This window comes from Chiloscyllium plagiosum, unplaced genomic scaffold (genome assembly GCF_037043375.1).
Source record: "Chiloscyllium plagiosum isolate Xiang-an unplaced genomic scaffold, Cpla_swu_hap1 HiC_scaffold_25, whole genome shotgun sequence".
NCBI classification, from domain to species: domain Eukaryota; kingdom Metazoa; phylum Chordata; class Chondrichthyes; order Orectolobiformes; family Hemiscylliidae; genus Chiloscyllium; species Chiloscyllium plagiosum.
Genome location: NW_028270163.1, coordinates 19,436,616 through 20,013,331, shown reverse-complemented (window position 1 = coordinate 20,013,331; position 576,716 = coordinate 19,436,616). Strand labels below are relative to the sequence as shown.

General features: G+C 44.0%; 2 protein-coding genes and 2 long non-coding RNA genes across 4 annotated transcripts; 1 reads left to right on the top strand and 3 right to left on the bottom strand.

Moving 5' to 3' along the window:
- Positions 1-114,354: 114,354 nt before the first annotated feature.
- Positions 114,355-142,808, bottom strand: metrnla (meteorin like, glial cell differentiation regulator a). The gene is made up of 4 exons (XM_043714492.2): positions 142,478-142,808; positions 139,345-139,733; positions 119,487-119,546; positions 114,355-115,163 (listed from the first exon to the last, which is right to left on the bottom strand). The coding sequence occupies exons 1-4, from the start codon at positions 142,573-142,575 to the stop codon at positions 114,847-114,849; spliced, it is 864 nt and encodes a 287-aa protein (XP_043570427.1). The 5' UTR covers positions 142,576-142,808; the 3' UTR covers positions 114,355-114,846.
- Positions 142,809-150,024: 7,216 nt separating this feature from the next.
- On the bottom strand, positions 150,025-177,956 carry LOC148145296 (uncharacterized). Its single transcript, XR_015761451.1, has 5 exons — positions 177,789-177,956; positions 161,387-161,570; positions 156,911-156,949; positions 154,834-154,939; positions 150,025-150,271 (listed from the first exon to the last, which is right to left on the bottom strand). It is a non-coding gene; the product is annotated as an uncharacterized LOC148145296 (long non-coding RNA).
- A 576-nt stretch (positions 177,957-178,532) lies between these two features.
- Positions 178,533-564,143, top strand: qtgal (queuosine-tRNA galactosyltransferase). Its single transcript, XM_043714488.2, has 12 exons — positions 178,533-178,928; positions 185,495-185,611; positions 196,052-196,151; positions 207,607-207,671; positions 223,502-223,567; positions 292,484-292,579; positions 454,294-454,389; positions 459,798-459,922; positions 505,431-505,566; positions 531,655-531,723; positions 534,142-534,216; positions 562,183-564,143. The coding sequence occupies exons 1-12, from the start codon at positions 178,770-178,772 to the stop codon at positions 562,261-562,263; spliced, it is 1,185 nt and encodes a 394-aa protein (XP_043570423.1). The 5' UTR covers positions 178,533-178,769; the 3' UTR covers positions 562,264-564,143.
- LOC148145295 (uncharacterized) lies at positions 316,621-458,607 on the bottom strand. The gene is made up of 3 exons (XR_015761392.1): positions 458,571-458,607; positions 370,085-370,211; positions 316,621-316,860 (listed from the first exon to the last, which is right to left on the bottom strand). It is a non-coding gene; the product is annotated as an uncharacterized LOC148145295 (long non-coding RNA).
- Positions 564,144-576,716: the final 12,573 nt, after the last annotated feature.

Genomic DNA, 576,716 nt, shown 5'->3' with positions numbered 1-576,716 from the left:
AGATTTATGACCTTTGTATATCTCAGCTGTTGTACATTTTATAAGATCGTAAGAAATAATAGCTGAAATAGGCCAATTGGCCCATCAGGTCTTCTCTGGCTTTCTATGGGATCATGTGCTGATCTGACTGGGACCTTCTTTCCTGTCTGTCTCACATAACCTGTGACTCATGTGTTGAGCTGAAAGCTGTCTAACTCAAGGACCCAGGCTCAACTGCTTTCTGTGGAAGAGAATTCCAAAAATGAATGATCTCCTGAGAGAAGAAATGTTTCCTCGTCTCCATCTTAAATGCAGGATCCCTTATGTGTAAATTGTGTCCTAGTTTTAAACTCCCTCTTGATGGGAAGTGCCATTACAACACAGAATGAAATGGTTCAACCTAACATATTGGTATTAGCATCCAGTTAGATCAACTTCTAAGCTCTTTCCTCACATCCCAGCAATTCCTCACATTTCACATATACATTTTTAGAACCACACACCAGGCGATGTTTCCTAATTCACTCCAGTTTCAGACAGGATTCTCCAAACTGCTCAGCTCCTGGGTAGGGAAGAACAAATTGACTCCTCCCCTTTATTCACTTCCCCCCCAGTCAGTTGGCTGCAACAGGATTAAATCGAAAAGGATCCCTTCCCTTATGACTCATGAATGAATTTATGCTTTGAAATGGAAATAATTTAACAAGACCTCTTTGAATGAATAAAAAGAGTGAGTTTATTGATTATCACATATAAGAAGAAATACTACTGCAACAGACATGCACTGATTAGATATAAGAGATGAGTCCAAATAGATTAGGGTCAAAACATAAACAGATGAATGGCGTGATTCTGCTCCTATATCCAGGGTGGTACAGTGGTTAGCACTGTTGCCTCACAGCATCAGGGACCTGGGCTCAATTCCAGCTTTGGGCAAGTTTGCATGTTCTGCATAGATTCCTCCTGGGTGCTCTATTTTCCTCCAACAGACCAAAGATAGACACTTTGGCCATGAGAAAAAAATACTGTAGTGGCAAGGAAATGCAGGTCAGGGGGTGGAGTGAGTCTGGGTCTGATGCTCTTTGGAGGGTTGGTGCAGATTCAATGGGTTGAATGGCCTCTTTCTACACTGTGGGGATTCTATGAACTGGGCCAGCTTTCTATTGGATTCAATTTTCATCATCTGATTCAAACCCATGTCGGTTTCTGGATTATTTGTCCAGTGACATCACTACCAGGCTGAAAGTGGAATGCAAATGGTGGGACTGTTTCCAAGTCCTGAATCTATGCAGATGAGGGGTGGAAAGGTCAGTAACACCACAGAATGGGGTGTAATGGAGAGGTGAGAGAAAACGTATTTTATTTGGATTTCACAAGGAATCTCCTGATTCAGCATGGAGACAGAATCTTCACACAATTAAAGAGAGTGGACAGACTCTGGAAGATGGAAAGTCAATGAGATACCTTGCAATTTAAAAGGAGCAGTGACCAAGGAAGGCAAATAAGAGAGAGGTCACTTCAACATCACTTTAATATTCTCTTTCAAACTGAGCTATATATTTAATTTAAAAAAAAGATCAAAAACCAAGACATCAGTGCATGAACATAAAAATTCTGCACAGAAGCCTGCACTGAAACCTGAAGGTAGACTGGAAAATGCCAATTCTAATTTCCATAAATGGGATCTTAATAAGATTGGTCAACTCCTCATGTGTAGGTGGGTGGAGCAGCCAATGTGATCCCTCCTCCACATAAAATGCCCAGAGTCACAATGGATTTGGGAAGCCATTTCGAGAATGGTGAGGATAAATGACGGTTCTGCTCATTTCTAATACTGACTCCATCCCCCACTTAGGGAACAAAATCCAGCAAGAGTGTTTACTATTGCAGAGAAATTTGATTAACAAAAGGGAAAATGACGATTATTAAGTGCCTTGACTAAGTGTTCTGAAAAAAGTGCCAAGTTGCCAAAGCTTTTGATCTGCATAAATGCAAGATTCAAATTTCAAATAATCGTAACAATTTGTGCCACAAGGACAAAGGGTGATGATTGATTGGTAAGTTCATTCTGTTTGGTCCAGGCATTGTGATCAAGAAAGCCACAGAGAATTATCAACTCCCCATATTCTGGATAACTTAAGAATGTTCCAAAGTTTGATTGTATTTCTTTTTGTCTTGTCGTTTGAAGTAGACAATTCCACAGACTAATAAACCTCAGAGGCAAATGTTTTCCTTATATTTATCTTAAACCAGCTGCAAGTGATCCATCAAACCAAGCTAAGGAACAACAATACCTGAAAGTGGGAGATCCTAACAGAGAGAAGGACTTGTCGTCATGGAGTCATACAGCACAGAAACAGACCCTTCAGTCCAAACAGTCCATGCCAAACATAATCCCGAACTAAACTCGTCTCACCTGCCTGCACTTGGCCCATTTACCTCCAAACATTTCTCTTTCATGTATTTATTCAAATGTTTTTTAAATGTTGCAACTGTACCTGCATCCATCTTTCTCTGGAAGTTCACAAACTACTCCCTGTGTAACAATATTGCCCCTCGTGTCGTTTTTTTAAAGCTTTCTCCATTCACCCTAAAAATATGCCCACACTCTAGGGAAAAGATACCTGCCATTCACCTTACTTATACCCTTCATAATTTTATAAACCTCCATTAGGTCACCTCTCAAACTCCTAAGCTCCAGTGAAAGAAGTCCCAACCTATCCAGCCTTTCTTTTGAACTCAAACACTCCATTCACGGTAACATCCTGGTATATCCTTTCTGAACACTCTCTAGCTTCATAATATCCTTGCCATGACAGGGAGACCAGAATTGGACACTGTACTCCAGAAGGGGCCTCACCTGTATAATCTCAACATGATGTCCCAACTCCTATACTCAAAGGTCTGCGCAATGAAGGCAAGACATGCCTTCTTAACCACCCTGTGTACAATTGATTCGAATTTCAAAGAATTATATACCTGAACCCTTGGGTCTTTTTGTTCAACAACATTACCCAAGGCCCTACTTTTAATTGTATAAGTCTTGCCTTTGTTTGTTTTACAAAATGCAATATCTCACATTTTTCCAAATTACCCAGTGGCTCCAACCTCCATAATCACAAAGTGCTTTGAGAGGCTGGTCATGCTGCACATCAACTCCAGTCTCCCAGTCTCCTCCAATCCCTTACAATTAGCCTAGGACATAACAGGCCAACTGCAGATGTCATTACCCTAGCCCTGCACTCATCTCTGGAACATCTAGATAACAAGTGCACCTACATCAGACTCCTGTTCATCAACTACAGCTCTGTCTTCAATACCATGAACGTCTCCAGACTAATCTCAAAACACCAAGACTGAGGTCGCAGCTCTACCCTCTGCAACTGGATCCTTAGCTTCCTGACCCAGTCAGTGAAACCAGACAACTGCATCTCCTGCATGATAACCCTCGACACTGGAGCCCCCCAAGGATCTGCATCCTCAGCCCCCTATTGTTCTCCCTGTACACCCACAACTATGTTGCCAAATTCTGAATGAATGCCATCTATAAGTTTGCTGTCGACATCACTGTGGTAGGACGGATATCTAACAATGATGAATCAAGATACAAAAGGAGCTTGAGGATGTGGTGCAAAGAGAATAACATCTCTCTCAAAGTCGGCAAAACTAAAGAACTGACCATTGACTTCAGAAAGAAAGGAGGAGAACATGCTCCTCATCTACATCAATGAAACGAAGGTTGAGAGCATCAAGTTCCTCGGAGTGATAAAAACTGACAACCTATCTCAACTTCCCACATAGGTGTGACAGTCAAGAAGGTACAGCAACAACTCTTCTTCCTCAGGCGGCTCAGGAACTTTAGCATGGCCATGCGGACCCTCACCAACTTCCATAGATGCACCATTGAAGGCATACTGTCTGGGCCTGGTATGGCAACTGCTCTGCCCAGGACCATAAGAAACTACAAAAGCTGGTGTGCATAGCCCAGACTATCACGGAAGCCAACCTTCCATCCATGGACTCGATTTACACCTCTCATTGCCACAGAAAGTCTGCCAACATCATCAAAAACCATTCCTGCCCCAATAATGCTTTCCCACGTCCTCTTCCATCAGGCAAAAAATACAGAAGCTTGAACACACGGACCAGCAGGTTCAGGAACAGCTTCTTCCCAGCTGTTATTAGACTAATGAATCGACTCTTTAACTTCAAATAATGTTGAGTTTGCTAATGCTGATCTTGCCCAGTGCAATGTAACCTGTATGCCTCTGTCTTCTGTTTTGTTTTCATTCCACAATCTATACATCCTTGCTTACTATGGTCTGCCTGTACTGCTTGTCAAGAAAGCTTTTCATTGTACTTAGGTACACGTAACAACAAATCAATCAAATCAAATTAAATCAGATTAAACTCCATCTCCCACTCTTCAGCCCATTATCCCAATTGATCAAGATCTCTTTGTAATCTTAGATAACTTTTTGTACTGTCCACTCTATCACCAATCTTGGTGTCATCCACAAACTCACTAACCGTGTTTTCTATATTCTGATCTAAATCACTTATGTAAATGACAAACAAAAGTAGACCCAGCACCGATTCCTGTGGAACACTGCTGGTTGCAGTCCTCCAGTCCAAAAAACCCTCCACCATCACTCTCTGTCAACTGCCGTAAAGCCAATTTTGTGTCCAATTGGCAAGCTCACCCTGAATCCCATGGTGAGATTACTAATTAGTCTACCATGCAGAAGATTAATTAGTCTACCATATAGAACCTTGTGAAAGGCTTTACTAAAATCCAAGAAAACAATGTTTAACGCTCTAACTTGCCCAAACTAATCCAGTTAGGTCCAATCTCCTGGAAATTTGACTACAAGAGATCTCACAACCTGCCAGGAACCCTTCAGTTTACAAACTCTTCAACCTCCAAGCATTTAAACCATATAAATAACTTGAACCCTGTCATAAGGGACACAAGGAATCAAAACAGGTAATAAGATAACTATCAATCATAATAATGTGTGCATTCCATATGCACCAAGGCCACATTTGACTGACTGTGTCATCAAGGAGCCCTAACTAAACTGGAATCATAGGAATCAGGGGGCAAACTCTCTGTTAGTTGGAGTCATACCTTTCATATAAAAAGATAGTTATAATTATTGGAGGTAAGTCATATCATCTCTAGGACATTTCTGCAGGAGCTCCTCAAGGTGATGGCATAGGCCCAATTATCTTCAACTGCTTCATCAATGGTAAGGTCAGAAGTAGGAATGTCCGCTGATGATTGCATAATGTGCAGCACTATTCACAATTCCTCAGATATTGAAACAGTCCATGCTGAAATGCAACAAGTTCTGGACAATATCCAGGCTTGGACTGGAAGTGAAAAGCAATTTTCCTGCCACACAAATGCTAGGCAATGACCATCTCCAAAAAAAAAATCTAATCACCACCACTTGACATTCAATAGTGTTACCATCACTGAATCTCCCACTATCAACATCCTTTGTGCTTCAATTGACCAGAAACTCAACTGCACCCATCACATAAATACAATAGCTACAACAGCAGATCAGAGGCTAGGAATATTGTGGAATAACCTACCTCCTGCCTCCCCAAAGCCTGTCCACCATCTGCAATGCACAAGGCAAGAGTTTGATGAACTACTCACCACTTGCCTGGATGAGTGCAGCTCCAATAACACACAAGAAGCTCAAGACCATTCAGGACAAAGTAGCCCACTAGATTGGCATCACATTCACAAAACTCCATTCCTTCCACCTAGACACTCAGTAACTGCTGTGTATAATCTACAAGATACACTGCAGAAATTCAAAGATCCTTAGACAGCACCTTCCAAACCCACAGCCATTTCCATTTCAAAGGCAATGACAGCAGATACCTGGAAACACCTCCACCTGCAAGTTCACCTCCAAACCACTCGCCATCCTGACTTGGAAATATATCGCTGCTCCTTCACTGTCACTGGAATTCTCTCCCTAAGGGCCTAATGAATCTCCTTACACCAGTGGACTGCAGTGGTTCAGGAAGGCCATCTTCTCAAGGGCAACTAGGGACAGGCAATAAATGCTGGTCCAACCATCGATGTCCATGTTCCATGAGAGAGTAAAAAACACTTGAGTTGCCTAATCTGAAGGTGAGAAATTTAACACTTCTATTCTTATAAAGCATACTGATTATGGGCAGTAAAAAAAATACATATTTTCTCAGCTTTTGAATGATCTGGCTAGTGGTGCAAAAGTCAGAATATATTTTTGACACAAAGTGAAAAGGTCCAAACCTCCACTTAGAGTTTTAACAGCTGCCTGAGAATCTCATTCAATTCATGATGAGGGAGAGTTCTAGTTGTAGGCATTAACATCTCCATATTACCAAATCTGGCTTCCCTTACATGCTGGTGGCTATTTTCCCAGGTACCAGTGAGCAATCGCCAGCTCTAATTACCAAGTTAAAGGTCAGAGTAGTTTCCTGGCAGCTGTAGTTAACCGGTGTCTTCAAGAGGTGTCCAACTTAGCCAACATTGTCCAGTATCTCAGATCACAGTCCATGGGCTGCAACTGCCCACACCCTCTATCCGTGGAGGTTGGTATTGGCAAAGCACTAACCTCACTACATCTTCATGGCACATCTCAGAGTAACTTTAAAATAGTTGAACATTTCAATACTCACTGGAATGCTGCTGTCAGGTGTGTGTGTGTGTGTGTGTGTGTGTGTGTGTGTGTGTGTGTGTGTGTGTGTGTGTGTGTGTGTGTGTGTGTGTGTGTGTGTGTGTGTGTGTGTGTGTGTGTGTGTGTGTGTGTGTGTGTGTGTGTGTGTGTACAGAGACAGACACCCCTCTAATGCATCAGAAACTCAGGGCTTTTAGTTTGTTTTCTTTACATTCACTCACTTAGCACTTACCTGGTTGCTCACAGCATCACTGATATGCTTTGCCTTTTAACATGACTGCTAAACTTGCAGTCTTGATGGAGTTCTGTCTTGCTTTGTATTTAATGCAAGCACTAAGCTGGACAGCTTGTCATATTTTCAAATACAGTTAGTTCTTCCATAATGTGATGTGCAACTCCACATTATAGAAAACCCACACTTTAGAATCAGCGCTGAATAGTGCTGGCGATGTAATTGCATTACAGCCAACACGTTTCAAAAGTTCACACTTTACAAATGACGTCCCCAATTCATCAATCACGTTACAGTGAATTCGTGTTGAGGGAACGTGCTTTATAACAGATCGACCTTTAGTGATCTGTCAACGGGATGGACACGTTTGCTATACTGCACCATGCTAGATCAGTGTCACACCTACACCGTGCACCAGCAGCTTATATCCTGCATATGCTTCAACCAAATGGCCATGTCTGAAAGTCTATGGGAGCCTGTCCTTAGCCCAACCAAATGTACTATGGTCAATCGGGGTGGGGGGAGCTGATCTGTTCTCAATTAGGAAAGGTGCTGTGGTATCCCATGTGAGTGATTCAGTAGCACAGAGAGCAGGAATGGTTAGGAATTTCAGATGATAGGGTGAGTGAAAACCAGGGAGAGATGACGCTGCATGCAACAGTGAGAGTGGTAGACCACAGGCCTTCATGGGAGATAGGAATAATGGCAAAGACAGAGTGAGTGCGAGATATCTGAGGGAAAATGTTGGTATTTACTCTTGCACAGTGCAGAAAGTCATTGACCTTCTTGCGGCATGGCTTCATGTTTCTTCCAACCATGGACAATACACAGACCCAGGTCAAAACTCAGGCTGGCAGTATTTTAGATGGTGTGCACTGTGGCTTAAACATGAAGGCCATAAGGTCTCAGAAACAGCAATCACTTCCACAGCTGCTGGGTGCAAGATTGTGCAAGAGCAACACTGCAATGATAGAGAGATGAGCAGTAGAACATTGCCTGAGAAAAGCAGGAGTCATGGAGGAAAACCCTCCATAAAAGTCCCTAATATTGGCATTTTGCCAAAGAGCTTGGCCCATACATTCAGTCTGTGACAACATGATTAGTTTCTTATCCAAGCTCAGCTGCCACATTGAGAGATAGGAGTCAGACAGAGAGAGGCTACAGAGAGAATGAAAAAGAATATTGAAAGGGTAAAAGGACAAGCAGAGAGCGTTATGGCAGCAAATGTAATGCAGAATAACTATTAGAACTGGCCCGGGTTCACAGAGTAAGAAATTGGAATGTAAATAAGTTAATCAATTTGCTGCATCAAGTGAAAGTACTGAGGATTCTCACTTGACATTAGCCCTTTATACACTAGCCTGGGAGTGACTGCTTCATCTTAATACTAGTACTCTATTCCTCACTTTGTGGATCATAAAACTCCACCAAAATACTAAGTATAGAGGGCCATGGAGGAAGGTGTCAGGGTGGGGGAGCCTACGAATGGGGAAGAAGATGCAATTTAGCACAGGAAACTGTGATCTTAAAATTTCAAGTTTGGGTTTAAAGTGGGCTTTGAAAGATCACAGAACCAGATTAAGCATAAGCAAGTCTCAGTGAAACTGAACCTTTCATCTTTTTACATGTTACGCTGTGCACAGAACTCACAGTAATATGAGGCAGTTATTCCCATTGCAATAGTCCTGGGCAGATTCCAGATGGTATCGTTACTGCAGCTGTACGGAGTGGGTGTGGGTATGACAAACTGCATCACAACGGCAGCTTGCAAAGTATTAATCATGGGGAAATGTCAAAAGTTAACCACGTCTGGCCTCCCAAATCCAGAAATTCAGGAATGGAACAGCTGCACACGCTTTTTACACTTCAGCCTCATTTTTAAAACAAATCCCAGATTTACCGAGCACTTTGCTTACTAAATTGAGTTTCCTAAGAGAAATACTTTACCCTAATATTTTTCCAAGGTGTCACTGGGATTACAGACAGTTGAAAATATTGTTTTTTTACCTCAAATATCTTGGCTTGTATTCAGACAAATAAGCATTTCCCTCTATAATGCTTGGGATCGAACATGTAATAAGGTAGTGGATTTAACTCAAAATTCGACACCAAATTGCTATTGTATTGAACCTGAGAGAGGTCAGAACATGGAATAGCCATTCAAAGTTATTCCCATTTTCAGGCCATGTACAAATTATTCTTTCAAGAACTTAATCACTTCAAGAAACAAACTGTTCTCTAATTTGCAAAAACAAGTTTAATATCAGGCTAAATACAAAAGAGTTCCAATAAAGTTACACATAAACTTGACCAGTCACTGAAGCAGACTAGTCATATCAATACGGTAGCTACAAAAGCAGATCAGTGAATAGGGAGTACATCAATGCCCAGCAGCTATGTACAATACACATGGAACATGACAGGACACTCCCCACTTGTGAATGAGTGCAGCTCCAACAACTGTCAAGAAGGTTGGCACCATCTAGGACAAAGCAGCAGCTGGATTGGCACCCCTTTCACACCTTTAACATTTACTCACTTCACCAGTAATGCATAGTGGCAGCAGTGTGTACCATCCACAAAATGCATTACAACAGCTCACTAAAGCTCTGGAATACTTTCGAAACCTGTACTGCCTAGAAGGATAAGGGCAGCAGATGCATGGCAGCAACGCCTCCTGCAAGTTCCCCTCCAAGCCACTCACCTTCCTGATTTGGAACAATGTTCCTTCAGTGTCACTAGTCCATAGGAACTTGTTTCCTAACTTTGAGTCTACCTATCCACAGACTGCCCCAGTTCAAGAAGACAGCTCACTACCACTTTCTCTGGGACAATTAAGGTGGCTGATAAATTATGGTCTAGCCCATGATAGCCAGGTCCCATGAGTGAAAAATAATAAGAATATTTTCCAATAAAACTGTCTAAATGTGGCCAGAAACAAATTTGAAACAAGCTTGCCAATCATTGAATTTAGTGATATGTGATTTGTGTCCCACAGCAGAGTCCTCTCAACTAATGGGGAGCAAATTTAGAAATCTAAAGTGCAAAGGGACTTAGGAGTTCTAGTCCAGGTTTCTCTTAAGGTAAATGTGCAGGTTGGGTCAGTAGTTAGGAAGGCAAATATAATGCTGTTATTCACCTGTCATTGTGGGCGGCACGGCGGCACAGTGGTTAGCACTGCTGCCTCACAGCGCCAGAGATCCGGGTTCAATTCCCGCCTCAGGCGACTGACTGTGTGGAGTTTGCACATTCTCCCTGTGTCTGCATGGGTTTCCTCCGGGTGCTCCGGTTTCCTCCTACAGTCCAAAAATGTGCAGGTTAGGTGAATTGGCCATGCTAAATTGTCCGTAGTGTTAGGTAAGGGGTAAATGTAGGGGTATGGGTGGGTTGCGCTTCGGCGGGTCAGTGTGGACTTGTTGGGCCGAAGGGCCTGTTTCCACACTGTAAACTAATCTAATCTAATCTAATTAGACCTCACAAACAGAACCAATATCCCATAATCAGCAAGTTCCAGGGAGTAACCAGTCAAATGTCAGAGATACTTCAGTTAAATTCTCAAGATAAATGTCAGAACCAATAATCAAACTAATTTTACACATACTAGTGAAATCTAAGCCAGATGCAATCAAAATGGTAAACCTTCTTTAGTGACATTCCAGATTGGTTGCTTGGATCGTGACATTGCACCAGGAGTGTGTCCATGGGGAAAAGCCACATTACAATGTTAATCCATCCTCAAACAATAGAAACAACACCTAGAAAGTTAAGTGAATGGAAATAAGAACAGAGATGACAAAGACCTAGTCAATTTGATATCACCAACCTCTTGCTATGAACGGCTCACATTTAATTTAGATATAAAGTGAATTTAAAAGGGTCAGGAAGAGAGACCGAGTGAGGCAGTTCCAGAGGTGTCACATCCAAAAATACATCTGACCAGAGTTGACAATCCTACAGTCAAGATTAGAGTGGCCCTGAAAAAGCACAGCAGGTCAGACAGCATCCAAGGAGCAGGGAAATCAACGTTTCAGGCAAAAACCCTTCATCAGGAACGAACTCATTCCTGATGAAGGGCTTTTGCCCGAAACGTCGATTTACCTGCTCCTCTGATGCTGCTTGACCTGATGTGCTTTTCCAGCACCATTCTAATCTTGACTCTGATCTCCAACATCTGCAGTACCCACTTCAGCCAAGTTGACAATCCTACATGCAACTGAGAAAAGTAGAGAAAAAGGTAAAATTCCAAGAGAGAACTTGAAAAAGGAATAAGCAAGGAAGAATGAAAACTAAAACAAAGATTTTAAAAAACCAAAGACGAGAGAACATGTAATAAGAAAATAAAAAAGAAATGAGGAGGAGCAGAGTGAAGCAAAAGTAAGGAGATTATATTGGAGAGCCAAGGAGTCCCCAACTCCTAGCTTCCCAGAAGGAGCTTTGTCTCACTGAGTACTGTGCTGAAAATGTGTTGCTGGAAAAGCGCAGCAGGTCAGGCAGCATCCAAGGAACAGGAGAATCGACGTTTCGGGCATAAGCCCTTCTTCAGGAATGAGGAAAGTGTGTCCAGCAGGCTAAGATAAAAGGTAGGGAGGAGGGACTTGGGGGAGGGGCGTTGGAATTGCGATAGGTGGAAGGAGGTCAAGGTGAGGGTGATAGGCCGGAGTGGGGTGGGGGCGGAGAGGTCAGGAAGATGATTGCAGGTTAGGAAGGCGGTGCTGAGTTCGAGGGATTTGACTGAGACAAGGTGGGGGGAGGGGAAATGAGGAAACTGGAGAAATCTGAGTTCATCCCTTGTGGTTGGAGGGTTCCCAGGCAGAAGATGAGGCGCTCTCCCTCCAACCGTCGTGTTGCCATGGTCTGGCGATGGAGGAGTCCAAGGACCTGCATGTCCTTGGTGGAGTGGGAGGGGGAGTTAAAGTGTTGGGCTACGGGGTGGTTGGGTGGGTTGGTCCGGGTGTCCCAGAGGTGTTCTCTGAAACGTTCCGCAAGTAGGCGGCCTGTCTCCCCAATATAGAGGAGGCCACATCGGGTGCAGCGGATGCAATAGATGATGTGTGTGGAGGTGCAGGTGAATTTGTGGCGGATATGGAAGTGTCCCTTGGGGCCTTGGAGGGAAGTAAGGGGGGAGGTATGGGCGCAAGTTTTGCATTTCTTGCGGTTGCAGGGGAAGGTGCCGGGAATGGAGGTTGGGTTGGTGGGGGGTGTGGACCTGACGAGGGAGTCACGGAGGGAGTGGTCTTTTCGGAACGCTGATAGGGGAGGGGAGGGAAATATATCCCTGGTGGTGGGGTCCGTTTGGAGGTGGCGGAAATGACGGCGGATGATACGCTGTACATGGAGGTTGGTGGGGTGGTAGGTGAGGACCAGTGGAGGGGCGGGGCTCAAGGGCGGAGGAGAGGGAAGTGGAAGAGATGCGGTGGAGGGCATCGTCGACTACGTCTGGCAGGAAATTGCGGTCCTTGAAGAAGGAGGCCATCTGGGTTGTACAGTTTTGGAACTGGTCCTCCTGGGAGCAGATGCGGCAGAGACGAAGGAATTGGGAATATGGGATGGCGTTTTTACAGGGGACAGGGTAGAAGGAGGTGTAGTCTAGGTAGCTGTGGGAGTTGGTCGGTTTATAGTAAATGTCCATGTCGATTCGGTCACCCGAGATAGAAATGGAAAGGTCTAGGAAGGGGAGGGAGGAGTCTGAGACGGTTCAGGTGAATTTGAGGTCAGGGTGGAAGGTGTTGGTAAAGTGGATGAAGTGTTCAACCTCCTCGTGGGAGCACGAGGCAGCGCCGATACAGTCATCGATGTAGCGGAGGAAAAGGTGGGGGGTTGGTGCCAGTATAGTTGCGGAAGATGGACTGTTCCACACATCCTACGAAGAGGCAGGTATAGTTGCTTCTCACTGAGTACTGTGTCTCATTTCATATAGAAACACTGGAAGCTTTGAGAAACTCATCCCATTTCTCTAAATTAAAACCCAGGCTCCAGAGGTAATGGAGCAATATTCTTATTAACTGAATCAGGGTCTTTTCGTGGGTCCTGACTGTCTCCTTCAGTTATGGCCTCAGCCTATCCATTGTTTTAACTTGCGTTTATTAGAAATGTCACCAGAGATATGCTAGTTAACCGTTTAATTAACCAACCAACACATTCAGAGTACATCCAGTCCCCACACTTAACTCTCCATTTATTTGATTGTGTTGCCAATATTAGCACAATTAGGAATAAACTGTTTTTAAATTAGATGAAGAACAAAATGTCATATTATTCTTCAACATGGAACAGATGTAAGAAAAAAACTGACTTAAACAAACATCAGTAGAGAGAGGCACAGAAGATCTGTAAGCTAGAAGTAATGGTGATACTCTTTTCAAATACCTCATTCTGATTTATTACTGTTTATCTGATATCATTTAAAGAAATTCTGTGAATGGTAAGTTAAGTGCTTTAATCTTGAAGGAGTTCAGAAATTTCCATCTGAATCTGATTCAAGCAGGAAAGGATTAAGGAATCCCCCCTCTGTTTCATTCAGTCTCTAGCAATAAATACACTAATCCTGGTCAAACAAATGAGACATGAACCAGGCCAGTACAAGTCATTCATTACCCTTTCACAAGGCAGGATTCCAGAATCACGAGAAAAAAAACGTACACAGACACAGAACAATGTCAAACTAGCAATGAAATGCAAACTGAACACCAACACATATAATCAAATGTTAAATAACCATGGAATCCTACATTCAATTGTTTAGAGGTTGACCTGTCAATATTATCCAAACTTTCCCAGCACAGCATAATTGTGTGTAGGAGATTTCCAAGAATAGAATTCTAAGGAAGCCCCACCATTGGCAAGCGTTCCGACATTTATCATCCTATGTTTTTCTGCCTTGGATCCACAGCTAATTCCCCCTGACTAAGGTGAGAATTCCAATTCCTGGGAGACAATGTAGTCTAGTGAGCAGTCAGTTTGTCAAGGAGTGACAGTGAAATTGATTTGAAATGCCAGATCTTTACAAATCCACTGTTAAGACGGCTTCAGTGGTGACCAGAAAACAGCAGACCGGCAGTTAGTCAGGAGGCTGGCAGACCACTGGCTCCAAGAAAAACACAGGAAGTGAATAGCAGCTTCAGGGGTGCTCAACATTTTGGAAAGGCGAGCACAAGGATGGGAGGCCTAAATGTCCATGTGAGACTGAGAGAAGGAACGCTTTAACCTCTGGGCCCCTCAGTTCTAACAAATAAGTCTGCCTAATTGAACATCTTCTCCTGAAGATCCCGCTTCCCACACAGCTTTGGCCAACCAGAAATCCAACTGTAGCTTTACAAAGGTGAGTATAAAAATCTCATTCTGACTCAAGGCCGATGATCCAAAATATTACTTCCATTGCTCCCTCCACAGATGTTTGACTTTCTAAATATTTCCAGCATTCTCATTTTTAAAATTAAAATTGCATCAAGGAACCTGATGCTTTTTGGTGGGTGATTATGGCATCTGCAGATTTTTTTAAAATGTAAGATATTGTGGTTGGGGCTAGAGGCCAGTGAATAACCTTACTCCTCCCCTCAGTTTAATTCTCCATCCCTTCACCATTTCCACAAGATGGGAGGGTTTAGGACTTAGACATTGTTGTGATATCACTTTAAGAGGGAACATGCTCATTAGCAAGCTGCCATGATGTCGAACCTGTGACTAGCAGTCATAGTTAGTCAAAATTGCAGTATGCTGTGTCAAGTGGGGTAGCTTCACTTTCTTGTAACAACAGTTGCTAAGCTTTTGTAACAAATCTGCTTGCTGAGCAACCCTATAACAGATCTTTCAATAAACATAACCTTTGTCCTGGTGTCAGATTGATAAATGAATGCAAGATGGTCTACATCTGAACTGTGCTGGGACAGTTTTCTGGATGATATAGGGCTGTAGAGAGCCTTTTATCTAATATTTGGGGGAAGGGAACAAGTGAGGATAGATATGGTAAATCACAAGGCAGCAATCTAAGTAGTGACTGCCAGAGTGTGACGGAAAAGCATAAAATATACAAATGTAAAAGTGCACCAATAGATAAAGCCAGAGATTATAAAAATTGGAAAGGAAACAGAACCTAGGGCCTTGTATCTGAATAAAGGCAGCATTTGTGAAAATAAGGGGATGAGTTGTGACAGGTTGACATAAAGATGTGTGACCAAACTGGCTTTGTAAAACACAGTTAAAAGATGATCAAGGCTAGGAACTGAATGTTGAAGGGTATTTCACGTAGAGTTATAGAGTTGTGCAACATGGAAAAGACCCTTCGGTCCAACTTGCCCATGCCGACCAGATATTTTAAATTTATCTAGTCCCATTTGCCAGCATTTGGCCCGTATCCCTCTGAAAGCTTCCTGTTCATATACCCATCTAGATGTCTTCTAAATGTTGTATTTTGTACCAGCCTCCACCACTTCCTCTGGCATCTCGTTCTGTACGTGCAGCACCTTCTGCATGAAAAGGTTGCCCCGTTAGGTCCCTTTTAAATCTTTCTCCTCTCACTTTAAACCTATGCCTCTAGTTTTGGACTTCCCCACCCCAGGGAAAAGACCTTGGCTATGCACCCTACTGATGCCCCTCATGATTTAATAAACCTCTGTAAGGTCACGCCTCTTTCCTGATGGCAAGGCAATTATGATACAATTAGGCAAGATTTAGGATACATAGGTTGGGGAAGGAAACTGCACGGGATGGGCACAATTGAAATGTGGAGCTTATACAAGGAACAACTACTTCGTGTCTTTGTTAAGTATGTACCTGTCATGCAGGAAGGAAAGAAAGGAACCATGGTTTACTAAAGAAGTTGATTCTGTTGTCAAGAGGAAAAGAAGGCTTATGTTAGGATGAGGTGTGAAGACTCAGTTAGGGCACCTGAGAGTTACAAGTTAGCCAGGAAAGACCTAAACAGAGAGCTAAGAAGAGTCAGGAGGGGAAGTCGTTGGTAGATAGGATCAAGGAAAACCCTAAGGCTTTCAATATGTATACCAGGAATAAAAGAACGACTAAAGAAAAATTAGACCAATCATGGAAAGTAGTGGGAAGTTGTGCGTGGAGTCCGAGGAGATGGGGAAACACTAAATAAATATTTTTCATCAGTATTCACACTGGAAAAAGACAATGTTGTCGAGGAGAATACAGAGATACAGGTTACAAGACTAAACGGGATTGAAGTTCACAGGGAGGAGGTGTTAGCAATTCTGGAAAATGTGAAAATAGATAAGTCCCCTGGGCCAAATGGGATTTATCCAGGATTCTGTGGGACGCCAGGGAGGAGATTGCAGAGCCTTTAGCTTTAATCTTTATGTCGTCATTGTCTACAGGAATAGTGCCAGATGACTGGAGGACAACAAATGTTGTTCTCTGCTTCAAGAACAGGAGTAAAGACAGCCCTGGAAATTATAGATCAGTAAGCCTTACTTCGGTTGTGGGTAAAGTGTTGGAAGTGGTTATGAGATAGGATTTATAATCATCTAGAGGGGAATAAGTTGATTAGGGATAATCAACATGCTTTTGTGAAGGGTAGGTCCGAAACATCGATTCTCCTGTTCCCTGGATGCTGCTGACCTGCTGCGCTTTTCCAGCAACACATTTTCAGCTCGTGCCTCACAAACCTTACTGAGCTCTTTGAGATCGTGACCAAACAGATGAATGAGGGTAAAGCAGTTGATGCGGTGTACATGGATTTCGTAAGGCGTTTGATAAGGTTCTCCAGGCAATTTCACAAAATACGGAGGCATGGGATTTAGAGTGATTTAACGAGTTGGATCAGAAATTAGCTATCTGAAAGAAGACAGAGGGTGATGGTTACTGGGAAGTGTTCATCCTGGAGTTCAGTTACTAGTGGAGTACCACAAGGATCTGTTTTGGGGACATTGCTGTTTATCATTTTTATAAATGATGTAGATGAGGGTGTAGAAGGATGGGTTAGTAAATTTGCAGATGACACTAAGGTCAGTGGAGTTGTGAATAGTGCCGAAGGATGTTGCAGGTTACAGAGGGACATAGATACGCTGCAGAGCTGGGCTGAGAGGTGGCAGATGGAGTTTTATGTGGATAAGTGTGAGGTGATTCACTTTGGAAAGAGTAATGGGAGTAAAGAATACTGAGCTTATGGTAAGATTCTTTGTAGTGTCGATGAGCACAGTAGTGTCCATGTATAAAGATCCCTGAAAGTTGCCACCCAGGATAATGGAGTTGTTAAGAAGGCACACGGTGTGTTAGCTTTTATTGGAAGAGGGATTGAGTTTCAGAGCCACATGGTCATGCTGCAGCTGTACAAAACTCTGGTGCAGCCGCACTTAGAGTATTGTGTACAATTCTGGTCACTGCATTATAGGAAGGATGTGGAAGCTTTGGAAAAGGATCAGAGGAGATTTACGAGGATGTTGCCTGGTATGGAGGAAAACTCTTATGAGGAAAGGTTGTTTCATTAGAGAGAAGATTGAGGCTGATTTTGTTAGAGAGAAGAAGGTTGAGAGGTAACTTAATTGAGACATACAAGATAATCAGAGGGTTAGATAGGTTGGAGCCTTTTTCCTCAGATGGTGATGGCTAGCATGAGGGGACATAGCTTTAAACTGAGGGGTGATAGATGTAGGCTAGATGTCAGAGGTAGTTTCTTTACTCAGAGAGTAGTAGGAGTGTAGAAATTACTGCCTGCAACAGTGGTAGACTTGCCAGCTTTAAGGGCATTTAATGGTCAATGGATAAACATATGGACGAGAATGGAATAGCGTCGGTTAGATGGGCTTCAGATTGGTTCCACAAGTCGGGGCAACATCAAGAGCCAATGGGCCTGTACTGTGCTGGTATGTTCTATGTCCTATGTTCTCAGCCTCCGACACTCCAGGGAAAATAGCCCCAGCCTATTTAGTCTCTTCCTGATCCCTGTCAAGTTTCACAACATCCTTCCTATAGCAGGGAGACCAGAATTAAATCTAGTATTCCAACAGTGACCTAGCCAATGTCCTGTACTGTCACATTTTGGAATCACAAGAAGTTAGGAAAAGGTGGCAGGGTGGCTCTTTTAACTAGGAGTGTCAAAAGTTCATTACTGAGAGATAAACCTAACATGAAAGATAAAGATATAGAAATAGAGAAAATAAATAGTAAATGGAGGAAGGCACTTATGAGAGTAATTTATAGACACCCTAACAGTAATTATGCTGTAGGACTGTTGAAGTTAACCTGGAAAATGAATTTATCGAGTGTTTTTGTGACAACAGTACACTTTCTAAGAGCAGTACATTCCAGAAGGGATTAGGGAGCAAACAATTTCAGAACTATAATGGGCAATGAGACAGTATTAATCATTTACCCTATAGTAAAGGAGCCTCTCGTAACAGTATCCACAACATTATTGAATTTCTTGACCAGTTTGAGAGTGAGAACAGTGAGTCCATAATATGTGTTATAAATCTAAACAAAGACAACTATAAGGATCTGAAGAGAAAGCTGGTAAAAGTGAACTGGTTAGAAGCTGGAACAGTATAAAGGAGTCAGCAGACTTTAAAAGTGACATCTATTAACTCACATTTATCCCCAAGAGAAAGAAAAGTTCTTTGAGGAGGATGTATCATCTGTGGTTAAGTAAGGAAGTTAAGAAAAAAGAAATACAACACAAATCTGCAAAAAGTAGTTGTAGATCATAAGATTGAACTGACTTTAAGAACCAACAAAGAATTAATCAAAAAATATTAATAATGAAGAGGTGGGAGACAGTATGAAAGAATGCTAACTCATGGTATTAAAAACACATAGCAGAGTTTTTTGAATAGGAAAACAATAATTAAAACAAATGTTGATCCTAAGGAGAGTGAGTGAGGGAAATTGATAATGGAAAACAAAGAAATGCTGAACACTTTTTAACACTATTTTGAGTCTGTTTTGGTGGTTTAAGAATTAGAAACCTTCCCAAACATAATTGAAAATCAAGAAATGATAAGGAGCAAGAACTTAAAACAATAACCATCACTGGGAAATGGTGCTAGCAAAGCCATTTTATCTGAAGTCTGGTAAGTCAAAGGACCAGATGGCCTGCATCCTGGGGTCTTAAAAGAAGTGGCAATAGATGCATGGGTTATAATCTTCCAAAAATCCTTAGACTATATAAAGGTCCCCACAGATTGGTAAATAGCAAATTTATTCAAAAAGGACGGTGATACTGGTTCTAGGTTAAATGCCACTGCTGGTTTGATATGGTATGAGAGCTTCTCTTTCTGTTATTTCATGTAACATTTACTACAAAGAGTGGGTTCTTGTTGAGATGCATGTTTGAAATCTACTAACAGCATTATTCCTGATGAAGGACTTTTGCCCGAAACATCGATTTTACTGCTCCTCAATGCTGCCTGTACTGCTGTGCTCTTCCAGCACCACTAATCCAGATCTCAGATTTGTACATAGTCTACTTGCTGCTGTTCCAGCAACATTATGTGGATGTACTATTCTTAAATATATTTAAGGCTGAGATATACACACTATTTTGGTCTCTCAGGGATTCAAGGGTTATCAAGAGGAGGTGGGCTCCTGTTGAGTAGCACAGCAGAGCCAATGGGCCAAATGGCCTAATTCTTGTCTTCCTATAAGCAGAGAGAACAGGACAAAGCTGTGTGTTGTGTAGTGAATACAAAAAGGCAAACAGTAGGATTTTCTACATAAAATGCAGCTTCTGTAAATATGTGTCCATAAATGACACACATACCTGACACTAAAATAAACCCTGAAAACTTAATGATGCACATTCCTTAAAGGAATCCGGCCACATTTACGCAGACTAATTAATCTTGAATGTTTAGAGATCAGAGTAGAAACTATCTCAAAGCAGCATTCTTCCAACTTGACACATACTTAAGAAATTCAACCTCACAGAGCCTCTGTTCTAGGTCTGAGATGGGGATTGTCAATCCTCTTCTTGAGAGATCATGCCGCTGCACATAAACACTTTATCGCCCCAAGTTATTCTCATGGTGACTTTACTTTCTGACTGCACCAATTTTACCTCAGCAGCTGAGTGATTACTTTTTCCCATCAGTAGCACCAGCCATTTCTTTCCCTCTACCAAAGCCTCGCTGAATCTTTTAATTCAATAGACTTTAAATGCTCTTCTCAGAAATGAACATCTCAGTCCATCACACAATCCCCAATGTTTCTGGTCTTTGAATGGTTAGGCTCCCCATCTTGTCCCACCAGTTCAGTTGAGATCTACTGCTGATAGGTTTACTACCAAGTTTATCCTACAGGTTTAACTCTTGCCCATCAGACATAGACCACTATATCAGGCATCCAAAAACATCTGTGTCATAGTCATGAATTTCTGGAAACAAAATATGTTCCCCTGCTGCTTGTTTGATGAACATTGCTGTAGTCACCTCTGTGTGTTTTATAGAAGACACCTCTCAGGAATAAAAGGCAGAGTCAATCACATTTCAGCAGAGCAATTATTTTTGCCTTCCAAGAATGTACATTGCTAGGATGTAGTTTTCCCATTCCTAATTGCTCCTGAAGTGTTGTTGGCTTAACATTTGTAACATTTAAACAGATTCTCCCAAAAATCTACTCTTACCCTATCACTGATTGCACTATAGGGGTATGAAATGAAACATCCACATATCAAACTAATTGTCAACCAATGAATTGGTTGCTGCTAAGCCTAAAGATTGCCAATGTAATGTTGTCCCAATTGTCCAACTAACATCTCTTCTGGGCCTGATTGTGGAACACCCCCACCACATCACCAAGCCACCCTGCCATCACCACCAATAATTACCATGACAACATGATTGGGTGACCATTACTCAAGATGCCTTGCATGGTGACAGAAAAGAGTAAGATCAAACATGCTAATGATGCAACCTTCCAGGACCCCTTCTTCTTGCCAGCCCCTGCACACACAAACAAAAACAGGATTGGAGTGATCTGGAATATCTTTCCTCCCTGCACTGACAAATAGCTGAAATTCCTTGTTTATAGTTACTCAAGAATAATGGCCCAGTGATTCAGGGACACAGGTAACCGCTGCCAAAATAATCATGTTATAGCAAGAAGTCAAGGTGTTCAGATTGGCTAAGAAGTACCGATTATAACAAACTGCTCCTGATAGAAAAGGATTATAGGAAGACAACATATACTGGCTAAAGGATTTGCTTGTTCAGTATAATTGATTAGCATTGCAACAAGAATTCTTGTGTAAAATCCTATGCAGCAAAATATCCATCAAAATTTGACCTGAGCGATAATCAATACTTTGGGATCAGTTTGATGGGATGTCTTAAAAGAGGAAAAAGAGGCCAAGAGACTTAAGGAGGCAATTCCAGAGTCTAGCACCGAGCTAGGCTGAATTCCCATTGAGGAACAATTACAACTGGGGGAATGCCAAGAATTAGCATGAATTGAACACCAGAATTGAACATAAGAACATGCAAACACAAGAACTCGGAGCAGGAGAAGGCAATTGAGAACCCCCCAAGCCTGCTCCACCTTTTGATGTAGTCATAGCTGATCTCACCCCAGCCTCAACTCTGCTATCCTGCCCACTCTCCATAACACTTCAACTCATTGCTAATTAAAAGTCTGTTGCTTTCCTCAAATTTACTTAATGTCTCAGCATCCACCCACTCTGGGGTAGTAAATTCATGATCCTTTCAGAGAAGTAATTTCACCTAATTTCCGTTTAAATCAACTGCACCTCATCCTAAAACTATGACCTCTCGTTCTAGATTGTCCCACATGAGGAATCATCCTTTCTTTGTCTACATTGTCAATTCCCTTTAGCATCTTATGTACATCTTATATATTGGAGGTGTATAGCCATTCCAGAGTGTTGTATAGTTGGAGGAGATTACAGAGATAGGAAGAGTGGGATCTGAAAAGAATAATACAAATTTTAAAACCAAGACTTGATTGGACTGGGAGCCAATTGGCCAAGCAAGTTGACAGTTGTTTTCCTTTCTGGCACTAACTATTTGCCCAGAACATGATTATAAATTAAGTAAGACAGTTTATTCAGCTTTTAGTATGTACATTTCTATTCAAACACTTTATTTAATGAGTGCTGTAATAGTCAAAAATAAAGTTCAGGCTATGCAAGAACAATTTCCTGCTGTTGTAGTAACCTGTTCTTGGTGCTGGGTACAGTTAGTTGCCAATTGTGCATTCCTTTGTGTACAAGACTGTGGTGGAGGGCTTGTGTGATGTCCTTCTGAACCAGGAGGGCCATTGTTCAAGTCCCACCTGCTCCAGAGGCATCTAATAATATCTTTGAACAGGTTGAATAGAAAATCTGTATACAAGATTGTGATGGGAATTGGGAAGTGGGACTCAAAATGTAAAGCTTTACATTGCACTTGTATACCAGAGTCTGACACTACAACATAAATTTGGCATAGCAAAATTGAGTATTACTAAACTAAAGAGACATGCTGTCAAAGCTTTTTATCAACAATTTAGACTTCTCCCTTTGAAATTTGGCATTCTGCAGATGCTCTGATGAGTGCAATGTGAAACGTTTTGATGGCATTTCCCGTTATACAGAAAATTGACTGAAAAATTATGACATAGCAATCTACAATGGGGATGTGTGACAAAAGCAATTTAGTATTGGAATTTTGATAGAAGAAAGCATAACCAACATTTCAAAAGAATTGAGAAAATGCCAATGATTTCTTACTTTTCCTCCCTTTGCATTTACAAATGCCAAGTTTTTACAGGATGCTGCCAATCTACCGCATTGACTTGAACAATTTATCAGTAGCTAAGCATAGGGTGTTACTTTTCACCATGTAAAGAACTTCAGGGGGAAATGTATAGCACAGATATGACACAGAAACAGGCCATTCAACCCAACCAGTCCATGCCAGTGACCAGACCAGCTGACTTGCTGATTTAACAGCTAAATTTTACAACCTATCTCGGAGGTGCCAAGCAACAAAAATAAAGGTAATGTGATCCACAGTGACAATGATTATATATTATCCAATATGAGAAATATTTACTAAGAATACAAAATAATTCTGAAACATACTATTTTTATGATCCTTTTGCAGCAAAGGCAAATGAAAATAAAAAGAAAATCCAAATAGACTGGATTATTCATAGGTTAAAAACAGCTAGTAGAACATTTTAAATACATAAGCTGCAGCAGCTTCATTTCAAAATGATCAGATTTCAAGAGATCAAACATCAACATAAAATGTATTATTTGAATTGTGGGAATAGTTTGCCACAAAGTCTTAACATTTAGACATATCAGTTATAGGTTTCGATACTTTAGGAAAACTAATTTGGAATATTACAGCCTACTATTCCTTAATAAAGGAAGAATTCTAGAAACTAGTTGCTGGGTGCTTACTATACACCAAGCAGAATTGTAAGAGAGATGTCTTCAGGATATTATGTTCTTCTGAACAAACAGTTCAAAGAGCACAGCATTCAATTGTTTGCTATCCATTGTGCTCAAAGTTCAAGACTTTCTCAGCCCATTCCACAGGAGATCAAACCAATTATTTGCAGTGGCTTTAGTGACTACAATTTACATTGTCAAAGCTGAAGGATCTCTCAAGGAACGGATTAAGGAATGCATTGTTTGTAATACACGTGGAAAAAATAGAAGAGGCATCCTTAGCACAACATGTTCCAACGTCAGAACTCATATACCTTTATGAACTACGACTATTTACACTGCCAATGTAAAACCACAAAGACTGAACAAGGAGAGGCCTCAGTGAAATCCTCACAATAGCAGGTTTAACCTTAAACAAAGGATTAGAAAAAGCTGACAGTTATTTGGAATTTTATTCTGAGGAATGCAAAAGAATCTTTTCATCCCACCCTCATTCTTTTTCTCCAGTACATATGCTACATGAAAACATGCAAGTTACTCCACTTTCATTTAACTATGATTCGCGTAGGCAAATGTTGCCTGCAGTTCTCACTTTGACAGGGCTAGTCAACCATGTCTATTGGTAACACAGTAATCTTACGGATAATCATCTCTTTCCATGAAAGTGTAAATGTTGTGATTTGGATTGCAATGCCTGAGCTAGATCCTTCCAAAATACACATGTATAAGAGATCAATGTAACTGGAATAGTTTTAGGAAAGAGATGAAGTGAGAGATCATGGTATTTAAAACTGTGAAAGATGTTCATACAACAGAGGAGAAGAAATTGTTTCTACTGGCAGAAGTATCCTCACCCAGAAAACACGGGTTTAAGATCATTGGGAGATGAACCAGAGGAGATGATAAAAAATATTTTGAGAGAAGTTTGGAACTGAGATACAGTGGAAGAACAGAAGAAGCAAATTCAAATTGTAACTGACAAAAAGGAAATTGCATTACCCTTTCAGGAGAGCTGGCACAGGCATATTGTACTCCTGTGTTTTATGATTCCATGATTAAAATCCTGTAATGTTAAAATTCTCACCAAAATGAGGTGTGACTAATCCAGATTAATCATAATATTAGTGCAACCTATTAATCACTGAAAAGAGAGATATGTTGTTGCATCTTTTCATCTCGCACTCATCAGGACAAATGTAAGAATGGTAAATTTTATGCACAGGAACCCATCCTCTACAAGCAAAAGGAATATGTTTGAGCTTCACGCCATTTTTGAATTACCTAGTCATAGGAGCTTTTAGTTCCCTGTTGTGTTCTCATTGCCCACACTGTGGGCAGTCAGACTCAATTTGCCAAACAATCAACATTTCTTTCTTCCTGTGCTATAAATCACAGTGACGGTTTGAAATTTGGTGTTCCTTTGCATGTTCTGATGGCTACACGATGAGATGTTTCAGCAACCAGTCCTACTTTTCAGCAGTATTCATATTTTAAGCTGCCAAGCAGCTGAATACACTCACGTGTAATTTAGGGAGGGAGAGGGTACAATCGGAAGTGACAATATTCCTGTTGAATAAAGGGAACTATGGAGCTATGAGGGAGGAGCTGGCCAAAGTTCAATGGTGCAATACCTTAGCAGGGATGACAGTGGAGGAACAATGGCAGATATTTCTGTGTATAATGCAGAAGATGCAGGATCAGTTCATTCCAAAAAGGAAGAAAGATCCTAGGAGGAGGCATGGGTGACCGTGGCTGACAAGGGAAGTTAAGAAACATATAAAGTTAAAAGAGAAAAAGTATAACATAGAAAAGATAAGTGGGAAAACGGAGGACTGGGAAGCTTTTAAAGAACAACAGAGGATTACTAAGAAGGAAATACGCAGAGAAAAAATGAGGTACGAAGGTAAACTGGCCAAAAATATAAAGGAGTATAGTAAAAATCTTTTTAGGTACGTGAAAGGCAAAAAAATGGTTAAGGCTAAAATTGGGCTCTTGAAGACAGAAACAGGGGAATATATTACGGGGAACAAAGAAATGGCAGAAGAATTGAATTGGTACTTCAAATCTGTGTTCACTGGGGAAGACACAAGCAATTTCCCTGAGGTAACAGTGGCTGAAGGACCTGAACTTAAGGGAATTTATATTTGCCAGGATTTGGTGTTGGAGAGACTGTTAGGTCTGAAGGTTGATAAGTCCCCGGGGCCTGATGGTCTACATCCCAGGGTACTGAAGGAGGTGGCTCGAGAAATCGTGGATGCGTTGGTGATTATTTTCGAGAGTTGGATAGATTCAGGATCAGTTCCTGAGGACTGGAGGGTGGCTAATGTTGTACCACTTTTTAAGAAAGGTGGGAGAGAGAAAGCAGGAAATTATAGACCAGTTAGTCTGACTTCAGTGGTGGGAAAGATGCTGGAGTCTATTATAAAGGATGAAATTACGACATATCTGGATAGTAGTAACCGGATAGGACAGAGTCAGCATGGATTTATGAAGGAGAAATCATGCTTGACTAATCTTCTGGAATTTTTTTGAGGATGTAACTCTGAAGATGGACGAGGGAGATCCAGTAGATGTAGTGTACCTGGACTTTCAGGAAGCTTTTAATAAAGTCCCATATAGGAGGTTAGTGAGCAAAATTAGGGCGCATGGTATTGGGGGCAAAGTACTAACTTGGATTGAAAGTTGGTTGGCTGACAGGAAACAAAGAGTAGTGATAAACAGCTCCATTTCGGAATGGCAGGCAGTGACCAGTGGGGTACCGCAGGGATCAGTGCTGGGACCGCAGCTTTTTACAATATATATTAATGATATAGAAGATGGTATTAGTAATAACATTAGCAAATTTGCTGATGATACTAAGCTGGGTGGCAGGGTGAAATGTGAGGAAGATGTTAGGCGATTACAGGGTGACCTGGACAGGTTAGGTGAGTGGTCAGATGCATGGCAAATGCAGCTTAATGTGGATAAATGTATGGTTATCCACTTTGGTGGCAAGAACAGAAGGCAGATTACTACCTAAATGGAATCAATTTAGATAAAGGGGCAGTACAAAGAGATCTGGGTGTTCTTGTACACCAGTCAATGAAGGTAAGCATGCAGGTACAGCAGGTAGTGAAGAAGGCTAATAGCATGCTGGCCTTCATAACAAGAGGGATTGCGTATAGAAGCAAAGACATTCTTCTGCAGCTGTACAGGGCCCTGGTGAGACCACACCTGGAGTACTGTGTGCAGTTCTGGTCTCCAAATTTGAGGAAAGACATTCTGACTATTGACGGAGTGCACAAGGTTCACGAGGTCAATTCCTGGAATGGCAGGACTACCTTACGCTGAAAGACTGGAGTGACTGTATACCCTTGAGTTTAGAAGACTGAGAGGGGATCTGATTGTGACATATAAGATTATTAAAGGATTGGACGCTCTGGAGGCAGGAAACATGTTTCCGCTGATGGGTGAGTGCCGAACCAGAGGACACAACTTAAAAATAAGGGTAGACCATTTAGGACAGAGATGAGGAGAAACTTCTTCACCCAGAGAGTGGTGGCTGTGTGGAATGCTCTGCCCCAGAGGGCAGTGGAGGCCCAGTCTCTGGATTCATTTAAGAAAGAGTTGGATGGCGCTCTCAAGGATAGTGGAATCAAGGGTTATGGAGATAAGGCAGGAACAGGATACTGATTAAGGATGATCAGCCATGATCATATTGAATGGTGGTGCAGGCTCAAAGGGCAGAATGGCCTACTCCTGCACCTATTGTCTATTATCTAATTGGGGTGGAGGCAGCATCTCTATGTGCAATCTCAAACATTTAACACCATTTTAATGAAATGGCTCTCTAAAATTTCAGGTATAGCTTTATTCCACCTACACATCTACAACAGGATCCCACCTCAAAGGGGGATATCAAAGCCAGAATTGACTTTGGCTGGTGCCTCAGTGGACTGAAACACAGACTTAAAGCATTGGTCTTGACACGGCAGACATGCAGAGGCTGGTTCAACTTGTAGGTCAGTCCAGAACAAAAGTTTTAAGATAGAAGTTGCCCTTTGAGGACAGACACGTGGCGGATTTTTTTTTCCCTGAGAGAGTTGTGCAACTTTGGAATTCTTTGCCAAAGAATATTTTTAGGCAGAACAGTGGTTAGCACTGCTGCCTCACGGCGCCAGAGACCCGGGTTCAATTCCTGCCTCAGGTGACTGACTGTGTGGAGTTTGCATGTTCTCCCCGTGTCTGCGTGGGTTTCCTTCGAGTGCTCCGGTTTCCTCCCACAGTCCAAAGATGTGCGGGTCAGGTGAATTGGCCATGCTAAATTGCCCACAGTGTTAGGTAAGGGGTAAATGTAGGGGTATGGGTTGGTTGCGCTTCGGCAGGTCGGTGTGGACTTGTTGGGCCGAAGGGCCTGTTTCCACACTGTAAGTAATCTAATCTAATCTAATCTACATGAATTCTTTTTAAGCATGGTCACCTAATGTGATCAGAGTGGGTTGGAATATCTAATTCAAATCATACCCAAATAAACTATGGTTTTATTGAATGATGAAGCACACTCAAATGATCTATGTCTGCTTCTATTTCACATGTTCATATGTCATTAAATCCCTCATCTGTCACAAGGACACACATTGTACGTACATTGCAGTTAGCAATCAATAACTTTATTATTCAAGTCAATGAAATTTCAAATCCCAGTTATTTACTAAGAGAATAAAGCCTCAAGTTTCCATGATTTCAAACTATTAAAGAGTTTTTAATACACAGAATTCAACAAACCAGTCAATGCTATCTATCTCGTACTCTAACCAGGTTTAACATGAGGTAAACATAAACTAATCTGCAACCTGTAATAGAATATGTATGATAAACTGCATATTAAAAGATAGTCAAAACCAAGGGAGATCCCACAAGTTTTTGAATTGAGTTGAATTGAATTTATTGTCACATGTACCGAGGCAAAGTGAAAAGCTTTGTCTTGCGAGAAATACAGGCAGATCACAGAGTTAGGTAGCATAGATAAGTAAATAATAGGTAGACAGTGGCCAAAACAAAAACACAGGTACAGGCGAATGTTTGATTCTTGACATCATTAAAGAAAATTCAGATGACAAAAATCAGCAAAGTTTGCCAGAGGATGTAGCAGAACAATGAGCAAGGCATTCACTTGAGCCCATTGATTACTCTTTAACTGAAGATTAGACAGAATCAATTAGACATTGCTCAGATTGAAAAATAGCCCATTGATGAAATTGATGTTGCAGAATTGACTTTGTTGTCAGTTGACAAGCTGACTGATAAGAGTTTGTGAGTCCATTCAGTATTCAAACAACAGTAGGGTAGAAACTGTTTCGAAACCGGCTGGTGCATGTGATCAGGCTTCTGTACCTTCTCCCCGATATTAGAAGCTGTAAAGAAAACATTGCTAGGGTGAGATGAACCTTTAAGAATGCCTTTCCTTGACAACGGGCTTGGTAGATGAACTTTATCGATGGGAGGTTGGCTTTTGTGATTGTCTGGGCCAAGTTCACCACACTCTGTAACTGACCCCGATCTTGAATGGTACAGTTGCCATAACAGGTAGTGATACATCAGGACAGAATGCTCCCGATGGTGCACCTATAAAAGTTGCAAGGGTTTTCGCTGTCATGCCAAATTTCCTCTGCTGCCTGAGGAAGAAGAGGCGTTATTGGGCCTTTGTAACCAGTGCATCCACAAGAAGAGTCCAAGAAAGTTTGTTGTGGATGAGCACTCCCAGGAGATTGACACTCTCCACTCGTTCCACCTCTATGCTGTTAGTGCATAGGGGGGCATGAGTAACATCCTGCTGAAAGTCAATAATGAATTTTGCAGCACAGCACTCAGACATCAGTGTTTGCTGTGAGTTATAAAATATTCTTCAAATTTTGATTGTCTTGCTCGAGATTTCACCTTCCCTCCTTCAAGGATTCAGCCTCCACTTTCCCTTCAACAATTGAACATGAAGGCACATCTTGCGTCTTCTTCCTGCATTCATTATCAGGCAGCCAGACTCTAGCTCTAACTATTCCAGTGACTGCTCGCTTCTCAGGTTTCTCAATCTCTTCTCTCAAGACAGGTTCAAAATGAATTCTCAGGCTTGCACCTGAGCTTCTGATCTCTAGCATGATCCAAAATTCCTCACTGAGGAGACAACCACCTACTAATTATAAGTTTCTGTGACACAAACGAGGCTGTCAGCCTTAAGTCTCCAGGAAAAATAGCTCCATCCATTTTTCTGCATATGTGGCTTTCCCCTGCCACTTTTTTCACTTGCACCAGAATCTTGGGAATGCCAAGCACTGTTGTCCTCGACTTCCATCCTGATTACACACAGCATGATCCAGAAACACAATTTCCCTCACGACAAATGTGCACCAAAACAGCTAAAAGAGCTGAAGAAATTAGGTTTTCATGGTGAAAACTATTCTGTTCATTCACCTTTTCTTCATTCAAAATAGATAAGTTGATTTTAACTGTGTCTCATCTTGATAATCTATTTTCAGTCTATTATCTGCAAGGGGAGCGTCATACATATCAATTTACAGTATTAGTATTGCAGCAAAGGTTCTGTATTGGGACTGCACTCCATATTGTAGGGAACATGAGGTCAGCTTTCAGGAGCAGCTGGTGACACTGAGAATGAGATAACATCACAACACAAAGCAAGAAAACTGTGATGGTGATTTGATTTGATTTATTACTGTCACATGTACTGAGATACAGTGAAAAGTATTGTTTTGCATGCTATCCAGCTAAATCATACTTTATGTAAGTATTAGAATAGAATGCTGAATATCGTGTTAAAACTACAGAGAAGGTGTGGAGAAAGATCAACTCTAATATATGAGAAGTCCACTCATAAGTCTGATAACGGGGGAATCTGTTGATATATATTTTCCAACTTTTGTATCTTCTGGCTGATGGAAGAGGATAAAAGAGAGTATAACTGGAGTGGGAGGGGTCTTTGATTACGTTGTTTGTTTTTCCAAGGCAGCGGGAAGTCTAGACGGAGTCAATGGGAGGAAGGTTGGTTCGCGTGATGGACTGGGCTGTAATTTCTTGCAGTCTTGGGCAGAGCAGTTGCCATATTATGCCGTGATGCATCCAAATAGGATGCTTTCAATGGTGCATCTATAAAAATCAATAACAATCACTGTGGACATAGCAAATTACCTTAGCTTTCTGAGGAAGTAGAAACATTGGTGTGATTTCTAAACAGTAATGTTGATGTGGATAAACCAGGATAGATTATTGATAATATTACTCTGAGGGACTTCAAGCTCTCGACCATCTCCTTCTCAGCTCCATTGTTATAGACAAGAAGATGTGTCCTTCAACCTGCTTCCTGAAGTTGATGACCAGCTTTTTCGATTTGCTGACTTTAATGGAAGGGTTGCTGTCCTTACACCATGCCACTAAGCTGCCTATCTCTTTCCTGTACTAGGTCTCATCATTGTTTGAGATCCAACCTCCTACAGTGATGTCATCAGTAAATTTTTAAATGGAGTTAGAGCAGAATTTGGCCACACAGACATGAGTCTGTAAGGAATGTAGTAAAGGTTGAGTACACAGCCTTGTCGGGCATTGGTGTTGAGGATTATTGTTGAGGAAGGGTTGTTGGCTATCCTTAGTGATTGCAGGCTGTGGGTCAGGAAGTCAAAGATCTATTTGCAGTGTGGGAAGCAGAGTCTGAGGCCTCAGAGTTTGGAGATGAGTTTAGTTGGAATTGTGCTGTTGAAGGCAGAGCTAAAGTCAATAAATAGGAGTATGGCGTGGGTGTCCTTGGTATCCAGGTGTACTGGGGATGGGTGTAGGGCCAGGGAGACAGTGTCTGCCATGGACCTGTTATAACAATAGGAGAATTGTAGTGGATCAAGGTAATCTAGGTACCATTATGAACCTCCCAAAGCACTTTATAATGCTACATATCAGAGCCACTGAGCAGTAGTCATTAAGACATGTTGCCTCATCTTTCTTTGGCACCAGAATGATAATGGTCTTCTTGAAGCAAGTGGAAACCTCACATCGTAGTAAGGTGAGGGTAAAGATGTCTGCAAATATTCCCGCCATCTGGTCCACACAGGATCCAAGTGCACAGCTGGGGACTCCATCCAGTCACTTTCAATAACTTCACTCTCTGTAAGGCCTATCTGACATCTGCAGCAGTGACTCTGGGTATAAGTACACCTGAGGTTGTCATGGCAGGTGACATAATTTCACTGACCTTCTATTTAAAATGGGCACAGAATGCATTGAGCTCATCGGGGAGGGATGCATTGTTGACGGCGATTCTACTCAACTTAGATTTGTAGCCTTTTATATTGTGTAAGTCTTGCCACAGTCGATGTGTGTACATGTAGTTAGTGTGAGACTCAAGTATAGTTTGGTATTATTCTCTCGGTGTCCCTGATGGCTTTGTGAAGGCCATAACCCAATTCCCCGTATAGGTCAGGGTCATCTGACTTAATCAGCTCAGATCTGGTCTTCAGTAGGGAGTGGGTCTTCTAGTCATCAATGGTTTCCAGTTGGGGATTACTAAGATTAACTTTCCTGGCATGCAGTCCTGTACACATTTACTGATGAAGTCTTTGATGGTAGTGACATACTCATTTAGGTTGACCACTGAGTTCTTGAATGTGGACCAATGAACTGATTCCAATCAGTCACTTAGGAGCTCATCCATTACCTCAGATCAGCACTGTATGACTTTCTGTACTGATTCTGTAAGCCACGAGAAGGAGCACTGCTTTATGGTCTCATTTACCAAAATGTCAGTGGGAGATAGCGCAGTAGGCATCTTTGATGGTTGTGAGGCAATGTCCAGTGTGTCTGGTTTCTGGTGGGACAGCAGCCATTTTGGTGGTATCTTGGTAACACACTTGAGGTTGGCCTGGTTGAAGTCACCAGCTATGATGAGCAAGGCTTCAGGGAATTGTGAGGGTGGCATTGTGATGAAACTATCGTTTTTCTCTTATACATCTTCTCCACAATTTGGAAATCCCCTCTCTACCGCATCCCATCACAAACACAAAACACAAATTGGCAAACAATTGACAGGAACAGTGCTCATTTTCTTTCTACCTCACTTTTCTCAAGTCATCACCTTGTAAATATAGTTTGAATGGAATAAATAAATCTTTTACATATGGAAATAATGTCACTTGACAAACAAAGCCCTAAAATACAAGCCAATTACAGTGACTAGAAGAGTCTACAATTCGTATACTGCATTTTTTTTCCCTGTCTCTATTCTCCTGGAATTTTTCCTACAATGTGTCATTCACAGACAATCTCCTCAGGATGCCATCAACCAGATGCAGCTCCCCATTTTAATTCCACCTTCATAGTTTATCAACCTTTGCTTCTTTACCTCCTTCCCATGGTCCATCTGAAATAATGAATCCAGTGTGAGTCATGCATATCAGTAAACTGGAGAAAAGTTTTGATGGTTTGGGAGGGAGATGTGAAGAAGGGGTGCAGGGGGATGGTGCCTGGAGTGAGGACAAAGAAAAGCAGCTGATTAATAAACTAATTTCTGTAAACACCCAGCTGAGGCCTTTCCATATGAATCGTGATGAGTTCATCCAGCCAATTCCAAGGAAAACCATGGGAATTCCTAAAATTCTTTGGAGCAATGGGGTTAAGATGCAGACTATGCATGCTTTGTGTCATTGTATAATGTACATTTGTGTGCTGTGCCCACAGTCTCATGACAAATGTATACATTTCAATAGTGCAGGCTCCTTGCATATATCTCAAAGTCCCTACATTAGAAATATTCATGGTAATTATGTGTAATTTTGTCAAATTTCAATGAATAAATTATTCCAATGACTACCAGCCACAGTAGCAGGAACAGAGATATAAACAGACAGTCTTGGTTGATTCAGCAGTGGCTACATTAATGAAATTATAGGCAATGAAAAAGTCTACAGTTTCAACATTTACCAGAAACATCAGACATGCTCAAACCATAAATAATTCAGGAGGAGGCCTTTTCAAACTGAATGGACCATTGTAAGATTACAAGTCGTAATGTTTCACTGACTGAGAAAAAAAATTAAACTGATGTTTAATATAAATATATTTAATTCTAGAGGATTAACAGTAGTTTCATAGAAACTGGAATACGTTAGGGAGGAAACAGTTCATAGATTGATGAGTTCAATAGCACAATTCCAAGTAACAATATACTTTTACTGATTTCTCAATTAAGATTTGGGAAGCTGTTATATCTGTGCTAAGATCTAGATGCTTTTTGTTAGTACAGAGATTAGCATATTAAATTTAATATAAGTTATACAAGGACTGTTATAACCTTTACAAACAAATATATCCAGAGTTAATCTAGAGGTGAAGGTATATCAGAGTTAACTAGAATTATCCTTTGATTGGTTCCAAGACTTTCTGGGACACATCATCAAAGTGCCTCCCTAGTTGTAACCAGTTGATCAGCAAGAGAACTGGAAACTAGTTTCTTCCCAATGGAAAAGAACATGAAGACGGAAGGGGCAAAAATCAATGAACAGGTCATTCTGAAATGGTTCTCAGAAACTTCCCAATTACCTATTCTTTGAGCATAGATGAGGACCATGTCTTTTGTTGGGACATATATTCTTGGCTTGAAAAGGAGAAAGAATAGTGCAGAATATATTATCATTCTGCCAATTTTCAAATTAGCTGTGTTTTCCAGGCATTATGCTTTAATTCGCCAATTGGCTTGTAATATTCCTCAAATCAATAATTGTGATAACACAGATGTTAGTGTAACTGCAGAAACAGGCAAATTAAATATGGTGGTCAGCAGAGTTTTAGATTAGATTAGATTCCCTACAGTGTGGAAACAGGCCCTTTGGCCCAACAGGTCCACACCGACCCTCCGCAAAGAAACCCACCCTCCTATATTTACCCCTGACTAATACACATAAAACTACGGGCAATTTAGCGTGGCCAATTCACCTAACTTGCACATCTTTGGACTGTGGGTGGAAACCGGAGCACCCAGAGGAAATCCATGCAGACACAGGGAAGAATGTGCAAACCCCACACAGACAGTTGCCCGAGACGGGAATTGAACCCAGGTCCCTGGCTCTGTGAGGCAGCAGTGCTAACCACTGAGCCACAGAAAAGACAAGCAAAAAGGAAAAATAATGTTAGACATGAAGTAAAGATTAAATTAAGGTTAATACTTCTTTATTATTGGCGTTGTGAGTCAATCAATCCCGTGATACTTATCTTTCCAGTAGATGAAAAGATCTAGTTAATCTAGATTCTCTTATAAATTGAATTCCATGAGCTGGTTCCTTCCTATTTCTGCAAACACTACTTTATTTGTAGATAGCAACAAATATGCAATATCAACTTTGCTGCAAGTACTTGATAGTCAGATTTGTCATTCAGAAACAAATGGGTCGATGTCCATCCGTCATTGTGCATTTGTAGACTATTTCTGCACCTTCTTATGGTCTTGACATCTTTCAAAAGGACTCAAATCAGGGCACATCTATCTGTTGTCTAACCAGTTACTTAACTTTTCTTTGTACCAATTCCAATAGGGTAGTAACCTTCAAATATTGCCCTGGACTACTCTTTGACATTCAGTGTTGACATGGAGGTGGACAAAGCTAAAAATCACACAACACCAGGTTATAGTCCAACAGATTTATTTGGAAGTACTAGCTTTCGGAGCGTGGCTCCTTCATCAGGGAACTAGTGGAGCAGCAGCCCACCCACCAGCTACCCAATGAAGAAGCAGTGTTCTGAAAGCTTGGATTTCCAAATAACCCTGTTGGACAATAACATTCAATGTTATTGAATGCACCCGATGCACCCAATGTGGCCTTCTCTATATTGGGGAGACAGGCCAGCTACTTGCGGAGCGTTTCAGAGAACACCTCTGGGACACCCGGACCAACCAACCCAACCACCCTGTGGCTCAACATTTCAACTCCCCCTCCCACTCCACCAAAGATATGCAGGTCTTTGGACTCCTCCATCGCCAGACCACAACAAAACGACTGTTGGAGGAAGAGCGCCTCATCTTCCGCCTAGGAACCCTCCAACCACAAGGGATGAACTCGGATTTCACCAGTTTCCTCATTTCCCCTCCCCCCACCTTGTCTCAGTCAAATCCATCGAATTCAGCACCGCCTTCCTAACCTGCAATCTTCTTCCTGACCTCTCCGCCCCCACCCCAGTCTGACCTATCACCCCCACCTTGACCTCTTTCCACCTATCACATTTCCGACGCCCCTCCCCCAAGTCCCTCCTCCCTACCTTTTATCTTAGCCTGCTGGACAAACATTCCTCATTCCTGAAGAAGGGCTTATGCCCGAAACGTCGATTCTCCTGTTCCCTGGATGCTGCCTGACCTGTTGCGCTTTTCCAGCAACACATTTTCAACATTCAATGTTAACAAGGGACAAGCTCCCTTGCTTTTCTTTCTGAAGAAAATTCTTCATGATCAAATTGGGAAACTAGTCTGCTAATTGAAACATTCTATGTCATTCAGACCGACAGTATTTCTCATACAGGCCAATGTTCAACTGAATTTTAATTTTTGTAAAAATATATGAATCCTTGTTCAGTTACTAACAAGCTCATTAACAGACGTTCTCACAGCTCGAACTCACTGAGCAGATTTAAATTAGGCTGACTGCAAAAATAATTGTGGAGCAAGTTGGATTGGTGAGATTTCTAAGCCCTCCCCCCAAATCCCTGTTTGATTGGAGGATCTACACAACTAGATTCATGAGTCTGTAATCAGTTTATGGAAATCAGGTTGAGCAATACTAATAGTAGGAACCAGTTCATGGAATCTGAATTAAAATATTAGTATCAAAGAGCTTTGTTTTGACTTTCAAGTTTATTCCAAACATTTCCAAAATTAAACTTCACGAAAGTCTTTGAGACTTTGTCTGATATCTGTTCTCCAGCTGATCGTACTTCCTTGATGAACTCTGAAGTAACAATTGAGGTTGACTGTATCCCTACGTTTGACTATCTCATATATTTCATGGAGGTATTCCTCTTACACATCTGCTGGCAAGCAAGAAAAGGGTTTTTTTTCTCTCTTTTTCTTCCTCCATTTCCTCTTGTCTTATCAACGTCACCTTTGATGCAGCAAGATTGATTGAGCTTGTTTATTTTCCCAATGGTAGTATGCGGCAAGGACGTGATTAACTCAATGAATAAAGATTGAACTCTGAAGTATATCATTAGATATCTCAGTTGTGGTCTTCAAAAGAATAGGATTGATTCATCTTTTTGTCTGTGACAAGAGCTTAAAATAACTCCATTTCATCTATAGACTTACTTATTTTACCAATCATGACTCCAATCTCTCTTGACTTGTGCAGTCCCTGCCCACCTACATCCACGATTCTTCCGATGCCCTCCACCATATTGACAATTTCCAGTTTCCTGGCCCTAACTGCGTCCTAGAAGAAACTGAGATCTGCAGATGCTGGAGATCAGAGTTGAGAGTGTAGTGCTGGAAAAGCACAGCAGGTCAGGCAGTATCCAAGGAGCAGGAAACTCGAGCTTCGGGCTAGAGCTCTTCCCCAGGAATGATGAAAACGTCGATTCTCCTGCTCCTCGGATACTGCCTGACCTACTGTGCTTTTCCAGCAATACACTCTCAACCCTTACTGCCTCCTATTTATCATCGATGTCCAATCCCCTTTTCCCTCCATTCCTCACCAGGATGGTTTGTGAGCTCTCAGCTTCTGCCTTGACCAGAGGCCTGAACACTCCCCATCCAACACTACTCTCCTCCACCTGGCTAAACTTGTTTTCTCACTGAACAGTTTCTCCTTTAATTCATCTCACTTCTGCCAAGTCAAACTAGTGGTTATGGGCACCCGCCTGGGTCTCAGTTATGCCCGCCTCTTTATGTGGAACAATCCTTGTTCAAATCCTACACTGGCCCCTCCCACAACTCCTTTTTCATTACATCGACGTCTGCTTTGGTGCCACTTCATGCTCCTGACAGGACCTTAAAAAAGTTGTTAATTTTGTCTCCAACTTCTACCCCTCTATGACTTTCACATCATCCATTTCTAACACTTCCCTTCCTTTCCTTGACCACTCCATCTCCATTTCAAGGAACACATTGTCCACTGCCATCCACTACAAAGCCACTGAACCTCATAGCTACCTTCAGTACAGCTCTTCACACCTCACGTCCTGCAAGGACTCCAGCCCGTTCTCTCAGTTCCCTCACCTATGTCGTATCTGTTTGGAAGATGTCACCTTCCAAAACAGCGGCACTAACATGACTTCCTTCTTCCATGGCCGTGGTTTCCTACCCACTGTGGTTGACAGGGCCCTTACCGCATCTACCCTATTGTCCGTGCTTCCGCCCTTGCCCCTTCCCATCACTCACAGCAACGTGACCAGATCCCCTTTATTCTCACTTTACACTCCAGCAGCCTACACATTCAAAGGATCATTCTCTGCCATTTGAGACAACTCCCGCAGAACGTCACCATCAAACACATCTTCCCCTCACTCCCCTTGTCTGCATTTTGCAGGGATCATTCCCTCTGGGACAGCTTAGTCCATTCTGTAACCACCAGCACCACACAGCCCCACCTTTCCACAGTACCTTCCTCTGTAACTGCAGAAGGTGCAATACCTGACCCTTCACCTCCTCCCTGCTCACCATCCAAGGGCCTAAACAGTCTTTCCAGGTGAAGCAGCATTTCACCTGTACCTCTTTCCATCTTGTGTATTGTATTCGCTGCATCCAGTGTGGCCTACTCTATTTTGGAGAAACGAAATACAGACGAGGTGACCATTTTGCAGAATACCTCTGGTCTGTGCCCAAGCATGACCCCGACCTTCCCATAGCCGGTCACTTTAACACTTGCATGCCTGTCTGTCTGTCCTCAGCATGCTGCAATGTTACAGTAAATCACTTTGAAAACTGGAGGAACAACATCTCAATTTCAGACTAGGCACTTTACAGCTTTCTGGACTTAATATTGAGTTCAACACCTTCAAACTGTGAATCCATTTCTTCTCTTTCTTTCAGCTTTGCTTGTTACATTCTCGAGGAGAAAGTGAGGTCTGCAGATGCTGGAGATCAGAGCTGAAAATGTGTCCCTGGATGCTGCCTGACCTGCTGCGCTTTTCCAGCAACACATTTTCAGCTTGTTACATTCTCTACCGGCATGTCCTCTCTCCCCTCCCCCCACCCCAGTGGGACTGTCTGTTCTTTTCAGTGTGGCAGTTGGACACAGCATACTTTAGCCATTCGCTCATTCAAATCACTTAATCTGAACTATCAACATCTTTACTCCCCCTGCACTCCTCACCCACCCCCCATCCCTACTCCCCAGTATTGCATAACTGCTCTCCCCTCCACATTTCACTTCAGCTCTGATGAAGAGTCATCTCAACTCAAAACGTCAGCTTGCTCTCTCTCCATGAATGCTGCCTGACCTGCAGTGATCTACAGCGTTTTTTTTGTTTTCAATACTTATTTTAAATTCTAGTTATGCCCTTTGTGAAGATAATGACTCCTGTTGCAATGTGGTTCAGTGAACTCTGATTCCTTGCTGGAGTGTCAACAAAGTGATCGACTTCACGTTAGATTTAACACGCGAGGTTCTAGCTGATAACTACTTCCCTCGGCGATACGTGCTGTAAATGCCCCAAAATGGATAAGTTATTCCTGTGTTGCCTGCAGACTCTTTGAGGTAGGAGTACACATCACCCCAGAATGGCCTTCATGCAACTGCCATTCCCTCGTGTCCTATCAGCATGAGTCACTAGTTAGCATACAAAAGTGTCAATCCTCATTGCTCCACTCTAGGAGTCCTCAGTTGCTACCACAATCTAAGCTGAGGTGTGCTAAATCATCACAGAGCAGTGGTCAAACATGGAACCTTCTAGTCGAGAGGCCACAGAGGAGATGTACCATGGGCAATGGGACATTCAACTACAAGCTGCTGATTCTCCTCTCTTGATTCAACAAGAAATGTTTTTGAGATAGCTGCCTCTCTGAATTTGGCATGTCCTTCACAGACCTAAGGCTTCTGAATCTTTGAGCAAACGTTAGGTCAACTCCTTGCAATGGAAAACATAGTTGGTGGGGCTCAATTAATACCATGACAAGCTGTAAGTCAGGCTCCCAGTGCCAGGAAAAATGACCCATGACCTCTGAAACAGGAAGGGGTTCATGCAGAAAATTCCCGACTTGTAGCTGGATGCCAGCTAGTTAATGGGCCAGTTTACACCCATTATCCCTGAACCCAGTGGAATTTAGTGGAAGGTCATGAATTAATAAGCATTCACATGACTTTCTCCTGGCTCCCTAACACCACAAAACAAACTGTTGAATTTATCAATGAACTACAAAGGAGGGGACTCTCATTTTCAGGATCTGTAAGCCTGATCGAGAGACTTTGAATTGCGAAGAAAGAGATGCTAAAAGCCAGCCCCTGCCCTTGTTTTCAACCCCGCGCTCCCCAACAGCTCGATGTTGCTTTTCCCCATCTGTCTCAACCTGCTTTCCCTCACCTAAGCACAAGAATTCAATGACAATCTCTGGTGACACCACGCACGGCACCTTGAGGTGTCTGATTGGCTGGCTTATTGGCAGTGGATTTCTGCCACTGTGGTCCTAAAGTGGGGGAAGACTCAATGGGTTTGAACTCCCATGGAAATGATGTGCCTTCCTCATTCGTTCTCCAACCAATGGATGGGATATGCTTTAGGGACATCAAGTTCTTCCCTGTGTTACTGCAATTGAGTGAAGAGGCAAGGGCATTCTGTTACCTTCCATGTTTTATATAATAAGGTACCAATATTATTGTTTTTATGGAATAATTACAATTGGAAATAGAGAAGACTGCATATGCTGGAGAGTCAATAAAATGTGGTGATAGAAAAGGTTCGCAATTTCTGTTCTGAGCAATTTAACTTGGATAAAATGGCCTCTTAAAATTTGGTTCAGACCATTACCTGCATAAAAAACCTCAGAATATTAAATCATTGAGTCAAAATCCTGGAATTCCTTTCCCAATGTTATTAGGAGTCCAGCACATGGCCTGCAGCAGTTCAAGAAAGTAATTCATTTTCACCTTCTCAAGGACCATGAGGGTGGGCAATAAATGTTGGCCCAGCCAGCAATGGCCACATCCTGTGATTGAATGAAAAATACTTACTTCAGAGAATAATAATATACCAAGCAGAAGGTAAATTGCCCTGCTTCCTCAAACAGATCCATTTGATCTAAAACTATGCCATCTGGTTGATGAAACAGAGTAATATCATTATTCTGCTTCACTAAATATTAATGGCAGCTACTCATTCAAATGAATACCTTTTGTGCTCAGGAGGCAATGTTTCAGCGTCTTATAGTCCACACTCCTGAAGACAGGAGAATCATATTCAAGGAAAATCATTCATTCATCATTTGTTTCCTGTCTTTTGAAATTCTCCAAAGTCACAACTCAAACATCTTGATGCTTCATTTTCTTTTCTATTGGCTTTTGTACATTTTGACTAGCTTTTTTCTTCCATCCATTCATCAGGCCAAATTAACTTCCTTATAGATTCCGATCTCTCCTACTCCAGTCACTGCTGCTATTGTCCGTCTACAATACCTTTGATGTCTGCTGTGCACAGTCATGTCACCGGCAATTTTCCATTGATTCCTCAGCTACTTACTCAAGCCCCAAGCTCTGGCATCATCTTCACATCCTTTACTGAATGCAGAGCCCCCCCTGAGCAGCCGAGGATGCCCCAGCCCTTTCAATAGGTAACTGGGACTTGTCTGAAGAATAGACCACAGTGTATGTAGCAACATGTCACGAGCAGTTGTCAGGGCAACTCTTTGTATGCTGTTTTGTTACAGAGCGGTTTTCAACAATCTTTGTGCAGAACTTTAGAATTTCATACCAGTCAGCTTTTTTTTAATAATTCTACTGATTCTGTTTTTCATTCCCATAAGGGTCTATTAATGAATGCCAAGGCGACTGGTATTCTCCTGACCATCACTACCTCATCAAGCCTTAAAAGAAAGGACAGAGTCAGACTGGATGCACTTTGTTACGCAGAGGCCTGCTGTTTTAGTGCAGTTGAATTGATGTGTGGGGCTGATAGTTAACTCGGAGCTAAAATGGGCCAGTTACAACCCACATAACAGCTTGCAAGAAGAAGAGACATATCACATACAAACAGTCAGTAGAGACATAGTGGTAGTTCCAGGATTTGAGAGAAAGAGGTGTGTGAGATACATTGGAAAATGTTTTTAAGGGGATTGTTCATGTCCAAAAAGTGAAACCATCTTCCTGTTGGACCTGACTATTACTGAGGTATAGGCCAAAATAAAGATTAAGTTTGACTTTGTGCGATGTTGTGAACTATCAGACTGTTTTACAGATCTCCTCTTTTTAAAAAATATTTTAACTTCAGTAAAAGCGAAAAGAAAGAAAAACACAAAAAAAGGCTTATGATTGATTATGAACCACCTCCACCACCAACACTCAGTAGCAGCAGTGTGTACTATCCATAAGATACACTGCAGAAATTCACCATAGGTCCTTAGACAGCATTATCCAAACTCACAACCATTTCCATCTCGAAGAGGAAGGTCAGCAGATACATGAGACCACCACCACCTTCAAGTTCCTTATAAGCCAATTACCATCCTGTCTTGGAAATGTATTGAAGTTCCATCACTGTCAAAATTCTGGAATTCCCTCCCAAAGGGCATTGTGGGTCTATCTCCAGCACATGGCCTGCAGTATTTCAAGAAGGCAGCTCACCACCACCCTCTCAAAGGCAACTAGTGACACGCAATAAACGCTGGCCAGCAAGTGATTCCTACGTTCTACGAGTGAATTTTTAAAAATTTGCACCATCACAGGAAGTCAATGCGGCCTTCACTGTGTGTGAGTACATGAAGATTTTCCTTTCAGGTTCCCCATTAGTTTGCCTTGTGAAGTACAGAAAACCACAGAACACAGGACTATTCCTGAGTACCGACTGGTGTTGGTAATAATTGATAGACATCTGAAAAAACAATTTTGTTAATAGTGTTGGGAACACAACGGGCAAATGGCAGAGAGAGAGAGAGTTATTTAAAATAAAAGAAATGAGAATTTAATTAGTTTATCATTCTTAGAATTTAGGTTCTAATATGTTTTCCCCATTCTCAGTACATTTGGGACTGAGCTTTGTTCTGCTCTCAGAGATTAGGACTTATTTCTATACATAAAATATTGAAAATGTTGGTATGCACCACTAGTCATAATTTTGAATCATTTTACTTCAGTGAACATTTAAGACTAAAAATCACTGTGTAATAATCAAAGTCTTAAAGGTACTCTATTTTTAGTGTAAATATTTTATCATCATGGTTTATTGATGAACCAAACAAATCATTCCATATTATATTTGAATAAAATGTAGACAATAGACAATAGGTGCAGGAGTAGGCCATTCTGCCCTTTGAGCCAGCACCACCATTCATTATGATCATGGCTGATCATCCTCAATCAGTATCCTGTTCTTGCCTTATCCCCATAACCCTTGATTCCACTATCCTTAAGAGCTCTATCCAACTCTTTCTTGAAAGTATCCAGAGACTTGGCCTCCACAGCTTTCTGGGGCAGACCATTCCATACACCCACCACTCTCTGGGTGAAGACGTTTCTGTTCTAAGTGGCCTATCCCTTATTTTTAAACTGTGTCCTCTGGTTCAGGACTCAACCATCAGCGGAAACATGCTTCCTGCCTCCAGAGTGTCCAATCCTTTAATAATCTTATATGTCTTAATCAGATCCCCTCTCAGCCTTCTAAACTCAAGGGTATACAAGCCCAGTTGCTCCAATCTTTCAGTGTAAGATACTCCCGCCACTCCGGGAATTGACCTCGTGAATCTACTCTGCACTCCCTCAATAGCCAGAATGTCTTTCCTCAAATTTGGAGATCATAACTGCGCACAATATTCCAGGTGCGGTCTCACCAGGGCCCTGTACAGCTGCAGAAAGACCTCTTTGCTTCTATACTCAATTCCTCTTGTTATGAAGGCCTGCATGCTATTAGCTTTCTTCACTACCTGCTGTACCTGCATGCTTGCTTTCATTGACTGATGTACAAGAACACCCAGATCTCGTTGTACTGTCCCTTTACCTAACCTGACTCCATTTAGGTAGTAATCTGCCTTCCTGTTCTTGCCACCAAAGTGGATAACCATACATTTATCCACATTAAACTGCATCTGCCACGCATCCGTCCACTCACCTAGCCTGTCCAGGTCACCCTGTATTCTCCTAATATCTTCCTCACATTTCACCCTGCCACCTAGCTTTGTAACCTAGTTTTTTTCTCAGGAATCAGTCACCCACATAAAATTTCAAATGAAATTTCAACTTGATAAAAATTACGTATCTCATAACATTTACTGATTATGCCTACTTATTGGATTCATTAAAGAATTTGTTGCCTCAGTGTCTGGACTTTATCTAGATATTTCTAACTTTACAACAGTTTGCAAGATTCTGAAAATTGCAATTTTCAATAATGTAATTTGAAGAATTTCCCAGCAGGTGGAGTTGAAGAGCACATGCCAACACTTCCTTTCCTTCAAAAAGACATTGAAAAAAAATTGAATGGTCAACTTTAACAAATTTACTTCAGACAAACAATGCATGTACTATGCTATTTTCTGACATGAACTATTCAGGCAACGAGTACTTATGAAAGGCATCACCTGTGGCTAGAGATCTTTTATTGGCACTAGATTGTTTATTAGAGCTTTTTAATAGTTTGTCACCTTTTTGTTTTGGTTGTAACATATTCAGATGGAGGCTGGATAGCTCAGTTGACTAGATATTCAGCACATCCATCAGGTTACTGCCAGCAGCATAGGGTCTGATTTCCCAATCCAACTGAGGAAGACTCAGAGCCTGCCTCCTCACTCCACTCATAGTAAAAGATCATGGCACTTTGCTCTAGTTGAGTGAATAATTGCCAAGGACCTGCCTTCAAGCAGAGAAATCCAAAAGAAATATTCATATTCCATGAAGACCCTTGGTGGTACTGAATGTGATTTTTTTTGTTATGTCATTATACTTTCACGGCATGCAGTGTTGATTCCTGATGAAGGGCTTATGCTCAAAACGTTGATTCTCCCGCAACTCCGATGTTGCCTGACCGGCTGTGCTTTTCCAGCTCCACACTCTTCAACGTTTAACTGAGGAAGCTAACAGTTATTGCCCATTCCTGTTTCTCTATGGGAAATTTACTGAATTGCTTTATTCCTGGGAGCAGGATAGATGGAAGCCCACAGTGCTATTAGAGTCATAGAGTCATCGAGATGTACGGCATGGAAACAGACACTTCGGTCCAGCTCGTCCATGCCAACCAGATATCCCAACTTAATCTAGTCCCACCTGCCAGCACTTAGCCCATATACCTCCAAACCCTTCCTATTCATATACCCATCCAGATGCCTTTTAAATGTTGCAACTGTACTAGCCTCCACCACTTCCTCTGGCAGCTCATTCCATACACGTACCACCCTCTGAGTGAAAACGTTGCCCCTTAGGTCTCTTTTATATCTTTCCCCTCTCACCCTAAACCTATGCCCTCTAGTTCTGGACTCCCACACCCCAGGGAAAAGACTTTGTCTATTTATCCTATTCATGCCCTCATGATTTTATAAACCTCTACAAGGTCACTCCTCAGCCTCCAACGCTCCAGGGAAAACAGCTCCAGCCTATTCAACTGATGAAAAGTAGTGGACGCAGCACCGATCCTTGTGGCACTCCACTGATCACAGGCCTCCAGTCTGAAAAACAACCCTCCACCGCCACGCTCTGCCTTCTACCTTTGAGCCAGTTCTGTACCCAAGTGGCGAGTTTTCCCTGTATTCCATGAGCAAGTTCCGGGATTTTGCCATTCCTTCACAGTCACTGGATCAATGTGATCCCATGTCTGAATGATGAGTGTCTTGGAGGAGGGCTCAGGGGTGATTATGCTTCTATGTGTCTGATTCTGTTGTCCTTCTAGGTAGTGGTGGTCAGTGGTTTAGAAAGTACTGTCTTGGTGAGTTACTGCGGTGCATCTTATACATGGTACACGTTGTTGCCACTATGCTTGGGTGGTGGAGTGAATTAATATTGATGTTTCTTGATGAGATGCCAACCAAGAAGACTACATTGTCCAAGATGCTTCTTGAGTGTGGTTGGAGCCTTTTCAGGCAAGTTGAGCAACACTTCCAACTGCTACCTTTAGTTGGTAGGCAGGCTTTTTGGAGTCTGGATAAATGTTACTCACTGTAGAATAGCTATCCTCTCTTTTACATTTAGTATTTATATGGTTGGTCCACTTCAGTTTCTGATCAATAGCAAACACCCATAACATTAATAATGGGAGATTTAGCAAAGTTAATTCCATTGAATATCATGAGGAGATGATTGCATCCTCTCTTTTTGGAGATGGTCTTTGCCTGGCATTTTTGCGGTGTGAATGCAAATTGCCATATATGAGCTCAAGCCTGAATATTGTCCAGATCTTACTGCATACAGACACAAATTACTTCAGTTTCTGAGGAGTCAGGAATGATTCTGAACTTTGTGTAGTCTTCAACAAACAACTCCGTTTGCATTAACTCCATAAACAATGGTGATAGCAATACAAAATGGGAGGGGTGAAGTAAAGAGGCATAGCTTAGAATTACAATGGAACTACTGGGAAATGCATTTTCCAAATATAATTCTTAGCAAGTTAGTTAAAATAAGCAAACATCTTTCAATATCACAAACAGTTCCTTTATTATTAGATCTTAATTGTCTCTACACAGCATAATATCTGTACCTAACTTGGGATATCACACACTAAATAGCTAACCAAATATTCATAACAAAAACCGAAAGAACTGTTGTTCTGCGGAAAGTCATTCAACGCGAAATGTTAAGTCTGATTTCTCACCACAGATGCAGCCAGACCTGCTGAGCTTTTCCAGCAATTTCTGTTTTTGAACCAAGTATGCATTTTCTACATGATCACGTATATCAGCGTGCATGTTGCACAAAGGTAACACAAAACTAAGTGAAAAGCTTCACCTCCGAGCCTTATGATTGTTGATGAGCTATTTAACTATGGAAACTTCACAGTTGAATGTCATCTACCTCAATCCCTGAAAGGACAATTTCAATGGATAGCATTTGAGAATGGAAGCCCTGATTAATTATTTCTCTTCTCTGCAAAAAAGAGTGCTATTGGAAAGTTTTAATGATCTCCAAGAAATAGCTCAGCACAGACTTATGTTTGAGCCTTTAGTTTATGTGGACAGTATATTTTGGGTAATCAATGTGTTAACCAGCTGAGTCATCAGCCAAAACCGCAACCTCATATTTTTACTTTGCTATTAAATTGTACCTTTTTTTCATTTTGGAGAGCTACTCACTGTAGGTTGCAAATTTCATCTCACCCATTGTTTTGCACCCCTCCTCCCTTTATTAGTTCCCACTTCCCCACACCAAAACCCCTCTATTAGGCCCTGCAGGAAGCCATAGAAATGCAGGAACTGGCTTCGGGCTGATTTTCTTAACCTATGGGATAGCATACTCAGAAGACAGCCTGTTCAGAATGTCATTAATGGTGAGGTACATAGGCTGGCAAGTCCTGAGTCGAGATTGAGAAAGCAAGGAAATCTAACTTATGTTTGAGCCTTTAGTTTATGTGGACAGTATATTTTGGGTAATCAATGTGTTAACCAGCTGAGTCATCAGCCAAAACCGCAACCTCATATTTTTACTTTGCTATTAAACGGTGCCTATTAAACATTACACAATAAATTGTCAAGCCATCTAAATTATTCTTTAAATAGATTGATTCCATATTAATTGTGTTTTTTTTTAAGTTTAGAGTGAAATTCTATCCTCTCAAATAGTCTCCTTCCCCCATTTATATGCACAACTCCACAGATAATGAAGCAATCTATGTCCATGTGTGTGTATTACCTTGAAAATATTCAGGCTTGGTCTATTCAGTGGTAAATAACAATCACATTCTACATGCTCAGTAAATGATGATCAAAAGATAGTTTAATCAGTTATTTTATACATTGACATTACCGTCATCAAATCAATATTCTGGAGATTACAACTGGTCCACAGACAAGGGTCTCCAATTCATTACAATTCTAGATGGAATACCCCCAATGTGTTGTGCTCCCAAGCAAGGAGAGATAAACTAACTTGCCTTCTTCACTCAATCCCTCTCTCACTTGATCACAAGGTCAGTTTTAAAATGAAGGATTCCTCCTGGATGGATACCTTTTTCGCAACTGAAACATCTATATGTATATATATATATATATATATATATATATGAAAGAATCAACTTAACCAGGGTTCCTTCAGTTAACCTAAAAGTGAGATTATGAATTGTTAAAAGAAGAGAAAATATAATAAAACGAGGTGCATGTACACAAAGATTACAAACAAGAGATGAGGCTGAAAATTAAAAGTAAAATACAACCAACCAGTCTTTGTCCATGACAAATAGATTGCCGAATGTTGTAACTGTTGAGGTGGGCAATTATAGTAGCACAATCTTTTGAAAGTTGAATGGTTTTTTAGAGATCCTTGATTCAACAGTCAGCCAAAAGCTTTTGTCCAATTTCTTTTCTTATGCATATAGGTCATAACCCTGAATTGCTTTTAGAATGTTCAATTTTTTTAAAGCACAGGCTTTTTAAAAAAAAGGACAGTCAAAAAATGACTGTGGGCATTGATTCAGTGACTGTCTGGCTTGACAGAAAGCTGAGAGGAACCATGGAACGTCACACCTGAAAATATGCCCAGGGAATATCATACAGCAATCTTCAAATGGAAAGATGCAATTTGAAACAAATAGGGTAGAGATCTCTTGTGTTTGTAGAGGTAATGAGCAACTCACTCCCCACCTCAGCAGAAAGCTATCTCCTGTGAATTATGTCCCATCTGTAGATATGCATATGTTTTTGCCCATCCAAAACTTTACACAAAAGAATGTAGGAAACAACTGAAATGTGTTTGGACTGATATGCTGATGTGCACTAATGTGTTGTGAAGATCATTAGCTTGGAAGCAGCTATGTGATCTCCCGGTGCTACAGGTAAAGAAAGACTGTCTCTGGTTCTGAGTGCTAGAAACCAGGCAAACCAGTGAAGTCACTGTTGAAAATACAACAGGACAAAAGCCTGTCTGCTAACCTGTGAGTTAAAAATCCCAAAATCAACCAAATGATTACCACTATCCACCTTACCAATTTCATCCAATTGATGGCTTCAGTATTCCACGATCTGCTCTACATGGAACCCAGTGTCTGATTCGCATATCTCCGAATCTGTTATCTTTTTTACCTAAGATACTTTTTACTTCAAGATATTAACAGGAAACGATAGGGTAGTTAAAGATAAACTACTTCCACTAATTGGGGATTCTAGAACTAAGAGATTCAGTCTGAGAATTAGGGCCAGACCATTCAGGAGAAATGTTAGAAAGCATGTCTACACCTAAAGGGTAGATGTTTGGAACTCTCTTTCACAAATTGCAATGGATGCCTGTTAATTTGAAACTTGAGATAGATTTTTTTTTGTTAAACCAAGCTGCTCATTTCCTCTACAAACACAGAAGGTCTCTGTCCTATTTGTTTCAAATTGCATACCTCCATTTGAAGGTAGGTATATGGAGTTAGGCCACAGATCAGCCATGATTTCATTAAATCGTGGAACGGGCTCAAGGGGCTGAATAGTCTACTCCTATGTTTCAATCATTATGAAGATCTGGGTGTACTGTACCTTTAAGAAAGTCAAAAGCTAGTAGAGCTATCTGACAGAACTAAGTGTTCTGAAAAAATATATAACGTAACATTTGGGTGAATAACTCGATTAGCTGGTTGCCTGGAGACAAAAACAAATTTGAATTTGAGAATCAGTTTAAATTATACCCTAAGATACCAACCTCCAATCAAGTTTGAATTTAGTATATTGACAATCTGAAAAGCCAATGATAAAATCTCATACTTTGGGGGTATAAGACCAGAGAAAATTGAACAGTTTGGAGGAGTATCGCCAAACCACCAGCATGTAAAGACTGCCTGAAAAATAGCTCTTTTAAAGGTACCTTTATCGATCAGTAACCTGTGAAACAGAATCCCCGAGAAGAAGAAAAGAAGACAGAAATACAGAGAAAAACTAGAAGCTGCCTGGTGTTGAGATAAGAAGTTCTGTTTTGTAAATCTTAATCGGGATTTTCATCGGACAAGTATCATAGAGGGGAAAGTAAAAGATAGATTAGAGGAAGTTGTAAATAGTTGTTAGTTAATTATTCTCTGTAATACTTTAAGAAATAATGTTGTTAATTTTTACTTTAAATAATTCTTGGCCTCTTGACCGTTCACAAATTACTGCATGGGATAAGACTTTGCTGGTTTAAATTAAACAGGAGGGTTTACGCCATGTCGTAACACAATGCACTAAGTTCAGTGAGAGAGAGAGAGTGTGTGTGTGTGTATCTTTTTAGTATATTTTGTGTTTAGCAGCTAATAAACTTACCCTTTCCTTAACAGCCACATTGGAACACCATCACCTGCAATTTCCCCTCCATGTCACATGCCATCCTGACTTATGACTCTGTCAGCAGTCCTTTCCTGTCTCTACATCAAAGTTTAGGACTCCCTCTATAACAACACAATGGGTCTATTGACCTCACATGGACTGCATCAGTACAAGAAGACAGCTCACCATTGGAATTAGGGTTGGGTAATAAATGCTGGTCTTAACAGAAGTGACCGCATTCTATAAAAGAATAAAAAATATGACTGCTTAAATAGAAGCCAACTCAAGTTAGTAACAAAGTTAAAAATCACATAACAACAGGTTATAGTTCAGCAGGTTTATTTGGAAGCACTAGTTTTCAGAGTGCTGATGAAGGAGCAGCGCTGACAATTACCTGATGAAGGAGCAGCGCTCTGAAAGCTAGTGCTTCCAAATAAACCTGTTGGACTATAAGCTGGTGTTGTGTGATTTTTAAATTTGTACACCCCAGTCCAACACCGGTGTCTCCAAATCAAGTTAGTAACAGCATCTTGATTCCACTTGTGTTCATGAAGTCTCTTCCATATTTATAGTTCGGCAGCTTGCATGAATCACTGAGCTTCCTGAGATTCTTGAACCTTGCTGCTCAACTGGGAGTCACATTGAAATAACTACGTCTTTTGCCAAAGCTGGCTGCACATTACAGGCATCTGGAGCTCGCAGTCCTGCCCCATGGCCAGCACTGAAGGGCGATAATTAGATCAGATTAGCAGAGAAACCTTTAACCAGCACATTCCTGAAGTGAACTCCAAAACAGCTGAAGAATATTTGGATGAAAATTTACATGCCACTCCTTGCTGCATTCGGAGTGTATGGAGGATTCAATGTCTTTTGCTTCGGAGGGTTGCAGGTTATATGTCAGATAAATAGAATCATTTGTATAACAGGTGGTCTGATAAACCTGAGCAAAAAAAAACTGCCTGATTGCAAATTTACCAACTGATCCCAGAAGATTCTGATGAAACTGGTCTTGATCCTAACTCAGTGTCGAAATGCACATTTTTCCCACATTTTTCAGCAGTAACTGAACAATCAAAATTGTTTGTGCCAGTTCCCTGCTGCAGTAAGGCAAGGTCAAGATGACCGAGGGAACTTTCTGGGTGTTTTGCAATTTTCACTATTCCCATCCAGGGTGAGAGGGCAGAAGCTAGATTCCATATATTTTTTCTCAGCCATATTTATGTACACACGCAATTGAGTTTTCCTCCTGCTTTTATGTGTAAAACTAAATATATTCATTTTACACATAATCAACACACGAAGGAGTGAATACCAGTTTTAACTTCTTTCTGTATCTCTCCCACCAGCTGTCAACCATAAGTCCTACATCTTTTGCTGCCTCTGACCTTACCCAACACTTTTATCGAAACATGAATTCCAGCACTTCATAGCTGACGTTTCTTCATGTGTGTGAGAACATTGAGGTATTCAGATGCACGTGGCGCTCAGTGTCTCTTCAAAGGACGCTGCTTATCGGATGAAGCACGAATTACAACCTGAATGACTCCCTTGATAAAAAGCCTTTATAGAAACAATTCAACCCCTGTATTACAATGGAGTTACCACAGTGCGTGAAGCGATCTGACTTCAGACAGACTCCAGAATGTGTCGTGGAAAGCAAAGAAAGGTTATCAAACCCAACGTTAATGTGACATGGACACATGCTGGAGACAGATTACAACTCTTTGTGAACTTTCCAAAGTAAAATTGTACAACACATAATTCTTTGTTTATGCCTGCCTGTCAGTGGGAAATCCTATTCCTCTAAAGGGCTTGACACTTTCTGTTCAAACAGCGTGGATTTGTGAATCATACAACTCTGTGATTATACTATCTGACAGTGAAGGAGCTGGGGAAAATGTCTGCAACATGTTGAAGGAGGCACTGTATACATATTTTTCCTCTTTGGTTGTGACTGTGGCTCTAATTTGTGGAGGATTAATAAGGTTATGCCATGTGTATAAAGAGCTGTCAAAGAGGGGCGTTCATATTTCATGTTGCTTAGTTTATCAATTGGAAATGTTTATGCTTTGAGAAGAGAGACTTTACTCCATTAAATGCTGAAGCCTTTTCTTCACTGATTGAACTGGCTGAGGGAATTCCCACAGCTGCTCCAGGCAGCTTGTCACACAGATTGCATGCCAGGAGAAAGCAAATTGTTTTACCTTCTTCAGCCCTGTCCACATGCAGAAATTTGAGCACCTGGTATCTGCACATGCCACCAAACCTTTAGTGGATGCGTCCTACCATGCACAGCCGCTATTTCTGATGTCCACACGGGTCAAAAGGGCACCAGCTCTTGTCAATCAATGAGCAGGACTTCCCTTTCACTGAGGGATCTGAATTTAAAGGGACACTCTCCCGTGTTGAACAAAAATGAAAAAATGAGGAATCTTCTTTTTGTTGCTATACATGTCCCATCATCACCTTCTCCTGTTATCCATCAGCAGATAACTGCAATTGTACAAGATGTTAATGAGGCCGCACTTGGAGTATTGCGCGCAGTCCTGGTCTCCTTACTTGAGGAAGGACATACTGGCTTTGGAGGCTGTGCAAAGGAGATTCACCAGGTTGATTTCAGAGATGAGGAGGTTACCCTTTAAGGGGAGGTTGAGCCACCTGGGAATGTACTCGCTGGAATTTAGCAGAATGAGAGGAGAAACATATAAAATTATGAAAGAGATAGATAAGTTAGAGGTAGGCAAGTTGTTTCCATTGGTGCGTGAGACTAAGACGAGGGAACATGGTCTCAAGATAAGAGGGAGTAGATTTAGGACAGAGATGAGGAGGAACTGCTTTTCCCAGAAAATAGTGCATCTATGGAATTCTCTGCCCAAGGAAGCAGTAGAGGCAGCTTCATTAAACTTATTCAAGACACAGTTGGATGGAATTTTACATGGCAGTGGAATTAAGGGTTATGGACATAATGCAGATAGGAGGAGCTGAGATGATGGATAGATCTGCCATGGTTGGATCGAGGACCCTAGAGCAGAATGTCCACCCTGTCTTCCCCAAGAGCTGCCATCTGTACCTTTGGGGTCGGCAGTACTGGAATTAGCTGCTGTTGGGTCAGTACGCATCCAAGACCCAGGATCATAGAGATGCAGGCCACAGTATGGTGGAGGGGGGTAAGGAGTCATGGGGCTGTGGTTATGGAGAAGGGGAGCAATGTGGCTTTCTGTGAGTCCCTTCCTTTCCCAATGGCAGACCTCTTGATCAGGCACCGTGTACCTATCAACAAAGGACAACCACCCACCCTGCTCCCACTTTCACGTGTGCCCTCCTCCCACTCTGCCCCAACACACTCACCTCAAAGTGCTGCGAGGAATCTATAGAATCTAATCAGTTGTTTGCTTTTCGGGCTTTCCCACACAGTGACTCCCCTGCTCATTGCTGAACACCAGTGATGGTGGATGAGGCCCTTAGGTGGGCATTAGTTATCCATTTAAGGGCCTCAACTGGTTGTGGAGCAGGAGGACTATCCATGAGCTTCCCAGCAAAGACTTAATCAGGCTGGAAGTAGAAGATGGCCACAACCCTTCTAAAGTTGCTCTCTTGACCACTATCCTGGCTGATGTTTGAAATGGTTGCCCCTCTCCCTTTTAATAATTTTATCATTACCCTTTTCCTCAAAAACAACACACTTGACACCACTCTCCTTGGAAACAGCATTCTGATCCCTTTCCTCACCAAATATCTTGCAAGTACTTTCCCCTGCCGAGTCTGTTCCCACCTTTCCTGAAACTCTGCCTCTGAATCCCTTCAATCAGATTTCCATCCCTGCCACAGAAACTCCATCCAGTTAAATATTAGGAAGATTGAAGCTGTTATTATTGGACACCTCTCCAAACCCTGTTGCCCAGCTACAGCTATTGTAACCCCTCTCCCATCCCCTACAACAATCTGAGTGTAAAACAGTTTGCTCATGTTATTCACCACACATTTGATCTTGGGTTCGACTGGGACAACACTTCTATTATAGGACAAGCCAAACAGAGAACAGCCAGGGAATTCCTAGAGGCATGGCACTCATCCACAGATTCTATCAACAAACACATTGACAAACCCAACAAACCCAATATACTGGCCACTGCAGCAGACAGCTGGAACTGACAACCGGAAGCGGCAGGGACAAACCACTATAAATGCTGGAGGAAACATCACAGAGGCGCTTCACAGGAGGTTCCCAAGCACTGAGGATGTCACCTAGACATGGGATGAAATGTCTGCAACACAAATTCCCAGCTCGGCGAACAGAACCACAACTTATTCCTTTCTAGATTATTATAAATCCTATCTCTTATAACTTTTCCAACACTTTACCCACAACCGAAGTAAGACTCACAGGTCTATAATATCCAGAGTTGCCTTTACTCCCCTTCTTGAACAAGGGAACAACATTTGGTATCATCCTTTCTTCTGGCATTATTCCTGTAGATAATGACGACATAAATATCAAAGGCAAAGCTTGGCAATCTCCTCCCTGGTTTCCCAGAGAATCCTCGGATAAATCTCATCCGGTCCAGGGGACTTATCTATTTTAACACTTTCCAGAATTGCTAACCTCTCCCTCCTTATGCACCTCAATCCCATCTACCTTTGGTGCGCATGCCCACTAGTCCTTAAAGGTAGATAAAGTGATTCAGAAGGTATATGGGATATTTGACTTTATGAGCCAAGGTATTGGGTTTAACAGCAGGGAGGCGAAGCTGGAACTTTCTGAAAAGTTGGTTAGGCCACAGCTAGAGTATTGTGTGCAGGTCTGGAATCCACATGAGGGATGTGATAAATGGACATGGTGAGGAAGAGATTTACCAGAACGTTGCTTGGACTGGAAGGTTTCAGTTATGGAGAGAGAGACAGGACAGACTGGAATTGTTTTACTTAGGAGACTGATTGAGCCCATGATTGAGTTGTAGAAAATTATGAGAGGCATATGCATAGCAAGCAGATAGAAACTACTGCCCTCAGCAGAGGGATCAACAACCGAGGGCATAGATTGAAGGGAAGGGGCAGGAGGTTTAGAAGGAAGGTGAGGAAAAATGCTTCCACCCAGAGGCTGGTGGAATCTGGAACTCACTGCCAGTGAGGATAGTAGAGGCAGAAACCCTCAAAACATTTAAGAAGCATTTGGAGGTACACTTGTGATGCCAAGGCATACAAGGGCTATTGACCAAGTGCTGGAAAATGGGAATAGAATAGTTAGGTAGTTGTTTTTGACTGGTGCAGACTCAACGGACAAAATTTCCTTTTTCCTGTGCTACAGACCTCTCTGACTGTAAAGAGTGCCTTATCAAGCAAGAATGAATCAAAAAGTGTGGTGCTGGAAAAGCACAGCCGGTCAGGCAGCATCTGATGACCAGAAGAGTGAACATTTGGAGCATATGCTCATCCTGATAGGCTCGAAACGTTGACTCTCCTGCTCCTCGGATGCGGCCTGACTAGCTGTGCTCTTCCAGCACCACACTTTTTGACTCTAATCTCCAGCATCTGTAGTCCCCACTTTCTCCAAGCAAGAATGAATCTCCAGTTGAGGAAATTAACAGGTTGATTTCACTGATGATGTAATCAGCAAACGGGAAGATGCAAAACATTTAAGAAACGAAAGTTATATGTTTACCTCCTTCAACACAGATTTGCAAGCAAAATGAGAATCAAATTCCATTGACACAAATTGAAGATGTAATGTGTACAAATCCACAAAAGGCACTATTAAGAAGAGACAAACAATGTGCAACAATCTAAGATACTGCAAAGGAAATGTGTCTGGTATAGGAGTCACTGCACTTACAGATATAAAAAAAAGACAGACATCATCAAAGTCCTCTGTGAAAGAAAAGCATGAGGTGAAAGACCTCCAGATCGAGGCAAAAGTGAAGTCATTAGACCATCCATAAGACAGTTAAAGTGAACCACCTTCTACCCAACAAACATTCTTCCTAATCAAGTAAGAACACTTCTGGGGAGAATATTGAAACCTCCAGAGCACCCAAATTTTTCAATTGTATGATGTGGAGGGAAATGAGGTGATGGCAAATGGAGTCGAAGAGCGTGGTGCTGGAAAAGCACAGCCAGTCAGGTGGCATCCAAGGAGAAGGAGAATCACCATTTCAGGCATAAACACATGAGGCTTGTGGGCTAAAGGGGGCTGAGAGATAAATGGGAGGAGGTGGGGCTGGGTGGAAGACAGCTGGGAAAGTGATAGCTAGATGAAGGTGGGGCTGAAAGTTCTATGTCAAAGAGGAGGGTTTAGCAGACAGATAGGAAAGAAGATGGACAGATAGGACCGTTCAAGCCCGCTTGAAAGGGTAAATAATTGATTGAGTGCAGTAGGCACCACATCCTCATGATATCATGAAAATCTAGAGAGAGTAAAGTAGGAGTTGGTAGGGGAACATTCTGAAACTAGGGTGCTGTTAACAGTCACTATAGTATTGTAGACCACTATGTGTTTGTAAATAGTCATAGCACTGTAGAAGACTTTATAATTTACTCAACAAAACTATTCTAGTTGATCTAGAAAAGTGGCTATCCTCATCCGCACTTACCTATTTGGGGCTTGGAGGAACCTAAACACACAAAAAAACCAGATCTTTCTAAATGCCCACAGTGTATGACTGGCTATTTAAGCCTTTCCAGTAATACCGCACACACTGGTATGGAGTCCTGATAGCACTGTTTCAATCAGACAGCACTGACTGTTCGATCTCCCACTGAAAAGTCATCTCCAATGTTTGGTTGAAACTTTATTGCTGGAACAGCACAGCAGGTCAGGCAGCATCCAGGGAACAGGAGATTCGACGTTTCGGGCACAGGCCCTTCTTCAGGAATGAGCAGAGAGTGTTCAGCAGGAGAAGATAAAAGGTAGGGAGGAGGGACTTGGAGGAGGGGAGTTGGAAATGTGATAGGTGGAAAGAGGTCAAGGTGAGGGTGATAGGTCGGAGTAGGGTGGAGGCGGAGAGGTCAAGAAGAAGACTGCAGGTCAGGAAGGCGGTGCCGGGCTGGAAGGATCCGGCTGAGACAAGGTGGGGGGAGGGGGGATGAAGAAACTGGTGAAGTCCAAGTTCATCCCCTGCGGTTGGAGGGTTCCCAGTCGGAAGATAAGACGCTCCTCCTCCGACCGTCGGGTTGTTGTGGTTTGGCGGTGGATGAGTCCAATGACCTGCATATCCTCGGTGGAGTGGGAGGGGGAGTTGAAATGCTGTGCCACAGGTTGGTTGGGTTGGTTCGTCCAGGTGGCCCAGAGGTGCTCCCTGAATCGCTCCGCAAGTAGGCGGCCTGTCTCCCCAATATAGAGGAGGCCACACCGGCTGCAGCGGATGCAGTAGATGATGTGGGTGGAGGTGCAGGTGAATCTGTGGCGGATATGGAAGTTTCCCTTGGGGCCTTGGAGAGAAGTGAGGGGGGAGGTGTGGGCGCAAGTGTTGCACCTCCTGCGGTTGCAAGGGAAGGTGCCGGGAGTGGTGGTTGGGTCGGTGGGGGGTGTGGATCTGACAAGGGAGTCGCGGAGGGAGTGGTCTCTACGGAAAGCTGATAGGGGAGGGGAGGGAAATATATCCTTGGTGCTGGGGTCTGTTTGGAGGTGGCGGAAGTGACGGCGGATGATGCGCTGTACATGGAGGTTGGTGGGGTGGTAGGTGAGGACCAGTGGGGTTCTGTCCTGGTGGCGGTTGGAGGGGCGGGGCTCAAGGGCGGAGGAGCGGGAAGTGGAGGAGATGCGGTGGAGGGCACCGTCGACCACGTCGGGGGGGAAATTGCGGTCCTTGAAGAAGGAGGCCATCTGTGTGCAACACTTGCGCCCACACCTCCCCCCTCACTTCTCTCCAAGGCCCCAAGGGAAACTTCCATATCCGCCACAGATTCACCTGCACCTCCACCCACATCATCTACTGCATCCGCTGCAGCCGGTGTGGCCTCCTCTATATTGGGGAGACAGGCCGCCTACTTGCGGAGCGATTCAGGGAGCACCTCTGGGCCACCTGGACGAACCAACCCAACCAACCTGTGGCACAGCATTTCAACTCCCCCTCCCACTCCACCGAGGATATGCAGGTCATTGGACTCATCCACCGCCAAACCACAACAACCCGACGGTCGGAGGAGGAGCGTCTTATCTTCCGACTGGGAACCCTCCAACCGCAGGGGATGAACTTGGACTTCACCAGTTTCTTCATCCCCCCTCCCCCCACCTTGTCTCAGCCGGATCCTTCCAGCCCGGCACCGCCTTCCTGACCTGCAGTCTTCTTCTTGACCTCTCCGCCTCCACCCTACTCCGACCTATCACCCTCACCTTGACCTCTTTCCACCTATCACATTTCCAACTCCCCTCCTCCAAGTCCCTCCTCCCTACCTTTTATCTTCTCCTGCTGAACACTCTCTGCTCATTCCTGAAGAAGGGCCTGTGCCCGAAACGTCGAATCTCCTGTTCCCTGGATGCTGCCTGACCTGCTGTGCTGTTCCAGCAATAAAGTTTCAACTTTGATCTCCAGCATCTGCAGACCTCACTTTCTCCTCCAATGTTTGGTTGGGCTACCAACAGAACTGAAAGTATTCCTCCATATCGCACGTATACAGTACTTTAACTCAGAAATATATTATCGCTCCTTCATCATCACTGAATAAAAATCCTGGAACTCTCTCCCTTACAGCACAGTGGGAGTATGTATGCCACATTGCTCACCACAATTTTTTTAAGAACCATTGGTGATGGACGTTAAATGGTGACTTAGCCAATGATTCTCACTTTCCCTGAATGAGTTAGAAAGTGCATATTGGTGCATGCATTAGCATGCAAGGCACCAGTTGTATTGGAGATGATCACGCAGAGACAATACTAAAAGTAAAGCTATAACTTACATATGAAAACAGAATCTATGTATCATAAATCAAGGCAGAGAAGTCATCCCAACATGTACGATATAATTGTTTTCAGCCTGTGGGTAATTTAGCATGGCCAATTCATCTGACCTGCACAAGGAAGCCAGGTGCAGCCAGTGAAAACTCACCCAGACATGGGGATAACATGCAAACTCCACACAGACAGTCACCTGAGGCTGGAATCAAACCTGGGTCCCTGGTGCTGTGAGGCAGCAGTGCTAACCACTGAGCCACCGTGCCGCCCACATTCTTATTGAGAAAATTCACGCAATTGTTATTTTTATACTTTCAGGAGATGTGGGTGTCACCTGCAAGGCGAGCATCTGTTACAAATCTTTAAGATCCCTTAAGAAGATGGCATGTAAACCATCTCCCCTAACACCTATAAACTATAATGTTGCTTGAGTTCATTGAAGCTACAAAAAACCTAAACAGCTCTGGATGCTGGAAACCAGAAACAAAAACAGAAATTGCTTGAAAAACTCAGCAGGTCTGACAGTACCTGTGGAAAGAAATCAGAGTTAATATTTCAAGTCAAGTGACCCTTCTTCAGAACTCAAGTCAATCTGAAATGTTAACTCTGGTGCTGCCAGACCTGCTGAGGTCTTTCAGCATTGGGTGGCATGGTGGCTCAGTGGTTAGCACTGCAGCCTCACACCGCCAGAGACCCAGGTTCAATTCCTGCCTCGGGCAACTGTCTGTGTGGAGTTTGCACATTCTCCCTATGTCAGTGTGGGACTCCTTCTGGTTTCCTCCCACAATCCAAAGATGTGCAGGTTAGGTGAATTGCCCGTAGTGTTAGGTGTAGGGGAATGGATCTGGGTGGGTTGCTCTTCGGAGGGCTTGTTGGGCTAAAGGCCCTGTTTCCACACTGTAGGGAATCTAATCTAATTTCAGCTTTTTTTTGCTCCTTGATGCTACATTCAGTCAAATGTTACATTGATGTCTGGGGCAGTCTCTTACCCCCTTTCTTTATGTTTGTCTCTTTTGTCCATGTTTGGACCAAGACTGGAGTGAAGTCAAGATCTGAGTAGCATTGGTGCTATCTAAAACAGAGCATCAGTGAGCAGGTTATTTCTGTGTAAATATTGTTTGATGGTTCAGTTGACAACACCTTCCATCACTTTGCTGATGATCAAGAGGAGAATGATGGGGCAGTAATTGGCTGGAATGTATTGGTTCTGCTTTGTTTGCGGAGTATCTATCAGGATGGATTTTCCACATTGTTGTGTGGATGCCAATGCTGGTGTTATACAGGAATGGTTTGACTATGGGCATGCTTAGTCCTAGAGCACAAGTCTTCAGTATTGTCACTGGAATGTTGTCAGAATCCATTGCCTTTGTGTGTCCAGAATCTGAACAATTAAATGATTTGTCTCTATTAGGACTGTGGACCAGTTTCACACAGGCACCACGTGTTTTTATGCTATAAAATCCAGAGACCAAACAATTACTGCAAGGACAGTTGAGCATTATGATCCTATGAATAGGTTTACTTTACAAACCACAAAAGCTTCAGATGTTTGAAAGTTCAGAAACGAATCACCATTCTGCTTCTGATGATGCATTTCTAAAGGTTTTCCAATCATTGCAGCATAGTTTACACGGGCAAAGAAAAATTGTGCATCAAATACAAAGGTACTTTCACACAAAACAGGAGGGAAATAAATGATTTAATCTGCCAAGTGCGTGATCAAGATATTAAGTGACTTTGAAAATAAGTGTACCATTTAAAATATATCTGAGGAGATTTATCTATTCTGTGAGGTTTACATTACTGCTCAATGTTTCATCAAATATTTAATATTCAATAAATATATAAGTTATTTTGTTCTTCATTTTTGCTATGAAGTTATACCTGTTGTCACAAATTTAGATTAAGCTGTTGAAATCCACTGTAAAATGAGGTTGAACCCTTGGAAATGAATGTGTGAACTGGGTTAGGAACAACAACAGAAGTAACATTTGTACAAAGGATTGATGTGTACAAAAGGTAAGATCAGTTTGCAAGAAAATTTTTAATGTACACATCTTATTCCGGATTGCATAGATCTGTCACTTTACAAATCCCCTTTTTTGGCACATTTTCCAGTTCCCATGTTCTTTCAGCACTTTAACTGATCTTGACTCTAATCCAGTATATCTGAAATTGGCCAAAGTGAGTTTGGCTCATTGTGCTGCAGAATAGCAATAAATCCCTGTGCAACCGTAGCCTTCTCTTTGCTGTGTTCTTTTTTTCAAAGTTCATAGTTCAACTCAAAACCTGTAATTGACATAAAAGGATCTGTAGCTTCCAACTCATGATATCAGGGTGCATTTCACTCTGCAATTGAAAGTGGCCCTCGGTATACGCGCTGGAATTTTTAAGTTGATTTTTGCTAACTTGATCGATGTAATAATTCCCAGCCAAGAAGGTGATCAAACACCTGCTACTTTCCATCTGCCAATGCCACAGCACTTGCTTTAATGTGGCAGAGAATTACCTACATCAACTGTCCTTTTTGTATTTTCTTCTCTTCCAAAGTCACCGGGGGAGCAAATTAAATGCACCCTGATCAGATTGTTTGGCCAGGTCTTCATTCTACAAATCTCCAGGTATTACCTAATGAAACTCAAGTTTGTTGCACCCAGTATCTTTCCAGAGTCGATTTTAACACTGAAAAAGTCACACCATCACGGCTATGCTCCAAGAGGAACATGCTGTTCTCATGTCATGGAGTGGCATGCAGGTTAAACATTGTGCTTAAGCTATCTGCTACAGTAATTTCAAGCGCAAACACAATCTGTCACTGATTCTTCTCAAAAACATAGTCTTAATATTTCAACAATACAGCAATATTTGAAGTGATATCTGTTGGCCTCTGATTTTAAACATACTGAAATATATCAAATAACATTGCTGTATAACATCTGAAGGCCATTAATCTGGAAGTATTTCTTTGTAAGTCTGTGATGTTGATATCACAGTTCTTAATTGAGTTCTATTAAATAAGACTAATAAAAATTAACCATGGATGCAATCTGTTTAGTATTTCCATAAATATATATATATTTGAATATTTCTCTTGACTTGTATGTATATTTCCCTATATATGTGCTTGACTAAAGATTTGCTTCAAATATATATGCATGTTATGAGCATGGGTTTAATTGTAAATACATATTTTACATACAAAGTCCTGCATAAAGTAAGTTAATTGCACAGCTACACTTTAGACACCACACTGCATCAAACAACATGTCACAAGTGAAGAAGCTTCAAAAAGAGAAAAGAAAATAGTTGCTTTCTGATGCTTTTGTCTTTCTGCTTTATAGTCCACTTTCTTATAAAGAAATAGACAAGCAGGAGGCAGGGAGAACACAGCAAGGCAGGCAACATCAGGAGGTGGAGAAGTCAATGTTTGAGGTATAACCCTGCTTCAGGACTCAACAGTCCGGAAGGAGGTTTGTACTGGAAACATTGACTTCTCTACCTCTTGATGCTGCCTGCCTTGCTGTGTTCTTCCAGCCTCCTGCTTGTCTACTTTGGATTCCAGCCTTTGCAGCTTTTTTTGTCTCTTCTTAAAGAGAATGGCCAATCTGCTATAAATTTAGAGAAATTTCCAATCCTAGGAGTAATGAGCCTGTGATCAATGTGGGACTTTTGCCACTTGTAGAGCACTTTTCCACCATGAGTGCCTGAGAAATGGTTTTAAAAGGACAGGAGGGTTGATGGCTAATACTAAAGATTTCCTAAGTGTTATGCACTCTACATTATCTGTCAGCCCCATCACATTACTAGCCTTACAAAATAAAACAAGACTTACCAGAACATTGTCAATAAGTTATCTCATCTCAGAGTTCCAATTTACTCCATAATTTGTGGCACTGCAATAAACACTCTTCGTGGATATTTGATATATTGTCACTGTGATGTGGGCTATCACAACCAATAAATTTTGCAGTATGCAGAGCCGTTTAGTCAGAGTAATACATGTGTATAAGTCAAGGTTAAAGTCACTAGGACTGAGGTTTAGGTAAGCACCCAGTATGAAAGAAATTGTTTTGAACTATTCATCTTTGCAGCACACTCAACTTAGAAGAGAGTTACCAAGAAGAACAGTTGATGATATGAAAGAATTAGTGGAACATGGGCATGGGTAAGGATCATTCTGAGAAAACATTAATTTGCACATGTGCCCAGAGCTCCATTTCGTTTAATTAAATCTAGCAATATATCATCATTACACCATCTTCATCCCACTCCAAGCAGATATAAATCACAATTCCATAGTATAACACTGTACAATTTTAAATTATGTACATTAACATCATCGAGCATCACAGATTTTTATATGCTCAGACCAACATTCAACTACTACTGCTTCTTGAAAATTACTATACTTAGTGTGACACTGTGTCTATAATTGCTGTAATATGATTGTCCTGGTTGCCAATTAGGCTTCGAAAGTCTAAAATAAAGGAGCACAGTATTGTGGCTGCTGTTGGTGGCGTCAAGCAGACTTAGATTTCCCATTTGCTGTGACAAGACACCAAGAATTGTAGTTTGTGCAGGGCAGGCTGCTTGACTTGTCAGAGAGAAGTCTTATTTCTATGGGAATAGTGTTCTGTTATCAACCCAATTCAGTAAAACTGATGAGCCTTTCATTGTTTCACAACCTGCCTTCCTATTCTTTCAAACAGCCAGAGTTGCAAAGATTTGCTTTCGCTGCTATTCCTTGTGGACAGTATGTGCATCTTTTCACACAGTTAGTCAATCATAGTCTTTGTTGTTGTTGGGGCTTTTTTACACTAATGCAAATTGTAATTAGTTTTCTAACTTTTCTGGTCCTTTAAGTATAAACATTCTTCAGATTTGACATCCCTTGACAGCATTTCATTAAAGGCACCCATTGATTTCTCTGTGTACTGTAATCATATCCCCATCTTTTATATGGGTTTAATTTACTGCTCACACTGGGAGTCTCAGGCTCTTGGCCTGAGACTGGCCTCTTTTTATTGCACATTCTGACCTCTCACTAAGCAAACCTTCAACTCATTTTCTCTCGAACCGCCAAAGAAAATGACATCATGAGAAGCAGTTGTCAGGGTGACAGTCTGTGGTCAGTATAGTAGTTGCCATGGAGTATGTTAAATACAACCTTGGTGTGGGTGAGAATGGAAATCTGCATGTCAGCTTTGTTTGCAGTGCATCAACTTGGAGCATTCAGCTGAACACTAATCCTTTATTTCACCCTGATGGACCTGTTGTAATGCAGAATCATGTGGCCAACATCATCTCTTAGTGATATACTTAAAAAAGAGAGAAATCATGTTGGGAACAATGGCTGTCATGCTTCAGAAATGAGTGTGAAAACCAGACTATTTTGTTATATTAATTAATATGTAATTCAGGTGTCATTAAAAGGATTGTCAGGCCAGTAGCTCTAATACATTGAGCAGAGATACATTACAAGGAACAATCAGGATTGAGTTTTTTGTACAGTTCTGGTCACCCTGCTGTAAGAACGATGCTATTAAATTGGAAAGGGTGCAGAAAAGATTTACAAGGATGTTACCACATCTGGAGGGTTTGACTAGTAAGGAGAGGGTGCATAGGCTGGGAGAGTTTTTTTCCCTGGAGAATAGGAAGATGGGGGGTTACTTGATTGAAGTTAATAAAATCATGAAATGCCTTGTTAAGGTGAATAGCAAAGGTCTTTTCCCCAGGGTAGGAGAGTTCAAAATAGAGGGCATGGATTTAAGGTGAGAGGGGTAAGATTTTAAAGGGATCTGAGGGGCAACTTTTTCATATGGAGGGTGGTGCATATGTGGAATGAATTGCTAGAGGAAGCGACAGATACAGGTACTGTTACAACATTTAAAAGACATCTGGACAGGTACATGAATAGGAAAGGTTTCGAGAGAAATGGGCCATGCACAGGCAAATGGGATTCATTTAGTTTGGGAAATCTGGTTGGCACGGGTGAGTTGGAGCAATGGGTCTGTTTCTGTGATGTATGATTCCATGAGTTTATCTAGATTTGTTATTCCCAGATATCTATGGAACAGATTTCTTCTATCTTATTCAAATCCTTGTATGCAGGAACGTAGGAATAGGAGTAAGACATTTATCTGTTGAACGGCTAAATTTAATTAGATCTTGACTGATGATGCTATTTTCCTGCACTATCTTCATATCCCCAGATATCATTAGACACCAGAAATCTGTTAATTTCCATCTTGAATCCATTCAATTATTAAGTTACCACAGCCTTCTAATTTAGAAAATTCCAGATTCATCACTCTCTGATTGAAGAAATTTCTCCTCGTCTCAGTCTTAAATGACCTACTCTAAACTACGAAAATTAAGTCCACTGGATTTTTAGGCTCACCAGACAGAGTAAACATTGTGTCTACATCCACCCTGTCAGCACTGTCAAAATTTTGTTTGTTTCCACAAGGTCACCCCTCATTCTTCAAAGTTCCAGCAAGTCCAATCCCATCACTCCTCATAAGACAATTCCACCATCCCTCGGATTAATTTGATGAATCCTTAGGTGCATTTGCTCTGAGGGAAGTATATCCCTACTACAATAATGCGGCCCAAATTGTACACAGTACTCAGGTAAGGTCACCAAGTCTATCAGGTGAGATCATCAAGTGAGGTCACAACTGCAGCAAGACACATTTACTCCAGTACAAAAATCTCCTTGTGAGGAAGACCAACTTATCATTTACCTTCATAATTGCTTGCTGCACCTGCATGTTAACGTTTAGTGATTTATAGATAAGAACGCACAGATCCCTTTTGATACCCATTCTTCCTAATCGCTCACCATTTAAGGAATATAAGTATTTCTGATTTTCCTGCCAGCGTTAATAATTTAAGTGAATAAAGTATTTTAAGTTTTGTTACATGAGGACAAAATAAGCCAATTTACTTATGGAAAATTAACAATAAACATCTCAAAAACAACACAAAATAGGGGCTATTCCAGAGTTCACAGTTAACCAAGTGCAATATATACATTGAAAAGTCCTGCCTTAAATCTATTCTTCAAAGTTAAGTTCACTACAAAGCAGAACATCTGGATGTATTTATGTTATACTTTGTGTTTATGCAATTTGTTGGTGGGTTTGTTTTACATCTGCCTTTTGATATGTCAAAGTTGTTGGCATTTTATGTTCACTTTGCTCATTATCTGTATATTTCCAATGAGCTATGCATTCTAAATTAATTCTATATGTACGTATAGTATATTTTTGCTTTTGTTTGACTCTGAACTAAGTTGTGTAATTCCACCTCCACAATATTAACTCCCCCCACCTCTACTCAGCCCTTCTCCTATTGCCATCATCATCCATATCCCTGCCACCACCAGACTGTTATGACCCTAACCAGTCTCTAACTCCATAAACGTGAGCTCATCCAAAACTCTACTGCCCGTGTCCCATCTGAATCATATCCCGCTCAACAATCATCCCTGCTTTTAAAGACTGACATTAGGTGTCAAGCCCCAAATGCTTCATATTCAAATTTCTCATGCATCTATTTAAGCCCCTCCATGGGCTCAGTCTTTCTTATGTAACCTACTACAACTCTGTAGCCTCTCCTTGTTGTTTCATGTGGTCAGGTTGTACATAGCTACTTAAAGCTGTTTAGTCTCTGAAAAGAATGCTGCTTGAGTCCATATCATTTGTACCAAGTCATTTTATTTACAATAAAGTTAGACGTACTTTGGACCTTCAGACAGAGTTAGAATAATCACCATCTTCAGATTGCTCTATCATTATCATAGAATGTCTACAATGTGGAAACAGGCCATTTAGCCCAACAATTCCACACTGACCCTCTGAAAAGCATCCCACCCAGACCCAGTCCCCTACCCTTTCCTTGGAATCCTACATTTTCCATGGCTAACAAACCTAACATACACATCCCTGAATATTATGGGCAATTTAACATGGCCAATTCACCTAACCTGCACATCTTCAGACAGTGGGAGGAAACCAGAGCAGTTAATGGAAACCCACACAGACACGGGGAGAATGTGCAAAGTCCACACAGTCAGTCACCACGCGACTCAGACATTGTTGATACATCGTCACCATGTATACTTTTGTTGTTATCCCCATTATTCAACATTCCTGAATCTGTTTCTTTAATGTCACCTCACCCTATTTTGCCTATCGTTGGCAATTATATCCTCAGTTGCCTAAGACCCACTCTCTGCAATTCAGTCCTTGGGTCCACTGCATCTTCACCTACCTCACTTCAATTATAAATCCTTAGTTCGAAATCTTGGACCAAGTTTTTGATCATCTCTCCTTTCTGTCTTTACCTTGACTTTCCTTTGTACCCACTTCTCAATAAAGCATTTGGCACATTTCTAAATTAAAGGTGTTATATGAATTTGAGTAGTTGTGTGATGGGGCTCAAAATTGTATGCTTATATCACATTCTCAATTGTACTATAGAATATCGTCCTTGTGGTGTCTTTGTTTTGTTGTGGATTACTATATTATATAATGCAGAAAAGGATAACAATAACTTATATTTGTATACAGTAGTTCTTTAAAGTAATGAAACATCGTAGATCCTTTGCAAGAGCATTATACAGCAAATATTTGATCCTGAGCCACCTATTAGGGCTGATGGCCGAATGTGTGGTGATAAAAACAAAGGGGAAAATACAGGCAGAGGTCAAGGGGTGTGCAGAAGGAATTTCAAAGGTCACAGTCAATTGAGCTGAAAGCATGTCCATGAGTCATGGTGGAATTAAAATCTGATGATCTCAAGAGGTACTTTGAAAATTTGGGGGATTAGAGGAATACAGAAATATGGAAGGACTACATAGACTGAATAAGAAGAAGGTCAGTAAGAAGAAGAAGAAGGAAGCAGAGGTAGTAACCAGGACGAAGGGCTTTCGATCAAAACATTCACTTTCCTGCTCCTCGGATGCTGTTGACTTTTCCAGCTTCATATCTATTGACTTTCATTCATGATCTATGTAGATATTCCAACATAATCCTCGAAGTGTGCTGCTTCATTAGACTGCTGCTTAGATGGGGGAAGAAAAAGACGTTGGATGGAAGTCTTCAAGATTATGAAAGGGTTTTATAGGACAGAAGTGGACAAGATGATTCCAATTATGGGCAACATCATAGAAGTAATGATAGAAAGTAGTCACTAATAAACCCAAGGAGGATTCAGAAGGAATGTCCTCATCCAAGAAGGAGTTGAGGTCAACAGTACAGAAAGATTTAAAGACAGGTACATAAGGCAGCAAATGAATAGGAAGACATGTTGATGGGCTAGACAAAGCAGGATTTGAGAAGGCTTGTGAGGAGCATCAGTTCTAACATGGACCTATTAGGCTGAATAGTTTGTTTCCATAATATAAATATTTCATTTATAATACTGAGGATTTGCTGAAGATCTAAATTCTCTCAAAAACAGCAATGTGCAGGCAGTGACTAGGCCAACATACAAAAAAAAAGCTTTGAGCAAAGAAACATGCTAAGAATTGAGCACCTCAAGCAAGCATTCTTTGGCTTGCTCCTTTGAGTAAGCTGAGTCAGCCGATCTCAGCTCCAGGATAGTGCTCTTACAATTGACCCCAGAGCATCTGGGAAAATATTAACCTAGCCCCGTGTATGAAATGTGGTTCCTTGGACTTAGTCCAAACATGCAACTGATGCCAATGGGATTGTGCCCAACATGAATCAATTCCTTCAGAAGAACATGAGTAAATATTGGAGGATAGATGCAGAAGCAGCTAAATCATTTACGTGGCCTGCAATCCTTTTTATTCTGAAATTCAAACCAACAGTCTGGATTTCATTTACAGTTGATCGCCCATCAATGGAATGTGACCATCTTATCCTAATTATGTTCCTGATCTGATTTAAGCCTGTAGCTTATTAAAGGTTACACTTCTACACTGATGTTGATATTTAGCCAGTGTCAGTAGGATTGCAAAGTCTCCAGTGGTTTCAAGCTCACTAAATAGAACCACTATCAACAGAGAAAGTTCAGTAATGCGGGCAGTTCATTTTTAGCACAGCACGGTGAATCTGACCAATAAATTACACAGTGTGTGTGGACTGGCAAGCAAACTGATACTTTACTTCAACCTGAACTATAGCAAGGTCTTGAAACCAAAGAAAAGAAACAAATTACATGTCGTGCGCATATATGTGCTAACAAAAAATAGCATGCAAATACTCACAAAACTGAACTTAATTCTGATCATTTTGTGAATGGCCAGCAGAGGTCAATAACAATTGGATTGCAAAGTTTACAGGGCAGCACCTCCAACAGACTACATGATATTCAATTGACTCTCTTGGACAGTTCGCCTTGATTCTATGAACTCCTTTCTTTCTCATTAACATGGTGAGCAAAATCTGATTCCTTGCAAATACCCACTTTGCCTGCATCAGTCTTCCTCCTTGAGAGCCACACAGAGAACCACTTTGTACGCCACTCACAGAATTCTTTGCCTTTGCTGTTCAGCCCAATTATTGTTTATCTTCAGCTCCACTTTCCTGCTTGTCTACTCACTCAATTCCCTGAGACACCGGAAATCTGTCTAGCTCAGACTAAACCATCCTGTTGGGGTACAGCGTTCCAAAGATTCACAACTCTAAGAAGATAGTTCCTCTCATTTCAGTCCAAAATGAATATATTGCTAGCATAAATATCTTTCTATGTCATGTCATTCTATGCTCTATACTATAATACTCCAGGATAGGCATAGTCTTACATATCACCTGAAACATCTAAACTGGCAAAGCTCCAGTCTGTTGTTGGAGTATATTAACCACCAACATTCTCTTTGGTGAGAATGTTCAACATCAACATTCTCATTTGTTCTTTAAGAAAATAATATGCGCTGAGGATGAAGGGAACCAGATGATGTACTGTACTTAATTATCAGAAGGCATTTGATAAAGTGCCACATCAAAGGAAATTGTGAAAAATAAAATACCAAGGTGTAATGAATAGCATAGGGGCACAGAACGAAGATTGGCTGGATAATCGTAAACAGAGTAGAGTTAAATGGGCCTTTTTCAGTTCAGCAAGATTTACTGAGTGGTGTACCATTGGGATCAGTACTGAGATCTCAAATGTTAGCAATGTGTATAAATGATATGATGAAGGGACCAAAGGTATTGCTGCTAGTTTTGCAGTAGGATACAGGAATTTAGTTGGCATAGTTGGCACAGGTGTAGGGTGTCATTAAAAGGACACATGTGGTAATAAGAATGTTCATCAATAACACTTCAGAATTCATCAACAGGAAAGGAATCCATTCTATTAATCATCAGGTGATCTGTGATCACGGTTACCACCTCCTGGAGATGTGTGTCCACTTCCTTGAAAGGTGCCAAGACTCCTACATTAGAGTTTACTAGAGAAGTGCACAACCTGCTCTCCATTGCTCTAGCCACTAGTGATCAGCATCAACAGCAATGTAACAACGTAACAAGGGAATGCCCTTTCCTAACAGTGAAACAGGTTAGTGCCTGTAGGCACCAGCCAGAGAAGGAACACTCAGAAAGCCCCCAGAAATCTCCTCATGCCTGGGCGCACTGGATAAAGTTTCCCCACAGTCACTCAACCAAATCGCCAAGGCCAGTGGGCCCCACTATAGGGAAGGTTCCTTCCAGCCCGGCAGGTGGAACCTGGAACTGCATTGAGTGGGAGAAAAAGAAGGAAGAAAACCTTTTGAGGTCACTTGGGTGGCATGGGTGACACATCATTGTAAATACTTCATCATAATTACAAATGTATGTTGTTCGGTTTGTCATCATCATGCATGCATGAGAATCTCTGACAATGACAACTACAAAATAAAAGGTGCAAAGCTCACACATTCTCCATGTTACATTGTTCCAAGGTCCAAGGTATGAAGTGAGCTGCCCCTGCACCAAGTGAAGCCTTTGGGTAAACGGCAGGAGATTAATACTTCAGTAACTAGGCCCCATCTCTTCAGGTAGACAAACTGTGTGATTATGTCACAGGCATTAGTGGTGCCTTGTAGTGATTGTAGCCAGGTGGACCACACAGAATATGAGTTCCCTGATTGGAGACCATTAATCTTGACCAATCAGGGAGCCCTGGCTGACAGATAAGGAGTGTCTATTCACTCTGAGAGCTGGGTCTGAGGGAGTTGGATCAAGGACTCTCCACATGTAAAGAAAGGACGAATTGGTGATAGGGTACCGGTCTCTGTGGAGTTATTTCAGTGGCAACAAGAGAAAAACACATTCCTGAAGAAATTCACTCACAACAGTCATCTTTGAGTTGGGATAAGAATTCCTGGCATCATGCCATTATTTGGGAAGCTTGACTCGTTTGATCCTGGCATTGAAGACTGGGCCCAACATGTGGAAAGAATGCAGCAAAAGCAGAAATTGATGAAAAGGTTTAGCAGGTCGGGCGGCATCTATGGAGAGAAATCAGAGTTAACGTTTCTGATCCAGCAACCTCTTCCTCAGACTGATGGTAGCTAGGAAAAGGTTGATTTATATGCAGAAGTTATGATGGGGGGACGTGGTGAGGAGTAAATGATAGGTGGAGATAGAGCTGAAAGAGAGAGAAAAACAGATGGACAGACAAAGGAGTGGTTAAAAATTAGCATAGGAGAATAAATAGCTGCTAATGGAGGCAATTACAGGCGAACAACAGGTAGTTTGCAATCGCAGACCATGTGATGGCAAATCCTGCAGTGTGGGGGTTGGGGTAAAGACATGGGAGAAAGTGCCTCAAACCCCAAAATTGTTGAACTCGATATTAAATGCAGAAAGCTGTAGGGACCCCAAGCAGAAAATTAGGTGTTCTTCCAGCTTGCACTGAGTTTCACTGGAACACTGCAGTCAGCCAGAGACAGAGATGTTGGCCAGGGAACAGAGTGGTGTGTTAAAGTGACATGCAACTGGAAGCTCAGGGTCTTTTTTGTGGACAGAATGTAGGTTTTCTGCAAAGTGGTCATCTACGTTTTGTTTCCCCAGTTTAGAGGAGACCACATTGTGAGTAGCGAATACAGTCGGTGAGATTGTGAGAAGTGCAGGTAAAGTGCTGCTTCACCTGGAAGGTATGTTTGGGCCCTTAGATACTGAGGAGTATTTTGCATGATATGGTCAGGAGTGCTTGGGACAGAGTTTTGAACTGCATGCAATAAGCTCAGGTTTAGAAAGCATGCAGCGTTTGCAGGTAAGTTTCAGCTTCAGTATATGGGTGTCTGTGAACTTGATACCACTTCCATCACAGGGTGAAGCATTTACCTTACTCTGGGCATAGTCACTGCCATTGTCAGCTCCATTGTGCACTTGTTATTCACAGCACAATGGAAGGAAATGACAGTTGCCCCTCGAATAGTGACTGTCAGGCTCTGCATCTCCATCTTGGCAAAGTAGAGCTTTACAGCATGGAAACAGACCCTTCAGTCCAATTGTCCATGCCAACCAGATATCCTAAATGAATCTAGTCCCATTTGCCAGCACATGGCCCATATCCCTCTAAACCCTTCCCATTCATATGCCCATCCAGATGTCTTTTAAATGTTGCAGTTGTACTAGCCTCCACCATTTCCTCTGGCAGCTCATTCCATACACATACCACCCTCTGAGTGAAAAAGTTGTCCCTTAAATCCCTTTTAAATCTTTATCTTCTCACCCTAAACCTATGCCCTCTAGTTGTGGACTTTCCCACCCCAGGGAAAAGACCTTGTCTATTTATCCTATCCATGCCCCTCATGGTTTTATAAATCTGTATAAGGTCACCCTTCAGCCTCCAGTACTCCAGGGAAAACAGCCACTCCCTATAGCTCAGACCCTCCAACCCCGGCAACATCCTTGTAAATCTTTTCTGAATCATTTCAAGTTTTACAACATCCTTCCAATATGAAGGACACCAGAATTGCACACAGTATTCCAAAAGTGGCCTAACCAATGCCTTATACAGCCACAACATGACCTCCCAGCCCCTGTATTCAATGCTCTGACCAATAAAAGATGCTGCCTCACAGTGTCAGGGACCTGGGTTCGATTCCAGCTCGGGGTGACTGTGTGGAGTTTGCACATTCTCCCCGTGTCTGTGTGGGTTTCCTCCAGGTGCTCCGGTTTCTTCCCACAATCCAAAGATGTGCATGTTAGATGAATTGGCCACGCTACATTGCCCATAATGTTCAGGGATGTGTAGGTTAGGTGCATTAGTCAGGGTGAAGTATAGGATAATCGGGTAGGGAAATAGGGCTGGGTGGGTTACTCTTCAACGGGTCAGTGTGGACCTGTTGGGCCAAAGGGCCCGTATCCACGCTGTGTAGATTCTGTGATACCAAACGCCTTCTTCAATATCTTATCTACCTGCAACTCTACTTTCAAGGAATTATGAACTTGTGCTCCAAGGTCTCTTTGTTCAGCAACACTCCCAGGAATTCCCCTAACATAAACATCTCCTTTGTTGTAGGCCTCTCTTTCAACCCCATAGGCTTTGCACTTCTCCAAGTCCCCACACGCTCTGTCTATCTGAGGCTTGGAAAATGCAATTTGTCACTTGACACAATGAAAGGCCTATCTTGACTTTTCATGTGATTCTCCCAAATTTCTCACTGTGGCCCAGGGTGTTCAGGGCCTGGGAATATTCCAGCCCATATCTCTCTGCTCATCCACTTCAGTAAGTGTGATGTAGAGCTGCCTGTTAAAGAAATTACAATCAAGTCATTTCTTTAATCGACAACAACAGCAGAAACAAACGTTCTTTGTGACATGTTTTGGAGATTATCGAAACTCTCATCACTTTGAAGATCACACTTATTGCACTCAAAAGGAAAACCTTACATTACATATTTTTGTGTTTCTTTGTGACACTTTAGCCTACTGCAATATATTCTCTTGACTGTTTCTATTTACTCTGACAAGATGAAGGGATCCACATTTATGGCTCATGCAAAGGCAAATGAGTAACTTGTGTAAAAGCTAAAGGATTAACGTATTGTAAATACAAAGTTTATCCAAACACTAGGGATCAGTAACATTGATCATTGATCAATTCCTTGTATCACCCCATGACCTTTGTAATTGTCTTTTCAATGGCCCCTGACCATGCTGAGAAAAGATGGGTGAGTTATCAAGTCTTTGAGCTATCAGTTTTTCCTTCTGGTTATCTGATCATCCCACTGTAATTTACAACTTTGAACTATCAGGTGTACCCTTTTTGATTTCCTTGTGGCTTGTTTTGGCCTTCAAAGTAAATGAAGAGTATAATTGTCATCCTATGTCAAGGCTTTTCCAATAAGTCCTTCTTTTAACAGACGGCTAAGAAGCTAAGGCTAATGAAGTTGTCAGTTAATGCATAATTTAATGCATAACTGTTACTTCGCAGACATATATCTAAAGCAAAGGTTAATCTGGCAACTAATGAGCTAAATCTAATGGGGCACTTCATAAATATCTAATTTCACATATAAATTTCATATGATGGACATTGGGTGATTGTAATAATGTACATCATATATAAAGACCTGAATTTTGAGATGCTTTATTGTCTAGTAATGGATAACTGAAAAATTGATTTATCTGCCCGATGGTGTTTTTCTTTTGGCTTCTGTTAATTTTATTTCTTAATAAACCTGACTTGTAGTTTATGGTCTAAGACATATATCATGTCAGAATATTATTTGTTCAGCAGTTAGAAAGATCAGGAGTTAGTTTCCAGTAAATGGGTTTATTGTTCATCCATGCACATTACCTTCCAGGTTACTAAAGCACAGGCTGGGGACTTGTCTGAAGAAGCAGACATTCATACAAATTTCAAAAAGTAAGTATGTGGTGCTCATCCAAATCATAACAGGGAGCTTTCATTTGAAGGATAAGGATTTCAAGCAGTATAGGTAGACTAAATACTCTCAATGATTTTGATATAGTCAGAACTACACAATAAGGAGATATGAATTTACGTCCGGGTTAGAAAGAAATATAAATTGAATTCAAAAAACATGATAATTGTATTGACTGACTGGAGAGATTCTGGAGATGGAGAACAGTTAAGGGACGAAATGAGTGACCGGTCTAAGGTAAATAAGGATGTTGAAAATGGTTTAGAGATTCTTGATTTAGTTATTTTTGAAATGGAGCCTCGAAATGGCACGGTCCTGATGATAAGTTTAAACTGCGACATAAATATAAACAGCATACTCATCAAAAATTATCATTAAAAATTATTGATTTTTGTGGAAATACATTTTGTGTCCCTGAAAAATATGCTGAATGAGAAGATTTGTTGCTATGGAAATGCACAGCAGAATACCATCTGAAATAAAAGAATAATGGATACAATTGAAGGGAAGCAGAATGAAGTACAGCTGGTGGAAATGTCCTAAGAAAGCTCCTTGATTTTATTAGGTCATTAAAAAAGCACCTGAGCTGAAGCTTCACTGCTAAATGACTCTCTCAGGATGGAGGTTCTATAAATCCAGCAAAAAGATCCCATCATTCATATTGGCCAGCTTGTTGGAAAGAAATTCTGTGGCTCTATCCAAAAGGATTCTGTATTTCAAAAGATTCTGTAGGATTTCTCAATTCCTGATCTCGGGAATTATGTTGGGATAAAGACATTGAATTTTGGAGATCAAACTAGACTATACACAAAATCATGATTACAGACAAAAAAAACTGCAGATGCTGGAATCCAAAGTAAACAGGCAAGAGGCCAGAAGAACACAGCATGCCAGGAAGTGTATCAGAGGCTTCCTCAACCTACATCAAATGTAGCTCAGTTGGTCGTACAGCAAGCATTTTGTTAACTGGCACCTATGGGACTAGGAGTGTACTAGTTTATCAAATATTCCAATTGATCAAGAGGTCCATATTAATCAATGAAAAAACACACAATTAGTAATAGAAATGGAATGCAGGGGCTAAACACATCACTGGTGTACTTTATTCACAGCATAAATCACTTAAACAATGAGGCAACTTTGCTTTAAATAAAACTTACCAGCAAAGAGCCTTCTCACTCACGTCTTCAACTGACCAAAACAAAACCAAAAGAACTGTGGCTGCTGTAAATCAGAGACAGAAGCAGAAATTGCTGAAAAACATCAGCAAGTCTGGCAGCATCTGTGGAGAGAAAACAGAGTTAACTTTTAGGGTCGAGTGAGCCTTCCTCAGAACTCCAGACCTGATACCCTAACTTTGAATTCTCTTCACAGATGCTGCCAGACCTGCTGAGCTTTTCCAACAATTTCTGGTTTTGTTTCTCAACCGACTACTCGGACATCTCAGAGACGGTGATAATAAACTTCTAGTACTCAAGGGTTTTTTTTTGCCAGTTTAATGAGAGCACTGGTTCACAGGGTGCTGCTTAAAACAAGGTTTGCTATATTCCCATTTCTGATTCACCATCTTTTGGCCATATGTCCCTCTCCAAGGCTTGAGCACACAAATCAAGCCTGACAGATCAGTGCTGCGGAGGGCTAAACTGGTGGGAATGCTGCCTTTCAGATGAAGCATTCATCTGAGGTCGCATCTGCCTGCTCAAACATCCTGTGGCATTATTTTGAAAGAGAATAGAGCAGTTATCCATTATGTCCTGGCCCACGTTTCTCCCTTGATTAACATGAAAACAGATTTACTGGTCATTATCACTTTGCTGTTTTAATCACTTGCGGTGTTCAAATTGGCAATCATGTTTCCTACTTAGCACCAGCAAACATATTTCAAACATTTCTTAATTGACTGTAATGTGCTTTGAGATGTCCAGTGATTGCGAGAAGTGCAGCATGATCCTTTCAGGTAAAAGACTTCACATTAGCATTCCCATTTCTTCTAAGTAACCAATTTTTATTTCATGCAACAAAGAACTATGTATTCTGGAAATCTGAATTGCTAGAGAAGCTCAGCAGAATCTGTGGAGAGAGAAACAAAAGTAAATATTTTGAGTTCAACCACCCTGAAGAACTCTTTCTCTCTCCACAGATGCTGCCAGACCTGCTGTGTTTCTCCATCAATTTCTGGTTTTGCTTTATTTAATGATGTTAACAAGATAAAATCAAAAAATTGACAAGGCAAATAGCCTGCCCTCAAACAGTAGTTTATAATTAACACAGCATAAGTCAAAGTGTTGGCACTTGCTTATCATAAGAATCTTTCAGTAAACATTATTGATAGATTACCTAAGGTCAGAAATATTGAGTATCATAATTAAAAGACATGCACAACAGTGCACAGAGATATAACAGGTCTTAGAACCAGTATATGGCTACACTTACCAGCAACCATTATCTGTTAGAGGCATGATTGCAAATTTACTAAACTTGCCAAGTTCAGAAAACCTACAATTAGTTTTCAGGTTTGGGAATTGCTCTGGAATCAAATCCTTCCCCAACATACATTGGTTGGTGTTGATAAAAGTTATTAATTTCAACATTACTCAAGATCCTATGAACAAACTACAGTGAGATGATTTTCTACAGTATAAGGCCATAAGACCATAAGACAGAGGAGCAGAAATTAGGCCATTCAGCCCATTGAGTCTGCTCTGCCACTCAATCATGACTGCTAGGTTTCTCAAGCCCATTCTCCCACTTTCTCCCTGTAACCCTTGATCCCCTTGAAACTCACGAACCTATCTATCTCTGTCTTAAATATGCTCAATGACCTGGCCTCCACAGCCTTCTGTGGCAACAAATTTCATAGATTCACCACTCTCTGGCTGAAGAAGTTTCTCCTTATCTCCATTCTAACGGGTCATCCCTTTACTCTAAGGTTGTGCCCTCGGGTTCTAGCCTCTCCTGCCAATGGAAACATCTTCCCAACATCCACTCTGTCCAGGCCATTCAGTATTCTGTAAGTTTTAATTACATCCCCCTCGTCCTCTAAACTCTATCCAGTAAAGATCCAGAGTCCTCAAACATTCCTCATATGTTAAGCTTTTCATTCCTGGGATGATTCTTGTGAACCTCCTCTGAACACACTCCAGAACCAGTACATCCTTCCTGAGATATGGGGTCCAAAACTAGATCTTTAATGTATAAAGTGAAAAGCTGTGATCCCAACACTAAGCCTTGTGGAACACCACTTGTCAGCGGCGGCCATCCTGAAAAGGACCCTTATATCCCCACCCATTGCTTTCTGCCAGGCAACCAAGTTTCTATCCATGCTAGCATCTTGCCCCTGACACCATGGGCCCTTCTTTTACTCAGGAGCCTCCTGTGCAGCTCCTTGTCAAAGGCTTTCTTGAAGTCCAGATAGATAACATATCTATCCTTAGTCAAACCTGTTCCTTACTTCCTCAAAGAATTCTTGCAGATTTGTCAAGTATGACCTTCCCTTGATGAAACCATGTTGACTTTACCTTATTTTACTACACACTTCCAAGTATTCAGAAATCTCATTCTTCACAATGGATTCCAGGATCTTACCCTGACCAAGGTTAGGCTAATCGGTCTGTAATTTTCCATCTTTTGCCTTATTCCTTTTTTGAACAGGGGTGTCGTGTTAGTGAGTTTCCAGTCCTCTGGAACCCTTCCTGAATCTCAAGATTTCAGAAAGATCACCATTAACACCTCTGCTATCACTTCAGCTATCTCCCTTAAAATCTCTGGGGTGTAGTCCATCTGGTCCAGGTGGTTTATCCACCTTTGGCCATTCAGTTTTTCTGGCATCTTCTCCTTAGTGATAGCCACCATATTCAGCTCTGCCCCTCACTCTCCTGAAATTTTGGGATCGTACTAATGTCTTCCACATGAAGATGGACACAAAATAAATATTCAGTTCCTTAGCTGTTTCTTTGTTCCCCACTACTATCTCTCCAGCATCATTTTCCAGCAGCCCAAATCCAATTTTGCCTCTTTATTTCCCTTTTCATATCTAGAAATGTATAGATGACTTGGAGAAGTGAAATGGAGGAATGGCAATGAGATCAATTAACAACACTACATGTTGGATAATGATTTTCTGACCCAGTGACTGCATGATCTTTTGAAACTATTGAATGTATCCCTTTCAGATTTACAAGCCCAGATCATTGCTTGAAAATTGGTACTGGCATGCAACTTGGAATATATCTTAAAGATCTGACATCTACATGTGTTTTTTTGTGTGCATCTTTCCCATTAAAAATTTCCATGTCAACAATTTTAGCTGGACCTCCTGTGTAAATTTGTCACATTTTAAGTGAACCTTAGATTTATATTTCCTGGTATGTATGCATTTATACTGCATTTCATACAGCTTTACATCCCTCTTATGTCCTTACAGTTACAATGTTTAAAAGACAGATAAGTTCATGAATAAGGAATGTTTGGAGGGATTCGAGCAAAGCGTAGACAGATGGGACTAGTTTACTTTGGGATTATGGTCAGCGTGAATTGGTTGGACTGAAGGGTCTGTTTCCATGTTGTATGATTCTATGACTCTATGACACTGGTATAAGGTTTGTTAAAATATTGGATCAAAATAAAGGCAGGAAACATGACTTCAAAATTGGGGACTCAATGACTGCTACAGCCCGTATGCCTATTCCTCTCATTTTCAAGTGCCCTTTCACCTGACTGCATGTAGACTTGGAATTGAGGCTGTTCCAGCTCCAATTTATATGTGTATCACTGACAGAGATATTCCCCACATATCTGGTAAAATCAGAGCAGCAGTATGGGAGCAACTCCAAGGAGCCTTTGTATTTTTTTTCTCTCCATTTGTACAGAGGTATGGAAAATCAACTGTATCAGATGCAAAAATTGGCTTCTGTAGTATCAGTCATATGCACAATATGCTGGAATCATTCATGAGGGATGTTGTTAAATGCCTTTAGAAAAGTCAGGTCAACTGAGAACAATACTCAGCCCGTCACTGGAGCATAAAACTGTACTTGCGAGTTTAAGAAAAGTCAAGTGATTTCTGCAGCAGCCATCAATCTATAATGTCAATTTTGCACTCTGCTGGTAAGTTGAAAATTATCCTTTGTGGTATCTGCAACTGATAGAAAATATTCAAGGTTTCTTTTCACTCAAAGAAAAATGCCTAAATAGAGTAATTACGTTGTGAACAGATCATTATCTCTATCCAATGTTTTCAGTAAACCAACATATACACCATTAATGGTATCTGTGCTAATCCTAGTTGAAGTTAAAATGTTCTCTAAGGCCTGAAGGATAACATTCATTAACCAGCCTGTGACGGTAGGTTGACATTGGGTGATAAGAGATGTAGAACACATGATTCTGCCTTTTGATACTGTACGACTGATTTGGAATAGTGAGTAAAATGAAATCCACTCAAAAAAGGTATTATGTGCGTTCTTAAAAAAAGTAAGCATTTGATTAATTACATGTGACGATTACATTGATTAAAGCTTTTGACTGAAATACTTGAATTTGCTAGTCTTGCGATAGTCCTCTTGAAGTCTTGGCTAAGTTGCAATGCTACAAAAATAAGCTTTGTCTGAATTTTACTGAGAAACAGGTTTGATCATACTATATCCAAGGAAACATCAACAAGCAGGGGAATGAAACTGGTATAAAGATCAAACACTCCTTATAGAAACTTTCCAACATTCCTTGCTATTCACCTGACCTATAAGATGTAGAAGCAGAAGTAGGCCAATCAGCCCATCGAGTCCCCTCTGCTATTTGATGAGATCTTGGTTGATCTGACCCAAGACATAGGTTTTACACTGTACCAAGAAGTTGAACATCACCATTCATGTTTACTCCATTGCAGTATATAAAAGCTCTACCTGGTGTTTGTGAGCTGTGGGACAAAGTATTTGAAAGTCCTACACTCATTCTATGTAACTGTCCACCTGTCTCTGTGATCAAGGTCCAGGGCTACATGTTCAAGGACGTCCAAAACGAATGTCAGCCATCACAATGTGGAAAGGCAACTGTTAAAGGTCTTTCAGCCATAATACACTGAGGAGATGGTAACAGATAGAATGCCTCAGATTCTATGCTATTCACCAAGTGCACTTATTTACAATTGGATTGAGTGCAACATGTTCAATAAAAAAAAGTTTGTATTTTATTACATTTTCCGTTGTGTTCAGTTGGAAATGTGTTGGAGTGTACATTGAGATATTTAATGAGTATTTAATTTGACAACAAAGCAATGACTCAATGAAAGGTCAGTCACTTTAAACACATTCCAGAGGAATTGAAGGTCAATATGGGGAATTGGTAGTGATTGTAATGAGGTCAGTGAGGTTGATCTCATAGAATATGCATTCCCTGATTGGGCCGTTAATCTGGTCCATTGAGGGAACCCTGGCTGACAGATAAGAATAGGAGTGTCAGATGTTCTGTTCACTCTGAGAGCTGGCTCTGAGGAAGCAGGATCTGTGTCAAGTGTAAATACAGGATGACTTGATGATGGGATATTGTAGAGTTATTTCAGCCTTGATTACAGTATGTTGGTCTATGAAACCCACAAACATGCAAACTAGAGAAAGTTTTCCATTTGTTTCACAAAGAATTGACACAAGCCACCAAAACGATATAGTTTGCTTATTTCCAATTAAATAACTTTCAAGTGTTTATTCATGCAAATTGGAGCCAATTAGCCTGTGGTTGGTATTTTAGTGCATATAATACAATACTGATATAAAACCACTGTCCTGTGAAAGCAGTTAATGCTCAAATTAATTCAATATGTCAGTGTCATCGGATTTTCCAGCAAGTTTCAAACACAATCTGTGTACTGCTGACAGAAATCATCATAATCCTAGCTGGCCTAGTTTGTCCATGCATCTCGCTATTTTGCCAGACTATTACACAATATGACTCTTGTGACTGCCTGGCTGCAAATTCGACACTTGAATACCATTCAGACAAATACTGGCCATGAAATCTTACCAGTTGAATTACCCTTTAAAGTCAAAACATTGATCGTGATAACTATTCCAGCTTGCTCAGCAGGATAGCAATTCAAAACTTGTTAAACACGGTACTAAGATTTCTGTGAAAATGATGCTCTTCAACTGAATGCTGTAAATCCCAGTTTATTAAGGTCAGAGGAATTATTCCACGTGCACAAAGTTCAAGACTGGAGAATGCACCATTTAGGCCAAGTACCCAGTGTTAAACATTATGAGACAAATATGGTTTGAGAGCAAGACAAAGTCCAAAAGTCCTACTTCAATTGAATTTCATAGGTGTCTATTAGCTCAATATACTCATTGTGGGTTAGAGGACTTGCCTCAATGCCAAAGTATTGATTCATTGCAAGACATTAGAAAATGTGCAAAAGATGTACATACACGGGCCACAGATTTTGGCAAAGAACTTTGCTAGTGACATTTCACACATTTTGTTAAGAAGTTACACTGAAATGAACAAGATCTGTTATTCTTATAAACAACTGAGGCAATTTGCAGAGCACATAAAGGCAATTTGCACTACCAATTGTAACTGGAACCCCACAGTATTAGGGGGAGTGGTATACAGAATGCTAGTTATGTGCAGTATGATATACTGCATTAGACAAGAATCCATAAAACCTGGAGCACACAGGCCACTTGTACACATTAACTGGCTCCAGCTGCACATCAGGACCTCTAAATAGAATATTGTTTCTCCTCAACCAGTTAATACATTTAGATAATACTAAAAGAATTATCACACCATATCACAATATTTATGAAGAAAGTTTCATTGCATCTGTTCTCTGAGTGTTTGTTTCACCCATGGTCCACCTTGGGAAAAGCACTCAGAGAATCTTCTTTCAAAAAAGGAAGATTATCAGGAAAGCTTTGTTGGAACTTGTGCAAACAAACTCTGGGCAGTGCCTAGTACTCTTAGACATGGAACTCTTTTGACCAAACACCTCCAAGCTGTGGGCCATAAGACCTTAGCCTTCTTATCCATGAGAACTCACATTGCAGTCTGCTCATGAAATTCATCAACAAGTACAGCCTGGCCAAATTAAAGCAGTCAGTTTATATTTTACCTTGGAAAGAATGCTTTTGAGTTTAATTACAGAAAATTAGTTCTTAATTTGCCTCTAAATTATAGGACTTGTAATCTTTTGATTCTCTGTGTTGTGTTGTAATTAAGAGCACAAAGCTCAAGAGTTAAGAACAGAAGTAGTCCACGGAGTCTGCTCCACTATTCAACATGGTTGTACATGATTATACTTTTAACTTATGAGACCCTGTGCTTTAGATTCCTTGACCAGTTCAAACAACCTCTCACTATCTACCCTCTCAAACCAAATCAGAATCATGTGAGTTTCAATGAGATCACCTGTTCATATCTTATATCCCATCTTCTACTTCCCACCTTGCCTGTGCATTCCCTTTAGAACTTCTAGCGAAAGCGCAGGTACAAAAATGAAATGTTTTTAGTCCTCACTTGCTGTCAGTGTTTATAGGAAAATCATGAGCAACAAAGATGATAAAGTTGTTAGGTGATACATCTCAGGATTAGTCTATCAACATATCTCAATAAGCTAGATCAGAACACAACCCTGTAATTTTAACTGCAATTTTCTGCAGCCACAAGTTGCTAACAGAATGCACATGACGTGTAAGGTTGTCTGGTTGCTTGAGCAGGGTGACTGAGTGAAAGAGATGTGTTATTTACCTGTGAGAGACCTGCATCAGTCCTGAAATTCTTCTGTTACTTGATACTCTTTCAGCCTGACCAGAAAGCTGTGTGGAAGCAGGCTGCTGGGCACATGTTGAACTGCTACAGTATTTAAGGCCACTGCATATACCAAACGAAAGGTAGTAGACCATGTCTCTGGGTTCTATCTGTTCCAGTATTTGTGAAATCAACTCTCAGCCAGAATGGGTGACACTACAGAGGGAGTGGCTATGTTGTCCATGATAAACTGCAGCTTAGATGGATAGCAGAGCACAAATGTGGGTTGAACTTGACATTGAGGAGAAAGTGAGGTCTGCAGATGCTGGAGATCAAAGTTGAAACTTTATTGCTGGAACAGCACAGCAGGTCAGGCAGCATCCAGGGAACAGGAGATTCGACGTTTCGGGCACAGGCCCTTCTCCAAGGCACGTGCCTTCTTCTTCCTGAAGAAGGGCTTATGCCCGAAACATCGATTCTCCTGTTCCCTGGATGCTGCCTGACCTGCTGCGCTTTTCCAGCAACACATTTTCAGCTCTGATCTCCAGTATCTGCAGACCTCACTTTCTCCTCCAGAATGTATTTACAGTCAGGTTTCACCAACATGCCTTCAGATGGTCCTCTTCTTCCTTTCCCTCTCACTGCGCCTCAGCACCGTCCTAGGCTCTGTAGCTGGGGGCCTGCCCTACAGTGGAGCTCGTTGGCCTTGGAGTTTTGGTCTGGGCCCTCTAGCCATGAACTTCCAGGTTTGTTTGTGCACAGTTGGCCCAGTTGCGCTGAGTGGGTCTGGCAGCATCTGTGGAGATGTACGTCTTACCCACTGCCAGGTTCATCCTCCTCAGCTTGAACTCCCACGGGGCAGAGGAAGGGGCAGGCAGAGTGCAAGTGCAAGACCCAGGCACCTCTGAAGTTTCCTGAGAGCGGTTTCAGGGAGTCTCTAAGTAGTTCCACCTCCAGCTGGGTGCCTACTGTCACTACCCAGCTTCTTATCAGGAAGGGGCACCTGGAGTGAGGTCAAGATCCTTTATTACCCCTGTCACTTTGCTGATCATGCTGGGCAGGTCTGTACTTATACCCAGCAGACACTGACTGCGATTCTCCAAGGCACGTGCCAATCTGTCCCTGGAAGTTTTCATTTCAGAGGCAGTGTGGCACAACCAGTGATGGTGGAGTCCTCCAATGTTTTGAGACCTTTCTCCCAATATCTCTGACAAACCTGCCTGTTACATCTATATCTGCTCATGCATTTTAATGAAATTCTGAATTGGTAACACCATGGGTTCCTGTCTGGGCTGAGGCTGAGCAGGTGACTATTTAAATTGCCTATTTAATTTCAAAATGCAATGGACTTGGGAGGGTTATAATTGATAGCAAATTAACAAATTCACATAGATATAAGGCCCATGTGATTCATTGACTCACAGATGGGCTATGAGAGGGTCAGAGTCCATGGCAAACCATTGTGGGATCAGGTGGCAGGTTTCTTAAAATATCCCTGAACCTGACTGAAATAGGTCAGTCTTTAATAATCAGAGAGTGAGCGAACAAGAGAGAGTGAAAGAAAACAAACAGATGGAAGCAGCCAATGTGGAATCTTTCATTCAGATTGAAGAGACCAAATCCATTAGGATTTAAATGAGGCTGAAATATTTGCCTAGCTTTGGATAGATGGAGGAACCTCCAGAGTGACCCTCCTCATAAATGTCAGCTTGAGAATTCAAAGTTATTCAGCCACAAAAGGAAAGGGAAGGCAGAAATCCCAATGAAGATGGGCTTTGTATGTTTCCCAGAGAATGAAGTGTCCGCAGAAGAAGAAGGGGGATTTTCAAATTTGTGAACAGTTAAATGGGGGAACAAACAAAAACAGAGATTTCTGGAGAAACTCATTGGGTCTGGCAGCATCTGTAGAGAGAAAAAATGTTTCAAGTCCAGTGACTCTTCTTCAGAACTAGAAGCAACTAGGAAAAGTGGTATTTATGCTAATGATAGGAAGTGGAAGTGGGAGGAAAAGGGATGAACAGATCATTGGAGTTGACATCCAGAGAGGTAGAGAAAGAAAGGGTAGCCAGGGATTGTTGACAATAAGCCAGGGAAGAAGAGAAGCTAGACAAGTAGTAATGGGGATAATGATTAGTTATAAATTGGTTGGCTATGCTGAAAGCAATCCATTTCATAACAGGGTCTGTGGTTGTTGGGAATAGTAATAGTCAAGGAAGGAGGTGTTTAACTCTGAAATTGTTAAACTCGATGTTGAGTCCTGAGGGTTGTAATGTACCAAAATGGAAGATGAGGTATTGTTCCACCAGCTCACATTGAGTTTTGAGAGAAAGGGGAAAGTTCTTTTCTGTAGTCTAAATCTTACCTACAAAAATAGTGCTGCATTTCATTCAGTTGTCATTGTAAAAGTCTTTACAATTTAAATGTTCTTGTGTCAACCATTCAATTAGCCACTGGAAGTTACGTGCCTTCTTAAAAGTTATCAGTCTCTCTAGGGCTTGTAACAATGACACTTTACCGAGACCAGTTTTGTTTTATTTCCAGACATTTTAATTAAAATTCACAAATGCTATGGATTGCAAATCCAGTAACATAACTATGACCTAATGAGAGACAGTGTTGAGCCAGTTCCACCACTTTGCTAGTGCTTCATCTTTCATCAAATCTAAATTTGCACTTGAATACAAAATGAAAGAGCTCAATTTCAATACTATTTACACCTAAACCAATTGTTCATCCATTCAGGTCAGTACATGGAGATTGAGCACTTCTGCACCCTTATGCACTCCATGAAACCTCTTTGACCAAGCTTGGGTCAGCTATCCTATAATATCTCTCCCTCTTACTTGATTGTCTGTTTTCACTCTTGCAAAGTATCCTGGGACATATTATTGAATTAAAGTCACAATTTAAATGTATATTTTGTTGTGGCAGACATTGAAAGCATATATCAGGAAACTGAGCAACTTTAATCCAAATACTTTCTCATCTTTGTTCTTCATCTTCACATAAACACTGAGGCTGAGAAAATCCATCCCTTCTCTATGCTTACTCGAATAGCGTACAATGAATTTCCACAATCAGATATGAAAAATTACAATACAACACACAGAATTAAAAGATTATACATGCTATAATTTAGAGACAAATTAGGCATGAATTTTCTGTAATTAAAGACAATAAACATTCTTTCAGAAGTAAATTACAGAGTGACTGCTTTAATTGGGCCTGGCTGTATTTGTTGATAAATTTCAAGAGCAGGTTAAAATACAATGACTTAGAGTCATAGAGATGTACAGCTCGGAAATGGACCCTTCGATCCAACTTATCCATGCCGACTAGATATCCTAACCTAATTTTGCCCCATTTGCCAGCACTTGGCCCATATCCCTCTCAGCCCTTCCTATTTATATACCCATCCAGATGCCTTTCAAATGTTGCAATTGTACAAGCCTCCACCACTTCCTCTGGCAGCTTGTTCTTTACATGCACCACCCTCTGTGTGAAGAAGTTGACTCTTAGGTCCCTTTTAAATCTTTTCCCTCTCACACGAGCTTATGCCCTCTAGTTCGGGACTCTCCCAACCCAGAGAAAAGACCTTGTCTATTTACCCTATCCATGCCCCTCATGATTTTATAAACCTCTATAAGATCACCCCTCAGCCTCTGACACTCCAGGGAAAGCAGTCCCAGCCTATTCAGTTTTGCCCTGTAGCTCAAATCCTCCAACTCTGACAACATCCTTTTAAATCTTTTCTGAACCCTTTCAAGTTTCACAACACCCTTCCAATAGGGGGGAGACCAGAATTGCACACAATATTCCAAAAGCAGTCTAATCAATGTCCTGTTCAGTTGCAACATGATCTCCCAACTCATATTCTCAATGCTCTGTCCAATTATGGAAAGCATACCGAACGCCATTTTCATTATCCTATCTACCTCTGACTCCACTTTCAAGGAACTATGAACCTACACTCCAAGGTTTCTTTGTTCAGCAACACTTCCTAGGACCTCACTATTAAATGTATAAGTTCTGCTCTGTTTTGCCTTTCCAAAATGCAGCACCTTGCACATTTATCTAAATTAAACTCCATCTACCATTCCTCAGCCCGTTGGCCCATCTGATCAAGATCCGTTGTACTCTGAGGTAACCTTCTTTGCTGTTCATTACACCTCCAATTTTGGTGCCATCTCCAAACTTACTAACTATACCTCCTATTTTCGCATCCAAATCATATATAAATAACAAAAACCAGTGGACCCAGCAGCGATCCTTGTGGCAAACCATTGGTCACAAGCCTCCAGTCTGAAAAGCAACCCACCACCACCACCCTCTGCCTTCTACCTTCAAGCCACTTCCATATCCAAATGGCTAGTTCTCCCTGTATTTCATGAGATTGAACCTTGCTAACATGAGGAACCTTGTTGAAAGCCTTACTGAAGTACATATAGATCGCGTCTGCCTCTTTGCCCTCATCAATACTCTTTATTACTTCTTCAAAAAAACAGAAAGCTAAGCATTCATGGTCCACACGTGATCCATAGTCCACAACTTAGACACTTCTGGTCAAGAATTCCATGTATGGTTACAACAACTGAGAGTAGAATGCATTTCATAGATTTTGTTTTACATAAATTCCAACCACGGTTTCTGACAACTTTTCCGTTCTGAAAAAAAACTCAGCTTAGCAAGAGCTTCTCCCAGACACAGAACATGCCCTTCATTTTAAACCACTGCTAGATCACCCAGGAAAATTAGTATGAGTTTTTAGTCAGAGCTGTCTTTTTGATTATGCAAGAGCTTTTTTTCTGACATATTTGAAACAGCCCCACTCATATGACTCTGCCCATCTCCACAAGCAGGTTTTCACTGTTACTTTTTCTGACTGAAAATCATTGGAGTGTGATGCTTTCAGTTTAAAGTTTTTAGCTCGATTATTTTATGGTGATCATGAGAGCGACTTGGCAGAGGGCTCCTCTGCTCAGGCATACAAGGTCAGGTATACGAGGTCACGCGGAACCTGTGGAGAGTTTGTTACCTCGGCCATTCCAAAACTCATTGATAGCACATTCCTTCACCATGTTATTCCATAAATTCTCTGGTAAGCAAATCTGCTAAAACTTAGACCATCCTTCTCATCAAGCATTTATATAAAACCCATGAACTGCAGAAAACAAAATGCATAGTGTCTTGACAATATTAGATGGATTTGCCTCTGAACTCATACCCTAAGCTCAGTGGCCGGGGAACAAAGAATGCAGGGAAGAAGGGCTTATGCCCGAAACGTCGATTCTCCTGTTCCTTGGATGCTGCCTGACCTGCTGCGCTTTTCCAGCAACACATTTTCAGTTGTGTCACTATCCACCCAGTCCCCATCGTGCTGTGCTTAACCAACGATGCAGGAGTGGAGCTTTCTGCTGATTTTCTGATAGTCCCACCCCTGTACCAGGTCATGGTAAAGCAGTCTTAGGAGTGAAGAGGCTGGAGGCAGATATTACTTCAGCTGACCTCACCCTTTGTCCCACCACCTCGAACTTTCTGTGATTCATTTGTCAGTTCAGAATTTGATATTGGAGGAATTTGCAGTTTTTGAAAGGTCATTTTGACCTTCAACATGTCCGGAGAGGGTGCTACCTGCAAGGTCCTTACTGTGATAGGCTCTTACAGAAAATCAGAGCTGCCACTTGGAGATGGCTTGGCATAACTCATTATCCTTGAATTAGGAAAAGGGGCTGGTGTGGTGGTGCAGACAAACAGATGGGAGCGAATCCTTCCCCGACACACTTTTAGAGTCAAGGCCATTTTGAGAAACTCCACCCTTAATATTACTTCCATTATTATAACTGAATAAATTTGAGGTATTATCCAGGGCATCTAAAGAAAACAAACACATGCCATTAACTAAGAACATGTACTTAAGATGTCACAACCTCTACCTTACTAACCCAGTTGTATTTATCAACTTTAAAGGCTTCCATCCATCAATGTATATTTGTTGTGTAACTGAATCACAGATATTTATGCAGTTGTTTGCAAAAAATCTGGATTGATGCCTCGTGTCCTGCATTAATGTACTTTCCTGGATCTTTTTGCACTTGGCAGGAGAGTTTCAGACAATTATTTGGAGCCTCATCTGTGGCCCCAGGGTCCTGTTACAAATTGCCACACAACCTTCAGATATACCTCCTTTGTGACAGTTACAGGCATCTTCCTCCAATCACCAGGGAAGACTATCGCCTTCCAGACACTTCCAGCGGTCTCACAATACATTCAGGGAGATGCAGCCTTTGACCATCTCACATCCATAGCAAAAAGTCTATGGCTCTCCATAATCGTCTGACTTAATACTGGAGGTGAATTGTGGTCATCATGCCCGTGAACACTAATTGGATGGGAGCCCCAAATGTAAAGTGATAAAGCAGTGGTTCAATTAAAAAGCTGTTAATACTAACATTGCACACTTTTCCAGGCTTTCAACTTCATGTTATCAATTTTACCTTCTCCAAAACCTTCTGCTAAACCTCCTCAGTGTCTGATAGAATGATAATTAATATTTATTTCTGCATAGAATATTGGAAAAATTAACCACCTATTTTTCCTGAGGTGTGGAAGTCCAGAACTAGAGGGCCATAGGTTTAGGGTGAGAGGGGAAAGATTTAAAAGAGACCTAAGGGGTCACTTTTTCACACAGAGGTTGGCGTGTGTATGAAATGAGCTGCCAGAGTAAGTGGTGGAGGCTGGTACAATTACAACATTTAAAAGATTTCTGGATGGGTATATGAATAGGAAGGATTTAGAGGGACATGGGCCACATGTTGGCAAATGGGACTAGGTTAATTTAAGATATCTCATCAGCATGCATAGGTTGGACCAAAGGGTCTGTTTCCATGCTGTACATCTCTATGACTCTATGACTCTATTTAAATAATTTCAGTTGGAAGAGGCAAAGATCATGGTTTTCAAAGGAGCTGACTGGCTCTTCAGAATATTATATGACCAGGAGAATGTTGAATATTTCACATGAGCAAGGATGTTGACCACTGTTCAACACAATCAGATAGCATCTGGATAAATGCCAATGTTGCCCATTCATCCAATTTATTAGCTACAGGTGGAATTAAGATCATTCATATTTGAATAAGCGGAAAGCTAGAACATTTCATTAGTTCAAATATATCGGCTCAACTGATCTGGTTTTGATTCTAAGGCCTGGGTTCAAGTCCTGTCTGCTCCAGAGGTATGTAATGACATCTTGGAACAGGTTGATGAGAAAGATAAGTATGTGAGTCCAATAGCTGATCTATGTTCACTGTGCTTAATTGGTTAAGTTTGGATGTGGACTCAGAACAAAGTAAATAGACACCACAAATACTACCAAATGCAGCAAACATAAGCACAGGCATTTTGTGACTACTGAGATATCTTAAAATAGCATGTAGGTTTGCTCGCTGAGCTGGAAGGTTCATTCTCAGATGTTTCATCACCATACTAGGTAACATCTTCAGTGAGCCTCCGGACGAAGTACTGTTGATGTTTCCTGCTTCCTATTTATATGTTTGAGTTTTTTTGAAACCTACATCCTCAACCTGAGCTACAAATCTTCTCAAAACTCACTAATATCTTAAAACACTTATAAATAGCCCTGTTGCACATTAGAAACTAATGTCTTCCCTGCATTGGTCTAAGATATATCAAATATACACTAAGAGAGGTGCCTTATCTGGTATATTGGGTGTCATTACAAAAAGGTCTGTGTCACACCACAAACAGATCATTCTGACTGAATGAGGCCAGATTCCGTTTTGAGGCTATATTTATGCTTTTTGTCCCAGTTCTCACACAGGGATGCATTAATAGAGTGTTCTTTTTTCTAACCGTGTATAACATTACACATGTATTCATTGTTAATAAATCCCAAGTTTACAAAAAACTATTGGAAATGTTCACACTATAACAGAAACAGCTTAGCTGAAGGGTAAATGTTTGCTGGCAGCCAACATAGGGTGCTGCACCTGAGTTTTCAATCAGGACGGCCTGCCCGTTCTGGGAGCTAAGCCAAAATGAAACATTAACTGGTGGAGTATCACAGCGTTAATATGGCTGAAGTCTCAGAAACTAGAAATCAGCACATTTTAACTTAACCCTATTAATAGCATTGTGTGATATTATTGTCCAATGTTAAATATGGGTGCTCTTCAAGAAAATATTCTCAGGACACTACAAGTGAATGGAAAAAGGAAAGGAATTGAATGCTGATAGCTACACCAGAAGCAGTGTTTGATGGAGATTAAACACTAACAAAATGATACATAAATGTTTAATTCCATTTGGAAAGATCAATTATAATTCTGAACATAGCGGTGGTTCTGTTCGCCGAGCTGGAAGTTTTTGTTGCAAACGTTTCGTCCCCTGTCTAGGTGACATCCTCAGTGCTTGGGAGTCTCCTGTGAAGCGCTTCTGTGGTGTTTCCTCCGGCATTTATAGTGGCCTGTCCCTGCCGCTTCCAGTTGTCAGTTTCAGCTGTCCGCTGTAGTGGCCGGTATATTGGGTCCAGGTCGATGTGTTTGTTGATGGAGTCTGTGGATGAGCCACTACAGCGGACAGCTGAAACTGACAACCGGAAGCGGCAGGGACAGGCCACTATAAATGCCGGAGGAAACACCACAGAAGCGCTTCACAGGAGGCTCCCAAGCACTGAGGATGTCACCTAGACAGGGGGCGAAACGTTTGCAACAAAAACTTCCAGCTCGGCGAACAGAACTACGCAACGAGCACCCGAGCTACAAATCTTCTCACAAATTCTGAACATAACAATTATGAGAAAATTTGGTGAGAACTTGCTTCTCCCTGGATTCTCCCACACGCCTATCATTTTCAGCAAAAATGATGGGAACATATCTAACTGAATGCAGCAAACATAATCATAGAATTTGCAAATAGTGGGCTTCCTATATATTCCCGCCATTTGAAGCTGAACAATGTTTGGCACAAGGGAAACCTGGGGCATGACAAAAACATCTAATTGGCTTTAAACCCATAAGGTCATCCAAGCTTTGTTGGGATATAATAAGTATCCATTCAAGTGAAAGTACATGGGGATTACACAAAATTGAGAAATCGCAATTTCTTTCAGACCTAATTGATTCAATAAAAGCAACGTGTTCATTTCCCAATATAAATGGCATGTTTTATTCTCATAGACTTCTTCTTTAAGCTGTTGCAGTTACACCATTCATGACTCCTCAGGTACTGAAACAGCCTGTGTTCAGATGCAGGAAAACCACGACAATATTTACTTGGGGCTGACAAGTGACAAGTAACATTGACGGCCAGGCAATGACCATTACCAACGAGAGAATCTAATCATTGCCCTTTGATGTTCAATGAATTCCCACCAGTGAACAGAGTGAGACAATAGAATATATCTGAGCAAAACAGCAGGATTCTGGAGTTATAGGGGAGCTATTCATATGCTCGGGTTGAAGGATTGGTCCAGGGATAGAGACCTGGTATAGGGATAGTCCATGATTTCTGACCCTGCCTTTGCAGAATCTCCACTGTCAACATCTTGGTGGTAACTATTGATGAGAAACTGCAATGGAGCAATTATATAAATACAGAGACTGCAAGAGCAGGTCAGAAGCTAGGAATTCTGCAATGAGCAATTTACCTCCTGGCTCCTCCAAATTTGTCCACTTTCTATAAGGGTACATGTTAGGACTGTGACGGACTAATCCCTACTTGCTTCAAGTCCCACGAATGAATGGTAACAAAAGTTGGAAAAGATATTGAGAAAGTCATTTTTATAACTTGAATTTTAAGAAGTCACATACACGTGAGCCAAGTCATGTCAAGGGGTCGCATATGTTCAACCCTGCTATATGTTTAAATAAGATTAGTTCAAAAAGTCAGACAAATGTGAAGAGAATTAAAGCATTTTATTTTGGCGTCTCATAGCCATTTTGAAGATGGCCTTCTATGGAGAAATCCTCCTCCTGGTACAATGGTAGCTATGGCTATAAATCTGTGTTAAATATTCATTCATGCAAAAGAGGTACCTTGCATCAGCTTGCACTCACCCTAAAGAAATTCTGAAGAAGTTTCAGAAGAAGTGATTAATTCACATGAAGCCATGTTTTACAAATTAGTTTCAGTATGAGATATAAACAACACACGCCATGGAGGAACACAGAACGGCCTCACAGTAACTGCAGATTTTATGTTATAGTGCGTATGCTCATGCTTCCAAATTTGGCATCAGATTCGAATGGTGAAGCTTGCCTGTTTCACTGATGGTACAGCTATAAAATCCATATTGTTATGCACAGGTATATGTTCATCAGAATAGAATTGTTTTCTACAACTTTGGCCCATTTGAAAATATGCTATCTCCCTGAGAATCCAGCAGCTGAACATTTACCTTGGTGCTTTGCCTTACATATCCAATAGTAACATGTGTAAATGGTGATACACTTACCTGATGTCAGTTAACTCTCACCCATTTTTTTTCCTAGGTACCAATACACTATGGCAGCACGGTGGCTCAGTGGTTAACACTGCAGCCTCACAGCACCAGGGGCCCAGGTTCAATTCCAGCCTTGGGTGACTGTCTGTGTGGTGTTTGTACATTCTCCCTGTGTCTGTATGGGGTTGCTCCGGTTTCCTCCCACAGTCCGAAGATGTGCAGGTCAGGTGGATTGGCCATGCTAAATTGCCCATAGTATTAGGTGCATCAGTCAGAGGGAGATGGGTCTGGGTGGATTACTCTTCAGAGGGTCAATGTGGACTTGTTAAGCTGAAGGGCCTGTTTCCACATTGTTGGTAATCTGATTTGACACACAGTTTACACCTATTCACCTTTGACCTTTAACCAGAGCATGGACTGTCATCCAAAGGTTCTTCTTTGTAGTGCCCTTCCTCACGGTGATTTTGGATTAAAAAATATGCTCCCTCTCAGTGTCTCGCACCAATACGTATGCTGCCTCAATACCTGAAAGGAATAGAAAAGGTTTCTTATTAAAGCATTGAATGAGATGGAGAATGAAATTGAGTTGTGGACTAAGTTAAAAATCACACAACACCAGGCTATATGCCAACAGGTTTATTTGAAAGTACAAGCTTCAGAGCACTGCTCCTTTTTTTGTCAGGTAACTAATGGGGCAGGATCATAGGACACAGAATTCTGGTGTTGCGTGATTTTTAATTTTGTCCACCCCAGTCCAACTCTGGCTCCTCCACAGCACACACTGTGAACAAAGACAGCTTTGAGATAGTTTGGTGTGGTGCTGATGGACAGAGAAGTCAGGAGTTTGCACATGATGGCTTATGGCTTGGACTATGGATCCCCAGATATGTCTGAGGAACGTTAGATGTCTTGGAGATGCCCATCATCTTGGGTGGATTTGAAACATGAAGGATGGAACTTCAGTTGGAATCCATACAGGCTTGGACAGAGCTGGAGACAGTAACTGAGGAATGAAATGTAGCTGGGCATGTGTTTCCTCTACTGCCAAGGAATATGAGGGACATATTCACCCTACCACCACCTGCGAGCATTCATGAACCACTGTCCATACATATGTTGTTACTCACCCCTATCCCCAGCACCTCACAACCACAGCTAGTCACATTGAACTCAAATGGTCAATGATTCTTGTGAATTTCATGGAAGCACATCTGAAAATGATTGCATTTGCTGGCACTATTCCTATAGTGAGATGAAATTTGCAGATTTTGTTACTTGTCCCATTGTCCATTTCCTCCTGTCCTCTGCTTGGTCCCTCCCCATGCATGGAAATATCACAGAAGGAAATTTGGAGTCTTGCCTAATTTGCTGCCCTTGTCTAGTTCAACAACGTCTGTGTTTCCAACTGCCCATGGTGATGTTGCTGCTTTCATGTAGAAAGTGCATTTAAGCTTTTCTGTATGTTTTCCATTTGTATTTTCTTGCTATCTTCCAGCTTGACCCTTATTTGCTTTCTCTGGCTCTCCCCTCCTCCATATCCCTTCTTTACCTCCCGGTGTCTATGTGTGTCACCCCTCTTGTATCACTGAGTGCTCAGCTGTTTCACGAAGACATGGCTGTCATGCTTTCAGGAGCAGCTGAGAATTTTAACAAGCGAATGGAGACACAGCAGGTACAAAACCTGAAGTGGGGTGGGGAGGGTCAAGATCAGAATGCAACTGGGTCATGCAAACAGCCACCCAGAAGAAAGAATCAATAATACTTGAAAATGGTGCAAACTGCTCTGACTAGACATGTCTATCTGAACAGCAACTCCATTATGACTGTACATTCATTTCCCAGTTTTACTGCTTTCTCATTCTCTTGCAGCCTGTGTGGTGTATGCCTGTTATCTGTGCTTGTCAGTAGAGGAAGCAAGAAACATGAAAGAAATTGGGTTCCCTTTAAGAAGGCAGGAATAAGGTATCATATGGAATTAACTGGACTTTTGGAATCCTTACATATTTGGGATATTGGAATATTTGCATGGTTTGCTAATTATCACAAAGACGCAGTGGCTCGTTAACTGAGAAACTTCCATTTTTAAATGTTTATGCTTTTCCCAACTTCTTAAAAAGTGAAAATTGATAGTACATTCAAGGTACAGATTCCATTCCAGTGTGACTTAGCAGAGACCAACACAGAGAATGCTAGATAAACTCAATGTGGCTGGCAACATTGGTGGAGAGAGAAACAGAGTTTACATTTTGAATCAGGTGTGACTCTTTATGAAATGTTACTTCTGATTAGATTCCCTACAATATGGAAACAGGCCCTCAGCCCAACATGACCCTCCAAAGAGTAACCCATTCCCCTACATTTGCCCCTGACTAATGTACCTAACACTATGGGCAATTTAGCATGGCCAATTCATCTAACCTGCACATCTTTGGACTGTAGAAAGAAACCCACGCAGAATGTGGAAACTCCACACAGTCGCCCAAGGCAGGAATTGAACCTGGGTCCGTGGCGTTGTCAGGCAGCAGTGCTAACCACTGAGCCATTATGCTGCTTTTCTCTCTGCATTTATTCTGAGTTTCTCCATTATTCTCTGTCTTTGTTGAAGAATGAGCAATTTACAGGAGCCAGGGGGTGTGATTGATGGCAATTTCAGGAAGGTAGAAAAACTGCAGATACAGCCAGATAGATGAGTTAACTCTAGGAAAGATAGGAGAGGAAGGCAGGTAATGTAGGAGTATCCTGTTGCTATCTCCATTTCAAATAACTGTACTGTTCTGGAAAATGTAGGGGGTGATGGACTCTCAGGGGAATGTAGCATTGACAGTCAGGTTCCTGTTACCAAGACTGGCTCTACCATAAGGAGGGATATGTCAGGTTCCAAGCAATCGATTATGACTGGGGACTACCCAGTTAGAGGCACAGACAGCTGTTCCCTAGGCATCAGAATGGTGTGTTGCCTCCATGATGCTAGCGTCAAGGATGTCTCAGACAGGGTGCAGAATATTCTCAAAGGGGAGTGTGACCACCAGGAGACCGTTGTTTCAAATGTCCAACACCCACAGTATTTTACTTTTGTTCACATTCCTTAACAAACACAGCAGAGTTCCATTTTATTTGCCACGAAAAGAAATTAATCTGCCTTTTTTTTCCCCATTAACATTAGCATCACAAGTTACAGAGATCAACTTTAAAAAAGAGCTTGGGAACACCTTTCAATTGTTAAATGAAGGGCATCAAAATATTTGATCTCGCTTATCATCAAGATAAACTGTTTGGTAACAAAAGGCTTATCCAAAAACTGTTACGATTACTTATAGTATCAAAGAGGTCCTCTGACTCCTCTGGTACAGATTAGGACACAGGCAGAAAAAACAACACAGATTAATTACAGAGATTTTGATGCAGAAAGTAGCTCAGGCTTGGTACCAGTTGGGACGGAACAAAGTTGAATAAAAGTCAAACTATTCAGTTGAATTCACATGCCTAACAGACAAGGAGAGACAAGGTACTGCATAAATAACTTGAAAATATACTTTCGAATGAAATGTGCCAAGTCAGAGTGATAATATAATGTTTAGAGGTTGATACCAAGGTTGAAATATTCTGCTTATCAACCAGCCTCAGACAAGTTATTTCCCAACTTCTGATGAATTGAGAAACAAAGTAGTTCACAAGCGTGTAACCATCATCGCTTTGTTTATCCCTCTCCAAGGTCTAATGATTTGTTGCTTTGTGTTGGCTCTTTTTTGACCTGTTGTCTTTCTTTTTGGTTGTCTAGTCACTCATCAGTGCCAAAGATGAACATTATGCCTTACTTGAATGAGAAATGTAAATTTAATTTAGGAAAGTTCTTTTTTAAAACAGTCCCCACATGCCATATAGTGAACAACCCGTGAAACTTTTCTGCAGTTGGCTACAGGCTTTACAGCATTAAGACGAACACGATCTTCAGTACAGGATAATGGTCGCTAGCAATTGATATTAGCAAGTCGCTCTGATTTCCAGCTGCATCTCTGTCTCATTGGACACTGCACAGAATTGTCAGCCCAAAAGTGGGTTGAATGAATTAGTTTCAGCCTCTCTTTTCAAGCTGCGAATTTTCTCCTCTCCCTCTTTTGAAATGAAGCCTTACAAAAATCAGTACACGAGCAAGGAACATTCTGCTGTTCTCTGTTTGCTGGTCATTAATGTAAAAACTTGACGATTGTGTTTCAAACTCCAAAAGTGGAGACTGGAGGATTTTTGATGCAGAAATGAATATAAACAGAAAACAATGAAAACATTGTCTTCAAATTTGTGCAACTTCATTATCCATATTTAAGGAAGCATATACTTTTATTGGATGCAGTATAGCGAAGCTTCACTAAATTAAGTCCTGGGATAAGAGGGTTATCCTATGATGAGAGACTGTGAAAATTGGGCCGATATTCACGGCAGTTATGAAGAATGAGAGATGATCTAATTGAAACACTGATGATTTTGAAGAGATTTGATAAGTTAGATACAGAGAGAACATTTCCACAGGTCAGAGAATCTAAAACATAGGGCTATCAGTTTCAAGATCGGGGTCAATCATTTTGGACTGGGATTGTTTCACCCAGAGAGCTGTATGCCTTGGAATTCTCTATCCCATCAAATTGTGGATGCCCCATCCTTGACTAGATTTAAGGTTAAGACAGACAAATTGCTGAACTCTCAGGGAACCCTTGCAGGAAGCTGATAGGAAAATGGAGTTGAAGCCTAGGATCAGCCATGTTGGTTACGAATGGTAGAGCAGGCTTGGCTTACTTCCAATGGAGGTGAGAAAGCACCACGGGTTTGCTACACCACCACCTCACCTAATTAACTGCATTTCCTATTCCCAATTTCACCACATCAGCACTGTCAGAAAAGATTCCTTCACTAACATGTGAGTGGCAGGAGCTTCCTTCACTACAGGCCAATCCTAGCACTTGTCTTCTACAGAAGGCTGGACAGTCTGATGGAAATAATGACCAAAATGGATCAGCTTCAGGAGACAGTGAAGCATCTCATTGAAACCTATTTGGCCAGTTTTACACTGGGGCCAAGGAGACTCAAAAGCTTTGGAGATCTTAAGAGAGTCTAGGCTTGGCTTTCATGTAGCCTTAAATATTCTTCGTCTTAACAGGAATACTGTTGACAATGCAACACTTTATGTCTCTAATGGTTGGGTGCACAGGGACCCTGACATTAGGTATAAATAAAAATATTTAAGTTTTAAAATTTTACTTTTAATAATCCTTAAAAATCTTAATTAAAGTGCTGGTGTGCACCCTATCCATCTCCAGGCCCAAAGCAATCCTCACACTGATCTGGGGACAGCAGGTTTGGTCCTTTTTAATTTGCAGCACTTCCTGGGTCTTTAAGATCTTTCTTTCACTATATATTGTGCAGCTTTTATGCTAGTCCATGATTGGGAATGAAGTAAAGCCATTAAGTTCAGCAGCAGATTCCTGTGATTGGCTTGAAGTATCCATCAGTTTCAACAACGCCTGCTCACTGATAGATCAACAATTACTTGCTTCAAGTGTGGATGAATTTAGAAGAAGCTAGGCCTTCCTGGTTGAACAATGTTGGGCTCAGTTTTACCAAAGGTCAGATAAATATCAATTTTGGGAAGTCTCATGGAGGATTTTTCTCCTTGAGCCCTAGCAACTTATTTCATGCAAACCCCTGCTGCTCATCTTGCTGTGTAAACACATATCTTTACAGTGCTGCATTTGAACTATCATGTGCTCACCAGTGGCCTGGGCCTTCAGGATTCCCTCGCCAATGCATTATTTAAAACCCAGCTGGATACAGCAGGAATAGCCCTTCACAGTACACACGATGTTTCTGAGTGTATTCAGTGACATTTCATTGGAAATAGAATCACACATCACCATTCCCAGTCTGACAACTAAACTCCTTCACTTGACTGCGGGCTACTCGCCTTAGACTTTGAGACATGTCCACTCGGTTGAAGCACATTCAGTTTGCTGAAGGCATAAGCTTTTGGCGCAGGGCTTAGCTGTAACATTGATGTAGCACAGTGCTGTACAGCAAGATGTCTGGTCATTGTTGGCAACCTTGACAAGCTGTCTGGCTTCATGTCTGCTCTAAAAGCCAAGAAAGAATGCAGCAAAGAAGTGCTGTGAGACGTTGCAATTTCTGAATGAGGCAGCAATGTGAAAAAAGGCAAGCCAAGGGAAAGAGGTAGTGAGAATCCAAGCAAGCACAAAGTAGGGAGTAGTAAGAAAACAAGCTGAGAGCCCTAAGAAGCACTCTGTTCTGATGCATTAGGTGAGTGCCCATCCCGATGCACAATGTGTTCTGGCAGCAATATTGCAATGTCAGGATGAAATCCAAAGTTCAGCATTGCAGTGCTGACTTGTATTCAAAGTAAGCCAAACTGGTGCCATGATGATGAGGTGAGGCTGGTGCACACGTCTGATGCCAACCTCCATGGTCAAAGGTTGCAAGCTGTCACTGCCCATGGGGCATGCCCTGAGATGCTGGGGGCTGCCGGCCAAGATGAAGACTCGGAGGAGCCAGCAGTGAGCTTGAGCTGCCAGGTACCCGCCCAGCATTTTGTGTGAGGAACTGTCAGCATTAGGTCTCCATGCACAACCTGGTAAAATAGTAACCTGTACGTCAATGTGGCAGATTAGATAGTAATGAGATGTTAATGTCTGTTCAGAGGCTGGGAAGATTCCGCCCATCAAGATTTAGATGCCTGTGTTACATATAGGTGTAGATTGCCGAGGAATTAGAAAGGATAACATAGATAAAGAAATAATTAGAAGGTCAGTAATACTGAAAGAAGATTACCTGTTCAGGATGGAATGCATCTGTGTGGTGAAGACAAGTAATAGGGGAAAATTTACATGTTCAAGCCATAACTTTCCAAACTTCCTTAATTAAGGAAGTGGTGTCAGAGAACCGAAAGATTTCAAATTTTCAGTCCTATGACAGAAAAAGGGTATTGAAAAAGGGTAAAGAATACAGAGCTGCCAGACAAACTTAAATGTTTGGGCAACATGTGGAGACAAGAGTCCAGGACAAAATTAGTTTGTACGTGGTAGAAGGTGGGTTGGTAAATGGAAGCTCGCACAAACTTGTTAAACACAAATTGAGTTTCAATAATTTGAACAAGTTCTTTGATGAAACAGTGGCAAAGATTGGTGTCTTTGATGTTGCGTATATAGATTTTCAAAAGGCATTTGCTCAAGTACAACATAATAGAATTGTTATCATAATTGAAGACAATGGGATTAAAGGGGTTGTGTTGTATAGGACAATATCGACAATACAGTGGGGCAGAAAGCTGAGAGTTGATGGGAAGTATTGATTTTCAGACTGGAGAAGCTTTGCAGTGATATCCCTTGCTCAACATTAGAACTAGTTTTTGTGACTGCATTAATAAACTGGGCATTGAAATGCAAGGAATAATTTTAAAGTTATAGATAATATAAAATTCAAAAATTGAGTCAACAGTGAAGAGGATTGCAATAGACTTCAGGAGGACATAGATAGACTGGTGAAATGAACAGACACATGGAAGATGTTATTTAACATACTGAAGTATGATACGATATCCCATTTCCTTTACTGTTCCAAACCTAGGAACTTTCCTCTGGTAGCACTATAGGAGTGTCTGTACCACATGGAATGCAGTTGTTCAAGAGGCTGCTTACAACCACCATCTCACAGGCAATAAATGATAGTGACATCAACATCTCATGAACGAATAGAGATATAAAAAGAGATACCATCAATTATATTATGACACCATCTCTTATTTGAAAAGAACCTTTGCTGTTCTCCATTTCTCTTCATTTGATTCATAGAGACCTTCAACCCAGTGAGTCTGTGCATGTTGAAAACAAGCATCTAACTGTTCTAGGAAACTCGAAATGTCGAACAGTGTTTTAAATTACAGACATTTACTTTATAATCTTTCTGAAATCACCAAATCAAGTACACATGAAAAGCAGTTTGAAAGACTTTTGTCCTTTTATTTTGAAGGACTAAAGTTGTGGTATAAATATAAGACAAGCATTTCTGCTTTTTTTTTATTAAACTGATGATTCATTCTTGCTTCTAAGTAATCTTATTTCTATAATAAACCTTTGTTACATTTTTTAGCCTGAACAGATGTTTCCTGTTGATTCAGGGGCATTTGGAGCATGTAACATTTGAATTGAATCAATTCCAATGGAAGAGGACCTCATTACCATGCTATCTCAGCTATTTTGCTTAGATTTGTCTATGAACGCCAATCTCTGTATTGAGCACAAGAACAAAAAAACACTGGAAAGGAATCTGAACCATGTCAACTTACATATTATTTAAAAAAATGTGCATGCTGCTTTTAACTTCATAAACAAAAGGGGTGTCAAAATTTATCCAAGAAGGTATTACCCTGGCACCTCATGGCATCTGCCATCTCTGCGAGTACATGATTCAGTGCAAGTTTTGTTTGAGGAACTTAATTGACACTAATCCTTCTTTGTCAATAATTAATCTAATGGTCAGTGGTGTAGGATTGAACACCATAGTTTCTTTACAGAAGAGGCAACATTTTCATTGAACAGTATAGTTTGTTGCATGACTGCAATCAGTACAATTACAAGTCAGATGTAATTCCGAAGATACTTGGGAATTACACAGAACATATAGAGTTATAGAGTCATACAGCATGGAAATAGCTCCTTTGGTCCAACTAGTCCAAGCTGACAAATTAACTAGTCCCACGAGTTCACATCACTCCAAGCTTTTCCTATTTATCTACTTATCCGAATACCTTTTAAATATTTTAATTGCATCTGCATCCACCACTTCCTTTGACAGTTCATTCCACACAGTAACTCTCTGTGTTAAAAAAATTGCCTCTCATGTCCCTGATAAGTCTTTCACCTCTCACCTTAAAAATATGCTCCCTAGTTTTGAACTCCCCTACCTTAGAGAAAAGACATTCGCTATTCACCTTATCGATGCTCCTTCTTTAAATACCATACAACACCAGGTTATAATCCAACAGGTTTTATTGGAAGCACTAGCTTTCAAAGTGCTGCTCCTTCATCAGGTGGTTGTCACAAACACTTGATGAAGGAGCAGAGCTACAAAAGCTAGTGCTTCCAAATAAACCTGTTGCACCATAACCTGGTGTTGTGTGATGTATTAACTTTGTACATCCCAGTCCAACATCAGTACCTCCAAATTATGCTCCTTATGGTTTTATAAAGCTTATATCCCTCAACCTCCTATACTCCAGTGAGAAAGGTCTGAGCCTACTCAGCTTATTTTTATAACTCAAATCCTCCATTTCCAGCAACAAGCTGGTAAATCTTTTCTGAACCCTCTCCTGTTTAATAATATCCTTCCATAACAGGGTGACCAGAACTGCAGTACTCCAGAAGAGGCCTCACCAATGTCCTGTACAACCGCATCATGACATCCCAACTCCTATATCAAAGGTCTGTGCAATGAAGGCAAGTGTGCTCATTGCCTTTTTAACCATACTGTGAAGCCTACTGTAGAACTCTGTGTCTTCACTCACTGTTTGTGTGTGACATCAACAGAATGGGTAAAACTCAATGCAACAAATGCTTCAGAACAATTAACTTGTGCATTATCATATGTTTCATTACAAGAGAAAGTGCTTAATTCTACATTCATTTAGTTTTATTGTATGTATTATTTAATGTATTACTTATGCAGTTCCACTTCCCCTTTTACTGTGACAACTGGCTGTTAGCCTGCCGTCTGCATTATTTCAGGCAATTCATTTTTGTTATTCAAGGGAATGTTCAAAAGTGATTGAAAGTCTTAAGTATTGCACAGTGTGTCTAGTCATAAAGGCAGAAATGTTTCACAAACTGGGTATAAAAAGCTGCATTGGTTAAAAAAAACTTACCAGAAGAAGCAGTAAGGGAGTGAACAAATGAGCCTAAAGTTAAACCTATTTATTGGCAACTGAGCAGAGATCTTGACCTTGATCAAAACATTTGTAGTTTTTTATGATTCTTTGAACGATACTCTTGGGTCTGATGTTGGACCTGACTAGGTATGTTTATTCTGTGGGTTGGCTTGAATAGAGGTTCAAATACCTTTAAATATAGTTTTGTTTGGCACATTGTTAATGATGCAATCACAGTTTTAGCAACGGTGCCACTAAGACCAGGCCCAACCTCAGGAAAAAAGCAGACTGAAAGTAAATGATTGAGGTGCTTACTACAGCACACACAAGCTGTATTGTGAAGGATTGATCTTGTGTTTTTGCCATTGCGCCACTCAGGCTCGATCCTGTGAATTAAAATGAATTGTTTTCCCCTATGGGGAGCTGAAATGTTTATTAATGTGAAGAAAGTGCCTGTTGTATATGATCACAACTTCTTTTACTCCAGTTTTCCATTTGCTAATGAAAACATTCTTGACGATAGACATTTTTCATAGATGTGGGCAGTGTGAACTCATGGCCTCCACTGACAGCATTATAAGTAAATACCGCAAGTACATCTAAGCTGTTATTTCCTTTAAGTCAAGCATAAACTCTGTACTACAATTTTAAACAAAAGCAAATCTAAACTAATAAAAGGGAAAAATGATTATCTGAGTTAAAAATTAAGAAAACTGCAAATATAGGAAAACTGAAATAAAAAAGAAAATGGTAAACATACACAGTAGATTCTTCAATACCTTAAGAAAAATAAGCAATTTAAGGTGTAGGCAATTCAACATAACTGAGAGTGAGTTTTGATGAAAGGTGCAAACTTTTAAAGGACAACATGTTTTTATGTGGGCTCTGATGAACCAGACATTTCAATGAAAAGATTTCAACATGTCCTGATCTCCTTCAAATCTAATGATCTAACAACCATCGCGTGGTCACTCATGTGTAAAGATTTTTATTACATGTGCTCATTGATATTGGAAGAGGTTAGCTTTATCGCAGTTATCAGTAGAGGCTCTTGTGATGCAGTGGTAGTGTCCTGAGCTCTGGACCAGAAAGTCTGGTTCACATTCAATATGCCAGCCATGGAGGTATGCCATAAGATGTCTGAACAGCTTGGGTTAAAAACATACATACCACAGGTAACAATCAGAGACCAGAATCTGAAAACTGCTTAACTGTGGTGCAGAGTCGAAAACTGTGGGGCTGGAAAAGTACAGTAGGTCAGGCAGCAACTGAGGAACAGGAGAATCGATGTTTCAGGTATAAGCCTTTCATCAGGAATGTGCCCGACATTTCGATTTTCCTGTTCCTCGAGTGCTGCTTGACCTGCTGTGCTTTTCCAGTGTTACACTTTTCAACTCTGATCTCCAACATCTGCTGTTGTCACTTTCTCCTTAACTGTGGTGCAGAGCAGCACAGTGGCTCAGGGATTAGCACTGCTGCCTCACAGCATCAGGGATCCAGGTTTGAATCCACCCTCGGGTGACTGTCTGTGTGGAGTTTGCACATTCTCCCCGTGTCTGCGTGGGCTTCCTCCACGTGCTCCAATTTTCTCCCACAGTCCAAAGATGTGCAGGTTAGGTGGATTGACCATGCTAAATTGCCTAGCATGTCCAGGGATGTACGGACCAGGTGGATTAGCCATGGGCAATGCATGTTAGAGGGTAGGATAGAGAGAAAGGTCTGGTTGGGATGCTTTTGGGAGGGTTGGTGTGGACTTGATTGGCTGAATGGCCTGTTTCCATATTGCAGGGATTCGATGTGTCATATATATCAGTCCCTACTTAATTACAGTGAAGCTGCACCAAAGCATGTGAGGGGAACATGATTTAATGATTCTGACTGCTAATAACATTGAAACAGAGCTCTCTGTTAATATTCCAAAGGATTGACTTTAAAGTGACACATTGTGGGACTGCTGTTATGCCAAATTTGGTGTAATAAAGGACTGGGGACAGCGAAAGCAGGAACAGTGAGTAAATTAAAGAGGGTGAGGATGAGAGTGGGAACAGATTGAGCCCAGTGAAATGGTGCTATGAATATAATATTAAACCATTTGGCACAAATGCCAGAAGATGGAAGTTGGAATATCTGCCTTTTGATGATTTAGTCAAGTCATCTAACTTACCATTGATTCAATTTAGCAGCTTCTTGTTTTGCAAATCAGAGATTCCTTTGAATCAATGCAAAAATAATTGTATAATAAGTTTAGGGTGCAAGTTGACGCCAGAAGGAGCAAGGGGCAAAATTCAATAACTTTCAATTGGCAGCAGATTTACAATAATTGACCTACATATATTTCACCCATCATAAGCAATATTCTAATATCATGATGTTAATTTGCTTCAGAAACAAAAACAGAAATTGCCAGAAAGGCTCAGCTTCTGTGAAGGAAAATCAAAGTTAACATTTCAAATCCAGTGACCCTTCCTCAGAACTGTAAATTTGCATGTTTGCCCTGTATGGACAATGCTAAAAATATGTTTGAATGAATGCATGTCTCAGCAGGGAATTCCCATTATCAATGGTTAATGCCATTTAAAGCTAGCCTGGATGCTGACAGCCAACATGCACACTCTCACAATCACAGAATTGTTACTCTGCAAAAAGACACCATTCAATACATCCCATTCTTATAAAAGGGATCTCAGGGCACTTTTTCATGCAGAGGGTAGCGCAAGTATGGAATGAGCTGCCAGAGGAAGTGGTGGAGGCTGGTACAATTACAACATTTAAAGGGCAGCTGGATGGGTATACGAATAGGAAGGTTTCAGAAGGATATGGACCAAGTACCAAGCAAATGGGACTAGATTAGGTTAGGATATCTAGTCGGCATAGACAAGTTGGATCGAAGGGTCTGTTTCTGTGCTGTACACCTCTATGACTCTATGACTCTAAGTGAAGGAACGTTGTCCTAGCTTTGTTCAAATGCAACCCATCCAGCTTGTTCCTGTGCAATCTACCCCAAAGCCAATCCCAGTGTTCCAGGAATCTAAAGCTCTCCATCCTGAACCATCTTCCCTGCTTGACATTTATCTGCATTCTCCTTCTGTTTCAGTGGTTCCTTGTAAGTGACACTGCCTATAAACTGAAGATTGTTACATTTGAGATCTTGCTGCTAGTTTTCTACCTGGTTTGCTAGATTTGGATTGTAGGACCATATATTCCTTCCTGCCCAAGACAATAGTATCAATGTGAACCACAACTTTTTAGATTAGATTCCCTACAGTATGGAACCAGGCCCTTCAGCCCAACAAGTCCACACTGACCTTCCAAAGAGTAACCCACTCAGACCCATTCCTCTACCTTATATTTACCCCTGACTAATGTACCTTACACTATGGGCAGTTTAGCATGGCCAGTTCACCTGACCGGCACATCTTTGGATTGTGGGAGGAAACCCAAGCACCCAGAGAAAACCTACGCAGACACAGGGAGAATATGCAAACTCCACATACAGTCGCCAGAGGTGGGAATCAAACCCAGGTCCCTGGTGTTGTGCTAACCACTGAGCCACCATGCCACCCATTCTAGCTGTTTATCCACTCCCAGAAGAACGTTACTCTGCAACATCCTTAGCCAGACATTATCTCAACTTCAATTCCTTAACTGCTCTGCAAAATTCATATCCACAGTTAATAGTTTGTGTCTAATGATTACCATGACTGTTGATTGTTGAGAAAAACTCATTCACTAATGTCCTTTAGGGAAGGAAGCTTCCATCCTTACCTGCTCTGGATTACATGTGACTCCATACCCACAGCAAGGTGGTTAACTCTTCACTGCCCTCTGGGCAATTAGGGATACGGCAATAGATGCTGGCCTAGCCATCATTGTGCACATCCCATGAATAAATTTTAAAATGCCACTCCTGAGTCATAGGCTGCAGATGGTAAGCATGTCTGTCTTGCTTTTACAGTTCCCCTCATGATAAACCATGCAGCTTTCTCCATTCAGAAAGCCAACTATTACAAACTGGCCAACCAATAATGGAAGAGCTAAACATGGAGTATTGGGAAGATAATGATGAGATTGAAACCGTCATCACTCATTCTCACACCTGGAGCCACCAGCTCAAATACTGGCCTTGTGACATCCATTAGAGAATAGATTAGAATCAAGATCAGCACAGGATGAGACACCACAATGAATCAGTCCATATTCTGGTGAATATTCCAGGGCAGTTCAGACAGCAGTAGCATTGTTTCACCATGTTAATGGTTTTCTCTGCCACATTTTGTCTGGCTTTCATTATATGCACACTGCCTGTGTAGTTATGCACCAGGGTCACGAGCAATGGTCTCAATGGAGAGAGCCTGCCACCCAATAGCTGTTCCTTGGACTATTGTGGTATCTTGAATGCAGATGGTCTGTAACTACCACAGAAGAAGTGGATCATGATTGCTGTCAGGATACCCATCATTGCCTGTTATAAATCGCTGCATATGCCCACACTGTGGTTGGACTTTGATGGAGTGGAATTCCCTTTGATTTCTATACATCTTAGAGTTAGCAGTCACAAAGCAACATGTGGACAATTAATGGTGGCCAGACCATGGTGAAACCTACAATCTAAATATTTGCTCCATCTGTTTCCATCTGGTAAGAGGGAATGAAATGAATTGAGCTCTCTCAGAAGCCAGAGCTAGTACAACAATACTTGGAAAATGGTGAGATGTCACACAGATTGCCTAAATAAAGTCTAGAGCTTAACCTAAAGATCTGAAGGGTTATTCCTAACTGAGTTTCAGGTGCATGCAGTGCTTGCTGAATATCCTGCTGGATAACCATCTCTGTTGGAAGACTTCTCCCTCTTCCAGCAATTTGCTCTGCTCTTTGTTGCTACTGCTTGCTATACTATAGATCAACAGGGGGTGAGTTTACATCTCGGAACAGATAACTTGAGAGGAATTTTGAAGTTGGGACAGTCTTGCAACATGTACGAACCACTTCCAGTGGAAATTGCCAAACACTTCCACAATATCAGCAATAACCACTAGAAACTAATCAGCAACTAACCAGAGACTGGCTGATTTTCCCTTTAATTAGAGATGTTTGGGTTGAGGTAAAGGGGCTGGGAGAGAGAAGAGGGGAGGTGACAATCCTTTCTGCTGCTGAATGGATGTTCAAATTTGAGAGGGTTAAACAATGGTATTAGCTGGAACATTGTGTTCCAGAGTAAAAGTGCTGGCATTAACTCATGGTTACCACAAATTGACTTCACAATCTGCTTACTTATTTCCCGCAAACGTTCCCTGCATGCATACCAATTCTTTCACCAAAATGGTATCTGGCATGGTTTGAACCAGAAGTCTGCACAGGTACCACAAATACCAGTTTGAAGCCAAAATGCCACTTGTGTACTGAAAGTGTAGACACTAAGAGGTTGAATTTTCCACTCTGGGAATTAATTGTGAATTGACCATCAGGATCCCTTCACTGCCAGAACAATCAGGCCCAAATTACAGTGTGGGTGGGTTGAATGAATGAGAATAAATAAGGCAGTTTTACTCATTGTCTCCATTTTTGTTCTCATACCCTAACTGTCATATCCTGGCATCAGTCATTCCCACCTTTAACTACTAAAAACTTTAGTTAGTAAATTTATACTGAGTGAATATTACTGTACAGGTATGGCATAACTTCACATAAAATTATTTTATGTGCAGCACAATAATTATCTTATTTCATTAAACGTATGCTTTGTATTTTATCACCAATGGATACTTTTTTTCAAATTCAGTTGCTGTTATGTCGACAAATGCCGCAGTGAATTGGAGCTGTTGGTGTGGGAGGAATGTTTGTGAAGAAACATTCCGACTCTTCTTCCAATGCAAATACCAAAGTAAATAGTCAGATGTTTAGTTTAATGTCTTATCCTATTGATGGTATTTCTGACAATAAAATGCACCCCCAACAATGCACTAAAATATCAGCCTCAACCATATGGTTCAAGTTGGCAAAGAATATGAACTGACAGTCTTCTGGCAGAGGGGTGACCAACTGAGTCATTGCTGGGAGGTAAAACAAAGCTAAAACCAAAATGCTATTTGTGTCAAGTTTCTGACTTGGGAAACAGTCACTCTGCTTAACATCTAAAACTTACATATAGTACCCACAGAATTGGCTTAAATACAGGAAAAAGATCATTATTGATCTGGAAAGCAGATACAAATGCTCAAAATCTAGTAGAAAGAAAAGGCTGATCAAACCTGTTGTGTATGTAAATGGTTCTGAAAGGGTTAACCTTGAGGACTGCACGAGCGCCACTCAATGTGATAATGTCATACTAGTTTGACTGGACATTAGGCAGAACAATCTCAGGGAGTGAGATCCATTATTGCAAAGATCCCCTCATTAGTTCATTGACAGAGCATTATTAACAATGTAACTAGCTAACATGCAATAGGCTCCATGTTATTTAAGACTGGAGGCTCTTGCTTTGACTCAATCGTAACTGAATCTCTACCATTGTAAACACTCTTATTAGCAATGTAACATGCGTTTAATTGTTATTATGCAATAAATTACATCTTAGTTAAGCCTCTTATTAAGACTCAATAGAAGCTGATCCTCCATCACTATAAATAAATTAGGCCTTTATCCCTTCACTGTTTCATCACGCAGCATTGCCCTTTGATGTGGAGGGCACAGCTTGTCACTGGCCATTTGGGTGTTTCTTTTCTTCCTGGTGGTGAAAATTGAAAAAAGATTTGTACACCTTGTGTCTTTCACTGTGTCTCACACACAACATGGGTGCTGGGGAAAAATAAGCACTACCGCAGTTAGGCGGGAGTGTGGGGATAAGCAAGAAAAAAGAAAAATAAACAAGAGTTGGTGAAAATATGAAAAAAAAAGAACAGGAGGGTCAGATATCCTAAAAAAGAAAAAAGAATAACAGAAATAAATAAATAGCTTCGGCCCTTAGAGCCAGTCAAAAATAAGATGATTGGTGTAAGCATTTTTCAATCCACAGGACCTACACATGCATTCGTCTTCCTCTTTCCAATGCTGACTGACGAGCACTATCACACCAGCATTTTCATGTTGCTACTTTTGTTATTGAAGTCACTTCTGGTTGTTCGTTCTGCATTCTCTATCTGGTTTGCATTAAGTTTCTGTTTAGGATGAGAAGAGTCAGATTGCTTCATTGTGAAATTTGGATCTTTGAAAGACCACTTGGCATCTTTTCCCAAGTACCTGCACACGCTGTACTTTTCAGATGTGGAACAGTTTCATAAAAGCAACCCACAGGGTGTGGCTGAGGAGACCATGTTCCCTTAGCCATGATATAATCTCTACAATTTGAGTCAGAAAAATTGCAGGCTTTTTTTGTGTTTTGTCATCTTGTCTCTCGAGCCTTTATCTATAAATGGAGAGCTTGCTTGGTTTGGAAAGGATTCAGAAAAGTTGGTGCAGGGAGGGAGGTATTTGACTGAGCTTTCATGTGGTTGGTTCATAAGTTTTCTCTTTGTATTTAATGATGATGTTATCATAATGCAAGAATCTCCACCAAAACAACCTTAATCCAGCAGGGAAGGCATGAAGTGATGTAATGAGAGTGAGCGGGTATTGAGAAGGACAGTAAGGGAGCAGATGGTGGGGTCGAAGTCCTGACATCGAGACCGACAGCAGGAGTCGACCGCCCCCCCCCCTCCCCTTCAAATGATGGTGGGTTTGGGCTGGCATATTCCTGGCAGTAGCCAAAGAAGCAGCCAGCATGGGGCCTACTGTGATTATTAAGGATGGCGGCTCTCCCACAGAAGACCTGCCAGTTCAATGGGAGGGCCAGCAGCTCAGTGGTGCCCCCACCTGTAGTGGCTTGTTCAGAAGCTACAGCTGCAAGGAGGTCAATAGCCAAGACACACCCAAAGGTTAAGTGGGATTAGGGATGTCATACTGGGCAGGCAGGGCCCCCTGCAATCAGAAGGTGAGTGTTGCAAGACACAGGCAGAGGTGGGTACTGCAGATGACACTGTTACCAATCAAAAATGGTCTTGCTCCCTGGCACTGTCTCCTAGCCATCATCCAGGATCCAATCAGCTGTGACTCACTGGTCTGTGCTTCCAATGACCCCTCCATAAGCAGTACCCCATATTCATCATGATCATATACAGTCTGTCGCAGTGTGTGGTGCCCTGCTGGTCTTGACTGGCACTCCATACCTACCAGCAGATATTTCAGAGAGAGAAAGGGAGTCAGATTGCTGAAATGGCTCAACTAATAGAGAAGGTGTCAGCAATTGATCAGTCTGGCAGATTTGTCACTTGACTTTCCTAGATTTCAGTTGGATCACAAACTAAAATCTACCAACTGCATGGTACGATTATACATTTCATCAAGTTTACAAAAATGAGCAGTTACCAATTAAAATCAGCAATAGTTACCATAAGTGTCATTTGGTCAGCAAATCAGAAGGGCTTCACCACCATCTTTCTGGTCTCTCTTCCTCTCCTTGTTGTTTCGGCTGAAAACTCTCTCCAGTACACGAAACAGCTCTGGCCCGCTGTATTGAGTTGTTGAACTTTGCTAAAATAGCATTGAACAATAATGAAGCTACTGACTATGCTGCCAAAGAATCATTATTCTCTGCTTCAAAATATATTATGGTTAAGGCCCTCAGATAATTGTACTCACCACTCATTGGTGGTAGAAGGCTTGTCAGGTGGCTGTAGTAAATGGGGATAGTGTGGGGTAGGGGGACACAGAGCAGAAACTGACCCTTATCTGACTAAGAGACTGGCAAAAGTCCATTGAAGTCATACAGATCAGCTATAATAATTTCTGGAAGAGGCTGGGAAGCTCTAATGTTCACACAGTTCTCTTTGCACATGCATTTAGCACAATCCCCATCAGAGGATCTCACTCGCTTGATGCGTGGCACATGACTAGAAGCCAAAAAGACTTTGCTGCCCTGACAGTTAGTACTAAGCCCAGCCAGCTAGGGAGCAGGCCCACAGCCTACTGTCACTACAGATAATATCGTTTCTTTCCTTAATTCCTCCATGGGATGCGAGTGTCACTGAAAAGATGAGCAGTTCTTGCCCATTCTTTGAACAGAATGACTTGCTAAGCCATTTTAAAGGAGATCCGGAATGAAAACAGAAAGTGCTGGAGACGCTCAGGGGGTCTTGCAGCATCTATGAGATGAGAAACCGAGTTAACATTTCGAGCAGTGACCCTGCCTCAGAACTCTGACAAACAAACAGTCAGTAGACTTAAAACGTTAACTCTGTTATTCTCCCCACGGATGCTGCTAGTCCTGTTGAATTTTTCCAGCACTTCGTTTTTATTTCAGAGGTCAACCCCGAATAAACAATTGCTGACAGTCTGGAAGCACATATAGCCTTTACAGCCTTCATTTTAGTTTGCCTTGCCTGACGGTAGGTCCTTTTGATCATTGTTAGTTAATGCCTCATGTGGAGCTGACTTCCTGACAGTTTTGTCAGTGGTTTTTTGCCGCTGCTTTTGAAAATCTGGGGAAGAGGACAAAGCATCAGGCCCTAAGTCAACCTAAACTGCAACAAAAAACAAACCAATGCCAGCATTATTCTGAACTACACATTAGCCAGCCAGCCAACTGGAGTGACATACTGGCTCACCGGGCAGCACTACTGCCTCACAGTGCCAGTGACCCTGGTTCAATCCCACCTTTGGGTGTCTGTCTGTGTGGAGGTTGAACATTCTCCCTCTGTCTACGTAGGTCTCCTCTGGGTGCTCCAGTTTCCTCCCATTGTCTGAAGATGGCCATGGGAGATGCAGGGTTATGGGATAGGGTGGTATGCTCTTCAGAGGGTCAGTGGGCTGAATGGCCTTTGTTTGCACTGTAGGAATTCCATGATTCTATGAACTGAGCTAACCAGGCCCTTCTCAGACTGTATCAGAGCACCACATCTCTAGTGCACAGCTTTTCCATAATGCTGAGACAGAGGTGGTGGCTGGAGAATATTTCTCCTAGTAATTACGTAAAGAAAACAAAAAGTATCAATGATTTAAATCCAAATGCTTTTTGCATCTCTAGTTTATTTTCTTCCCCCCCATTTGATTTTCTCTGCTCAAGTTTCATGTTACCTTTTTCCTCTGCTACTTCTTATTTTCCTTACCTGACATGGTCTTGTACGTGGGCACAGTGTCACACTTGGCCTCTGAATGTACTGTTGCAGCAATGTGAATCCTGTTTCCAATATCTTTCATCAGTAGCCTATGCACTCGGTCCCACATATTATTATTAGAACACCCAGAGATTGACATTATCTTTCCTGCTGACATGCTTCTTTCAAAAAGTACAGATTAGGAATGAGTGTCACTGAGACCGACATGTGAAATATTCCAAGATCTAGTGACAGGGGTCAGATCCAGGCCAGCAGAAATGTGTGGCCCTGGAGCTTAGCAAACCTCAGCTCTATAGCAGTCAAGCTGAGAACTCAAAACTTGTTTATGAAAGGCAGGGAATGTTGAGGGAGGCCTGGATACAAACTTATCCATGTTTTGAATCACATTAACAACTGCAGTTATCGATGTAATAGTTTCCTCAGACATTAAGCACTGGACACATTTTCATTACATGTTGCACCTTATCCAATGTCAAAAGTGAGCACAAGCATAAATTGACAAGCATGGCCAGTGTGTGTTTGATCCAGGGACAGAAATTTCTCTGGAATGATTTTATTACCAATTAAAAAGGGCTGACAATAGCTCGGACTGTACATTCTTCCAGAAACATTCTGACTTCATAATTTTCTATGGTAAGAAATACCTGCACTGTACATCAGCTTCATTACAAAGCATCAACTTCTAGTCATCACAGTGACCATCTGTACAACATATACAAGTTTATGCTACATTCAGGTTCTTTAAGACATTGAAATTCATTAGTATTGATATTTTCATGGCATTCTTGATTAGCAGTGATCAGTCTGAAGAGAAATGAATTACCTTTTGTCCAATTTAGTTTAGCTGAACATTGTACTGTTGCCTAGCAACACTGAGCTCTAATAAAGTGGCATAATGCTTAATTCCATCAGTACCACATATCAAATGCAGTGCACTATAGGATAGTGTTCTTTTTGCTTCACTCTCTTTATCTGGATCCTGGTGACCAATTGTGAAAGAACATCTTCAATCAGTGGACAACTCACAAGGATTTTCCCCTTTGTCTCTTGCATCTTTGTAGATCCTTTTGAAGTCCTTATACCGGGGTGCACAGCCTAGCTGGACCTCACCAAAGTGCATGCTGCCGACAAAGAGGAAGTCCCCTTCTCCTTCCTTGACCCCACAGTGTAACAATGTCTTTATGTGTCCCAGCCACTTCCCACTCTTCCCAATTGGCTGGAACGTTTTGCTCTTTTGTCTGTAAATCTTGTCAGCAAATATATCAATTATTGATTCTTCTTGCTGCAGGTCATGTGACACCAAACGAATGCTTCCTCTAACCACTGGGAGAATGACAAAAAATATATATTTTTAAATGAAAAGGCTGCATCAGTAAAACATGAAGTATAAAAATAAGACACAGGTGAGGAAAAGCAAGTTGCTTTATTTTACCACATCACTAGTTCTTCACATTTTGAGCTTCCTCACTATTTTTATTTCTATTTACCTCCTGAAATATTTCCAAATGCTTGGTTTTTAGTAAGTCTTTCCTAATATCTGTTTCTAATTTCCTTTTTCGCAACCTAAAAATGTTCTTATGGCTTACATTTAAGCATGATTCTGGTTATTCATTTTGTTTATGCCATTTAATAATTTTTCTTTTGGGATGACAGCAATAATTAGTTTTTGCCTAGACTATAGAGTTAGACTTTTTCTAATCATTGATCACTTTACACTGAAGATCAGTCTTATTCCCATTTCTGCACTCTCATGAATTATATAGATTTTTTTTGCAACACAAGGGTCAAAGAAACAATTTAAAGATGAGGACTTCAACACAATGGCCAGTACTGTATCTTAGTGACAAGAACTGTGGTCAGGTGGCCAAAAATATTGTCTTACAGCTGTTTTGTAAAGTCATGTACAGCACGGAAACAGACCCTTCGGTCCAACTAGTCCATCCCAACCCAATCTAGTCCCACCTGCCAGCACTGGCCCATATCCCTCCAAACTCTTCCTATTCATATAGCCATCAAGATGCCTTTTAAATGTTGTATTTGTACCAGCCTCCACCACCTCCTCTGGCAGCTCATTCCATACCTGTACCACCCTCTGCATGAAAACGTTGCCCCTTAGGTCTCTTTTAAATCTTTCCCCTCTCACCCTAAACCTATGCACTCTAGTTCTGGACTCACCCACCCCAGGGAAAATACTTTGTCTATTTATCCTATTCATGCCCCTAATGATTTTATAAACCTCTGTAAGGTCACCCCTCAGTCTCCGACGCTCCAGGGAAAACAGCCCCAGCCTATTCAATCTCTCCCTATAGCTCAAATCCTCCAACTCTAGTAACATTCGTATACATCTTTTCTGAACCCTTTCAAGTTTCACAACATTCTTTCAATAGGAAGGAGACCAGAATTGCATGCAATATTCAACAGTGGTCTAACCAATGTCCTGTACAGCCGCAACATAACCTCCCAACTCCTGTACTCAGTACTCTGACCAACAAAAGAAAGCATACCAAACACTTCCTTCACTATCCTATCTACCTGTGACTCCACTTTCAAGGAGCTATGAACCTGCACTCCAAGGTCTCTTTGTTCAGCAACACTCCCTAGGACCTTACCATTAAGTGTATAAATCCTGCTAAGATTGCTTTCCCAAATTGCAGCACCACACATTTATCTAAATTAAACTCCATCTGCTACATTTGAGCCCACTGGCCCATCTGGTCAAGATACCGTGGTAATCCGAGGTAACCTTCTTCACTGTCCACTACACCTCCAATTTTGGTGTCATCTGCAAACTTACTAACTATACCTCTTATGCTCACATCCAAATCATTTACATAAATGATGAAAAGTAGTGGACCCAGCACCAATCCTTGTGGCTCTCCACTGGTCACAGGCCTCCAGTCTGAAAAACAACCCTCCAGCACCATTCTCTGTCTTTTACCTTTCAGCCAGTTGTGTATTCAAATGGCTAGTTCTCCCTGAATTCCATGAGATCTAACTTTGCTAACCAGTCTCCCATGGGAAACCTTGTTGAACACCTTACTGAAGTCCATATAGATTACATCCAACACTCTGCCCTCATCAATCCTCTTTGTTAACCAGTGACAACTGTAGTCTAGTAGTTTGTCTACATGTTTATAGAGCACTTTGACATGTTCAGTTCATCAAAGGTTCTATATTAAAGGTAACGTAATAATATGGTAATACAGGACATGAACACTGCTGATTAAAAAAAAAGCATGTTAATGAAAACTTTCATCTTGTGCTTTTCAGGACAAACACAAGAATATCAAATTTTAAACAATTGTAACAATTTCTACTGCAGGAGAAAAATATGCCAATTGGCAAAGGAGAAAGTAACAAGGAACTATTGGCTCCCCAATGTAGCTCTCAGGTAGTTCAAAAAGGTACAAAGCATATTCCTTTTGCTTGTAAAGCACTCGTCTTTATCACTCATTGTAAGCATAAATGAGTCATGTTATGAGCTCAACTATCGTCTTAAATTGGTTATTACTGTATAAATTAATGCAATCAAGATTGTTACCTAATTGCAAAATCACATCTATCCATAGATACTTTCTTTTGGGTTTTGTAAGCACTGGCTGATTGAGTATGGCCTGTACTTTGTCTATTACAAACAACTTAAGGAATATGTCGTTTGATTGTGTTCTTTGTCACGATGGACGCAGGGGATAATGATTCAATGTTTATCCAAAAAAAAGGAACTTCTGAAACAAAAGTGCCAGAACGTTACAAAACTACTCGTGAGATGGTTAGGTGTCCCAGTTTTCAGCAATTACTAATACACAAACAAATGTAGTTTCTGGATGAACACAATGAGTCAATTTCAATGAGGAGTGGCATTGTTGCCATTATGGACAGGGAGTCATCCGGTCCTCTACAGCAGGAGATCTGCAGCATGCAGACTACAAGTCTTCTTTAGAATGGACCCCATCAGTCTCTCATCTATACCTGATAGAAATCAGGCAGCATTTTCTGAATGGAATGGAGGTCAGAGGAATGGTATATGGCACTAAGGTAAGTGGATGGAAGAGAGTTGGGATGATGAGAGGAATGGAGGAATTAGGAGTGGGTAAGCCCAAAGGCTTTCCTTTTGGAGACTCCTAGATTCAAAGAAAAGACATTCTAAATTTAAGGAAGTGTCTTCTGACAGGCGTGACTTGGTTAGGGAAGGGCGCAAAGGCTTTTCGCACTGATGCCTAGGAATAGAATTGCAGTTTAATAAAACAGGATCCCACTGTCTCTGGCTGCTGTCCTGCTGGCTTGGTTAATATTGAAACATGCAGGAACAGTATGAGATCAGTCAGGACTCATTTTAACCATCCTTGTCTCAGTTTTAGTCAGGCAAAAGCAGGTTAAAACGTCCCTCTCTGTTACACTATGTTTTCTTTTGTTTCATATATATATATATATATATTTGGAGATTTGTAGCAGTTAGCTCCTCCTGCTGCATAATGGCAACTTCTGGAACTGGCAAGGTACAACCACCCAGTCCTAGCAATTATACATGAGCAGGAGATATTTATACTAAATTACAGAGCATAGCAGAGTATATAAAAAAAACTGATGACCAATTTAGTAACCAGTATGAGATGAACAGGCCATGAGCCATATGCAACCTCAAATAAGATTTTAGCTGATATACTGTCACATTTGAAACACACTGCCTTTTTTGATATTATCTTGCATCTTACTTTGTCAACATCCAAATTTGAAACTTAAATTGTTGATTAGTTTACGCTGAATTAACAATTCAACAGCCGGATGTACTAATGTGAACATTAAGATCCAAGGAGTTTTATTTCTTAAAAAAAGCCTCTGAATATTTGTTTTTAAACTGGATTCAAGGATCATGGGGTGACAAGGCAAAGCATTCCATAGCTCCAAAAAGCTGCTTGTATCTCAACAGAGTATTTATTGCAAAACAGTACAGCCACACAGTGGCACAGTGGTTAGCACTGCTGCCTCACAGCGCCAGGAACCCAGATTCAATTCCAGCCTTGGGTGACTCTCTGTGTGGAGTTTGCACATTCTTCCCATCTCTGCATGGGATTACACTGGGTTCTCCACAGTCTAAAGGTGTACAGGTCAGCCATGACAATAACCCCATGTGGGATTACAGGTGGGGAGGTAGGTCTGGGTGGGATGATCTTCACAGGATTGGTGCAGACTTGATGAGCTGAATGACCTCTTTCTGCATTGTAGAGATTCTATTATGTTATATGTTTCACTGTTAAAATGCAGCATTATTTACAACTTTAACACACAGTTTAGACAGTGTGAGCAAGGTCCAGAAACCTTGCTCTCTTCTTCCACTGAAGAATGTTAAAGAAAATGCCCATTGCTCGTTCTAGGGATTCTTTGAACACAAAACCTCTTTAAAATCTATGGCCTCTTATATTCAATGCACAAATGTGCAGACACTTACAGTTTTTAGTCAAAATAAATCATCAATTGTTTTTTAGTCCGATGATGGCTTTGACTCCTTTTATTCATTCTATTTGCTGATTAGCATGAGATGTTCAATGTTTGGCATACCCTAATTTAACAATATTTCAAATTAAAGAACACCTTTTTAAACTGTACAATGGTGCAAAGAAGGGATCAATCATAATCAATCACTCTTACCCAAATCACTAGTGCAGGCAGCGATCAGGAGTTCTGTATCATTGCAGGGGCGGCAAGATGCTAGAAAGAGAAAAAAAGCTATTCAGAATCCAGCCATTTCGAATCCAGCCATATAAATCTCTGTCAGTATATTTCATTACATCCAGAAGAAAATTTCTCAGTTCATGGTAAAGAATATTTACTCTTAGATTTTCAGATTGCCACCGCCAGTGTCATCATGCTGTCATCAATACATTTGTTCAGATAGAAACTTGCTACAAACATTACATCTGTTATTGCACCAGCTCTGATCCATTATTATGGGCTGGAAAACCTGAAATCCCAAATTAACTTAAATGTGTAATATTTCACTAATCATTCAATCACAGTGCTGAGATTACACTTTAGTCTGCTTCTGAGTTTCGACTTTACAATGGTTAGATATGATAAAGTTAAAGATCACACAACACCATGCTGTCTGTGTGTAGTGCAGTGAGGTCACCTGTAGTGTGACATGAACCCAAGGTGCTGGTTGAGGCCATCTCCATGGGTACCAAACTTGGCTATCAGCATCTGTATTTGATTAGATTACATTACAGTGTGGAAACAGGCCCTTCGGTCCAACAAGTCCACACCGACCCGCCGAAGCGCAACCCACCCATACCCCTACATTTACCCCTTACCTAACACGATGGGCAATTTAGCATGGCCAATTCACCTGACCTGCACATTTTTGGACTGTGGGAGGAAACCGGAGCACCCGGAGGAAACCCACGCAGACACGGGGAGAATGTGCAAACTCCACACAGTCAGTCGCCTGAGGCGGGAATTGAACCCAGGTCTCCGGCGCTGTGAAGCAGCAGTGCTAACCACTGTGCCATCATGCCACCCAAGGTGAAGTCAAGGCAAGGACTGATTCGGGATAGTCGACATGGCTTTGTGCATGGGAAATCGTGTCTCACAAACTTGATTGAGTTTTTTGCAGAAGTAACAAAGAAGATTGATGAGGGCAGAGCAGTAGATGTGATCTATATGGACTTAGTAAGGTGTTTGACAAGTTCCCCATGAGAGACTGATTAGCAAGGTTAGATCTCATGGAATACAGGGAGAACTAGCCATTTGGATACAGAACTGGCTCAAAGGTGGAAGACAGAGGGTGGTGGTGGAGGGTGGTTTTTCAGACTGGAGGCCTGTGACCAGTGGACTGCCACAAGGATTGGTACTGGGCCCTCTACTTTTTGTCATTTACATAAATGATTTGGGTGTGAGCATAAGAGGTACAGTTAGTAAGTTTGCAGATGACACCAAAATTGGAGGTGTAGTGGACAGCGAAGAGGATTACCTCAAATTACAACAGGATCTGCACCAGATGGGCCAATGGGCTGTGAAGTGGCAGATGGAGTTTAATTCAGATAAATGTGAGGTACTGCATTTTGGGAAAGCAAATCTTCACAGGACTTATACATTTAATTGTAAGGTCCTCGGGAGTGTTGCTGAACAAAGAGACCTTGGAGTGTAGGTTCATAGCTCCTTGAAAGTGGAGTCGCAGGTAGATAGGACAGTGAAGAAGGCGTTTGGTATGCTTTCCTTTATTGGTCAGAGTATTGAGTACAGGAGTTGGGAGGTCATGTTGCTGCTGTACAGGACATTGGTTAGGCCACTGTTGGAATATTGCGTACAATTCTGGTCTCCTTCCAATCAGAAAGATGTTGTGAAACTTGAAAGGGTTCAGAAAAGATTTACAAGGATGTTGCCAGGGTTGGAGGATCTGAGCTACAGGGAGAGGCTGAACAGGCTGGGGCTGTTTTTCCTAGAGCATCGGAGGCTGAGGGGTGACCTTATAGAGGTTTAAAAAATTATGAGGGGCATGGATAGGATAAATAGGCAAAGTCTTTTCCTTGGGGTCGGGGAGTCCAGAACTGCAGGGCATAGGTTTAGGGTGAGAGAGGAAAGATATAAAAGAGACCTAATGGGCAACTTTTTCACGCAGAGGGTGGTACATGTATGTAATGAGCTGCCAGAGGATGTGGTGGAGGCTGGTACAATTGCAACATTTAAGAGGCATTTGGATGGGTATATGAATAGGAAGAGTTTGGAGGGATATGGGCCGGGTGCTGGCAGGTGGGACTAGATTGGGTTGGGATATCTGGTTGGCGTGGACGGGTTGTACATCTCTATGACTCTATGTTCGGCCACTTTGTGTTGTTGCCTGTCCAGAGTTTCACGCCACCATCAAATTCGCCACGGGCTACTCTCAACTATCTGTCTCATTCTTGAACAAATGCACCTCCATCAAGGATGGGCCTCTCAGCACCTCACTCTACCACAAACCCACAGATAACCTCATGATGCTACACTTCTCCAGTTCCACTTGGAGTAAAACAGCCATCCCCTATGGACAAGCCCTACGCATACATGTGATCTGTTCAGATGAGGAGGAACATATCAGGCACCTGGAAGTACTCAAGGATGCCCTCATAAGAACAGGATACGATGCTCAACACATCGACCACCAGTTCTGATATGCCACAGCGAGTGAATATAATGACCTCCTCAGGAGACAGACACGTGCTGCAGTCGACGGGGTACCCTTTGTGGATCAGTACTTCCCAGGAGCCGAAAAACTATGCCATGTTCTTCGCAGCCTGAAACACATTATCAATGAGGATGAGCACCTCACCAAGACCTTCCCTACACCTCCACTGCTCACATTTAAACAACCACCAAACCTCAAACAGATCATTGTTCGTAGCAAACCACCCGGCTTTCAGGACAACCTTGTTACTGCGGCTGTAAGATGTGTCAGAGTGTCGACACAGATACCACCATTACACATGGGGACACCTCCCACCATGTACGAGGCAGGTACTCATGGAACTCAGCCAACTTTGTCTCTCTCATACGCTGCAGGCAAGGATACCCTGAGGCATGGTACATTGGCGAGACCGAGCAGAGGCTACGGCAACAGATGAATGGACACCGCACAAAAATCAACAAACAGGAGTGTTCCCTCTCAATCAGAGAACACTTCAGTAGTCCAGGACATTCGACCTCAGACCTTCGGATGACTGTCCTCCAAGGCAGACTTCGGGACAGGCAACAACGCAAAGTGGCCAAGCAGAGACTGATAGTCAAGTTCGGTACCCATGAGTATGGCCTCAACCGGGACCTTGGGTTCATGTCACACTACAGGTGACCCCACTGCACTACACACATACAGACAGACACACACACATTCTCCTACAGACACATACACATGCAGACCCTCTCTCATATGCTCACACATACACTCTCACACTCACACGCACCCTCTCACAGACTCACGCATACACACACTCTCTCACAGACACTCATAACCGCTCCACACCCAACCACACATACACCCACGTGCGCACGCACACACACACACAAGTTTGTGGGGTGAATTTGTACTTGCAGAATTACATTCTATTTTGCTCAAAAACTGCATGAATCCATGTAAGATTCTATAAATCCGTTTTTAGATTAGAATCAGTCTGACCATTGTGGCACAGACAGTCTCACACAGGGCACCTCACACCTTAAATGCATTATCTGGGCTGACATGACACCAATTGAGAATGCAACTTTTAAAAAGTTCTGCGATTTACATATGAAAGAACTGAAACCAACAGTTCATTCTAAAAGATGAGAGACTTAACAAACAGGTCCTTTTCAACATATAATTTCAGTTACATCACACTGTAACTTTTGCTATAAATTCTGTGTCTAACGATCTTATACTGCACAACCACCTGATGAAGGAGCAGCACTCCGAAAGCTAATGCTTCCAAATAAATCTGTTAGACTACAACCTGGTGTTGTGTGATTTTTAACATTGTCCACCCCAGTCCAACACCGGAATCTCCAAATCATAGATATGAGAACTTATCATTCAGTAAAATGCAAGCATAAAATGCTGTGTGGTTTACCCTTATATGGTTTTTAGATATCATTTTAAAGCCATGCTTTAACTGAATTACTAACTGTAAAGGAAAAACAAATCTAGAAGGATTCTGTACAAAGGGAATTCATTGTGATTTACAGATGTGTTGATCTTCTGCTAAACAGAAAGTTCAGTTTCCCAAAGTCACTATGTTAATCAGTTTTCAATCAGGCTGTACTCCTGCATCTCTTGTGCTGTGCTTGTTTATTAAAATTGAATAAAGCCTTATTGATAACAGTGAAAATGATCAGTGACACTGAAATCATTTCTCCTTCTGCTCCATCTCATACTCACACAATAAAGCACTTCATGATTCACCATCATATGTCAAGTACTGCTTAAAATATACTTAGGATTTGAAAGATTGATTCCTAATCTGCAGCAGAATATGAGAAGGTAATGAAAACTTAAATGAGCACAGCTATTACATCCAGGATGCTAGGTTTAACAATTCAAATTATGAAGACAGGACATGGATTTAATCAGCTATTTTAGTATTTTGTAAAACCATGTATTTAATAAATAATCTGGAAGGAACACTCAAGAAAGCGAACTAGGTTGTGATCTGTCAGAGACTTAAAATGAGAATTACACACTAACGAATAAGGATACTGTATTTTCAAATAATGCCTTGAACACAACATTCATTCTTTGTTCTCATGGAAGGATTTTAATGTTTTGTGGTCAGTATTTTTTTCCCCATTATTGACTAAAAAACCTTTGTTTCCATTTCTTCCAGGTCTGCTTTACTTACTGTCTCTGAATCAAATCACTTAAGACAATCAGAGACTTCCATCCACACAACAGAAAGAAACACATTATGAATCTCCAAAGCATAGACACAATTCAGAGTTATTTATGGTATAATATGGGCATTGTCTGGAGCCCACAGTGGATTCTGCTGGGGATTACTTTACGGATACCGACAGCACCCTGCAGTAACCTGACTCAGGCCGAACCACTGCTCCTGAGTCCACTGCTTTCACTGCTTGACAGAAGGATGTAATTACATCATTCTGCACAAGCCAGCAGTCGTGTTGCAGCTGCTTTGAAAGACTTGCCCTCTGAACCTGATGTTACTGAAAGTACATGATGCTGCTAACAATAGGCAGCACTTGTTGGCCAACATACTTTGTGAATAGATCTTCCCAAGGGGCAGCAACTATTTGTCACCAGAATGGCATAATGGCCAAGACCTGAGCAGATGAGCACTTTCTCTACAGATTCCTCAATCCTAATTAATTAAATGAACAACAGAGAAGGTAAGTGCACTGAGAATACTATTGGTGGGACCTTATTTGGAACAACTGTTTTAAAATCAGAACATATTGATGAACATTTAATATAGTAGCACACAAAGCTCTGAATAACAGGTATTTCCTGTCCTACACCCCTTCCCCCACCATTTTCTTTCCTATTATCACAGAGCTGCATTAACTGTGTACCACGAGTCACCACAAACCCCAGATCTATAGGATTAGAACAGTTCTTAAGTGGTCAGACTTAACTTTAAAAACATCTCATACTTTGCCAAGCACTATCATGTTTAAAATCCAGTCTATTTCCATTTGATGCTCATCTTAATTTAATCTCAAATTAAACATTTCAGAATCAAATCAGAATGACTGAAGCATTAATTGAGTTCTGATGTTACCCAGTGAAATGTTAATCAGTTTTGATAATGGAGACAAACCAAATCATTTTCCTAAGATAGGAACATATAAGTTGTATCGTGTGAGAAAGTTAAATTTCATGGTATAGTTTGATGTTTCCAACTTCTGTTCTTATTTCTTCATACTTCTTCCTGGCTTCCCAATCTACTGCAGTTCTTAGATACAGCTCAGCAACAGATTTTGGAAGAAAAAAAGCCTTCAAACAAAACCACATTGTTATTGTTACAGCAAAATCTTGAATAACTCACCTTCTAAACTAGCCACAACACCAAAATCCGCCAGTACAATTCATGTTATAGCATGAGTCTTTGGTGAATGTTGTACTGTAATTCCTTTACTCAGATCAGTTTTGAATCACTGAGGGTCAAATCTGGTATGTACTGGTGATTCTGCAAGTAAATCAAATGCCAAAATATTCTGGAGAATTTTATTTCCTCACATATTAACACTTATATGTTCTTACCTCAGGAAAATACTTTTGTTTGCGCAGTTCGAACACTTGTTAAAGAAACAATAAATCTTCTAAACATTTTGGGCCATCAGACCCAGAGATTGCAATTTTAAGAAAATGCAGCTAGACATTTGCAATCTAGATCTCTCACCACCACCTCCCTCCAAACCAACTGAGGAAATTAATTTTTTTACTGCAGTCCCAGTAGCAGCCTATAACATAGAGAAAGTTGCAAATACAGTCATCATATTCATCTCACCCGTACTGAAAACTCTGGCTTGCTGAATTAATAAGAAACAAATAAAATCAGATTACAAATGCTTGAGATGTGACATTAAAGTAACATGGAAAGATACAGTTATTAAAGAATATGAGGGGTACATAGAAGATGAACAGCAGGTGTCTTTTCCCCAGGGTGGGGGATTTCAAGGCTAGGGGGCATATGTTTAAGGGGAGATGAGAAAGATTTTAAAAATACATGAGGGGCAATGTTTTTTAATAAGAGAATAGTTTGTGTGTGGAATGAACTTCCAGAGGAAGTGGTGGATGGGGGTACAGTTACAAATGCTTAAAAGACATTTTGATAATTACATGAATAAGAAATGTTTGGAGAGGTAATAGGCCAAGCACAGGCAGATCAGACTAATTTAGTTTGGGTTTATGGTCAGCATGGGTTGATTGGACCGAACGGTCTTTTTCCATACTGTACAATTCTATGAATGTGTTAGCGAAATAAAACAATTGTTTAAGAGGCAGATAATAAAAGGTTTCACAACACATTGCTTTGGGACGGATGTACAAGGGATGTTTGACAAAAGTTGGCAAATGATTTGCAGTTTTACATCTGTTAAAAAAAATCTATATATTTCTTGTGTGCATTGAAGAGCTGTTATACTATGCTTGTTGCAATATTCTAACCAAGCAATTTCTGCAAGGATAGTCACCTACTCAAGAGAAAGCAACACTGTCTTATAGAAGTTAGGAACAGGGCCCCTCAGGGAATGTGTTACTATTTACAGTAGTTGGAGAGGTCACTGGGAGTGTGTCAATATTTACAGAAGGCCACCCAAACAGAAAAGTTTTAATGTCTCTGCCATAATTGCACATCTTTAAAACAAAATCAACATCGTTTTTTTTTCTGAATTTCCTGCCTGTGGAACTTTATTTTAATAACCTTTATAGAACAAACTACAGACTCAATAAGTCAGGGTAACTTGGCAATACTCTAATACCCCGTATTGTGTTTGATGAATGCCTGTGATTCATCAACAGTTATATGATAGACAAACAGCAGGACGTCTCATACAGGTATAGATGCACACACATCAACAATACCAACTCATATACATTCACGTAGAGATACCCACATATAAACCAAAACACATTTATATATACATCCAGAACGCAAAGAAATATTCATAATACATGCAGATAAATACAATACCCATGCACAGGCATACTGACATATATGCACAAATATACACAATTTAAAGCCATACCATGGCTGACTTTTCTCCTTATATGTGACAAACTAAGAATTACATTAAAATTTTATATATACAGTATAGTACTTAAATATATAAATTATTTAAAAGCAAAAATTATGTTTAGTTGGTCTGTAGATCTTTCTATCTCAAAACACCTCAAGTAAATATATTTAAGATTTTCTTCTACCAAGAATGTATGAATTGCAGTCGTGTGTCACTTTCATTTCCAATTACAATTATTAGCTGTTGTATTAAATTTTTGACAGGACACCTCCAATGTGTTCCCATCCTGGAATCATTGCATTACAACTAATTTTTTATGAGGCAAAAAGAAAAAAAAAGTGTAAAATCAGTATAGCATAACAATCAAGTGTTCACTCTGGATTTTATGTAGTTGCTCAGTAGATGGGCTGCATGGTGGCTCAGTGGTTAGCACCGCTGCCTCACAGCACCAGGGTCCTGGGTTTGATTCTCACCTGTCTGTGTGGAGTTTGCACATTCTCCCCGTGTCTGCGTGGGTTTACTCCGGGTGCTCCGGTTTCCTCCCACAATCCAAAGATGTGCAGGTTAGGTGAATTGGCCATGCTAAATTGCCCATTGTGTTAGTCAGGGGTAAATATAGGGTAGGAGTTTACTCTTCGGAGGGGCGGTGTGGACTTGTTGGGCCGAAGAGCCTGTTTCCACACTGTAGGGAGTCTAATCTAATTACAGACTACAAACAACCCTAGTCAAGGCAGTCTACTTGAATTAAATCAATAATTAATGGACCCAATTGGATAATGGACCGATTTAAAAGTTTAACTCATTTCATCATAAAACCATCATCATTATCTGTCAACACTAAATATTGCTAATTAAGTAACTATTGATGATATTGTTATTAATGATGCAATATCAGCATAGACCAATGTATTACTGTACTTGAACAAACCTCAATTTCCCAATGCATATAATATCACTGTGAAAAGCAAAAAGAATGCCTCACATCAATTCTGCACGGCACAGAAAACCTTTGATATCTTGGATATAACCTAAATAAGTCAGATAAGATCTGTTTAATCATAAAGTGAAAGGATCACAATGGAAGTGGTCAGTTGTTTTGATTACATATATCAGAAGTAGTTTGTCATTAAAAGTTGCAACACAAAACCAGATTGAAAAGTCATAGCACAATTATGATCTCTGGATGTTGACAATACCGGCTGTCTTATGTTCTAAATGTTTCCTGGAAAAGTATTTGTTTATGGCAAATCTTGCATATGAAATGACTCTCACCACAAGTTAGTTGCCTGTCCAGAATCCATGAAATATCGTAGATAGTGACAAGATTTCTGAACAGATGCTTGATTATTGGTCTCTGTTGTGTCAGCTTATTTCTGCCAGAACATCAATGGAATGCTACAGAGCAGCATCATGTACCCCGAGAAGGGTGCAGGAGAATGGATTAGGAATCACCAGGTGAAATGGAGGAATGAACCCATCCCCCCCTCTCCGGTCAGCATCAAGTACCCCTTACTGAACAATAATAAATGTGAATGTCGCATGAGACTAGAATCAAGCTCAGCTGTGATGTCTTCCACTACCAAAGAGCTAAACTCCACTCACTTTGCCTGCTTCTACATAATGGGTAGCCACTCGGATAAAATATTGAAGGGTTGCCAATGGGTTCACAATTAATCATTCCCACCCTGACCCATTGTCCTCAGACGTAGGAAGAAAAAAAGAGTGAATTATAAAAGGCTCAAATCAATTACTTGCCCAAAATATACTTCCTGTATCTGCAGCAGCCACAGCTCAATTGTTAGAACACTTTCCTCTGCATCACAAGGCTCCAAGTTAAAGCCCAGCCCAGGACCTTCTGCAGCAATACCAAGGTTTAACATTCTTGTGCATTATGCAGGGAGTACTGGAGGTTTTGTCATTCAAATCAGACATTAAACTGAGGCCCCCAATTTCCACTCAGTGGACGTAAAAATCCCATTGTATCATTTTGAAGAAGAGCAGAGAGTTATCCCCAGTGTGATCACCAATATTTTGTCACTCAGTCAACATCACAAAGAACAAATGATCTGGTCATTGTTAGGTTGCTGTTTTTGGAAGATTGCTGTGCATACATTTGAAGCTGCATTTCTTACTCCATTACAATAATAACTACACTTCCAAATATTTTTTCAAAATCATTTTTTTTAAATATCTTTGGCAGTAATGTGTTTCAAGATATCCAGCAGCTGTAAAAATGCTATCTAGATTCACATCATATTATCTGTATTTAAGGCATTGCCTGTACATGCAAAATAAGCTCCCCTTTTACTTAATCTTTTGCTCCCTTACAGCTCTGAAACATTGAACACCGAAATGACCATGCTGCTAGTTCAAATTAAATCCAAGGAAGGACCATTATTCCTTGTCAAAGCACCCCTTCACTGCAGCATAATTCGAAAACTTGACAACAGAATTAACATTGCAGTTCTGGATGAATAACCATATGCCGAGTGCAAAAACAAACCTTCATCTTGTCTTAAAGTTCCCACTAAGTTACGCAAAAGGAGTTCATTTGGATCCAGACCATAGAACATTACTGAACAGATCAAACTTTGCACGGAGTGATGATAAGCATATTCTTTGATATCATTCCATAAATTTGTCAAAAAATAAATTTATTGGTACACAAAGTTGACCTTGGTGGATCCGCAGACAATTAGTAGCAAATGTATTTAGTTAAGGCATTGAAATCATTTTCTGAAATATAACATTTCAGGGGCAGGATGTACTTTCCCTTATGTTGTATTGATCATGTTGTGTGGCATCACTGACTCAACAATCCAGCTTAATCCCATGAGCAAAACCAATTGCGTGTACATGTGTATCTGTATATGTGTGTCTGTATGTGTGTGTCTATGTATATGTGTGTGACCATGTGTATGTCTGTATGTGTGAGACACACATTACAAACACGGGTGTGCACACTATGTATACGTGTGTATATGTGTATGTGTATGTGTACGTGTGTCTGTATGTACGTCTGTGTGCACGCACACGCATTTGTATGTGTGTGTCTATCTATACATGTGTGCCTGTTGGCGTGTGTGTGTGCATGTGTACGTGTGTGTGTGTGCCTTTGGGTCTATATGTGTGTGTCTATGTGTGTGCATGTGTGTACACTAGTTTAGTCCGACTAGTTCTCTATTCTCCAGTCCACGTAAATTGACAATCAAAACAGATCACTGAGCTCAAAGATATATAAAATGCCTCAAATCAGGAATGTCTGACAGTATTCAAAATAAACAAATAATCAATTTTAACCAAAATTTGTACATAGATAAGCAAAGTTTTGGTTAAATAATATCTGTAATAAAGTTCAAAATTGCTGGATATACTCGACTGGTAGCACTTGGGGAGACAAACAAAATTATGTTTCAGCACTGTAACCTTTCATCAAACCTCAGGTAGGGTCCAATCCCAAAGACTAGTCTCAATTTGGAGTCCGAACACCAGGGAAACTGTGGCCAGTGGCCATGATTGTTCAGGAGTTGGCCAATGAACAAGTTGCTTCCAGAAACCTCACTTAGTTAAAGACGACAGTTGGGACAAAGGAAGCAGGAAGCAAAAGTATAGACAGTGATGTTGAACTGACAAGACCAACAGAGAAGATGGGCACTGCTGAGGCAGGCAAGTGACCCTGAAGGTGCTTCAAGGACAGGTGCCAAGAGGCTCAAAGATGCTAGGGTTGTTGGGGTGCAGGGTAAACGCCTCTATAGAAGCAACAATGGACGTCCCATCATAGACACGGGAGCCCTCTGTGTCAGGATGGCCAACAAAGGACACCTACGATGAACCGGCATCTCAGGGCAGAGCTGACAGCAGCTTGGATGGGAGGAAAGTGTCACACCTCTGCAAAATGATGTCGAACATGGAAAATACACTCAGAGGGGGAATGAATCCAACCGAGTCACCAGAAAAGAAATTCAGGTGATGTGTTTAAAAAAGGCCCAGCCCAACCATTACTAAACCAGAGTCTGCCTGCACTAAACATACCAGGATTCAGCATCAGGTTGAAGAAGAAAAGTTGCAAAAGGATGTTCTGGGGAAAAGTTTGAGCTGACCTTTTGGAGAGTGCAAAGTGGGCCCTTAGCCCTTAACAAATCTGTGGAAATATGGGATACAGACTTGTGTCACTGCTGTACGCTGAAGGGCACCAAACAAGTATTTACAAAAGTGACAGGTTTGGATCGAGAATATAAGGAGAAATAGTTTTAACTGGGAAGAGACAGGTAGCATGAAGAAATTAGATTTAAGATCATTAGCAAATGAACTAGGTGAGAGATGAGGAGAATTTGTTTTATGTAGTACGTTGCCATGATCTGGAATGCACTGTCTGAAAAGGTAATGCAAGCAGATTCCTCATTAACTTTCTTGAAAAGAAAGTCTGTACATGGCATTGAAGAAAGAACACGGCAATGGAATAAAATGAATACCTTTTAACAGAGAAAGCACTTGAACAGTCTCCTTCCATTCTACCTCATTCTGTTGGAGGTGATCATTGGATTGTGTTCCAACATAGTATGTCAGACATGACCTTCTACAGGAGGGATGTTGTTAAACTTGAGAAGGTATAGAAAAGATTTACAAGGATGTTGCTGAGGCTGGAGGGTTTGAGTTACAGGGAGAGGCTGAATAGGCTGAGGCTTTCTCCCCTTGGAACATTGGAGGCTGAGGAGGTTTGTAAAATAAGGGGCATGGATAGGGTGATCGGCAAGGTCTTTTTCCTATTATAGGGCAAGTCTGAATCTAGAGGGCATTGGTTTAAAGCAGGGGAAGGATTTAAAAAGTACCTGAGGGATTACTTTTTCACACAGAGGGTGGTGCATGTATGAAACGAACTGCCAGAGGAAGTGGTGGGAGCGGGTACAAAAGCAATGTTTAACAGGGTACATGAATGGGTACATGAATAGGAAGGGTTTAGAGAGACACAGGCCACATGCTGGCAAATGGGATGAAATTAGATTGGGATGTCTGGTCAGTGTGGACAAGTTAGACTGAAGGCTCTGATCCATGCTGTACGAGTCGACATAACTCTATGACTAGTTCAGTCAATTATGGCAGATCTGTGGCTTCAAGATCCAATTTAGAGCAGATTATCACAAAGTAAAGTGCTTCCTTTCTCTAGTTCAAGTTACAGGGTAGAAGAGGTAACACGAACATCTTTTCTCCTCTCTCTTATGCAACAAAACAGTGATGAATGTAGTTTCATATTTCATCAAAACCTGCAATTCTGCATCTGACTAGCCTCACATTAAAAGTGAAAACGAGAGATTTGCATTTCGTGACCATTGCAACTCCTTTCGTGACCAAAGGACATCCCAAAACATTTCACAGCTGATGAATTACTTTTTTGAAATGTATTCACTGTTGTAAATTAGGAAACATAGCTGCCAATTTGCGTACGGATAACACCCACAAACAGCAAGGTAGTAATGACATGATAATCTATGTTTGTGATGCTGATCAAGGGATGAATATTGACCAGGACCCTGGGGCAACTCTCCTGCTCTTCTTCAAAATACGACCATGGGATCTCAGACATCCTGAGGGCAGATGGGACCTTGCCTTATGAAGAGAGATTGAACAATTTAGGCCACTTCTCTCTATTCTTCAGAAGAATGTGAGGAGATCTAATTGAGATACACAAGGTGTTAAAGGAAACTGACAAAGTAACTGTAAAGAGGATATTTCCTCTTCTGAGCAATCTACAAGAAAATAAACAATTGTTTTAAATCTGTTACTGGCTATTCTAAAACTGTGATGAGGAGGGATTACTTCTCTCAAAGAGTTGTGAATCTGTGGAATTCACTACCTCGGTTACAGTGGATGCCAGGACACTGAATACATTTGAGGAGGAAAGAGACAGATTTTGAGGTTGAAGTATTATGTAGAATGGGCAGGAGTTGAGGTCAAATTGAATGGCAGAGCAGGCTTGAGGGGCATAATTGCCTAGTTTTTAAGGTTCTTAACATTTTATCCAAAAGGTGATACAACCGACAGCAAGCTTCTATGGAATGAAAATTCACGAGATTATTAAACTCACTGAAAATCTCCCGTGCTCCTAACCAGATGCAGTTAGGTCATAAATCAAGCTTCAAATAATGCTCTGGGCGTAATGCATTTAACTTATTCACAAGATGAACATTTAGATAAATTATAAATGGAAGTGCAGCCTAGCATAACAGTTATGCTTTTAGATTCGTGTTCCTCAGTTAATAGCCATGCAGTACAACAATTGTACTGTTATATTGCTACTGTTGAGAAAGAAAGGAAATAAAAGGGCAACTGAATATTTCCTCTTTACTGGAAGAAACTCTAAACAAAATAGCTAATTTGTAAGGACGCTCTAAATGATCATGTTTAATGTACAGATCAAATGCTTCAGAAAGAGTAACGTGTGAAGCATTAATTAGAAGGTAAGTATTGTATTTATAAATACAATATTTTGTTTGCATTCAGCTAGTTTACCCTGATTTCAGATGAGTGCATCTTTTCTTCAGAATGGTAATTAGAAGCTAAAACTATTTTCGGTCAATCTTTCTCCCAGTGATCGTCAATTACATAGTTCTAATCACACAGGTATTGCATTGCCAGCTCTGCGTTTTAGATATTTCAAGGGTTTCAAACATTCTGTGTCAATGAGTGCTCAGTACCTGCAAGGTCAAAAACAAACTTGAAGGCATTGTTCAACAACCCAAGTTTAAAGATGTTGTTGAAATCTCTAAAAGTTAGATTGCTGATTGCTATTAAGATTTCGCCATCAGTTTGTGGAGATTTATACTGGTTCAGGAAATGGGGAATGTCAACACATACCTGGGGAAATTTTCTCTGAATAATTTATCAGATTTAGGTGTTGTGACTTTCAATTTTATAAGAATACTGTAATGTTATTAAAAAGCATCAATTGAACTGTCGGATTTTACAGGAAAGAAGATGTTTTAGTCCATCGTATCTGGGCCCGTCCTTTAAAAGTGTTACCCAATTCCCCGCTCTTTGAAATGTTGAAAATATTTATTTTCCAAATTATATCTAATTATTTTTAAATCATCAATGCACACTGCTTCCACTATTGCTCCCTATATGCTATTTTCTTTCCAGATAAATCTAACAGGATCTTGACCAGTTGGGCCAATGGGCTGAGAAGTGGCAGATGGAGTTTAATTCAGATAAATGCGAGGTGCTGCATTTTGGGAAAGCAAATCTTCGCAGGACTTATACACTTAATGGTAAGGTCCTAGGGAGTATTGCTGAACAAAGAGACCTTGGAGTGCAGGTTCATAGCTCCTTGAAAGTGGAGTCACAGATAGATAGGATAGTGAAGAAGGTGTTTGGTATGCTTTCCTTTATTGGTCAGAGTATTGAGTACAGGAGTTGGGAGGTCATGTTTCAGCTGTACAGGACATTGGTTAGGCCACTGTTGGAATATTGTGTGCAATTCTGGTCTCCTTCCTATCGGAAAGATGTTGTGAAGCTTGAAAGGGTTTAGAAAATATTTACAAGGATGTTGCCAGGGTTGGAGGATTTGAGCTATAGGGAGAGGCTGAACAGGCTGGGGCTGTTTTCTCTGGAGCGTCGGAGGCTGAGGGTAACCTTATAGAGGTTTACAAAATTATGAGGGGGATGGATAGGGTAAATAGGCAAAGTTTGGGGACGGGAGTCCAGAACTAGAGGGCATAGGTTTATAGTGAGAGGGGAAAGATATAAAAGGGACCTAAGTGACAACTGTTTCAAACAGAGGGTGGTACGGGTATGGAATGAACTGCCAGAGGAAGTGGTGGGGGCTGGTACAATTGCAACATATAAGAGGCATTTGGATGGGTATATGAATAGGAAGGGTTTGGAGGGATATGGGCCGGGTGCTGGTAGGTGGGACTAGATTGGGTTGGGATATCTGGTCAGCATGGACGGATTGGACCGAAGGGTCTGTTTCCATGCTGTACATCTCTATGACTCTATGTGCCTCTTTTCATATCTGTATGACAAAATCTTTGTAACATTATGCATATCTTTATTCTTCCTCCAATCTGCAATGCTTTGTCAAACAAGAATCACAGTTTTTGTAGCTCATCCTCATATCTAAGTCAATTCATCAGCAGTTTAAGAGAAAGCATTAGGGATATAGGAATACTGGCTAGCCTACTACTGGTAGGTTAAATTTTAAAAAATCTCAGTTAGGACCATCTTATATGCCATTTAAAATCCTATTATGATTTTTAAAATGTTTCACTTAAATTAGGGTTCAAAATTATTCAATTATGAATCTGGCCACAAGATGACTAAACTTTCACCTTGCCAAAAGCAAGCAGTCAGTGCATCGGAACCTACAGTTGCCCTCTTTGTTTTAATAACTGTGAAACTGGATAGTGCTCCATAAAATGTCAGTAACTTAAAAACCCACCAGAATGAATGAGACAAAAGAATCAATTATTCAAGTCAGTAATTAGACGTGGTATGGTATTCAAAAATATTAGTGTGACTGTACTTTCCTGAATTGTTTGGGAGATTACTGTGTTTGTACAGCTGTGGCATCTCATTACTAAGCTCATCCTTCTGCTCAGTTATTTCCTTCTCCCAGATGAACCTGCTGAAGCTTCTTCATACGTTCCTTTCGATGAACATCAATGGGAAAAGGGCAGATTCAAGTGCTGCTACATTCAAAAGACCATCAATGTTTAGTGACAGCAGTTCACTGCTGCTATTTGGTTAAATTCTGATGGCATATTACTTATTCTCTATTTATTCCAAAAAGAATTCCTCCAGCAGTGAGACAAACCTGGGTGAGGTAAACAGAGCAACACAAGCACGTGCTGAATGTCTCCCGAGAGAAGTTTGGCTTTTAGGGTAAAGGAGGTGTTATATTGGATTGTGGGTGTAGATATAATAGCTGCTAGCAAAATATTGAAGAGCAGTAGTTAAAAGAAGCAAGCACAGAGAAAGGTAGATTTGTACTCCATCTTTCATGTTCTCAGGACTTCTCAATAAAGTACTAATTTGATGATTTTCAAGAGCAGTAGTCATTGTTCTTTTTATTGGAAAAATTCCTTTAATCATAAAAACTGTAGGAGAGTATGGCAGCCGATTTATAAATGATCAACTTCCTACAAACAGCAGTTAGATAAATGAACAGAAAGTCTGTTTCAGTGATGTTTGCTGAGGGATAAATGTTGACCAGGACATTAGATGAACTTCACTAATTGTTGCATTGTGCAAAGGGATAGATTTGGTTCCAATGATCGTTCCAATGATTGTTCCCAAGCCTGCAATGTAATTCCCTCATTAATAGGCAGTACACAACAACAATCCCACCCTCACACCTCCTCCCCCATCACTCTCCAGAACCAGACATTAGACCTCTATAATAGAACTATGGTTTATGTAATTGAGATGACAAGACAAACCGGTAGTGTTGGAATAGTGAGACACAAGATTAAATTCTGCTGCCAGCAAGGTCATAGAATAAAAAAACCAAATGGTTCCATAGCATGAGCTGAGGATTTCAGAGAGATATTTTACTTTGAGCCCTTTGAACACATTTCACATTTGCCTCCAGAAAATTACCCAAGAGTTAGTTTTACATCACACCTTCTTGAAAATAAACTGCCAAATGACTATGTGTTCTTGCAGACTATCTGTGACAGAATGTCATTGAGAATTGAACATTTTGATATAAGCAAGCGGGGAGATGGGATTTGGTGGGAATGAGGAACTGAGGAGTTACAATCAGATCCGATCAGCCATGATCTTATTGAATGGCAGATCAGACTCAAGGGCAGAATAGCCTACTCTTCTTCCTTGTTTGTATGGTCTTAAAGTACATTCACTTTTATGATGGTCTAGATGATGTTATTCAGCAAAATATGCCTTGGACTGGAATTGAATTTTATTTTCTGTTAGTTTGAGGACCAGAGACACTCTACTGCATAGTTTAGAAGGGGATCAGAAACTATAAGGAGTTTAGTTTTCCAAATGCATTAAGGCAAATGTTTGTATTTTGTACATTTTAAGATTGGTCTAAAGGGGATGATGATGGTGTGTAAGGCTTCCCACTTTAGTTCTGGTTATAATTGAAGGTATAGCTCTCAACTGCTGTGTGCAAGAAAAAAAATATTTAAAAACTTAATTCATTCCAATATAAAACCACTTCAAGCTGTTTGGCAAACTTACTTGCTACATGGTTTTCATTTCCTGACTTGGCTCAAATAGACCCCGTACCTCTGACTTACACTGCACCTCAATGCACACTGAACACTTCATTTCATACTGCAGCAAATTGGTAAGGCATGACTCAATCCAAAAGCACAACCTGCCCTCTGTCTGCCCCACCATCCTGACACTATAAAGAACGTGTGTAAAGCCTACCACTGCTTCATGCAAATGGAAAAAGTTCCTGGCAGTGAAAACAGTAAATGTTGAAAGCACAATTTTTCAATGATTAGCTACCCAGATGTTTGATGCTATTTGCTTAAGACCTAGCTTACACACTTCTTGAGGTCAGATCAATGATTCATCATTTCTTTTAAGAACAAAGGACTCAATTTCCAGCCAGATGAAGTTTGTGACAAAAGCTACTAATCTTAATAAACGTTCTAAGCACAACAGGTTAGACTGGTAATGGCTTGAAAAAGTTTGCTTTTTTTAACCCGCTGATGTGAAAGCGCCATCTATTGGTGACAAAAACTCTACAACTGAAATTAAGCCAACCTGAAACAAGACAACAGATTCAGATGATCTTTAGATGAAGTAATACATCTTGTACATCTCTTTCCAAAACTATCATTGTTACTGTAAACACACCAGGTGTCATTGCATGTATATGCGGAAAATATTATTGCTTAGTGCAGGCATGATTTTATCATACACAATTGAAACACTGGGTCATTGTGTCACTTTGAGTTCATCATTTTGTGCCCCTCAAAGACAGGAGTGTGTCAAAAATGTATTTGCATTTAGCATCATTACAAATAAATACAGCCTCTCATTCCTCAGTTTTATTTAAAAGAAAAAGAGGCCATGGAGCAAAGTGAAAATTACATTTAATTGACATTGCAAATCAATTTTAAACTCACTGCTAATATTGTGATGGACACAACATTTGCAATTAGTTAGGCTGTATTTATAAATACATGTTGTGGTTAAAATATATGTATACTGCCTTTCCAGCTGGAACTCCATAATTAAAATAAACCAAATTTATTTGTTAAATCCCAATTCTGGGTTGACTCACAGCATTACGTCATGTTAATGAATGAATATTAACATGGAACTTCAACCACATGGTAAAGTGATTGCATCCCAGTCTGGACAAATTTTGTTAATTCTTATGTGTGTTGTTTGCAGAAATGTAGCACTCATGCACCACTTTAACTCTGGGAGGCAGAGGAAACAGTTGGACTTCTAAATTATCTCTAACCCTAAAACACGTCTGGGTGGGTTACTCTTCGGAGGGTCGGTGTGGACTTGTTAGGTTGAAGGGCCTGTTTCCACACTGTAGGAAATCTAATCTTCTGGGCGGCACGGTGGCACAGTGATTAGCACTGCTGCCTCACAGCGCTAGAGACCCGGGTTCAATTCCAGCCTCAGGCACTGTCTGTGTGGAGTTTGCACGTTCTCCTCGTGTCTGTGTGGGTTTCCTCCAGGTGCTCTGGTTTCCTCCCACAGTCCAAAAATGTGCAGGTTAGGTGAATTGGCCATGCTAAATTGCTCGTAGTGTTAGGTGAAGGGGTAAATGTAGGGGAATGGGTCTGGGTGGGTTGCGCTTCGATGAGTCAGTGTGGACTTGTTGGGCTGAAGGGCTTGTTTCCACATTGTATGTAATCTAATCTAATTGTTTCACTACTGGCAGCCACCTTACCTGATGGCACTGCCAACCAAATGAAGAGGCACCAGAGTAAAGTCTTAACACAGAAAAATCCTTTGAAAGAATTATTTTGCAGAGATGGCTTTGAACATCTAGAAATTACAACAGATGGTCATCCAACCATTTCATGTGTACTTAAATTTCTATATTAATGAAGACAGGTTTTTTGAGAAGATATTTTGGCCCAAATGTTGTGTGTGTGCATGTTAGTACTGCAGTAACTATTCTGAAGTTCAATTTTGGAAGCCTCCACCAAGGCATCTGCCCAAAGCAGAAACTATGATTTCAAGTCAATAATGTTTCCATCACTGATTACTGGTCATCAGAAGCCAGTCAATAAGTAGTTTGCAGCAGAGAGTGGAATAATGTTGAAACTGTGTCAGTAACTCTGGATATATTGCTTACCTGGTGAATTGTGTAAATCGGCAGCAGTCCTGTCTTTAAATAATTCATACTGGAAGCCAGTGATTTTTCTGCTTATGTCCCTCTGAGGGGTAGCCTGAATAAAGAGTGTCCCCTGGTCCATATTAAAGCAATACACCTTGTTTGGGATATGGTCCTCTTCACTCACAAGAAGCTTCAAATTGCCAGCTTTTTCCAAATAAATATTAGCTCCTTTGGAGTCTTTGAAAGGTTTTATGCAGACAGTCAAGTCTTTGTAGGAGGCTGTTGCTATGTTAGTCCTTAAGTTAACTCTTAAGGCTCCAGTAGGATACAACCATTCCAGTGAACCTTCGGAACAACGCAGATATACCTGTTCTATATCTCTGGAATGAGCATTGTGAGTTAATCCACTAGGGGAAAAAAACAAGGAGAAAAACAATTAAAATCTTTGCAAATTGTAGATATATCCTACTCAGTATGCTTTGGATCAATTTAAAGCTGGTTGGGGGTGGGGTTCCTGTAGCAATCCTTTTACATTCATTTCTTTTTCACTTCCCCAGATTTGAAATTAAAGAAGCAAATCTTATCCTAGTCCTCATTCTAAGGTAGCTTGAATATCAGATAATTTTGACAGGAAATATTAATAACTCAAGAAACTGTTTCCAGACCATTAAACAGCTAATTCTGTCAATACAAGTCCTTCATGCTTTCTTTTACTTCTCTCCAATTTCCTCTGACCATTAACAGACACATTTTTAATATTGAGATGTGTTGTGCCACACCTCTACTACAGCTGGGACTTGAAACCAGGCCATCAAACTCACCACAATAATGTGAAAAGAACACTTAACATTCCCTCCCTATGCTTGTGATAATAGTGAAGAAGGCAAACAAGCAGAAATAAAACTGATCTTCAATCATTTTTTTGTCTCAAATGTCCTTTTATTTTGATTTTGACAAGTTGCACAAGTTTTAAATTAAGTTAGTCTGCTGACAGGAAATTCTGAATACAAAGAGCTCTGTGTAAAATAAAAGTTATTTCTCTTTAACTCATTTAACGTTCTTAACCACTTCAAAGTTCCTGTTTGACAGCATGTGAGTTTATGTGGGTTGATAATCCACTAAAACTAATCTGCAGTATTTATTTGTATGGTGCTCCTACTGGTGCGGATCTTTAAGTCCTCTAAAGTGTCACTGCATATATGTTCACAGTGTTCCTATCAACTTAAAATTACTTGCAAGCTCCAAATAAGTGAACTTCCAACCAAAAAAAAATGCACAGGACATGAACAGCTTATCTTTCCATTTAAATTTGCTGAGCAACCGTAGTTATATTGCAGTAAGCCACATTTAATTTAAGTGGTCATTATTTTGAGTTGACTTATTTTCCACTTGTAAACATACTGACAGATAACAGGTCACTTTTCATTAGCTTTGGCAAACTTTTCCTGGGTAAAGTAAACTTTCTTTGTCTGGAGGATGTCTCAGACCTCCCAGGGTATAATAACCACATGTCAAACAGTAACTACAAGTATGCACAAAGGGTTTTAAGGTGGGCAAACAAATAGCCCTGGTAGTTGACTAATTAACATCAAAAGAAATTGGATGAGCATTTTCTTAAATTGATTGAAAGATAAGGCAAATCACAAACTCATAAATTGGTAAACATGCTATAATATCTATAATGAGAAGCTATCTGGTCATTGCCATTGCAAGACAGTACAACTGACTGTAAAGAGGAACTCCTGATATAAACTTTAGTTCAAAACCACATTTCGAGCAACTAACTAAAAATATACAAGCAAAAGCTATATGCAATTTAGTGGAATTGAGCAGCAAATGTGTCCTTGTGATTCCTTTATGTTATTCCCCTCTCCCCTCCCCTGGCCTCCCCATCCTGGGGTACAATTGTTGTCTCGCACAAGAGGCTCTCAGTGCGAGTCTGTTAAACGAACACCTCTCTCTTTTCCCGCCACACTTGCTGAACACTCCTTAATGCCCATTGGCACTATAGTGCCTGCAGTTTTCGTTCAAATAGATCTCCCATTCCTTTATGTTTCCCAAACAACAGCACTTTTAAAATACAGGCTGCCATTCTCCAGACTTGCAGTTAATTATTGTCCTTGTTTCTTCTTTTTGGACTAACACCATTTCAAAATCCCAGTTGCTCAATTGAAACATCATAACAACAGTGAATCATGTGGGTGAATCACTGCTAGCAACAATAGCAGGAGGGTGACAGTAGCAGGTCGTTAATATTTTCAATAAGATTTTCAGACAAAAAATTGAGAAGGAAGGACTTTTGAACACCGAAAGAATTATTTTAAACAAACATAAAGGCAGGTTCCTGCGTACAAGACTTGGAAACTTTTTTAAATCAAACTGATTCATTATCTTAAAAATTCTGAATAAACGTGTGTGGCAGGTGTTTTCTTCCTAATGTCTCCGAGTCTATCTCGCAACAATGAGTGTGCACCAATAACCCTGCGAGAATCTCTGCCTGTTTGTTACTTTGGGGTTAGATTACAGCATAGAAGCGTCTCATTAACCGCAGGGGTCTGAAACTCGACTGTCTCTACATTAAGACAAAACACTAACTGAAAATACCAAAACATTCGCGAAAAACGAAGAAACGGGCTTCTTTCGAGAAGAATTGAAGTCGCTTTTTTTTTGTTAAAGAGGAAACTCAATACAGACGTTGCATGCTGAACTCGAGTCTCACATTGACCAAGTCCCATAGCAGGGAACTTGTCAACACTACATTTATATATGATCGACACCAACTCAGTACTGAATGCAACAAGCCTGCAACAGATCCAGCATCAGTCAATGGTCTGAGGTTAGGCAATGCGTTCCCCATTCAAATCCGCAGCAGCACCCGCTCAGTATAGCCTTGGTGCCAAAGTGCGGGTGCTGGTGAACCGCACTGAGGTGTGCTTCCTCCCCCTTGGTTAACAGGAACATTCCGATAGAGAGTCTTCTCTGACACTTAAAAGACTCTGACTCTGGAAAAGCTCAGCAGGTCTGGCAACATTTGTGGAGAGAAAGCAGAGTTAATGTTTCGGGTCCGGCGACCCTTCCTCTCTGACTTTTCCCGGTGCTCTCTATTTATCTATCTATCTATCTATCTGTCAGGCTATATGTTCCGGCTCACCTTCCCTTCCAGCTGCACTGGTTAATGGAATACTGCGATGTCGCCACTTTACACACCAGCAGCACTGCCAACACTAAGTCCAACACTGTGCTTAACATTTTCCTTCTGTTTTTTTTCTCAATTCTCCACGGGGTCCGATCGCCAGGGCAGCGGGACAAACAGAATAAAGCGAACTCCTGCAAATCTCGAAGAGGGACTGCTCCTTTCTCTCTACATTATTGTCTGCCCTGGGAGGAGTATTTGGAGTGCCTGGTGTTGTTCAGATTTCCCCGCACAAGGTCCGCAGCGTCCTCCTCTCAAACCCAAGACATGACAGAGCATCACATTTCCTCCGTGCAGCACTTTCTGTTGTAATAAGACTTTCAGCTCCACGTCACTCGGTTTCATTACAGCTGATAGTCAGGACAGCCTCCTCTAAATAAATCCAGCCCTCACTGCATGGAAGGCTGCTGTCAAAACCCGGAGCGGATCAGAGCTCCCACACCAACAACCTACAGTTCCAAACCTTCGCCGAGATGTGGAGAGCTTTCCCTCTGCAGAGTCTTCACCTCACTTACTCTGGGGAGGTTTTTAATTCCCCTTCCCCTCTTTTCATAAGCCACGATTCGTTTTCTTTGTACCAGTGACTCAGGTTCGAATCCCGCCACAATTGAATTCAATAAAAACCTGGAAATTAAGCGTGAATCCGGTCACTAATATCCTTTAGGGAGGGATACTGCCATCCTTACTCCGGCCCGATAAGTCGATTTTTCTGTTCCTTGGATGCTGCCTGACCTACTGTGCTTTTCCAGCATCATACTCTCAACTCTGATCTCCAGCATCTGCAGTCCTCACTGTCTCCTGTCATCCTTAATGGTCTGGCGTACATGTGATTGCAGACCTAATATGGTTGACTTTTAACTCCCCTCCAGGCAATTAGGGATGGACAATAAAGCTGGTCTAGCCAGCGATGCCCTCATAGAATCACATACATATGGCAGCAGGTCATTCGGTCCATTAAGTCCATCATGCATCCATTCAAAGAACAAGCCACCCAGACCCACGCCCCTTATCTATAAGCCTGCATTTCCCATGGCTAGCCTGTATATCCATGGACATTATGGGCAATTTAACATGACCAATCCACTTAACCTGCACATCTTTGGATTGGAGGAGGAAACTAAAAACACCCAGAGGAAACCCACACAGACGCACGGAGAATGTACAAACTCCACACGGACAGTCGCCAGAGGGTGGAATCTAACCCAGGTCCCTGGCACTGTGAGATAGCAGTGCTAACACTGTCCCATCCTGAATGAATAAGAAAGAGGTTCTGGGGCTTCAGGGGTATACCTCTCCCCAGGTCAAGAGATTGTGTATTTCATAAACCTTAGCACAAAGTCCAGATTGATATTCAAGTGTGTTACAGAGGGAATGCTACATTGTCAGAGGTGCCATCCTTTGGATAAGATTGTTAGACTGAGGCTCAAGTGAATGTGAAGGGGTCCCATGGCACTATTTTGAAGAAGGGTAGGCACAAGTCCGCCGTTGTGCCCAACCAATAACCAACATCTCTAAAGAACAGAAGATCAGGTCATGTATGGCATTGAAACCAAAACAAAATATGCTGGAAGCTGGAAATCTGGAATAAAAACAGAAAATGCAAGAGGGTTTGTAGCATCCATGAAGAGAGAATTGGAGTTAATGTTTCAAGTCTGGTACAACGCTTTGTCGGACCAAGTCAAATTGGACTTGAAACATTAACTCTGTTTCTCTATCTATAGGTGCTGCCAGACCTGCTGAGTATTTCCAGCACTTTCTGTTGTCATTTCATTTATAATGTTGCTGTTTTTTGATTTTGCTGAATGCCAACTGGTTGTTGTGTTTCTTAAGACCATAAGACCACAAGACATAGGAGCAGAAATTAGGCCATTCAGCCCATCGAGTCTGCTTCATCATTCAAACATGGCTGATAGGTTTCTCAACACCATTCTCCTGCTTTCTCCCCGTAACCCTGGATCCCCTTAACAGTCAAGAACCTATCTATCTCAGTCTCAACATACTCAATGACCTGGCCTCCACAGCCTTCTGTGGTAATGAATTCCATAGATTCACCATTCTCTGACTGAAGAAGTTTCTTCTTATTACCATTCTAAAAGGTCTTCCCTTGGCTGTGCCCTCAGGTCCTAGTCTCTCCTACCAAGAACATAAAGATAACATAGAAAGAGTTTACTTCAATTTAAAAAGAAATTTTGACAGGTGCATAATAGGGGAGGTATGACATTATGATTCTGAGTTGATAGGTCAAATAAATTGCCTAGTACATAATGGCAAAAAACAGACAAAAAAAATAAGGATAGCAGCAAGTTAATTGATAAATCTTACCTAAATATTTAATTAATAACACTGCACCTTTAAATGATTGTAAACTATGGAAACATCTTTCCAACATCCACTCAGTCCAAGCCATTCAATATTCTGTAAGTTTCAATTAGATCCCCCTCATCCTTCAATATAGGCCCAGAGTCCTCAAACGTTCCTCATACATTAAGCTTTTCATTCCTGGGACCATTCCCGTGAACCTCCTTTGAACATGATCCAGGGCCAGTACATCCTTTCTGAGATATAGGGCCCAAAACTGTGCACAATACTTCAAATCTGGTCTTACATTGTAATAGTAACTAGTTGTCAGGAAAACGTGTTGAATTTGTTAAAGGTGCCATATAAATATACATGTTTCTTACAAGCTAAAATAACATTATGTTTATTCCACTAATGCCTTCTCAGCCATTTACCAATGCTAAGTGATGCCTGGCTAGCCTGTGTTAGTATTTTAGGTGGACGTGGGTACTGCAGATGCTGGAGATTAGAGTCAAGATTAGAGTGGTGCAGGAAAAGGACAGCAAGTCAGGCAGCATCAGAGTGGCAGGAAAATTGATGTGTCAGGCAAAAGCCCTTCATCAGGAATTATCCAGTCACTCAGGAGGATTTTTCTCCATTGTTCTCGAAGTGGACTTGGTCTTCACCCTCAAACAGGATAGGTATTTGCAGGCGGAAAAAGTTTAAAGCTGTACATCTTGAAGAGTCTTTAAGAGCCACTTAAATAGAGAGGTACGTAGTGATGTAACTGGGAAAAGCAATATTTATTGTTAGTTGGTTAAACTGTAATAGTCATCTTTTAATGTTACAAACTGTCAGCTAAAAGCATAAAGATAACATTGAAAGTGTTTACATTAATTTAAAAAAAACCATTTGGACAGGTGCATAATGGGGGGAGGCGATAACCTAGTTGTATTAATCGGACTATTAATCCAGAGACACAGGTTCAAACCCCATCACAGCAGATGGTGGAATTTGAATTAAATGTATCTTTTAAAATCTGGAATTAAGAGTCTAATTATGATGATGAATCCATTGTCGATTGTCAGACAAACCCATTTAGCTGCCAGAACCATCCGATTCACTAATGCCTTTTAGGGAATGAAACTGCCATCCTTACTTGGTCTGGTCTATATGTGACTCCAGACACACGGCAATATGATTTACTCTTAACTGTCCTCTGGGCAATTAGGAATGGATGATAAATGCTGGCTTAGCCGGTGATGCCTTCATCCCATGAATGAATACAAGAAAAACATGAATCAGAGAGGTTTAGAGGAATATGATCCAATGCAGGCAAATGGGACCAATTTAATTTGGGAACCCTGGTCAGTATGGATGAGTTGAATTGGAGAATCTGTGTCCATGCCGCATGACATTATGATTCTTGGAGTTGATAGGTCAAATAAATCACCTAGTGCATAATGGCAAAAAGCAGACAAAAAAAAGGATAAGAGCAATTTAATTGATAAATCTTACCTAAGTATTTAATTAATAACACTGCATCTTTAAATGATTGTAAACTAAAATGCTCTAAATGGCCACCCTAAAAGAAATGAGCCACAAGGTATTATGAATGGATTTTAACTAAACTCAAAGATAATGGAAATAAAATATTATTTAGGGACAAATGTTTAATGTAGGGAAAGAAGAATAATGCAATTTCTCCTGACTAACTATATGTTTTCTACAGGTGAGAATCTCTCTTTGTAGTTTAACTCTAAGTCTAGCATTTTCAGCATCCAAGAAGGAAAACCCAAGCTAATTATTCCTAATCAATGAGGGAGATGGAACATTGATGATGTGTGAATAATAGTAAAACTCTTCCCATACAAAAGAACCAATGAAGCAAATAATTTAACACATTAAAAACCATAAAATCTCAAAGAAGCAACTTCATATGTACAAAGTTATAACAATTGGTTATATATTACAAATGTGAAGCAGTGACATCATTTAATTTACTAAATGGAAAATATCATTGTGTTGTTTGAATCAGATACAAAATAACAATTGGATGAAGGTCTTGTTCATCTGATTGTTGTAAGGACATTATGTGAATCGAGTTTAGGTAGTCACAAGATAGCTCCTAGAGACAAAGTAACAGATGCAAGTCCAAAGAATAAAACTGCCTAAAATTCACCATTAATTAATCATCCCATTCAGAGAAACCATAGCTATAATAATAAGACCACAAGGTGGTAAGAAATAGGAACAGCAGTAGGCCATTCAGCACTTTGAGCCTGCTCTGCCATTCAATAGGATCGTTACTGATCCAGCATAACCCACGTCCACGTTCCCCCCTTTCCCCATAACCTTTGATTCCCCAACTGATAAAGAATTTTCCTAAGTTTGCACATTCTTACCGTGTCTGCGTGGGTTTCCTCCAGGTGCTCTGGTTTCCTCCCACAATCCAAAGATGTGCTGGTCAGGTGAATTGGCCATGCTAAATTGCCCATAGTGTTAGGTGCATTAGTCAGAGGGAAATGGGTCTGGGTGGGTTACTCTTCAGAGGGTCGGTGTGGACTTGTTGGGCCAAAGGGCCTGTTTCCACACTGTAAGGAATCTAATCCAATCTAATTTGGGAAACCTGGTCGGCATGGATGGGTTGGATTGGAGAAGCTGTTTCCATGCTGCATGACATTATGATTCTTGGAGTTGATAAGTCAAATAAATTGCCTAGTGCATAATGGCAAAAAGCAGACAAAAAATATACGGATAGCAGCAAGTTAATTGATAAATCATACCTCTATATTTAATAACACTGTACCTTTAAATGATTGTTAACTAAAACGCTCTAAATGGCCACCCTAAAAAAAACTAGAGCCCAAGGTATTATGAATGGATTTTAACTAAACTCAAAGATAATGGAAATAAAATATTATTTAGGGACAAATGTTTAATATAGGGAAAGAAGACTAATGCTATTTCTCCTGATTTCTCTACTCTTATACACAAATCCTCTTGAAATAAAGGCCAACATTCCATGAGATTAGATTCCCGACAGCATGGAAACAGGCCATTTTGCTCAACAAGTCCATGCCAACCCTCCAAAGAATAACCAACCCAGACCCATTTCCCTCTGACTAATGCATCTAACACTATGGGCAATTTAGCATGGCCAATTCATCTCATCTGTATATCTCTGGACTGTGGAAGGAAACCAGAGCACCTGAGGAAACCTGCACAGACACAGGGAGAAAGTACAATCTCCACACAGACAGTCATCCAAGGCTGGAATTGAACCTGGGTCCCTGGCACTGTAAGGCAGCAGTGCTAACCACTGAGCCACATGCCACCCACACGCTTCCTTGATCACTTTGTAGTTTAACTCTAAGTCTAGCATTTTCAGCATCCAAGAAGGAAACCCCAAGCTAATTATTCCTAATCAATGAGGGAGATGGAACATTGATGATGTGTGAATAATAGTAAAACTCTTCCCATACAAAAGAACCAATGAAGCAAATAATTTAACAAATAAAAACCATAAAATCTCAAAGAAGCAACATCATATGTACAAAGTTATAACAATTTGTTATATATTGCAAATGTGAAGTAGTGACATCATTTGATTTACTAAATGGAAAATATCATTGTGTTGTTGAATCAGATATAAAATAACAATTGGATAAAGGTCTTATTCATCTGATTGTTTTAAGGACATTATGTGAATCGAGTTTAGGTAAGATAGCTCCTACTAACAAGGTAACAGATGTGGGTCCAAAGAATAAAATTGCCTAAAATTCACCATTAATTAATCATCTCATTCAGAGAAATCATAGTTATAATAATAAGACCACAAGGCGGTAAGAAATAGGAACAGCAGTCGGCCAATCAGCCCCTTGAGCCTGTTTTGCATTTCAATAGGATATTTGCTGATCCAGCATTACTTGTGTCCACTTTCTGCCCTTTCCCCATAACCTTTGACTCCCCGACTGAAAAAGAACCTACCCATCTCAGCCTTAAATACACACAAGGACTCTGTCCCCACAGATCTCTGTAGCAAGAAGTTCCAAAGACTCATAACCTTCTGAGAGAAGAAATTCCTCCTCACCTCAGTCTTAAATTCGTGCCTCTCTATTTAAGGCCTCTGTCCTCTGGTTTTAGACTCTTCCATGAGGAGCAACATCCTCTCAGCATTTACCTTGTCAAATCCATTAAGAATCCTACATGTTTCAATGAGCTCACCTCTCATTTTTCTGAACTCCAGTGAGTAGAGTCCCAACCTGTTTAGCCTTTGCTCATAAGACAATCCCTCCTTACCAGGAAATATCCTAGTGAACCTTCTTTGAACTGACTCGAATGAAATTATATCTTTCCTTAAATAAGGAGACCAAAATAGCTCACAGCAATGTGATCTCACTAACACCTTGTACTGTTGCAGTAAGATTTCTCTACTCTTATACACAAATCCTCTTGAAATAAAGGCCAACATTCCATGAGATTAGATTCCCGACAGCATGGAAACAGGCCATTTTGCTCAACAAGTCCATGCCAACCCTCCAAAGAATAACCAACCCAGACCCATTTCCCTCTGACTAATGCATCTAACACTATGGGCAATTTAGCATGGCCAATTCATCTCATCTGTATATCTCTGGACTGTGGAAGGAAACCAGAGCACATGAGGAAACCTGCACAGACACAGGGAGAAAGTACAATCTCCATACAGACAGTCATCCAAGGCTGGAATTGAACCTGGGTCCCTGGCACTGTAAGGCAGCAGTGCTAACCACTGAGCCACATGCCACCCACACGCTTCCTTGATCACTTGCTGCACCCGTGTGCTCGCTTTCTGTGTTTCATGCAGTAGTATCTCCAAGTCCCTTTGTGTTGCAATGTCACTCTTTGAAAACTAGAAAAAAACTTTTTTTCAACTGGTTCCCAATAAATTATATTGTTTTGTAATTTTTACTCATATTTTATTTGAAAACCTACTGTAATTATGAAGTTGTATATCATAAGACTGTTTTAATCCGTTTCCTTCTCGAAGCATTTTTTTAACACTAAAACCACTGAAAATATCTGAAGGTGAGATCATGTAAAATAAATACCAGACAGTTTTGGAGAGCAATAGAATGCAGCCTTGACAAACATTTCAGTGTCAGAAACAGACAAATTCCACCGGACTCCCCATGCTATTGGTTACTGAAACATTTCATCCTGAATCCCTCATGAGTCCAGGCAATCACTAAAATAAATACAATCAGCAATTAACAAGTTAATTGTTGCAGCACACGAAGGGTGGCCAATTTACAATGACATATTTTCTTCTAATGTAGTCTTTATAGTCTCATAGGATGTGCAGGAACTTAGTAACTTGGTTTCATTTTGGGGTCTGGAGCAATCTTCAAAATGTTAAAACCCCATGAATGATTCAATTTCCAACTCTGTTTTCATTGTTTGTTCTTTCTTTTAATGTTGCCTGCCAGCATTCTGAGAAGACACAAAGGAATCCAATTATGAGAACTACTTGCACTAATTTAGGTATTAACGTTAAGTAGGATTATTGCAATTATTTGCAAAGTTGTATCATTTTAAACTGGTGAGTTTCAAAAGGGAATTGGATATTTACTTTGAAAGAAACAAAAGATTATAAAGCTGCAGTAAAGCAAAGAGGAAGGAAGACAAATTGGACAACTCCTTCAAAGAACTAGCACAAACACAATGGGCCAAAGAGTCATAATAAAGCTGTTGGTTTCTATGATTTAGGACTGGTTAAATATGGATTTAAACCAATTGCTTTTCTATTGCCCAAGCATTAACTTGTATCTGCCTGTCACAGCCCCAGAAAATTTCAACTGGCCTGATAACCACAGAATTTTCAGCAGTGATTTTATTTATCCAGTTATTTATCTAAGGCAGGAGTTCTGAAATTGTGGGTTTGTGGACCCCCCACTCGCCCAGTTGGGGTGTGGGATGATCAGTCAGGGTCATGAGCTCTGAGGCAGTAATGGTGTCTGTTCGAGTGGAGACTCCATTGGGTCAATCTGGGGATCAGCCCCAAAGGATCATCACATATGTGCACAGTCTTGTGATCTCTGGGCCCCAAAGTTTTCAAATGGTTGTGGACAAAACCATGCATTCCCACTCAACAAGCATCACCACACCACATGACCCCACCTGAACTTCACAAACTCCCTTACTCTTGGATCACAGCAATTCTCAAGCGCAACAGTGATCTCTCACGGTGGACAAAAGGATTGGAAAGCACATTATTAAAGAGTGCATTTACACTGCAGGTTAGTATTACACACTTTGTTTCTGTTTTGCTACAACAGCCCCATGAAAGAACACAGTGGAGCCTAGAGGGAGGTAGCTCAGGGCTGTTGGAGAGAGTGCATTTTTCTTCTTTTGCTCAGTGGATGGAAAAGTGAATTTTAAAGAATTTTAGGTAGGTAAGATGGAAATAAGGGATACTGCCTTTCTGAGGGGGCACTCTCAATTTCACTCGCCAATGATAATACCCAACTTCCTTCCTGCCATTTTCAAAGCATTTGTAAAAAATATGATTCCCATATGCGCTAGGCTGCCCACACCAGCTGCATGATGGTGTGGGTAGACTGATATTAGGGGTCAAGCCCAGTTTTTAACAAACTATTTGTTTTCATGTGGTGAGCGGGCTGCTGATTTCAGGAGCTGCCAGTCCTCCCCCAGCTCCCCTATTTCGGGGATGAGCTTAGGGGTGCATGGGAGGGTAGTGGGCCAACCACTCAGCTTTGATTAAGTGCCATCCCATGGCATGGGATACAGGAAAATTTGGCTGTCTGGATACAAAATTGGCTGGCCCATAGAAGACAGAGGGTGGTGGCAGATGGAAAGTATTCAACCAAGAGCTGGGTGACCGCTCTTTGTGATTTTTATAAATGACTTGGATGACGAAGTGGAAGGGTGTGTTAGTAATTTTGGTGATGGTACAAAGGTTGGTGAAGTGGTGGATAGTGTGGAGGGCTGTTTTAGGTTGAAATGGGTCATTGAAAGGATGCAAAATTGGGCTGATAAGTGGCTGATTGAGTTCAACCTGGAAAAGTGTGAAGTGATTCCTTTTGGAAGATCGAGTTTGAATGCAGAATACAGGGTTAAAGGCAGTATTCTTGGCAGTGTGGAGGAACAGAGGTATCATGTGGTCCATGTCCATAGATCTCTATCAGTGGGGGATTGAGTTTAAGAGCCATGAGGTTATTCTGCAGCTCTATAAAGCATTGGTTAGACCACACTTGGAATATTTTGTTCAGTTCTGGTCACCCATTATAGGAAGGATGTGGAAGCTTTAGAAAGGGTGCAGAGGAGATTTACTAGGATGCTGCCTGGACTGGAGGGAATGTCTTATGAACAAAGGTTGAGGGCGTTAAGGCTTTACTCAGTGAAGCAAAGAAGATTGAGAGGTGACTTGATAGAGGTGTACAAGATGATGGGATAAATAGACAGAGTGAATAGCCAGAGACCTTTCCAGGGACAGAAGTAGCTATCATAAGTGGCTATCATAATTTTAAGGTGAGTAGAGGAAGGTTTAGGAGAGGTGCCAGAGGTAGGTTCTTTACACAGAGAGTGGTGGGTGTGTGGAATGCACTGCCAGCGGTGGTAGTACAGTCAGATACACTAAGGACATTTAAGCGACTCTTGGATAGGCACATGGATGATAGTAAAATGAAGGGTATGTTGGTTAGTTTGATCTTAGAGTAGGATAAAAGGTCAACACAACATCAATGATGGCAATGCTAGTATATACTAACGGAAACTGTTTAAATGTCTTCTTTTGGAGACGGTTTGTCATTTGTACAGCCCAAGTTTAAATTTTTAGATAGAAGGAGACCTATAGGCATGTTTTAAATGCTTTTATGTATACTTTTTATAATTTATTGAGAGATTGACTACTATACATCATCATAGGTAGCAATTGTTTCTCAATCATGTTTTTTAATCTTTTACAAACTGCATGATTTTGGGTGCAATTTATGTCTGATTGAGTCAAAAACAGAAACTCTGTTACCTCCGAACAAAGACTATGCTCTACCAGGACCATGTGGTAGTCAATGTACATTAAAAGAACCCACAAACACAGCTCTTCCAACTGTTTGACATGACTTGGAACTTGGAACATTAGGATTCTTGAGCAGAATTTGATAACAACATATCAGAACACACAGCACTCCAGTACTATGACTTTGGAAGAGCACATGATCCAATATTGGATTTTTCAGTCACTTCAAAACCCAACTTCAGAATGGAAGAGGAAAAAAATCATGGAGCGTATATCACACCTGGTTTAAAGCTAAGATGCACTCAGGCGCTTTTTAAACTGTCACCGATGATCATCTGCATTGCAACACTTCAAAATGACCTCACCAGTTGTAAAATGCTTAAGGGTGTCCTGAGATTGAGGCTTTCTAAACTTTATTTCCTTAATATTTGGGGAATGGGGATTCTTCCTTCTATACTTAAACTTGTAAATTTGAAGCAGGTTTAAATTGTAATCCTAACACAGGTACTTTATACGTACATAAAATGCTGCACACTGCTGAGGACAGTGGGAGTTACAACAAGCAGCAGCTGCAAACTGTAATCACTGCACTGCTTGATGGAAACTTTGAACGCCAGCTTCTGGTTTGAGGCCTGTAGTTACAATATTAACACAACATGCAATTTTTATTGAGATATTATTAAGCTCTGTTCAGAAAAATGTATCCAACTTAATTGTATTTTGAACATGTGCTTTCTCTGAGTTAATATTATGAGGTCCAATTAATGAAATTTAGAACATAATATTAGATACGAGACATAATCTTCAGATCCTCAATATTTTAAATATTAGTTTTAAATGCAATCCAATTTAAATGTCATGAAGCAGTCTGGTTTAAATAGCAGATTTCCTTCAGCATATGTACTGAACTGAAATATGATATGGTCAAAATGTCACCCTAATGCCCCAAGCAAGGACAAAGGTATAGTTTAAATATGAGTCAGTGGAATCTATTCAGTTTAATGCTATCCATACAGAATTTGATCTCACGTTCAAATTGGAATGAAATACCTTGGTAACTGCGGTAAATCATGAAAGGAATTCCTGAAGACTTGCCAACTGTGAGTGGTAAATACCACTCACAATAGTACCATTATGTGCACAACACCTACTTTACTACTGTATCTATATGTGTTACTACTGAGAAGGGCTCAATACCAGGAGCTCTTTGTAAATTAATCCAACAGGGGACCGATTCTTATGAGCTCCACATCCTTTGACTTTGTTCTATAATTCTTACCTGCTGTGTTTTAACTCTATAAGGACAGTAAGAAGTGCAGTAACACAAACAGTATTGCAGTCTGGTATGAGGAACAAGAAGTAAAAAGAATCAATGAGCTAACTTTGATTAGATCAGAATGGATTATGGACGGTTTTGATTGAAGTATTTAAGATTGTAGGATAAGGGCAGGAATCTGATCACTTCAGACATTGCTGGAATAATGGGACAATTTCTGGTTTGGAACTGAATTCTCTGAACATTGGATACTGCCATTGCCCTTTACCAATGTTCTGTCCCCAGATTCCCCAGAACAGTTAGAGCGGGAGGGTGGAAAGATGTATCCATTCTGTTAAAGGAAGAATTTCTGTTTCGAGGAGCCATTGGCTGACTTAGAAAAGCTGAGTTGCATTTTGATTTTTGAGTTTGCAGCCACCTGGGAAAAGACATCTTCCATCATTACTTGGGTGTCTTTCTTCTCTCATGATGAGTATCACAGGCTAGGCCAGTTTTATTACTTGGAGCCAAAACTAATCTGAGCACCATACATGGAAGTGACCTGCAGTATACAGATGACCAAAATATCATTGCTCACTCTGCAACAGACTTGTAAATCCGTCTCAACCTCTTCGATTCTACGTATGGGAGACTCAGAATGTCCTTGAATGCTATAGAAACTAAACTCATATGTCAGCCCAGACCTGATCACTTCCCATATGTGCTAGAGACATTCTGCAATATGTTGCATAGATACTTTACCTTCACAGCCACTTGTCTCAAAAGTCCAGCATTGATGATGAGGTCCAACTCCATCAGCTGGGACCAGCTGAGATTGGCTCAGTCTTTCAGAATTTAAGGCTGTACCCTGTGCGAAAACAAAGAACTCTGCAAGTCAACAGAAGTCCATGTGCACAGATCAATTATTGTCACCACACTCCTGTACTGCAGTGAGACCGTAACTGTGTTTCAGCAACACATGAGAAGCACTAGAGAAATTCCATGAGAGGTGCCTCTGCTTCATTCTCCAAATTTGATTGGAGGACCATTGAACAAACACTAATGCCCTTCTTGAAGTCAGCTCGACAAGTATTCAAAGCAGAGCGCTTGCAAAATCAATTTCAATGGAATGGACACTGTTTGGATGTGTGAAAAGTGTCTCTTCTGCCACGTTCTGTTTTCTTAACTCTCAAATGCCCATGTTCCAGGGAAGAAATATACTCTAAAACTTTACTTGAAATATCGAAGGATTGGCATTAATGACTGGGATGGGTTTGCTACCCATCATTCCAAATAGTGACACATGTCCATCTAGCTGTATCAAGCTCTGATTTCAAATGTCTTAAGAATGAGGCAGAGCAGCAGCCAAAAAATAAACAGCAGGAAGCAAATCCTTTATTCTGGATGCTACCACCTCAAGGGACATCCTGCTTCAAGTAGCCAAAAGGCTGCAAGTTGAAAATCAGTCTGGTCAGTTACATGAAGACCACAGAAGAAAATCACAACAGAATAGATGTCATCCACAAACTGAGGGTTAGTTGACAAGGATGAGAGTTTGGAAGGTGCAGTTTAAGGAGCCTTGCTGAGTTGCTGCAATGCATCCTCTAGGTAGTATGTACTGCTGCCACTGTATGTTGCTGGGAGAGAGAATGCAAGTTTAAGCTGATGGATGGAGTGCCAATCAAGTAAACTATCTTGCCCTGGATAGTGTCAACCATCTTGAGTGTAGTTGGAGCTGCATACATCAAGGCAAATGAGGACTATTCCATCAGACTCCTTACTTGTGCCTTGTAGATCCTGAATAGGATCTAAGGAGTTATTATGTAAATTCCTTATTGTAGAATTCCCAGTCTTTGACCTGCTTCAACAGCCACAGTGCTTATATAACTGGTCTGATTCATTTCCCTATCGATGTTAACACCCAAGGTGTTGATAGTGAGGGATTCAGTAATGATTGACAGTTGGAGGAAGATGGTTTTGGAAATGGTAATTACCTAGCAGCTGTGAGAAGTGAATGTTATTTTCCACTTATCAGCCCAAAATTAAACCAGTCTTGCTGCATGTGGACACAGACTGCTCCTGATGTGGGACTTAATGGCAAGTTTTTGCAGGTAAAGAACTCAAAAGGTTTGGCAAAAAGGTTGGCTTTCTTCATAGTAAAAGCTCCAAGATTCTATCAGACTGAATGCTGGAAAGTGGGGTGAAGCTGGGTGGCTCACATTTCAACCAATACAGACAAGATAGGCCTTCTGGGATCCTTCTGTGCAGTAAACCTTCTGTAAAATTACGAATCTATATTGAGAGAACCGATGTTCTGTCAGAAGACCGTGTGCTTGGGTAAGGCCTCCCTCCAGCCAGATGTTCATGTGCACCCCTCTCTACTTGAATTGGCCGATGTGAAGACAACTGATGCTGCCTCTGGCATTGCTCCTGCTGCTGTAGCAGATAGCAATACCGTGGCTTCTGCCTTTGTCCATCAGCAGAGGTGGAAGACCTTTGAAGATGGCAACTAATAAATGCAACTGAGGATGAATGAAACGTTGGACACAAAGTGCCTTCTAATGGCAATCATGGGTAAAGCATTGATAGGACTCCCTGAGAGAAGAAGTGCCTTGAACAGCAGCCTCTTTGCTGGCCATGACTGGAACTCTACAGTGTGGTTGATTAAACCTTACCAGCTTGTTAGTTTCTCCTGCTGTGCATTTACCTCAATGATCCTGGCCAGTCGCAGGCACGTCGAGAGTGAAAACAGGTCTCCTGGTTGGGAAAAGCAAGATTCAGGGTTTAAGTGGATCATACTCAGCTTCTTAACAATCTCAAACACTTCTTAATTCCTTACCAACAGTCCAAGGGTTCCATGCTCTCTTTCAATTCCACTCTGGGGAAAAAAAGGAGAGGTGGGATAAGGTGAGAGATTGACCAAGACCCAATTTTGGGATTTTTTTTCCCAGCCGGCACATACGTAAACACATCTCTAGCGGGTCAGGTGAATTCGGTCCACTGATTCCAGTGATTGAGCAGAAATGATGTGTCGCTGTAAGACCAATAGATAGAGAGTTTGGACATACATCAAGAGAATCTCTTTAACAGAAGGTTATAAGTCAATGCAGAGGGTGACGGATTGAAACAAAAGACATGTTTTTCTGGGTAATCCAAGATGGAGGATGGGAAAAATTTCTGGCTGTAACAGGCTGCTCCTTTTTTGAGGTATTTAGGTGTTGGAGGTGATTCCCTCGAATTCCATGAACAGCAATTACTTTTTTATATTGTTGTATTGTCTTGGAACTTTGGAGAAAAGAAATGTCAGAACAACAGCACTTTTAAAAGGGAGAGGAACAGACAAAGGAAGCACATGGTGAGGTCAGTGCAGGAGAGAGAGAGAAAGAAACCCACACTGCTTATTGACAGAGTTGGCAGTTACTGCCTTTGCTGTTGAATTCATGTATCACTGGACATCAGAGAGCATCTGAGAAAATTAACAAAAGTGAAATTCACAACTAATCTTGGAAGAACCTGTTTGGAAGAGGTCACAGCACAGAAACAGGTAAGTAAATATTTTAAGTATGGCCTTACAGTAAGTCTGAAGTAGTGAGTAGAACATAGAACAATACAACACAGAACAGGCCCTTCGGCCCACGATGTTGTGCCGAACATTTGTCCTAGCTTAAGCACCCATCCATGTACCTATCCAATTGCCACTCAAAGTTCGCCAATGATTCTGACTCTGCCACTCCCACAGGCAGCGCATTCCATGCCCCCACCACTCTCTGGGTAAAGAACCTACCCCTGACATCTCCCCTATACCTTCCACCCTTCACCTTAAATTTATGTCCCCTTGTAACACTCTGTTGTACCCGGGGAAAAAGTTTCTGATTGTCTACTCTACCTATTCCCCTGATCATCTTATACACCTCTATCAAGTCACCCCTCATCCTTCTCCGTTCCAATGAGAAAAGGCCTAGCACGCTCAACCTATCCTCGTACGACCTATTCTCCATTCCAGGCAACATCCTGGTAAATCTTCTCTGCACCCTCTCCAAAGCTTCCACATCTTTCCTAAAGTGAGGCGACCAGAACTGCACACAGTACTCCAAATGTGGCCTAACCAAAGTCCTGTACAGCTGTAACATCACTTCACGACTCTTGAATTCAATCCCTCTGCTAATGAACGCTAATACACCATAGGCCTTCTTACAAGCTCTATCCACCTGAGTGGCAACTTTTAAAGATCTATGAACATAGACCCCAAGATCCCTCTGCTCCTTCACCTTACTAAGAACTCTACCATTAACCCTGTATTCCGCATTCTTATTTGTTCTTCCAAAATGGACAACCTCACACTTGGCAGGGTTGAACTCCATCTGCCACTCCTCAGCCCAGCTCTGCATCATATCTAAGACCCTTTGCAGCCGACAACAGCCCTCCTCACTATCCACAACTCCACCAATCTTCGTATCATCTGCAAATTTACTGACCCATCCTTCGACTCCCTCTTTCAAGTCATTAATAAAAGTTACAAACAGCAGAGGACCCAGAACTGATCCCTGCGCAACTCCACTTGTAACTGGGCTCCAGGCTGAATATTTACCATCTACCACCACTCTCTGACTTCGACCGGTTAGCCAGTTTTCTATCCAACTGGCCAAATTTCCCTCTATCCCATGCCTCCTGACTTTCTGCATAAGCCTACCATGGGGAACCTTATCAAATGCCTTACTAAAATCCATGTATACTACATCCACTGCTCTACCCTCATCCACATGCTTGGTCACCTCCTCAAAGAATTCAATAAGACTTGTAAGGCAAGACCTACCAAATCCATGCTGGCTGTCCCTAACCAAGCAGTGTCTTTCCAGATACTCATAAATCCTATCCCTCAGTACCCTTTCCATTACTTTGCCTACCACCGAAGTAAGACTAACTGGCCTGTAATTCCCGGGGTTATCCCTATTCTCTTTTTTGAACAGGGGCACAACATTCGCCACTCTCCAGTCCCCTGGTACCACCCCTGTTGACAGTGAAGACGAAAAGATCATTGCCAACGGCTCTGCAATTTCCTCTCTTGCTTCCCACATAATCCTAGGATATATCCCGTCAGGCCCAGGGAACTTGTCTATCCTCAAGTTATTCAAAATGTCCAACACATCTTCCTTCCTAACAAGTATCTCCTCTAGCCTACCAGTCCATTTCACACTCTCCTCTTCAACAATACGGTCCCTCTCGTTTGTAAATACTGAAGAAAAGTACTCGTTCAAGACCTCACTTATCTCTTCCGAATCAATACAGTCTCCCACTACTGTCCTTGATCGGACCTACCCTCGTTCTCGTCATAATCCCGTCATAGTAGAGTGGGTTCTTTCTTGATTATATGTTATATTGAGATATGTTTCTTGCTTAAACTTAAAAATATAAGCCATATTATTAATTTAACCTGGAGCAGTGTCTTGTAGAGGACTAACACAGAGCTATTTTCTGGGTCTATGGACTGAAAGAAGCAAAAATGGCCTCTGGTAGAGTGATGTGCTCTTCTAGCCGGATGTAGGAGTTTAGGGAGAGTTTACGAGTTACTGGGGATTATATCTGCAATAAGTGCCATTGGTTGCGAATCTTATCAGATTGAATGGTTCGGATGGAGAGACGTTAGAGGCAACGAGGAATTTACAAGAGCAAGGGGTTGTGATGGATGGCAGTTATAGGAAGGAAGAAATGTTGCAGATACAGTCACATAGATGGGTTAACTCCAGGAAAGGTAAGAGAGGTAGGCAGGTAGTGCAGGAGTCTTCTGTGGCTATCCCCATTTCAAACAAGTATGCTGTTTGGAAAATGTAGGGGGTGATGGATTCTCAGGGGAATGGAGCACAAACATCCAAGTTTCTGGTATTGAGACTGGCTCTAATGCAATGAGGGGTACCTCGACTTCCAAGAGATGGATTGTGTTAGGGGACTCTCTATACTGAAGTACAGACAGACGTATCTGTGGACAGCAGCGAAAAATCAGAATGGTGTGTTGCTTCACTGGTGCCAGGATCAAGGATGTGTCAGAGATGGTGCAGAATGTTCTCAAGGGAGAGAGGGGCCAGCAGGAGGTCATTGTACACCAACGGAACTAATGACAGAGGAAGGGAAAAGGTTGAGATTCTTGAGATTACAGAGAGTTAGGCATGAATTTAAAAAGGAGGTCCTCGAGAGTAGTAATATCTGCATTACTCCAGGTGCTACGATAGGGTAAATAGAGAAAGTCTTTTCCCTAGGGTGGGGGAGTCCAGAACTAGAGGGCATAGGTTTAGGGTGAGAGGGAAAAGATATGAAAGAGACCTAAGGGACAACATTTTCACTCAGAGGGTGGTATGTGTATGGAATGAGCTGCCAGAGGAAGTGGTGGAGTCTGGTAGAATTGTAACATTCAAATGGCATCTGGATGGGTAAATGAATAGGAAGGGTTTGGAGGAATATGGGCAGGGACCTGGCAAGTGGGACTGGATTGGGTTGGGATATCTGGTCGGCATGGACAAGTTGGGCTGAAGGGTCTGTTTCCATGCTGTACATCTCTATGACTCTATGACATAACTATAGGTTAGTTTGAAGAAAAGGGAGGTAAAGAAATGTGAGAGTAAGGTGGGCACATAACTGGGAAAGGTAAACCCCACCTGGACTTGTCAGTTTCAGTGGTCTGCTTCTGAATTGTAAGTTCCACCTTCGTCTATCTTTTTGTCTTAAATATTTTTGTTTTGAAAAGGAATTCTGTCAGCATCATCAGAACATTCTCCAGATGCTATAGATGGGCTCATTGGTATGAGGAAACCAGGCTGTGGTAGAAATGTCAGGAATGTTGAAGCTCCTGGATTTAATGACAGTTTCTGTCGCCATTCATTTAATATGCTCATACCTTGTTCTCAAGCTCCTCCCAACAAATAATTACAATGAGGTCATTGGTATCACAAATAAACTCTTTCAAGAGATTAAAAAGAAGCAAGTGGATGTTGTTGACATTAATTACTGTTCTTTTTAACCATTTTATTTCCTTTCAGGAGGATTTGGGCATCCTATTTTAAAATAAAAAAGAAATGAAATTTAAACCCACTGTTCACAGTTGGAGGCAAATTCCGAACTATATTCAGTCCAGTAACAGGATTGAAACAGTAAAACAAATGCTTGATGACTCTGAACAATCTATTAAATTTAGAGTAATGGACACCTGGGAATATATCATCTTCAAGTCCACATTTTACGTAATATAAGCCAAGGAATTATGGAGAGCAGTTTTCACTTTTTTTAAAAGCTTTACATCTTATGCTTAGCAATGTGTCACACTGACCGCAATGGCTGTGGTGTTCCATGCAGTTGACATGCAATGATGCCCACACTGAAGTTGGCACATCCGATTTCCTGTGGTGTTGCCCAAGGTGAAGCAAAATTGATGTTGTTCCAAAACAGGAGAAGGGGGGAGGTGCACACATTCCAATGAAGGAATTTGAAAACAAGTTTGTAAGACATGCGTCCTGAACAAAACAATAACATGCCATTAGCTCATGACGTGGCAGAGAATAACATTTTGCTTATCTCTTATTAGTAACCTGGAAACTAAATAAATCACCACAAAGGTGATATGAATGGATTTCTTTACACAGTCTACTTGTTTCCCAGCAAACACAGAGGGCAGAACTGTATATGTGTCTGGGTAACATGGGCTTGAATCAGACAAGAATTCTGGCAAGACCCAATCTCGCTGTACCTTTTATGCTTCTCACAAGTAGAAAATCCTCACTCGGAAACAATGAGTTAACAAAGGAAGGGAATTATAGCTTATTACATATCATGTTCATTGCCCAATTACCTCATTAACTTGTAGCTTCTTATCTTATCAAACATGGAGAAAACTCCGAGATGAAAATCCGAGCAGGTACCTGGCAGATTGAGTTCACCACATGCTGTCAAGGACTTCCATGATACCCAGCACCAAGCAGCATCTCAGGGCATGATCCACACGCACCGGCCACATGAACATTGGCATCTGGCTTTCACCAATGCTCACAGTCTTCATGGCACCTTTCCAGTATACTTGCAGACCATTCAGGAAGTACAGTCTTGCGTTGTAGGGTACATTAGCAACTTGCATTGAAAGGCTACAGCAGGAAGATCTCATACGCTTTGACAAGGAGTCAGGTCATGGATTGGACTGGATTGCCTCTCAGGGGTATGCAATTGTTCTTTTAACATTCACCCACTGAGCACCTACCTGCTGGGTCATACGTCCATGCCTTGTCATGTCTTGCTGTGCTAATGACCAGAGTAACACAATCAGGCAGCTTTCCTTACTGGTCAGTAAGACAGCACGTGTCTTGTTGAATGACAGTATATCACATCAATCTCACACAGTTGGTCACAGTTAAGTATCCAGTCAAGGGGCTCATTCCTCTACATCTAGGGGGTGAGTGACAGTCAGTCCAGTGGCTCCATCATGGCCAGTTCAGGGGTATTGGGCTAACACAGTCAGGGAGTAGTACAGCCACCAGTCAGGTGTCTGGACACTTCTCATTGGGGCTGTCCAGTCAGGTCACTAACGGGAAAGGGGAAGGAAGGGAAGGGTGCTACTGCTGTGAGAAGGAGAGCTGGCAAGTTATTCTTTAAGGCTTGGGGAAGGGGGGAGGGGGAACAATGATGAAGGTGGAGAAACTATATCTGCAAGGCTTTACAGGAAAGGCTACTAGGAAGGGGATCTACATGTTCAAGGTCTCACCACTATGTAGAGGTAGAGGCTGGAATCCACTGGCTGGAAAGCACTCACTGTCACTTTCGATCATGTTGGAAATCAGAAGTCCACAATGGGGGAAGCAAGTGTCTGCAACCATAGGCTGGGTATGTAACTGAACCTGTGAGGGAATGGCCTGCTAGACCCATTAATATGATGGCATTTAAAGGGAAATGACATTACCCACAAACCCATGCACACACGTACAGGAGACAGACCTTTGATGGGGGGGAAATCTCTAATTCCTAGCCATCCTAATGCATTGCACCACCCTCCCACAGCATTTGCTGTGTATCTCCCTAATCCAAACATCGCTCACCGACTCATTCCCATCTTCATTTTTGGACACCAAGGTTACGAAAGAATAAGGATGTTGTAGGACGAGGGCCGATCCATCTCGATCCTTTCACTTCAAAAGCTGCAGCAACATCTTACCAGAGACATTATGCCAGGGAGCATCCTGTATGGCCATGAGTCATAAAATCATATAATATGAATACAGACTCTTCATCCAACCAGCCCATGCTTGGAAACTTGTTGCAAAATTTAAAAGGGTTCAGAAAAGATTTACAGGGATGTTACCAGGTATGGAGGGTTTAAGCTATAGGGAGATGCTGTAGATGCTTGGGCTGCTTTCCCTGGAGCATCAGAGACTGAAGAGTGACCTTATAGAGGTTTATAAAATCATAAGGAGCATGAATAGAGTGAATAGACAAGGTGAAAGTGAGGCATGCAGATGCTGGAGTGCCAGAGTCGAAAAATGTGGTGCTGGAAAAGCACAGCAGGTCAGGCAGCATCCGAGGAGCAGGAAAGTCAACCTTTTGGGCATAAGCCCTTCATCAGGAAAAGACAAGGACTTTGCCCTGGGATGGGGGAGTCCAAAACAAGACAACATAGGTTTAAAATGAGAGCAGAAAGATTTAAAAAGAACCTAAGGGACAATTTTTTCATGCAGAGGGTGGTGCGTATATTGAATAAGCTGCCAAAGGAAGTGGTGGAGGCTGGTACAATTCCAACATTTAAACAGCATCTGGATGAGTATGTGAATAGGAATGGTTTACAGGGATATGGGCCAAATGCTAGCAAATAAGACTAGATTTGTTTAGCTATCTGGTCGGCATGGACGAGTTGGACCAAAGAGTCTGTTTTTGTGCTATGCATCTCTATGACACTATGTTGAACAGAATGCCAAACTAAAGTAGTCCCACCTGCCTGCTCCTGGCCCATATCCTCCCAAACCTTTCCTGTTCATGTGCTTGCCTAAGGGTCTTTTAAACATTGTAACTGTGCCCACATCCATGACTTTAGAGAGTTCATTCCATACGTGCTCCACCCTCTGTATTACAAAATTGCCTCTCGTGCCCTTTTTAATTCTCTCTCACCTTAAAAATATGCCCCCTAGTCTTGAAATTCCCCTTTAGGGAAATGCACCTACCATTAACAATGTCTATACCCCTCATGATTTTATAAACCTCCGCAAGGTCACCTCTCAACCTCCCACGCTCCGGTGAAAAAAGTCCCAGCCTATCCAGCCTTTCTTTGTAACTTAAACTTTCCATACCCAGCAGCATCCTGGTAAATCTCTTCTGAATCCTCTCTGGCTTACGTTAGGCATCAGGCTGGAACTGTTCTACTTGAGGCTACAGAGAGAAACAACATCCAGATACACAATCATATCAGGGCCATTTATAAAACATTGTCACATAATTTGCATGCATTGTCACTGATGTCGCCAAAGGGCTTTCAGTAAGTTTCCTCCTGCTCTCCCTCCCACTAGGTCTTAGTGCACTCTTTGATTCTGCAGCTGGGGTGGGGGAAGACCCTGCTCAGCAATGGAACCCTTTGTCCTTGAAGGTTTGAGCAGGAGACCCTGGGGATATGCAGGTCTGTACAGGCCAGATATGCTGAGGGACTTCTTGTCAAATGCACGTAGACCCTCCTCAGCTTGAACATCCCAGGGCCAGAGAGGGGCAGGCAGGTTGGAGTGGAGAGCTTGGCCATCTCCAGAGTGAGGAGTTCTGAGGAGCAATGTGTGGTTCCTCCTCTGATTGAGTGCCTCCTGCCACTACCCTGTCTCCTTGTGTGGAAGGGAAATCCTAGAGTGCTCACTAGGTTCTCTGTCCCTTTGTTGCCACTACATTGGTCATGAGGAGGTATGGCTGGTGCAATGGAGAGCACGTGAGTGTGCTTCTTCAGCAGCCCCCAAGAGTGTAGGGCCTGGCTGTCCATGGCATCCGCCAACCTGTCCATGGAGGCAACAGGGGCCTATAGTGTCACTGTACTGCCAGCTGCCAGGGGTATTTCTTCCTCAGCCAGCTACAGGGACATGGCAGTGAGGTGCTCATGTGATTGTGATCCCACACACTTTTTAAGCTCAACATTCACACCAAGGCATCTGTATCTAAATCGCTAGAGGATGCAGGAGGCTGCTTTGTCGATGCTTCCCCCAGGCCTTGGTACTTTCATCCTTAGAGGTCCAAATGGTGGCTTCTGGGAGAGCCAGCAATTTCACCATGGAGGTGGTGGAGATGCTGACAGTACCTGCTACACACAAGAGGCAGAAGGCTTCATGGCCAGTGGTTAGTATTAGGATGCAAGGAAAACCAGTGGGTTACTTTGAGAAATCCAGTGGAATGAAGAGTGGTGGGACATGGATTTTTCAGAATTGCTGCAGGTGCGATCATGGTCTTCTTCCCAACCTGCTGCACCTGAACGCTTACTTTCATTGACTGGGACATTATCCCTTTTGCATCTCCCATTTTCCCATTTGATTATTGTTCAGATAACACGCAGCTTGATTTTGCTTCCATGCCATGTATTTGCTGACACACTGAACTTGTCCAACTCACATTGAAGCACCTCTGCATTCTCCTCATAGTTCACCCTCCCACGTAATTTTGTGTTACTTTCAAATTTGGAGAGACTACATGTATTTCCCTCATCTAAATCATTTACATATTTTGTAAATAGTTAGAATCCAAACACTGATCCCTGTGGTACCCCACCAGTCACTGGCTTCCACATGGAAAAATGCCCATTTATTCCTGTTCCTTATTCCCCATCTGCCAGCAATTCTTTTGTCATACCAGCACACTATCCCTAATCCCATGCATTTTAATTTCACATGCTAATCTCTTATGTAGAATTCATTGAAAGCCTTCTGAAAATTTAATTAAACCATATCTGCTGGCTTCCCTTTATCAACTCTATCCTTGAAAAATTCCTGTAGACTTGTCAAGCATGATTTCCCTTTTGTAAATCCATGCTGATTCAATCCAATCCTGTCACTGTTTTCCAACTGCTCTGTTATTAAATCTTTTATTGTTAACCCCAGCATTTTCCCCACTACTGATATCAAGCTAACCAGTCAATAATTTTTTGTTTTCTCTCTACCTCCTTTTTTAAACAGTAGGGTTGCATTAGCTACCCTCCAAACCATAGGAACTGTTCCAGAGTCTATAGATTCTTGGAAAATAACCACTAACACATTCATTATTTCGAGAGCAACTTCCTTAAGTACCCTGGATGCATCTGGTCCTGGGGATTTTTCAGTTTTTAATCCCATGAGTTTTCCCAGCACCATTTCCTGACTAATGTCGATTTCTTTCAGTTCCTCCCTCTCATTAGACCCTGTGTTCCTCAACATTTCTGACATGTTATTTGTACCATTATTTGGATAATCTAGGGGACTCCCCCCCCCCCCCCCCCCCCCACCCCCAAAGTTTTGTATTTCTGTCTCTCTTACACCCCCTGTTGACACCATTAGTTCTGAGCATCAACATGTTCCCACCAATGGTTTCAATGAAGTTCTCATCTCCTAACAGTACTCTCTGAGCCTCAGGCCTCTAGCTTAGATTGCCACCAAAGGTGCCACCTTCAAAGTCAAGGTGGAAGTGACTGTCGATGAACCCCTTCCCCTCCTTCAGTAACTGATGGAATCCAAGGTACTATTGTCTCCTCCCATTTTACATTGAGTTTCATTCTTCACAATTAATGGCCCCTTTGTAGTCCAGCATGCTTACTCTAATCCCCACAATTGACTTCTCCACCTTTGTGGCTCCTGAGAAGCTGCCTTGAATTTCAGTGAATAGACCTCCCATGACTGTCCGTGGCCCATCTCTCTGACTAACTTGGAAGGTCAGCTCTGACTGACGAGACCCTTGACTGACTGTGTGCAGCTCCCCACCTGACTAATCCTGATCTCTGGACTGAAGCACTGGACCTATACAATTTAGCATGACCTATTCTCCGACCTGTTGTGATACAGAACATTTGACCCTGACCACCCCAAGTGGCCAACTAACAGTGTCCAAGTCTTTAGTCTGAGATCAGACAGCACCAACTGACTGATGCCAATCCCCTTGACTTGACTGAGGACTATTCCCCTTAGATTTGGAGACATGGCCATTTGACTTGGGCAAACGCAGCATGCTTGCTGTATAAGCTACTGACATGTGCTATGGGTGTGACATTGATATAGCACGTTGCTGCAGCAGCATGTCCACCTGCTTGAGTCATCACTGCTCTCTGTCTTCATTGCTACACTAAGACAGAGATGCTGTGAGCATCCAAGTGAGCATGAAGTGAATAATCTGAAAACAACAAATGCTAGAGATCACAGCAAGTCAGGCAGCATCCATGGAGAGAGAGAACGAGCTAACGTTTTGAGTCCAGATAAATCTTCATTAGACCGGTCATCTAGACTAGACTCGAAACGTTAGCTTGCTCTCTCCCCATGGATCCTGCCTGATCCCCTGTTATCTCCAGCATTTGTTGTCTTCAGTACAGATTTCAGCATCTGTAGTAATTTGCTCCTATGAAGCGTGTAATCACTAAGAAAGAAAGCAAACAGCCCCATCAAGCTCTCTGCTCTGATGTATGAGACGTGTACCTGTCCCTTTATATAATGTAGTCTGGCAGCAGCATTTCAATGAAAAGTGTTGGTGCATTCATATATGAAGCACTGGAATAGAGAACTATTTTCCAAGTGAGACTAAGGTGTACCATGATGATGTGGTGAGGCTAGCGCATGTCTGATGCCAACCTCTGTGGGCAGCTGTGCAGATGTCAGTTAGTATGGATCTGCAATACATCATGACACCAACCACATGGGTTCAATTCCCGTACTGGCTGAGGTTACCAATAAAGGACACTCTTTCTCGAACTCACCCCTTACCTGAAGCATGGTGACCCTCAGGTTAAACTCACGACCCTAGTTATTACTTTCTGAGATGAAATGATGAGACATTCTGTGAGACATACAACAAACTGGAGAGACATGACACAACAAATTCACAAAGTAAGTACAGCACTGAAGCAGACCATTCAACCCATCAAGACCTATTCTATCCCATAGGGTAGAAAAAGCATTGTTTCCTTTTGCAGAGGAGAGCAGAGATCAAGGCTATAAATATAAAATAGTCACTAAGGAGTTTAGATTATTTTTAGTAAGGATATGATTAGCAATGGGGCACCACAGGGAGTATCTGAGGCAAAGAGCATGGATATATTTAAGTGGGAACTCAATAGGCAAAACAAGGGAGGAAGTGAATGGAAGCATTTTTAAAATCTCAGTTGACAGGAACTGGGTGTTGCAGTTTTTAATTGCCCATCCTTATTTGGCCCAAAGAAGGTGTCAGTGAGCTGCCTTCATGAACCATTGCAATCCTCAGATGCATTACTCCCGGAGTGCTGATATAGAGTGAATTTTAGAATTGTGACCCTGTGACAGTGAGGAAACAATGGTACAGCTTCACGTTGGTATGCTACATGGTTTGGAGGAGAATTTGAGGTGGTGTTCCCATTCATCTGTTGCCCTTGTAGGTGGTGTAAATCACTGGTTTGGAAGACCAAGATAGAATTAGTGCTGACAAGACAAGATGATAATCTGTGGTAGGAGGGTTATGCATAGACTAGATACTGACATAAATCTATTGGGCTGAATAACCTGTTACTAAACCATAAATCCAACAGAGTCGTTGCAATTCCAATATCCTTGAAAACAAAAGATTTTCAGGAAAAAAAATCAGAAAAAAGAATACTTAAAGGAAATTGATTACTCTTGGTACAGTGTGCAAACATATAATTTATTTACTAAGAATAAATCAATAAGCCTTACATATTATTAGTATGTTACTGTGAAAATCACCTGAATGTCATTGTTTACAGAGTGTCATTAAAAAAAATCATTCACATGCAGCTTTTTGCAGGATTTTCTACAGGTGACACTTAAGCCTTGGCACACCTTAATGTTTCTGGATCCAAAATGATGAGGGAGGGGTTTGCTCTGATTGATATGGACAGCAGCCAAGAGGGAGTATTTGGGCCATTCGCAGATAAATGATTAGTAAAGCTTAACCCAACACTTGATGTTCCACCCAAGTTCATCAAATTCATCTTTGCGACACGGGAGTAGGCGCCTAAAGGAGCACGTTTGCTTTTGTAGCAATACTAACTTCTATGAGTAATAATAAGTAGTTTACACTGCGCTAAATAATTTATGATTTATAATTCTTGCTTCCACCTGTAAAGTTGCATCGGCAGAAAATTCAGAATGGGAACATAATGTCAGAACATTTTGGAGCTACTCTTCCCACTCATTCCTGATCATTGCTTTCACACCATTAGCTTTCTAGCCACTTAATATTTACTTCTATATCACCCACCCGTTGAGCTCTGACTTATTCCTCTTTTATGAATATGAAACACAAGCCTATAAAATACTGATCTCAAAAGTGTGACACCTGAACTGCATCAAAGGATATGTGATATAACAGAGAGAGAGCTGACATACATTTTAACTGTATCTGGGGCGCAAAGCCATCTGTCTTGCCTTTCTCCAAACTTGCAATAGAAAAAACAATTCATCTAACGGCCCAGTCAAAAACAGGTTTTCTATCATCCACTTACACTGTGGCTCTATTAGGGGCACTCTCACTGCCCAGCCAAATGTTAATCCTACTCATGGACTTGATCATTGAAATATAGATTGATACTCCAATGGTTCACTATAAAAGAAGTTATTTATGGATGAGATCCTGTTCTCAAAGGTGGATGTAAAATGCTCCATTTCAAACAAGGGCATAACAATTACCCTATCAATATACATCCTTCAATCAATATCACAGATTCACTGGTCATTTTCACATTGCTGTCTACTTGACCTTGCTCTGCATGAATTGGCTTCCATTATTCCCACATTTCAACAGTGACTATACTTTAAAACCACTCTATTATCTATAAAAAACTTTGGGCCATCTGAGGTTGTTAAATATGCTATTTAAATCTAAGTCTTTTTTTAACTTATTCTGGTAGATTAATTTTCTTGAGGCTCAATTCTCACTTTCTTCGCTGAGTAATTTTGATATCTGGAAATATAGTAAACCATGTGATGTGGGATCAGAAATATATCATTCACTACTTACATCATTCGCCAGAGTGGAGTAGAATGGATGTCAATTGATATTATCTCTTTTTGACAATTGTCAAAAGTTTAACTGACATTCAATATCAGTCATGACATTGTGATAACTTCCCACCATCTTCTCTGACTAAGTGTAAGTTACAACATGAGAGGACCATCGTTTAGGATCAATTCAATGATGTTGCACGCAAGGCATCGCAATTTTAATCCACAATGCAGATGGTTATCACAGAAAAACAACATGCAATCATTACAGTCAGAAGGAGGCCCTTCATTCTGTCAGGTCATTGCTGCTCTTTAGAAGAACAAATTAGCTAGTCTCACCCTGGCTCTTTTCTCAAAGCCCTGCAAATGATCTCCCTTCAGAAGCTCATCCTTCTGAAGTCACAGTTGAATCTGTCTCTACAGGCAATGCATTCATTCCATAATCAAATGTTGCTTTATGTTGTTTAGCTCTTTTTCAATTACATTAAATCAGCAGTTCTTAATGTTTTCATCAATTGGTGATATATGATTACTATTACTAATAGCTATGTACAATTTGAAGATGAAGAGTAGCATGTGTTAAATGTAGTGGGCATTCAACAGAGATCCCTCTACTCTGTTTGTCTCAGTAACGCTAGGCATGGGGCATTTGCCATTGAGCCCTGTCTGGTGATAGCCTCTGATTAAGATTAGATTAGATTATTTACAGTATGGAAACAGGCCCTTCGGCCCAACAAGTCCACACCGACCCTCTGAAGAGTAACTCACCCAGACCCATTCCCCCTGACTAATGCACCTAACACTATGGGCAATTTAGCATGGCCAATTCACCTAACCTGCACATCTTCTGTGGGATAAAACTGGAATACCCAGAGGAAACCCACGCAGACACGGGGAGAATGTGCAAACTCCACACAGACGGTCGCCCAAGGTGGGAATTGAACCCTGTTCCCTGGTGCTGTGAGGCAGCAGTGCTCACCACTGAGCCATTGTGCCGCCCCTGCAACAAGATGTTGCAGGATCCTGGAGCATCCCAGATGGAACTACTTGATGGAGTCCTGGCACTGAGCTCTTAGTTTCTCAAGTTCAGTGATTGTGAATAGCCCTTCTCATTATAATTTGCCATCTGAGGGGAATAACTACTCGAGTGTCCACCAAGCTTATTGGGAGGTAAATGCATGATTCTGGCAATGGAAAGAGAATTGGGGCATGGTTTAATCGAATGTGAATCCTTCCACAACACTGCAGTATCCTCCAGGGCAAGCGTGTTGCCTTGTTGCCTACATATGAAATGTTGACGAGGACTAGGAAAAACAATTATTAATGCAACCATTTTGTTGGTAGGAATTTATCAGCTATGTACGAAATGGATACTGTTTTATGATGCACAGTTTACACAAAGTAAACTGAAGTTTTTTTTTATAAACCTGATATGCAAGTCTGTGACCATAATAGAAAATGAGTCAAGAGTTTTGAATGACTATAGGATCATCTAATTGTAGGGATGATCTTTTTAAATGTGAATAGTAAGAAAATATTAATCATAAACATAGTATAACAATCCTTGGCAACACATGAAAAATGCTTCCTTGTATTTTAGATTCAAGTCTGTATGAAAACATTTCAGTTACTTCAAAGGATTCCTAAAGGTTGCATAGAAATTATCATAAACAGTCTTATCATTCTCTTCAGAGTAATGTGTAGGAAGAAAAATAATTAAGTGAGACCTGTTAGTCCTTGAAGAATATTAAAATAGGGAGGAATCTATAGGTCATCTGAGAGTCTTTGCAGGCTGAAAGACCACATAGCCAGCCAATGCAGAGCAGCAATCATTAAAATCAAACAAATGTTGCACGATATTGTAATAGCAATGGAATATAAATCAAAGTAAACTGGGTAGTGGTCTGGCCAAACACACATTCAGCACTGGGCCAAGTTCTGGTCATGGAAAAACAGGGAGTCTTGCACACAATGACATTATGCACAGAATGGCCATAAGACAGATACTTATCATTCTTATTCTAAGTTACGAAGAAAGCATAATATTTTTCTGTACAAAGATGAGGCATCTTAACGACATCCATGATTGTTACTGAAATGTAAAAGGTAAATGGGAATATTACCTTCAATATGTTGTGGCGGCAGAAGAAGGTCACTGGTTCAAATTAGTGAAAGGTAAGTTTAGAATGAACATCTGTTTCTTTTCCTGCACAAAGAGTGGCCAAATAGACTTCCAGACAGACTAGGGGGAACAAAAACACATGAAATCATTAAAGTATCAGTTGGATACTGTTTTATGATCTGCAGTTTACACAATGTCAGGTGGGACTTCTGGAAGTTATTGATAAATAGATGAAGGTGAGCCAAATGGTTTACTATATCAATTTCTGGCAACTCTGGATCTCCATCTTGGACAACCAGCACCATCATGTCAGGGGTTGGAAATTAGGATCCCTTTAAAAATTAGCACTTTTAGTATTCTATGTTTAGTATATCCTGTGATTTAATGGGCGCCATGAAAGCAGTGCTTAGGAAATTAAGAAGGTTTTGTTCTTCAAAGGAATAAAAATTAACCTTCAAATGTAGGTGGACAAGGGGACAATGGTCATCCTGGCATCATGAGCAGCTGCCCGTAGTTATTAATTGAGAGGATTTAGACAAGTGATCGACACAAGTTAGGCCACCAGACCCAAAATAATGTATACAAATAGATGGACAGAGAGAAGGATATAGAGAGGAACAAGCCACCTTCTTCCTGGGAAAGGACAAGAGGTTCCCCTACAACAGCCTGAGGGAAGAACAAAGATTGTTACTGCCAAAGATTGCACAACATTTGGGATGAATATTCTACCATTCCAAAACCATCGCCCCGCTCTTCCATTCTGTAGGATTTGTGAAATGGTCTCATCTCTCACAGTACTTTCTAAATAATGTATGATATCTAAACTACTGCTTCTTAACAAGCTCAATAAGTTCTATCAGAAAATTGCTACAAATGGTCTACAGCCAAGTTATATAACTTTGGTTCCAAATTTCCCCAAAGTTAATAGGACTTTGGCTGCATCTAATAACTGACAGCCTCTCAAATCTTGATGACATCTTTCCAGACTGTAAAAGACATTTCTGTTCTTTGAAGCTACACTTTAGGGTGAACAGTGACGAGCATTTGAATGTGCTTCAAGGACATTGTATGTGCATGGAGGGACACTGAGTTCACAGACTGGACCAGGCAGCATCTCAGGGCTGTTTGCTCACTTTCTTACCACACACTTACCTGGATTATGCCTACCTGGACTTTCGCAGCATCTGTTCTTTGCCTTGCCACATCTTTTAGTGCATTGACACTTCAAGCAAAGCATAAGGGCTCACTATACTCTGGTATTGACTTGCTATTTAACACAGATACAGACACATCAATCCAGGGGTCATGATATGGGGCAATGTATCATGTCAATCTCACACATATTGCATATGTCAACTACCTATACAGCAAACACACTTCATGACTGTTCAGTCAAATGGTCATATCTGTAATGACATGGGGGTGATCCTGGGTTGGGTCAGAGGGGTTGCTTTCAGTCAAGAGGTTTTGATAGAGTCAGTCAAAAGCAGAGCCTAGAAACTTGGCCAAGAGTCAGTAGTCTATTGGGGGCAGTCATGATTTGGGGATATGTCCAACTACAGTACAGGTACTGGGCTACGATCAGTCCTACAGAGTCATTGCAAACAGTCATGGAAATGGTGTCTGGAGATGCAAAGAGAGTGGTCAGGATTCTGCTTAGTCATTACCTGGGACTGTCCATCAAAGTTAGTCAGAGGCAGGAAAGTCGTCCATCTTGGTTGGCTATACGTTGAGGGGTGGAGATTTCTCAAGGAAATTGGGGAAGAAAGGAGTGCTGTACATTGAGAGGATTCAGTATTGATGGGGAGAGGCAGATGCATGAATTAAGGAGGGAACTACGATGGTGACAGGAGAAATAAGTGGGAAGGAGGTGGAGAATGGGAGGGCACATGGAAGGCTATGGGGACAGTGTTAGGAGGAAGTGGTTATAGACAGTGACCATCATTGTGGCCTCCATAGAGGACCATTCAATATAACAATGAGCATTGCCAAACTTCAGTTGGGGTGCAAATGCTGGTCACAAGCAATGTCCACCATCACATTTGTTTCGACAAATTGCACAGGACATCTTAATAAAGCTGAAGTTATTGCAACTAATTTTAAGAGATGTGGATATTGGCCACAACAAACAGAGTTCTTGAGTGACTTCCAATGATGCTGTACAGCACAGAATTGAATTCCTTTTCAACTGCATTGTAGATATTCAAATTACATGCTATTGTCCGTAATAAGAACTTTCATGCTTGATGTGGGACTGGGATGAAGGAGTGTGGGCAACCATCATTGGCAGGGTACATCAGTCTGACTCTTCTCCATACTAAGAATCTCCTTTGTTCCTTATGTTCCACTGCAGGTCAATGCCAGCAGCAATGATGGATCCAGCTACATTCGGGATATTCTTCACAGTGGCTGACTTGACTTAGAAAGTGAAGGTAGATGGAGATGGAGCAGATGCACTAGCAAGCCCAGGAGCTGCAACAAACTACCACCAAGGCTAAAACCCCTCCAGCATAGGACGAGTTTGCAGCTGCAAGGCCCCTCAGGATGTGTCAAGGGGCCAGGAGAGCTAGTTCTTGATACCACTTCCTGGGGATGAGTGAGCTGCATTGTGTTGGCACAAGATCCCTATGTTTGAAGAGCTTGGTCTACGACAGAAAGGTGGCTCAGTGGTTAGCACTGCTGCCTCACAGCACCAGGGACCCAGTTTCAATTCCTGCCCTCGGGCGACTGTCTGTGTGGAGTTTGCACATTCCCCCCGTGTCTGTGTGGGTTTGCTCCGGGTGCTCCGGTTTCCTCCCACAATCCAAAAATGTGCAGGTCAGGTGAATTGGTAAATTGCTTATAGTGTGAGGTGCATTAGTCAGGGGTAAATATAGGATAGGGGAATGGGTCTTGGGTGGGTTACTCTTCCGATAGTCAGTATGGATTTGTGGGGCTGAAAGGCCTGTTTCCATACTGTAGGGGATCTAATCTAGTCTCAACACAGAGTACCCCACCACTTCTCTCAATCAGGTACATTACCACTTCCCAGGCTCACTCCTGAGTTTAACAATTTCAGGTCATAAGCTCTGCCGCCAATTTAATTAAAAACTTTGAGCTGGTTTTGTTTTGTTTGTAGGTGATGAATTTGCTTTCCATATACTACTCCCCTAGGCCCAGCTTTGCTTTGTCATTATCCAAGTTTGACCCCCTTTTGCCTTGCACCATCATCCCTTTTGTCATTTAAACTCTCCTACCTTCCATCACATCATCAATCATCACTTTGTTCTCCCACCACCTGCTCCCTTCCTCTAATCCTTCCTCTGTACTTACTTAAAGCATCTAACACCTTCAACACTTTCCAACTCTGATGAAAGGTCATTGACCTGAAATGGCACAAATTATGAATGGGCAACAAATGCTGGCCATGCTAACAATGCCTATGTCTCATACAAACATTTCTAGGGAACTCTGTGAATCAGTCCGTCCCCATCCACAGCAAGTGCTGGTGTGATACTGGAGCACAGGAGCTGGAGTAAGCCATCCAGAAAGATTGCAGCTAATTTGGATGTGGGCTCAACTCCAGCTTTCCGTCTGACCAATAAACTTTCACATCCTTATTTATCTAACTCAACCTTGAATAACTTCAATCAGCCAGCCTCCACTTCTTTCTTGGGAAGATTTTGAGAATCCCCTTCTGCATCACTCTTCAGGAAGGAGAAAGTGAGGACTGCAGATGCGGAAGACCAGAGTTGAAGAGTGTGGTGCTAGAAAAGCACAACTGGTCAGGCAGCATCTGAGGAGCAGGAGAATTGACGTTTCGAGCGTAAGCCCTCTCTCAGGAATGAGGCTTCTCATTATTATCAAAACGTTGATTCTCCTGCTCCTTGGATGCTGCCTGACTGGCTGTGTTTTTCCAGCACCACACTCTTCAACTCTGCATCATTTTTCACTCAAGCTCAAATGCATTAAATTCAGAACAAATTTAGGATGCCAATAAAAATTCTGGAAACAAGTCACAGAGTCATAGAGATGTACAGCACAGAAACAGACCCTTCAGACCAATTAGTTCATGCCGACCAGATATCCTAATTTAATCGACTCCCAGTTGCCAGAACTTGGCCCATATCCCTCTAAATTATTCCAATTCATATACCCATCCAGATGCCTTTTAAATGTTGCAATTATACCAGCCTCCACCACTTCTTCCGGCAGCACATTCCATGCACACACCACCCTCTGCGTGAAAAAGTTATCACTTCGGTCCCTTTTATATCTTTCCCCTCTCACCCTAAACCTATGCCCTCTAGTTCTGGACTCCCCAATACCAGGGAAAATACTTTGTCTATTTACCCTATCCATGCCCCTCATCATTTTGTAAACCTCTATTAGGTCACCCTTCAGCCTCCAACGCTCCAGGGAAAACAACCCCAGCCTGTTCAGCCTCTCCCTATAGCTCAAATCCTCCAACCCTGGCAACATCCTTGTAAATCTTTTCTGAACCCTTTCAAGTTTCACAACATCTTTCCCATAGGAAGGAGACCAGAATTGCATGCAATATTCCAACAGTGGCCTAACCAATATCCTGTACAGCTGCAACATGACCTCCCAACTCCTGTACTCAATATTCTGACCAATAAAGGAAAGCATACCAAACACCTTCTTCACTATCCTACCTACTTGCAACTCCATTATGAACCTGCACTCCAAGGTCTCTTTGTTCAGCAACACTCCCTAGGACCTCACTATTAAGTGTATAAGTCCTGCTCTGACTTGTTTTCCCAAAATGCAGCACCTCACATTTATCTGAATTAAACACCACCTGTCACTCCTCAGCCCATTGGCCCATCTGATCAAGGTCCCGTTGTAAACCGAAGTAATCTTCTTCGCTGTCCACTGCACTTCCAATTTTGGTGTCTTCTGCAAACTTACCAGCTATACCTCCTAGGTTTATATAAATGACAAAAAGTAGTGGACCCAGCACTGATCCTTGTGGCACTCCACTGGTCACAAGCCTCCAGTCTGAAAAATTACCCTCCACCAACACCCTCTGTCTTCTACCTTCAACCTAGTTCTGTATCCAAATGGCTAGTTCTCCCTGTATTCCATGAGATCTAACCTTGCTAATCAGTCTTCCATGGGGAACCTTGTCGAACATCTTACTGAAGTCCATTTAGATCACATCTACTGCTCTGCCCTCATCAATCCTCTTTGTTACTTCCTCAAAAAACTCATTCAAGTTTGTGAGACATGATTTCCCACGCACAAAGCCATGTTGACTATCCCTAATCAGTCCTTGCCTTTCCAAATACATGTCCATCCTGTCCCTCAGGATTCCCTCCAGCAACTTACCCACCACCGAGGTCAGGCTCACTGGTCTATAGTCCCCTGGATTTTCCTTACCACCTTTCTTAAACAGTGGCATCACGTTTGCCAACCTCCAGTCTTCGGCACCTCACCTGTGACTATCGATGATGCAAATATCTCAGCAAGGGGCCCAGCAATCACTTCTCTAGCTTTCCACAGAGTTCTCGGGTACACCCGATCAGGTCCTGGGGATTTATCCACCGTTTATGCGTTTCAAGACATCCAGCACTTCCTGCTCTGTATCAAGATGAAGAAGTTAACTTTTCACGTTGATGACGTTGTATCAGAATTACATGTTGCAGCTTTGTCGCTTTTTAAAAAGTGAAATATACATGAAAAAATTTTCCTGGTGCCCAACCAGAACCTGACGAGCAATTGTTCGGATATTGTAATATTCCATATGCACTTATCTGGTATCTATGGAAAAGGAACTGTCACTCACGAATTGGTGATTAGATTTCATATTGTCAAACCTGGTGGGACAAGGACAGAGAATTCTGTAAATACTCAGGAGTTCTGTGGAGAGAGTATCCAAAGATGCTCGCTCCAGTCAATTTCAAAGATCAACAGCCTTTAATTTTAGAAAGCAGTCACCATTTGTCTGCAACAAAGCTGAGGTAAGTCGAATGAAATAATCAAAGAATATGTTTCAGTTCCAATGAATCTGTTTTAAATTTTTGACGTTCAGATACTCGCTGTCTCGTTGGACGCAAGAGGCGTGGGGCGTGGAATGATTTGCAACTTTACGGACCAATCAGCAACCAGCGATTGCAAACGTTTTCACTTCTGGGGTTTCCACCAATCACGGTGGGAAGGAGGCGGGAATGAGACATGTAACGAGCTTGTGGATACTCTTGTGTTCCATCAGGTTAATTTCACCTGGTCAGGGTGGAGCGGAGCATCTCCGTTCGCATACAGCTCTCTATTCAATCTCTCAACCACATGAATTGTTGCGTGCAACCCTTCAACAGGGAACGATTTGCTGCCTTGAATGCCAACAGATCATTTGAGGGCAGTTCTAGGTTCGGTGTAGGCCTCACATGTGTGTTTCTTTTTAAATAGATCTTGTTCAAATGTCAGCAATTTGCGTGCCAGCTCGGAATAAGCCCAGTGAAACCGGGGGCGAAGATTCGGCTGATTCCGACCCAGCAAAGCGCAGATGCGTTTCACCGTCAGGAAGCAGTGAGCAGCACAGATTAGATTGTGAGAGGGAAGATTACTTATGCGATGTGGTATGTTTAGCAGCTGGAGTGAATTTACACGTTTTCATACATTGATCTTTTAGGAGCTATTTGGTCGGAACGCATATGATTTTCATGGACCCAAATACTTCCAGATCTGCGTTTCAGAAATCTCCAAATTACACACATGCCAGTACTTCAACCTCTTTAGGGCTGTAACCAATTGCTGGTTTTGTCACATGTCTTTGGGCCAAAACATAATTGGCCCTGGAGCTGTAGGGTTGAATTTTCCGTTCCAGTGAGGAATGATACAGGGCATTGTGGCATGAAGTTAAGGGAAAGGGACTTGGGTATACTGTGTAACTGTGCATTTTGAATCCTGTTTAAATTTACATAGTGCCTTTTATGACATCCTTAAGTCGTTTGTAGCCCATCAGTAATTCCTGAATTATAGTTAATGTTGCTGGGTCAGCAATGTGCCAGCCAATTTACATACAAGGGTCCACAAACAACAATGACAAAGTCGGCTTTAATGATTAAGAGAGAAATATTGGTCCGGTCATTGGGAAGACATCCCCTGCCTTTCTTCATGATAATGCTGTGGGATATTTGCCCTCAGTTCGAAGGGTCTGAGACATAGTACTTTCAACAATGGAACACTTCAGCTGTGTTCTTTACTGGAACGGGTTTTGCAGAGGATTGTAGAGTGAAGTTTATACTCCTGCGCTTCTGACATAGTGTGACACTATCGCAAAGCTGTGGCTGATATGAGCTGTGATGTCCTTGGCAAGGAAGAATGAGAAAGGAACTCAAGTTCTGAGAATCTTCTCAATCTTTGTGATCGGCTTGGGTCAGCAACCGACATGATCCGTTCCCAGATTTCTCCATTTCAGTGTAAACTATTCCACCAGAAAATACATGAGACTGTCGTGATCTGTGCCTAAACCACCATTTTTCCCTTCTCCCTTCCATCCTCTTGTTTTCTATACAAAGTGTCAACCCAATGTTAACAGTAAACCTCTTTATGGGCTTGAACTGCTGATATGTTATATTTACTAGAACTCTTCTTTTTAAATTGTTTGAACGGCTTGAGGCCTTGGTACTTGTGGTGGGAGCTTGAATGACAACATACCCATTCCATTTCACAAATGGAAACCTCCATATAATAACACAACTTTCTAAGGATTTTCAATTCATTCATGGGACATGGGTGTCACCGATTGGGTCAGCATTTAGAGTCATAGATTTGTAGAAATGTACAGCACGGAAACAAACCTTTTGGTCCAATTCATCCATGCCGACCAGATATTCCAACCCAATCTAGTCCCACCTGCCAGCACCCGGTCCATATCCCTGCAAACCCTTCCTAGTCATATGATGGAAATGTGTTGCTGGAAAAGCGCAGCAGGTCAGGCAGCATCTAGGGAACAGGAGAATCGACATTTCGGGCATTAGTCCTTCTTCAGGAATGAGGAAAGTTGGTCCAGCAGGCTAAGATAAAAGATAGGGAGGAGGGACTTGGGGGAGGGGCGTCGGAAATGTGATAGGTGGAAAGAGGTCAAGGTGAGGGTGATAGGTCAGACTGGGGTGGGGGCGGAGAGGTCAGGAAGAAGATTGCAGGTTAGGAAGGCGGTGCTGAATTTGATGGATTTGACTGAGACAGGCTGGGGGGAGGGGAAATGAGGAAACTGGTGAAATCCGAGTTCATATACCCATCCAGATGCCTTTTAAATGTAGCAATTGCACCAGCCTCCACCACATCCTCTGGCAGCTCATTCCATACACGCACCACCCTCTGCGTGAAAAGGTTGCCCCTTAGGTCTCTTTTATATTTTTCCCCTCTCACCCTAAACCTATACCCTCTAGTTCTGGACTCCCCTGCCCCAGGAAAAAGACTTTGTCTATTTAACCTATCCATTCCTCTCATAATTTTATAAACTTCTATAAGGTCACCCTTCAGCCTCCGACGCTCCAGAGAAAACAGCCCTAGCCTATTCTCCCTCTCCCTATAGCTTAAATCCTCCAACCTTGGCAACATCCTTGCAAATCTTTTCTGAACCCTTTCAAGTTTCACATCATCCTTCCAATAGGAAGGAGACTAGAATTGCATGCAATATTCCAAAAGTGGCCTAACCAATGTCCTGTACAGCCACAACCAACTCAATACTCTAACCAATAAAGGAAAGCATACCAAATGCCGCCTTCACTCTCCTATCAACCTTTCAAGGAGCTATGAACCTGCATTCCAAGATCTCTTTGTTCAGCAATACTCCCTAGGACCTTACCATTAACTGTATAAGTCCTGCTCTGAATTTTTTTCCCAAAATGCAGTACCTGACATTTATCTAAATTAAACTCCATCTGCCACTTCTCAGCCCATTGGCCTATCTGATCAAAATTCCATTGTAATCTGAGGTAACCATCTTCACTGTCCATTACACCTCCAATTTTGGTGTCATCTGCAAATTTACTAGCTATACCTCTTATACTCATATCCAAATCATTTGTATAAATGATGACAAGTAGTGGACCCAGCACCAATCCTTATGGCACACTACTAGTCACAAGCCTCCAGTCTGATAAACAACCCTCCACCACCACCCTCTGTCTTCTACCTTTGAGCCAGTTCTGTATCCAGATGACTAGTTCTCCCTGTATTCCATGAGTTCTAACCTTGCTCACCAGTCTCGCATGAAGAACCTTGTCGAATGTCTTAGTGAAGTCCGTATAGATCACATGTACAGCTCTGCCCTCATCAATCCTCTTTGTTATTTCTTCAAAAATCTCAAGTTTGTGAGACATGATTTCCATGCACAAAGCCATGTTGGCTATCCCTAACCAGTCCTTACCTTTCCAAATACATGTACATCCTGTCCCTCAAGATTCCCACCAACAACTTGCCCACCACTGATGTCAGGCTCATTGGTCTATAGTTCCCTGGCTTGTCCTTACCACCTTTCTTAAACAGTGGCACCACGTTAGCCAACCTCCAGTGTTCCTGCACCTCAGCTGTGACTATCAATGAGACAAATATCTTAGCAAGGGGCCCAGCAATCACTGCCCTAGCTTCCCACAGAGTTCTCGGGTACACCTGATCAAGTCCTGGGGATTTATCCACTTTTATGTGTTTCAAGACATCTAGCACTTCCTCCTTCGTAATATGGACATTTTTCAAGATGTCACCATCTATTTCCCTACATTCGATGTCTTCCATGTCCTTTTCCGCAGTAAACGCTGATGCAAAATACTTGTTTAGTATCTCCCCCATCTTCTGCGGTTCCGCACAAAGGCTGCCTTGCTGATCTTTGAGGGGCCCTATTCTCTCCCTATTACACTTTTGTCCTTAATGTATTTGTAAAAACCCTTTGGATTCTCCTTAACCCTATTTGCCAAAGCTATCTCATGTCCCCTTTTTGCCCTCCTGATTTCCCTCTTAAGTGTACTCCTATTGCCTTTATACTCTTTTCAGGATTCATTTGATCTATCTTGTCAATATCTGACATACGCTTCCTTCTTTTTCTTAACCAAACTCTCAACTTCTTTTATCATCCAGTATTTCCTACATCTACCAGCCTTTCCTTTCACCCTAACAAGAACATACTGTCGCTGGACTCTTGTTATCTCATTTCTGAATGCTTCCCATTTTCCAGCTGACCCTTTACCTGTGACCATCTGCCCCCAATCAGCTTTTGAAAGTTCTTGCTTACTACCATCAAAATTAGCCTTCCTCCAATTTAGAACTTCAACTTTTACATCTGGTCTATTCTTTTTCATCATTATTTTAAAAGTAATAGAATTATGGTCACTGGCCCCAAAGTGCTCCCTCGCTGACATCTCAGTCACCTGCCCTGCCTGATTTCCAAGAGTAGGTCAAGTTTTACACCTTCTCCAGTAGGTAAATCCATATATTGAATCAGAAAGGTTTCCTGTACACACTTAACAAACTTCTCTTCATCTAAACCCTTAACACTATAGCAGTCCCTGTCCATGTTTGGGAAGTTAATATCCCCTACCATGACCTATTATTCTTACAGATAACAGATCTCCTTACAAATTTGCTTCTCAATTTCCCTCTGACTATTAGGGGATCTATAATACAATCCCAATATTATTCATTACCTGTTGTCCCTTGATCCAAGTAGCATGCAAGGGCTTTTTCAGAGGGCAGTGAAGAGTTAACCATATTTCTGTGGGTCTGGAATCACATGTAGGCCATTGCAGTTAAGGACAACAGAACTCCTTCCTGAAATGACATTCGTGAACCAGACAATTGTGGTCACCATTAGGCTAATTATTAATTTGATATTTTTATTGGATTCAAAATTCACCACCTGCCATGGTGGGATTTGAGCCCATGTCCCCAGAACATTGATGGATGCAATTCCAAGGTTGTGTTGTGTTTAAATAGAATGTTTATTTTTTTTCTTTCCACCACTGCAAATGTGTAAAAAGAATCTCATCAAAAGATGAAAATCAGGTTGACTTTAAGGCTTTTGTAGATCAGACCAGACTATTGTTTGCTGCATTGGCAGTTGAGCTATTAGATAAATGAAAACCTCTTGACAGCTTCCCAGTTGCACTTTCTATAGGAATCTGAAATTAATTTGCTTGTCAACTTCTTTATAACTTAGATTTTCCACTACATAAACTTAATTTGCCAGTTCTTGGAAATTTGGAATTGATGTCACTGGTGTAGTGGGAGCAAACCCATGGTTGTTTAAGCTCACCACTTGGCACTGCGGCTTTGTTAAGCTGTGAATGGATGTACATAAAATCTGTTCAATTCCTGGGTTAACCTTTCAGAGTTTAAACTGATCCTTTTGGCCAGGAGGTTAAAGATTCATTCAAAGGTTTAAAAGTGAATATTGTAGAGAAGCTTGACAACAGAAAGAGATGTGTGTGGTGAGTTCTCTAGTCGAGGTCTGGCTCAACACTGGCGTGCAAGATAGCAATTGAGTGATTCATCACTCAGTGACTCTGCGTAAAACTGAGACTGATAACAGCTGTAATATCTAACCTTCAGAAATGACTGTGGCAAAATGTGTGAAATTGTGCAAAAATAACTTTGCTAAGAAATGTGCCAGTTTCTGTGTCATGGACTTGAAAACTTATTTTAACAGTTACTTTTGCTGAAATAATTGAAAATTGTGCAACTTGAAACTTGGACTCACAGTTAACTGAAAATTCACCTGTTTGTTAACAGTTGGAGGGACATTATGTGGATACTTCCAAGTGTGAAATTGAATGGACATCTGGGTACTTAAGGTTGTACCTGCAGCACAGAGACTTAAAGCCATTCAAATACAACTTAACATGACTTGGAAGCATCTACCCAGAAGTTATATTGTCCATTCTCCAATAATGTATTAGATAGGTGATATTAATTTACTTTGTGGAAGTTGAGAATAGAGTCATGATGGTTGGTTAAGATGAGAAAACATGGGAAGAGTTTTGACTAGAACAAAAACACGAGTATTGACTGCTTGGGCTGAATGGACTGTATTTGTGTGCACAGCCTATTTAATCCTATGTTGTGTCATAATTGTCTCTTGTGGGCAATACCTTGAAACCAAATGATTCCAGAAGTACAGAACTGTCCAGTATATTGGTAATTCATTATTCATTCTGTGAGATTGAAGTGTGTCAAGAGCTGAGTCCAACCTTGTTCTCATTCAATATTCGCCCATTTGCTTTCTGAAAGGGAACTTAATCTTCTTCTTTCAAATGACAACTTAAAAAAAACATTTAATATAAACATCCAAGTTTTATCAGCCATTCTAATATGCCTGGCCTGTAGTGTTACAAAGAAAATTGAAGATATTCTTCTCGGGATGGATATTATTGAATTTCTTTATGGACATTAAAGCTCAATGCAGTATAATGACTGTTGCTTATGCTCACAATAATTAGTTCGAGTGACCTGAGATTGAACTCAGGTGCTTCTTATGTCTTGCATGTGTGAGTACATCAGCAAGCTGCAAATCAATGTTTATATATAGCAGCGACTGAACATTGTCTTTCAAAGGACTTAATATGTTTTTTCAAGTCTGAAGAGAAATTAAAGTTTTTTTAATAAAAATTCCATCTCTGATTCCTAATTTAATTTTATTTTTCAACATTTATATTCCAATTATTCAGTTCTACCCACACATATGTAGAATTAGCTCATTTTCTGCTCCATCACCGACAAGGAAATGCCAATTGAACGTCATTCTAGGTTTCTATTACAGGCAGTTTGTAACTGAGCTTGAGGAACTGTCTCAAACCAATCCAATGTGTTTTTTTTTGTTCTGTGATTAGTTCCTATTTCCAGAGAAGAAGGGCTGAAATCTCCATGTTGTGTCCTGTCTCCACATCTTTATCCTTCAGTTTCTAATGCAAGTCATTACAAACACAACAAAGACAGAAATGGTAGAACAGTAGTGTATTTTGGACAACTTTTGTCGTAAGCAATGATTTGGTTTGATTTTATTCCATTCAATGCTATCACTAACCCATACGTTAATTCTGAACATGCTATCTTTGCTTATATACACCGATCACATCCTGCTAATTGGAGGTGCTATTTGGCATATACTGCTTCATATATTGATTACTTTGTTTCCTTTGATTTCCAGTCTGTTATTTTGCCAGTTCATGATGCAGCGAGGTGGTTGGACGAATGCCTGCAGTCGGTTCTGGAGCAGGATTTCCAGAGATCCATGCAGTTATCCATTTTCAATGATGCCAGCAAGGTTGTGTATTGTATTTAATTTTGTTTAAAATTTTTCTCGACATTCTGCATTCCTAACTTAGTAAGAGCTCTTGTTTTCAAGTACATAGTCTACCAAACAAGCAAAAGCAAACTATACCCTTTGCTTTGTGGCATATTTGATGTGCAGTTAAGTTATAACGACCATGAGATTCCAGGCTCCAGCACTGCTTTCTATTGAGTTTGTGACTTTGATAATAGGGGCTGCTTAGTGTCTTCCACTGGTAACTAACAGGAGGATGAAAAACTAAATAGGATAAGATGTAACTACTGTGATTTCCACGATTTGTGAATTTGTCCACATTTGTCTCGCTGTTTGCAACTTAAGGTACAGAAAATTGCGCGAGGTTAGTCAAAGCCTGTGAATCTGTACCTCAGCAAGTGTTGCCAATCTTGAGCCAATCTTGAGTAACTTTAAAACATAATGAAAGGAACCAAATAACTCAAATGCTACTGGCATGATTGAAAACAATTGGAATTGAAACATTATTTTTAAACATGATTTTACTTCTGTCCACCAGGGTTGGAGGGTTTGAATGATAGGGAGAGGCTGAATAGACTGGGGCTAGTTTTCTTCGGGCATTAGCAGCTGCAGAGTAACCTTATTGAGGTTTCTAAGATCATGAAAGGCATGGATAAGGTAAATAGACAAAGTCTTTACCCTGGGGTGGAGGAGTCCAGAACGAGAGGGCATAGCTTTAAGTTGAGGGGAAAGATTTAAAAGGGACTTTACGGGCAACTTTTTCATGCAAAGGGTGGTGCATGTGTGGAATGAGCTACCAGAGAAAGTGGTGGAGACTGGGACAATTACAACATTTAAAAGGCATCTGGATGGATAAATGAATAGGAAGGGTTTCGGGGGATATGGGCCAAATGCTGTCAAATAGGATAGATTAATTTAGGATATCTGATCACATAGAATTATGGTGGACAGAAGGGACTGTTTCTGTGTTGTACATCTCTATGACTCTATTATACATATGGAAGATAGCTTAACAAGTCTTGTGGTTTAATTGAAAAAAAATTCCCTTTTCAATTTGAAATTTCTGTTGATCAGATTCAATTACAATATTTGAATTCAGTATCACATACCAAGCTTAAATTTCCAGTACCAAAGCAAAACAGTAGAAGACCATAATTCAGTGAGAGCAGTGCAACATGGGGCTAATCTATAAGATACCAGCAAGAGGGACATGTTCCTGCTTTTAGTTCCTTCTTTAAGTGTGTACATTTATTGTGATATCTGTACGTCAGTACGTCATTGTGACATATGTTGAGGCTCTGATTTTAGAATTTGACAGAATTAGTTACAGGGCTCGGGGGAGGGGGGAGGGGGTATAGGGGTGGAGTGTGTTTTGGGGAGTGGAGGGTTTTTGGCTTGGTGGGGGTGGGGAAGAGGGAAGAGCAGGAATGTAATCCTAAAGAATAAACTCTGCAAGCAATAAACTATTAGAGATGAAAGTACCCCCAGTGGTTAGCGTCCCACACTTGTGGTATACAAAGCACAATTGAAGGTTTTTTAGTGTGTAGATTTCTGTACAACCACAACACTGCCAGTCAACACAAAGCAGTTGAAAACAGTTAATTCATATAAAAAGATTTCATAATCAAACTAAGAGCCCGCTCAATCTCATTCTCATCCCATTTAGTTGCAATACACCTGTACTTAAGATTGTAGGGATAAAGTTTATTGGTATCTTTTGAATTGTTTTTGTTACTATTTAACATTAATAATCTGGAGCAATTGGAAGTTCAAGCTGTTTGATACATTTGCACCAATTTGAATGCTTACTTAGACAGAACAGCATATACCTCAGACCATCCCAGTTACACAATCTCCCAGCAACAGCAGAAGCAAAATATGCTGCAGTTAATGAATTTACAAAACTCCCCTGTGATTCCTGAGGGCAACCAAGTCGAGTTTATGAGGCTGTGGTTTCCCAATCCTTCAGTTGCAAACTACCGACAACTGATAGATGATCTCATCAGGGATAGAATTGTCTTAAGCAAAGGGATCCTGGCATGACCGTCCGTCTGCCCTCCCACACAACTAACTCTCACATCATTTATTGACCGTGCAGACTAATAGGCAACAGATTAGATTTTGCAATTTGCTAAGCACTTTTCAGGCTGAATGAAAGCACCAAATTAAGGAAAATGAAAATTAAAAGACAAGATAATGCTGGAAAAGAAGGGAGTAATCAGAAAGCGACAACCACTACAGACTGGATTAGAAGCATGATAACCGTAAAAATACTTGGGCAGCTGAACGTATGCATAGATCAAAGGATCTCAGTGAAGCTTTTGAAGAAATCTCATTATCTTATGTCAACCTAATAAGAAAGTTTGCGACAACTTTCCAAAGCAAAACTTCTCATTACCATCAATACAGAGGATGGTTACTGACAAGTGAAGCTGGATGAGAGTTACAGCTTTCTAACTATGCTCCAGACACCATGTGTGAGATAGATGCTATTTGGCATTTCAACTGTTCCTGAAGAGTATCAATGTTGACAGCACAAGATGGTCACTCATCTTCCTGAAATGGAAGCTACTGTAGGTTATCTGCTCGCCTATGGATATAAAGACACAATGGAAGAAGCCATAGCAGATCATGATTGGAATCTGGAGTGATGGATAGACAGAGCTTGCCAGATGAATCTGAAGCTGAACAAGACAAAGGTACAGTTGAGGGTGTCTGAAGTCAAGTATTTAAGCCATGTGCAGACAGCAAAATGCCTTTGCCCGGATCCTAATAAGATGAGAGCTATAGGGAAGGCAAAGGGAAGCCAGTGACCTAATGGTATTATTTCTAGACTATTAATCCAGAAACTCAGCTGATGTTCAGGGGACCTGGTTCAAATCCCACCATGACAAATGGTGGAATTTGAATTCAATAAAGAATCTGGAATTAAGGGTTTAACGATGATCATGAAATGATTGTTGATTGTCAGAAAAAACAATCTTGTTTACTAATGTCTTTTAGGGAAGGAAATCTGTCATCTTTACCTGGTCTGTCCTACATGTGGTTGATTCTTAACTGCCCTGTGGGTAATTAGGGATGGGCAATAAATGCTGGCCTAGCCAGAGATGCCTACATTGCATGTGAGTAAAAAAGAAGATACACCAACCCAGCAGATATAAAAATGTTGTGAGGATTCGTTGGACTATCAACTATTTTGCAAATTTCTTGCTTAATTTATTGCCAGAATGTCAACATCTTGGCAAGGTTACTGCTAAAGGTATGCACAGAAGAAGCAACAGCTTTCACTAATGTCAGACAACTAGTGATAACAAGGCAATGCTGTGATGCTATTATTTCAATATTAAAGTCACCCTGTGGTGTGATTCCAGTGAGATAAGACAGAGCTGCCATTATGTATTGAGGAAAACCAGGTGCATTTGCATCCAGGGCATTAATACAACTTAAATGATGCTATGCCGAGACAGGAAAAGAGCGCTTGGCTAGTTTCTTTCCTTGTGGGCATTTTAGTCAATGTCTGTTTGGGACAGCCAAAATGACAGCAGAGTTTGACAACTAAAACCTTCATCAAACTGCTTCCATCTGCTGTACAGCACCTGTTAAAAATGCTCCTTCATTTGCAGGAACAGTGTCTGGATGTGACATACAAGTTAGGAAAACAGAAATGCATTACTGATATACTATCAGGAGGAGCACTCCAGTGATTAAAGGTGAGAATTCAATGACAAAGTGTAAAATCATCCAGATTCAATGAAAAGCAACAGCTCAACATGTTCTGGAATTCAGTGACCCAACAGAGAGATTGAATCTGAAAGACAAGTCTTACTCAAATTAAAAAAACACTTAACAGAATGCAACTCTGCGAGGGATCAGTATTGAAAAGATGACCTGAAACAGCAAAGAGATGCCTGTTGTTTTAAAAGACATTGGACATACAGAGATAAAAGGATTGCCCTGAATGGCATCTTGTACAAAGGAAAGAGAGTAGTTACCCCTGAAGAGATGAACAAAGAGATGCTGAAGCACATCCATGCAAGTCATCAAGAGCACGGGTTCTGTCTGTGGAAGGCAAGAAAAGTGCTGTACTGGGTAGAACTGAGAATGGATTAAGGATCACTTTAATCAGTCTAGTAATTGTAATGAATACCAAACTAAGCAAGCTCAAGAGCCGCTCATGACACATCTCAGATCAATTGAACTCTCATACACTGAGGGACTGACTATCATGTCACCATCAACTATCATTCTGAATACTGGGTGTTAGACCAACTGAAGTCAGCCACTGCTAATGAGACAGTGGCACAATCTGGTCTTTACGACTTCCAGACATTGTGATGCATGATAATGACCCTCGATTTTCAAGTGAAGAATTCAGGCATTTCATAAAGGATTTTCATCACCATTCGTCAGCTCCACATTTAACCCCACTCAAATGGGAAGGCTGTGAAAATTGCCAAAGAGGTCAGAAACAAATCGAGCATAGATTCAGTAGCATAGATGAACTACACCAACTTGGAAAATAGATCACTGAAAGACTGCTGTAGCAATCACAAAACAAAACTTACTGAAGCCAGAAGGTGTGAGTAACAACTTCAACATGAAATGACAGCAAGCCAAATTTCACTTTGATAAAACCACCAAGTCATTGCAAGAGCTGGGCTTTGGAGAGCCAGTCAGATTGCAAATGCTTAGCTCTCTCGACAAGAATACACCCATGTAGAAACTTGGGAACTGTGTAGAGCTATTCTCACCTCAATCACATGCAGTGAATACAAATGGCCAGATATATTGTTGCAATCACAGACACTTCAGACAACTAGCGAATCAGTAGTGACTTCAGACATTTTCTTTTACCCTCCCAGATAGTTGGATGACTTTGAAAACCTCAGTCAGGAGGAGTCAGAAAGGAAGTGTTGTTAACTAGGAATTGAAGAAGCAGCAGATCAGAAAGACGTGATCTCACCATCAACACAGAGGATGAAGTGACCATCGGTTCCAGAGGACCACAGTTATCCAGTAACAGAAATAGAACAACAGTTATCACAGCAACTGCACCCTCCAGGGGAATGACACTCTCTAGAGAAGGAAGATCTCTTAGAACAAGCATATACTAGAAGAAAAGCTATTAGGAGATCTACATGATTTGAAGACAATGTCTGTAATTTATTTTCAAAAACTGACAAAAGAGGAACTGCTTAGAAACGACTTTTTTTAATAAATAATTTTATTTGTCATCTATTTTGCTTAACTTCAAACTGAAAATAATAAAGCATACACATAATTTTGTATCTTTTATGAAAAGCAGGATGTTTAGAGAATTGCTATTGTGACTTCACTGTCCCATCTTACATGCCATAGTCATGTGACTTCTACTTTAGTGTACAAACTGTGGCAGCCATTTTAGCACACATCACTTGAAGCGCAGACAACTTTCCATGCTTGAAAATGTGAAGGCTAATGGGGATGAGAAGATTAAAACTGAAAAGCTCAAGCTAGGTCATGGGAGGATCAAGTTGACTGGAAAAGAGGAGCAATTTGAGAGTTAACTGGAAGTTCGATGTTGACATCCCTAGCTTTCTGAGTTTTTTTTGCTGAGCTTGTCAGAGTTGTCCAGTTATCTGGGAGGGCAAATGACCATGTATCAAGGCTTACGCCTTGAAATATCTCTTCTATCTGATTGTTTAACACTGATATGCAGTGCTGAACCTGTGCAAATACTTAAGAGATGGCCCAATTAGCTCAAAAGCAGGACCAGAATGGAGAACTAATTTCTTGATCTGTAAAAATTGTTACACTGAGATTTATCAATTTTATTTTACCATATCACATTTAAGGTAGAGTAATAGAGATGTACAGCACAGAAACAAACCCTTTGGTCCAACTCATCCATGCTGACGAGATTAATCTAGTCCCATTTTTTCAGTACTTTACCCATTTTCCTCTAAACCCTTCCGATTCATGTACCCATCCAAATCTCTTTTAAATGTTGTAATCATACCAGCCTCCACCACTTCCTCTGTCAGCTCATTCCATACATGCATCATGCTTTGCATGAAAAAGTCGCTCCTTAAATCCCTTTTAAATCCTTACCCTCTAAGTCTGCACTCCCCCCCCCCCCCCCTCCTCTCCCCTCCCCCCATCCCAGAGAAAAGACCTTATTTAATCATCCTATCCATGCCCCTCATGATTTTATACACCTCTGTAAAGTCATCCCTCAGCATACAACGCTCCGGGGAAAACAATCCCAGCCTCTCCCTAAAGCTCAAACCCTCTAGTCCTGGCACCATCCTTGTAAATCTTTTCTGAACCCATTCAAGTTTAACAACATTTTTCATTTGGCAGGGAGACTAGAATTCCACACAATATTCCAAAAGTGGCCTAATCAATAACCTGTACAGCCACAACATGACCTCTCAACTCCTATCCTCAATGCTATGACCAATAAAGGAAAGCATACAGAATGCCATTTTCACTATCCTATCTGCCTGCGACTCCACTTTCAAGGAGCTATGAACCTGCACTCCAAAGTATCTTTGTTCAGCAACACTCCCCCGGACCTTACCATGAAATATGTAAGTCCTGCTCTGATTTGCCTTTCTAAAGTGAAGCACCTCACATTTATCAAAATTAAATTCCATCTGCCACTCCTTGGCCCATTGGCCCATCTGATGAAAATTCCATTGTACTTTGAGGTAACCTTTGCTCTCCAGTACACCTCCAATTTTGGTGTCATCTGCAAACTTACTAACTATACCTGTTATGCTCACATCCAAATCATTTATATAAATGACGAAAAGCTGTGGACCCAACATCGATCCTTGTGGCACATCACTGGTCACAGGCCTCCAGTCTGAAAAGCAACCCTCCACCACCACCATCTGTCTTCTACCTTTGAGCCAGTTCTGTATCCAAATGGCTAGTCGTCCCTGTATTCTATGAGTTCTAACCTTGCGAACCAGCCTACCAAGAGGAACCTTGTCGAATGCCTTACTGAAGTCCATATAAATCACATTCACCACTTTCCCTCATCTATCCACTTTGTTACTTCTTCAAAAAGCTCAGTCAAGTTAGTGAGATATGATTTCCCATGCACAAAGCCATGTTGACTATCCCTAATCAGACCTTGCCTTTCTGAAAACACGCAAATCCTGTTCCTCAGGATTCCCTCCAACAACTTGCCCATACTGATATCAGGCTCACCAGTCTATAGTGCCCTGGCTTTTCCTTACCACCTTTCTTAAATAGTGGCACCACGTTAGCCAACCTCCAGTCTTCCTGCACCTCACCTGTGACTATCAATGAGACAAATATCTCAGCAAGGGGCCCAGCAACCCAGCAATCACTTCCCTAGCTTCCCACAGAGTTCTCGGGTACAACTGATCAGGTCCTAGGGATTTATCCACTTTTGTACTTTTTAGGACATCCAGAACGTCCTCCTCTGTAATACGGATATTTTTCAAGATGTCACCACCTGTTTCCCCATTCTGTATCTTCCATGTCCTTCTGCAATGATGCAAGATACTCATTTAGTATCTCCCCCATCTCCTGTGGTTCCACACAAAGGCTGCCTTGCTCATCTTTGAGGGGCCCTATTCTTGTCCTTAATGTATCTGTAAAATCCCTTTGGATTATCCTTAACCCTTTTTGCCAAAGCTATCTCATGTCCCGTTTTTGCCATCCTGATTTCCCTTTTAAGTATACTCTTAGTACCTTTATATTCTTCTAAGGATTCACTCAACCTCTGCTGTCTATACCTGACATATTCTTCCTCATTTTTCTTGACCAAACCCTCAATTTCTTTTATCATCCAGCATTCCCTACATCTACCAGCCTTTCCTTTCACCCTAACAGGAATATACCATCTCTGGACTCGCATTATCTCATTTTTGAAGGCTTCACATTTTCCAGCCATCCCTTTACCTGCAAACATCTGCCCTCAATCAGCTTTTGAAAGTTTTTGCCTAATACCATCAAAATTAGCCTTCCTCCAATTTAGAACTTCAACTTTTAGATCCTGTCTATCATTTTCCATCACAATTTTAAAAGTAATAGAATTATGGTCACTGGCCCCAAAGTGCTCCCCCACTGACACCTCAGTCACCTGCCCTGCCTTATTTCCCAAGAGTAGGTCAAGTTTTGCATCTTCTCTAGTAGGTGCATCTACACACTGAATCAGAAAATTTTCTTGTATACTTAACAAATTCCTCTCCATCTAAACCCTTAACGCTGGCAATATCAGTCTATGTTTGGAAAGTTAAAATCCCCAACCATTACTACCCTATTATTCTTACAGATAACCAAGATCTCCTTACAGATTTGTTTCTCAATTTCCTACTGACCATTGTGGTGATGGTGGTAGGGATCAACAGTATAATCCTGATACGATAATCATCATTTTCTTATTTCTCAGTTCCGCCCAAATAACTTGCCCTGACATATTCCCAGGAATATTCTCCCTAAGTATAGCCGTAATGTTATCCCTTATCAAAAATGTCATTCCCTTCCTTCACTTGCCCCCCCCTTTCTATCCTTCTTATAGCATTTGTATCTTGGAACGTTAAGCTGCCAGTCCTCCATCCCTAAGTCACATCTCAGTAATTGCTATGACATCACAGTTCCATGTTCCTAACCATGCTCTGTGTTCATTTGCCTTCCCTGTTCGGCCTCTTGCATTGAAATAAATGCAGTGTAATTTACTTGGTTAACTACTTTGTCTCTGCCTGCCCTGACTGTTTGACTTGATCCTTTTCCCAACTCACCATCTCTCTGGGTCACTCACCCACCCACTCCCAACCTTACTTAAATTCTCCCAAGCAGCTCTCACAAATCTCCCCACCAGTGTATTGCTCCCCTTCCAATTCGGGTGCAATCTGTCCTTCTCATAGGGATTACTTCTACCCCAGCAGAGATTCCAATGGTCCAAAAATATGAACCCTCTGCACCAGCTCCTTGCCCATGTATTCATCTGCTCAATCCTCCTATTCCTACCCTCACTAGCTCATAGCAATGGAAGTAATGCAGATATTACTACTCTTGAGGACCTCCTTTTTAAAATTCCTGCCTAAATTCCTATATTCTCCCTTCAGAATCTTATCCTTTTTCATTCCTATGTCATTAGTTCCAATGTGTAGAACAACCTCCTGCAGGTCCCACTCCCCTTTGAGAATATTCTGCACCCTCTCTGCAATATCCTTGTTCCTGGCACTAGGGAAACAACATAACATTCTGCTTTGTCAGTGTCGGCTACAGAAACGTCTGTCTGTGGTTCTGACTAGAGAGTCGCCTCTCACAATCGATCGCTTGGAAACTGACATACGCCTCATTACGTTAGAGCCAGTCTTGGTTCCCGATGCTCTGCTAAACTATGTTATCCGGCATTCGGTTATCCAGAATTCGATTAACCGAATGAAATACTCCTGCCCGTGTCCTTCGGAGAATCAAGGTACCTCTGTACAGATATTTTATATTTTTAAATTTTAATCAACAGACAGATCTCAATATAACATATAACCAAAAAGAACCCACTCTACTCATTATTAAAAATGACAGCAAGGTTACACTTAAAAACCATGCACTTATCTGTTCCTGTGCTGTGAGATCTCCCACACCAGTTCCTCCAAGGATGTAAATTTTGCTGTTTGTTAGTTTTTCTTAGACACACTCTGATACTTGAACGCAAACAGCAAAGGCAGTAGCTGTGCAGATGCACTGCTATGTCAGACAGCAGTGTAGGTCTCTCTCTTTCTCTCTAACGGCTGTTGTTTTCATATTTTCTCCCCAAAGTTCCAAAACAATGCAACAGCTTATAAAACAGTAATTACTGCTTGTGGAATTTGAGGAAAATACCTCCAACACCTAAAATACCTCAAAAAAGGAACAGCTCTTACAGCCACAATGTTTTTCCTGTTCTCCACCTTGGATTACCCATAACCATTTTTATATGTGGTTTTCTTAAATCAGAACTGTGGTGTTCACTATTTCATAAGGGGTGAGTTGCTGTAATTTCAGGTTTCAGGCTATCTGCTTCTAGTAGTCGGGCACAATGTTTGAGCCCCACATTTGGTCATGGAACTTCATATCTATCATGTCAAGTTATGGCAGGTCGCCTTCAGAGATCAAAGCAGTTTGTTGGTGTTTCCAAAGCTTATGGAAACTATAATGGTGATTTGGAAGTACAACTTCTAATAGTGCACTTCAAATTAAAAAGTCCAAATTCCACATGTTTCCAGTCCAGGGAAATGCATCCAATGTAACATTTGCCCGTTAAGCAGCATTCCTGAACCAAATGTTTAACCAGTCTACTTTGCTTCAAGATGGATTGAATGGTATGTGGTACAAATACGTGCAAAACAAATGTTCTCATGTAAAATTCACAGATATTGTCAGACCAGAAAATATCATACTTGTGTCCTCTGGTTATGCTTTATTTATTTTTTGCAGGATGACTCTATGAAAATTATTAGAAAATGGGCGACCAAACTGGAAGATAGAGGTGTACATGTTGTGATTGGTGGACACGAGTCTCCACACCCAAAAGGAGGTAAGCTATAGTTCACGAGTGTTTAATTTTGATAATTTGTGATATAATCCTTTTTTTTTCCTCTGCTGTAGATTGTAACGTCACCGGAACATCAGCCAGGGGCTTGGACTAGGGGGAATTTGTTAGGTGTGTCCAGGAGGGATTCTTGAGTCCATGTAAACAGTCCAACTCGAGAAGGGGCCATTCTAGACCTGGTATTAACCAGGCCAGGGCAACCATTTTGGGAACAGTGACCATAATACTGGGGGAAGGCTAACTATGGCAATGTTAGGCAGGAACTGGTGAATCTAAATGGGGGGCAACTGTTTGAGGGTAAATTCACATCTGGCATGTGGGAATACTTAAAGGCCAGATGGTTATCATTCAGGACCAACATGTTCCTGTTGAAATGAAGGATAAGGTTGGTTAGATTCGGGAACTTTAGTTGACAACAGAAATTGAGTTTAGTTGAAAACAAAAAAAGAGGTGTAAGGTTTAGGAAACTGAAGACAGACACAGCCCTCAAAGAATATAAAGAAAGCAGGAAACAACCCTTGGAAGGAGTTAGCAGGGCTAAAAGGGACCAGGAAATGTCCTTGGCAAACAAGATGAAGAAAAATCCCAAGGCATTATTCCATATATATAAGGAGCAAAAGGATAGTTAGAGAAAGGGAAGGTCCACTTAAGGACAAAAGAGGGAACTGAGGTATGGAGCCAGAGGAAGAAGATAAGATCCTTGATGAATACTTCGCACCAATATTCACAACAGAGAAGGACGTTATGGATGATGAGTTTCAAGATGGGTATGTTGATATTCAAAGGGCATATCAATATAAAAAAGGAGGAGTGTTAGGTATTTTAAAAAGCGTCAAGATAGACCTGTCATCAAGATCTAATGCGATCTATCCCAGCATGCTGAGGGAGGCAGGTGAGAAAATTGTTGGGGCCTTGTGTGAAATCTTTGTATCTTTTTAGTCATAGGACAGTTCCCAGAGGATTGGAGAATAGCCAATGTTGTTCCCTTGTTTAAGAAGGGCAACAGGGATAATCTCTGAAATTACAGACTGGTGAGCCTTATAGCAGTAGGAGGGAGATTATTGGAGAAGATTCTTAGGACAAGATTTACTCATATTTGGAAAAAATATAGACTTATTAGCGATAGGCAGTATGGCTTCATGGAGGGGGAGGGGGAGATGGTGTCTCACAAACTTGATTGAGATTTTTGAGAAAGTGACAAAGGTGAGTGAGGGCAGGGTGGTGGATGTTGTCAACATGGATTTTAGCAAGGCCTTTGACAAGATCCCTTATGGCATATAACGTCTTGTGAATCCTTGGTGAGCTGGTAAGATGGATACAGAACTGGCTTAGTTGTAGAAGACAGAGACGAGTGTTAGAAGGGTGTTTTCCTGATTGGAGGTATGTGAATAGTGGCATTTGCAGGGATCAGTGCTGTGACTCCTGTTGTTTGCAATATATATAAATAAGTTGGTGGAGAATGTAGGTAGTCTGATTAGTAAGTTTGCGGATGACACAAAGACTGGGGAAGTTGTGGATAGTGAGAAAGATTGTCAGAAAATACAGCGGGATATTGATAGGCTGGAGATGTGGGCAGGGAATTGGCAGATGGATTTTTATCCATTCATATGCAAGATGATGCAATTTGCAGGAGGGAAATATATGTAAATGGCAGAATGCTTAGAAGCACTAACATAAAGGGGGAATCTATGTGTACAGTTCCCTGAAAGTGGCAACACAATGATCAGGTGGTCAAGAATGTGTATGGCATGCTTGCCTTCATTGGTCAGGGCACAGTGTATAAAAACTGGCAAGTCATGTTGCAGCTGTGTCGGACTTTAGTTCGGCCACATTTGGAATATTGTGTACAGTTCTGACTGCCACATTACTAGAAGGATGGAAAGGCTTTGGAAAGGATACAGAAGCAGTTTACCAGAATGTTGTCTGGTTTGGAGGGTATTAGTTATGAAGAGAGATTAGACAACTTGGTTTGCTTTTGTTTGAATGTCAGAGACTGAGGGGCAAACTGATAAAAGTGCACAAAACTTTGAAAGGGATGGATCAAATGGATAGCCAGAGTCTTTTTCCCAAGGTAGAAATGTCAATTACTAGGGAACATAAGGTAAAAGAGGGAAATTTTAAAGGAAATGTGAGAGGCAAGGTTTCCACACAGCGGGTGGTAAGTGAGTGGAATGCGCTGCCAGAGTAAGTAGGAGAAATGGATACAAGAGCAACATTTAAGAGGCATGAATAGGTAGGGTGTAGAGGGATATGGACCATATAAAGGCAAAGGCTTTTAGTTTACAAAGGTATCATGGGTTGGCACACGCTTGGTGGGTGGTAGGGTCTGCAGCTGTGCTGTACTGTTGTTCAGCTGAGTGGTGATCATTTGTTGGGGCATTCTCAGCTTGAGTTCTGACAAATACGTGAGGACCAAGGAAAAAGCAGGAAGACCTTTGAGCTGAACAGGGGAGGCTAGATCTTTGAAAGTAAATGTTTGATATCATTTGAGAGAGAGTTTTAGTTGGATTTTGTGAGTCATCCAGAGTTAGAAAAGGAAAATGGCTACTGTATCCCAGAGGAAGGACCTGTTGTTGCCCTATTAAGTCCTAAGTAACACTTAATGCAGTAGTGCTTCGCCAAAGGGGAGGTTAATGAAGTTTCTCACAGCTGTTCTCTGAGCTTTGTACCACCTTTGGAAGTTTTTTGAAAGAGCAAAGTGAAGAGGTAAACAGTTTTAGCCTAGATCTTTAATAAGCCATTCAGAAGATTGTCATCACTGGTGGATAAAGCGAGGTCCTAGACATATATAAAGCACAGAAACAGACCCTTCGGTCCAACTTGTCCATGCAGACCAGATATCCTAAATTAATCTAATTTGCCAGCACTTGGCCCATATCCCTCTAAACCCTTGTTATACTCATCCAGATACCTTTCAAAATATTGTAATTGTACCAGCCTCCACCACTTCCTCTGACAGTTCATTCAGTACACACATCACCCTCTGCGTGAAAAAAGTTACCTCTTAAGTCCCTTTTAGATCTTTCCCCTCTCACCATAAACTTTAGTTCTGGACTCCCCCAACCCAGGGAAAATACCTCGTCTATTTACGCTTTCCTTGCCCCTCGTGATTTTGTAAACCTCTAGAAAGTCACCCTTCAGCCTTCGACGCTCCAAGTAAAACAGCCCCAACTGATTCAGCCTCTCCCTGTAGCTCAAATCCTCCAACTCTGGCAGCATCCTTGTAAATCTTTTCCGAACCCTTTCAAGTTTCACAACATCCTTCCGAAAGCAGGTAGACTAGAATTGCACACAATATTCCAAAAGTTGCCTAACCAATGTCCGTTACAGTCACAACATGACCTTCTAACTCCTGTACTCAATGCTCTGACCAATGAAGGAAAATATACTAAATGCCTTCTTCACTATCCTGTCTTCCTGTGACTCCATTTTCAAGGAACTATGAACCTGCACTCCAAGGTCTCTTTGTTCAGTAACACACCCCAGAACCTTACCATTAAGTGTGTAAGTCCTGCACTGAGTTGCCTTTTTAAAGTGCAGCACCTCACATTTATCTAAATTAAATCCCATCTGCCACTCCTCGGCCCATTGGCCCATCTGTTGAAAATCCTGTTGTACTCTGAGATAACCTTCTTTACTGTATACTACACTTCAAATTTTGGTATCATCTGCTAACTGCTAACTTACTAACCTACTAACTATACCTCCTATGATCACATCCAAATCATTTATGTAAATAAGAAAAGCAGTGGACCCAGCACCGATGCTTGTGGCACATCTTTGGTCAAAAAGCAACCCTCCACCACCACCTTCTGTCTTCTACCTTTGAGCCACTTCTGTATCCAAATGGCTAATTGCCCCTGTATTCCATTGTGATCTAACCTTGCTAACCAGTCTACCATGAGGAACCTTGTTGAACGCCTTACTCAAGTCCATATAGATCACGTTCATCGCTCTAGCCTCATCAATCCTCTTTGCTACTTTTTAAAAAAAACTCAATCAAGTTACCAATCAAGTTACATGATTTCCCAAGAACACAGCTATGCTGACTATCCCTAATCAGTCTTTGTCTTTCCAAATGCATGTAAGTCCTGTCCCTCAGGATTCCCTCCAACAACTTGGCCACCACCAACGTCAGGCTCACCGGTCTATAGTTCTCTGGCTTTTCATTACCACCTTTCTTAAATAGTGGCACCGCATTAGCCAACCTCCAGTCTTCCAACACCAAGGTCCTGACTATCGATGATCCAAATATCTCAACAAGGGGCCCAGCAATCAGTTCCCTAGCTTCCCACAGAGTTCTAGAGTACACCTGATCAGGTCCTAGGGATTTATCCACCTTTCTGTATTGTAAGACATCCAGCATCACCACCTCTGTAATAGAGAGGCAGTTGAACAAAAGCTCAGCGGTTTCAGAGGGCAATTTTCAGAAAGTGCAATGAGAACATGTTCAAGTTGGGATTCATAAAAAAGACAAGATGTTTCCACTTAATATGTTGGGGGTGGACAGGCAGTGTAAGTCACTGAGGATCTGAGTGGTGGGTGATTTAGTCAGGGACCTGATCACAGGCAACGGTATCTTGGACAAGCAGAGCTTGTGGAAGGATGAGAGAAGACCAAGGAAGTTATTTGAGTAATTAAGTCAAGAGTTGATAAAATCATGGAAATATATACCAATGTCGGAGGAGCTCGTGCTGAGGTACAGTTGAACAATGCTGGATGGGAAATATGCACATGATATGATAAGGGGATTAACGTTCAGAACTACATCAGAAAAGGATTCCAAGTCCAGTTTTGTCTAAGCAATGGGAGGGAAGATGGAGTTTGTGATTTGTAAAATTACTGAAAATCTGAGGGAGTTTCCTCCCTGTCTGATTATTCTTACAGTTGCTCAATCCAGGTGTTCCAATGGTTTTGGATACAGAGTTTTGATTCAGAGACAGTATAGATTATATTGTTACCATTTGGAGCACTGAAATCCAGATAACTGTTCCCAGTGCAATGCTGTTTAGATATGGCATCTTTAAGGTTATGAAAACACTTGATGGGTTGGATATAAAGAATGTGTTTATATTTTACACAACACCAGGTTACAGTCCAAAAGGTTTATTTGGAAGCACTAGCTTTCGGAGTGCTGCTCCTTCATCAGGTGGTTGAAGGAGGATAGTAAAAGCTTTTTTAGGTATGTGCAAGGCAAAAAAATGGTTAGGACAAAAATTGGGCCCTTGAAGACAGAAACAGGGGAATATATTACTAGAAACAAAGAAATGGCAGAGGAATTAAATGGGTACTTCAGATCTGTGTTGACTTGGGAAGACACAAGCAATCTCCCTGAGGTAACAGTAGCTGAAGGACCTGAACTTAAGGGAATTTATATTTGCCAGGATTTGGTGTTGGAGAGGCTGTTAGGTCTGAAGGTTGATAAGGGGCCTGATGGTCTGCATCCCAGGGTACTGAAGGAGGTGGCTCGGGAAATCGTGGATGCGTTGGTGATTATTTTCCAGAGTTCAATAGATTCGGGGTCGGTTCCTGAGGATTGGAGGGTGGCTAATGTTATACCACTTTTTAAGAAAGGTGGGCGAGAGAAAGCAGGTAATTATAGACCAGTTAGTCTGATCTCAGTGGTGGGAAAGATGCTGGAGTCTATTATAAAGGATGAAATTACTGCACATCTGGATAGTAGTAACAGGATAGGACAGAGTCAGCATGGATTTATGAAGGGGAAATCATGCTTGACTAATCTTCTTGAATTTTTTGAGGATGTAACTATGAAGTTGGACGAGGGAAATCCAGTAGATGTAGTGTACCTGGACTTTCAGAAAGCTTTTGATAAAGTCCCACACAGGAGGTTAGTGAGTAAAATTAGGGTGCATGGTATTGGGGGCAAAGTACTAGATTGGATTGAAAATTGGTTGGCTAATAGGAAACAAAGGGTAGTGATAAACGGCTCCATTTCGGAATGGCAGGCAGTGACCAGTGGGGTACCGCAGGGATCCGTGCTGGGACCACAGCTTTTTACAATATATGTTAATGATATAGAAGATGGTATCAGCAATAACATTAGCAAATTTGCTGATGATACAAAGCTGGGTGGCAGGGTGAAAAGTGATGAGGATGTTAGGAGATTACAGGGTGACCTGGACAAGTTAGGTGAGTGGGCAGATGCATGGCAGGTGCAGTTTAATGTGGATAAATGTATGGTTATCCACTTTGGTAGCAAGAACAGGAAGGCAGACTACTACCTCAATGGAATCAATTTATGTAAAGGGGCAGTACAGAGAGATCTGGGTGTTCTTGTACACCAGTCAATGAAGGCAAGCATGCAGGTACAGCAGGTAGTGAAGAAGGCTAATAGCATCCTGAAGAAGGGCCTGTGCCCGAAACGTCGAATCTCCTGTTCCCTGGATGCTGCCTGACCTGCTATGCTGTTCCAGCAATAAAGTTTCAACTTTGATCTCCAGCATCTGCAGACCTCACTTTCTCCTAATAGCATGCTGGCCTTCATAACAAGAGGGATTGAGTATAGAAGCAAAGGGGTGCTTCTGCAGCTGTACAGGGCCCTGGTGAGACCACACCTGGAGTACTGTGTGCAGTTCTGGTCTCCAAATTTGAGAAAAGACATTCTGGCTATTGAGGGAGTGCAGCGTAGGTTCACGAGGTCAATTCCTGGAATGGCAGGATTACCTTACACTGAAAGACTGAAGCGACTGGGCTTGTATACCCTTGAGTTTCGAAGATTGAGAGGGGATCTGATTGAGACGTATAAGATTATGGAAGGATTGGACACTCTGGCAGTAGGAAACATATTTCCACTGATGGGTGGGTGCCGAACCAGAGGACACAGCTTAAAAATACGGGGTAGACCATTTAGGACAGAGCTCAGGAGAAACTTGTTCACCCAGAGAGTGGTGGCTGTGTGGAATGCTCTGCCCCAGAGGGCAGTGGAGGCCCACTCTCTGGATTCATTTAAGAAGGAGTTGGATAGAGCTCTCAAAGATAGTGGAATCAAGGGTTATGGAGATAAGGCAGGAACAGGATACTGATTAGGAATGATCAGCCATGATTATATTGCATGGCGATGCAAGCTCGAAGGGCTGAATGGCCTACTCCTGCACCTATTGTCTATTGTCTATTGTCTATTGCTCTGAAAGCTAGAGCTTCCAAATAAACCTGTTGGACTATAACCTGGTGTTGTGTGATTTTTAACTTTGTACACTGCAGTCTAACACCGGCATCTCCAAATCATGCTTATGTTTGTAGGCCAGACCAGAGCTAGAGACTGAAATTATTAGATAAACATTAACAAATCCAACAGAAAGTTCAGGAAGAAGTTGAGAACACAAGGAGCTGGCAGAGTGAATAGCACAGATGCTTTTCGGAGAAAGCTAGAGAAACACGAGGCGAGAAAGGAATAGAAAGATATGTGTGTAGGTTTAATGAAAGAAGGTGAGAAGTTTGTTCAAGTATTAACATAGGCTTAGGCCTTGTCAGACTGAATGGCTTGTTGCTGAGTGCGACATTCTTTAGGAACCAGTCTCAAGAAGAAACTTATCATTTACATCGGAATTAATTGCAATAAATATGCGCAGAAAAAGCAGGTAAAATATTGCACTGGAAATAATAGCGATCGCATTAAATGTAAATTATGCAATCAGACAAGTGTACTTAAATGTTCTGTGAAAGGAAAATGTTACACAGACTGTGTAGTTCCAAAATACCCATTCATTATACATTTCTAAGAAATCCTTTTCAAAATATGAAACTGTTTCTTAAGCATTGGGGGAAAAAAACTTCAGTGATGAAAACATTAAAGCAGGAGAGGGACCTGTGGGATTTTTAAAAAAACTGACCTTTACATATCTGGTGTCAATTCTAGTGTATGACTGGAATTGAGTAAAGTTTCCTCAGAAACTGCTAGGTGTGAAAATGTCATGTTAGTGAGAATACTGTTCACAGTTGGTGCTTATCATTTCACAATTCACACTTGATACCCCAGCAGTTATCAAGCAATAAAACCTGTTCCTAGGCTTATGAGAGAAATGCGATGCTGCACTTTGCATTTATTTTTCGTTTGTTTACCGGTGAATCTTTTGAACTTTATAAGTACTCGGTGAACACATCCCGCAAACAGTTAAACACTGCATTTTAAGACAGTGGGATATTGTGACATGATCTGCTGAATTGTCAGCACAACAAGATCGATAAAAGGAATAAATAACAGTGAATCTCTGATTATAAAATAATGAATCAGCCCTCCCACCAAAAGGTGAACAACAATATGAAGCAAGTGGAAAGGCTACGACTACACATCAAATAAATCCTTTCCTATGTCACATAGCAGAAGCTTGATACAAACTTGCAGAAACTGCATTACAGTATGCAGTATGAGAACTTCACATTCTTATTCTTCTGGATCGTCAGTTAACATATTACTTTTTTGCAATGACATTGTAAATGTATCGCTGTGTTGGGAATATTTTTTGGGACTGCAAATCAGAGCTGTCAGAAAGCATTTTGCAGGGTTTCCTCTGTTTTAGTGGGTGCCGCTGCAACCAAGATGAAAGTTCTCTAAAGTCGGACTAAAGTGACAAATTTGATGGAAAACTGTTTTCGCAAGAGAAGAAATGGAGTAATCCCAGCTGGCATGTTGGGTGACAGTGAACGAGGAATCCCATATGGATTTTGACTATCTACATGTTTGTTAATCATTTGACAACACCCAATCAGAGTTTGCAGATGATACAAAATTAGGGAAATCAAGTATCCCATGGCCTTAAAGCATCAGTCAATTAGGTTAATGGAGACCTATTACTTGAGACATTGTGCGTGAAGTAGAGTTGACTACTAATAACTGTAATAAAGATGAGTTTCCATCCAGCTATTAATCAGTAACTAACAATGAATTCCTCGATCAATGATTAAGCCATGTAGGTGAAAGACGTGATAATTGTCCATGCATCAAAAATGCCCAATATCGGGCAGTGATTCACAAGACACACTGTTAGGCTGTAGAGCTGGATGTATAAGCGTGTAGTTCAGTTGGTTGGATGGTTGGTTTGCGATGGAGTACGATGTCAACAGTGTAGGTTACCACACAGGACTCTCCTTAACTTCACCCCTCACTGGAGGCATGATGACCCTCAGGTTCAACCAGCACTAGTCTCTCTAACAGGAGAGCAGTCCTATGGCCCAGTAGGGTACAGACATTTTACCTTTACCTATAAGAATGTCAGTGCTGATTCCCCTTATTAAAAATAAATAGCTACTACTGCTGTTTTCAATTCAGTGTCTGTACTGACCTCTATGTGAAACTTAAAATGTGCTGCAAGCTGAATTTACAAAGCACACATAAGAAAATCCACTTCTTGACGAGCATCTCCCAGAAAACTCATATAGAAGAGAAAAGCCCCTCCTGCCAAAAGAATGGATAGAGAACTCCAGTGCCATGGTGATGGTGATACTTTGTTGGCTCCTGCAGTTGAATCATATGATTTGTACTGAAGTGATTTTGGATCATGTGACACCAGGATTGACTGCCTTCCAAGTTAAAGTGCAATGCACAAGTTATGAATGGTTTTGCTGCCAGAGTTTACACACATTTTCTTTCCAAGGTTTTTGATATCAAACACTACAATATGGAATTAAAGAGAAGCCTAAAAAGAAAGCCCTTTTAATATAGTTTATAAAGTACATCTGTTTGTCCAGTTTGCGTCTTTGATTTGGTGTTGAATGCATTAATGTGGAATCCCTGATGGTGTTTGTTTAATTTGGTACCCCCCTGCTTTGACTAGGAAGTGAATACAGTGATTAATACTGGCATCATTGTAGAAAATTTGGACTGGCAATCATGGGGAATGGACATTTTGAATAGACTGAGGGGAAGTTGCCCTGTTGGTACAAGCATTGATTGTCTGCCCAGCATAGTTGGATCCAATCCTCTGGTTACACCAACACCTACTGCATTGTGGGAACCTCTTTACTTAGTAAAATAGTTTGCATGGGAACTGAATTTCATTTGATCTCAAACTCTGATATTGAAAGCACAAGATTTTATGAAAATTTATGTGAAGTATTCTTGTTCCACTTAAATAACAGGAAAAGAAGGGAAGGAATTTGGAATCTGAGATGTTTTGAATTCTTTTTATCTAGTAAAGTAATTCTCGTTCATTTGTTGGATAAATGTCTTTCAGCAATAAAACAGTTCCTAATAGTTCAATATGTTCTGTTCCTTAAAGATCTGGCTCAGATTCCTTTATCAACCATTGAGACTTCACTTTGTGTTCAGTGCTGAATTAGTAAAGACTCTTTTAGACCAGGAAGATTAGATTAGATTACTTACTGTGTGGAAACAGGCCCTTCGGCCCAACAAGTCCGTACCGACCCGCCGAAGCGTAACCCACCCATTCCCGTACATTTACCCCTTTACCTAACACTACGGGCAATTTAGCATAGCCAATTCACCTGACCTGCACATCTTTGGACTGTGGGAGGAAACCGGAGCACCCGGAGGAAACCCATGCAGACACGGGGAGAATGTGTAAACTCCACACAGTCAGTCGCCTGAGTCGGGAATTGAACCCGGGTCTCTGGCGCTGTGAGGCAGCAGTGCTAACCACTGTGCCACCCCAGGTTTATTGCTAAATCTATACCCAGTTTCCTGACTTGGTCTGTACTGTTGGTAAGTGTAGCAGATTTAATATCATGATTGGAGGCAGGGGAAAAACAAATTAACCAGGAGTGTTGCTGATGAATCCCATTGTGATTCCTTTTTTGGAAAATGCGCACACATGGACAGCATTGGGTAATGTTGGCAATAATGTCTGCACGTGAACAAGCCTGCTATTATGCACTGTCTGGGATCACACTGGCCATTTGGTTGAGCTATATTATTGTGTTGAGATGGACCAAACTCCAACTATATTCTGGGGAGGAAAAGAATGAAGGGGGCATCAAAAATATGAAAAGGGCATAATCGAACAAATCTATTTCTGTTCTCATTGTAGAACTGCATGTGCTTATTCCACCTATTGTCTGAGATCGTATCAAATAACTCTTGGTGCTACATTACAAAATTCTATGAAACCGTGAATATTTATAGCTGGCATTTGTACAGGATCAGAAATGCTACTGTTAATTTCTGTTCATGTTGCTAAAGCATGTGCAGTGCATGTGGGGCGCTTGGTGTAGGTCATATGATGTTAACAGACATCATATTTCATATATTATATCGAGATAATACACAAAACAGATTGTGTTTTAAGGTGGTAATGCATTGTCAGCCTAAGGTAATATTGAACCACTGCAAATTAAGAGTTATCCTGAAATAATATTTGAAGTTATGATGGATTTTGTTTCACTCTGGTCCATGAGGATCACAAATTGTGTGTTGAAGTCTTTGAGATTTGTTCTTAAAAAGGAAAAACTTGTTTCTGTATTTCAGTGGGTTTTGCCAAGAATCAGGCCATTGTACAGAGTTTTGGGAGGTTCCTTTGTTTCCTCGATGCGGTAAGTATGCAATTAATTTTGCAGAAAATATGCTTTTATTATTAGTCGTTCTGAAGTACTGGTTACACTGTCCAATTAATGCTATGGTAAAGTGGACAGGATATCATTGATGTTTATTTGATTAGACATATTTGCATCTAAAGTTGTCTCCTGGGAATAATTGTGCAGTATTAACTGACAATCAGACTCAAAGTTGGTTGTGATCTCTGTCAGTCCACAAGAATTGAATTCTGTGCTCTCCAGAGGGGATATTAGACTGGTGTTGACATACATTGCAACAACGATTGTATTTCAAAAGCAATTGTACATTCTCCCCGTGTCTGCGTGGGTTTCCTCCAAGTGCTCCGGTTTCCTCCCACAGTCCAAAGATGTGCAGGTCAGGTGAATTGGCCACGCTAAATTGCCCGTAGTGTTAGGTGCATTAGTCAGAGGGAAATGGGTCTGGGTGGGTTACTCTTCGGATGGTCAGTGTGGATTTGTTGGGCCGAAGGGCCTGTTTCCTCGCTGTAGGAAATCTAATCTAATTCATTTGCTCAGAAGTAGATTGTGAGCCCATTACAGAAAAGAACATACCATTTTTTTTTTCTCAGGCTACACCTTTAAAATACAAGATGGTTCTGGTGTAGCTGGAACCAGGGAATGTCACCTGCAAAGGAATTTTGTGAATGATTGACACAGTGCTACTTGCCATTTGATTTTGCTGTTTTCATTGGTCACCAGATTGGTTCATGTAACACTTTAGGCATCTGTGGTGAAAGGGTTAAAATTGTGTCCCAATACATGTGTGAATCTAACCGAAAATGGAAGGTGTCGCTTAGTCCCGTGTGAATCTTATTACACACCTTCCCGTGTGAATCTTCTTATCTGTATGTGACCAGAATGGAATGTGTTTTTCAGCCTTGCTCTGCTGTTCACATGAATGTTTAGATCTCGAAAAGAGTATATCAGCTGGAAAAGTCTCCAGTTCGGTAGAGTCTGCTCCGGGGTTGCGTTTAACCGCCGAGCGTGGGTTGTTGGCAACCGCTCTACGAGAACTGACGGCTCCCAGTTCCGGTAACACGTAGAGTGAGTATAAACCAGACCCGTTGTAAGTACGAGACCTGGTTGTGGCGACGCTGCGGGGAATAAAACACTTATATTCTAGCAGACTCGCCTCTTGGCTGTTTGTTCTGTGTCAGACTACTTTCCTGCGAGCCTGGTCCTTGACCTTGAGAATTTTTTAAAACATTTTGGCGTAGTCGGCAGGATCAATCGCAATTGAGGAAAGATTTTGATACAGAACAATGTTTTGGAAAAAGGCTAAGAAACCAGAGGAACAAACTGTGGAGGTCCCGACCGTCCCGGGATGGCATGGACCGTGGCATGGCGTGGCAGTTTGTTTGAGAAATGGTGGGGGGCGACCGGAGAACTGGGAGGCCGAGGGCGTAGGAACCCCAGGGTCGCTGCTGTCCACCCTTGAGAGGATCCCAGTCCTGCCGAAGAACCCCTTGCCTGGGGTACAGCGGAGGATGTGGGCCTGTGCGGCGGCTTGTAGACAACAGTCAGACAAGCGCCAAAAAGCTGAAGCAGAATTAGCCCTCCTGAAACATGAGCAGGGACTCAGTTCGGGAGATGCCTCTATGTTGAGGCAGGAAATTATGAAGTTAAAAGCTGAATTGACAGCATTAACTGAACTAGCAGGACGAACTATTATGTATCTGTCTGCTAAGAAACGGAAAGAGAAAAGGAAGGTCCCTCGAACCCCGGACCCAGTACAAGTACGGGCGTTTGTAGCCCAGTTAAATAACGGGGATCGGTGGGATATCGATCATTGGGATGGGAACATTTGGGGAGATTCAGATGATCAGTACGAAGAGGACCTACTCGTACTCCAAGCTAAACCAGTGGTTAGGAGAAAGCAGGTTCAGAGACGTCTCCCAGTGCAACGGGAGGTAATGTTAGATGAGGAAGGAAACCCTATACGGAATGCACAAGGGGAGGCAATTATGCATGAATTACCGCGGGCTCAGCCTCCTGCAGAATTCTCTGAATTAACGGAAGATTTCACTACCGATGAGGTGCTGTTTATCACCCAGAAAACCCGACGTAATCCTGGGGAGCCGTTAGAGCTATGGCTAATTCGGCTCCTCGAGGAAGGGGGGCAACAAGTGCAGGTAGACTATCAGGATGCTCCCAAGTTTGCTGGATTAGCAAAGGATGCTGCCATAGACCTGGGGTACCGCAAACAAGCCAAGGATATGGTAATAGATCGCAGTATGGGGACCTTATTTGGGATGTATGCCAGGGCAGTGGCCGAACAGTATCCCTTCCCGTCCGATTGGCCCCCCTTGGAAGGAACTTGGACAACAATTAAGGAAGGGGTTCAGAGGCTAACCCGTTTGTGTGTGCGGGATGCCCTGTTGCTGGGAGTGCTGGACGAGGTAGATAACACAAATGTTAGTAGACAGACTAGAGACCACCTAGTGAAGACTGCACCCCCCATTATAAACCACTGTTATTAACCATAATGTTGAGTGGACGGGGAGAAACCCTAGGAGATGCCCGTAGTATGATGAGGGAGATGGGTGGTTTGAGGGATTGGGGACCCACAACCCGTGCTTCTCAGGGGGGCACGGAGGGGCGTCGCCCTGAGGCTCGGGCAGGGGGAAAAGTAAACCCTAATCAAGGAAGTAACCAAGGCCCCTCACGGCGTGCTTTGTGGCAAGCTTTGATACGGGCGCAGGTCCCAGCATCGGAGATTGATGGCCTACCTACACCGGAATTAAAAAACTTATGCAGACGAAAGGGACTGAAGGTGTCCCGGGTAGAGACGGAGTCCCGACCCACTATGGAAGACCTAGTGGAATTACTAACACAAAAATGTCAGACACGGGGTCCGGTTGTTAATGAGCCTCGAAGGGGTAGAACTTCCACTTCCCAGCGGTGGGAATCCTCGGAGGACGAGGAGGAGGAGGAGGTACGGCCTCCCCTCCGAGAGTGTTATAAAGTGGATAGGCGTGGCCGGAAACCTAGTAAGAAAGGCAAGAACAAAGAAGGGCGAGGCAAACGTCTTTACCCAGTGCTGTCTGGGGAAGATGAATGGGAGGAACAATAGGAATCGGGCCAAGCCCCAAGGGTTTGCCCACGAACGAGCCAATGGTCAGCAGACGACATTCGACCTCATGTATCATTGACTATCTATTGGCGCAAATCCGTCCAAACCGTTATGGCTCTAGTGGACACAGGGGCGGAGGCCACCTTAATCTATGGGACGCCCCATAAGTTTAAAGGAACCCCAGTCACGCTGGTTGGGCTGGGAGGTAATCTGATTGAAGGAAAAACAGTACAATTGCCCCTAAAGATAGGTACAATGCCCATTAAAACTTATTCAATTATCATTACACCAGTTAGAGAATGGATCCTGGGAATGGACATTCTGGCCGGTTTAACACTTCACCTCCAACAAGGGAAGTTTGAATTTGGAATCACGAAAATGGCTTTGCGCTGTAGGACGGTGTGAGTGGGAAAGGTTAAAATGGACCCCTTCCCCATCCCGATCGCCGATCGCGTAATAAGTCTTAGACAGTATAGGATTCCCGGCGGACATAAAGAAATATCCGCCACAATTAAGGATTATTTGGAAGCGGGAGTGCTTAGGACATGCACCACGGCGTGGAATAACCCCTTATGGCCCGTACATAAAGCCGATGGGTCATGGCGGATGACGGTAGATTATCGGCAACCAAACCGTCACACTCCGGCCTTGACGGCAGCGGTCCCGGATGCCGTCACTATTATAGGACGAATCCAACATCATCCAGGGGTGTGGTACGGAGTAATTGATTTGGCTAATGCCTTCTTCACAATTCCTATTCCCGAAGATAGGCAGGAACAGTTCGCATTCACTTGGGAGGGTAGACAATTCACGTTCACGCGATTGCCCCAAGGATATCTGCATAGCCCTACTATCTGCCACCGGATAGTTGCAGAACACTTGGCTGCCTTTAAAGTGCCTGACGAAGTGATGATCTCGCACTATATTGACGATATGATGATACAGGGGACAAGTCAGAAGCAGGTTCAGGAATTGCTGGACCAACTGGTTCAACATATGCGAGGATATGGGTGGGAGATCAACCCAGCCAAAATCCAGGGTCCCTCACAAACAGTAAAATTCTTAGGAATCGTGTGGAACAAGGGGGAAAGGGAAATCACTGCGAAAGCTAAAAATAAGATTCAGGTCTTTGCCGTCCCTCACACCCAGAAGGACGTGCAGCAATTTATTGGGTTATTCGGATTCTGGAGACAGCATATTCCCCATTTAGGACAAATTTTAAAACCTTTGTATCGAGTTACGAGGAAAAAGGCAGCGTTCGAATGGACGGAGGTCCATCAAACTGCATTTGAAATGGCCAAGCAAGCGATACAGCAAGCTGTATCCTTGGGAAAGATACAGTCAGGACCTGTAGAACTGCAAGTCTCAGCACAGGGGGATTATGCCAATTGGAGCTTATGGCAAAAACAGGGAAGAACCCGTAAGCCATTGGGATTTTGGTCCCGAAAATTACCCCCGGCAGGGGAACGGTATACCCCCTTTGAGAAACAGTTATTAGCATGCTACTGGGGCTTGGTGGAAACCGAAGCCCTGACCATTGGACATGAAGTGATCATGAGAACAGCTATCCCTATTCTTCCGTGGGTACTTAGTGACCCCACTACCCACCGAATAGGAACTGCCCAAGAGAGCAGCATCATTAAATGGAAATGGTATGTGTCGGAGAGAGTGCGGACTGGACAGAAAGGAGTGTCAGTCCTACATGAGCAAGTGGCGGAGGCCCCTGAGGAAGGGGAAAAACGGTTTGAGGTGATTGAATACAAGGAATCACCCGTTAAGATGGGAAAACGGTATGATGAACTGACCCCGGATGAACAAGCCACGGCTTGGTTCGTAGATGGGTCAGCCCAATGGAAAGCGGGACAGCGTAGATGGAAAGCTGCCGCCTTTAACCCAAAACAAGGCACTACCCTAGAAGAATTAGGGGAGGGAAAAAGTAGTCAGTGGGCAGAATTAAAAGCAGTGCATATGGTAGTCATGCAAGCAGGGGTCATGGGAGTTTGTTTGTTCTCTGACTCGTGGTCAGTGGTTAACGGCATGACACAATGGATGCCAACTTGGCAGGCCAATCAGTGGATGATCCAGAATAGGGAAGTATGGGGTAAACAGTTATGGGAAGATATATGGGAGAAAGCTCAATACCTGGTCATATACATCACCCACGTAGATGCCCATACATCTCGAAATGATGTGGAAGCTCTACATAACCGATATGTGGATGGTATCGTCCGAACCATGATTGTGCAAAGGGGCACCTCAGTGGACCTAGCTAGATGGGCACACCTTAAGGCTGGGCACTGGGGAGTGCAAGGAACCTTGCAATGGGCTCGAGACCGAGGAATAGATCTTATGGTAGATGATGTTAAGACTGCAGTAAACCAGTGTGAGCAGTGTCAACATCAGCGGCAGGGAGTGCCCCAACACATGATGGGACATATCCATCAGGGGGATGGTCCGGGACAGAGCTGGCAAATGGACTTTGTGGGTCCCTTACCCTCCTCACAAGGATGTAACCACATATGTACAGCTGTGGACACTATGTCTGGGGTTTTGGTAGCCCATCCCTGTCGTCACAACAATCAACAGGCTACCTTGCGATGTTTAGATTTGATTGAACAATTTTATGGATTGCCCATACAGGTCCAGAGTGACAATGGCTCCCATTTCACAGGAAGGGTGGTAAAGCAGTGGTGTCACGATAACCACGTGGAATGGGTTTATCATGTACCCTATCACCCACAAGCTGCGGGACTTATAGAACGAATGAATGGGCTTCTGAAGTCCTCACTACGAAAAGCAGGAGGTTGCAATGACTTAACAGGTTGGAAGAAGCAACTAATTCGGGTGGTGAAACAAATTAATAACCGCCCATTAGGAAATGGGGTAACACCCTTGAATAGGATGATACGAGTATGTGATACCCCAAAGACTCAGCCTATTAAAATGTGGAGATTCGCTGAGGAAGCTGATATTCCCGTAAGGGCCACGCCGGCTTCGGCTGGACTGGACCTACGAGCACTAACTGCCCAGACTTTGATCCAACAGAAACCTACGGTGATTAAGACCGGATTAGGATTGATTTGTCCCCCTGGAACCTATGGGCATATCCTCCCGCGGTCGGGACTGTCACTAAAGGGGATTGATGTGATGGCAGGCGTAATTGACGCGGACTACCAAGGGGAGTTGGGGGTGGTCCTGGTCAACATCACTGCTGAACCTTACGTGATACAGAAGGGGGACAGAATAGCGCAATTGGTCATTAAGCCATGTAACCTTACAACGGTGGAAGAGACGGGAGCTCCCGTTACGGTTACTGAGCGTGGGACGGGGGGATTTGGGTCTACTGACACTAAGGGGGCCAAGGTATGGGTGCGCCAGACGACCGGCCCCCCCAGGCCGGCCGAAATCATAGCACAGGGGAAGGACAGTCTGGTCACCATTATGTACCCCGGGGACCCGACCTGGGCAAACGTCCCGGCGAACCAGTGCTACTTACGTGAGACCTAAATAATGTTGTAATTGCTATGCACCCGCAGGCTGGCCCTCCGCCTTGAACATGGGGTGGTCATGGGGATTGCGACTCCTATTGGCGATGTTCGCGATCGGATGGCCACTCCAGGGCATCGGTATCATGGCCTGGACGCTGGTACCGGTCGCCCGCCATGAGGTGCGGTGGGAGGCCAGTAGCCAGCGACGGACGCAGGACAATTTTACATGTGAACCCGGTCAGCAGTGCGTTGTTCTGACTCTCACCAGCGACTGTCAATTGTACACGTGTGCACAGTGCTACATGCGCCGGGATGGGGAAAAATATGACATATCGTTCATACCGGCTAATTGCACCCTGGTGGTAAATGCCCAAGTCAAGACGTGTTTGTGGGACCGACGCACCCAGACATGCGGGACAACGGGGACTCATTGGAGCGTCACAGCTCGGGGGGAAGATCTGTGGCTGCGCAATGCCACCGATATTCGGAATCGTCATCGATTCATGTGGTTAATAATGGTACTGCCCTCGACGAACGCCCCGTCTGAGGCGTTATTAAACCCCACGCGGGGCGGGCCAGCACCGAAGAGGGGTGCCACGGGGGGCGTGCGGTCGCATCGAACACAGTTGGCCCCTATTATGTCAACTTGTCAACAGATGGCCCGGGCGGTACTGCACACTGATGTTCATTGGCGGGTACAGTTGCCCCTCATACCCGAGTGTCATACCAAGAGGCGGCGACGAGCGTGGTACGACACCCTGCTGGGAGGCGCAGGAACTGTTATGGGTATCTCGAATGCCATTGACTCTGAGGTAACCCGTACTAAATTATCTAACACGGGACAGGCCACCTCACAAGGACTACATACTATTGGAAGGTGGATGCCATCCATAATGATGACTCAAGGAGAGACAGCTGAAATAATGATACGATCTCTGCAATGGGAACTGGATGTCTGGGGTGCCACTCAGGAACTGTTTGAGAACATTACGGCTCAGTTAAATTGGACTGCCTGTCATATTCAAATGTTGCATGCTCAAATACAGAAAGAACGCTTTTTGCGTGTGGTAACATCCCCCAATGTACAAGCGTGGAGGAGAATATGGAATGTATCTGAGAAATTGTGGATGATAACCCATCCAGAGCGAACATGGTGTAACGCAACTATGTGTAACGGATACTTTGTTACCATGAATGTAACCCACACTGTTACGGTCTGTCGATATTATGTATTACCAGTGATTACATCTTCTGGATATTATTTTCTGAAAGAATACATATGGGCATAATGTAACACATGTATTGGGCCAAGCAGTGGAATGTGGTGTGTCCCAATACATGTGTGCTCATAATGTAACACATGTATTGGGCCAAGCAGTGGAATGTGGTGTAAAATTATGTCCCAATACATGTGTGATGGGCCAAGCAGTGGAATGTGGTGAAAGGGTTAAAATTGTGTCCCAATACATGTGTGAATCTAACCGAAAATGGAAGGTGTCGCTTAGTCCCGTGTGAATCTTATTACACACCTTCCCGTGTGAATCTTCTTATCTGTATGTGACCAGAATGGAATGTGTTTTTCAGCCTTGCTCTGCTGTTCACATGAATGTTTAGATCTCGAAAAGAGTATATCAGCTGGAAAAGTCTCCAGTTCGGTAGAGTCTGCTCCGGGGTTGCGTTTAACCGCCGAGCGTGGGTTGTTGGCAACCGCTCTACGAGAACTGACGGCTCCCAGTTCCGGTAACACGTAGAATGAGTATAAACCAGACCCGTTGTAAGTACGAGACCTGGTTGTGGCGACGCTGCGGGGAATAAAACACTTATATTCTAGCAGACTCGCCTCTTGGCTGTTTGTTCTGTGTCAGACTACTTTCCTGCGAGCCTGGTCCTTGACCTTGAGAATTTTTTAAAACAGCATCTTACCATAACATCAATGTAATAGCAACTTTACATCTGCAGTTGTCTTCAAGTTGCTATACACTATAACTGGCAAAGATTTAGAGCTTGTGAGACAGATTACGTGGTGGAAATATTTCCAATGGAACAATCTAACCAGTTTTCAAATGAAGTGGGGCTTACTAGTGATGTGGGCCTACCCCAGGAACTGGTTACTAGCAACACCAACAGGCCAGGAAGGTGATAATGAGCACGGAATTCCTGCTGGGACAGTCATCTGGATGTGTTTAAAGAGCCCTGCTGATTCTCAATTCAGCAGAAAGGATTTTGTCCCCCTCTTCCCTGCACTACTCAGTGCAGTATTACATTAAAAATTTTACAGAGCAAGAATTTTTTTGTATTTACTTTCGTTGCTTCAGTCTTAGAGTCTAACCATTGTGAAATCGAATTTTTAAACAAGAGGTTTTCACATGCAGGCTCGTTTGTTGCAATGTTGGTGAATGTTGAACCTTCCAGGAAAAAGTAAACACTTCAAGTAGATGTTAATCAGTTTAGTTATTCCACCTTTTCCTTTTATTAATCTGGAAGTTGCTTATGAATTGATTGGATTTGTTTCTAACCAGAAGTAATATTTGTAAACTACACTTAGAAGCATCAAAACGTTATGGCAGAGAAGGAAGCCACCCCAGGTATTGTGATGATATTGTTGATAATGGCTAAGTGTCCAGGTTGCCCTTCAGAAAGGCCGAACAAACTGTAGGGAAGTGTATCTGTTTGCCCCAAAAATAATTGTTTCTACTGTTTGCTTTAGTGCCCAATTTGAGTTTGATGAGAGTTCATGAGGAGTTCACTTACCTTCTTTGGAATTTAGGTCCATTCCAGGAGTAGGGAATTGGAGAAATTCTTTGAACAGTAAACGTTTGTAGGGCTATGGAGACAGTGAAAAGGAATCAGATGAATTGGATAGCTCTCTTTCAAAGAACTGGCACAGATACAGTAGGCCAAATGGCTTCCTTTGATTCTAGAATTTGACCTAAAATACCCAGTGCCAAGCCAGGATTAATTGGTTATCGATTCCCCATACTTTCCTCACCCTCATCGTAGCAGCTCATAAATATTGACATGGGTAGAAACAGAATCCATTAGTGCTAGCTGCCAGCGACTAGGAGCAGTGAAAAAGAGTAGAAAAGTTGAGAAACAATAGAATCAAAGAGTGTGGTGCTGGAAAAGCACAGCTGGTCAGGCAGCATCTGAGAAGCAGGAGAATCAAAGTTTTCGAGCATCGGGAATGAGGGGGTGGCCTGATGAAGAGCTTATGCTCAAAGTGTAGATTCTCCTGCTCCTCAAATGCTACCTGACCAGCTGTGCTTTTCCAGCACCACACTCTTCAACTTTGATCTCAACATCTGCAGTCCTCACTTTCAACCAATTTTAAAATCCTACGCACTTTATTCCAGTGGTGCTTAAAATAACAGGAACAGGAACTTGGGGCTTGGAGAATAATTTCCTGTGAAAGCCATTTGGCTTTTCAAAATCTGACTTTTTACCCTAAGAATGCAACATTCATTGGTTGGTTCATCAAGCTCGATCATGTGACTGGGAGCTACTGTCACCTTTTGCAGCAGTATTGAAAGCCTCTGCATTTGTGACAAAAGCTCTAATAATACAGAACTTGCTAGGTAACACATCCTAAACAATCACTTCACCCAATATCTGGCTCAGGAACTTTGAGCTTCCCAGGCTTAAGCCCAAAGCGGTTCAGTTAAGGAAGACTTGTTCAGGAAGAATGAAGTTAAAAAGTAAAAACATAATCATTGAAATTATTGAGACCACAGTTGTGGTCTACTCTAGGTTTGAAAGATTAAGTAGATCCATGTACTGTCCTGTCAGAATGAAAAAAAAGATTCAAATAACTAAAGGAGGGGATTGAAGTTAATGACCGTCAGTTGTCAACACTAATTTGTCAAAACTATATTGTTTACTTTTTCTTTATTTCTGAGGAGCTGCTTCTAATATGGTGTTGTCTGGTAAATAAAGATATTGAAGGAGAAATTCACTTGGCCCATCAATTCAGAAAGATCTTACAGTCCCATTGTAAAGGAAGGAGAGCTCTTAAGCAAATACAGATCAGGTTTCACATATACTACTTATTGAATCTACCTCTTAGGTGTGATCTGACACACCCCTGGGGCAGATGGGACTTGAACCCAGGTCTTCTGGCTCAGGGGTAAGGGCATTTCTACAGTGCCACAAGAGCCCTCAGGCTCCACATTTATGCTGATGCCATCAAGTTCTACTTTACCATTACCTACCTGGACTTTTGCACTGTCTACTTGGTCATGTTGCCAATTAGGTGCACAGAAATCTCCAAAGAAAATTGGGAAAATCAAAGCCACTGTTTTTATTTCTTGTCACACACTCCGGTTTCCAGATATTGACTCCATCTATTGCCCTGGACCCTTAGTAAGAGTGTCACATGACTATCGTCAGTTGTTGTAAGTCCCTATCTGATTCAGAAATATCATTTTGGGAAGGAAATCTGCCATTCCTGAACTGGACTGGCCAACATGTGACTCCATACTCTCAGCATTGTTGTTTGCTCTTAACTGCCCTCTGACATGGCCTGGAGATGTTCAAAGGATGTTGGGAACGAAACAAGCAACATTGGCCAGCGCCTGTGATGCCCACATTCCTTGAAAAAATAAGAAAAAAATTAAGCAATAAATGTTGACCAGGAGTGTATGTACTTCCACAATAGCTAATCTGATCTTCTGGAAAGAAGTCTCTAACTTGTTGATTCCATTAGGAATTGTATCCCAGTAATGTGCTAAATCTAAATGATGTAGACAATGTCAGTGTTAGGAGAGCTGCAGATAAAGGGTGTGCCCCCGCTGCCCTCTTTCGCTGCAGCCCCCCCCACATCCACCCCAAGTCCTGAAGAAGTGTTACATCTGAAACGTCAACTTCTCCACCTCCTGAATCTGCCTGGCTTGCTGTGTTCTTCCAGCCTCCTGCCTATCTACTTATTAAGACTATTAGCAGGATCAGGAGCTGCAATGTGCAATTTGATCTGTATGGTTCTCATTAGATTGCAGAAATCCTACTATATGGAAAGTATTAAGTGGCATTTGCAGCATGGTGTGGTGATATGGAGTGTGATGTTTGTGGTTATATAATTAATCCAGAAATAGCACTCATGATATTACCACATGAGCACTAAATGCATTGATGTTTCTTTGACATTTTAATGTGGTCTTTAACCTCCCTATTCAAATGATTTCAAGCTTTGCTGAAACATATAGGCTAAAGAATGTAGTATGCTACGTTAAACATTTGCTAATGTTAGCAATCTCTGAGCTGTAGCTTTAATAGTTAAAAATAGTTGTGGGTTCTAATCAAAGCACCTGAAGAAATTAATATATTTAAATATTGTCCCCAGCTGTAACTTATTAGATTGTTAAGCTTGTACAACTTGCTGTTTTGATCATGCCTCTAGTCATGAAATGTGACCAAAACTCCTGTAAGGAAGAACAGCTGTAATTATAGAACCCAGCTCAACACTGAATGCTCCTCTATGTTTTTGTACCTATCACATCCCTTCCTTGGAAAATTATTTCAGTCATCTCTTACTCCTTGAGTGAAGGGATTTTCCATGGTATCAGCTATGGCTCAGTTAGCAATGATCTGCATCTGAAGCAGAAGACTGAGGGTTTAGGTCCTGTGCCAGAACAGTCAACCTCTATTAGTGCTCCAGTAAGGAGGCTGCGTGGCACTGACAGAGGCAGCATTCATTGGATGAGATGTCAACCTCTCTGCTTTTGAGTGGCTAACAAAGAAATCTCACAACTGATCTCTCCTGAGTGACGTGGACAATATTGACACTTCAACCAGTCATTACCATTTCCCTACTTTGGGGACTTGGAACTGAATCATACAGGAAGTCAGTGGTGTCATATTTGTTGAATTCCATGAAGGATTTCTCCTTGTGAGGCGAAGTGAGTTTTCTCAAAATGCCAAACTCACCTTATTAACCAAGCACCTTACCCTAATGGTGCCCCATTTGTTCTCCCCATAGGTGGAAGTGCTCAGTGGTGCTGGGATCTGTCTCTGGTGCCACATTTAAAATGCAGTTATGCTGGGTGTGTGGTCAGAGTCTGCTGGGGGTATACAGACAAATATCCGTCCTATCATTCTTACTGTTGGTGGTCAGTACCAACAGTGCGACAATCGGTCTTGACCCCATTCCAGCTGCCTCTTCCTCAGAAGGAAGCAGGGCACTGCCAGTGGGCACTTAGCTAGAGGATGGAACGCATGCAGGCTTCCCTGAAGTCTGCTCTTGAAATGATCCAGTGGTGGCCGGATCTTCAGCCTCCATCCTGCCTGCCATCCTCCGCCCTGTGGGATGTCAAGATGACCAGGATGCACCATGTTCTGGGCAGGAATCAATTGGTGTGTCTGGGCTTTGGAGAGACAAACAATTCCAGTGTCACCTGACCAAATCTCATCAGGCCATTTGGCCCCACGATAGGGTAGGCTCCCTCCAGCCCAAGAGGTGGAACCTGGGATTTTACTGAGACTTAGTGGGTGAGAAAGTAAGAAGAAACCCTTCTGTGGGCACTTAGGTGGCATTGGCAACACATCATTGTAAATATGTTATCACATTGGTAAAGGTATGTTCAGTTTTCTTCATCAGCTGGATGAGTAAATGTCTGTCTAAACACAGCTACAGCATTGAAGGGACACAGCCCAGCCATCCTTCTCACTATGACCCAAATGAGCAGCTCCTGCACCATGTGCAGGCTTTGGGCAGTGTGGAAGCAGGCCATTTGACCCATCGAGCCCACACTGACCCTCAGAGCCAGACCCAAGCCCCTATCCTATTCCTGCATTCTTCATGGCTAACTCATCTGGCATGCACACTGTGAGCAATTTAGCATACCCGCCACCTAAGCTGCAAATCTTTAGACCGTGGGAAGAAACGGGAGCACCCAGAGGAAACCCATATGGGCAAGGGGAGAATTTGCAAACTGCACACAGTTGCCTGAGGCTGGAATCAAAACCGGATCCCTAGTGTTGTGAGGCAGTAGTGGTAACCACTTAGCCACTGTGTCCACCAAGTTAGAAGGTGCTTTCTATTTTGGTAATTAGTGTCAATATTTCCAGGCCCCAAACCATTTTTTGTGCCCCATAGCTATTCATTAAACTGATTTCCAATGCTGTGGAATGCAGTCAAAGATTTGGACTTCACACTACAATGCCTATGGTTCATATTCTGCATTGCTCACAGGCTCTTTCAGCTTTATTGTACAAGGGTTTATGAAAGGTTGTTGTCTTTGAATAGCCTCCATCACTCAGAGATGAAGTTCTCTCCCTCACAGAACTCACTAACTATCATGTACCACACCATCAGTACAGCTTGAGAGAGCATGCCACAAAGGTAAATGAGCTTATCCATACCCACTGCTCACAGGTTCTGGACAAGGACAGAAACCTTGGACACGATCAGACTTTTCTAGAACAGGCTGGTACATGATTTCAATTTATCTCTTGCTGATTGTAAGGCTGAGGTTGTAGCAAGCGTGAGGAACAAGTCAGTGTCCCATCCAGTTGCTAGCTCTGAACTGACAGCTCGTGCCCAGTCATCAACATAAAGGAAATTGTGAAGTGTATGCATGGAAACATTGGGGGAGGTTTTGCCTGGTGTTGCCTCAGCTAAGCAGCTTCCTGTTCATGCAACATCTGATTTTGATGCCAGGCTCACCATCATGGAAAGCACCAGAGAAACATCGTGGAGAGGAACATGCTAAAGAGAACAACTGCCATTGTTTAACTCCCTCAGTGACTGGGAATGGGTTTGAAGATCCATCCAGGACACACACACATGCTTACATTCATGGATCATCAAGAAATTGTGATGTATCTTTCAGTGTTGCTGAATTTCCCCATGACATTCCAAAAGTCCTCTTGCCTAAATGTATCAATGGCTTTGGTCAGGCCAACGTATGTGGTGTAGGAGGCCATGTTCTGTGCTTTACATTTCTCCCCGAGTTGTCGAACACTAAACATCATAACAAAGCCACTTTGATCTTTTTCTGAAACTACACTGACTCTCTGGCAGGCAGTTCTGTTGAGGTGTTGCACAAAGTTGTTCAAGGAGAATCTGTTGAATTTTTTTTTGACAATGGAATGGAATGAGATGCCTCTATAATTGTCACAAGATTCACTAGTCCCTTTCCCCTGGATGAAGGAAGGTATCATCTTTTGGGATGGTTCCTCAGCTCCCACATTGATGGTAAGAGTTCAGTGAGTTTCTTGATCAGACTTTGACCTCCAGCATTGTAGACTGTAGGTGTGATAAAAATCCTTGCTGAAGCCTTGTTATTCCAGAGAGCATTGTTTTAATTGTTTCTCACGGAAGAAGTTAAGGAACCCTTAGTAGCTCCGCCATGAAGGAACACGCTTGTAGAACCATAATTTGATATGAGTTAGCACTTTTTTTTAAAACAGGAGGAGGTGGGAAAAATAAAAAAAGAGGAAGAGAAAGACTTAGGGTGTGGGCTGTATAAAGATGCAAAAATGCGACTATGGCATTGCTGTGTGGCAGATTATATTTTTCTTGTTGCTGAAATTAAAACCTCAGCTAAAAATGAGAAACCCATTTAATAGAAATATACAGTGTGCCCGGCACAAGCTCTCTGAATCATGGGAACATTGCGACAGGGTTTACAGATGAAGGTTATTTGCAGTTGATCCAGCGTTGTATCAGCAATTCCTGGCACCCTGAGCTGGAATTTTTCACAAGTAGGAGCCATTTAAAATTTATTACTTTTCTTTGAAATCTTTTGAAACAGTCAGCTTTTTTTTTTTAGCCATTAGCTGAGTTTTGATGGCAGAATATTTATACCACCAAATATATTCCATTCCATCTCGGCAGTAAAGGCCATTGGGGGAATGTGGGGATCAGTAAAGGTCATGGACCAGCTCCATCTCTGGTAATTGTGGGCCAAGTTTGGAAGTCAGGACACACACAGAATTATTTACTTGCTAAACTTTTTAATTTCTGATCATGATTACATTGCCATTTTGAGTAGATACAGATGCTTCATTGGAAACTATCACTGGGGCTCCTCCTTCCTGATATAGTGGTGGTTATTTGTCTGAAGAGTAAGGAAGAACTGAGAGTTACAGCATTTATGTAACACCATTCACGGCCTTAGGACACTTAAAGTACTTGGTTGTCAATGGAGTGGATTGTAGTGAATGTTCTAACAGAGGGAAGTGAACTTGGTGATCATGTATGAATGCAGTGATATTAACTCACATGCTAAAAAAATCTGCATTTTATGCCACAGGACGATGTCATGATGCCACAAAGAGTGAGGCTGCAGTATGAAGCTGCCCTTAAACACAGCAACTGCGTAAGTACCAAAATGGTCAGGCCTTTTGAAAGTCAAGTAGCTTTCTTGATTATACGTTGAATAAATGTAAAGGGAAATTCACAGAACCTGCACTCAAAAGACACACAGGTATTGTACCTACAAAGTATTTCAGTTCATCCTCAAATCCCTTCTGAATCCCAGTTGGTGAAGCCACCCTCATCATTTGTTCAGTAGGTATTTGGAGTCGGTTAGCTCAGTTGACTGGATGGGTGTTTGTCTTGCAGAGTGATGCCAACAATGTTAGTTCATTTCCTGTACCAGCTGAAGTTACTATGAAGGACTCTCCTTCTCAATCTCTGTCTCTCTCACCACCTCCCCACACCCCACCCCCAGCCCCACCTGAGGCGTGGTCACCGTCAGGTTAAACCACCACCAGCTGTCTCTCTCTAATGAGTCCTCTGGTCTAGTCAGACATTGGCAAATTTATTTAATCATCATGGAAACTGAAAGAACTGAAACTTGACTTTTTGTGTTGCCCCATGTGCGATTTCTTTGGGTGTGTTGCTTTTCCTTATTTTATCAGAAGTTCTGACTGCAACATTTAAACACGCTGTCCAAGTTATTGGTCAGTGCATTGAGTAAGGAGTTGGGAGGTCATGTTGCGGCTATACAGGACATTGGTTATTTGAATGCTGCATTCAATTCTGGTCTCCCTGCTATAGGAAGATGTAGTGGAACTTGAAAGGGTTTGGAAAAGATTTACAAGGATGTTGCCAGGGTTTTTGGGGGGGTGGGGGGGGAGTTGTGGGTGTTGGGCTTAAGGGAGAGACTGAATTGGTTGGGGTTATTTTCCCTGGAGCATCAGAGGCTGAGGGGTGACCTTTATAGAGGTTTATAAATCATGAGGGTCATGGATATGGTGAATATTCATGTCTTTTCCCTAGGGCAGGGGAGTCCAAAACTAGAAGGCATCGGTTTAAGGTGAGAGGAGAAAGGTTCCATAGATTAGATTCCCTACAATTTGGAAACAGGCTGTTTGGCCCAACAAATCCACACCGACCCTCCAAAGAGTAACTCACCCAGACCAATTCCCCTATCCTATATTTACCCCTGACTAATGCACCTAACACTATGGGCAATTTAGCATGACTGGTTCACCTGACCTGGATTGTGGGAGGAAACCGGAGCGCCCAGAGGAAACCCACGCAGACGCAGGGAGAATGTGCAAACTCCACACAAACAGTTGCCCAAGGCAGGAATCGAACCCAGGTCCTTGATGTCATGAGGCAGCAGTGCTAACCACTGAGCCATCATGCTGCTCAAAGGGTAACATTTTCACACAGAGGGCGGTTCATGTAAGGAATGAGCTGCTAGAGGGAGCAGTGGAGGCTAGTATAATTGTAACATTTAAAAGACAGTTGATGGGTACATGAACAGGAAGGGTTTAGAGAGATATGGGCCAAATGCTGGCAAATGGTAGATTAATTTAGGATATCTGGTTGGCATTGATGAGTTGGATGAAAGGGTCTTTTCCATGCTGTCCAATTCTATGACTCTGTAAGTCAGGATCCGTGTTTGTTCAATGTTAATATCTGTGGATATTTCCAGTATACCCTTCAGTTTTATTTCTTCACTGCTGAAATGTTTCAATTCTATTTCTTCCACACCATTCTAATTCATTCTTACAGATTTTGTGTTCAGTCCGGGTGCTCCGGTTTCCTCCCACAGTCCAAAAATGTGCAGGTCAGGTGAATTGGCCATGCTAAATTGCCCGTAGTGTTAGGTGCAGGGGTAAATGTTGGGAAATGGGTCTGGGTGGGTTGCGCTTCGGCGGGTCAGTGTGGACTTGTTGGGCCGAAGGGCCTGTTTCCACACTGTAAGTAATCTAATCTAATCTAATCTAATCTATGCAGCACCTTTCTCTATTGTTTCATGTTGCTGCCCCATAATATTTCACTAAAAATAAATCCATTGAGACTAAGATCATGTCAACTTAACAGTTCAACACCCAACAGTGACTAACCCAAAATGTAACATGATCATAAAAACGTTGCAGAGCTCCTGAACTTTACCGCACTGACTCTTCTCTTGTTCCACCCACCCTTCACAACCAGCACAACGTATTCTACCAAGCCTTCAGAGAGTGAAAGGAATTTATACTGCTTTAGATGAAAACAGGTCTTTTAGCATGTGCAATAGGTATGAGTCCTCAGGTATTGCAAATGGGACTCAATTGGACTCTGATTCAATACAAACGGATCTATTTTGCAGAGAAAATTGTTCTAGAATGACTTGGATTTTTAAAAAAATGAGACAGTAGAAAATGCCAAAGTTACTTTGTTCACAATAGTTTATCTACTACTCCTTAAAAGTGTGAATGAGTCATCTCTTGCAATCACTGAACCTACGAGTTATGCACTCTTCATCTTTTAAATAGGTTAGGCGTATCCCAGTTTCTTGTAAATTTCTCAGTATCTCTGGTCTTTATCAGTGCGCTGAGGAAGTGCAGAAGTGGTGCTCTCATATTTGTGTTTAATGAGTCTATGTTTCCTGCAGTTATGGTTTCTATGGTGCTTTGCATGACAAAGGGCAGGTGTTACCTCAATGCAGTGAGTTGACATTTTCTTTTTTACTGCAGCATGAGAACACCCATTTCCTATAATGGGAAGAATGTTGACCACAGAAGAAATCTGTGGATGGCTGGCAGTATATTACCCTTTGATTTAAACATTTCTGACAAGGTTAAATGTTATTACACAAGCAAAGTTTGAGTCGGTAATAAGAATCAACAAAGCCTCCAGCTTGAATTGCTGAAGCATCAAGCATCAAGCATGTCTACCAATCCTTTTCTGCCTAAAGAAAAATTAAAAACCGTTGGAAAGCAATCATTAACCTTTAGATCCTTCCCTCTTATAACAATAACAACTTGTACTTGCATAGTGCTTTCAGTGCTGAAATCTGTCTTGAAGCACCCAGCTCACAGGCTGGGTCAGGCTGCAGCTCAGGGCAGCTCATTTGCTCTCTCAGTACTCGCTCACTTTCTGCCAACCTGAATGTTCCTGCATTGTCTTGCCTTGTCATGACTTTTTACCCTCTCTACCAGAGCTACCTGGCTCACAATTCTTCTGTCTCACCTTGCCGTGTAGCTTGGATCCTGGTCATGGTTGTCAGTCATCTTCAGTCAAGTCAAGCGAGAGATACCCTTCAGTCATGATACCCTGGTACAATAAGTCAAGAGCAGTTTCTAATATCAGCCCAGAGGCTAGGTCAGGGTCAAATCCCTCTCATGTGGGTGAGGAGCAGAATGGCAGGCAACCCAGAATGCCTCTTCACACTTTCTGCCCTGAGGTGGGCTGTTTTCTGAAGAGATAAGGAGGGAGTGAGTGAAATGAAAGTGGGTGTCACAGCTGTTAGTGCTGGTGCAGGTGGGTAAGGTGCTGAGGTGTCACAAGTAAGTGAGTAGGCAGCACAAAGGTCACGCAGGGTTAGCAGGGAGAGAGCTTGGGGTGGGTGAGAGCAAGAGAGGAAATATTGCTTGTTATAGTAAGAAGGATAGATCCTGAGGCTGAGGTGGGAGCTGCTTGCAGGAGCAAAGATAGTGAGTGTGAATTGGCAGAAAGAGCTAAAAGCACTCAGACACATTTGTTTAGTTCAGACAATACTTAAAAATTTCTCTACTGCAGATACATTATAATTTTGGAATTCTGCGGTGTCTCTGGTTTATTTACATTAATTTTATTGAATTCCTTCACCTTCCATTATTTCAATTTCCATTTCTCTCAATTAGGGACTTCAGTAATGTCTCTGAATCAATGATTTCCATCGAAACTTTCATCGGAGGTGGGGGAAGATCGATACATGTTAGGAATTATACTGCAATGCAAATATCAGTTTAGAAATGAGGGTAAAGTTCATTTTCTCTTTCTGATTATCAATTCAGTGAACACATTTATCACCGCACATAAGCTGTCCAAGATTACTTCTCCCCCCGCCACAGATTCAAGTCTGTCTGCTCTTTATGGAGAGGTGCCTGAATCTTTCCCCTGAGAGTTCTTTGCTAATTTCCATATTGAGTCAATTGAGTAGAAAAATGTGACTTCCTTCTGAAGCACGATTTCAGAGATAATCTGTATTCTTTTAACACCATGGGAAATCCCAGAGCAGTTCAGAGTACCTATTTTCTCAAAATATAGTGACAGATGCAGGTAGTTCTGCCATTACTGGGCTGAAGGGCCCGTTTCCACACTGTAGGGATTCTATGATTCTACTCATGCTTCCTGTGGTGTTTGAGCATGATCATCTTTCCATAATCAATTGGGTTTTAACAAGCATGTTTATCAAAACCATAACAGTGCAACACCAAAACAATGGTGGGTGATACTTTGCTATTGAAGAGTGACCACTCTCACCAACACTCTGAATGGGTAACATTGGCACCTAGTTGTTCTTAATTATACCAGATAATTTTGGGCAGATAAAAATGTTTTGTTGGACGACGTATGGATTAGGATTGCAGTCAATGGTGATTGAAAATGTATTCATTTGATTTTGACACTTTTATACTTTTCCTTTCCCTTGTTTTTCTAAATAAGATTCTTTTTTAAACTGATCACCTTTTTTTTGGTCTGTTTATTGATTTTCATTCTCTTGTCTTTTCTATCCTCTGGATATATTTTCATTGCCTCTTCCATTCAGTACTGATTCAGCACAGCTTACCTCCATTACTTGTGGCCATGTGTGAGGCCAGTTTAGATCATGGTTACATTTCTGACCTTTTTAACACCCTGGTACGGGTGAGGTTGGAGGGTGCATCCAGTTTCTGTTATTTTGTCTGTGAATCAGAATGCAGCATCAAACTGAAACATTAACTCTGTCCACAGGCAAGCTGAGATTTTCCAGCACTTTCTCTTTATGTTCACATTCTTCTTTGTTTATTTGCCTGATTAAGCAGGTGTTATTTGTTATAGTTTGGCCGTTTAGTTTCATTTTGAGTGTCGCTATTTCAACTTTAATTTGGTTTAATATTGTTCAATACAAAGTGCTTGATGTGGACCTTAGACAACCTGATATTTAGCATGCGAGTAAAAATGCATCGTTGAATTGGGTCAGGTGTTATCTTTAGACTTTATGGACCAATACAGCCCCAATTTGTTTTGAAAGATTTCACAATCTTGAATGACAGCTCTATGTATTACTTGGTATTATAGGCCAGAAAGATGGCCAAACAGTTTTGTAGTCAGTGCAGATTACAGCTGTTCAGGAAGACAAGCCATCATGGCTGTCTCAGAAGGAACGATAAATGTGTTCCTTGCCACTTCACCATGATTCGAGAATAACTTTCTTTTTAAAGAGATGTTTGTTTGTTCATATTAATCCAGCCTTGTACTACTCCAGACAGCTTGAATTCCATTGCCAAACTTCAGTGTCACAACATTAGAGGAATTATTTTACGTTGCAATTTCTTCTGATCCGAAATGCACTGCCTGAAAATGTAGTGCAAGCGCATTTGACAGTAGCTGAAAATGTGTTGCTGGAACAGCGCAGCAGGTCAGGCAGCATCCAGGGAACAGGAGAATCGACGTTTCGGGCATAAGCCCTCCTGGACCTTCTGCGCTGTTCCAGCAACACATTTTCAGCTCTGATCTCCAGCATCTGCAGACCTCACTTTCTCCACATTTGACAGTAACATTCACAATTACATTTTGGATTGGGAAATACTTGAAGGGCTATGGGAGTGTAACAGAGGAGTGGGACTAATTGGATAGCTCTTTTAGAGAGTGTTCACAGTGCAATGGGCCAAGTGACTGTTGTATCATTTCATTATTCTATAATTCAGATTGTAACACCACAAGTATTACTTCCCCTTTATCGCATTCCCAGATGCTGCTTTCACATTTAAATCATTTTAAGCTTTACTGTCTGCGGTTTTGGTTTTGTTTGTGCCCCTGGTGGGACTGACCCACCAGAGGTAGCTGAATGCTGCTCTACAATGAGGAGGGAGTCTTTAACACCAGCCTCTGACCCCAGGAAGACCCGCAGCAAACACTGGCAGGGAAATCTCCTACTGATTGAAGCCTCTGTGCTCAGCGGATGAACGAGTACTCTTCCGCCTGGAATTCCAGCTTGCAGGAAGCACCGGGAACAGGGGCACAGGATGTTCTCTAGGTGAGGACCTTGTCAGTAGTGGCTCAGCAGCACCACTCCTGACTGCAGTTTAAAGAATGTATCTGTCAAATTTGGCCCCTTACAGTGAAAACAGAACAAACAAGATGGAAAAGCTTCCGTCTCATCTTCCCCAATCAATGATGTGTCTGTCTATGATGATATAGGTGGGTGTCACAGCCGCACGGTTCTTGTTGAGGATACCATCCATTGTGTTGATGAGCGCCATCTGAAATCGAATAGATTCAGAGTAGACTTAGAAGCTTAAAATTTGGACGTCCACTAATCATCAAAATCAACAGAATTGTCATAATCTGCAGAGTTAATCCCTGGGATATCCATTATGAGTGTAATCTCGGTTCAGTCATTAGTGAAGGACTGTACGTCAGGAGTAGCACCAGGCAGACCTTAAAATGATGCTACAGCACAGGACTAGTTAGATGCCAAATGGCCAAGATAGACAAGCAGGAGGCTGGAAGAACACAGCAAGCCAGGCAGCATCAGAAGGTGGAGAAGTTGACATTTCGGGTATAACCCTTCTTCAGCCCAAGCAGAAACAAAGTACTCCTGCACCCAACAGACGGAGGGAAGATACTCCACTGAGATCTTCAAACGATAGGAAAAACAAGCACATCTGTGCAAAGGCAAGGATGAAACATTTGGATCCATCTTCAGGAAGGAGTGGCTGAGTGGATGCTGTCAGCCTCCTGCTGAGCCCCAGAAGTCTACATTGCCAATTCGATTCCCAGCATGCCATCAAAGTACTGGATACAGTAACAACAACGTTAAATACTGAGAGCAACAAAACCAGAAATTTCTGTTCACAACTCAGCAGGTCTCACAGCGTCAATGGAGAGAAAGCAGAGTTAACAGGAATCCTGTCTGAGAGAGGGGTTGAGTTTCTTGAAGATGGGCATCCCCGAAGAGATGTGGCAATGAGTTAAATACTGAACAAAAACAAAAGCAAAGAAACTGTGGATGCTGGAAGTCAGAAACGAAAACAGAAGTTGCTGGAAAGACACATCAGGTCTGGCAGCACCTGTGGAGAGAAACCAGAGTTAACGTTTCAGGTCGCGTGACCCTTCCTCAGCATTGGTTTCTGATTTCCAGCATCAACAGTTATTTCTTTTGTTTTTGTTCATTAATAGTGAAAGCTTGTGCTCCAGAATTAGTCTCACTTCAAGTTAAGTTGTTCCAATGAAACTACAACGCAGGCACCAACCTGGAAATGTGGAAAATTGTCTCGTATGACATGCTCAAAAAAAGGACATACCCAAACTGGCCAATTCCTGCCCATCGCCTTACTCTCAGCAAAGGGATGGAGGAGGTTGTGAAGGAGCACTACTCAAAAATAGCTTATGCACCAGGGTTCAGTTGTGTCCAACTCAGGGCACTTGGTTCCAGACTTAATCACAACCTCATTCCAACTGTCAGTGAAATAACTAAATTCCAGAGATCAGCTGTGAGTGACTGCCCTTGAGATCAGGGCAGCATTTTCTGACTATGGCATTAAAAGTGCCCTAATTCAAGGGGATGGGAAGGAAAAACTCCCCACTGGTTAGAGTCATACCCAGTGCAAAGGAAGATGTTGTGATTGGAGGTTGATCGTTGCTGCAGGAGCTCCTTACAGTAGTGCCTAGGACCAAACCATCTTTCATTAGAATCATACAGACATAGAGATGGACAGCACAAAATCAGACCCTTTGGTCCAACTTGTCCATGCTGACCAGATATCCGAAACTAATCTCGTCCTATTTGCCAGCACTTGGCCCATATCCCTCTAACCCTTCCTATTCATATACCCATCCAGATACCTTTTAAATGTTGTAACTGAACCAGCATCCACCACTTCCTCTGGCAGCTCATTCCATATGCACACCACCCTGTGCATGACATTGTTGCCCCTTAGGTCCCTTTTATATCTTTCCCCTCTCACCCTACACCTATGCCCTCTAGTTCTGGATTCCCCTACCCCAGAAAAAAGACCTTGTCTATTTACCCTATCCATGCCCCTCATGATTTTATAAACTTCTATAAGGTCATTCCATAGCTTCTGATGCTCCAGGGAAAACTGTAGCTCAGTGGTTAGCACTGCTGTCTCACCACGTCACAGACCCAGGTTCGATTCCAGCCTTGGGCGACTGTCTGAGTGGAGTTTGCACATTCTCCCCGTGTCTGCGTGGGTTTCCTCCGGGTGCTCCAGTTTCCTCCCACAGTCCAAAGATGTGCAGATTGGGTGAATTGGTCATGCTAAATTGCTCATAATGTTCAGGAATGTGTAGGTTATGTGCATTAGTAGGAGTCTGGGTGGGATACTGTTCGGAGAATTGGTGTGACTTTGTTGGGCCAAATGACCTGTTTCCACACTGTAGGGATTCTATGAAAACAGCCCCAGCCCATTCAGCCTCTCCCTATAGCTCAACCCCTCCCACCCTAGCAACATGCTTGTAAATCTTTGCTGAACCCTTTCAAGTTTCTCATTAATGACCTACCCGACAGGAATGATGATATAAATCTGCTTTGCTCCATAAGAGAATTAGTGTACATTTCTAAGATTATAAAATATTCTACAATGCTCTTTATTTTCATAATGCTCAAGTTATGAAGAACAATGTTTTTACTAAACAAACATAACTTGATGATTCTGTTGGTGGCTCATCATTGTATGGAGATAAGGCAGTGACTCAGTTTCTTTTGCCAAACTAGAACTTAATGTTTAGTCAAATTCATTTTGCAAACATAACAGATTACACAATAGTTGTCATACATTACAATAAATAATGAAGGATCTAGCAGTTTAAATACATGTTGTAATAACATAGGCTGACAGTATTTTGAAATAAGCAGGTCTGACTCTCAGCTGATTGAAAGGAAGTTATTGAACTAGGGAAGAGAATGCATTGTGGAAAAAGTGAGACTGCAGATGCTGGAGATCAGAGCTGAAAAATGGGTTGCTGGAAAAGCGCAGCAGGTCAGGCAACATCAAAGGAGCAGGAGAATCGACGTTTCGTGCATAAGCCCTCCTTCAGGGCTTCATTCAGGGAATCATTCCTGGAGAAGGGCTTATGCCCGAAATGTCGATTCTCCTGTTCCAAGAGAATGCATTGTGTCAATAATGTCAACAATTGACATCTAGAAAGTGCATTTGCATTTTTAAACATTTGTTTTTTGGAATATGTGTTACATTGTCAGGACCACATTTATTGTCCCTCTCTACTAGTCTTCAGAAAACAAGACCAGGCTCAGAATCTGGTTAGTTGTATTGTGTTCTTTCATGTTTCTACCCCAACTTGTCTAAGAACTTGTTTTCCTGATCTGTATTTGCTTTTAAAATAATTGAATACAATTATTTTAATGTGAGTTTTCTTGTAAATTGTACACTGCAGGGTTCAGACGATTAAACTTAACATTGCTGTACTGGAAACTATAGGCCAATGCTGGAGGGTTAGTATAATTCTGTATAGGATAGTGATTATTTTTACAACTGTATATCGTAGGACAAATACTAATTCAATTGCAATTGCCAAATTTCTCAATATCAATATCCTGGGGAATCACCATTAACTCAAGAATTCAACTGGAACAACACAAATACTATGGCTGCAAAAGCAGGTCGGTGGCTAGACATGGTGACACCACTGGACTGATAATCCAAAGGGCCAGGCTAATGTCCTGGAGACAATGGTTCAAATCCGACCTTGGCAGATGGTGTTTAAATTACATTCAATTGAAAGATAGGCTGACCATGCAATGATCATTGATTGTTGCACAAATTCATTGGGTTTACTAGTGTCCTTTAGGGAAGGAAATCTACTTTCCTACCTGGCCTACGTTTGATTCCAGACCCACAGGAATGTGGCTGACTCTTAACTACTTTCATAATGACCTAAAAAGCCACTCGGGTCAAAGACAGTTAGGGATCAGCAACAAATGCTGACCTTGCCAGTGATGTCCACACCCCATGAAACGCTAAATAAAACTGAAGCAAGTACCTCACCTCCTGACCCGCTAAACCTTGTGGTTCAGAAAGCACAGAGGTTATGGGTGAACAGGACTTATTGTGAATTAGGACAACTGCAGCAGAGATTTGGATGGCCTCAGAGATAGACAGAGGGGAGAAAGTGAGAGACTGACCAGAAATGCAAGGAATTATTCAAGTCCAGAGGAAAGATAAGGTTTTCAGAAGTAGGTGAGAAGAGGCAGGGGTGGAGTTGGGCCACGATAAAGCGAAATTACGTAAGTACAGTTAAGTGTTTGGAAACATAGTCCTGTGTCACCTGTGACACTGAGAGTGTGAATGATCTTCTTCAGCCTCAGACAGTTGGTTGGGAAAAGGATGGGTGTTTGCCGTTCAGGAACAGATTTTGCAGCAGAAACCAAAGATAATGTCTTCACTTTTCCCAGTGTCCAGTCGGAGGAAATGTCTGTTCATCCATGACTGGATGTGGGCTGGGTAGTCGGAGGATTTAAAGATGTAGAGGTAGGTGTCACACAAGGCTGGGGAAACAGGGTAGATACTAAGAGGTTGTTTCTATTGGTCAAGGAATCGATAACATGGGGACACAGCCTCAAGCTTGGCCAGGATTGTATTGAACAATGGAACAAGCTCGATGGGCCACATGATCTATTCATCCTGTTTCTTCTGTTATGTTACATTGTACAGGTGAGAAATTGGAAGGGGTCAAGTATAGGAGAGGTGATCAGAGGTAACAGTGCTTGAGCAGGAAGCTTTCCTATCTGAGTGGCCATCTAATTCCTCCTCTCAAGATCCTGGCTCCCATTCAGATGATCCATGTGCTAACCCAGGCCAGCAAAGCAATTTTTCAGTGTGTGAAGGTTAACTATAATATCTGCACAGTAGTAGACTATCATTATCAAACCCTTGACTTTTCTGGAGATTTTATATGAGCGCTAGCGCCTCAGACAGAGACACGGGTGTACAAAGCTGTCACAGAGACCACTATCTGTTTACTTTGGCGTTTGTGGTTTAAGATTTTTTCCTTTGCAGGAGAAGAAAATGGATAAATATACATGTCTGTGTTCAGCGCAGGCTGACCTCGGGTGATTTGAAATGTGTTTTAAATTATGTTTCCCTTTTGTTCTGTGTGAAGCCTGCTGCCCACACAAGATTGGCTTTGTGTACAAGTTACACGAAAGAAAAACATACTGGGTAAATGAGCAGCGGAATATAAGTAAGAGATCTGCTAGCATTGCAGATTTATTTAATTAACCATTATTGAAGAGGGAAAGAAGGAGCCAATGAAGACGACTATGAAAGGTCCTGCCAGTTTACATTGAATGCTGGGATACGCAGTTAGTAACCAGCCTTCAGATTGTGTTGGTGGTCTTCTTCAAGTGGCACTGTTTACCTGAATTCAGATCCAATGAACTTTTCACCTTTTGCATCAGCTTTTATTCAGACTTAACGGAGGGAGCATAGATTGCCTTTTCCTGATGGGGGCGATTGAAGTGAGTTGTGACAGCTTGGATCTAATTCCCAATGGGGATATCATACCCAGATTGATTCCCAAGAATTTTTGGCTTGAAATTTATTGAGGCTCACTGTGCTGCCAGAGTTACAGGCGTTTGGCAGTAGAGGGAGGTTAGGGTAGGGGGATGCTTTCAGCTGACAGTTTTGCTGACCTGACCCACATTACCAATCCAGAGGATGGGGTCATTTCTGCTGCTCCCGGGGTGACTACATCTTCAAGGGTGGTCAGAAATCTCAGAACTGAACCTTTCCATTACAGTCGCACTCCAGGAAGGAGCTCTAAAGGTTTGTTACTGGTGGATGGCTTCAGGCTGTCACGCAAGCCTCCTGTTCTGTCACTGGAACTGGGAGTGGATGGGAAGAGTGCACAGGGATGTCTTAATTTTCCAGTAGTAAGGGATAGGAGGTCAGACAGAACTATGTTTTTACCCCTAACACTCTCACATCTGGCTTACACCACCAACAGTCCACAAATTCTGGCACCTTTTGTCTTTTTGTTTGGATTTTCTAATGGAAGAGAGGCTTGAAGTGTATGCCTGCAATCTGATTGCAGAGCAATACATTTCCTCGCTCTGTTCACCAGTGCTGAGTTGATTTTCCAGTTTTGGTGAATTGCAAAGTCGTTCACTTGGGCATCAGTGTATTTAATTCCATCCAGTGGCACTTTATTGTCACCCTCCGCATTTCCATTGCCAATCCCTTCCCCGATCCATCATAACTTCTCTTCATTCTGACAGTGGTGGATGTGTTCTGCTTGGGTTAAAGGAGATAGAGGGGAGATCCATTAGTGATGGACGACGTTACATCCACTTTCAATAAGGTATGCAAAGAAAAACTGTTGCCATTAGCTTTGTTGTATAAAAGCAAGAGGATTTTTTAAAGTTTGGGGGAAGAGATAAGAAGGAGGGAAGAAGTTTTGTATGTAGCAAATAATAACAACCTGCAACTTGTTGCTTGCAAGTGTGATGGAGATGGAAATAGTCAGTGGTTTCAAAAGGAATTTAGATGGGTACGCAATGAAAATAGTGTTTCAGGGCTATGTAGGTAAACTGTGGTATGGGGACAATCAGTCTTATTGCACAGAGGACTTGCATGGCTTCAAAGGGCAGAACTGCCTCCTTCTGTGTTGCAATGAGTCGTTGATTCTTTCTGAGATTCATTTCCTCCACTGCAGCTTCACAAATCAGTTTTAGCATGTGAGCTGTATCTCCTGCCACATTAAACAGAATTCCACTCGCCAACAGTCCCAAAGATCACAGCCACAATGTACGTTATCTTTCTGTCACCAAATAATGTTCCCCTTGCACAACACTTAACCGCCTCCTGAATAATACTAAAGGATTTGCCTCGAGTGTTGCATGAGCAGGACATTTCAAACATTCACTGCATAATGATGTGCTTTTCGACATCATCCTTATCTTGCTTAATACTACTCAGCATTGATGTGATTGGCCTAAGGTTGTGCCAAACCTCTAATAGCACTTCAGTGCCTTGTACCTGTGAAGGTCCTGTTATACTTGCCTTCTCTCAAGGTTCAGGAGTCGGAGGTCAGTTCACCTGCCTGCACCTTCTAACAGAAGTAAGATTCTCCAGACAATTTTAGCTTCATATTTCTGACATCATGTTTCATATGACGTGTTTTAAGACTAACACTGCTGAAGTGAAAGCGGGTTACAGCAGAGGTCACATGTCTAAGGCAAGTCACAGGTGTACACTGTACAAATGCATTTCTTCAAACAGCTGCCTGCATCGAAAACAAAAGCAAAATAATGTAGCTGCTAGAAATCTGAAACAAAGACAGAAAATGTTGGAGAAAGCCAGCAGGTCTGGCAGCATCTGTGGAGAGAGACAGAGAGTAAATGTTTTGACTCCGATATGATTGTTCTTCAGAATTGTTATAATTATTGGATTCCAAATGTTAACTCTCTTTCTCTCTGCACAAAAGCTGTCAGAGCTGCTGACTTTCCCCACCAGTTTCTGTTTTTATCCCACCCTCTAATACTGAGGTTAATTGCCCTTTTCTACACAGCATCCAGACCTGGATTTTTTTCTGTGTATGTTGGTGCCATGGACCTTATGGCAACATGCTCCTTGATGTGTGGATTGACCAGAATGATGCATAGCTTCAGTATAGCTGAAATCAGACTTGTCAATAGAGCTCAGCAAGCTTGGCTGATTCATGAGCCGACACCCAGAACGGGGAGCAGAGCAAGTCACGGAGCGGGGAGCAGAGCAAGTCCCGGAGCTGGGAACAGAGCAAGTCCCAGAACGGGGAGCAGAGAGTGTCCCGGAGCGGGGAGCAGATTGTGTCCCGGAGCGGGGAGCAGGGAGCAGAGCAAGTCCCGGAGCGGGGAGCAGAGCAAGTCACGGAGCGGGGAGCAGAGCAAGTCACGGAGCGGGGAGCAGAGCAAATCCCAGAACGGGGAGCAGAGCAGATCCTGGAGCTGGGAACAGAGCAAGTCCCGGAGCTGGGAACAGAGCAAGTCCCGGAGCGGGGAGCAGAGTGTGTCCCGGAGCGGGGAGCAGAGTGTGTCCCGGAGCAGGGAGCAGAGCAAGTCCTGGAGCTGGGAGCAGAGAGTGTGCAGGGTGCAGAGTGTGTCCCGGAGCAGGGTGCAGAGTGTGTCCCGTAGCAGGGTGCAGTGTGAGTCCCAGAGCAGGGAGCAGAGTGTGTCCCGGAGCTGGGTGCAGAGTGTGTCCCGGAGCAGGGAGCAGTGTGAGTCCCGGAGCGGGGAGCAGAGTGTGTCCCGGAGCGGGGCTTAGAGTGTGTCCCGGAGCGGGGAGCAGAGTGTGTCCCGGAGCGGGGAGCAGAGTGTGTCCCGGAGCTGGGTGCAGAGTGTGTCCCGGAGCAGGGAGCAGTGTGAGTCCCGGAGCGGGGAGCAGAGTGTGTCCCGGAGCGGGGCTTAGAGTGTGTCCCGGAGCGGGGAGCAGAGTGTGTCCCGGAGCGGGGAGCAGAGTGTGTCCCGGAGCTGGGTGCAGAGTGTGTCCTGGAGCTGGGTGCAGAGCGAGTCCTGGAGCTGGGAGCAGAGTGTGTCCCGGAGCGGAGAGCAGAGTGTGTCCCGGAGCGGGGAGCAGAGTGTGTCCCGGAGCGGGGAGCAGAGTGTGTCCCGGAGCAGGGAGCAGAGTGCGTCCCGGAGCAGGGAGCAGAGTGTGTCCCGGAGCGGGGCTTAGAGTGTGTCCCGGAGCTGGGTGCAGAGTGTGTCCCGGAGCAGGGAGCAGAGTGTGTCCCGGAGCGGGGAGCAGAGTGTGTCCCGGAGAAGGGAGCAGAGTGTGTCCCAGAGCGGGGAGCATCGTGTGTCCCGGAGCGGGGAGCAGAGTGTGTCCCGGAGCGGGGAGCAGCGTGTGTCCCGGAACGGGGAGCAGAGTGTGTCCCGGAGCAGGGAGCAGTGTGTGTCCCGGAGCTGGGTGCAGAGTGTGTCCCGGAGCAGGGAGCAGAGTGTGTCCCGGAGCGGGGAGCAGAGTGTGTCCCGGAGCGGGGTGCGGAGTGTGTCCCAGAGCGGGGAGCAGAGTGTGTCCCGGAACGGGGAGCAGAGTGTGTCCCAGAGCAGGGCTTAGAGTGTGTCCCGGAGCGGGGAGCAGAGTGTGTCCCAGAGCAGGGAGCAGAGTGTGTCCCAGAGCAGGGAGCAGAGTGTGTCCCGGAGCGAGGAGCAGAGTGTGTCCCAGAGCGGGGAGCAGAGTGTGTCCCGGAGCGGGGAGCAGCGTGTGTCCCGGAGCGGGGAGCAGAGTGTGTCCCGGAGCAGGGAGCAGAGTGTGTCCCGGAGCGGGGTGCAGAGTGTGTCCCGGAGCAGGGAGCAGAGTGTGTCCCGGAGCGGGGTGCAGAGTGTGTCCCGGAGCAGGGAGCAGAGTGTGTCCCGGAGCAGGGAGCAGCGTGTGTCCCGGAGCAGGGAACAGCGTGTGTCCCGGAGCAGGGAGCAGCGTGTGTCCCGGAGCGAGGAGCAGAGTGTGTCCCAGAGCAGGGTGCAGAATGTGTCCCGGAGCGGGGAGCAGAGTGTGTCCCAGAGCGGGGAGCAGAGTGTGTCCCGGAGCGGGGAGCAGCGTGTGTCCCGGAGCGGGGAGCAGAGTGTGTCCCAGAGCGGGGAGCAGAGTGTGTCCCGGAGCGGGGAGCAGCGTGTGTCCCGGAGCGGGGAGCAGAGTGTGTCCCGGAGCAGGGAGCAGAGTGTGTCCCGGAGCGGGGTGCAGAGTGTGTCCCGGAGCAGGGAGCAGAGTGTGTCCCGGAGCGGGGTGCAGAGTGTGTCCCGGAGCAGGGAGCAGAGTGTGTCCCGGAGCAGGGAGCAGCGTGTGTCCCGGAGCAGGGAACAGCGTGTGTCCCGGAGCAGGGAGCAGCGTGTGTCCCGGAGCGAGGAGCAGAGTGTGTCCCAGAGCAGGGTGCAGAATGTGTCCCGGAGCGGGGAGCAGAGTGTGTCCCAGAGCAGGGTGCAGAATGTGTCCCGGAGCGGGGAGCAGAGTGTGTCCCGGAGCAGGGAGCAGAGTGTGTCCCAGAGCAGGGAGCAGCGTGTGTCCCGGAGCGGGGAGCAGAGTGTGTCCCGGAGCAGGGAGCAGAGTGTGTCCCGGAGCGAGGAGCAGAGTGTGTCCCAGAGCAGGGTGCAGAATGTGTCCCGGAGCGGGGAGCAGAGTGTGTCCCAGAGCAGGGTGCAGAATGTGTCCCGGAGCGGGGAGCAGAGTGTGTCCCAGAGCAGGGAGCAGCGTGTGTCCCGGAGCGGGGAGCAGAGTGTGTCCCGGAGCAGGGAGCAGAGTGTGTCCCGGAGCGGGGAGCAGAATGTGCCCCGGAGCGGGGAGCAGAGTGTGTCCCAGAGCGGGGAGCAGAATGTGTCCCGGAGCGGGGAGCAGAGTGTGTCCCAGAGCGGGGAGCAGAGTGTGTCCCAGAGCGGGGAGCAGAGTGTGTCCCGGAGCGGGGAGCAGAGTGTGTCCCAGAGCAGGGTGCAGAGTGTGTCCCGGAGCAGGGTGCAGAGGGTGTCCCGGAGCAGGGTGCAGAGTGTGTCCCGGAGCGGGGTGCAGAGGGTGTCCCGGAGCAGGGTGCAGAGTGTGTCCCAGAGCAGGGAGCAGCGTGTGTCCCGGAGCGGGGAGCAGAGTGTGTCCCGGAGCAGGGAGCAGAGTGTGTCCCGGAGCAGGGAGCAGAGTGTGTCCCGGAGCGGGGTGCAGAGTGTGTCCCGGAGCAGGGAGATATGTGTGTCCCGGAGCGGGGAGCAGAGTGTGTCCCGGAGCGGGGAGCAGAGTGTGTCCCAGAGCAGGGTGCAGAGTGTGTCCCGGAGCGGGGAGCAGAGTGTGTCCCGGAGCGGGGAGCAGAGTGTGTCCCGGAGCAGGGTGCAGAGTGTGTCCCAGAGCTGGGTGCAGTGTGTGTCCCGGAGCGGGGAGCAGAGTGTGTCCCGGAGCGGGGAGCAAAGTGTGTCCCGGAGCGGGGAGCAGAGTGTGTCCCGGAGCAGGGTGCAGAGTGTGTCCCAGAGCTGGGTGCAGTGTGTGTCCCGGAGCAGGGAGCAGAGTGTGTCCCGGAGCGGGGAGCAGAGTGTGTCCCGGAGCGGGGTGCAGAGTGTGTCCCAGAGCAGGGAGCAGAGTGTGTCCCGGAGCGGGCAGCAGAGTGTGTCCCGGAGCGGGGAGCAGAGTGTGTCCCGGAGCGGGGAGCAGAGTGTGTCCCGGAGCGGGGTGCAGAGTGTGTCCCAGAGCAGGGAGCAGAGTGTGTCCCGGAGCGGGGTGCAGAGTGTGTCCCGGAGCGGGGAGCAGAGTGTGTCCCGGAGCAGGGAGCAGAGTGTGTCCCGTAGCGGGGTGCAGAGTGTGTCCCGGAGCAGGGAGCAGAGTGTGTCCCGGAGCGGGGAGCAGCGTGTGTCCCGGAGCGGGGAGCAGCGTGTGTCCCGGAGCGAGGAGCAGAGTGTGTCCCGGAGCGGGGAGCAGAGTGTGTCCCGGAGCGGGGTGCAGAGTGTGTCCAGGAGCGGGGAGCAGAGTGTGTCCCGGAGCGGGGTGCAGAGTGTGTCCCAGAGCAGGGTGCAGAGTGTGTCCCGGAGCGGGGAGCAGCGTGTGTCCCGGAGCGAGGAGCAGAGTGTGTCCCGGAGCAGGGTGCAGAGTGTGTCCCGGAGCGGGGTGCAGAGTGTGTCCAGGAGCGGGGAGCAGAGTGTGTCCCGGAGCGGGGTGCAGAGTGTGTCCCAGAGCAGGGTGCAGAGTGTGTCCCGGAGCGGGGAGCAGAGTGTGTCCCGGAGCGGGGTGCAGAGTGTGTCCCAGAGCAGGGTGCAGAGTGTGTCCCGGAGCAGGGAGCAGAGTGTGTCCCGGAGCGGGGAGCAGAGTGTGTCCCGGAGCGGGGAGCAGCGTGTGTCCCGGAGCGGGGAGCAGAGTGTGTCCAGGAGCAGGGAGCAGAGTGTGTCCCGGAGCGGGGAGCAGTGTGTGTCCCGGAGCAGGGAGCAGAGTGTGTCCCGGAGCAGGGAGCAGTGTGTGTCCCGGAGCGGGGAGCAGTGTGTGTCCCGGAGCAGGGAGCAGTGTGTGTCCCGGAGCGGGGTGCAGAGTGTGTCCCGGAGCAGGGAGCAGAGTGTGTCCCGGAGCGGGGCTTAGAGTGTGTCCCGGAGCAGGGAGCAGAGTGTGTCCCGGAGCGAGGAGCAGAGTGTGTCCCGGAGCAGGGAGCAGTGTGTGCCCCGGAGCAGGGAGCAGTGTGTGTCCCGGAGCGGGGTGCAGAGTGTGTCCCGGAGCAGGGAGCAGAGTGTGTCCCGGAGCAGGGAGCAGAGTGTGTCCCGGAGCGGGGAGAAGAGTGTGTCCCGGAGAAGGGAGCAGAGTGTGTCCTGGAGCGGGGTGCAGAGTGTGTCCCGGAGCGGGGTGCAGAGTGTGTCCCGGAGCAGGGAGCAGTGTGTGTCCCGGAGCGGGGTGCAGAGTGTGTCCCGGAGCAGGGAGCAGAGTGTGTCCCGGAGCGGGGAGCAGTGTGTGTCCCGGAGAAGGGAGCAGAGTGTGTCCCGGAGCAGGGAGCAGAGTGTGTCCCGGAGCGGGGAGCAGAGTGTGTCCCGGAGCGGGGAGCAGAGTGTGTCTCGGAGCGGGGTGCAGAGTGTGTCCCGGAGCGGGGAGCAGAGTGTGTCCTGGAGCGGGGAGCAGAGTGTGTCCCGGAGCGGGGTGCAGAGTGTGTCCCGGAGCAGGGAGCAGAGTGTGTCCCGGAGCAGGGAGCAGAGTGTGTCCAGGAGCAGGGAGCAGAGTGTGTCCCGGAGCGGGGTGCAGAGTGTGTCCCGGAGCGGGGTGCAGAGTGTGTCCCGGAGCAGGGTGCAGAGTGTGTCCCGGAGCGGGGAGCAGTGTGTGTCCCGGAGCGGGGAGCAGAGCGTGTCCCGGAGCAGGGTGCAGAGTGTGTCCCGGAGCGGGGAGCAGCGTGTGTCCCAGAGCGGGGAGCAGCGTGTGTCCCGGAGCAGGGAGCAGAGTGTGTCCCGGAGCGGGGAGCAGCGTGTGTCCCAGAGCGGGGAGCAGAGTGTGTCCCGGAGCGGGGAGCAGCGTGTGTCCCGGAGCAGGGAGCAGAGTGTGTCCCGGAGCAGGGAGCAGTGTGTGTCCCGGAGCAGGGAGCAGAGTGTGTCCCGGAGCGAGGAGCAGAGTGTGTCCCAGAGCAGGGAGCAGAGTGTGTCCCGGAGCAGGGAGCAGAGTGTGTCCCGGAGCAGGGAGCAGTGTGTGTCCCGGAGCAGGGAGCAGAGTGTGTCCCGGAGCGGGGTGCAGAGTGTGTCCCGGAGCAGGGAGCAGAGTGTGTCCCGGAGCAGGGAGCAGAGTGTGTCCCGGAGCGGGGAGAAGAGTGTGTCCCGGAGAAGGGAGCAGAGTGTGTCCTGGAGCGGGGTGCAGAGTGTGTCCCGGAGCGGGGTGCAGAGTGTGTCCCGGAGCAGGGAGCAGTGTGTGTCCCGGAGCGGGGTGCAGAGTGTGTCCCGGAGCGGGGAGCAGAGTGTGTCCCGGAGCAGGGAGCAGAGTGTGTCCCGGAGCGGGGAGCAGAGTGTGTCCCGGAGCGGGGAGCAGAGTGTGTCCCGGAGCGGGGTGCAGAGTGTGTCCCGGAGCAGGGAGCAGAGTGTGTCCCGGAGCAGGGAGCAGAGTGTGTCCAGGAGCAGGGAGCAGAGTGTGTCCCGGAGCGGGGTGCAGAGTGTGTCCCGGAGCGGGGTGCAGAGTGTGTCCCGGAGCAGGGAGCAGAGTGTGTCCCGGAGCGGGGAGCAGTGTGTGTCCCGGAGCGGGGAGCAGAGTGTGTCCCGGAGCAGGGTGCAGAGTGTGTCCCGGAGCGGGGAGCAGCGTGTGTCCCAGAGCGGGGAGCAGCGTGTGTCCCGGAGCAGGGAGCAGAGTGTGTCCCGGAGCGGGGAGCAGCGTGTGTCCCAGAGCGGGGAGCAGAGTGTGTCCCGGAGCAGGGAGCAGAGTGTGTCCCGGAGCAGGGAGCAGAGTGTGTCCAGGAGCAGGGAGCAGAGTGTGTCCCGGAGCGGGGTGCAGAGTGTGTCCCGGAGCGGGGTGCAGAGTGTGTCCCGGAGCAGGGAGCAGAGTGTGTCCCGGAGCGGGGAGCAGTGTGTGTCCCGGAGCGGGGAGCAGAGTGTGTCCCGGAGCAGGGTGCAGAGTGTGTCCCGGAGCGGGGAGCAGCGTGTGTCCCAGAGCGGGGAGCAGCGTGTGTCCCGGAGCAGGGAGCAGAGTGTGTCCCGGAGCGGGGAGCAGCGTGTGTCCCAGAGCGGGGAGCAGAGTGTGTCCCGGAGCAGGGAGCAGAGTGTGTCCCGGAGCAGGGAGCAGAGTGTGTCCCGGAGCAGGGAGCAGAGTGTGTCCCGGAGCGAGGAGCAGAGTGTGTCCCAGAGCAGGGAGCAGAGTGTGTCCCGGAGCGGGGAGCAGAGTGTGTCCCGGAGCAGGGAGCAGAGTGTGTCCCGGAGCAGGGAGCAGAGTGTGTCCCGGAGCGGGGAGCAGAATGTGTCCCAGAGCAGGGAGCAGAGTGTGTCCCGGAGCGGGGAGCAGAGTGTGTCCCGGAGCGAGGAGCAGAGTGTGTCCCAGAGCAGGGAGCAGAGTGTGTCCCGGAGCGGGGAGCAGAATGTGTCCCGGAGCGGGGAGCAGAGTGTGTCCCGGAGTGGGGCTTAGAGTGTGTCCCGGAGCTGGGAGCAGAGTGTGTCCCGGAGTGGGGAGCAGAGTGTGTCCCGGAGCGGGGAGCGGAGTGTGTCCCGGAGCGGGGAGCAGTGTGTGTCCCGGAACGGGGAGCAGAGTGTGTCCCGGAGCGGGGAGCAGAGTGTGTCCCGGAGCGGGGAGCAGAGTGTGTCCCGGAGCGGGGAGCGGAGTGTGTCCCGGAGCGGGGAGCAGTGTGTGTCCCGGAGCGGGGAGCAGAGTGTGTCCCGGAGCGGGGAGCAGACTGTGTCCCGGAGCTGGGTGCAGTTTGTGTCCCGGAGCTGGGTGCAGTGTGTGTCCCAGAGCGGGGAGCAGAGTGTGTCCCAGAGCGGGGAGCAGAGTGTGTCCAGGAGCAGGGAGCAGAGTGTGTCCCGGAGCAGGGAGCAGAGTGTGTCCCGGAGCAGGGAGCAGAGTGTGTCCCGGAGCAGGGAGCAGAGTGTGTCCCGGAGCGGGGAGCAGAGTGTGTCCCGGAGCGGGGAGCAGAGTGTGTCCCGGAGCGGGGAGCAGAGTGTGTCCCGGAGCAGGGAGCAGCGTGTGTCCCAGAGCGGGGTGCAGAGTGTGTCCCGGAGCGGGGAACAGAGTGTGTCCCAGAGCAGGGAGCAGAGTGTGTCCCGGAGCAGGGAGCAGAGTGTGTCCCAGAGCAGGGAGCAGAGTGTGTCCCGGAGCGGGGAGCAGAATGTGTCCCGGAGCGGGGAGCAGAGTGTGTCCCGGAGCGGGGAGCAGAGTGTGTCCCGGAGCGGGGCTTAGAGTGTGTCCCGGAGCTGGGAGCAGAGTGTGTCCCGGAGTGGGGAGCAGAGTGTGTCCCGGAGCGGGGAGCGGAGTGTGTCCCGGAGCTGGGTGCAGAGTGTGTCCCGGAGCAGGGAGCAGTGTGTGTCCCGGAGTTGGGTGCAGAGTGTGTCCCGGAGCAGGGAGCAGAGTGTGTCCCGGAGCGGGGCTTAGAGTGTGTCCCGGAGCGGGGAGCAGTGTGTGTCCCGGAGCAGGGAGCAGTGTGTGTCCCGGAGCGGGGAGCAGAGTGTGTCCCGGAGCGGGGCTTAGATTGTGTCCCGGAGCGGGGAGCAGAGTGTGTCCCGGAGAAGGGAGCAGAGTGTGTCCCGGAGCGGGGAGCAGAGTGTGTCCCGGAGCAGGGTGCAGAGTGTGTCCGGGAGCAGGGAGCAGAGTGTGTCCTGGAGCAGGGAGCAGAGTGTGTCCCGGAGCGGGGAGCAGAGTGTGTCCCGGAACGGGGTGCAGTGTGTGTCCCGGAGCGGGGAGCAGAGTGTGTCCCGGAGCGGGGAGCAGAGTGTGTCCCGGAGCGGGGAGCAGAGTGTGTCCCGGAGCGGGGAGCAGTGTGTGTCCCGGAGCAGGGTGCAGTGTGTGTCCCGGAGCGGGGTGCAGTGTGTGTCCCGGAACGGGGTGCAGTGTGTGTCCCGGAGCAGGGTGCAGTGTGTGTCCCGGAGCGGGGAGCAGAGTGTGTCCCGGAGCGGGGAGCAGAGTGTGTCCCGGAGCGGGGAGCAGAGTGTGTCCCGGAGCGGGGTGCAGTATGAGTCCCGGAGCTGGGTGCAGTGTGTGTCCCGGAGCGGGGAGCAGTGTGTGTCCCGGAGCGGGGAGCAGTGTGTGTCCCGGAGCGGGGAGCAGAGTGTGTCCCGGAGCAGGGAGCAGAGTGTGTCCCGGAGCGGGGTGCAGTGTGAGTCCCAGAGCTGGGTGCAGTGTGTGTCCCGGAGCGGGGAGCAGAGTGTGTCCCGGAGCAGGGAGCAGAGTGTGTCCCGGAGCAGGGAGCAGAGTGTGTCCCGGAGCGGGGAGCAGAGTGTGTCCCGGAGCGGGGAGCAGAGTGTGTCCCGGAGCGGGGAGCAGAGTGTGTCCCGGAACGGGGAGCAGAGTGTGTCCCGGAGCGGGGAGCAGAGTGTGTCCCGGAGCGGGGAGCAGAGTGTGTCCCAGAGCGAGGAGCAGAATGTGTCCCGGAGCAGGGAGCAGAGTGTGTCCCAGAGCGAGTAGCAGAGTGTGTCCCGGAGCAGGGAGCAGAGTGTGTCCCGGAGCGGGGAGCAGAGTGTGTCCGGGAGCAGGGAGCAGAGTGTGTCCCGGAGCGAGGAGCAGAGTGTGTCCCAGAGCAGGGTGCAGAGTGTGTCCCGGAGCGAGGAGCAGAGTGTGTCCCGGAGCAGGGTGCAGAGTGTGTCCCGGAGCGGGGAGCAGAGTGTGTCCAGGAGCTGGGTGCAGAGTGTGTCCCGGAGCGAGGAGCAGAGTGTGTCCCAGAGCAGGGTGCAGAGTGTGTCCCGGAGCGAGAAGCAGAGTGTGTCCCAGAGCAGGGTGCAGAGTGTGTCCCGGAGCGGGGAGCAGAGTGTGTCCCGGAGCGGGGAGCAGAGTGTGTCCCGGAGCTGGGTGCAGAGTGTGTCCGGGAGCAGGGAGCAGAGTGTGTCCCAGAGCGGGGAGCAGAGTGTGTCCCGGAGCGGGGCTTAGAGTGTGTCCCGGAGCAGGGAGCAGAGTGTGTCCAGGAGCAGGGAGCAGAGTGTGTCCTGGAGCAGGGAGCAGAGTGTGTCCCGGAGCTGGGTGCAGTTTGTGTCCCGGAGCTGGGTGCAGTGTGTGTCCCGGAGCAGGGAGCAGAGTGTGTCCCGGAGCGGGGAGCAGAGTGTGTCCCGGAGCGGGGAGCAGAGTGTGTCCCAGAGCGGGGAGCAGAGTGTGTCCCTGAGCGGGGAGCAGAGTGTGTCCCAGAGCGGGGAGCAGAGTGTGTCCCGGAGCGGGGAGCAGAGTGTGTCCCGGAGCAGGGTGCAGAGTGTGTCCCGGAGCGGTGAGCGGAGTGTGTCCCGGAGCGGGGAGCAGAGTGTGTCCCGGAGCTGGGTGCAGTTTGTGTCCCGGAGCGGGGAGCAGAGTGTGTCCCGGAGCGGGGAGCAGAGTGTGTCCCGGAGCTGGGTGCAGTTTGTGTCCCGGAGCGGGGAGCGGAGTGTGTCCCGGAGCGGGGAGCAGTGTGTGTCCCGGAGAGGGGTGCAGTGTGTGTCCCAGAGCGGGGAGCAGAGTGTGTCCCGGAGCGGGGAGCAGAGTGTGTCCCAGAGCGGGGAGCAGAGTGTGTCCAGGAGCAGGGAGCAGAGTGTGTCCCGGAGCAGGGAGCAGAGTGTGTCCCGGAGCAGGGAGCAGAGTGTGTCCCGGAGCAGGGAGCAGAGTGTGTCCCGGAGCGGGGATCAGAGTGTGTCCCGGAGCGGGGAGCAGAGTGTGTCCCGGAGCAGGGAGCAGAGTGTGTCCCGGAGCAGGGAGCAGCGTGTGTCCCAGAGCGGGGTGCAGAGTGTGTCCCGGAGCGGGGAGCAGAGTGTGTCCCAGAGCAGGGAGCAGAGTGTGTCCCGGAGCAGGGAGCAGCGTGTGTCCCAGAGCGGGGAGCAGAGTGTGTCCCAGAGCAGGGAGCAGAGTGTGTCCCGGAGCGGGGAGCAGAGTGTGTCCCAGAGCGGGGAGCAGAGTGTGTCCCTGAGCAGGGAGCAGAGTGTGTCCCGGAGCGGGGAGCAGAGTGTGTCCCAGAGCAGGGAGCAGAGTGTGTCCCGGAGCAGGGAGCAGCGTGTGTCCCAGAGCGGGGAGCAGAGTGTGTCCCAGAGCAGGGAGCAGAGTGTGTCCCGGAGCAGGGAGCAGAGTGTGTCCCAGAGCAGGGAGCAGAGTGTGTCCCGGAGCGGGGAGCAGAGTGTGTCCCAGAGCAGAGAGCAGAGTGTGTCCCGGAGCGGGGAGCAGAGTGTGTCCCGGAGCGGGGAGCAGAGTGTGTCCCGGAGCGGGGCTTAGAGTGTGTCCCGGAGCGGGGAGCAGAGTGTGTCCCGGAGCGGGGAGCAGAGTGTGTCCCGGAGCTGGGTGCAGAGTGTGTCCAGGAGCAGGGAGCAGTGTGTGTCCCGGAGTTGGGTGCAGAGTGTGTCCCGGAGCAGGGAGCAGAGTGTGTCCCGGAGCGGGGCTTAGAGTGTGTCCCGGAGCGGGGAGCAGTGTGTGTCCCGGAGCAGGGAGCAGTGTGTGTCCCGGAGCTGGGTGCAGAGTGTGTCCCGGAGCAGGGAGCAGAGTGTGTCCCGGAGCGGGGCTTAGATTGTGTCCCGGAGCGGGAAGCAGAGTGTGTCCCGGAGAAGGGAGCAGAGTGTGTCCCGGAGCGGGGAGCAGAGTGTGTCCCGGAGCAGGGTGCAGAGTGTGTCCGGGAGCAGGGAGCAGAGTGTGTCCTGGAGCAGGGAGCAGAGTGTGTCCCGGAGCGGGGAGCAGAGTGTGTCCCGGAACGGGGTGCAGTGTGTGTCCCGGAGCGGGGAGCAGAGTGTGTCCCGGAGCGGGGAGCAGAGTGTGTCCCGGAGCGGGGTGCAGAGTGTGTCCCGGAGCGGGGAGCAGTGTGTGTCCCGGAGCAGGGTGCAGTGTGTGTCCCGGAGCAGGGTGCAGTGTGTGTCCCGGAGCGGGGAGCAGAGTGTGTCCCGGAACGGGGTGCAGTGTGTGTCCCGGAGCAGGGTGCAGTGTGTGTCCCGGAGCGGGGAGCAGAGTGTGTCCCGGAGCGGGGAGCAGAGTGTGTCCCGGAGCGGGGAGCAGAGTGTGTCCCGGAGCGGGTTGCAGTATGAGTCCCGGAGCTGGGTGCAGTGTGTGTCCCGGAGCGGGGAGCAGTGTGTGTCCCGGAGCGGGGAGCAGTGTGTGTCCCGGAGCGGGGAGCAGAGTGTGTCCCGGAGCAGGGAGCAGAGTGTGTCCCGGAGCGGTGTGCAGTGTGAGTCCCAGAGCTGGGTGCAGTGCGTGTCCCGGAGCGGGGAGCAGAGTGTGCCCCGGAGCAGGGAGCAGAGTGTGTCCCGGAGCAGGGAGCAGAGTGTGTCCCGGAGCGGGGAGCAGAGTGTGTCCCGGAGCGGGGAGCAGAGTGTGTCCCGGAACGGGGAGCAGAGTGTGTCCCGGAGCGGGGAGCAGAGTGTGTTCCGGAGCGGGGAGCAGAGTGTCTCCCGGAGCGGGGAGCAGAGTGTCTCCCGGAGCGGGGAGCAGAGTGTGTCCCAGAGCGAGGAGCAGAGTGTGTCCCGGAGCAGGGAGCAGAGTGTGTCCCAGAGCGAGTAGCAGAGTGTGTCCCGGAGCAGGGAGCAGAGTGTGTCCCGGAGCGGGGAGCAGAGTGTGTCCCGGAGCAGGGAGCAGAGTGTGTCCCGGAGCGAGGAGCAGAGTGTGTCCCAGAGCAGGGTGCAGAGTGTGTCCCGGAGCGAGGAGCAGAGTGTGTCCCGGAGCAGGGTGCAGAGTGTGTCCCGGAGCGGGGAGCAGAGTGTGTCCAGGAGCTGGGTGCAGAGTGTGTCCCGGAGCAGGGAGCAGAGTGTGTCCCGGAGCGAGGAGCAGAGTGTGTCCCAGAGCAGGGTGCAGAGTGTGTCCCAGAGCGAGGAGCAGAGTGTGTCCCGGAGCTGGGTGCAGAGTGTGTCCCGGAGCAGGGAGCAGAGTGTGTCCCAGAGCGGGGCTTAGAGTGTGTCCCGGAGCGGGGAGCAGAGTGTGTCCCAGAGCAGGGACCAGAGTGTGTCCAGGAGCAGGGAGCAGAGTGTGTCCTGGAGCAGGGAGCAGAGTGTGTCCCGGAGCTGGGTGCAGTTTGTGTCCCGGAGCTGGGTGCAGTGTGTGTCCCGGAGCAGGGAGCAGAGTGTGTCCCGGAGCAGGGAGCAGCGTGTGTCCCGGAGCGGGGAGCAGAGTGTGTCCCGGAGCGGGGAGCAGAGTGTGTCCCGGAGCCGGGAGCAGAGTGTGTCCCAGAGCGGGGAGCAGAGTGTGTCCCGGAGCGGGGAGCAGCGTGTGTCCCGGAGCGGGGAGCAGAGTGTGTCCCAGAGCGGGGAGCAGAGTGTGTCCCAGAGCGGGGAGCAGAGTGTGTCCAGGAGCAGGGAGCAGAGTGTGTCCCGGAGCAGGGAGCAGAGTGTGTCCCGGAGCAGGGAGCAGAGTGTGTCCCGGAGCAGGGAGCAGAGTGTGTCCCAGAGCGGGGAGCAGACTGTGTCCCAGAGCGGGGAGCAGAGTGTGTCCAGGAGCAGGGAGCAGAGTGTGTCCCGGAGCAGGAAGCAGAGTGTGTCCCGGAGCAGGGAGCAGAGTGTGTCCCGGAGCGGGGAGCAGAGTGTGTCCCGGAGCGGGGAGCAGAGTGTGTCCCGGAGCGGGAAGCAGAGTGTGTCCAGGAGCGGGGAGCAGAGTGTGTCCCGGAGCGGGGCTTAGAGTGTGTCCCGGAGCGGGGAGCAGAGTGTGTCCCGGAGCGGGGAGCAGAGTGTGTCCCGGAGCGGGGAGCAGAGTGTGTCCCGGAGCGGGGAGCAGAGTGTGTCCAGGAGCAGGGAGCAGAGTGTGTCCCGGAGCAGGGAGCAGAGTGTGTCCCGGAGCTGGGTGCAGTGTGTGTCCCGGAGCGGGGAGCAGTGTGAGTCCCGGAGCTGTGTGCTCTGTGAGTCCCGGAGTGGGGAGCAGAGTGTGTCCCGGAGCGGGGAGCAGTGTGTGTCCCGGAGCGGGGAGCAGAGTGTGTCCCGGAGCGGGGAGCAGAGTGTGTCCCGGAGCGGGGAGCAGAGTGTGTCCCTAAGCGGGGAGCAGTGTGTGTCCCGGAGCGGGGAGCAGAGTGTGTCCCGGAGCGGGGAGCAGAGTGTGTCCCGGAGCGGGGAGCAGAGTGTGTCCCGGAGCGGGGTGCAGAGTGTGTCCCGGAGCAGGGAGCAGAGTGTGTCCCGGAGCAGGGAGCAGAGTGTGTCCAGGAGCAGGGAGCAGAGTGTGTCCTGGAGCGGGGTGCAGAGTGTGTCCCGGAGCGGGGTGCAGAGTGTGTCCCGGAGCAGGGAGCAGAGTGTGTCCCGGAGCGGGGAGCAGTGTGTGTCCCGGAGCGGGGAGCAGAGTGTGTCCCGGAGCAGGGTGCAGAGTGTGTCCCGGAGCGGGGAGCAGAGTGTGTCCCGGAGCGGGGAGCAGCGTGTGTCCCAGAGCGGGGAGCAACGTGTGTCCCGGAGCAGGGTGCAGAGTGTGTCCCGGAGCGGGGAGCAGCGTGTGTCCCGGAGCGGGGAGCAGAGTGTGTCCCAGAGCAGGGAGCAGAGTGTGTCCCGGAGCGGGGAGCAGAGTGTGTCCCGGAGCGGGGAACAGAGTGTGTCCCGGAGCGGGGAGCAGAGTGTGTCCCGGAGCGGGGAGCAGAGTGTGTCCCGGAGCAGGGCTTAGAGTGTTTCCCGGAGCGGGGCTTAGAGTGTGTCCCGGAGCGGGGAGCAGAGTGTGTCCCGGAGCGGGGAGCAGAGTGTGTCCCAGAGCGGGGAGCAGAGTGTGTCCAGGAGCAGGGAGCAGAGTGTGTCCCGGAGCAGGGAGCAGAGTGTGTCCCGGAGCTGGGTGCAGTGTGTGTCCCGGAGCGGGGAGCAGTGTGAGTCCCGGAGCTGGGTGCTCTGTGATTCCCGGAGTGGGGAGCAGAGTGTGTCCCGGAGCGGGGAGCAGTGTGTGTCCCGGAGCGAGGAGCAGAGTGTGTCCCGGAGCGGGGAGCAGAGTGTGTCCCGGAGCGGGGAGCAGAGTGTGTCCCGGAGCGGGGAGCAGTGTGTGTCCCGGAGCGGGGAGCAGAGTGTGTCCCGGAGCGGGGAGCAGTGTGTGTCCCGGAGCGGGGAGCAGAGTGTGTCCCGGAGCGGGGAGCAGAGTGTGTCCCGGAGCGGGGAGCAGAGTGTGTCCCGGAGCGGGGAGCAGAGTGTGTCCCCGAGCGGGGAGCAGAGTGTGTCCCGGAGCGGGGAGCAGAGTGTGTCCCGGAGCAGGGAGCAGAGTGTGTCCCCGAGCGGGGAGCAGAGTGTGTCCCGGAGCGGGGAGCAGAGTGTGTCCCGGAGCGGGGAGCAGAGTGTGTCCCGGAGCGGGGAGCAGAGTGTGTCCCGGAGCGGGGAGCAGAGTGTGTCCCCGAGCGGGGAGCAGAGTGTGTCCCGGAGCGGGGAGCAGAGTGTGTCCCGGAGCAGGGAGCAGAGTGTGTCCCGGAGCGGGGAGCAGAGTGTGTCCCGGAGCGGGGAGCAGAGTGTGTCCCGGAGCGGGGCGCAGAGTGTGTCCAGGAGCAGGGAGCAGAGTGTGTCCCCGAGCGGGGAGCAGAGTGTGTCCCGGAGCGGGGAGCAGTGTGAGTCCCGGAGTGGGGAGCAGAGTGTGTCCCGGAGCTGGGAGCAGAGTGTGTCCCGGAGCAGGGTGCAGAGTGTGTCCCGGAGCGGGGAGCAGTGTGTGTCCCGGAGCGGGGAGCAGAGTGTGTCCCGGAGCGGGGAGCAGAGTGTGTCCCGGAGCAGGGAGCAGAGTTTGTCCCGGAGCGGGGAGCAGAGTGTGTCCCCGAGCGGGGAGCAGAGTGTGTCCCGGAGCGGGGAGCAGAGTGTGTCCCGGAGCGGGGAGCAGAGTGTGTCCCGGAGCAGGGAGCAGAGTGTGTCCCAGAGCGGGGTGCAGAGTGTGTCCCGGAGCGGTGAGCAGAGTGTGTCACGGAGCAGGGAGCAGAGAGTGTCACGGAGCAGGGAGCAGAGTGTGTCCCAGAGCGGGGTGCAGAGTGTGTCCCGGAGCGGGGAGCAGAGTGTGTCCCGGAGCAGGGAGCAGAGTGTGTCCCCGAGCAGGGAGCAGAGTGTGTCCCGGAGCAGGGAGCAGAGTGTGTCCCGGAGCGGGGAGCAGAGTGTGTCCCGGAGCGGGGAGCAGAGTGTGTCCCGGAACGGGGAGCAGAGTGTGTCCCGGAGCGGGGAGCAGAGTGTGTCCCGGAGCGGGGAGCAGAGTGTGTCCCGGAGCGGGGAGCAGAGTGTCTCCCGGAGCGGGGAGCAGAGTGTGTCCCAGAGCGAGGAGCAGAATGTGTCCCGGAGCAGGGAGCAGAGTGTGTCCCAGAGCGAGTAGCAGAGTGTGTCCCGGAGCAGGGAGCAGAGTGTGTCCCGGAGCGGGGAGCAGAGTGTGTCCGGGAGCAGGGAGCAGAGTGTGTCCCGGAGCGAGGAGCAGAGTGTGTCCCAGAGCAGGGTGCAGAGTGTGTCCCGGAGCGAGGAGCAGAGTGTGTCCCGGAGCAGGGTGCAGAGTGTGTCCCGGAGCGGGGAGCAGAGTGTGTCCAGGAGCTGGGTGCAGAGTGTGTCCCGGAGCAGGGAGCAGAGTGTGTCCCGGAGCGAGAAGCAGAGTGTGTCCCAGAGCAGGGTGCAGAGTGTGTCCCGGAGCGGGGAGCAGAGTGTGTCCCGGAGCGGGGAGCAGAGTGTGTCCCGGAGCTGGGTGCAGAGTGTGTCCGGGAGCAGGGAGCAGAGTGTGTCCCAGAGCGGGGAGCAGAGTGTGTCCCGGAGCGGGGCTTAGAGTGTGTCCCGGAGCAGGGAGCAGAGTGTGTCCAGGAGCAGGGAGCAGAGTGTGTCCTGGAGCAGGGAGCAGAGTGTGTCCCGGAGCTGGGTGCAGTTTGTGTCCCGGAGCTGGGTGCAGTGTGTGTCCCGGAGCAGCGAGCAGAGTGTGTCCCGGAGCGGGGAGCAGAGTGTGTCCCGGAGCGGGGAGCAGAGTGTGTCCCAGAGCGGGGAGCAGAGTGTGTCCCAGAGCGGGGAGCAGAGTGTGTCCCAGAGCGGGGAGCAGAGTGTGTCCCGGAGCGGGGAGCAGAGTGTGTCCCGGAGCAGGGTGCAGAGTGTGTCCCGGAGCGGGGAGCGGAGTGTGTCCCGGAGCGGGGAGCAGTGTGTGTCCCGGAGCGGGGAGCAGAGTGTGTCCCGGAGCGGGGAGCAGAGTGTGTCCCGGAGCTGGGTGCAGTTTGTGTCCCGGAGCGGGGAGCAGAGTGTGTCCCGGAGCGGGGAGCAGAGTGTGTCCCGGAGCTGGGTGCAGTTTGTGTCCCGGAGCGGGGAGCGGAGTGTGTCCCGGAGCGGGGAGCAGTGTGTGTCCCGGAGAGGGGTGCAGTGTGTGTCCCAGAGCGGGGAGCAGAGTGTGTCCCAGAGCGAGGAGCAGAGTGTGTCCCGGAGCAGGGAGCAGAGTGTGTCCCAGAGCGAGTAGCAGAGTGTGTCCCGGAGCAGGGAGCAGAGTGTGTCCCGGAGCGGGGAGCAGAGTGTGTCCCGGAGCAGGGAGCAGAGTGTGTCCCGGAGCGAGGAGCAGAGTGTGTCCCAGAGCAGGGTGCAGAGTGTGTCCCGGAGCGAGGAGCAGAGTGTGTCCCGGAGCAGGGTGCAGAGTGTGTCCCGGAGCGGGGAGCAGAGTGTGTCCAGGAGCTGGGTGCAGAGTGTGTCCCGGAGCAGGGAGCAGAGTGTGTCCCGGAGCGAGGAGCAGAGTGTGTCCCAGAGCAGGGTGCAGAGTGTGTCCCAGAGCGAGGAGCAGAGTGTGTCCCAGAGCAGGGTGCAGAGTGTGTCCCGGAGCGGGGAGCAGAGTGTGTCCCGGAGCGGGGAGCAGAGTGTGTCCCAGAGCAGGGTGCAGAGTGTGTCCCGGAGCTGGGTGCAGAGTGTGTCCCGGAGCAGGGAGCAGAGTGTGTCCCAGAGCGGGGCTTAGAGTGTGTCCCGGAGCGGGGAGCAGAGTGTGTCCCGGAGCAGGGAGCAGAGTGTGTCCCGGAGCGAGGAGCAGAGTGTGTCCCAGAGCAGGGTGCAGAGTGTGTCCCGGAGCGAGGAGCAGAGTGTGTCCCGGAGCAGGGTGCAGAGTGTGTCCCGGAGCGGGGAGCAGAGTGTGTCCAGGAGCTGGGTGCAGAGTGTGTCCCGGAGCAGGGAGCAGAGTGTGTCCCGGAGCGAGGAGCAGAGTGTGTCCCAGAGCAGGGTGCAGAGTGTGTCCCAGAGCGAGGAGCAGAGTGTGTCCCAGAGCAGGGTGCAGAGTGTGTCCCGGAGCGGGGAGCAGAGTGTGTCCCGGAGCGGGGAGCAGAGTGTGTCCCAGAGCAGGGTGCAGAGTGTGTCCCGGAGCTGGGTGCAGAGTGTGTCCCGGAGCAGGGAGCAGAGTGTGTCCCAGAGCGGGGCTTAGAGTGTGTCCCGGAGCGGGGAGCAGAGTGTGTCCCAGAGCAGGGAGCAGAGTGTGTCCAGGAGCAGGGAGCAGAGTGTGTCCTGGAGCAGGGAGCAGAGTGTGTCCCGGAGCTGGGTGCAGTTTGTGTCCCGGAGCTGGGTGCAGTGTGTGTCCCGGAGCAGGGAGCAGAGTGTGTCCCGGAGCAGGGAGCAGCGTGTGTCCCGGAGCGGGGAGCAGAGTGTGTCCCGGAGCGGGGAGCAGAGTGTGTCCCGGAGCCGGGAGCAGAGTGTGTCCCAGAGCGGGGAGCAGAGTGTGTCCCGGAGCAGGGAGCAGCGTGTGTCCCGGAGCGGGGAGCAGAGTGTGTCCCAGAGCGGGGAGCAGAGTGTGTCCCAGAGCGGGGAGCAGAGTGTGTCCAGGAGCAGGGAGCAGAGTGTGTCCCGGAGCAGGGAGCAGAGTGTGTCCCGGAGCAGGGAGCAGAGTGTGTCCCGGAGCAGGGAGCAGAGTGTGTCCCAGAGCGGGGAGCAGAGTGTGTCCCAGAGCGGGGAGCAGAGTGTGTCCAGGAGCAGGGAGCAGAGTGTGTCCCGGAGCAGGAAGCAGAGTGTGTCCCGGAGCAGGGAGCAGAGTGTGTCCCGGAGCGGGGAGCAGAGTGTGTCCCGGAGCGGGGAGCAGAGTGTGTCCCGGAGCAGGAAGCAGAGTGTGTCCCGGAGCGGGGAGCAGAGTGTGTCCCGGAGCGGGGCTTAGAGTGTGTCCCGGAGCGGGGAGCAGAGTGTGTCCCGGAGCGGGGAGCAGAGTGTGTCCCGGAGCGGGGAGCAGAGTGTGTCCAGGAGCAGGGAGCAGAGTGTGTCCCGGAGCAGGGAGCAGAGTGTGTCCCGGAGCTGGGTGCAGTGTGTGTCCCGGAGCGGGGAGCAGTGTGAGTCCCGGAGCTGTGTGCTCTGTGAGTCCCGGAGTGGGGAGCAGAGTGTGTCCCGGAGCGGGGAGCAGTGTGTGTCACGGAGCGGGGAGCAGAGTGTGTCCCGGAGCGGGGAGCAGAGTGTGTCCCGGAGCGGGGAGCAGAGTGTGTCCCGGAGCGGGGAGCAGTGTGTGTCCCGGAGCGGGGAGCAGAGTGTGTCCCGGAGCGGGGAGCAGAGTGTGTCCCGGAGCGGGGAGCAGTGTGTGTCCCGGAGCGGGGAGCAGAGTGTGTCCCGGAGCGGGGTGCAGAGTGTGTCCCGGAGCAGGGAGCAGAGTGTGTCCCGGAGCAGGGAGCAGAGTGTGTCCAGGAGCAGGGAGCAGAGTGTGTCCTGGAGCGGGGTGCAGAGTGTGTCCCGGAGCGGGGTGCAGAGTGTGTCCCGGAGCAGGGAGCAGAGTGTGTCCCGGAGCGGGGAGCAGTGTGTGTCCCGGAGCGGGGTGCCGAGTGTGTCCCGGAGCGGGGAGCAGAGTGTGTCCCGTAGCAGGGAGCAGAGTGTGTCCCGGAGCTGGGTGCAGAGTGTGTCCCGGAGCAGGGAGCAGAGTGTGTCCCGGAGCGGGGCTTAGAGTGTGTCCCGGAGCGGGGAGCAGTGTGTGTCCCGGAGCAGGGAGCAGTGTGTGTCCCGGAGCTGGGTGAAGAGTGTGTCCCGGAGCAGGGAGCAGAGTGTGTCCCGGAGCGGGGCTTAGATTGTGTCCCGGAGCGGGGAGCAGAGTGTGTCCCGGAGAAGGGAGCAGAGTGTGTCCCGGAGCGGGGAGCAGAGTGTGTCCCGGAGCAGGGTGCAGAGTGTGTCCGGGAGCAGGGAGCAGAGTGTGTCCCGGAGCAGGGTGCAGTGTGTGTCCCGGAGCGGGGAGCAGAGTGTGTCCCGGAACGGGGTGCAGTGTGTGTCCCGGAGCAGGGTGCAGTGTGTGTCCCGGAGCGGGGAGCAGAGTGTGTCCCGGAGCGGGGAGCAGAGTGTGTCCCGGAGCGGGGAGCAGAGTGTGTCCCGGAGCGGGGTGCAGTATGAGTCCCGGAGCTGGGTGCAGTGTGTGTCCCGGAGCGGGGAGCAGAGTGTGTCCCGGAGCAGGGAGCAGAGTGTGTCCCGCAGCGGGGTGCAGTGTGAGTCCCAGAGCTGGGTGCAGTGTGTGTCCCGGAGCGGGGAGCAGAGTGTGTCCCGGAGCAGGGAGCAGAGTGTGTCCCGGAACGGGGAGCAGAGTGTGTCCCGGAGCAGGGAGCAGAGTGTGTCCCGGAGCGGGGAGCAGAGTGTGTCCCGGAGCGGAGAGCAGAGTGTGTCCCGGAACGGGGAGCAGAGTGTGTCCCGGAGCGGGGAGCAGAGTGTGTCCCGGAGCGGGGAGCAGAGTGTGTCCCGGAGCGGGGAGCAGAGTGTGTCCCGGAGCAGGATGCAGAGTGTGTCCCGGAGCGAGGAGCAGAGTGTGTCCCAGAGCAGGGTGCAGAGTGTGTCCCGGAGCGAGGAGCAGAGTGTGTCCCGGAGCAGGGTGCAGAGTGTGTCCCGGAGCTGGGTGCAGAGTGTGTCGCAGAGCAGGGAGCAGAGTGTGTCCAGGAGCAGGGAGCAGAGTGTGTCCCGGAGCTGGGTGCAGTTGGTGTCCCGGAGCTGGGTGCAGTGTGTGTCCCGGAGCAGGGAGCAGCGTGTGTCCCGGAGCTGGGTGCAGTTTGTGTCCCGGAGCTGGGTGCAGTTTGTGTCCCGGAGCTGGGTGCAGTGTGTGTCCCGGAGCAGGGTGCAGAGTGTGTCCCGGAGCAGGGAGCAGCGTGTGTCCTGGAGCGGGGAGCAGAGTGTGTCCCAGAGCGGGGAGCAGAGTGTGTCCCAGAGCGGGGAGCAGAGTGTGTCCCGGAGCGGGGAGCAGAGTGTGTCCAGGAGCAGGGAGCAGAGTGTGTCCCGGAGCAGGGAGCAGAGTGTGTCCCGGAGCGGGGAGCAGAGTGTGTCCCAGAGCAGGGAGCAGAGTGTGTCCCAGAGCGGGGAGCAGAGTGTGTCCAGGAGCAGGGAGCAGAGTGTGTCCCAGAGCAGGGAGCAGAGTGTGTCCCGGAGCAGGGAGCAGAGTGTGTCCCGGAGCGGGGAGCAGAGTGTGTCCCAGAGCAGGGAGCAGAGTGTGTCCCGGAGCGGGGAGCAGAGTGTGTCCCGGAGCGGGGAACAGAGTGTGTCCCGGAGCGGGGAGCAGAGTGTGTCCCGGAGCGGGGAGCAGAGTGTGTCCCGGAGCAGGGCTTAGAGTGTTTCCCGGAGCGGGGCTTAGAGTGTGTCCCGGAGCGGGGAGCAGAGTGTGTCCCGGAGCGGGGAGCAGAGTGTGTCCCGGAGCGGGGAGCAGAGTGTGTCCCAGAGCGGGGAGCAGAGTGTGTCCAGGAGCAGGGAGCAGAGTGTGTCCCGGAGCAGGGAGCAGAGTGTGTCCCGGAGCTGGTTGCAGTGTGTGTCCCGGAGCGGGGAGCAGTGTGAGTCCCGGAGCTGGGTGCTCTGTGAGTCCCGGAGTGGGGAGCAGAGTGTGTCCCGGAGCGGGGAGCAGTGTGTGTCCCGGAGCGAGGAGCAGAGTGTGTCCCGGAGCGGGGAGCAGAGTGTGTCCCGGAGCGGGGAGCAGAGTGTGTCCCGGAGCGGGGAGCAGTGTGTGTCCCGGAGCGGGGAGCAGAGTGTGTCCCGGAGCGGGGAGCAGTGTGTGTCCCGGAGCGGGGAGCAGAGTGTGTCCCGGAGCGGGGAGCAGAGTGTGTCCCGGAGCGGGGAGCAGAGTGTGTCCCGGAGCGGGGAGCAGAGTGTGTCCCCGAGCGGGGAGCAGAGTGTGTCCCGGAGCGGGGAGCAGAGTGTGTCCCGGAGCAGGGAGCAGAGTGTGTCCCCGAGCGGGGAGCAGAGTGTGTCCCGGAGCGGGGAGCAGAGTGTGTCCCGGAGCGGGGAGCAGAGTGTGTCCCGGAGCGGGGAGCAGAGTGTGTCCCGGAGCGGGGAGCAGAGTGTGTCCCCGAGCGGGGAGCAGAGTGTGTCCCGGAGCGGGGAGCAGAGTGTGTCCCGGAGCAGGGAGCAGAGTGTGTCCCGGAGCGGGGAGCAGAGTGTGTCCCGGAGCGGGGAGCAGAGTGTGTCCCGGAGCGGGGAGCAGAGTGTGTCCAGGAGCAGGGAGCAGAGTGTGTCCCCGAGCGGGGAGCAGAGTGTGTCCCGGAGCGGGGAGCAGTGTGAGTCCCGGAGTGGGGAGCAGAGTGTGTCCCGGAGCTGGGAGCAGAGTGTGTCCCGGAGCAGGGTGCAGAGTGTGTCCCGGAGCGGGGAGCAGTGTGTGTCCCGGAGCGGGGAGCAGAGTGTGTCCCGGAGCGGGGAGCAGAGTGTGTCCCGGAGCGGGGAGCAGAGTTTGTCCCGGAGCGGGGAGCAGAGTGTGTCCCCGAGCGGGGAGCAGAGTGTGTCCCGGAGCGGGGAGCAGAGTGTGTCCCGGAGCGGGGAGCAGAGTGTGTCCCGGAGCAGGGAGCAGAGTGTGTCCCAGAGCGGGGTGCAGAGTGTGTCCCGGAGCGGTGAGCAGAGTGTGTCACGGAGCAGGGAGCAGAGAGTGTCACGGAGCAGGGAGCAGAGTGTGTCCCAGAGCGGGGTGCAGAGTGTGTCCCGGAGCGGGGAGCAGAGTGTGTCCCGGAGCAGGGAGCAGAGTGTGTCCCCGAGCGGGGAGCAGAGTGTGTCCCGGAGCAGGGAGCAGAGTGTGTCCCGGAGCGGGGAGCAGAGTGTGTCCCGGAGCGGGGAGCAGAGTGTGTCCCGGAACGGGGAGCAGAGTGTGTCCCGGAGCGGGGAGCAGAGTGTGTCCCGGAGCGGGGAGCAGAGTGTGTCCCGGAGCGGGGAGCAGAGTGTCTCCCGGAGCGGGGAGCAGAGTGTGTCCCAGAGCGAGGAGCAGAATGTGTCCCGGAGCAGGGAGCAGAGTGTGTCCCAGAGCGAGTAGCAGAGTGTGTCCCGGAGCAGGGAGCAGAGTGTGTCCCGGAGCGGGGAGCAGAGTGTGTCCGGGAGCAGGGAGCAGAGTGTGTCCCGGAGCGAAGAGCAGAGTGTGTCCCAGAGCAGGGTGCAGAGTGTGTCCCGGAGCGAGGAGCAGAGTGTGTCCCGGAGCAGGGTGCAGAGTGTGTCCCGGAGCGGGGAGCAGAGTGTGTCCAGGAGCTGGGTGCAGAGTGTGTCCCGGAGCAGGGAGCAGAGTGTGTCCCGGAGCGAGGAGCAGAGTGTGTCCCGGAGCGAGAAGCAGAGTGTGTCCCAGAGCAGGGTGCAGAGTGTGTCCCGGAGCGGGGAGCAGAGTGTGTCCCGGAGCGGGGAGCAGAGTGTGTCCCGGAGCTGGGTGCAGAGTGTGTCCGGGAGCAGGGAGCAGAGTGTGTCCCAGAGCGGGGAGCAGAGTGTGTCCCGGAGCGGGGCTTAGAGTGTGTCCCGGAGCAGGGAGCAGAGTGTGTCCAGGAGCAGGGAGCAGAGTGTGTCCTGGAGCAGGGAGCAGAGTGTGTCCCGGAGCTGGGTGCAGTTTGTGTCCCGGAGCTGGGTGCAGTGTGTGTCCCGGAGCAGCGAGCAGAGTGTGTCCCGGAGCGGGGAGCAGAGTGTGTCCCGGAGCGGGGAGCAGAGTGTGTCCCAGAGCGGGGAGCAGAGTGTGTCCCAGAGCGGGGAGCAGAGTGTGTCCCAGAGCGGGGAGCAGAGTGTGTCCCGGAGCGGGGAGCAGAGTGTGTCCCGGAGCAGGGTGCAGAGTGTGTCCCGGAGCGGGGAGCGGAGTGTGTCCCGGAGCGGGGAGCAGTGTGTGTCCCGGAGCGGGGAGCAGAGTGTGTCCCGGAGCGGGGAGCAGTGTGTGTCCCGGAGCGGGGAGCAGAGTGTGTCCCGGAGCGGGGAGCAGAGTGTGTCCCGGAGCTGGGTGCAGTTTGTGTCCCGGAGCGGGGAGCAGAGTGTGTCCCGGAGCGGGGAGCAGAGTGTGTCCCGGAGCTGGGTGCAGTTTGTGTCCCGGAGCGGGGAGCGGAGTGTGTCCCGGAGCAGGGAGCAGAGTGTGTCCCGGAGCGAGTAGCAGAGTGTGTCCCGGAGCAGGGAGCAGAGTGTGTCCCGGAGCGGGGAGCAGAGTGTGTCCCGGAGCAGGGAGCAGAGTGTGTCCCGGAGCGAGGAGCAGAGTGTGTCCCAGAGCAGGGTGCAGAGTGTGTCCCGGAGCGAGGAGCAGAGTGTGTCCCGGAGCAGGGTGCAGAGTGTGTCCCGGAGCGGGGAGCAGAGTGTGTCCAGGAGCTGGGTGCAGAGTGTGTCCCGGAGCAGGGAGCAGAGTGTGTCCCGGAGCGAGGAGCAGAGTGTGTCCCAGAGCAGGGTGCAGAGTGTGTCCCAGAGCGAGGAGCAGAGTGTGTCCCAGAGCAGGGTGCAGAGTGTGTCCCGGAGCGGGGAGCAGAGTGTGTCCCGGAGCGGGGAGCAGAGTGTGTCCCAGAGCAGGGTGCAGAGTGTGTCCCGGAGCTGGGTGCAGAGTGTGTCCCGGAGCAGGGAGCAGAGTGTGTCCCAGAGCGGGGCTTAGAGTGTGTCCCGGAGCGGGGAGCAGAGTGTGTCCCAGAGCAGGGAGCAGAGTGTGTCCAGGAGCAGGGAGCAGAGTGTGTCCTGGAGCAGGGAGCAGAGTGTGTCCCGGAGCTGGGTGCAGTTTGTGTCCCGGAGCTGGGTGCAGTGTGTGTCCCGGAGCAGGGAGCAGAGTGTGTCCCGGAGCAGGGAGCAGCGTGTGTCCCGGAGCGGGGAGCAGAGTGTGTCCCGGAGCGGGGAGCAGAGTGTGTCCCGGAGCCGGGAGCAGAGTGTGTCCCAGAGCGGGGTGCAGAGTGTGTCCCGGAGCAGGGAGCAGCGTGTGTCCCGGAGCGGGGAGCAGAGTGTGTCCCAGAGCGGGGAGCAGAGTGTGTCCCAGAGCGAGGAGCAGAGTGTGTCCCAGAGCAGGGTGCAGAGTGTGTCCCGGAGCGGGGAGCAGAGTGTGTCCCGGAGCGGGGAGCAGAGTGTGTCCCAGAGCAGGGTGCAGAGTGTGTCCCGGAGCTGGGTGCAGAGTGTGTCCCGGAGCAGGGAGCAGAGTGTGTCCCAGAGCGGGGCTTAGAGTGTGTCCCGGAGCGGGGAGCAGAGTGTGTCCCAGAGCAGGGAGCAGAGTGTGTCCAGGAGCAGGGAGCAGAGTGTGTCCTGGAGCAGGGAGCAGAGTGTGTCCCGGAGCTGGGTGCAGTTTGTGTCCCGGAGCTGGGTGCAGTGTGTGTCCCGGAGCAGGGAGCAGAGTGTGTCCCGGAGCAGGGAGCAGCGTGTGTCCCGGAGCGGGGAGCAGAGTGTGTCCCGGAGCGGGGAGCAGAGTGTGTCCCGGAGCCGGGAGCAGAGTGTGTCCCAGAGCGGGGTGCAGAGTGTGTCCCGGAGCAGGGAGCAGCGTGTGTCCCGGAGCGGGGAGCAGAGTGTGTCCCAGAGCGGGGAGCAGAGTGTGTCCCAGAGCGGGGAGCAGAGTGTGTCCAGGAGCAGGGAGCAGAGTGTGTCCCGGAGCAGGGAGCAGAGTGTGTCCCGGAGCAGGGAGCAGAGTGTGTCCCGGAGCAGGGAGCAGAGTGTGTCCCAGAGCGGGGAGCAGAGTGTGTCCCAGAGCGGGGAGCAGAGTGTGTCCAGGAGCAGGGAGCAGAGTGTGTCCCGGAGCAGGAAGCAGAGTGTGTCCCGGAGCAGGGAGCAGAGTGTGTCCCGGAGCGGGGAGCAGAGTGTGTCCCGGAGCGGGGAGCAGAGTGTGTCCCGGAGCAGGAAGCAGAGTGTGTCCCGGAGCGGGGAGCAGAGTGTGTCCCGGAGCGGGGCTTAGAGTGTGTCCCGGAGCGGGGAGCAGAGTGTGTCCCGGAGCGGGGAGCAGAGTGTGTCCCGGAGCGGGGAGCAGAGTGTGTCCAGGAGCAGGGAGCAGAGTGTGTCCCGGAGCAGGGAGCAGAGTGTGTCCCGGAGCTGGGTGCAGTGTGTGTCCCGGAGCGGGGAGCAGTGTGAGTCCCGGAGCTGTGTGCTCTGTGAGTCCCGGAGTGGGGAGCAGAGTGTGTCCCGGAGCGGGGAGCAGTGTGTGTCCCGGAGCGGGGAGCAGAGTGTGTCCCGGAGCGGGGAGCAGAGTGTGTCCCGGAGCGGGGAGCAGAGTGTGTCCCGGAGCGGGGAGCAGTGTGTGTCCCGGAGCGGGGAGCAGAGTGTGTCCCGGAGCGGGGAGCAGAGTGTGTCCCGGAGCGGGGAGCAGTGTGTGTCCCGGAGCGGGGAGCAGAGTGTGTCCCGGAGCGGGGTGCAGAGTGTGTCCCGGAGCAGGGAGCAGAGTGTGTCCCGGAGCAGGGAGCAGAGTGTGTCCAGGAGCAGGGAGCAGAGTGTGTCCTGGAGCGGGGTGCAGAGTGTGTCCCGGAGCGGGGTGCAGAGTGTGTCCCGGAGCAGGGAGCAGAGTGTGTCCCGGAGCGGGGAGCAGTGTGTGTCCCGGAGCGGGGAGCAGAGTGTGTCCCGGAGCAGGGTGCAGAGTGTGTCCCGGAGCGGGGAGCAGAGTGTGTCCCGGAGCGGGGAGCAGCGTGTGTCCCAGAGCGGGGAGCAACGTGTGTCCCGGAGCAGGGTGCAGAGTGTGTCCCGGAGCGGGGAGCAGCGTGTGTCCCGGAGCAGGGAGCAGAGTGTGTCCCGGAGCAGGGAGCAGAGTGTGTCCCGGAGCAGGGAGCAGAGTGTGTCCCGGAGCGGGGTGCAGAGTGTGTCCCGGAGCGGGGAGCAGAGTGTGTCCCGGAGCGAGGAGCAGAGTGTGTCCCAGAGCAGGGAGCAGAGTGTGTCCCGGAGCGGGGAGCAGAGTGTGTCCCGGAGCGGGGAGCAGAGTGTGTCCCGGAGCGAGGAGCAGAGTGTGTCCCAGAGCAGGGAGCAGAGTGTGTCCCGGAGCGGGGAGCAGAGTGTGTCCCGGAGCAGGGAGCAGAGTGTGTCCCGGAGCGAGGAGCAGAGTGTGTCCCAGAGCAGGGAGCAGAGTGTGTCCCGGATCGAGGAGCACAGTGTGTCCCAGAGCAGGGAGCAGAGTGTGTCCCGGAGCGGGGAGCAGAGTGTGTCCCGGAGCGGGGAGCAGAGTGTGTCCCGGAGCAGGGAGCAGAGTGTGTCCCGGAGCAGCGAGCAGAGTGTGTCCCGGAGCGAGGAGCAGAGTGTGTCCCAGAGCAGGGAGCAGAGTGTGTCCCGGAGCGGGGAGCAGAATGTGTCCCGGAGCGGGGAGCAGAGTGTGTCCCGGAGCGGGGCTTAGAGTGTGTCCCGGAGCAGGGGTTAGAGTGTGTCCCGGAGCAGGGAGCAGAGTGTGTCCCGGAGCGGGGAGCAGAGTGTGTCCCGGAGCGGGGAGCGGAGTGTGTCCCGGAGCGGGGTGCCGAGTGTGTCCCGGAGCGGGGAGCAGAGTGTGTCCCGGAGCAGGGAGCAGAGTGTGTCCCGGAGCTGGGTGCAGAGTGTGTCCCGGAGCAGGGAGCAGAGTGTGTCCCGGAGCGGGGCTTAGAGTGTGTCCCGGAGCGGGGAGCAGTGTGTGTCCCGGAGCAGGGAGCAGAGTGTGTCCCGGAGCGGGGCTTAGATTGTGTCCCGGAGCGGGGAGCAGAGTGTGTCCCGGAGAAGGGAGCAGAGTGTGTCCCGGAGCGGGGAGCAGAGTGTGTCCCGGAGCAGGGTGCAGAGTGTGTCCGGGAGCAGGGAGCAGAGTGTGTCCTGGAGCAGGGAGCAGAGTGTGTCCCGGAGCGGGGAGCAGAGTGTGTCCCGGAACGGGGTGCAGTGTGTGTCCCGGAGCGGGGAGCAGAGTGTGTCCCGGAGCGGGGAGCAGAGTGTGTCCCGGAGCGGGGAGCAGAGTGTGTCCCGGAGCGGGGAGCAGTGTGTGTCCCGGAGCAGGGTGCAGTGTGTGTCCCGGAGCGGGGAGCAGAGTGTGTCCCGGAACGGGGTGCAGTGTGTGTCCCGGAGCAGGGAGCAGAGTGTGTCCCGGAGCGGGGAGCAGAGTGTGTCCCGGAGCGGGGAGCAGAGTGTGTCCCGGAGCGGGGAGCAGTGTGTGTCCCGGAGCAGGGTGCAGTGTGTGTCCGGGAGCAGGGAGCAGAGTGTGTCCTGGAGCAGGGAGCAGAGTGTGTCCCGGAGCGGGGAGCAGAGTGTGTCCCGGAGCGGGGTGCAGTGTGTGTCCCGGAGCGGGGAGCAGAGTGTGTCCCGGAGCGGGGAGCAGAGTGTGTCCCGGAGCGGGGAGCAGAGTGTGTCCCGGAGCGGGGAGCAGTGTGTGTCCCGGAGCAGGGTGCAGTGTGTGTCCCGGAGCGGGGAGCAGAGTGTGTCCCGGAACGGGGTGCAGTGTGTGTCCCGGAGCAGGGTGCAGTGTGTGTCCCGGAGCGGGGAGCAGAGTGTGTCCCGGAGCGGGGAGCAGAGTGTGTCCCGGAGCAGGGAGCAGAGTGTGTCCCGGAGCGGGGTGCAGTATGAGTCCCGGAGCTGGGTGCAGTGTGTGTCCCGGAGCGGGGAGCAGAGTGTGTCCCGGAGCAGGGAGCAGAGTGTGTCCCGGAGCGGGGTGCAGTGTGAGTCCCAGAGCTGGGTGCAGTGTGTGTCCCGGAGCGGGGAGCAGAGTGTGTCCCGGAGCAGGGAGCAGAGTGTGTCCCGGAACGGGGAGCAGAGTGTGTCCCGGAGCAGGGAGCAGAGTGTGTCCCGGAGCGGGGAGCAGAGTGTGTCCCGGAGCGGGGAGCAGAGTGTGTCCCGGAACGGGGAGCAGAGTGTGTCCCGGAGCGGGGAGCAGAGTGTGTCCCGGAGCGGGGAGCAGAGTGTGTCCCGGAGCGGGGAGCAGAGTGTGTCCCGGAGCAGGATGCAGAGTGTGTCCCGGAGCGAGGAGCAGAGTGTGTCCCAGAGCAGGGTGCAGAGTGTGTCCCGGAGCGAGGAGCAGAGTGTGTCCCGGAGCAGGGTGCAGAGTGTGTCCCGGAGCTGGGTGCAGAGTGTGTCCCGGAGCGGGGAGCAGAGTGTGTCCAGGAGCTGGGTGCAGAGTGTGTCCCGGAGCAGGGAGCAGAGTGTGTCCCTGAGCGGGGTGCAGAGTGTGTCCCGGAGCGGGGAGCAGAGTGTGTCCAGGAGCTGGGTGCAGAGTGTGTCCCGGAGCAGGGAGCAGAGTGTGTCCCGGAGCGAGGAGCAGAGTGTGTCCCAGAGCAGGGTGCAGAGTGTGTCCCGGAGCGAGGAGCAGAGTGTGTCCCAGAGCAGGGTGCAGAGTGTGTCCCGGAGCGGGGAGCAGAGTGTGTCCCGGAGCGGGGAGCAGAGTGTGTCCCAGAGCAGGGTGCAGAGTGTGTCCCGGAGCTGGGTGCAGACTGTGTCCCGGAGCAGGGAGCAGAGTGTGTCCCGGAGCGGGGTGCAGAGTGTGTCCCGGAGCGGGGCTTAGAGTGTGTCGCAGAGCAGGGAGCAGAGTGTGTCCAGGAGCAGGGAGCAGAGTGTGTCCCGGAGCTGGGTGCAGTTGGTGTCCCGGAGCTGGGTGCAGTGTGTGTCCCGGAGCAGGGAGCAGAGTGTGTCCCGGAGCTGGGTTTCATTTGTGTCCCGGAGCTGGGTGCAGTGTGTGTCCCGGAGCAGGGAGCAGAGTGTGTCCCGGAGCAGGGAGCAGCGTGTGTACTGGAGCGGGGAGCAGAGTGTGTCCCGGAGCGGGGAGCTGAGTGTGTCCCAGAGCGGGGAGCAGAGTGTGTCCCAGAGCGGGGAGCAGAGTGTGTCCCGGAGCGGGGAGCAGCGTGTGTCCAGGAGTAGGGAGCAGAGTGTGTCCCGGAGCAGGGAGCAGAGTGTGTCCCGGAGCGGGGAGCAGAGTGTGTCCCAGAGCAGGGAGCAGAGTGTGTCCCAGAGCGGGGAGCAGAGTGTGTCCAGGAGCAGGGAGCAGAGTGTGTCCCGGAGCAGGGAGCAGAGTGTGTCCCGGAGCAGGGAGCAGAGTGTGTCCCGGAGCGGGGAGCAGAGTGTGTCCCAGAGCAGGGAGCAGAGTGTGTCCCGGAGCCGGGAGCAGAGTGTGTCCCGGAGCGGGGAACAGAGTGTGTCCCGGAGCAGGGAGCAGAGTGTGTCACCGAGCGGGGAGCAGAGTGTGTCCCGGAGCGGGGAGCAGAGTGTGTCCCGGAGCAGGGAGCAGAGTGTGTCCCGGAGCGGGGAGCAGAGTGTGTCCCGGAGCGGGGAGCAGAGTGTGTCCCCGAGCGGGGAGCAGAGTGTGTCCCGGAGCGGGGAGCAGAGTGTGTCCCGGAGCAGGGAGCAGAGTGTGTCCCGGAGCGGGGAGCAGAGTGTGTCCCGGAGCGGGGAGCAGAGTGTGTCCCGGAGCGGGGAGCAGAGTGTGTCCCCGAGCGGGGAGCAGAGTGTGTCCAGGAGCAGGGAGCAGAGTGTGTCCCAGAGCGGGGAGCAGAGTGTGTCCCGGAGCGGGGAGCAGTGTGAGTCCCGGAGTGGGGAGCAGAGTGTGTCCCGGAGCTGGGAGCAGAGTGTGTCCCGGAGCAGGGTGCAGAGTGTGTCCCGGAGCGGGGAGCAGTGTGTGTCCCGGAGCGGGGAGCAGTGTGTGTCCCGGAGCGGGGAGCAGAGTGTGTCCCGGAGCGGGGAGCAGAGTTTGTCCCGGAGCGGGGAGCAGAGTGTGTCCCCGAGCGGGGAGCAGAGTGTGTCCCGGAGCGGGGAGCAGAGTGTGTCCCGGAGCGGGGAGCAGAGTGTGTCCCGGAGCAGGGAGCAGAGTGTGTCCCAGAGCGGGGTGCAGAGTGTGTCCCGGAGCGGTGAGCAGAGTGTGTCACGGAGCAGGGAGCAGAGAGTGTCACGGAGCAGGGAGCAGAGTGTGTCCCAGAGCGGGGTGCAGAGTGTGTCCCGGAGCGGGGAGCAGAGTGTGTCCCAGAGCAGGGAGCAGAGTGTGTCCCCGAGCGGGGAGCAGAGTGTGTCCCGGAGCAGGGAGCAGAGTGTGTCCCGGAGCGGGGAGCAGAGTGTGTCCCGGAGCGGGGAGCAGAGTGTGTCCCGGAACGGGGAGCAGAGTGTGTCCCGGAGCGGGGAGCAGAGTGTGTCCCGGAGCGAGGAGCAGAGTGTGTCCCGGAGCGGGGAGCAGAGTGTCTCCCGGAGCGGGGAGCAGAGTGTGTCCCAGAGCGAGGAGCAGAATGTGTCCCGGAGCGGGGAGCAGAGTGTGTCCCAGAGCGAGTAGCAGAGTGTGTCCCGGAGCAGGGAGCAGAGTGTGTCCCGGAGCGGGGAGCAGAGTGTGTCCGGGAGCAGGGAGCAGAGTGTGTCCCGGAGCGAGGAGCAGAGTGTGTCCCAGAGCAGGGTGCAGAGTGTGTCCCGGAGCGAGGAGCAGAGTGTGTCCCGGAGCAGGGTGCAGAGTGTGTCCCGGAGCGGGGAGCAGAGTGTGTCCAGGAGCTGGGTGCAGAGTGTGTCCCGGAGCAGGGAGCAGAGTGTGTCCCGGAGCGTGGAGCAGAGTGTGTCCCAGAGCAGGGTGCAGAGTGTGTCCCGGAGCGAGAAGCAGAGTGTGTCCCAGAGCAGGGTGCAGAGTGTGTCCCGGAGCGGGGAGCAGAGTGTGTCCCGGAGCGGGGAGCAGAGTGTGTCCCGGAGCTGGGTGCAGAGTGTGTCCGGGAGCAGGGAGCAGAGTGTGTCCCAGAGCGGGGAGCAGAGTGTGTCCCGGAGCGGGGCTTAGAGTGTGTCCCGGAGCAGGGAGCAGAGTGTGTCCAGGAGCAGGGAGCAGAGTGTGTCCTGGAGCAGGGAGCAGAGTGTGTCCCGGAGCTGGGTGCAGTTTGTGTCCCGGAGCTGGGTGCAGTGTGTGTCCCGGAGCAGGGAGCAGAGTGTGTCCCGGAGCGGGGAGCAGAGTGTGTCCCGGAGCGGGGAGCAGAGTGTGTCCCAGAGCGGGGAGCAGAGTGTGTCCCTGAGCGGGGAGCAGAGTGTGTCCCAGAGCGGGGAGCAGAGTGTGTCCCGGAGCAGGGTGCAGAGTGTGTCCCGGAGCGGGGAGCGGAGTGTGTCCCGGAGCGTGGAGCAGTGTGTGTCCCGGAGCGGGGAGCTGAGTGTGTCCCGGAGCGGGGAGCAGAGTGTGTCCCGGAGCTGGGTGCAGTTTGTGTCCCGGAGCGGGGAGCAGAGTGTGTCCCGGAGCGGGGAGCAGAGTGTGTCCCGGAGCTGGGTGCAGTTTGTGTCCCGGAGCGGGGAGCGGAGTGTGTCCCGGAGCGGGGAGCAGTGTGTGTCCCGGAGAGGGGTGCAGTGTGTGTCCCAGAGCGGGGAGCAGAGTGTGTCCCGGAGCGGGGAGCAGAGTGTGTCCCAGAGCGGGGAGCAGAGTGTGTCCAGGAGCAGGGAGCAGAGTGTGTCCCGGAGCAGGGAGCAGAGTGTGTCCCGGAGCAGGGAGCAGAGTGTGTCCCGGAGCGGGGATCAGAGTGTGTCCCGGAGCGGGGAGCAGAGTGTGTCCCGGAGCAGGGAGCAGAGTGTGTCCCGGAGCAGGGAGCAGCGTGTGTCCCAGAGCGGGGTGCAGAGTGTGTCCCGGAGCGGGGAGCAGAGTGTGTCCCAGAGCAGGGAGCAGAGTGTGTCCCGGAGCAGGGAGCAGCGTGTGTCCCAGAGCGGGGAGCAGAGTGTGTCCCAGAGCAGGGAGCAGAGTGTGTCCCGGAGCAGGGAGCAGAGTGTGTCCCAGAGCAGGGAGCAGAGTGTGTCCCGGAGCGGGGAGCAGAGTGTGTCCCAGAGCAGAGAGCAGAGTGTGTCCCGGAGCGGGGAGCAGAGTGTGTCCCGGAGCGGGGAGCAGAGTGTGTCCCGGAGCGGGGCTTAGAGTGTGTCCCGGAGCGGGGAGCAGAGTGTGTCCCGGAGCTGGGTGCAGAGTGTGTCCAGGAGCAGGGAGCAGTGTGTGTCCCGGAGTTGGGTGCAGAGTGTGTCCCGGAGCAGGGAGCAGAGTGTGTCCCGGAGCAGGGAGCAGAGTGTGTCCCGGAGCGGGGTGCAGTGTGAGTCCCAGAGCTGGGTGCAGTGTGTGTCCCGGAGCGGGGAGCAGAGTGTGTCCCGGAGCAGGGAGCAGAGTGTGTCCCGGAACGGGGAGCAGAGTGTGTCCCGGAGCAGGGAGCAGAGTGTGTCCCGGAGCGGGGAGCAGAGTGTGTCCCGGAGCGGGGAGCAGAGTGTGTCCCGGAACGGGGAGCAGAGTGTGTCCCGGAGCGGGGAGCAGAGTGTGTCCCGGAGCGGGGAGCAGAGTGTGTCCCGGAGCGGGGAGCAGAGTGTGTCCCGGAGCAGGATGCAGAGTGTGTCCCGGAGCGAGGAGCAGAGTGTGTCCCAGAGCAGGGTGCAGAGTGTGTCCCGGAGCGAGGAGCAGAGTGTGTCCCGGAGCAGGGTGCAGAGTGTGTCCCGGAGCTGGGTGCAGAGTGTGTCCCGGAGCGGGGAGCAGAGTGTGTCCAGGAGCTGGGTGCAGAGTGTGTCCCGGAGCAGGGAGCAGAGTGTGTCCCGGAGCGGGGTGCAGACTGTGTCCTGGAGCGGGGAGCAGAGTGTGTCCAGGAGCTGGGTGCAGAGTGTGTCCCGGAGCAGGGAGCAGAGTGTGTCCCGGAGCGAGGAGCAGAGTGTGTCCCGGAGCAGGGTGCAGAGTGTGTCCCGGAGCGAGGAGCAGAGTGTGTCCCAGAGCAGGGTGCAGAGTGTGTCCCGGAGCGGGGAGCAGAGTGTGTCCCGGAGCAGGGAGCAGAGTGTGTCCCAGAGCAGGGTGCAGAGTGTGTCCCGGAGCTGGGTGCAGACTGTGTCCCGGAGCAGGGAGCAGAGTGTGTCCCGGAGCGGGGTGCAGAGTGTGTCCCGGAGCGGGGCTTAGAGTGTGTCGCAGAGCAGGGAGCAGAGTGTGTCCAGGAGCAGGGAGCAGAGTGTGTCCCGGAGCTGGGTGCAGTTTGTGTCCCGGAGCTGGGTGCAGTGTGTGTCCCGGAGCAGGGAGCAGAGTGTGTCCCGGAGCTGGGTGCAGTTTGTGTCCCGGAGCTGGGTGCAGTTTGTGTCCCGGAGCAGGGAGCAGAGTGTGTCCCGGAGCAGCGAGCAGCGTGTGTCCCGGAGCGGGGAGCAGAGTGTGTCCCGGAGCGGGGAGCTGAGTGTGTCCCAGAGCGGGGAGCAGAGTGTGTCCCAGAGCGGGGAGCAGAGTGTGTCCAGGAGCAGGGAGCAGAGTGTGTCCCGGAGCAGGGAGCAGAGTGTGTCCCGGAGCGGGGAGCAGAGTGTGTCCCAGTGCAGGGAGCAGAGTGTGTCCCAGAGCGGGGAGCAGAGTGTGTCCAGGAGCAGGGAGCAGAGTGTGTCCCGGAGCAGGGAGCAGAGTGTGTCCCGGAGCAGGGAGCAGAGTGTGTCCCGGAGCGGGGAGCAGAGTGTGTCCCAGAGCAGGGAGCAGAGTGTGTCCCGGAGCGGGGAGCAGAGTGTGTCCCGGAGCGGGGAACAGAGTGTGTCCCGGAGCGGGGAGCAGAGTGTGTCCCGGAGCGGGGAGCAGAGTGTGTCCCGGAGCGGGGCTTAGAGTGTGTCCCGGAGCGGGGAGCAGAGTGTGTCCCGGAGCGGGGAGCAGAGTGTGTCCCGGAGCGGGGAGCAGAGTGTGTCCCAGAGCAGGGAGCAGAGTGTGTCCAGGAGCAGGGAGCAGAGTGTGTCCCGGAGCAGGGAGCAGAGTGTGTCCCGGAGCTGGGTGCAGTGTGTGTCCCGGAGCGGGGAGCAGTGTGAGTCCCGGAGCTGGGTGCTCTGTGAGTCCCGGAGTGGGGAGCAGAGTGTGTCCCGGAGCGGGGAGCAGTGTGTGTCCCGGAGCGAGGAGCAGAGTGTGTCCCGGAGCGGGGAGCAGAGTGTGTCCCGGAGCGGGGAGCAGAGTGTGTCCCGGAGCGGGGAGCAGTGTGTGTCCCGGAGCGGGGAGCAGAGTGTGTCCCGGAGCGGGGAGCAGTGTGTGTCCCGGAGCGGGGAGCAGTGTGTGTCCCGGAGCGGGGAGCAGAGTGTGTCCCGGAGCGGGGAGCAGAGTGTGTCCTGGAGCGGGGAGCAGAGTGTGTCCCGGAGCGGGGAGCAGAGTGTGTCCCGGAGCGGGGAGCAGAGGGTGTCCCCGAGCGGGGAGCAGAGTGTGTCCCGGAGCGGGGAGCAGAGTGTGTCCCGGAGCAGGGAGCAGAGTGTGTCCCCGAGCGGGGAGCAGAGTGTGTCCCGGAGCGGGGAGCAGAGTGTGTCCCGGAGCAGGGAGCAGAGTGTGTCCCGGAGCGGGGAGCAGAGTGTGTCCCGGAGCGGGGAGCAGAGTGTGTCCCCGAGCGGGGAGCAGAGTGTGTCCCGGAGCGGGGAGCAGAGTGTGTCCCGGAGCAGGGAGCAGAGTGTGTCCCGGAGCGGGGAGCAGAGTGTGTCCCGGAGCGGGGAGCAGAGTGTGTCCCGGAGCGGGGAGCAGAGTGTGTCCCCGAGCGGGGAGCAGAGTGTGTCCAGGAGCAGGGAGCAGAGTGTGTCCCGAGCGGGGAGCAGAGTGTGTCCCGGAGCGGGGAGCAGTGTGAGTCCCGGAGTGGGGAGCAGAGTGTGTCCCGGAGCTGGGAGCAGTGTGTGTCCCGGAGCAGGGTGCAGAGTGTGTCCCGGAGCGGGGAGCAGTGTGTGTCCCGGAGCGGGGAGCAGTGTGTGTCCCGGAGCGGGGAGCAGAGTGTGTCCCGGAGCGGGGAGCAGAGTTTGTCCCGGAGCGGGGAGCAGAGTGTGTCCCCGAGCGGGGAGCAGAGTGTGTCCCGGAGCGGGGAGCAGAGTGTGTCCCGGAGCGGGGAGCAGAGTGTGTCCCGGAGCAGGGAGCAGAGTGTGTCCCAGAGCGGGGTGCAGAGTGTGTCCCGGAGCGGTGAGCAGAGTGTGTCACGGAGCAGGGAGCAGAGAGTGTCACGGAGCAGGGAGCAGAGTGTGTCCCAGAGCGGGGTGCAGAGTGTGTCCCGGAGCGGGGAGCAGAGTGTGTCCCCGAGCGGGGAGCAGAGTGTGTCCCGGAGCGGTGAGCAGAGTGTGTCACGGAGCAGGGAGCAGAGTGTGTCACGGAGCAGGGAGCAGAGTGTGTCCCAGAGCGGGGTGCAGAGTGTGTCCCGGAGCGGTGAGCAGAGTGTGTCACGGAGCAGGGAGCAGAGAGTGTCACGGAGCAGGGAGCAGTGTCTGTCCCGAAACGGGGACCAGAGTGTGTCCCGGAGCGGGGTGCAGAGTGTGTCCCGGAGCAGGGAGCAGAGTGTGTCCCGGAGCGGGGTGCAGAGTGTGTCCCGGAGCGGTGAGCAGAGTGTGTCACGGAGCAGGGAGCAGAGAGTGTCACGGAGCAGGGAGCAGTGTCTGTCCCGAAACGGGGACCAGAGTGTGTCCCGGAGCGGGGTGCAGAGTGTGTCCCGGAGCAGGGAGCAGAGTGTGTCCCAGAGCAGGGTGCAGAGTGTGTCCCGGAGCGGGGAGCAGAGTGTGTCCCGGAGCGGGGAGCAGAGTGTGTCCCAGAGCAGGGAGCAGAGTGTGTCCAGGAGCAGGGAGCAGAGTGTGTCCAGGAGCGGGGAGCAGAGTGTGTCCAGGAGCAGGGAACAGAGTGTGTCCAGGAGCAGGGAGCAGAGTGTGTCCCGGAGCGGGGCTTAGAGTGTGTCCCAGAGCAGGGAGCAGAGTGTGTCCCGGAGCGAGGAGCAGAGTGTGTCCCAGAGCAGGGTGCAGAGTGTGTCCCGGAGCGGGGAGCAGAGTGTGTCCCGGAGCGGGGCTTAGAGTGTGTCCCAGAGCAGGGAGCAGAGTGTGTCCAGGAGCAGGGAGCAGAGTGTGTCCAGGAGCGGGGAGCAGAGTGTGTCCAGGAGCAGGGTGCAGAGTGTGTCCCGGAGCGAGGAGCAGAGTGTGTCCCAGAGCGGGGAGCAGAGTGTGTCCCAGAGCAGGGAGCAGAGTGTGTCCCGGAGCGAGGAGCAGAGTGTGTCCCAGAGCAGGGAGCAGAGTGTGTCCCGGAGCGAGGAGCAGAGTGTGTCCCAGAGCGGGGCTTAGAGTGTGTCCCAGAGCAGGGAGCAGATTGTGTCCAGGAGCAGGGAGCAGAGTGTGTCCAGGAGCAGGGAGCAGAGTGTGTCCCGGAGCAGGGAGCAGAGTGTGTCCCGGAGCGAGGAGCAGAGTGTGTCCCAGAGCAGGGAGCAGAGTGTGTCCCGGAGCGAGGAGCAGAGTGTGTCCCAGAGCAGGGTGCAGAGTGTGTCCCGGAGCGGGGAGCAGAGTGTGTCCCGGAGCGGGGAGCAGAGTGTGTCCCGGAGCGGGGAGCAGAGGGTGTCCCCGAGCGGGGAGCAGAGTGTGTCCCGGAGCGGGGAGCAGAGTGTGTCCCGGAGCAGGGAGCAGAGTGTGTCCCCGAGCGGGGAGCAGAGTGTGTCCCGGAGCGGGGAGCAGAGTGTGTCCCGGAGCAGGGAGCAGAGTGTGTCCCGGAGCGGGGAGCAGAGTGTGTCCCGGAGCGGGGAGCAGAGTGTGTCCCCGAGCGGGGAGCAGAGTGTGTCCCGGAGCGGGGAGCAGAGTGTGTCCCGGAGCAGGGAGCAGAGTGTGTCCCGGAGCGGGGAGCAGAGTGTGTCCCGGAGCGGGGAGCAGAGTGTGTCCCGGAGCGGGGAGCAGAGTGTGTCCCCGAGCGGGGAGCAGAGTGTGTCCAGGAGCAGGGAGCAGAGTGTGTCCCGAGCGGGGAGCAGAGTGTGTCCCGGAGCGGGGAGCAGTGTGAGTCCCGGAGTGGGGAGCAGAGTGTGTCCCGGAGCTGGGAGCAGTGTGTGTCCCGGAGCAGGGTGCAGAGTGTGTCCCGGAGCGGGGAGCAGTGTGTGTCCCGGAGCGGGGAGCAGTGTGTGTCCCGGAGCGGGGAGCAGAGTGTGTCCCGGAGCGGGGAGCAGAGTTTGTCCCGGAGCGGGGAGCAGAGTGTGTCCCCGAGCGGGGAGCAGAGTGTGTCCCGGAGCGGGGAGCAGAGTGTGTCCCGGAGCGGGGAGCAGAGTGTGTCCCGGAGCAGGGAGCAGAGTGTGTCCCAGAGCGGGGTGCAGAGTGTGTCCCGGAGCGGTGAGCAGAGTGTGTCACGGAGCAGGGAGCAGAGAGTGTCACGGAGCAGGGAGCAGAGTGTGTCCCAGAGCGGGGTGCAGAGTGTGTCCCGGAGCGGGGAGCAGAGTGTGTCCCCGAGCGGGGAGCAGAGTGTGTCCCGGAGCGGTGAGCAGAGTGTGTCACGGAGCAGGGAGCAGAGTGTGTCACGGAGCAGGGAGCAGAGTGTGTCCCAGAGCGGGGTGCAGAGTGTGTCCCGGAGCGGTGAGCAGAGTGTGTCACGGAGCAGGGAGCAGAGAGTGTCACGGAGCAGGGAGCAGTGTCTGTCCCGAAACGGGGACCAGAGTGTGTCCCGGAGCGGGGTGCAGAGTGTGTCCCGGAGCAGGGAGCAGAGTGTGTCCCGGAGCGGGGTGCAGAGTGTGTCCCGGAGCGGTGAGCAGAGTGTGTCACGGAGCAGGGAGCAGAGAGTGTCACGGAGCAGGGAGCAGTGTCTGTCCCGAAACGGGGACCAGAGTGTGTCCCGGAGCGGGGTGCAGAGTGTGTCCCGGAGCAGGGAGCAGAGTGTGTCCCAGAGCAGGGTGCAGAGTGTGTCCCGGAGCGGGGAGCAGAGTGTGTCCCGGAGCGGGGAGCAGAGTGTGTCCCAGAGCAGGGAGCAGAGTGTGTCCAGGAGCAGGGAGCAGAGTGTGTCCAGGAGCGGGGAGCAGAGTGTGTCCAGGAGCAGGGAACAGAGTGTGTCCAGGAGCAGGGAGCAGAGTGTGTCCCGGAGCGGGGCTTAGAGTGTGTCCCAGAGCAGGGAGCAGAGTGTGTCCCGGAGCGAGGAGCAGAGTGTGTCCCAGAGCAGGGTGCAGAGTGTGTCCCGGAGCGGGGAGCAGAGTGTGTCCCGGAGCGGGGCTTAGAGTGTGTCCCAGAGCAGGGAGCAGAGTGTGTCCAGGAGCAGGGAGCAGAGTGTGTCCAGGAGCGGGGAGCAGAGTGTGTCCAGGAGCAGGGTGCAGAGTGTGTCCCGGAGCGAGGAGCAGAGTGTGTCCCAGAGCGGGGAGCAGAGTGTGTCCCAGAGCAGGGAGCAGAGTGTGTCCCGGAGCGAGGAGCAGAGTGTGTCCCAGAGCAGGGAGCAGAGTGTGTCCCGGAGCGAGGAGCAGAGTGTGTCCCAGAGCGGGGCTTAGAGTGTGTCCCAGAGCAGGGAGCAGATTGTGTCCAGGAGCAGGGAGCAGAGTGTGTCCAGGAGCAGGGAGCAGAGTGTGTCCCGGAGCAGGGAGCAGAGTGTGTCCCGGAGCGAGGAGCAGAGTGTGTCCCAGAGCAGGGAGCAGAGTGTGTCCCGGAGCGAGGAGCAGAGTGTGTCCCAGAGCAGGGTGCAGAGTGTGTCCCGGAGCGGGGAGCAGAGTGTGTCCCGGAGCGGGGCTTAGAGTGTGTCCCAGAGCAGGGAGCAGAGTGTGTCCAGGAGCAGGGAGCAGAGTGTGTCCAGGAGCGGGGAGCAGAGTGTGTCCAGGAGCAGGGAGCAGAGTGTGTCCAGGAGCAGGGAGCAGAGTGTGTCCCGGAGCGGGGCTTAGAGTGTGTCCCAGAGCAGGGAGCAGTGTGTGTCCCGGAGCGGGGCTTAGAGTGTGTCCCAGAGCAGGGAGCAGAGTGTGTCCCGGAGCGGGGAGCAGAGTGTGTCCCGGAGCTGGGTGCAGTGTGTGTCCCGGAGCTGGGAGCAGAGTGTGTCCAGGAGCAGGGTGCAATGTGTGTCCCGGAGCGGGGCTTAGAGTGTGTCCCAGAGTAGGGAGCAGAGTGTGTCCCGGAGCGGGGAGCAGAGTGTGTCCAGGAGCAGGGTGCAGTGTGTGTCCCGGAGCGGGGCTTAGAGTGTGTCCCGGAGCAGGGAGCAGAGTGTGTCCCAGAGCGGGGAGCAGAGTGTGTCCCAGAGCAGGGTGCAGAGTGTGTCCCGGAGCTGGGTGCAGTGTGTGTCCCGGAGCAGGGAGCAGCGTGTGTCCCAGAGCGGGGAGCAGAGTGTGTCCCAGAGCAGGGTGCAGAGTGTGTCCCGGAGCGGGGAGCAGAGTGTGTTCCAGAGCAGGGAGCAGAGTGTGTCCAGGAGCGGGGAGCAGAGTGTGTCCAGGAGCAGGGAGCAGAGTGTGTCCAGGAGCAGGGAGCAGAGTGTGTCCCGGAGCGGGGCTTAGAGTGTGTCCCAGAGCAGGGAGCAGAATGTGTCCCAGAGCAGGGAGCAGAGTGTGTCCCGGAGCGAGGAGCAGAGTGTGTCCCAGAGCAGGGTGCAGAGTGTGTCCCGGAGCGGGGAGCAGAGTGTGTCCCGGAGCGGGGCTTAGAGTGTGTCCCAGAGCAGGGAGCAGAGTGTGTCCAGGAGCAGGGAGCAGAGTGTGTCCCGGAGCAGGGAGCAGAGTGTGTCCCGGAGCTGGGTGCAGTGTGTGTCCCGGAGCGGGGAGCAGTGTGAGTCCCGGAGCTGGGTGCTCTGTGAGTCCCGGAGTGGGGAGCAGAGTGTGTCCCGGAGCGGGGAGCAGTGTGTGTCCCGGAGCGAGGAGCAGAGTGTGTCCCGGAGCGGGGAGCAGAGTGTGTCCCGGAGCGGGGAGCAGAGTGTGTCCCGGAGCGGGGAGCAGTGTGTGTCCCGGAGCGGGGAGCAGAGTGTGTCCCGGAGCGGGGAGCAGTGTGTGTCCCGGAGCGGGGAGCAGTGTGTGTCCCGGAGCGGGGAGCAGAGTGTGTCCCGGAGCGGGGAGCAGAGTGTGTCCTGGAGCGGGGAGCAGAGTGTGTCCCGGAGCGGGGAGCAGAGTGTGTCCCGGAGCGGGGAGCAGAGGGTGTCCCCGAGCGGGGAGCAGAGTGTGTCCCGGAGCGGGGAGCAGAGTGTGTCCCGGAGCAGGGAGCAGAGTGTGTCCCCGAGCGGGGAGCAGAGTGTGTCCCGGAGCGGGGAGCAGAGTGTGTCCCGGAGCAGGGAGCAGAGTGTGTCCCGGAGCGGGGAGCAGAGTGTGTCCCGGAGCGGGGAGCAGAGTGTGTCCCCGAGCGGGGAGCAGAGTGTGTCCCGGAGCGGGGAGCAGAGTGTGTCCCGGAGCAGGGAGCAGAGTGTGTCCCGGAGCGGGGAGCAGAGTGTGTCCCGGAGCGGGGAGCAGAGTGTGTCCCGGAGCGGGGAGCAGAGTGTGTCCCCGAGCGGGGAGCAGAGTGTGTCCAGGAGCAGGGAGCAGAGTGTGTCCCGAGCGGGGAGCAGAGTGTGTCCCGGAGCGGGGAGCAGTGTGAGTCCCGGAGTGGGGAGCAGAGTGTGTCCCGGAGCTGGGAGCAGTGTGTGTCCCGGAGCAGGGTGCAGAGTGTGTCCCGGAGCGGGGAGCAGTGTGTGTCCCGGAGCGGGGAGCAGTGTGTGTCCCGGAGCGGGGAGCAGAGTGTGTCCCGGAGCGGGGAGCAGAGTGTGTCCCGGAGCGGGGAGCAGAGTGTGTCCCGGAGCAGGGAGCAGAGTGTGTCACGGAGCAGGGAGCAGAGAGTGTCACGGAGCAGGGAGCAGAGTGTGTCCCAGAGCGGGGTGCAGAGTGTGTCCCGGAGCGGGGAGCAGAGTGTGTCCCCGAGCGGGGAGCAGAGTGTGTCCCGGAGCGGTGAGCAGAGTGTGTCACGGAGCAGGGAGCAGAGTGTGTCACGGAGCAGGGAGCAGAGTGTGTCCCAGAGCGGGGTGCAGAGTGTGTCCCGGAGCGGTGAGCAGAGTGTGTCACGGAGCAGGGAGCAGAGAGTGTCACGGAGCAGGGAGCAGTGTCTGTCCCGAAACGGGGACCAGAGTGTGTCCCGGAGCGGGGTGCAGAGTGTGTCCCGGAGCAGGGAGCAGAGTGTGTCCCGGAGCGGGGTGCAGAGTGTGTCCCGGAGCGGTGAGCAGAGTGTGTCACGGAGCAGGGAGCAGAGAGTGTCACGGAGCAGGGAGCAGTGTCTGTCCCGAAACGGGGACCAGAGTGTGTCCCGGAGCGGGGTGCAGAGTGTGTCCCGGAGCAGGGAGCAGAGTGTGTCCCAGAGCAGGGTGCAGAGTGTGTCCCGGAGCGGGGAGCAGAGTGTGTCCCGGAGCGGGGAGCAGAGTGTGTCCCAGAGCAGGGAGCAGAGTGTGTCCAGGAGCAGGGAGCAGAGTGTGTCCAGGAGCGGGGAGCAGAGTGTGTCCAGGAGCAGGGAGCAGAGTGTGTCCAGGAGCAGGGAGCAGAGTGTGTCCCGGAGCGGGGCTTAGAGTGTGTCCCAGAGCAGGGAGCAGAGTGTGTCCCGGAGCGAGGAGCAGAGTGTGTCCCAGAGCAGGGTGCAGAGTGTGTCCCGGAGCGGGGAGCAGAGTGTGTCCCGGAGCGGGGCTTAGAGTGTGTCCCAGAGCAGGGAGCAGAGTGTGTCCAGGAGCAGGGAGCAGAGTGTGTCCAGGAGCGGGGAGCAGAGTGTGTCCAGGAGCAGGGTGCAGAGTGTGTCCCGGAGCGAGGAGCAGAGTGTGTCCCAGAGCGGGGAGCAGAGTGTGTCCCAGAGCAGGGAGCAGAGTGTGTCCCGGAGCGAGGAGCAGAGTGTGTCCCAGAGCAGGGAGCAGAGTGTGTCCCGGAGCGAGGAGCAGAGTGTGTCCCAGAGCGGGGCTTAGAGTGTGTCCCAGAGCAGGGAGCAGATTGTGTCCAGGAGCAGGGAGCAGAGTGTGTCCAGGAGCAGGGAGCAGAGTGTGTCCCGGAGCAGGGAGCAGAGTGTGTCCCGGAGCGAGGAGCAGAGTGTGTCCCAGAGCAGGGAGCAGAGTGTGTCCCGGAGCGAGGAGCAGAGTGTGTCCCAGAGCAGGGTGCAGAGTGTGTCCCGGAGCGGGGAGCAGAGTGTGTCCCGGAGCGGGGCTTAGAGTGTGTCCCAGAGCAGGGAGCAGAGTGTGTCCAGGAGCAGGGAGCAGAGTGTGTCCAGGAGCGGGGAGCAGAGTGTGTCCAGGAGCAGGGAGCAGAGTGTGTCCAGGAGCAGGGAGCAGAGTGTGTCCCGGAGCGGGGCTTAGAGTGTGTCCCAGAGCAGGGAGCAGTGTGTGTCCCGGAGCGGGGCTTAGAGTGTGTCCCAGAGCAGGGAGCAGAGTGTGTCCCGGAGCGGGGAGCAGAGTGTGTCCCGGAGCTGGGTGCAGTGTGTGTCCCGGAGCTGGGAGCAGAGTGTGTCCAGGAGCAGGGTGCAATGTGTGTCCCGGAGCGGGGCTTAGAGTGTGTCCCAGAGTAGGGAGCAGAGTGTGTCCCGGAGCGGGGAGCAGAGTGTGTCCAGGAGCAGGGTGCAGTGTGTGTCCCGGAGCGGGGCTTAGAGTGTGTCCCGGAGCAGAGAGCAGAGTGTGTCCCAGAGCGGGGAGCAGAGTGTGTCCCAGAGCAGGGTGCAGAGTGTGTCCCGGAGCTGGGTGCAGTGTGTGTCCCGGAGCAGGGAGCAGCGTGTGTCCCAGAGCGGGGAGCAGAGTGTGTCCCAGAGCAGGGTGCAGAGTGTGTCCCGGAGCGGGGAGCAGAGTGTGTTCCAGAGCAGGGAGCAGAGTGTGTCCAGGAGCGGGGAGCAGAGTGTGTCCAGGAGCAGGGAGCAGAGTGTGTCCAGGAGCAGGGAGCAGAGTGTGTCCCGGAGCGGGGCTTAGAGTGTGTCCCAGAGCAGGGAGCAGAATGTGTCCCAGAGCAGGGAGCAGAGTGTGTCCCGGAGCGAGGAGCAGAGTGTGTCCCAGAGCAGGGTGCAGAGTGTGTCCCGGAGCGGGGAGCAGAGTGTGTCCCGGAGCGGGGCTTAGAGTGTGTCCCAGAGCAGGGAGCAGAGTGTGTCCAGGAGCAGGGAGCAGAGTGTGTCCAGGAGCGGGGAGCAGAGTGTGTCCAGGAGCAGGGTGCAGAGTGTGTCCCGGAGCGAGGAGCAGAGTGTGTCCCAGAGCGGGGAGCAGAGTGTGTCCCAGAGCAGGGAGCAGAGTGTGTCCCGGAGCGAGGAGCAGAGTGTGTCCCAGAGCAGGGAGCAGAGTGTGTCCCGGAGCGAGGAGCAGAGTGTGTCCCAGAGCGGGGCTTAGAGTGTGTCCCAGAGCAGGGAGCAGATTGTGTCCAGGAGCAGGGAGCAGAGTGTGTCCAGGAGCAGGGAGCAGAGTGTGTCCCGGAGCAGGGAGCAGAGTGTGTCCCGGAGCGAGGAGCAGAGTGTGTCCCAGAGCAGGGAGCAGAGTGTGTCCCGGAGCGAGGAGCAGAGTGTGTCCCAGAGCAGGGTGCAGAGTGTGTCCCGGAGCGGGGCTTAGAGTGTGTCCCAGAGCAGGGAGCAGAGTGTGTCCAGGAGCAGGGAGCAGAGTGTGTCCAGGAGCGGGGAGCAGAGTGTGTCCCGGAGCGGGGCTTAGAGTGTGTCCCAGAGCAGGGAGCAGAGTGTGTCCAGGAGCAGGGAGCAGAGTGTGTCCAGGAGCGGGGAGCAGAGTGTGTCCAGGAGCAGGGAGCAGAGTGTGTCCAGGAGCAGGGAGCAGAGTGTGTCCCGGAGCGGGGCTTAGAGTGTGTCCCAGAGCAGGGAGCAGTGTGTGTCCCGGAGCGGGGCTTAGAGTGTGTCCCAGAGCAGGGAGCAGAGTGTGTCCCGGAGCGGGGAGCAGAGTGTGTCCCGGAGCTGGGTGCAGTGTGTGTCCCGGAGCTGGGAGCAGAGTGTGTCCAGGAGCAGGGTGCAATGTGTGTCCCGGAGCGGGGCTTAGAGTGTGTCCCAGAGCAGGGAGCAGAGTGTGTCCCGGAGCGGGGAGCAGAGTGTGTCCAGGAGCAGGGTGCAGTGTGTGTCCCGGAGCGGGGCTTAGAGTGTGTCCCAGAGCAGGGAGCAGAGTGTGTCCCGGAGCGGGGAGCAGAGTGTGTCCAGGAGCAGGGTGCAGTGTGTGTCCCGGAGCGGGGCTTAGAGTGTGTCCCGGAGCAGGGAGCAGAGTGTGTCCCAGAGCGGGGAGCAGAGTGTGTCCCAGAGCAGGGTGCAGAGTGTGTCCCGGAGCTGGGTGCAGTGTGTGTCCCGGAGCAGGGAGCAGCGTGTGTCCCAGAGCGGGGAGCAGAGTGTGTCCCAGAGCAGGGTGCAGAGTGTGTCCCGGAGCGGGGAGCAGAGTGTGTTCCAGAGCAGGGAGCAGAGTGTGTCCCAGAGCAGGGAGCAGAGTGTGTCCCGGAGCAGGGAGCAGAGTGTGTCCCGGAGCAGGGAGCAGAGTGTGTCCCGGAGCGGGGAGCAGAGTGTGTCCCGGAGCGGGGAGCAGAGTGTGTCCCGGAGCGGGGAGCAGAGTGTGTCCCGGAGCGGGGCTTAGAGTGTGTCCCGGAGCGGGGAGCAGAGTGTGTCCCGGAGCGGGGCTTAGAGTGTGTCCCGGAGCGGGGAGCAGAGTGTGTCCCAGAGCAGGGAGCAGAGTGTGTCCCGGAGCGGGGAGCAGAGTGTGTCCCGGAGCGGGGCTTAGAGTGTGTCCCAGAGCAGGGAGCAGAGTGTGTCCCGGAGCGAGGAGCAGAGTGTGTCCCGGAGCGGGGCTTAGAGTGTGTCCCAGAGCAGGGAGCAGAGTGTGTCCCGGAGCGGGGAGCAGAGTGTGTCCCGGAGCGGGGCTTAGAGTGTGTCCCAGAGCAGGGAGCAGAGTGTGTCCCGGAGCGGGGAGCAGAGTGTGTCCCGGAGCGGGGAGCAGAGTGTGTCCCGGAGCGGGGCTTAGAGTGTGTCCCAGAGCAGGGAGCAGAGTGTGTCCAGGAGCAGGGAGCAGAGTGTGTCCAGGAGCGGGGAGCAGAGTGTGTCCCAGAGCGGGGAGCAGAGTGTGTCCCGGAGCGGGGCTTAGAGTGTGTCCCAGAGCAGGGAGCAGAGTGTGTCCCGGAGCGGGGAGCAGAGTGTGTCCAGGAGCAGGGTGCAGTGTGTGTCCCGGAGCGGGGCTTAGATTGTGTCCCAGAGCAGGGAGCAGAGTGTGTCCAGGAGCAGGGAGCAGAGTGTGTCCTGGAGCAGGGAGCAGAGTGTGTCCCGGAGCTGGGTGCAGTGTGTGTCCCGGAGCTGGGTGCAGTGTGTGTCCCGGAGCAGGGAGCAGAGTGTGTCCCGGAGCATGGAGCAGCGTGTGTCCCAGAGCGGGGAGCAGAGTGTGTCCCAGAGCAGGGAGCAGAGTGTGTCCCAGAGCAGGGAGCAGAGTGTGTCCCGGAGCGGGGAGCAGAGTGTGTCCCGGAGCAGGGAGCAGAGTGTGTCCCGGAGCGGGGAGCAGAGTGTGTCCCGGAGCGGGGAGCAGAGTGTGTCCCGGAGCGGGGAGCAGAGTGTGTCCCGGAGCGGGGCTTAGAGTGTGTCCCGGAGCGGGGAGCAGAGTGTGTCCCGGAGCAGGGAGCAGAGTGTGTCCCGGAGCGGGGAGCAGAGTGTGTCCCGGAGCGGGGCTTAGAGTGTGTCCCAGAGCGGGGAGCAGAGTGTGTCCCGGAGCGGGGCTTAGAGTGTGTCCCGGAGCGGGGAGCAGAGTGTGTCCCAGAGCGGGGAGCAGAGTGTGTCCCGGAGCGGGGTGCAGAGTGTGTCCCAGAGCAGGGAGCAGAGTGTGTCCAGGAGCAGGGAGCAGAGTGTGTCCCGGAGCAGGGAGCAGAGTGTGTCCCGGAGCTGGGTGCAGTGTGTGTCCCGGAGCAGGGAGCAGTGTGAGTCCCGGAGCAGCGAGCGGAGCGGGGAGTAGAGTGAGTCCCGGAGCAGGGGGTAGAGTAGGTCCTGGATGGAGGCCAGTGAGTGGAGGCAGTGTTGCGTTGTTTTCTGCAGGCACGAACTCATGTTGGAAAAGGACTAGAACTTAAGTACTTTATAGTCACTTCTATTATTATTTTGGACTTTTCAAACTCTATTCCCATGCTTACCTATATTTGTTTTACTGAAACAAATCTCTGTGCCTGAAATGGAACCGAGAGGCAATGTTACAAACCTCTCGCTGCACTCGTGACAATAAAGCCCATTCTCTCTTTTTGCTTTGTAGCTTGCTAATTTTTCAGTAGTACGGAGGAAGTAAAGGGACAGTTCCCAAGCTAGCAAAAGAAACAAAAAACATAAATCTCAAACTTGATGATTTAGTGAGAACAGGCAGCACCAAACATTATTTACCTAATGCAGTGGCTAATGGATTTCAGTCTGAATGATGCCCTCACAGCCAGTGATGTAATTGCAGACTTATATAGGTGAAGCTGGACATGACTTCAAGCAGATTGCTGTGGAAGCTAGCAGAGGTGAGGGCAGGATGGCAAGACTTGTTCGGTCTCAGGGCTCAGTCCTGTTGGTCAGTCTGACATTTATAGAAGATTTGAACGTTACTCTCGGAGCTTATAACTCAGAATCTTTTAAATGAGCTGCCTAGTAAATTGTCCAATTGAGGTACAGAGAGGTAGAGTTGTGTTACCGTGGTCTCAATTACCCATGGTTTACCGTGGCCTGAACATATCACTGTACAGGGAGCATTGCAGAACCAAGGACCCAGGGGCTGCTGGGAAGTGAAATTTCCCACTTAAATGAATAGGTTTGCATCAGTCTATGGTTTTGGGCTTCTGCGGTAGGTCTTGGAACATATCCCCCACAGGTACAGGGGACTACTGTAATTTTGAACACCAGTGAGTGCTTCAGCTGACTTTTTAAAGGACTGTCAAGAAATATTGCCTCAAATAATGTTTAGTGCACCAGGGCTCACTGTAAATCAAAGAGAATGCTCCACGTACATTAGCAGCGACATTGCCAGATAGACTGGTGAAATTTTCCATAAATAGATAATGTTGCTGATGGGGAAAGATATCATATATTTAATTGAAAATCACTGGACAGGAAATAAATAACAACAGGCAAATTCATGGAGTAATTTTCACTCAGAGTCTCAATTTCTTTATTCAGATTGCCAAAGTCTCCTGACAGGAAATTAAACAATGATTTTATCCAATTGAACCCAGACCATGGTAACAGCAGTGACATATGATCAATAAATCCTCATTTACTGTTATGCGAAAGATGATAGAATTTGGACTACAGCAAAACACTGAACAAATAGTCAAAATGAAAGGGCTGTTGCAAACTCATTTCTGGTACATTTATCTGTTTTCAGCATTTTATTCTTAAGAGTTTGGTAAGGTCATACTTTATGACTAACATGTATTCTGGAATTACGAGCTGTCTTGAACAGCTTAATGTGACAGGGTGAAAACTGCCTGATTAACTACCAAGGTCACATGATTGAATTCAGTAAGTTATTGTAGCAGAACGCTCCAAGATTTGTTTATGATGGTTAAGAACTTGAAGCTTTGTACTTCCTCTCCTGTCTCATTTGTTAATTGTTAACAATAAGATTACAAGGGAAGAGAAAGAATCACATTATTGTTTGATTTGTTTATTAATACCGGGGTTAAATGACTTCACTTGAAAATTGTTTTAAGTGAGAATTAAGTGAACATGGTTGAAAACATGTGATCTTCAGCTGACTATTTTTATGAAACGGGATGTAAGACAATGTCCACACACGATGAGAGAGTCAGTTAGGATGTAACTGCAGAAATGCTGTTGATAAACATATGATCATCATGCCTGATCATGCAATCTCAGTATTCCATTCCCCCTTTCTCTCCATACTCCTTGATCCCTTTAACCGCAAGGACTACAGCCAGCACCCTCTTGAATATATCTAACAAACTGGCCCCAACAGCTTCCTAAGGGAGAGAATTCCCCAGGTTCACAAGTCTGAGTGAAGAAATTCTTCCTCATCTCTGTCCTGAATGACTTGCCCCTTATTCCTTATTCTGAGACTGTGAATGGCAGATCCCTTATTCATAGACTGAGATCACAGCTGCTGAGTGTGGCCTGAACACCCTTTTGCTGTCTACCCTCCACATAATCTTTAACTCATTTATAAATTAAAAGTCTGTCTCACTCAACCCTGAGTAAAGTCAATGATCAGGCCTCTGTTAATTGTGTATAAATTATCTATATATTGAAGCTAACCAGGTGAAGGGCATTGTTTAAAGTTTTCAGAGCACTTGTAGTGCTCTTGTGGCACAGTGATAGCATCCCTACCTCTGAACTAGGAGGTCCAATGTTCAGGTCCCACCTGCTCTGGAGGTGTGCAATAACATCTCTGAACAGGTTGATGAGAAAATATCTATCTGGAGCACTTGTAAAGAGAGGCTGCTGAGGGCAGTTGGCTGGTCGGCATTAGACAGGAACATCTAATACTGCTTTCCCTAAATAACTTAACGATCAAGAAATGGGTTTGTGACTCGCTTTGTACTCCACCATCTGGACTGGGATTGTTTATCAGACTTTACTGCTTTCTTTGGAAGAGAATTGTAAAATCTAACAACTCTCTGAGAGAAGAAGCATGTTAATAACACAGGAAGGCTCAGTACCATATTTAAGATGCACATTTTCCAGTAATTCTTAGGAATATAGGAACAGCAGGTCATTTAGCCCCTTGAGCCTGTGTTTCACCATTCCAATAGATCATTTTGATCTGTAACTCAACTCTGGTTGCCCACTTCTGACCTACATGTTTGATAATGCAAGCCAACAACAATCTATTCATCTCAGTCTTGTACGCTTTCATTGAGCCAATGTCCCCACATATTTGATTTGTACTAAATTTCATGTGGAAAAGTACTTCCAGATTTGACTCCTGAATGACCTTACTCCAATTTTAAGATGAGACACTGTAGTTCTGGATTGTCTCTCGAGAGAAAATTGACTTTCTTTATCAGTCCTAAGTCTTTCTGCTGTCAATAAGGATCTGGCTTCACTCAGATAATAGAGAATAACAGTGCAACAAAAATATAACAAAAATGTAAAATGAGGGAACTAACGAGCTAATTCAACCAGGAAATAAGAGGCTGTAGCAGGTGAGAGGTGATGATAGAAGGTGTTGATGTACTGTCATGCAGTCCTGTTTGCATGAAAGGAGGAGTATAGAGATAAATAGTAGGCTGGTACAACCCCCTCTCCCCGCAATGATAGCCATGTTCCCTCTATACTGAGCAGCTGCATTGCTACATGTCAGTAGGCACTCCAGATCAGGACATTACTAAAAGAGATCTTCTGGGTAGTGTCCTAGACCTAATTATCTTCAACTGCTTCATTATAAAATCCAAAATGGTGATGTTTACTCACAATTGCACATTGTTCAGCACATCCACATCTTCACAGATAATAAAGCAATACATTAGGAGAAAGTGAGGGCAGCAAATGCTGGAGGTCAGAGTCAAAGAGTGTGGTGCTGTTGAAGGTTCCTGATGAAGGGCATATGCTCGAAGCATTGCTTCTCCTGCTCCTTGGATGCTGCCTGAGTGGCTTTGCTTTTCCAGCAAAACACTCCTCAACTAAAACAATTCATGCCAATATGTAGCAGGAGAGTTTTGAAGTTTAGACTGATAACTGGAAGTTGCACACGGAACTCAGAAGTTCCAGGCAATGACCATCTCCATCATGAGACGATCTAGCAGTCTCCACACACACACACACACACACACACACACACACAGTTCAGTGGGATTACTAATACTGTATACTACAGTCTCTGCTTTCTGGGGTTTACCCATTGACCAGTAACTGAACTGGACCTGTCTCTGAACACAGCAGCTGCAAGAACAGGGAACTGGGAATCTTGCTGCAAGTAACTCCCCTCTCAACTCCACAGTTCCTGTCCACTATCTACAAGGCACAGATCAGTTCAGGTCTCCATTTATCAAAATGTGTGTAGCTCTAACAACATTCAAGAAGCTCAACACTATTGAGACCAAAGCAGCCTGCTTGACTGGCACCCCATCCATTACCTTCAATATTTACTCCATACACCATTCAAGTACAGTAGCAGGTTCTGGATTAGAGTGATGCTGGAAAAACACAGCAGTTCAGGCAGCATCCAAGGAGCAGGAAAATCGACGTTTCGGGCAAAAGCCCTTCATCAGGAATAGGGGCAGAGTGCCTGCAAGGTGGAGAGATAAATGAGAGGAGGGTGGGGGTGGGGAGAAGGTAGCAAAGAGTACAATAGGTGAATGGGGATGGGGATGGAGGTGATAGGTCAGAGAGGAGGGTGGGGGAGGGTAGCAAAGAGTACAATGGGTGAATGGGGGTGGGGTGAAGGTGATAGGGGAGTGGATAGGTGGAAAGGAAGATAGGCAGGTAGGTGCTGAGCTGGAAGTTTGGAACTGGGGTGAGGTGGGGGAAGGGGAAATGAGGAAACTGGTGAAGTCCACATTGATGCCAGTAACATCAGACTGTACCGTCTATAAGATACATTGCAACAACTCACCAAGGCTCCTTTGACAGCATCTTCCAAACCCACAATCTCTAGAACCTGGAAGGACAAGGGTGGCAGATGAATATGGCCACCTGTGAGTTTCTCTACATGGCACACACCATCCTGATTCAGAAAATATATCATTGTTCTTTTCTGTCAGAGTCAACATCCTGACATTTCCTTCCTAACAGCCTGTGGTTGTCCCTACGTGGTTCAGGAAGGCAGTTCACCACTGTAGTTAGAGATTGGCAATGAAAGCTAGCCCAGCCAGTGACACTCTCATCCCCGAAATGAATGTGTGTGCTCCCTGCGAGCACAGCAAAGAGAACATAGAGACAGTGCTCTTTACAGGATTTCTTCTGACTCAGGAGGAACAGGACTCAGTCATTTTGCTCACTGCAGTCTTCTGCTCACTGCCACACAATCTGTCAACCCTCTCCTCCAAATCTGTGCTCCTGAACCTCCCTCCATCTCAATCCAATCCAGCATCTTCTGCCTTCTACTCTTTCACAAATACTCAGGGTTGTTACCAACGATCTGTGGTTGCAGATTTCTGCTAATAATGTCACTACGAGGCAGCCATCTTGACAGAAGGTGTGTGTGTGTGTGTGTGTGTACACAACTCAACAATTGAAAACAAAATTGGCTAGAAGCTATAAGAAAGAGGGTGGTGAAGGGTTGCTTTTCAGACTGGAGACCTGTAACCACTGGTGTGCCACAAGGATCAGTGCTGGGTCCACTGCTTTTTGTCATTTATATAAATGATTTGGATGTGAATCTAGGAGATATGGTTAGTGAGCTTGCAGATGACATCAAAATCAGTGGTGTAGTGGACAGTGCAGAAGGTTATCTTAGATTACAACAAAAAGACCTTGATCAGATGGGCGAATGGGACGAGGAGTGGCAGATGGAGTTTAATTTAGATAAATGTGAACTGCGGCATTTTGGTAGGCTAAATCAAGGCAGGATTTATTCAGTTATTGGTCAGGCCTTGGGGAGTGTTGCTGAACAAAGAGACCTCGGAGTGTAAGTACATAGTTCCTTGAAAGTGGAGTCACAGGTAGATTCCTGATGAAGGTCTTATGCCCGAAACGTTGACTCTCCTACTCTTCAGATGTTGCCTGACTTGCTGTACTTTTCCAACGCCACACCTTTCGACTCACAGGTAGACAGGATGGTGAAGAACGCGTTTGGAATGCTTACCTTTATTGGTCAATGCATTGAGTATATGAGGTAGGAGGTCATGTTGCAGTTATATAGGACATTGGTTAGGCCACTTTTAGAGTACTGCATTCAATTCTGGTTTCCTTGCTATAGGAAAGATGTTGTTAAACTTGGGAGGGTACAGAAAAGATTTTACAAGGATGTTGCCAGGGTTGGAAGGTTTGAGCTATAGGGAGGGGCTGAAAAGGCTGGGGCTGTTTTCCATGGACTATCGGAGGCTGAGGGGTGACCGTATAGAGGTTTATAAAATCATGAGGGACATGGATAGGGTGAATGGCCAAGGTCTTTTCCCCAAGGTAGAGGAATCCAAAACTAGAGGCCATAAGTTTAAGATGAGCGGGGAAAGATTTAAAAGGGACCTGAGTGACAACTTTTTCACGCAGAGGGTGGTGCTGGTATGGAATGAGCTGCCAGAGAAGGTAGTGAAGGCTGGTACAATTACAGCATTTAAAAGGTATCTGGATGGTATATGAATAGGAAGGATTTAGAGGGATATGGGCCATATGCTGGCAAATGAGACTAGATCAATTTAGGATATCTGGTTGGCTTGGATGAGATGGACCAAAGGGTCTGTTTGCGTGCTATATAATTCTATGACTCTATGATAAAGTCTATGATGGAAGTATCACAAATTATTTGACCAAGATAGGAGATATACATTGTTGCTGTCATCCCACTACTCCATGGGTCACAACACAGAATCACTTTCCAGTTACAAAGATGACCAATTAATTACCTTGTGTATGTCTGGTTTTAAACAACAAGATCTGTTATCTAATTAACTTAACAAATGTAGTTATAGACTTATTACCAAAACAAAATAAATTCAACAAAACTGCAATAATTAGTTAACATACACATTCTGTAATATAAAAGAGAGCAAAAAAACAAATTTCTCGGCCAAAATTGGCTGTCTGAAAGAAAATGTTCACCAATAGGCTATTTTTGAGACAAAGAGGAGAAGTGCGGATTGTAATGGGGTCCATAGTCCTTGCACACATGGTCAAGTCAATAATCATTCCTGATGAAGGGCTTTAGCCCAAAACATTGATTTTCCTGCTCCTTGGATGCTGCCTGACCGGCTGTGCTTTTCCAGCACCACTCTAAGCTTGACTCTGATCTCCAGCATCTGCAGTCCTCACTTTCGCCCTTTTTTCACAGGAGTATAGGAGGTAGAGAGGTGACCTTGTTTATAAAGTAATAAGGGGTATAGATAGGTATAATGGTAGGTGTCGTTTCCCTAAATTGGGGGAATTTCAAGACAAGGGGGTATATCTTTAAGGTGGGAGGAGAGAAATTTAAAAAACACATGAGGGGCAAATGTTTTACACAGAGAGTGATTCAGGTGTAGAATTAACTTTCTGAGGAAGTGGTGGATGCGAACACAATTACAGTGTTTAAAAGACACTTAGATAAGTTCATGAATAGGAAATGTTTGGAGGGAAATGGACCAGGAACAGGCAGGTGGCACCAGTGTAGTTTGGGATTATGTTTGGCATGGACTAGTTGGATCGAAGGGTCTATTTCTGTGCTGTTTGACTCTCTGAATCTATAAAAGGCCATCAAATCCACATCTTCTTTTCACTGGCCTAAACAGCAATAAACAGGTGTTACTGGCCAGGTGTTGCTAGAATTCCCTTTTCCATATCCTCCAATCTGAAACTACTGGGTGCAATTCTGAGTCCCACTTATAACATCTGATTGTGTTCGTCATGTTTCTGCCAGGTGTTACAGTATCACTCTTCCTTATTCACATTTCCTCTTGCTGTTACAGCCAGTCTCTAGGTTGAATTGTAATACTGTGGCTACAAGAACAAGTTAGAGGATAGGAATCCTGCAGGGAGTAACTCACCTCCAAACTCCCCAAAGCCTGTACAAGGCCTAAGCCAGGGGTGTGTTGAAGTACTCACGACTTGCCTGGATGAATGTACCTCCAACCACACTCAAGAGGCCTGACACCATCCAGGATGAAACTGCCCACTTGATTGGCACCACATCCACCACCTTAAACATTCACTTACTTCACCATTGGCACACAACAGCAGTATGTGTACCATCAACAAGAGGCACTGCAGTCACTCACCAAGCCTCCTTGACAACACCTTCCAAACTTGCAAACCTCTACCACCTAGAAGGACAAGGACAGCAGATGAATTGGAACACCAGCCCCTGCAGATTCCCTCTGAGAAACATTATCCTAACTTGGAATTACACCATTTTTCTTTTACTGTCGCTGGGTCAAAATCCTGGGACTCTATTCCTAACAGCACTGTGGGTGTACCGAACCTGTATCCCAAGTACTGCAGCAATTCAAGAACTCGCCTCATCACCACACTCTCAAGGGTAATTAAGGATGGACACTAACTTTTGGCCTGGCAGTAATAAGATCCAACCTTCCTTTAACAAAACCATGTTATATGTGATTAACCTGTATACTTTAGTTCATTCTGTCTGTTCGAAATGATGCTAACAATCTGCCCAGTACTGAAATCAAACAGACTAACCTATATTTATTTGGCCTATCCCTCACATTTATTCCTTTACTCAATAGTACAATGTTTGCAGCTATGTAGCCCTATGATACCTCATCTGTACCAAGTGAGGATTGGAAAATGATCCTCAGAGTATCTGTTGTTTCCTCCCTGTTTTTCTTGAATAGCCTGGAATGCCATCCATCTGCCTCGGCAATTCGTCCACTTCCAAAGATGTTATCTCCTCCTGAACTTCATCATTTATGTTTATTGTATAATATTTCACCCTCCTCGTCCTCATTAACTGGTTATTTCTATTTCAACACACCATTCTTCACCTTTGTGAAGACTGAGATGGGGTACTTATCATGAACCCTGCCCACATCTTCTACATCCATGAACAAGTTACATTGTACATGTCTGATAGGGTGCACACATTTCTTAGTCTTCCACTTGCTCTTAATGTGCTGATAAAACACCACTGGATTTTCTTTGATTTTTACCTGCCTAAATTTTTTTTCATTTTGTCTCTTTGTTTTCATATTTTCCTTTCATCACCCTTGTAGTTTCATTGGTGTTAGATAATAGGTGACTGGGATTTGGTGCAAGTAAGGTCACAGCAGCAGAGTTTTGGATTGCCTCCAGTGTATGGAGGCTGGGAGATGGGAGATTGCAGGTCCAATCCAAAAGTAACAAAGGGATGGATGATGGTTTCACAGGCAGATGACCTGAAGCAAGTGTGGAGATAGAAATGTGATTGTAGTAGAAGTGGTGGTGCTTTTATGTGGCCAGATGCTCAATATTGAGGGGTGCAAATAGCAGACCAAGATGATGGACAGTCTGATTCAGTCTACCCAAAGCTGGGTATCAGAGTCCATCAAAAGGGTAACTTTGATTCTCTCAACATGTAGTCACTGGAATATTCTGCTTATTTTCAATAAGAAGTTTAATAAAAATATTTGAGCATCAGTTGGAGGTTTTTCCATTGGAAGTTACATAAAACAGAGCCTGTTTTTTGTGTTAATTTGTTTTCTTTATCTGATTCTTCTTGAAAATCCATTGCGTGAATGTGACATTGTATGTTTGTAACCGTAGATCATTGGTTGCCAAATTAAGAGAGAACCTGAAGGCTCCACTGAGCGTTACACTCGTTGGATCAACACCCTGACACAGGAGCAGCTAGTGACACAGGTGGGAAAGCCTTCCATTTTCTTACATTGATAAACCATTTTACTCTCCCTGTTGACATGCAAGAGGTCTGGAAATAATTGATACAGCAATGACAGCATGTCATTGTGCTTGTGAATGCCAAGATATGGCTGAAGTCCTCTTTTTCAGGATGTTGGTTTTGAAGAGCTGGCTGTTCACTTTGAGGATAAATCCAAGTGACTTGTTTAAATCATGACAGCCACATCACTGTCATGTAAGTGTTGCATACCAGATTCTGTTTTGCAAATTTTTCATCTGTCTTTCTGACATGGTGCCACCTTTAAGGTTTCGGGAAATTTTAATATTTAGTAATCTGATGGAAACATTTTCAGCAGTCAGTCCTCTCGCAGACTAATTCTATCTGATAAACTGTTAGATTGAGCGATCAGAACTGAGGTAGATCTGATGAAATCTTTATTATACCTGTGCCTGCTCACCCAGTGTCTCCAGAATTGTCTCAACTTACTGCTGCTTGCTTGTAAATCCCTCAAATAATGCTGGATCCCCCACCATTTCCAAACAGTGACCCTCCACCACCCCACAATAGTAAGTGATTTACTCCTCAAGATATCCTGATCTGTGGAGATTGCACCCTGTCAGGTTTTCTCTGTTCCAGTAAGAGTGAAGCTTCCATCATTCTGTTCCAACCAAACCATAAGCAATGTAGAGAATTCACCCCACTTTCCACTTGCTACATGTTGTGCTTTAATTGACTATTTACTTAATGAGTGATGATCATCGAAATGTCATTTCAAAATGGAGGGTCAGAAAGATTCAGATCCGAATTAGCTACGTTGAGTTTACTGTACTTGGTAAAGTGCCACATTCATTCGGTCAGTACTAAGGTTGGTTCAGCTGAGAACTTATGCTGCAAGTCACTATATTATTTCATTTGTCTCACATTTTTCATAATACGTCCTTAATTGTAACGGGTTTCAAAAATCATTTTGTTATTGTTGAGTACTATTTTGAGAGGACAACAAACATTGCATATTTTGATACTGGAGAATGTAATCTATCTTAGCTTTTAAATGAGCCTTTCAATATATAAACAGACATGTCTGTTGAAGCTATTATCTGGCAGGGAAGCAGTCCCCATGCAAGTGTCTCATTAGTAAGTGAAGAGTCTGCTTGTGAGGGCAAGATGTTTTAATAAGTCCTTCAAACTGTTCATATCTTTTGCCAAAAAAAGTACGATTACATGAAGCAAGGGAGGCAGTCCTGTTGCGCAAGCAGATATATTGTTCACAGCAGGGAGATAATCAGCTTTAGTTACTGTTAACCAGGTCACTTGGCAGGACATGTCCTCAGTGTGGAGGGAATTGCATCTTGGGAATGAGTTTGGAATGAAATGCTGTCTGCTTCATTGTAGTATGTTGTCCTGGCTGAAGGGAATGGCCAGACACTGCTGAACCAAACCAATTTGCTTTCATTTTCTCTTCCTTAAATTGGTTGCTGCAGAAAAACTCTTGGCAAATAATTGGCTGTTTTTTTGTCATTCACTCACAGGACGTGGGTGTCTCTGGCTAAGCCAGCATTTATTGCTCATCCCTAATTGTTAAGAGTCATCCACATTAACTATGGGTCTGGAGTCACGTGTAGGCCAGACTGGGTAGGGATGACAGATTTCCTTCCCTAAAGGGGAACAGGTGGGGGGTTTCCAAAATCGATAATGGATTCATGGTTGTCATTAGATCTTTAATTTCAGATTCCTAATTAAATTTGAATTCCACCATCTGCTATGACGGGATTTGAACCCAGGTCCTCAGAGCATTGGCTAATTTTCTGGATTAATAATCCAATGATACTACCACCAGGCCACTCATCTCCCCCAAGGTTCTGAGTGAGGAAGCTATTGTTTTTTACATCACAGCAAATTTTGTTTCCTTCAGAAATCTAGTCTTTAACATGGTGTGGATCGACTTGAAAGAATTGAGTTTGAGGGCTCAAGTGTAATTCCTGATCTTTCAGAGTATGATCAGTGAACCCCTCTGAGAGATCTGTTAGATTGCCAATAAAGATTTACAAGGATGTTGCCCGTGTTGGAGGGTTTGAGCTATAGAGAGAGGTTGAATAGGCTGGAGCTGTTTTTCCTGGAATATTGGAGGCTGAGGGGTGACCTTAAAGAGGTTTATAAAATCATGAGGGGCATGGATAGGATAAATAGACAAAGTATTTTCCCTGGGGTGGGGGAGTCCAGAACTAGAGGTTTAGGGTGAGAGGGGAAAGATATAAAAGAGACTGCAAGGGCAACTTTTTCACACAGAGGGTGATACATGTCTGGAATGAGCTGCCAGTGGAAGTGGTGGAGGCTGGTACAATTGCAACATTTAAAAGGCATCTGGATGGGTATATGAATAGGAAGGGTTTGGAAAGATATGGGCCAGGTTCTGGCAAGTGGGACTAGATTAGGTTGGGATATCTGGTCAGCATGGACGAGTTGGACTGAAAGGTCTGTTTCCATGCTGTACATCTCTATGACTGTATGACTCTTAAAATAAAAGGTTGGTGTCATCTGAAAGGACTAATTGAATGCATTTTAGCAATCTGTTTATTATTTGTGCTAGACTTGTGAACACAGGAAGCTTTGCATCTTGGAACAAGCCACATCTAACATACTGTCAGAGAAAAGAATAAAGTGCACCTAACTTGGAAACGCTAGGAGGAGATTCTATTTTTCCTTTGCTATGCCTTGAAGAGAGTTTTCCGGTTTCACGATGAAGTATCTGTATAGTTTTGTGGATACAGAATAGAGCTGTGTATAGAATATGGAATCAGAATCTGGGGACACTGATCTTTCACCTGAACAATCTAGATGTGCACCTAGGATCATGAAATGGTTATAGCATAGCAAGTGGCTGTTCAGCTTGTGTTTGTGCTGCCCCTGTGAGGGAGCAGTTCATTGGGATTCATTCCCCGCCTTCTCTCAAAAATCCTGCAAATGCTTCCTTTTTAGGGATTGCTTCAGATTCTTTTGATTGCCTCACTTGAACCTGCCTTGACTCCACTCTCAGCCAGTGCATTCCAGATCCTAACCACTCATTGTGCAAAAACCCTTTTCCTCAGGTTGACGTTGCTACGTTGGCCAATAATCTTCACTCTGTGGTCTCTGGTTCTCAATCGTCCATCAGTGGGAACAGTTTATTTCAGTCTATTCAGTCATGATTTTGAATATCTGTCAAATAGCTCTGTCACCCTCTCTTCTCGAAGTAAAATACTCCTTCCTAACTTATTCAATCTTTCTAAGGAATTGTCCTGTGTAAACTCTCTTGTTGGAAGTATTACACTAGAAATAGCTCAGAAATTCTGATGGGGAGATTATCATCGCAGCACCTTAGGCTAGAGATACAAGAAGGGACCACCTGAAAATTCCATTGCAGTTGATTCCATGGAAATTTCTTGGGAAGATGAAGTTTCCATTGGGCAATTATCTAACATCTTATACCAGATAAAGAAAGTCCTTGACACTGAGTTAGAGTCAGAGAATTCAGACGCTTCTAGATTACTAAAGATTAGTAGTTACCTGGGAAAACTGAAGGATCAAAACCTACTCTAATTCCTGAATAATAATTGAACTCCTCACAACCCCACACCCCAATTCATCTAACTATAGACCCCCTGACACTTCTTGAGTTGACCTGCCCATCCTTCTAGCCCCACCAGACCAAACTCCCTACCTCTGACTTCCCACTGATCACACACCCCCTGACTTCCCACTGACTCCACCCCGACCCCTCATGTCCCCACTAATCCCTTCCCCAACTCCCCACTGACCCATCCTCAAACTAACAGGACCCCTCTGACCTGACATTGATGCACCTAATGCCATCCCTAATTCAACATTACATTACCCCCCCAAAACCACTGACCCCACCCTATCCCCATCCAAACCTGCCAATCCCAAAAACAGATCACTGCCCAACCTGATGCCCACTCCGATGACTCGCTGCCATCACCACCCCCAACCCCAAACTGAATCTGCCAGACCTGACAGTATCCCTTCCCTGAGGCACAAACTGCCCCCAACCCTAGACCCAATGCCCCCTCAATGATTCAACCCAGTGGACCCAGCACTGTACCAACCCCCCATACCTGACAGTAATACTGACATCTCCCCCCGCCACTACCAAATCTCTCCCACTTCCTTCCATCAACCACCACGCCCAGCTCAACAAGATCCAGCATTATACAAGAGGAATTATTTAATTTTGAAGCAACCTTTTAATTATACTTTTCATGACCATTGGACCTCTCTAACGTCTTTAAAGTCAATGAAGTCCCATGGAAGTGTAGACACGGTTGTAGTATAGGAAATGCAGCAGCCAGTTTTGCACACAGCAAGACCAAAGCAATAATGAACAAATAGCCTGTTTATTGTTGATTGAGGGATAGATATTGGGTAGGACACTGAAGCTAACTATTCAGCTCCTCTCTGAAACAACACAATAAAATCTCTTACGTTCACCAAAGACAGTTTAACATTTCATCTGAAAGATGGTACCTCCAAAAGGGCAGCATTCCCTCAATATTTATTTTGGCTGGCAGAGCCTGGTGGATCATTACCTGTGGTCACATCAATGGAAATCTGAGGAACCGTGGGCGGCACGGCGGCACAGTGGTTAGCACTGCTGCCTCACAGCGCCTGAGACCCGGGTTCAATTCCCGCCTCAGGCGACTGACTGTGTGGAGTTTGCACGTTCTCCCTGTGTCTGCGTGGGTTTCCTCCAGGTGCTCCGGTTTCCTCCCACAGTCCAAAGATGTGCAGGTTAGGTGAATTGGCCATACTAAATTGCCCGTAGTGTTAGGTAAGGGGTAAATGTAGGGGTATGAGTGGGTTGCGCTTCGGCGGGTCGGTGTGGACTTGTTGGGCCGAAGCGCAACCCACACTGTAATGTAATGTAATCTAATCTAATCTAATATGGCACTAGGGTGTCAACCTTGATCTTTTTGCTCGAGCATAAGAGGTACAGTTAGTAAGTTTGCAGATGACACCAAAATTGGAGGTGTAGTGGACAACGAAGGGGGTTACCTCAGATTACAACAATGGGCCAATGTGCTGAGAAGTGGCAGATGGAGTTTAATTCAGATAAATGCGAGGTGCTGCATTTTGGGAAAGCAAATCTTAGCAGGACTTATACACTTAATGGTAAGGTCCTAGGGAGTGTTGCTGAACAAAAAGATCTTGAAGTGCAGGTTCATAGCTCCTTGAAAGTGGAGTCACAGGTAGATAGGATAGTGAAGAAAGCGTTTGGTATGCTTTCCTTTATTGGTCAGAGCATTGAGTACAGGAGTTGGGAGTTCATGTTGCGGTTGTACAGGACATTGGTTAGGCCACTGTTGAAATATTGTGTGCAGTTCTGGTCTCCTTCCTATAGGAAAGATGTTGTGAAACTTGAAAGGGTTCAGAAAAGATCTAGAAGGATGTTGTCAGGGTTGGAGGGTTTGAGCTATAAGGAGAGGCTGAACAGGCTGGGGCTGTTTTCCCTGGAGTGTCGGAGGCTGAGGGGTGACCTTATTGAGGTTTACAACATGATGAGGGGCATGAATAGGGTAAACGGGCAAAGTCTTTTCCCTGGGGTGGGGTAGTCCAGAACTAGAGGGCATGGGTTTAGGGTGAGAGGGGAAAGACATACAAGAGACCTAAGGGGCAACTTTTTCACACAGAGGGTGGTACGTGCATGGAATGAGCTGTCAGAGGAAGTGGTGGAGGCTGGTACAATTGCAATATTTAAGAGGCATTTGGATGGGTAAATGAATAGGAAGGGTTTGGAGGGATATGGGCCGGGTGTTGGCAGGTGGGACTAGATTGCGTTGGGATATCTGGTCGGCATGGACGGGTTGGACCGAAGTGTCTGTTTCTATGCTGTACATCTCTATGACTCTATAACTGGAAGTTGAATGTGGAACACTGTGACCCCCATGGGACTGTGCCACTAACTGAACCACAGTGATGCGAAATGTTGGTGTTTTAAACTATAAGGTCAGATTTTGCTGTGGTAGAGTTATTGCACTTCATATGCAGGTAGTATAACAACTATAGTCAATGACCCAATGCACAGTTAAAATCAAGTAACCACAGGTTGCTGCTGGTCTGTACTGTTCCACCAATAGCTTTGTGTAAACCGCATCTTACAGTTTGCCTCACCATTGGAATGCTTTGAATGGTGTGAAGTTCCTCTGCTTGCACAGCAGGTTCGCAGTAAACTCACTACAGGAAGTTAGATCTTAGCTATTCCAGACCAAGGATCTTTTCAACAATGTGGTCGATGTTTATTCACACTAGACAATTGCTCTGAAAGTGAACGATTACATGTATGAATTCTCATCCCTGCAGGATTTAAATGTAGTTTGAAAAATTGAAAAGTTGGAACTTGCTTTTTGATGACTTCTTTCTCTCTTTTTAATTCCTCTCTCAGTACCTTAATTAACATTGAATTAACCAACTCTCATTTACACTCCCTTCTCATCCATGGTACTGTTAATGTTACCATCACCATCTGATAGTTTGGTTGGTTAAGCAATTAGTTGCCTTGTTCATGCTGCTCCTTGATGCCCTGGTTCCCTTGATGTGAGCAGGTATTACCATCATATGTTGTACTCTACACTTGTAGCAACACAAGTGGCAAAAGTATTTGACTGAAGGGTGCAGGGACAGGTAATAATGGGTCTTTCTTCCTCCTTTCTAACCATAATGTTTTGCATCCTTCTTGGATATTGGAACCTGGTCCCTGGTGCCATTTCTCGCTGGTATCTTGAGTATCTGGTCATTATTCATGTGCGACACTTAAATGGGGACAGAAGGTTTTTGGACTTGGACCATTAAAACTTCATACATGCACATTTCCACTAGAGGTTCCTGGATAATGAACATGAATGGGAACTTGGCAAACTTCAATCATCCTTTTCCAAAACCAAATACACTGATACAAAAACAGAGTTGCTGCAGAAATTCAGCAGGTCTGGCAGCATCTGTGGGAAGAAAATGGAGTTTACATTTCAAGTCCAGTGACTCTTCATCAGAAACACTGATGCCATTTATAGGTTACATAGATTTTTGTGCCATGACATTTTTTAACCACAGTCCTCAATCAGTAGTTTAAGGCCCAGTATCATTGTGACTAACAATGGGAGAATTAATTGACTTCTCTTATAATTTATTTTGGCTGGCAGAGCTTGGTGGATCATTACCTGTGGTCACATCAATGGAAATCTGAGGAACCGTGGGCGGCATGGTGGCACAGTGGTTAGCACTGCTGCCTCACAGCGCCTGAGACCCGGGTTCAATTCCCACCTCAGGTGACTGACTGTGTGGAGTTTGCACATTCTCCCCGTGTCCGCATGGGTTTCGTCCGGGTGCTCCGGTTTCCTCCCACAGTCCAAAGATGTGCAGGTCAGGTGAATTGGCCATGCTAAATTGTCCGTAGTGTTAGGTGAAGGGGAAAATATAGGGGTATGGGTCGGTTGCGTTTCGGCGGGTCGGTGTGGACTTGTTGGGCCGAAGGGCCTGTTTCCACACTGTAAGTAATCTAATCTAATCTAACCTGTATTTTTTTTGTCCTTTCTGTTGCCTGTCTTAACTGCGATTAACTGTGTTGTTATGGTGGCGATACCATGCTCACATTTTTTCTCATTCATTTGTAATGTCATGACACTAATTTAATTATTATAACACAATCGTTGAGCATGTCTGCTGGTTAAAGTACCATTGTGAGTTCCACACTTGCAAGGCATGCTGGGTGCCAGGACAGTTAATAGAGGAAATGTTGCAGATTTCCAAAGAAATTCTGGAGACCATGTCAATGACCTTATTTTCGTGAGATCAAGCTGGGAATGTGTGACATTTCTCCTCACTCAGCTGATACGCTCTTTTGTTGCATAAGTTTACAATAACCACATTGAAACTTAGAATGCAAGATATAGGCTAGATTTTTCCTTGCCTGTCTGGGTGATAATCTGCCAGGGTTCACATTCGGAATTCAGTTTGACCAGTGTGTGCAGAAATCAATCCCAGCTTGTCTTAAGTGTTATGCTGTACAGTGACTGTGCAAAAATGAAACTTCAAAGACTTGCCCTTGATGTCCTCACACGCTATAGAAATATTTCCACAGTGGAAAGTTCACACAAGGATTCATTGGCTATGTCACTGCTTGTACATAAAAGGACTCTTTACCAGACTATTTACTATGGAACAAAGGTTTCAGTTACAATACAGTTCTGCGAATCAGGTCGGAAAATCGCAATGCCCGCCACTCGAAGACTCAGTAAATACATGAATCACCAGATTCTGTCTTCAGCTATGCAGATTAGGGAAATTGCAGGTTTCTCTGAATGAGTTGAGTTTCATTTTTGAGATAACCAGCTTTGCCTCAATATTGGGCTAATCAAGGCAACAGTCACACAGAATTCACATTCCTGATTGCAATCCAAAGACATTTGCAAGTTTGGAAGATCTTTGGATATTGTTTGGCAGGGTCTGCTCAACGTTAGATGTGATTCTTGTGGCTAAGCAATCCACTGATGCTCCAGTCCTGATTTTAATCTATGAACCCATTTTTGTGGCCACCTCAATCCTTTTTTCTATACTCAATAGCACCTCCCATAAAGAAATGTCCTCTGCCACATAGAAGAGCAGGACTAACAGAACCGTGGGAACACAACCATCTGCAAGCTCCCCCCTAAGCCATGCACCATCCAGACTTGGAACTACATCGCCATTCCTTGCTGGGAAAAAATCCTGAAACTCCCGAACACCACTGTGTCCCTACAACTCAGGGACTTCAGAGGTTTAGGAAGACAGCTCACCATCACTTTCTCCATAGCTGTCAGGAATGAGCAATAAATGCTGGCACATATTCACACCTTTGTATTCAGCCTCAATCTTTCACCTCATAAATATGTGTTTTACTTACTAGTCCCTCATAACAGGGCAGAAGGGATCAAGTATTTGCTGTGAGCTGTGTTACAAAGATGCACAGGAATTTAGGACATGGCCACACAAAGCAAGGGGCAAATGACAACCATTCACACCCACATCAGAGGTTCCCTTTCATACTCGGTCAATCCCATTTTTGGAGGGATTTGTGGATCAACTCTTTCGTTAATACCCAACAAAAAAATAAAATCCTGCAAGGTGTAAGCTGGGTGGATGACCCAAACCCAACTAGAGAGATAGTAAGTTAAAATCAAGTATTCTAGCGCACACACTCTTCAAGAAAAGAAGTTTGGAGACATAAAATTTCCAGTGTTTACTCTTCAGTTTGGTGATGGAATTATTGTATATCTTCAATCATGCCAGATCCAAATTACTGACATTGCAGTGTCATTAATGCAGAGGGGAGCTCAAATCAGCTCCAGGATTTTGCTAGAAGTACAACAGTGAAAGTAGGAAACACTAATTCCACTCTGAATTTAAACTTGCTGCAGCCAACGGAATTCAATGGAATATATATGTAGAAATGGCCCAAAAGCAGAAGTATAATGAGCAAGATTGGATCAGCCAACCATTCTAGGTTTTCTGATTTTCATCTCAATTGAAGTGGTCCTGAATTAAAGATAATAAAATTTGTATCATACTAAGCCTATCTAATGGCTCAGTATGAAGTGAAATTGGTATTGATTGATAAAACTAAAAAAACTAGTAAACTAAGATTTACTGTCTTGTAAGTTTTAACCAACAGGAAGTATGAATTAATTAGCACACTGCCCAACTTGTTCTCACTCTGAAACCGTTTAAAATAAAATGTTCTTGTAAGGGGTCCGGTTATAAATGGGATGATTGCTGTAGATTATTTGTCACACGGTGAATTATATATTGTGCATTTCTAATTGGGGCCACAGAAGTTGTTATAGGTTAAATAACAGAAAATATTGGCTGCCTTATGTTGAGATCATGGTGTAATTTATGTGTCAGTCATCCAGCATTTTGAATCTGATCAGAAGTAAAGTTGTGGTGTATTTGTTTATACAGGTAGTGAAAAAAGTTCATGTGACCTTTTCCATATTTGGTCAGTAGTAGCTGTGGGTTTCGAGGAAGTTGCACATTGCTGATCTCCCTATACATTGATACTGGAGCTTTTCCATGAAATGACTGATGACAAGACTGTTAGCCTTTGTTGTGTGGAGCGCTTTAATGGGATTCCAGGTACTACGCACTCCTGTTTGTGGAAACTTCAAGTAATCCCTTTCTCTTTTCTATTCCACGCCTCCTCTGTTTTGTCATATTTTATGCATCGTATTTACTTAAGCACATCTCAAACCAAGCTGGTCACCTACCACTCTCCCTTAGCTGGTAAACCAGCAGATCTCCTCACCATAATTTTGGTGTTATCTTCATGTTGTGAGGCTTCATGGGTTCACTTAAGTACACCTACCTTATTGCTGTATAGTTACAGGAAAGATATAATTAATTGGAGAGGGTTCAGAAAAGATTTACTAGGATGTTGTTGGTACTGAAGGTTTGAGTTATGAGGATTGGCTGGATAAGCTGGGACATTTTTCACTGGCATGTCAGATGTTGAGGGGTGACCTTAAAGAGGTTTATAAAATCATGAGGGGCATGAATAAGGTGAATAGCAAAGGTCTTTTCCCCAGCATAGGGGAGTTCAAAACTAGAGGCCATATTTTTAAGGTGGAGAAAGTGAGGTCTGCAGATGCTGGAGATCAAAGTTGAAACTTTATTGCTGGAACAGCACAGCAGGTCAGGCAGCATCCAGGGAACAGGAGATTCGACGTTTCGGGCACAGGCCCTTCTTCAGGAATTTTTAAGGTGGCAGGGGAAAGATTTAAAGGGAGCTGAAGGGCAACTTCTTCATACAGAGGGTGGTTCATATGTGGAATGAGCTGCCAAAGGAAGTGGTAATGCAGATACAATTACAACATTTAAAATACATTTGAGCAGGTACATAAATAGGAAAGGTTTGGAAGGAAATGGGGGACTAGTTTAGTTTGGGAAACTTAGTCAGCATGGACAAGTTTCCATGCTGCATGATTTTATGGCTGTATAGATATGTATTGATCTTCAACTCCACTTTCCTACCCATTCCCCATGCCTTTTGTTTCCAAGAGAGAGCACAGAACTGTCTGTCCCAACCTTACATATATTTAAAGATGGAGCATCAGCAGCCCTCAGGGAATTCCAGATATTCACGACCCTTTAAGGATAAAAACTCCCTTTGTCTCAGTCCTAAACGATCAGATCTTTATCCTGAGATTATGCCCTCATGATCTAGATTCCCTATTCTCTCAGAATTTACCCTGTCAAGCCTCTTCAGAATCTTATATATATCAATGAGATCATCTCTCATTCAGTCGAGAGTAAAGGCCCAATTTACTCAACCTCTCAGCATAAGACAATCCCCTCATCGCTGACAGTAATTTGTGAATTTCTGCCATACTATCACCAATGTACCTCCTTAAATATGGAGACTAGGAACTCCAGATGTGGCCTTACCAATATTGTATGCAATTTAGCAAGTCTTATTTACTCCTGTACTTCAATCTAGTCTAAGGTCTTTGAACTGTGTACACTTCCATTATTCACCCTGTTGAGAGAGTGACTTACTGGGACAAATAAACTATGACCCAGTCAGAATTTGAATCATTAAAACACATAAAGTGAACTGTGCAATACTTAATATAGTATGTCATCAATGAGACAAGTGACTGACATTTTAGCCAAGTCAACAGTAGATCTTCTGTATAAAGTTTCAACGTACTGCATCTTATAATGAACGAGATTTCTTGAACATTTCTGAGCTGATGGAGCACCCATCTTTAGCACCTTCATCAGAACAGGCTCCTCTTTATAAAAGCATTAGGACCAATATATAACTTTAAGTTAAATTTGCATTTTATATTGCATTAAGAAATGGGAGACACGCTTTTTAATTTCAGTTTTTTAAAGTTCTTTTTGAGGGCTTAGTGATGGAGAGCCAGGTGGTCTGTTTGCGTCATTTTTCATGATTTTTTTAACTCTTGCAGTGAGAAAAGGAGATTAAGTGTTCAGTGCATTAACGAAGGCAGAATAAAAATAACTATGCTGTAGCTTAGCAACAGGGGTCATGGGACACAGACATTACAGTCTAGAACTCAGACAGTCAGCCAATGGATGGGTACCAGCGAAAGCGTGCTGGAACCTCAGTTCAGAGAATTGCTGTGTTTTCTATGAATTTAAAGTAATAGAGGGCCTTAGATGTCTAAGGGAGAGATACCAGGTGAAGAAAACAGCATCCAGTGAATGAAATTCAATGGAAGGAAAGTAGGTGCTGCTGTCCCAGTCTGAGCTAACATCTTGGTGTGGAATTACCTGTAACATTTCACTAAAATTTTGGTTTTGCTCGGATGAAAGGAATCTTTTGAAATCACACCCTTTTCTGATGTCTGTAATGAATTTTCCCCAACTTTTTCATAGAATCTCTACATTGCAGATAGAGGCCTTGCGGCCCATCGGATCTGCACCAACCCTCCAAAGAGCATCCCACTCAATTCCTGTAACCCACATTTGCCATTGTTAAGGCATCTAGCCTGCACACTATGGGGTAATTTAGTATGGCCACTCCACCTAATCTGCACATTTTTGTGGGAGGAAGCCGAAACACCTGGAAGGAACCCACATACACACGAGGAGAATGTGCAGACTCCACACAGAGAATCGTCCAAGGCTGGAATTGAACCCATATCCCTGATGCTGTGAGGCAGCAGTGCTAGCCACTGTGATGTTCCATTTTGTTTGATACTGTATGTACTGCAGTTTATGCTTAATAAACATTTTATCCTTTGTGTTAAAAGTACGCTGGTAAACTCTTGCGAATATGTTCAGTAACTGACTTCTTTGTTTAAAATTAGCATCTATCAAGCCAGATTTCACTCTGAGGTCTCACGTGTCCAGTATTAACATCAGTCGGGATCATAATGAGTGTCTGGCCTTGTTGAAATGACCCAAATAGAGCATTTGTACATAGTGCTTTCTAGAAATAGTGAAGAAAATTTGGAGTCTTTTATATGAACATTGAAGAACTGGTGCATTGTGTAGGGAGTCATGTCTCTGGTCTCTGGTCCATTTACACTGCAGACAGGTAAGACACAGCTATTGCTTTGAAGTGATAATTCTGTCCTTTTGTTTCCTTGCCATTGGTTCTCTCCCAGAGTCAGGCAGGAGGTGGGTCCCGAATTTGGAGATAGAGCAGTAGATAAAGTAAGACTTCAGCATATAAGTGATGGGTGGCAGTGCTGCACTATTAGAGGTGGCATCTTTTAGATGATGTTAAACCAAGGTGGCATCTGCCCTCTCAGATGGACGTGAACCATCTCAAGGGGTTTATTTTGAAGAGTAGCTGGTACTTCAGCCAATGCTTCTTTCTCGACCAATGCCTAAAAATGGTCATTGTCACATTTATGTTAGTAGGCTGTATTTGGCTACTGTTTCCTATCTTATTGTACTTACACTTCAAATGGATTTAATTGGTATTAAAATGGCTGGGATATTCTGAGATCCTGAAAGGCACCATGCAAAGGATGCACCATCAGCCATTCCAGCTCAAGATTTACCTTCAACATCTTAAATCCAAAATTTGAAAAAAGTCATTGTTCACCAGTTTGAAAAATAAAGACTTATTGTTTGAGAGGTCTATCTCTCCATTGACAGTTAGAGAATCTGGTGCTATTATAGATTTTACAAGCTGTCCAGCAAATTCAATCCCTATATAACTGATGATTGTTAATGTGGAGGCTCAGTGACGTAAACCACAAGGGACGCGTCTGCCTTCAAGCACCCTCTGAAGTGGGTTTGAATCAATGGTGGTCCCTCGTAACACTGCCTACTACCTATCCCCTCCTTCACCCCCACCAAGATCTCCAATCCCATTCTCATCCCAAGCTAGGTACTGCCAAACCTCAAACTCCCATCACTGGGTAGAGTCCGGCAATGTCCACCAACAGCCCACAAATGGGTGATCAATTGTGGAGATGAACTCCATAATGATATCTCGTCTCTGGCAAGGTCAACTGGAGACAGGAACAAGGCAGGCGCCTTTCCCAACCACAAGGTAAGTGAATTTCTTCTCATTCTTCCCCTTAAGGCCACCTCTGCAGGACCACGCAGGAAGAAACCATCCTCTATGTAAAGAAAAAAATCATCTTTCTCCTCTTGGAGATCCATTTCAAGATATTTGGAAGGCCACTGGAATGTAAAGATAAAGGTGAAGTCGCCAAATTCTTACTAGACTGTAGGGCTGCTCTCTCATTGCCGAGAGACAACTGGTGATGATATAACCTGAGGGTCACCATGCCTCTGGCAAGGATGAGGTTGAGAAGGAAAGTCCCTCATGGTAATCACAACTATTTGCAGGAATTGAATCCACACTGTTGGCATCTCTGCATCACAAGCCAGCAATCTAGCCAACTAAGCTAACTGAATGTGCTGCACAGTTAGCTAGTCTAAATAAGCCATTTCCAAGAATTGATTGTTTCCACAAATTTGGCTTAGAAAGTTTTAAAAAGCAAATATTGTTAACCCTTTTAGAACTGCAGGAGTAAATGAACAGTTTTATCATTTTCTGCTTTATACATTTTCACACTGCGTTGTTCCTGGCCCCAAACTTTGAGTTAAATATATTAATATCCAGGGGACTGCATAGACAAGTGACAGTGTCTTGGATTTGAACTCGCAGCAAATTGTGTTTTAACAGCTTGAAAGTTCTGTGTGTTTGGAGAGTGGAGAAGAAAAGCCAAATAACACACAAGTTCTCAAGGGTATTAAAGGATGGGTAATAAATGGTGGCCTTGCCAGCACCACCCACATTACATGAAAGAATAAAAAGAATTGAACCTTGCAATTCATTCTCTTCACCCACACAAAGATGCTGGAGAAAGCATGCTGTCATATTTATTATACTGCACGCTGAGCAGATCAGGCCAGGGAGATTAAATCAGCCTGTTCTTTCTGGGAATTAGCTATCTTCAGAATTGTGGGTTAGGAAGAATCTACTAAGAAATGATTTTTAACTCTTTCAGAACTGCAAGAATAAATATGCAAACTTGTTTTTCGCTTTGTTTACATATTGTGAGAAATGCGCTGTGATCCTCTGAATGTTTATTAGAATTTAGCAGAAATTATCCTTCTGTTGCAAAAAGCAAAATGTCTACTTCCTGAAATTGCAGATAATGCTTTTTGGTCAACCGAGAATCTTGTGCCAATATTTGGCACTTTACCTGTACTTCACTCAATCTCATCTACTGCATTCGCTGTTTACAATGTGATCTCCTCCACATTTGGGGAATGAAGCCTAGACTGGATGACCGCTTTATACAATGCCTACGTTTGCCGTGAAAAAGACCCTGGGCTTCCAGTGGCCTGCCACTTCAACACACTTCCATGTTCGCTGGGCAACATCTCTGTCTCAGACATGCTGCTGTGTTCCAGTGAAGCTCAGCACAAGCTGGAAGAACAGCACCTCACTTTCCGCTTGGAAACCCTACAGCCTTCTGGACTCAATATCGAGTTCAGCAATTTTCGGGCTTGAGGCACCTTCTCCCTTGTCCTTACTCCAGCCCTCACTCACCAGACCTTGCTATCACATGGAGAAAGTGAGCACTGCACATTGCTGGAGATCAGAGTCGAAGAGTGTGGTGCTGGGAAAGCACAGCCGGTCAGGCAGCATCCAAGGAGCAAGAGACCATAAGACCATAAGACCATAAGACATAGGAGTGGAAGTAAGGCCATTCGGCCCATCAAGTCCACTCCGCCATTCAATCATGGCTGATGCGCATTTCAGCTCCACTTACCAGCGTTCTCCCCGTAGCCCTTAATTCCTCGAGACAACAAGAATCTATCAATCTCGGCCTTGAAGACATTTAGCGTCCCGGCTTCCACTGCACTCCGTGGCAATGAATTCCACAGGCCCACCACTCTCTGGCTGAAGAAATGCCTCCGCATTTCTGTTCTGAAATGACCCCCTCTAATTCTAAGGCTGTGTCCACGGGTCCTAGTCTCCTCGTTTAACTGAAACAATTTCCTAGCATCCACCTTTTCCAAGCCATGTATTATTTTGTACGTCTCTATTAAGTCTCCCCTTAATCTTCTAAACTCCAACGAATACAATCCCAGTATCCTCAGCCGTTCCTCATATGTTAGACCTGTCATTCCAGGGATCATCCGTGTGAATCTCCGCTGGACACGTTCCAGTGCCAGTATGTCCTTCCTGAGGTGTGGGGACCAAAACTGGACACAGTACTCCAAATGGGGCCTAACCAGAGCTTTATAAAGTCTTAGTAGTACATCTCTGCTTTTATATTCCAACCCTCTTGAGATAAGAGACAACATTGCATTCACTTTCTTAATCACGGACTCAACCTGCATGTTTACCTTTAGAGAATCCTGGACTAACACTCCCAGATCCCTTTGTGCTTTGGCTTTATTAATTTTCTCACCATTTAGAAAGTAGTCTATGCTTTTATTCTTTTTGCCAAAGTGCAAGACCTCGCACTTGCTCACGTTAAATTCCATCAGCCATTTCCTGGACCACTCTCCCAACCTGTCAAGATCCTTCTGCAGCCTCCCCACTTCCTCAGTACTACCTGCCTGTCCACCTAACTTCGTATCATCGGCAAACTTCGCGAGAATGCCCCCGGTTCCCTCATCCAAATCGTTAATATATAATGCGAACAGCTGTGGCCCCAGCACCGAACCCTGCGGGACACCGCTCGTCACCGGCTGCCATTCTGAAAAAGAACCTTTTATCCCAACTCTCTGCCTTCTGTTAGACAGCCAATCCTCAATCCATCCCAGCAGCTCACCTCGAACACCATGGGCCCTCACCTTGCTCAGCAGCCTCCCGTGTGGCACCTTATCAAAGGCCTTTTGAAAGTCTAGATAGACCACATCCACTGGGTTTCCCTGGTCTAACCTACTTGTTACCTCTTCAAAAAATTCCAACAGAGAATTGATGTTTCAAGCATAAGCTCTTCATCAAGAAGAGCTTATGTTTGAAACATTGATTGTCCTTTGAAACATTGATTGTCCTGCCCCTTGGATGCTGCCTGACTGGCTGTGCTTTTCCAGCACCACACTCTTCGACTCTTGCTATCACAAGGTCTGCTATTACACACTACCCATTGTTAGCCACTAATACTCCCCATTAATAGCCATTCATTCTCCTAGAATGACCATTATACACTGCTTTGTCTGTCCAACTGTTCTTCTCTCTCTTCAGGCTTTATCTCCACCTGTCATTTTCTCCTTGACCCCCCCCCCCACCCTTACCCTATCTTCTGCACATAAATCAACATTTTTCCAGCTACTTTCAACTCTGAGGAAGGGCTACTCTGATTTCTCTCCACAGATGCTGCCAGACTTTGAGCTTTCCAGCAATTTCTGGGGGATTTTTGTTTTTGAAATCAGGGCTATGATATTTCCAGCTTGAAAATCTTTGTTTGTATTTGTTTCCTTTGAAATATCTTTAGTAAACACAGTCAGAACACATGGGCCTAGTCTCTGTTCACACTCATCAGGCCTTTATAACACCTCATTTTTCATCAACTACTAGATTCAGGATAACATAACTGTTGTAAATAGTGACTTTAACTCTGTGGTAGCTTCACTGCCCCGCGAGAGCATTATATTCGTGGATTTCAGGCTTCAGTGATGATCAGTTGGAAACTTAATCATTTCATAATACATCAGGAAAGCTTTTGTATCTGAGAAAATACCCCATGAAATTAAAAAGTTTTTTTTAACGTTGTGCTCTTTGTTGTCTCAGCTTGAGAAGGATTTTAAAAGAATGCGAGCATTGTTGCATGGAAATTATTTTCTATGTCCAGTATTTATTCTTTTCCAACCAACCCCTCTTCCCCCGACAATATTGCACAGCTTCTGATTCATTTCCAAGATGTTAATTATGACCAACAACCCTTCACTTAAACATTCCAGCACCTCTAACAATCAAGGGGTTTATCTAGCTTAATCACACAGTACTTAGATTAGATTACATTACATTACAGTGTGGAAACAGGCCCTTCAGCCCAACAAGTCCACACCGACCCACCAAAGCGTAACCCACCCATACCCCTACATTTACCCCTTACATAACACTACGGGCAATTTAGCATGGTCAATTCACCTGACCTGCACATCTTTGGACTGTGGGAGGAAACCGGAGCACCCGGAGGAAACCCACGCAGACACGGGGAGAATGTGCAAACTCCACACAGTCAGTCGCCTGAGGCGGCTTACTTTTGCCCTGGTCTCACCTCCAGGAGATACCAACTCTCACAGATACACACACACACATGCAGACACAGACACACACGCATACAGAGACACACACTTGCAGACATAGGTATACACACACATCAGATACAGGCGTACTTACACGCAGACACACATGCAGACATAGACACACGCAGACACAGACAGACAAACTCATGCAGACACACGTGTGTGCAGTCCTCCTGTGCCAGGTGCCATTACTGAGTGTCAGTCCAGATGATGAAAGCCATGTTTTGCAAGTGGTCTTAACCCATTTAAGATAAATGAGTATGTTAAAATGACAAGATCGAAAGTCTAAATGTAGATGTCGTCTGCTGAGCCCAGTACCGTCCTCAGCAGATGACTAAATGAACTTATTGGTTGACTCTCAGATGATGCAAATTCCTCCCCCCACTCGTAATCCCAGGGATACTGAGCCTATTGTAGTGTGTGCACCAGCATAGCAATGCTCAGGTTGGCTGTAGTGATGCTTCCTTGCTTTATTAAAGGCTTATTTTCTATTTGCATTCCTAACTTGCTGAGCTTGCAGAAACTAACATTTTTGTATTTCCCTTTACAGTTGCACCCACATACCTCTGTAGTGCAGCATTCTCCTTGTACGCCACCTGCCAGTTTATTGCTGACTCAGTAAATCTATCAACATTCCTCAGGGACTCTGTGTGGCCTCCTCACAACTAGCTTTCCCATCTACCTTTGTATTGCTAGTAGACATGGCAATTGACTTTATTGACGTCAGCAAATTTAGCACAGATTTGGGATCAAATTGCAGGCCTTCCTGATCCTGTTTGCTTCAGTAACACATTCCCTGCAGCTTTTCAACTCTGTTGTTGCAAGGTGGCAAGTCATTTGATAAACATCTTTGTAGGTAATAATGGAACTTTTCATTTTACCAGATTAGGTTATGAGGAACTGGAGGTTGGATTAGCATTTTACTATAAAATATTCTAAAGATGTAGACACCAGGCTGGGTTCGGGTGGAGGGGTGACATTGGTTTTCAGCAAAAGCATGATGCAGTGAATAGACTGACATTATTTATATCCCCTGTTCAATTTACTTTTTCATGGGCTTCATTTGGAAAATTAGAATTTTATTGTTACGCGCATTCAAGTACAGTGAATGCAGGAGTACAGTGAAAAGTTTATAATGTCACCATTCATGGCACCATCTTAGGTTCCAGGTACCTAGGTACAAACTCTTTGATTAAAAGGTAGAAAAATAAAGTAACAAGTTAAAAGTTCAACATTGCAGTTCTTGTCGGGATAAAGTAGTCAATAAGAAATAAAGTTAGAGCGGGGAGAGACAGTGGCCTAGCAGTAATGCTGTTGGGCTAACTTTTAAGAATGTCAAGCCAATGTTGTGTGGCCATCAGTTCACATCTCAGTGAATGAATTCCATAAAAAATCTGGAATATCGAGCTGGCCTAATTGCAACCACTTTGATTGTTGGAAAAACCCATCTGGTTCACTGATATCCTATTTTGGGAGGAAATCTTATGTTACTTGACCTATATGTGACTCTGGACCCACAACATTGTGGTTGACTCTTAGCTGTCCTCTGTACAAGGAGAAAGTGAGGTCTGCAGATGCTGGAGATCAAAGTTGAAACTTTATTGCTGGAACAGCACAGCAGGTCAGGCAGCATCCAGGGAACAGGAGATTCGACGTTTCGGGCACAGGCCCTTCTTCAGGAATGGCCTGAAGAAGGGCCTGTGCCCGAAACGTCGAATCTCCTGTTCCCTGGATGCTGCCTGACCTGCTGTGCTGTTCCAGCAATAAAGTTTCAACACTGTCCTCTGTACAATAAATGCTAACCTAGCCTGTGAAGCATATGTCCCATGAATAATCTTTCTAAGAGAAAAGCTGTGAACTGGCTACCAATTCACTATCACTGAGGATCATTCTCACCTCCAGCAATATTCAGCATTAAAGACTCCAGCAGGTGACTGGGGCTCAGTTCAAACACGTTGCAAAAAGCACTGAGCAATAAACACTGACTTTTCTCACAGAGAGGAAAGACTTCCTGCCCAGTGATTGTTCTAAAAAAGTGGCAATCTATGAAATGAAACGTAACACAGTGCAGAGAAAATCCATTTGTTCTGCACTGCCTTGCCCCATTGAACACCATGCCACAATGTCACATTCTGGATCGGAACTGTAACAATCAGAAAAATATTTTCACAACTTATTGATTTCTTTTTGTCAGATGTTATTCACAGATTAAATAGTTGCAGGTGGGCCATCTTTCAGCACACTGAGAGATCTCCAAAAATGAGTCATGTGAAGGGAAACTCACTGATCCTATGCTCTAAGGGGGAAATTGCCTTCGAAGCGAGTTCTACAGTGCCAATTCTCTTACCAGTATTCCAATTCCTGGGCAGTCATTAACAATTAAAATTAATGAAACTTAAATTGTTCACTTTTTAATCCATGCTAATTGTAAATGGTACTCGGCTTGATATTATTTTCATTTGTATTTTAAGCCTTTTCTCTTTCGGACATGACCATACCGCATACAATGTTGTGCACTGAAGCCAGTATGTATACCTTGTAATGAGCACTCAGTAAAAACAAGTTGTAACTCTGGTTAAGTTCAATGATAAATAGCTCCTTGCCTCCAAGTGAGTAGCAATGCTCCCCATAGGCTAATTATTTAATATTTGGAAGAAAGAGTTCTGCTTCATTGATTACATTACAAAACGTGTAAGAATTTTGAATCAACCTGTTCTGACACATTTCTTGCACAGGTGGGATTTGAACCCAAACCTTCTGGTCCAGATGTAGGAACATTACCCTATTCAGATTTAACAGTTCCCAAGAGGTCCAATGGAATTCTTGAATTATGGAATGATAAAGCAGAGAAGATGACTGTTCAGCCCTTTATACCATGCCATCCCTTTGTAAAAACAATCCATATGGACCCATTCCCTTGCTATTTCCCAATTGGCATGTAAATGTTCCCTCTTCATGGATTTCTCCAGTTCACTTTGGCAAATCTTAAAAGATCTGCTTCATTTTGGGTTGTGAAGCAAAGTCATGTCGGACTCAAAATATTAACGATGTTTCTGTCTCTGATACTGCCAGACCTGGTGAGTTTCCCCGGCATTTTCTGTGTTGGTTTTAGCTGTCTCCACAGTCTTGACACAATCGTACCCAATCTTTCTGCAGCTAATATAAAAGCCATGTTCAAAATAGCATGGTTGTGGCTTGTGTTACACCATGCTCCACATTCAATCCTTTCATTATCTATGTTTAACATCATGGGGTGATGTTGCTACATGCCAACATGTTGGAACAGTTGAAGTCAACAGAAAATACAATTAAGCTCAGTGTTAATTCCCTATGATCCCATTTCATGTTCTTGGTGATGACCATTTTCAGTCCCATTAAGTTTGGTTTCTGGTAGTTGGAAAATCAACATAACATACTTTTTAAAATAGGGAGCATTTCCATTTTTAATCTTAGTAGTTAAAGAAATGCTCATGAAATAATATTCTTACAAATCATACATTTTCAAGCCATACTTCTTGTTGTAATTGAACAGGCATTCTGCCATTTAAAAGAGAGATTTCAACTAGTAGCTAAATGTGCAGTTTTGCCAAGAGGTTGAGCATTCTGTGTTCTTTAAAATATTTGGCTTTTAATCACAATCTTGCAACAGTTCTGACTGATTTCTTTGTGAATTTCATCTCTCCTTGGCTGCAATCTCACACCATTGAGCAAAGTTGCTCTTTCAGTTCAATATTGCCATTGTTTTCACAATGATACCACAATCAGTGTAGCCCCCGACTGAAACAATTAGTGTGGGTAGAGATCGTTTGAATTCAATGCAGAGTTTTGTAAATGGTAACTGAAAGATTAGGGAGGATTGCCTTGCATCAAACTGCAAAATTAACATGGCTGATATCTTGAAATGAACAAAAGTAAGTCTTAAACAAAACAATCATCTTAGCAAATGTTAAACTGAGATATTAATTTGGAAGAAAGCATTTTTTTGGACCAAGTCACATCTCTTGGGTATTAAGAATTCATACTGAATTCAAAAAGATGAAGAACACCAGCTTTTAGTTTACCAAAAACTGCATATTTAATGTAGCAAGTATCAAATGTCCCACTGGTTGTGGGAGTGGTGTTGCCAATTAGATCAGACAACACACTGTGTACAAAGATTCAGCCTGCAGGGAATGAGCAGGAGGCAGATTTGTCTGTAAGCCAAATTGACCTTACCAATGTTTATCCCCTAAAGCATCACAAATGCAGATTCTTTGATTATCACTGGACTGCTGTTAGTGGAACCTTTTCTGTGCAAGTTGGTTTCCTACAGTACGACAGTGAAAATACTTCAAAAGTAATTTATTATTTGTAAAGAACTTTGAAAAATCCCGCGGTCATGAAAGACATCTTTAAATGTAGGTTCTATTTTCTTTCTTTAGTCATAGAAATCGCAAATTGATACTTAATCTTTGATGTTGCTACCGTTGACAAAAAGAAAATCCAGTCATGTGTTCTCATCTCATATTGGTTTGTGTGATCATGTTTATAATGACAATGGATCATAGCGCTGAGTTGGTTTTGAATATATTAAACTTTTAAGTAATACAGATATTTTTCATTAAATATTTTAAAAAGGACATGCAAGCCAAAGGTTGTTGGGAATGTAAAATCTGAGAATGCCATTCAGTGACAGTCTGGAAAATTCCTTGTGTGGGTTCTGCTCCATCCCAAGAGATACCATGGAACATCACATCTTGAGTGTGTCAGGGAACGCTAGGCTGAGGCACTTGAACAGGAATCTAGTCTGAATACTGAACTGGAACCAAGATAATGGAGGCCAGTTACCATCTCAGTAAAAGACATTTCCTGTGTGTTATATCCCACAATGTGAGGTAAAAGACAACATGGCCTATTTCCACACTATAGGGATTTGATGATTCTTGATGATGATTTCTGGATAAAGCACATGTTGTATTTCTTATGTCAGAAATGCACAAGAGAAAGCATTTAAAAAAACCCAACTGCAGTGTGGGACTTGATGTGTTAGTCTGGTGTACTTGTTATGCAGGGCAGGTGTGTGCAGTGAAGGTTACAGATGAGTGACATCCGTTAGGCACCCCTTCACGTGCAGGTGAAGGAAAAGGTCTCTCTCAAATTGCTGGAAGCAAGTTACAAATCAGCAAAGCAACCATTAAAAAGAAAACAGGACATTTCCCTTTGGTATAATTGCAGAATGTAAAATCTCCAGACCACCTGCTCAACTGCCAAGGTCAGCATTACCAGAACCACCCAACTAAAGAGCCACAGCGTGATACTAGCTGCTCCTCATGGATATGCCAAACGCTGATTTGGATATTGTTTTTCTAACTGTTACGTTTCTCCTCATTTCTCATTTTTCATCTGTGTCTGTGTATGTTCTGTTTTATCATATTTCCTTGCGTTCTGGTATCTGATAAACACAAACTTTCTTTATTCCGGAAACCTTAGTTAAAATAGCACTTTTTAAGTCGTAAATATGTTGAAACTGGAAAAGGGATTCCTTTGTTAAATTAACTTTGTTACAACTAACCAAAGCAAGGGGCTATCGAATAAAGAGTAGTCAGTTTCTCCTTCCCGTGCCCAGGAGTGCAACAAATTGGAGGTACCCCATCAGGAATCATAATGAACTGGGGACCATCACCTGAGAACCAGCCATAACATGACAACAAACTAAAGGAAAAAGAAGCAAAAAAAAATGAAGAGACACAGGAAGATGAAAAGATTGTAATCTGTGGAGTTTATTTCTTCTTGCCTTTACAATTTAGGATCTGTCATTGGATGAAGATTGACTGTCTGCAGTTACTTTTAGCAATACAGGAATTCAAAGCTCAGTGCTCGCCCTTAAAGGTGATGCTGAGGTGACAAGGTGTTGATTGTAGATTTAACACCAGTATTCTCCATGTGTTCAGTTGAGTGTCACTGGACAGGGGAAGCCAGGAATCATCAAAGCTGGCAGCGCACTTCATACCTTCTGCAGAACATTTAAGAAAGTAGGTTAATATCTAGAATTATGTGACCAACTCAGACAGGATGAGTGAATAAGAAGGGAGATGCGCTGTCATCAAAAAACAAAAGCCCAGGAAATAGATTCATTGTACTCTCTGTTTCTGGTTTTCCTGTTCACTCCGATTATGGTACAAAGTTCATTTCTCATAGTTGCCAGTTTTGAGCATGTTCAGACAGCACTGTGCATGCCCAACGCCAATCTTGACAGAGCCCCCTGCCCAGACCCCCGCTGCCCCACCCCACCCTGGTCACCAGTTACAAGTTCAGACAGCTGCTGCGCTGGTGACTATAGCAGCTCTTGAACAAGTAGGCTGAGGGACATGTCCCACCTGAGTATGGAAGATATACAAAGTCGTTAATATTGGTTATACTTACCCCCCGGCCAACGTGTGTGCAGGATGGCCAAGCTATAAGCAAAATGCCAGAAGCATTTTGAGGAATATAAATAGAAACGTAGAATAGAAGACTAAAGAATTAATGGCAAAATTCCAGAATGTTATGTGCTCAGCAATAGCCTCTCATCCAAAGGATGGGGGAGGGTCAGGACTGTTTGAATGTTAAGCATTGTGAAATATGAAATTAGCCCATCAGATAGGTGTCTGCTGCCATTTTTGAGGCACATCTGTGTCACTTTTTGGAGAGGCATGATACAACGTTTCAGTACTCATATCAACTTCCATGGTGCAGCTGGGCGCCTGATTTGAATCAAACGGTTGCTCGATTTCCCAACGTTTGGGAAACCTGGCATTAAACAGAGAACGGAGCTACTAATAGCAGAAAGTGCATCTATTTCAGAGCAATGCTCATGAGCCAAGAACAGCAGGAATTCTCCTCCCAGCTCCAAACGCAAAGCTCCTGTTGTTCGTGGCCTTGATTCTGCTGCAATCAGTCAACACCCACTCCCCACCATCGAATCTCCAATCCTTTCCATTCCTCATCATTACCAGGCTCCAACTCTAATCTCTCTGCTCTGGAAGAATTCCAATTACTTTTTATCCTCCCATTTATGTTTTGGATTCAGGCCAAGGTTTAGAAGCATCAATCATGAACTTGTCAGTGTGAAATCAGTCAGATCTGGCAAACCCACCTGAACAGAAGAGATTTTTCCAGCCCATTCTTGTCTGGAAGAAGTGTGGCTTTCCTGACCTGTAACTGGAAAGCCTGTCAATCCGGACTGGAAGCAGTGCAGATGAATGGCAAGACTCCTGCTTTCAGTTTGGCTGAATCCCTACATCCCTGAAATTTTGATGTTCCCTGCAATACTCTTGTTCCCTACTCCCTCACTTTAAGTAACGGAGTCAGTATGCACGTTTGGGTATTTGACATTGTTTGTTCTTTATGGTATCAGAATGGGAAACTACAGTTACTAGAAGAGAACTGAATTAACTGCAACTATTTCCACTTCAGCTCTGAAGGTTTTTAATATCAATAAAATATAAAATGAAAGAGCACAGATGAGACTACTTATTCATCATGTTAGTGCTGGACCTTTAGAAGAGCTGTCAGGTTAGAAAATGACCCTGCTCTTTTTCCAGTGTTCTCTGGTTTCCAATGTTAACTGGTTTCCAATGTTCTCTGGTTACCAATCCTACTGCCACCAGATACACTTGCTCCTGATTTCCTCTCCCAGTCTCCTTCATGATTCTGAATGGCTTTACCAAATCTCCCATTAACATTCTGTAAGGAGAATAACCCCAGTTTCTCCAGTCTCTTTACATAATGGGGTCTCTGAAATCTCCAACTTAGTAGATCTGCATCGCACCTCCTTTGAGACTGACGTGGAATTCCCAGACTTGGTCTTAATCCAACAGCTGGGACCTAACCAAAGATTCAGTTTTCGTGTAACCCCCTTGTTTTCATGCTCTTTGCCCCTGTTATTTATTGAGGTGTGGTCTCAGAATGCTGGGGGTGGAATTGTACTCAACAAAAAACCCAGGAAGAGCAGCTTTCTCCAAACAGCTTAGCTTTTCAACTCCAGAATGTGCTTGTATTATTTTTCCAGATTCCACACCAGACAGCGAAAGTGATGAACAAACTTGATTCTTTGTAAGACAGGGAGACCTCTGGCACAAGGCTGCAGCCCAGGAGCAGGTGAATTTGGTTGTCATGTTGGCTGGGCAAAGAGCTCACCTGGAAGTGTGAGCACAAAGGTCTTAGGGAGAATTTTTAAAAATATTGTTCATGAGATTTGCCGGCCAGCATTTAATGCCCATCCCGAATTATCTTTGGGAAGTTGATGGTGAGCTGCCTTCTAGTCCCTGTGGGGTTGGGACACCCTAACGCTGTTGGGAAGGCAGTTCCTCGATTTTGACCAAGCATTAATGAAGGAGCAACAATATATTTCCCAGCCTGAATGGTAAATAACTTTAGGGAAACCTTTGCTAATAACCCTTACATACATCCATACATCTGCTAATAACCCTTCGAGGTGGTAGAGATCATGAGTTTGTCTAAGGAGCCTTTGTGAATTTCTGCATTGCCCCTTGTAGGTGATACAATCTGCTACAACTGAACACGAGTTGTGGAGGGACTGAATGGTGAAGTTGTTGGAAACAGTCCCAATCACACAGGCTGCTTTATCCAAAATGGTTTAAGCTACTGTTGTTGGAGCTGCATTCGTCCAGGCAAGTGGGAGATATTCCATCCCACTCTTGGTTTGTTTCTTGTCAAGGTTTTGGGGTATCAGGAGGTGAGTTACTCATCACAGAATTCATATTCTCTGATCTGCTGATATAGCCACAGGATGGGTGATTGCAGAGGTTTCGTAGATCCTGGATATTGGGGCTTTTGATGATAGTGGGTGGTGGGTAATAGGAGGATTTGGCAGAGCGTAGATAGTGGGTGATCAGTAATTACAGGGGTGGAGAGAGGGTCAGGAGTGTCAGTGATGAGAAAGGAGTATTGGTTGGGATCCTAAGGTTAAGTTGACAGCAACAGCATAATGCAGGGCTTGTAGATGGGTAATGGAAGATGACAGATTGAGGGGTCGGGGGTAAGAGATGGGGGCTGGTGTTCAGAGAGTGGATGTAGATATTAAAAGCTGATTGTGGTGGAGGGAGGAGGTTTTGGAGATGGGTGAGTAGAGGGAAATTTTCTGCCTACCATTTGGACCTGTAGGAAATGTACCAGCTACTCTTGGCCCACAAGTGGTGCTCTAAAAGCTCTTACCTGATGGATCCGGCACTTTTCACTTGCTTTCATATACCTGGTGTCCAGAGAGCAGGGAGAGCCAGCCAGTAACAGTTAGAAACAGAAACTTTGTGAAAGTAGAGGGACAGCTTCTCTTTAAAAGGTTTCAGTGGCTGACCTGGCTTGTGAGAATGGGTCAGTTGCCCAGGCCTTGTGATGCCTCTATTGAAACTGTTTAAGACATGGTGGGCTTGGGTGTGAAGTTTCTACTCATTTTCTTTTACATCTTAGCTCAAACTCCATCTGAATTGCAAGGTTGAAATTGTCACCAAGCCTCCATTCATAAAAAAAGGAAGCTTTCTTTTTGCCTTTATGAAACGTTTTGATGAAGTGAATATGGAAAAAGCAATTTCCTTTGGTTGTATCAGTTTGGGAATATCTAAATGTTATATTGTAAGGAAAGAGAGAGACAAAGGGATTCTTTAAACAGAGCAGTGCCAACTTTATGATCGGGCAATATTGCTCTATTGAGGAGAAACGTATCATTCTTTAAAGAAAAGGAAGATGCAGCACCCTGAAGAGAGACCAGAAGAATGAAGTTAAACATCACACAACACCAAGTTATAGTCCAACAGGTTTAATTGGAAGCACACTAGCTTTCGGAGCGCTGCCTCATGAAGGAGCGGTGCTCTGAAAGCTAGAGCTTCCAATTAAACCTATTGGACTATAACCTGGTGTTGCGTGATTTTTAACTTTGTACACCCCAGTCCAACACCGGCATCTCCAAATCAGAAGAATGAAATTAGTTTGATGGATAGCTATGTGAATTACAGCACATACAGGTGGGCTGAATGACTTTTTTCATGTCATAAATGTTCATGGTTTCATCTTTATCTGAAATGGTCATGATGGGAAGAAGATTATAAAAGTTGTTTTGCAGCAATGGAGGTAGGAGATAATCTTTGTTTGTGTTATTTTTAACTGAAACCTTTCCGTATAATTCCAGACCACAATGTTGCTATGGTTGGTTTTGCAGCATCCTCGGCTCTCCAGGTCCAATATTTTTGGGTTCTTTGCTAACTTTTCACTTCATCAAATGTAAACAGCAATTTGTAGGGGACAGAGGGAGGCCAGGCAGCAGTAAACTCTGCTGTGCTCCCACCCCATTTCCACTCATATCCAAACGCAGAGTTGACTTGACAGTCAAGAATGGAGCTGAAACTCCTCATTTTATTATCTTGTTCCAGCCGGCAGTGTATTCATTATGGTCCGATCAGTTGGAAGTATGTTATTTGACATGTAACAAAGTGGTTGGGACCGAAGAACTGTTTATATTTTTGCACATAACTTAATATCCTAACCAAGCAACTGTAGTGCAATTCCATTCAAAGTAACAGAGATTGCCAGAACAGAGATTTGTTCATCTCGAAGGCACTCCTGTAACTAATTTATTTCCAGTGCCATTTATACCCCTGATCAGTTTCTTTAGCCCAGTGGTGCAAGTATTTGCTATGTATTTCCTTTGTCATGATGATACAAATACACCTCTGACTAAAAAACAATGCAGAATCCTGCTCCAGTACCAAGGACTGATTAGGAATAGTCAGCATGGCTTTGTGCGTGGGAACTCAGAGGGTGGTGGTGGAGGGTTGTTTTTCAGACTGGAGGCCTGTGACCAGGGGAGTGCCACAAGGATCAGTACTGAGTCCACTACGTTTCATCATTTATATATATGATTTGGATGTGAGCATAAGTGGTAAAGTTAGTAATTTTGCAGATGACATCAAAATTGGAGGTGTAATGGATAGCGAAGAAGGTTACCTCAGATTACAGCAGGATCTTGATCAGATGGGACAATGGGCTGAGGAGTGGCAGATAGAGTTTAATTTAGATAAATGCGAGGTGTGCATTTTGGGAAAGCAAATCTTAGCAGGACTTATACACTTAATGGTAAGGTCCGAGGGTGTGTTGCTCAACAAAGAGACCTTGGAGTGCAGGTTCATAGCTCCTTGAAAGTAGAGTCGCAGGTAGATAGGATAGTAAATAAGGCATTTGGTATGCTTTCATTTATTGGTCAGAGTATTGAGTACAGGAGTTGGGAGGTCATGTTGTGGCTGTACAGGACATTGGTTAGGCCACGTTTGAAATATTGTGTGCAATTCTGGTCTCCTTCCTATCAGAAGGATGTTGTGAAACTTGAAAGGGTTCAGAAAAGATTTACAAAGATGTTGCCAAGGTTTGAGGATTTGAGCTTTCGGGAGAAGTTGAATAGGCTGGGCTGTTTTCCCTGGAGCGTCGGAGGCTGAGGGGTGACCTTATAGAAGTTTATAAAATCATGAGCATGGATCGGATAAATAGACAAAGTCTTTTTGCTGGGGTGGGAGAGTCCAGAACTAGAGGGCATTGGTTTAGGGTGAGAGGGGAAAGATATAAAAGAGACCTCAGGGGCAATTTTATCACACAGAGGGTGATACATGTATGGGATGAGCTGCCAGAGGAAGTGGTGGAGGCTAGTACAATTGCAATATTTAAAAGGCATTTGGATGGGTATGTGAATAGGAAGGGTTTGGAGGGATATGGGTTGGGTGCTGGCAGGTGGGACTAGATTGGGTTGGGATATCCGGTCGGCATGGACGGTGGACTGAAGGGTCTGTTTCTGTGCTGAACATCTCTATGACTCTATGTCCATGATGGTTTTCAGGAGTTATGTGTAAGTGAAATGAATTGTTGAGAAATCAGCCTTGAGCTGACCAGCTTTAGAAAAGGCTGTCCCATGGTGTTAACACTCTTGGACCAGCCTTAACCAACTAGAAATGAGATTTCCACCCTCACAAAAAGTAATCCTCCTCAAGATCTGGTGACCAATTAGACTGAGTCATCCCACCACTGTCAGAACTGTCGAAACTGCTGGGACTACTCATGTCCCAAGAAAGAAGAAACTGGAGCTGGACTTGGAGGAGAGTTCATGGTTTTTGTGGGGACAAGGGGCCCAATGAAGTGTCAGGTTCTGGATGGGTGGTGGATGCCACTGATGGACACTAAAATTAGGAACTCCTCTCCCCCGCCCACCCCAATTCATTCCTACTTTGTAGCCCAAAGTCATGAATAGGCCCCCTTTGTTCTGTGTGTAAATTGGTTGCTCTGATTCCGCTATTATAACAGTGACTCCATTTGAGAAGCACTTCATTGAGTGAAAGATGTTTTGTAAATGGCCAGCGTTTCCTCCGATATCCACAAGTCAGTGCATGACTTCTCTATGCAACTGGAACCTGAATGCTTCAGCTTTTGAGACGTAAGTGGCATTCGTGTGTTTCCCACCTAACGTTCTTGAATAAAAATTAGTCGAATTCCAATTTAAATGAAGCACGATACAAATTGCCTGAGACTGATACTCTGCTGAAAAGTATACTTTAGTACATTAGCTACAAAACACTCCATCTTAGTGAAGCGTGAAGCAATTTGTTTTTTTTATATTTGTTCGGGCAAGCATTTATAGTTCAATTTGGCATCTCTCCAATGTACAATGAGTTTGTCAAATTAAGTAGGAAAAAGTATTGGTACAAGAGGAAACTAGGGTCAACACTAACCAGAACAAACTGAGGTGAGCCAAAATCTAAAGATATTTCTAGTGCATTTCTCAACATGCCAGATACGTGAGTAGGCCACTCGGCCCTTTGAACCTGTTCCACCAGTTAATAAGATCACAGCTGATCTTATTTTAACCTCCAGCTACATTCCTGTATGCCCCTGATCATTTATCATCCCCATGGTAATCAAGAACATATCTACCTCTGCCTTCAAAATACTTTAGGGTTAAGAATGATTTGAGAAGATCTATCTGCAGGAAATATTGTGCAATTTTTCAGATTGGTTTTTAGGAAAGTACAGTACAAGAGAATTTAATGCAGCCCAGCAGCCCAACTTCTCTTTGCAGCCCAACTTCTCTTTCACCTTTTGATACATTGCATTATCCATTTCACTAAAGCTGTTTACAGCCAACCTCCCTTGCCACAGCTGTGTCATAATCTGGGACTTTGCAGTGGCTGCAGATACCACATCAATGGTATTTAGTTGGTGGGGAGAAGGGTAGCAGGGAGAGTGTTTGGTGGAGTGTGCCAGGGACCGGGCAAGTGTGACCAAAAATGGTTGAAGAACTCAACGGGTCTAGAGACATGAAGATCCTGTGAGGCCTTATTAAGCTCTTGTGTACCTGCCTCTGGAATGAGGTGAGATTTCCAGCATTAAGCCAGTCAAGTTAACTTTTAAAAGCTTTGCTATGTTCAAGTTTGAAAAAGCCTTTGCTATCTTGGAGATAAAACTGGACTGTGACATGATCATTTTACTGAGGGAACTGAACCGAGTTGAGTGCAGTTGGACCAAAGCGACATGAGAAAGAGGAGCAGGAGTAGGCCATTCAGCCCCTGAAGCCTGCTCCACTGTTCATCCCAATCATGGCTGGTCTTCCAACTCAATGCTGTTTTCAGACACAATCTCCATATCCCTCGATATTTGTAATACCTGGCAATTGGGTGATCTCTGCCTTATATATGTAGCTGTGAATGGGCTGCAAATGTACAGTTTTTGGAAGTTTGCTGAGATATTGGCAATTTTGACTGAGCCACCTCAGGCTAGTGTGAAATGGGGAGTGCTGTCACTGATAGGGTTTCTATTTTGCAGTTTGTGGAATACAAAATTCTGAAAAGCAAATACCTGCTTTCTCATCTTCAGCAAAGACGACCACGTAGAGACTAGACTTTAAGGAGTCTCTTTGCAGTGATCTTGCATGCACTGAGTTGGTATAATTAGGCATTTAGTGCCACAGTAAAATTTGAACCTATGTTTCCACACACTCAGTATTATAAATATGGCAACTATTACCACAACACCAGCATCTTGCCCCATCTCTATCTCAACCACCCTAAATATGCACTTAAATATCACCAGGTATCACCAGGTCCACGGGCTATCATTGTTCTGCTTAAGTGACAACAAATTAATGAAGGTATCTTCAGCGAGAGGTAACAGCAAAGCAGTGTAAAATTCCCAGGAGATTAAGAAATGTTGTGTGAGGGGGTCAGCCTGCTCTGTGCACCATGTCAAAATAAAGACAGCTAACAATTCGATAGTCTCAGCTCATTCTCAACTTTCCATTTAACACTCTGACTTTTCTCACAAGCTTATAAGAAGTATTCCCATTTAATGAAACAAGGTAAAAGATTCTGTGGAGAGAGGTTTGCAAGCTCCCAACAATTTAGGAGTAAGCTCAGTTGACGCCCCTGCTGAATATAAGTTTCAGACAGAAGAAAGCCACTCTGTCATTAGCTAGGGTGACTGTCAGACAGACTCTGCTGGAGGGACAGCAGGGTTTTGGTGCTTCATCATGTGATAATTTCTTGATCCAAGTCATGTGACTGAAGTGGCTAAGCACTTCCCATAGGAAGGGAATATATCAGCACGCAAACAAACAGTTCTATTTCAGTCCAGCTCTTTTACAGAAGCTGTACAAACCCGGGATATTAATAGCATGCCACTCCCTTCTGCCCACTGCCTTTGGTTCTAAATAACCCTTAGAATAAATTCCATAAGATTGAGACTTTGTCAGATAGAGGACATATCCCTTAGATCCTCCCCTCTGCTTCAAAAATGAAAGAAATGCAAAGGGAAACTATTACGGGGCTTTGGGCAATGGGATCTTTGACAAGCTACCAAAGATGGATGTGGTCTGTTCGTGCTGTCTAAGAGGGGGGAAACTGACCTCCGTTCACATCTTTGAACTGGTCCAGTGGCTGGTAAAATCTTGCACTACAAAGACACTGCAGCAGTGGTTTGGTTGTGGCAGAAGTCACACACTCAACCTTCTGTCAGTTGCTGGAAAGCCTTTGTGGTCGTGTGGCCAAAAAGAAGATGCAGCCAGTGCAGTGCAGTTTCGAAAATGGGACAAGCCATTGAAACGTGCAACACAGACACTCGGATAGGATACTCAGTCTGCAAAGGTGATTTCCTCCAGTCAGTTTGTGACATTGGAAAATTCTGGAGAGACTGTACACAAAATCTTAATTCTGGAGAGCTCATAAAGCATTCCAAAATATACTGGCTAAGCAATTTTGCATGAAATAGCAACTCTGTGATCTTGCAATGTTCGGTCAATTAAGTAACATTTTCCATCTCCTTGGAGTATCAGCACTATTTCATGTGGCATTAACGTTAAAAAAAATGCCGTTGCTTTCTTTCTGATGCTTTTTCTTTTGGTAGTGATGAAACTTGAATATCATGTGGGTGGTGTTGCAGCCTTGTATGAGTTGCTGAGGAGAATATGACCTGACCAGTATCAAACAGGAAGCTGCGTTGGCAAGTGACTTCCAGCTCTGGTTTGAAAATGGGACTGAAACGGAAGGCTGTGAATGTGGCTTTGCTGCTGTGGGGGCCTCTCAGGGAAGGAAGTGGCTTCCATGGAGCTGCTGGCGTTACTTGGATATCTATGTCAGTGCTGCAAACTGCTAAATAGTTCATCTGTCACGGCACGTGGCAATCACTGGCAAAGCCAGCATCTGTTGCCCATCGCTAATTGCCTTTGAACTACTCGAGTGATTTGCTCTCATTAACTACAAAGGGCAAGTAAGAGTCAACTTCTTTGCTGTGGGTCTAGAGTCACACGTAGGCCAGACCTGAAAAAGATGTCAGATTGGGCGGCACGGTGGCACAGTGGTTAGCGCTGCTGCCTCACAGCGCCAGAGACCCGGGTTCAATTCCCGCCTCAGGCGACTGACTGTGTGGAGTTTGCACATTCCCCCAGTGTCTGCGTGGGTTTCCTCCGGGTGCTCCGGTTTCGTCCCACAGTCCAAAGATGTGCAGGTCAGGTGAATTGGCCATGCTAAATTGCCCGTAGTGTTAGGTAAGGGCTAAATGGAGGGGTATGGGTGGGTTGCGCTTCGGCGGGGCGGTGTGGACTTGTTGGGCCGAAGGACCTGTTTCCACACTGTAAGCAATCTAATCTAATCTAATCTAATCTAATCTCCTTCCCTATTTGTGCAACTATATGGGTTTTTAGACAAATTAATGATTGTTGTCATTGCCACCATTTGTAAGACTAGTCCTTCCCTCCAGCATGAAATCAGAAGAGGGGATCAGCACCGTTTGTGACTCCTTCGATACTGAAGCGGTTTCTTTCAACATCCAGGCTTGGGCTAGTAAGTAGCAAGTTACATTCATGCCACACAAGTGCCAGGCAATGACTGTCTCCAACAAGAAGAAAGATTCCAGCCAAAGCCCCTTGACGTTCAAGGACATTACTGTCATATCACTGAATCCACCTTCACTACCAATATCATCGATCAGAAATTGAACTGGACCTGCCATATAAATACTGCACCTACAAGAGCAGGTCAGAGATTAAGAATTCTGCAGCAACTAACTCACCTCCTGTCTCCCCAGGGTCTGTCCACAGTTTGTAAGGTACCAGCCAAGAATGTGATGGAATACTGTCCACTTGCCTGGATAAGTGTAGTTCAGACAACACTCAAGCAGTTTGACACTATCCAAGACAAAGCAACCTGTTTGGCACCACAATAATATTCATTTCTTTCTCCACTGAGCAAGAATGGCAACACTATCAGCAAGATGCACTGCATTAACTCACCAAGACTCCTTCAACTGCACCACCCCAATTGACCTCTGTTACCTCGAAGGACAAGAAACAAAGATATATGGGAACACCATCACCTACGTGATCTCCTCTAAGCCACACAGCATCCTGATTTGGAACCACAACACCAGTCCTTCAGTGTGACCATGTCAAAGTCCTGGAATTCTTTTCCACACAGGGGCGGCAAGGAAGCTCAGTGGTTAGCAGGACTGCCTCAGCGCCAGGGACCCGGGTTCGATTCCAGCCTCGGGCAACTGTCTGTGTGGAGTTTGCACATGCTCCCCGTGTCTGCGTAGGTTTCCTCTGGGTGCTCCAGCATCCTCCCACAGTCCAAAGATATGCAGTTCAGGTGAATTGGCCATGCTAAATTGCCCATAGTGTTCAGGAGTGTGTAGGTCGGGGTAAATGTAGAGTAATGGGGAATGGGTTTGGGTGAGTTACTCTTCGGAGGGTTGATGTGGACTTGTTGGGCTAAAGGCCCTGTTCCCACACTGTAGGGATTGTAAGGATTCACAGTGTTGAAAGAGTACCTATTTCCCAAGAAGGCAGCTCACTACCACCTTCTCAAAGGCAGTTATGGATGGATAGTAAGTGATGGCCTAACCAGTAACGCCCAATCCCATCAATGAATACTGATTAAGTAGCTCTTTATTTTGCATTTATAGTTCAGAGTAAATTCTAGTGGCTGCAGTGGCAAGATATGAACTAATGTCCCCGAAACATAGGCCCTGAGCATCCAGATTATTAGTCTAGTTAAATTACCACCATATCCACCAAAGTATTTATGGCACAGAAACAGGACCCAAAGGTCCCTGCCAGGGATTAGACTCCACAAGTTTCTTTCCCTCTTCTCACCATTTATTTTCTAACACCATTAGCAAATCTCTCCATTCCATTCTCACTGTTAATCGACCTTTCCCTGGTGCATAAGAACATTCAAATTCGAAGCAGAAAGAGACAATTTGGCCTGTGAGCCTGCTTCATATTTCAGTGAGGTCATGACTACTCAGTCGTTGCCTCAATTCCACATTCTTGCTTCGGGCCCAAAAATCTTTGACTACTGTATGACCAATATAGTAATCATACAAATAGAGCAGTTACATTGGTCAGGTCTATAAAAGGGTAATCGCTGGAAATGTTTCATTTTTGCCTATTAGTGGGAAAGCCCAGAAGTGACTGGACACAGTGCTGATCCAGAAAGCCTTAGCAAGTTTAAATTCTTTCTATTTTATTGGAAATAGCAAACTGTGTCCACTAGAATAACAGGTGAAATAATAATACTGTAGAAGTGGGTGAGGCATTTGAACTAACTATTGCAAAGCAATTTCCATGTTTATTTGGGCAGTTTCACAAAGAATATCCTGGCAATTGATAACCTGAATCCTCTTACACAAGGGCCGTGTTGCAAGAATTTTAAACCAGCATTACCAGAGATTTATAATTTAGTTGATGAACACTCTCAAACTAACATCTCAGCTGTCACTGATGTGATGCTCAAGTGAATTACTCCCACCCTTCCACTAGGATTGTAAACAAAGCGGTTTTTATAAAACTGTTTTATAAAACTGAAGATATGATCCAACTGATACCAGACCATAATCCTGAACTGTTCCTTTTTAGATATTTGTGTTTGTGATGAAGAACAAAGGGGAAAATGTTTCATGTGAGCAACTTAAAGAGAAGGGCGAGTGTTTACAGTGAATGAAATGGCAGCATGCAGTGGCAAATAAAGATGTATTTTGTATTGAAAACATGGAAAGAAATGCCTCATGAAGACTTAGTGAATAAATGTACCAGCTGGTGTGATACTGTATACAATACACAGCAAAGATACCACAATGTCTCATGCTCGATTGATGTACTACGTGTAGCTCACTGGTGTAATAAGGTTGTTATTAATGAATTCATGACAGTGAAAAGGGAGAAGGTAGGTTAATTCAAATGTGTTAACCAGGGTGCTAAAAACAGGGCACTAATCACCCAGCTGCACTTGCTTGGTTAAAATCATGTAGATCTTTTGTGAAAGGGTTCTTGTGGTGTAGCGGTTGTGTTCTTACGTCTGAGTCCAGGTTCAAGTTTTAGCTGATCCTGAGGTGTGTGATAACATCTCTGAACAGTTTGATTAGAGAATATGCAGATGTTTTGTGAGAATCCTCATGTAAAGTCTGTGTGGAAAAGGATTAAGCTGTTCAGGCAATTCATATGCTCAAAAGCAACACAGGGGCTCCAGCAGTTCTGGCTGATTAACTGATATCAGAGCCCTCTATCCCTCAATGGTAGATAATAAGATTTAATGTGTACTCAATTTTGAGCTTATCTGTGTTTAAACACTTCAAAAGACTTCCTTTCTCTTCTGAAATTGGACCCAGTTAACCTCACCACAATTGTCACAGCCTTGAGCTGTCAATTTCAGCACCAAGAATAATTTCCATTTCAGCGTCTTCACTGCTGTCAATCAGTGCCATCTCTGGGAGCCTAATGTGTCAACATTAGGCAGAAGCCTGGGGCATTGCTAAGATGAACGTCCAGAATGCCTTGGCCCAGATCTTCCAAATGAAGATGTGGTGTACACTACCAACTGCATCCTCTATAATGTTTTGTACCTTTCTCCCAGTCCCAGCTCCAGGGTATAGCAATTGTCCTGGAGAAGTGACTGGTCTAGAGGCAAGATATAGTCCAAGGGAAACCATACCCTCCTTGGCTGTCAGAAATTGACCGCACATCTCCTTGAGGTCTGTCTTCAGTTCTGTTTTCTAGGATAATTTTCAGCTAATTCTAGATCCCCCTATCCTCGGTGCCAGGCTGTCACATTATTTTGCCTCACCCCTGTCCCCACCCTAAACCTGCTCGCAACCTCCCCACACCACATTCCTGATGGCCTTCAGCGGTATCCCCAAAGGAACAGCATGGCTGGCATGGTGGCTCAATGGTTAACACTGCTGCCACACAGTGCCAGTGACCTGGGCAACTATCTGTGTGGAATTTGCACACTCTCCCTGTGTCTCTGTGGGTTTCCTCTGGGTGCTCCGGTTTCTTACCACAGTGCAAAGATTGGCAGGTTAGGTGGAGGCTGTGTTAAATTGCTCACAGCGTGCAGGCCAGGTGAGTTAGCCATGAGGAATGCAGGGATAAGGTAGGAGCCTGTCTGGCTCTGAGGGTCAGTGTTGGGCTTGACAAGTTAAGTAGATTAGCCATGGGTAATGCAGGGTTATAGCGATGGGGTAGGGGGTTGGGAATGGGTGGAATGTTCTTTGGAGAGTTGATGTGGATTTGATGGGCCAAATGGGCTCCTTCCACACTGTAGGGATTCAATGCAACGACACATTTTGGATAGATAGGGGGTGGCATGGTGGTTCAGTGGTTAGCACTGCTGCTTCACAGCACCAGGGTCCCAGGTTCGATTCCAGGCTTGGGCGACTGTCTGTATGGAGTTTGCACATTCTCCCAGTGTCTGCGTGCGTTTCCTCCGGGTGCTCCGGTCAGGTGAATTGGCCATGATAAATTGCCCATAGTGTTAGGTGCATAAGTCAGAGGGAAATGGGTCTGGGTGGGTTACTCTTCGGAGGGTCGGTGTGGAAGGTGCCGAAGGGCCTGTTTCCACACTGTAGGGAATCTAATCTAATCTAATCATATCAGCACACCTAGACAGCTTGGGTGAGGTGGGAGTTGTCATGAGGGTTTGAGATGAGCTTGGGTGCGAGAGGGCTGGCATTAACGGTTGAGGGAGTTAACCAGGCATGTGGGTGAGTGAAAAGTGAACCAGAATTAGGGTCAGTACGGTGTGTCATCAGGGGTGCAGGGAGGAGTGTGGGGTTGGTGAGTTGTATGTGCTGGGAATGCTGGGCTGAGCTGGGTGTGACAGGAGAGGGTATGAGCATGGCAGCTGGGTGGGAAGGAGCGAACTGGGCTTGGAAGATGATCTGAGGTCATGGAAGGTGGGGTGATCCAAGGGTGCCAGGGGCAGGTTTAACAACACTGGGAGTGATTGGATTAAAGGGGTTGGATTGAGGAGGAGCTACATTCTGAGATCCTGGGCTGACAGGTCACAGCAGAGCTCTAACAAAGTGGACCACAAATTCAGAGTTCCAAAAGTTAGCTCCCTGGAAAGTCCAAATCCATTGCAGCCCTTAGTGGCAAAGTGTTCCTGACTACAGGGACCAAATGACCTCGAGCAATAATATTTTACAGGACACATGATCTTTGAAAAAATACAGTTATCAACATGTGTCTGATCTTAAAGCTTGAAAATGATTTTTCAGCCAGTCATGTAACATTCTATGTGAAGATTTTTCAATATTCATTGAAAAAAACATTGCTCCTTTTGGCCCCAGAATTCATTGCTATGCATGTCTTTCTTCTACTCTTTTGCATATGTCAGTGCTGTTCAGCCTTCTCTTTGATTGAGAGCCAATGCACATTCTTTAACCACATGAGAGGACAGCAGGTTGCATCTTTAGGAAAATTGTAAATCCTGTAATAAATTGAATTCAGATCTTTCTTAGGTCATTGTAATCTAATGGTGAGACAACAACATAGCCATTACTGAAATCTGAAGCGTCTGTAGGAGTAATTTTCTTAGACATTGTTTGACGGAAACACAAACACAAAACTAACTTCCTTCCAAAGGAGATCTGTGTTGGCTGCAGGTGTGACACTTGCTGGTCATAGAAAAGTGTGATGTAAATTCATGTCTTTCTTTCTGAGCTCTGCATGCTACACACTTTCCAATTAAGGAAAACGTAGAACAAAAAAAACGTACAAAACAATAGCATTGATCAATTTGTCTGCAAAAGAAATTGTATTTGAAGGGAAATGATTTTGCACATGACATTTGATCTTCCATGATAATTCCTTTACACAGAGCTGCAGAACATGCCTGGGCTCAGTAACAGTGAAAAAAACTCAAATGTGACAAAGTACTGATTAATGTCACAGCCAGGTTTCATTGAGGCTATCTTCAATTTGAGTGACCTTTGGCATTCTATGCCCAGCTCATTGATTTCAGGTGTAAAATGCTCGTCCATGGTCTCACATGTCAGGGATACATCTATATTCCAGAAAAAATCCGGTAAAATTAATGAATCGGACAGATTTGTCTGACACAATCAGTATGTTCACTTTCAAGTGTTACCATTTTTTAAAATCTTGTTTATTTCCCTTCTGTGACAGTGGGTAAGATTTGTAAATTATGACATTTACCTTTTAATTATTGACGAGTTAAAAGAGATTAGCCCCTACTGAAATTTTGAACAGAGCTGACACTTGTGTGGCAATGTGTGAAATGTAGAGCCTGAGACCCCACCCACCTTAAGATTTTTCAGATAAAAAGATCTTTTGTAGGCGTGCTTTTTATAACAACTTTAATGTGATCTCACACTATATCTAGTCCCTGTGGATTGGCCTTTATTTTAAGTCTCACTATCAGCGAGGTACTTAACTTTTCTGATCTCTCAACCTTCTGCTGTGTCCCAAATTTATTTTAGAGTAGCAGACATGCAAGAGGGAAGACAGAACCTTCTTTATTCAGTGTCTATGGGGGAAATGGCAGGAACAACTTCCGTATCAGCCTGGACCAGTGGAGGTGGGGTGTTGGGTGGGTAGGAGATGATTTCAGGCCAAATACAGCTCGGGCCAGTCTTATGGACCAGACCAAACCCCCCTGAAATATACTAAGGAGATAGCCTCGAGCCTGTATTTTTCTTATCTAAAGGCAAGTATAAGATGCTGTGTTCCAGATGTAATTCGATTGGTTACACTACTCAGCTTTAAGCAAAACCTATTTTATTCTTACACTATAGCTAAGATACAAACAAAGACAGAAGAATTTTCCAGCATAACTCTACTGGAAAATGTAACAGAATAATAGATTATTTCACTACTAAACAGCAACTGTTCAGATATGGTAACATTCCATAAACATCCTTGAGCAAAGGCAAATTCACAAAAGCAGATTGTCTCACATACAATTCTGGCAGCAGAAGGAACTCCAGCTTTTGGCTGTAGCAAAGAGGGAAAGGTGTAGCAGCTTTCACAGCTAGCTTCCAAAACCCCAACAACTACTGAAAGCTAAAGTAAAATCCTGATTCTGTGGGAGGTTGACTCCACCCATTCATGCTGCTTCTATTGTTCCAAGTTGTTTACTCTATTGACTTGGAACTGCTCACTACCTCTGTCACAACCACTCTTCATAATATAAATCAGGACAAAATACACCTCTTAAAGCCATTGTATCGTCACACCAGTAACTAAAGACATTTGATTTTAGGTTTCCTTATGGGAAATGGTTATCGAGGTCTTAAACGAGAAAGTTGGGTCTTCGATAATCTGGGTCCCTTCCAGCTTTTGCTTGGCACACATTCAAAGACTAGCTCATTCTGTCGCCCGCCACCCATTCCAACAACTTACTGGTGTCCCTAGCTGCTGCCTGTTCACCAGTCACCCAGGGGCTTTGCCTGCATTCATTTCTGTTAATGACAGTCTAACCTCCAGATTCCAAGTGTTCAGTGCACTGTAGAAGCTCTCACCCCCACTGTCTGTAAAATCTAGGCCTTTGTTTCAGCTATAAACATAGTTTAGTTCTGAGTGTTTCCAGCAAGTGTAATTTGTCAATTTTGTTGATGGGTAGTTGGCATTTGTTGACAAAGTTGCTTTGTTCATTTTACTTCTCCCAGTCACCGGTCCACACTTGACAATACACTGCCATTCTAGATCAGACCAACCACAAGTATGGAATTCAACCTGGTTCTGGGAAGGGGCAGTTATCGGAATTTGGAATACTATGTTCAGTTTTGGTCTTCATATTCAAGGAAGGATCTACCTGCACTGGAAGTAGTTCAGCAAAGGTTCACTAGCTTAGGCCCCAACATGAGGACATTGTCCCATGATAACAGGCTGAGTGATTTGGGCCAATATTCTCTGGAGTTAAGAAGAATGTGAAACAAATTTCATTGAGTCATACAAGATTCTGAGGGGGCTTGATTGATGAGAGATTGTGTTTTTTCCTGGTCAGTGAGTCTAAAATAAGGGACCACAGTTTCAGCATAAGGGCCTGACCATTTAGGATTGAGATGATGAGAAATTATTTCACTCACAAGGTTGTGAATCTCTGAAATTGTCCAGTACAGAGGGCTGTGGGTACTCTGTCATTGAATACATATAAGGCTGGCAATTTTGTTTTCTCAGGAAATCAAGGGATAGGATGATTGCTGGGCCTCTTGCTGAGATATTTGTATCATCAATAGTCACAGGTAAGGTGCCGGAAGACTGGAGGTTGGTTAACATGATACCATTTTTAAGAATGGTGATAAGGACAAGCCAGGGAACCAAAGACCAGAGAGCCTGACGTCAGTGGTGGGCAAGTTGTTCAGGATTTACACGTATTTGGGTCTGTTATCATGCTGTACATCTCTATGACTCTATGAGTGGGCAGGAGAGGAGAACTGAAGCCCAAGTTCAGGTATGATGGTATTGAATGATAGAGCAAGCCTGATGGGTCATATGCTATACTCCTGCTCATAATTCTTGTGTTCCTATACTTTGATATAATGATATAGCTGCCAGAGATGAACACTTCTTGTGGTCGTGTGCTGCGTTTTTGTTTCTGTTTCTCCTCCCTGAACTCTACTTGACATCACTGCTTCAGAGTGCTTGCAGTTTTGCCCAGGTTAACAGTGGACTGCTTTGGCTGCACAGCCATTGCATCTCTACACCTTGAGAGTGAAATAGAAAAAAAAATGACTGTCCGCGCCCCCTTCCTCTGTCTTTCTCATTCTGCTCACTTGCCTGTTACCTCCAACCATGGACTAAAGAGCATCTCAGAAAGAAGATAGATTTATTTCATGCAATTTTACAAATCTTTTAAATTTGTTTGAGCTTCATAAAAAGTCATTTTAGCTTTCCTATATGTATATATATTATATATATGGTAACCTGATTTGAACCTTCTGTCTTTTCTGTGAGCTTTCTCCTTATTGTTTGATTTGTCCAACACAGCTGCTGCACCCCCAGTGAGTGATCCTGTGTGAAGGACAATAAATTGTGATTTAAATCATCAGAGAATTTGAACTGAACTAATGTGCTGTAGGAAAGTCAGGAACATGCCAATGGAATCTGCCTCTTCCCTCCTCCACCTTTGAAAAAGCCGGCTGCCTATACACATGGTTTCTGCTGTTGCCCGGTGTTGTACAAGTGTACATTTTCTTTTCAGCGACTGGTTCTGGAAAGAACAGCTAGAAGGAATTAACTGCAGGCCATGCTGAGCAGTCTTTAGCACAGCATTGTGCAGCATTACACATTGATGGCGGTCTCTGTGGAAGGGTTAGATTACTCTTTCTGGAGCTGGATTTCAAAGAGCTGGTTGCTGGCTGCTGCACACAGATGCTAATGATTAAGGGAGGAAACCCGAGCTGGTCTGCAGGTCAGGCATGCACGCTGACACACGTGGACAGACTGACGCTCGAGGTAGCTGCAATTTCCTGCCAGTAATAGCTCCAAGAGAGATAGTGCTTGACAGAGGACAGAAGACCTCTGGGGCTGCACATTGTAGACGAAGCAAACAAAGAGTTGCTTTCATTCTTCTGAAGCGCCGCAGGTTTTAATATTTCCCTTCCCTCCCTCCCAAGTCCTCTCGTATCGCGTATCTGCCCTGTTGCACCCTCCCTCCCCTCACTGTGGCACCCTCCCTCCCCTCAGCAGGGCCAGTCTGGCCTTTTTTGTGCTTCAGTTAGTGCCTGCCTCTTGGCCATAGAGTCACGCAGCACAGGAACAGACCCCTTGTTCTAACACATCCATCCCGACCAGCTTTCCTAAACTGTTCATTGGTGGGCAAGGGACAGAGGGAAGCATCTGAATGAAGGAGACAGAAAAATACTGGGCTATTTGGTACTATTGTACAACAAGCGATTTCTCTGTCCTGATTTCCTGGACTCTTGCTGGGGTTCACTGGGTATTGGTAACAGTCAGTAACTCAGCTGAGTGACCATTCTTCACGACTGAGTCTACACAGTGAGGCTGAGCAACTTGCAGTTGGCATCATAGTTGAAGCCACTTCTGCCCTCATCTAACATCCAACCACATGCACTTTCCCGTAGCCATGGAATTCAGAAGTGAGTTTGAAACTAACCCTGACAGAATTGAGAATTTGTAAGAAATCTGGAAATAAAAAGTTGGAATCAGTAAAAGGTACCTTGAAGCTCTTAGCTTGCGTAAATTTAAAAAGTAATTGAGGGAAGGAAGTTTAGCATTTTTACACAGCTTGGTTTATATGTGACTCCCGTCTGACAGCATTGTGGTGAAATGGCCACTCAATAGTATCAGGCATGTGCCATTCCAACTCAAGGCAGTCAGGGATGCCCATTAATACCAGGCTTGTCAGTGGCCGCCACTGGCTGAGAATTAATTTAATCATTTTAAAATCCTGGTAGTTCTTGTGGGCTAGCGCAGGTTACTGGGACCAGCTGCACTGTCACAATTGTTGTGACAAACAGTGAACAGTAATTCAGTGCAAGTGAAGAACCAACATTCAGACCCTTTGCTCAATCCCACACAATATTTTACAGTCTTTCATCAAGGCATCGCAAAGCCCAAGGAAAAGTCTCTCTTATTCCCATTTGAATCAGGCACCCTGAGCCATCTGGCTGCTTGATAATTATAGTTCAGGCAACAGCGTGAATATGTGAATAAAACTAAAGGCATGCATTATACTTTCATCTGACAAAGACTATAATTTTCACAAAACTATGACAACAGATTTTCAACGGCATGAATTATATTCACTTGCAGACTTGTATATACAGATTTCAAATCAATTAATCTGAACACATGATGAACACAAACACTTGTTTATCTCCTTTAATTCTTTCACTCGTAAAGCAGCAGTCCTAAAAATTTAACAAGAGAAAGATTATAGCTAGCCAAGTCCGCGTAAGGCTCAGTAACAGAATCAGATGAGTATTTAGTCCCATTGTCACTGCTTAGCTACAGATGTGGTCGTGTCTGTGGGGAGCCCTGCCTGTGAGCAATGCTTGCAGCAATTTTCAGCCACACACTTGCACAAGTTTCTGATTAAGGATTGTTTAGGTTCTCATTTTTCTATCCCAGAGTTCCCATCCCTTTCTGTTTTCTTTGCTCTCCTTTAAAGCATTTGCATCTGATTACACACCTACTTAATTTCTATAAAATAAGCACGTGAGCTGTCCTCCGGCAACAGGAAAGATTGGTGACTAGCATCATCAATCGCCCTCAGTAGAGTGATTGTTAATAACTGAAATCTTTTCCTGGGATTGATGCTCATGTTTCATATCTGTAATGTAAAGCACCTTGGAGGTGCCCTCTCTCCGTTTACACCAGAGGCAATGGTTTACAAGAAACCATGACCTTTGCTAATCTGAGGATTTAAAGCCATCTTACTTCCACTCTTCTTAATGACTTCTCTCTGCCCTTCTTCCATAATCTCCACCAGGCTGCAGCTTTCTGCCTTCCTCTAATTCTGGCATCTTTTGCATCCTTAATTTCCTTCACCTCTCTATTCAATACTCTTCAATACTCTTGATGCCCAACTTTGGAATTCCCACTCTCAGCCCTCACCAGTTTTCAATCTTATCTCTTTCTTAAAACCCATATCTTTCATCAAGCTTTTGGTCACCGGTTTCAACTTTGCTTCAGCTAGTGCCATGCCAAGTTCCATTTGATAACATTCCTGTGAAGTGCCATGGGACATTTTGCCAGGTTAAGGGCCCTGTGCAGATGCAAGCTGTTGTGTGTGGATCGAGAGGCAGAGTTTGACTTGTTAACATCTTGCTGCTGGGCAGAACCACGTTCAAGAATGGGTAATGTGGTTGGAGAATCAAGCCGGTGTCATTGTAGCTCTACATCTCAGCCAATCTGCTTTGAGTGGGGATCCCTGCAAACACAATGAATTTAATTCTCCGCTGCTTAGCAAGGTTTTGAGAACTGCAGTGCCAACCACAGTGATATGGGTAAGCATGCTGGCAGGGGGCAGATGTGCTCACAAGAGAATGCATTGCGACTCAGATGCCACCACGGCTGAATCAGAAGAACGAACCTGCATTTAAACATTGCCTTTCACTGCCTTAGAGTGGTCCAACAAGCTTTTACAATCAATGCAGTACTTTTAAAGTGTAGACGGTGCTTGATTCACTTCATGATGGGATATAGAAAATATCCAGCAGCATTTGGTAATGTAGTACACACTAGCTTGAGCGAAAGTTCAGTGATCGCATGGGCCTAGGCCACTGATGGCACTAGGAGTAACCTCAACCATTAAACCCAACCATTGATAGCACATTAAATCCATTGCTACATGGAGTCTGGCACTTTCATTATTACGTGAAATGCAATCTTACAAAGTGAGTGTTGAGTTTTTAAAAAAATTATTTGTTCATGAGATGCAAGCATCACTGGCTAGGCCAGCATTTATTGCCCAGAGGGCAGTTAAATGTGAGCTTAATCGCGTTGGATCTGGAGTCACATGTAGGACAGACCAGGTCAGGAGAGCAGATTTCCATCAGAGAGAATAAATAACCAGATGAGTTTTTGCTTTGATGACAATCAACGGTGATTGTCATTAGGCTAGCTTTGTATTCCAGATTTATACTGAATTCAAATTTCACACACTGCCATGGTGAGAACATTAGCCGGGGGGTTTTAGATTATTTGTCCAATGACATTACTGTTATGTCACCACCTTCCCCTAGAATTCAGTCTTGCAATTGATTTAAAAACACAATGATATTGTCATCCGAATCTCTCGAACAAGTGGAAGCTAGGGAGGAGGGCTTTGACCCAGCCAACCCAGCAGAGACCAGTGCTTCTCATTGCCAGATTACCTCCTGGATACAAAGCCACTCTGGCTCCACTGGGGTCTGCCAGCTCTTTGGCATCAGTGGGGGTGGGGGAAGGAGCATTCCCATTTGCTAAGATCTGTCGGGTCCTCTGTCATATTTGCATATAGGGATCCAAGAACACATGGGCCAAGAGCTGACTACAAGTTGAGCTCAGACTATAAGGGCATTGCTCTGTGGCTTTCACACCAGAGGAGAATCAGCCCCAGAAGAAGATGCTAGTAGAGTTCAGCCATCTCGTAACACACGGAGCGTTAGGCACTTCTGGATTGACCATCATCGGTTGGGGTTGGAGAGGCTGATTTGTGAGGAGCAGGTCTAGACCTGAACTCAGTTGATATTGCTGTCCCTCTGCTGGGCTCTCTTCACCACTATTTGGTCTTTTAGTTTGATCTCTGCTGGTCTCCAAGCATTTTCCTTCATTTTACCTGCTGTTATTCTTTCATGCCCCCTTTTTGCTCTCCGAATCTGCTTTCTAGGTTACCCCTTGCACATTCCCTAAATCCCCTTTCTGGCCTACAAGAGAGAGGGCGCTTCTGGTCTTAATTTTAGGTAATGAAGCCAGACAGTGTAGGTTGGGGGACTAGGTTACTGTCAGTGATCATAACTCTGTTATATTCAAGATTGTTATGGAAAAGAACACGGATGCGCCTACCACCAGTGTTCTAAACAGAGGAAAGGCCAATTTTAATAAGACAAGGTATAATTTGGCTAGAATGGACTGGGTGCAGATATTTTCAGGTAAATCTGTATCAGAGCGGTGGGACACATTCAAGAAGGAAATAGGGAGAGAACTGGACCAACATGTTTCAATAAGCACAAAGAGTGGGAGCAACAAATCCTATCAACCTTGGATGTCAAGGGGTGTACGAGAATGGATCAAGACCAAATGTGATGCTTATGGCAGATACTGAGAGCTCAAACCAGCAGGAGGTCTGTAGCAGTGCAGAAAACAGAAGGGGAAAATTAAAAAGGAAATTAGGAGAATAATAGGTAAAGTAAAGAAAAATCATAAGTCATTTTGAAGGTACATTAAGAATAAAAGGATTACTAAGGAAAGAGGAGGGTCTGTTAAGGACTACACTGGTAATTTGTGTATGAGACCAGAGGTTCGACATGAATACTTTATGTCAGTGTTCACTAATAAGAGAGATGATGTGGGTAGAAATCAGAAAGAACTGTGATATTGTTAAAGAAATGATCACGGGGGTGGGGGGGGGGGGGGATGGGGGAGGGGCGTTCTGAGTGCTCTAGCAGGCTGTAAAGTAAATAAGTCCAGATGAAATGTACCAGGATCTTTGAGCCACATCAAGAATGGCTCCCTCTCTTATACAGTGGAGAACCCCCACCCCTTTAAATGGACAAACATTGGGGAGCCTTCTCACATCCCAGACCCAGTACCTGTCAGGAATCAGTGGGTGATCTCTGGGCATTCTAGAAGTGGACCTGTAACTTGGGTAAAAATAATCTGAGCCACAGCAACAGGAGATGGGATGATAAATTGCTTCATCACGGGTCTGAGTTAAATTCAGGACCCTTGTATATGTCTAGGTTTAATGGAAATACACATTGGAAGACATGTCAAGTGAGCTGCCAATCTGTTTACGTCCATTTTCCATTTTTGCACAAAGTCAAAATTACCCCCCCGCATTCTTGTGAGGTTAGTGGGATTTTTTGTTTGTACTGCTGTACTTGGCCTTGAGGTTCTTGAGGATTCTAAAGTGTTTCAGAATACTTGAGGAAATGGTCATTGTCACTAAAATAATTTTACACCAGTGACCTTTCTCATGAGGCTGCTATTCCCAATAAATATGTCAAACAAGCATTCTCCTTTCAATAGGAATTGCCCAAGAGCAGTGTGAAATGCCTCTCCCTCCTATTCCTGATTGCTATGATGAATTCCCATTTCACCAGCCTTCCTTCTTCACAGCATGGCTGAGATTTAGAATCTTCATAGGACAATAGCACAAATCCATTTCTTGCTACCATGCATCAAAGCATAACTCTGAAACTATTTGTTGGCTTTGGTTTTATAAGTAGCATATGTTGCATCGTTCCCAAATCAGTGCTGTCATTCTCAATGGGAACTGACCAAGTAGCCTTATACTGAGAGTTATTGATTCCTCCAGGTTGGAGATATTGCAGGATGAGTTGAGACTGCAATGTATTCCATTGGTGAGCCAGACCAGCTCTTGAAGACAATGAGGAGGGGCCTTTGCTCAGTGATAGCTACAGTTGACTGATCCACCACCATTCCCAGTTTGCTCTCACTCATGAAGACAAATTACAAACAACTGGCCAACATTAGCAAACCTGTATCCCAGTCTGAGCTCACATTTTGCAGAAGACAATTTGAAGGGAAAACATGTAAATAAGATAAAATCTTTCCTTCTAAAAGTTTAGCATTCACTGTGTAATAATTTTTTTAAGTATTTACATCTGCATTTTCCTTCTTTTGACAGCATCTGCTTTCAAGGCAATTGTATTTCTGTTTCCATTTGAGTTAAGTGCTGGAACCAATTCAGCTCAAATTTCAGAAACAGGTTTCTGAACACACAGTTAATACTGAGGCAAATTGCACTTGGCATTTAATGTTTATAGAACTGCATTCACCAAGATTGATGGCTCCCTTCAGTCAGAAATTAGAGTGTTTGCAAACCTTTTGACTGTCAAAGCAAAGTTTTCCAAACTGCACTTTGACACTTACTCTGCATCATTTTAAATTGTATTTTTATTTTGTTGTTGCTCATCCCATTGACATTTATGGTTTCAAAATGTCACAATTTAATCGATTCAGGATCAGGGCTAGAATGTAAAGTGTGGCCGGTATTAGAGGAACAAAGAAAGGTTTTACTAATCAGTTTAATGTTACCAGATACACTGTCAAAGAGTCCACAGAGCATTGATGTGGCAGACGCCACAGATGCAATTCATTACTGTGTGCTTCAGTGTGCTGGTCATGAAGCAGCAAAGGGCGAGGGCAGTTCAGATGCTTTCCATTTTATATTTCTAATAACAGAAAAGTGTGATTAAAGAAATAAATACCACAGTCCCCAGTCTCATTAATTCAAAGTTATTATGCCCTTGGAGGAAGTCTGGCAGACTGTAAGCTGCTGACATTTTTATGTTGCTTTCCAACACCGCTTCCCCCCCCCCCCCCCCCCCCTCCCAGTTTTCTTCCTTCCTGTCCGAAATACTCTGGGGTATGGCTCCACATGTTATAGGCTGCTCTCTGGTACGTTTGATTCAGAACCAGTCCATTGCGTGCAGCCTTTGACACTGAATGTTCACAGACAGCTCAGAGAGAAAGGGACTTCATGCTGCCTTTAACCAGTATACCTGACAGTTACGTTGCACTAGTGTCTCACCTCCGTGTCATCGCTGTACTCCAAAGACCTGAACACAAAGCCTGGCACTTCAGTGCAGTACAGAAGGAGTTCCGCACTGCCGGGGGTGTTATCCTTCAGGTGGGACATAAACCAAGGCTCCATTTGCCTGTTCAGGTGGATATTAAAAGCATGAACTTCTTTTTATTCATTCACAGGATGAGGGTGTTGCTGGCTAGGCCAGCATTTATTGCCTATCCCTAATTGTCCAGAACGCAATTAAGAGTCAACCACATTGATCCGAGTCTGGAGTCACATGTAGGCCAGTGTGAGTAAGAATGGCAGTTTCCTTCCCTAAAGGGCAGTGGTGACCAAGATGGGTGTTTCTGACAATCAGCAGTAGATTCATGGTCATCATTAGTCTCTTTAATTCAAGATATTTATTAATTCAAATATTACCATCTGCTGTGGCAGGATTCAAACCCGGGTCTCCAGAACATTACTTCGGTCTCTAGATTAACAGCCCAACAAGGCCATTGCCTCCCCTTGAGGCAACTAAGTTTGAACAAGTCTTGGCAGTTCATCTATTGTCTGTCAACACTCATTCCATGACCATGCTACCAATAATTGATGATTTTTGTTTTTAATTGCTGTTACAGTACAAACTGATCCATCAGTTTTATACAGGTACAGTTTTGGCAGGGCTAGGTTTTGCTGCTCCCCTCACAGTGCTGTAAAATGAAGATTGCATAAACAGAGAGTTCACCAAGGTCTGAACTCTGCAGAATTTTTTAGGATCAGTGAGGCACTTCCCTGTCATTTTTGTTTAAACCATTACTAACACATGAACACAGGTGATTAAGTACAACATCAAACATGAAATGACCATTTCTAACAGGAGAACATAGACAATGGTTTGACTTGTGTATCATCTTCAGTGTTACAAAACACCTCAAGTAGAGTTGAAAAACACTGAAACATTTTATGGTGACCACAGGGTTCAAGCAAAAGCCAAGTGATGGATATGGAGGAGGCTTTTGAAGGAGTGGTGTGAGGAAACAGAAGGAAAGAGGAAGTGTGTTCTGAAGAATGGGACAATTGAAGGTTCTGCCGCTGAAGTTTATACAGAGGGACAGTAGGAAAGGGAGACAAGACAGTAGGAAAGTCAGCCAGAAGAATGCAAGTAGATGGCAGAAGTGCATTCTTGTCTATTTCAGTTTTTATTCCACTAATCAAATGTAAGTGAATGTTGGATGTAGCTGCAGTTTAAACCATTACAACATGTCCCACTGCATTCCCAATGTAACTGTTTGTTTCTATGTATACACATGAGAAAGCAATCTCAAAAGTCCTGTGGTGATAACAGAGACCTGGCTTTAGTCAGGGCAAGACTGGCTGTTGAATATTCCTGGTACAGAGTATTCAGAAAGGAGAGAAAAGGAAAGGAAGGAGAATGGGTAGCCGTACTGGCTAAGAAGAGCAGTGCAGAGCTCGAGAAAGATAATGTCTCTCAGGTTCGAAGTGGAGAATCAATGTCTCTAGAGCTAAGGAACAAAAAGAGTATAATTGCATTACTAGATGTAATCTATAGACCACCAAGTAGTGAAAAGGATGTAGAAGAACAAAATAGCAGTGAAATTATAGAGATGCCAACATTTTAGAGTTGTTATAATGGGAGATTTCAATTACCCAAATGTAGACCGGAAGTGGTGTATAGGGCAAAGAGGGGCAGATGTTCCTCGATTACATGCAGGAGACTTTCCTGCAGCAGTATCTTTCCAGTTCAACAAGAAAAGGTGTACTGTTGAACCTTGATCTTGGAAATGAGGTGGAAAGTAGATCACATTTCAATTTAGTTAGGAGACAGTGATCATTTTATCGTAAGGGCCATGATGGTCATTGAGAATGACTTGCAACAATCCAAAGTGAGAAAAATTAATTGGCAGAAGAGCAGATATCAATGGGGCAAGAACAGATCTGGGACTCAATCACTAGAAGGGCAGAATAAGAGGCTGGCAAGGAAAGTAGTAACTGAACAATGGGCTCCCTTCAAAGAGGAGATGCTTTGAGTACAACCAAAGTGTAGTCCTTCAAGTGGGAAAAGTAGAACAAACAAATCAAGAGCTCCCTTGGTGACAAAGGAGATAGAAATTAACACAAAGTACAAAAAGTGTGCTTATGACAAATAGAAAATAAAATTAAGGACCAGAAGGAATATTGAAGGTTCAGAGGAGAGATGAAAAAGCAAAGAACAGAATCAAAGAGGAATTATGAGAAAAGACTGGCAGCCAACATAAAGAGCTATCCTCAAGTCTTCTAAATATGAATTAAATATTAAACAGGTGATAAAAGGAGGAGTAGGGCTACTTAACAACCGAAAATGTGATTTATATGCGCGGGGGTGGGGGGGATGCTGGGCTGAGGAGGTAAATGAATACTTTGTATCTATCTTTACCAAAGAGAGAAGCTGCCCAGGTTAAGGTGAAAGAGGAGAGAACTCAATCCCTAGGAGGGCAGAAGTATTGGCTAGATGTTTGGTACATAAAATTGACAAGGCACCGGCTGTGGACGAGATGCATCCAAGGAGTTTGAAGGAAGGAAGGAAGAAAGAATGGCAATTGTAGGGGGACTGGCCCTGATCTTTCAGTCTACCCTACGTTCTGGGAGGTGCTAGTAGACTGGAACATTGCAATCATTACAGTTTTGTTCAAGAAAGTCTATAAGGACAAACCAAGCAATTGCACACTAATCAGTTTAACATCATTGGTGGTGAAGCTTCTAGAGACAATTATTTGGGATAGAATTAGTAGTTACACAGAAACGGTGGGTTGATTAGGAAGAGCCAGCCAGGATTTCTAAAAGAGAAATCATGTTTAGCTAACTTGCTGGAGATATTTGAAGAGATAAAAGAATTGATGAGGGCAATGCTGTTGATGTGCTGTACATTGGCTTTTAGAAAGCATTTAATACTGCATCATACAACAGAGTTGTGAGGAAAGTTATAGGTCTTGGTAGAAAAGAATCAGTGGATACAAAATTGGTGGAACAATAGGAAACCAAGATTAATCATTAATGGATATTTTTCAGGCTGGACGAAGGTTTGTAGTGGAGTTACCTCATGGTGCAGTATTGGAACCCTTGCTTTTCCTGATATATGTTAATAATATAGATCTTGATATGCAGGGGACAATTTCAGAGTTTGCAGATGACACAAAATGTGGAAGAAATTTAAGCTGTGCGGACGACAATGTAGAAGTCCAGGAGGATATGGACAATTGGTGGCAGATGAGTTTCAATACGGAGAGTTGTGAGGTGGCACATTTTGGTAGAAAGAACATTGGAAGACAATAGAAAGTAGAGTTTACAATCCCAGAGAGGGTTCTGGAGAAGAGGGACCTAAGTGTAAATGTGCACAGATCATTGAAAGACAATATCCTTTGATTTCTGAATAGGAACATAGCGTACAAGAGCAAGGAGGTGATGTTACATTTTATAAGTCACTTGTTAGACCTCAGGTGGAATATTGTATCCTGTTCGGGGTAGCACATTACAGGAAAGGGAACGCATTGAAGAGAGTACAGATGCAGTTTAGAAGAATTATTCCAGGGTTGAGGAACTTCAGTTTAAAGATAGATTGTAGAAGTTGGGACCATTTTCCTTAAAGAGAAGAAATCCAGGAGGAGATCTGATAGAGGTTTTCAAAGTCATGAGCTGGTTGGATAGAGTAGGTAGGGTGAAACTGTTCCACTTATACATGGAACAAGAACAATAGGGCATAGATTTAAAGTGATCTCGATAAGAAGCAAGCAGGAAGTGACGAAAAATATTTGCACTCAGTGAGTTGTTACTACCTGGAAGTGTGATGGAGGCAGGTTCAACTGAGGTATTCAAGAGGGCATTGGATGGTTATTTGAATAAAATAATGAGCAGGAGTTTGGAGAAAAAGCAGGAGATTGGCAATAGGTAATGATGCCCATTTGGAGAGCTAGTGCAAGGATGATGGGCCAAATGGCCTCTTTCTGCACTGTAAGAATTTGCTGATTCTGTGACTATTAAGAATCCTAAAATCCAATGTAATAAAAGTGTTTTACTTTATTAGGTTGCCTGAAAGCAGTGACTTTGGACATAGGCTTGAGTGCACCTTTTGAATGTTCACACATATTTTAAACCTCTATTTCCAGACGGCATTTGATAGAGTGCCACATCAAAGGTTGTTGCCGAAAATAAGAGCTCAGTGCAGGAAGTAGCATATTGGCATTCATGCACGTTTGGCTGGTCCACAGGAAGTGGAGATTAGACATAATTGGGTCCTTTTTAGTTTGGGGGAATGTGTCACATGGATCAGTGCTAGGACCTCAACTGTTTACATTTTATATAAATGACTGGGATTGTTCATTTTGGCAAGAAGAATAAAATAAAGCATGTTATCTGGATGGGGAAATAATGCAGAGCTCTGAAAAGTGTCCTTGTGCATAAATTAGAAAAGTTTAGTGTGCAGTTACAGCAAGTAATTATGAAAGTCATCATTCATCACAAGGGAAATTGAATGCAAAAGTAGGGAAGTTCTGTTTCAGTTATATAGTACACTGGTGACCATCTAGAGCACTGTGCAGAGTACAGATCTACTTATTTAAGAAAGAATGATAATGCATTGGAGGCAGTTATCAGGCTAATACTGTGAATAGTTTTGGTCCCCCCGTAACAAAAGATATACTGGCATTGGAGACAGTCCAGAAAATGTTGACTCGGTTGATCCCAGGTGTGGAGGATGAGAGGTTGAGTCTGCCGCACTGTAATGGGAGGCTGCCACACCAGACCAGGAAGCTGCCATGACAGACTGGGAGGTCACTGTGCCAGGCAGAGAGGAAGTCCAGCCAGGCTGGAGACCTCCTTGCTGGGTCTGCACTGAGTTTGAGTCCAGCATTGCATGGCCGGGGGTCTGTGGCCAAGAGAAGGTAAAAGAGAAAAGAAGATAACAGAAGGAAAAAAAAGACAATAAAAAGGAAAATGGACAGAGTGGATGAGCTCCATCTGAAGCATCCTACTCCGCTGCCATCTTGGTCATCCCATGTTGCAGCAGCTTAGACATTCTCAGTTTGTACCTGCTGGAGTTTAGAAGATTAAGCAGTGGCATGATGGAAACATAGAAGATTCTGAGGAGTGTTGATAGGGTAGATGTGGAGAGGATGTTTCTTCTTATGGAAGAATCTAGAACTATGCATCACTGTTTAGAAATGAGGCATTATCCATTTTAAACAGAGATTATGTGTTTTCTTTTTCTCTCAAAGAGTCTGTAAGTGTGCTGGAGGCAGAATCCTTAAATATTTTCAAGGCAGAAAGAGACAGAGTATTGTTCAGCAAGGGAGTGAAAGGTTATCAGAAGTCTGGATTTAAGATTACACTTGGATCAAACCTGATCTTGTTTAATGGTGGAACAGGTTCATGGGGATGAATGGTCTACTCCTGTTCCTAATCCATATGTTCATATGAGCTGTCACACTTTGGTGGGGCTGTGTCAGCTTATAACTTGGTATGTCTGAAAGAAGGTGGCAGTTTGGTAAAAGATGGAATGGAGCACCCTCTTTCACTAACACCACAATGACCAATGTATCTCTGTTTGTGGCAGTGCGCCAACTTGAAAATGCAAGATTGGAAAATGTTCCAAATCCCAGCATTGGTCACTGATATCCTAAAATGTGATTTGGGGAGTTACACGGAATAGAATTTTTTTTTAAGATCCAGTAAATGCAAAATTCCCAAATTCTTTTGAACTGTAGGGCCGCATGGATCATGCTTATGCTGTGTAATTGTAATTCTGACTTGGGCTAGATTCAGTTCAAATATTCTGCCTAAATACCAGTAGCAATCAGGGAAGCTAACTCCACCAAAACTTGTTTCAAATTATAAATGAATCTATCCCTTCAGAAAAAGTTGCCATGTCTTTATTTTAAATCAAATGAATAATTCTAATGGGGAAATAATTACTTTAATTTGGAGATAATTCCTGTTCTCATGAAAAGCCAAATATTGTTTTATATTTAAGTACTTGGACATGTCTATCACAAGGAGTATTGTGCTACATAAATATTTGTCATGAGATAAATATTCTGATATTTTGATGGTATGCCATCTATATAGCAGTATGGGAGGCACTGTGCTTGTGATTTATCATCAATCTGCTGCTATAATTCCTAAATCATGAATGCACAATTCATTCAAGCTCCGTCATGTATTTTTCTTCATTTGTCATAATCATGAAAGGTAACAGAATAGTTTTCAAGTGTTAAATCCAAAATCAGTGTCAAACAATTCTATCTGTCATCAAAGTCCATTTGTAGAAATGCAGCAATGTGAAATCATAGAAGGAGGCTGTTCAGCATATTGTACCTGGGTCAGCCTTTGAAAGTGGTTTTACTTGAAATTGTTTCCCAGAAAGATGCTGGCATAATGGTAGTGTCACTGACTGGCAACCAAACGGCGCAAGGTAATGCCCTCGTGAAATGGGTTCAAACACACCATGGCAGCTGGCTCAATTCACTTAATAAATCTGGAATAATACAGCTTCAGTGATGGTGACCATGGCAACGATCATCAATTACTGGTTCGCTAATATCCTTTAGTAAAGGAAATCTGCCAGGCTTACCTGATCTGGCCTACATAGACCCACAGCAACTTGGTTGGCTCTTACCTACCCTCAGGACAGGTAGGGATAGACGTGAAATGCTGGCTTGAAAGTGATGACCACATTTCATGAGTGAATATTTTAAAAAGATTAAATATTCGGCATCCACTGCCTTTGAGGAAGGGAATTCCAAACAACCCTCTCGGAGAAAAATGTTTCCTTTTGAATTGACTTCTAAGCTATTAAATTCTGAGTTTAATTGACACATTTTTGATTTGACATATGCTAGGAGGATATCAGTGACCAATGCCGGGATTTGAAACATTTTCCAATCTTGCATTTTCAAGTTGGCACATTGGCACAAACAGAGATACATTGGTCATTGTGGTGCAATCATTTTTGACATTTTTTAGTGCTTTGTTTTCTGTTCTCCTCTGTATTCAATACTCTCTATTCAGTCATGGTGTACTGCTAGGAGAGAGATGTGTCCAAGCATTTCTCTTGCCCGTGGGTTCTCAAGGATGAGAAGAGGAATTATCAGAAGCAGACCTGCCTGCAACTGATGTTGGTTCCTGGAGTTCCCGGATAAGTATCCACTGTCTCTGTGGAAAGGTTTAAATACAAACATTCAGAGGGTAGATGGGAGAAATAGCTCAATATTAGATGAAAGTGGGAAATGCTGATATGCTGCATTCCTCCAAGGATCTAGCATCACCAAAGACACAAAGGACCAAATGGCCTCATTTTGTGCTGTTAGTTTTATGGTTCTCTAAATATAATTGATGCTTGGTGTGAAAGAAGCAACTCTTAACGGAATTTTGATAATCTTTCAATCAATGATTAAAATCAGGCAACTTCTATTGCCAGGAACAATAATGATGTCACCATAGTCAGATTAATTACCAACACAATGATATAATTATAAAACACCTAAATAGTTGCTATCCTTGTTCTCTCCAATTCTCAGAATTTCTATCTTCCAGTCTCAAATTCCCAGTTTCAGTCTCGTGCCTGCAAGTACACTCATGTAAAGATACGCACACAGCTCACTCATTCTCAAACACCCACACACATCAGAAGCAAAGCAAGGTGAGGGGACAAAAACAGACATATGCTAGGAGAGAGAGAACAGACCTCAGACACACATTGATCAGAGAGAAAATCACACAGACTCAGTGGATCAATGAGACTGAGAGAACCACAGATATACACTCGATTCACTGTGGACAGAAATCAAAGACACACACTAGAAGGAGGGGAGGGATCACAAAGGTAGAAATAATCAGAGATATGCACTAGATCAGAGAGAAAGAGAAGGAGAGAGACAAAACCACAGACACACAATGGATCAGAGAGAAAGAGAACTACAGTTACATAGTGGAAGAGAGAGAGGAGAGACCCAGAGATATGGACTACAGACCAAGTGCAGGTAAATGGGATTAGTGTAGTTGGTATTTGTTGGTCATCTTAGACATGTGGGCTGAAGGATCTGTTTCTGTACTGTATGACTCTGAGATATACAGTGGATCAAAAAGAGAGAGAAAGGTAGAGGGAGATGCAGAGATATACAGTGGATCAGAAAGAGACACAGCGGATCAACAAAAGGGACCAAACCACAAAGACACTGTAGACCAACAAGAGAGAAACCAGATTCAAAGTAGATCAGAGAGAGAGAAGCATTGATCCACTTGAGGCAGAGAACCACAGGAAATGCTACAGTAAAGGATGGTTTTTTGACCTTTGACCATTTTTGATCCAGTAAAATTGTGTAACCACCCACAATAATGTAGATCATGAATAAACTGATGGGTCATTACTAAAAAAAAAAGCTGATCCCACTGACAACTTTCAGAAAGCAGAGTGGAAACACTAATTTCTGAAAGGCACTGAATTCCATGTTCCTACTAAGTTTCAACTTCAAACTTGACTAAGTTGCTAAGTGATAGGTTTAAAGTGCAAACTAGGAATCTACCTTCCAACCAAGGTCAGAGAAAAGGTACAAGGATCAATTGAACATGTGTATACTGAGCTAAAATCTATAAACTGCACTATTTTAGTGCTATTTTCAGGATGCACACTATTACTCATGAACATCCTTCTCTAACACCACCCACAATGTTGAGCAAGAGGAGCTGTAGTTTTATTTATTAAACTGAAGAGCAGTTTGAACTGCCTTACGCAAAGTCAGCTTTTTCTGGTTAATGCTGAAGAACTGCATGATCTGATTACTGCCATAGGGCGTTTGGCTATGGTAAAGAATCAATTATAATCCATCTTGAGCGCATAATTGATGCTCCTTCAGGGATGTGGTGAGTCAGTGCTGAGCCAAACAGACCTCAAAGGCCTGGGTTTGATCCCCAGTTTGAGCTGAGTCAGCCATTCCTGAATAATGCAATAATTTGCCTTTGCACCTGTTCCTGATGAAAATGGAAGGCTGCCTCTTGCTTACTGTGTGGCCAGTCTATATCTATTTGGCATGCCAATAATATGCCACTAGTGAAATCTGCACTACTATCTCTGGGCTTCATAACCCCAATGACAGGGCATGTGCCTATTGTTATGAATGCTGAACTTCACAAGACACTTATATTTCATAAATATCTCCTTTACCTAATGTACAAAATTTGAGAGCACTTTAGTTAAGGGAATGCCTTTGTGATCCGGTTACCATGGAGAGAAAAATCCAAATAGAAACCCATTGGAAAGACCGTAGAATCTCTATGGTATGGAAGCAGACTATTTGGCCCATTGAGTCCACACTCTTCCTCCGAAGATCATCCCACCCAGACACAACCCATCCCTGTAACCCTGCATTTCCCATGGCTAAGCCTGCATATCCCTGGGCACAATGGGCAATTTAGCGTTACCAGTTCACCTAACCTGCTCATCTTCAGCAAAAACCCACACAGACATGGAGACAATGTACAAGCTCCACACACAGTCATCCCAGGGTGGAATCGAACTCAGGTCCCTGGCACTGTGAGGCAGCAGTGCTAACCACTGAGCCACTGTGCCGCCCCAAAAAAGTGGTAACAGTTCTCATACCTTTATACAGAAAAGAGGCAGTGACTTTTGAGAGCAGAGAGACAACGAAAGCTGTAAATGCTAGAGACACCTGAAGGTGTGCATATGCATGAAGAAGATCCCAAGGTGATTCAGAAGAGAAGACAAGCAGTGACCAGTCTCAAAGATGGTGTTGCTGGAAATGTGTGTCATCGAAGGGTGAAGAATTTAGAACTCAGTGCCCTGATCATATCTTACGTTGACTGTGAGCAATGACAATTAGATATTGTGAGGCCTATGATGGACGGCTGCAGCAGTGAAGCCTGAGCAGCCAGACAGAGTTTACACAAAGCACATACCATTCTTATAGGTGAACTCTCTTAAAGGCAAGGCACACATACAAAATCAATGTCCATTTTCTGGAAAAATATATTTTAAAATATGGCCAATTGAAAATATAAAACAACTCTTATTACCAGTTTGTAACACCACCCCCATGACTTCCTTCTAAATAACTGTTTCAATTTGAGTATCCCATTCTTCTCCCTGTCCTTACCTCCTGCAATTTCCAATTTAAATCTCTCCAATCAGGTTTTGAAAAAAAATCTAGGTTCCTTGGATCACCTGTATGAGGATAATGTGAGTACCAAAATGTGTTGCTATTTTAACAATAAACACAAGGACTAGAATGCAATGGGAAGGAGCCTATTCAACACCTTCACAGGGCAATGAAGGATGGGCAATAAATGACTTCTTGTGGGAAATATAATGAAATGCTCGAGGTAAATTCTAAAGCCAGGGAGGAAGAAGTTGAAATGGAACTAAAATAGAAGTTGCTGGAAAAGCTTAGCAGGTCTGGCAGCATCTATGGAGAGAAATCAGAGTTAACGTTTTGGATTGAATGACCCTTGCTCAGTTCTGAGGAAGGGTCACCAGAACCAAAACGTTAACTTTGATTTCTCTTCACAGATGCTGCCAGCCCTGCTGAGTTTTTCCAGCTACTTGTGCTTTTGTTTCTGATTATAGCATTTGCAGTTCTTTCAGTTTTTATTTAAGTTGACATGGAGGCTTGGCCACCAAGAGTTCTGCCCCCATGTCAGATATTTGCCAGAAAGCAATGTAATTTCCTATTCTTGATTCTGAGTCTCAGTTGCAGCTTGGCAGCAAATCTGGGAGCATTCTGGTCTAACCATGGATCCCGACAGATCTTCTGACTTTATTCCCAGCAATACATATGTTTGCCATTCTAGGCTGTAAGTGGGACACGCCAGAAGCTTTTTGTTTCATCAGCTGATTCATTACAATCAGGACTAACAAAGATTGAAAAGCTGTCAGTGAAGAATGAAGACCGACCAGTGAAGGATTATTGTTGAGGGAACGTTTTGCAACTCTTTGGATCTTGAGCTCGACCGAACCCTCAGTATTGCCACCTGGCTCATTGACTCACATGTACGTTTGCTAATTCTGGAAAGATCCAATCCACAACTGAATGGATTAAGAAAGAAGTATGAAGCTACTTAGGCAGAGGAGCTGAAAGGGCAGTGGTCCGTATAGGGAGGGTCCCTATCTACCTTCACTGGATGTTAATCTCCAGTACCAGGAATGTAACACAAGAAATTTTCCATTATCCTCCCTTCGTTTATAATTATGAATCATTGTATAGATAGAAAGAAAGAAGCTCAGAATTGAAATATATATACCACAAATAATGGCAAGAAGCATACTGTAAAGTAGCAACATTTCAGAAATGTTAATCAGGTGGTAGATCTTAAGAAAAGATCAAGCATTTCACTCCAAGGTTGAGTACTTGTTATGCTACATTCTTGACACTGACATCTGCATAGGTTTTTTTTAAAAACAGTACTGGAAGGTGAAATTCAGAATTAACAGGACTAAGCAGTGACAAAAAATGTTGATTGAAATGGTAACTTCATGACTGATACCAAAAAATATAATACCTTGAAAATCATGCGACAAGATCACAATCTTTTCTTATTTTTTAGGAAATAACCTACAAGGGAAAGTGTGGTTATAACATTGCAGTTTTGTACATTTACAAGGTATCAAAAAAAATTTCTGTAAATTAAGCATTGGCAAGAAACTGTGGTTACAGAATTAATGCAGGATGTTGGCATTAACATAGCCAGAGAGTCTGAGAGATTGTATGGATGGTCAGAGATCATGGATAGCGTAACCAATGAAGTGGGACTAAACTGACTATAAATATATGTAAAGATCAAATAAGGAGTCCCAAATTACCTTACAGCACATCGACACATACAGCATTAACCCACGCCTATATGACTGGCCTGATTAGGTCCCATGCAGGAGAGGCTATGTACAAAGATGCTTCATCACAGCAGAAAGCCAGATTCATGAAAGGATTTTCCAAATATTCCACTGCTCAGCTTCCTTCCATGCATTAATGCAAAAGTGAAATGTTGCAGAAGCTAGAAATTTGTGATCAATGTAGATAAATCTAGAACTAGTCAGTCAAGCAGACCAGTGGGGGCTGACGTTTAATCTCTCCTGTCTGCCTATCATAAACTTTCTCTTTCTTTTTTTAGCCTTGTCCCTTTCGCTTGCATAAAGCCTATTCCCCTGTAAGTTAGTCAACTGAAATGCTGACTCTGCTTTTCTCTCTAGAGATGCTACTGGAGCTGTTGAGCATTTCCAATAATTAACATCCTTGCAGTCAATGGTTTTGCTGGAGTCTTCACCATCTAGTCTTTGCTTCATTCCACATGGTTTTTATTCATGTTGGTTTTGCATTTCACAAAGATCTGATCATGAGAATTCCTTTGAAGCCTCTGAACAAATCACACATGCAATGTTTGTATGGTGAAAACAATGAAGTGTTTTGCCTGCATTGGCAAACCTCAAGAGGCCAACAGAAAGATTTTCAGAGTTTGAGATCCAGGGAACAGAAGGCACAGTGAACCTTGGTGGAGTGATTTCAAATATGGAAAAAGCTAGAATTGAAAAAGTGTGAAGATTGTGAAAGATAGAAATGGAGAGATAGAATGGAAAGGGGAGTGAGAGATTTGAAAATAGGGATAAGAATGTTAAAATCAATGTGTCGCTTGACCGGGTGCCTGCATAGGTCATTGAGGGCAGGATGGTAGCTGAATAAGCAGTGTGACAATTTAAAGACAGTGGCAGGCATTGAGGAAAAGAATGTGATCTGAGTGTTGTTACTGTACATGCTGGATCTGGTTTTAGATGATGTTGCCAACGGACAACATAGAGATGAGAAACCAGAAGGAGCCGGTCCTTGATGCTTCAAAGGTAACAGTGCAGGAATGGAAAGAGGAGACCTCACAACCATGTCAAAATGTCTTTGCTGTGTTTTCTAAAATAAAGCCATCGTAACTTTGCTTATTGAAAACAGGCAATTCTGATGCACAACTCTTCCAAAGTGTCAAGAGTGGGGTGTTGGAAAAGCTCAGCAGGTCAGGCAGCATCCAAGCAGCAGGAAAATCGACGTTTCAGGCAAAAGCCCTTCATTAGGAATGGTGTGACAAGATACAAATGGAAGCCATGTTGTCATGAAACATTTCATATCAACCCACTACCTTTGAACAGAAATGAGAGCTGCCACAAAAACTGTGAAGCACGTTTCTCTTCAATTTGTTTTAGATACCAGCACACAAGTTGATTACATCGGGATGTAATGGAACTGGTTGTCTGCACTGACCCAGTATTGATCTTCTTCTATGCAATGGTGCCTTTTCTTTTACTGCAATATTTATTTATAGGATTGTCCACATTTAGCAGATCTTCTGCATCCTGTTTAAGGCAACGACATTGCCCATATATCTTCTCAGCATCACAAGTCCACTGTTTGGTCAATTCTTAACTTTGAAGAAAGTCAGGACTGCAGATACTGGAGATCACAGTCGAGAGTGGAAAAGCACAGCATGATGAAGGGTTTATTGCCCGAAACGTCAATTCTCCAGCTCGTTGGATGGTGCCTGACCTGCTGTGCTTTTCCAGCATTACATTCTGGACACTTCTTAACTTCCCTATTGACAGCTAGCTCCTGTCCTTCAGGAGCAGGTACCTGATTTTCTACTGTCCAGTCAAAACACAGGCCATTCACTCCCTGATTAGCTTCTACTGTACCTGCAGCCTGTTGAACTTAGGGAGTTGGGATTTAGTTACAAAAGTGGGTGTATCCTAGCGGAGTTTTCAGCAAGTTAATGGTTGATGATAATGAAACTTGGAAAATTGAGTCAGGATGGTAGGCGATTGGGTCCTCAAGCATTCCGATACTTCTCTGTCCAATGAAATTTGAGTGACAGAGAGGTTAATAAGAGAATGTAGATAGAGGTTGAAGTCATCAAAGATGTGGAGTTATTCAGGGCAAAAGCAGAGAGCTGGAAGGAATAACTCTGGAGATTATAGAATTAGTAGGAAATTTGGAATTTGAAGCAGAGATGAAAGAAGGAGAGATTCAATGGAGCTTAAAAATGAAAAACACACTGTCAGTATTATGTGTGTGGGCAGAAATGTGGTGGAACACAGACAAATGAAGAGTCATTAATGAAGCTAAAGGAAAGACTGTCTGAGTCACATTCTATCAGACATAGGACATGAACTCATTTCAGTTGTTGTTTTCAAAGCAGTCAGAATTCCTGTCGATGGGATAGATAGATTCCTAATGAAGGGCTTATGCCCGAAACGTCAATTCTCCTACTTCTCGGATGCTGCCAGACCTGCTGTGCTTTTCCAGCACCACACTGTCGACTCTGTGGTCCAGCATCTGCAGTCCTCACTTTCTGCCGATTGGATGGATAGGGCCAGTAGCTGAAGGAGAGAGTACAGGACAAAATAGGGATATAGAGGAAATAAAAAACTCCACAGTAAATGATTGAGGTAGACGAACCAAGGAGATGAAGATGAGGGAATCAATGACAGGTACCAAGATGGTATGGTGAAGCATTCCTAGCCAGAAACAGACAAGCTAAGAATATCATAGAATTCCTGCAGTGCGAAAACAGGACCTTTGACCCAACAAGTCCACACTGACCCTCCGAACTGTAACCCACTCAGACCCATTCCCCTTCCCTATCCTCCTATATTTATGTCTGACTAATGCACCTAACCTACACATCTTTGAACAAAATGAGCAATTTAGCCTGGCCGATTTACCTGACCTGCATCTCTTTGGATTGTGGGGTGAAACCGGAGCACCTGGAGGAAACCCACACAGTCACAGAGAGAATGTGCAAACACCACACAGACAGTTGCCCGAGGCTGGAATCGAACTCAGGTCCCTGGTGCTGTGAGGCACCGGTGCTGTGAGGCACCAGTGCTAACCACTGAGCCACCATGCTGCCCCTACCTCAAATATATCAAGGAGAAATGTAAACCTGTAATGGCAGGAGTGGAAAAGATCTGTAGCGAACCAAATGAAAGTAAGGTGAAAAGCTGAAACACTCCTGCAGTGGAGTTGGGGATAGAAGTTAAAGGGAACAGAAAGGAGAGGATCAGACTCAGTCAGGAGACAGCTGGTGGAAGGGTAGAGGAGTTCAGATTCAGGAAAAGATGATTAGTGAATTGGATTTGAAACAAAAAAAAGTGTATCACTGCTTTGTAGTCCTGTAGGTATTTTCTTCCACACAGATTTAATGGGAGATTTATACTGTTTTTTCGCTGAGGTACCTAAATATGATATCCTTTATGGTGAGTTTTGTTTTGCAGCTGTCATAATACAGAGGAATTTTCATTTGGTCATGACTTTTATTAAATTGAATTCTATGCAGATGTGTTTGTAGGTGGGGGCAGGAAATAATTCCTTTGAAGATTGCTTAAGTCTCTGAGCTTCATAAAATTAGAAATAAGCAGCCATCATTCTCCTTCAAGTTAAATCATTCTGAAGTGTTTTTTTACAGTAGGAACAATGGAAGCAGCTTTTGAAAGTCAGTGAGAAAGTAAGTATTGCTGAAGAAGAAGCTATTTTTAAAGTTTTGATCTTGCACACATCAGGACATTCTGCAAGAGTATGAATTCATGGGGACAATCAACATTTATACTACATAAGAAGAGCACGCTGACTGTTTGGCAAATTGAGTCTGGTTCATAGAGGCGTTGCCATGGAGAATGCACCCATTAATGCTGATCGACAGTTAACTGTCAGAATAAAAGCAAAATACTGCGGATGCTGGAATCTGAAACCAAAAAAGAGAAAATACTGGAAAATCTCAGCAGGTCTGGCAGCATCTGTAAGGAGAGAAAAGAGCTGACATTTCGAGTCTAACTGACCCTTTGTCAAAGCTTTGAAACAGGGTCAGTTAAACTCCAAACGTCAGCTCTCTTCTCTCCTTACAGATGCTGCCAGACCTGCTGAGAGTTTCCAGCATTTTCTCTTTTGGTTAACTGTCAGGCTTTGTTTAAACTTTAAACCAGAGATGTTAAGTCTGCAATAGCATTGCCACGAGAAATGAACCAGCAAATAGCTGTCACTTGTTGTTTTGAGATGAAATTGGTGCAGGATATACACATGGTCTTGGAGTCAGTGAAACAAATTCATGCTGAAATCAGGTTGCTGCAAAATCTGATCTTTGTGCAATGTGAACACAATTTGGCATGTGGGCTGCTCTATATCCATTATTTGGATCATTTAATTTAAAATGCAAAATAAAAAGTTAGTCCAGGCTGGAATGTCATGAAACAAGTTGCAAAATGTTTATTTAACCCTTTATACATTGCAGGCTAATGGTGATGTTACACGAGTCAAACGTTTTTGTTACACCTCAGTTCTTGATTCTATGTTGGCCAGTTACACATTGAATTTATCACCTGTAATTGGGTGTTAATAAAATGGAAATAGAAAAAGATTTTATATTTGCAAATTGGCACTTAGTCAGAAATAGGCTGTGACGTGGAAGTGCCAGTGTTGGACTGGTGTGGACGAGGTCAGAAGTCAGATGACACCTGGTTATAGTCCAACAGATTTATTTGAAATCACAAACATTCAGAGCATTGTCCCTTCATCACCTGACAAAGGGGCAGCACTCCAAAAGCATGTGATGTCAAATGGACAGCAACAAGCTGCTCAGTGATGCTGTTTGTGTCCACTTGGACTACTCGGTTCCTGACCTTGTTACCATTTTGGTCCAAATATGGACAAAGAGCTGACTTCCAGCTGGAGAGTGACAGGATCTGACATCAAAACAACGGTTTCTGTGTATGGCATAAGGAACCCAAATAAAATTGAATTTGATGGGGATCAAGGAGTAAACCTCTCATTTGTAAGAGTTATTATACCTGGCACCAAAATTGAGATTTGTCCGAGGCCAGTCTTGCAACCCAGTACATTGTTATAAGAATTCCTCAGAGCTTTGTTCTGAGCAGAACCAACTTTGGTTGCTTCATCAATGCCTTCCCCTCCATAAAGGCAATCAATAGTGGTGCTTTTCATTGTTGATTGCACAGTATGCAATTCTATTTTTAAGCTCCTCAGATACAGTAGCAGACTATGTCCATATGCAGGAACACCTGGACAATATTCAGATTTCAGTCAATACGTGTAAAATAACATTCACACCATGCAAGTATCAGGCTTCAACAAGTAAGAATCTAAACATCTCCCCTGGACACCCAACATCAATTAAGTGTTACCATTGTTTCTATCCTCTTATATATCTGAGGGGACACCAGTGACCAGAAACATCTAATAAATACTGTAGCTACAACAGCAGGTCTGTGGTGAGTAACTCAACTCCTGACTCCCCAAAGCCTATCCACTATCTACAAGGCACAAGTCAAGAGTGTGATAAAATACTGTTATCTGGAGAGTGCAGTTCCAACAACACAAGATCAAAACCTCAATTGGACCCAACATTGGCATCCTATCCATGAATTCACACTTTTACTTTTTCCACCACTTTGGATATACGTTTGAATGCTTGAAACCAATTGGCTAAAAATCTTGATTGACTTTTCAATTCCAGAACTGAAAAAAATCAACACTACTACCTCTGTGTTGAATTTTTAAACTAGATAATGTTAAAATCTTGGAATTATATTTCTGTTAGCTTGCTGTGGTTGTGTTGGCAATCACACTGAAATCACTAGGTAATACAACAGCACTTTTGGCTGAATTAAAGTAAATGGGTGGTGGGTTAATAACATCAGAGATGATAATTACTTCCATCAACCTAACATGTCTTATTGTTCAGTGTTGTAGTTATATCACTCAATCGTCTCAACTTGCTACAAGCATAGTTAAACACCTACCATGTAGAACTTCTTGTTTTGAGGTGAAGTGGCAGGTTGGAAATTCCAACCACTCCTTCAGTTCCACTCTAATCCGAACGTATGAGGTTATTTCAGTTTACAGTTTGCTCCTGGTGGAATTACCAGAATCAAAAGAGAGGCTGCCCTTGAGTAAATAAAGCCCAATGATATTGTAGCCGGTTTTGCAACTGCAGATTGAAATGACCTCTGTCTATGCAATTCAATGGGAAGAAAGGCCTTAATGATGCAAGTTATGGCATAAACTCAATCCATTTTGTACAATGCAGTAGAAGAGACTGACGCCACTCCATGTTCCTGCATGGCCATCTTAATGGCCTGCAATATCTGCACATTAATGTTTGCCATTTTCAAAATAACATCAGACAGAACCTCAGTGCTTCTTTCAACTTAAGTGTGAAATTATTTTGTCAGACTCTTTATCCCCATTGACAGGGTCTTCTCCCCAGTGATGCAGCTAGATAGTTTCTCCTCCTCTCCAAGCAGCGTATCCTTTACCCCTCAGATTTTTATTGACAGCACGCCTTCATATTGCAACTTGCTTTAGCCAAGCCCATCTCTCTGAGGTGGGATGCCAAGGCCCAAAGCTCTGGATGCTGTTATTTGATTAGGCTTGTGGCATCAAGAGTCTGCCTGTCCTCCTCAATTGGACAATGAGTGCAGAGGTGAGCACTCCAATCAGATTGCTCTATCCTTCTCTCATGCAGCAATAAAAGCTCAGGGCCCATTTGGCCCAGATAACAATGTGCCAAAGCTCACAGGAAAATGTAGCCTGTGGAAACTTTAATAATCAACATGATGGATTAAAAAAAGCATAATGAAGCAAAAATGACATTCCTGAAACTTATAGTAATAATACTAAGAACATGACTCACAGCAATCGTCTGATTATATCTTTAACTGTATAAACTTTACATTTAAAACTGTATAAATTGATTACCATCATCGATTGTAATCCCAGTATGTCTACTCCAGATAACCAGGCACTGAAAGACAGATTCTAATCTTTGCATACTTTCATTTAGAGTTGCATGTTATAAATGCACACTTCTAATCTGAATAAGTACAGTTTGAGTCTCTCTGTATAGGAGAACAATTAGATCCCCAATTAATGTCCACCAGCTGATTACAATTGAACATCTAATTAATATGCAATTAACATAATTGTGAGTGGATTGACATTTCACTCACTGCCCCAGTTAATGCCAATGAGAAGGTGAGTTTAACACTTGCTGTTGCATGGGATTTGATTATTGGTCACAAGATAAAAAGAAATGAAAGTGGACAGACATGCATCAAATGTGAAATGAATCACTCCCTCAGGCTAAAATTTCAAACATAGCTAATCAAATAATTTCTTCTGTTAGCTGCCGATTGTAATTTTTCACTCAATTGCACTGGACTATTTATTCTAAACTCTAATGGGACTAAATTTAATACCTCCCAAACACAGGACATTGTGATGGATCCCATGTTCTCAGCTTCCACATCATCTCAATCCTACACTGCCATCTGACCTGCAAGCTGAAGATGGTTTAAGTGTACACTCTGTACTTGCTTGCTACACTTCCCTGCACCATGACATTGCCCTAATGCCTTTCTCCCTTCAGATGCTCACAAATGCAAGCTACCCACAGCCAGTGGGCAAATAACAGAAAGGCAGTGCTGAAGAAAGTGGACAGTAACTTATTTTAACGTCCATTCAGATAATAAAGTGATGCATTTTTCCGACGACAGTAAACAGCTGGGCTCTTTACACTCGAGACACTGGGCATGGGTGACCTGCAGCCAGATCAGGATGAGGATAAAACAAGTACCAGCGTGCTGGAGAGTAACGAGTGACTTGTTCTTCTTCTGTGGAAGTCTCAAATGGTCACTTTAGTCAGGAAGCTTGTGAATGAAGGATGATTGGGGCAGACAACAAAATGTACGGTGCATCGGATGTCTGTCAGAAAACTTGTAGCCAATGTTGTGATGTTGAGCACCAACTTAGCGCAAGGCTTTGCCCAGGAGAAATCACACGTGGACCTAGCTGATGGCTGGCATCCCACCTCCTAGTGCAGTGCAAAGTAGCCTTCCAATGTCTGAGTACTGCAATGAAAACTCAGACCACTTTGGCATCAAGTCAGACTGCTGTCAATATGGCCGCGGATTGGCCATGTATAGGGGCTTGCAGGGTATTGCTGCAGTTCAGCAAGCTGACCTCCGACAGATCACTAGGATTCTTGTGGTGTGGAGCTGGGGGGGGTGGTAGAGGCTCCGTGAAATAGAAACCTACTGCTGTCTCGCAGGGTGACAGCGCACATCCTCTTTGCTCTGCCAGTCAGCCAGTGCCCATCTCTTACCAGTCTGGAGCCAGCCCAGAGTTATTCATGATCATCCCCAGTAGAGCCATCTGCAAGTCAGCAGCCTTCTGCCAACCGTGTTGCAAGTTTGGAAAGCAGTGTGTAGAAACATGAGGACAGCATGAGGACCAAGGCATGTGGAAAATAGATAGTGAGGAAATGCACAGGGCATGTGTAAGTGGCTTTGTTCCAGGATCATCAATCAATTTTTTTTTCATTTCTGAAGGTAACATTAGTGTTCTAGGTGTGTCCTTAATATATAGTTTACATCCATGATTTTGGAAACAAATTTTTGCAAAGGAACTTTATGGCACTGGTGCAAGTATTGATGTGTTAGTTGCAAGATGCTAGATTTATTATCCACATGCTGGCAACTTACAGGTGCAAGCTTCACTAGCCAAAGCGTTCTTGCTGTTGAATTGGTGATATAGTTGAGAACAGATTGTCCTGTCCCTGTGCCCAGCATAGTAAATCATCTGAGCACAATGGCTGACAAATCGAGACAAGGAGGAGTGCATGCCCGTAAGGGAGCTGATTTTTGTTTTGACTCTTTAAATTTATCAACAGAAGCGGGTAGCCTTATGCTCTCTGTTAGCTCTGTGCAGTCATCTGTCAGTGTGTATGTGCTGTTCTCATCATGTGGTGTCTGATCACTGTGTTTCTTAAGCTCAGGGCTCCAATAGCATCATGCATCTTCCCGTCTGATGATATTTGCTGTAACTTCAAACACAAAAGCCGGAGAAGCTGCCCAATGTTCCACTTCTAATAAACTGGAATTAAGAGAATGTGTCGAAGAGTGAGGTGCTGGAAAAGCACAACCAGTCAGGCAGCATCCGAGGAGCGGGTGAGTCGAGGTTTCGAGCACAACCTCTTCATTTATGCTCGTCGGATGCTGCCTGACCGGTTGTGCTTTTCCAGCATCACATTGTTCGACTCTGAGCTCCCACATCTGCAGTCCTAACTTTCTCCTAATAAAGAGAATGTGCATAGTATGCCATCAGGACTGAAGTATATGATTTAATTTGTCTGAGCTATAATGAACTGATCACACCTGTGCACGGAGACCAATCCTAACCTACATTAAATACACAGTTGATCTCAGTAAATTTCATCTTTGAGCAGCTCAGTGGCTAACTCTGTTGCTTTCACAGTGCCGGGTTCAATTCCACCCCCATGTGATTGTGTGTAGTTTGCACATTATTCTCGTGTCTGCGTGGGTTTCCTGCAGGTGCTCCGGTTTCTTCCCACAATCAGGTTAGGTGGAGTGGTCATGCTAAATTGCCCTGTGCTGTCCAAGAATGTGCAGGCTGGATGGACTATCCAGGGTAAAATACAGGGAATAAAGTGGGGGGTTGGGTTTGGGTGAATGCACTTCAGAGGATTATACAGACTTGAAGGGCTGAATGGCCTCTTTCTGCACTGTAGGGATTCTGTGATTCAGTGAACTGTCAGCTGAAGGATGTTTTGGGAAATCTACTAATGTAACCACGTCAGAGCAGAGCTACCTGCCAAGTTCCCATTAGTGCAGTGCAAACTCATAGGACAAGGTTTATTCCCACTGTTCCCCATCCTGTGAGTTTCTAATGATGGTTGTGATGAGTGTAGGAAGGGGCAGCTAGCAAGTCAACCCGTGCCCCTCCCTGAAAATGAGTAATCCTCGTGTGGAGTATGACTTCCTGGTGTACCACTGACCCAGCGGTGCTCTCAGGTAACCTGCAGTCAGTTAATTCACAAGTACTGCTGGCACCCTGTCAGGATACTCACTCACCAACTGTTCAGAGTACAGAGGCAGTGTCCACTTTTGAATCTTCAAAGTAGCAAGGAAAGGGCCATTTTGAAAATGCTGTCAAAGTATTTCTGATTAAATTTGCTTCTGATTAAATATCAAAGAGGAACCAAATCATATATTTCACTCGGCACATTCTCTTTACTGTTAAAGCAAAATTCCAGTTTGTTGGAAGTGGAACATGGGGCAGCTTTTCCAGCTTTTGCGTTAAAAGTAACAGCAAATATCCTCAGATGGGAAGATGCATGATGCTATTGGAGCCCTGAGCTGAAGAAACACAGTGATCAGACACCGCATGATGAGAACAGCACATACACACTGACAGATGATCGCACAGAGCTAACAGAGAGCCAAAAGAGCAGCAATTTCCACTAAAATAAAGTTCCTTTTAAACTTTCTTTACAAAGCCTTTAATAAAATTATTTTCTCTGAAAATTAACTGGAGGAAGCTGGCCATTAGACATCGATGTAAATAATAGGGGGAACATTTAAGTGGAGGCAGCTGTACCAGCATGACTCAGTTTGTAGTCTGGTACAAAATAAAGCTTCCAAATAACTTTCATCACATCCACATTTCCTTGTGGATTTAGCTCATTTGGTTTTAAAAGGGTATTGAAAAGAGTCCACTAAAATCCTTTGAGGTTGCATGGAGCAAATTAGATTTTGGTGACAGACCCTTTTTTGTTTGTAATTAAGAGATTTTAATTATGGGATGGAAAGCCTAATTTGGTCCTCAGGACGTAGTTTGCTGAAAGAAAATGTCAAGCACGAAGTACTGATAAAGTTGCACATTCCTTTCAATGCAAATCTAATCAAGTCGTTCAGATTGCAAAAGTGTCCCATTACTAAATATGCAAGGATATGGTAATTTGGCAGGAATTTTCTTCCATCAGGATTGTGTTCTGTTTTGAAGAAATGACCTACTTTGGAAAATGACACAACTTCTTTCTCTCTCTGTAAAGGTACCATTCATTTCTCATTTCCCTTTCATCATCTCCGTGAGCTTAGACCCCGTCTTTCTGCATGACCTTACCGCTCCCAATTACCAGCCTCACACATGCATTGATTTTGATTCAAGATCCTCAGCTCTCTATTAGCATTCTAAGGCTGCTTGTTGCCAGAGGGGATTTTTCTGGTTTATACTCGCTTAATCATTCTACTTAAATGTTGCTCCAAAGCAATCTGACTGAACTTTAAGACTATGCAATGTATTGTTTCAGCATCTGAGGAAAGGGACGGATTTAAGAGATAAATAACTGGTCTTCAGTTTCCCTCATTTTCAGCTGAAGGAAGTTCTTCCTTGCTGAATGGCTTGATGTCAGAAAGAGAGTGTGGTAGTTGTGGTTAAGAGGTAAACCTGGGTTTCATCAGCTGACATTGAGCCCCTGACTGTAGATGATATCTGCAAGGAGCAGTGTGTAAACAGAGAGGGAGGGAACTAGTTTTCATCAGTGAGGCAGCCTCACCTGTCAAATGTCAGGACAACTGCTCTGGTGGATATTAGATCACAGCAAGCAAAAAATGAAAAGATTAGAAAAGCCTTTTCAAAGCATCACAATTATTCATCAACCAAACCTAAGACCTGTTTGTATTCTGAACAATTAAATGGATTTATCAGCCTATTGGACAAAGAATGCTTTTTTTTTAATGACTGCTTTAAATTTATTATTTAATTATTTGATTTCATCTCTTTTTGCCCTATTTGACTTAATGTTAAGTAATTACATGTTGTAACCTCATTCATGCTTTTTAAAATGTTGTGTACCTCTCTTGTTTCTTCACACTCACGTTCTTCCATTTTGGGATATAGCAGAGAGTTGTTAAAGGAATTATCAGTCTTTGTCACTCACCATCCATGGCCATTAAGTCCCAGAGTAGGAGGTGAACACACAGCTTCTGCATCACAGGCAGGGCTGCATTCCACACTGCACCAACAAGGCCTCCCTTACACACTCATATGCTTTAATATTCTCAGCTGCAGAACAGTCCATCATAGGAATAGACCCTTCAGCCCACCATGAAATGTTAGTGTTTCCCAAGTTGAGCTGAATGAATCAAAATAGTAGAGAAGAGCAGAGAATGCAGTGATATGCAATAAAGGGAAAAAAATAGCTCAAAGTGTTTATGTCCTAAAAGGGTAGATGAACTATCAAGATCTGAGCTACGCCTGAATTGAAGTGGAGTCTCCTCTACCATGTAGTCTTAATGGACTTTGTCCCAGCATCAGGCAGATTTCACTAAATGTAAGTGTCACCAGGGACCAGAGAGTGGATGCGCAAACTGAAAGTTGACATTTAGCTTTGCTTTTCAAAATGCAGTACAAATGAAGGTGACCCTTAAACAGCAGGTGGTTTGTTGTGTGGTGAAGTGAAACCCTTCATGTGCAAGATTATAGAAGGAGTAAAAGAAATTTTAAAGGGAATAGAGTATTAAAAATTGAGGTACTTGCTAAAACTATACAAGACACTGGTCAGAACATAGCTAAAATACTGTGATCAGATCAGGCAGCATGGTGGCTCAGTGATTAGCACTGCTGCCTCACAGCGCCAGGGACCCGGATTCAATTCTATCCTCGGGTGACTCTCTGTGCAGTGCTTACACATTCTGTCTGGGTCTGCGTGGGTTTTCTTTGGATGCTTTGGTTTCCTCCCACACTTCAAAGATGTGCAGACTAGGTGGATTGGTCATGCTAAATTGCCCATAGTGTCAGATAGATTGACGATGGGAAATGCAGGGTTACAGGGATAGGATACGGTGGTGGTCTGGGTGGGATGCTCTTCGGCGGGTTCATATAAACTCAATTGGGGGCAGCTGTACAAGATATTGGTTAGGCCACTGTTGGAGTATTGCATGCAGTTCTGATATCCTTACTATCGGAAAGATGTTGTGAAACTTGAAAGGGTTCAGAAAAGATTTACAAGGATGTTGCCAGGGTTGGAGGATTTGCGCTATGGGGAGAGGCTGAACAGGCTGGGGCTGTTTTCCCTGGGGCGTCGGAGGCTGAGGGGTGACCTTATAGAGGTTTACAAAATGATGAGGGGCCTGGATAGGATAAATAGACAAGGTCTTTTCTCTGGGGTGGGGGAGTCCAGAACTAGAGGGCATAGGTTTAGGGTGAGAGGGGAAAGATATAAAAGGGACCTAAGGGGCAACTTTTTCACATAGAGGTGCCAGAGGAAGTGGTGGAGGCTGGTACAATTGCAACATTTAAAAGGCATTTGGATGGATACATGAATAGGAAGGGTTTGGAGGGATACGGGTTGGGTGCTGGCAGGTGGGACTAGGTCGGGTTGGGATACCTGGTTGGCGTGGACGGTTTGGACTGAAGGGTCTGTTTCCATGCTGTACATCTCTATGACTCTATGACCTGCCTCGACACTGTAAAGATTCTATTAGATTAGATTAGATTACCTACAGTGTGAAAACAAGCCCTTCGGCCCAACAAGTCCACACCGACCCTCGGAAGAGCAAACCACACAGGCCCATTCCCCTACATTTAACCCTGACTAATGCACCTAACACTACGGACAATTTCCCATGGCCAATTCGCCTGACCTGCACATCTTTGTGACTGTGGGAGGAAACCAGAGCATCCGGAGGAAACTCACGCAGACACGGGGAGAATGTGCAAACTCCACACAGACAGTTACCCGAAACGGGAATTGAACCCGGGTCCCTGGCGCTTTGAGGCAGCAGTGCTAACCACTGAACCACCGACTAGATTCTATCATTCTAGTTCCGGTTCTGTTCTCTCAGGAAACATTGGAAGATCCCCACAGTAGGGTTACTAGCTTGATTTTGGATATGGAGGGATTTTCTTATGATGAGCGGTTGAGTAGGTTGAGGTTGGGGTTGTACTCGTTGCAGTTTGGGAGAATGAGAGGTAAACCATATAAAATTCTTAAGGGACTGGATAGGAAAAGATGCTTTTGTAAGAGAGTCATGGCTAAGACAGATCAGAATTAGGAGTTCCCTATTTAACTCAGAGATGAGGAAGAAGCTTCTCTCTGAAGGATGGTGAATGTGCAGAGGGGCCTGTTGAGGTTGTGCCAAAGAGTTTATTTAAAGGCGAAATAGATGGATTTTTTAACCAGGAATGGAATCAGGATATTTGGGGTAAAGACAGGCAAGTAAAGTCAAGGATTATCAGATCAGCTGCAATCCCTTTCAATGGGAAGGGAGACCCAATGGGCTGAATGGCCTACTTCTGCTCCCATGTCTTAGCAGTGTGAGTGGAGACTGGAAAGTGCTGCTCCCATGTCTTAGCAGTGTGAGTGGAGACTGGAAAGTGAATCTTGAATATGGTAAAGTCCAAGAAATCCCAGGGGAATTGTGTACTAGTAAAACAAACACCAAGGTGTAGGTAATTGAAAATGTTTGTAGGTGGACATATCCTATTAAATACCAACTGGACTTGACCAGCACGGCTGTCTGAAAACTGATGGTTATATAATTATGTTGACTAGAAGAGTTGGTTTCATTTGTGCTGTTTATCAACACATGCAAATCACTTCAGCTCAGCAGGTAACTTGGGAAGGTGCATTGTCCCTATAATTTGCTAAATGAGTTATTAAACGATTATTATTTTTCTTAAAAGTAAAAACCATGATCAATATTTTAATACATCATCTGTGATTAACTAGATGCAACATGCATCTTTAAAAGGAAGCAGTTGAGCATTTTGGAGAAATGATTTGGAGATGCCGGTGTTGGACTGGGGTGTACAAAGTTAAAAATCACACAACACCAGGTTATAGTCCAACAGATTTAATTGGAAGCACACTAGCTTTCGGACCTAACCGGGTGTTGTGTGAAATTTAATTTTGGACAAAGACAGAGATCGTCATAACCCCATTTGATCGTTGTAATGGAAAATTGTCACCTTTCTTTCTTATGTAGCCTCAATTAAATTGGTGGATATTTATGTAAAATGCGTGTGCACTATTTTTGCTTCTGAAACTTATTATTTGCTCTGTCACTAGCTGTTGCAGCATTTCTGAAATGAAAGAGTTTGAGTTCCTCGTCTCTGCTGTGCACTTGCAAAGCAGAATGGCCGTGGTGACATTTAAACTCGGCCAGAATTTCTCCTTTGTGACTTCTCTGTTGCCTAGTTACATTTGTTTCATGCTGGCCTTCTCAATGCCCAGCTCTGTTGAGACAATAATGGCTTAAGTGTGATATATGAAATCACTGTGCGAATTAACTGGACTTGCCTGGATTAGGATAATTGTTTCCAACAGTTAGTAACACAGCCAGCAGGAGTTAAAGGATCCAACGTAGGGATTTCGGTTACAGCAATACAGGTCCTGACCTAATCTTCCATCCGTGGAATGCTGGAAGCTGGAAGGAAAATGAGGAAAAGGCTAAGAGATTGGATGCTGTGTGGTAAAACGTTCATCCTCACTCAGCATGAGTGACAATGCGTCAGAATGATAAAGCAACCAGAAACACAAAAACAAGGCTCAGCCTCAGCCTTTCATGCTCATTTCATACTTTAGTAATTCAATGTCGACTGGTCTAAATCTTAACTCCATCTACTGCTTTGGCTCGACATCCCTTAGTACATGTGCCTCACAAAAACTTCCATTTCAAGTTGGAAATTTTCTAATAGCACTGCCTCCAAAGCCAGACCTCTATCACCTTTTGAGTGAAATTCCTGACATCACCCCTTGATTGCCTGGCTGGAGTGTTGAAGTTATGCACTATTATGGAACCTACCAAAATTGTTCCCATTGATTTCTAAATCATGAGAATGGGTTCTAAACATGGGCAGATGAGCTGCTGAGCAAGGTTACTGCCCTTGAGCCCATATCATTCAGCCATTTCAAATTCTGAAAATAATTCAATAATGACTTATTGATTAGAACTGCATGGGTGTGGAGCAGCAACTGCAGGGCTTTATAATGCCCTGTGCTGGGACACACCACAGCACACCCTGTAGCCATTGACAATGCTAATGTTGTATTTGACCAAACCCTTTGAGAGTTTACTGTATGGGACACACACAGGAATCCTCTTCCAAGTAATCACCAGAGCTGCATGGAGGCTGCTCAACCAAATGCATTTTCTACAGGATGGTACAGCAAAGAAATCATAAAGAATGTACCAACATTTTTCAAGCTTTTAAAATAATTTGGTATAGTGTTTGTTCCACGGTCAACTGATCTATCCTACATATTGTTCATACACTTGGGATATACTATTCTGCTTTGAATGTAGGATGCATTTAACACCAGGTTATGGAGGGATATAGGCCATATGCAGGCAAGTGGGATCATGGTCAGCATGGAGTAGTTAGACCGATGGGTCTGTTTCCATTCTGTATGGCTCTATGATATTCCTGCCTTATAAGTACTGTGTAATTCATGGGCAGTCTTCTTCTTCTTCTGACCTGTATTCAAAATAGGCATTAAGGCCTTTCAAAAGGGGTTGATACACATAACAGCTTTAATAGGGCCTAGCAGTGGGCAACCAAAGAACTTGTCTGTTTAAGGAGTGATGGTCCCTCTTGATGTGTAAATTGGCAGGGCTGACATTTCAGGGTAGAACCATTTCGGAAATTATCTTCTGGTACAACTGAAAGCAGTCCCTGAAAATCCGTTTTAAATGTTATTATGTGGCTGGATCCCCCTGTGCTCTTTCCCTCCTCCCTCCAGAATTGTGATACAGCCCAGTTTCTCCCTGAGGTGCCCTCCTGCATGAGTCTGAGTCTGGTAAGCTGCATGGGGCTACTGTGTGTGCTTCTACCATTCTGTGTATGTTAGCTTCTGATCATGAGACAGACTCTGTCCTCTTTGTGTTTGGAAAGGGCAGATAAAAGCCGATCCAAAACTTCAGATTTGACTGTTTTAAAAACCTCGTTTATTTGCTTGTATAAAGGTTCAATGCATTTTTTATTCTTTGAGGAGCAATGATAATATTTGTCTTTATGTTTCATTGTCCAGGATGTTCCATTCTTGTCGATTTAGCTCATTTGCACAATCTGTGACAACCTTCAAGAACTGAATAACTTTTTTTTTACTTGGCAGTGGGGGAGATGATTGGAATTATGTAATGCTGCGTATATCAGGACCAGATGTGAATCTATAGAAGTACTTCCCTCCGCATTCCAGTTGACTAACTTGGCATCAGCTCATTGAAGGATCACAGGGAAACAATTCCAACTGCAATAAATAAAACCTCCTGAATTTTATGTATGACTTCAGCATGATTGACAGTAGCAGATAACAGGAGACTTGGTTCTGTGTGCAAATCTGGATTATAAAGATTCATCCAAATGGGAGGCTAGCATTGAAAGATGTAAACCTCCAGCTATTTCCAACAAATTTAGAAGTACAATAATTCATCCGCTCCTCTGGGGAGAACTTGGTTTTCCATCAAATGCCACAAATTTGAATTGAGCAAAAAACCTTTGCAGCAGTTCTTATTAAATCTCTTTAGACTAGCAAAGTGTAAGTGTTGTGTTAAGCCAGGAATTCATGGTACCCTGTCTTCAATGGTGCTCCCCTTTCTTATGCACTCACTGTTACTCCAACTCTAACCACTTGTACATCCGTCCCTTCCTCCCATCCATCCCCAAAATCTGTCCGTTATCTACAAGGCACATGTCAGAACTGCGTCAAAATTCTCTCCACTTGACTGCAGTCTCAACAACACTCAAGCTTAAGGCCATTCAGGACAATGTAGCTCACTGAGTATCAATTCCTTCAACAGCACCTCCCAAACCCATAACCACGACTGTCTAGAAGGATTAGGGCAGCAGGTACATGGGAACACAACCACCTACAAATTCCACTCCAGGTCATTCACCATCCTGGCTTGGAAACACATCACCATTCCTTCAGTGCTGCCTTGTCAAACCCCAGGAACTCCCTCTTGAACAGCATCGTGGGTACACCAACATCAGGTGAACAGCAGTTCAACGCCTTCTCGAAGGCAGTTAGTGACAGGCAATAAGTGCTGACCCAGCCAGTGACACCCACATCATGTAAATGAATGAAAAAATATTGTCTTCTGCCAGTAATTTCCATTCTGGAAAGCTATCACCAAATACCTCCATCTCCAGGTCCCTGTCGTTTAAGAATCTCCTTCAGACATACCTCTGATTTTTGATCCTTCGTTGTCCCTCCTAACATCCCCACCTTAGTATGCAATTATGTCTCTTTGAAATACCTTGGGGAATTTTTCTATGCTCGAGAGGCAATATAAATGCAGGTTGGTTATTGTAGTCATTTGCAATAATGCAATTTTTCCAAACTTCTATTTTCAGCGGAAGATGAACTTTGAAATAAGGGAGCTGTACAATAGAGCAGATTAAGTGTAAAGTCAGGTTATGTATGTCAGATTGGGAATGAGTTTAAACAGTGTTCATTGTTATGTACCAGGCCAGATCCCCCTCAAAATATTTCAAGAAGGTAACCCAGATCCTAACATTTTCTTAATTTAAAGGCGTATGTGAAGTGGATGTTCCAGGGGTGGCACAACTGTCAAACCACTCGGCTTTAAGCAAAATAACCAAGGGCCTGTTGCTGTGCTGTCGGACTGTATAACTCTATGACTACAGTTTGAACATGAAGAAAATGAAGCAGAACTTAAAATAACTTAACTATTGAAAAACCTAACTGACCCAATACACTAACTATTACTAATTAACTGTTCTAATACAGTAACATCCCGTAAACACACCCCTTGGCAAACAGATAAATTCAAATACAGATTCTTACAGGCAGAAGGGAACAACACCCAGAGAGAGATTTCAGAGAAAGTCAGAGGGTTTCATTGCTGAAGCTTGCAACTCCCCTGGACTCATACATCTTGTGACTGCTACAGCTGAAATAAACTCGAAAAAACCCTGGACAAGGAGATATGGCCACTCCACTTCCATTGTTAAACTGTTAAACCCCCTAGACTCTTCAGTACCTCTGTCTTTACAACCTCTCTTCAAAAAAAAAACTTTTTAAAGTTCAAAGTTTGGGAGAAGATTTGTAGCTCGGGTGCTCGTTGTTGTGGTTCTGTTCGCCGAGCTGGGAATTTGTCTTGCAAACGTTTCGTCCCCTGTCTAGGAAATTACTGGCAGAAGACAATATTTTTTCATTCATTTACATGATGTGGGTGTCACAGCGCTTCTGTGATGTTTCCTCCGGCATTTATAGTGGCCTGTCTCTGCCGCTTCCGGTTGTCAGTTCCAGCTGTCCGCTGTAGTGGCCGGTATATTGGGTCCAGGTCGATGTGTTTGTTGATAGAGTCTGTGGATGAGTGCCATGCCTCTAGGAATTCCCTGGTTGTTCTCTGTTTGGCTTGCCCTATAATGGTAGTGTTGTCCCATTATACATGCAGATGACAAGCAACATGAATTCGACCTTACAGCATGATCCCTTTCTGAGTTTTCTGCCTCATTGATACAATTGTCTTTCTTGACTTCTCTTGTTCTTGTACTTAGGAGAGATCGCCTTCGCAATAGAAATATGTATGTGCCGGCAATTTGCTGTTTAAATGAGGAAAGGATATGCCCAATCCTTTCCTTGGGACGTTTCAGGATTTCTTGAAAGCTTTTTTTATTACAATAAGAGCAGTTGAAATTGCAAAGCATTGCATTTAACTAATATCATAATTAAGTTGTTCAAAATGTTGCTTAGGACTCTCGTATTTTGTATTTGTTTAAAATACAGTCGTTATTTAGCCAAAATCAGAAGACATTTTGTAAGTCCAAAGTTTTTATTGACACCAGTGAGTCAGTCTTTAGTCATGGTGATTGAGAGATGAATGTTGGTGAGGGCACTGAGAGGATCCCCAAGATGGGAGGGTTCGGGCTCAAGTGAGGTCACGTGCTTTTAGTATCCTGAGCCCTGAGACAGTGTAGAATTCTGATCAAGTTACAGAAGCAGTGCTGCCTCTATAGCAGGACTCTGCCCTACCCTCCCCCACCCCCTTATTGCACTGTCTCAATTCTCACTGAGATTTTTTAGTTTCAAAATATACTTTATTCATAAAATTATTTTGATATCTGTACAATTGGTCATGCCATTCTTATGCACGCATTGCATTTCTTTACATACAGAGATGGGAATTAATCATTTGTATATACAAGTCTGTACATTGACCATCCAGATGTTTAGCTGAGGCATCAGTGGGGCCCAGTTTCTGAGTGGGCCCCCTGTTCTTCGTTAGGCAGGCAGACCTTACACGGTGGTCTTTCCCCACCGCGCCTTGGCAGCAGCAGCCCCAAGCTTCAGTGCGTCCCTCAACACGTAGTCCTGGACCTTGGAATGTGCCAGTCTGCAACACTCAGTCGGGATCAACTCCTTCAGCTGGAAGATCAACAGGTTTCAGACAAACCAAAGCATGTCTTTGACCGAGTTGATGATGCTCCAGGCACAGTTGATGTTCATCTCCGTGTGCGTCCTGGGGAACAGACCATAGAGCATGGAGTCCCGCGTCACGGCGCTGCTTGGGACGAACCTCGACAAACACCACTGCATTCCTCTCTAGACTTCCTTTGCATGGCACATTCCAGAAGGAGGTGTGTGACAGTCTCGACCCCCCGCAGCCGCTTCGAGGGCAGCGTGCGGTGCGGCTGAGAGTCCGGGCGTACATAAAGGATCTCACAGGCAGAGCCCTTCTCACCACCAGCCAAGCCATGTCTTGGTGCTTGTTGGAAAGTTCTGGCAATGAGGCATTCTGCCAAATGGCTTTGACAATCTGCTCAGGGAACCCCTCAACAGGATCCGGCCTCTCCTTTTCCTAAAGGGTCTCAAGTACACTACATGATGACCACTTCGTTATGGACTTGTGGTCAAAGGTGTTTTTCTTCATAAATTTCTCCACGAAGGACAGGTCATACAGTCATAGAGATGTACAGCATGGAAACAGACCCTTCGGTCCAACCCGTCCATGCCGACCAGATATCCCAACCCAATCTAGTCCCACCTGCCAGCACCCAGCCCATATCCCTCCAAACCCTTCCTATTCAGATACCCATCCAAATGCCTCTTAAATGTTGCAATTGTACCAGCCTCCACCATGTCCTCTGGCAGCTCATTCCATACACGTACCACCCTCTGCGTGAAAAAGTTGCCCCTTAGGTCTCTTTTATATCTTTCCCCTCTCACCCTAAACTTATGCCCACTAGTTCTAGACTCCCCGATCCCAGGGAAAAGACTTTGTCTATTTATCCTATCCATGCCCCTTATAATTTTGTAAACCTCAATAAGGTCACCCCTCAGCCTCCGACGCTCTAGAGAAAACAGCCCCAGCCTGTTCAGCCTCTCCCTATAGCTCAAATCCTCCAACCCTGGCAACATTCTTGTAAATCTTTTCTGAACCCTTTCAAGTTTCACAACATCTTTCTGATAGGAAGGAGACCAGAATTGCATGCAATATTCCAACAGTGGCCTAACCAATGTCCTGTACAGCAGCAACATGAACTCCCAACTCCTGTACTCAATTCTCTGACCAACAAAGGAAAGCATACCAAACGCCTTCTTCACTATTCTATCTCCCTGCAACTCCACTTTCGAGGAGCTATGAATCTGCACTCCAAGATCTCTTTGTTCAGCAACACTCCCTAGGACCTTACCATTAAGTGTATAAGTCCTGCTAAGATTTGCTTTCCCAAAATGCAGCACCTCGCATTTATCTGAATTAAACTACATCTGCCACCTCTCAGCCCATTGGCCCATCTGGTCCAGATCCTGTTTAATCTGAGGTAATCCTCTTCACTGTCCACTACACCTCCAATTTTGGTGTCATCTGCAAACTTACTAACTGTACCTCATATGCTCGCATCCAAATCATTTATGTAAATGACAAAAAGTAGAGGACCCAGCACTCTACTGGTCACAGGCCTCCAGTCTGAAAAACAACCCTCAACCAACACTCTCTGTCTTCCACCTTTGAGCCAGTTCTGTATACAAATGGCTAGTTCTCCCTGTATTCAGTACTTCATGACACTTGGTGTTTGCGTACCGGGGATCCACACACAGCTTGATGCAGCCACAGAGAAAGGTGGCCATCAGTGTGAAGGTGGCATTGGGCATGTTTTTTCCCCCATTGCCCAGATCTTTATACATGGTGTCCCTTCGGACCTAGTCCATCTTTGATCTCCACATGAAGTGGAAGATGGCCCGGGTGACTGCGGCGGCACAGGTTCGGAATAGATCAGACCCATGCCACATATAACAGCAATAACCGTGCCTCACACCTGATGACCAGGTTTTTACTCGCAATGGAGAGCGACCATTGCTTCCATCTGCCCAGTTTCTGCCTCACTTTGCTGATACGCTCCTCCCAAGACTTGGCACACGCTCCAGCCGCTCGGAACCAAATACCCAGCACCTTCAGGTGGTCGGTCCTGACGGTGAAGGGGATGGAGGATTGGTCGGCCCAGTTCCCGAAGAGCATGGCCTCACTCTTGCCTTGGTTTACCTTGGCCCCCGAGGCCCGTTTGAACTGGTCATATATGCACATGAGTCTGTGCATGGACAGCGGATCCGAGCAGAAAATAGTAACATCATCCATGTACAGGGAGGCCTTAACCTGTAGGCCCCCGCTGCCAGGAATAGTCACCCCTCTCAGGCTCGCATCCTCCCTGATGGACTGGGCAAACAGGTCTATGTAGCACACAAACAAGGCAGGAGAGAGAGGGCAGCCCTGCCTGACTCCAGGTCTGACTGGGAAGCTATCTGATTCCCACCCATTGATTGAGACTGCACTGACAATGTTGGTGTAGAGCAGTCTGATCCAATTGCAGATCCCCTCCCCAAAGCCCATTTTGGAGAGAACACCTCTCATATATGTATGCGATATCCTATAATGGCAATTTTTCAGCTTTGAAGTGGGGTCCTGGTGGGATATTATATTTCTCTAAATGAGTGTGTGCTATTCCTTTAAGGGTGATGTCATCACCATATCATGGCATGTGACTAAATGGTATAAAAGTCTCAGTCTCCATCTCACTGAATCCTTTTGATATGTTGAGGGAGGTGTGCTACAGGTTACATCCATGTTGTTTAGCTATAGCCCAGACACAAAAGTAATTGCCTGTCATTGTAATCCATTTAGATACCAGCAGAACCATGCAAGTAGGTCTGGAAGTCAGTGCTGTGCAAGAATCTCCACGGCCTGTGCAGCTGAGAAGAAAACTAGAGGGAGTGCTGACCAGGAACTGTAATAAGCAGCTATTGAATTCATCAGCACTGTGTCCCATTCTTATGTTATAGAAGCTGATGTAAATATCACCCCTCCTCTTCCCCAGGTATGAATACCCCACTGAAAGTAAAAAGCCCATCACTGCATCTATGGGAAGTCGTGAGGGCAAAAAGGGATGGGTTAACAGCAGTGTCAGCTTGTAAAGAAAAGTCCCCCAGATATCCACCGCATATTCACAAAAAGATTGAGAAGCACTGAGATTGAAATAGAGCCTTACTGAGAGTGACTTCATAGAAAGTCAGTGTGCAAAATGTGAGGATGATTTGCTATTGACTGGTTTGCAATACTGAAAATTGACCAATGTCAAGTCTATTAGGCTTGATGTTATTCAAAAAATTCACAAAAAAAGCCCAAGGCTAAAAAGAAAACATAGTTTACACACTCCTAGTTGGCTCTTTGCTTTGTTTCTAATGCATCAACCTTCAACCGAACTGAGCAGCTGGTCATTCTCATGTTTCCACCAATCATCGTTGCATTGTTTTTTCAAGTAAAAGCCAAGTGAGATAGTTTACCCTTCCTGTTACCATCCCACGCTGTTAGAAACCTGCTGAGTAGGCTTGTGATTAATGCTAACATATTGTGTCCCCTGCCTCCTCTTACTTGCGTTTTTAAATTTAGGATATCTAATTCAAGATGATTTAAGTTGCTTTTACGGAATTGAGTACTCAAGTCAGAAATGAAAAGATGTACCATAAAGATGTACCATAAAGATGTACCATAAAGTGCTTTCAATTTACATGTACCTGATTGTCTGCTCTTGGTCCATTCTCCTATCCTCATTTCTGACCTCCATTGACCTGCTCATGCTAATGGGCAAAGAACTGTGGTGGTCTACCATTGCCTTCTTCAGAATGGCTAGTAAGGAATCTCTCCTGCTCTTGCCATTCATCCATCAGGCATATTGGAAGGCTCATGGTAAGCCTGTTTGGCCAGTTATGGATCATATACTGATCGTGTTTGCAACAATACCACACCAAAATCCTAGACAATGTCTTGAGTTCAGTCATTCAGGTAGAGAGGCATCATGCATAACTTGATTGTTTATAGAGAACCAATCAGTCAGAAAACCCAAAAAGCCGAAACAAGGAGTCCGAGCCACAACCTCAAACCTCAACCAATGAATGACATGTCCACAAAAAAAAGTTAAATTGTTTCTCTTGCTTCAGAGGAAGTTCATGACACTCTTCAGTGAGTGGCACAAAGTGTAATGATGGAAAATCCCATGTGCAATAAACCCAATAAATCAGATATTACGAAGATATTTTTTCTTTCATACAAAACTGGAAGGCCACAAATTTCAAAATGTCCGACTGATTGTCAATACTACTGGATAAACACTTAGCCCATTTGTATAGCAATTCTTTATTGTTTGGAAGTTTTGTCACAAAATCTTTTGTTGCACACGCACTTACATTAGTAAGTCCTGGCGTGGAGTTTGAACCCAAAGCAATGTGGTTGACTTTCAACTGCCCTCTGGGCAATTACAGATGGGCAATAAATGCTGGTCTAGCCAGAGACGCCCTCATCCTTTGAATGAATAAAAAAAATCTGGCCCAGGTATAGGGCTGCTATCACTACTCCGTAAGACCTTTTTCCCACAATGCCTTGTCTTTCCTCAATATACTCCTGGCTTACAAACAACACCCAAAGATGGACGATATGAGCGAGAAATTACTGTTGACGTTATTATTGGTTGCGTGTGCTACAAAAGATTTTGTGACAAAAGTTTCTCCCAGATAATACGATGGTATTAGAGTGATTGATCCAACAATAGAGAGTTGCTATACAAATGGGCTAATTGATGAGAACTTCCACACCAATGCTCATTGAATACCCCTTGTTTAGATTAGATTACTTGTTTAGTGAGGTGTTGCTGGATTTCTAATAACACTTTGGAATATATTTCAGTGGGATGAGGGTGTGTTTGGCAAGGCTTGCATTTGTTACACATTCCTTATTTTACTTGAAGTAAGTGTCTTGGCAAACCCTTCAGAGCCAACCTCATTGCTGCTGGTCTTGAATCACATGTAAGGCAGTCCCATTAGGGAGCCCCGCCCCACGAACGTGTCTTTACAACCATTGTTGATATTTTTATCATTGCTGATGCTAACTTTCAACTTCAGATTAATTATGCATTTCACTGGAGTTGAAACCACACCCTCACAGCATTAGCTCCAACCTCTGGATTACTAGTCCAGAGATATGATCACAACATCACCATCCACCCCACAGTAAGTGCAACACAGAAATCAGCCCAACAGATCCATGCCTTCATTACGTTATAATTGCTGCTTAGCCTTACTGACTGTGAAGTATTATTTATGGAGTGACAAATTTCCCCTCAATGACTAAACATTTCACATGTTAAAAGGTGTGTTTTTTTTCTTTATTTTAACATCTATGTAGCTGTAGTGCTGCTGCTGTTTTAATACAACCATATGTTTATTTCATGATTTGGAAATTTAGATTATGAATGAGAGGTTTTAAGTGCTTTTACCTTCCTTATTTGCTGGGTGTGAGTACTTCAGTTTGCTCACTTAGTTGTCCATTTGCTACCTGGCATCACTGATACTGCACATCCCCTTGACTTGGCACCAGTTACAAACAGTTACCAGCAAGGAGGAAACTCTGCCCACAGAAATCTCTGCATCTATGTGGGCACCTTTCTTCAAGGTTCATGCTGAGTGATATTGTTTTAACACTGACTGCAAAATCCAGGCCATTCATGTGATTACAAACTGAACAGTGAGGATTTAGTACAGCTTATGATCAATGTTCATTTTGATTCTGGTAATGGAATGCCGATATATTTTTCTTGAGAAACAGGGAAGGACAGTTAAATACACAATGAGTCACCTGTGCTGTACATACCCAACAAATTCCTTATGATCATCAGGATTTTAACATTCCATCTGTCTTCAATTATAAATCCAAGCAGTAACCTGATTCAGTATTTTTAAGTCTGTGGGTGAAGAAGGATAAGTCAAGATCAACTCCAGCACATGACTTATTGCAGTGAAAGTCAACGAAGGATCTTCTGTTGGTGTTGGGCACCTCAGTTACCAGCTGAAGAGTCCAAGAGAGATCCAGACTGCCTCCTCTAAGTAAGGTCCCGGTGTAATGCCTTCCAGAAAGGCAGTTTGATGGACACTGGGTGGGTCAGAATTAGGTCTCCCAGGGATGGAAGTCCCACCCGCCAAGAGCTATCAGCCAATTGGACACCCAAGCATGCAGGAGGTGTGGATGCTGCTGGAAGAGAATCCCCTGATCCTAGGAGCAAACTCTATTTTGTTGGGCGAATGGGTGGGTCTTGTGAGGTGGAGACTGTGGGGAGAGGGAGACAGGATGGTTGGGATTAATGGTGGCAGGTGGTTCTCTCTCCCCACATTGTCCATATCCTTAATGAGGCACAACGTGGGCCACAGGCCTCCCTATCAGTTGAAAAGTGGCGCACACATTTCCTGCTTCTGGCAATGCCATGTATCCCGCATAATCCCAGCAAGTCATTTGTGGGTCTGAATACACCAAAAGTACTGCAGAAATTCAAGAAGGTAGCTTACCACTCCTTTCTCAAGAGCAGTTGGAGATGGGCAATAAAAGCTGACCCAACCAATGATGCCCACATCCAAAGGATGAATGAATTTTAAAATTGGCCATTTGATAGTGGGGCGGTGAGGTTGCTTGGAGAAATTCCCATCCAGAGCTTTGTTCTGCAGAAGCTGGGAAGGCAGTAGGCTTGAGGCATGTTGCCATCCTGCCTCATTAAGTGTCCATCCTACTTCAACCTCATCACTTCTAGGGTCAGAAAATTCTGTTCCTTATAACTAATGTAATGCATGGGAAAGCTGTTAAACTAAACCTCCAAACTAGAACACACAAGAATTAGGAATGGAAGTAGTCCATTCAGCCCATCAAACCTAACTCTCCTGCTCTGCTTTCAAAAAGATCATGGCCTCTAACCCACTTTCCTGTTTACTCTCCAGAACGCTGTATTCCTTGTTAATTAAAAGTCTAACTCAGCCTTGAATATACTTGATAGTCACAGAGTTATACAGCACAGTAACAGACCCTTCCGTCCAGTTTGTCTATGCAGCCCAGATATCCTAAATAAATCTAGACCCATTTACCAGCTTTGGCCCCCATCCCTCTCAACCCTCCTTATTCATATACCCATCCAGAGGCCTTTTAAATGTACCAGCCTCCACCACTTCCTCTGGCAGCTCATTAACATACACACACTATCCTTCATGTGAAATAGTTGCGTCATAGCTCCCTTTTAAATCTTTTCCCTCTCATCTTAATCCTATGTCCAGTAGCTTTGGACTCCCCTACCATAGGAAAAAGACCATGGCTATTTACCCTATCCATGCCCCTCATGATTTTATAAACCTTGATAAGGTCACCCCTCAGCCTCCAACACTCCAGGGAAAACAGCCCCAGGGTTTTCAGTGTCTCCCTACATCTCAAACCCTCCAATCCCAGGAAAATCGTTGTAAATTTTGTTTGAACCTTTTCAAGTTTAACAACATCTTTTCTATAGCAGGGAGACCAGAATTCAGTGCAGTATTCTAAAAGTGACTTAACCAATGTCCTGTATGGCCGCAAGATGACCTCCTAATGTCTATACTCAATGCACGCACCAATGATGGCAAGCATGCCAAATGCCTTCTTCTCTACCCTGTCTACCTGTGACTGCATTTTCAAGGAACTGTGTACCTGCATCTCTCGGTCCTTTCATTCAGCAACACTCCCCGAGGGCCCTACCATTACCTGCATAAGTCCCGCCCTCGTTGCCTTACCAAAATGCAACACCTCACGTTTATCTAAATTAAACTCCCATCTGCCACTCCTTGGCCCATTGGCCCATCTGATCAAAGATCCCATTGTAATCTGAGGTAACCTTCTTCACTGTTCACTACACCACCTATTTTGGTGTCATCTGCAAACTTACCAACCATCCCATGCACAAAGCCATGCTGACTCTCCAAATCACTTATATAAATGATGAAAATCAGTGGACCCAGCATCAATCCTTGTGGCACATCAATGGTCATAGGCCTCAGTCCGAAAAACAATCCTCTCCCAATGCCCTCCGTCTCCTACCTTCAAGCCAATTTTGTATCTAATTGGCTTGGTCTCCCTGGATTCCATGTGATCTCACCTTGCTAACTGGTCTACCATGCAGAACTTTGTCAAATGCCTTGCAGAACTTCATATAGACAGCGTCCACCACTCTGCTTTCATAAATCCTCTTTGTTACTTCTTCAAAAAAACTTGGTTAGTCAGACATGACTTCCCATGCACAAAGCCATGCTGACTCTCCATAATCAGTCCTCGTCTAATAACCAAGCTTCCAATGTTCTCTGGGGAAGACTTCCACAGATTAATAACCCTGTCAGAGAAAATAAATCTCCTAATTTCGTACTTAAATGAGATTTAATTTTTAACTGTGTCTCATCGTATTTTACTCCCCCTTAATAATATCATGAAATCCACCCTGATACAAGTGCCCTTCGGATCTTACACGTTTCTATAAAACCACCTTTCATTTTTCTAAATTCTGTTGTGCTATGGACCACAAGGTGTTCTTTTTATCTAAACTCTGTGAGACTGATCTAAGAGTAAACAATGGTTTTCAGAAGCTAAGTCATAACACTTTGTTTTCACACAATGCTGTGTGAAGAAAGCATCTCTCCATTACCCTACAACTTCCAAACAAAAGCAGGGGTAACCGCAAAAGTTTACTTCTAAAGTTTGACTGTAATCACTGAACTGTTAAATAAACTAAGGAAAAGGGATGACCTATGCTTGTTTATCCAGAAGAAAAGGACATCATGTGCAAATTAACATGAATCATGATGTCCATTAATTTATAGAGAGGAAAAACTGAGGAAAAACAGAAAGCAGACTTTGTAGAGACAGTGCAGCCTGAAAAGCTAAATAAATGAATAAAGACTCAACTTTATAAAGCATGAAACCAGTGAAATGATTTGTATTAGGATTCTTCTGAGTAGAAAGAAATCTACACTGCTAGATAAATTATTGTAGTCTTCAAATGCTCTCTCACATTTTTGGATAGTGTCTAATCAGCAGAACATGAACATGTCACCAGTGTATTTACAGATGTTCGGTGATAATTATAGTATCACTTTTTTTTTAAGTACAAGACCATAACTCATGCTCAGTATTAACCTATTTATACAATAAGTGATCAGTCCACGACAAGATCCATCTGACATAATTGAAGTTATGTTTTTTAAGTTAGATTTGCTGACCCTGCTGTGGCATTGCTAAGACATGCTGTAGATGAGGAGCTCATTACTAATACTTTAAGGTCTTTGGGGGAGGCTAAGCGGAGGTACTGCAGCACCATCCACAGGATGGGGCTGGGGAACTGGGAGGCAGATGTCATTGGAGCACCATGAGCTGACGCAGGCAACTTCCATCATACTTTTAAAGGTAGGAATTTATAATGAAGAGAAAATGACAACAGAAAGTTACATTTTATTGATGGAAGTTGTGTATAATCTCCACTCTCACAGTGATTTGAGTAGTCTGAGGGCAAACGATAATTGACCCAGCATACACAGATGCCATTCAATTCCCGTAAGATTTTGAATCTCCAGTAATAGATATAGAAAGAATAACTCTTAGGATGTGGCAACTGACCACATGAGCGCGAATATAGAAGTTGTGCACATTCTCTGCCTCATTCTTTTGGCAAAGTTCAACAGATTTGCCTATCTACCATTTATTTTAGACTGAAAGTGTGTAGTCTTATGTTCCTTTTGAATTACTCCATTGAAACTTGCAGTTCCTCCTGCCACTGGAAAGGAGTGTTGTAAAGCTGGCTTTACATTATGTTTATAGTTGGTATTGTCAGATGTTTTCCATGTAAGTAGGTGAGGAGTAATATCCGTGTTTTCTGAAGTGTTTGTAACATCTTTAATGATGTTTGGCTGCTTTGTGTGGACAGCTGCTTTCAGTATGACAGACATTCCTTTTAGGCATAGTTTTAGTCTTAGTGTTCTTGAAGTTGGCTCAAATAAGACAATTCAGTTTAAGCTTTCAATCAAGAGCTCATATTCTGGAGCACAACCGTCCTTTTAGCCCCTTTTTTTTCTGAGCTATTTGCCATTATTGAATTATTATGATATGAATTATTTGAATTAAACATTTCTTTCAATGCATTGAATATGCAGGGCAGCTTGATATCAGAACTGAATTGCTATAATTTCTGCCAAGCTGTTTCTACAACTTGGATTTTGCCATCCCATTATATGCTGAGTGCGTCATATAACATGGTGTTAAATTTGCATTGATGCAAGACAGGCTACATTTGTCACTTCCAGGTAAATGGCTGCATATTTCAGTAGGTTTTAAGTGTCTGTTTTCTTCCCATTATTAGTATCTGTTGTCGGATGTCAGGATGACTTTTGGCACTGTGTAAGCACATGTAAGGGTGTGGTTTCTGCCATACAGGTAGTTCTTCTATGATGCAATGATTACGTTTTGTAATCATGCTTTAGAAACAGCACTTAAAGTGTTGGCGATGTAATTGCATTACAGCCAACACACGTTTAAAAAATTCATGTTTTAGAAAGTATCCCCAATTCGACAATCACATTACAGCAAGTTTGCGTTAACAAAACACTTGTTATAGAATAACGACCTGTAGTTATGTTTAAGTTGGAAAACAGAGCTACATTTGATAGTTCAATGTGCAGATTGCTCTAAGTTCACAAGTGTTTGTGGAGTTATTGCTTGATTTTGATGTCAGAAATTCAAGGGTGAGTGAATGCAGTTTCAGTGGATGTCACGAAGGTGCTGATGTTGCAAGAGTGGGATTGATTCCATGTAAACTGGAATGATTTAGATGATGATATTCCCTGATCTCATTGGTCTCAACTCTTTAACTTTGGTCATGTAGCTTTAGGTTGTTAGTCTGTGCAGAAAAGCTGGTGAAATAGAAACTAATAAATCTTGAAAATTCCAGTAGCTAAAGGAAATGATTACACTACTGAAAGGTCACAGGTTCAAAATCCTTGGGCTGACTGATAGTTGAACTTTGACATCAGAATTGAATTTATTTTTAAGAAATTATAATTATTCTTAATCAAACTATAAAATGAAACAAAGGGAGGAGCAATCTTCCATTCATTTCACCCTGTGTAAAAACATTGTGCTTAACATTTTCTAAAATACTGAGCGGGCATTTTAGAATCTGAAATTAAGAATGGGCCAGTTTAATGTGCTGTCCTGATCATCTGGTGTATATCATGTTTTCTTGTGCTATTGGGAAGTAAAGCAGATTAAACAGCATGGATTCAATTTACTTGGAGAATTCACACAGATTTAATTAGCAGCTTTAACTGCAACCTGCAGTAACAGAGAACTATGTATGAACCCAGACTGGATGGAAGAATTGAACAATCTCCGAGCTACAGAGGGTTTACCAAATGGCGTCTTGAAACTGAAAACTCAAAAGTTGAAGTTCATTATAGTTTACCTACTGTTTACAAAAATCCAGATGACTTATGGAGAGAACACAAGCCAAATTTTTAAACTACATTAAAAGATAGGTTTTACAGCTTCAATCGCTTAACAAACCTCATTTGGGAGAGTTGGGTCCCTATATTGAAAGTTGTCTAGCAACAGAGACGGGACTAAAGTTGGTGTTTCCTGCACAACTAAGTGTGTCAATTAAAGAGAAAATAAACTCCAAGAAGCTAGCAACAAAAAGAAAGATCTGTGCTTCTCTCCTGAAAAGGAGGAAAGCTACACAGACCAAATTGCACAGAACTGTCAGCAACATGTCTTGTGGAACCCTGAAAAAGCTCAAGAAGTCAATATCCTTAATGCCCTCTAAACTCTGAAAATTGAACTCTTCCTTAATGAATTGTGTCCAGACCGACGTCTGATTTAAAATGTCCCATCAATTCTATAATAGGCAGCATTATAATCTCGACAACAGGATATCGACAGGACCAGGGGAAGCCTTCTCTTTTCAATGCTATGTGTTCAGACACTTGGTCCCCATAGGGTGTCTTCCCATTTGCATTTATAAAAACCCATTATGACATATTGTCTTGTCTGTCATGTGACTGCATGTGATTGAGATTAAGGGGATATAGTTTAAGTTTACGTAGTAGTTGAGCTGTTAACTAGTTTTGTTATTTATTATGAGAATATTATTATTTTTAACAAATGCATTAGTTTTGAGTTTATTGAAGGAACATTCTGGGCAGTAATGAAGAGAAACAGTTTGACCATTTTGGGGATTAATCAAAGCATTCACATTTTTAGTTCAGCTCATGAAGTAGCAGAGCTTAATGTCCAGTGCACTTTACCCATCAGAGTCATACTAATGCCGTTAATTTTGCTGTTGCAGGTTTTATCATTGGTTTCCAATGATCCTGGTATATCCTCAGGATTCTGACTAGTAAGGGTTTTGTACTAGCTTCTGCAGCAACGTTGGTTTTGAGGAGGTTTTTCAATTTTCTTTAGACATATAATCTTGATAGTGGTAAAAGTTTCAAACTGCTTGACCTCACCAACACAATGTATCCATATTCACAAAGTTGAAAGTCTGTTTGCCTTTGTCCTAAATGTTCTTCTGCCCTGAGTCTTCACCCTGGTTAGTTTTGCTGCTAAACCCATGTATGTACAGGTTTGTCGTGTACTTCTTGTTTTTCCAGCCTGTTCGCTGCACATGCTTTTTGTTTGGTTGAGTCTTACAGTATCCTCTGGTTGTGTCTTTAGAATTAGATTTTTTGCATCGGCAATCCCAGAATTCTTTGCATCACATGACTTACAAAAGTCTTGGAATACAGAACATCTTCACATCGTACTCATCTTACATGCTTTCTGCATTCTGCCTCCTGCACCAATAATGGTTTCTGCTTGACTATGTTGTTGCTCAGCTATGATGACTCTGTATTTTCTGCCATCTTTAAGCACTGTACCAATGCTGTGAACTTTCTCTTACTCTAGAGGTCTTTTCAGAAAACCTTTACAGGCATTGAAGCTATAACCAGCTCTATTATAAGGCCATAAGACGTAGGAGTGGAAGCAAAGCCATTCGGCCCATCGAGTCCACTCCGCCACTTAATCATGGCTGAAGAGCATTACAACTCCACTTACCTGCACTCTCCCGTAGCACTTAATTCCTTGCAAGATCAAGAATTTATCAATCTCTGCCTTGAAGACAATTAACGTCCCGGCCTGCACTGCACTCCAAGGCAATGAATTCCACAGGCCTACCACTCTCTGGCTGAAGAAACATCTCCTCATTTCTGTTCTAAATTGACCCCCTCTAATTCTAAGGTTGTGCCCACGGATCCTACCTATTGGAAACAACTTCCCAGCATCCACCCTTTCTAAGCCATGCATTATCTTGTAAGTTTCTATTAGGTCTCCCCTCAACCTTCTAAACGCTAATGAATTCAATCCCAGAATCCTCAGCCATTCATTGTATGTTAGACCTCCCATTCCAGGGAACATCCATGTAAATCTCCGCTGGACACGCTCCAGTGCCAGTATGTCCTTCCTGAGCTGTGGGACCCAAAATTGGACAAAGTATTCCAAATGGGGCCTAACTAGAGCTTTATAAAGTCTCAGAAGCGCGTCGCTGATTTTATATTCTTTTGTAATGGCTACCATACTCAACTCTGCCCTCTGACTGTCCTTAATTGTTGGGATATTACTCCTGTCTTCCACTGTGAAGACTGATGCAAAGTACTTATTAAGTTCTTCAGCTATTTCCTTACCTCCCATCACTAGCTTTCCAGCATCAATTTAGAGTGGCCTAGTGTCTACTTTTGCCTCTCGTTTGTTTCTTATGTATCGAAATAAACTTTTACTATCATTTTTAATATTATGCCTAGCCTACCTTCATTTTTGATCCGCTTCATCCTTATTTCTCTCTGTGTTATCCTCTGTTTGTTTTTGTAGCTTTCCCAATCTTCTGATTTCCCAGTGCTCTTGGCCCTTTGTAGGCTCTCTTTTCCTTTGATACAATTCCTGACTTTTTTTTAAATCAGCCATGGCTGTCTAACCCCTCCCCAGATAATCTTTCTTTTTTGGGGGGTGAACCTCCATACTGTGTCCTCAATTAGACCCAGAAACTCCTGCCATTGTTGCTCTGCTGTCTTCCCCACTAGCCTCTGCTTCCAGTCGATTTTCGTCAGTTCCTCTCTCATGCCCCTAAATGCACCTTTATTTAACTGTAACACCATTACATCTGATTTTGCCTTCTCTCTTTCAAACTGCAGACTGAACTCTACAATAGTATGATCGCATCCTCCTAAGTGTTCCCTTACTTTAAGATCTTTATAAAGTCTGCCTCATTACATAACACTAAGTCCAGAATGTCCTGCTCCTTTGTGAGCTCCATCACGAGCTGTTCCAAAAAGCCATCCTATAAGAATTCTATGAATTCTCTTTCTTTGGATCCACAGGCTAGGTTATTCACCCAGTCCACCTGCATATTGAAGTCCCCCACGATCACCGTGACCTTGCTTTTCTGACATGCCCTATCTATTTCCTGGTACATCTTGCACCCCTGGTTCTGACCACTGTTAGGAGGTCTGTACATAACTCCCACTATGGTTTTTTTCTCTTAGTGGTTCCTCAACTCCACCCACACAGACTCCACATCATCTGACCCTATGTCATTCAGTGCCATAGATTTAATTTCATTCTTAACTAACCAGGCAACCCCGACCCCTCTGCCCATCTCCCTGTATTTTCATTAAGTTGTAAATTCTTGAATGTTTAACTGCCAGTTCTGAATGCCCTGCAACCATGTCACTGTGATGCCTACCACATCATAATCTTTCATGACGATTTGTGCTGTTAATTCATCTACTTTGTTACGAATTCTACGAGCATTCAAGTAAATGTTAGCTTTAATGCTAACTTGCTTAAAATTATTAGAGTTATTGGAAATCATAAGATGTCCTAAGTTTTCCTTTTTGCTGCATTCCTAGCCTGTCTCGAGCTTAAACCCACAAACTCATGTTATCCTGCTGCTTATCTTTCCATTCCCCCGACTCAGATGTTTAAAGTCCTACTGACCACCCTATTTATCCTCTTCGCCAGAACGCTGGTTCCAGATCAGTTTAGCTGGAGACCGTCCCAACGGTACAGATCCCCCGGTTCCAAAACTGATGCCAATGCCCCATGAAATGGAATCATTCTTTCCCACACCAATCCCTTAGCCACATGTTTACTTCCCTAACTTTCTTATCCCTATGCCATTTGGCACATGGCTCGGGCAGTAATCCAGAGATTATGACCCTTGAGGATCTGTCCTTGATACTCCCCTAGCTTTGCCTATGTTGTTAGTGCCAACTGGATCCTCCTCCTCCCACTCTAATATCCTTTCAAGTCGGTTGGAGATGTCTTGCACCCTGGCACAAGACAGGCAACATTTGCCCCCAGCTCCCGCCGCACTCAGCTGTAAAAGAAGCAATTATCTGCTCTGACAGCTCAGCCTCTGAAAGATCACAGTGCCAACCCTTTGTTATGGTACTTACTGACAAATTAATTCTTGTGGCTGTTGCTTATGATACATCAGATCTAGACAATGAATTCTGAAGTTGACTTTTATATCAAACTGATTTTCCAGCATTTCTACTGCTTGGCAGGATCTCTCTGCTCCTCTTGAGAAAGGTCCTCTTGACTTTATGCAACACCTCATTGCCAATGGTGGTCTTTATTTTCACTGCTCGCTTATTTGGTCCTGCAACTGCTAAACATAAAAGATATAGTTCCATCCTTTACATAAAGAGCCTAAATTTTGATAGGGCATCTGTGGCTTTATCATTCATGCTCAGAAATTTGGTAGACACCTTTCTGATGTTTCCTGTCTTTTGCAAATGCTTTGAATCTTGTTTGAGTCCATTTCCTGTCATGTTCAAGCTTACATTACAGTCTGTTTTGGAGGGAAAGTCCCCCTACTGCCGCCATGTTTTTCTTTTATGTTACTGCTCAGTAACACAGATTAAATTGTATGGATTCAGTTAACTTTAAAATTCTCATGCAGATTTACTAAACAACACAGAGTACAACTTGTAGTTACGGATAACTATATATGTTTCAGGACTTGTTTCCATTGTTCTGCACAAGGCAATTGGTCATGTGCGTTCATCCTGGTGATCACATACATTGCTCATAAAGCAATAAAACATTTGTAGATATAACCTGAGTACTTTCAAACCAAAATAAGACCATTCAGCCTCCTCGAATTCATTGCTTTATCATTTGGGCCTCTGAATTCCTCGAGCCAATGGTGGTAAATTTGCAGAAAGAGTGCAGCAATACTAATGTATCTGATATCAAGGCCTTTTCTCCATTATCTTCATTGAAGATGCAACAGCAACAACTTATTTATATAGAATGTATTGAAGTGACCCGAAGTGTTTCACAACATCATTATGAAGTGATACATGGCCCTGAGTCACTCAAAGCGACATTAGAATCAAAGAACCCCTACAGTGTGGAAACAGGCTATTTGGCCCATTGAATCCACACCAACCCTCCAGACAGCATCCCACCCAGACCCACTCCCGACTGTATAACCTTGGATTCTCCATGGCTAATGCATCCACGCTTCACATCCCTATACAACAGGCAAATTAGTATGGCCATGTTTGGACTTTGGCCACCCGCACATCTTTGGTCTTTGGGAAGAAACCAGAGCACCCAGAAGAAACCCACACAGATACTGGGAAAATGAACATCTCCACACAGACAACCACCTGAGTCTGGAATTGAATCCGGGTCGCTGGTGCTGTGAGGCAGCAGTGCTAACCACCATGCTGCCTCAAATTTGAAGAACTCAGATATTTCGAATGAATAGAAGGTTGTAAGAAATCACAAAGATAGGTAGGGATGAGGTCATAGAGCTATTTGAAAACAAGGAATTGAATAGTGAAATCAATACGTTGCTTGACTTGGCAACAATTAGATGAATGAACAGATAGGAAATCAGGGTTTGCTGTAAGACCTGAGCAATCAGAGCTTTGGATAATCTAAAGGTTACAGAACTTAAAATGTGAAAGAGGAGGCGGGCATATGTTGGAATAACCAAGTTTCAAAAGAATGAGAGTCAAGGAAAGAAAACATTGAGAGCAGACTCTGACACTATGTACAGCTCAATAACACATGCAGAATTAATTTCAAATTCTGGCTCTCATTCTTAAGTCATTCGTCAATGCCTCAAAGCTGTACTGTTGCTATGTGTCAAAGATGGCATTTCTGACCTCATAACAAAAGTTCAACTTAGAGTCATGATACTGTCTGGTATTCAAACAGGAAGCTATCTGAACAGTAAACATGATAAAGGCCATCAGTCAGATATGTTTAAAGATTAGCACATTGATAGAAAGATGTTGTTGAAGGTGCTTCAGAAAGGTCAAAATGACTCTTTAATTAGAATCAATCAACACCCCCGCATTTCTTTGCTCACTCCAGAACACACATTAACTGGAGCATAGTATCATTGAAATTGTTCTGGGGAGAAAAAAAATCTTTAACTATGCTTATGTTGCTACAACCTAATTTTTTTTAAAATCTGAATCTTTGGGATTCTGAAATCTGAACTCTGTGATTCTGAGGTGTTTCTGTTTGACATCATACAAAAAGAAGTACTTAATGGAACAAGATATTCACCTTCTGCCTGTATCCACAAAGTCAATGGTTTAAGTAGAAATGATTCAGTGAGACTTTAGAAAGTAACCCTGAGACTCAACAGCATTTCGCCCAAAAAGCCAACACTTTGAAGGTGAAAGTGTTCACTTTGACCGACTTATCAATGTCCAATTGAAACTTCAACAATTGGGATGCTGATTACCTGAAAGCATCCTGGCAGAGAGAAAAGATTCTGAAGTACATGTTGCTCTTCAAGATGATCTTGTGATACAAAGAGTCTGGCCCAGATGATGCTGAAAACCAATACAATGTCTGAAATACATACTGTCACTCAACCATAAAGCAATCTGCAGCCTTTAGTGAATTGCAGATTGCCCACAAGTTGCTGGACAATTTGCATCACTTTGCTGATACCTTTATAAAAAGGCATCTCACCATGACATTCATGATGTTACAATTCACCTAGCTCCATTCTCCCATCTTCTCCCCAAACCTTGCACATTCTTCTTTTTCAAATGACAGTCGAAATTCCTTTTCCTTGTTTCAATAGAACCTGCCTCTGCCACAAATGTAGGCAGTGCATTTTGGATAACCTAAAGGTTACAGAACTTAAAATGTGAAAGAGGAGGCAGGCATGTGTTGGAATAACCAAGTTTCAAAAGGATGAGAGTCAAGGAAAGAAAACATTGAGAGCAGACTCTGACACTGTGTACAGCTCAATAACACATGCAGAATTAATTTCAAATTCTGACTGTCATTCTTAAGTCATTCATCAATGCCTCAAAGCTGTACTGTTGCTATGTGTCAAAGATGGCATCGACTCACAGCAAGAGAAAGGTTTTTTCTTTTAGCAAATTTTAAGAAAATTTGTAGCTCAGGTTGAGTTTTGGATGTAGGTTTGCTCGCTGAGCTGGAAGATTCATTTCCAGACATTTCGTTACCCTACTAGGTAACATCTTCAGTGGGCCTCAGACGAAGCATTGCTGAAAATTCCTGCTTTTTACTTATATGTTTGGGTTTCTTTAGGTTGGTGATGTCATGTCCTGTTTGATGTTATTTCCTGTGGTGAAGTCACTTCCTGTTCCTTTTCTCAGGGGGTTGTACTTAGGGTCTAACTCAATGTGTTTGTCGATAGAGTTCCAGTTGGAATGCCATGCTTCTCGGAATCCTCATGCGTGTCTTTGTTTGGCTTGTCCTAGCATGGATGTGTTCTCCCAGTCGAAGTGATGTCCTTCCTCATCCGTATGTGAGGATACTCGTGAGAGAGGGTCATGTCCTTTTCTGGATAGTTGGTGTTCATGTATCCTGGTGGCTAGTTTTCTGCCTGTTTGTCCAATGTAATGTAATGTATTTTGCAAATTACATTAGTTTTGCTCATTGTCTGTATAGAGTCTTGCAAGTTCATTAGCTGCTGTTTTAGTGTGTTGGTGGGTTTGTGGGCTACCATGATGCCAAGGGGTCTGAGTAGTCTGGCAGTCATTTCCGAGATGTATTTGATGTAGGGGAGAGTGGCTACAGTTTAGGGACATGTTTGTCTGCTTGTTTGGGTTTGTTGCTGAGAAATCGGTGGACTATGTTCATTGGGTACCCATTCTTTTTGAAAACACGGCATAGGTGATTTTCCTCTGCTCTGCGTAGTTCCTCTGTGCTGTCACTAGTATCCTCACATACGGGTGAGGAAGGACACCACTTCGACTGGGACAACACATCCATCCTAGGACAAACCGAACAAAGAAATGTACGAGAATTCCTAGAAGCATGGCATTCTATCAACAAACACATCGAGTTAGACCCCATCTACCACCCCCTGAGAAAAGGAACAGGAAGTGACTTCACCACAGGAAATGACACCAGCACAGGAAATCACATCACTAACCCAAAGAAACCCAAGCATATAAATAGAAAGCAGGAATTTTCAGCAGTGCTTCGCCTGAGGCCAACTAAGGATGTTACCTAGTAGGGTAACGAAACGTCTGGAAATGAAACTTCCAGCTCAGCGAGCAAATCTACACCCAGGTTTTTTCTTTCTCATGTTGCTTTTACTTCGTTTACCATTGCTTTAAATCTGTGTCCTCTTGTTCTCCATCCCTTCGTGAGTGGGAACTGTTCCTCCCTATCTGTCCACACCCCTCCTGTTTTTGAATACCTTTATCAACTCTCCTGTCAACCTTCTTCCCTCCAACGAAAACAGTTCTAACTTCTCCAATTTATCATCATAACTGAAATTCAAAACCTCTTTAATTTTTTTTGCACTCTCCCAAAGCCTTCAAAATGCAGTGCTCAGAACTAGATGCAATGCTCCAGTTGAGCCTAAGTCAATGCTTTATGCAAGTTCAATAAAACCCCTTTACCTTATTACATGCTATTAAGTTATCAGCTCACACACTTTCAGTGCCCATGTATTTAATTCTTTTCTTAAGTTGAACTGTGCAGGTAGAAGTCAGGTTAACAGGGGAAACTATGAGTTGTCAGACTCCAGAAAATACTTGACCAAAGTAGTAGTGACCCATTTGTGGGCGGCACGGTGGCATAGTGGTTAGCACTGCTGCCTCACAGTGCCTGAGACCCGGGTTCAATTCCCGCCTCAGGCGACTGACTGTGTGGAGTTTGCACGTTCTCCCCGTGTCTGCGTGGGTTTCCTCCGGGTGCTCCGGTTTCCTCCCACCATCCAAAGATGTGCAGGGTCAGGTGAATTGGCCATACTAAATTGCCCGTAGTGTTAGGTAAGGGCTACATGTAGGGGTATGGGTGGGTTGTGCTTCGGCGGGTCGGTGTGGACTTGTTGGGCCGAAGGGCCTGTTTCCACACTGTAATGTAATCTAATCTAAAAAAAAAACAGAACATAGGTTAAGGATCTGTTGTGCAATGATTCTGTGTGCTCTGTGTATCGCACATAATCCACAGTTTACACAGGAAAAAGAACTTGTCAACCCTAAAGCAAGTTAATGCTCAGAAATTTTGTTGAAATGATAGCAATGTCTTAGAATTTATTGTCATTTTCGCTAGCCTTCCAAACCCTTGGTGCTCGTATTTTTGGTTTGAGCAAGTATTACTGACTTCTTATGTTAGTTGTATGTTTATTAAATTGTCAAGATACACAGGTGAGGGCCATGATATAATGAAGTATTTGGAGAATTTTGGAGGGTTTGGATGGTGCAGTGGTAATGTCCCCAACCCTGAGCCAAGAGACTTGTATTCAAGTCCCATCCATTCCTGAAGCGTATAGTAACATTTCTGAACATGTTGATTAGGAAATTTCTGTCTTAGAGTGCATATAGAGCTTGTTTTGTGCAATTGTAGTGTCCCTACCTCTGAGCCAGGGGGCCTAGGTTCACGGTCCACCTACTCCAGGGGTGTATAATGATGTCTCTGAGCAGGTTAATTTAAAATATCTTAGAGAACATATAAAGAGAGATTGAACTCTGTGCTCTGAAGGACTCCGTGAGCCATTGTATTTTCGGTGCAGCAGTTACAGCTCCTCTTCAGTTATTTAAGGAGCCTGCCTCAATGCAAACCAATACTCCTGATCTTTGGACACTGTGTGTAGAGAGGGGCAACTGAGGCAGAGAACCTGCACAGCTATCTGCCCCCTGAGCCTGACCAAGGTGTTTATCCAAAAGTCCAGGCAGCAAGCCTTCGAGGGGAACATTATACCCAGCTGTCTGCCTCTGTTTTGCAGTTACCCATCCATGACAGGGTGCTCTTGGAGAGGGAGCACAAGGGGTGCACTCTATGTTTGAAGCCTTTCATAACTGGTGGGCACTGCAGAAGTTTCAGTGTCCCCAAAATCAAATTCTAGTTTGAAATTTTAAATTTCCTTTCGGGCTTTATCCTTCAGTGTCTGTTTAGATTAGATTCCCTACAGTGTGAAAACAGGCCATTTGGCCCAACAAGTCCACACCGACGCTCCAAAGAGTAAACCACCCAGACCCATTCCCCTACCCTATATTTACCCCTGACTAATGCACCTAACACTGTGGGCAATTTAGCATGGCCAATTCACCTAATCTGCACATTTTTGCATTGTGGGAGGAAACCCACCCACACAAACAGTCATCCAAAGCAGGAATCGAACCCAGGTCCCTGGTGCTGTGAGATGGCAGTGCTAACCACTGAGCCAACATGCCGCCCAAACAAAATTTAATGAATTGTTAATCTGGTTAAATTTGGTTTAGTCGATTTTCTGTTTCAAAACGGTATAAACAAACACTGCAGGGCTACTGGGTTGGTGAAAAGTGGTTGGGTATATCACAGAATCACAGAACCCCTACAGTGTGGAAGCAGACCATTTGGCCCAACAAGTCCATACCATCCCTCTGAAGAGTAACCCACCCAGACCCATTCCCCTGTTACTCTACATTTACCCCTGACTAATGCACTTAACCTAGACATCCTTGTACACTGTGGGCAATTTAGCACAACCAGTTCACCTAACCTGCACATCTTTGGATTGTGGAGGGAAACCAGAGCACCTGGAGGAAACCCATAAACCAACTGTGAAGAAAACAAGTTGCATCTGGTTTCACAGTCCACCATTTACCTCTGGATCCTTTATTCTGTACCTCTAAACGTTGCAGCTACTGGTGCTGAAGAACTGATTTTGTTTTCAAAGAGGAGTTAGTACAAATGAGTGAAAGTTGGAGTGCTAACCAAGAACAGGAAATACCCAGAAATGAGAAAACTGAATGAACATCAATGTGTACAGGAGCACTTCTCGGAATTGCTAAATAAAATTAAATCTACAATGTTATGACCAGAAGAATCTTGGAGACTAAATGTTACTTTGACCTGTAAATGTATCATCTCCATGTCAACTTTGTCATAAATCAAGAATATTTTGTCAACTATCATTATAAATCCATGAGTTTATGTCTTCTATAGTTGAAAAAGTAAAGTTTGGTTAGGGTGAATATTTTGCAACTGTCCCTGTTCTTTTATTACATTTTCACTTGACTGGAACAAAAGGAAAATGAAAGGATGTTGTCCACCAAGTTAGGATTAGCCTGTGACATTTACCTCCTGTTGGTAGCCAAAAGAGGTGACTCATTCAAGGAACAAATGTATGGGAAAAAATATATATTTTTGCAATGAGTATATCAAAAATCCCCTACTGTTAATCTTACCTGTTAAACTGAAACAATTCAAACACTGGAATAATTCAATTGTAAAACTTGGTAAAAATAAAATGAACTAAAAGGCATGCCGAAATGTCCATTGGTTTTAAGGCTGTACCAGGTGCCAAGAAAGTAGAACCAAAATTAAAAGGTTATGCAACAAAATTGCATGACTGACCTGAGGACGGGTAGAGCTTTATCAAAAGGCTGTACATCGTAGACAATGCATACACAGTTTGCACAGACCAAACAGTGTAAATGTCAGATGGGCCTCCCTTATGGTCAAGCACTCACTCAGCTTATTTAGGGAGAGATTACCTCAGTTAATTGTTTTCGAGCTAACTTGTTTTATTAAATAGTTTGTACGGTGTGAATTTGGCATCAGTTTGGAGAATAAAAGGGTTACAGAGTGGTTTTGGGACCTGTTTAGTTCAGTGAAGAATTCTGCAGCAACTCACTTGAACTTGATTTGTCCAAAATCGAAACTACAGCAGTGTTCAGGTGGTTCTTTGGGTAAAATGGTTGCACAGGGTGATGGGTTCTAAACTGAGAACTGTGCCTTAGCTTAAACACAAGGCTGTTCTGAGAAGACAGCAGGAGGCTCATGGTCTCCTTGAGAACGCTGAGTTGCACACAAATCACCAGGAGCTTCAGTTCATTGTAATAAGATTAACTTTCAGGTTTCGGAGATATGCATCAGTTCTGCTTTCTCTGTGTGATCTTTCCATTCTGTCATAGCGTCTGTTTCCATGCTGTATGACTCTTCCGTCCAACTAGTCCACGCCAACCATGTTCCCAAACTAAACTCGACCCATATGTCTGCATTTGGCCCGTAACCCTCCAAACTTCTCCTATTCGTGTGCTTATCCAAACGTCTTTTAAATGTGGCAACATTTAATGGTATCCATCACTTGTTCTTGCATCATTTACAAATTCTTAATGACACAGTGTATGGTGTGAATATAACTAATATTGAACATAATGTAATCTGATAATGAGTAGGTGCTGAGCTATCCAAATAGGAATTGTTTTATTTCAAATTTGACCAATGAGGTCAATAGAACAGAATTCAACTTCAGGTATAACCCCCACCTCCCCCCTCATTAGCTCAAACTAAATTAAACATGGGCACTAAGTATTTGCCTTGCCAGCAATTCTCACATTCCACAAACAAATGAAAAAGAAATGTCCTCTAGAGAGAAGATAGGTAAGCCTTACTGATCTGACTCGAGAGTGTGGTGCTGGAAAAGCACAACAAGTCAGGCAGCATCCTAGGAGCAGGAGAATCAACATTTCAGGCAAAAGCCCTTTTTTCAGGAATGGAAATTCCTGATGAAGGGCTTTTGTCCAAAACGTCGACTGTCCTGCTCCTCAGATGCTGCTTGAGCTGCTGTGCTTTTCCAGCACCACACTCTCAACTCTAACCTCCAGCATCTGCAGTCCTCTGTGGGTGGCACGGTGGTTAGCACTGCTGCCTCACAGCGCCAGAGACCCGGGTTCAATTTCCGACTCAGGCGACTGACTGTGTGGAGTTTGCACGTTCTCCCCGTGTCTGCGTGGGTTTCCTCCGGGTGCTCCGGTTTCCTCCCACAGTCCAAAGATGTGCAGGTCAGGTGAATTGGCCATGCCAAATTGCCCGTAGTGTTAGGTAAGGGGTATGGGTGGGTTGCGCTTCGGCAGGTCGGTGTGGACTTGTTGGGCCAAAGGGCCTGTTTCCACACTGTAATGTAATCTAATCTAATCTTACTTGCGTCTTATTGATCTGACTCATATGTGACTCCAGTCCCACACTATATGGCAGCCTTTTGATGTTCTCCAGGCGGCTGCAAACGAGAAAAAATAATTTCCTTCTATTGGCCGAAAAATATTTTGGTTTTCTTAAAAATTGAAAGAACTGCAGATGCTGTAAATCAGGTTCAAAAACAGAAGTTGCTGGAAAAGCCAAGCAGGTCTGACAGCATCTGTGAAGAAAAATCAGAGTTAACATTTCAGGACTGGTTCTAAGGAAGAATCACTAGAACTGAAATGTTAACTCTGACTTTTTTTCAACAGATGCTGCCAGACCTGCTGAGCTTTACCAGCAATATCTGTTTTTGATTTTGTTAATTGACATTGGAGACATTTCAAAGATTGTCCACTCCTCACCAGAAAGTGTTGAATCCACAGTGATCTAACTGTGACTGTAATTTACATGATTGTTAAGGTTCACAATCTGCAGATTCTCTGTGTAGGTGGCAAATTTTGCAGACTGAGGATCCATTTTGTGTTGCTATTCTGGTTTTCTGTTGGAAGTTTTGAATTAATCATTGGGATTTCCAGGCCAGAAAGGTGGTGAAATCATCAATGCAGCTTTGCACAAAATGCCAGGCCAATGCGTCTGCTGTGACCACACTAGCAGCTGGGTTGACAGTATTGTGATAAAATATGTCTCTCTGGGGTTGGTGTACAAAGCCAGCTCACCAAACACATGGCTGACCTGAAAAGTTGAATGTCCTCTTTATGCTGAGAAATGATTACTGAGACATTGCCAGCCTAAGAGCGTTTAAAACAAACCACAGCTTTCAGAGCTATGTGTGGCTGCACGTGGAAGTCAATATATTCATCATTCCTGCTTCGTAATATTCTCAATGTTTTAATTTTTTTCTGTTAAGTGAATTGCTTGAAAAGGATTGACAGGTGCTGACCTATAGTTTGGAAATTTCATTCTTTGGCTGTAATATGAAGCAATCAATCACAATCTGGTGTAAGGCATGACTTACTTAACCTGCTGATTGGATATGCATGGCAAGTTGCAGATGAGTCAAGCCCAGGGGCTTCAGACTTCATTAACTTTATTCTCCTTTTTGGCACTGACGATCATTAGGAAGAAATCAGAGTTAATTTGCATGAAACCTGTTTAACTTTTAACTGCTTAGCTTTTAACCTTTTAGGTGCCAACAGTTTTGCATGCAGAATTTCCCCCATACTCAGTCTTATGTAACACTTCTATCAGTCAGGTCTTGCTCCTTAATAGTCACCTTGTGCACAAAAAAATTGATTCAAGGTCAAGGAGAGGCAGTGGCCTAATGGCATTAATCACTGGACTGTTAAAGTCGCAACCCAGATAATGTTCTGGAGCCTGGGTTCAAATGCTGCCATGGCAGATGGTGGAATATGAATTGAATAAATATCTGGAATTACAAGCCTAATTATGACCATGTCAATTATTGGAAAAACCCATTTGGTTTGCTAATGTCCCTTTGGGGAAGGAAACTGCTACCCTTACCTGGTTGGGCCTACATGTGACTCCAGACTCACAGCAATGTTGTTGACTCTGAACAATTAGGGATGGGCAATAAATGCTGCCTATCCAGTGATGCCCTCACCCTGTGAATGAATTAAAAAAAAACAGAAATCTTTGTTCACAGGTTCGCGATTGGTATAGTGCAGAAGGAGCCCATTTCATCCATCCCGTCTGCCAGACTCTGAGCATTTTAATTTAGTGCCAATCTGCTGCCCGTCCCCATAACTCTGTTAAATAATCATCCAATGTCTTCTTGAATGGATTAATTGAACCTGCCTCCAGCACAGTCAGTGCATTCTAGTCCTCAGTTTCTTGCTGTGTAAAAAAGTCTCTCACAACTTTACAGCTGCTGCTTTTGCAAAACACTTGGAAACTGTTCCCTCTGGTTCTCGATCTACAAGCGAGATAGAGTTTTCTCCTCTATGTATGTCATGACCCTGTATGTATGTCATCACTGCAGTTTCCTCACCAAAAATGGAACAAGTACACTCCTGCTTTCCGAGGCTTTGCATGTCAGAAGTATATCGGATCTGTGACATTATGGGCTAGGATACGCCTTGAAGGTGAGCTCCCTGCACCCCAGTGTAAATGTTAAGCCCGCACACCTCAGCTTGGCTGTCTTGCCCCAATTTAATTCTTTGGGCAAGAGCCCTTTAACTGACATGAGAGGGTTCGGCATTATAGGGATGCTGGCCAAGCAGAGACCATCAACTCTAAGCCACAACAGGATGAGTGACAAATATAGGGATTGCAGGAGACCCAGGAGAAAGGACCCATGGGTGCCCATCCAACCCCGGTTCCATAGAAACCCTACAGTCTGGAAGCAGGCCATTTGGCCCAACAAGTCCACACTGATTCTCCAAAGAGCATCCCAACCACATTCACCTCCCTACCCTGTCCCTATAACCCTGCATTTCCCATGGCTAATCCACCTAGCCTGCACATCCGTTGACACTATGGGCAATTTAGCATGACCAATTCACCTAACCTGCACATCTTTGGACTGTGGGAGGAAATCAGAGCACCCGGAGGAAACCCACACAGACACGAGGCAAACATGCAAACTCCACATAGACAGTCACCCGAGGTGGTAATCAAACCTGGGTCCCTGGCATGGTGAGGCCGCAGTGCTAACCACTGAGCTTCCATGCCACCCTATCTGGGTTCATCAGGGATCACGCCATGGTGCAATAGTTGTTGTGGGGTGGGAGGGGGTGAGGTGTCTGTTGGCACCATAGATCTTTCCTTCTGTCGCTTCCTTATCGAGTCATACCCTCACCTCTGTATTGACAGGCTCCAAAAAGCACAACAGAGTAATGTGATACCTGTACCCATGGCTGGATGATCCATGGGTCCCTACTAGTTCATTATGAGCATCTTGGGTTAACTAATCTGGAGCAACATTCTGTACAAAGCTCATTTTCCACAAACCATCATGCCCCCCCCCCAAAGACACAACATAGCAATAAGTACATCAACAGTAAATACCTAATTTCAACAAAACATTGTAGAAAGCTTCAATTTATCAAAGTTACAAAACCTACTGACAAATCTAACTGTTTGCTTTGTCAATTATTCTTTAATTATGCTCCTGTGAGTCATTTAGTCCTGTTGAAGGCACTGTATAAATGTAAGTTTTTATTATTAATTAGATACAGGAGAATCAATATAATTTTCAAAAATATGCTTTGTTCATAAAATTTGTAGCAGGATATCATGAAACATTTCCCACTCGAATTTTGAATTTGCAATAAATTCAACTTCACCTCATACACTATGTTCCATTCTTAAATTCCTCACTCTCATCAGACCATAATACATAGGAGCAGAATTAGGCCATTCAGGCTGATGAAGGCTTATACCCAAAATGTTGACTTCTTCACCTCCTGATGCTCCCTGGCTTGCTGTATTCTTCCAGCCTCCTGCTTGTCTACTTCCCTCCCTTCTTAACAGGGATCTTACATTAACCATTTTCCAGTCTTGTGAAAACCTCCTTGACCCCAGTGATTCCTGAAAGATCTCAAACAATGCCCTTACAGTTTCCTCAGCTACCTCCTTCAGAACGTTGGGGCGTAGTCCATCTGGTCTGGGTGATTTATTCACCTTCAGACTTCTCAGCTTCCACAGCACCTTCTCCTGAGTGATGGTCTCTACACTCACCTCTGACTTTCTGGACGCTTTGGTGTGCTGCTGGTGTCTTCCAGTTAATTAGTTCCTCCGCTATTTCTTTGTTCCACTTTCCTACTTCTCCAGCCTCATTTTCTGACAGTCCAATGTCCATTCTTCCCTTTCTCCTTCCCTTTTTATATATCTTAAAAAAAACTTTTGCAATCTTCTTCTTTAATTCTTCTTTTCCAGCTAGCTTCCCCTCATATTTCACCTTCTTTCCCTTATTGCCTTTCTGTTATTGGTCCTCCATTTGTTTTTAAAAGCTTCCCAATTCTCTGGCGTTGTATGAATCTTCACTACATTGTATGCTTTTTCTTTTCCTTAATGTTTTTAATAACTTCCCTTGTCAGCGTGGTTGCCTCGTCCTCCCCATAGTATGTTTCTTCTTCCTTGGAATACATTTCTGCTGTGACTCTTGAATTACCTCCAGAGACCCCTGTCATTGCTGCTTCACTGTCATCCCTGCTAGGTCCCCCTCGGCCAACTCTTCCCTCATGTCCTTTACTCAGTTGTAATACTGTTACATCTGACTCCTGCTTCTCTCTCTCAAACTGTGGGTTGAATTCTGTCATATTGTGATCACTGCCCCTTACATGTTCCTCCACCTTATGCTCTCTAATCAAGTCTGCCTCATTACACATTATCAAATCCAGAACTGCCTGTTCCCTAGTGGGTTCTACCACAAGCTGCTCCAAACAAAAACCATCTCGTGGACATTCCACAAATTCCTTTTCTTGAGATCTGCTCCCAACCTGATTTTCCCAGCCCACCTGCCTTTTGCAGTCCCCCAAGATTATTGTAGTGTGCTTTTCTTACATGCTTTTACTATCTCATGATATATTTTCTCCCCCACATACTGACTACGGCAAGAAGGCTCGTACAAAACTCCCATCAGGATCTTTAATTTTTTGTGCTTTCTCAACTCTACACGCACAGATTTTACATTTTCTGACTCAAAATCACTTCTTGCTATCAATTTAATTTAATTTCTTACTAACAAAGCAACCCCCCCCCCCCCCCCCCCCCCCCCCCCCCATCTGCCTGTCCTTTCAATAGAATATGTATCTTTGAATATTTAGTTCCTAGGCCTGATCCCTGGCAGCCATGTCTCAGTGATACCCACAACATTGTTCCTGCGAATTTCAATCTATGCTACAAACTCATTCGCCTTGTTTCGTATACCTCATGCATTTAAGTACAACACCATCAGTCCTGTGTTGACTGTCCCCCTTCTCATAGTTGTCCCCATACAGGTGCCCATGGCTACCCCTTTGGTCTGGAGGAAGTGGGAGGATTTAGATCCTGACCCCTTGCATACTCTCTGCCTTATGACTTGCTCTGAAAACTTTAATAACTTCTGTAAGCCTTACCTTTAACCTTTCCCTTATTTTTCATGCATTTGAATCTATCACCTCTTCCCCTGCTCCCCAAGTATTTAAAACCCTATCCAGCCCTATATATGTGATTCCAAAGGACTCCTGGTCCCAGCATGATTCAGAGTGGAGTCTGTCCCATTGGAACAGCTCCCCTCCTTCCCCAGTACCGGTGTTAATATCCCATGAATTTGAAACCGTTTCTCCCACACCAATCTTTGAGCCACACATGTACTTCTTTAATCTTGCTGACCCTGTGCCAATTTGCTTGTGGCTCAGGTAGTAATCCAGAGATTGGTACCTTTTTGGTTCAGCTTTTCAATTTAGCCTGTAGCTGCCCATTTTCCCTCAGCAGAACCACCTCCCCCTTTCTCCCATATCATTGGTATTCATGTGGACCACCAACCAAGTTCCTCTGCAGCCCAGATTGAGATATCCTGAGCCCCAGACAGGTAACACAGCCTTCAGGACTCTCCATCCAGGCCACAGAGAACAGTGTCTGTTCCTCTGACTGTACCATCCCCGAATACAACAACATTCCTCTTTGTTTCCACCCCCCCCCCCCCCCCCCCACTTGAATGGCTTCCTGTACCACAGTGCTATGGCCAATTTGCTCATCCTCCCCACAGTCCTTACTGACATTCACACAGAGAGCAAGAATTCAAACCTGTTAGACAAGCTCAAGAGCTGAGGCTCCTTCAGCACTATCTTGTGATTCCCTCTACCTGCCTCGCTATAGTCACACCTTCCTGTCCCTGACCACTGACCAAATTTGAGGTAATTAATCTCAGGGGTGTGACTCCCTCCTGAAACACAGTGTCCAGGTAACTGTCCCCATCTCTGATGTGCCGTAGTGTTTGAACCGCAGGCTCCAGCTCATCAACTCCGAGCCAGAGTTCCTTAAGCAACCAATGCTTGCTATGCACGTGGTCACTACAAACCACTATGAGGTTCACCAACTCCTACATCATGCGGTTACAACACATTGCCTGGCCCATCATCTCTGTTTTATTTACCTAGTTCTTAATTTGATTTTTAAAAAGTTTCCTATTGGTCTTTTAGTTGGGAACCTTTAAAATATTTCCCCAATTTACCTTCAGTCTGAAAGTAATCAACAAAAGATAGTCAAATTAGCAGCTGTTACCAACCATGAACTTATGGTTTAGCTGTCTTTTCTGAAGGACCCCTGATCCTGAGCTTTGGTTTATCCTGTTAAAAGAACCTTGTAAACCATGAGCTAAAAAGCCAGCAAAAAGCATCTCTTCCCCTCTTCACTGAATTCCCTAGCTGCCTCCAAATTCCCCGAACTATCTACTCGCTCAGGCTGAGGCTCATTCTGTGTGTAACCTCTCCTTCCTGACTGCATGCAGCTTATAGTCAGGCTATTCTTAATATTTGAAATATAAATTCTAGTCAGGTTCACAGACCACATGCCAAAACAGCTAAAATTGAATTTTACAAAAAGTGCAGCAGAAATAAACTTTTCTTTATGCACCATATTTTCTTTATGCACCATATGCCCTGAAGTACCTCAATACAACTTTAGTACTTCTGTTGTTCACAAAGAACTCATGGTGTACTTGCAAGGATCTGTTCTGGGTCCACTTTTGTTTGTCATTTTTGTAAACGGCCTGAATGAGGGCATCATAAGATGGGTTCGTAAATTTGAGGGCAACACTAAGGTAGGTACAGTTGTGGATTGTGCCAAAGCATGTTGTAGGTTACAGAGGGACATAGATAAGTTGCAGAGCTGGGCTGAGAGGTGGCAAATGGAGTTTAATGTGGATAAGTGTGAGGTGATTCACTTTGGACGGAGTAACAGGAATGCAGAGTACTGGGCTAATGGTAAGATTCTTAAAAAAATCACACAACACCAGGTTATAGTCCAACAGGTTTAATTGGAAGCACACTAGCTTTCGGAGCGACACTCCTTCATCAGGTGATAGTCTATCACCTGATGAAGGAGCAGCACTCCGAAAGCTAGTGTGCTTCCAATTAAACCTGTTGGACTATAACCTGGTGTTGTGTGATTTTTAACTTTGTACACCCCAGTCCAACACCGGCATCTCCAAATTATGACTACTATCAACACCATTAACCGCCGGGGTAAGATTCTTGGTAGTGTAGATGAGCAGAGAGATCTTGGTGTCCATGTACATAGATCCCTCAAAGTTGCCATCCAGGTTGATAAGGCTGTTAAGAAAGCATACGGTGAGTTAGCTTTTATTAGTAGAAGGATCTTGTTTCGGAACCATGAGGTCATACTGCAGCTGTACAAACGTCTGGTGCAGCCGCATTTGGAGTATTGCATGCAGTTCTGGTCACCGCATTATAGGAAGGATGTGGAAGCCTTGAAAAGGGTTCAGAGGAGATTTACTAGGATGGTGACTGGTATGGAGGGAGGTCTAATGGAAAGGTTGAGGGACTTGAGGCTGTTTTCGTAAGAGAGAAAAAGGTTAAGAGGTGATTTAATTGAGACACATAAGATAATCAGCGGGTTAGATCGGGTGGATAGGGAGAGCCTTTTTCCTGGGGATGGTGATGGCTAGCATGAAGGGACATAGCTTTAAATTGAGGGGTGATACATATAGGACAGATGTCAGAGGTTGTTTCTTTACTCAGAGAGTAGTAGGGGTATGGAACGCACTGCCTGCAATAGTTGTAGACTCGCCAAATTTACGGGCATTTACATGGTCATTAGATAGGCATATGGACGAGAATGGAATAGTGTAGGTTAGATGGATTTCAGATTGTTCCACAGTGCGGCACAACATTGAGGTCCGAAGGGCATCTACTGTGCTGTAATGTTCTATGTTCCATGTTCAAAGAACTTTCTTGTCAGGCACAGTTTGGAGCTTAAAATCAACGAGGTAAAAACAATGACTGCAGATGCTGGAAACCAGATTCTGGATCAGTGGTGCTGGAAGAGCACAGCAATTCAGGCAGCATCCGAGGACAGGCAAAATCGACGTTTTGGGCAAAAGCCCTTCATCAGGAATAAAGGCAGAGAGCCTGAAGCGTGGAGAGATAAGCTAGAGGAGGATGGGGGTGGGGATAGAGTAGCATAGAGTACAATAGGTCAGTGGGGGAGGAGATGAAGGTGATAGGTCAGGGTGGAGAGGGTGGAGTGGATAGGTGGAAAAGGAGCTGGGCAGGTCGGACAAGTCCGGACAAGTCAAGGGGACAGTGTTGAGCTGGAGGTTAGAAACTAGGATGAGGTGGGGGAAGGGGAAATGAGGAAGCTGTTGAAGTCCACATTGATGCCCTGGGGTTGAAGTGTTCCGAGGCGGAAGATGAGGCGTTCTTCTTCCAAGGGTCTGGTGGTGAGGGAGCGGCGGTGGAGGAGGCCCAGGACCTCCATATCCTCGGCAGAGTGGGAGGGGGAGTTGAAATGTTGGGCCACGGGCGGTTTGGTTGATTGGTGCGGGTGTCTCGGAGATGTTCCCTAAAGCGCTCTGCTAGGAGGCGCCCAGTCTCCCCAATGTAGAGGAGACCGCATCGGAGCAACGGATACAATAAATGATATTAGTGGATTTGCAGGTAAAACTTTGATGGATGTGGAAGGCTCCTTTAGGGCCTTGGATGGAGGTGAGGGAGGAGGTGTGGGCACAGGTTTTACAGTTCCTGCAGTGGCAGGGGAAAGTGCCAGCATGGGAGGGTGGGTCGTAGGGGGGCGTGGACCTGACCAGGTAGTCACGGAGGGAACGGTCTTTGCGGAAGGCAGAGAGGGGTGGGGAGGGAAATATATCCCTGGTGGTGGGGTCTGTTTGGAGGTGGCGGAAATGTCGGTGGATGATTTGGTTTATGCGAAGGTTGGTAGGGTGGAAGGTGAGCACCAGGGGCGTTCTGTCCTTGTTACGGTTGGAGGGGTTGGATCTGAGGGCGGAGGTGCGGGGTGTGGACGAGATGCGTTGGAGGGCATCTTTAACCACGTGGGAAGGGAAATTGCGGTCTCTAAAGAAGGAGGCCATCTGGTGTGTTCTATGGTGGAACTGGTCCTCCTGGGAGCAGATACGGCGGAGGCGGAGGAATTGGGAATACGGGATGGCATTTTTGCAAGAGATAGGGTGGGAAGAGGTGTAATCCAGGTAGCTGTGGGAGCCGGTGGGTTTGTAGAAAATGTCAGTGTCAAGTCGGTCGTCACTGATGGAGATGGAGAGGTCCAGGAAGGGGAGGGAGGTGTCAGAGATGCTGTGGGAGTCGGTGGGTTTGTAGACATTTGCTTAGCTTGGTTGGCTGAATGGCTGGTTTGCGATGCAGTGATGCCAACAGTATGGATTCAATTCCCACACTGGTTTCACTACCATGAAGGATTCCCCTTCACAATCTCTCCCCTTGCCTGAGGTTGGTAACCCTCAGGTTAAAGCACAACCAGTCTTCTCTCTTTAATGAGAGAGTAGCCCTATGTTCTGATGGGACTGTGGTGATTTTACCTATACTAATGCCCAAGGTGTTCTACAGTTTCCAGCTCTGTGGTGTACAATGGCTGAAAGGCCTTCGACATCAACCAGTCCCCAACTATGGAAAAATGCCCTCAGCTTTACTGAAATCTAATTAGATGCCAGTCTGGTTCATATGGAACAGAATTCCACAATAGCAGAGAGGGTTAGCAAAGTTTCATAATTAAATGTTGTAGTTAACTTTAACATTATTTTCTGATGGATTAATGCAGCATTCTGTGCTTTCTTTTAAATGCTGGTGAGTCTACTGTGCATTAACATTATTTTAATATTCTAATTTTTTTAATAGCCATACTTAATTTGCAGCTTAGTATTCGGCATGAGGCAATGAAATCAATGAACTGCAGTATTGGAAAAGAATAGCAGATCAAAATGCATTTTTTGCCAAGTTCACCCCACATAGTGCTGCAAATGTTGCTTAAATTTCATTTTGTCAAATCTTCACAGGAATCAAATTGCAAAGGGTCAATAATTTCTCGTTTACACTGGCACAGCAGATTGGAATTCCAATACGCCGTGCTGCTGAACAGTAAGATCTGTGCTGACATCCACACTCTCCCACATTGTTCGTTCTCAGACTCAATCTGATTACCATGGGGACCAATCAAGCAGAGGGGAATTTCAAAAGAGCAAGTCTCCTATCTTTTTATTTGCAGAATGTACATGATGTGAGGAAACTACAAATTATAAAGCAGTAGGGCTGTTCTCATACAGCATCTGTTAACACGTTGATGCCAGTTTCTTGCGGTGCTATTTGAGTGTAGAATTAACCTGTTTTAAGTCTGTAAGTGCATCACTAAATATGGCAAAACGTTACTTGGGTTTCTACAGCTAGGGGATGCAGCTTGAAAGGCAGGGAGTTTCCATGATGTTGGGAGAATTTTTTCTCTCAAGAGATGTTGTAAGTCTTTGGAACTCTGTTTCCCAGGGAGCGGTAGAGATTGAATATTTTCAGGCAGCGATGAATAAGCTCTTTACTAACAAGAGAGTTGGTGATTATCAGGAGTTGAAACCACAATCAGAACAGCCATGGTCTTGTTGAATGGTACAGCAGCAATTTAAAGGGACCGAACAGCCTGACCCTGGTATATATGCTGGTGTGCATCAGGTCGAGAACAGTGCTAGACATAATTTCTACCTCTACAGAAAGTGAGGTAAGAGGCAGGCAAATAGTCTATCAAATACAACATCATAATTCATTTCATGGTATTCTGCTGTTTGAACTTAGTTTTTTGCAATCTTCCTTGCTGCCATTTTTTGCAAGTCAAAAGACACCCCCACACTCATCTTTTTAGAACACTTAAGCTCTTCTTGCCCCACTTACATCCTACACTGCAGTGAGCAACCAAACTCTGGAATGAAGTATCCTATTCAACTGAGCCAAGAAAGTCAGACTGACCAACAATCCAGTCTTTCAGGCACACATCATTCTCTCTGAAGGGATGAGGCTGCTTAAAAGTAAAGATTATTCAGACTGATTTCCTCATATTACTCTGACTAATTTCCTGAAATTACTAATGTCATTGCAATGGTCTGTATCCTATTAAGAAATGTTTCGGAAATACATCATATTTGACGCAATCATATTGTAATGCTTAGACTGCAGTATGCATAGAAAAGTTAATGTGATCAGAACAATCCTTGGCAAGTGCTGTATAATTTTGCTTTCTCCCTTTCTCTATGGACTCGCCCCATCCTATCTATCTGCTGCTGTCAGTCTATCCTTGTGTCTTTTGTTCTGCCCTCTGTCATTGTCTCTCTCTACTTTCCTCTTGTATCTCTGGTACTTTCCCATTTTATTTGTGTTATTGCACCCTTCCTCTTTCTGTTTGTGTCTGTTATTAAATCCAAATTGTTGTTACTTTCTCTTCCTCTCGATCACTCACTTGAGTTACCGATAATCTGGGGGCAAAATTAATCTAAACCACCTGTTGGAAACACCACAGAAAATGGCACAGTATTCATCCACATTTATCCTCTATCAAAGCCGATGCTGAATTATGCTGGGCTGGGTGTAAAACCCAACTCTCCATCCGATCATGTGGTTACCCTCCCCAGTAGGTTGGGTACAAGTTATCCCCTCAATTACTTCTTGCCCCTGTTTTAACTCAAGACAAACAAGGGGCAGCACGGTGGCATGGTGGTTAGCACTGCTGTCTCACAGCATCAGGGACCCAGGTTCAGTTCCCGCCTCGGGCACCTGTCTGTGTGGAGTTTGCACATTCTCCCTGTGTTTGCATGGGTTTCCTCCGGGTGCCCCGGTTTCCTCCCACTCATCCAAAGATATGCAAGTTAGGTGCCTTGGCCATGCTAAATTGCCGGTAGTGTTAGGTGCATTAGTCAGGGATGAATGTAAGGGAGTGGGTCTGGGTGGGTTGCTCTTCGGAGGGTCTTGTTGGGCCGAAGGGCTTGTTTCCACACTGTAGAGAATCTAATTTTGGGCGGCACGGTGGCACAGTGGTTAGCACTGCTGCCTCGCAGCGCCAGAGACCCGGGTTCAATTCCCGCCTCAGGCGACTGACTGTGTGGAGTTTGCACGTTCTCCCCGTGTCTGCGTGGGTTTCCTCCGGGTGCTCCGGTTTCCTCCCACAGTCCAAAGATGTGCAGGTCAGGTGAGTTGGCCATGCTAAATTGTCCGTAGTGTTAGGTAAGGGGTAAATGTAGGGGTAGGGGTAGGGGTAGGGGTGGGTTACGCTTCGGCGGGTCGGTGTGGACTTGTTGGGCCGAAGGGCCTGTTTCCACACTGTAAAGTAATCTAAAGTAATCTAATCTAATCTAATCTAATCAGTAAGCAAAGGCAGTTCAACAATGTGAGGCCATTGTTAATTTCCCTCAGCTTTCATTTTAAAATCTTGTTTCTTGGTTAGGAAACAATCTCCATTGTTTCTTAACCAAGCTACTGTGAACCACCAAATGGTGTGGGTATAATGAAATAAAAATGGTGAATGGCCAAACAGTAACAACAGTCAACATCTGTAAAGATATTCTGGGACATAGAGAGCGAAGAGTCAAAAGTAACAATAGGGCTGTTGATTTGTGAGAAATGCTCACAGCATTGAGCTGAAACACAGTGCAGTATGACTCCAGCCAAGGATCACATGTGGAACCTGAGAAAGACATAGAGTTTTTCACCATGAAAGTGACTCTTGGTGACAGCACAATGATGCAACAGTTTCTTTGCGTGCTTGGTGAAGCAAAATCGTCAACATATTTATTAATTTTCTGGATGCCATACAAAGTGGAAATCTTTCCACAACCAATTAGTTTGAACAGTGAGCATTATTTACCATAACAGTCTGAGTGTTCTGTTTATCCATGTGTCATTCCGACAGTTTCATTAGGTAACACCACAGATGAGCCTCCACATCTTTTGGTCTGGTCTGTCTGCCGGGAGACAGAAGAATACAATAGACAGCGTGCAGTTGTGTAACTCAACCTGTAATCAGAGTTGCCCCGTCACGGTTACACCTGAACATTTTATATTCTAATCCCTGTTCTATCTCTAGATGAGATCTAAACACAGTGTTCTGTTTATAATCCTCACCGCCAGATATTTGACATAAATAAATATTCAGCCAGGATTGTTCACAACTGCTTCAATTACAGATTTAGGAAACACTTGAAGTTTAAAGCATGGACTAAAAGGTGGATTTTCCACCATAATACTTGTGTCAAGGTTCCCCATGCACTGTCAACGTGCTTGGAAAACTGTGATTTTTGTTCACTCATTGTGTGAAGCATCTCATTTCTGATGCAGTTTGCATTTTGCAAGGTACCTGAATAAGGACTTGGAAAATCTAGAATTTTCATTTCTCCTAAGCACATATTCTGAGCTAGATGGTAAAATGAAACTTGATGAGACTCACTGGTAAATGTTACAATTCTGCTCAGTATCCCACTATTGTAACATCTGAGAAAAAAATTCAAAAATTGCTTGGGGTAATTATGACTCTTTGGACGAGGTAAAATGGGTCAATGTGAATACTCCAGCCAGTTTTATCGATGCATCAGTTTTTAAATTGAAAATATAAATTGGTGCACAAAAATGGGCTGCCAAACTTCGATCACAGAAAGTGACAGTTACCTCCAAGTGAGTGTACATGAAGTTACAGTGTGTATGTTGTTAAAATAGGGAGTGATCTTTTTTAAAAAAAACTTCCTCATTATTAGGTTTTTGAAATGTGATTAGAATTATTTATGAACTATTTGAGTAATATTAAAATGAGTTGGATCACTATCCTCCAATTTGAACATACCACGTGATGCTTAAACCAAAGACAATGTGTCATCTGTCTGGAGGTGAGCTTGTTTGTAGCAGTTGCGTTACTTTGTAGAGAAGTAGATTGCTACCAGCTCATTTGCTTCCTTGCACTGCCACCTCTGGAGACTGGTGAGATCATCATATCATTTCTAGGTTGGTGTCGGAATGAAAGAGCCAAAACTCCTTTCCTCGGGCTGCTTCACATGATAAAATGTGTAAAACTGACGGTTCAGTGATCTATCTGGGGATAGGATGAGCAGGATTTCCTAACTGATGCTTTTGTGGTTTATCTGGCAAAAAAAACTGTTGATGGATTGCAGTCACATGGTCCATGAAATCAGCAGTCAAAAAGTGTGGCGCTGGAAAAGCACAGCTGGTCAGGCAGCATCGAGGAGCAGGAGAGTCGACATTTCGAGCATAAGCTCTTTCACTCTGATCTTCAGCATCTGCAGTATAATTCAGACCTCGTTGCAGGTGGCATGTCAGAATTTGCAAAAGCACGAAATGGTGCAATTTTGGTTTGGCGCAATGTTACTCCAATGAGGAACTGTAGCAGTAATCCACCACAAGGATGTTGACCAGCTTGGCAGAGGTCAGGGGCTGGGTTAAAGGGGTTGGTGGAAATACTTGACATTGTCCTGAGGCAATTTCTGACAACAAGGTTGCCACCAGTCCAATTTTGGACCAGGAAATAGATCAGGCATACATAAGCTATGAGATTTTCAGTTGGAAAATTTTCACTCTGTGATCTGTATGGCCTTGCTTACTATGATCTGCCTGTACTGCTCACAAACAAAGATTTTCACTGTACTTAGGTACACATGACAATAAAATCAATCAATCGAGAGAGAGAGAGAGATAGCGAAAGAGTCTGTTAGCTAGCTTGAGGGCACCATGCCATATCAAACATGGAGAAGATGAGGAGGCAGGTCGCAAATTGACCTCAGTTGGAATGGGAATTGAGCCCATGCTATTGGCATTACTCTGAATAACATACTAGCCATTGAGTTGGGTTTCTAGCCAAGAATGTCACATACCAAGGTACCATTCACTTCACGAAGAGTCAGACCAGTCAACAGGGCAAGCTGACGAACATCCACGGTAAACGCGAAATGTGCTTTCCTTCATGCAACAGAAAATAGTACTGTCAAGGATTTATATGGCCTTAGATGACATTGAGATGGAAAGAGAGAGAGAAATGAAACTCACCCTATTTTTATTAATAAAAAAGCCCCTTGAAAGTACCCTGGATTAATGAAATCCAGCTGTTCACTGTTAAACTACATTTTAAAGTATTACTCAGATGAAAGTTTATTTGGAAAGAAATTTTTTCCACTGCCAGTTGATACTAGAGTGCAGAAAAAGCAAAATAAAAAGATTGTTGCTTTTTTAAGAGGATTTTTAAAAATTCCAGATGTTTAGAACAGTTGACAGGCCTGGGTAAGTATTTGGCTGCAACTTTCAACATAAATTCTTTGTGTCAGGCATAATTTCCATCTTGCACTGTGGTAGATTAAATCGAGGAGAGAAGATTGGCGTTAGATTGAAAGGCAGTTCCTTACTCGCATTATCCTCCTTGATAGAAGCATAGGCTGGAAACGACTCAGTTTGAACGGGGCAATTGTCTACCTTCTCATCAAGTAGCCATTCCAGGATCACACATTTGTCCCTCAAAATGTTCCAATTATTATTATTATCACTGTCAACATCACCCACCAACTGTCTCTGTTGTGGATCAGAAGTCCAAATCAACAAGTTCAGAGCTCAGATTGCAAACAAGCAGAATGCCAAAGTTTGTTTGCATCGTTACTGGGGCTTTGATCTTGCTAGAAAGTGGACTTCAAAATTTCAAGGGTGTTTTTCTTTGGCTCATTTACAGTGGGGCAATGATCCAACCAATATCTAATAAGAATTGTCATGCAGCCCCAGTAAACACAGCAATAGGATGTTAAATAATAAAGCATCCCATGGCCCAGGTGCAATTCTATCTCTTGCAGGACACATGGCCTGATCCAAAATGAGACTGCAACCCTGTCCTGAAAATAGACTTCTTTTAAACATTAACATCAAACAAAGATTTGCAAATGCTGGAGATCTGAATGTTCCAACATTCAGTGAGATTCTGGGTGATCTGTGACTTAACTCCATATACCTGCCTTTGGTAGATATGGTGAAAATGAGAACTGCAGATGCTGGAGATCAGAGTCGAGAGTGTGGTCCTGGAAAAGCACAGCAGGTCAGGCAGCAAACAAGGAGCAGGAAAATCAACGTTTCAGGCATAAGCCCTTCATCAGGAATAAGGTTTGTGGGCTGGAGGGCTGAGAGATAAGTGGGAGGGGGAGGGGGTTGGGGGAAAGGTAGCTGAGAATGCAATAGGTAGATGAAGATGGGGGAGAAGGTGATCAGTCGGACTTTCCAGGAAGGTTACAGGACGCCAAATTGTGGATCGTTTCAGAAAAAATGTCTGGGACACCCACACCAACCAACCCCACTGCCCCATGGCTGAACACTTCAACTCCCCTTCCCACTCCATCAAGGACATGCAGGTCCTGGGCCTCCTGCATCACCAAACCCTTACCACCCGACTCCTGGAGGAAGAACGCATCATATTCCGCCTTGCAACCCCATGGGATCAATTTGGTCCATATTCCTTAATACCTTTGCTTAACAAAAGTGTATCTGTATCAGATTTAAAATTAACAAGAAACAGCCAAAAGCAGAAATTGCTGGAGAAATTCTGCAGATCTGACAGTATCTGGGAAGCGAGAAACAGAGTTAACATTTCAAGTCCAGTGACCCTTCTTCAAGGGTGTGGCAATGAATAATCACTAGACTCAAAATGTTAACTTCTGCTTTCTCTCCACAGATGCTGTCAGACCTGCTGAGTTATTGGTTTTTGCCTGTGTTAAACCTTCCTGGTATTGTCTAATAACAACTTACTTTGGACCGGTTTCTCTGTTGGACAGTCAGATTTAGAAGACTTTCTTTATCCAGTTGTGTGTTTTGGGTGAAGAGTTGGTGTATTTTAATTCCAACCAACTGAAACCTTCTCCTTCTCCCGCTCAACTTTATAGTAGTGTCATCTCTGATCTTAGGAGCATTGCAACAGGAGTAGGCCATTCAGCCCCTCAGCCTGTTCCAACATTCAATGAGATCCTGGCTGACCTGTGGTGTGACTCCATTTACCTGCTTTTGGTCCATATCCCTTAGTACCTATGCTTAGCAAAAAATGTATCTAGATCAGATTTAAAATTAACAACTGTTCCAGCATGTGCTGCAGTTAGTGCAAGAGAGTCCCAAACCTCTACTATCCTTTTTGTGTCGAAGTGCTTCCTAACATCTCTCCTGAACGATCTGGCACCAACTCTCAGACTATACCCCCAGCTCCAGAATCTCCAGCCAATAGATATAGTTTATCATTATCTACAGTAGCTTTTCCTATTAATATCCTGAAAACTTCAATCAGATCACCCCTTAACCTTCTAAATTGTAGGAAGAAACAGGCCTAATTTATACAATCGCTCCTCATAACTTAACCCCCAAAGTCCAAGTATCATCCTTGTAAACCTGTTTTACTTTCTCCAAAGCTAATAAATCCTTCAGAAGCTGTGGTGTCCAGATCTGCTCACAGTACTCTCAATGGGATCTTTGCAGGGTTTTATCTAACTACAGTATAACATCTACATCCTTATACTCTAATCCTCTGGATATAAAGGTCAGCCTCCACTAACTTGATTGTTTTCTGCACCTGTTCATGACATTTAAAAGATCTATGCATCTAAACCCCCAAACATCCACTGCATTTTACTTCATACTATCTAGAAAGTTTCCTATCTATCTTATTTTGGTCCAAAATGGATAGCCCCATGCTTGCTTACATTGAACTCCATCTGCCATAGTTTTGCCTCCTCACCAGCCTTTGAATACCATTTTATAATTTTATGCCATCATCTGTACTGTCTACAATGCTGCCTAACTTTGTGTCATCAACAAATGTTGATATCTGACTTTCTATGCCATTACCTAAGATGTAAATAAATAATGCGAATAATTGAGACTCTAACACTGATCCTTGAGGGACACCACTACTCACATCCTGTCAATTTGAGTACTTATCGATTATCCCTACTTTCTGTTACCTGCCACTCAACCATGTCAGTAATGTTCCCTCAATTCTGTGGGCTTCAACCTCAGTTAATAGTCTCTTATGTGGGATTTTACCAGATGCCTTCTGGAAGTCTATACAAACAATATCCATTCACATTCCCCGATCCACCACCTTAGTCACCTCTTCAAACAATTCAGTGAGATTTGTCAGGCATGGCTTTCTTGACATGAATCTATCCTAGCTCATCCTGATTAACTGAAAATTTTCACTGTGTTCAGTTACCTATCCTTGAGTATAGACTCCAACAATTTCCCTACCACAGATGTTAGGCTAACTGGTCTCTAATTCCTTGGTTTTCCTCTTTTTCTCTTCTTAAAATGTGCATTGACATGTACAGTTTTCCAATCCAGAGGGATGACGCCTGTATCCAGGGCACTCTGAAAGATTATATTTAGGGCATCGACAGTATATGCCCCTATCTCCTTTAAAACCCTCAGGTGGTAATCGTCAGATCCTGGGGATTTGTCACTTCTTAATTGCATTAATTTCCTCAATTCTTTTGTTTTACTTACATCAATTTTATTCTGTTCTCTCTGAGCCACTATTAATTACCTCCACCAAGTTATCCTCCTTTTCTACTGTAAGTACTGAGGCAAGGTGATTACTCAGTATATCTGCCATTTCCCCATCATCATTGGCAATATTCCTACTTTCAGTCATTAGAGGGCCAACACTATTCCCGACCATCCACTTTCACTTTATGTCACTATAACATTTCTTCTTATTGATTTTAATGACCCTTCAAGTTTCTTTTCATAATCCCTTTCAGTAGCTCATATAAGATGCTCTCTGACCTTAGGTGGTCTTTGTATCTTTCCCGTACCGCAACATCTATGCTGTTTTTTGCATCCTAGTAAGCCCTTCCTTTTAGTTGGCGAGTTTTGAGAAGATTTATAGCTCAGGGTGAGGTTCTGGATGTAGGTTTGCTCGCTGAGCTGGAAGGCTCATTTTCAGATGTTGCGTCACCATACTAGGTAGCATCTTCAGTGAGCCTCTGGTGAAGCCCTTTACAGGAGTCTCACTGATTATGTTACCTAGTATGGTGACGAAACGCATGAAAATGAACCTTTCAACTCAGCGAGCAAACTTACATCCTCCCTTTTAGTTTTATGCTGTCCCTCCTCTTTAATTGTCTCTTGCTGTTTTTTGCAGTGAAGACTTCAAACAGCATTTTCTGACAACCCTCGTGCTACTCACCTCCAATCTCCTCCCCGATTCCCAGACCTGTCTATTTTCTACCCTGTTACCATGTTTCATCTTTCCCCAGCTCCTTGCTCTCGAACCATATTGTCCTTTCAACTTCCTACTGTTCTTTAGGTCTAACATCTCCCCTCTGTCCACCCACTTACTGTGTCCAATATTTCCTTCTTCACTCAATAGGCTTCATCATTCCTCACCCCACTGCCAATGCTACCTTCCTTCTGAGTTTTGGCATCAATAAAATCCCTGCAGTGTGGAAGCAGACCATTTGGCCCATCAAGTCCAAATCAACCCTCCATCTGAGCTGGGATCTGACAAATCCAGAATTCTTACTCTTTGAAATACCTCAGTGTTGGGCAATTTGCCCTCCAATTTGATGCCATTTCTACTCCAAATTCTTCAGATTTGGAATCCATCCGAACATACCACCTTACATACCACATTTCCTATTACCATCAACCAGACCTACCCCTTACCCTACATATCCCATGGCTAACTCACCTAATGTGCACCTTCCTGGATACTATGGACAATTTACTGTGGCCAGTTCACCTAACCTGCACCTGTTTAAACTGTGGGAGGAAATCAGAGCACCCAGAGGAAACCCATGTAGAGACAGGGAGAATGTGCAAACTCCACACAGACAGTACCCCAAGGTTGGAATCGAACTTGGGTTGCTGGCACTGTGAGGTAGCAGTGCTAACACTGAGCCATTTTGCAGGTAGGTTGAAAGCCAGCATTTTTTTCACAAAATGAACCAGTCATTTCTGGTGTCATCTCCAGTGTCCCTTTGTTATGGAAGATGGCTACTTCTTAAATGTTTGAAGTCAAATCGAGTGTACTTTAATGTGGCTGCGGAGCGGAGTTGCTGACCTGCATGGCTTTCCACAATACAAGATTGATTTGTCTGATTTTGTCAGCCCTAGCTGGTCTCTCTAGTATATCACTTTGCCTTTGGTCTCCCTGTATTGTTTTGCCGCTCAAAGGGGACAATGCCACTGTGGAGACCATTCCCCCAGTTACTCTTTTCTTCCAGCCTGGAGTGGACAACACATCACATTTCGTATTACCATCAAGGTGTCCTTGAATCTAATCTCAGGTTACTTTGTCGGCAGTACATGTCTAAGTTTAAGCTGTGAACACATGCTGTCGGTACTTTTTTACTAATCATAAATTCTTTATGGCCCCTCCATCTGAGCTGGGATCTGACAAATCCAGAATTCTTACTCTTTGAAATACCTCAGTGTTGGGCAATTTGCCCTCCGATTTGATGCCATTTCTACTCCAAATTCTTCAGATTTGGAATCCATCCGAACATACCTGAAGTACGTTGTCCTCAACTCATGGTTGTATGGAAGGGTTGGTGTTACCACAGCCTGGGGAACAACAAGTTTGTTTTATGTTCAGTACCTTGATTCCTCCCCAAAAATGGGCAAAACATACTGTGGCAATTCCATTTGCCTCCTCATTGCAGTGCAGATGTTTCTAGAGATTGTGCTTCCAAGATAAGTGAAGTTATGTACAGTGTGTAGGAATATACTGTTGATAGTTATAGTTTGTGGGATATAGGCAGCATTTGGTCACGATTGATGGAGTGTCTCTGTCTTCCTTAAACTGATGGCTGCCACCCTCACCATGTGACGTATGGAGAGACATTCATTGGCAGACAGCAGTTGACCTATACAATAAAAAGAAGTGCAGATGCTGGAGATCTGAAACAGAAACAGAAATTGCTGATGGAACTCAGCAGGTCTGGCTGCTTCTCTGGAGGGAGAGCAGTATTAATGTTTGGAGTCCGTGTCTCTTCAGAATTGATAGAGCAAAGAAAAGCTGGCATTTATGCTGAAGGTGGGGTTGGGGGAAGGATCGGGGTGAGCATGGAGGGAAGGAAGAGGTGAGCAGATAGGTGGAGATTGAGAGAGAGAGAGTGAGAGAGAGAGAGAGAGAGAGATGAAAGGGTTAGGTAAATGAGATTATGGTTGACAGGCCAGGACAGAAAAGAAGCTGGGGAAGTGTTAATGAGACTTAAGGGTGGCAGAGAATGGGTAGTCTGTACTGAAAGCAAGCCATGTCAAAACACGATGAGATGTGGGGGTGGGTAAAAAAAAACACAGAAGTATGGAATCTGACTCTGAAGTTATTGAACTTGATGTTGGGTCCCAATTGACATTGTCATCTTTGACTCTTTATTTGAGCATTTCATTCATCACAGGTTTCAGAGGGTACCCTCTGTTCTCAATTGAATGTGTATTCCTTTAGCATTTCCAGCAAGATGTCCCAGAAAGTACGGCAGAAAAATATACTGAAGAACGAGGCAGGGGCTTTGACATAGCCCTGCCCATTGCCACTTGCTAACTCCAAGGTTAAAAATCACACAACACCACGTTATAGTCTCAACAGGTTTATTTGGAAGCACTAGCTTTCGGAGTGCCTTACCTTCATCAGGTTCTTCAGGCAACCATCTGATGAAGGAGCTGCGCTCCAAAAGCTAGTGCTTCCAAATAAACCTGTTGGACTACAACCTGGTGTTGTGCGATTTTTATCTTTGTCCACCCCAGTCCAACACCGGCTCCTCCACATCATAACTCCAAGGTGTCAGTGTATTCACCACAGTCAGCAACTCTAACTGTCATCCCATTGTGAAACCCTTGTGCCTGATCTGCAGGTCTGTCAGGACATTCAGCTTAAGCTCAGACTTCCTATTAGACCTCTCCTTGTATCAAAGCCTTTTGTCAGGTCAATAAAGCACAGCATTTCTCTTGTATTTGCAGAGTGTGAAAGTCAGGTCACAAGTATCTCTGCCTTTCCTAACCTTCTGACAAACATTGTATTGGTTATTAACCATCTCTCTTCCTAAAACCAAGTTACCTTCCAAAGTAAGAATGTCTCTCAATTCCCAGAAGAAAAGCCAGGAGCACTGACAAACAAGGTCTGATTTGACATTTCTCCTTCAAAGCAGAGCTCCATCTTGTGCAGCACAGTCATTTTCAAGTATTTGTGATCTTTTACTGATTATTTTTTTCCCCTTGAGTTTTTTTTTCTTTCCAAGGAAGAATGATGGGTAAATTCTAAAATGTGACAGGCTGAAGAGAAATGCTTAAGGGAGGTTTTGAATTGAATCATAAAGTCTGGTGTACCAGGTAATACTCCACAGGACAAGAATATAGAAGTTGAACAAGTGTCTATTATTTGTGGACCTGAGAGAAAGAGAGAGGAGGGGTGGGGATGAACAGAGTTGTATTGTGCAAGGACCAAAGGTGGGACGCTGCTCAAATAGGATGAATTAACTCCATGGAAGGAATTGAAAATGAGAAGTAAAATTTTGAAGTGAATCCTGTTTGAACACAGGCAGCAGTGGCATTCAGGGTTAGTGAATGGGGGAGGGTTGGAGATGGAAATAATTGGAGGGAGAAACTGGTGGGCAAGATGCTAGCAGGCTGCACCACTTTAGAAGTCTTTAACATTATGATGACGGAGGCTGAGGGGCGACCTGATAGAGGTCTGCAAAATTATGAAAAGCATAACTAGGGTGGAGAGTCAGAGGCTTTTTTCCCAGAGTGGGAGGTCAACGACCAGAGGGCACGGGTTTAAGATGAGAGGGGGAACGTTTTGGGGAAAGTGCGGGAAACATTCCTCACACAGAGGATGGTGGATGGCTGCCAGTGGAAGTGGTTGAAACAGGCTTGTTAGCAATGTTTAAAGCAATTCTTGATAGGTGCTTGAACAGGGGGATAGAAACCATGCGTGGGCAATAGGTAGCTGTGATCACTGTGACTGACAGTTGTGGGCTTAAGACCCATTCCAGAATCTAGGCTGACATCCCAGTGTAGCTCCTTACAATGGCATTTCCCAACTATTAATTGTATTGGGGTTGGAAGGACTATTATTCTGAACTCTTTATTTTTCCAATTTATTGCTATGTTAGGTAATCGTGGATTTCTTGTTTCTTTATTTTTTTCTCCTAAGAATTTGTACTTAAGAATCAGTACCTTTGTACCCAAGATGGTGCTGTAAGTGCTGACTTGTAAATCTTTCACTCTACTCATGTGAATACATGTGACATTAATTCTAATTCTGAAGCCCTCTCACTGGATACACTTGGCAGGAGAAAAATGAAGCCCTTTTTATGATGGGTTCTTATTTAAATATAATCTGTCACTTTTCAGCAATGATCACAATCCCTGGGGGCAGTTGGCTAGAGTCATAGAGATGATCAGCATGGAAACAGACCCTTAGTTCCAACCCGTCCATGTCGACCAGATATCCTAACCTAATCTAGTCCCATTTGCCAGCACTTGTCCCAAATCCTTCTCAACTCTTCCTATTTAGATTAGATTAGATTAGATTACCTACAGTATGTAATCAGGTCCTTCAGAAAAACCAGTCGACACTGACCCTCCGAAGAGTAACCCACCCAGACCCATTTCCATCTGAATGATGCACCTAATGCTACGGGCAATTTAGCATGGCCAATTCACCAGACCTGCACATCTTTGGACTGTGGGAAGAAACTGGAGCACCCAGAGAAACTCACGCAGACACGGGGAAAATGTGCAAACTCTACACAGTCACCCAAGGATGGAATTGAACCTGGGAACCCTGGTGCTGTGAGGCAGCAGTGCTAACCACTGAGCCACCATGCCACCCCCATCCAAATGCCTTTTAAATGTTGTAATTATACCAGCGTCCACCACTTCCTCTGGCAGCTCATTCCATACACGCATCACCCTCTGCATGAAATTGTATTTTTCCCTCTCACCCTAAACCTATGCCCTCTAGTTCTGGACTCCCCCAACCCAGGAAAAGACCTTGTTTATTTACCCTATGCATGCCCTCATGATTTTATAAGTGGGAGGGGCAGAAAATCTTGATGGGTGTTACCATAAATACTGAATGCCAATCTGCAGTTCCTTAAAGTGAAAACAAATCAAAACAAATACAATAAAAACAAAATGCTGTTGATTTTGGGGATCTGAAATTGAAACATGAAATGCTAGAAAAACTCAGCAAGCCTGGCAACGTCTCTGGGGAAAGAGAGAAAGAAACAGAATTAATGTTTCAAGTCCATTGACTCCTCTGAGAAACCAGTTCACATTCTGTTTCCACACATTTTGCCAATTGTTACCCAAATGCTAATTCTATCGCTGAGTTTTTCCAGCACTGCCCGTTACTAATGCAACATTTAATGTTGGCCAGTGAGAAATCCCTTTTTGAACAACACAAGTTCACCCAGTATTCCCAACTTCCCCGAAGCATTGTGGAGTTTTGAGAAGGATTTCCTTTTTCACTTCTTGTGTTTATGGAATTGTCAAAATTTTCCCAGTGAGGATAATGTGAGTTGTTAGCAGCCCTGAAGAGTTCAGAGCGGGATTTTGTTTACAGACACGACAGTAATTTTCTATTGATCTAAGTGGTCAAAGACCATGTGAAAAAACACAACACAAGCATGATGTCATCGAGAACATTCCAGCATTTTATCTGAGAGCAGGCGAGGATCTTTGTACTGGGCATGACTGCTTCCTGACGTATGCCCCAGATTTCCCAGAAATAAAAGCCAGTAAAGCTGATGAATGAGCTGTACTGAACTTGTATACTTTAAAAAATGGAGATCCAGAGAATTAGAGGGAGCAAGTCATGGAGTTTTTACAGCATAGAAAATGGTCCTTTGGCCCATCATATCTGTGCTGGTTAACAAGGATCTGTCTATTCTAATCCCATTTTCCCCAATGTAGTCTTGTATGCTTGGGCATTTCAGGTACTCACCAGCATACTCCTAAAATATCTTAATGGTTCCTCCCTCTCTCACTATGTTAGGCAGTGAGTTTCAGATACCCACCACCTTCTGGTTAAAATATCCTTTCCTCAAATCCCCTGTAAACCTTCCCCTTACCTCAGAACTGTGCCCCTTATTAACCCCATCTACTAAGGAAAAACATTTCTCCATATCTGTGCTTCTCATAACTTTGCACACCTCAGTCAGGTCCCTTATCAACCTTCTCAAGTCTGAGGAAAGCAACCCCAGCTTACCTAGTCCCTCTTCGTAGCTGAGTTGCTCCACGCAAGGAACCATCCTGGCCAACCTGTTCCAACTGGTACATCCATTATGTTCCTTTCCAGAAATTATTGTTTATTTATTGGTATAACCCTCTGGGATTACGTGTAGTATGAGAAAACAAGCAGTCTAGCATCATGTGCAAAGGTCAAAATGGACTCAGCTCTGGATAGTATCAATTATAGTCATAGATGTCTAAGACGTGAAAACAGGCCCTTTGGTCCAGATTGCCCATTCCACTCAGTTTTCACAATTTAAACTAGTCCCATTTGCCTGCATTTGGTCCATATCCCTCTATACCTATTCTGTCCATGTACCTGTCTAAATGTTCCTTAAATGGTGAAATTGTACTCACTTCCACTATTACCTCAGGCAGCCACTTCTAGCCACTCACCGTCTTCTCTGTGAAAGATTTACCACTCTGGATCATTTTACATCTCTCCCCTATCATGTTAAACCTATGCCCTCTAGTTTTAAACTCCCCAGCCATAAGGAAAAGCTGTTGGCTACCTACCTTATTTTTAACTGCTCCCTAGTTTCCTGTTTTTGTACACCTGTTTCTGACCAGCCACCTGAATGAAGGCCCTTCAGGAAATTGGAACGTGATGGACAGTTGGAGCTGAGTTGCCAGTTCCACTCATCTTGCAGAACAAATTCATTGGGCTGAATGGCCTGCTTCTGCTTCTATGTCTTATGATCTCATAAACTTTCACCTCTCACCAGTTTATTTTTAGTGTCAGTGAGATGGGTGTTTAATAAAATAATTCCTACAGCATTCTCCAAGAATCAACCACAGATTATTCTTCCACAGACTTCCAGTCGGTGAGTGAACATCGATAGGAATGAACAACTGTGAGTGTGCTGACAGTCAGAAATAAAAATAAAACACCCCCACAAATTCCGACGTGCATGTCATTAAAAATGGATCGAGAAAGTGATTAAATTGTATCCCTGGGATTTAGGTAACCATTAATTGCTCAAACTTTGATTTTATTTTCTCTCAGTACAAAGATTAGCTGACTTCCTTGCCATCAAACCCCCCACCGGATCCTCCACTTTAAAATGTTTAACTTAATCCTGACATTCTCAACTATTCCAGGATTAACTGTCAAGAAAGCCTTCAGTGTCTGAGAACAGCAACACAGTTTATTTGTTCGACCAAACAGCAAGTGGCAGAAAGATCAAACTGAAAACCAGTTTGTCAGTTTGCTTTGCCTAAATCCGCTGAATAACACACAAGTTTGTTTTGTGTGCTACTAAGTCATCAATAAAGTCTAGCTTCCTTTTGCATAATCGTTCTCCTTTTAAGATACACTTCCTCCTGGAGCAAAGTCTTATGAGGAAGTAGATTTGACTAAAATGTGAAGATGTTTGCTTTAATGGAACTGAGCCCCAGAATGCACTGTCCACTATTGTGTGTCTATCAAACTACGGAACTGAAAAACAAATTTGCACTGAAGAAGTAAAATTAATAACCTTGTTGTAAAAACAGAAAGTGTTGGAAATGCTAAGCAGATCTGGCAGCATCTGTGGAGGGATAAGCGGTTAACATTTCAAATCCGATATGTCTCTCTTTAGAACATCTAATCTTGTTGATGGAGTGAAGCAGGGTTAGTTTACCAAAGGGAGGAAGATTAGAAACAAAAAAGGTGTTGATGATTTTTCTAACCAGTAACTTGCACTCACCAGTTCATTCTGTCAGTGGTTGTATGTAGATGATCTTGTTATTTCTGTTTAAAGTCAGACAACACCAGGTTATAGTCCAACAGGTTATTTGGAAGTACAGGTATTTCCCACTTTTCGAATCTTCACTTTATGCAAATTCACTTTTATGAAAGACCTACATTAGTGTCTGTTCTCGCTAATCTGAAGAGGATTTTTGCTTTTATGACAAACCACGCTACTTTTTCGCATATAAATCACACACCTTCACTTTACGCAATTTCCAGTTTATGAAAGGTTTCCTGGGAATGGTTTACTTTTGAATAGCAGGGGCTATCTTTACCAGCTTTCAGTGCAGCTCCTTCATCAGGTAACTAGTGGGACAGGATCATAAACACAGAATTTATAGCAAAAGATCACAGTATCATTCAATTGAAATGATATATTGAACAAACCTAGATCACTGTTAAGTCTTTCTTTTTTTAGAATGGGTTGCAGGTTTTGGTTCATTAATATGTAAATCCCAAAATTTCTTTCAAGTCAGATTCTCGAGATAACTTAAGGTTTTATAAAAAACAGTGACATCTCAGCTCAGACAATGTATTCAAGGTGTGAGGTTAGAGTCTGTCTGTATCTTAATCTTGAGTCAGACTGGTTCTACTGTGATCAAACTGTGTTCTTTTGCTATAAATTCTGTGTCTTATGACCCTGCCCCACTAGTTCCCTGATGATGAAGCTGCGCTCTGAAAGCTAGTATCTCCAAATGTATCTGTTGGACTATAATCTGGTGTTGTATGATTTTTAACTTTGCCCACCCTAGTCCAACACCGGTACCTCCACATCATTGTTATTTCAGGTTTGAACTTGCTGTCGGAATGAATCTCTACTTTGAACTCTCAGACACGGAGCGTACAGTTAGACCTGAGCCCTTTCTCTGAAATCCAGCCCCTGCAGTGAGACCTTACTTGCCCCCTGTCTGGTGCCTGTCCCCTCTCTAATCTGGCCTGATTCCACTCCTTTTGAAGACGATCATATATAAGCTGCAGGGGCAGCAAGGCAAGAAGTATCATAGCTGTGCAAGAGGCTAATGAGTCAGGTTTCCTGACAGTGGAATGAAGATAAGTGAGATGTCTGAATTTTAAAAGGAATTGTTGGGAAACTTTTACATCCATTTGCATGCCATACGTGTTCATTAAAAGGCCAGCACGGTAGAATTCATTTCCCCTTTCCAATTACCTTCTCTGGGAATGAGCAATGTGTGCCGTCAGATTTCCAACTGCATATAAATAGATATTTTGTACCTGCAGGGATTGGAGTGGAGAGCAGCTGCTTTGTTCGCTTTAGGGGAGTGTCATTTGAATGAGTATTGATGTAGAGCAGGCAGGGCACGGTGGCTGGCTGAAGTGGGTAACCTGTCCAGGGCACAGAGGTTGACCAAGGGGGACTGGGTGCCCCAGTCATGGAGGTAGTGTGGGAGGAAAGGGGGTGGGGTGCGGTTGGGGGGTGAGGGGGTAAACAGTGTCAATGGTGAAGTGTTCCTCTCAGTAGCTGGGGGGACTGGTGTAGAAATGGCATTGGATACGGTCAGTGCTGTTAACATTGGGTTCCTGGGCATTAAACTGTGGATACTGGGCAGTAGATGGATAAAGGGGGTGGAATTTTGTTGGTGAGAGTTCCAAGGTCATGTTCGAATGGTCACAGAGGGATATGACAATGTCTCAGGACCAGTGGCTCGGATAATGGGAAGGGTCAGTGAGGGGATGGGGGTAGTGGCTGGCGTAGACTCAGGAAGGAAAGTAGCCTGTGGGCAGTGGTGATAAAGGGTCAGTGGTAACAGGGGGGGTGGGATAACAGAGAGGGGTGGTACAATGAAATTGGGTTGGTGAAGGATGATGGGGGACACTGGTGAGTGACCCAGGGAGGATAGAACGTGGTGGTGTATCTACAGAAGGTAATACGCACCATGGTGTCACAGTGGATGCCCCCGTCCTTTGTTAACAATGGTCATGTGAAAGGGAGGAGGGTCTCATTTGGGTGGGAATGGAGGAGATAGTCGTGTGCTCATTGGAATGAGGAACATGAGACCCCTACAACCATGATTCAATGAGATGAAAACCTTGCTCAGGTATATTCTCCACTCCATAGTCATCCCGGAACACAGCAACGATCCTCCCTCGCTCGGTGATCTCATTCCAGCAAAATCCCACCAAGATCAGGAGCTGGAATCAGGTCTGCACTAAAAGTCAGCCCCTGTTGGCAGACCAAGGGACAGAGGTAGCAAATCCACAAGTTTTGGAGAGGGATATGGCTTGATGGAGTCTGATGAATCGGTACTCCTCGAGAGGTTGCCCAATGGGTTAACGAGCAGTCTATGAGCATGCAAGCCCATGATAGTGCCTGAGTCCTCCCTAGGAAGTGAAGAACAACTATCGTGTCCTGCAACTGGTAGAACATTCATAGCACAAGGTGTGTCCCGCACAGTCAGTCCACAGTATATATCATCTGCTGCAAATGTTTACATCCAATCCCCCTTCTCCCTTTTGACCTTCCACTGCACCCGTACAGTTATGCTGCCTGAACCATTTCTCAGTGACTGCAGGATACCACTTACATTTACAGAGTAACCATATCCCTGCCAATCCACTCCCTGCACTGGGTTCAGGTTCTCGTGTGGGCCCCACCAGCACTACCCTACACTTGTACCTGCATCCAAGCAGCCCTGGTCTGACTCCTGCTGGCATCCTTTGGAAGCAAGATCTTCCTTCTTTGCCGTCCGGCCTGCCATGTGTCGTCACTGACCCCTCGGATTGTTGAGGTTGAGATCTTGCCTCCTCTGCAATATCCTGAGTAGCAAGTCAGTCAGAGGGAGGGTTCACAGTATGTGACTCAGAGTGACTGGCAGAGAATGAATACTGTCTACCATCCCATTGAGTATGATAGTAGCAGAGGCAACAGCTTTCACTGCATAGTTTCCCGTGGTCCATCAGATGATGATGTGTGGTTAGCTATCCAACTCTGAGCTGCAGTATCACCCATGTCCATCCCCACTGCTTATACCTAAAGAATCCATCCAAAGAGTTTACAAACAGTGTTATTGAGACAAAAAAAACCCTGTCTCCACAACGACATAACAAAGACATTTATTCACATAAAATTATTCATTTCAGTCTCCAAAGTACCAGGACAAAGTTTTTAATATAAAAAGGATTGAGCATTACCTCCTACATGCCTTAAACTCACTTATTTTTATGATATAATATATCCTTTCTAACCCACCACATGCAATACCAAGTAAGGGCTTCTTTATAAACAGGTTCAAAAATTTGACAAGAATACTCTAAGGAACACATTGGCAAAGCAACAAAGGGCATCTGGCACATATATCGAGCCATATGTCAGTGAAAATCAGGACCACCAAGAGAGTAGAGATAGAAAGTTGGAGCAGGACATTCTTATAGAAGGAGCTTCTCAATCTTATTGCTGTTTATAACAAATTATTGGACAACTTCCAGGTCATTAATAAAGCCTTGCAGAGACCTGCAAAACGTTTGTGGTCAAATTAGTATCCTTGTTGCAACAGCTCTTCGTTCAGTACACAATTTCTAGCTATTATTACACCAAAAGCTTCACCAGAAACAACATTTCTCACTCTGGAAGAAGCAACATAAAGCTGTCCCCATGTGTAAAAGCAATAAAATATGAACATGATGAAAAGTCTGGCCCAGTGACTCATTTATAGAATATGAAAATGTAATTAAGAATGGTTTCATCCCGAGCTGAAGGGGCAGGTTTGCATTGGATGGATTTAATACTTTATTCCCTTGAACTTTGCTTGTAACAATTTCACATCTGCCATCGAAGACTAACAGCTTCCCAACTGTCAATCTTGTTTCGTGATAAAGTCCCTCTGTTGGATTCAAGTTTCACTGCTCCTCCCTTAAATCTAAGTTTGTGCAATGGAATGCGCATTAGAATCAGACTCTCTGGAGAGTAGAGACTGACATCATTATCTTTGCTTGTAGAATTAATGTTGACATATTCTTTTCATTCGACTTACAGCCTTTCTAAAAAACTTCTAATTTAAACATAATTAAGTTTTGTATTTAGCACAACTAATAGTTTTAAAATAATAAATTGATTAGATTCCCTACAGTGTGGCAACAGGCTCTTCGGCCCAACAAATCCACACTGACCCTCCGAAGAGTAACCCACCCAGACCCATTTCCCTCTGACTAATGCGCCTAACACCATGGGCAATTTAGTATGGCCAATTCACCTGACCTGCACATTTTGGACTGTGGGAGGAAACCGGAGCACCCGGAGGAAACCCACACAGACACGGGGAGAATGTGCAAACTCCACACAGACAGTCACCTAAGGCTGGAATCGAACCTGGGACCCTGGCGCTGTGAGGCAGCAGTGCTAATCACTGAGCCACCGTGCAACCCCATGTATTCAAATTGTATCAAATAATACCAGTCTTCCATCATCCAAGTACTTTTTTTTTCACACTCTTTAAAAGTACTTAGTTGAGCTCTTGAAATGTCATAATATTCAACGCTATAGTCTAGTGCTGGGAAGTGGGACCAGTGGTAATAGTATACTTTTGGTGATATAGGCTTGATGGGCTGAAGGGCCTCTACTGTGCTGTATGATTCTATGATTTTAATCCACCCATCCCACGCCCTTCCATATTTCCTACACCATTCCTCCACAGTTGTCCTCACCTTATTCCTTCCGTTCTTCCAATGTCATTGCCATTCTCCTCTTGCCATCCACATTCTTCCCATCAATGCCATCCCACCCCTTCAGAAGACACATGGGTCATTTGGGCCACCGTTACTGTCTGTTTTAATCTTCACCAATACCCCAGCCATGATCTCCACCAACCCCCGGTAGCCATTTGCATGTCATGCATTCCAGTCCTCCACATGCCCCACATCCTTCCCTGTCTTACTAACCCAATTACCCCAACAACAGAGACAACCATTAAACTGACAATACAAATAGTTGCCTGGGCAGTCTGGAAAAGAGGATCAACGTTATCGATTAGAAATCCTCTGCGACCCTGTATTTTCCTACAGCACCTCTTCTGAGTTCTCTCTCTCTCTTCCTTAACTGGATGTAAGGCCTGCATTGGTTACCAATCCTGAATTAGCCTTTCACTGACTGACTTGTGCTGTTATCTTAAATATCAGTTTGCAATCAGTTACGTTGCTGTAAGTTTGGAGTCACATAAAGGAGAGGCGAGTTAAGGATGGCTGATCAGAGGGATTTTTTTTAACAACAGTTGATAGCAACATTACTCTGATATTTTGGTTTAGTTTCCACTACCAGCCATGATAGGATTTGTGCCATGCTACCTGGATCTTTGGATAACTAGTCCAGTGACATTACCCCAACACCACCATCTCCCCTATTCACACTGAGAGTCTACCTGTGAGTTCATAGAAATTGAGAAAGCACATCAATTGCAGCAGTTCAGGGCAGCTAACTACCACATTCTCAAGGGCAGCTATGGGCAGGCAAGAAATGCTGGTCCAGCCAACAACACCCAAGTCCCAAGACTGAATTAAAAAAGAAGTACCTCAGACGACTCTGATAAATGAGAACTGGAGAGCTGAGATCTGACCAAATTAGACATTTGTTTACGTCACAAATTACTCAAAATATTCCGCTCTGTTTGTGGTGCTCATTTTGGTTGGAATAATAGGATTGCTGAGAGAGACTGGTAATTGCATTAGTACAGGGCTGAAAACTACATTTTGCAAAACCACTTTATGCGTTACAATCTTTATTGGCATCAAAACTTTGGCTGCACTACACTCTTCACGGCAGTTTAAATCAGTACTCAGGATGGCTGTACCTTTTAACATGGTAAATGAAGATGCATTATATGAGTCACATAAAAGAGGTTGTAAGAAAAATATCTTGAGGCAGGTTTAACATGAGCTCCATTACATCAACCAAGCCATAAATTCTTATCCAGAGAAATATGTAATTGCAACCTAGGTGGCCTAAATAATGAAGCAGAGTGGTCTTATCAAGGCTTTAAAAGTAGGTCTGAGGCCCATTTAGTGCAATTAAACAAATGTAAGTGGTTGAGATGCCATCTCACTGCAAGGGTTTATTTTCTTTTCACACTGCTTTGCTTGAAGTTGCTAAACAAAATCCTTTGTTTTCGTTAACCTTTCATTGCTTCTCGTTTCACGACTGCCTGCTTGCATACCTGTTTTCCTTCCCCTGGTGAACTGTGCCTCTGACAGGATTTCAGTCACATTGACTAAATTCCAAGGACCTTTTGTTTTAATGCTTCAATATAAATGATCTTAGACTCTGTAGTTTCCGGGATGCATTCAGGCCAAAATGGTGCCAGTGCAATTCTAAAGTTCTTGAGCTGGCAACTTGTATTTCTTTGTCCAGAGTGGCGGACTGCCCAGAAAGTCCCATGCTTTCCTAAAACAATGGATAAAAACAACTGGATAATTAAGTGGAAATTCAAACTACTAGAGTGCAAGAGCTGGAAGCACCCAGCAGAAACAAACTGGAGTTTCATTTTCTGCCCTTCAACTTTCCTCAATCTCTCACTCCTTCCAAATCTTCCCGATCATATAACCTGATTATAATAGCTTCACCATTCATGTTTTCAGCAATGCACGCCTTGAACTCTGTGATTCCACCCTAATCCCCTCTCGGTCTCTCTACTTCCATCAGACACTCCATAAAACCTCTCTGTCTGGTTGAGTGTTCGGTCGCTAATCCTTTTTGGGGCACGATATTAAAAGCTTGGCTGACAACATTACTGTTTAGCAATGTGAATGCAAATTTTTGTTCATCGATCATGAAAACTAAGGTGAGTGAAACTATTTCCTGATATTGAAGGACACAGACATTCACTGCTCTTCCCTTCCAGTTTCCATACAATTTTCCATGGGCATGCTCCTTATCATAAAGTTTCATAACTAATCATGGCTTTAGTCACGGCATGATGAAACTCCTACTATTGGTTTCTAATGACTTGGGATGAGTCTGCACTCATATACCAACCTCCTATTTCATGCTTGTTCAGTCTCAATAGCAGCACTGGTTTTGGCGGTGTAGTGATAATATCACACAGTCAGTACATTCAAGGCTCAGGTCAATGCTATGGGGACGTAGTTCAAAACCTGCAGCAGTCGCTGATAGAATTTAATTCAATTAATAGGATCTACAATTGAAGGCTAGTCTCAGAAATGCTGACAGTAAAAATATCATCAATTGCTGTTAAAAGCCCTGTGGGTTCCAGACACCCAGCACTGAGTGGCAAACCGAAGTCACCAGATACCTACATATGGAGAATTCTCAACCTTTGGCATTTTTGGCATCTTTAGGAAGCTTTAATGAATAGAGTTGAACAAACTATATTCCCTTTAATTGCCTCACTACTTGGAAAATACATAAAGGATGATGTGAGATTCTCCTCATGTTGAGGTAGATCTTGTTGGACTTCTCATTCAATCCTGACACGCATCTCACTTTCACTCACAGCGCATGACTTGGTATGGCAACTGCTGTGCCCAAGACTGTAAGAAACTACAAAGAGTTGTGAACACAGCCCCATCACACAAACCAACCTTCCATCCATTGACTCCACCTATCCTGCTCACTGTCTTGGGAAGGTAGCCAACGTAACAAGGACCCACCCACTCCACTTACAATCTCTTCCAACCTCGTCCGTTGGGCAGAAGATACAAAAGCTTTAACATATGTATCAACAGATTCAAGAACAGCTTCTACCCCCTTCCCCTACCCCCCTCCATTATTCGAGTTCTGAATGGACCTCTCAAATTTTACATTTAGTGTTAATCTCGCTGTTTATTCACATTCATTACTGTCATAATATTGCATTCCTCACTCTGTTATTTTATCTTTATGAACTTTGTACGATATGATGTGTCTATACTGCACGCAAGACATGTGACAATAATAAATCAAACCTAAGATTCTGCCCAATGTTTCAGGTAATCTATCATTAGAACTGAACAAAGATAGAAACATAAGAGTTGTTAATCATGTTTACATGGAAAGAATATAGAAATAACGAAGGGATATGGTGATAGGGCAGCAGCAGATTCCATGATGCAGCCAAAGGGAGTGGTGATGGGTAATAAAGAACAAAAATGGTGCCCAGGCAAGTGCTGTTGGCTAAATCACAAATATTTGATTGAAAGCATGAAACGATAAACAAACAAGACAAAACCAACTCAGCAAAGCAAAGAAAAAGAGAAAAAATAAAACATATTTGAATAGAAAAACACAGAGGCAGTGATTTAAAGTTATTGAACATCCAGGAGATTTTAGATTAATGAGTTGAAAGACAATGTGTTGTTCCTGAAGCATTAACAAACTTCACTGGATTATCCAAGATGGCGGATGGGAAAAAAATTGTGGCTGTAAGAGCTGCTCCTTTTTTGAGGTATTTTAGGTGACCTTGGAGGAACCTGTGTAGGAGCAGATAAATGCATGGTTTTAAGTGTAACCTTGCTGTCTTTTTTAATAGTGAGTAGAGTGGGTTCTTTTTGGTTACATGTTTAATTGAGATCTGTCTCTTGATTAAAATTTAATAATATAAAACGTAAGTGATAAGTTAGCCTGGTGTATTGTTTTTAGAGCAGTAAGACTGTGATATTTTCTGTTTGTTGTTAAGGTGCAAATAATAGCTTTTTGTAAAACGATGTGCTCTTTCTGTCAGGTATGGGAGTTTAGGGAGAGTTTCCATGTTATTAATGATTATGTCTGCAGTAAGTGTGTTTGGCTGCGAATCCTTTCAAGTCGCATGGATCAGCTGGAACGGCCGTTAGAGGCAATGAGGAATTTACAGTAGCTTAGAGATGTGATGTATGGCAGTTATAGGAAGGGAGAAAAGCCACAGATACAGTCAGGAGGTGGGTTACCGCCAGGAAAGGTAGAAGAGAGAGGCAGTTGGTGCATCTCAACATCTCAAACAAATATGCTGTTTTAGAAAATGTAGAGGGTGATGGACTGTCAAGGGAATATAGCACAAAATGCCAAGTTTCTGGTACTGAGACAGGCTTTAATGTAATGAAAGGTACATCAGCTTCCAAGTGATCAATTGTGGTGCAGGACTTTCTAGTGAGAGGCACAGGCAGACGTTTCTCCAGCCAACAGCGAGAAATCAGAATGGTGTGTTGCCTCGCTGGTGCCAGCCTCCAGGATGTCTCAGAGAGGGTGCAGAATATTCTCAAAGGGGAGTGGGACTTGCAGGAGATTGTTGTACACATTGGAACTAATGACATAGGAATGAAAAAGGATGAATTCTGAAGGGAGAATATAGAGAGTTAGGCAAGAATTTAAAAAGGAGGTCCACAAGGGTAGTAATATGTGGATTACTCCCGGTGCTACATACTAGTGAGGGTAGGAATAGGAGGATAGAGCAGATGAATACATGTTTGAGGAGCTGGTGTATGGGAGAAGGATTCATATTTTTGAATCTTTGGAATCTTTTCTGGGGTGAAATTGACCTGTAGAAGAAGGACAGTTTGCACCTGAATTGGAAGGGAACTAAACATACTGGAAGGGAGATTTGCTAAAGCTGCTCAGGAGGATTTAAACTAGTAAGGTGAGGGGTGGGACCCAGGGAAATAATGAGGAAAGAGATCAGTCTGAGACTGGTACAGTTGGGAAAGCGTGCAAGTCAAACAGTCTGGCCAGGCAGGAACAAAGCAGAGAACAAGGTAAATTAAACTGCATTTATTTCAATGCAAGGGGCCTAACAGGAAAGGCAAATGAACTCAGGGTGTGGTTAGGAACATGGGACTGGGATATCATAGCAGTTACAGAGATGTGGCTCAGGGATGGGCAGGACTGGCAGTTTAGTGTTCCAGGATACAAATGCTATAGGAAGGATAGAAAGGGAGGCAAGAGAGAAGAGGGAGTGTCATTTTTGAAAAGGGAAAACATTATGGCTGTACTGAGGGAGGATATTCCTTGAAACACATATAGGGAAGGTATTTGGGTGAACGAAGAACAAAGAAGAACAAAGAAAACTAAGTGGAACTGAAAATAAGAAAGGGATCATTACCTTATTTGGATTGTACTATAGGCTCCCCCCCTCACCCCCTCAATAGTCAGGAGGAAATTGAGAAGGCAATTTGTAAGGAGCTCTCAGTTATCTGTAAAAATAATAGGGTGGTTATGGTTGGGGATCTTAACTTTCCAAACATAGACTGGGACTACCATAATGTTAAGGATTTAGATGGAGAAGAATTTGTTCAGTATAAGAAAATTTTCTGATTCAGTATGTGGATGTACCTACTAGAGAAGGTGCAAAACTTAAACCATTCTTGGGACATAAGGCATGGCAAGTAACTGAGTGGGGGAGCACTTTGGGGCCAGTGACCATGATTCTATTAGTTTTAAAATACCCATGGAAAAGAGTAGAGAGGATCTAAAAGTTAAAGTTATAAATTGGAGGAAGGCCAAGTTTGATAATATTAGGGATGAACTTGCAAAAGGTGATTGGGTGCGGATGTTTGCAGGTAAAGGGACAGCTAGAAAAGGGGAAGCCTTCAAAAATGAGATAACAAGAATCCAGAGACAGTATATTCCTGTCAGGGTGAAAGGGAAGGCTGGTACATGTAGAGAATGCTGAATGACCAAAGAATTTGAGAGTTTGGTTAAGAAAAGGAAGGAAGCATATGTCAGGCAAAGACAGGATCGATCGAGTGAATCCTTAGAAGAGTGTAAAAGCTGTAAGAGGATACTTAAGAGAGAAATGAAGAGGGCAAAAAGGGGCCATAAGATTGCTTTGACAAATAGGGTTAAGGAGAATCCAAAGGGATTCTATAAATACATTAAGGACAAAAGGGTAACTGGGGAGAGAGTAGGGCCCCTCAAAGATCAGCAAGGCAGCCTATGTGTGAAACCACAGGAGATGGGGGAGAAATTAAATGAGTATTTTGCATCAGCGTTTACTGTGGAGAAGGACATGGAAGATATAGAATGTGGGGGCCATCCACCGCCTCCAACCTCATAGTCCCACAACCCCGCACCACCCGTTTCTACCTTCTGCCCAAAATCCACAAACCAGACTGCCCCGGCCGACCCATTGTCTCAGCCTGCTCCTGACCCACTGAACTCATCTCTGCATACCTCGACACGGTCCTGTCCCCCTTAGTCCAAGAACTCCCCACCTACGTTCGGGACACCACCACGCTCTCCACCTCCTCCATGATTTTCGCTTCCCCGGTCCCCAACGCCTTATCTTCACCATGGACATCCAGTCCCTGTACACCTTCATCCCCCATCACGAAGAACTCAAAGCCCTCAGCTTCTTCCTTTCCCGCCGTACCAACCAGTACCCTTCCACTGACACCCTCCTTCAACTGACTGAACTAGTCCTCACTCTGAACCACTTCTCTTTCCAATCCTCCCACTTCCTCCAAACCAAAGGAGTAGCCATGGACACCCGCATGGGCCCCAGCTATGCCTGCCTCTTCGTAGGATATGTGGAACAGTCCATCTTCCGCAGCTACACTGGCACCACCCCCCACCTTTTCCTCCACTACATCGATGACTGTATCGGCGTTGCCTCGTGCTCCCACAAGGAGGTTGAACAGTTCATCCACTTTACCAACACCTTCCACCCCGACCTCAAATGTACCTGGATCGTCTCAGACTCCTTCCTCCCTTTCCTAGACCTCTCCAATTCTATCTCGGGCAACCGAATCAACACGGACATTTACTATAAATTGACCGACTCCCACAGCTACCTAGACTACACCTCCTCCCACCCTGCCCCCTGTAAAAACGCCATCCCATAATCCCAATTCCTTCCTCTCCGCCGCATCTGCTCCCAGGAGGACCAGTTCCAATACCGTACAACCCAGATGGCCTCCTTCTTCAAAGACCGCAATATCCCCCCAGACGTGATCGACGATGCTCTCCACTGCATCTCCTCCACTTCCCGCTCCTCCGCCCTTGAGCCCCGCCCCTCCAATCGCCACCAGGACAGAACCCCACTGGTCCTCACCTACCACCCCACCAATCTCCATATACATCGTATCATCCGTCGTCATTTCCGCCACCTCCAAACAGACCCCACCACCAGGGATATTTTTCCCTCCCCTCCCTATCAGCGTTCTGAAAAGACCACTCCCTCCATGACTCCCTTGTCAGGTCCACACCCCCCACCAACCCAACCTCCACTCCCGGCACCTTCCCCTGCAACCGCGAGAAATGCAAAACTTGCGCCCACGCCTACCCCCTTACTTCCCTCCAAGGCCCCAAGGGATCCTTCCATATCCACCACAAATTCACCTGCACCTCCACACACATCATTTACCGCATCCACTGCACCCGATGTGGCCTCCTCTCTATTGGGGAGACAGGCCGCCTACTTGCAGAACATTTCAGAGAACACCTCTGGGATACCCGGACCAACCAACCCAACCACCCAATGGCTCAACACTTCAACTCCCCCTCCCACTCCACCAAGGACATGCAGGTCCTTGGACTCCTCCATCGCCAGACCATAGCAACAAGACGGCTGGAGGTGGAGTGCCTCATTTTCCGCCTAGGAACCCTCCAACCACAAGGGATAAACTCAGATTTCTCCAGTTTCCTCATTTCCCCTCCCCCCACCTTGTCTCAGTCCCAACCCTCAGACTCAGCACCACCTTCCTAACCTGCAATCTTCTTCCTGACCTCTCCGCCCCCACGCCCCCTCCGGCCTATCACCCTCACCTTAACCTCCCTCCACCTATCGCATTTCCAAGTCCCTCCTCCCTACCTTTTATCTTAGCCTGCTGGGCACACTTTCCTCATTCCTGAAGAAGGGCTCATGCCTGAAACATCAATTCTCCTGCTCCTTGGATGCTGCCTGACCTGCTGCGCTTTTCCAGCAATAAATTTTCAGCTCTGATCTCCAGCATCTGCAGTCCTCACTTTCTTCCCGAATAGATGGTGACATCTTGCAAAATGTCCATATTACAGAGGAGGAGGTGCTGAAGGTCTTGAAATGTATAAAGGTGGGTAAATCCCCAGGACCTGATCAGATTTTCCTAGAACTCCTTGGGCAACAAGGGAAGTGATTGCTCGGCCTCTTGCTGAGATATTTGGATCATCGATAGTCACAGGTGAGGTCCCAGAAGACTGGAGGTTGGCAAACGTGGTGCCACTGTTTAAGAAGGGTGGTAAGAACAAGCCAGGGAACTATAGACTGGCGAGCCTGACATCAGTGGTGGGCAAGTTGTTGGAAGGAGTCCTGAGGGACAGGATTTGCATGTATTTGGATAGGCAGGGACTGATTAGGGATTGTCAGCATGGCTTTGTGCATGGGAAATCATGTCTTACTAACTTGATTGAGTTTTCTGAAGAAGTAACAAAGACTATTGATGAGGCAATGAACATGATCTATATGGACTTCAGTTTGACAAAGTTCCTCATGGTAGACTAGTTAGCAAGGTTAGATCACATGGAATAGAGGGAGAAAAGCCATTTGGATACAGAACTGGCTCAAACGTAAAGACAGCGGGTGGTGGTGGAGGGTTGTTTTTCAGACTGGAGACCCATGACCAATGGAGTGCCACAAGGATTGGTGCTGGGTCCACTGTTTTTTTGTCATTTATATAAATGATTTGGATGTGAACATCGGAGGTATAGTTAGTAAGTTTGCAGGTGACAGCAAAATTGGAGGTGTAATGGACAGCAAAGGGGCTTTCCTGAGAGTACAATGGGATCTTGATCAGATGGGCCAATGGGCTGAGGAGTGGCAGATAGAGTTTAATTGAAATAAATGTGAGGTGCTGTATTTTGGAAAGGTAAATCAGACCAGGGCTTATACACTTAATAGGAAGGTCTTGGGGTGTGTTGCTGAACAAAGAGACCTTGGAATGCAGGTTCATATTCCTTGAAAGTGGAGTCTCAGGTAGAGAGGATAGTGAAGAAGGCGTTTGGTATGCTTTCCTTTATTGGTCAGAGCATTGAGTATAGGAGTTGGGAGGTCATGGTGCGGCTGTATAGGACATTGGTTAGGCTGCCTTGTGTGCAATTCTGGCTTCCCTCCTATCAGAAAATGTTGTGAAACTTGAAAGGGTTCAGAAAAGATTTACAAAGATATTGCCAGGATTAGAGGGTTTGAGTAGTTAGGGAGAGGTTGGATAGACTGACCCTGTTTTCCCTGGAGCATCGGAGGCTGAGGACTGACCTTATGGTGGTTTATAAAATCATGAGGGGTTATGCTCGGGTAAATAGATAAGATCTTTTCCCTGAGTTGGGGAGTCCAGAACTGGAGGGTATAGGTCTAGGGTAAGAGTGGAAAGAAAGTGGTGGAGGCTGTTACAGTTGCAACATTTAGATGGGTACGTGAATAGGAAGGGTTTAGAGGGATATGGGCCAAGTGGTTAGGATATCTGATCGGCATGGATGAGTTGAACAGAAAGGTCTGTTCCGATGCTGTCCATTTCTATGACTCTATGAGTATTTGCTTTGGAATTAGTTTGTATTTTTAAAGGTCTTGCAATCTTACGTGAACTATAAAATGATCCATTTTATTTTAAATATTTTTAATCAATCTGCTCAGAAATGTTTTGGCGTGCTTCTGGGGTATGTGGGACTTGGATCAGTAGCTCCTGACTCAGAGGTAGGGACACTACCTACAGCCTTCCATTTTATTATATACCATCTTAAACCAAGGGAGTCGTATTCTGTTGTTCCAGCATTTCAGTTCATTGAGTTTTGGAGGCACGTTTAACATCATTCTAAAATTGTCGAAACTAAATATAGTTCTTTTAAATCAACCTGTTCAGACATGATTTGACACACCTCTGGGAGTTAAACCGGACCTTCTTTGAGGTTCAGTTAACACTTAGTAGACCAGTTCTGTCTCTTTACATTGTAATCAAGGTGCTCACTGTCATGTGATCCACTCCCAAAATTCACAAAATGTAAAGGCACTCCCAGGCTTTTGTGAGACATTTTTCCTTTATGAGCTAAAAGGGAGGTGACACTGGGAGTTGACCTGTTCAACCTTTGTTTTTGCAAACGAAAGCCATTTAAACCAGGGGTGAGGATCTGTTTCTAACACTCCACTGATTGATGGTAAACACTTTGGACTGATTTGAGATTGAGCACATGGACACGGGAACAAACAAGAACTGAAGATAAGGCAGTACAAGGTTTACTTTAATTAGAGCAGTTTTTATCAAGCTGGCTGTGTGTAATTTCAAAAAATGATGGGGCTGTTGTAATGGTCTGAGTAAACAAGTTGAATAAGAATTTCACAGGAAAGGGCATGATGCTCTTGTACTGCTGCAAGGTCACATTGGTTCAGAATTTACTGCTGCTTCAAATTAGAATATGCCAATTTTAGCCCAATGGAGGACAGCATTTTGGACCTGAAAGTTCAGGTCACTTCTTATACTACACACCAACGGTCAGACATGTAATTTCTATTCCAATTATTTCTGATACTTAGATAAGAATGAGTGCTTGTGTTTACACTCCAGAGTTCTACAATCACTTTATGAAAACCACATTGTGTTGAGTCAAGGGCGACCGCACGTCATTTGATTCTTCATTAATGAGGTGTGTTTTATTTCCCAGAGCATTCACTCAATCTTTAAAGATACTGGTAAAGAATGAGTAATCCTCATCTATTATTTTTACTTGTAAATCCAGTGCAGCTCATGGGACATGCCGAGAGTTGAGTTTACATGATAGAAATTCAGAGGAAATCCAAATTTTACAGTTTCCAACTCCTTCAAGAAACCCAGGAGCCATCATTGTACTGAATATGAAAATCAAGATTTACATTAAAACAATAGTTCCAGCTAATCCCGATGCTGTGGATATAAGATGTTCTGATGTTTATTGAGCAAGTAAAAATAACACATTTCCTATTTAGAAAACAGCAGATTGTAAATGAATGCAGTGTCTCAAAGATGGTAGTTGAGCTAATTTTAACTGACTAGGTAATAGGGAGGGTCAAACACATTCTTTGGTCACTTTGGGAAGAAGGGGCAGAGAATGTGAAGGGTGGACAGAAAGCCACACAGACTCACAAGGTAACCTCTACGCTGAACGGTCGGGTGTCAAACTTACATGGGAGAAAATGGATGTAGCTCGCTAAAGCAGAATAAACTGACATCAAAATGATTGGTGGAGGAACCCTTCCTCTGCCCATACCTGAGCCCTCACCACCCACCAAATATTTCTTTATTTTCCTAATTTATACTATGAAGAACTGTAATGTAGAACTTTTAGCTTTTTTCTTTATTTCTCTATTTTTGTACCTAATCTATTTTACTGTTGAAGGTTTATAACTAGATACTTTGTACTAAGAAGGTGCTATGTGTGACGACATGGTATACTTTTCACCCATTCTTCTGTACTTTTGTACTTGAGTGCAGGTGACAGTGAAACCTAATTCTAATTCTAAACATTCTCTGCACCTGTCAGGAAAATGAAATAGCAGAACACCTCAACCTGACATTCAGAGCAGAGGGATGCCAGGAGGATTGACTCTCCTGTGTTCTCTGAAGGAAAATTTTGAAATAAAGTATTATTTGTGTTATTATATATACTCAAGTAATGGTCAATCACATGTGAGAATCAACCCCCAACATTTGGACAAAGATTGTTTATTTGTCAAATACCTTATGTATCAGTTGACTCCCAATTTTTAGCCAAAAAATCCAAACTCTTTGTACTTAATGCACCCTTTCTGTGGATCTCAAACTCATTCTGGTGCAGTCGCCACTGAAGTCAGTTACTCAGCTCAGCTCTGTGAATATCAACGTGTGATACCACTGCTACCACTTTACTGTGTTTCTGCCAATCCTGACCTCTGTGGTGACAGGTAGGAATGGTACATTATCAGTACAGATTAACCTTAAAGTCACTACAATTGCAGAGCAGGCAAATAATTGTACAGCAGCAAAAGAATTCTGGAAGTTGGAAGACATCGTTATGAGTTGGTTCTGCGTGCGGCGTAGGCAAATGCCTAAGAATAAATTGGCAAAAGTGGAAAATCAGGCATGTGGCTGCAGTTGAAAAATGCATCAGAATGGACTCTCAGTTTCTTGAGGGTCTGTCTGATTTCATAGATGACACCATTTTGCAGCAGTTTATAATCAAACATCCACAAAAGAATGGATACAGGTCAGCCTGTATTCTTAGAAGCATGACTTCATTTTCGTACAGTCAGATAGAGTTACAGAGTCATGGAGATGTACAGCCGGAAACGGACTCTTAGGTCCAACTCCTCCATGCTGACCAGATATCCTAACCTAATCTAGTCCCACTTGCCAGCACTTGGCCCGTATCCCTCTAAACCCTTTCTATTTATATTTATATACCCATCCAGATGCCTTTTAAATGCTGTAATTGTACCAGCCTCCATCACTCCCTGTGGTAGTTCATTCTATACGCGCACCACCCTCTGCGTGAAAAAGCTGTCCCTTTGGTCCTTTTTACTTATTTCCTCTCTCATCCTACACCTTTGCCCTCTAGTTCTGGACTCCCCCACCCCAGGGATCTACTTGCTTACTTAGTGCAACTCATTTTACACTAATAATGAGACATGGTTTACCATAAGATGTGGTTTATTATTGTTGAAACGCACAATAATTACATATTCAACTTTACAAAACTAGTCTTTTCCTCTAATATCCCAAGTAACCTTACAGTTCTTAAACATCTATGACCACAGACTAGTTTAAAATCTGCACTGGGAGCACAAGATGTTAAAAAGTGTACACTTTCTAGATTAGAGCTGGTCAAAATGGAGCTGAGGCAATTCTTCCTGCTCCCAAGGTTCCTGCCTGTTGGTCCTGATGTTCTCTGGAGTGTGTGAGGGACTACTCTGACTTGAGTGTTTTCTTTTAATGAGTTATCTGGGTCATTTCCGAGTACAATAGTTTATCAGTAGTTTGATATAACAATGGAATTAGCATAGTTTAAATTGAGTTTCTATCTCAGGAAGGGTGTTACAAAGGGCAGTGTTGGATATTGTGCTTTCCCCTATTGATTGAGCCAAGCCCAGGGGCCAAGCTATCTCAAAAACAGTTCCAATGAAACTCAGATCTATTGTTCCACCTGAAACCTTGCAGCATTGTCTCAAGGTGGTGACAGAGTAGGACACTGCAGCTTGAGCTCCTCTGCTTTGCCTTTTCCTTTTTTTTAACTCTTTTCTGCAGTTTTTCTACTCCCCAACCCCCAACGTTTAGCTTCTTAAACTTACCCCTGGAGGGAATGGAGAATAGGGATGAATCTGAGTCCAGCTCCACATGGGAGACGAGTTGGAGACCATGCTGCGAGTTCCGGAGGCACGTCCCGGGCCAGATCCCAGTGTGGATCCCGGACTCAGTGAAAAGGACTAATGGTATGAGGACTTTTTAAAGATAGTTTTATTCTTATTCTGTACTTTGAATAAGTCGAGCACTTTTTAAAATGTTGTATTCCTATGTTAAACTTGTTTTTTACTCTTTCAATTCTGTAACAAAAATTTAACGTGTCTGTACCTAGGTACATAGTACCAATGATGGCACTAAAGCAGCAACATTACAGACTTTTCTCTGCACTCATTTGCGTGCACATGACAATAAAGGCCATTCTATTTTATTCTATTCAACAACCCATTCAATAGTCAACCAAGATGAATGGCTTGCATACCTATGTGGCGTGGTTCAGCTCGACAGCTGTAAGCTTCCTGGCTTAATATCTCAGTTCCACTGTCTCATTGCAACCTTTGCAATATAACCAATCAGGGAAACCAGTTTGCATACCTGTCTGTCTGGCCTGATCCAATTCCCAGCATGTGTTCAGTTGACCAATTTTCTCCGCATGCCACTCAGTTGGCCAATATTGCTTTCAGTGTCCCAAAAGACCTGTTATTTTATTTAATAGGGACATTCCATTATCTACGCAGCCAAATAGTGTGAAAACTTGGGGAGAAAGCAGGGCTGGTGAAAACATCTGGATGATTCACAATTTGTTTTTGCTGTGTTGGTCCAATGGGACAAAACTTAAGCCAACAGTGATAGTCAAGAGACAAGCCCTCCCAAAATAACTGTTTCCAAAAGGAGTGATCAGCCACGTTGATAGTCAAGAGACAAGCCACAGTAAAGGATGGATAGGAATCTGGGCCAGGAATTTTTGGAATATGACATTTCCCACTCTGCCAGCTGGAAGCTGGATTGGGAGTGTATCCCTGTCAGTCACTGCTGCCCTGCAGCCATAAGGATTCTGAGAAATGTTAATTAACTGGAGGTGAAACATTTGTCCCTCACTTGAGCAAAGTACTACCTCAGAAAGCTCATTTCCAATCAGATTGGCAGCAGCGCTGGAGTCCCAGTAGCACCCCCTATACATTGGATAGTGCTGGCACTGCAGAAAGTCACACCAGTACCAAAGAGTAGATTGGTGCAGTGGGGCTGGGAGGGGAGGCCCATGGGAAGTAGAGAGAAGAGAGGGATGGGGGTGTCTGCCTGTCTTATTGGCAAGGTCATGTGGGGAGTGGGTGCATGGGATGTCCTCAGAGGCAGGAGGTGCCCAATCTGGAAGAGAGCTAATTGCAGAGGCACTGATTCCTGGGGTGAAAGAGCTTGTAATATTTACTCTTGGGATGTGGCATGGCTGGCTGGCCAACCATTTATTGCTTGTCCCTAGTTGCCCCTTGAGAGGTGGTGGTGAGCTGCCTTAAGACTCACGGACTCAAACTCTTAGCCTCAGCAAGGACTCAAACTCAGGGTCTCACTGTAGATCAAACACCAAGTCTCAACTTGGGCTCAAATTCCCGGCCTCAGTGTGGACTCGAACTCCTGGCCTCAGCATGGACTCAATTTCTCAGCATCAGCGTGGGCACGAACTCCCAGCATCAGCATGAACTCGAACTCCTGGCCTCAGCGTGGACTCAAATTCCTGGCTTCAGCGTGGACTCAAATCCAAGCTTCAGCGTGGACTCTAATCCCGGCCTCAGCATGGACTCAAATTCCTGGCTTCAGCATGGACTCGATTTCCGGCCTCAGTGTGGACTCGAATCCCGGCCTCAGCGTGGACTCGGATTTCTGGCCTCAGCGTGGACTCGGATTTCTGGCCTCAGTGTGGACCTGAACTCCTGGCCTCAGTGTGGACCTGAACTCCTGGCCTCAGATTGGACTTGAATTTCCGGACTCAGCGTGGACTCGACTCCCGGCCTCAGCATGGACTCAAATTCCCAGCATCAGCATGGACACGAACTCCCGGCCTCAGCGTGGACTCGAACTCCCGGCCTCAGCATGGACTCGAACTCCCGGCCTCAGCATGGACTCAAATTCCCAGCATCAGCATGGACACGAACTCCCGGCCTCAGCGTGGACTCAAACTCCTGGCCTCGAGGTGAAGTCTGGCATGGCCTGCATTGGTAGGATTGTTATTCTGGACTCTGTTTTCTCATTTTTTCTAATTTATTGCTAGACACTTTATTTCTTTATTTTTCTAATTTTCTTCCCCAAGGATGTTTACCAAAGAATCTCAACTAGGTACCTTTGTGATGCTGTAGGTGGTGACTTGTAAAGTTTTCACTCTTCTCATGAGAGCAGATGTGACAATAAAGCTGAATCAATTCAATTCAATTCAGAAACCTCTGTCCAAATTGCTTGTCTGCTACCACAGAGTCTGCTCGCGTTTCCTGCAACCTCCCTCAAACACCTGCAACTCACTACAAAGTTAGGGAGACATGAAATGCATCATGCATTTTGGGAAAGCAAATCTTAGCAGGACTTATACACTTAATGGTAAGGTCCTGGGGAGTGTTGCTGTACAAAGAGACCTTGGAGTGCAGGTTCATAGCTCCTTGAAAATGGAGTCACAGGTAGATAGGACGGTGAAGAAGGTATGCTTTCCTTTATTGGTCAGAGTATTGAGTACAGGAGTTGGGAGGTCATGTTGCGGCTGTACAGGACATTGGTTAGGCCACTGTTGGAATATTGCTTGCAATTCTGGTCTCCTTCCTATCAGAAAGATGTTGTGAAATTTGAAAGGGTTCAGAAAAGATTTACAAGGAGATTGTCAGGGTTGGAGGATTTGAGCTATGGGGAGAGGTTGAACAGGCTGGAGCTGTTTTCCCTGGAGTGTTGGGGGCTGAGAGGGTGACCTTATAGAGGTTTACAAAATGATGAGGGGCATGGATATGATAAATAGACAAAGTCTTTTCCCAGGGGTGGGGGAGTCAAGAACTAGAGGACATAGGTTTAGGGTGAGAGGGGAAAGATATAAAAGGGACCTAAGGGGCAACCTTTTCACGTAGAGGGTGGTAAGTGTATGGAATGAGCTGCCAGAGGAAGTGGTGGAGGCTGGTACAATTGCAACATTTAAAAGGCATCTGGATGGGTATCTGAATAGGAAGACTTTAGAGGGATATGGGCCAAGTGCTGGCAGGTAGGACAAGATTGTGTTGGGATATCTGGTCAGCATGGACGAGTTGGACCGAAGGGTTTGTTTCCATGCTGTACACCTCTATGACTCTATGACTGTATGTATTCAAGGCAGAGATTGATAAATTCTTAATTCTCGCAAGGAATTAAGGGCTACGGGGAGAGTGCCGGTAGGTGGTGTTGAAATGCCCATCAGCCATGATTGAATGGCGGAGTAGACTCGATGGGCCGAATGGCCTTACGTCCACTCCTATTTCTTATGATCTTATGGTCTTATGTATTCTGTGTACTTGGATAACTCTATTCCACACACAAAAGCTGAATTTGATCAAGTTTTCCAGGAAAACATTCATTTCATAAGCCTTATGCAGTTCAACCTGACATGTATATCACGTCATTACAATTAAACTCCAGCTCACACTTGCCAAATTTTGAGAGATCTACTGGTGTTGAATGAAATAAAGGAAGTAGTAAGGGAAAATTCAATCCAAATTTCAAACAAAATTTCAAAGCTGCTCAAACATTGCTTTAGTCTCTAAGCCCTCAACACGTCAGATTACAACCATTTAACTTGCTCCCATGGAGTGAAATTCTGCTCATAGAATCATAGAGCTGTACGGTATGGAAACAGACCCTTCATCCATGCTGGCCAGATATCCTAAATTAATCTAGTCCCATTTGCCAGCATAACCTCCTGATGATAATATTTTGGTGCCAACATTGTCAATATGATGCAAGCCACATTTGATACTTTGTACAAACAAAATAATTAGGATCTTGTGTTTGCAGTATAGCGCATGGCTGTAGCTTCCCTTGATTATTCAAACAATTTTAGACTCCTGTCCACTTCACAAAGAAGTAGTTGTGTGTTAACTGTTTGAAAAGGTTTTAGCATCTTTCTTATGACTGAAACAACAGGGTCTTTGTACCATTTCAGCCTGGAGCAGAGACATTGCTTCTCTATCCGACTTAGCATAGAGGGTTTAGACTTAGTTAATCAGACTGAAGTCGCAGGCTGAATTGTCTGCTTTGTTAGGGTATGTGCTGACGTATTACATAGAGCAATTCCAACCTGATGGTTCCGGAGATGTCCTGGAGGGGGTTAAGCTGTGCAATGGTGTCATGCTGTGGTGAGAATGCACATGCTTTAAAACTCACTGATACTTTGCATGAGACAATATACATTTATTTCCAACAAAGTCAGATGCCAAGTTACCATTTTCAACTGTTTATCCTTCCATTTGGAAGTTTTTGCATCAAGATTTTTTGTGTGCATTTTCTGTGCCTGATCAGAGAGATGAATGACATAATGCCAGAGACTGGAGCACTTTTCAGATTGGAACCATGCTTTGGGTAATACGGCATCATCCTATATCATTATTCAGCGTACAGCAATCTAATGGGTCATTTTTCTATGTTTAATATGTTGAATTGTGGGTTCCTTAATTAATGTGAATTTGTGGAAGATGTGTTATTAACTCCATTGTACATTAAGTGAGGCTCCCTGAACTCATTCCAATTAAATACCTCCTATGTTTGTGGGCTTGCTGTCTCAGCAACATTGGAACTAAGACTCTAGAGATGAAAGGACTATGCTTTCAGACATTTCATCTTCTAGCTCTCTTTTTCTTTTCTCACTGTCTTGGATTGTAAGACCCTGCAACGGATAGTGAGGACAGCTGAGAAGATCATCGGGGTCTCTCTCCCCTCCATTACAGATATTTACACCACACGCTGCATCTGAAAGGTTAGGAGCATTGTGGAAGACACCACACGCCCCTCACTCAAACCCTTCTCTCTCCTGCCATCTGGCAGAAGATACCAGAGTATATGGTGTCTCATGGCCAGATGGTGCAACAGGTTCTTCCCCCAAGCCATCAGGCACATTAACACAGTATGATCGGACTCTCTCCCATCTGAAATTCTTTGCACGACTTCGAATTCAATGATAGAGAAATGTCTATAATTGACCATTCTTCTGTTACACTGTAACTTGTGTGTTTTGCACTTCTTATGCACTTTATGCCGTGTACAAGTATGTAGTTTGTGCTGCACATGTAGCACCCTCAGTCCTGGAGAAACACTGTCCTGTTTTACTGTATCAGTTGTATATGGTAGAAATGTCAAATAAAAAGCAAGCTCTACTCTACTCTTCTAATGCTAATGACATAGGGGCCAGACAAAGCATGGACTTATGTGTGTTTTTATAGCTAGATTTCCTTAGAACAAGCCACTCGCCTGCCGCCAGAAGCTATAGCTTGAGGGGAACCACACGCTTGACTGACCAGGAGATGCTCGTGTGCTTACTGCTGGTCATAGGCGTGACAGAAAGATTGACAGATTGACAGTCATCTATTTGGTTGGATTACCAATGCATGTTACTTGGCCATAAATTACTGTTGTGGGACTCAAAAACGAAGCCTTTGGCTCAGAGGCAGGGGATGCTCACCACTGCACCACAAGACCTCCACCCAGTGTACTTATTCCAACAAATATATTTAATTATAACGCTTTGAGGAATTGTTTTGTTGCTTTTACTTGCAATCATTTTGATAAAACAAATCCCCAGTAAATGATTAGAAACACTCAGCAAGCCAGGCGGCATTGTGTGAAGAGAGATTAGATTAGATTACTTACTGTGTGGAAACAGGCCCAATAAGTCCACACCGCCCCGCCAAAGCGCAACCCACCCATACCCCTAACCTAACACTACGGGCAATTTAGCATGGCCAATTCACCTGACCTGCACATCTTTGGACTGTGGGAGGAAACCGGAGCACCCAGAGGAAACCCACGCAGACACGGGGAGAACGTGCAAACTCCACACAGTCAGTCGCCTGAGGCGGGAATTGAACCCAGGTCTCTGGTGCTGTGAGGCAGCAGTGCTAACCACTGTGCCACCGTGCCGCCCCAAAGAGTTAACATTTCAGGTCGTTGACCTTTCATCAGAATGACACCTGACCTACTGAGCATTTCCAGCATTCTTTGTTTTTATTTCAGATTTCCAGCGTCCACAATATTTCCCTCTTGTTTGCTCTGGGTTGGTATTATGTTCGGAGCAAATAAGGCAGCTTCTCTGTGCTAACAAAATCCAACAGCATCGAGATAAATAATCAGTTAGTTGGTTTTACTTTACGAAAAGGCTACATCAACATGTTTTACACACCATTTTGTTAAATCTTGAACATTTATCATTTAAAATCCGAACACAGTTTATAGAAAAAAATGAAGCATTTCTTAAATGTGAAAAAGACCCCGTTGTAAAGCAGCAAGTGGGGAGAGGCAATTTGCCCACAACGTATAATGACCAGATATTCTGTTTTGTGTTGTTCTTCTGTCAATAAATATTTATCAGGAGAACAAGCTGAAACCCCTTGCTCTTCTTGAAAACAGGTGCCTATTAAATTTCAACAAGTGTCTCAACTTTAGCATCTCGGCCAAAAGACATTTTGACATTTCATTTCCTCTATGCTGCATTGAAGTCTCAACCTGGGGTATCAGAGTGTGAAAATATAAGGAATAAAAATAGGAATGGACCAGACAGCCTCACAATTCTGCTGCACCATCTTTATGATCACAGCTGTTCTACTGCACTTTCCTCACTCCATCTCTGTAAGCCTGGATACCCTTATCTGCTCAAGCACTTCAAATAGGCCTTGAACACACAGTCTCTAATGCACAGTTATGAGCATTACCAACAGTTGGGCCACAATTTTGGAATACTTTGTGTGGTTCTGATCATCTTGTCATAAGAAAAATATTATTAAACTAGATAGGGCTTGGAAAAGATTTACCAGAATGTTGCTGGGAATGGAGGGTTTGAGTTATAAAAGAAAGGCTGCCATTTTTTTTCACTGTAGTGTCTGAAGCTGAGAGATGATATCATTGAGGTTTATAAATTCGTAAGGGGCATGGATAAGTGAATAACTTAGGCCTTTACCCTCAGGTGAGGGGGTTCAAAACTAGGGAATATATTTTTAAGGTGAAAGGAGAAAGATTTTAAAAAGACCTGAGGGCAACTTTTTTTACACAGAGTGGTTCGTGTGTGGAATGAACTGCCAGAGAAAGTGGTGGATGCAGGTACAGTTACAATGTTTAAAAGACATTTGGCTAAGTATCTGAATAGGAAAGGTTTGGAGGGACTTGGGCCCAATGCAGATAGGTGGGACTATTTAATTTGGGAACATGGTTGATGTGGACTAGTTGGACCAAAGGATTTGTTTCCATGCTATATGACTCTAATTGATATCACTAATGTGATCTGCATTACCAATATGGCCAGCTGCCTGAGGAAGCAGGCAATCTAGTTAATCTGAACATGACTGTATAATGCTGTGAGGGTAACCATGTTGTTTCTTTCTGCTGTACAGTAGCCCATTACTGTGTGACACATGAAAACTAATATAACTTGTATATTTGCTACTGTAATAAGGAAACCACACACACTAACTTCTCTTCATAGTCGCCTTTTTGTCTAGTTCGCAATCTCAGCCTCATTAATAAGAAAGCTCTGTTTATTCCTCTGCAATTTATCAGAGCATTGTTTATTTATGACTTATGCAGTTAGTGTCTGGAGTTGTCCTAATGAGGTCACCTGGAGTGTGTCCACAATTTGTTTTGGGACAGTGTGATCAAATGTTTCTCAAATGTGCTCCATCTGGTTCAGGAAACTTGAACGAGAATGATGTGTATTCAATGTTATGCAGTCACCAAGCTACAAGGAGGTTGGAAACATAATTCCTAGCTCAACATACCAAAATCCTTGATCAGATTGGATTCCAAACTGGTATGGGGGGGCACGTGCAATATGGATGTCATGAATGTAGACTGATACTTCGTGAAAAGCTGAACAAATATTAAGGAATTAAGAATCAGAAACAAATGCCGCTTCAAAGAACAAGAACTTTAATTTTTCTCCTGATCTTTCCATTCTTCAGTAATATTTCTCTTTATAAAAGGAATCTGATCTTATCATTGAAGAAATAATTGGGGGAGATACAGAGGTGAACAGTGCAAAGGAATGAAGTTATAAGTGGTGAAGGCAATTTGACACAATGTAACATCCCTGAAACGATCCTGTGAAATTCTACACTCATCCCACATAGCACCACTTGCTGCCTTATTCTTGGACACTAGTTGACATATGAGAGGTGAAAGACATCTTTGGCAGAAAGAAGAACTTGCAGTTTATGCCATGCGTCCTTTCCATTAACCTGTTAAATACACGAGTGAGGTACACAGCAGATGGTCAATATTCCATGTGTGCCTTCACAAAAGTTAATGTTCACTACCCTGTAAAGTCCCAAAAGCGGTGAAATTGATGGTTTATGAAATAGTTTCTAGCAAAAGTGACCAATTTATAGCAGACAGTTGAAATGTTTGATCACAGATGCAGTCAGAGTTATTGGCTGCTTTGGTATTATTTTATATCTATTGAATTCGAACGTTCACTTTCCAGATTATGATGATAATATTGTGAACAAAAGATAACAGTTAAACAAAACAATTTTTAAAATAAATGAAGAGATAGGAAGATGGGGAGCTCCCTTGCATTTATCCAATGACAACTGAAGCCATTAGACAGGGAAGATCTCGTGTCTGATAATTGAGTTGGGTTGGGTGGAAGTAGCTGATTTCCACAACAGCGCAATGGGACGGCTAATATTAACTTTACTTCCTTTACAATAAGGACTGAAAAATCATTTTTAATTGATATCCAAAGGGTCATCTCTAATGTTAAAGGCTCACACAATTAAAAAAAGACTGAATGGGAGAGGAATCAGAGTTAAATTTCACCTAGTGAACCATAGTTAGCATTAGCTAGCAACTGCAGTACGTGCAGAACATGGGTGTACTTTGAGAGCAATGCATCTTTTTCTCTAATTGTCCTGATTTTTGAAATGAGGATTCTGATGATATTCAAATAATACTGGCAATCAATGGCACAGTTCTGGGCAAATAGCAGATTAATACCCCATCTAGTCTGTTCACTACCTAGTCTGTGCGTCATTCCTGATGAGGAGCTTATGCTCAAAATGTCAACTCTCCTGCTCCTTGGTTGCTGCCTGACCAGCTGTGCTTTTCCAGTGCAACACCTTTTAACATGGTTCACGGAGCTGAGATAAGAAGAGATGAAGAGGTATTCGGGTTGGATCACACATAGGACAGATGGCATCTTCTGCCGTTGGGTATTCACAGCTATGTGGGTACAGGCCCTACACCTACCTCTCAGCAGCAATGAATAGATGGAGATCTGATGTGAAATGATGGAAAGAGTCCCATTTTATAAGTAACAAAACTCATTGTGCATCCCTGGTAAACCTCAGAAAAGAACGATTCATGTCTGCTCCATGACAGAAATGCTAATTCACAAATTCTTTATTCAAGCACTTTTTTCTCTTGATAGGTGTTCACATCCCATGGTCCTACTGTCATCATGCCAACTTGGTTCTGCTCTCGAAAATGGTTTGACTACGTTGGAAAGTTTGATGAAGGTGGAAAAGTGAGTATAGCTGCCCACACAGAATAAAATTCAAAGAAAAGGCCACAGGTTTGGCTATCTATTAATTTGGATGTTTTTAAGAAGAATATTCTTGTCACAGAATGTGGGATTCTCGGACTTACTATTGCCCATTCCTAATTGCTCTTGAAAAGGTGGTGGTGAGCAACCTTTCTTGAGCCGCTGTAGATAATATGATGTACAGATGCAATGCTAACAGGGTTTTGACACAACATCAATGTGGGTACATTGATTATGGCTGTAAGTCAGGTTGATGCATAGCTTGGAGGGGAACTTGCAGGAAATAATGTTCCCATGCATCTGCTGCCCTTGTCCTTGTACTTGGGACAAAACGTGAGTATGAGAGGTGCTATTGAAGAAACCTTAGTAAGTGATTGTGGTACATCTTGTGGAGAGAATGAATGTTGAGAGTGGTAGATGAAGTGACAGTCAATTGGATTGCTTTGTCCTAGTTGGTGTCAAGCTTTTTGAGTATTGCTAGAACCACGCAAGTACAGAGTATTGCATGACACCCTTGGTCTGTATACTGGGGAGTCAGGAGGTGAGTTATTTGTTGCAGCTAGCTAGAAAAAACTAAAATGGTCCAAGTTCCTTATTGAATTAGCTAAAACATTGGTGACACTGCAGCATTAAAGGTGTACATTTAAATAGATTGAAATAATACTTGGGGGTACCTAGCAAAATTAAATTTTTAATAAAACTCGATTTAAGTGTGCAATAACATCTGGGCAGTGGGATTTGGTTCATTTTCCCCTTGGACCACATTGAAGTAACTGCCTCAATTGCCACCATTGAGACTGGTTGGGGAATCTCAGCTAAAGGGCCAGCCTCAAAACCTCAGCAGAATAGACCAACCCGCTTCCATGGAGCTGGAATTCTGTCACATTGTGTGGGGTCCCCCTCTGCCCATACCCTTCCCCACACCATATCAGTGGTGTTCTCCCTTGTTGTCTACCAGATGGGAGAGACAGTATTGGATGTGCTTCCATATCAAACCATGAGGTCATCATTAGTGGTATCTCAGGAACAACAAAGACCGAATATAAGGCAAGTGCAAGCTACTAACTCTTATTAACTATAAACTATATACACAAGTATGGTCGAGAAAGACTTTGTTCATACCTTCTTCCATCAGTACTCAGTCTGATGTGATCTGATATTATCATGGTACAGTTAACCTTGACACTACATTATCTTGGGGGCTAACTAAACGGTGATGTTAATGGTGAACTAGAAAATAGCTGTTAACATTTCATCAGCAGCAGCTTGTACCTAGCTGCTATCTTCAATGCAGTGAAACATCCCAACATGTTTCACTGGAACATAATCAGACAGGAATTGATACTGAGCCAGTGCAGGAGACATGGGGGAGGGTGTCCCAAACCTGGTCAAGTAAGTTGACTTGAGCAATGTCTTGAAGGAAGAGTGAGTGGGTGCTGGAGAAAAAGGAGGTTTGGGAAGAGAATTCCAAAAAATTCCATAGAATAGATTCCCTACAGTGTGGAAGCAGGCCATTCAGCCCATCGAGCCCACACTTCCCTCCAAAGAGCATCCCACCCAGACACACCTTCTTACCCTATCCCTTTTACACTGCATTTCCCATGGTTAATTCACCTATTCTGCAAATCCCTGGCCACTACAGGCAATTTAGCATAACCAATCCACCTAACCTACACAACTTTGGAATATGGGGAGAAACCTGAGCGCCCAGAGGAAATCCACAAGGAAATTTCCCAGAGGAAATGGGGAGAATGTGCAAACTCCACACAGACAGTCGCCTAACACTGGAATCGAACCCAGATCCCTGGAGCTGAGGCAACCCTGCTAACCACTGAGCTATCATGCTGCCCAGTGGTGGAATAGTAGAAATCAGGATGGACTAGAGGCCAAAGTTGCAAAAATGTCAGGTACTCAGAAGGTTGCTTGAGGAACTGGAGAAATTTTTGATTACATTACAGTGTGGAAACAGGCCCTTCGGCCCAACCAGTCCACACCGACCCGCCAAAGCGCAACCCACCCATACCCCTACATTTACCCCCTTAGTTAACACTACAGGCAATTTAGCATGGCCAATCACATCTTTGGACTGTGGGGGGGAAACCGGAGCACACGGAGGAAACCCACGCAGACACGGGGAGAACGTGGAAACTCCACACAGTCAGTCGCTTGAGGCGGGAATTGAACCCGGGTCTCTGGCGCTGTGAGGCAGCAGTGCTAACCACTGTGCCACCGTGCCGCCCTTAGGAGGGAAGGTTTTAAATGTGAGGATAAGAACTTTTAAATCAATGGCCCAGAGTGGGGTTAAACAAGAGGGGGAAATTCTAAAGCTGCATAATCTTTGTAGACTAAATTCTCCCCATTAAAAAAAACTCTCACTCAAATTTGAAAGAAGCCAGTGTGTGCCTTATCAACAAGACCTATTTTCTGAATGTTTATGTTTTGTTAATGGTTCTACAGTATCACTGAGATTCATTAACGTCATACTTCAAAAGGATTAAAATGCCAAGCACTAAAATAAATTTTGCTACAAAGGAATTTTATTTTAATTAGGACTGATGCTGCGTGAAGGGTAGTTACTGGTTCTTTGATGTAAACAGAAAAGTGCAGTAATTGATGCACACGCAGACAGCATGCCAAGATTGAGAATGAAGACTTACAGACCCAGCTCAAAAGTGTCAGGACTACTGAGATACAACACATGCTCTGTAGGAAGAGAGGGAGGGAAAGCTGGCTGCGATATATTATCATTACAGTCCATTCCTGTTGTAATCAAGGTCAGTTTGTCCAAAGAACATGCTGGGAATGAAACCCTCCACCTTTCTTTCAATAATATCATTTGATGCACAGAGAGAATTCATTTCTCAACCTGTACTTTAAGTGATCCAAGTCTCAGATACACCTAGCAGCTTAAGTATTTGCTATGATCTGTTGGATGGTTAACAGATTGGTACTAAAATCACTGAGCATTGGCAAGGAATAAAGAAACTTTTTTCTATTATTCTTGTTTTTCTTGATGAGGCAATTAGAAAATTAGTCAATGCCCTCAAATGCAATATGCTCTTACCAGACCATATCTGTGCTAAAGAACGTATCTCAAAAATGTTCATGAAATCAATGACACACTACAAGCTTTATGCTTCTCAATTTAAGAAATGAGAGAAACAGGAACAACCTATAGACAAATTTAATATTCAAAGCTGTTGAATCCCTATATTGAGAGTTCTAAACCTTCAAAATAGCAATTCAGGTCTATTCTCAGATAGAAAACTGAAAGCAGACCCAAACTGGATTGCTTCTGGCAACCTCTTGTGTGAAGTTATAGAGTGGTTTTGGCAGGAGCCTAAGGACATGTCATTAGTCTATTCTTAACCTGCAAGTGATACTAGGCACAAGGCTCCATTTCCTCCCCAGTGTCCTTGAACAATCTGTGTCTCTAAGGCCCATCCCCATCTCTTTGACACCTCCTTGTTTCTATCTTTTTACTCAAGATTCTGCCCTGACCACAGCACAGAAATGGAGTGAACAAAAATTGAACAACTTTCTCTGACATGTTCATTCTCCCTCCTCATTTTCTTTTCCAAATATAGAGATGGCCAGACATACTGGCCTCCTCAAAACATACCCTCCTCTATTGTCCAACTCAGTGTGGAACATTTGCATATGGTACCAGACTTGCCCATGTGTTTATGGACAGAGCATTAGCAGCAATGTGATTCCCTCTCGTCTCAGTTTGGAAATTGCCCAAGGATCCAGACCTGGCTTCTCTCCACTTCCTATTCAACACGTTGCTTTTTAACAACATCCACACACATGAGATCAGCTTCTACTTATATCCTAACGACAACCAACTGCTTGACCTCTTCATAAACTCTATCGATCCCTTTATTGCCTTGATTTTATGAAACTGCTTTCCCACATCTAGTCTTAAATTAGCTGCAACTCTCTACAACTTTTTCTTCAAACAGTGGACAGAGCAAACCACTATTTACAACACCCACCACAAATTTAACTGAATGTATCTGCTCCTCTGGCTACTATCTCATGTTACTTTACCTACCATAGTACATCTACTTTTTAAAATGAAAATCAGATATCAAATTTCAGCAGTTGTAAATGTAGAATTAAACATATAAATCCACAAATTACTCTTAACAATGCCTTACCTCTACAGAGACTGTGCAATTAATTGATACATGAAATGGCATGAAGTTGTTTGCTGAGAACTAACATACAGATTAAGCTGGCCAGAAAACATTAGGGCTTGTCAATTATACTGTAAATGCCTTTTAATAGCAGCGTAAGTCTTAATTACTGTCAACAACCTCTCAGTCACTGAAAATTTGCTTATAAATGTACGCTCCCATTGCTTCAGATTTTAATTATTGTTGGAGATTCAAAACAAAACAACAGAAGTGAAATATATCTTTTTATTACTGTAATTTAATCTAATCTAATTTACTCAACTTTTGCTTGCTGTACCTGATTTGGCATTGAATTAAATCTTTTAACTGGTACGTCCTCATTGGACTGTGCACTGCCCACTATCAAACGTTCAGTTTGAATGGTGAAGAGGACAGACATTTACTTTCCCTGTTCATAAATAATTGACTGACAGAAGTCTCCAGTGCAAAACCCCATGAATTATGATTGCATATATAACGGCTATTGACATTTATTCAGAGTTAGCCACAAAGTCTAGCCTTTTGAATATTCCTTCAGATCAGTTGCATTAGCATGATGCAAGAAATAATGCATTCCAGTTGCCAGTGAGCGCCATGCTTTGGTTATTGGCCTTTATGTTTCTAATGTCGACAATTCCAGACAAAGCCATTCCAAATTATGACTATCCATTCAGGGCAATTTTGAGGCTCAGTCTTCTACACATTTGAAAGTATCATGTCTTCACTAAGAACTACCCCATGGTAGTTTTTGAAAGCTCAATTCAATGATCATAATTTATTAGAATCATTAGATTCCCTACAGTGTGGAAACAGGCCCTTCGGCCCAACCAGTCCACACCAACCCCTCCGAAGAGTAACCCACCCTGACTCATTTCCCTCTGACTGATGCACCTAGCACTATGGGCAATTTAGCATGGCCAATTCACCTAATCTTTGAACTGTGGGAGGAAACCGGAGCACCCGGAGGAAACTCACGCAGACATGGGGAAAATGTGCAAACTCCACACAGACAGTCGCCCAAGGCTGGGACCCTGGTGCTCTGAGGCAGCAGTGCTAATCACTGAGCCAACCGTGCTGCCCTGCAACATTGTCTGAATAATACAACAATGTCTGAAGCAGATGTTTGAGCATTACTGTTAAAACTCTAAGGTTTTATATGACTTATATACTCAAGGTTCTCATGAAATTCTTACCAATCTATTTCTCTAGGGTGTCCCTGAAGATCTATTATTCTTTTATGAAAATCTTCGAAAGGGAGGGAGCGTATTTCGAGTGGATCACTGTCTGCTTCTCTATCGCTATCATTCGGAGGCTGCAACTCATGCTGTGTTAGAGTAAGGCTTCTGACTCTTATGGAATCATTTCATGCACAAAATATATGTTTTTGTAGAGTTAGTGCAATGTACAAGCAAAAGTGTAAAACAAGTAATGATTACCTTATAAGGAAATGTTGTATAGGTTGAGCCTGTACTTTTTGGAGTTTGGAAGGCTGACAAGTGATCTTATTGAAACATGGTGTGATCCTGAGGGGAGTTGACAGAGTGGATGCTGAAAGGATGTTTCCTCTTGTGGGAGAGACTGGAACAAGGGGACACAGTTTAACAATAAAGGGTTCCTCATTTGTGACAGTGATGAGAATTTCTTTTCTCTCAGAGAGTTGTGTGTCTGGGGAAGTCTCTTTCCCAGAGAGTGACAAAGGGCGGGGTTATTGAATATTGTGTGGGCAGTTATGGACAGATTCTTGATTATTAAGGGAGTTTGAAGCAAGCACAGCTGTGGAGTTAAGGCCAATCATATCAGCCATGACTTGACTGAATGACGAAACAGTTTGATGGACCGAATGCACTACAGGTCATTATGTTATAACGAGCGTTTTATCAACACGAATTTGCTGCAACATGATTGACGAATTAGGGTTGCTGTTTCTACAGCGCGAACGTTTAGAACGTGTGTTGGCTGTAATGCGATTACGGCACCAACACTTTCAGCACTGTTCCTAAAGCACAATTTTTCTACAACACAGGGTTGCACAAGAACGCTACCATTGTGTTATAGAAGGACTGACTGTACTCTTAATTCATGTGTCCAGATGTCTGTCTGTATACTTGTATGTTTGTACATACGTCTTGGAGTCATAGAGATGTACAGCACAGAGAAAGGCCCTTTGGCCCATCAAGTCTGGACCCATCAAAAACAAGCACCTAATTATTCCAATCCCATATTCCAGCACTTTGCCCAAAGCCTTGTGTACCTTGGCAACACAGGACCATATTGAAATATGTTTTAGATGTTTATAAGAGTTTCTGCCTTGACCATTCTTACAGGCAGTGAGTTCCAGATTCCCATAACTCTCTGAGTGATAGAGCTTTTCCTCATAACCCCCTAAATCCCCTTGTCATAAATCTGTAACTCCTAGGTATTAATCCCTGCAACAAGGACTATGCCCCTCATAATTTTTTATATCTCAATCATGTTTCCCTGAACCCCACCTGGCAAATGTTTATATATTAAGACAATTAATACCTCTATGAATATAATTAAGAAACATATCATTAAATTCAAATCTACATTTCATTGCTTGATTGCTATGCCTGGCCTGTGAAGTCCCTCTTGATTGTTTAGAGTAAGACATGTGGCAATGACGGACACAAAAGTTGAATTTTAAATTTCACATTCAGTGAAAGCCAGTGGCTGCACCATCGTGGGAAAAAATGCTGGTCTAGGCATCTCCCTGCAGATGCCAGAAATCTCCAAACCCCATTCTGTCATGACTTTGCACAGCTGAGTTAGCTGATGTGGTACTCACGCCAAAATTCAAACCATCCAGGTCCATTGGATAAACTTACTTAACAGTCACCAATGAACAAGTGTTCAGCTGCTGGAGTGGTGCAACCCTGGAATTATGTAAAGATTCAGGTAATCTTCAGACAAGATCACTTAAAATATTGCCTGCTATTGCAAATGCCATTGAAGTACTCTGTTCTGCCTTTGAAGGTGTTTTTTTTGAGTTCCTGATTTCAATTCTCTGCAGGCCAGAGGATTTGGGTGATCTCCCTATACAAAGCAAGCAAGAGGTACAGGGGATTGAGTAGCAATGCCTCTGTTACAGCACAACAGAGATGGTGGAAAAGTTATTGAGAAGGGAGGCTGTGCAGGAAACTCTGTGCTAATTTGGAGCTGGACTCCTCCATGCTTCTTGATAGTGACAGGAGGCAGTCTGACAGGCCAAACCATACACTTAACAACTGGGTGCACATATCCATCAGCTTTCTTCTGTCCATATACCATCAAATTCCTCGGATAAGTCCTCCTGTTGGAGATCTCATCTGTGACCATGCCGTCCATTGGCAAACAACCCGTCCTTTAGTTATGGCAAGACTGCAGCTCCATCACTCCCTGTAGTTCATCATACCCCAATCCCAACTCTATACTAGCCTTTGATGTATGTGCATGACCATGTCTGCGTAAGTGACTTGTCCTCTTCTTCAATGCTGAGGTGTTGCACTTTTCCTCCTCCTGCCCGTGCTAGGGCTGGGCATGCAACAGATCTTGAGTGTCTGAAAGCAGGAAAGCAAAATGGGAAGATTGTTGTGAGTAGTGGGTGTTATATTCTAGAAATCCAGTTTGTGAAGGGTAGAACTGGACCCAGTCATTTCATACTGTTGTAAGCATTTATTTACAGTGTTGCTTATTACAAGCATATACATTCGAACTCACAGCCCATTTTTTCAGTCTTTATTTGCAGACCCACATATAAATCCCAGTTAGTACACATTACTTGTATACAATTAAACATTATTAAATAAATAGCCAGTTGGTAATACAGAGCTTGAATATTGCTGCAAAGTCAGAGAGGTCATTGAAATTTTCATGTTGCCAACCTCATCACAACAGATGCAATACCCAATTATGATCATTTGAAATTTGCCATTCTTGCTTTTGGCCTAATGAGTGCAAGATGAAAAGTTTCAATAACCTGCCTGTCTCCGACAATGAATTTACAATTAACAGTGGGATGAAATGCAGGAGGTTCATACTGTCACTATCTGCAGCATGTATTTTCCAGCAGGTAGTAGAATCAGTATAAGCTGGCAGTTGAGAACAGGCAGGAACATATTATCACCCTCAGTGTGCTAAGGGACGCTGAATGCCATGGGCCCAGCTTGGCAACAGACCCCATGCTGGGGTGAAACACTTCAAGCATGGAGCTGAGGATGGCGGTGTCTTTGTTTCTCAGCTGGGTCTGTTCTCTTCTCTTGTGTACCATTTGTTTTCCTTTATGTAGTGGAGAAGATTAGCAATATGTTGGGTAAGATGCCTCCCCTAGGTGAATAGCTGGAGGCAACGTTCCCTTTAAGCTACACTATTCTGACATTCTGTGCATGGTAGTTACCATACTAACACAGATCACAGCATTGACCAGTATGATAGCCACTTCTGCACATGCAACCATTGGAGGACAATATGTTATGAAAATGTGAGTGCACTGTACCTTTAAGTAAGTTTTAAAAGCTAGCAAAAACTACCTGACAGCACCAAGTGTTCTGAATAAGATACATTGTAAACATGTGGTCCACCTACTGGGGTAGCTAGATTAGCTGGTTGCCTGGAAACAACAAAAAAGATTCAAATTAGGCCAATCAATTTAAGTTATACCAAACTCCAATCCAGTTTGAATTTAGTATATTGACAATCTTAAAAGCCAATTACACAATCCGATGCTTTGGGGATATAAGACCAGGGAAAATTGAACAGTTGAGAGGAGAACTGCCAAGCCAAAGACATCTGCACACTGCGCAGAAAAATAGCTCTCTTAAAGGTACCTTTATCGATCAGTAACCTGTGAAGAAAAGAAGATAGGAATACAGAGAAAACTGAAAGCTGCCTGGTTTTGGAATAAGAAGTTTTGTTTAGTAAATCTTAATTGGGGGTTTTATCGGACTAGTATTGTAGAAGGGGAAAGTAAAATGTAGGTTAGATGAAGGATTTGTAAATAGTTGTTAGTTAATTATTCTCTGTTATACTTTAAGAAATAAAGTTGTTAATTTTTATTTTAAAAAGTGCTTGGCCTCTTGAATTTTCACAGATTACTGCACAGGATAAATCTTTTTTGTTTTACTACTTTAAGTTAAGCAGGTGTGTTTATCACGTGTCATAACAAAGGTATATGAAGTCAGTGAGTGGGATTGGTCTGAGGTTCGCAGCATTGGTAGGTGTGTGAGGATAAGGTGTAGAGACTGTGAGTGTTACGTGTGAGCCCTGAGTGCCAGGGGCTGGTGATGTTTGTTGATGTGGTACATTGAGCAGCATGAGAGCTTGGTGGAGCAGTGGGTAGGAGATGGCAATGTGAAGATGCATTTATTAACCTATAGAGGGTCTTTAGACTTCTTCTGCCATTGCTGCCAGGTCCTCAATTTCCAGGTACCAGGAAGTGACCTCCCTCCCACCCTTCGAGGAGCTGCCCTATAAGCATCTAAAGGCCTCCAAAGAAATTTTAGGTCTTTCCTCATTTTACCTCCATCTTGTTCAGAATTGAAACAGTAGCATTCCACAGCTACCTGCTGTCACTCAGTAAGGCTTCCTTTTCAGCACTGGAGGCTAATTGCACATTGCTATTAGTACGTGTTGCTTGGTTCCCTGATGAATGCAGACAGAACAGCAGCACAGCAGATATTCAGACCTACACTACAATCCGGTACAAGTGGTGACAGCACCAAATGTGTGTGTTACTCACCTTCACCAGAACTGGCACAGGCTGGTGGCTGTGCATGATAGCCCCCAGACACAAAGCACAGAACAAACCTAATTCAAATGTTTTTCACATTCCTTCAGTTAAACCTATCATGTATAACAGTAAACATCAAAATACATAATTTATTCTGTGAGTGGCGATTCAGAGAATTCTTTAATAGTCCAAAGATATGCAAGTTAGATTGATTGTTAAATTGCTAAATTGCCCATAGTGTTCAGGAATGTGTAGATTAGGTTCATCAGCCATGAGAAATGCAAGGTTGCAAGGATAGGATCGGGAGATGGGTCCAGGTGGAATGTTGTTTGGAGGGTCTGTGCAGTCTTGTCGGGCGGAATGTCCTCTTTCCACACTATAGGGGGTTCTAAGGTTCTAAGACAAATAAAGATATCGTGCTAACTCAAAGGATGCACGATGGATTTCCCTGATCATTTTATACTTAGACAAGTTACGGTAAAGATTTATTATGCTTGCTTTAATGTGTACTGTGACAGCAGGTAATGTATCTTCTGGTGCCTAACATGAATCACTGAGCAGTTCGATCTTCATTTGGCTAACACAATAACTTGACAATCTATATTCCTCCCAGGTGGCTTCAAGAAGCAAGTAAATATCATTCAGGTAGAGCACTCGGGAGTGAAGAAAGCTTCCCTTAAAATGATCAAATTTTGTTGAAGTGAGAATGACAGAAAAAAATATGCAAGACCTGGACTGTGAGAGTTAGAAACAGCAGCCAGTGTAAAAAGGTCCTACGTTTCCCTAAGTCCAGTTGGAGAGCACCTGCATGAAAACTCAGCCCTGGACAGTTATAAGATATTAAAATGTTGCTGGTAAGACCTGCTGTGAGTGGATCTTAGCTGCATAAAAGACACCAGTCAGGTCTACAGCTGCCGATTTGCATGTAAGGAGTGATGGTGCTTTGTTACATGTGAAAATGTATTGTCAAAAAGTCTACAATACACATTTGGTGCTGTGGCTCAATTTTTATATAATTCTGTAATTATATTGCACCCAAGGGAAACACAGTTTCTGTAATCACAGTAGGTGAAAGTTACCAAAACAAGGGAAAGAAAATCTTGGTCTGAATCCTTTGACATGGAAAAAGGCTTCCAACTCAACATCACAATAGCTTATTTTTAAGGTGATCTTACTGAAGCATACAAAATCCTGATACAACCCAACAGTGTAGGTGCAGGAAGGATATTTTCTCTCTGGGGTCTAAAAGAATGGGATACAATCTCAGAATAAGCAGTAGGCCATTTAAGACTGAGATGAGGAGTGATTCTTCACCAAGAGGGTGACGAATATTTTGAATTCTCTACCCTAGAGGGTTGTAGAGGCAACACCATTATCCTCAAACTAGCAGCCTTGTCCACAAGACATGAAGAGAGATCATAAATTATTTTAAAAGCTATACCTTCCCGTTGATATTGTAAACTGAATTTTGCTTAACTAATATATCAGAGATCACATGATGCAAATTAACCTCAAAGCTTCCAATTCCACCCAACAGTTACTAGAAACTCAGAACTCAGTCAACATGTCCATGGAACAGCACACACTTATGTTCTATGTATATTGCATCAAGCAAACTCAGAAGGAGGCTATATGTCTCCTCAAGGGAGCTATAGAACCTCAATATGCCTGATGTAATAATGGCTCACCATTTATATCCTATAGATTACCAGTGGATAGATTGGGGCATAGAAACTTAATCTTGGTCTAACTGGGGAGATGCCAACAATTACATTTACTTCCTAAATTGAATACTGGACTGCTGGTCAGAGAGATAGAAGGTGGTTATTGATTTTTAACTGACTGCTGAATGGGGAGGCCACATAACCAGATATCCACCTCTCTGAACAATTCAGTCACGAGGTGCAACAGTGAAAGCAGAGAAAGGAGAATGAAGCCATCTGGGCTGTGAATTCCATTTCCCCATGCAACTGTGCCCAAAAGTGGAAGAACGTGTTGCTCAAATACTGGGCTCGTCTGTCACCTGAAGACACATCGAGTATGACAGACATCATCCTCAGTTCAAAGGGACTGATGATGACAAAAAAGTCACAATGATTATTATAACTTGGGGTTATCAAAATTAATATACTATAAACAAGTTTGTGGATGACACAGAAAAAGATGAGAAGGCTAGTGGTGAGTGTGCAGAGAGAGATATAAACAGATTAAGAAAATACCTGGGCAGATAGAGTAGAGTGTAGGGAAGTATGAGATTATGCACTCTGGTAGGAAGAATACAGGAGCTGAGTATTACTTAAATGGAAAAAAGTCTGCAAAAAGATACTGAACAGAAGGATTTGGGAGACCTCATCCATGAATCACAAAAAAAACTGGCATCTGGGTTTGGTGGGTAAATGGAGACAAATGGAGGATTGGCCGTTATTTCAAAGGTGGAAATGTGTTGCTGGAAAAGCGCAGCAGGTCAGGCAGCATCTAGGGAACAGGAGAATCGACGTTTCGGGCATTAGCCCTTCTTCAGGAATGAGGAAAGTTGGTCCAGCAGGCTAAGATAAAAGATAGGGAGGAGGGACTTGGGGGAGGGGCGTCGGAAATGTGATAGGTGGAAAGAGGTCAAGGTGAGGGTGATAGGTCAGACTGGGGTGGGGGCGGAGAGGTCGGGAAGAAGATTGCAGGTTCGGAAGGCGGTGCTGAATTTGATGGATTTGACTGAGACAGGCTGGGGGGAGGGGAAATGAGGAAACTGGTGAAATCCGAGTTCATCCCTTGTGGTTGGAGGGTTCCTAGCCGGAAGATGAGGCGTTCTTCCTCCAACCATCGTTTCGCTGTGGTCTGACGATGGAGGAGTCCAAAGACCTGCATATCCTTGGTGGAGTGGGAGGGGGAATTGAAATGTTGAGCTACAGGGTGGTTGGGTTGGTTGGTCCGGGTGTCCCAGAGGTGTTCTCTGAAACACTCTGCAAGTAGGCGGCCTGTCTCCCCAATATAGAGGAGGCCACATCGGGTGCAAAGGATGCAATAGATGATATCTGTGGAGGTACAGGTGAATCTGTGGCGGATATGGAAGTTTCCTTTGGGGCCTTGGAGGGAGGTGAGGGGGGAGGTGTGGGCGCAAGTCTTGCACCTCCTGCGGTTGCAGGGGAAGGTGCTGGGAGTGGAGGTTGGGTTGGTGGGGGGTTGGGTTGGAGCAGAGGCCTCACCTTCATTCCCTTACGCTCCCGGATTGATGCCCGACCCCGCCCCCACGCCGATCTCCGTCCCCGCCCCCAGACCTAACCCCGCCCCCACACTCAGCTCCAGCCCCACACCAGGTCCTAGCTCCCAGCCCTGCCGTGTTTTCACCATCCCTCCAGACCTACCCCTCTCTGAGGATGAAAGATCAGTCCTCAGCAGAGGGGTCACCTTCATTCCCCTACGCTCCCGGATTGATGAATTCAACACGCGGCGTGAATCGAACAATTCTTCCGCCGCCTTCGCCTCCGCGCCTACTTCTTTAACCAAGACTCCCGCCCACCCTCTGACGACCCCTTCTCCCGCCTCCAACACACCCCATCCACCTGGACACCCCGTGCTGGCCTCCTACCTGCCCTCGACCTCTGCATAGCCAACTGCCGCCGCGATATTAACCGCCACCTGAACTCCCACACCCCTCCCACCCACTCCAACCTCTCACCCTCGGAACGCGCAGCCCTCCACTCACTCCGTTGCAACCCCAACCTCACTATCAAACCAGCAGACAAGGGAGGCGCGGTAGTAGTTTGGCGCACCGACCTCTACACCGCTGAGGCCAAACGCCAGCTCGCAGATACCCCCTCCTACTGCCCCCTTGACCATGACCCCACCCCCCACCACCAAACCATCATCTCCCAGACCGTCCATAACCTCATCACCTCGGGGGATCTCCCATCCACCGCCTCCAACCTCATAGTCCCACAACCCCGCACCGCCCGCTTCTACCTCCTGCCCAAAATCCACAAACCTGACTGCCCCGGCCGACCCATTGTCTCCGCCTGCTCCTGCCCCACCGAACTCATCTCCGCATACCTTGACACCGTCCTGTCCCCCTTAGTCCAAGAACTCCCTCCACCTGCTCCATGATTTTCGCTTCCCCGGTTCCCAAAGCCTTATTTTCACCATGGACATCCAGTCCCTGTACACCTCCATCCCCCATCACGAAGGACTCAAAGCCCTCCGCTTCTTTCTTTCCCGCCGTACCGACCAGTACCCTTCCACAGACACCCTCCTTCGACTGACTGAACTGGTCCTCACCCTGAACAACTTCTCTTTCCAATCCTCCCACTTCCTCCAAACCAAAGGAGTAGCCATGGGCACCCGCATGGGCCCCAGCTATGCCTGCCTCTTCGTAGGATATGTGGAACAATCCATCTTCCGCAACTACACTGGCCCCACCCCCCACCTTTTCCTCCGCTACATCGATGACTGTATCGGCGCCGCCTCGTGCTCCCACGAGGAGGTTGAACAGTTCATCCACTTCACCAACACCTTCCACCCCGACCTCAAATTCACCTGGACAGTCTCAGATTCCTCCCTCCCCTTCCTCGACCTTTCTATTTCTATCTCAGGCGACCGAATCAACACGGACATCTACTACAAACCAACCGACTCCCACAGCTACCTGGACTACACCTCCTCCCATCCTGCCCCCTGTAAAAACGCCATCCCATTCTCCCAATTCCTTCGACTCCGCCGCATCTGGTCCCAGGAGGACCAGTTCCAAAAACGCACATCCCAGATGGCCTCCTTCTTCAAAGACCGCAATTTCCCCCCCGACGTGGTCGACGATGCCCTCCACCGCATCTCTTCCACTTCCCGATCCTCCGCCCTTGAACCCCGCCCCTCCAACCGCCACCAGGACAGAACCCCACTGGTCCTCACATACCACCCCACTAACCTCCATGTACAGCGCATCATCCGCCGCCATTTCCGCCACCTCCAAACGGACCCCACCACCAAGGATATATTTCCCTCCCCTCCCCTATCAGCATTCCGTAAAGACCACTCCCTCCGTGACTCCCTCGTCAGATCCACACCCCCCACCAACCCAACCTCCACTCCCGGCACCTTCCCCTGCAACCGCAGGAGGTGCAAGACTTGCGCCCACACCTCCCCCCTCACCTCCCTCCAAGGCCCCAAAGGAAACTTTCATATCCGCCACAGATTCACCTGTACCTCCACACATATCATCTATTGCATCCTTTGCACCCGATGTGGCCTCCTCTATATTGGGGAGACAGGCCGCCTACTTGCAGAGCATTTCAGAGAACACCTCTGGGACACCCGGACCAACCAACCCAACCACCCTGTAGCTCAACATTTCAATTCCCCCTCCCACTCCACCAAGGATATGCAGGTCTTTGGACTCCTCCATCGTCAGACCACAGCGAAACGACGGTTGGAGGAAGAACGCCTCATCTTCCGGCTAGGAACCCTCCAACCACAAGGGATGAACTCGGATTTCACCAGTTTCCTCATTTCCCCTCCCCCCAGCCTGTCTCAGTCAAATCCATCAAATTCAGCACCGCCTTCCTAACCTGCAATCTTCTTCCCGACCTCTCCGCCCCCACCCCAGTCTGACCTATTACCCTCACCTTGACCTCTTTCCACCTATCACATTTCCGACGCCCCTCCCCCAAGTCCCTCCTCCCTATCTTTTATCTTAGCCTGCTGGACCAACTTTCCTCATTCCTGAAGAAGGGCTAATGCCCGAAACGTCGATTCTCCTGTTCCCTAGATGCTGCCTGACCTGCTGCGCTTTTCCAGCAACACATTTCCAACTCTGATCTCCAGCATCTGCAGACCTCACTTTCTCCTCGTTATTTCAAAGGGAATTGAATATAAAAGCAGGGAAGTTTTGCTCAAATTAAACAAGGCACTACTCAGACAACTGTTGGAACATTGTAAATAATTTTGGGTATCATCTTAGGAGAGATGTACTGGCATTTGGAGACAGTCAGTCCTGGGGAAAGTGGGGCTGGACCATTGGGCAGTCTCCACCTGAACTATGCTGGGGCCAGTGTTCTAGACAACCAGGAAATGAGGGAAATTTTGAAGTGAATGTTGGAAGCAAGAGATCAAACTTGAGAAGACATGATCAATCAAAGGGTGGGGTGGTATTTATTAGAAATATTGAACAGTCAGAAAAGGAGTAGAGAGTACACATTTAAGAATAAATGAAAAATTAAGGCAAAAGGTTACAACAACACAAAAGTCTCTATATCAAAATGCACATAGCATTTGAAACATAACAAATAAAAGTAAATAAATAAATAATCTATTGGCCAGAACAGAGACATTCTCTCAGGACGCCATAGATTGGGACCTGAACATTGGATGGTATGTAACATTTAGAAAGGACAGGATACTAGAAACAGATGGAGGGCTTGCTCTGTGAATTTGTGATGGTATTAACAATATGGAGAGGAATGACCTAAGTCCAGGAAAACAGGATATACAAATTGTTTGGGTAGAGATGAGAAATGATTAGAAAAGTCACTTGTGAAACTAGTATATTGGCACCATAACAGTAACAACATGGTGAGTTGCAGCCTGAAGCAAGAAATAATGGGAGTTTGCCAGAATGTGCTAATTATGTGGGAGGATTAATCTGCAAAATGACTGGAAGAAAATCACATGAGCAAAGGTGGCCTGGGCGAGGTCATTAGAATGTATTCATGATAGTTTCTTAGAACAGCATGTTCTGCAGTCAATCAAAGAGCAGGTTATTACCAAACATGGGATAGTACAATGAGGGAGGATTAATTAATAACCTCTTGTTGGGGGCTCCCCTAGGTAGCAGCAATAATCAATGCAATTGACTTTTACATTCAGCCTGAGGGAGGGAAAAGTGGGAATAGGCCTAAATAAAGGCAATTATGAGAGCATAAAAGTAGAATTAGCTAAAATGAACAGGCAAATTACACTGAAGGATAGATCAGTAAAGATTCAGTGGCAAGCATTTAAGTGGATATTTCAGAACACACAGAATGGATACATTCCAATGAGGAAGAAAAGCAGAGGGAAAGATCCACCATTCTTGGTAAACTAAACTTACAGAATATCAACTAATTATGCAAAGATGAGTGGCAGGTCAGAAATGATATGAAAACAGCAAAGAATAGCTAAAATGTTAGAGTATGAAAGAAAGCTAGCTCGAAATCAGAGAGTAAGTTTTTATAGCTATGTAAAAAGAGGAGTTAATAAAGTCAATGGTGGTGTAGAAAATGAGTCTGGAGAAATAATAATGCAAAATCAGGAGGTGGCAGAGATATTTTGCATTACTAAGGTAAAGGTAAAATCACTGTAGTTTTACCAGACCATGGAGCTGCTTCCTCATTAGGTAATTTAACCCAAGAGTCACCATTGCCACACGTGAGGTGAGACGGTGAGGGGCCGAATCTGCATGGGAACCTCAGCTGATGTGGGAATTGAACCCATGGTGCCCAAGATCACAAACCAGCTGTCCAACCAACTTACCAAACATGGGATAGTACAATGAGGGAGGATTAATTAATAACCTCTTGTTGGGGGCTCCCCTAGGTAGCAGCAATAATCAATGCAATTGACTTTTACATTCAGCCTGAGGGAGGGAAAAGTGGGAATAGGCCTAAATAAAGGCAATTATGAGAGCATAAAAGTAGAACACTTATCCTGTGTTCAGGATAAAGGATACCGAAATAGCTGTAAATCAAGAAATGGAGTTGGAATTCAAGCAAGTTCAGGAATGTGATGCTGAATGTATTGTTGGAATCATGGGCTGACAAGTTCCTGTCCTCTAATGGACTTTATGTCAGGATTTTAAATGAAGTGGCTAGTGTTGCTTTTAATTTTTCAAAATTCCCTAGATTCAGAGGAGGCTCCATTAAATTGGCAAATGGTGTTTTTTTTAACAAGGCCTAATTACAACTTGGATGAAGAGATTGAAGGTATGGTTATGAACATAGAACATTACAGTGCAGTACAGACCCTTCGTTGCGCTGACCAGTCATACCAATCTGAAGCCCATCTAATCTACACTATTCCTTGTCCAATGATGACTTAAATGTACTTAAAGTTGACGAATCTACTACCGTTGCAGGCAAAGCATTCCATACCCTTACTACTCTCCGAGTAAAGAAACTACCTCTGACATCTGTCCTATATCTATCACCCCTCAATTTAAAGCTATGCCCCCTCATGCTCGCTGTCACCATACTTGGAGAAAGGCTCTCCCTGTCCACCGTATCTAACCCTCTGATTATCTTATATGTCTCTATTAAGTCACCTCTCACCTTCTTCTCTCTAACGAAAACAACCTCAAGTCCCTCAGCCTTTCCCGTGTAAGACCTTTCCTCCATACCAGGCAATATCCTAGTAAATCTCCTCTGCACCCTTTCCAAAGCTTCCACATCTTTCTTATAATGCAGTGACCAGAACTGTATACAATACTCCAAGTGCAGCCACACCAGAGTTTTGTACAGCTGTAGCATAACCTCATGGTTCCGGAACTCGATCCCTCTAATAATAATAGCTAAAACACTGTTTGCCTTCTTAACAACCCTGTCAACCTGGGTGGCAACTTTCAAGGATCTGTGTACCTGAACACCGAGATCTCTCTGCTCATCTACACAACCAAGAATCTTACCATTAGCCCAGTACTTTGCATTCTGGTTACTCCAACCAAAGTGAATCACCTCACACTTGTCCGCATTAAACTCCATTTGCCACCACTCAGCCCAGCTCTGCAACTTATCTATGTCTCTCTGTAACCTACAACATCCTTCATCACTATCCACAACTCCACCGTCCTTCGTGTCGTCTGCAAATTTACTAACCCACCCTTCTGTGCCCTCATCCAGGTCGTTTATAAAAATGACGAACAGCAGTGGACCCAACACCGACCCTTGCGGTACACCACTAGTTACTGGACTCCAGGATGAACATTTCCCATCAACCATCACCCTCTGTCTTCTTTCAGCAAGACAATTACTGATCCACACTGCTGTATCTCCCACAATCCCATTCTTCCGCATTTTGTACAATAGCCTACTGTAGGGGACCTTATCGAACGCCTTGCTGAAATCCATATACACCACATCAACCAGTTTACTCTCATCTATCTGTTTGGTCACCTTCTCAATGAACTCAATAAGGTTTGTGAGGCACAACCTACCCTTCACAAAACCGTGCTGACTATCCGTAATCAAATTATTCGTTTCTGGATTTTTATAAATCCTATCTGTTATAACCTTTTCCAACACTTTACCAGCAACTGAATTAAGGCTCACTGGTCTATAATTACCAGGGTTGTCTCTACTCCCCTTCTTGGACAGGGGAACCATATTTGTTATCCTCCAGTCTTCTGGCACTATTCCTGTAGACAATGACGATTTAAAGATCAATGCCAAAGGTTCGGTAATCTCCTCCCTGGCTTCCCAGAGGATCCTAAGATAAATCCCATCTGGCCCGGGGACTTATCTATTTTCACAGTGTGCAGGATTTCTAATACCTCTTCCTTGTGAACCTCAATCCCACCCAGTCTAGTAGCCTGTATCTCAGTATTCTCTTCGACAACATTGTCATTTTCTAGAGTGAATACTATTGAAAAATATTCATTTAGTGCTTCCCCTATCTCCTCTGACTCCACACACAACTTCCCACTACTATCCTTGATTGGCCCTAATCTTACTCTCATCATTCTTTTATTCCTTAAATACCTATAGAAAGCCTTAGGGTTTACCCTGATCCTATCCACCAACAGCTTCTTGTGTCTTCTCCTGGCTCTTCTGAGCTCTCTCTTTAGGTCTTTCCTGGCTACCTTGTAACACTCAAGCGCCCTAACTGAGCCTTCACATCTCATCCTAACATAAGCCTTCTTCTTCCTCTTGACCAGAGATTCCACTTCCTTCGTAAACCATGGCTCCTGTGCTCTACAGCTTCCTCCCTGCCTGACAAGTACATACTTATCTAGGACACACAGGAGCTTTTCCTTGAATAAGCTCCATATTTCTCATGTGCCTGCAGTTTCCTTCCCCATCCTATGCTTCATAAATCTTGCCTAATCGCATCGTAATTGCCTTTCCCCCAGTTGTAACTCTTGCCCAGTGGTATACACCTATCCTTTTCTATCACTAAAGTAAACATAACAAAATTGTGATCGCTATCACCAAAGTGCCCACCTACTTCCAAATCTAACACCTGGTCGGGCTCATTACCGAGTACCAAATCTAATGTGGCTTCGCCCCTTGTTGGCCTGTCTGCATACTGTGTCAGGAAGCCCTCCTGCACACACTGGACAAAAACTGACCCGCCTATAGTACTCGTACTATAGTGTTCCCAGTCAATATTTGGAAAGATGAAGTCCCCCATGACAACTACCCTGTCTCTCTCACTCCTATTGAGAATCACCTCAGCCCATACTACCTCAGTTGACGAGTCCCCAAACATCCTTTCTGCAACTGTAATACTGTCCTCGACCAACAATGCCACACCCCACCCTCCTTTTACCATCTTCTCTGTTCTTACTGAAACATCTAAATTCTGGAACTTGCAATAACCATTCCTGTCCCTGCTCTATCTATGTCTCCGAAATAGCCACAACATCGAAGTGCCAGGTACCAACCCATGCTGCAAGTTCACCCACTTTATTCCGGATGCTCCTGGCGTTGAAGTAGACACACTTCAAACCAACTTCTTGCTTGCCAGTGCCATCTTGCGTCCCTGAAACTTGATTTCGGACCTCCCTACTCTCAACCTTTTCTGTACTCGAACTACAATTTTGGTTTCCATCCCCCTGCTGGATTAGTTTAAACCCACCCCAATAGCCTTAGCGAATTCCCCCCCCCCCAGGATATTGGTAACCCTCTCGTTCAGATGAAGACCATTCTGCTTGTAGAGATCCCACCTACCCCAGAAAGAGCCCCAATTATCCAAGAATCCAAAACCCTCCCTCCTGCACCATCCCTGTAGCCACGTGTTCAACTCCTCTCTCTCTCCATTCCTTGCCTCACTAGCACATGGCACGGGCAACAAACTAGAGGCAACAACTCTGTTCATCCTTGCTCTATGCTCCCTGAATTTCTGCCTTAAATCCCCATCTCTCTTCCTACCTATGTCGTTGGTACCTATGTGGACCATGACTTGGGGCTGCTCCCCCTCCCCCTTAAGGATCCTAAAAACACGATCAGAGACCTTACAAACCCTGGCACCTGGGAGGCAACACACCAACCGTGAGTCTCTCTCATCCCCACAGAACGTCCTATCTGTCCCCCTAACTATGGAGTCCCCAATGACTACTGCTCTGCTCCTCTTCCCCCTTCCCTTCTGAGCAGCAGGGACAGACTCTGTGCCAGAGCCCTGTGCCCCATTGCTTTCCCCGATAAGTCGTCCCCCTCAACAGTATCCAAAATGGTATACTTATTGTTGAGGGAATGGCCAGAGGGGATCACTGCACTGCCTGCCAGTTCCCTTTCCTTCCCCTGACTGTAACCCATCTGCCTTTTTCTTGTACCTTAGGAGTGACTACCTCCCTGGAACTCCTCTCAATAACTCCCTCTGCCTCCCGAATGATCCGAAGCTCATCCAGCTCCAGCTCCAACTCCAACTCCAGTTCCTTCATGCGGTTTTCGAGGAGCAGGAGTTGGGTGCACTTCCCGCAGATGTAGTCAGCAGGGACACTAGTGGTGACCCTTACCTCCCATATTCTGCAGGAGGAATATTCAACTGCCCTAACCTCCATTCCCACTATTCTAAATTCCCAAAGAGACTGTTGAAAAAATAAGGAATAAAAAATAAACTCATTACTTTACCAATCTGGCGCTCAGAACCTTTTTTTTTTGGTTCGAGGAGGAGGATGGGTGGGAGACACTACCTGAGTAGTGTTTCAGGAACACAACCACACAAATATATGGCTTCCCCGAAGTCCTTCGCTCCTCCATACGAGATATGCAGGTGATCCAATGGTAAGTGGGAAAGCAGATTGTGAAGAGGATCTGTGAAGAGGAAATTCTGTCAGAGAGTCACACAGCATGAAAACAGACTATTCAGTCCAACTCATCCATACCAACCAAGTTTCCCAAACTAACAGAGTCCCACTTGCCTGCGTTTGGCCCATTATCCCTGTAAACCTTCCCTATTCATGTGTCTATTCAGATGTCTTTTAAATGTAACTATACTGTAACTGTACCACTACTTCTGGCAGTTCATTTCTCATACGAACCATCCTCTGTGTGAAAAGGTTGCCCCTCAGGTCCATTTTAAATCTTTCTCCTCTCACCTTAAAAATATGTCCCCAGGTTTTGAACCCTCCCACCCAAGGCAAAATACCTTTAATATTCACTTTATCTATGCCCCTCACGATTTTATAAACCTTTGTAAGGTCACCACTTCAACCTTCTATGCTCCAGTGAAAAGTATTCCAGCTTATCCCTATAACTCAAACCCTCCAATCCCAGCAACAAGCTGGCAAATCTTTCCTAAACACTCCAATAAAGCATCCAGAACTGTACACAGTATTCCAAAAGTGGCCTCCCAATGTCCTGTACAAACTCAACATCACATCCTAACTCCTACACCCAGAGGTCTGAGCAATAAAAGCAAGCGTGCTAAACTACCCTGCCGACCTGTGATGCAGTTTTCAAAGAACTGTATATCGGAACCCCTAGGTCTCTCTCTATTTGCCAACACTATCCAGGGCTCTACAATTAACTGTACAACTCCTACCATTGTTTGTTTAACTAAAGTGCAATACATCACATTTAATATTAATAGATTAACTGTGTAGGCAAAGATTTGGAAGATGGGATATAATGTGGGAAGGTATGGAATAGTCCATTTTACAGGAAGAATAAAATAACACATTTTCTAAATAATGAGAGTTTGCAAAGCTCTGAGAAGCAGGGGGTTCTGGCTGTCCCAGGTACAGTAAGTTGTCACGAAAGCTAATAGAATGCAACTATTTTGTTACAAGTATAATTGAACACAGTCGTTGAAAGTTGGTTCTTCAGTAATACAGGATATTGGTGCAACTACATTTGGAGTACTGTGTACAATATTGGTCTCCTTATTTATGGAAGGATGTAACTGCATTGGAAGCAGTCCCAAGAAGGCTTGCCAGACCAATACTTGGATAGGGCATGTTGTCTTCTGAAGAAAAGTTGTACAGGCTGGACTCACATTGTGCTGGCATGAAAGGCAACTTCATTGAAAATCCTGAGAAATTTTGACAAGGTGGCTGTGAAGAGCTTGTGGAGAGTCTCCAATGAGTTGTCACAGTTTAAAAGTAAGGATTGTTCAGAAGAAGAGAACATCTTTGGGTGGCATGGTGGCTCAGTGGTTAGCACTGCTGCCTCACAGCGACAGGGACCGGGGTTCATATCTCACCTCGGGCAACTATCTGTGTGGAGTTTGCACATTGTCTGCGTGGGTTTCCTCCGGGTGCTCCGGTTTCCTCCCACAGTCCAAAGATGTGCAGGTTAGGTGACTAGGCCATGCTAAATTGTCCGTAGTGTTAGGTGCATTAGTCAGGGGGAAATGGAGGGGACTGGGTCTGGGTGAGTTGCTCTTCGGAGGGTCGGTGTGGATTTGTTGGACCAAAGGGCCTGTTTCCACACTGTAGGGAATCTAACCTAATCCAATCTTTCTCAGTGGAGTGCATTTTTGGGATTCATCCTCCAAAAGTAAAAGCACAATCATTGAATAATGTTGAGGCAGATAAGGAAGGGGTTGAAAAGTTACTGGGAGTGGCCGGGAATATTAGGAATTAGGTTTGTCATGGTTTTGTGGAATGAACGAACAGGTTCAAAGGGCTGAATGACCTTGTACTTCTCCTAATTTATACATTCTTTTGTACACTCATTCCCTCTTTCCCTTTATCCAGCTCTCAAACACTCACATCCCACAACCCACACTTGTTCAAAAATCACCTATTACATCTCAATTAGCTCTCAGAACATGGCCTGTTATCATATTTTTTATGCCTTTGAAATATCTTCTCTTCAATTCCTTCCCTGCCTTTATAAAGCATCTTGAAAGGCTTCTGCATGAAGCACATTATGTAAATTAAAGTTGTCACTGTTGGCACAGTGCAAAGAAAGCTGAAAATGTGTTGCTGGAAAAGCGCAGCAGGTCAGGCAGCATCCAAGGAGCAGGAGAATCGAGGTTTCGGGCATGAGCCCTTCTTCAGGAATGAGGAAAGTGTGTCCAGCAGGCTAAGATAAAAGGTAGGGAGGAGGGACTTGGGGGAGGGGCGTTGGAAATGTGATAGGTGGAGGGAGGTTAAGGTGAGGGTGATAGGCCAGAGAGGAGGTGGGGACGGAGAGGTCAGGAAGAAGATTGCAGGTTAGGAAGGTGGTGCTGAGTTCGAGGGTTGGGACTGAGACAAGGTGGGGGGAGAGGAAATGAGGAAATTGGAGAAATCTGAGTTCATCCCTTGTGGTTGGAGGGTTCCTAGGCGGAAGATTTTCAGGCTATGAGGAGTAGAAGGTTATTATGGAAGGAAAATAACTGAGGTAATGTTTCACCATGGAGGCCCCTCTCACCAGCTTTTTAAAAATCTTTAAGCAAAAGATAGACAACAGGCCACCATCGTAGGAGAGGAACCCCTCCCCCATCCCTACAGGGCAAACCATGGCCTCCTCAGTCCACCTGGAGCACTGAGCCTCTCGGCCTGCCACTATGAACCCACCTCCAGGCACCGAAACTCAGCCATGAATTCGCTTTAATGAGGTCAGAATGAGCTTAATTTGATATGGGCCACATGGAATAGGAAGTGCTGCTGCCCTGAAATCAGCCTCGGTGTACGTAACCAGAATTGGGTAATGGGCACACCAGTGGGCACTGCCGTTGTTAAGTACTGTCTGCCACTTGCTGGCAAAATTCCCACTTGCTGGCAAAGTTTAACCCATGATCGTGTTCTCCGATACCATTTATTTCCATAGGTTTTGTTGAACTGAATTTAAATAATCAAACTGCCATGGTGAAATTTGAACTCATATTCATTAGGCTGTCATTCTAGGTCCCTGAATAACTAGGTAGTGCCATGTATGTACTATTTCCGATGTACTGCTCCTTTGGAACATGACCCCAATGGTTTTGTTTTCAGGACTATTATTTATGTGTGAATGTAGAGATCGATATTCCAGTTGGACATTTAACTGTTGGTTGATGTTGAGGCAGACTCTGCCCTGCCCTGGATCTACAAATGTGCACTTTCCAGTACAATGCATTTGGTAAATGGAAACCTTAACTGTGGTTTTGGAAACTGACTCCATTTGTAAATCTCCTGAGATTGATTGGACAGATATCAACATAGACGCTTGGTAAGATTCTCCTTGCAGACTTCAGGAATCCCCCTGTCGGGGTCAAAACCATGTTCTGTGTGGCGACAGTCACCTGACTCTGATTTCCCAAGCTCACAGCTACAAGGTAAACTTGCTGTCCAAAAAGCAGGAGGGTTCTTGAAGCTGGAAGCCCCATGGAAGGTGACATGGAGCACCATAAATTCAAACACTTGTCCATCCTCCATAGATGTCCTCATCGGAGCTGAAAGCTCAGGGATCTAACCTGGAGTTTCCCTCGATGGTGTTGTTTAACTCAACACATGTTGCCAACTGAATCATTGTGGAGCAACACAATATTAATTTAATATAGATCAGATTGATAGAATAGAGAATTACGCAGCTCTGTTGTTGAACAATTTACTTTTAATAAAATGACACCAAAGGTGTTACTGGTTAGTTATTGCCTCACTGCATTCATCTGCAGTATAAATGAACTCAGCTCTGTATCTCAGTTTTGCAAACCCAATTGCTGTGTTTGACCAAGTGAAGCCATTTTTTTATAATGTTACTGCCATAGTGTGGAACAGTTACCTCAGAATTTCAGGATTAGAATCCCTACAGTGTGGAAACAGGCCCTTCAGCCCAACAAGTCCACACTGACCCTCCGAAGAGTAACCTACCCAGACCCATTACCCTACCCTGTATTTACCCCTGACTAATGCACCTAACCTACACATCCCCGTACACCATGGGCAATTTAGCATGACCAATTCACCTAACCTAATCTTTAGATTGTGGGAGGAAACCTACACAGTCTCAGGGAGAATGTGCAAACTCCACACAGACAGTTGCCTGAGGCTGGAATCGAACCTGTGTCCCTGGCGCTGTGAGCCACCATACTGCCCGATAGATGGTACAGATAAATTAAGTAAACAATTGTAGGAGGAGAATTCCAGTTTGAGAATTGATGGGATGAATTTAATCACAGTTATAATTCTGAGGATACATTTCTTTACTTGGAACCATTTCATAGACACAATTCTTGGTTTGTTGACTTACAAGAGGCCTTTCAGTATCAGAAAGCCCCTCTGAGCTTTTATGGTTTGACTAAGTCTGTTTGTGAGTGCCAGGGAGAACTCAACTCGGAGTACAGAAGTTGCACTCTTTCCAGATGCAAAAGCAATGTTGTTAAGTAAGAAAGGGAGCTGGTTCATTGGTGACTATTCAAGTGAGATTTCCTGCAGATTGCCATAAGCCATGCTACATTTCTCTCTGTGCGTCATTTGTTCAGCTTCAGTTCCACTAGAAATGAATAGCGAATGCTGACTTTGTAAGATTTATCTACGGGGTAAGGTTCTTGCACACAGCACTTAGTTCAAACTTGAAGGGATCAGCTGATAAGTTGCAATAGTCTCTTCTTGCATGACACGGCAAAATGTGATGGTGATAAACCACATTGAATCCAGTGCTTGGAAGCTTTTGTACATTGAAGATAATCAATCTATAGATTGTTAATCTGCCCAGTCAATTGAGGGGGGGCTTAACAAAACAACTGAACCTTATTCTGCCTGATTTGTTGCTCAAATTCTATAGAATAATTGTAACATTTATTTTATTTCAGTAAATCACAAAAGTTTTGTGTATCTAGACATGAGCCAAGATTGATCTGGGGCCCACTGGAGTAGATCTTGCCACATGGCTATTGGCCTTGCATTGTGGAAATTGTACAACAGCTTCTGACAAGGAACAAATGTACAATTAAACAACGTCAGCTTTGCACTAACAGCGTCTCTCTGACTCATGTTATAAGCCACTTGGGAAAGTGTGCTGAATATCAAGGCCCAGAGTCAACACAAGTTGATGTTTAATCAAAATATTCAATTTACCTATCTAATGGACTCAGTTTAACAGCACGTACTTCTGAGGCTCCCTTACTTAACAAGAATCGCTCCTATTACATATAAATTAAGTTCTAGCCACAGATTTTTAAAAGCTGAGCTATCAACACATAATAGTTGAAATTCGGATTCCTTTTTAAATGCCTACACACACATGCAGACAGAGATAAACAAAAAAAAATGGTGTTATGGGTGGAGGGAAAAATAACCTGGGGAAACACAGTTCAATAACACTAGTTCGCAGGTTCAATGAGGTGAATTTCTCCTTATCAAGACTTTCTATTTTTCAATCCCTTTCTCTGGGTTCTTTCTCCTCTTCACAGGAGGTAGTGGGTGATTGGTGCACAAATTACAAACTGAGTCAGTTTCTGTTTAACGTCAACAGCTTTGAGCATTTGAGTGGAGAAGATACATGGCTTTTTTCAGGCTTCAGGTGCTTTTCTTGCAGAGAGATAGAAACACAGAGGGTTTTACCCCTATATTGTAAATCCTCAAGCTGTTTTCTTGTGCAAGATTCACTGTTGTTTAGCTAATGCTTCCTGGTATCCACAACTAGTTTCCTTTACGCAAAACAATGAGCTACCTATTGCCAGTCAAATCACTTTCATGCACATACACAGGCACGTATAAGCACATACACACATGCCTTGTCTCAGTTTACCACTGCTGCAAAAGCAACTGTGTAAACACACATCTCAATGAGTTACACCAACCTTGTTTCCAAAAGTGCATGATTCTTTCCCAATCCTTGTTTTCAAAGCCAGTCCTTTTCCATTTTAATCTACAATCAAAACATAAAGAACAATAAAACGATGTAATCTTTGCACTCACCATTGAAATGTGTTGAACAGTGTGACATTGCTATATTTGAGTAGCAGAAAGTAAAGTCTTATCCATTTTAGTTTAAATACCCTTTTATCAAGGTGCCAACTGTTAACTACTGAAAATGACAAATCATACAACACTAGGTTATAGTCCAAAAGGTTTATTTGAAATCACAAGCTTTTGGAGCTCTGCTCCTTCATCAGGTGAAGTCAGGATTTCACCTGGTGAAGGAGCAGCACTCCAAAAGCTTATGATTTCAAATAAACCTGTTGGACCTTAACCTGGTGTCATATGACTTCCGACTTTGTCCACCCTAATCCAAAACGGCTACTGCTGAAAATTAATAAATGTAAGTGTGCAGTCTGATTGATTCTCTATAAAAATATTGAATTTTAATTATTTTTCATTCCTTTACCTCTTTTCTCTCCATCCCTCTGTGTCTTAATCCAATCTTCCTTCCCCATTCTTTATGTGGCTGATTTGACGTATTAACTCATCCAATCATATTTTGGTTTTATTTGCAATCATGGTGGTGTTAATGTCGAATTCCTCCAATTTGTTGGTTAAATAGATCCAAAGCTACTTAGAGTCAGAGATTTACAGCACATGGACGAACTTGTCTATGCCGACCAGATATCTCAGGTAAATCTAGTCCCATTTGCCAGCACCTGGTCCCATCCCTCTAAACCCTTCCTATTAATGTACCCATCTAGATGCCTTTTAAATATTGCAATTGTACCAGCCTCCATCACTTCCTCTGGCAGCTCTCTTAATACACACACCACCTTCTCCATGAAAAAGTTGCCCTTGAGGTGCCTTTTAATTTTTTTCACTTTCACCTTCAACCTATGCCCTCTAGTTTAGAATTCCCCCACCCCAGGGCTAAGACCTTGTCCCTTATGATTTTATAAATTTCTGTAAGGTCACCCCTTAGCCTCCAATGCTACTAGGAAAACAGTCCCACTTATTCAGCCTCTCCCTGTAGCTCAAATCCTCCAACCCTGGCAACATCCTTGTAAATCTTTTCTGATCCCTTTCAGGTTTCACACCATCCTTCCTATGACGGGGAGACTAGAATTACACATAATATTCCAAAAGCAGCCAAACCAATGTACTGTTCAACTGCAACATGACCTCCCAACCCCTATAGTCAATGCACTGACCAATAAAGGAAAGCATACCAAATGCCTTCTTCAATATCCTAACTACATGCTACTCCACTTTCAAGGAACAAAACCTGCACTCCAAGGTCTCTTTGTTCAGCAACACTCCCTAGAACCTTACCATTAAGTGTATAAGTCTTGCTAAGATTTCCTTTTCCAAAATGCAGCACCTCACATTTATCTAAATTAAACTCTATCTGCCACTCCTCAGCCCATTGGCCCATCTGATCAAGATCCCATTGTACTCTGAGGTAAACTCTTTCACTGTCCATCACACCGCCAATTTTGGTGTCACTTGCAAACTTACTTGTTCTGCAGAATCCAGTTACCCTCACCCCCATCCTAACCCTAACCCTAACCCTGCAACTCAGGGTAAAGAAGATTTAAAAACCTAAATGATCTTTACAATGCAGGATACCCTGCGTTTGACGCAATGATGATTTTTAAGTCTAGTTTAGAACTCAGATTAATGTGAGTTATGGGCTGTTTCAGCAAAATCTTTTATCTGCATTTTCATTGAAATTGCCAATTCCCGGGTGTGTTCCTGGGGATTTCATAACTTAATTGCTTGCCTATGACCACTCTGCTCCCTTCTTACACCAATTCCCTCCCCCTACCCCAAATGCCATTCTTTCAATGAAATTCTTTTCCATACCAACTGGAAAGCAAACAGACTCTCATTACCCGGTTGAGTGATTTGTGACTCTCAGTAAAACAGTCCATTTATCATACAGTCAATATTTTTCGAACTAATAAAAACTGGAGCTGTTCAAAAAGAATAGAAGAAATCACACACAATAAATTTATTGCCTGCTCCTCCTATTTCTTTTGTTCTGATGATTTTTCTTCTGGGTTGTTCATAACAAAGTCAACTTTACTTTTGGGGACAGCAGGACAATCTGGGAAAGTTAGCAACTCCATTGCAGAGCTGTGCTTGTAAGAAACACAGCCCTTGAACTAGGATATAGGAGTAGGAGTAGGCTCTTCAGCCCCTCGAACCCAGCCCAACATTCAACTCGACCATTATTGAACTTCGACTTCAACACCTTTTTTCCTGCAATATCCCTAAATCCCTTTGATATTTTTTTCAGAGTATGAGGAATGGGAGCAGGTGTAGGCCCATCAGCCCTTTGAGCCTGTTCCGCCATTCGCTAAGTTAGTGGCTGATCTTCAACTTCAATATTCATTTCCTGCACTCTCCCAAAATCTCTTGATATTCTTAAAAAGCAGCAATCTATTAATCTAATCATGAACACGGGCAGCACGGTGGCTCAGTGGTTAGCACTGCTGCCTCACAGCGGCAGAGACCCAGGTTCAATTCCCACTGCGGGCAATTGTCTGTGCGGAGTTTGGACATTCTCCCCTTGTCTGTGTTTGTTTCCTCCAGGTGCTCTGGTTTCCTCCCACCGCATAGGTGAATTGCCCATAGTATTAGTGTTAGTAAGGGGTAAATATAGGGGTTGGGGAATGGGTCAGTGTGGACTTGTTGGGCCGACTGGCCTGTTTCCATACTGTAGGGAATCTAATCTAATCTAAACAGTTCACTGACTTCGCATCCATAGCCCTCTGGGACAGAGAATTCAAAAGATTTACCACCCTTTGAATAAAGAACTTCCTCCTTATCTCAGTCCTGAATGGCTTCCTCATTACTGTGAGACTATGTTCCCCAGAGACACCCCTCCCCACACTACCCAATTGAGGGAGACACTGCTCCTGCATCTACCCTGTGAATACTGGAATGGATTTTGTATGTTTTAATGACATAGCCCCTGATTCTTATAGACTGTAAAGAATGAAGGTGCAGTCTACATAATTCTTCCTCATAAGAGAATTACTCCACCCAAGGAATAGCTTAGTGAAGGCTTTTTTGCAAATAAATCCTTCTATAGGTAAGGCATGCAATACTCCAAGTGTGGTCTCACCAAGGCTCAGATAATTGCAGTAAGACGGCTTTGCAGGTAACCTCAAATCCTCTTATAATAAAGGCCAGCGGTACCATTTACCTTCTTAATTGCCTGCTCAACATGTATGTTGACTAAAAGAACTGATAAACAAGGACATCCAAATCCCTTTTGAAGTTTTGTACTTTCCAGCCTTTCTCCATTTTATTTTGTATTGTTCTGTTTTCCTTACAAAGTGGTTAGCCTCACATTTCTACAGATTATATTCCATCAGCCAATTTTGTACCTGCAAATTTAGAGTGTCTACATTTTGGAACGTCCTTCCAGGGTCCCCACTGTTCAAATGTCCATTTAGTTTGGCCTCCTCTGCAAATTTGGAAATCTTCATTTATGTCCCATATCAGTGTCATTAATATAGATTATTAATAGCTGGGGTGAAAATGAGTTGCTGGAAAAGCGCAGCAGGTCAGGCAGCATCCAAGGAACAGGAGAATCGACGTTTCAGGCATAAGCCCTTCTTCAGGAATGAGGAAAGTGTGTCCAGCAGGCTAAGATAAAAGGTAGGGAGGAGGGACTTGGGGGAGGGGCGCTGGAAATGCAATAGGTGGAAGGAGGTCAAGGTGAGAGTGGTAGGCTGGAGTGGGGTGGGGGCGGAGAGGTCAGGAAGAAGATTGCAGGTTAGGAAGACGGTGCTGAGTTCGATGGATTTGACTGAGACAAGGTGGGGGGAGGGGAAATGAGGAAACTGGAGAAATCTGAGTTCATCCCTTGTGGTTGGAGGGTTCCTTGGCAGAAGATGAGGCGCTCTTCCTCCAACCGTCGTGTTGCTATGGTCTGGCGATGGAGGAGTCCAAGGACCTGCATGTCCTTGGTGGAGTGGGAGGGGGAGTTGAAGTGTTGAGCCACGGGGTGGTTGGGTTGGTTGGTCCGGGTGTCCCAGAGGTGTTCTCTGAAACGTTCCGCAAGTAGGCGGCCTGTCTCCCCAATATAGAGGAGGCCACCTCAAGTGCAGCGGATGCAATAAATGATGTGTGTGGAGGTGCAGGTGAATTTGTGGCAGATATGGAAGTATCCCTTGGGGCCTTGGAGGGAAAAAGTGAGGTCTGCAGATGCTGGAGATCAAAGTTGAAACTTTATTGCTGGAACAGCACAGCAGGTCAGGCAGCATCCAGGGAACAGGAGATTCGACATTTCGGGCACAGGCCCTTCTTCAGAGCCTTGGGAACAGCCTTGGAGGGAAGTAAGGGGGGAGGTGTGGGTGCAAGTTTTGCATTTCTTGAGGTTGCAGGGGAAGGTGCTGGGAGTGGAGGTTGGATTGGTGGGGGATGTGGACCTGATGAGGGAGTCACGGAGGGAGTGGTCTTTTCGGAATGCTGATAGGGGAGGGGAGGGAAATATATCCCTGGTGGTGGGGTCCATTTGGAGGTGGCCGAAATGACGGCGGATGATACACTGTATCTGGAGGTTGATGGGGTGGTCGGTGAGGATCAGTGGGGTTCTGTCCTGGTGGCGGTTGGAGGGGCGGGGATCAAGGGCGGAGGAGCGGGACGTGGAGGAGATGCGGTGGAGGGCATCGTCGACCACATCTGGGGGGATATTGCGGTCTTTGAAGAAGGAGGCCATCTGGGTTGTACGGTATTGGAACTGGTCCTCCTGGGAGCAGATGCGGCGGAGACAAAGGAATTGGGAATATGGGATGGTGTTTGTACAGGGGGCAGGGTGGGAGGAGGTGTAGTCTAGGTAGCTGTGGGTGTCGGTAGGTTTATAGTAAGTGTCCGTGTTGATTCGGTCGCCCGAGATAGAAATGGAAATGTCTAGGAAGGGGAGGGAGGAGTCTGAGACGGTCCAGGTGAATTTGAGGTCGGGATGGAAGGTGTTGGTAAAGTGGATGAACTGTTCAACCTCCTCGTGGGAGCACGAGGCAGCGATGATACAGTCATCGATGTAGCGGAGGAAAAGGTGGGGGGTGATGCCAGTGTAGGTGCGGAGGATGGACTGTTCCACATATCCTACGAAGAGGCAGGCATATCTGGGGCCCATGCGGGTGCCTATGGCTACTCCTTTGGTTTGGAGGAAGTGGGAGGATTGGAAAGAGAAGTTGTTCAGGGTGAGGACCAGTTCAGTCCCACTCCACCAAGGACTTTTAGAGAGCTGCATTATGTGTCTAACTTTGTGCACTGATTTCTAATATTCCTGCTGCTGTCAGGTGATCTGTCCTGTTGACTCCTACTTAGTGATTCACTAAGTTTTGAGTCTCCACAGGATTCTGGAGAAAATGCCATTTCATCATGCATTCTGCTTTAACAACCCGTGGGGGATAATAGCATGTTACAAAGGCACAGACTGTATTCTTATTGTGAGGACCATGGTCGGACCTAAAATAGTTCTTCTTTCAAATGTGCATAGTGTCAGAGTTCCATCAGCAAACATTTTGTATTGGAAAAAATATTGTCCAACGGCTCATCTCTGATTGTTGCATACCCCATTAGAAAGGGCCAGTATGTGACGGGTATCTCTACATCAGAATTCCTCTGCCAATTTTAACTTACAAAATAAGCAGCAATGAAAGGCAATGATTCCCATAACAAAGAATTCTAAAATAAACCCAATTCTGTACAAGACTACCTTGAGAGGCTCAAAATAATCTTCAGCTTTTATGAAACGCTATTAGACTTGTGCTTAACCCTTAGTACAGTAATTAAATAAAGATAATATTATCCTCAAAAACTTTGCACTGCTTGGAAAGAAACATTTATAAATATTCTGTGGATTTACTACTGTAAAGAAAGTTTACTGAAATTTCAGGAATTAACTTTTTTTATTTTAATTCAAATATGATCCTTTTTTATAGGGTTATTTTTGTTTACCATTGAATTAAATGAGATTGGATGAATCTTTGACCTCATTCTTCCAAAATACGATCTACTCTGGGCTTCCATCATCTCCCATCCACCTAAACAATGGAGCAAATATTTTCATTTAGTGCCATTGTCAGCTGTCCCTCAATTCTTGGATGGGGGTTTCTATTGAGTTGTGCAAGTGTCTGCTCTCTGTCCTCACCTACCTGAACTTACAGATTTGTGAGCTGCGGATCTTTGGGCAGATGGTGCAGGATGTCCCAGGAGGTGGTGTAATCCAGAATGCAGGAGTTGCCTGTGTTTCTTTGTTTCTCTGCCATTGATCTGCCTTAGTCATTGCTAAGGCATTGTGGCTCAAAGTGTGATATTGTTCACTGGTCATTTCAAAAATTGGTAACAAGCCCTTCCAATCTTTAATGTCATTGCAAAGAGAGGTTCCAAGTGTTTTTGAAGCTTTTTTTTCCATTTATTGTTGTCTCATGTACCTAAGTACAGTGAAAAGTTTTGTTTTGTATGCAGTACTGGCAGATCGTAACATACAAGGACATTCAGATCATAGGGTGCTTCGGCAGAGTGAGGCATGTAAAGGTTACAGCTGCACAGGAGGTGCACAGAAGCAAAATCACCATTAGATTTGAAAGTTAAGAGGTCCATTTAGCAGTCTAGTAACAGCGGGGAAGAAGCTGTTCTTGAACCTGTTGGTACATGTGTTTAAGCTTCTTTATCTGCTGCCTGATAGAAAAGGTTGGAAGACAGTATAACTGGGGTGGACGGGGTCTTTGAGGATGTTGGCTGCTTTTCAGCAGCAACAAGAAGTGTAGATGAAGTCCATGGATGGAATGTTGGCTTGCATGATGGTCTGGACTGTGTTCACAATTTTCTGTAATTTCTTACAATCCTGGGCAGTTGCCATACCAAGCCTTAATGCACCCAGATAGAATGCTTTCTATGGTGCATCGGTAAAAGTTGGTGAAAGTCCTTATGGACATGCCGAATTTCCTTAGCCTCCTGAGGAAGAAGGCATTGTTATGCCTTCTTGACTGTCGCATGTACCTGGGAGGACCAGGACAGATTGTTAATTACAGTCACTCCTGGGAATTTGACATTGTCAACCCTCTCCACCTCAGCTCCATTGATGTAGATCGGGGCATATCCACATCATTTTTTTCCTGAACAGGTTGATCAGTTTTTTAGTTACTACTCGGCATGTCCCTAGAATGTTGGCTATTTTCTGAGTTGGTAAACAGGAGCCAAGAGAGAAGATGTTTTACAGCCATCTGGACATAGTCTGTGCAAGCTGATTCACCATTTATTCCTAGCCCTCCTACCATATCCAGTGGATCCACAGTGAGACTGCGAATGGAAATACTTTCGTGCTCTCCATTGTCATTAATACCCCAGTCTCAGTGCCAGACCGGAATGTTTAGATGAGGGTTGCTCTGTTGTGGAGGCCTCTTTTGCTCAGTTTGTAAAGAGCAGAGCTAGCACGACTGTTCCGAGTGTTGGCATGCAAGAGTGCTGGTGTGATTCAAGTGGTTTCAGGACTCGGAGGGAGAGAGTTTTCCTGTTGTTTTTGCCTTTTGAGTCACCAGGAATTGATTCTTGCTGTGCTACAGGAGGAGAAGCTGACTAATGGATGAGTGAGTATCTGGTAAATGATTAAGGTTTCTTTCAATAGTTAAAAATAGTATAGCAACTCTGTAAAGGTTAATTAAATATATATATATATATAAAGAATGTCTTAGAATTAAAGAATTCCTTTCAGCATATTAAAGATGGCAGGACAAGTGATGTGTCTCAGTTGCAGCATATGGGAGTTCCTGGATGCCAGTTTGGTCCAGAGCAAACATGTCTGCAACAAGTGTTTAAAGTTCAAGCAGCTTCAGCTCAGACTTTATAAGACCACAGATAGAGGTGCAGAATTAGGTTATTTGACCCATCAAGTCTGCTCCACCACTCAATCATAGATGATATGTTTTTCAGCCCCATTTTCCTGCCTTCTCTTCATAACCTTTGATCCCCTTACTCGGCAAGAACCTATCTATCTGGATCAATGGTGCTGGAAGAGCACAGCAGTTCAGGCAGCATCGAGGAGCTTCAGCAAAAATCGACGTTTCGGGCAAAAGCCCTTCATCAGGAGGGCCTTTGCCCGAAACGTCGATTTTGCTGAAGCTCCTCGATGCTGCCTGAACTGCTGTGCTCTTCCAGCACCATTGATCCAGAATCTGGTTTCCAGTATCTGCAGTCATTGTTTTTACCTTGTTGAAGAACCTATCTATGCCTAATTTGAATACACACAATGATTTGACCTCCACAGCCCTCTACAACGGTGAGTTCCACAGATTCACCACCGGCTGGCTGTAGAAATTCCTCCTTATCTCAGTTCTAATGGATCGTCCCTCCATTCTGAGTCTGTGCCCTCAGGTCCCAATCTCTCCTATTAGTGAAAACATCTTCTATTCATCTACTCTATCCAGCCTCTCAGTATTTTGCATGTTTCAATGAGATCTCCCTCATCCTTCTAAACTACACTGTGTACAGACCCCGAATCCTCAACTGATCCTCATATGGCAAGCCTTTCATCCTTAGGATCATTCTTGTAAACCTCCAGTGGACTCCCCCACCTCCAATGCCAGCATGTCCTTCTATAGATACGGTTCCAAAACTGCTCACCATATGTCAAATGCATTCTGAGCAGAGCCTTTTACATCCTCAGCAGTACATCTCTACTCTTGTATTCTCGCCCGCTTGATATTAGTGCCAACATTTTGGCATTTGCCTTCCGAACTGCCAACTGTACCTGCATGTGGAGACAGTTTGGGTAACAATGAGAAATGTTAAAGCCAAGAAGTCACTTTGGGAGTAATGTACAGACCCCCAAACATTAACCACGCTAGAGGGTGGAACATAAAAGAAGAATTAGTGAGAGCTTGCCAGGAAGGTACAGTAATAATGTAAGATTCTTTAATCCCTATATCAGCTGGAAAAATCAGATAGGCAAAGGTGGCCTAGATAAGGAGTTTGTGGAATGTATTCTGGATAGCTTCTTGGTACAACAAGTTCTGTAGGTGACCAGAGAAAAGGCTACACTACACCAAGTGTTATGCAGTAAGTTAGGATGAATTAATCACCTTAGAGTGAATGCACCCGAAGGTAGTAGTGACCAAAAAATGGTTGAAGTTTACACTCAGGGAGGCCTGAGAAGATCTGGAGAATATAAATAGGGGCAATTATGAGGGCATAGAAGCAGAGCTGGCAATTTAGGATAAATTAGGCTAAATTATAGGAGAATAGTAATGCAGGGAGCAGATATATTAGGGGATATTTAATAATATATGGAAAAGATCCATTCCAGTGAACAAGAAGAATTCCAAAGGATGAACCTGCCATCAGTGATTTACCAGAAATATTAAAGATAGTATCAAAGAAAAAGCATATGATTGCGCAAAGATAAATGACAGATCAGTAGATTAGACAGCATATTTAAAAAAAGGAATGATTAAAAAAATTAAAGAAGGGAAACTTCAGTTATGAGGGAAAGCTAGACCGAAATATAAAAAAACACACAGTAAATGTTTCTATAAATATTTAAAGAAAGGTGTTAACAAGGGTCCCATAGAAAATCAGACAGAAAATTTATTATGAAAAATAAGGAAATAGTGGGTGAAGAGAATACGTATTTTATTTCAGTCGTAGAGATTACAAGTAACATCCCAGAAGAAGAAATAAATCAGGAAGTGGAAGGATGGGAGGAACTCAGAAAAAAATAATAATTATCACAAAAATAGTATCAAGTAAGTTGGTAGAATGCAGGCTGACAAGTGCCCAGGTCAAGATGGACTTCAGTCTAACCTTGTAAAAGAAGTGGTTAATGAAATTGTTGATGCATTGGCTTTAATTTTCTAAAACACCTTGATTTGGGATGGTCCCATTAGGTTAGAAGATTGTGAATTTCGTGATTTTATTCAGAAACAGAGGGAGATAGGAAGTAGGAAACTAGAGGCCAGTTAGCTTAATATCTGACATAGGGTAAATGTTAGTAGCTATCATGAAAGAAGCTATAGGAGTGCACTTGGATAAGTTCAAGGTAATTAGGCTGAATCAATATGGTTTTGTGAAAGCCAAATCATTTTTAACTAACCTCATGAAGTTCTTTGAGGACATAATATGTGCTATGGATAAAGGAGTGCTGTGCCATAGGGATCAGTGCTGGGACTTCAACTGTTTACAATGTATATAAATGATTTTGATGAAGGGATGGATAATATGTTTCCCACCCATATTTTCTGCCAATATAAAGATAGTTAGCAAAGTAAGTTGCATGGTAGAAGACAACATGACAGATAGGAGTAGTTAAGCAAAAGTGAGGGCTGCAGATACTAGAGTGGTGCTGGAAATGCACAGCAGGTCAGGCACCATCCGAGGAACAGGAAAATTGATGTTTCGTGCAGGAGCGCTTCATCAGGATAAGAGTAGTTAGCAACAGGATAGAACAGGATATTTTTTTCACCCAACTGTTATATGATACAGGCTGACCCCAGGTGCGAATGGGCTCTGTTCTTGAGTCCATTTGTAAATCGATTTGTACACATGTTGGAACACAACACAAGACACTATAAAACAGCTGTTCGGAAAAACAAGGAAACATTTATATAGCAGATCTTTAAAATTTATATCAATATGCCCTGTCTCATATCACATTCATTCGTACAAGTGTTTGTAAACTGGACATCCCCTGTCCATAGAGATGTGCTGCTTTGCCCATTGCCCTGTGATTCAGGACGGAAGGTTCAGCATCTGGGATCTCCTACTGAAGCAAGTAGTGTGTAAATTTGGAGCTAAAGACTGACCAACTTCTGTAGTAAAAAGAAGTGACCGTACCTCCTTCACTCCGTCAAGCAAGTGACTATCCTCATTAGGCTGAATGGCCTAATTTCTGCTCCTATGTCTTATGGTACTTGGTGTAAAGTGACATCACTGAAAGAGTAAACACTGTTTTACTAACCAAGGATCAACCTTGATAAAAAGGTTTATTCAAAGATCCTGATGCTCTATTTATTTACCTATCTCCACTTTTCTCTTTCTCTCTCTCTCTATCTCTCTGGGAACAATGTACTCCATTTACTCCCCAACTCCATCATCACCATTAATACCACCCTTTCCAGCTACTTTCAGTTCTGGTGTAGGGTCAGTAGACTTGAAACATTATCTCCAAAACTCTCTCTACAGATGCTGCCAGCTCTACTGTGTTTCTCCAGCACTTTCTGTTTTTGTTGCAGATTTCCAGCATCCTCAGATCTTTGTTTTTAATATCCTAACATTGATATCAGGGTACTAGTGTAATAATTTTTGTCAGGTCTGAAGCAACATGGCCCCAGGTGACATAACTGCCTTTAAATTGGAACTTGTGTTCAGAAACCCAACACACAGCAGTATAGAAGATGGTACTTTCCTGAGATAAGTCTCCACTGAACTTAAGAAAGCCTTATAATACACATTGGTACAGTACAGAAGGACTCCTCTGACATTGAATCTTAAAACATGTCATTGGGTTAAGTAGTATGAGCATACTTTTTTTTATTTCAAAAATATACTTTATTCATAAATACTTTGATGGTCTGTACAATTGGACATGCCATACATATGTAAACATTCCATTTCTTTGCATACCAAAACAGAGTAATCATTCCTATTTACAGGTCTGTACGATTACATTTTTAGCTGAGGCGTCAGCAGAGCCCAAATGACTGCGCGGGCCCCCTGTTCTTTTTAGGCAGGCAGACGTTATACGGTGGTCTTTCCCCATCGCGTCTTGGCGGCAGCTGCCACATGCTTCAGCGCATCCCTCAACATGTAGTCCTGGACCTTGGAATGTGCCAGTCTGCTACACTCAGTCAGGGTCAACTCCTTCAGCTGAAGATCAATAGGTTTCGGACTGCCCAGAGAGCGTCCTTCACCGAGTTGATGATCCTTCAGGCACACTCAAGTCCACATGATCTGCTGCTTATGATGCAAGTTGTTGCTACTACTCCCTACAAACTAAAGGTCCTCAGAGGTAAACCACTTCCTGGTCCAACTAGAAGAGTCTTTTGTAGTTAAAGGCTATTATTTACTGCATGATGACAACTAGTTACAGATTTTGTTGGTATGATAGACACTGTTACAAAGACCTTGAAGATGACCAGATGTTAGGTTCAGCCCACCAAAATCCTAATCTGTTCTGCCATTGGTCCATCTGAGATCATCTGGATGGGTGTTGCTTGTGAAACACTTCAGTGTTAATATTTCAGTCCCATATGCAAGCTCGGTAGGGTTTTGCTTTCCATACCTGATCCAGGATTGTTTAATGGCTGTCAAAAATGAAATGTGCTTCATTTTCAAGTACTTAAAGTCATAAAGATGTACAACATGGAAACAGATCCTTTGATTCAACTCGTCCAGACTGACAAGATATCCTAAACTAATCTAGTCCCATTTGCCAGCACTTGGCCTGTATCCCGCTAAACCCTTCCTAATCATAAACCCATTTAAATGCTCCACCACTTCCTCTAGCAGCTCATTCTATACACACATCACCCTTTGCATGAAAAAGTTACCTCTTAGATCCTTTTTAAATACTTCCCTCTCACCCTAAACCTATGCCATCTCGTCTGGACTCCCCAACCCCAGGGAAGAGACCTTGTGTATCCTTCATCTTCTCTCCCAAAATATCTAAGTAAAATTTTATCATTGCAGAGTAAAGATGCCTCTGGAAACTTACTGCATGTTTAAGAAAATTGTTCTTATGGAAACCTTTAAGTTCAGTTAGAATTGGATTGTAACACTACACTGCGTCAGAATGCGAGGACAGGGCAAGTTCATTGACAAGAGCACAAAGAAGAAGAGCACAAGGAAGTAGACCACAACATAACCCATAACACAAAAGGCCTCCTGTCATCCTGAAGGAATTTTATACAAAAGTAAACAAACACTGGATTGCAGCATTGAAACGATTAACACAAAGCCAATGGAATGACATTTCTAAGTTATTTATCAACTGTACTGCATCACAGCTGCTTTGCCCCATTTAAATCTTATTTAGTTTAAAAGCACATACAGTTTCCAGTTGTCTCACAGCTTCCTATTTTTTTTATATTTAAGCTCTTGCCAAATATGATATTGTGCAAAACCTAAAACAGCTATTGTTTACAAAACTCAAGTGAACCTTAATCAAAGCTGCCTATTTAAACATTTCGAGGAATCTATTTAGTATTCCCCAAAACACTCTCAACCCTTTCTTTGAGGGAAATACTTCTTGTACAAAAATAATTTAAAATGAAAATAAGTTGATATTGTTTTGTAACTATGTAAGACAAATAAGAAAAGCGTTTTCTTCAGTCCAGATCACCAGGTTTAAAATATACCTATTATAGTAATGCGATTGAGGATTATGACATTTGAGGTTTCTTTTATACCTTGTACAACATTGAGTTGTTATGACATTGGCTTTAGACTGTCACTAAGTTATATACTACATCAACTTCTGGTCAGTACAACTGAAATGTATTTGTTACAGGATTCTGTTTCCCTTTGCCTGTATTGATTGCCATTCAAACATTTACGAAATGATAAAATCTCACCCTTTCCTGAATCATTCCTGACAAGAATCTTATTGAAGCAAAATCAGATCCCACTTTCTGTGTTACTCAGATTGGGAGAATTACGGTCTCACCACCTTTCGAGCTGTCTATTAACTGTGTGAGAGATTAGGATTGCAAACTCAACAGGACCACAGGCTGGCCACAACTACCTTAATTGTTGGTTCAGTCGTCATGGTGATGTACGTACAGTTGACCGATACCTCTGAAGTCAAACAAACACAGCCACTCATAAACTGCTGTACCCAAGAAACTAAAGGAATTAGAACAAGTTGAGTTCCAACTTTTCTCTGGGAAATTAAATTAAAAGTTACTAAATCATGACTTAATTTAATTACATGCCATGTTTAGCGATTGGCTTCCACTTTAATCTTGTTTGTTTAATAGAGATTTGGCAGAGTGTCACAGTGTTTTTAATCATCAATAGTATTTCTATATTCTGAGTTTCTTGGATAAGTTCACAGTTCATGTAAACACAGTTATAGGTTGGATGCATAATTTGGTGATTCACTGCTCATATAAATTGTTGTGTCCTCTTCAAAAGAAAATCATCATACTGGAAATTTATTAGCCAGTCTTCCTGAAATTTTAAGGACTTGAAACAAATTTGATTAATCCACTTACACTGGAGCTTAGAGAGAGTACCTTGTAAAATACTGGCAAGAGTCTGTTTTGTAGTTTAAAGCAGTGCAGGGAAATTTAATTTAACCTTAGAAGGTCATAGCAGTTAATTCGCCGATAAAGCTTCTCACTTCAGTTTTGTCTTAAAGCATCCAACAGAAGATTGTCAACATAAGTTTCATGGAGCAGCTTCAGGGGGGATCTTGCAGTACAGTGGTAGTGTCCCTACCCCTGAACCAGGAAGCGCAGGTGCAAGTCCGACCTACTTCGAACAGATCAATCAGAAAATACTTGGAAAGAATACATGTTAGCTCAGTGGTTAGCACTGTTTCATCTCAGCTCCATAGACCTGGGTTTGATTCCAGCCTCAGGCAACTCTCTGTGTGGAGTTTGCACATTCTCCCCATGTCTGTGCAGAGAAGCTTCAGTATCCCCCAGCAATCCAGAGATGTCCAGGTTAGTTGGATTGACCATTGTTAAATTGGCCATAGTGTCCAGGGATGTGCAGGCAAGGTGGATTGACCATTGGAAATACAGGTTTACAGGGATAGGATGTGGTGGGAGGGTTGGTGTGGACTTGTTAGGTCGAATGGCCTGCTTCCACACTGTAGCAATTCTGTGAGGTCTTCAGTACTCACTATTTAAATGAAGTATTCTGAGGACTTGAGTGTATTTAGATCAGAGACAGGAGGATGTTAAAGTTACTGATCATTTTTAGTATCTTGGTTTCAAACAGATGCTCAATTGGAAAATATCTCTTTATGACCCAGTTGGTTATGCAGCGTGGAATATGATAATACCTCAAAAGGAATTCACTGGCCGGCCGTGCTATCGTGTGGCTATGAAAGGAACACATTTTTTCTTCAGGACTGTGGCAGTATTTTTTCTTCATTTTTTCATGAGTTGGCACCTCTGGCAGGGCCAAACTTGTTGCCAAGCCCTAATTGTCCCTGAACTGAGGGGCATGTGAGGCAATTTGAAATTATGCTGAAGAAATAGTGGCAATGCTATCGGTCTGGAGTACAGGTAGGTCAGACTAGGTAAGGACAGCAGATGTCCTTCCCTGAAGGACATTACTGAACCAGATTTTTTTTTTTACAATAATTGATGATAGTTCCATGGTCACCATTACCATGAGAAGGGGGGGCTGGATGTCATCCAAAAGGTCTTGGGCAGGGGGTGAATTGCTCACCCCCCAGACTAAAAGGTCAGTCAGAAAGTGACAAATGCTGAAAAAGGTCTGCCCAACAAAGACAGAATGGGACTTCCAGCTCACATTGGGAGGAAGGCCTACCCTTCATTGAGGCTGGCCAATCTGATTGCCCAACACCTCCACATGCTCAGTAGTGGATGCTGCCGGTACTGCAGGCAGGTCCATGAGGAAGACAGATCGATGGATACTGGAGTAAGGTAAGTCCAGGGTATTGGTTGCAAGGTGTTGAGGAAATGTGGATTTGGGGAACAGCCTAAGAGGAAGGAAAGGGCTTTAATCTTTGGGTGATACCCATGATGCACAAGGACATCTCTATCCTGCCCTTTTAAAAACTTCTCTAAAAATGAATCACTCCCACCAGCTGTCCATGCCAACCATATTACAACATGGACAGATGAGGGTGAGATTCAGAGTGAGTGGGAAAATAGTGGCCTAGATTTCTGACCATCCCACCAGAAACACAGCCAAGGGACGTGTAATGTCCACGCCTGTCTTCTTAATTCCAGGTTCATTAATCGAATGTAAGTTCAATTTGGACTGTGCCCAGAGCATCAGCTAAGCCATTTATTAGGTCAAGACCTTGAGATTATTAATCCAGTGATGTTACGACTACCACTCTCACTTGTTGCATTGCACCTAATTTCAGATGGTGTTATTGATGTTTAAATGCAGCATTTAATTTTGAAGGTACATTGTGACACATTGGTCCTAGAACAGAGTTGCCAGCTTCAATTCAACATATTCAGAGCGGTTTTGACCACCCAGACCCAACATATCTGACACATTTCTCAGAACCATCACCGAAAGGGAAATTTAACTCCAGTATATCACAATTTATTGTCTATGACGCTGAAGACCTTTGGCTGACCTTAACTATCACGGTAGACAAGATACCATTGCCCAAAGCTGTGCTGCTCAAAATATTAGGTGTTCCCTTCTGACCTTTGTTGGTAGTTCCCTTCTAGAAGTATGGAAATCTATCAATTTTAACCCAATTTCAGGTGGAGACAGTAACAAAAAATAAGAAATCTACCACTACTGATGATTTACATTTTATTTATTCATTCCTGATACATACTGTCACTGGCTAGGTCAGTGTTTATTGCCCATTGTTAGTTACCCTTCAAAGGGTGGTAGTGAGCTACCTTCCTAAACAGCAGCAGACCATATGGTGTAGGTATATCCACAGTACTATGAGGAAGGGTGTTCCAGGATGTTGACTCAGCAGCACTGAAGGAACGGCAATGTAGTTTCAATTCAGGATCCTGTGCGGTTTGAGAGGGAACTGCTATTTGACGGCGTTTCTATGTATCTGCTGCCCATAACTTTCTTAGTGTTAGAGGTTTGGTAGGTGCCATCAAAGGAACCTTGGTTACTGTTTCTCATAATTAGTTCACACTTGTGCAACTATGGTATGGTGGAGGATGGTGTAGTAGCCAGATGGGCTGCTTTGTCCTGGATAGTCTTGAAAGCTGTTGGAGCTGTGCTCATCTACATAAATGGAGGGTATTCCATTGTACAAAAGCAAAATACTATAGATTCTGGAAATCTGAAATAAAACAAAAATGCTGGAAATATTCAGCAGGTCTGGCAGGACCTATGGAGAGAGAGAAAGACAGAGTCATTGACCTGAAACATTAACTTTTTCTCTACACGTACTGAGTTTTCCAGTATTATTTGGTTGTATCCCATTGCACTCCTCATGACATGCAGATGGTAGACAGGCTTTGGGGACACAAGAGGTGAGTTCCTTCCTGCAGCACTCCTAATATCTAATTTGCCCTTGTAGCCACTATATTTATGGTTAGCCCAGTTTAATTTCTAGACAGTGGTAACTTCTGATGGGAAGATTGTGGTCATGATTGAACGAAACAGAAATGCAAACTTCTTCATTCTACAAGGAAGCAAAATTCAATCTGAAGACAAATATGCAAATTGGAACTGAGACAAGTTTTCAGTTGAGCTGTTGACTCTTGGCATCAATCCCTGAGTGTTTCAGATCGAAGATCATTCCAAGTCAAGCACTTCTGAAAATCTAAAGGTTTTCACTTGAAGATCACTTGAACTCTCTTGATATGTTAGTCTGCCACCCATCAAAATATTTAATGCACATTGCGTGAAATGCTCACAGTCATATTAAAATGTAGATGAAGCTATTTTAATGCTGAGAGAGGAATGAAATCTGACAGACATAATTCCATATGAAGACAACAGGAAACAATACTTTCTGCTGAGGTTTCCCGAATGTCTTCAAGAATGATGAAAGGAATAAGATTCTGGCTCGTGGGTGGCCAGATTTGCAGTAAAGCAGTTTCCTTCATACCTCCCCTCATGTGCATGGAAGAGCAATCATCCATTATTTTGAAAATGTGCCAAAAATTCCTTCATCATTTTGGACCTCGTGCTGTATAAGCTACAAAATGATTTCTCTTTTTAATATGACATTCCTGCTACGAGCTATATAAATCCTCCCATTCCTTTCCTTTACACTTGACTCTGCCTATAAAGTGTGGTTTAGTTGCTTTTCTGTTAAAATGGAGGAAACAACAGGCCTGAAGAGAGCAAGAAGGGAGGAAAATTTGAGTCAGGAAATGGTGAGGCCAAACTTTGGATCTCAAGGATATGAATATTGTTGAAGCTGAAGGGAATTCTGAGGGAGGAAGGAATGTAACAGCTTCAACGCTCTGCAAAAGAATGAGCTTGAGTAGGAGGCAGTATGAAAGATCTTAATTTAACTGGAGGGCAGTGTAATTGTGGGTCCAAGAAGCCATTTGTTAGGCCAAGCTTCTTCTAGTTAAAATCAGTCCTACCTCTTAAATTCATTGTTCCCAATTATTTCCATTTTAAAACATTGAGGCCCAAAATACCATTGGTGCTGATTGACAAGATTGTGCATAACATCGGAAACTATGCTGAAATAAACAAAATAAATATAAATGTTAATATTCCAACAATACAATTAAGATACAATTAAGGAGAATCCAAAGGGTTTTTACAAATATATTAAGGACAAAAGGGTAACTAGAGAGAGAATAGGGCCCCGCAAAGATCAGCACGGTGGCCTTTGTGTGGAGCCACAGAAAATGGGGGAGATACTAAATGAATATTTTGCATCAGTATTTACTGTGGAAAAGGATATGGAAGATATAGACTGTAAGGAAATAGATGGTGACATCTTGTAAAATGTCCAGATTACAGAGGAGGAAGTGCTGGATGCCTTGAAACGGTTAAAGGTGGATAAATCCCCAGGACTTGATCAGGTCAGGTTGCGGCTGTACAGGACATTGGTTAGGCCACTGTTGGAATATTGCGTGCAATTCTGGTCTCCTTTCTATCGGAAAGATGTTGTGACAGCTTCAACGCTCTGCAAAAGAAAGGGTTCAGAAAAGATTTACAAGGATGTTGCCAGGATTGGAGGAACTGAGCTACAGGGAGAGGCTGAACAGGCTGGGGTTGTTTTCCCTGGAGCGTTGGAGGCTGAGGGGTGACTTTATAGAGGTTTACAAAATTATGAGGGGCATAGATAGGATAAATAGACAAAGTATTTTCCCTGGGGTCAGGAAGTCCAGAGCTAGACGGCATAGGTTTAGGGTGAGAGGGGAAAGATTTAAAAGAGACCTAAGGGGCAACGTTTTCACGCTGAGGGTGGTATGTGTATGGTTTGAGCTGCCAGAGGAATTGGTGGAGGCTGGTACAATTGCAACATTTAAGAGGCATTTGGATGGGTATATGAATAGGAAGGGTTTGGAGGGATATGGGTCGGGTGCCGGCAGGTGGGACTAGATTGGGTTGGGATATCTGGTCAGCATGGACGGGTTGGACCGAAGGGTCTGTTTCCATGCTGTACATCTCTATGACTCTAATACAGACAGTTAATAAAGACAGAATAATTCTATGACTGTTAATAAAGACAGAATTACTCAGAATAAGTTCTAAATTACTTTTGTTCCACTACACGTCATTAAGACACATGTCTCACACATTTCCACTTTAGTTCACTGTTGTTTATGAGTAATATGTAATTTCTGAATGCATTCAATATAAGAAATATTATTACAATCAATGCTTCTGTTTTCCTCCAAACATCCATATTTTCATTGGTTGACTTTTGCAACATTAAAGATTTAAATGTACTTTTAAGGGGCAATGTCCTTCCAAACAACAAATAGCAAAATAAAAAGACCTCATTTATTGCAAAACTATCACATGACAAATTGTTTTATGTTTTAGTCCTGAAAGAAAATGGTCATCCATTAGAGAAAAGAAAAGTATCAAGTTTACAGCAATAAGGCATCTGGATACAACTTTGCTAATTTGGCAGACATGGTCCGTCTGGATAGAATCAAAATGGGAATTTATAAAACTGACCAGAAATTGACCAGTTCAACATCTGGAACAAGTTAACTTCACCTGAAAAACTTAATACTGTTGCCCGAAGACATCCGCAGTCAGGAAACCTCTGATTGCAGTCAATTGCTTTGTCATTGATAGGCAACAGCAATAGACAAATTAGCAATGGAAAAGTTGTATGTTCCAATTAGAGTGCCTGAAACTCATGAAAGTGAACTTGTTAACCTGGCACACTAACTGAACCGTAAGATCTGATAATCATGCTATAATCATTGTTGGGTGGGTTTGATTTAGTATATTGGTAGTTTTGTCGTCAATATTATGGTTGATTATTGTATGTTGCATATGTTGTTCCTCCAGCCTGCATCCTCATTGTGCTGCATTCAATGTTAATTGTACAGACATGATTTTTATCTATCGTGAAATTCAAAACTGTGGACCTCTCCACCTCCGTTAACTTTCCTTGTCTCCAACATGCTTTAGCCTTTTAAAAAGTCTCTGAAACATGATTGAGCCATGTGATCTTCTCTCAGATTCCCTTTGGCCTTTGTGCCATCCATCTCTGCGGACCTTTCCTTTTTACCCAGATTTTCTTAGACATTTAATTTAACGTTGAGACTTCTGTTTCCATTGCTGAGTTTGATGTTTTTGACAGGATTTTAGATGTTTTACAGTTCCATGGGCAGCCAGCTGACCTAAAAGTCAGGATTACTAAAATGGGATTTGGATGATGCTGTTGTAGCAAACAGTACTTTTATTTAGAGGCAACACCAGCTCAGTACTGTCATGAGGGAGAGTACTACATTGAAGGTGCACTCCTTCAGATGAGACACTAAGCCAAGACCCAATTTGCCTGATCAACATTGATGCTAAAAGCATCTCACAGCACAATATGTAGAAGGGCTAGAATCTCATTATGGTCAACAAACAATGAAAGAAAATTCAGATGAAATCTGCATCGTGTCTTCAGGATTTACTTACACAATTCATGGTATACAAAGCATTTTTGGATGTCTTGAGATGTATGATGAGTTTGCATGTAAATATATTTTCACTTTGATGACATTTCTACCTGATATATTTGCCACAGGGGAAGTGCAGCAAAGGTTCCCTAGTTGTGTGAGGAGAGATGGGTTCAGCTGGACCTGTATTCACTAGAGTTTAGAAGAATGAGGGAGATCTGATTTATATGTATGAAATTCTTTCAGGACCAGACAGACTGGATGCAGGGAGGATGTTTTTTCTCGTTGGGAGTCTAAAACCAGGGGACACAGTCTCTGCATAAGGAGGAGGCCATTTAGGATGAGTTGAGGAGAGATTTCTTTACTCTGAGGGTGATTAATAATAAATAATTTCAATAGGTTCAGGAATAGAATTCTATTTTTAAAAATTAGAGAGGGGCTCAAAAATCTTCAGAAGTACAAATCAAGGTTCATTCTCATAGCTCTGGTCCCAGGTAGCAATCTCTTGGAACTGATTTGCAAATCAGACCATTCTTGGTTTATGCTCAGAGTACAAAGAAACCCATTGAGCGCTGCTGCAGAGTCAGTCTGCTATTGGCCCATGTTCCAATATTACAGAGAACACATGGATCAGTAGTTACATTCCTGACTGTTGCCGGGCAACAGAAACAACATTTTCAGAAAGTCGTTTTGAATAAATGACTCTGTGTATATTAGAAAATATTTATCATCTTGCGTGTTTGGAACCAAGAAGATCTAATAAGGTCTTTGAGTAGGCATCAAATCGGTCACCCTGCTTTCTTTCCATATGGCCACATTGCTTTGAAAGTTTATTGTATTATATAGTATAATAAATAAAAAGAGGCAAACGTAGGTTAACTTTGGTGATCTATTTTTCGAATATGAATGTATACCAGAGCTTTAAAAGTATATCCCAAAGTGTACCAAGGTATAATTCTAGTCACCGTTCTATAGGAAGGATGATATTGTTAAACTTGAAAGCGTGCGGAAAAGATTGACAAGGAGTGAAGAGTTTGAGTTATAGGGAGAGGCTGAGTCGGCTGGAGCCTTTTTCCCTGGAGCTTTGAAGGCTGAGGGGTGACTCAATTGAGGTTTATAAAATTATGGATAGGGTGAATAACCAAGGTGTTTTTCCAAGGGTGGGGGAGTCCAAATTAGAGGGCAAAAGTTTAAGGTGAGAGGGGAAAGAATTAAAAAGGATTTGAGGGGTAACTTTCTCATGCAAAGGGTGGTGCATGAGTGGAATGAGCTACCAGAGGAAATGGTGGAGGCTGGTACAGTTACAACATTTAAAAGGCATCTAGATGGATATATGAGTAGGAAGGGTTTAGAGGGATATGAGCCAAATGTTTGCAAATGGGACTAGATCAGATTGGGATGTCTGGTTGGTGTGGATGAGTTGGACTGAAGGGTCCGTTTCCATGCTGTATGACTGTATGACTCCACATCCAATGGGACATTTTATGCATTCCTTACTGGCATGTTTAGAGTGGGGAGGGCACTTAATCAATTTGGAGGGTGGAAACAAGCACCAAACCCCTGTCCTGACTTCACCCCCTTCTCACCTCCACCAAAATTACATCTGGAATGGCAAAACCCATGCTTGGACATCCTGTCCTGCTGTTGCTGAATGTACGTAGTAATGGGCAATTAAGGACCACCTTGTCCCATTGCTGCTGGTGTTCACCCAGTGGTGGGCAGGTGTATCAGCATTCAGGGACAACAACAAAGCTTTTCTTTAGGTGTAAGAGGGGGAAGGGCGAGGGTTCCCCTTCTTCAAAGACTTCACATGCCTGATCGAGGGATCCAGTCACAGGAGTGGGAGAGGTCTACTTAGATACATCCTCATGCTCTTGTTTCTGGCCACTCTCAAAGCTCAGTCCTTTTCTCCCCACCCAGTCCAGTCCTTCACCACCACACACACACACTCCCATGAGACTCTTCTGGCCACAGCTTACCTCGAGCCTGCTTCCCTCCCAACTGGATGTTGGGTATCCAGTTACTCTCTTACCTGCAGCAGCCACTGCCATCCCAGTGGCATTGATGAGCAAAAGAGCTAACTGACTCTGATTTCTGCATCCAGGGTCTTTGATTTTGGGGAAGGCTGGCCAGTGACCAATTTTGAGGCATTTAACATTGTTAGGCCCTTCTGATCATGGTAACATGGATCTCTAGCTAGCTGTTCCAGTTGGCATTGCAAGACCCAACACATCTATAAAATCCCCAACCAATTCTAGATGGGTTCCATGTATTTGTGTGTAATTATATGTGAACACTGCCTAAAAATCTTTTGATACAGTAATAAAATTAACATCTCATGATCACTCACACTCTCTTATTGTGGTTATAACACAAATACAAAGATGTGATTCATTACTTCTTTATCCCATTAGAGAGACCATTTGGAAGAACCGTGTGGCATTCCTGGAAGAGCGAGTTCTGAGTAGTTGGCCTTCATTTACCATCTGGAATGCTGGGAAACAGGGCAGGAGGTTGTACAGAAGTCTGTCAGCAACCAATCAGAAAAAGGTATGTTCATAATTATTAAAGATCCGTGTTATCAAATAGAGAGAGAGAGAGAGAGAGAGGTGGTAATATCACTTGATTAATAATCCAGAGGCCCCAGGCTGATGTTCACGGGTTCAAATCCCATCGTAATAGCAATTGGAATTTAAATTTGATTAATAATTCTGCAATTGATAGGTACTGTGAGTAATAATGATCATGACAAGAAATATCAATTGTTGTAAAAACCCATCTCATTCATTAATGAAGAAAGTCTGCCATCCTCACCTGGTCTGGCCTACATGTGACTCCAGACCCTCAGCAACATGATTGACTCTCAATTACCATCTGAAATGGTCAGGCAAGCCACTCACTTCCAGGAAAATTATGGACGGGACACCACCCACACCATGAAAGAATAATTAAATATTTTACAGACCTGCTGCACACTTTTTTACAATTTTTAACTCCACATTTTTCTCCTGCTACTGAGTGATAAAATATTGCCATAAATTAATCTTTATAGTTGCAATTTGATTTATTTTGTTGTGTTTTGTGAAAGTAATTTATTTTGTGGGTGAAGAATGAACACTGAATCAAGAAGTTTAGAATTTACTTGTCCCCAGCCCAATTGTCACTGTTGGGGAGGAACAGTGTCAAGGGAAAAATTTTAGGGTAAAATTTAACCACCTCCATTAAACACAAATTATTGGAACACTCCCTCTGGGATGCTCTTTAAACTAACCTCTTTGCCTATGCTTTTAATCCTCCAAGTTTGACTCAGTGTCAGGGTCTTGTTGCTGCCTTTCCACAGAATTAATTGAGCTGATTCTGTTAGCAGCGGTTTTCTGCTCAACAATGAAAGTCAAAATCAAACCCGATCTTAGTTAATCCTCTGCATATTCTGATTGAATTAGGATAGTAATATGGGAACTTTAACTTTGCATCTGAGTGCAACACGATGTACGTTACAAGGGAAAGCGAATTTTTATGTAGCCGTGATCCTTCTTCAGTGCAACAACCATTTTCCTCACGCCTCCAGGATGCACCATTAGGTGATTTACAACATTAAAAGTTGTACACGATGTGGCTTATTCCACTAAGTACTATAGCTGTTCAGTGTATTAATGATTCAGTAATACTACCTGAACAGTTTGCATCTGCCTAAAAGGGCTTTTTTTATTTCATATTCAATAGCAGAGAAACAATTCAAAACACAAAAAGGCACAAATAATTACCTTTTTCAGATTGATCAACAATAGTTTAAAAAGAAGCTAGTGGTGACAAGTGGACAACAAGCAAATTACACAATAAAGTGTGTAGAGACCCTCGAGATTTTCAGGGCAAGGTGGGCATCGCAGGGATTGGAGTGCATTATTTCCCTCTCCAACTCTATTTTGATTTAATCCCTGCCCTCCCCTTCACTGTTTGATCACACAGCATTGCCCTTTGATGTGAAGGGCACTGCTTGTCACTGGCCACTTGGGTGTTTCCTTTCTTCCTGGTGGTGGAAATTTGAATAAAGATTCATGCACCTTGTGACTTTTACTGTGTCTCACACCTGCACATACACAACATGGGTGCTAGGGAAAAAATAAGCACTACCGCAGTTAGGCGGGAGTGTGGGGGTAAAAAGGGGAAAATAAAGTAAACAGAAATGTCAGATGCTCTGTTTATTCCATGAGGGAGCTGGACCAGTGTTCAAGGACTCTCCTCTTAAAAAAAAAAGAAAACAAAATAAAGTGTGTAGAGACCCTCGAGATTTTCAGGGCAAGGTGGGCATCACAGGGAGTAGAGTGCATTATTTCCACCTCCAACTCTACTTTGATTTAATCCCTGCCCTCGTCTTCACTGTTTGAACACGCAGCATCACCCTCTGAGAAGGCCACTTGGGTGTTTTCTTTCTTCCTGGTGGTGGAAACTGAATAAAGATTTGTACATCTGTTGTCTTTCACTGAGTCTGACACCTGCACACACACAAGATGGGTGCGGGGGAAAATATAAGCACTACCGCAATTAGACAGTAGTGTGGGGGTAAAAAATATACAGGAGATTTAGAGTCTCCTCAGTTTAGGGCACTGACTGTGCTGGCTGGTGCTACAGTCAAGGTGTTGCTGCTGCAGTTGGGAAAAAATATCTAGCGTGTTTAGATTAGATTAGATTCCCTACAGTATGGAAACAGGACTTTCAGCCCAACAAGTCCACACTGACCCTCCAAAGAGCAACCCACCCAGACCCATTTCCCTCCATTTACCCCTGACTAATGCACTTAACACTGTGGGCAATTTGGCATGGCCAATTCACCTAGCCTGCATATCTTTGGACTGTGGGAGGAAATCGGAGCACCCGGAGGAAACCCATGCAGACACAGGGAGAATGTGCAAACTCCACACAGACAGTCGTGTTGAGAATTCAACACTTACACACACACGACATGGGTGCTGGGGAAAAGTAAGCAATACCGCTATTAGGTGGTAGTGTGGGGGAGAAAAAAGTGGGAAAAAAAAGAAGAAAAGAAAATAAAGTGTGTGGAGCTACACATTTCTGTTTTGCTGTTGTCTGTTTCAGGCAGGAGATCTGTTCCATATTTAAGACATCTGCACAAAGTTATACAATTATACATCTACAGCAAATTTATTAGGTTCACAGTGTTTACAATTCCCAGTTCATATGATTTACTGCTTAAATGTAACATTAAGAAACTTTGGTTAAATATAAACTGGCTGATAATAACTAACATAGGATAAAATATACAGTGCTTTTCAAAACTTTGAGATCCATTCAGACACGTGTGATTACTTGAGAACTGCATTCATTACCTGGATAAATGTGGCACTCACATTTTGATTGTTTTGCTTGGTGGATGACTTGTGAACAAGACACCAGGAGTACTCTTTACCTTTCTTCAGTAGAGTAATAGAGTCAGAAAGATGTACACATTGGAAATAGACTCTTCCATCCAACTCGTCCATGCCAACCAGATATCCCAACCTAATCTTGTCTCACCTGCCAGCATCCAGCCCATATTCCTCCAAACCCTTCCTATTCATATACCCATCCAGATGCCTTTTAAATGTTGCAATTGTACTAGCCTCCACCACTTCCTCTGGCAGCTCATTCAACACACGTACCACTCTCTGCATGAAAAAGTTGCCCTTAGATGTCTCTTTTATATTTTTCCCCTCTCACCCTAAACCTATGCCCTCAATTCTGGACCCTCCCACCCCAAGGAAAAGACTTTGTCTATTTATCCTATCCATGCCCGTCATGATTTTATATACCTCTATAAAGTCACCCCTCAGCCTCCAAAACTCCAGGGAGAACAGCCCCTGCCTATTCAATCTCTCCCTATAGCTCAAATCCTCCAACCCTGGTAACATGCTTGTAAATCTTTTCTGAACCCTTTCATGTTTCACAACATCCTTTCTAAAGGCGGGAGGCCAGAATTGCACATAATATTCCAAAAGCAGCCTTACCAATGTCCTATACAGCCGCAACATGACCTCCCAACTCCTGTATTCAATACTCTGACCAATAAAGGAAAGGATACCAAATGCCTTCTTCACTGTCCTATCTACCTGTGACTCCACTTTCAAGGAGCTATGAACCTGCACGCCAAGGTCTCTTTGTTCAGCAATACTCCTTAGGACCTCACTATTAAGTGTATAAGTCCTGCTAAGATTTGATTTCCCAAAATGCAGCACCTTGCATTTTTCTAAGTTAAACTCCATCTGCCACTCCTCAGCCCATTGGCCCATCTTATCAAGATCCCGTTGTAATCCAATGTAACTTTCTTCACTGTCCACCTCCAATTTTGGTGTCATCTGCAAACTTATTAACTATATCTCTTATGCTCGCATCCAAATCATCCGCCTGAAGGTCACAGGCCTTCAGTCTGAAAAGCAACCCTCCACCACTATCCTCTGTCTTCTACCTTTGAGCCAATTCTATCCAAATGGCAGTGCTGTAGGAATGTTTCTGTCCACCTAGGAATGACAGACAGTACTTTGATTTATCATCTAACAAACTTGCATCTCTATCAATATAACATTCCCTCGGTGCCAAACTGAAATGTCAGCCCAGATTATGCACTGTTGTTCATTACTGGACATAAACCTCTGACTTTGTGACTCAGGAATGAGAGCACAACCATGTAACAAAGCTGTTCCAATATTCTACTCTTTTTTTTTTAATCCTTGTCTATGTTCCTATCTCTTTGGTCCCCTGATGACAGTAGTAATTCCTTAAATAAATCAATGCTCAGTTCTGTAATCCAGTGATATTCTTCAGCTGACCAGCAGAGTTCCAGTTATGAAATGATGTTTGTTTGTTTTCCTTTCCTTTGGAAAAGCACCTAACATTTGTTCGTGAAAACAAGATCAACAGGTGAGGAAGCTCAAACATTTCTGAGATTGTTACATCGATGCATTGCCTTATTACAATGTAACCAGTTTGTATATTCAAGTTTTCAATCTTGACAGGCAGACCTGGCTCAATAAGGTCTTTGGTTCCTGTATCCACTGGAAATCGGACATGGAATTGCCTCTTAGCCTCCTTCCTCAGGGCCATGTGTTCTGTGCTTATGTGCTTATGTTGGTAATGGAACATAATGAGTACAGTGCTGCCCACACATTTAAATCTCTGGAGAAGATACAGTATTATTATGAGTTGTATAGATCCAGATGACCACCTAGTTGATATTGACATTGAGGATCATAGAGATTAATAAAAATAGTAAATTACTGCGTAGAACACAATCGATCCAGCATGGTTGAATCATGGAAATGTTCTTTGCTGAATCATGGAAACAGAGATGATATTCAGTGCATACAGAATTTGTTGTCACAATATTACCTAATTAGGATTGAATCATGTTACACCTGAGTCTGCATATAATTTGACCAAGGCAAACTGACTTACTGTCTTGCTCTTTGATTCCTTGTAGCTATTTTTTATTCGGTCTGTTCAGATTTGTTCTGACACACCTTTGCAGCAGGTGGAACTTGAACCTAGACATTTTGACTCAGAGGTAGGGACATAGCCTCAAGAGACCTGTGGTTCCTTATATCTCTACAGCAAACATAAGAGCACAGATAGCTGTCCACTTTTCCTAGCATTTTGGTGAATTCTCCCCTGTGGTCAATGGCTGTAAAAGTTTGACATCAGATTTCAGAATATTGCATTCAGTTTTGGTCTCCCTGCTGAAGGAGAGATGTTGTGAAACTTGAAAGGGTTCAGAAGTGATTTTACAAGGAGGGTTAGAGGGTTTTAGCTGAAAGGGTTGAGGCTATTTTCCCTGGGAGTGTCGGAGGCTGAGGGGAGAACTTATAACGGTTTAGAAAGTCATGAAGGGCATGGATAGGGTAAATAGCCAAGGTGTTTTCCCGAGGGTAGGGGAGTCCAAAACTAGAGGGCCTAGGATTAAAGTGAGGGGGGAAAGATATAAAAGGGACCTAAGAAATAACTCTTTCACGCAGGGAGTCGTGCATGTATGGAATGAGCTGACAGAGGAACTGGTGGAGGCTGGTACAATTATAACATTTATAATGCATCTGGATGCATATATGAATAAGAAGAGTTTAGAGGAATATGCTGGCAAATGGGACTAGATTTATTTAGGATACCTGGTCAGCACAGACAAGTTAGACTGAAGGGTCTGTTTCCATGATGTACATCTCTATGACTGTATTTGAGTCATTCAAGTTTTGAGTGCGTGAAATGAGAAACCTGAATCAATTAAATTGCTGCTACCAACTCCATCAGAAATAAAATACATAAAAGAATTGGCTAATGTTTGAAATTTGCACTCATGACCTGACTTTTTAACCTGGACCTTTTCCTATGTTTGATCCTGATTCAGTTACTTTCATAATAGCTGTGTTTTTATGCCGAGGAATGCTTCCTAAGATTTGCAGCAACAAAGCCATTCCATAGCTTGGTACTTTGATGGCCCAAATATGTAAAAAGGAATTTAAACTCATTTGCTTAGCTGACCCATACAAATTCAATCCGAACAGATGTCAGGGCATACAAATAAATCCCAGTTTGGTCATGGTACATGCCATTTAAATACATGCCATTGTCATCTTTCTGCACTATGTAACTTTCTAACTTATGTAATGTTATACAACCTATAATGACACGCTGCACATTCCAGTATTAATGAGACTGCCTTACAAATCATTGGTAACAATGACCTCAGTTGTGGCTAGTTTAAATTAAGCTACACTGGACTGTGGCTGACTCCAGGACCTGGTTTCACTGTCACCACCTGACAATCAACAATCATTACCTTTCTCGAACAAACAAAAGTCTGTTGTTTTACAATAACTGATGATTTATCAGTTTTCTCAATTGACAGGAAACACAACACACAAAGAACGAGAGCAAAATACACTAGGTGCCTGACTAATTATTTCACAGAAGATTTTAAAAAGTCAAATAGAATATACTTATTTTTAAAATGCAATTATTAATGTTTGCCTTTTGTTTAGGATTTACTTTGCTAAGGCTATAAATACTCGATCAGCTGCAATGCAGATGCATTGTCCAAAGCCACCATTGACCATACTGCACATTAGAGTGTTAAATTCACCAATGTGATTTGAGTCATGTTCTCAGTCACCACAGTCACCAGAAGCTGAAAAAACCTTCAAGAAATTTTCCATGTATAAATCAAGATGCGAAATGCACCCTTATCTACCAGTATTGCACACAAGGTTATCCACAGCAGAGTCTCAGTAACACAGTGATGGAAATTGCCTGTAATGAGATACTGGTGATTCTAGTCTCACATTCTGGCAAACAACGATGAAAACAATACACCAGGGCCACGCGGGTGTCACAAAATGCAGTTATCCACATGTGTCTTGGCATATTAAGACTTATAGAAGAAATGACCAAATGGATCAAATTCAAATGTTTGTACACAATGACTACTGAGATAGACAGACTCATAGAGTCATAGAGATGTACAGCGCAGAAACAGACCTTTCGGTCCAACTTGTTAATGCCGACCAAATATCCCAAACCAATCTAGTCCCACCTGCCAGCACTTGCCCCATATCGCTCTAAACCTTTCCTATTCATATACCCATCCAATGTTGCAATTGTATTAGCCTCTACCAGTTACTCTGGCAGCTAATTCCATACATGCACCACCCTCTGTGTGAAAAGGTTGTCCCTCTCATCCTAAACCTATGCCCTCTAGTTCTGGACTACCCCACCCCAGGGAAAAGACTTTGTCTATTTATCCTATCCATGTCCCACATGATTTGACAAACCTCTATGAAGTCACCCCTCAGCCTTCACGCTCCAGGGAAAACAGCCCCAGCCTATTCGACCACTCCCGATAGCTCAAGTCCTCCAACCCTGGCAACATTCTTGTAAATCTTTTCTGAACCCTTTCAAGTTTCATAACATCAGTCCAATAGGAAGGAGACCAGAATTGCACACAATATTCCAAAAGTGGCCTAACCAACGTCATGTACAGCCGTAACATCACCTCCCAACTCCTGTATTCAACACTGTGACCAATAAAGGAAAGCATATAAAACGCCTTCTTCACTATCCTGTCTACCTGTGACTCTACTTTCAAGCAGATATGAACCTGCACTCCAAGGTCACTTTGTTCAGCAACACTCCCTCGGACCTTACCATTAAGTGTACAAGTCCTGCTAAGATTTGCTTTCCAAAATGCAGCACCTCGCATTTATCTAAATTAAACTCCATCAGCCACCCTTCAGCCCATTGGCCCATCTGATCAAGATCCCATTGTAATCTGAGGTAACCTTTCTTCACTGTCCACTACATCTCCAATTTTGGTGTCCTCTGCAAACATTCTAATTATACCTCCTATGTTCATATCCAAATAATTTATATAAATAACAAAGGACCCAGCACTGATCCTTGTGGCAGTCCACTGGTCTCAGGCCTCCAATCTTAAAAACACCCTCCACCACCATCCTCTGTCTTCTACCTTTGAGCCAATTCTGTATCCAAATGGCTAGTTCTCCCTGTATTCCATGAGATCTATCTTTGCTAATCAGTCTTCCATGGGGAACCTTGTCGAACGCCTTACTGAAGTCCATATAGGTCACGTCTTCCACTCTACCCTCGTCAATTCTCCTTGTTACTTTTTCAAAACACTCAATCAAGTTTGTGAGACATGTTTTCCCACTCACAAAGCCATGTTGACTCTCCCTTGCCTTTCCAAATACATGTAAATCCTGTCCCTCAAGATTCCCTCCAACAACTTGCCCACCACTGACATCAGGCTCACCAGTCTATAGTTCCCTAGCTTGTCTTAAATAATAGTACCATGTTAGCCAACTCCAGTCTTCTGGCACCTCACCTGTGACTATCGATAATACAAATATCTCAGCAAGGAGCCCAGAAATCACTGATTACTGATGAAGGGCTCTGGCCCGAAACATCGATTCTCCTGCTCCTTGGATGTTGCCTGACCTGCTGTGCTTTTCCAGCAACACACTCTCGACCCTGATCTTCAACATCTACAGTCCTCACTTTCTCCCAGCAATCACTTCTCTAGCTTCCCACAGAGTTCTAGGGTACACCTGATCAGGTCCTGGGGATTTCTCCACTTTTATGTATTTCAAGACATCCAGCACTTCCTCCTCTGTAAAATGGACATTTTGCAAGATGTCACCATCTATTTCCCCACATTCTGTATCTTCCATGTCCTACTCCACAGTAAACACTGATGCAAAATATTTGTTTTGTATCTCCCCCATCTCCTGCGGCTCCACACAAAGGCTGCCTTGCTGACCTTTGAGGGGCCCTATTTGCTCCCTCGTTACCCTTTTGTCCTTAATGTATTGGTAAACTCTCTCAAAACTCCCACAGCTGATAAAGAAGTGCATATCACTCTATTAAATGCCATTTTGCTCCTTCCAATCTAAAGACCCAGAAAATAGCACCATCTGATTGCTTGACAAAACACTGCTCCAGGCTAACCTAATACTTATGGCATATATTTTTAAAATTTAATGAAGAGACAGATCTCAATAAAACATACAATCAAACAAGAACCCACTGTACTCACTATTGTAGATTTACAGCTAGACTATATTTGAAACTACTCACTTATCTGTTTCTGTGCTGTGACTTCTCCCAAACAGGTTCCTCCAAGATCAATTGTGAATTTCGCTGTTTGTTAAGTTTGTTAAGAATTCATGTCCAGCGATACATGAATTCAAACAGCAAAGGCAGTAACTGCACAGATTCACTGCTGTGTCAGTTAGCAGTGTAGGTTTATTTCTTTCTCTCCCTTACAGACCACGTGCTCCCTTTTAAGAGCTTTGGAAGACTTTCGTTTTCCAAAGTTTCAAAACAATGCAACAGCATAAACACAGTAATTGCTGCTCCTGGAATTCAAGGAAATCACCTCCAATGCCTAAAATACCTCAAAAAAGGAGCAGGTGTTACAGCTACAAATTTTTCCCATCCTCCATCTTGGATTACCCAGAATTTAATATTTATCTGCAAAGAAGATTTTTGCAACAGACAGCATCCTTGACCAGGTTACTTCTGATAATGGTCCACAATTTGCAAATGACTACTTCACACACTTTGCAGAAAACTGCAGATATGTGCTTTTTACACATTCCCTCTGATATCCCCAGTGCAAAAGTGAAACTTAAAGAGGAGTCAGACTGATGAAGGAGAACCAAGATTTTCAGACTGTACTCCAAAGCTGCAGACTTACAGTATTCGAACCATCAGAACTGTTGAGAGAAACAAAGCTCAGAAAGCAAATTGCTGTTCTATGTAAATACTTCCAAAGCTAAAAGTCCAGGACTATCACAGAATTCAAGGCAGAACAGTCTTATCAAAAACAATACATCAATCTACACAGGCTGTACAGCATTTCATCCACTGGAACTCATTAGAAAATCATACCTGGGGCATACTTGTCAGGGAAATCTGTGATCACTGCTACATTCTCAGCAACTAACCGGGATGTAGGCCTCAGTGTTAACGTGTTTAGATATTGCTTGAATACTCATTGCATGAAACACACGTATAAAGCTCAATAATGCTGGATTGAATGATCCTTTCCACATTGTTCAATGTAATATTTGTGGGTGTCATTAGATGCCAGAGCTGTTGAGCCACCTGCAACAATGGAGACAATGAATGACTGAAACCAGTTCCCCTGTGGATGGCCTCTCGATTCTGTGACATTTTGCGAGCTTATCAATCTGTCTCTTAGAGTCATAGAGATGTACAGCATGGAAACAGACCCTTCGGTCCAACCCATCCATGCCGACCAGATATCCCAACCCAATTTAGTCCCACCTGCCAGCACCCGGTCCATATCCCTCCAAACCCTTCCTATTCATTTACCCATCCAGATGCCTCTTAAATGTTGCAATTGTACCAGCCTCCACCATATCCTCTGGCAGCTCATTCCATACACGTACCACCCTCTGCGTGAAAAGGTTGCCCCTTAGGTCTCTTATATATCTTTCCCCTCTCACCCGAAACCTATGCCTTCTAGTTCTGGACTCCCCGACCCCAGGGAAAAGACTTTGTCTATTTATCCTATCCATGCCCCTCATAATTTTGTAAACCGCTATAAGGTCACCCCTCAGCCTCCCAGGGAAAACAGCCCCAGCCTGTTCAGCCTCTCCCTGTAGCTCAGATCCTCCAGCCCTGGCAACATCCTTGTAAATCTTTTCTGAACCCTTTCAAGTTTCACAACATCCTTTCCGATAGAAAGGAGACCAGAATTGCATGCAATATTCCAACAGTGGCCTAACCAATGTCCTGTACAGCAGCAACATGAACTCCAAACTCCTGTACTCAATGCTGTGACCAATAAAGGAAAGTATACCAAATGCTTTCTTCACTATCCTATCTACCTGCGACTCCACTTTCAAGGAGCTATGCACCTGCACTCCAAGGTTTCGTTGTTCAGCAACACTCCCTAGGACCTTACCATTAAATGTATAAGTCCTGCTAAGATTTGCTTTCCCAAAATGCAGCACCTCGCATTTATCTGAACTAAACTCCATCTGCCACTTCTCAGCCCATTGGCCCATCTGGTCCAGATCCTGTTGTAATCTGAGGTAACCCTCTTAGCTGTCCACTGCACCTCCAATTTTGGTGTCATCTGCAAACTTACTAACTGTACCTCTTATGCTCGCATCCAAATCATTTATGTAAATGACAAAACGTAGAGGGCCCAGCATCGATCCTTGTGGCACTCTATTGGTCACAGGCCTCCAGTCTGAAAAACCACCCTCCACCACCACCCTCTGTGTTCTACCTTTGAGCCAGTTCTGTATGCAAATGGCTAGTTCTCCCTGTATTCCGTGAGATCTAACCTTGCTAATCAGTCTCCCATGGGGAACCTTGTCGAATGCCTTACTGAAGTCCATATAGATCACATCTACTGCTCTGCCCTCATCAATCTTCTTTGTTACTTCTTCAAAAAACTCAATCAAGTTTGTGAGACATGATTTCCCAGGCACAAAGCCATGTTGACTATCCCTAATCAGTCCTTGCCTTTCCAAATACATGTACATCCTGTCCCTCAGGCTTCCCTCCAACAACTTGCCCATTACCGAGGTCAGGCTCAGCGGTCTATAGTTCCCTGGCTTGTCTTTACCGCCCTTCTTAAACAGTGCACCACATTTGCCAACCTCCAGTCTTCCGGCACCTCACCTGTGACTATCGATGATACAAATATCTCAGCAAGAGGCCCAGCAATCACTCCTCTAGCTTCCCACAGAGTTCTCAGGTACACCTGATCAGGTCCTGGGGATTTATCCACTTTTATGCATTTCAAGGCATCCAGCACTTCCTCCACTGTAATATGGACATTTTGCAAGATGTCACCATCTGTTTCCCTATAGTCTATATCTTCCATATCCTTTTCCACAGTAAATACTGATGCAAAATATTCATTTAGTATCTCCCCCATTGTCTGTGGCTCCACACAAATGCCACCTTGCTGATCTTTGAGGGACCCTATTCTATCCCTAGTTACCCTTTTGTCCTTAATATATTTGTAAAAACCCTTTGGATTCTCCTTATTTCTATTTGCCAGAGCTATCTCATGTCCCGTTTTTGCCCTCCTGATTTCCCTCTTAAGTATACTCCTACTTTCTTTATACTCTTCTAAGGATTCATTCAATCTATCCTGTCTATACATTAGACAATAGGTGCAGGAGTAGGCCATTCTGCCCTGCGAGCCTGCACCACCATTCAATATGATCAAGGCTGATCATCCTTAATCAGTATCCTGTTCCTGCCTTATTTCCATAACCCTTGATTCCACTATCCTTGAGAGCTCTATCCAACTCTTTCTTAAATGAATCCAGAGACTGGGCCTCCACTGCCCTCTGGGGCAGAGCATTCCACACAGCCACCACTCTCTGGGTGAAGAAGTTTCTCCTCATCTCTGTCCTAAATGGTCTACCCCATATTTTTAAGCTGTGTCCTCTGGTTCGGGACTCACCCATCAGCGGAAACATGTTTCCTGCCTTCAGAGTGTCCAATCCTTTAATAATCTTATATGTCACAATCAGGTCCCCTCTCAGTATTCTAAACTCAAGGGTATACAAGCCCAGTCGCTCCAGTCTTTCAGCGTAAGGTAGTCCCGCCATTCCAGGAATTGACCTCATGAACTTACGCTGCATTCCCTCAATAGCCAGAATGTCTTTCCTCAAATTTGGAGACCAAAACTGCACACAGTACTCGAGGTGTGGTCTCACCAGGGCCCTGTACAGCTGCAGAAGAACCTCTTTGCTTCTATACTCAATCCCTCTTGTTATGAAGGCCAGCATACTATTAGCCTTCTTCACTTCCTACTGTACCTGCATGCTTACCTTCATTGACTGGTGTACAAGAACACCCAGATCTCTTTGTACTGCCCCTTTACCTAAATTGATTCCATTTAGGTAGTAATCTGCCTTCCTGTTCTTGCCACCAAAGTGGATAACCATACATTTATCCACATTAAACTGCATCTGCCATGTATCTGACCACTCACCTAACCTGGAGAAAGTGAGCACTGCAGATGCTGGAGATCAGAGCTTAAAAATGTGTTGCTGCAAAAGCGCAGCAGGTCAGGCAGCATCAAAGGAGCAGGAGAATCGATGGTTCGGGCATAAGCCCTTCTTCAGGAATGAGGAGGGTGTGCCAAGCAGGCTAAGATAAAAGGTAGGGAGGAGGGACTTGGGGGAGGGGCGTTGGGAATACGATAGTTGGAAGGAGGTTAAGGTAAGGTGATAGGCCGGAGAGGGGGTGGGCGCGGAGAGGTTGGGAAGAAGATTGCAGGTCAAGAAGGTGGTGCTGAGTCTGAGGGTTGGGACTGAGATAAGGTGGGGGAGGGGAAATGAGGAAGCTGGAGAAATCTGCATTCATCCCTTGTGTTTGGAGGGTTCCTAGGTGGAAGATGAGGCGCTCTTCCTCCAGGCGTCGTGTTGCTATGGTCTGGCGATGGAGGAAGCCAAGGACCTGCATGTCCTTGGCGGAGTGAGAGGGGGAGTTAAAGTGTTCAGCCACGGGGCGGTTGGGTTGGTTGGTGCAGGTCTCCCAGAGGTGTTCTCTGAAACGTTCCGCAAGTATGCGGCCTGTCTCCCCAATGTATAGGAGGTCACATCGGGTGCAGTAGATGCAGTAAATGATGTGTGTGGGGTGCAGGTGAATTTCTGACGGATATGGAAGGATCCCTTGGGACCTTGGAGGGAAGTGAGGGGGGAGGTGTGGGCGCAAGTTTTGCATTTCTTGCGGTTGCAGGGGAAGGTGCCGGGAGTGGAGGTTGGGTTGGTGGGGGGTGTGGATCTGACAAGGGAGTCGCGGAGGCAGCGCCGATACAGTCATTGATGTAGCGGAGGAAAAGGTGGGGGGGTGGTGCCAGTGTAGCTGCGGAAGATGGACTGTTCCACATATCCAATGAAGAGGCAGGCATAGCTGGGGCCCATGCGGGTGTCCATGGCTACTCCTTTGGTTTGGAGGAAGTGGGAGGATTGGAAAGAGAACTTGTTCAGAGTGAGGACCCGTTCAGTCAGTCGAAGGAGGGTGTCGGTGGAAGGGTACTGGTTGGTACGGCGGGAAAGGAAGAAGCAGAGGGCTTTGAGTCCTTCGTGATGGGGGATGGAGGTGTACAGGGACTGGATGTCCCTGGTGAAGATAAGGCTTTGGGGACCGGGAAGCGAAAATCATGGAGGAGGTGGAGGGCGTGGGTGGTGTCCCGAATGTAGGTGGGGAGTTCTTGGACTAAGGGGGACAGGACCGTGTCGAGGTATGCAGAGATGAGTTCGGTGGGGCAGGAGCAGGCTGAGACAATGGGTCGGCCGGGGCAGCACCCTGTAATCCCCTAACATCCTCCTCACATTTCACCCTGCCACCCAGCTTAGTATCATCAGCAAATTTGCTAATGTTATTATTAATACCATCTTCTATATCATTAACATATATTGTAAAAAGCTGCGGTCCCAGCACTGATCCCTGCAGTACCCCACTGGTCACTGCCTGCCATTCCAAAATGGAGCCATTTATCACTACTCTTTGTTTCCTATCAGCCAACCAACTTTCAATACCTGGCATACGCTTCCTTCTTTTTCTTAACCAAACCCTCAATTTCTTTAGTCATCCAGCATTCCCTATACCTACCAGCCTTCCCTTTCACCCTGACAGGAATATACTTTCTCTGGACTCTTGTTATCTCATTTCTGAAGGCTTCCTATTTTCCAGCCGTCCCTTTACCTGCGAACATCTGCCTCCAATCAGCTTTCGAAAGTTTTAGCCTAATACCATCAAAATTGGCCTTTCTCCAATTTAGAACTTCAACTTTTAGATCTGGTCTATCCTTTTCCATCACTATTTTAAAACGAATAGAATTATGGTCTCTGGCCCCAAAGTGCTCCCCCACTGACACCTCAGTCACCTGCCCTGCCTTATTTCCCAAGAGTAGGTCAAGTTTTGCACCTTCTCTAGTAGGTACATCCACATACTGAATCAGAAAATTCTCTTGTACACACTTAAGAAATTTCTCTCCGTCTAAACCTTTAACACTATGGCAGTCCCAGTCGATGTTTGGAAAGTTAAAATGCCCTACCATAACTATCCTATTATTCTTACAGATAGCTGAGATCTCCTTATAAGTTTGTTTCTCAATTTCCCTCTGACTATTGGGGGGTCTAAAATACAATCCTCTTGATTAAATTTTAAAAATATAAGCCATAAGTATTTGGTTAGCCTGAGGCAGTGTTTTGTCGAGCAATCAGATAGTGCTGTTTTCTGGGTCTGTAGATTGGAAGGAGCAAAATGGCCTTTAATGGAGTGATATGCACTTCTTTGTCAGATGTGGGAGTTTATTCCAAACACATGGGGAGAAAAAAAGTGAAAGGTGTCACTTACTTTGAAGTCCACTTCGCCACTTCCTCCTCAGAATGGGAATAAGATGGCCACTGACTGCAATTCTCCAACCATTCAGCCTCATTTGCAAAGTTCAAACCGACCTCAATAGCAAAACACAAAAATAATGTGAATGAAACAAGTAAATTGAAAGCAAATGTTGCCTCAACTCTGAGATTGTGTTTGCGAGTGTAAAATAATGAGGAACCTATAACATTTGAACCCAGGTTATAATTAAACTTAATCTACAGAATTAGCAAGAGATATTAATGAAGGGAGAGGAGGTTGCAGAAATGGTCATTAGTGCAACAGGTGGGTTTTACACATGGTTATAATTTGCTTGGGCTTGACATGGTCTGTCATCATTATGCATTGCAGCGGCATATTCAAGTGAATGAATATAAAATTTGATCAAACAGATATGCTGTTTTGGAAAATGTAAGGGTGATGGATTCTCAGGGGAACGTAGCACGAACAGCCAAGTTTCTGGTATTGAGACTGGCTCTAATGCAACGAGGGGTACGTTGGGTTCCAAGAGATCAGTTGTGTTAGGGGATTCTGTAGTGCAAGGTACAGACAGACGTTTCTGTGGCCAGCAGCGAAAAAGCAGAATGGTGTGTTGTTTCCCTGGTGCCAGGATCAAGGATGTCTCAGAGAGGGTGCAGAATGTTCTCACAGGGGAGAGGGGCCAAAAAGAGGTCAGTGTCCACATTGGAACCAACGACATAGGAAGGGGAAAGATTGAGATTCTGAAGGGACATTACAGAGAGTTAGGCAGAAATTTAAAAAGGAGGTCCTCGAGAGTAGTAATATCAGGATTACTCCTGGTGCTACAAGCTAGTGAGGGCAGGAGTAGGAGGATAGAGCAGATGAATGCATGGCTGAGGAGCTGGTGTATAGGAGAAGGATTCACATTTTTGGATCATTGGAATCTCTTTTGGGGCAGAAGTGACCTGTACAAGAAGGACGGATTGCACCTAAATTGGAAGGGGACTAATATACTGGCAGGGAAATTTGCTAGAACTGCTTGGGAGGATTTAAACCAGTAAGGTTGGGGGGTGGGATCCAGGGAAATAGTGTGGAAAGAGATCAATCTGAGACGGGTATAGCTGAGAACAGAAGCGAGTCAAACAGTCAGGGCATGCAGGGACAAGATAGGACTAATAAATTAAACTGCGTTTATTTCAATGCAAGGGGCCTAACAGGGAAGGCAGATGAACTCAGGGCATGGTTAGGAACATGGGACTGGGATATCATAGCAATTACAGAAACATAGCTCAGGGATGGGCAGGACTGGCAGCTTAATGTTCCAGGATACAAATGCTACAGGAAGGTTAGAAAGGGAGGCAAGTGAGGAAGGGGAGTGGCGTTTTTGATAAGGGATAGCATTACAGCTGTGCTGGGGGAGGATATTCCTGGAAATACATCCAGGGAAGTTATTTGGGTGGAACTGAGAAATAAGAAAGGGATGATCACCTAATTGGGATTGTATTATAGACCCCCCAATAGTCAGAGGGAAATTGAGAAACAAACTTGTAAGGAGATCTTAGCTATCTGTAAGAAACATAGGGTGGTTATGGTAGGGGATTTTAACTTTCCAAACATAGACTGGATCTGCCTTGGTGTTAAGGGTTTAGATGGAGAGGAATTTGTTAAGTGTATACAAGACAATTTTCTGATTCAGTATATGGATATATCTACTCTTGGGAAATAAGGCAGGGCAGGTGACTGAGGTGTCAGTGGGGGAGCATTTTGGGGCCAGCGACCATAATTCGATTAGATTTAAAATAGTGATGGAAAAGGATAGACCACATCTAAAAGTTGAAGTGCTAAATTGGAAAAAGGCCAATTCTTACGGTTTTCGGCAAGAACTTTCAAAAGCTGATTGGGGGTAGATGTTTGCAGGTAAATGGACGGCTGGAAAATATCGAAGCCTTCAGAAATGAGATAACAAGAATCCAGAGAAAGTGAAAGGGAAGGCTGGTAGGTATAGGGAATGCTGGATGACTAAAGAAATTGAGGGTTTGGTTAAGAAAAAGAAGGAAGCATATGTAATGTATAGACAGGATAGATCGTGTGAATCCTTAGAAGAGTATAAAGGCAGTAGGAGTATACTTAAGAGGGAAATCAGGAGGGCAAAAAGAGGAAAAGAGATAGCTTTGGCAAATAGAATTAAGGAGAATTAAGCTTTTACAAATAGATTAAGGACAAAAGGGTAATTAGGGAGAGAATAGAGCCCCTCAAAGATCAGCAAGGCAGCCTTTGTGTGGAGCCACAGAAAATGGGGGAGATACTAAATAAGTATTTTGCATCAGTATTTGGAAGGATATGGAAGATACAGAATGTGGGGAAATAGATAGTGACATCTTGCAAAATGTCCATATTACAGAGAAGGAAGTGCTGGATGCCTTGAAATGCATACAAGTGAATAAATTCCCAGGACCTGATCAGGTGTACCCTAGAACTCTGTGGGAAGCTAGAGAAGTGATTGCTGGGCCTCTTGCTGAGATATTTGTATCATCGATAGTCACAGGTGAGGTGCCGGAAGACTGGAGGTTGGCAAACGTGGTGCCACTGTTTAAGAAGGGCGGTAAGGACAAGCCAGGGAACTATAGACCAGTGAGCCTTACCTCGGTGGTGGGCAAGTTGTTGGAGGGAATCCTGAGGGACAGGATGTACATGTATTTGGAAAGGCAAGGACTGATTAGGGATAATCAATATGGTTTTGTGCCTGGGAAATCTTGATTGAGTTTTTTGAGGAAGTAACAAAAAGGATTGATGAGGGTAGAGCAGTAGATGTGATCTCTGTGGACTTCAGTAAGGCATTCGACAAGGTTCCCCATGGGAGACTGATTAGCAAGGTTAGACCTCACGGAATACATGAAGAACCAGTCATTTGGATACAGAATTGGCTCAAAGGTAGAAGACAGAGGGTGGTGGTGGAGGGTTGTTTTTCAGACTGGAGGCCTGTGACCAGTGGAGTGCCACAAGGATCGGTGCTAGGACCTCTAATTCTGGTCATTTACATAAATGAGGTATGAGAGGTACAGTTAGTAAGTTTGCAGATGACACCAAACTTGGAGGTGGGTGAGTGGATAGCGAAGAAGGTTACCTCAGATTACAACAGGATCTGGACCAGATGGGCCAATGGGCTGAGAAGTGGCAGACGGAGTTTAATTCAGATAAATGCGAGGTGCTGCATTTTGGGAAAGCAAATCTTAGCAGGACTTATACACTTAATGGTAAGGTCCTAGGGAGTGTTGCTGAACAAAGCGACCTTGGAGTGCAGGTTCATAGCTCCTTGAAAGTGGAGTCGCAGGTAGACAGGATAGTGAAGAAGGCATTTGGTATGCTTTCCTTTATTGGTCAGAGTATTGAATACAGGAGTTGGGAGGTCATGTTGTGGCTGTACAGGACATTGGTTAGGCCGCTATTGGAATATTGCATGCAATTCTGGTCTCCTTCTTATTGGAAAGATGTTGTGAAACTTGAAAGGGCTCAGAAAAGATTTACAAGGATGTTGCCAGGATTGGAGGATTTGAGCTATGGGGAGAGGCTGTACAAGCTGGGGCTGTTTTCCCTGGAGCGTCGGAGGCTGAGTGGTGACCTTATAGCGGTTTACAAAATTATGAGGGGCATGGATAGGGTAAATAGGCAAAGTCTTTTCCCTGGGATCGGGGAGTCCAGAACTAGAGGGCATAGGTTTAGGGTGAGAGGGGAAAGATATAAAAGAGACCTATGGGGCAACTTTTTCCATACGTGTATGGAATGAGCTGCTGGAGGAAGTAGTGAAGGCTGGTACAATTGCAACATTTAAGAGCCAGCTGGATCTGTATATGAATCGGAAGGGTTTGGAGGGATATGGGCCGGGTGCTGGCAGGTGGGACTAGATTGGGTTGGGATATCTGGCCGGCATGGATGGGTTGGACCAAAGGGTCTGTTTCCATGCTGTACATCTCTATGACTCTATGACTTTATGATTGTATACTAATGAAAGAGGCTAGTGACAAGGAAACCTGGAAACCAGGCTTGAATAAGTATTGAAATAAATAATCTGTGTATCTGGTGGGGTGAAGCTGAGGGAACATGGAAAGTAGATGAAGGAGTACATGACACGGCCCCTAAGCCTGTTGCACCATTCAACACAACTACGCCTAATCTCGGACCTCAACTTCATTTTCTTCACAATTCCCATATATCTGTATACTCCTTGTGGTCAAAAATCTGTAGAATTTGAATATACTTCGTGACTGACCTTCCATCTCCTTTGAAAGAAAAAAGTCCAAAGGTTTACAGCCCTTTGAGCGAAGAAATATCTCACGCTTTTCCTAAACATTTGACATTTTACCCTGAGCCTAGGACCGCTAGTTGTGAACTCTCCAACCTGAAGAAGCAATCTCTCACAATTGATCGTAGAAAGCTGAAACGCTGCATGTGCAGAATTCAGTCCACCAGTAAATCAGTGGTGATGAGAACATTTCAGATCTGCTTGAAGATGTCCAAATATAATGTAGAATTTAAAGGTCAATTTATGCAGAGGACCTAATTAAATTCCTACTTTATCTTGTTGCCGCCCTTGGCTCAGTGCTGGAAACCTGACCTAGAAAGTTGCATTCAAGACCCACTCCAGAACCTTGAGTATATAATATAAGCTGACATTTCTTCATGGTACTGTATAGACAGGCTGCTGCAATTATACATGCCATCTCTCAGATGAGATATTAAACCGTGGTAACTATTTTTAAAAACCTTGCTGCCATTCTAATATTTCCACCCTTGCAAGCTGGAGGAACTACACCTCATTTTCCATTTTACAACCTTGAAGACTCATTATTGAGTTCCACAACTTCAGAGTATGATCTTGTTTCTTATATGCCCCGGCCATGCATTGTTTGTGTCTTATTGCCTTTCTGTCAGCACAGTCGACAATTGCTTTCTTTTCACACCAAATATTTACACCAAATTTGTATCTATATCACTCCTTTTCCATCATTATGACTGCTTTTGTATTTTGCTCTGTGCACCCTCACAATCAATTCCAACTGCTCAGTTCCTCCATGGAGTATGCTGGTACATACTTTCCATATAGGATCTGCACAGAGATCATTGTTAAAATGTGAGCTTAAACTACTTCATCACATTTGCTTTATCAAAGTCCAGTGAAGAACATAGACATGTTCAAGAAGGAGATACGAGGTTTTTAACAACATTGTAATTATAGAATCATAGAATTTTACAGTACAGAAGGAGGCCATTTGACACATTTGACTCCCAAAAGAGTTATCTCGCTACCCATTCTCCAGCTGTATCTCCACAACCCTCTAAATTCAGCCCTTTCAAATGTATCTCCAGCTTTCTTTTGAAACCTCCTATGGAATCCACCTCCACCACTCTCCCAAGAATTACATTCTAAATCCTAACTCTGAGCGAAGAGGTTTCTCCTCATCTCACTCTGGCTGTCTTGCTGACAATCTTGAAATTATGACTCTTAGATACAGGCATACTAACTGGTAGAATATCCTTTTTCACCCTGTCAAAATTGTTCATCTTGAACAATTTGAACATCTCAATCTGGTCACATCTTAGTCTTCTCTTTTCCAAGAGGAATAAGTCCAATCTCTCTAACTTTTCCTTGTCTTTAAAATCCTTCATTCCTGTAACATTCTAGTAAACCTCATTTGAACTCTCTCCAGAGCATTAACATCCTTCTTTAAAATAAGGTGTCCTGAACTAATCACAATACTTCAAATGTGGTCTGACCAATGATTTGTAGAGGTATAACATCACATCCTTACTTTTATACTCTGTGCATCTATTTATAAACCCAAGAATCCTATAGGTCTTAACAACTGTTTCAACTTGCCTTCGGAGAATTTTGCATGTGAGCCCTGAAGTCCCTCTGCTCTTGTACTCCCCTCCAAGTTGTACCATTGAGCCTGTGTTGTCTCTCCATGTTTCTTTTACCAAAATGCATTACCTCGCGTTCTCTGCAATGAAATTCATCTGCCAAGTATTTACCCATTCAGCCAGTCTAGCAGTGTTCCTCTGAAGTCACTCAGCATCATCAAAATGCATTATTCTCCCTAGCTTAGTATCATCTGCAAATTTTGCAATTTTGCCTTCATCAGCCATCTTCAAATAACTTATATAAATCAGAAAAAGCAAGGGTCACATCACTGATCTCTGGGGAATGCCACTTTCAACTGGTCTTCAATCTGAGAAATGCCCATTCAAAACTACCCTCTGTTTCCTACCTTTTAGCCAAATTGTAATCCATGCTGCCATGGCTCCATCAATCCCAAATGTTTCTAATTTGCCAACCAACCTGCGATGTGGCACTGGATCAAATGCTTTCTGAAAGTCCAAATAGAAACAGCATCTACAACACTATCCTCATCCACTGCCTGTGTCACTTCATCAAAGAACTCAATTAAATTTGTCAGACATGACCTATTTTTGACAAACCCATGTTGACTGTCTGGTATTACCTTATTTTTCTCGAAGTCTACATTTATCTTATTGTGGATAATGATCTCCATCAGTTTTCCCACTATTGAAGTCATGCTGACAGGTCTGTATTTTCTGGGTTATCCTTTGCCCCTTTCTTAAATAATGATGTCACATTTTCAATCCTCCTGGGACTAATTCAAGCCCGAACAATTTCTGTCAATGGCTCCACAATTTGTTCCTTTACCTCTCTGAGCAATCTAGGCTGCATCCCATCTGGGTCTGACGACTTTGGTACCCAGATTGCTACCAGCCTTTTTAACATCTCTTCTTTATCACAATACTGCTCAGTTGCTGAATGTAGGAGTGAGATTCCCCCATCCAGGAACAAAGATTAAGGAGGCAGGCAGGATACAGCACATAGTGGACTTTTATTCATTCAAAAACCAGTGAATGCAGGGGGTGGGCCAAAGGATCTTCTCCGGATCTGACTTTGACATTAAAACACATGTGTTTTCTTAACCATCAGCTCAGATCAAAAGAGAGATCAATGACACAATCTGATTTTACAGTAAAAGGCAGTATTTTTATACATTTTATGTTACAGTGATCAGTCACAACCTGAAGACTGTACCCTCCTCTTCCCTTCTGTGGGAAGGGAAAACACCTGATCAATGATGGATACTCCTATGGACAGCTCTTGGTTCTTCATTTTTTTAAAATGATGTTTAACAATTATTCTAATCTCTAGGCCTTGGAATATTTCTACATTGTTTCACAAAGTTACTGGCTGTCCTCCTTCAGTTATGCTTACCTTTAAGGACTACTTGAATACTATTGTCCATAGTACTGGCTATCTCTTATCAAATTCCATTACCCATTTATACAAAAACAGTTGATTCTGTTATAAAATCTCATAATATTAGTAATAATTATAATTTTAATATTTATTGTTATTGTCAACATTTTTAGCTAATCAGACAAGATATGCCAGGCATCTCGTTAATATTTTATAATTACATTGAAACATATCTGTGGTTATTTAAAGAATCTTTAACTAGAACTTATTAATATTGTAAATGGTTTCAAAGAGACAGCTAATTTCTGCAAGATAATTTTAGCAGCTATTTTTATGGCTGAAAGCATCCTTGATGAGACTAGAATTAATTACTTATTGTCGTGATTTTTTCAAAGTTTATGAGTCACAATTTCATTTTGTTACAAATCTTCCAAATTGTTTTTAATCTTCTTTATCACTGGCTTTGCATTCCTTGGAATCTTGCCATTCAGATAATTGTAATCTCCAAAGCCTAGATATTAACAATACTTTTGCCTTGGAATAATTCCCTTCTGAAAGGCACCATTGCTTTTTTTTGAGGTAAAATTCGGCCACTCTGTGTCTCTTAAAAATAGGCAGCTCCCACAGTCCCCCACTTTGGCTCTAGGTCAGATTATGGCCATAGGGACATTGTTAACGAAGAGTCCACAACAAATTCCCAAAAGTTGAAGTAAAATTATTAGTCTTCAAGTAGTCTTACGACAGTGTCACATCTATAATCGTCCTCTTGCCCTTTGATGAGCTGGTCATTTTCTTTTTTCTCTTCTATTAGTAATTTGTTCCTCTGGTAAAATGTATCATTTTGGACCAGTCTTCCACAGTCATTTTCTTCATTGTTGTGACTGTCATACACTTAAAAAGGCTAAATATAAAATAACACAGACATGCTGTGACAATGAAAATTATTATTCCCAGGGCAGTGGATGTTCCCTGGGACCCCAGCCATCCCATTGCCCAACTCCACAGGGCCGAAGATAGGGTTTGCTTGAGTTGACTATATTAATATGAATGTGTTCAGCCAAATCAGTAATTTCCTCAGAATTCCTACCTGATGAGAGGCTTATACCCAAAACATCGATTCTCCTGCTCTTTGGATGCTGCCTGACCTGCTGTGCTTTTCCAGTGTCACACTTTTCAACTCTGATCTCCAGTATCTGCAGTTCTCTCTTTCTCCTATTACTCATGTCTACCCAGTATACCCCATTCTTTGTGGAAGATTTACCAGCCATGAGAACTCCAGTCTTTAGGGATTTGTTCTGGCAAGTGATCCATTCTGCCACTTCTGATACATTAAAAGAAACAGGTCTCAGAGGGATACCACTTTGAATGTCCTGAAGACTGGGGTTCACATGGCTGACAAATCTTCAAAGAATGGGGTATATCAGGTGGTTACACTCACATTTTTAACTGGGCCATTGTCATTGTTTTCTAATTTGGTAAAGACTCATTTAGTACCTCCGCCATACCCTTTGATTCAGTGAACAGCTTACTTTGCTTGTTCCTTATAGCCGTACTCTATCCTTTTACTATTATTAGTGTGTTTGAATTATGCATATTACTTCTGAATAACTTCTCTGGCCCTGAACAATTAATTTTACAAATATGGAACTACATTCTATCAGATGAAAATTAATATTGAAAAGTTTGCTTTATGGAAATTGCTGCATTTCCTACAATACAACAACATTCTCTCCTGTTTGAAAAAATGATTGGATGTAAAGGGGTAATCTGAGCTGATGAAAGGAACTGCAGAAGTCCACATTTTCTCGACTTGAGGGACAGGATGTACATGTATTTGGAAAGGCAAGGACGGATTTGGGATAGTCGACATGGCTTTGTGCGTGGGAAATCATGTCTCACAAACTTGATTGAGTTTTTTGAAGAAGTAACAAAGAGGATTGATGACGGTAGAGCAGTAGGTGTGATCTATATGGACTTTAGTAAGGCGATCAACAAGGTTCCCCATGGGAGACTAATTAGCAAGGTTAGATCTCATGGAATACAGGGAGAACTAGCCATTTGGATATAGAACAAAGGTGGAAGACAGAGAGTGTTGGTTGAGGGTTGTTTTTCAGACTGGAGGCCTGTGACCAGTAGAGTGCCACAAGGATCGGTGCTGGGTCCTCTACTTTTTGTCATTTACATAAATGATTTGGATACGAGCATAAGAGGTACAGTTAGTAAGTTTGCAGATGACACCAAAATTGGAGGTGTAGTGGACAGCAAAGAAGTTACCTCAGATTACAACAGGATCTTGATCAAATGGGCCAATGGGCTGAGAGGTGGCAGATGGAGTTTGATTCAGATAAATGCGAGGTGCTGCATTTTGGGAAAGCAAATCTTAGCAGAACTTATACACTTAATGGTAAGGTCCTAGAGAATGTTGCTGAACAAAGAGACCTTGGAGTGTAGGTTCATAGCTCCTTGAAAATGGAGTCGCAGGTAGATAGGATAGTGAAGAAGGCATTTGGTATGCTTTCCTTTATCAGTCAGAGTATCGAGTAGGGGAGTTGGGAGGTGATGTTGCGGCTGTACAGGACATTGCGTGCAATTCTGGTCTCCTTCCTATTGGACTGATGTTGTGAAACTTGAAAGGGTTCAGAAAAGATTTACAAGGATGTAGCCAGGGCTGGAGGATTTGAGCTATGGGGAGAGGCTGAACAGGCTGGGGCTGTTTTTCCTAGAGTGTCGGAGGCTGAGGTGTGACCTTATAGAGGTTTACAAAATTATGAGGGGCAAGGATAGGATAAATAGGCAAAGTCTTTTCCCTGGGATGGGGCAGTCCAGAATTAGAGGGCATAGGTTTAGGGTGAGAGGGGAAAGATATAAAAGGGACCTAAGGGGCAACTTTTTCACGCAGAGGGTGGTACGTATATGGAATGAGCTGCCAGAGGAAGTGGTGGAGGCTGGTACAATTGCAACATTTAAGAAGCATTTGGATGTATATGAATAGGAAGGGTTTGGAGGGATATGGGCCAGTGCTGGCAGGTGGCACTAGATTGTGTTGGGATGTCTAGTCAGTATGGACGAGTTGGACCGAAGAGTCTGTTTCCATACTATACCTTCTATGACTCTGTGACTTGGGATGAAGATATTCTCCCAGATTATCAACAGATCTATTCAGTGTATTCTTGTTACATTTCAGTCTATGCACCATCAGAAAGACCACAAAAAGACTTTTTGATGGTTGCCATTGCAGCTAGGTTTCCAGTTAATGTTTTAATGTGTGTAACACATTATGTATGCATTTGGATGCCTTTTCTGCTTGTTAGCTGCAGTGATTGTGTATTAGTATTGTCTCCACTGAAAATTCGAAGAAGATGAGAACTCGTCCTAAATAGTTCAAAATCTGCTAGTGAAGATTATCCATAACCATTTAAAACACTGAACCTTGTTAATAAATATATAATGCTAACTACAGGTTCCACTTTCTACAGGTTGTATCTTTTTGTGATGTGGATCAAAGTAAGATAACAAAGGGTTCCTACACTTACCAAGAGTCAAAGGTAAGAAAACGTCTTTTAAATACTGTTTTACGATGCTCCAATGATGATACATTACAGCAAAGAACTCCTGTGCCCACATCCCTCCTGTTCCTCTGTACCAAACACAAAATACTAATGCACAGTTTGTTTTTCTGCCATTTTCCCATGATCCACTGTGTGAGAGCATAGTTGCATTCCCCATAGACTGAGTCCCTAATCCCGTTTGGATTGTGATTGAGGCCATTGGGTAGACAAAACCCTCCGCATGCAGCTCTCCACCTTTTCCTCAGTTTTGTCCCCTATAATCTGCTGGTATTCATGGCCCACACACGAATAAAGGAAAACATACTGTTTATTAAAAGCACCATAACGTGTAATTGCCCGAAAATCTACAGAAAATTATTTTCCACTGAGCCTGTTGTTGTGAGATCCTGAAGGAATACAGTCATCTTTCATGAGTATTGTAATACTCAAGGAATTTCACATTTTTAAACCATAATTTGAACAGTTTTTTTATCTGTTCTTGGCTGGCATTTTGACAGTGCCAGAATTTAATGCCCATTCATAATTGCCCATGAATATATGATGGTGTATAAGCAGACAGTATCAGAGTCAAAAACATTATTATGGGCCTGGAGTCACATGTAGGCCAGACCAGGTAAAGAAAGCAAATTTCTTCTGCGAAAGACGCTTGTGAACTAAGTCATTTTAACCACAACTCATTATTTCATTTTTATTATTAATGAGGCTTGCATTTTATTAAATAGCTGTTTTTAAATTTCCCCAGCTACCATGGTAGGACTTGAATCCATATCTCTGGACTTAGTCCAACTCACTAAATTACTAGTCCAATGACATTACCACTGTCTGTTCCACCTTATTGTCAAAACTATTTATTCTGAACGATTAATGCTTTGTAATTACACTGCAGTGTTCATTTTGTTGGTGCTGTGGATAATGATAGTTTAATCTTGATTAACTGGATAGATGAGAGGGGTGTGGTGACATCTTGTAAAAGACGTTTCACGATGTACTTAGCTCAGAGGGGTTATAAAAACAATAAAGATTAATGATAAACAGATAATGATATAATTGACACTTAGCTAAACTGATAGCTCATAGCACAAATTGGTACCATAACTGGCGCCCACATGTTTAACACTTTGAATGCCAGAATTGCTTATATTTTAAGCTTTTTGTCAAAATTTAATGCCAGTGCAAAGGGGCTTGAGATTCATACCAACACTAAACTTTGACTTGAATGGGCTTGACTAAACTCTCTTCAGGGTACCTCACTTAACTTCACTCCAGTGTCCTTGATTCCTGATTCAGATTCAATTTATATGATAATTACAGCGTCAGTGACAAGTTTGTTCTGACATTGCAGTTGAAAAATGAATGTATTCCTGCACATTCTTCATCTGTACCTGTACCTTTAGAGTTGGACCTGCACAGTGGAAATGCTGATTAAAATTCATGTCTGAACTGATGGTCAGTTGGTTAAGTGTTTCTGGGTCACAGGCTGGCCACCTGATAAAGTGCTTCTTGATGACAGAGTACTCCTTGTAAAGGAAGTGATAGGAATGGTAACTGAAGCTTTATCATTCCATGATATCAGATATCTGTAAAGGAAAACACTGGTACCTGGCACAAATAAGTAAAATTTGGACAAAATTGTATTTAACTGGGTTACACTCATCATAGGTTTTCTCTAAAGTCAACATTATGCATCTTGGAATGATTGAAATGATCTTATTTTACACATTCCCTTGTTTTATCCAATAGCTTATCAAATATTGCCAAATTTACTTCATACAGTATTTTGCCTTTTTATTCATCCAGAATGCATCTCCACAATTGTGAATTTTCTGTGTGGATACATTCAAAATTAGGAATTGCCATATCATTAGATAGTCTACTTGGTGCCCCACGTGCAAAGTGTGAGCTAAACCAAGAGTTTGTAAGCATTAGATTTAATGCTCCTTATTGCTTGGCATTCTACAGAATATCACAACAACATGAATCCATATATAGGCAGAGAACCTGTCACCATCTTCTAAAAAGCTGTGTAAGAATGTCAGACTAACAAGAATAATGATGGAATGGCAGTGTTTAAAGTTATAGAATACCATTCTCTTAAAACTAAAATAGTTAATTTTTATTTCAGCATCCAAGATTTAAGCAATAATAGAAATAAAATTAGATTCATCAAATACACATGCGTGCGCATGTACACACATAACTTTCTACCTCCATTCAGATTCTCTTAGAAATCATTCATGAAATAACTTACCATACCATCATTTCTGCAAGCAGTTCAAACAAGAAAGGTCCAATGTTGATGATTCACCAGTCTGAATATAACACATTCTTCAGTATGTCAACGTTTTGGTAACATAATCCCAACGGTGTGCTGACATACATTCTTGTTTCTTCCAGGACAAACCAAAGCCAAAAATTCCCATTTTCCATTTTACAGATGCCAAGCCCCCTTTCATCATTTGTGTGAAACTGGTAAGTAATAGATATCCACTTGTTTTCATATTTTGTTTTAAAAGGAGCAATCATAAGATCAACTATACCAAAAGTGAACAAAATCCAAGATGGTGGTACAATGGATTTTGAAGATGGTTCTGTCAGGTTTTTTTTAAAACAGTTTAAATCCAATGTCAACTTAGAAAATGAACATTGCTTTTGGCTCTGTGTGCTCCAGTAACTTTTTAATGAGGATTATAACCACTGTAAAACTGCTAAAAATGCCAGCAGTAAATTAACAGCCTGATTCCAAAAATCCATTCATTTGCTACTGAAACTCATCTAGTTCCCTTCCTGGATAATCTTCAGTAGTTGTCTTTTGGACAAAGTACAGGCACATGCTTGTAAATTGTATCTTTGGTTCACATCGCACACTACACCAGTGGGACATGTACAATAAGCACAGCTAACATAAGCACAGAACTTAGTGTTTTACTTATTACTCACTGGCATGAACATCCCCTGCTCCTGCCAAGAGGCAGCCTGATCTTAACAGATGATTATTGTAAAGTTTGGTGTGAGAAAGGGATGAGCTCTTTGAATAAAATAAATAATATGAGTGAGTACTAAAAAAAAAATGAAGCTTTAAGAGAAAGCAAACATTTATTGCTAACTTACAGGAGCCAAATCTTAGTGAAATCAGGCTGATTCTTTGGGATGAGCAAGTCAATATATATTTTCCCCTCAGGAAGTGACCGGCAATGATCAAATCATTTGCAAAGGTGGTGATGGCCCACATTCTTGACCTGATGCAGTAGTTTTAGTAATTAGTACAATTGCATGGCTTGCTAGGCAACTTCAGAGGTCAATTAGCAATCAATAACAGTACTGGCAATGCAGACAGACCAGCAACAATAAGACAGCATTTACTAAGGTCCATCTGTGACAAGTTCAGATTCACCGACATTGCTGGTTATACTCAGCACCATTTTGCTAAGCAGTTTCCCAAGCTCTGAGAAAGCCAACCAGTTCAAGTGAAATATACAGCCAAGTAAATCACCATTGGAAAATCCCTCCTCGATGTTTCATAAAAGCAATAGGTCAAATGTTCCAATATCCAGATCATCAGAGAAGGGACACTGCGTCATACAGCACGGAAACAGACCCTTCGATCCAACCAATCCACACCGAACATAATCCCAAACTAAACTAGTCCCACCTGACTCCCCCAGCCCAAATCCCTCCAAACCTTTTCTATTCATGTACTTAACCAAATGTTATCTGAACATTGTAATTTTACCCACATCTACCACTTCTTCAAGAGGTTTATTCCACAGGCAAACATCTCTCTGTGTAAAACATGTGCCCCTCATGTCTTTTTTAAAACTCTCTCCTCTCATCTTACAATGTGCCCCCTAGTCTTGAAATTCCCCATCCTAGGGAAAGGCCAACTACCATTAACTCTCTCTATACCCCTTATTATTTTATAACTTCTATAAAGGTCCCCTCTTTTACCTCCTACGCCCTAATAAAAAAAGGTCCCAGCCTGTTCAGCTGCACTTCGGGCCCTTGTGGAAATCCTGATATGAGATGTTTATCAGAATTAAATGGAAAATTTAACTATCAATGAACAGGACACTGCATGAATATCTCTTACCCTGAGCTAGAGCCGGAGACTTTAGAAACCTCCCCAGTACTTACCTGGACTTATCCAGGAAATATCAAGCACAACAATATCAAGCCCTAGTCTAACCTCTGAGTAATTCCATGACTGAGCCCCCACCAATCAACCCCCTGACCCTTCAACTAACCCCAACCCGATTACACCTAACCTGAACTTAACTGTCTATTTGCCTAACCACCTAACTTCTCCTGATAACTCTTCCCAACTACCCAACTACTCTCCTGACTCGACTACCTTTCTGACTAACCTGTCAGCTGACCTGATCCAAATAACAATCCCACTGTCCACTCTCCCAAATGCCACCTTGTCCCTCTACCTGTTTACTCACTCACTCATCTCCCCAACATTCTCCCATTCACCTTTTCTTTCACTGATATACAAAGGCTGGACCTGTAAAACCTTACATATGGCAGCTCGTACCTTAAAACAGGGGCATGTCCTGTCTTCTCCTCACATTACTCGGTCTCCTCTCCATTGAGGAGACAGGACGCCAACTTGTGGAACGGTTCAGGGAACATTTCCGAGACACACGCACCCAACAACCCAACCTCTCTGTGGCTGACCACTCCAATTCCCCCTCCCACTCCACCAAGGACGTGCAAGTTATGAGCCTCCTCCACTTCCAAATCCAAGCCACTCAATGCCTAGAGGAGGAACGCCTCATCATCCACCTTGGGACCCTCCAACCACACCGCATCAGTGTCGATTTCATCAGTTTCCTCACCTCCCTTCCACCCACCTTATCCTAGATCGAACCCTCCAACTGGGTGCCGCCCTCTTGAACTGTCCTACCTGTCCATCTTCCATCCCACCTATCCACTCCACCCTCCACTCTGACCTATCACCATCATTCCCCACCTTCATCTACCTATTGCCTTCCAAGCTACCTTTCCCCCAGCATCACCACCCCCCCAATTAATCTCTCAGCCTCCTTGGGCCTGACTCCCCCAACCTTCCTGATGAAGGGCTTGGGCCTGAAACATCGACTCTCCTGCTTCTCGGATGCTGCCTGACCTGCTATGCTTTTCCAGCTCCACACTCTCAACTCTGATCTCCAGCATCTGCAGTCCTCACTTTTTCCTCCTTCAGCCATGTTCCCTAGAGGATGCTATGCTATGCTGTTCATTTCTGATAAAGCCAGAATCAAAAGGCCCAAGAAGAAATATGTATTGACTTTCAAGCATAACAACAATCCACTCATCATTGCCACAACACAGGAGATCAGGGTCTTTAATTCCAACAAGAAATGGCCATCTGATTCCAATTATGAAATCTCTGACTTTGGTGAGCTTGCCCCTCGCTTGCATTCAAGTGTCTCCTTATGAGATGTGAGCTCATGGAATCCAATCATGCTCCCCAACACAAATAGATGATTGACTTTTAAAACTCAGCTTTCACCCACTTTCACCCAGACCCGTTCTTGGAGATGCCCTCACTGGATCTCATGTTTAATGCTGCAAACCACCTGTATGTCCAGCATGAGTTCACTTTGTCAAGACTGGAGCAGTGAAAATTTGGCTGACAGAGGGCAATTTAAGAATGAATAGGTTACCAGCTCTTTACAGTGCTAAAACACCCAGTGTCGATCCTGTACAATTTTGCCCTGTGTCAGAGTTGTGAAAAAAGTTTAGTGTTAGGGATTTGGGCTGACAAGTAATGATGTTTAAATTTAATTTGGATTTGAATTTGATGTCAGCTAGAATCTATGTGGGATAAATTTGATGCTAAATTTCAGAGTTAATGCTCCTGTCTTCTAAATGACTAAATAATTTAGATGTTCATTAGCAACCTGTTTCAATTTACAGTCTTCAGTGCATCAAAATCAGTACTTAATTAACACCTCACTATTTTGCTGATTTGAAATGCACAAGCACATGCTGCTTTCTTCAGCTAGCTTTCAGAGGGTTATTAGATTCTTTCATGCCTACCAAGAAAGAGATGCAATTAAAATCTTCAGACTGCAGAATCTTCTGAAGAATTTAATTAAAGTAAATAAAGCAGATAGCGGAGATGCGGAATTTTTAAAAATGTGCTGGAGAATCTCAGCAATTCTGGCAGCATGTGGGGGGAGAGAATCATCGCTAACACATCCATTCCAGTGTGACTCTAGATCTACATCCACAAATGTAGCAAGACCTGCTGAGTTTTTCCAGCATTTTGTTCTTTCTTTACTTCTCAAGAATTTATTGCATTCATTTTGTTAAATAAGATACATTTTATTAAGGATGCCAGATTCGGTCCATTGAAGAAAGAAATGGACACAACAATGTTTGGAATTCCTGCTAATAGTGTGAGGCCTGTAAATGCCAAGGACACACCAGAAAGTATCCTTCCTTAACCCTGTTCTGTAAGTTTCCAACATAGCATCTGCAATTCCCTCACTAATTCTCCACTCACTGCTGGGTCTCCTATTGCTTGTGATATTCATAAATGATGTAGATGAGAGTGTGGGAGGAAGATGAGTAAGTTTGAGGATGACATGATTCTTGGCTGGATCATTGACAGTGATGCAGAAAGTCTTAGGTTACAGGAGGATTGATAAGATGGGCAGATCAGTGGCAGATGGAACTTAACCCAGATAAGTCTACAACCTCTACCATCGGGGAGAAGGTACAGAAGCCTGAATACACGCACCAGCCGGTTTCACAACAGCTTCTACTCTACTTTTGTTAGAATACTCAATGGGCTCGCAAATTCTTAACATTTGCCTGTACCTGTGTTTTTGTTTTTGCTGTTGTTTACCTACTATTTACTATCGATACTACTTATCTCTGTGATCTGCCTGTATTGCTCGGAAGACAAAATTTTTCACTGTGCCTCGGTACACATGACAATAAATTCAATTCATAAGTCTGAGGAAGAAGGAACAAGACAAGGAAGTACTCAGTGAATGGCAGGATACTAGAAAGCTCAGACAAAGAGTGGGATTTTAGGATGCTTGCCCACAGATCCCTGAAAGTGACCACGCAGGTTAATAAGATGGTTAGGATGACATACTGGACATTGCCTTTATCAGTTGTGACATAGATTTAAAAGTAGGGAGGTCATCTTGGAGCTGTACAGAACTTTGGTTAGGCCTCAGCTGGAGTACTGTGTGCAGTTCTGATCACTACACTACAGGAGGGTGTGGTTGCACTGGAGGGAGTGCAAAGAAAATTCACCAGGATGTTATGGGTTGAAGCAGTTTAGCTATGAAGAACTGGATAAGCTGGGGATGGTTTCTTTAGAGCAGAGGGGGTTGGGGGGGGGGGGACCTTTTTGAGGTGTATAAGATTATAAGGGGCATGGAGTGGGTGAATAGAAAGCAGCTGTTCCCTTTAGATGAAGGGTCAAAAATAAGGGGGCATAATTTTAAAGTGAAAGGCAGGAGGATTGAGAGGGGATTTTAGGAAAATAGATTTTCAGCCAGAGGGTGGTGGGGGTCTGCAATATATTGCCTGGGAGGGTAGATGAGCCGGCAAACCTCAATATTTTTATAAGTACTTGGATGAGCACTTGAAGTGTCTGAACATTCACAGCTGTAGTCCTCGTGCAGGAAAGAGGGACTAGTGTAGGTAGTAGCATATTTTTGGCAGTACAGACATGATGGGCCAAAGGGCCTCTTTTATACTGTACAATTCTATGATTCTCAAAGGAGAACTCATTGTCTAGTACATAGTAGGAAAACCAGTAGGAATAGGAGCATTGAAATTGCTGCAAAATTACTCAAGTATCTATCCTGGTGTCATGCCTCTGGCTTTCCAGCACACTGGCAATATTCTCTCCTTTGGTTTAAGTGTCAATCCAGGAAAAAGGCAAGGAGCTACCTTTCCTGAAAGTTTGCAAACCTTTGGTAACAATTCTGCTGTTAAAAAAATGTTTTAATAGTGGCCATTTTTACTATAATTGCAGAGAGCCATAGCATGTACTTAAAACCCAAATACCTGTACCCATCTGACCCAGCCCATGGGGTATGTGAACACGTAGAACTCAATCATCACACTACAATTCATACTTGGGCAAACTTTCTTTACATTCCAGAAATATAGAATTGATCTTGCATTGTAAATGAGAGGAAAGTGTGAGAAAGGTGTAACAAATAAAAATGAAACGGGAAACATGCTATCACAGATGGAACAGTTTTTTTTAAAAAACTCATTTATGACCAATGTGATAACATTACCAGTAACTTCTGTCAGTCACTGTGATTAATTAAAGGAGTATTTTGATCAAATAAAAAGACTCGGAACTTCTGGAATCTTAATAAAATTTGCAGCATGCAAATTACGGACAGATTAATTTGTAAAGACATCATTGCAAACTTGCATGATTTTCAGTTTCAGCTGTCACATTGTTTAGCTCTTGTTTCAGAGAAAGTGGACATTGTCTAACTGGTGCCTGCCCAGGTGCTTAAGTTTCAATGAAGCCAAAATATTTCTTGGTCTTTGCCGTGTTCAGCTGTAGGAGATCTAGTGCCACCTTGAGATTCCTTCAGCTGCAGGTGGTACAGGCATCTCCACGGCAACTAACACCCAGAGCATTTCACTGTCTGACTGCTTTTCCTTCCCTCGTATATCTTGCTTTTATTTGATCAGAGAAAAACCGTTCTGTTTAATTTCAAGGGATGCAATCTTTTTTTAAAACAATTTTTTTTTAAATTTGGGAAGGGTAAGAGCTATGAGTGAGTGTTACAGTCACATCCTGTGTAAGTGATTCTTTTTATATTAGTTCATTATGTTTTAGTTAGCATGTGAAATCAATCCTTAAAAGGGTTGTCTGACACATGTTCCCAAAGGCAGTCTACTTTAACTGCTGTGGTGACCCATAATGATAATGCATCACACACACAATCGTACATATACCCACAGACACACATACACTCACTCTACACCTGGGGACGTACGTCCACTTTTCACGTGTGCTTTGCCTCCAACCATAAAACATAGAACATTACAGCACAGTACAGACCCTTCGGCCCCCAATGTTGTGCCGGCCTGTGGAACCAATCTGAAGCCCATCTAACCTACACTATTCCATTTTCATCCATATGTTTATCCAATGACCATTTAAATGACCTTAAAGTTGGCGAGTCTACTACTGTTACAGGCAGTGCATTCCACGCCTCTACTACTCTCTGAGTAAAGAAACTACCTCTGACATCTGTCCTATATCTATCACACCTCAATTTAAAGCTATGTCCCCTCGTGCTAGCCATCACCATCCCAGGAAAAAGGCTCGCACTGTCCACCCATTCTAACCCGCTGATTATCTTGTATGTCTCCGTAAAGTTACCTTTCAACCTTCTTCTCTCGAACAAAAACAGCCTCAAGTCCCTCAGACTTTCCTTATAAGACCTTCCCTCCATACCAGTCACCATCCTAGTAAATCTCCTCTGAACCCTTTCCAAAGCTTTCACATCCTTCCTATAATGTGGTGACCAGAACTGTACGCAATACTCCAAGTGCGGTTGCACCAGAGTTTTCTACAACTGCAACATGAGCTCATGGTTCTGAAACTCAATCCATCTCCCAATAAAACCTAACACACCATATGCCTTCTTAACAATCCGATCAACGTGGGTGACAACTTTCAGGGATCTATGTACATGGACACCAAGATCTCTCTGCTCATCTACACTACCAAGAATCTTCCATTATCCCAGTACTCTTTATTCCTGTTCCAAAACCATATTTTGTGTTTCCCCAATTAAGGGTTTCATAAATGCTGTCCCTTGATTTAAGAGGGTCTACCATTACCAGCATCAGCAGAGAATTCTGTCAGCTCTGTTCTGCTCTTCAATGTGTTGACCATTAAAGATTGCAACTTCTTTCATGAGGCACCTCTCCCATATCTTCACACATTTTCAAGCTGGACTGGAAAAATGAATGTTTCCTGATGGAATAAGCTTCAACATTGTCCAGAAATCTACCAATCACTCAATTCTTTATTAAAAAATAGGTGCAAGCTGTTCCACAACCTCCCAAACAGATGTGTAGTTTGGGAGCTAGTGATTGAATCTGCAGTAAGGATGTTTGGTGGTTTAGACTTAGCAAAATGGAATTAGTTCTGCCAAAGAAATATAAATGAGTAGGATTGCTTAATATTTCTATCGCATTTTTGACATTTTACTGCTAATGATGTAGCTGACCTGCATCGACCACAGTCCAGGAACACTTTGATTTTTAAAATTCTCATTCTTGTCTTCAAATTCCTCCCTAAACTATGTACCTTTCTCCTTAATCACGGTGTCCTCCTCCAGTCCCATAAACCACCTGAGATTTGTGTTTCTCCAAAACTATCTCAATTTTCACTTCTGTTTTCTAGACTTTGATCTTTGGAATTCCCTCCCTAAAGCTTCCTGATTCTTGACTTCTCTTTCCTTGACGTTGCTCCTTAGGATCTGTCTCTTCAAGCAGGTAAAAATGTAGGTTCCTTTAAGACTCAAACAGATCAGCTCCAGAATTGATTGAAAGCAAGAGACGCTCGTCCAAAGTTTGTTCTTAAGAGTTGAGCTTGAGGGCTGTGGTGGCACTGAGGTAGTGGCCCAGGTTCAAGTCCTAACTGCTTCAGAGCAGATTGATTAGGAAATATCTTAAGAGTTGAGCTTGGAGGGCGTTAGTTAGCTCAATTGGATGGATAGCTGGTTTGTAGTATAGAGTATTGGCAACAGTGTGGGTTCAATTCCTGCAATGGTTGAGGTTGTCATGAAAGGCTCTTCTTCTCAACCTCTCCCCTCACCTGAGGCACAGTGACCCTCAACCACTACCAGTCATCTCTCTCTAATGAGTGCAATACAACTATGTTGACTTTAGAATTCTTTTGGCACAGTGATAGTGGTCATACCTCTGGGATAAGAAGCCTGGGTACAAGTCCCACTTGCTCCAGCTTGATTTAAAATATCATGAGTTTGAGTTCTTGCAACGTTTTGAGTGGTGGGCACAGCAAGGCCCAGAGAATGTTATCTTGCCTTTTTTTTTACATTCACTTGTGGGATGTGGCATCTCTGGCTTGCCGGCAACTGATGCCCATCCCTAGTTGCCCTCGAGAAAATGATTGTGAGCTGCCTTCCTAAACTGCTGCAGTCCACATGCAATATGTTGATGTTTAATGCCATTAAGTAGAGAATTTTAGGATTTGAACTTGCAACAGTGAAGGGACGATGATGTATTTTCATTTTATATGCATTTAAAAGAGCTGTCTCTCAGACTAGTCAAGCAACAATTTGACATAGTCATACTCCTGAAATCATACCTTACAGACAATGTCCCATACATCACTGTCACCATTCCTCGATATGTCCTGTCTCACCAGCAGGATAGATCAGGCAGAGGTGGCAGCACAGTGGTATACAGTCAGGAGGGAGTTGCCCTGGGAGACCTCGACATTGACTGCAGACCCCATGACGTCTCATGGCGTCAGGTTAAACTTGGGTAAGGAAACCTCCTTCTGATTACATGTATTGTCCTCACTCAGCTGATGAATCAGTATTCTTCTGTATAGAACAACTCTTGGAGAAGGAAGACCACAAAATGTACTCTGGGTGTTGGATTGTAATATCTACCACCAAGAGTGGTTCACAGCAGCACTACTGATTGAGCAGGTCGAATCCTAAAGGACAGAAACTGCCAGAGTGGCTCTGTAACAGCTAGTGAGGGAACCAACAAGAAGGAAAAACATATCCTTACCAATCTGCAAGCTGCAGATGCATCTGTCCAAAACAGTATTGGTGTGAATGATCACTGCACAGTCCTTGTGGTGACAAAGTCACATCTTCACATTGAGAGTACCCTGCATCATTTTTGTGGCACTATCACTGTGCTGAATGGGACAGACTTCGATCAGATCTAGCAACTCAAGTCTAAGCATCCATGAAGTGCTGTGGGCCATCAATAGCAGCAGAACTGTACTTCATTAGAGTTTGCAACCTTATGATCTGGCATATTATCATCAAGCCAGGGGATCAATCCTGGTCCAATGGAGAATGGAGGAGGGCATGCCAGGCACAGCACCAGGCTAAAATGAGGTGTCAACCTGGTAAAGCAACCAAACAGAATTACTTGCATGCCAAATAGTAAAAGTAGCAAGTGATAGACAGAGCTAAGCAATCTCACAACCAACGGATCAGATATAAGCTCTGCAGTCCTGCCGCATACAGTCATGAATGATAGTGGATAATTAAACAACTCACTGGAGGAGGAAGCTCCACAAACATCCCTAATCTCAATAATGGAGTAAACCAGCCCAGCAGTGCAAAAGGTATGATTGAAGCATTTACAGGAATTTTCAGCCAGAAATGCCAAGTGGATGATTACCTCCCCATCCACCACAATTTTCATTTACTCCTCCCTTTGTCCACCCCTTTTTGCTTTTTGTTAATTTGTTACATGTAACTTTTTAGTTCTTCCGTTAGTTAATTTCATTAATTAAAAGAAGTCTGAATTCTTCCCCCTCTATCTTTGTTTTAATTTAGTCCTCTCCATTTCTCCTACCCTTCCTTCGCTTTTGTTAATGGTTTGTAAATTGGTTGATCTAAAGATATGTAAGAACTGAGCTTTTCAGTATGTTTGAATTGTTAGTTGGTTAATGGATGATTTGATAAATTGGAGTTTGATTTCATAAAATTAGAAAAATCAGAGTTGTTTCACATTGCCTCGAAGGACATTGTCTATAATAATTTGTAAATTAGCAGTCTGGTTAATTTGGTGGTGAGTTTCAGAATACAATAAAAAAGCTGAGTTCTGCCCTTTGGGAGATGATATCTGGCCAGGGAAAGGACCCAGAAAGGAAAGGTGAATATTTGCATTTGCACCATACTGTAGCTTTAAAATAAAACCTTTGCAAATCTCAAATAAGAATATCAGTGTATCAAACAATCTTTCCTCATCTATTCTTATATGGCCTGGCCTTAAATTGTATCTAACACCACTCCTGTGAATCACTTTGGGGCACTGGTTTTACATAAAATAAATTAAAGCATTAAACAAGTGGTAGCAAATTGGTGTTGTAATTGAAGGAAAAAGTAACTCTTCTTTACAGTATATACACCAACTTTCCTTTCACCAAAGTAGCTTGCATTGCTTTTACATGCAAGCTTCCATGCTGCAGTGCTTTGGTGGAAAATTTCATTATTGCAGGGAAGGCCAAAAGAAGATTTAATTTAAAGACTTTTAAAATGGTGAAGTGCCTTTGGAAAGACCATTTTGTATGGTTGGGGAATCAATGACAGGGATCATTAGTTTACAGTTTTCACGAGGAAATAAGTGAAGTTTGGAGAAATTGGCACACAGAACTGTCAGACCACAGAATACTTTGCAACATTAATAAACAATTGAATCCTTTCAGGGTGGAGTAGTTAAACATTAAGCATATTCGTAAACTTTGCAGTACTATATCCTAATAAAAGAGTACCATGTGCTGCACATTATTATATTTTGCACCTTAATTTAAGTATTAGATCGTTCTAAAGTTAGATATCTCCAGCAAAAGTCTCACTGGATACGGGTTGTAGATTGTTAGATTTTTTGCACTGTTGTAAAAATGATACAGTTTGGTTCTTGGTGGAATTGCCTGAAGTGTTTTACTGTGTTAAGGATCCTATAGTGTTTTGCTTTCACATGCAAAAGCTCAAGAGGAAAAGCTTATTGGAAGCAGAATGTGCAGTGAAGGCTGGCTCATATTTATAAATGATGTGGATCTGAAAGGGAGGTCATTAGTTTAATATAGCTAAGGTGCTACATTTTTGTAATCACTGATTCGAATCATAACACGTAGGTGGAATTTCTTTCCTTATTCTACATTGTTCAGTTATCATTTCTGCTTTCATATTGTAATGGCACTGTAGGTAAGGAGAAAATGCTCCTATTGACGAAAAAGTCAAAAGCCAAATGACACCAAACAAAAACAGGAATTGTTCAGCAGGTATGGCAGCATCTGAGGAGAGAAATCAGAGTTAACATTTCAGGTTGAGTGACCCTTCCTCAGAACTGATGGTAGCTAGGAAAATGTTGATTTACATGCAGAAGATAGAGTGGGAGGAGGGGTTAAGGAATTAACAATAGATGATGATGGAGCCCAAAGAGAGAGCAGAACAGTTGAACAGACAAAGGATTACCTTGACTATACATCCTCACACCTTGTAGTAAAGACTCTATTCCATTGTCTTAGTTCCTCCAGCTCCATCGCATCTGTTTTGATGAGACCAACTTCAACAAAGGAGCCTCTGAAATGACCACCTTCTTCCTCAGCCAAGAATTCCCCAGCTCCACTGTTGACAGGGCCAAAAACCAGGTCCAACACACCTTCTGCACTTCCACCTTCACCCCCTCTCTTCCGTCCTGCAACAGTGATAGGATTCCCCCAGACCTTACTTAACACTCCCACCAGCATCCACATGAGAAGATCATCAGCCATTATTTCCTCCATATTACCCTCCCCTCCCTTGTCCATCTTCTGCAGGAACTGTTCCCCAGGACACCCTGGTCCTCCATCACTCCCCCATCACTCCCCCCATCCCCCCACAGTCCCGTGGCACCTTCTCCTGCAACCGCAGAAGGTGGGCCACCTGCCCCTTTACCTCCTCTCTCCTCCCCCAAACATACCTTCCAGGTGAAGCAGCACTTTAGCTATATTTCTCACAATCTTGCCTACTGCATTCGCTGCTCACAATGTGGTCTCCTCTACACTGGAGAAACGAAGCATGGACTTTGCAGAAAACCTACATTCTGCCTTCAAAAAAGACCCTGAGCTTCCAGTTGCCTGTCACTTCAACAAACCTCCCTGTTCCCTGGCCAGGCTCGCTGACGTGCTCCAGCGAAGATCAGCCCAAGCTGGAAGAACAACACCTCATTTTCCACTTGGGGAGTCTGCAGCTTTCAGGACTCAATAGAGATCAATAACTTCAGGGCTTGAGCTCTCCCATGTCCTTACCCCAACCCCACGCACCAGACCTTGTTATCACACAGTCTGCTATTACACACATGGCTCTGTCCCCATTTATCATTTACTCCTTTCTCCCTCCCCCCACCCTATCTTCTGCATATATGCCAACATTTTCCTAGATTAGATTAGGTTATCTACAGTGTGAAAACAGGCCATTTGGCCCAACAAGTCCACACCGACCCTCTGAAGTGTAGCCCACCCAGACCCATTTCCCTCTGGCTAATGCACCTCACACTATGGGCAGTTTAACATGACCAATTCATCTAACCTGCACATTTTTAGATTGTGGTAGGACACTGGAGTGCCCAGGGAACCCCACGCAGACACAGAGTGGGTTCCACACAGTCACCCAATGCAGGAATCAAATCAGGGTCCCTGGCACCATGAGGCAGCAGTGCCAACCACTGAGTCACCGTGCCGCCCTTCCCACTTGTCACAGGGTCACAGGTCCTGAAACATTAACTCTGACTCTCCACAGATGCTGCCAAACCTGCTGAGCTTGTCCAGCAATTCCTGGTTTTGTTTCTGATTTCTGGCATCCACAGCTCTTTCAGTTTTTACCAATAAAAGGTCAATGTTCAAACAACCAATGGCGACATGAGGTTAAACTTTAAGCAGCACATGTCTAGGATCTGACATACACTAAGAGTGTGAAAGACAAAAACGCGTTTGTGACTTTCACGGGAAAATTGAATAAACACCTGAAGAGAGGAACTTTTCAGAGCTGCAAGGGAAGGATGGGGAGTAGGATTAACTGATTTGCTCCTGTGCTGAAACAGCTTGGAGAGATAGAAAGAAAAGCCCATTTTTATGATTCAGTCTCTCTTTGAAAAGCAGTCAATAACCTTTTTGATACATTATAAAGCCCAACATAATTACGCAGTGTTGCAGGGCGCTCAGAAGCTTTGAGAGTTCAGATATCAGCCTTACTACTGTCAAGGTTCTCCAGTTTATGAATGCGATTCAGTTTTGGGTTCAGATCAGAGCCTTCAATTCATTCTCAATTATAAAAAACATTATGAAAAGTGTTTCAGAAAACCGTTTGGTCAAATTACTGCTGCCTTGTAAAGCACTAAGTCCCTGTGATTTCTGCACTATATACTATATGTGACATCTAGATCAGTGGCCTGCACTCACTGATTTATGCTGCCCACGAGCAACCACTGTAAGTTTTATTACAACACATCAAGGCAACCGACCAGATGCTGCATTGTAGGCCAGTGTCGAGAAGGTAAAACTGCAAAACACCCCCACCACAGTCATCTGAGAGCGATTACGCTGGTCAGACATAACAAAGCCATCCAACACCAATTTTCATCCCTGTCTACGCTCTCCAGCATCAACCTAAAATTACCGGGCATTCAGGGTCGGATCACCTAAACTCACAAGAGTCACATTTCAGAGCCAGAAACCTGAGTGGATTGCATTTAAACTTCTGAAAAATAAACTGAAAATGAAGAACATTATGGATTAGGGAACATAAATACAAACACATTCATTACTGATTAGTGCAGGAATACTTAACATATTTAAATTTTGTCTGTAGTATCAATAGGAATTTTAATCCAAACAGAGAATTATGCCAACATGCTAAGCATTCTTTTTTATTAATATCATTAACATTAATTTCTAAATCTATAACTCTGACCTTTTGCCACATGGCAGTAATACCAGTTTATTTTAGCATTCAAGAAGTTTTTGTTTTGTCGTGTCCAGCAATCTTCACACTACTGGACAGACAACGCCCTGACAGGGCTCTAATCCATTGTAACTAACTCTCTGATCTAAACCCATTGTAACTAATGTTAGTAGCAGCAAGCCTGTTATAGCTGTCTCTCCCTTGCAGCTGAAATTGCCAATTCAGCACAGTGTGAATTTCAGCTGTACTTGCACCCACTCCATGATCTTCCTTTTAACAGTGTGTGAATGATGCAGCCACCTTTTTCAATTAAACCCTGTTGTGAATTCGAATTATTGAAATCTGCAGGAAACGAATTCTTACATTTAATTAAGTCCAGCAAAATAATCTCAGTGTTTTCTTGAAAAATTCACATTTCCAGTTATTGTCATTTACGGATTAACCCTCCTGTAAGAATTTATTTGGGTAGCAGCATTTCCAAGGCATTCTTAGCAGAGAGAAGTGTCCACAGAATGCCAAAATGTAGATTTTCGGTTTTGTTTTGAAACGCTGAGTCCTCAATGAGGAGCCTCAGTCAACTCGAGCAGTGTTGATGCTAACTCTATTATCATACTCCTGTCAAACAATGCTCCTTCCTGGGAGCAAATCATAGAATCCCTACAGCGTGGAAGTAAGCCATTTGGCCCATTGAATTCACGCTGACCCTCCAATGAGCATCTCACCCAGACACTCCCTTCTACCTTATCCCTGTAACCCTGCATTTACTATGGCTAATCCATCTAGCCTGCACATCCCTGGACACTATGGGCAATTTAGCATGGCCGAGCCACCTAACCTGCACATCTTTGGACTGTGGGAGGAAACTGGAGCACCCGGAAGAAACCCACACAGACGGGGGGAGAATGTGCAAACTCCACACAGTAAGTTGCCTGAGGATGGAATTGAATCCAGGTCCCTGGCACTGTGAGGCGGCACTGCTAACCACTAAGCCACTGTGCCACCCAAATGAAGACAGAATTTACTCGAGGATCCTCAATGCTGAGCAAGTTGGTACTGATGGCACTTAATCAATCTTCATCTCAAATCAAGAATTAATAGATAAAACTTGTGCCATCTGTAGCTTAAACAAATATATGTACAGAGTGCCCCACATGGCATTATTGCTATGTGCACCAGCCTGAGTAGTATAAAGGTACTAAACAATAGTGGAGGAACATGGAATTGAGGTAAGAGATTAGCCATGATCTCATTGAATAGTGGAGCAAGCTCAAGAAGCAGAATGGGCTATTACTGTTCCTGTTTCTTATGTTCCTGTGTATCCGGGAAATCCCCAGCTTTGCCTCCTTCTCCTGACCTGCTCAAGACCAGCAGGCCCAATGACAGTTACTCTCAGTCACGGTCTGTCCTACTCTCTGCTGACCTCAGGTTGGGATTGGATTGATCTTATCCAATACTGTTTATGAGAAGGTGATGATAAGTACCTACTTCATTAGAAATGATTTCATATTCTCTGTGAGCCGATACCTTAGGGAAGGAGGAAAGAAGTGTTTTTTTCCCCTAAGTATAACTTGCCAATCGGTTAGTGATTGATTGATCAACAATGGAACTAATTTCAGTCTGAAAAAGAAATTCCTTTCTGGTTTTACTAGATATGGTGAACTTCAGAAAATGGTTTGAACTCAGCTAAAAATAAACAGAAATCATGTATTAAATGTGTCAGCTTGTGCATAAAAGTATTCAGATAAGGATTTTGTGGGAAGGCAAGGAAGTGAAGGCAAAGCAACAATTAGATCATCCATGATGTTATTGACTGGGGAACAGGCTCAAGGGACTCTACGACCTACTCCTGCTCCTGATTTATATGTTCATATGTTTAGAGAATTAGTTGAATATACATCAGCAGTGAATTCAAAATACAAAAACTACACTCTTATTTGGGTAAGAAGTCCAGCAGCTGCACATTCATTCTCACACACAGCTAAGAGGTCATTATAAATAAAAAGGCCAGTGAGATTATTTAGATTGCGCAAGTATGATTACTGTTTTCCTACTAGCATAGTTCGATTTGCATGGGCAAGGAAAAAGGGACTTTGTATTTTTCAGTTCACACTCCTTAATCTGGGTGGTCTCAGTAATCACAGTAAATATATTTCTGATCGACGAGGTCTTTTAAGGTGAATGCAGCTTGAAATTTACTGCAAAAACAATTAGTTTGACAGTATAAGTTTGATAGTACTTTAACAGCATTAATTGTACCAGATTACTTCTAGATTCTCCTAAAAACATTCTTTCTGAATATACTCTCTCAGGACCCTTAAACACATCTTAAGTGTTTCAATCAGACCCCACCTCCTATTCTCCTGAACTTCATGGATACAATACTAACCTGTTCAACTGATCCTCATAAGACAACCTGCCATTTCAATTTTAGTCTGATAACCTTGTCTGAACTGCTTCCAATTTACTAACATTCTGCCCTATTTAATGAGCCTAGTACTCTAAATAGTCTCACCAATGACTTGTATAACTGAAACAGAACTTCCCTACTTTTGTATTCAATTCCCCTCACAATAAACAATAATGTTCTCTTAGTTATCCTAATTACTTGGTATATCTGCAGAATTACATTTTTGCAATTAATTGCTCAAACTAATCCCTCTTCATCTCAGAGCTCTGCAATCTCCCACCATTTAGATAAAACGCTTCTTTTTAATCCTTCCTGTCAAAATGAACAATTTCATTGTTTCACTTCATTTGTCAGAGCTTTGTCCATTCACTTAACCTATCTATCCCTTTGTAGTCGCTGTATGTTGTCTTCCAACTTACTTTATTACCTATGTGCCATCAGCAAATTTAGCAACCATATTTTAGGTTCCTTCATCCAAATCAAAAATTCACTTAAATTGTAAAATGCTAACACCCCAGTCATGATTTCTGTGGCATACCACTCATTAAATATTGCCAACCAGGAAAGGACTCATTTATACCTACTTGCTGTTTCCTGTGAGCCAGCCAATTTCCTATCCATGCTAATATGTTACCTCTAACACCATGAGCTTTTATTTTCTGCAATAACCTTTCATGTGGTATCTTTTCAAGGGTCTTCTGGAAATTTAACTGCACGAATTCCATCGGCATTTATTCCTTTAAGCACAGCACGTTACTCCTTCAAGCAACAAATTGGAAAACTGTGATGTCCCTTTCACAAAACCATTTTGATTCTGACTAATTAGTTTGAATTAGTCTTAATAATATTTTCTAATAGTTTCTCCACGATTGTTCACATTTTTTCTTCACATTTCTTGTCATATTTGACAACAGCAGAGATTCTGCAGCTTAGAAAATAATAAGCTTCAGCACCTTAATCAATGACATAGGAAGGGAAAAGGTTGAGATTCTGAAGAGAGTTGGGCAGGAATTTAAAAAGGAGATCGTCAAGAGTAGTAATATCTGAATTACTCCTGGCGCTGTGAGCTAGTGAGGGCAGGAACAGGGGGATAGAGCAGATGAATGCATGGTTGAGGAGCTGGTGTCTGGGAGAAGGATTCACATTTTTGAATCATTGGAATCTGTTCTGGGGTCGAAGTGACCTGGACAAGGAGGACGGATTGCACCTAAATTGGAAGGGGACTAATATACTGGCAGGGAGATTTGCTAAAGCTGCTTGGGAGGATTTACACCAGTAAGGTGGGGGAGGGGGTGGGACCAAGGGAGATAGTGAGGAAAGAGATCAATCTGAGACTGATATAATCTGAGACGAAGAACAAAGGTGAGTTGAACAGTCAGGGCAGGCAGGGACAAAATAGAGAACAAGGTAGTCTGATAAATTAAACGGCATTTATTTCAATGCCCTAAGTTCATCTGCCTTCCTTCAATAACGGAAGGCAGATGAACTTAGGGCATGGTTAGGAATATGGGACTGGGATGTCATAGCAATTACAGAAACATGGTTCAGGGATGGACAGGACTGGCAGCTTAATGTTCCCGGTTACGTATGCTACAGGAAGGATAGAAAGGGAGGTAAGAGAGGAGGGGGAGTGGCATTTTTGATAAGGGATAGCATTACAGCTGTGCTGGGGGAGGATATTCCCAGAAATACATCCAGGGAAGTTATTTGGGTGGAACTGAGAAATAAGAAAGGGATGATCACCTTGTTGGGATTGTATTATAGACCCCCCAGTAGTCAGAGGGAAATTGAGAAACAAACTTGTAAGGAGATCTTAGCTATCTGTAAGAATAATAGGGTAGTTATGGTAAGGGATTTTAGCTTTCCAAACATAGACTGAGACTGCCATAGTATTAAAGGTTTAGATGGAGAGGAATTTGTTAAGCGTGTACAGGAAAACTTTCTGATTCAGTATGTGGATGCACCAACTAGAGAAAATGCAAAACTTGACCTATTCTTGGGAAATAAGGCAGGGAAGGTGACTGAGGTGTCAGTGGGGGAGCACTTTGGGGCCAGCGACCATAATTCTATTAGTTTTAAAATAGTGATGGAAAAAGATAGACCAGATCTAAAAGTTGAAGTCCTAAATTGGAGAAAGGCCAATTTTTATGTTATTAGGCAAGAAGGTGGGCGGCACGGTGGCACAGTGGTTAGCACTGCTGCCTCACAGCGCCAGAGACCCGGGTTCAATTCCTGCCTCAGGCGACTGACTGTGTAGAGTTTGCACGTTCTCCCCGTGTCTGCGTGGGTTTCCTCCGGGTGCTCCGGTTTCCTCCCACAGTCCAAAGATGTGCAGGTCAGGCGAATTGGCCATGCTAAATTGCCCGTAGTGTTAGGTAAGGGGTAAATGTAGGGGTATGTGTGGGTTGCGCTTCGGCGGGGCGGTGTGGACTTGTTGGGCCGAAGGGCCTGTTTCTACACTGTAAGTAATCTAATCTAATCTAAACTTTCAAAAGCTGATTGGAGGCAGATGTTCGCAAGTGAAGGCTGGAAAATGGGAAGCCTTCAGAAATGAGATAACAAGAATCCAGAGAAAGTATTTTCCTGTTAGGGTGAAAGGAAAGGCTGGTAGATATAGGGAATGCTGGATGACTAAAGAAATTGAGGGTTTGGTTAAAAAAAAGAAGGAAGCGTATGTCACGTATAGACAGGATAGAAGAGTATAACGGAAGTAGGAGTATACATAAGAGCGAAATCAAGAGGGCAAAAAGGGGACATGAGATAGCTCTGGCAAATAGAATTAAGGAGAATCCAAAGGGTTTTTACAAATATATTAAGGACAAAAGGGTAACTAGGGAGAGAATAGGGCCCCGCAAAGATCAGCAAGGCAGCCTTTGTGTGGAGCCACAGAAAATGGGGGAGATACTAAATGAATATTTTGCATCAGTATTTACTGTGGAAAAGGATATGGAAGATATAGTCTGTAGGGAAATAGATGGTGACATCTTGCAAAATGTACAGAGGAGGAAGTGCTGGATGTCTTGAAACGAGTAAAGGTATATAAATCCCCAGGACCTGATCAGGCGTACCCGAGAACTCCGTGGGAAGCTAGAGAAGTGATTGCTGGGCCTCTTGGAAGGAGCGCCAGGCCCTTCTTCAGGCCATTCCTGAAGAAGGGCCTGTGCCCAAAACGTCGAATCTCCTGTTCCCTGGATGCTGCCTGACCTGCTGTGCTGTTCCAGCAATAAAGTTTCAACTTTGATCTCCAGCATCTGCAGACCTCACTTTCTCCTTGCTGGGCCTCTTACTGAGATATTTGTATCATCGATAGTCAAATGTGAGTTGCCGGATGACTGGAGGTTGGCAAACGTTGTGCCACAGTTTAAGAAGGGCGGTAAAGACAAGCCAGGGAACTATAAACTGGTGAGCCTGACCTCGGTGGTGGGCAAGTTGTTGGAGGGAATCCTGAGGGACATGATGTACATGTATTTGGAAAGGCAGGGACTGATTAGGGATAGTCAACGTGGCTTTGTATGTGGGAAATCGTGTCTCACAAACTTGATTGAGTTTTTTTGAAGAAGTAACAAAGAAGATTGATGAGGGTAGAGCAGTAGATGTGATCTATATGGATTTCAGTAAGGCGTTCGACAAGGTTCCCCATGGGAAACTGATTAGCAAGGTTAGAACTCATGGAATACAGGGAGAACTAGCCATTTGGATACAGAATTGGCTCAAAAGTATAAGACAGAGGGTGTTGGTGGAGGGTTGTTTTTCAAACTGGAGGCCTGTGACCAGTGGAGTGCCACAAGGATCGGTGCTAGGTCCTCTACTTTTTGTCATTTACATAAATGATTTGGATGCGTGCATAAGAGGTACAGTTAGTAAGTTTGCAGATGACACCAAAATTGGAGGTGTAGTGGACAGCAAAGAGGGTTACCTCAGATTAAAACAGGATCTTGACCAGATGGGCCAATGGGCTGAGAAGTGGCAGATGGAGTTTAATTCAAATAAATGCGAGGTGCTGCATTTTGGGAAAACACATCTTAGCAGGACTTATACACTTAATGGTAAGGTCCTAGGGAGTGTTGCTGAACAAAGCGACCTTGGAGTGCAGGTTCATAGCTTCTTGAAAGTGGCATCACAGGTAGATAGGATAGTGAAGAAGGTGTTTGGTATGCTTTCCTTTATTGGTCAGAGTATTGAGTACAGGAGTTGGGAGCTCATGTTGCGGCTGTACAGGACATTGGAATATTGCGTGCAATTCTGGTCTCCTTCTTATCGGAAGCATGTTGTGAAACTTGAAAGGGTTCAGAAAAGATTTACAAGGATGTTGCCAGATGTGGAGGATTTGAGCTTTAGGGAGAGGTTGAATAGGTTAGGGTTGTTTTCCCTGGAGCATCGAAGGCTGAGGGGTGACCTCATGGAAGTTTACAAAATCATGAGGATCATGGATAAGATAAATAGACAAAGTCTTTTTTAAAAGGCATCTGATGGTTACCTGAACAGGAAGGGTTTGGAGGGATATGGGCTAGGTGCTGGCAGGTGGGACTAGATTGGGTTGAGATATCTGGTCGGTATGGACGAGTGGACCGAAGGGTCTGTTTCCGTGCTGTACATCTCTATGGCTCTATGACTGTACACAGAGTGTAAATTAGATTGTAAGCACGAAAAGGTTCTGCAAAGTGAAGCAGATTGCTCCAGGGATTCTTGGCTCACTTCTGTTTGGTCAGAGTCAGATTATGTTTGCATTGACTGAAGGAATTTTGCATCAGTGTAAATTCACCCTCAAATAAAGGGGTTAACATTCTCGAAATTAGATAAATGAATTTCACAGCTATTCACCTTCGAACAGTTGAAATCTTCCTCAGAGGGACAGAAAATCTTACAAAAGAGCAACAAATGTCTGAGAAAGGTATGTTAAATCTTGTTGCTTATTTACAAACACTCCAAGATGATGACATTATGGAAAGGAATTATCCTGTAATTCATGGGTAAATTAACAGTATATCTTCTAACACTACTCTCTTAGAGTGAAATTTTATTCAATTAAGTTTTACAATGTTTGGGAAAATATGTGAATTAGGGTCACTCGTGACAGTTCTTCAGAAGCCAAGAACTGAGTTTGATTAATAATCCTTCAGAATTATTGTGTAATCTTTGATGTATATGTAACAGCATTGCATGTACCAGGGTTACATGGGTGAGGAGCGAGTTATAACTTGCAAAGAGAAGCTTATAGCAGGAACCTGATAAGCTTATGTTTGGATAAATAATGAACCCAACTGAAGGAGGGATGGTCGAGGTCATGCTCAGAAGATAAATGACCAATTAATGGGCACTTAAACTGCAACTTTAAGCTAATAAAAGATAGTGACTTCCTTCTGGATGTTGTTCCTCTGATCGAACTGTTTGTGACCCATGGGGCTTATTCAGTGGCTGAATCAGCCCACCAAGTCTGCTGCCCTGGTCCACCTGCAGTCCTTAACTCGACCTGGTGCTGTTAGGATTGAAGAACTCGAGAGTGTGGTGCTGGAAAAGCACAGCAGGTCAGGCAGCATCTAAGGAACAGGAGAATCAGGCCTCATTCCTGATGAAGGGCTTTTGCGCGAAACGTCAATTCTCCTGCTCCTCGGATGCTGCCTGACCTGCTGTGCTTTTCCAGCACCACACTCTCAACTCTGATCATCAGCATCTGCAGTCCTCACTTCCTCCGGATTGAAGAGCTAGCAACTCTCCAGTTGGCCTGTTGCCTCTTATAGGACTTGGAAGTGAGGCAAACCCTCCGACAACAGACACTTTACAACCGACTGTCATCGCATTGCATCGAGTGAAAATGGCCAGGGTGGGGTTTTTTCCCCCAGCTTTCTAGCCATGGACAGGACCACAGGTTTTGACAATAAACTCAGCATAATGTGTACAAAATAGTGACTGTTTACAGCATCCCACTACCAGTAGAGTTGGGTTTCTGTTATTGTTTATAATATATGTATGAAGGACCAGAAATACGACAATGATGTTCAAACAGAAGTAGAGATAGGAAATGTCAATTTACATTGGCAGAAGAATCACTGATTTTAAAAAACCAGAGAGGGCTTGATGAAATGCATTTTCCTCCAGCTTGCGACTGAATCTATTATTCTCTGCAAAAGAGGGGTTTTGGTGGTACATTCAATCAATCAGGGCTTTCCAAAAGGAACTGGATAATTATCTTAACAAAAAGGATTTGCAGAGCTACAGGGTAAAGGGAGAGGAGTGGGGCTAGCTGAGTTTCTCTTACAAGGAGCCAGCATGAACATGAAAGACCAAATGGCCTCCTTCAATTGTTGCCACCATTCTGGAGACTTTTTTAAAACTGAGGAGCTTAAATGAAAGGCCAACTCCTATTGTGTCAGCACCAAAATTAGAAAGAGTATGAAATACAAGATAATTGAATGATAACAATAAAACTTGCAATAGCATATAGCAGAGGGATTGAAGGATGTGAGAGGGGGCACATTGTACAAATGAGCTTCCATTTTAAATCTTTAAAACAGGACTGAGAGAAAAATGAAGGGAGTTATGATAGAAATTTACAGAAAGCTGACAAGTCTGGGTAGAGTGGACATGGAGAAGATTTTCCCACTGGTAGGGGAGACTAGGACCCAAGGGCAAAGTTCAGAGCAAAGAGATGACCCTTTAGAACTGAGATCAGGAGGAATTTCTTCAGCCAGAGAGTTGTTAATCTGTAGATCTCTTTTCCACAGAAGTCTGTGGAGGCCAAAAGTATATCTAAGAGGTTCTTGATTGGTAAGGGGATCAAGAGTTATGGGAAAAGGCAGGAGAATGGGGTTGAGAAACATATCAACCATGATCAAATGGCAGAGCCTACTCAATGGGCCAAATGGCCTAATTCTGCTCCTTTGGCTTGTGATCTTAAAGACAGTGAAACAACCAAGTAGAGCCTCCATTAAGAACATTTCAGATTTGCTATACTGCGATACTATGTCAGCGGGAATGGGACATCTGCATATCATACCAGCAGTACTAGGGCCTGTACTTACTAGATTACAAACAAAATGAGTTCACGGCTTTTAAATCTATCACAAAGGGGATACAATCCACACAGCAACAGTGACAAAGAAATATGTTGAGCTTTTAAACTCTATATCTTGGCATAATTTGGCAAGAAAAAAATCCAAATAGAAGGGCCAACCACAATGGACTCTGAAAGACCTCAATCTGTTTGAAATTCTGCTTTTTGTAAATGACCCATATTTTTGTTTAGTTTGGAAATTAAGATGCAACTTTCAACCAACTTTAAATATTTAGTATATGGAATAGAATCTGTTGGTTTAGTCATATTGAACCCATCTGACTAATAAAATCCATCATTAAAATATGTGAGAGTGCATTTTTTGGAAGGCTTTTCAATAACTGGGAGGTGGAATCCAATTGGGCTTTGCACTGATGTCAAATGAAGGTCATTGGCATTGCTTATTTTAATCAGATTGTTTTTCTTGTTCTAACACATTCACCTAAAAAGACACATGTAATTCACAGGAGCCTTTTACTCATAATATCAGAGTTTTTCACAGCTGTCTTCCATGTAGATTGTGGACTGCATTAACACACTGTATATTGCACAATATTTTCCAGAGCTCACCTTCCTGGATTAGCAAGTGTTTTATTTGTGACAGCCTGCAGCATGCTTTTAAAACTTAATTTATGTAAATCAGAATGAAGTGAAACTGGATGTTGGAAATCTGAAATAGGAAAACAAGCTGCAACAAATGACTCAGCATCTCAGGAAAATAGATTGCCCTATTTTCTCTTTTCAACTTTCCTGCTGCAGCTTGAGTGTGAATTGGACTGACTTCAGCAGTCAAGTGTTTGAAACGGTAGTTCTGTGTCTTACATGCTCGGAGCATTGCCCTGTGACCAGGTTGAACTCTTGCGCTTTCTGATTCTGTCCCCTCCCACCATCAGTTAAGTCTGCACTAACATGACATCCGTGATAGCAGGTGAGAAACCCCAGCAGAAGTAAAATAATCTGATCAGACTTTATGAAAAAAGACAGAATGCTCTGACACAAAATTAGAAAATTCATTGCTTTCGTTAACTGGATTCAAAAGTCAATGCTCAGATTGAAGGAGGCACTGTTGTAACACATTGTTCCAAATTGAATATGGCAATCCTTGGTATCACATTAAAGCCTACCAGGACGCAATTGCTATAATGCATTTTCCCTTGTTAATAACTTAGCGTATTCTGTAATTTAATTTGATAGAGAGCCACTTCAACTCGTCAGTAGTTTCTAAGATGAAAGAGAAGTTACATATTGAAGGTAGTCATATGAGCTTCTGCCACACCCTTTCAAACTCGATTGGATTTCTCACAACTTAAGAGTTTCCTACAACAGGAATACATGAGCATAATTGTAAATTTAATTACTGTCAGAGCTCCTGGGCAGTAGAACAGGACAAAGTGATAGAAACGACCGTAGCGATTTAATAGAGAGCTAAGTTTTCTTTGTATGGATTTGCAGGCAAATGAATTGAATTGCACATGGTTTAACTTCAGATGCCTTTTCTCTCACAAAGCATGAACTTTAAACAGGCCCAAATCTAGGGCACTGAGTCAGAGCTATTCAAGGCCTCATATAAACCACCAGTTCCAAAACGAAGTGTCTCATATTTTAACTAACTGCCTGTCTTGACATAGATTTTTTTTATTTGAGTTTCAGTGTTAACTTTAGAAATGTCTGCAGTTGGCTGAAACCTCAAGCTACTGTACCATCCTCTCTAGATCATTAATATAACAGGAATAAAAACAGGTATCTGTCACGTCATTCCCTGTGGGTTTCATTTAAGAGCACAAAATATTACATTAATAAAATAGATGGATTAAATAATACAAATAAAGAAACAGCCACTGTTTTAAAGAGATCACAATATTGTGATGCGTTGTGCATTGCTCTGGGGCCCAATGTCACAAACATTAGTCAAACAGGCCAATAAGAGTTCTGTGCTTGTAAAATCCAAAATTTTGAAGACTAAATTTTCTTCCAGAATTTTCTATAATAGTCAATTGTCAGCTGACCAATAAAGGAAAGCATGCCAAATACCTTCTTCAGTATCCTATCCACCTGCGACTCCATTTTCAAGGAATTATGAACCTCCATTCCAAGGTCTCTGTTCAACAACATTCCCCAGGACCTTACCATGTATAAGTCCTGCCCTGTTCTGCCTTTCGAAAATGCAGCACCTCACATTTATCTAAATTAAACTCCATCTGCCACTCATCAGCCCATTGGCCCATCTGATCAAGATCCCACTGTACTCTGAGATAACCCTCTTTGTAGCCACATCCACTACATCAGCTGCAAACTCATTAACCATACCTCCTATATTCACATCCGAATCATTTATATAAATTAAGAAATGACAATAATTGACAGTGATAGGAAACAGAATAATGTTTAATTGATATTTTTTCAGGCTGAAGGAATTCAGGGTTCAGTATTGGGTTCTTTGCATTTCCTGAAATGTATGCTATAGATCTTGGTGTGCAGGGAACTATTTCACAGTTTGAGAATGACCGTTTGAGAATGACACAATACATGGAGAAATTGTAAACTTTGAGGTGGAAATTGTAGAATATCTAGAAGGATATTGACAAGGTGATGGAGTGAGCAGATAAGTGGCAGATGAAGTTCAATTCAGAGAAATATTAGGTGACACACCTCAATACAAAAAATGGATACAGTATAACATAAAGTGTACCATTCTAAAGGGTGTGCTGGAGCAGAAAGAGAGCTGTGTACATGCGTAAGTCATTAAAAGTGGCAGAACAGGTGGAGAGTACGGTCAATAAAGCACACAGTATTCCAGGCTTCAGTAATAGGAGCATTGAATACAAGAGCAGGGAGGTTAAGATTTAACACTGGCTAGACCTCAACTAGAGTATTTTCTGCAATTCTGGGCACCACAGTGAAGGAAGGATTGGCGAGAATGCAAAATTGTTTACAAGAACAGTTCTAGGGATGGGAAACTTCAGTTATGAGAAACAAATTGAAGTAATTAGGTAGTGAAGATTAGAAGGAGATTTGATAGAAGATTTTAAAATAATGAGGGACCTGGACCGAGTAGATAGGAAGAAAGTGTTTCCACTCAGAAACAGATTGGGAATCAGACGGTGTCGTACTGAAGTGTTTTGCAAAAGAAGCAAATGGGAGGTGTCATGGGCGGCACGGTGGCACAGTGGTTAGCACTGCTGCCTCACAATGCCAGAGACCCGGGTTCAATTCCCGCCTCAGGCGACTGACTGTGTGGAGTTTGCATGTTCTACCCGTGTCCGCGTGGGTTTCCTCCGGATGCTCCGGTTTCCTCCCACAATCCAAAAAAAGATGTGCAGGTCAGGTGAATTGGCCATGCTAAATTGCCCATAGTGTTAGGTAAGGGGTAAATGTAGGGGTATGGGTGGGTTGCGCTTCGGCGGGGCGGTGTGGACTTGTTGGGCCGAAGGGCCTGTTTCCACACTGTAAGTAATCTAATCTAATCTAAAAAAAAACTGTTTTCACACAGTGAAAAGTTAGGATCGGGAATGCACTGCTTGGTATTGTGTGGAGGCAGGTTCATTTGAGGCATTTAAGAGGATAATTATTTAAATAGAAACAATAAGTAGGGTTGCAGGGAAGTAACAGGATATTGGCACTTAGTCAGATGGCTGAGCGAGCTGACAAGGACGTTAGGTAGAATGGCTTTCTCTAGCACTGTAACAACTCTGTGATTCATTTCACAAAGGATGTTAAGAGCTTCCACTGGACTGAATGGCAATGGGCTTATAGCTCTCTACGGGACAATTACATTATAGAGAGAAGGACTGATGCAGCTGCTGAGGTGATAAAATCCTCAGTAAGCACATATTAAAATGAAGAGGAATTAAAGGATTAGCCAGAAAGTTAAAGGGAACATATTGTTAACTGACTGAGATGGATGTAAACCACCACCCAAGTGAATGAAAGTGAGGCAGTTTAGTGATAGAATTCTTCAAATCAAGAGTATAATTATAACCAAGCTCACAACAGCCAGCTATTCTGTTGTTTTTGAGCTTTCACAGTTCTTCTGAAAAGCAAACTATTCAAACCTAAATTACAGCTGCCCACTCACAGTGGGAAACTTGTCAAAGAGTAGTGTTCTTGCTCTCAAATCTTTGGCTTCTCAAGATGATTCATACTAGTCTGTATATTTTTCAATAACTGAGGATAGAGTTAAAGCTTCCAGCATATTGATGCATTGCCAGGTTTCAAGATGGATTAGCTTTGCACTTATGTCATTGATTGTGTGATGAGACGCAGGGCTGGGTTTGACTTGTGCGATCTGACATTTCTTGTTTTGGCAGGACCTGACAGGTGGAGGATTTGAAGGAAACTTGAATTCACTGATGTTGAAGGAAGGTTTGGAGTACTATCATTTCAGCTAAGGACCCCTGCTACTACTACTATATCGTTGACTACACCAGTGCCTGCAGGAAGATAGAAAGTAATTTTGTCTCATTACAGATTTTATTACAGTTAATTCAACATGAGGTTGAGTTTGTTTGAGAAGACTTTTCAGTGGGGCCTTGTGTTTCTGGTAATGCTTTGGTGACATGGTTCATGCTTGCAGTTGAACTCATAGATCACATTGAACTAAAAAGTGTCTAAGTGACATTAATAATTACCAGAAAATTCTATTCAAAAGAATAAAAGTTCTACTCCAGCAGAACCTTTTAAACCTATGACCACTACCCTGGAGAAGGACAAAGGGCAGCAGATACATGGGAACACCAGCAAGCTACCCTCCAAGCCACTATATCGCTGCTCTGCCAAAACCATAAAACTCACTTCCAAAAGCATTGTGGGTGCATCTACATCACAAAGACTTCAGCGTTTCAAGAAGGCAGCTCATTGCTTCCTTCTCCAGGGCAATTGGAGATGAGCAATGAACGCTTGGCTGGCTGCCAATCCTCACATCCCTTCAATGAATACTGAAAACAAACTTGCATTTTAGAATATTCTTCACAACCTGTGTATGTCTCATTTTAAAGCCTTTTTTTAAAAAGGTGTGTTCTAGCCAGGTTCTTCTAAGGAATTTATTTTGCTGATAGATTTTCAAGCATCATTGTTTACAGCATTGATCAGACTCATGGGATTTCTTTCCTGGCTTCCTTCCTGCAGTATTGTATTTTGAACTTCAATGTCGATTTACAAATAAAATCTAACAGGAGTAAGAAACTCTGATCAGGGCAAAAGATGTCCAACACTATAATGGAGTAATATCCCAAAGTGTATGGATTCCAAGCAGGTAGAAACGTAATTTGCACGCAGAGAACCAGCAGTTTGTAATATGTCCTTGTTCAGTTAGAAAGCCATCCAGTTTATGCTGGCCTTTCAATTCAAGGGATGACAGTGGGGGTTGAATCTAAAAGTTCCACCTCCAATTCTCCCATTTCGAATGAGTTCTCTGGCTCTGTTCTGAAAGGCTGTAAACCACGCACAGGAAATGTCATCAATGCCAAAAGAATCCCACAGTCTTGGCAGCACAAGGTTGAGAAACATCATTTTCTCCCAAGCCACTCCATGTCCTCACTCCTTCTGCCATGAAAGGGTGGAATAGAACCGTTCCGGTGTTTTGTGGATTGCATCATTGAACTAATCCTGCTGATGGTATGCAACCACCACTCCAGTTTCGGTGGAAGCAGCTCTTTCATTCATGAGTGTGCATACTCTGCAGACCCTGATGACTACACCATGGTACATATGAAATGCTGTAAGAATGAAGTGTTCACATTCAGGCCTCCCTCAATCAGATCACAGACATACAGAACTACTACATGGCTTTTCTTGCCAAACCTGGAGAATGAATCGCCCTTACAAACCTTGGATAATTGCAGCCGGAGCCTTGTCTATCATCTTGAATGCCTCCTGGGCAGTTGTACATGTGACACATCACTCAAGGAGGCCAGAATCAAACTGGTTGAGCAGCCTTTAGTTTTGGTGACAATGAGGTGAGTGTTTGAATTATTGCACAAAAGAGAGATGAAAAAGCAGATTACAGTCTTGTACACTCACACACACGTATTATTGCAATTATATTGGCGACTTAGTTTTGTTTAAGTATATGTGATGATTTTTGTTGCCGTCTGTTATTCTGTTGGCTACAGTTAATGTGGTAATAGATATTCACAAGCCTTCTGGGTATGTCCTTCCATTCTGAAAGATGTCTATTCTGCGTTTCATTCCTGGATGTGTCTATGTATGTACATTGGTCAACCCTTTGTTGTAAAGTGAATAACACAAATAAAAGACTATTTAATAACAATGTGAAGAATTGCGTAACATATCATTTAAATCACTGTTTAGTCAAACTCCTCCTCAACTGGTATCAAGTTTTATCAAAAGGAAATCTGAAAGAGCATTGGCTAGTACTTAGAAGGCCTAAATATACATGTGTCTTCTGTGGGACATTTTATCAAAAACTAACATTGCACTTCAAACACCGGGAGTGAGAAAATGAGGGATTTGGAACACAGACAGAATCCAGTTCTGCTGGGCTTACAATCTGTTTATTCTGGGCCTTTGAATTCCATGCCATAGAGTCATAGAGATGTACACCATGGAAACAGACCCTTCGGTCCAACCTGTCCATGCCGACCAGATATCCCAACCCAATCTAGTCCCACCTACCAGCACCTGACCCATATCCCACCAAACCCTTCCTATTCATATACCCATCCAAATGCCTCTTAAATGTTGGAATTGTACCAGCCTCCACCACTTCCTCTGGCAGCTCATTCCATACATGTACCACCCTCTGCATGAAAACGTTGCCCCTTAGGTCTCTTTTATCTCTTTCCCCTCTCCCCCTAAACCTATGCCCTCTAGTTCTGGACTCCCTCACCCCAGGGAAAATTTATCTATTTATCCTATCCATGCTCCTCATAATTTTGTAAACCTCTATAAGGTCACCCCTCAGCCTCAGATGCTCCAGGGAAAACAGCCCCAGCCAGTTCAGCCTCTCCCCATAGCTCAAATCCTCCAACCCTGGCAACAGCCTTGTAAATCTTTTCTGAACCCTTTCAAGTTTCACAAAATCTTTCCGAAAGGAAGGAGACCAGAATTGCACACAATATTCCAACAGTGGCCTAACCAATGTCCTGTACAGCCACAACATGACCTCCCAACTCTTGTACTCAATACTCTGACCAATAAACGAAAGCATACCAAACACCTTCTTCATTATCCTCTGCTTGCGACTCCACTTTCAAGAAGCTGTGAACCTGCAGTCCAAGGTCTCTTTGTTGAGCAACACTCCCTAGGACCTTACCATTAAGTGTATAAGTCCTGCTAAGATTAGCTTTCCCAAAATGCAGCACCGTGCATTTATCTGAATTAAACTCCATCTGCCACTTCTCAGCCCATTGACCTATCTGATCAAGATCCTGTCGTAATCTGAGGTAACCCTCTTCGCTGTCCACTACACCTCCAATTTTGGTATCATCTGCAAACTTACTAACTGTACCTCTTATACTCGCATCTAAATCATTTATTTAAATGACAAAAAGTAAAGGACCCAGCACCGATCCTTGTGGCACTCCACTGGTCACAGACCTCCAGTCTGAAAAACAACCCTCCACCACCACCCACTGTCTTCTACCTTTGAGCCAGTTCTGTATCCAACTGGCTAGTTTTCCCTGTATTCCGTGAAATCTAACCTTGCTCACCAGTCTCCCCTGGGGAACCTTGAGAGTGGGAGCCAGAGACTTACAGGAAAAATATGGTGCCTTTAGCTACTTAGGACTTGAGAGGGCAGTGATAGAGGGGGTAGGAATCAGGGATTTAAAGAAAGACAGATTGGGCTAGAATGGACTTAGACCCCGAGTGCCCTCACAGGTCCCGCTGACCAGGCAAAAATGTACAAATGATCCTGTTCACAGGATATAGGATGGAAATTTTTTGACTGCAGCTAGCGCAATCATGCATCCCACCCAACCCTGCCCTGCATTGGCAGAACAACCACCAGGAGTTTCCAAGTCATTGCCCCTTTGGCAGATTTTGGAGGAACAGTACTAGGTGTCACTTGCCCTAGTTTGTCTACACATTGCACACTAAGGATTATTAATCGTGTCACACACACCAGCAACTTTTCTTGACTTCAACATGGTTTGATGCGATAAACTGTTGGAGGGTATTAGTTGGCTGAAGTCGATGTCTGCTTTTGTGATTCAGAAGATTGTGTGTCGGCTAAAATTCGGATTGTCTAGATTATATAGTTGCATGTTAGTTCATTGCATTATGCTCTGTAAACCCATATGATATTTGCAATTTTATATAATCTATATTCACCATGAACAGAGCTGAGCAATCCTACAACCAGTGAATCAGATCAAAGCTCCGAAATCCTCCAGTGTCAAGTCGTGAAAGCAGGTGGATGATTAAACAAAAAGCAGAGGAGGCCGTTTCACAAATATTCCTATCATCAATGATGATGAAACCAGGTCATCAGTGCAAAAGACAAGGCTGAAATATTTGCAACCATCTTTAATCTTGGGAGGTGGTACCCAACATCACAGACAGCCAATTTGATAGATCCATGCGATATCAAAAAATGAGTGAAGACACTGGATGCTGCAAAACCTTGAGGCTTGAGCTGAAGACTTGTGCTTCAGAACTAGCCATGCCCCTAACCAAGCTGTTCCAGGACTGAAATCTACACAAGAACATGGAAATTTGCACAGCAACGCCATGTCCACAAAAATCAGCATAAAACCAATCCACACACTTATTGCCCTATCTCCTGGAAATCATCATCTGAATGGTGGAAGGTGTTTCTGATAGTGCCACCGGTTGACAGTAATGTTAAGCAGCTCATAGATGGTCAGCCTGGGTTCCACGAGGACAATTGTTTTCCGAATCCCTTCATCCTTCTACAAACATAAAACAAGAGCTGGACACGTCCAGCAAGACCTGGACAATATAAGTCTTAGGCTGATAATCAATAAGTAACATTCACATCACACAAGTGCTAAGCAATGATCAAATCCAACAAGGAAACATCTGAAGCAAACACAGAAAATACTGGAAAAACTTATCAGGTCTGGCAGCATCTGTAGAGAGAAAAACATTCGAGTCAGGTATGACTCATTTTCAGAACTCTTGAAGAAAGAATCAAGCTACCATCCTTTGTTATTCAATTACAGTACCATCCCTGAATCCTATTAACATCCTGCAGGTTACATTTGAGCAAAAACTGAACCAGACCAGCCATATACATGCTATAACTACAGGAGAAGGTCAGAGGCTAGGAATCCTGCAATGAGTAACTTATCCCAAACCCATTATCTACAAGGCACAAGTCAGGGAGTGAGATGAAATACTCCCCACTCGCCTGGATGAATATGATTCTCTATGCACTCAGGGAGCTTGACCACTATCCAGGTCAAAGAAGCCTATTTGCTTTGAACCCCTTCAAATATGTTAAACATTCCAGTCATCATTATCATCTCTCCATGGCAGTAGTCTGAGCGGTACACAAGAGGCACTGCAGCAACTCACACAGGCTCCTTCTGCAGCAACTTCCAAACCTACAAGCTCCAGTACCTAGAAAGACAAGGACAACTATTGCATAAGAACAATACAATCTGCAAGTTCCTCTCCAAGTCACACACTATCTCACCCTGGAACAATATCATCTGGTACTTCTTGCCGCAAATGGTTATTTTATTCACTGTTGGAATATGAGTATCGCTGGCTGGCCAGCATTTATTACCCATTCTTTGTTGCCCTTCAGAAGGTGGTGGTGAGCTGCTTTCTTGAACTGCTGAAGTCCAGGTGCTATGGCTTGACCCACAATGCCATTAGGGAGGGAATTCCAGGATTTTGACCTGGCCACAGTGAAAGAAGGGTGATTTATTTCCAAGTCAGGATGGTGAATGATTTGGAGGGGAACTTGCAGGTGATGGTGTTCCGATGTATCTGTTGCCCTTGTTCTTTGAGATAGAAGTGGTTGTGGGTTTCGAAGGAACTGTCTGAGGATACTTGGTAAATTTCTGTAGTGCATCTTGTGTATAGTTCTGCTGCTAATGAATGTTAGTGATGGAGTGAGTGAATGTTTGTGGATGTGGTGCCAATGAAGTGGGCTGCTTTGTCCTTGATGGTGCTGAAAATGTGTTGCTGGAAAAGCGCAGCAGGTCAGGCAGCATCCAGGGAACAGGAGAATCGACGTTTCGGGCATAAGCCCTTCTTCAGGAAGGGTTTATGCCCAAAACGTCGATTCTCCTGTTCCCTGGATGCTGCCTGACCTGCTGCACTTTTCCAGCAACACATTTTCAGCTCTGATCTCCAGCATCTGCAGACCTCACTTTCTCCACTTTGTCCTTGATGGTATCAAGCTTCTTGAGTGTGTAGGAGCAGCACTCATCCAGGAAAGTGGGGAGTATTCTATCACACTCCTAACTTGTGCCTTGTAGATGTTGGCCAGCTTTGGGGGGTTAGAAGGTTAGTTACTCACCTCTGACCTGCTCTTATATCCACTGTGTTTATGTGCTGAGTCCAGTTGAGTTTCTGTCCTGTGGTAAACCCAAGGATGATGATAGTGGGGGATTGATGGAAAGTAATACCGTTGAATGACAAGGGACAGTGGTTAGATTATCTTTACTGGAGATGGTCATTGCCTAGCATTTGTGTGGCGCACATGTTATCTGCCACTTATCAGCCCAAACCTGAGTCTGTTGTATTTCAATATGGACTTCTTCAGTATTTAAGGAATTGCAAATGGTGCTGAACGTTGTGCAATCATCGGCAAATATGTCCACTTCTGACCTTATGATGAGGGAAGGTCATTGATGAAGCAGCTGAAGACAGTTGGGCCTATAATACAACCCTGAGGAACTCCGGCAGAGATGTCCTGGAGCTGAGATGACTGACATCCAACAATCACAACTACCTTCCAATATGCCAGGTATGGCTTCAACCAGAGGAGATTTTGCCCCTGATATCCATTGATTGCAGTTTTGCTAGGGCTCCTTCATGCCACACTTGGTTGAATCATGCCTCAGTGAATCTTGCAACTTATTAGCCTATGTCTAAGCCTTTTTATCCAAGTCTTGTTGCATATGGACACAGATGGTTTCAGTTTCTGAGGAATCACAGATGATACTGGACATAATTACACTATCAGCAACTATCCCTACTTCCAGCCTAATGATGGAGGGAACGTAATTGGTGGAGTAAATGAAAATGTTAGGGCTAAGACATGGCCCTGAGGAAGCCCTGCAATGATGTTCTGGGGCTGAGCTTAGCCTCCATCAATTACAGAATCCTGGAACTCACTTCCTAACAGCTTTACTTACACCACCGCCATTCACTACCATTTAGAGACAACAGCAGCTCAAGAATGTAGCTCACCACCGCCTTCTTAAGTGCAATCAGGGAAGGACAGAAGTGCTAGCCTTACTGGTGACACACAAGATTCATGAAATAATATTTATAAATTACTTTTAAAAACAAAATTGGCAACAATTCACCTCAGTGACAGGATCAAATAAAACTCTTTACTTTTTAAGCTTGGGAACATAATTTGGAAGAAATATCACACGTTGCAATCATCACATTAAATGCAGATGGTTTACTTGTCGGGGACATCAGACTCATGTTCCAGCATGAACACCCTTCAGGCTTTTAAATCAGGTGTATTCAAAATACATTTATGAATCATGCTTTGTAATGAAAGGTTAAAGTTTGCTGAGTCAATGCGTTGGAAAGGTGACATAAATCTGTGGTTTAAGAGTGTATTCATGTCCTCCTATCAGCATTGTGATCTTTCCTTTCAACAGTAACTGTTAAGTACCCAGCAGCTTGCAACATCAGCTTTCCAAACCTGCTCATATTGATGAGTTTTGAACTGATATACTCACACACTTGCCCTGTATTAGCGCATACATGATTCAGTGCTTGGTTGTTCTTTTTCTAACCACTTTTAATTTTCTACCACAGTGCAACAACAGAACATTGCTGTATTGTGAAATCCTTCCACAGACATTCAAAGGATTTAAGTGTAAAGAAAATTCAAATGAAACAAGTAATATTTTTAAGGCTGAAGTTTATAGTTCATTGTGTATCCTCAAAAGAAAGCTTAGAGATATGATTGCATAATCTGCAGAAGAGGTAAATAAAGGTAAATTAAAACATTATTTTTGCACAATTACCATTGCCCCAATAAATATAAAATTAGTTTTTTTTTGAGTGCCCTTTAACATTTTCATGACTTCTGCCATAGATTTCTTTTAAGGGATTGGACTGCTCCATATCTGATACAAGTGGATGAATGGACAGCAGGTGACTCACTGTCATTTTAAAGCCACATGACCATCCCTGATGACAGTAGCTATGAGCAATTAAAATCTGCTTCATGTTGTGTATGGTTCTTACCATATTTTGATGCTATTGCTCTTGGTTGGATTCAGTCTTGAATTCTAGAGATGTAAGACCATAATAGCGTTGACACACTACACTATTCATATCTCACCTTGATAATAGATATCTCCAGAAGCTGCATCTCACAGCAGACCACTCAGTCCAAACTGTTCCAGCAGCATTTGTCATCCACACATCAAAGACCATAAGACATAGGAGTGGAAGCAAGGCCATTTGGCCCATCGAGTCCACTCTGCCATTTAATCATAGCTGTTGGGCGTTTCAGCTCCACTTATCTGCACTCTTCCCATAGCCCTTAATTCCTTGGGACATCAAGAATTTATCAATCTCTGCCTTAATGACATCCAATGTCCTGGCCTCCACTGCGCTCCGAGGCAATGAATTCCACAATCTCTGGCTGAAGACACATCTCTTCATTTCCATTCTAAATTGACCCCCTCTAATTTTAAGGCTGTGTCTACAGGTCGTAGTCTCCCCGCCTGACAGAAACAATTTCCCAGCATCTACCTTTTCTAAGCCATACATAATCTTGTAAGTTTCTAATAGATTTCCCCTCAACCTTCTAAACTCTAATGAATACAATCCCAGGATCCTCAGCCGATCTTCATATGTTAGGCCTACCATTCCAGGGATCATCCGTGTGAATATCCACTGGACACGCTCCAGTGCCAGTATGTCCTTCCTGAGGTGTGGGGCCCAAAATTGAACACAGTATTCTAAATGGGGCCTAACTAGAGCTTTATAAAGTCTCAGAAGCACATCACTGCTTTTATATTCCAACCCTCTTGAGATAAATGACAACATTACATTTGCTTTCTTAATCACGGACTCAACCCGCAAATCAACCTTTAGACAATCCTGGACTCGCACTCCCAGGTCCCTTTGTACCTTGGCTTTATGAATTTTCTCATTGTTTAAAAAATAGTCCATGCCTGTGTTCTTTTTTGCTAAGTGCAAGACCTTGCACTTGCTCACTTTGAATTTCATCAGCCATTTTCTGGACCACTCTCCTAAACTGTCTAAATTTTTCTGCAGCCTCCCCACCTCCTCAGTACTACCTGCCTGTCCTCCTAACTTTGTATCATCTGCAAACTTCACCAGAATGCCCCCACTCTCTTCACCCAGATCATTTTTATATAAAGTGAACAGCTGCAGCCCTAACATTGAACCCTGCAGGACCCCACTTGTCACCTGTTGTCATTCCGAAAAAGAACCTTTATCCCTACTCTCTGTCTTCTGTCAGACAACCAATCCCCAATTCATGCAAGTAGCTCACCTTGAACACCATGGGCCCTCACCTTACTCAGCAGCCTCCTGTGAGGCACCTTATCAAAAGCCTTTTGGAAGTCTGGATAGATAACATACACAGGGTTTCCCTGGTCTAACCTACTTGTTACCTCTTCAAAGAATTCTAACAGATTTGTCAGGCATGACCTCCCCTTACTAAATCCATGCTGACTTGTTCTAATCCGACCCTGCACTTCCAAGAATTTAGAAATCTCATCCTTCATGATGGATTCTAGAATTTTACCTACAACCGAGGTTAGGCTAATCGGCTTATAATTTTCCATCTTTTGTCTTGATCCTTTCTTGAACAGACTTTCCCTGACTCCAGTGATTTTTGAAAGATCACAGTCAGCGACTCCGCTATTTCCTAGCCAGAACCCTAGGATGTACCCATTGGGACCATCGATTTTTAGACCTTTTAGATTTTGTAGCACTTCCTCTTTTGTAATGGCTACCATACTCAACTCTGCCCTCTGAGTCTCCTTAATTGTTGGGATATTACTCATGTCTTCCACTGTGTAGACTGACACAAAGTACTTATTAAGTTCTTTGGCTATTTCCTTATCTCCCAGCACTAGCCTTCCAGCATCAATTTGGAGGGGCCCAATTTCTACTTTTGCCTTTCATTTGTTTCTTACGTATTGAAAGAAACTTTTACTATCATTTCTAATATTACTGGCTAGCTTACCTTCATATTTGATCATCTCGTTCCTTATTTCTCTCTGTGTTATCCTCTGTTGGTTTTTGTAGTCTTCCTAATCTTCTGATTTCCCAGTGCTCTTGGCCACTTTATAGGCTCTCTTTTCTTTTGATACATTTCCTGACATTTTTTTTTATCAACCATGGCTGTCTAACCCCTCCCCAGATAATCTTTCTTTTCTTTGGGGCGAACCTCTGTACTATGTCCTCAATTACACCCAGAAACTCCTGCTATTGTTGCTCTACTGTCTTCCCGACTAGGCTCTGCTTCCAGTCGATTTTCATCAGTTCCTCTCTCGTGCCCCTAAATGCATCTTTATTTAACTGTAACACCATTACATCTGATTTTGCCTTCTCTCTTTCAAACTGCAGACTGAACTCTACCATATTATGACCGCTGCTTCCTAAGTGTTCCTTTACTTTAAGATCTTTTATAAAGTCTGGCTTGTTACATAGAACTAAGTCCAGAAGGGCCTGCTCCCTTGTGGGCTCCATCACAAGCTGTTCCAAACCCAAATTGTCCTTGTCCAACTCTGTTTCCATTCCACCTCTCTTCTTGTAGGTTTTCCTCAGAATCAGTGCCGTGTTAGTGACACAACTATGGCACCCACCTTTGTTCAAGTGCAGATATAATAGGCAATTGTGTGATTTACAACAAGACTAAACTCTGCCATAAATCCATAGCAGTTGTACCATGCCCATTGTGACGCTCACCAAAAGATCAAAAACAAGCTCTTTCAGGATCACCAGTGATTACAAATCCAACACAGAAACACTGCTTTGTTGTATGTGAGTAATACTACGCTGACAGGGTCCTCTAAAATGATTCTGAATTGGTAATTGCTCAGTAGGTGGTCTCTGATTAGGGAAGGGTCTTAACACTCTCACTGGGAATCAGTTGAACATGTTTTATTTAAAATGAGGAAGTGGATTTTTTGACAGAGGAATGTCACATTGTTTCTGTAAAATAGTTCAAAGTCACTGGGTAGATATTAGCATAGTCATTATTTATGAACTGGAAGGCTTGGTGCTAGTTAAAACATTTACAGACCAAAATGACAACAACTGTAGGCTTCCAAATAAAATCTATGGATCCAGTATCTTTGATAAGCTGCTACTCTCATAGGGTTGGTTCTTGTTAGAGCTCTTGGCTTTCTGCTTGGGAGTCCAGGTGCAAATTCCACCAAAAGTATATTAGCTCCGGAAGTTGAGTTTTCTGTTCAAGTCTTTCATCAAACTTTTGTGCATTATTTCTTAGAATCTTTTTTTTAAATTGCAAAATATTCCCTGATGTACTTAAGTATGGTAACTTGATGCAGTTCAATGACACATTTGAAATTGGGTTTTTATAAATTTTGTCATCAAAGTGTCAAATTCATCAAGTGATGAGTACCCTGACTTTGTGATAAAAAATGACCCTCGTAAATTCTGCAGAACTATTTACACATGTCATGAGCGTACAGTAGTCAGCTTCTCAATAAATTAATTATATATTGAATAGTTTTTAAAAACAGGTACCAATTCATAATTCTGCACACAGAAAAAGACTTCGTTTCGACAGCCTACTTGAGAGCTTAGATGAGAGTGGTGCTGGAAAAACTCAGCAAGTCAGGCAGCATCTGAGGAGCAGGAATATCGACGTTTCGGGCAAAAGCCCTTCATCAGGAATGAGGCTGGAAGCCTGGGGGTGTGGAGAGATAAATGGGAGGGGGGTGGGGCTGGGGAGAAAGTAGCTGAGAATGTAATAGTTGGATGGAGGTGGGGGTAAAGGTGATAGGTCGGAGAGGAGGGTGGAGCGGATAGGTGGGAAGGAAGGTTGATAGGTGGCTTCAGTGGAACCCCATTAAAGTAATTCCAATGATACGGGGACACAGCCACTTTGTAGTTGGGGCCAGATTCCAAACAACATTGTCTATTTAAGCTAAGTATGTTGAATGTAAATTTATGCTTGAAACTCCTCAGTTTTCTGCATTGGATTGACTAATTTTGTACAAATTGCAATAGAAATGCTAGCACAGCCTAGTGGATACAACCATTTCATTTGCTTATATTGTTTATACCTTTTATACATTTATATCCCTTACACCTATTTTCAAGTTTAAAGTGAATATACTAGTGAATGGAAGTATGGAAACTAAATGGTGATAATATCAGGACCGTGTGTAGTGAGGGGCAGAAAAACCTAAGAATTCCTCAAAGTCAGTTTCCTTTAATAACTATGAACTAAGATAATGACAATCCCAGCTTCATAGAATCCCTGCTGTGTGACAGCTGGCCATTTGGCCCATCTAGTCCACACTGACCCTCCTAAGAGCATCCCACCCAGACCCAACCGTGTCCCCAAAACCCTGCATTTCCCATGGTTAATCTGCCTACCCCGCACATCCCTGCATGCTACGGGCAATCCACCTAACCTGCACATCTTTGGACTGTGGGAGGAAACCCATGTAGACACGGGGAAAATGTACAAACTCCACATAGACAGTCACCCAAGGCTGGAATTGAACCTGGGTCCCTGGTACTGTGAGGCAGCAGTGCTAACCACTGATTGTGGATGTGAATTTGCTGCAGTTCTCCTGGCTCACTGTGACACATCCACCAGAAGTCTCCAGCAAGTTTTGGAGTAAGTTTCAAATTGGATAATCAGAGACCACAGCAAACTAACTCAGCTCTTCAGGACCAAATATGCCGTGCCAAGAAAACTTTTATTGTACCCACTTGGCCCAACATCTGATGGTAAGGTGGTTGACAACTAAGTGGTTATAGACAGCCTCCATATAAATAAGCTTATCATCAGTAAAATCGACCTTTTAGTCACTAATACTGGGTTATATTTACATGGGTACGCTGTAACAGGAAAAGCTGCTAATATTTTGAGCAAGGAACCAGACAGGCCTTCTGAGACCACAATCAATTTGCCAACATTCAGCGAAAGTGGACTCACTCTCTGTCTCACTGGACCTTCATGCACACCTGTCTCCGGGAGTGCTTTTGGCAAGATGGGTTTTGGAGGAGTGGTTCTCAGTATTGAGGGAGGCTATTCCTTGGGGTAGGGAGTATAGCCTTCCCACATGCTACAGAAACATTCCTCCTGCTGCTGATGAATTATTGGACTGTGGGGAAGACATCTGGAACATACAAAGTCTGAAACATTGCAATGGGACCACTTCCACATGAAATAATATTTGTTAAATAATTATTTTCTTATATAATTATAACTAGTAGTTTTACTCTTTCTCATGTAGATTATTGTATATTTTGCATGTTTATGGTTTTGTTGGACTAAGGTCCAACTTAATAATGGTTTTGTAAAATAAATTGTGTTTGGTCTTAAACAATTAAAATCATTTATTCTTAACAAACTATTAATTGCATTAAACTGTTGCACATAAGAATCACACAATAAAACATTATCCGTGATTACAGGGAGGGAAACACTAAGGACAAGTTATAAATACCTAACACCATTCCATTCTATTATTGTGTTTATTTAGTCAATATAGTTAATTACTAAATATAGAACAGTGTATTTCCTCTCTTACCTATGATTCAACATTATCCCTCTTGATAGGATATGGCCAAATGATCCTTTAAGTGACAAACGGGACAATGCTGGATCTTACATTAAAAACCACAGTACCTCTTGACTCCAAAACACCTTCTGAAACTAATTTGTGATAGACTATTAGATTGTAAAGATGTTCCTTTTTGAAAATTTGCAGTAATGTGCAAAATTGCTCAAAAGCTGTGAAGTAATGTTGAAAAGCAAAATTGCTTCTTCAGTTCTGTCAGGGGTTGATCCAAGCCAGCTGGGTTCTGAGTAAAGCAAAACATTTCTCTTTGAGGGAAGATCCAAGAGTCAATTAAGGATCTAAAATGAGAGTCAATGACAAGGGCAATTGTGAATTACCTCAGGGTAAGACAGGGATCCAGAGCTTTTATAGAGTCTTAAAGTCAGATGCACAGCACGGAAGCAGACCCTTTGGTCCAATTTGTCTATGCCGACCAAGTATGCTAAACTAATCTAGACCCATCTGCTAGCACTTGGCTCATATCCCTCTAAACCCTTCCTATTCATATACCCAGCCAGATGCCTTTTAAATGTAATTGTACCAGCCTCCACCACTTCCTCTGGCAGCTCATTCCATACACGCATCACCCTCTGTGTGAAAATGTTGCCCCTTAGGTCTCTTTTATATCTTTCCCCTCTCATCCTAAACCTATGCCCTCTAGTTCTGGACTCCCCGACCCCAGGGAAAAGACTTGGTCTATTTATCCTATCCATGCCCCTCATAATTATGTAAACCTCTATAAGTTCACCCCTCAGCCTCTGATGCTCCAGGGAAAACAGCCCCAGCCTGTTCAGCCTCTCCCTATAGCTCAAACCCTCCAACCCTGGCAACATCCTTTTCTGAACCTTTTCAAGTTTCACAACATTCTTCCAATCGGAAGGAGACCGGAATTGCACACAGTC

What these genes read in the sequence shown, in the direction of transcription:
- metrnla (XM_043714492.2), bottom strand. Translation starts at nt 142,575, where the DNA reads ATGTTAAGCACAGTGTTGGACTTAGTGTTGGCAGTGCTGCTGGTGTGT. An exon ending in CAGTGCAGCTGGAAGGGAAG is followed by an intron (nt 139,734 to 142,477) that starts GTGAGCCGGAAC and finishes TTTTTCCCCTAG; the next exon opens with TGGATTAACTCACAATGCTC. An exon ending in TGCCTGCACTAGTGATTTGG is followed by an intron (nt 115,164 to 119,486) that starts GTAAGAGTGATT and finishes TCATTCTCCCAG; the next exon opens with TGGTTAGAGGAAGCATTCGT.
- qtgal (XM_043714488.2), top strand. Translation starts at nt 178,770, where the DNA reads ATGTCAGCAATTTGCGTGCCAGCTCGGAATAAGCCCAGTGAAACCGGG. An exon ending in GTCTCCACACCCAAAAGGAG is followed by an intron (nt 196,152 to 207,606) that starts GTAAGCTATAGT and finishes TCTGTATTTCAG; the next exon opens with TGGGTTTTGCCAAGAATCAG. An exon ending in AGGAGCAGCTAGTGACACAG is followed by an intron (nt 292,580 to 454,293) that starts GTGGGAAAGCCT and finishes TTCTCTTGATAG; the next exon opens with GTGTTCACATCCCATGGTCC.